We start from the raw sequence: 466,684 nt of genomic DNA on the forward strand, positions 1-466,684 counted from the left end.
GAAACGACTATAGTAACTTCTGTTTCATGCTGACTTATATATATCAACTCATTAAGAGGTAACACTTTATAATAACATTCATTATAGATAACTCTCTGGAAGACTTGATTCTGATTGGTTAAAATCAGACCAAAAAAAATTGGCTTTCTACACTTTGTACATAGCTGTGCTTCATGTTTTTAATAGTACTTTGTGCTATTTCTTCCCAGATCATAAATCAATTTATACTTAATATTTAATTTTAATCAAATAATTTGGTAAATAGCCATTTAGGCAGGATAACGTATATTCAGCCAGTCATTATTGCAAAATAAACACATTCAAGGTGTTTTACTTGAAAAGTCTTTATAGGTTTTAAATCTGAATATGTATGAAAAAAATCATATTTAATGAAATTTGTAAAAATCTGAATGTATACTGCTGATCTGATCATGAAGTCAATATATACTGTAGTGTCAGCAAATAAAATTAAAGGTCCCGTTCTATGCCCCTTTTCACAAGATGTAAAATAAGTCTCTGATGTCCCCAGAGTGTGTATGTGAAGTTTGAGCTCAAAATACCCAACAGATCATTTTTTACAGCATGTTTAAATTGACATTTTTTGGGGCTCAGAAAAACGAGCCGTTTCAGTGTGTCCCCTTTAAATGCAAATGAGCTGCTGCTGGACGACACAGGGGGCGGAGCTTCATGAGCTCGTGCTCAGTCTGTCAGGAAAAATTCATCTCATGGAATGATGATAATATCAGAAACTCTCAGTAACGGCGTTCATTTCGAGTCGGACAATAATGCCTACAGAGTCAGATTGCTGTATAGAGATGAAACAGGTATGGTTTAGTAGTTTAATTACGGTTATTATAACGTATTTGTCATCTGCTTGTAGGCTATGTATCCATTATTTATTAATAGCCTACAAGTCTGCTGTCTGAATGATGATCAAACATGTACTGATGAGTTTAATAAAGTTTATTGGACATCACACAAAAGATGAAGCGTCAGTTTTACTTCAGAAAATCACGTAAGAGCTGAGTAAACACAGTAGCCTAAGTTATAAGAAGTGCGCAAGTAGCCAGTAGAGTTGAGGGAGCATTCCTGTGGGCGGAGGTTAGTCAAGAAACGGTTCTGGTGATGTCACTAATGCAGGATGTAGAGGGGTGTAGTCCAATCGAGCCGTTTTTTTGTAGTCAACTTCTGTTAAATAAAATATCTCGCTTGGCATTGAACTTTTGAGCTTTATAATTTTACAGATATTATTTATGCTCTAACAGCAACATTACACACTAACTAAAGTTTGAAACATGGAATCGCATGCAACAGGACCTTTAACATAATAAAGTCAATTTGAATTTACTTTAGCCTTTAATGTTAAAATTAATACTCTGATATAATGCAATGCACCCCTGATCTGTCTATTTATTAGCGTGACAAATCATGTATTATCATGTTGTTGTTTTTTTTACATCACCATTATTTGTGCAGACTACCACATTTATACACAAAATCAGATTTAATCTCAAAATAACTTTATTTTGCATACTATTTGTTTACAAAATAGAATGCAGTATACAGTGTATACTGCGGAGTAAGCTAGTGTGCTAGTGTTAGCCTACGAATGGCTGAGGATGGGTGATACTGTAACTTTACCACCCAGTGGCCCCTGCTGGCTGGATTTAGGCGGTACAGATATGCAAATCTAAAATATTTTCCAGCCCATGTCTACAAGTTTAACAAAGAATTTATAGATGATATTGGTTACAAAAATAACATTCATATCAGATCGCAAAAAGAATACAAAAACTTCAAAGATAAACAGAACAAAACATTATAAGGTGATACAAACATCTGTAACATGATTCTGAGCGAGATGTGAATATTTAGGCTAAATATCCAATGTCTTTAGATATACAAAAAACAAACTGCTATGTGAGAAAGCAAAGGATTGTTTGCACATGCAATCTGTAAATATATAGTTCAGTGTATAAACCAGATGACAGGGAAGGGTAAAATGGTCAGAAGTTCAAAAGTTTGGGGTTGGTAACATTTTTTTTAAATGTTTTGGAAAGAAGCCTCTTATGCTCACCAATTTTGCATTTATTTGACTAAAATTACTGTGAAAATGATTATAATTATTTATTTTTGTGGATCCATGAATTTTTTCAGGTTTATTTGATGAATTGAAATGTGTAGCATAAGTGTCTTGATTAATGTAATGCGTCCTTCCTGAATAAAAATATGAATTTCTTTTAAAAAAAAATCCCCAAACCTTTGAATGGTAGTGTGTCTAAATATAAATATTTGTCAGAATAACAATATATAAAACTATTTATAGAAGCTGGTGATTGTCAGCGATAAACAAGTCTTATTTTCTCATGGATGACGTACAGAAAACACAGAATGTATAATGTATTCATGCACACAATCAACATGCATTTCAATGAGATATTGTAACACTGCAGACTTACATAGAAAATATATCATTAAAATCTTCCAAAATGATTTAAAAAACCTGAAACATCCCTTACAAAAAGAAATCAACAGTGTTTGACGTGATCGTTCATCATTTGTGCTTGCTAGCCGCTGGATGACAGCACCAGGTCTGGTTCTTTGCTGCTCTTTGGGTTGCAGCTGTGTCCGCAACCGGACGACATTTGAGCCAAGTGAGCAGCTCGCAGGGTGGCCGGAGAAAGTGGCGTTTCGGCGAGGCCTGGTTTCTTGGGTGGGAGCGGAGGTGGGTTCCCTCTGTCGGCTCTGGGAATAGTTGGAGACCTGATGGTGGGAGACAACATCCCAGAGTGGGCCAACGTGCGGTAATCTGTGCCGAAAGGGGAACTGTTGGGGGATGTTGGTGTGCTGGGACCTTGCTGAGTGCTGAAGCGACTCAGGACTTGTGTGACGGTGCTGCGGGCTGCATGTTTAGGTGAAACGTTGTCTGGTGGAGTCACACAGGGCAAAAGGTCCTGCGGACTGTTCGGAGGGGAAGAGACGGCCTGAGAATCTTGATCACTGGTGCCTTGGAACTTGTGACGGGCTGCGTGGAAGCGCTGGTTGATGCCAGCCTGATACGCAGCTTGTACACTAGGCACGTCTGATGACTGATTGCTTGTCGTAGGGCTGTGAGCTTGTGAACTGGTCGGAGAGCTCCCGTTGGTTAACATACTCTGCTTCTCAACACTCGCATCTTCCTCTGGAGGAGTAAGATGTCCGTTCATTTTTGTCTTGGTCTTATCTGATCTCTCCTCAGCATCCCTCATCTCTCTCCTCAAACGCTCTAGTTCTTCCTGTAGCGCGTTACAGCGTGCTTCCTCTTTCCGTATTCTCAGCCCAAGCTGCTCCCGTTCAGTGTCAAACTCGGCCAACAGCTCCTCTCGCTTCGCCTCCATTTGCATAGCCCGCTTCTTTTCCTCCTCAAGCTCCGCCCTCAGAGTCTGATTGGCCGCTCGCTCGCGATCAAGGCGATGGCTGAGTTCGTTGGCACGCTGGGACTCCTCGTGTGCGCGGGTGCCGGAGCGTTTGCATTCCCGACTCAGCGCCGTCATGAGCTGTTTATGCTGGACTCGCTGGTCTTCTAACTGATCGTGCAGTCGTTTGTTCTCCCTCTCCATTCGGGGAGTCTTTGCCTTCTCAAACTCCAACTAAACATGTATAAAAATTAAATCAGATCGAAATACACTGATAGATTCACAGATTCACACAAAAACTTTTAGTAAGATAAGACATTTTTTCAGAGAATATACACTACTGTTCAAAAGTTTACATTACTTTAAATTACTCAAAAATGCAAAGCTGAATTTTCCGCATCATTACTTCAGTCTTCTGTCACATGATCCTTCAGAAATCATTCTAATGATTTGCAGCTCAAGGAACATTTCTTATTATTATCAATGTTGAAAACAGACTTTGATGAGTAGAAAGTTCAAAAGAACAGCATTTATTTGAAATTTTATGTGTATAAAAAGCATGTTTAATTAAATACGGTGTTAAATAAAACACCTTTTGACAAAGGCTTTAACAATCAGGTCTTTTAATGAACTAAATTTTCTGTGGTATCTTAGGGCCCTTTCACACCTACCTTGTTTGGTCCGGATTTTCTGACTTTTCAGTTTGGTCCGAATCAAAATTACAGGTGTGAAACCTCCCCCGGACCACGGTCCGGACCACAACGTCTCACAACGAGGACGTTCATTTGGCGAATTTGAACTAGCCTCGAGTATAGTTGGTGCTGCAGGGAGTAATGCCATAATAATGCCATAATAATAAAGTATAGTGGCAACGATATGCGTCTGTTCATTCATTCTTGTCAAAGTTACCCGCCGTATTGACAACACGCTGACGTCAAATGCACGTCTGTTTACAAACCAATCAATGTCAAGATGCAGCCCATATAGATGATGACGACACGCAAATACGTCATGTAAAGTTCTTTAGTGCGCTCGCATAATTGCAATGTGAAACCAAACCAAAACTAACCGAATGTATACAATATATCAAAACATGAACTTTGGTCGGACCTTGGTGCGGACTTTCTGGTGTGAAAACGCCCTAACACTTTTGGTGTTATATACAAAAATGTGCACATTTAATAAGATGATGCCTAGCTTGCATATGTAAATGTGTAAAAATCATTTAAAAAAACACGTTTCAATATATATTTTAATAGAGCAAAGACTCATTTTGATTAAGGTAAAGGAAAAGTGTAGCCTGTTTCCTAGGAGTACCTCAAATTAAGGGCGTTTTCACACCAGAAAGTCCGCACCAAGGTCCGACCAAAGTTCATGTTTTGATATATTGTATACATTCGGTTAGTTTTGTTTTGGTTTCACATAGCAATAATGCGAGTGCACTAAAGAACTTGACGTATTTGCGTCCTGTCGTCATCATCTATATGGGCTGCATCTTGACATTGATTGGTTTGTAAACGGACGTGCGTCTGACGTCAGCGTGTTGTCAATTTGGCGGGTAACTTTGACAAGAATGAATGAACAAACGCATATCGTTGCCACTATACTTTTATTATTATGGCATTACTCTCTGCAGCACCAACTATACTTCAAATTCGCCAAATGAACGTCCTCGTTGTGAGAACATTTTATCGTCGCCGGAGGGACGCAGGACAAATATGTGTGTGTGTGTGCGCGTGTGAATCAGCTGGAAGAAACGCTGTGGGCAGGACTGACAGATCTGCACATAAATATTCTTCTTTATTTGTTTAGGCTATGCGGGAACCACCGGAACTTCCTGTAAATGGTCTGAAAGTCCGAACCAAAAAGAAAATGCTTTCACACTAGAAACGAACCAAACCTTTGTTCAGTTTGATCCGGACCGAGACTACCTCTTTTCGTCGGACCAAATTTCGTCTGTTTGGTCCGGACCGTGGTCCGGGGGAGGTTTCACACCTGTAATTTTGATTCAGGCCAAACAAGGTAGGTGTGAAAGGGCCCTAAGATGACTATAATGTGATCAGTTCTTTGTACCTGCTGCAGGAGGCGCTCTCTCTCCTTCTCCAGAATGTAAGTGACATCATCTCCTTCAGCAGTGTCCTCAGCATGCTTTCTCTTCTCCTCCTCCAGATCAGCAATGACCTGAAACCACCACAGAGGGGCGACAGAATGAGACAAAGATTAGCTTATAAACCAATCCAATCTCTCCTTGACCTGCTACACTGTGGTAAATCCAATTTAAACGATATGATGTTCACATCAGTAATGATGATGACAGTGGCTTTTAGCTATTCTGCAGTATAAACTCACCCTCCTGTGTCTGTTCTCGGCAGCTGCCAGCTGTTTCAGCATCTTCTCCTGCATCCTTCTGCAGTGTCCGACCACCAGCTTCAGCACCGCTAAAGGGTCCAAGCGAGCCGTGGCCCCACAGACCCCCTCTCGTCTCTGGGAGGAACTTCCTCCATCTCCCCTGGTCTGGCCGGAGCTCTGGAGGACCTCGCTGTCTCTCTGCAGGGCCAGGAACGGGTCGCTCAGGTTGTATTTGCCGTATCTCTCCCACATGTTGGAATCTCTACGCTGGGCCTGTAGCGAGAAGGAGACAGGAACAGGGATTTATTTGATTATTTTAGATGGATTTTATTAGATATCTGCACATTTCAGTTTAAACAATGTGTTTAAAGAGATCAAAATGTCCATAATCTTTTGACATGAAACAGCTATTTGAGTTCTGATATCTTCGTATTAAGGGGAGTTTGTGGCTCGTTTTTGTAGCTTCCATTTCATTTTGCAAGTCTTGTAAAGCGGCCTCCATTTTTCTCTTTCACACAGACACGCTCAGTCCATACTTGCTTTCTAAACAGGAAATGAGATGATACAGAGCATATGACCCTGCCAAAAGCAACATAAACCATTCTCTAAGGCTCTGTGTATACGTGTGTGAGTGTGTGTATGTGTTCAGCTCTCTGTGTTTGCTGTTTTAAGCAAGAGGTCAAGCAAGGGGTCCATATAGGGATGAAAACAATTGCTTCAGTCTAGGTAGGGCCAATGCAGTGAATGGGACACCAAAAAAAGTTCCAGCTGTAGTAATTTAAAGGTCCCGTTCTATGCCCCTTTTCACAAGATGTAAAATAAGTCTCTGATGTCCCCAGAGTGTGTATGTGAAGTTTGAGCTCAAAATACCCAACAGATCATTTTTTACAGCATGTTTAAATTGACATTTTTTGGGGCTCAGAAAAACGAGCCGTTTCAGTGTGTCCCCTTTAAATGCAAATGAGGTGCTGCTGGACGACACAGGGGGCGGAGCTTCATGAGCTCGTGCTCAGTCTGTCAGGAAAAATTCATCTCACGGAATGATGATAATATCAGAAACTCTCAGTAACGGCGTTCATTTCGAGTCGGACAATAATGCCTACAGAGTCAGATTGCTGTATAGAGATGAAACAGGTATGGTTAGTAGTTTAATTACGGTTATTATAACGTATTTGTCATCTGCTTGTAGGCTATGTATCCATTATTTATTAATAACCTACAAGTCTGCTGTCTGAATGATGATCAAACATGTACTGATGAGTTTAATAAAGTTTATTGTACATCACACAAAAGATGAAGCGTCAGATTTACTTCAGAAAATCACCGTAAGAGCTGAGTAAACACAGTAGGCTAAGTTATAAGAAGTGCGCAAGTAGCCAGTAGAGTTGAGGGAGCATTCCTGTGGGCGGAGGTTAGTCAAGAAACGGTTCTGGTGATGTCACTAATGCAGGATGTAGAGGGGTGTAGTCCAATCGAGCCGTTTTTTGTAGTCAACTTCAGTTAAATAAAATATCTCGCTTGGCATTGAACTTTGAGCTTTATAATTTTACAGATATTATTTATACTCTAACAGCAACATTACACACTAACTAAAGTTTGAAACATGGAATCGCATGCAACGGGACCTTTAATACCTCCTGAAATGACTCTGAACTAAAAGGGCTCAGATTTGACCCAGAAAAAAACAACAACAACACAAGGATAAGGATAAGGAACTGTTGAACAGTAAATAGAGAGTCACCAATAGCTAGGAAGAGTCTTACATTACAGGATTCAAGTAATGTTGACAATTCCAGACCAACAGAGAAAAAAAAAATACTTTCTTGCTAAAGTTACCCAGGGTTGGCCGGACAGTGATGCATAAAGGCCCTGACCCTGCAGCGGTATACTGTTAGCAAACATGAATGAATACGTAAATATGTACTGCGTGATTTCCTTTCAACACCAAACTAAACACACAGCCAAGGGTGAGAAGACAGCAGTTACGAAAGCGTCTGATCATAGCGACGTGTTTGCACGAGCCCAGCAATTTGGTGCTCCAGTCACGTCACGTTTATTTATATACCATTTTATACAATATTGCTTTAAAGCAAACGACTTTAGAGAACATGAAGAAATAGTGTCAGGCTGATGTTTACACTGCAAGTCTTCATGCACAGATCTGATCTTTTGACCATATTTTGTTTATCCCACCTGTTTACATTCACTTTAGACACGACTGGTATCCGATATCTGTTTACATTAATTCCCACCCCAAAATGATTCTGTTGGTGATCCCTTTACTATACAACATGGTTTTAAATGGTCGTACTAAAATGATTTATAATTCACGTCGTGTGGCCATGATTATTTGCCAGCATGGACAAGTTAAAAGCTACAAGTTAATGGATGTGTTAGCAGCGCAAAATCTGACTGAACAGAAATAGACCGGAAATTAGCGTTAATTTTCGTTGTTATTTTAGTAGTGCGGTAAGATTTAATTTATTTGAATGAATTCAAAGGAATTAACGAGAGAGAGAGAGAGAGAGAGAGAGAGAGAGACTGTAAGTGTGAATTACCTGTGTGAGTCTGCATGTAATAGTAAAGCTTGCAAGTTTATTTACGAAAACAGCAAAGTTAACACCTCATTACTTACAGCCTATAATGTAGATTTCAGTAGCGAAGCTGTTTTATTAAAAAAATTAAACCCGTTTCTATGCTCCTGAATGTTTCTGATTTAAAACCATATTTGGAAGTGCCTCAGAACGGATGCGAAAAAATTGGATCTCATGCGGATTTTTGTTTTTACACGTGTGCAGAAAAATTCCGATCTGTGTCCGATGTGATTAAAATATCAGATTTTTTGTCTCAGTGTCTCTTGCAATTAGAATTACTATAAAGCGGCTCTCCATTGTATTCATGTTTTTACTGAGACGTCTGACTGCGACGAACTAAACGTAAGAAATTAACCGGAGAAGATTTCCACGTCAAAGAAGGCGGAGCTTCAGAGCACACCTACAGTATTACATCATCGCCACAGTCCAATGGTAGTTCGAAGGTTTTTACCAGTCGGAGCGAACTTTTCCGGAAAGCTGTTTCGAAGTTTGTTCTTCGATTTCGCTAGAAGTATATCGGGATCTTTAGGACGCTAGTTTATTATAAACTTATACATTTATTTTGGTTGTGACAAAAGAGGTTTGGAGCTTAAATGTAAAAAGAAAAGAGGGATGAAATACTCCACCTCCTTCAGGGTAGTTTGGAATGACATGGCATGTTTGGTGATTCCAGCTGAAAGCTGTGAGAGTGGGAGCTGTTGAAAAATGACTAGACGTCTACAGGGAATAGAGGTATGAAAATTAATGTCAGGAGGAGGGGTAAAGACACACAGATGGATATATGCATCTAAACACACACCAGGGACCATCATTAACGTTTTTCCACACCTGCCAATGGAGGATGAAAATTTACTGACCATAAATAATTATTACCAGTCACAAAGCTGTATATAGTAGAATAGAACAGTTTAAAAGTTTTTAAGACTGCTTTTAACATGTCATGATATATATATACACTCACCTAAAGGATTATTAGGAACACCATACTAATACTGTGTTTGACCCCCTTTCGCCTTCAGAACTGCCTTAATTCTACGTGGCATTGATTCAACAAGGTGCTGAAAGCATTCTTTAGAAATGTTGGCCCATATTGATAGGATAGCATCTTGCAGTTGATGGAGATTTGTGGGATGCACATCCAGGGCACGAAGCTCCCGTTCCACCACATCCCAAAGATGCTCTATTGGGTTGTGATCTGGTGACTGTGGGGGCCATTTTAGCACAGTGAACTCATTGTCATGTTCAAGAAACCAATTTGAAATGATTCGAGCTTTGTGACATGGTGCATTATCCTGCTGGAAGTAGCCATCAGAGGATGGGTACATGGTGGTCATAAAGGGATGGACATGGTCAGAAACAATGCTCAGGTAGGCCGTGGCATTTAAACGATGCCCAATTGGCACTAAGGGGCCTAAAGTGTGCCAAGAAAACATCCGCCACACCATTACACCACCACCACCAGCCTGCACAGTGGTAACAAGGCATGATGGATCCATGTTCTCATTCTGTTTACGCCAAATTCTGACTCTACCATCTGAATGTCTCAACAGAAATCGAGACTCATCAGACCAGGCAACATTTTTCCAGTCTTCAACTGTCCAATTTTGGTGAGCTCGTGCAAATTGTAGCCTCTTTTTCCTATTTGTAGTGGAGATGAGTGGTACCCGGTGGGGTCTTCTGCTGTTGTAGCCCATCCGTCTCAAGGTTGTGCGTGTTGTGGCTTCACAAATGCTTTGCTGCATACCTCAGTTGTAACGAGTGGTTATTTCAGTCAAAGTTGCTCTTCTATCAGCTTGAATCAGTCAGCCCATTCTCCTCTGACCTCTAGCATCAACAAGGCATTTTCGCCCACAGGACTGCCGCATACTGGATGTTTTTCCCTTTTCACACCATTCTTTGTAAACCCTAGAAATGGTTGTGCGTGAAAATCCCAGTAACTGAGCAGATTGTGAAATACTCAGACCGGCCCGTCTGGCACCAGCAACCATGCCACGCTCAAAATTGCTTAAATCACTTTTCTTTCCCATTCTGACATTCAGTTTGGAGTACAGGAGATTGTCTTGACCAGGACCACACCCCTAAATGCATTGAAGCAACTGCCATGTGATTGGTTGAATAGATAATTGCATTGATGAGAAATTGAACAGATGTTCCTAATAATCCTTTAGGTGAGTGTATGACAGAAATGACAGTGCGGTTCTCTACTGCATTGTTCAATCTACTCGACTCATCTGCTCTAAGATTGATAGATTCAAGTTGTAACATGCATGTGATGTCCATCTGGTAAGTGTGTGTGAGAGTATTTGTGTTTTAAGGGTTCACTAAAGTTCAGCAACAATAAAGTCTACAGAAACTGGATTATCAGAAACTCACACACTAGTCATGATGAATGTGGTAAATAAGTGTACACTTTGATTCTCTGTGAACCTCTTTGATGCTGATGCTAGAACAGATAAATGTGCTGTGCAGACGTGACACAATGAATGAGTGTTTTACAGTCTCTGAAGCAGAAAGGTTGAGGTAGAAAGAGAGTAAAACCTGGAGGTGCTTAACAAGACATAGGAGAATATGAGAATGAAAGTGGGTAACTTTATCACCAATACTTTAATGAAAGCTTGGTGCTTTAAAAAGCATGTTAATACTGTAAAGATACACACAGCAGCTTTAAAGATGAATGCCATTGGTCTTTGCTGAATGCAATTTTCTTTCCAGTTGTGATGTATTCCCTACTGAAACATATTGGAAGTTAGTGGGCAAATCAAAGGGCTAAATTCCCCGTTTTAGAAAACATCCTGTAAATTGAAGGAAAAAAGAGAAACTGAATGGAAAAAATAAAAAGTTAGGAAAGGCGTTTCTGAAGTAGACATCTTGAAGATAAGCATCTAGGAGCTGTTACATAATAAGTAAAATCTTATTTAACCGCTTTGATTTAAATTGATAGTGAAGTCAAAAGGAAAAGTGGGGGAAAGAAAGGTAAAAAGGGATTGCAACCAGTGATGGGAATAACGGCGTTATAAATAAACGGCGTTACTAACGGCGTTATTTTTGTCAGTAACGAGTAATCAAACTAATTACTGTTTCCTCCGTTACAACGCCGTTGCCGTTACTGTCAATAAAAATGCGGCGTTACTATAATTGAGCTCACTGAAGCGGTTTTCATCCGAGTAGGCTCTCTCTAAGCCAGCGCGCTCGACAGTGCGCGAGAGAGACTGAGTGTGTCCACGTGCTCGACAGTGCGAGAGAGAGACCGTTATCCGAGAAAGCGCTCGACAGTGCGCGAGAGAGACCGAGTGTGTCCGAGAAAGCGCTCGACAGTGCGCGAGAGAGACCGAGTGTGTCTGAGAAAGCGCTCGACAGTGCGCGAGAGAGACCGAGTGTGCCCGAGAAAGCGCTCGACAGTGCGCGAGAGAGACCGAGTGTGTCCGAGAACGCGCTCGACAGTGCGCGACAGAGACCGAATGTGTCCGAACAACGAGCATAAATACTTGAATACTTTACTTTATAAATAAATTACACATTTCAGCATTAGAATAATCTCTGTAGCATATTGGTATCATATGCAATGTTTTAATTAGTTTATATAGCCTAACATAAACTCCAAAATAACCTGCAGGGAACGTTCAAACATGGCTATTTGTTTGACCGGTTGTTAACACGACTAGAATTTGGCTAACCTCTGATGATGACGTTCTCTGTAAGTTATAAAAATAAAGCCCCAAAAGATTATATTTTATTATTATTATTTATGTTGGTACATTGTTCAGTATTATATTGAGAGCACTTTTTGTTAAACTTAATATTGTGAGGAAGAAAATACTTCAAGTAGGCAATACAGTCTACCAGTTGTAAAGGTGTGTGAGTTTTATCATTTTAATGATATGCACTAGTGTATGTGTAAGAAGGCTATATTTTCTATGACAATTTATTTATTTTTGGTACATTTCTTAAGAAGCATGTTCTATTTAGTGTCTATTTAATTCATTTAACATTTCATATTGGGGTATCCAAGAAATTTCTTATATTTACACTTTTTTTTTTTTTTTTTAAAGTAACGCAATAGTTACTTTACCCGGTAATTAGTTACTTTTGTAATGATGTAATTCAGTTACTAACGCAGTTACTTTTTGTGAGAAGTAACTAGTAACTATAACTAATTACTTTTTTTAAGTAACTTGCCCAACACTGATTGCAACATATCTATGATAATGACACAGGTCAATTTAAAGAAAGTCAAAAACAAAACAGGAAAGAAAAGAAAGACAGAATGGTACCCGAGACCTGTAGAATTCCATAGCTACTTTTTGTTGTCTTGCAAGCTCTTCTAATTCACACAAAATACAAATAAGCCCAACACAAACACCCAGTATTAGATGTTTAAAAAGAAGAATCAGACTAAAATGTGCATTTAGTCTTGTCCTAAAAAGAAGAATTTCGTGGCCTTTAAATATTTAAATGACAATGTGTCGTTGCTGTATTTTGATACACAACACTCAGATCTATTTTATTCTATTCTATATATTTTAATATAGATTATTATGTTTTCTTGTTTTAATATTCTTCTATTTGGCAATACAAATCTGGCACAAAATCTTGAAAGTACTATTCAAGCTATTTACTTGAATACAAGGCAATGTAAGCTCCAAATAAACAACAGCTGTTCTGTATGCAAAATCTTTTGTTTGTCAAGTTAGTGGATGTCTACTTTCCATTCTATATGTATGATGCTTTGTGTGTGTGTGTGTGTGTGTGTGTGTGTGTGTGTGTGTGTGTGTGTGTGTGTGTGTGTGTGTGTGTGTGTGTGTGTGTGTGTGTGTTTAGGCTAAAAGGTTGAGCAATTACGGGGGCCTTGGGAAGATTAACCTTACTAATGACTTAAGATAAGTCAGCCAGTCTGGTGCCTTCAAACAACCTTTATGTGTGTGTGTGTGTGTGTGTGTGTGTGTGTGTGTGTGTGTGTGTGTGTGTGTGTGTGTGTGTGTGTGTGTGTGTGTGTGTGTGTGTGTGTGTGTGTGTACTTGTACAACTATCTTTGTGAGGACCAGTTTGAGTTTTAGACCATTAGAGTGAGGACAAAGAGAGTAAAGTGAGGACATTTTGGCTGGTCCTCACTTTCTGAGACCCCTTTAACGGCCTGTTTGAGGGTCAAGACTTGGTTTTAGGGATAAGGTTATAATTAGGTTAAGGGTAAGGGTTCGGGTTAGGCACTTACCGGTAGTTGTGATGGGTAAGGTTAGGGTAAGCGGCTAGAGATTGCATTGTGTCAATGAATGTCCTCATAAAGATAGATGTACAAGAAAGTGTGTGTGTGTGTGTGTGTGTGTGTGTGTGTGTGTGTGTGTGTGTGTGTGTGTGTGTGTGTGTGTGAGAGAGAGAGAGAGAGAGAGAGCGTGTGTACCTGATAGAGAAAGATAACATATATCTTCACTAATAAAATTAAAGAGACCACGGATTAAGGTAAACAACACACTGACAACAGTGAGATACTTTTGGTATCTGCTATTTGCACTCCCAACATCCTCCATGCTAGCTCCTCAAATGACAAAAACAAACAATAAACATATGAAGCTATTTTTGAATGTTGATAAGATTCATAAAACTTACTTTCAACTTTGAGTTGGACACCTGGGAGGCATTCTTTCTTGAACTCAAAGTCTAACTATTTAAAACTATTTTCTTGTTAGTCATGAAATGTTTTCAAGCTTTCCCTGAAAAGTCAATCGCTGCTCAGGGGCATAAATAAGTATGGAAACGATTATTAGAGCAAAATACTATTTAGTTCCAGTTTTTTTTTTTTTTTTCAGAGAAAGCACCATAAGGAAATAATGAATTGTGTTTGTATGTACTATTAGCATGGCTAATGAAGTTATACCGAGATTAGGGGCTGTTGTGATGTTACTTCTGCCCTCCTGATTTTTTCTTTTGACCAAATGCATAATGGACAATAGTAATGCGTGTTTGAGAGAGTCGAAGCAGAAAAGTCATGCCTTAATGACCTCATTCAAAGCAGGCAATGAGTGACAGAGATTGTAATCCCAGCATGCCAGAACATCTCCCCTTAAAACCACACAGAGTTTTAAAAGAAAAATGCAGTTGGGTTAAATATATGCTATCTACTTAAGAAGTCACTTAAAAGTGATTCAAAAGAGCGGTTAATGCCGTTTGTGACACTCGCATAGCCCCAGTCCAATGCTTTAAAGAACAGGAATGCAGCAGATAATATCTGTGCAGCCTTCCAGACAGCTTTACCACAGAAAAACATGATCTGAGAGCACAGATGCTGAGTTTTATTACCGTGCTAACATGATCAGATGAAGCAACGGCACTACAATAAAGTTTAAAGCTGATACTAGACAACAGGAAATGTGCGTAATAATGTTTGACATGTTTGTGCGTGTTTATGCAGAGAACTAATAACATTCAAAGCGTATTTTGGAATAAAACCAGGGGCTCAGAGTATTGCCGTTTGTACTGACGCAGATGATATGCTCAAAAAGGAAGTTGTCTTGCTCACTGTCTGGCTGATACGGAGTCATTCCTAAATTGCCAAATAAATTTATATATATATAATATGGGTCCCACTTTATATTAGGTGTCTCTAACTACTATGTCCTACATTTAAATTTATCATTTGATACAATGCACTTATTGTGTACATCAGGGATGATGAATCTGGAGAGCCACTGTTCTGCTTCAACCCTAATCAAACACACAACTGTTTTTTTGTGTGTGAGATTCACCAATATAATAGTACTGAATTGCTATTGAATTGGTACTTTAAAGTACTTTAAAAAAAGTGTAGTTGTGTCTGCCGAGCTGCGTTTGTAAGCCTGGTGTCCACCAGAAGAGTGGGATGAGGCCCAGTAACAGTGCTGGAATGTAGTAGGAGTTTTAAACAGAAAAAGTCTGATGGGAAAGCAAGGTAAAATGAGATCCAGTCGGCTTTAATTAAAAGTCGATGAACGTTGAATTGAAAATAACTTGAGAATGCAGTTAAATTGGAAAGGCAGCAAATAGCAAAACACTTAAGTTACAGGAAGAACAACAAACGGCGGGTATGATTAAATATCCATCACTATGGCATTATTTGAGTGTAGTTCTCGGTAACTATCCCAAAAACCGTGTGAGATGTTTGATGCACAGCTAACCAAGAAATCTGCGTAGCCAACTCCATCATTTCTGGTTATACGAAGGCTAAAATTATCTTTTTAGATGTTTAGCTTTTACATATCTTATATAAACTGAGCTTCTGTCATAGATAAACTGTGCACTGATGTTTAATACACTAACAGGATGTTAGCGTTAATATGCTAGCGTGCACGATTGAGCTATGAACCAGACAGACATCTGGATTTCATTGAGTGATACAGCTATAATGTCTCTCCTGGGTATCTAGTCTGCTGTGCGAAGAGTTAAACCTGTTTGAAAGCGAACTACTGACTGTCAATAATTGAGGCATATCATTATTGAAGTATTGATTTATTAGTATTGACTTAAATGAATATTAGTGAGTACAGTCTCAGCTTGTTTATATATTTGTTTGAGATATTTCAGCTCTCATTCACGTGCCTCGGTTGAGTATGGATGAAGGGAACTCTCCAAGGAATACACACCACAAGAACATAAGAGCTGTCAATCACAGAGGAGCCTCCTTAATGGTGTAAATTACGACTTGGGTCGCCGCTACTCGGAAAACATGCAGCACTGTAAGTAGTTGAACATCTAAACATCTTGAATGGTTAAAGTCCAGATGCTCCTAAATAAATTCTACATGATGACACAGGGATTTTTTTTTTTATGTTCGTTTAATTATGTTTATGTGATGTCTATTGACCTGTTGTCCACACAAAGTTATCACATAGCTTGAGAAGACTTGGATAACACTCAGGCACAGGTCACATCAACCACTGTTGTGGTTCTTTATGGTGTTTTTGGTCTAAATTGAGAGCTATGTGAAGATTCTCCAAAAGATCCACAGAAAGTAAAAGCGTATGGGTTTGGAACTTTGGAATGACATATGGCTACTAGAGGTCGACCGAAAGTTAATTTTACTGGTAACGATAACTAGGTTGGACCACGCTGTCCGATAATCGATTAATCAACCGATAGTTCGTAAAATGGATAATGTATGAAAACAAACGTAACACATAAAAAAGTGCTGAACTTTAATACAAAAATTTAATGGAAAAAAACAGTACTCTACCATGAAAATAAACGGTACTTTACTTATTAAATATAAAAAATATGAATATATTAATTATACCTTGATCATTCATGTTAATTCATAGTGCATTAACTAATGTTAAAGGAACACTCCACCGTTTTTTCATATTAAACCAAATTGGTCCCTAATGAATGAACTAGGCTAAGCTAAGTGCTATCAAAGTGTCGCCGCGCGCCAGAGCGATTGAGTGCACGCACTGAGACGAGAGAGGTATGTATCAACTCGTCTTAGTTAAGGGAATAACATAGTTTAATATGAAAAACGGTGGTGTTCCTTTAAGAGATACAACTTTAAAATGTAAAAATATATTTGTAAATATTGAATTTAACAATGACCAATACTTTTATTAACTTTGGTTAATGTTGCAAATCTGTGAATCTTATTGTAAACTGTTACCTTTTCAGATAAATCATAACAGTCATGCTAAAAGATGGCCATCTTTAAATATCTACACAAAGGCCACAGCACTGAAATTAAGGAATTGTCCCGCTCAGTGCAGCATGCAGCTAGCCTGGTCCTACCAGACTCTCTCGTACATTTCATTTGTACAGAGAGTCTGGCCACTCCACTTGACAAGCGTTAACTTCCTTGAAGGCAGATACTCTGTTGAAGTTTAAAAACTATTGGATCTGCCCAAACCAATCGCTAACGTTTGGCGTTTAATCGTTTAGCGTTAGGTCGTGACGTATGACCTCAACATCATTGTTCTCAGCCACTCCCTCTGTTCGCTGATTGGACAGGTATAAATTGGCCGGAGAAAACCGCGAATATACCGCAAACCCAGACGACGTAATGCAGGAAAATGAAAATTGAGCGGAAGTACGTAGGAGGGCGGAGCCAGGCTAGCATGCAGCCTTTCGTGTTAAAACAAACTCCACGAGGATCAGTGATAGTTTTTATTTGGCCTCTAGAGGCCGCTCTCAAACTCTATAATGACAGCACACCCTTCTCAGCCTAACCTTGAGTGCCTGTATGACAAAGTCTCTGGCCTCCAGCTCTCCCTCAAGAACACTGAAGAGCAGCAGCACGTCTCTCTTACTCAGAGCCTCCACGTTTAGCCTCGCCTCCTGAAAAGAGAACAAAACACGGAGTAAATGAGTGTTAGAAAAACACCCACTAAGGTGGCATTTATTTGATCAAAAATACAGTAAAAACAGTAACATTGTAAAATTTTATTACAATTTAAAATAAGTGTTTTTATTTGGAAGCTATTTTCAGCATCATTACTCCAGTCTTCAGTGTCATATGATCCTTCAGAAATCATTTTAATATGCTGATTTGCTGCTCAAGTAACATTTATTTTATTATTAATTATTAATGTAAATAGAGCATTGAAAAATAGATACATTTTATTGTCACTTTTGAGCAACTGAATGCATCTACGCTGAATTAAAGTATTAATGCCTTTCAAAAAAAACTTTTGAATGGTAGTATAATTATTTTAGAAGCACATTTTAGGTCTCTTGAAAAAAATATTGTATAAATTTATTAAAAGAAAGACAGAACTGAATTACTTCAATAGTAGGAAAATTTACGTACCAATCAGAGGGCATGATAAATTGCACTTTTTCATTACTTTATTTTTTTAGAACTTGCACTAAATTGGCAGCCTGAATTAAACCCATCACAATATTAAGCCTATATCTTTTGTTGGTAGCCATTTATGCATCATCAAAAGCAATACTGTTAGCCAGTGCTCCTGGAGCAATCAAAGGGTTAAAGTGATGGTTCAAAAATGAAAATGAAGTCATCATTTACTCACCCTGGTGTTGTTCTAATGCCGTATGCCCTACTTTCTTTTATAGAACACAAAAGGAGAATTTTAAAAAAATGCCCCGCAAAAGTATCACAAATTAATCCCATGCCGTATATTTCAAATGTTCTAGTGGCATACAATAGGGTTTGGTGAAAAACAAACTGAAATTGAATGTATAATTTAGCAAAATTCTTGACCTTTGCCGCTGTTCTTTTCTGCACGACGTGCGCATTCGTGAGACTCTATTAGGACCGCAGACTTGCCCAGAAAAAGCACACAAGTTTTGAGAAATCAAGATTAACAAAAATGCAACATGAAACCCAACCCATAGGCCTATGCCTTCTTCTCTGAGATAAATATATCCGTTGTGTTCGTAATAATAATAAATTATCGTCAACTGTCATTCTGACTGCCATCAGACAAACAGAGTTCCAGTCCGGTGATATTTGACTCAATGAAGAAAGTACACGGATACTTTTTTGGGATTTCTATAAATTCATTTATTTATTTCAGTTATATTTTTGTTTTATATTTCTCACAACTTGTGTGTATTTTCTGGGCAAGATGAAGTGAATTGCGGTGCAAATAGAGTCTCACACGTCATGAAGTCGTGCAAAGAAGAACAACGGCCACGGTCAAGACTTTCCTTAAATAATACATTCAATTTTGGTTTTCTGTAAATTTTAGAAATTTCATATCATATATCCCCAGAACACTTGGAAGATACGGCATGTGTCGCATGTGATCATTCTGTGATACCTTTGCAGTTTTTGTTTTATTTAAAGCTTGATGTTGGTCGTTATTCACTGCCATTATATGGATGAGCGCGAGTGGGAAATTTTTTGGTTGTTTTTATTCTCCTTTTGTGGTCCATAAAAGAAAGAAGAGCATACGACATTAGAACAACGCCAGTGTGAGTAAATGATGACTATCCCTTTAACAGGCTTTCCCGAGAACATAATGGCTTATAGATCAGAGTTGTGATCTCAGGAAAAACTCCCATTCCCATGTTGTTTCTTTCAGTGCAGTTCACAGAAAAAAGAAAAAAAGCAGGTCATTTTTTCCATTTTATTCTTATGAGTCAAAGCATCTTTCATACATCAAAGCTAAAGCAGCATTCCATGACTCTTCTATTGATAGACAGCTAGTGAAAGAGACTTGTTGTTGGTAGGGTAAGATTGACTGAAATTCCTTTCCGAGCCCTCACTTCTAAATACTCAGTAATTGTGCATGGACAACCTTGAAAGCATCGAATTTCACTTTCCCATATAGCTTTGCGCACCATAAATGCTTTGACCCTGCGCTGCAAGCCTCAGCTGAAATAATCTTAGGAAACTGAATCTAGATTTCTTCGCTCTGACCCCACTTTGCTTTTAATGGTGCTTCATGCTGAGATTTGTGTGGTTAGCCAAAGTTTCCACATCATGAAGTCACGATCCAGGAGTCTCTGAGTGTTACATAATATGCCCGGAGACGGAGGACGTCCAGCTACTGTGCTCCAGCTGAAACTTGGAAGCTTGACTTCCACGTCAGAGCTCCCATAAAAATCGCATTACTGTACTTTGTAGTGCATTCAAATTCTCCCTTTCATCCGTGTTGTGCAACCTTTAGTCAAACTTGTCCTTGTAAATCGCAGTTAGGTTCCTTTTGGTGTATTGTGCACCGACGGGAACAGGCGTACTAGATCTGAGGTCATGAGCATGCAAGAAAGCTTTCATGGTTTGCGGTTTACCCATTCAAACAGCGCTAATTTGAAGCGCTTCAACGCAAAGCCATACTTTATATACACGCTAATTTCACAACTTCACTTTGCCTTTTATAGAACCAAAGGAAAATTATATGATGCACTGAACTAAACAGTCACAGATCAAGTGTGAAAAATACTTGTAGACTAGACACACTTGCTTTTTTAGCCAATGTCTCGTTACTAAAACTTGAGATTCAGCATGAATCATTATGAGGAAAAGATGATAAAAAGACATTCTCAGAGATTTTTATGCATCCACAGAACCTTTCTTTTATGTCCACTTGGGGATTATCCGATAGTGTTCTTCATGGTTGACTAATTTGGCATTTCCTCTTTAATGGTGCCCATGCCTCTCTGAATTAAAGGGTGCTACAGCATTCAACATCGGCCCAAATGCTTCTTAAATTACTCAACATTTTTCCCCTGGAGCTAGACTGAAGCAGTCAGTGTTTGAGTCCAAGCTCACCCGACATGTCAGAGGGTAATTAATTTAATCCTCAAGCTGCTTGTGAGCTACAAAACAGATGGCCCAATGTCAACTGCCTGTTGATGTGATCAGCTGTACAGACTGCATAAAGTCTAATAGTTATAACTGTTAAAACATTTAAATAATTTTCAATATTACTGTACAAATAGGATTTCGTATTTTTTTTTAGTATTTTGAGCATATACTATATTGAACATTTATTGTATTTATTAAAATATATTTATACTATACTGTACAACATTTCAAAGTTCGGTAACGCTTTAGTTTAGGGTCCAATTCTCACTGTTAATTAGTTGCTTATTAGCATGCATATTACTAAAATATTGGCTGTTTATTAGTACTTATAAAGCACATATTAATGCCTTGTTCTGCATGACCATATTCTACTTCCCTTAATCCTATTCCTCAACTTAACAACTACCTTACTAACTATTAATAAGCAGTAATTAGGAATTAATAGTGAGAATTGGACCCGAAACTAAAGTATGACCCAAAGTTCCTCTTTTTAGTCGACATTCTTTGGCGTTATGCCTCAAAACCCAGAGTACTGCCTATCTAGAGTGTAGTTTAGGGCATCATGTGCGTGCAGCATTTCTGATGCCCAAAAATGATGCACGCGCCTATTGATAGACAAAAATGCTGCCTAGGTAGACAGTTCACTCCGTTTTGAGACACGGCCTTTTACAAATATGCAGATCTGACAAGCAAAAACCAGTTACGGAAAAAAAAAATCACTTTAAAACTTACTTTACTTTAAAAACCGATTTTTTTTTTATTTTTTTTTTTTCATGTACAGCTGCTCAAAACAAAACCCCAAACTTCTTTTGCGTTTTTAAAACAGTTGCTGTCAGAACTGTCGGCTATTTCTAACTGTAATCAGCATTAACTATTCATACAATCTGTATCCTGTCTTTGCAACAAAAAAAAAATACTTTCTCTTCCTCTCGTGCTCATTTTATTCTACTTGCTTTCTTTCTTTATAAATATTAAGTCATATGTTATAAAGAGGACATTCTCACCGTTGTGGGTGCCATGCCAGGTTTGATCAGCTTCCAATATCGCTCATCGAGCAGCACCGTTGTTGAAGATCGGCTTCACCGAAGAACTTCATCTGCTGTGAAAGAACGCAAACGGACATCTTAAACAGCCAATTAGATCGAAGTGTTTAGGCACAAAGGGCCAATGAGAAACGAGACGCAGAGACAGTAGGCGGGACTTAACGTGAAAAGTTTATAAGATGGGATTCTTTGTGCGGCGATGAGAGCTGAAAGTAATCTTCGGTCCTCAACTCCCACCATGACTTTAATCATGACACATTTAAAACGCTCTCTGTGAAAAAAAAATCTAGTTTTTGTAGTATCAGGGTCGAGTTAGCTAGCGGACCACTCTAAAAGTCTTTTTTTTTTTTTTTTTTTTTTTTTTGAAAAAATGTAGACGGGATAGTTTGACGGAATACATGTGTGCCACCTAGTGGTGTTTTATTGTAATTCTAAGCACACAATCAGAGTAGCCCCCAAAAATTATTTTGACTCTCATACCACAGTTTAAAATGTGATAAATCTCATTAACAAAAATTTTTCACAGTTCAGAATTATTCACAGACCAGGCTTAAGCCTAGTCCCATACTAAAATGTATGTTTGAGCTGTTTGAACTGAAAGCAAGTTGCACTGAGATATCTTAAAATGTCACTGCCATTGTTTTGTCTCAAGATGCACACGTAGATTTGTTCTAAGGCACATTTATAAAAGCTACTTAAATGTCCTTCCTTATTGAACTAAAGCCTAATCAAGCCTTGTTTGTGAAACCAGGCCTATATGTTTTAGATGTGACTTAGTTGGGTATTTTGTTATGTAATCAATGTGATGAAAAATTAAATGTGGCATAAATAAATTAATGAATAAAGCTGTGCAAGCAGTTGAGGTGAAAAACAAGAAATTAAACAAGTTTCTTCCTTAAAAATGTTATATTACAAATTTCATTCATCTGATAAATACAGGCATTTCACAAAGCATTGTACTAAAAAAAAAACACAACCCATCATCACAATCATTTCTAGCAACATACAATAACAAATCTGGGCACAGTTAAAACCAAACATAGTGTCATTCCCAATATCCAAGACAAATACAATTTAATGTGCATCTCAAAACCAGAGTGTACAGACACACATTGAATAAGGCGCTGTTGACAGGATTTGTTCAAACTGGATCCCTTCCTTTAGGTTGTATCGGGTTTTAGGTTCAACGTTGAATATTCTGTTACTGTGCTTCTGTTATTCAAGTCCTCTCAAAGTAAAGGTGAAAGTGAAATAGCACCAGTTTGTTGTGATTCAACTCTGTTACGAATACTCACACACATAGGTAAGAATAATTTACTTAAACATATTTATACTGTACAAAAGCATCTGGCATGTACAATAAGACAAACTCATACCTGAAAACAACAAATGTACATTCCAGAGATATCTGGGACAAAATGTGGGATTGTGAAACCACATGATAGTTTTAGTTCTGTTTGGACTGCAGTGTTGTTATACGTACATTATCCGTACGTACAAAGATTTTTCTGATCTAGTTAAGTCGAGTGATCTGCGAGTCCCAGTCAGAATTGAATTCCAAATCACTGATTCATAATGCCTTTCATTTGGTATAAGTCACTATTTGTGTGGATCTTCATAGGTAGTCGGGTCATTTTCTGTTCCAGCTGAATTTAATTTCAGTTCTTCTCTTGAGGAGGTGCAGTTTTGGGCTTTGCCCAATTTTTTTTTAAATAAAGTTTTTAGTTATTAATTATTTGTTTAAAAAATGTTGTAGTGCAGTTTGGGGTGCTGTAGTCACTAGGTCAAGTTTAAGTGACATCTGAGGGCACATACTCATAGACTTACTGCCTTTTTAAGGCTAGGAATCTTTCAGCATGTTTATGCGAGCGAAGATCTTGAGGGCGGGTCCTAATTTAATATTCATGGCACTCATTAGGTGGTCTTCTTTCAGTAGCAGCATGGCCTGTCCATCAATCTCCTGAGCACGAAACTCATCCGCAATCTCCCGGCAACCTAATTGTGGAGTCACAAAAATTTGCATTATTAAATACCATATTTGTAAATAAATAAATAAATTGCTGTAGAAATTTCAACTTTAAACATAGCTTTGCTTTTATCAACTTTGCCATCATTATATAATATTTGATGGCAAAATCTAATATCAAATGTGTGTGCATGTATGTATTTATACGATACGGTTAAGTTTAGGGTCTGTAAGATTTTGTAATGTTTTTAAAGTCTTTTATGCATCTTATGCCGATTATATTTGTTAAAAATAGCATTGTTATGAAATATTACAATTTAAAATAACTGTTTTCTATTTTAATATACTTTAAAATGTAATTTATTCCTGTGACGGCAAAGCTGAATTTTCAACAGCCGGTCTTCAGTGTCACGTGGTCCTTCAGAAATCATTCTTATGTGATGATTTGGTGCTCATGAATCATTTCATGTTATTATCAATGTTGAAAACAGTTGTGCTGCTTAATATTTTTGTGGACATTTTTTTTTCAGGTTTCAGGATGTAAAAGTCTTTACTGTCACTTTTGATAGCCCGGGACACACCAAGCCGGCGTCAAAGAACTAGCAGCGTCGACTGCGTTGTTGCCTCTCGTCGGCTGCGTCTTGACCAAAAAGCTGCGCTTGAACACACCAAAAGGACTAAAGGCGACTGTCAACTAGCAAGTGCGTCCTGCGCCTGCGCGTAAGTAAATATCCATCTATATCAGCAGGTATCAAGCAGGTATCTATTTTCATCATTAAAAAAGGCAAATTGAGACTAGGGCTGTGTCCGAAATCGCCCCCATACCCTTAAATAGGGCACTATTTGAGGGGACAGCCATTTGCAGTGGTGTCCGAAACCATAGTGGACCACAATAACAAGTGTACAACCAATGTACGCTCAACGCGTGATTTTTTTTCCCAAACCACTTCAGCGGAAATCCCGCCCTGATTGCCCTACACCAATCACTGATCCCTAAACCTACCCGTCACAGATTGCCTACACCAAACACTGATCCCTAAACCTACCCGTCACTGTAACCTGAACCAATTAAATAGGCTGCAGGGCGGGATTTCCGCTGAAGTGGTTTGGGAAAAAAAATCACGCACGCTCAACGGCTACAGAAAACCCATAATGCACTGTGAGAGGCACATGTCGAATGAATTCCAGAATCTTCGCTTTTATTCTGATGCCCTGACTCGTTTGCTAAGCTGAACAGCCAATCAGAGTTCTCTCTCTCACCAACGGCCTAACGGCAATTCAACATGCTGAATCGGCCCAAAAAAAAGGACAGTGTCCCACTACAGCCACCGGTGCAGAACACACCGGAAAAACTAAGCTGACCGACGCTCAAAAACGGCCCAACACTTGGTGTGTCCAGGCCTTAATGCATCCTTGCTGAATAAACGTATTAATTATTTTTTTTTTTTTCGTACCGACCCCAAACATGTAGTTAGTTAGTTTGTGTGTGTGTGTGTGTGTGTGTGTGTATATATGTATATATGTGTATATATATATATATATATATATATATATGAAGAGTTTAGATGCAAAAGGCTCTAAGTGCCATCTGAAATTTTCTTCTAGAATGATCATTTTTATCAAGCTCGTATATTTAAGTTCAGTAATTTCACTTAAATGGCAATGCAAATTACCTATTAATTGTCATTTAAGTGAAATTACTGAACTTAAATATACAAGCTTTATAAAAATGATCCTTCTAGAAGAAAATTTCAGATGGCACTTAGAGCCTTTTGCATCTAAACTCTTGCATCTGAACTCTATATATATATGAATATGATAAAAAGCCACATACCTGGCAAAGAGCAGATGAACTCAAACACCTCTTGCACATTCCATTTGGTGGGGTCGCATGGTAGGAAGTGCTGACTGAGGAGAGGAAGCTCTTCTGGATCATTACCAGAGACCCCACCCTGAGAAACGACTGGGCCAGAACTGGCTGCAGAGAGCGGGGAAGTTGCTTCCTCATAACTGGAGATATCCGAACAGGGGCTGGACTCTCCTTGACTAGGCTGAGATTGGAGGGGTGAGGATATAGATTCTCCCTGAGATTGCTGAGATACAGAGAGCCGCTGCAGGGATCAAGAATAAAACAAGAGATGATATACATGCACTAAAGTGAAGTAATAACAAAGATAGGATGATTTACTTTAATATAGTGATACAAAAACATTGTGACGGGCACAACTGGATTATAGTAGCTGTTCACCTGCTTTTTGGCCTCCCTGCCTCTGGGACTATGAGACCTTCTCCTTCTCCACTGATTTATCTGATTGGTTGTTTTAGTTCTGTCGGGGTGGAACAGCCCAACCCTCTTCGTGCAACTAACACTGTACCTGTTGTATGTTAGCATACAGATAAAACTACTGCACATCACAACAATATATTATTAGCTCTCATTTTGGGTGCAGCTATATCTCATAAGTTCCTAAATGAACCCAGCATGCATTTGTAGATATTTTCACTAAAACATTTCTTCAAATGTTTCGAATCTCTAACCTTTTAGCACAGACCATGGAACAGAAGCGTTTTGAACGTTTGAACTTGTAGGCAAAATCAACCCATCCGCAGAGCTCACATGTGAGCTTGGGCTCCTCTGATTCCTCCTGAAGTCTTGTGTCTGATGAAAAATGATAAAGTATTAATCTACAGTTTATTTATGACTAGCTGAAACTATGTTTGTTTGTACACTTTGGAATGGTGCAAGGCTTATATTGTTGCTGCAACTATATTGCACGGTTTCTATCGTAAAGTTCACAAACAGGAAATTCCAACCATCTTTCATGACTAATGCACAATGACGCTCCTTTGTTCATAACAGTGCATGTTTTCAATCTTTCAAAACTTTACGCTGTCACTTAAAAAGATCATGCATCTTAGAAAAATAGCTGTGGGCTGCAGGATGTTTGAATCACCTTGTTGTCCAACCTCCTCCATGTCTGAGTTGGTGGCACTGAGGGAATTGCTGCTGGCTGTTTTCTCTGGATCTGAGGGAAGCTGTGTGTCTGGTTTCTTGGGGCTGTCGGCCTGCGCCAGAGATCGCTCCACCTGACAATACAGTATTCAAAAGCAATGATGTCATGGCGATTACTGTAACTCTGTGGACACCTTCAACTGACAGTATTGTTTCTACAGTTTAGTTTGATGTTGTAAAATCAGGGCAATTCACTAACATACTAAGAAATACATGATGCTGAAAATAAATAAGTCATTATTTAATAATAATAAATAACTGAATTAATAATAATAATAATACAATTATTTTTATTAGTTTGTGTAATTAATTTATACAATTGACTGAATTAATACTACTACTAATAATAATAACAATAATAGTAGTATAATTATTGTTGTATTAAAATGTATGAATAAAATAATAATGAAGATATTAATAATAATGTAATAGTATTATGAATAATAATAACATTCTTCTTATTAATAAATTCATTTGCAATTTTAATTTTTATTAGTATTTATAAATAATTTGTATTATTTACTGAATTGTTATTATTAATAATAATACTTGTTTTATTATTGCTGTTGTATAAAAAAAAATATGAATAGTAATAATGATAATAAAATTGTTGATGCCTTGCATTATTATTAGTGCCATCAAATAATTACATCTAGCTACCATAAAGGTTTGTGTGTGTGTGTAATATATATATATATATATATATATATATATATATATATATATATATATATATATATATATATATATATATATATATATATATATATATATATATATAATTCTTAATTAATTATTGTATTTAAAAGCTATTGTTTTTTTATTATTATTACAACTCACAGGGAATGGTTCAGCTCCCTCCTGGATAACAAATCCCTCTATGACATGCGTGAGGACGTGTGGCTTCACTATGGCTTGAGGTGGCTTGTTCTCGCCGTTTTGTGCCACAGTTCCTGTCACGGCTGCCGGAGGGGGCTCGTTTGAGGCTGCCGAGGTCATGGTTGATGTCACCGGTGCTCCCATGGGGTCCCGGGCCGTCTCCACAGAGCCTGGCGGCAAAGAAACAAAGCATCAACTCATCACTATAGCAACCACAACAACATCAGCAGCACAAATATCAGCGGCCGCCGGTGTTGGAAAAGCCCGGAAAAGACAGCTGGCGGAATAAAATACAAAGAGTGAGCTTATAAAGTAACTTACGGACGTTTAAGGAACAGTTGAGCCAAACACTGCTGGAAAATAATATATCTTAAACCATTCTAAGCTGGTTTAAGATGTTTATGATGATGTTTTTAGTTTTATGAGTTTTATTTCTTTTATGAAACACAAAGATCTTCAATATCATATTTATAAAAAGCGACTATATGAATATTTTAATGAAAATATCACTACCAGTCAAGAGACACTCCAGAGCCAATGGCGTTTGACGTCAAAGACGTCCAACTAGAGCAGCACCCATTGGTGGTGACTCATCAGGTCCTCCTCGAAATTGGGTCTCCATCATAGACAGGTCTCCATTAGGACCCCCAAGCGATTCCACTGGCTCAAATTACTTAAAATGAGTACTCTCTTTAGCACCTGATTACAATTCCTACAAAATTATGCCATTATAAATTATAATGATCATTAATGTCTATGTTAGTTAGCTTAAATGCACTAGCATAGCATACAGATACCCAAATTAGCCTGATAGCTTAGTTTATACACGTATTTGCACTTGCCCTACATGACAATCATCTTTAATGTGATTACGTTTTAAATTACGTTAAATGTCCAAATATTTTAGAAATAAAAAGAATATAATGACATTCAATTACTCGCTTAATAGGCTATTATTATTATTATGTTAATTAACAGTTTATCAGGTGAAATAATCTTTCGTGTTATGCACTATATAGTAGTAACCTATACATATTTTACATTTATATCGTTCGTCTTAGTATAATCAGAGAATGTCTAATATGGCGTAGACGGGCTCTGGTATAATCATTAATTAACTGATAGCCTAGTAGTTGATGGAGACCGATTTCGAGGGAGGACCCGATTTGTCATAAGCGCCATTTTTTATTTGAACGCAACTTCCTGCCATTTGAGCTGGGAAGAGTATCAGTCAATAACGACTGCAATTTCTTTCTGTTCATCACACAAAGCTACCCGATAACTTCAAAATACTTTAAATATTAAACTATTAACTACTTTTACGAAGTTTTTAATGTTATTCACTATCAAGCTGCCAAAGGACCACTGCTGCAGTTCACTGAAGAAAAAGTATGAACTACTTTTATAAAGTTTTTAATGTTATCCACTATCAAGCTGCCAAATGCTACAGTTCACTGAAGAAAGGAAATAACGCTGGAACGTCATGAAAAAGGTGAGTAACTGGTTAGATTTTTGTGCTAACTATTACTTGCATCTAAAAACTAAAATTAACTAAAGAAAAATACATCTATCCTGTTCACACAAGACGCGTCACTGCGTTCAGTCACTGATTTCCATGTACGCACTAGACTAGCGTCAGTTGCGTCGCGTTTTAAGAGAGCGTGTCAAGTCTACACAGACCGCAGCGCTTTTTTAAAGCCCACTAACCAAAACTACTGGCATCACAACACAAGACATACTGTAGCTTACCGACAAAGAGCAATAAAAACTCATTTCCCGCAGGGGCGCTCATCAATTCCGTCTCAAAACACGGGGGGAGCCTCATTCCCACACGCCTGTTCCACTATTATCAAAGACAGAATATCAGGCTCCGCCACGCGTGCGATTCTACTACGCAACATGCAGTGTGCGCTGCTCCTTTTCAATGCTCCACTCCCACGCACGAGCACAGCACATTCCGCCAGGAGGCGGTTCAGTCCTTCCCTGGATGGCAGCAGCCTCAAGTGGCAGGTCACATGACTCCGTAGAGGTTCAAGAGTTTCACAGCTTCGCTCAGCCCATGGGCATTATCTGAAGCTAGGAAAGCACCATTTCATGTAACGCACAGGTCTAAAACCAGTTTCTGACAGATTCGGCAGCAAGTCGTGCCTTCTGGAGGTCAAGGAAGTCCACAGAGTCATGTGACTCAGTTCTTGTTCATAATCTGTACATGGGAATTGCACTCCACCTCCTTCTCTTTTAGCAAATCTTGTTCATCATGTGGGAGTCGAAAAGCCTTGTACTTTAAATGCAGCAGTGATTCTTTAAAACAAAGTTGATGTATGTGCATATTTCTGGATTTTGATAGGTGTGAAATAGATAAATACAATATATATATTAGGGCTGGCCCGGTAACCATTCAGATGTCCCAATTTCATTCGATTCTGATTTGCAAGATTTCGATTCTCGATTTGAATCAATGAATAATTTTCACTGGTCTCACCACAAACAAACAAAAAAAGACCAAAAAAAATGTTTGTTTTTTTGTTGTTTTTGACCCGTGTATTCTTGTATTTTAATAAATAATGTTGACACCAAAATTTTAGACACCAGTGAAATTTCACAATTCTCCACTCCAATTTCGACACCACAGCTAAAACTACTAATTAACATCAATTTCAAACATTTAGAGACAAATAAACAGTCATTAATAAAAAAGAAGAACTGAAGTCACTGAAATGTGCACCTGCATCCGCCATGTTAAAGGGATACTCCATCGTCTTTTCATATTAAACTATGTTATTCCCTTAACTAAGACGAATTGATGCATACCTCTCTCGTCTCAGTGCGTGCACTCAATCGCTCTGGCGCACGGCGAAACTTTGTTCACTCAGTTCATTCAATACGGGCCAAGCAGAGAAGGTACCAAACACCTCCACGTTTTCCCTATTTAAACACAGTTACTCGCGTAGTGTAACTCGACCTAGGACGGTGACACAAAACAAAACGTTGCGCTTTTCTAAGCGTGTAAAATGGATAACTATATTGTATGGCGGAATACCATAGCAAGTGCTTGTAAGCACTTCGTCTTGGCGGAGTAATATCTTCACCAGAGGGAGCGGGGGCCGGTGAGAGGATTTTTCACGAGTGAAGATATTAGTCCGCCAAGTCGAAGTGCTCATAAGCACTTGCTATGGTATTGCGCCATACAATATAGTTATCCATTTTACACGCTTAGAAAAGCGCAACGTTTTGTTTTGTGTCACCGTCCTAGGTCGAGTTACACTACGCGAGTAACTGTGTTTAAATAGGGAAAACGTGGAGGTGTTTAGTAGCTTCTCTGCTTGGCCCGTATTGAATGAACTGAGTGAACAAACTAAGTTTTGCCGCGCGCCAGAGCGATTGAGTGCACGCACTGAGACCATAGACTGTAAAAAAATATGGACGTAGTGTCCGTGACGTCACCCGTAGGTTTCTGAAGAGCATTTTTGAAGCCTAAAGTGGGCGGAGCCGGCCGTCGCCATCTTGGCCTTGCGTCACTCCCGGATAACAGAAAATAGGCAAACAGGCGGAGCGTGAGTGGAGCTGAGGAGCCTGGCCTGGCTATCTGAAATCACCTAGCTCGACGTGATCGAGTTAGCTGATGATGTAAAGCCAATTAAACGTTAATATTTTTGCCCTTCGAAATATTATAATAGTTAAAAGACATGGCTACAAGTGAGACTGTGTATTACTTCGAGAGTGTTTGTGTGTGACAGTGATTTATGTGCATACATGTCCGTCACTCTTTCATAGTCCGTCAGCGCGGCATCGCTCAAGTTCGTAGAGAGCTTATTCAGTCCATTTTAAATTCTGATGTTGGCCGTCTCTCAAATGGGTTAAACCGTTAAACCATATTGCCTTTGAAGTGCAAGTAAATGCGCTAGAAAATCCGCGCTCATTCATATGCATTTATTGCATGGACGGAGAAAGCGCCGACGCCTGCATGATTTCATCTGACGGTAACTTACGCATATTATAATCCATCTGTTCCGTGAGAGCAGAACGAACGAGCATTTATTGACGTTTTAAATTTGAAAACTCCAAAAAGCAACGAAATTGTCAGACATCCATTAGTGCATGTTCACAGAGGAAAACAACTGAAATACAGCGCTGGTTGTTCTCTCGAATGATAACGACGGAATCCAAAGACGTGGGCTTTGTAACGTTACCCAAGTATTAAATTGTATGAAATAATAATCCCGAAAAAAAGCACAAACACTGCAGAAGATGGCAAGTTCAGCAGCTAACATTTGCTGAGGTGAAGTGACGGCTAGTAACAGCAGACAAACGGCTAGCACTGACAGCGGCAATCCATCTGTCACTCAAGAGGCTTGGCCACACCCTTAAATTTAAATATTAATCAACTAAACGGACAAGTTATAAAATAATTCACCCCCCTCACAGTTGTTATGAAGGGCAAAATTAGCTGTATAGAGCTCGGGCGTAGACGTTATGGAATGATGCATTGTGGGTAACCACGGCCATTTTAGAGGCAACGCAGAAGTGTTCGGAATAAAGTAATAGCGTAGCCGACCGGTCTCCACCGGCACCGAGAAAGAAAGAGAAAAAGTTATGGGCCGTGACAAAAAAAGTTGGCTATACCGTATACTGACAAACTTAATAATGAAGCCAAACAACGCTACTTAAAAAAAAAAAAAAAGATTTGATCCCTATGAATAAAGTCTGGAGGTGGCTAATACCAAGCCTCAGTTTCCCTGATATTTTCCTACCTGGTCTGTGGAGTAGCGCTTACATCTCCGATCCAGAGCCGGATTTACAATTTCCTGTGCCCTCGGCAACAACATTCACACACACATTTTAATTGTTTAATAAACAAATGGTTTTTATTTTGTCACATTTGGCTGCAAAGATGAGGTTGACGATGCTGATTGGCGATCTTTGCTGTAAGTGAACGCGCCAGAGAGAAATGCAAATTGCATACGGATTAACTTACATAAGCAGAGAGCTGTCTGTTTTCTTTCGTTTTGAATTGTTTGTTTAAAAGTAGACACTTTTAGAAAAGTAGAAACTTGTCACTGGAGGCTCACTTGCAGTTCACAAATGGATGAGTGCAAGATCTGCAGATCTACAAAGTAAACGCGGAGAAAACAATCGTTCGCACCGTTAACCAAGCATCAGTAGTGACACACACACACACACACACGTACACTTGTCAGATTCTGTGAGCTACGAAGCTTGTCTATGCGGGTTTGTTACACTTCAGGAGTAATTTATCATACGTGCAATAATCCACTGTTTTCGTCCGGTTGACGACCAGCGGCGACCCAAGCCATTCGACGAAAATAGGGAAAACTAATATGATTTATGAGGCGTTTGCCCTGTCGATCATGAGACCGATTACAGCAGTTCACAATACAGCAATACTGAACCATTTTCCAGAAAATAACCTAAATGAATGACCAAATGATCAACGTTACCTACTGCCTACTATACGCTACTATACAGTACAATCTCTTACTTCCGTACCGTGATTCCCACAATGCATTGCGGCGTGACGCAACGATCCCGAGCTCTATTGACCAAAGCCACATAGAGATCCAGGCTGTAAACATATTTTTTTCTGCTGTAAAGTTGGTAATTTTAACATGGGGGAGATACAGATTTGACTCACTTCTGCAGCCAGGCCAAGCGGCCAGTCGATGAACTGCAGTTTAACTCACTTCCGTGTTGGTTTCAAGAGAGAGACGGGGAGGTTGCCGCTTGACTGAGACGAGAGAGGTATGCATCAACTCGTCTTAGTTAAGGGAATAACATAGTTTAATATGAAAAGACGGTGGAGTATCCCTTTAAGCACCGAACCAACCCCATGTTAAAATGCCAAATTTTACAGCAGAAAAAAAACGTTTACAGCCTGGTGTCTGTAGGCTTTGGTCTATGCAGCTAATTTTGCCCTTCATGACAACTGTGAGGGGGTGAATTTTTTTTATAACTCATCCGTTTAAATTATATTAAGCCTTAAAATTTCTGCATAATTAAGGGTGTCCACTTTTGAGTGACAGGTGGATTCCTGCTGCTGTGGTCATTAGTCATCATTAGCCATTTATATATATATTATATATATTCTTTTTTTATTTATTTATATATTAATAATACATATTAATAACAATTTATATAAAGTTTAAAAAAAGTATTGTAATAAAAAGATGGTTATTGTTTTAGGACTTGCGCCCTAGTAATCATCATTACCTCTGAAGTGATCTCTTGTGTCTATTGTTGATACATTGTTTGATTATCAAACTATATTTGTAAATTTCGACTCTTTTTGGCAACTGTACCTTGTGTTTGAGATGTAGCATTAACAGTGTCAGCTTTGGGTTGTTCAAGGAGGTCGGTGCCTTGGGTCGTAGTGGATGGTTGCGTTTGTACTGGTGGGCAGATCTCTCTTACCACCAAAGAGGTGGGCTTCTCCTTGTCATCCTGAGCCAGTCTTGAAGCCTAAATAGGATAAAATAGTTAGTTGCTTTAGAATTGTATACAATGCATTATCTTTAATCTACTATATGGCTCTAGTAAGGGAGTCCCTTACCTGGCTTTGTGCAGGTTGGATTTGGAGATTGATGGCTGTCAGTTGGACCGGTTGAGCTTTAGCATGGGCCAGGCCAATGTGTGAGCCGTGCTGGCTAACTGCATGGTGGCTTATAGTTGAATGGAAGATGGTGGCGTGTTGACATTGAGCGGATCCCTGGTTGTGAAGGACTGGTCTGGGCAAAACCGGAATGATCCCTGTGACAGATGAGGTCTGGGCGGAGCACTGTTGGTGGGGCTGGACGGAGGCGGTCTGCAGTAACTGAGGCTGGGCTCTAGAGGTGGCTGGGGCTTGGGGTTGAATGACGAACTGTTGCGGTTGCTGCTTAATCAGGGCCTGCGGCTGAATTTGGGCATACGCTGGAAGGACACACACTTATTACATACACATACTGTTTCACATGACTACACATTAAACTGACAGTTGCAATATAAAACGACAGGAACATGCACATGGAACTTAATACATTTAGACATTTTTATAGGTAAATTCAGCTTCATTCAGGTAAAGTCACAGGTATCCCACAGTTATTGAAAATGTCAAGGAATTTTAAAATTGTGATTTCAATATGCTGATCAAATAATGCTCTTGTTAAAGTAACGTCCTTGCAAGCAATTAAGGAATTCTGATTTGTAAGCAAATTCATTTTAATTAGTTCTTTTCAATGAATCAATTTCAAAATGTTTACAAATCCATCTTATTGATTCATTTGTGAATCAGCCTATGTATATATATTATTCTGTAAAATGATTATCCTGTAAAGCACACATCAAACATCTGGAAGGTTCATGGAAAAGTCATGTTAGTTCATTGGTCAGCTTTTTAATTTATTCCTTCCTATTTTTTTATTTGATTTGATTTATTCAGTGATCTTCTAACATTAGTCGCTGTGCTTGGGTTTTCCAGTACAACTTCTGTATCCAGGACTACGGCAGTGGAAACTGGATGAGTTTAAAACTGTGATTAGGTGTTTGACTGGAGGACTTGCGGGAAAGTGTGTTAAAATTTAATTATCTCAGCAGGAGAACATTCAAACACAAAAACCTTAAGAGTTGGGCACGTTGAGATCACAACCTCAAAAGTTTATGAGCGGTAAAGGAATCTGAAAAACAAACTGGTTGGAAAGTTAGCGGGTGGTTTTAATGTTTATATATATATGCGTGTGTGTTCTGTCATGTGAAATGCACACTGAATATGTGAAGCAGACGGCAGGAACAAACACAGTCTTTCTTTAAAAACTCTTAATAGCAAACAGAAAAGGTTCAGTGTGGGAATGTTCTTCTGTCTAATGTGAATGGTGTGGGATGGTGGGTTCAGATGACTCAATCCTCTGTGCTCACTTTCTCTCACTCTCTCTTCCTTCCGGATGTTCAGAATAAGGAGTTGATGAGTTATTCCCTGCAGAGCGCAACCCTGGAAAACCCCGAAATTTCCTGCCGAACGTTCAGCTATATGCTAAGCCACAACACATTAAAAACGATCACAAATGCTTGTACCTTTTCTCACATGTTGGGCCAAATTCGATCTCTTAAATATCTCAAATGTTGTTGTTTTTTACAGCAATGAGATTAAATGGAGACTTTTCCTGAGATTAGACCCCAGTAATCTGGCACGAGTTTCCATAGAGTTTAAGAAGTGATCAATGTCTCAAACTGTTCTCAGCTTAACTCCATTAAGTTTCATTAACAAGGTTTTCCTCTTTGGGTGCATTTGCTCTACAATAAGTACTTTTCACTTTAGTATTTTGAATGCACAGCAGCAGAATGTTAATGTCTGTGGCTCTTTCTTCTGCTTTTAACAAGCCCTCTAGTGTTTGTATTCAGTGGACAGTTTCAATTATTTGATTTAAGAATTAGGATCAACATAGAGAGTTCATTACTCTTAATATAAACTGCTTTTACTGGTTTAGACTTTACCAGTTCCAAAACAAAAGCATGGTGTGAAATCTCACAAGATTACATCCAAGCAAATAGTATTTTTTTAATACCAAAATCCACAATCCAATCTCCCTCCAATACCCACTTTCACATTATTTTTAATCTAATATTCAGATTTTAAAAACATTAGAACATTTTTTTAAAGCAACCTGGCATGGTTCAGCTAGGAGAATAATAGCCCATGATGACTTTCCAGATCTGTGAATATCATTAATGCACAAGGGGAAAACCAAGCATCACATCAGCGCTCTGGAGCACACTGCCATAGTAACTACATCCCAACACACACATCAGGTGGCTTGTTACCCTTCCTCTCCACTGAGGCTCTATTGGAACCACTCAAACACACTTGTTCAAGCTTTATTCTATCTGTTATTTGTGTACATACACAGTGGCACACACACATTACACCTGCAAATGATCACTGACATACTATAATGTCAAAGAAGCGCAGCTCTCTCTCTCTCTCACACAAATGTTGCTAACCAGAAGCAGATACAGTATACTGAGAAAATGTACTTTTTTTTTTTGACTGGATGTGAAAATATATTTTACACTTAAAATATATAAATGTACAATGTGTTTTATACTCCTTTTTGTGGTAAAAAAATATAAAAACAATATAGGCCTACTCCTTTTTTGGATTTAATTTGGTCACATAAAAAAAAAAAGCCTGTTTTTCCTTCACATGGCACTTGACTGGTGCTTATTTTTGACCCTGGAGCTAGTGGAGATACTTTCTTTTTCTTTTGTAGAAAATCAGAGGCCTTTTTTTGTATCTTCTACCAAAGCACAACTAAAAACAGGATAGTCCCTCCCTACTCCCTACCGGCCTCGGCACGCCCAGGTACCTGCCTCTAACAGTGCAGGATAATTGCCCTGTGTGAGCTGTTATGTTTAGAGACCAGTGGAATGATGGATGGCTTGCATGTCAGATGTTGACTGGCACTGAAAGACTCATCTGAGAAAGTGTGTGCCCTTCAAAGCCAGGCCACTTATGCATTAATGCGTTAGAGCATAAGCCATGCAGGACAAATGTGGATTTCTCCCTTCTTTGGGACTTAGTGTGTGACATGATGGACTGACAAGTGAAGTTGGAGCTGTCAAAGAACATTTCTGTTGAAGTGACTTGAACCTTTAAGTTTGTTCCAAGGCCCAATGTTCACACGCAACACTTTCTGGACCACTTTGGACAAAATGTGCTTGACGGAGATCAAATATCATCCAAAGAGAGAGACAATACTAGAAGTAACTGTATTTGTTGTTGATCGTCTTTGTGGGGGATACCTGTGTGAAATTGAGGGGAACTGATTTCTTCTTCGTTGCAAAGAAATGCCTCAGAATCATGATAGTTTATAGAAAATCTCTAATGTCGTATCTTTGCAGTTGCTGTTGAGATATTTTGTTACCGAATGCAATGGCATTCAGACCTTTTTAAGTGTGGCTTAAGTTTCCTAATATATTTGGGGTCACTGTATAGTCCATTTGGGTTTGAATTTACCTGGTGCGATTAAGGGATGTGAAGAGGTGACATTACGACTCATGTTAACTGCTTTCATCTCTGTTTGTGCCTCCTCTTCTTTCTTCGCTCCACCAGAGGAAGCAGTGTTCAAGTTGCCTTTGCCGGCACCAGTGCCTGAGCTGGAAGCACTCTGGCTGGGTGTCTTGATGAGCGGGGTGGGCTGTATGGAGATGGGGGTCTGCTTTAAACTCAGTGCCTGGAGGCCTGAGGACTGAGAGGTGGAAGACGCCCCCTGCTGGTTGCGCAGGGCAAGGTTCTGCACCTATGAAAGTCATAATGTCAATAAACATTTGAATGAGTTGTTGTAATATTTGAAAAATAAATATTTCCCTAGAATAATGATCCTAAATTAATGTGTAAATAATCCCTATTGGAATTTCTATTATAATTTGGAGCCAGTTATAATTATCTAATCCTAATGTGATCAAATAATAATCTCCAAAAAAAAATGTTTTGTATTTATTTGTGTATTAATTAATTAATTAATGGTAGTTGCGTAGCTGTCAATTGAGGGACAGAAATCGCTCACATTTCATTAAAAAAATCTTCATTTGTGTTCAGAAGATCAACAAAAGTCTTACAGGTTTGGAACGACATGAGGATAAGTAAAAAAGGATGACAAAATTTTCATTTTTGGCTGAAATAACCCTTTAATATTATTTGAATATTTATGGAATTTTAATATTATTAGTATATAGTATTGCATTGGACATCTACAGGCTTTTTTCTGATGTCCTACAGGAGCATTATATCCCTTTGACAAACATAAAACAGTGTTCTAAAAGATCCAGATCAAGTCCTTTAGGATTAGTTCCTTCGAAAGTAATTCTAAATAAAAGTGTCTGCTGAATTAATATAATGTAGAGTAAATTGAATGGCTTCACATTATAATTGAAATCCCAAGTAATCTGTAATCCTCAAGGATATTCCTTTAAGATTTTTGTCAAGACATCCACAGTTGTATGAATGCTTCAATAAGATAACTGGATGTGCGTGTATTACAGTATATGTGTGCACCTGTGCAGAGGCAGACTGTGTGTTATTGGTTGCATTAGTGTCAGATTGTAGAGCAGTTACTGTAGCAGTTGGAGCCAGGATCAGCTGAGAGGACAGAGGGACGGCTCGGCCCAGACTCCTGGCTACATGCACAAGATTACTCTGTTGAGCCTAAAATAATCACACATCAACATGCCCATTATTCATTAAATGTAAAATGTTTATTGACCTTCTTCAGTACATTATGATGATTTGAACCCTCATTTCACTTTTAAGAATGATGCTTAAGGGTGTGTTCACATTTGTTCGGTTCGCTTGGTTTAAAAAAAAATTATTGTTTCGTCCTGGTCCGCTTAGCATTAGCTTTTTTAACACCGAAACTAAAGGCATAGAGATTTGTTCACAACCTGATTGGTTGGCTTTTATGACGTGTATTTCAAGACGGAACTTACCGAACATCCAAAACAATGCAGTGTGCTGGGCTAAATGCGCTTGTTGTATGTGCGTTCAAATGAACCGCACTAACAGAGCAATCGCACCAGGGTTTGTTTTAATCGAACCAAACATGCCAAGTGTGAACACAAAAAAGATTGAAAAGCAGCATAGATTGACAGGCCAGCATTTCAGTTATTGGCTTTTAAACAAAAATAATTGGAGTTATCAGTAATGGTCAAAGTGAATATCCCTACAAAAATGATTATAGGTCAGTTAGAAGGAATATGGTGTTATTGTTCCCTGATTTTAACCTCTTAGTTGGGTGAACTCAAGTAAATAGTTCCACTATTTATTAGAGTTTGGCTGAACTTTTTATGACATACAATAAACATTTTTTAAAGTTTGATATCTAATAACCACTATGCGGAACATATTTTACTTAAATATTTTTCAAATACAATTGTTAACCATTATATTAATGCAAATTTTAACAGTTGAAGATTGATTTTCATTTTGGGCTGTTTAATTTTTAGGCATTACACTGAAAAAGTTTGGTATAATTATTCAGAAAATACATTAATTACACTGTTAGGTGCTTTATCTGTGATATATAAGTTAAAAAAAGAAGGTCAAATATTGTTTAAACTAATTATCAGTGGCCTAATTTAGCTGAATTCATCCAACTTATTTCTGGCATATAAAAGCATCTCCACAAACATGAAAGACTCTTGTGTTTGTGAGAATACAGGTGTGCTCACCATCTGTGCCCGCAGGTACATTTGAGCTTGGCTGGCTGTCAGGGTGGAGCTCGAGGTGTTGCCTAGCAACACTGCTTGCTGGGAGATCCCAGAGGGGGCGGAGTTTACGCTCTGGGCGCGACTGATCAGCTGAGCAGCGGCAGGGGATGTGGTTAAATTAATCTGTGGGAATAATAGAGACAAGAGTTGTGACATAAGCAGCCTGAATGTTGTCACATGAAAAAACAGAATATCATAGCCAGTACAAGATATTGACGTGATTATACAGGCTTATTTGTAGTGGATGCATCCAAATAAAAGCATACTGTGGTCTGTGATGGTCCACTCTGGGTAGATGAGGTCCCATTTTGGTTTGAACTCTGCCTGCTGGCTGCTAAACTGGCCTGAGAGGGAGAAAACATGACAGACAGAGAAAGTATGAGTATATCTGTGTGCATTACGCTTATGTCTTGCTATACGAGACTGCATGCTAAGCGACCTGCTGCACTGCTGCGAGGCTCTGGAGCTGAGCTGTGCTGAGGTGCTGCTGCTGCAGGGCTGCTGTTTGCAGCATCAGATGCTGCTGTTGAGCTGCGTACATCTGCTGCAGGTACTGCGCCGCTGTGCTGGGCTGCCTGTTTAGAGCCTGCTGGATCACCTAACGTTCAAGAGAGACGGAGAAAGAGTGAGAAACCAGATTAGATCTTCTTAAAGGTGCAGTAAGCGATTTCTGAGAAATGCTGTTGAAAGTGGATCGGACCGAGCACCACTACACACTTGTAGCAAATCAGCAGTAAGGGGGTGTGTCACTCATGATGGAGGAGGAGAGAGTGTGAACATAATGGAGATTTGAAGATTGTAGAAAGCTAGCCTGGATTTCACCATGCTACCTTGCGCGCAGCGCGATTTTATTCACGCTGCTAGGCAGCCTGGATTCCACGGACCATATTTTTGCCTCAGCGAGGGGACCAATCACAGAACTGGGAGGGAGCAGCAAGACGATGACGACGTCTATGCGACACACCGAAGCAGTTTGTTTATATCTATGGATCCAACATGGCAGCAGACGCGAAGTTACCTTTCGATGCAGCCTTAGATAGTGTTCTAAGTAGTTTAGAACGCAAGTGTATTTCGTCTTCTTCCTCGTCAAATTTCTGTCGCTCTACATACGTCATCTGGTATAATTGAAACGATTTGCTATGAGCTACGTACAGGCGCATTTGATAGACATTCGTAGCGCCCAATAAACGGCTCTGGGCATTCGTAAACCACGCCTCAAATATGAGAAAATGAACATGTGGTTCCCAGACCACGTCTCAATGGGACGAGGTCTGACGTTAGCCAGGCTAGTAGAAAGCGAGATGGTTGAGAGACATTATAAAAGAGAAAAGGTCAGAGGAATATCAAGATGGGTTATGATCAGGCAAGAGCTTTAAGACCCATGTTAATATTAGAAAAGCTTTCCTGCGCTGGAGAGACCTAAGTGGGTAGGCCTGAAAATGGATGCAGAGGTTGCATTGTTTCTGCTCCATACGTGAGTAACATTGGTTTTTGCTATGTTTCACGGAACCGAGATTTGCTGTTGTTGTAATGTCAGCTAAAGTAACAGCAGGAGTGTTTTGAGTGTCATTGTTTGTCTGAAGCTGCTGTGCTGTTGGTGACTAACAACAACAATGGTCCTTTTTGTTCTGTTCTTCCTTGCCGTTCTTTCGCCACCTTTGCTTTATTTTTTGCAAAGCATTATTTTGCCATGCTTCAGCTATGATAAAGCGGCATCCACTCTTGCATTGCATTTTTGTGCATTTTGGGGGCGGAGCAATGAAGGGTGGAGTGTGTTTGTTTGGGTTGATTTCAAGTGTTTCTCAGAAATCGCTTAATGCACATTTAATATTTCAATTGCTTCACAGAGAACAATGAGATTAAATGGAGTGAAAATAGAGACTGTAGCTCAAGTCTCAAGATTAGTTGTTTTTTTCCTGAGAAAATGAGAAATGACCTTGGTCTCAAAATATTCTCAGATTTGCCAAGATAAATTCTGCAATCAAAGTCAGAGATCTCAATATGAACTCATTCTCATCAGTTTAGTTTAAGACATGTCTACATTAGTTTTATAACTCTGTACACTTGCTGTCAACAGCTGTATAATGTGTTTCTATTGTATTCACTTTAAGTTTGACAGAAACATCTGAGACAAAGCTGATACTCAAATCAAAAATAGCAGCAAGTTGCAAGATGTGATTTGAGGTGAGGTCAAATATTTGTACGATTGCAATTCTAATCTTTGAGCAACCGTTTTGTTTTGTTCCAGCATTTGTCTCCTCCTTTTGGTCAGAAAATGAACTGCAACAAGCTTGAAAGAAAAGTAGATCTCTGAAATTGTTGTTTTTCACTTCCAATATTGCTTTCAATGTCAGCCTTGATGTTGAATATGATTATATTATCATAATATTAATATTAATTTAATATGAAGATGTTTAATATTAACCACAGTATTACAAGGCTTGTTAATGCACACATGCTAATGCATGAATCTTGCAATAAAACAATAACACATTTACAGTATAGGATAACGGTTTCATTTTATGACATTTTTATGTGTAAAGGCACCTAAATATATACTTTTACATCCAATATAAACATTAACAATTTTGTATTGTGATACTTCAATAATAATGGTACTTAAAAATTATTATGACCGCCGCTAGCGTAGCTAGCGAAAGCGGTCATATAGGGATTGTCAAAGTTTTTTTTTTTTTTTTTTTTCGTCACCTTACTGAATTTTTCGTCAACGATACCAGGGACACCGAAGCACCGGGGAACATGAAATTTGGTGGGCATGTAGCCCCACTAGACTTCTAAGGAAAAATTTCGTTTGGTCCCCGGGGGCCACTCCCCCCCCGCGCTGGGCCCCCCAAAAATGCAGTTTTTCCTAAATAACTACCTGAACCGTGGCACCGAGGATGAAGAAATTTTTATGGTATGTTGGTCTACTAGACTTTTACAGAAAAATTTCGTTTGGTCCCCGGGGGCCACTTCCACCCCCGCGCTGGGGCCCCCGTAAATTTTTCGTCAACGATACCAGGGACACCGAAGCACCGGGGAACATGAAATTTGGTGGGCATGTAGCCCCACTAGACTTCTAAGGAAAAATTTCGTTTGGTCCCCGGGGGCCACTCCCCCCCCCGCGCTGGGCCCCCCCAAACCCCCAAAAATGCAGTTTTTCCTAAATAACTACCTGAACCGTGGCACCGAGGATGAAGAAATTTTTATGGTATGTTGTTCTACTAGACTTTTACAGAAAAATTTCGTTTGGTCCCCGGGGGCCACTTCCACCCCCGCGCTGGGGCCCCCGTAAATTTTTCGTCAACGATACCAGGGACACCGAAGCACCGGGGAACATGAAATTTGGTGGGCATGTAGCCCCACTAGACTTCTAAGGAAAATTTTCGTTTGGTCCCCGGGGGCCACTCCCCCCCCCCGCGCTGGGCCCCCCCAAACCCCAAAAAATGCAGTTTTTCCTAAATAACTACCTGAACCGTGGCACCGAGGATGAAGAAATTTTTATGGTATGTTGGTCTACTAGACTTTTACGGAAACATTTCGTTTGGTCCCCGGGGGCCACTTCCACCCCCGCGCTGGGGCCCCCGTAAATTTTTCGTCAACGATACCAGGGACACCGAAGCACCGGGGAACATGAAATTTGGTGGGCATGTAGCCCTACTAGACTTCTAAGGAAAAATTTCGTTTGGTCCCCGGGGGCCACTCCCCCCCCGCGCTGGGCCCCCCCAAACCCAAAAAAAATGCAGTTTTTCCTAAATAACTACCTGAACCGTGGCACCGAGGATGAAGAAATTTTTATGGTATGTTGGTCTACTAGACTTTTACGGAAAAATTTCGTTTGGTCCCCGGGGGCCACTCCCCCCCCCCCCGCGCTGGGGCCCCCCTAAATTTTTCGTCAACGATACCAGGGACACCGAAGCACCGGGGAACATGAAATTTGGTGGGCATGCAGCCCCTCTAGACTTCTAAGGAAAAATTTCGTTTGGTCCCCGGGGGCCACTCCCCCCCCCGCGCTGGGCCCCCCAAACCCAAAAAAATGCAGTTTTTCCTAAATAACTACCTGAACCGTGGCACCGAGGATGAAGAATTTTTTATGGTATGTTGGTCTACTAGACTTTTACGGAAAAATTTAGTTTGGTTCCCGGGGGCCACTACCCCCCCCCCCCCGCGCTGGGGCCCCCGTAAATTTTTCGTCAACGATACCAGGGACACCGAAGCACCGGGGAACATGAAATTTGGTGGGCATGTAGCCCCACTACACTTCTACGGAAAAATTTCGTTTGGTCCCCGGGGGCCACTCCCCCCCCCCCGCGCTGGGCCCCCCCAAACCCCAAAAAATGCAGTTTTTCCTAAATAACTACCTGAACCGTGGCACCGAGGATGAAGAAATTTTTATGGTATGTAGGGCCCACTCTTAAGGGCCCACATCAACCTAGCCCATAATCAGTCATTTGTGATTTGCGCCCCTCCCATAAAAAATGAAAATGCAATATTATTCTGCTTTAATCGCCCCTATCTTCAGTGGAGATGTTCAGAACTGCACCATATTTCATGTGTATGATTAACTTGACATCCTCTGGGGGTATCCTCTGCTAAGTTTTGTAGAATTTCATCCATGGGGGGGTATAAAATAAATTCATTTATGTGCACATTTAGTGACTGTACACTCATCGGCCTGTAGATGGTGCTGTTGAGCGAAGGGTTGCTGGTTTAGGATGATACTGTCACACACACACATGCAGGAATACAAACAAATGCAAGCATGCACACACACTGACATCCACACGCACAGACACACACCCATACACACACATACAAATCCACATGCACAGACACACATACATACACGCACAGACACACACACACACACACACACACACAGACACACACATACACAACACACACACACACACACACACACACACACACACACACACACACACACACACACACACACACACACACACACACACACACACACACACACAGACAGACATGCACATACTATTACTTTTTATAGGTATATACATAAACACGCAATACAGCCAAATTACTCCACGTCATTTATTTTTGTGGAAAGCCAGTGCAGGCCTGAGCGGCGGTCATATTTTGTACCGCGATGCGGTACATCTAGTTGCAAACCATGTGCACAAGAAATGAACACCTACCTATAACAGTTGTTCTGTAATATTGATTGAGCTAGCATCCCATAATAACATGAAAACAGCATTCAGACCAAAATCAGTAAGATGCCAAAATACCTGAACAGATAGCAGACGTTCAAACAACACTTTCAGGATATGATGATGGTGTAGTAGATAAGTTTATCGGTCTCATTACTGATACTACCTTCTTATCGTTTTCTTCCAGCTATAATATGTTCTGCTTTATCCCGCACTTCTGTTTGTCTCATCCTTAATGTCCTCAATGAACTGCCCACAACTGCACAGTTGCTAGGCAACAGGCATCCTGACCCCTGGTCTTGCCATTTTTCAGTTCGCCATGTGAAGCACTTTATATATGAATTGGACTATACATTATTACTATTAAATAATGATTTAGATTCTTATTCATAATGTACTTCAATACTTTGTTTGACTTATACATAAGTTTATCTAAATCACATTTGTTTGAAATCTAGCACTTTAGTTAGTAGAGCGAGGCCAAACCCTGAGTTAATAATGAACCACCACATTCCTCAGCAGGGGAAAGATTATGAATATGTCTGTCTATGAGGCATCTTCATTGTCTTTCCTCCTCAACCTGCTTTCCCTTCTCATACACACACCAGCAGATGGCAGTATGGACTTAAAGTCCAATAATTAAACCTTTAAGCAAGAAAAAGTGATATCTGGTGCAATGCAGTGAGTGGATTATTACAAGAAGGATTGACAAAGAGAAAGGTGGTGTTTTTAAACATGAACACTCAGTTGTCTATATTTAAATGGATTGATTCTGCCAAATGGTTGTTTGACGCACCTGTACAGTCTGTCGGTCAGGTATGCCGCTGTAGACAGATATCTGTGGAACGGCCTGTCTTCCGCTGCTGGTGGAGCTGACGGTGCTGGCAGTGGAGGCACTGGTGGTGCCCGTGGAGTTTGTGGTGGAGGAACTGGTGCCCGTAGTGCTGCTGGCACTGGAGGCAGGAGTGCTCTGCTCACCCTCCATTGTGCCGCCCCGATGCCTCACCTTTGACCCACGACCGCCCCGCTGCCACACTCGACGCAAGCTGAGAGAGACAGAGAACAAGAGTTTTAAAATTCCTGTTACTAAAATCCTCTCCCATAGTACAATACATACAACAATTCTATATGCAGGGATCCTCTGTCTATCTGTCTGTCTGTCTGTCTGTCTGTCTGTCTGTCTGTCTGTCTGTCTGTCTATCTAAACTGTTGAGATTGTGGAGATACTGAAAAAAATAGCAATTTCTATAGCTGATAGTTATGAAATATGATGCGCTAACAAAAGGAGTACCAGGGTAGTACAGTGTTTTACCATAGTATTCTTTGAAATACTTTGGAGTATCATGTAAATGCCATGGTCTATGTATATGGCAATCATTCTGTAGCATGTTAAATGGCAACCATGGTATTACCATTTGTTACCATCACAGTACCTTTTATAAAGGTATATAAAACGAGGGAGGAAGAGCAAAATACAAAAGCATAAAGGAAAGGTCCGAGCTGGTCGCTTCATTCACATACTGTACATTGTTGAAAATTACATTATAATTGTATTTGAGTTCATCCTGTCATCATGAGTGTTACATTTCAGCAAATCTTTTTTTCCAGCCGTCTCCAGTTACCACCACTGATCTATATAGAATGACATGTCATTCTATATAGATCAGTGGTTACCACCAGAAGAACAGCCATTGGAGATGGATTAGAGTTGTCAGGAGAAGAGTTGCCCGTGTCAAGATGCGATACAACACCAGGTTAAAGGTTGCCAAACAAAACTTGCATCAACAAAACATTACTTTTTTGGGTTCAATCTGTTTTTTTATATTATTAAAATATCTGGGTTCAATACAATCTAAGCTTGTTAGCAGGTTGTCAATTACCACAGATAATTTGAACTAAATTTAATTTCCATTTACAGTAATGCATTTATAATGGAAGTATAGAAACCTGGTATACTGTATACTAGGCAAGTTTACTGTGTAAGAAACCAGTACGCACCAGAATAACTGAGAGTTATTTTGTAAGCATAGCCAAACCCATATATTATGTACGGTACTATACGGTTATCCGGACCACATGTGATGACCTACCCCAACCCCGCCCCTAAACCTACCCGTCACTGGGGTTACGACCAACCAAGAGCGGTTGTGGTCACGTGTGGTCCGGATAACCGTATAGTACCTTATGTACTAACATAAGACTAATGTAATAGAATCACTAACTAACTGCAAATTTACATCCAATTTTGATACCCTATGATGTACAAAACTTGCTATATACCAGAAAGGACTGTTTGTTTACAGAAAAAAAATTAATTATGAATTACACATGAATTACATTGGTGACGCATAATCAGTTCATCCTCCAAAAAAAGTACTCCCACTACTTGCAAGGCTATTTAGACCACTTTAAAGTTCAAATAACACATTTTTGTACAGAAAAATTTGTAATTTGAAAGTGTTTTTTTTTTAAACAACAACTTACTGATCCAAACTTTTGAACAGTAGTGTTTACAGTATATATATACTACCATTCAAAAGTTTTTTTTTAAAGAAATTTGTACTTTTATTCAGCAAGGATTCTTCAAATTGATCAAAAGTGACAGTAAAGACATTTATAATGTTACAAAACATGTTCTGTTCAATGTACAATGCATGGTTTCCATAAAAAAATTAAAATAAACTTTGATAATAAAAAGGTGAAATAAATACATTTCTATAGATAAGTTATTTTAAATGGTAATGTTTCACAATATCTTACCGTGTGTGTGTGAGAAACAAGCAGCACATTTATGCATTTAAATTTTCCTGAATGTGTAACCCTATCAACTTCCACTGAAAGAGCATTACTGTAATAATAATGCCTGTTTTTATACAGAGTCTAACTCATTTTCTGTGGTAATCAACAGCATGCCTCAGATGTGGTGAATAGAGCTTGTTTTTAACCTGAAACATAAAGTTGACATAAGTATCACAAGATAGTCATATGTCTGTTCATCCCTTCATACAAACATTAAGCTTGTATTCAGGGCTATTGAATGTAAAATAGGTGTCTAAGCTGAGGGGTTACCCATCTAAATCTCTTCACTGGAGTCGCCTTAGGCACTGTTGTTAAAGGACTCTCCTATCCTTTCCTTTCTGTGTTTGGGGTTTGTTATTCAGGCATAGAAAGTGGTAATGGGATTGAGATGGGGCACAGGAGGAGAACAAGTGTTGGGATGGAGGGAGGGAGGGGGGTAGTTTCAGAGGGGAAGTGTGGCATGGTTTCAATTATACTCATTTAATTACTCACACACGTGGTTGAGAGCCACTAACCCCACACACTCTACACCCCCCTTTCCCAGCTACCCCAAATCGCCCCCCTTTTTACCCACAACAAACCATTATGCCTCCCCCCCCCCTTCTAGGTCTGTTATTACGCCAAGAGATGGTGTAATATCAGTGAGCCCTCCCCGTAAGCCATTTCCTGCGCTCCAAAGAACTAATGGAGTTCGGCATTGTAATTAGATAATCTAAATATAAGTCCTGAGCCTCATTAATATGCATTAATGGAAGGGCCATAGGGACATCTGAAAACATGGTAACAGAATTAGAATATTATTAAACGTTGTACAAAAACTGTTATTTGTTGAATTAAACATGCAAAGTATGGTCATGTGACATTGAGCATACAGTTTGAAGCAATTGTATTGTATAGTTGTATATGAGTAGTATAAAATATGCTAAATGTGTGTTTTTTTTATATATATATATATATATATATATATTATACACACACACACACACACACACGTATACAAACACACATTTAGCATGTTTTTGTATATATACAAGCACACACATATAGCATATTTTAGCATATTATACTTTGTATGTTTAACTCAAGGAATAGACAGTTTTTTCTTTTGCTATTTTAATCCCATTTTGTTTAAAACATTGTTTTATTAATGCTTGGCTGTCTTTGGTTATTTCATGCATTCAGAAAGTTTGCATATTAAGTATGCATACTTAATACTGCATAAATAGTACATGGTAGTACCCCCATCACAACCTTTTCAGATGTTATGAGCAGTGTTTTATAGTAACACCAGAACGTGCTACGGTGGAAATGCGTAATGGAATCGCATGCATTCATGATTAAAGCCTGCTCTGTTCATATTTAGCAGCTGATTGGTTCTGCTAATGAGAGGGGAGCTGTTATGTTGAGTCCAAGTCCCGGGCCCCTCAGAGGCTTCCGAGCCAACCAACCATACGCATCCCACCAATGAGAGGCTGTCTACTGCGTACAGTTTAAACACAACTATTAAACACACTGTCACCTTTAGCAGAGCTAAAAATAAATCTGTCAGTAATTCCAAAACACAGAACTAACTAACAGAACATTCCAGGAGCGAGAAAAGTTAAAGGAGTGTTAGGTAAGATGGAAGGATGAGGATGGAAACGCATGACAGAAAACAAACATGCATCAATATGCATGCACTGAGAGATTTCAGAGACATCCAGGTTAGCCCAGGGCCCATCTCTCAGACTCTCAGACAAAAACCCAGCTCCTACCTTTTCTGAGGGGCAGCACGAGCTCCGTTTGGCCCCGTGGTGAGCCCCATGCCTCAGGACCCTAATGCTTCTTTGTCTAGTGTGCGTTCTGCACCCCAATCCTGCCAGATCACTGCAAGCATCCACCGTCCCAGTCGCCAGGCACAGACACACACTCTCTTTCTCTCTCCCTGCTTTTCTCCATCTAACACACGCATGCGAGACCCCCCCACCCCCCCCGGTTCTGTGGTTTCCTAGCGACAGCCAACTGGGGGTGCCTTTTGGAGCCCTATTGCAGAGCTGTGTGCTGATTGGACAATTGGTTCTTCTCTAATGAGGGTGATGGTAATGATTTTTTATCCCCCTCTATAAGCACCACCAGCCCCCCCCCCTCATTTCAGAATATTCACCGGTGATGATTTGTACCGCCAAAGCAGAGGAAAAGGCCTGTCCCAGAAAAAAAGACCTGGATGAAAATGTCATACTTTATATGGATATTTAAATGCATTTAGAAATATAAACATGATTGATAATTGTATCACTGTCAATAAAATCATTATTATTTAAGGTTAGGAATTTCAATTAACCCTTAAAGTTGAGTATAAAAATATTGGTATGCAAGTCATCCCAAACTGTTTATGAGTCAGACACCCTTGCATCCTGGACAGTTTATTTTAGCTCACTGATTACACCCATAACACACTAGCAACCACCTAGCAATGTCCTAGTAGTCCTCCATCCTAGCAATAATCTAGAATACCTTATAAACCATAGATGCACCCATATGAACCACATAGCAATCCACTGAAAATACCTTAGAAACAGCATAGCAACGCCCTAACAACCGCATAGCAACAACCTAGCACCTCCCAGAAGCAAATAGCACTCTCAGTTTTAAGCAAATGTAATATTCTAGTAAAAGTAATTTTTGTAATTAAAGGCTGTGCTAAAAAAAGACAAAGAGGAGACACAAAGCGCAGACGTGGTGATGTAGGAAAACACTAGTTCACAGTCTTGGTTGATTAAGTGCTGTGTGCTGATGAAGCTGCCTCTTAATAATCAGCGATTAGAGCATCACTAAGCAAAGGGTAAATACCCCCCACTGCTGTGGCAATCACAGTCAAACCACACACTCATGAAAAGTAGACCGCATGCAGCTCATGTGTTATTCAGATTTAAACAGGAGTGTGTGGATAGCATTTTGGGGCCTGCTTAAATCAGGGCACAACAAAAGATGACTCTGGTCATTCTGAAGATGCTTTACTAAATTGAAAATATATGTACAAGGGGGGCTTTCTGACCTTGGAGGAGGAGATAAAAACGCCACTGTCGTGAAAAGTAAATTAAGGCACTTATTGTGCAATACCTCTGTTCTGAAATATATTCCTTCATCTATACTCTCGTATAATATCACATTGATTGCGCACAGACGGGCATGAACGTCATTGATTGCCATCTTCTTATTAGCATATAGATTAGCTTCTGGTGGGGCCGGGTAAATTAAGGTGGAAGAAGGAAGGTTAGAGAAGGAATGAAGAGGATGAAACAAGGTAGGCAAGGTGGAAACAACATGAGGAAAAGGGACGGATTGGGAAGATTCTGTTTGTTGTGTACAAGACCGGGGATAGATTTAATTTTTTCTTTTCTTTCCATTTTGTTCTTTGGCATTGTCGTTCATTATTTCTCTTTATGTTGTTTATCACCTTACCTCCCTTTTTCCATCGTCATTTCTACATGTGCTACATCCATTCAGAAGACAGAGGATAGAAAGAATGAGAGTGAACGAGAAAAAGAAAGACTGGAAATATTGGAAGAGAAAGGAAAAGAGATAGACAGGAAAATCAAGAGGGACAGATGAGGTTAAGGCAGTAAACTGGGATGGGATGGGATGGGGGTGCTGCTGTCTGTCTGGTCTGGGTCTGATCCATATTAGTTTCTCACTCATCCACTCAGCATGAAATGAGTGGGGGGCAGGGAAATGAGGCGGGGGTGGGCAGCCGTCGGGAGCGAGGACAGATGCAAGAGCATTGAGAGATGGAGGAATGCTGATTTTACGGTGTCTCTCACATCACTAAATTTTGACTCATTTAGTGTGTGTAATAGACTGCTGTAAAAGTCCTAGTGAACCTCAGTCAGTCAGTGGTAACTAGTCCGTTTGCTGTTATGTTGGTAAGAGCACTGGTTAATCCTCGGATATATCATCAGTGAGGTTTTTTGCACTTTTGTCCCAGGACTGTTTGATGGTGAATAGTGCGTCCACTCACCGATACAGAATTTTTTGTTTGTTTTTACATTTTATACACATTTATGCTTAGTTTTTTTAGTTTATTTTTTTTTTATTGCATTACATTTTTAATGCATATATTTTACAATTTCATTATACAATATTTTTATTTGCATTTTATTTTAAATACTTTATTTTTAATATTAAAAATATTTTTCATTTAACATTTTTTTTAATTTTATGTTATTATTTCATTTATAATCATTTTTATTTTATGCTATTTTTAAATGTATTACTTATTTACTTTGAAACCTGGCTTTGAAAAAAAGTAAATTGTTTGAATTAGGAAAAAAAAAAAAAAAAATTTGCTTATAAAATCAGCCTGATTTCCAATAAAATAATATGATGATTATGATATGGTCACCAATAAACTGTCCATCTGTATACTAAATAATAAATATCAAACTGTCCTGTGTTTAAACTAAATTGAAATCACGCATCAATACGTTTGCATTATTCAAATACAAATTTATTTTTACAGTTTTACAAATATAAGTTTGTTCTCAAAGCAGCTTTACAGAAAGTCATGATGTTAATGTTTATATTATATTAATATCTTCATGTCTTATAGTAGCATTAAGCAGATTAGAACTGGGCGATAATGTAGTTGAGATATGCAGGCCGTACTATATTGCTTGAACAACAAATCACAGCCTAAGAACACTTGCTGGTTTCGATGGGCTTTACTTGACTAATGGCAGTGTACGACAGTGAACAGTCTCACCGTAACCCTCTTTCACCTTCTTTCCATCCTGCTCTCTTTTCCTTCTCCTCTGAGACTCAGTTAATTGGTGTCCCTTTGGTACCCCGTTCTGTGGCAGTCGAGCCACTACGGCCCCAGACAGACATTCCCAAGTGACTCTCTTTCCCTCAGCAGAGCCGCAGCATCAATGCAGCGGAGATGGATTAACTCTCCCTGAGAAGCCTGTGAATATAGTACACTGATGATGACCACTAAGAGGAGGCCCCTCATACTTATTAATGGGGACACTAGGATATGAGTGTCAGTAATGAGCACCTCTGGAACCACAAACCTTATTATGATTGTGAAAAAAATGGGTTGCCATTGGTTGTTTAATGTTCATTGATTTATTCTTTTATATGGCTATAGTTTTGTTCTCCTTCATAGACATATCAACATTTAAATTAAAGGTGTAATTGTTTCCTAATTTTTTCTTCTTTTAATTTGTTTAAAATCATGTATACTCTCATGAGATGAAGACTCCGGTAATTTTTTTAGTCAAGACTCAAGTTGTATTTTTCACTCTCATGAGGGCCAACATACTGAGATCACATGACCAGCCAAATACTGCTAACTCTTTGTTAGTAAACCCTCTGTTGTTGGTCATTTTTGTTGTAAATTCTGCAAATAGTGTGTTTGTGAAATGGCTTTCTACAATAACTGAATTTTTTTTTCTTTTGTGTGATGCTACATGAACACGTTTAATTTGTGTTATGCATGTTTAAAGGGATAGTTCGGCCAAAAATGATATTTAACCCATTATTTACTCGCCCTCAAGCCGTTCGAGATGCATATGTCAATTTTTTTTCGGACGAACACATTTTCAGTTATTTTAGAAAATGTCTTAGATCTTTCAGTGGTTATAATGTGAAGCAATGGGGTCCACCTCCTTCAAGTCCCAAAGTGTGCATGCATCCTTCACAACTTCGACCGTTACCAGAAGCAAGATATTTTCATTTATATGTGAAGGATGCATGCACATTTTGGGACTTGAAGGAGGTGGACCCCATTGCTTCACATTATAACCACTGAAAGATCTAAGACATTTTCTAAAATAACTGAAAATGTGTTCGTCTGAAAAATGATTGACATATGCATCTCGAACGGCTTGAGGGTGAGTAAATCATGGGTTAAATATCATTTTTGGCCGAACTATCCCTTTAAATGGTGTAAGTTAATCAATAACTGTTGCTGTATTCCAGGCAGGTCTTTTTTAAAAGTCCCACCTCAGATGCCAATATTCATATATCTCGTAGTAAGGAGTTTGTAGAAAAAATGTGGTACCATTGCTTTTATACTGAATCGCACACCTTTTTTGTTACAAACTCTTAAAGGGATAGTTCACCAAACAATGAAAAATCTGTCATTAATTACTCACCCTCATGTTGGTCCAAACCCGTAAGACTTTCGTTCATCTTCTGAACACAAATGAAGATCTTTTTGATGAAATCTGAGAGCTTTCTGTCCCTCCATTGACAGCTATGCAACTGACACTTTGACGCTATAAAAATTTCAAAAAGAGATCGCAAAACAAATCCACATGAATTGAGCGGTTTAGTCCAAATTATCTGAAGAGACTTGATCGCTTTATATGATGAACAGTTTGAATTTAAGCTTTTTTTTTTTACATATAAACATTGATCAGTGAACATTAACAAAGCTCAACCGAACCTGCTTGACGCACGAGAACAAACCTATTGCTGAAGCTCAAACGTGCTGCGTAACACGAGAATGAACCTCATTGGTTCTCGCACGTCAAGCAAACATGCTTGAGTTTACCACAACTGATGTGTGAATCGATTAATGTTAAAAGCCTAGGCGAAATTCAATCTGTTCATTATATAAAGCGATTGTGTCTCTCTTCAGAATTCAATTCATATGGATTAGTTTTACGATCTCTTTATGAACTTTTTGAAGCATCAAAGTGGTAGTTGCGTAGCTGTCAATCGAGGGACAGAAAGCTCTCAGATTTCATCAAAAATGTGTTCATTTGTGTTGAGAAGATGAACGTAAGTCTTACAGGTTTGAAATTTGATAGATTTTTCAACTATCTCTTTAAGCCAATGATTTTGGGTTTTGAAAAACCAGCCTGTGTTCTTTGAGTGTACCATCTCTTTTCTTGAATGTCAGAATGCTACAAAGCAGAACACCTCTGTGGCTGGCCTGGAGAGTGTATACGTCAGCACAGGAACACACGTCTGTCAGGGATGCAGCCTCATGTGGACAACTAAACTTGTCAGTAAATCTGAGAGCATGTAAGTTACATTTCAACTTCTTTAATTAAGCTGGGAGATTGTATCTACCGGGACAACATGGGCTAAAATTTTAGGCAGATAAACACGTTTATATACACACTGAGGGATCCATCTTTGACTCTGGGTTAAAACTGAGACACTCAAAGCCCTAATTCCTTCAAGTCTTCGGCACGTTAGAGTAAGCGCACACTACCAGTCTCCCAGCGCAATTAACCTTCAGTCCCACTCACAAGAATTCTGGGTCACTGCACTAAGGAGGGAAGATGGTTTATTTAATAAAAGCACTTTAACAGACAGCTTGAGAAAAAGCTTCTGGATTAAAGAATGGGTGGATGGGCAGACAGGCAGATTATTTTACACAGACTGTATTTGCTAAGACAAGCATCACTATTATTATTATTATTACTCATATTAATTGTGTTATGGACATGAATGATATCTCAGATTATGTGTTTTGTTGAGGAGAGGTGTGCTATTATTTCTAAACAATTAGAAAAAAAAATGTTTTTTACCTGGTGGACACTAAAATGGACTCAAGCCGGAATCTAATAAGTATTTTGTAAATGATAAGAGCACAATCACAATGTAATCATGTAGATAATATTTCTCTCATAAATCCACCCAGCGACAGCCTAGAAAGGATCAGGAACATGCTAACATCATAGTAGTGAGTTTTGCATGGTGAAGCAGCACTCAAATGTGATACTTTGATTCTAAATGTGTAATTTTACAGTCTAGATCACTGATTTTAGTCTCTTTAGAACAACCCATTAGGACTCAAACAAAACTGTCCAGTCAGAGATTGATGGAAATGCTGAGGCAAGTGATGTCAATATATAAGTAGGACTAAACGCTTTTCTTTACACTGTGAAACTGGTTGATTTACAGCAACAACAAACGGCCTGAACACACCTAGCATAACAGGACATTCTGGATTTAATACGATACAAATGTGTTTTTGTGACAGGATCTGGTTTGGAATGATTTGCACTCTCGTTCTAATCCAGCTGTGCTGTTATTTGGCTGAATCACCAACTTGGAAGTACTAAAGACAAGAGCAGTTTGAACGCACACGCGCACATGTGTGCAATCATCCAATTGCACTGTGGTCTGGTGCACTAATTCACATGGTATCCATTCTATATAATCTGGCCTAATGTGGGTCACACGGAATGCCAAGGGCACAATGACCCGTTCCTGACCCCAGACTCTACTCTGCATGGGCGTCTCAGATGCACATACTATACTTGGCGAGAAAGAAACTTGCCTTTAAAGGAATATCCTTAAGATAATTCTTTTTTTTTTTTTTTTTACAAAAACAGGCTTTTAACCCTGTAGAAAAGCCTGATAATACTCCTATCGTCCTTCGAATTTGGAATGAATCTCAAGTAAATAATGTGTTGTGCATTCTAGAATTCCCAAGCTCATCTTAATACACAAGGATGGCAGGTTTTGTGTTACAAAATAGGATTGCTGTCCTAATAAAAGTGTATTTTGCATACACAGGTTTGCCAAAAGCAGGCCAATGCCCTCACATCCACACTGTCGTTCCTCGAGCTGTCAGATCTGGATTGGCTTCTTTGAAACAGGTCTGGAAGCATGCAGTAAGAAAACAAACACATTCCCTCTCCCTAATTCCTCCCTACCTTGTTTAAGAACCACAAGAAGGAAGGAATTTCACAACATGCACATAAATAATGCCTACCTTACGCTTTGGCTTTGCCTTTCCTTCCTAGGATTGGATTACGTCCTGCTTTCCTGCTATCCTACACCATTTCTGGGTTGTGTTTGTGCTGTAAGCCTTACCGCAGAGCAGAGAGAGAGAAAGTAGGGGGGGAATCTAGGCATTAGCATTCCAAAGTTCACATGTGACAAGGCCTCAGCCAATCACAGGACAGCATGCTTTCATGACCCTCCCCCTTCTTCCTAAATCCCTCCCCTGCTTCTTGTTCTGTCAGTCTACCAGCACCATGGCAACACAAAGGGCTTTAATTTCCTCTCTCGAATTTCATGGCGGCTGGCTTGAAATGCATGCAGAAAAGTTTACTGATAAAATGACAAAACGCAAGTGAGAAGCATATGCCTGATGCCATCAATAATGACCTGTTTGCTTAAAATATTGTGGAAAAAGAGCTATTTGACCTATATATATATATATATATATATATATATATATATATATATATATTACACAAATTATTACATTGTGCATTATTACACATAATAATTATTAAATACAATTAAATTATTAACTATACTATTTTTTAACATTTTAAGTAATGTAAATGAACATTGGCTTACCAAAAATATTAAATGGAATATATATATATATATATATATATATATATATATATATATATATATATATATATATATATATATATATTACACAAATTATTACATTGTGCATTATTACACATAATAATTATTAAATACAATTAAATTATTAACTATACTATTTTTTAACATTTTAAGTAATGTAAATGAACATTGGCTTACCAAAAATATTAAATGGAATATATATATATATATATATATATATATATATATATATATATATATATATATATATATATATATATATATATATATATATACACATTCATTTATTAAGCAATTTTCTTCAACCTCAGTTCTTTGAGATAAAGACAAAGCTAACATCCTATGGGCCACTGGGTTATGTGTAGGCAATGGGGCTGCAATATATGCAAATATATTCAAATAATGGGGCATGAAGATCACAGTAAAACACAGTCCTCAGGGCCCTGGGGTTAAACTGATTGGTCGAAAGGCTAATTCTGTGTGTTGTTTGGTCCAGACTGAGATTGGTCTTCATTTCAGTGGTCAAGTGTTCCTCATCATGGGGGGAGGTGGAAACCACTGGAATAAATCTAGCATGTCCATCCATGTGTTTGTGCATGCAAGTCTGCTATAATTTATTAATGCATGAAATTCCTCAGTTTCCTGTATATGTACACAGGTTTGCTTATGTTTCCTCAATTTTTCGGTGGTAAAAAGACAAGCATCACTGTTACTATTATGACCAGAATAGCAGAGTTTTGGAGCTGGGCTGTTTTGACTTGAGCAAGTAAGCAACACCTATTGACCTAGAACACCCTAGCAACCACATAGCAACATTAGAACCTCTCAGCATCCAAAATAGCTATTTTAAAATTCAAAGCTTGGAGAGTTTATTTTGTACGACATGCCTTGTCTTTTTATCTTGCCCTTGAAAGTCAATATTATATGACTGGAAGAAATACAAAACTGTATTTTATTTCTCGCGTCTCCCTATCTAGCATTAGATGTTCATAAATCGCTGTATGCATTATAAGGATGATTCCAAATAATTAATCTGCTATATGACTTATCTGGTTTGACCGGTACTTAATTATCTGGCCCTCAACAGCTCCCCTGATACTCCGCTTCCAGACACAGTGACCCACTGCCTCAACCTGTTTTCCAGTAAAACAGTAATTCCCATAAGCCCCACTGTGGAAGAGCAGAGACATCCGTTGGTATATCACATTTCACCTGAGAGGTGGATTTCATAGCCGTCACCCTGTAGAGCAATGGACCTCCAAATTGACATGAGCATCATATTATGTTGGCGTGTAATAGAATATGCATAATTCATGAGCGAGAAGAATGAAATATTTATGTGGAGTCCCTCTGTGCCGCTGATGTCCTGTTGTAGAAATACCTGCAATGGTTCTTTTGATGTCCCTTGAGGATTTTCCACAGTATGATCTTGCATGGAGCATTATTGGCTTTTAATTGAGGAGAACTGAGGGTTTAATTAGTCAATTTTTGACCAAATGAGTAAATAAATATTTTTTAAAAATGACTTTTTAGTTTACCAGGTCAATAAAATGCTCCTAATGTTAAGTCAGTAGGTTTTCACCTCATTTTACCTCGAATCAAAGAGGAAATGTACCATTAAATGAGATCACGCTATTCAAAGTCGTAATTCGTAATCTTACTAGGAAGCCCAGTTTATTTAGCATAGAGATTGTTTTTACGGTAGGCTATTTTATATTATCATTTTTCTGTATGTTGAATAAGAATGTGGTGTGTGTGGACTGGTGCGATATCAAAAGTAGGTCAGTCTGAGGAAACACTTATACTATGTTATGGCTGCCATCTTGTGGTCATATTAAGACTTACATGATGGATCTTGAGCTGTTGTCTTTTCTTTTTTTTTTTTGAGCAATTTCACAATGACAATATATGTGAAAGATACATGGCAAATATCAGCACAACCTGCCGTTTTTTATTTTTAACACATAAGGTTAAATGAATAAAATAAGTAAATAACAATAATTAAAAAAATCATTAATTATATAAAGGAAGTCAAATCTCCAATGGGATAGCAGGATTTCATGTTTTATAAAATGTTAACAGAATACAACAGTTTTTGTTTTTTTTTGTTTTTGTTTTCAAGATTGTTAGCTGGAATGTTAATTTGCAGGATTTTTTTTTTTCTTTACCTGATTTATATTACATGTAGTAGATGGGACATTTTCCATTTTAAAATATTTTCATTGATAAATGATGTTCTCTCACATTCTTGCATGTGACAGGTTTCAGAAAGTGCCATTAATTATAGTGCATGTGATGTGTCTCCTGTCAAACAGAACTGAATTGTAATCTATCACTGATTTTTTTTGTGGCAGGTTCTGGTCTGGCAGTGACTGGTAAGCTCCGCCCTCTACCCACTGTGGCATTGTGGGATGGTTATGGCATCACTGTGCCCTCTAATGGCCTGGTGCGAAATACCAGACGTGCAACAGAGGAAAGATGTGAGGTTAGTGGAGGACACTGGTCAGAAATGAAAAAGCAAGTCTCAGAAGACCACTGGGTGATGAGGTTGTGGGAATCTGAAGATCGGGATCTTTTGTAGTGACATCTGTTCATCAGAATGAGGCATTGTTCAAAAAAGAACAAGAAACGCATTCTTCCACAAGAGGCAGGTCCTTTTCACACTCAACCAAAACTACATAAAGCAACTGGAAAAAATGTATTTACTCCAGTGAACATATCTCAGGTTGAGTTTAATTTTAAATCAGTTTGTACCTTTACAGTCTATAAATGTATTATATAAAATGCCGTTTTTTTAGCAATAATTTACGCAATATTTTTACAATAATGGTAAACAATAAAAAAAACATGAAAACAGCAACAACAACAACAAAAAAGACCATTTTTACTGTGTGTTTTTGACTAGATGCATGCAGCTAGTCAAGAGTCATACTTTGAAATGTCACGCTTAGCCACAAATGAAAAAAAAAACATTCTCCTTTTTATCTAATGTCTTAACCACTTCCTGCCTAACTGCCAATTGAGTTACTAGCAAGAGATGCTTTTAACTACTGACTAACAATTAATTGTATGTATAATAACTGTGTATATGTATATTTTATCATTTTTGTTTAAAAAAAAATTCTCAGTGATGAATAATATGCACTATGCAATATGCATGATATCACAAATATAACAGTTCCGGTTATCTAATACAAAAAAGCCGTAATAGCAAAAGTCAAATGCATTTACTGGAATACATTGCATTTGAGATCATTTTTATCTTCCTTTTTTCTCAGTATTGCAAGGAAGTGTCTCTAAAAGGCAGCATGGAGGGAACTTTGATTTGGATTGTCACTGAGGTTGTATATTTATATAGAGATTGTCAGTATTCCTCTCTCATTGTTACTCGTTTATTTGTCTAGTTACGCGACTGACTTGTGACTTTTCCAGTCCGGATATTTAGTCTGACATGAGCAGGCCTTTCCCTTTTCCGTGTCGCTTGAATGGTCATGAATGGTCTTCAAACGAGTTTGTTTGATGCTTTGCATGGCGACTTGGAAGGGCTGTTTCCAAGGGGGATTTGGTATAAACATGGATGATCCGATCTGAGAGATGGATGTGTTTCTGTGACACCTTGTGAAGTTTTAGAGGAAATTTAGAGTGTAGACTGACCAAAAGTAATCAGAGGTGGCCAAAATTAAACAACATCCTTATCAGTTACTTGACTGAAGTTCCTAAATAGTCAGCATCATTATACAGCGCCATGTCCTTACATTTTTACTGAGGTACAGTCCAGTAGTACATATGGTAGGCGAGACCGGGGCTAATATAGTGAATATTTCTCAGGGTGAGTTCATTTTTTCTTATTTATTATTCTTACCTATACACTGTAAAATAAATATATAATAATAATTGCCTTAAATTTTTAAGCACAATCACCTTGGATGTTTAAGTCATTTCAACTTAAAAAAATATATATTTGAAAAAGTTTAAAATTGTCAAACTAAAACAATGCATGCACTGAGACAAAAATGCATTTGCCCACCTATCTAAATGTAGGAAAGAAGGTGAATAAGCCCTATTTCAAAAAACGGTGGAGTGTTCCTTTAAAAAAAAATATTTGAAAAAGTTGAAAATTTCTTAACTTATTTTGATAAGTTAAAGCAATGTAAAAACATATAACTTATTGATCACATCATTGTTTTACATTGTATTGGGACAAGTTGTCATAACGGGACCCTGCAATTTATTGATACCATTTTGAAAGTAATCATTATTATGTGCAATTCTTTTTTATTTAATTATTTTTTTTATGAATTTAAAAATTCATGACTAATTTATTAAATGGAGTATGGAGCACCTAAAGTACTTGGCATAGGACATTAGTGAGAAAGAGACCTGCTGTACCTGTGAAAGTAGTCGCTCCACACTGAAGAACTGGCACCAGATTGATCAGTGAACAAAAATGCCAGTGTGTTTGTCTGAGAATGAAATTGTGTAATATTAACTGAGCTAATATTAAAGGGGACCTTCAAACTCTTGATTTTAAGGTCTTCTAGAAGTGATTTTCATGCTTGAATGTTCAAAAAACACATTATGTTTCACATATTTTACATTGTTGCAGCACCTCTTTTCCCAGTCTGTCAGTAACGCTCTTTTTAGTTTCTGTCTCTATGAAGCCCCTCCTGCAAAAAGAGTACTGTACTCTGATTGGTCGGCTGGACCAGGGTGTTGCGATTGGTCAACCGTTTGCGTTTTTCGGATATGTCACACCCCCTTACCATAACCGTGAGTTTCAACACACTACTAATGCAACTCAACCAGGCCTTATGTGATGTGTACGTTCCTGGAAGAAACTCAAGACTACAATTGATGCGTTTCAGGGAGTTCCCTTTGGAGTGACTTTGTGCTTTGTAACTTTGCAGACCTTTTTTTATGCTCAAGCAGCAACATTGAAAATGTAAAAAAGCACAATAGGACCCCTTTAAAAAGATATCATAACCTCTAGTTGCATTAGTATCTGGAATCTTTATATGCAGTTACCACAGTTACTGTGTGAACGAATAAATGCGAGCATTCATGCTCTCAAAGCTTCTGCAGGGACCAACAAGCAAATACTATACAAAGCCTTCATGAGGTTTTTTAATTCAGTCGCTTGGCCGCTGCTCTGAATGTGACGTTCAATGAGCTTTGAGTCTGTTTTCTGGTGTGTTTGTGTGCTTGAAGGGGAAACTCTATCCTCTCCTTATTAGTGGATTTGTCAGCAGGTGATTCTACCTTTCACCAGTTCCAGGTGGTTTGTGCTGCATAGTCTAACACTGACTGTATTACACCATGCGTCACATTTCCCTTATAGTGGTTAGATTTGCATTTCTTGCATTTGCAGTTCGAGTTCTGGTTTTCACTTTCAGAAGTGTGACTTTGTCCTCACGTAGCCTTGATGTACATCATTGAAAGATAGTTGTGGGTAATGTATTGGTCCATTTTGCGAAACATGAGCCATTAAGCTAAATATTAGGAGAAATATGGAACTGATAAAAAAAAAATACTATACTATATAGTTTAATTACTATAATATACTTTTAATTAAAATGTATAACTCTTTATTATTACTATTTAACAAATTTTAGACTGAGTAAAGTCATCAAAACTATGAATTGACACAAATAATATATAAAAATATAGCTTCAATTAGCTGCACTTTCTCTTTACATCTTTCACGTTGTCTATCTGAGATGCTTTTTGCGCATTATTAAAGTACATATTGGCTGTTTTTCCTTATACTGTGCATGGGCGCAATTCATATTTCTCTACGAAGCTAAATGATGAATGGTCAGTTAATGCAAAAAAATATATTCTCATATGTAGTTGTATGGACTGCAATGACATGAGCATGAGTAAATGATGACAGAAGTTTTATTTATTCCTTTGACAAAAAATGAAGCAACTGAATCAGACATGTATGTGCATGTGAAAGCCACACTCATGAAAGTACAGGTGGAAACTAGACTTTCAGAGGGTTTAAGTTGTTGCTCCTGTATAGGAAGTATGTGGCATGTAACTTACAACTGGTGATTGTTGTCTTCGTGACAAAAGGTTTAAGAAAGCAGAACAATTAGTGATGTCACCACAAAACTTCACCATTTCCATTCAGCTGATCTTGACTGAAGCTGGCATGATGCTGTGAGGGCATTAAAATTTTCCATGCTTCTACAAGGCAGGATCAACAGTAATAACAGGTCGTGGGTTAACACTTTCAGAGGCTGAGCTGCTGTTTAAACAAATAGATGTGAGATGGCAGAGGAGGGGACGTGCCGTCAGATGGCAGACGTGCATGTGCTCGCAGACACGCACACATCTAGAGGGTTTGGCTTTCAGGGTGTGTATGTGTCAGCGATAGCATTTACTTCCCCAGTACTGGGGATTAGGTTTAGTTAGAAAGAGAGTGTGTGATCGAGAAAAAGTGGCAAAAGAAGCACAATTTTCAAAATGGCAAGAACTGAAAAGACAAAAAGGTACAAGTAATGGAAGTATATAGCAATATTAGATTTTGTTTTCTTTCTGAAGTGAAAGAAACTTCACTTTTCACCGTGCAAAACATTGTTGTGAGTGGTTGCTAGAGCATGGTTAGGTTCCAGGAGCCAGGTCAAAAGATGTAGCCCCAAGTTTATGATATTAAATGAGATATTCTGGTCCCAAGATGAGGCTGAGGTTTAAGACTGAAAGGTTGAATAGGAGACTGTGATGGATGGTCGGATAGCTGGATCACTGGGGGTTGTAACAGGAGGAGGGTAAAAGAAAGAGAGATGTGATAGGTCTCACACAATTGCGTTACACGTCACCCTTATGTGCTGGTAAATCTAAACCAGTCTGATCCTGACTACAAACACGTATTCAAACCCGGTTACCATGAAAGAGCCACTTCCCACACAGAGAGACGGTGACACTTGATGACTCAAATTATAATGCATGTCACTTACTGTATAATCACAGACTACTCTGCAGTCATAAACCTGATCTATATTTCTGGTATATCCACATGTTTTTAAAACATGTCACAAAAGCACTCTGTTTACTAGTGGAATGCTAATATATTTTTAAAATGCTCACCATTGATCCTGCGCCTGTCTAAAGTGTCCCTCAGGGATGCAGTTTTGGATTTTCCTCTGTCAAACTGTTCTGATGAAAACTCTGCTCCATTAGGGAATTGGACAAGCATTTTGAATTATGCTTGACAGCTGCACAAAACATAGAGGGCCCTATCGTACACCTGGTGCAATGCAATTTTTTTATTTAAAGAGCGAGTTAGTAATGTGCGCCTATAGGCGGGTCCACAACGCGCGTACACTCTGCTTATTAAACACACAGGGACGCGCAGCAGCACACAAACATGCCAAATATTAAAAATAAAAGGATTACAATGTAAAAGAGTATTATTGTGTACATAAAGATATAATGAAATCCGGCTTGTACCGTAGATGGACTGCTCACGCGCTTTAACCTCGTGCACGAGCAGATCCGTTTACGCTCTGGAGACACGTTGCGCCCTGTGCTTTAGACCATGCGCTTACATCGTTAAAATAGGGCCCATAAACATATGCAAATGGATATACGTGGAATTCAAATTCTCAGTCTTTCTCAATCAACTAAATGTGAATATAGTTATTTTATTTTTTTACATTTGTTCAGTCTGTCAGTGTGTGTGCTTTAAGAAAAACAGGTTGTTCAAACTACGAAGTATTCTCTCGTCTGAGCCAGCACGGTATTCTGATGCTCCGTTGGTTTAAAAGTGCTTTGGCTTAACTCTGAATGACAGCCTGTTTTTATATCGTGCCCAGTTGCAGGGAAAAGCTGGAGTGGCAGATGCTTAATTGGAAATAATGAATGCTGGAGGGGATGGTGCATGACTAGGTTCAGTGGTCGCACACTATTTCCTCATCAGTCTCATTCAGTTGTATTTAAATCATAAAAAATTTATAGTAGGTCCAAAAAGATTATCTTCCTTTTAAACAGTACAATACCATTCAAAAGTTGTTTAATGTTTTAAAAAGAAATCTTTTTCATGTATGTAATCAGAAATATTATTATAATTTGAGTTTACTATTTTAGATTTTAATATATTTGAAAAATGTAATTTATTCGGCAAAGCCAAATTTTCAGCATCATTACTCCAGTCTTTAGTGTCACATGATCCTTCAGAAATCATTCTAATATGCTGATTTGCTGCTCGAGAAATATTTTTTTATGTTCGAAGTTGAACATAGTTGTGCTGCTTGATATTTTTGTGCAAACTGTGATACTTTTGTACAAGATTCTTTGATGAATATAAAGAATAGCATTTATTTTAAATTAAATTATTTTATAACATTATAAAGCTCTTTACTGTCATTTTTGATAATGCATCCTTGCTAAATAAAGTATTAAATTCTTTAAAAGCAAAAAAAAGAAATGTGTTGACCCCAATTGTTTGAACAGTAGTGTACGGTTTTATCATTTGAAGACAAAATTCTTGTTTTGAAATGTTTGAAATGTGTGCTTGTGCTGTTTCTTTAAAATAAATGCCTTTTAGTTTGATATTTTGTTATGTAATGTAATGACTTCTATACATTTTTCAGTGTGGCACATGTCCAAATTCGTCTAAAAAGCAATAGGCATATAATGCAATTCTTCATTGTAATGTAGGTATGTTGACAGAGTGTGTTATACCACATTTCAAGATGTTGAACAGGGCCTTAATCAGCCATTGAATAAATAAAGTACTAACTGGATGAATTGATTGAAAAGTCAGTAGTAGCATAGACAATGATTAGCCCAGCTCAAGATTATATATATTTTTATTTTTAAGTGCTTAAGTGTCCAAATAATTTTTTTAATATAATATATACTGTATATATATATATATATATATATATATATCTTAATATATATATATTTTTTTTAATATAATTTATTTTAATTTATTTGCTTTACTTATTAGATAAAGTTGGAATTTAGTAGATTCATACTTTATAAAGAGAATTTTTGTGTGACGCTGTTTATTAGTGTCTATAAATCCTCACCTATCTATACAGTCAGACGCTATAAAAAAATTCACAATTGCATCAGCCAATAGAAAACGCCGTAACCAGGGCTACGTTTTCAGGAGGGCAGCGTCTACCTACTTAATGTCACGTAGGATGGATCTCTTTAGCGGCCCAGCCAAGAATGAGTTACAACTTTCTTACCAGTCACTATCTTTTTATAGTTTAACAGGAAGTCCACAGAGAACCTGATGATGCTCCATGGAGACGAAGCTTTCCATTCAGAATTGAATGATAAAGGCATGTATTACAGAACCCTTGGCGTTCAAGTTGGAGCCAAGAAAAATGGCACATTACCCAAACAAAATGGCTGCTCGTAGCAAAGGAACCCTGGGAAGATCTATAAAAGGGGTGCATGTTTACAATAGGCCCCTATATTTCTGACTGTCCCCTTAGATTAACCGTTGCCTGTAAACCCCTCTCAATCAATCAACGTGGGCCCCCAGTTCTCAAGGGATTGAAAGTCACTGGATTATACCAGACCACATGAATATGAATCTATGGAATTGAGGGCTCACAAAGATCCCTGCTGAAGAAGCTCTTAATGACACAACAACAGTATCAATCCATGTGTGAATGTAAGGACACTTATCACAGCTGAGCCCCCTTACCCTATTAATTAACATTATTAGACCCAAAATTTAGTAGTGATACTCCAAGCAGTCGATATAGTAACCCATGGTCACCTTTCAAGCTTCTTTCTTCCAGTCACCCTGGATGAACAACTCAGGCCCTATTTGCTCCAGACATGAATCAGCTGAGTAGTTCCTCCAAATGCGTTTGCGGCCTCTGTTTACACCGAACCTAACCAAACTTCCTCATGTGTTGCCGAATGCCTTCAGTGACAGCTGTCAGCTGCTGTGTAGGAATGTTTTTATTTATTCTTTTATTTTTCATTATTATTATTACATTAAGTATATTTAAAGGAATAGTTCTGCTGTTGTTGCTATTACATTCGGCTTTTATTTTCAAAAAGTAGTCAGAATACATTACCTAAAAAATGTGTAATCTAATAGATTACGTTACTAACTACAATTTTCGTCATGCACTTTGTAATAAGTAACGGACCACAGTTTGTAAGTAATCTACCCAGCACTGCTGTTGCTGATCAGAAAAGAGAGTTAGAGGGATCAGTTTTGTATAAATTTGTGTGACTGTACATTTTACATGCATATATATTTGTGCATTTGTAATTTATGCTAGCATATAGATAATGGCAGAGCTAATAGGCACGAATTCAAAGCCACATTTTAAGAATGAAAAAATTCTTAAAAGATTGTTATATATTAGCGTAAAGCAACCAGCCACAGCTTTCTATGTGACGTTTATGGAGTAAATAGATTGTAGCGCAGTAATGAAAGTTGCTCAGTTCAAGTATTGTACAGCATTCTCTATGAAAGGAAGGTTTGAATCGCCTAGTGGCGATTATAATATCTTTTACATACTGTTTTTCTCAGCATGTGGACAAAATAACACAGAATATTTGGTTTGAGACAAGCTACTCTTGTTTAGTTGCTGACTCTTTCAGATATTTGATTAAATAAACCTTGCTGACTTCATTCACTCTTCCTCGGAAGTGCTTACTACAGGTATAACTCGTAAACAAAACTTTGCTCCCCAGACTGATATAAACCTGTGCATCATGCTGAGGCTGTCACTGGTCATCCCATGACATTATCAAACCAAAGTGGATTGAGTAAATAGGGAATGTAGTAACTCACAGTTCAGGGCCATATCATTACAATTCACAGGGGTAAAGCTATAGACGTGTCAGTATTGCATCAGCCTGACATTCCCTGATAATAAAGAAGGCTAGTCATTTCCCGCCTCATTTGTGTTATCTTGCTTTTATTTCATCAAGGAAACGCTCAGTAAAACAATCAGACAACTTTTTATTGATATCAAGCAATCCTTAGTCTATTTTGTGTCTCAGAACAGGCATGAACAAGCCTTTATGTCGACCGGTAGTTACTACGACCACAACTGAAAGCACCTTGTGTGACTCCACCTAATTCAGTCTGAATCAGAGAAGAGCTCCAAACTGTGTGAGAAGGATTTCAATAAACCAGTGAAAAGCCTTTGAATGTAGAGCAAAGCACTTTTACTGTTATGTCAGTATTTAGTATTTGCACAATATTGACCTAATAAATAGAATTTGAGGTCAATTGTGTGTTTACAGAATTAAAAAAACTTCACGAATGGATTTTTGAAAGCAATAACCCCCAAAAATCCTAATGTTCAATACACAATACACATTGTTTCAAAGCAGCTTTACAGAAAATATATATATGTCCATATTAAAATTTAGAGTGATCTGTTATCAGAGGTAACTGTCTAAATGATGTATTTCAGAAATGTACATATACAAATCACAGTTATCTAAAAATGTATTCATTTAAACAATTTAATAATTTAAGGTAGAGACTATGAGCTCATTGAAGTAATGAATACATGTTTGTTAACAAATGATTATGACAGAGAAAATGTATTCAACCTATTAGTATTAAATGAATACTAATAGGTTATGCTGAAATTACTAGCCAATACTGATATGTTTATCAAATTAAAATCTAATGTTCATTTTTGCAGTCAGTTTGCCATTGCAATTGGATACATGCTGGCATTAACAATAAATAATGGCAAAAATCCAGTAGAACCATTTCAGGAGGCTTGTGCTGGTTCACCTCGTGGCTTAATGGATGTTGCTGCAGGGGTGAATGCACTTGAGATTGTTTCGATTATAAATATCTTGAAATTTGTATTATTAACTTTAGAATTAAACTTTAGCAATAAGGTGTCAAGAGCAAATACCATTTCAAATGTAACCATGTAACAAATACCATTTCATATTTATATTCTGATCTTTTAAGCTCTCCAAATAGAACTTTGCTGTTTAAGAATGTAGCATTGATGTTTTCGAATAATATCCAGATGGAATTTTTATGGCAGTATTATGCAACATGCTACTATCAAACTAAGGTTTTGTTTATTTTGTGAGTTGGTGAAAGATACTATGGATTGGCTAATAAATATTTTGGACCTACAGATTAGCACTGACATTTTATTTAGACTGCACTTTTTCTATTTTATTAACTGAGGGGAGTGTGCCTCAATAAATAAATATTGAACGTTGGTAAAGTTTACACACTCATTTGTACATTTTCAGAGGAAAAAAAATGACCAAATTTAGACACAAATACCTCTTTGTTAAAATTATATCTCTTCGAATTCCTTCATGCTTATCTGATTATGTAACGTGCCACTTGGAACATATCAAGTAAATACTTCTAAAGCCTCTATTCATCCTGTAAAACAAGCGCAATAGGCTTAGAGGTGTAACATCGACCTTTGTGACCCGATATGAAAATTAGCTTATGTAGCTCAGCTGTATGCACACAACTGAATGTACAATGAAATCTTTATCTGTGCTTGTTTTTAACCTTTAAAGATGCATTTCATTTAAAAATAACCTTTCAATGGCATGAAAATTATTAATTTTGGAGCTGAAGTTTTCTAGAGACCAAAACATTATAGTTGTTGTTATAGTTAAAACAAACTGAAACTAACATCATAAAATACATTTACAGTTACTTGTAATACAATAAATGTAAATACATTTACAGTTACTTGTTATACAGTTACTTGCAATACAATACATTTAAATATATTTACAGTTATATACAATAAACGTTAACTGTTAGCCCAGAGTAACGCAGGTGTCCTAAGGCGAGCTCAGTTGCAAGGAAACATTTCTCATTTTCATTTAGTTTAACTTAATGTACAAAAATAACTAAAACTGATGGGTTTTTTTAAATAAAAATGTATAGAGATTTTTTTTAAATGACAAAAACACAACAAAATTACTAAAATGAAAACATAAAACTTATTCAAAATATTTCTAAAAACTATAGTGGCTCAATAATACTAAAACAACACTGACTTAGAGACTGATAGGAACTGTGGAAAATGAAATATTACAAAAATATAATTCCTTTGACAGATGATGTCAGCAACTAACCCTCTGATGCATAATGATGAAGCAAAATTAATCTTAAATAAATAAATTCATTAGAAAATGTACTAGAACTAAAAAAATGTGTTGATGGTTTAATAGAGGAAAATGCTAAAGTAAATATACTTCACTTTTTGGTTAAACATTGTGCATGCATATATGTAGCAGTTTAATTTAATGTTAAAAAAGAAGAATCATTTGTTAGATTTTTAGCTGTTCTTTCATTATCTTAGTAAAAGTCTTTATTCATCTGCCGAGGTGCAGTGTTAAACAATGCCCTGCAGTGGTCTTATTAACAACCCCACGAGACATGGGAACGGCTTCATGCCTTCTCCAATTGGCCTGAATGGGGGCAGTGACTCAGCTGGGTGAAACTGGCAGAGAGGGCACTGGGCGTTCCAGGCTTGTCAGTTCTGCAACCAGTGTATCAGATTTCACCGCTATGAAAGTCCTCGCCTCAACTGCTCCGGTGCTAAAATGTCATAGGTAGAGTGAAGTTTAGATTACCGGTCAGAACGTGCATATGCAAGGCCAAAGCATGAGCTGGCCAGGACTGTGGCTGGATTCTCTCCCAGTGACAGTCACTGATACAGAGACATTAATTCTGTGCATAGTGGTCAAGGATGCCAGCTGACTGGGTATCAGTTTGGACAGCTCGGAAAAAAGGGGGTTGTTTTAAAAAACAAAACAAAATGGTTCTATGGCATCCCTTTTGCAACCTTTATTTTTAAGAGTGTATATATAGATGAAAGGTCAGCGTGTGGCCTTGACTGCCCAGATTTTCCGGCATGATGCTATATGCTAATTAAGCTCTGCGACCTTTTGGCCTCGACTATGCTTTGGTTTTGGTTCTAAACAAGGCTGCTTCTCAATTAAAAATAGATGTGTATACTATATGCCCATATCAATTGTATGAAGAAAAATAATGTATATGCTCTTTCCAACTCCACCTCTTAAGTGAATTGTTTTTGTTTTGTAATGAAATCTTACAGCTAGAAGTGATTCAAAATGAGAGTAAAGTTTCCCAGACTTGCTAAACTTAATCGCCTGTGAAGATTGTTCTTGAAAAAACTCGTCTTTAGGAATGGGCATAACTACTTATTTTCTGATCTCATACCTACTAATATCAAAAACCTTCAACAATCATAAAACATCAGTGCATTTAGCAAATTCTGCATTATGGAATTATATCAAACACCACGAAAAAAGTACTATAGCTGTAGTCAGATTTAGTTTAGTCATTATTTTTTAGGTTTCCTGTTTAAAAAGCCAATAGAGTGAATGATGTCTGTTTTTTAACACAAATCATGTAAAGTTTCAAAAGACATGGAATACAGTGCATCAGTAGTACGAACTACTTTTGTGATCTTTTTGATTTTTGACAGCATGCACACAGTTCTTATTTACTTTCCTTAAGTTAAATTTTTTTTGCAATAATTCTTCACAATTATTTATAGTAATTCATTTTCTTTTTTTTTAAGAAAGTTGACATGAGGGTGCCTTTCTGATTCTAAAGTGACTGTGCAATTTCAACACTTAGTTTCTAACACTTACCGGATCCATTCCTTGGCTAGTAACACCAGATTGCTAACTAAACTTCTTTGCTTTTCTTGGCCTCTCAACAATGATTGGGGTAAAAGGTCGTGCGAGGTGCACCCTTTTACACAGTTATACATGCATCATCCTGTTTTAACATTTGAGTCTCTGCATAGCAATTCTTGTTAACCACAGTCATGATAATTATCTTATTTCTAAAGTAATGACTCGTACACAGATTAGCTATAGAACAAGTATTAATGATATCTGGCTGATGTGTGCACTTTTTCATCTTAATTCATTCAATTTTATTATAAAACACTACATGCCCTCTCATGGAGGTGTGAATAAGGCCTTTTGACATAGATTCATAATAAAACATCCTGAACTTAGGCCCGAGGCGGTCCCAAGACGCGTATGAAGGAAAACCACCCGCTTAGATGCAAGGTGTGCTTATTTGTGTGTTGTATCTCGATGTTGTTTGATACATACTGAACTATTGTCCAGTTTCCGAATTCAGAGGTCAGTTTTCAGAAGCCAGTCAATAAAACCTGTTACCACCAGCAACATACTGAAAACATACCCAGCACTGTAGTCATCGTTGTGATCATATCAACGTAATGGTTTGTCTGCTGTAAAAACATTTCACTTTCATGTTAAAATTATCCTGAGTGAACAGAAAATAAAAACAACTTATTTAAATTAAAGCATGTCTTAGAGAAGAGTGTATATCCATACTGAGCTTTCTATTTCCAGGCCTGTTATCCATAAAGAAACATTTTATTTGTCAGCTGATCCACAGGTCATGTTTATTATCTAAAATGTGAAGTTCTATCGTCCTCACGAGCAGCTTATGTGTTTTGAAAACAGTCTCTGAGAACAGATTTCTGGGCCTGCTGTTTGACAAGGAGAATGAAATGTGAGGTGAAGTTGACGTCAAATGAAATACTATTATTTACTGATGAAGGTAAACATATGGTATTCAAATTCCCAGAAATTCACTGCTCACTCTAAACCTTCGAGTTCCTCGTAGGGAATGAAGTAGAGCACATGGTTGCTGGTTGGAGACGCACTATGGAATGAGATGCTGGATAAGCAGATTAGCGCACATTAGTAAGACCCTTACGTGCAGGAGTCCACAAAACCGGTCAAGAGAGTGTATGGCTACTTGTTCCGTCTTTGACAGGCTGACTAGGGTGTATTTATGAATGAGGCCAACACACCACTGCATGCTGCCTACAAAGGGAATACCAAGCAGAAACAGATTTAAGAAGAAAAAAATGACTGACGTAAGATTTTATTTTCTAAAAATGTTAATATTCTTCACAAAGCCAAAAGTGATCATGCTATTCAAACTGCATTATTAATTTAATAATGAATTATCATAAAATAATATTTTGTACATAAACAAAAAAAACGGGTTCATCCTGGTCAGTGATCTGGTTAAGTCATTATTTTAGTTATTAATCACACCCAATACTATATGTAGTATATAGTCTCGGATGCTCATCAAGCCTGCATTTATTTGATCAAAAAATGCAGAAAAAAAACATGAATATTGTGAAATGTTATTACAATTTAAAATAATGGTTTTCTATCATTTATTTCTGTGATGCAAAGCTGAATTTTCTTCAGCCATTACATACTTCAGTGTCACATGATCCTTCAGAAATCATTCCAATATGCTGATTGTTGGAATATTCACATAGAAAACCATTATTTTAAATTGTATTAATATATTTCACAACATTACTGTTTTTATTTTTGATCAAATAAATGCATGCTTGATGAACATTAGAGACTTCTTTCAAAAACATTAAAAATAGTAATGTTTCCAAATTTTTGACTGGTCTGTATATATATATACAGAAATAACTAAGTAATCTAATTACTGTAATTTAATTACTTTTCCCTTAAAAAAAGTAAAATGAGGGATTACTCATATATATATATATTTCCATAAAAGTGTACATAAACTAATATAATACAGTTATTCTCATTTGAACTTGAATTTGAGTATTTTCCTGCATTGTATTGTTTCAGTAGGCCTACTTGATTCACTTTTACGCTCTTCTGAAGGCTTGAGGTGACGGACATCCTGGAACTGTCTCCCAGGTTTGAAACATTCATGATTGATTCATGATTGTTCATAAATGTCTGTTTTTGTTTTTCTTAGAATATCAAAGGAATTTAACAATGTGACAAAAGGTGCACACTTATAACTTACGTCAGTTTTTTCTTATTCATGTGTAGTTTTGCCAATGCGACGTTGTTTCCTGCTCTTGCAGATTGATTATTTTGTTTGTGCGATAAGCAGATACTTCCCCACCAACTCAAAGAAAACCTCTGTGTTGTAATGAGTTGTTACGCATTACCCCCCTCTCATCTCTTGTTTTCCCACGATCCGAAGGGAATTGTCTGTAGGAGTGAGACACAATCGCTCTTTGAGCTTCTCTCCAAATGCTTGCTGAAATCTGGTGGCGTAATCACTGATTTAGTATAAAGGGTCACTGAATGGGCATTGGTACTGCACTTTGACGTAACTCATGTCGCACAGTTACCTGGACACCCGTTTCCTCTCTTGGCAGGACATGATGTCTTTGCATTTGATTCTGCAACACAAGAATGATATTTCAAGACTTGCTCTGTTTTAAATAGAGTGGTTTTAAAGGAAAGGGGAGTCCTCATCTCCCAAAATTACCTTATGAGAGTGGAGTGGATCTGGCGATTTGTGTTTATTTACTAACCTTTAGAATCTAATATGTAATACAAATTAAGTAAGTTTGAATAAGAAAGTGTAAGCTATTAAAAAAAGTTATAATTGGCATTTCACAAGTGTCTTGTTGCTCTCTGATTACCCAGACTTTTCTGTCGCCAGATACTATTGTTTTCATTAGATTTCAAAGGAATAAGACATGAAAGGGTTCTTTCTATTTTGAGCATGCAAACAGATTGTTTTCTTCTTCTTACACACTTCCTTAAACTCCCCTTGAAGAATCTTTTTTTCAGAATCAGAAATTCACTATCTGCATTTTCAGTATGCACCTCTCACAACTAAATTGTCTTTTCAAGAACGTTTATTTTGCTGTGTATTTGCCAAATATTCTTATTAGGCTATGTCACATAATTATTTTGTTATTAAGAAAAGAAACACAGCCATAACGAAAGCATCGTTTGAAACTGAGCTTAGTGAACAGAGTTTTGAAAATGTGATACTTTTTTGTAAAAATAGGAATAAAAAAAAAAGTTTGCAGAATCATTGACTACATTTCTCCAAACTTATAGCTCATCACCGTCTCGCCACAGAAATGTGCCATGGTTAATCTTGAAAGACTGAGTCAAAGCATTGTTTGATAAGATTTCTGGTGATGTGTAGTTTTATAACGCTCTTTTGCCCATTCATGTACTATGTTTCGTCATTTCCTATTAGCCAATCAGAGTCACATTCCCAGTCCGGCCCACCCGACTCCCGACATTGTTGCGTCATACATATTAACCAGAAGAACCCGCACAGCATCTCAGACTCACCGGGTCGAGCCGATAACTTTAGGTTTCAAGAAGTAGACCAGATACGAAAAAAGAGGAGAAACACCTTAAGTAAGAGAGAGTTGTCAGAAGAAGTTCGTGAGAGGCATCTGAAGGCATTTAGCTACTCGATCTCCCTCTGAAGCTACATCATACTTGTCGAAGCTGTATTTATTTTCTTATTTATACAACTTTTTTTATTGTTACATTTATTTACAAGTCGACTTCTGAGGAAAAAGAGGCGAAGTTTCAGCTGAGTTAACGTGCGTTGAAACGTCATCGAACATTTGACAAGACGTGATGGAGGGCGGAAAGGTAACTAAAAAACTATTTTTCCCAGTCAAATTACTAAGATAAGAGATACAACTTAATAAAACAGTATGTGGAACATGTTATTGGTCAGTATTGGTATTTATGTGTGTATTTATGTCGTTTAGTTTTCTGAATGTCGGTCAGTTATTAACATTAGCCGCAAAGCTTCGCGAGCCTTCATCTCCAGCTCTGAAAAGTTGACAAACTAGTTTAGTGACAAAAACCTAAATAAACCCGTACCACATGTTGAGAGATGTCACATGGCTGGCTGAGCTGTGATAAGTTAACATCAGTGTGTTACAGTTTCCTATGAACTGGTAGGTGTTAATCGTGTCAGCAATGCCGGGAACTCGTTTGTATAATGAGAGAGGCTGTGTTTCAATTCAGAAACCGAGTATGCTGCCTACATAGACAACACATTTGGACATAATTTGCGCGTTCGCTGGCTATGTCTCTAAAGCACAATAAGATGCCTATGTAGACAGCGTCTTTAGGTATCATTGGTGGCGCCTGTGATGCCCAAAAATGCTGTCTTTGTTGGAAGCGTAGCACTAGGTTTTCAGACACAGCCAGAGAATCGTGGTGTACGTGCCCACTTAATCCATCGGTGGCCAGCTCTTTTCTTTTCTTTTCTTTTCTTTTCTTTTCTTTTCTTTTCTTTTCTTTTCTTTTCTTTTCTTTTCTTTTCTTTTCTTTTCTTGTCTTTTCTTTTGTCTTGTCTTGTCTTGTCTTGTCTTTTCCAATTTAGTACTTTATTGGCATGATGTGTTTAAATACAATACTGCCAAAGCATTATTACACAGAACAAATAAATGCAATATACTATTATATGTTTTTTTTTCTTGAATGAAAATAAAGATTTTGTTTTCATAATGATTGTAGTTATGAAAACATTTTGGTAATTATAAAAAAAATACATGTCATATATATATATATATATATATATATATATATATATATATATATATATGTGTATATGTATATATAAACAAATGTCACCTCCAGACAAAAATAGATATTGTAAATGCTACTGAAAATAAATAAGTATATATGACTGCATCCTATTGGCTGAGTTTACCTTAAAATAACCTTAAAATTCATCAGTATGTTTTAACTGGAAAACTCCATCTCTGTTTTATTTTTGGCACTATTTAAACTAGTGACTAATACTGAGCTAGAGACTAGTACGTGACTAGTGGGCTGTTGTATATGGCTAACCTAACCACAGATGCATGATCACCCATGATAGATCAAGTGTCTTTCAGATTTCCTGAGCTTAGAGGCTTATAAGGTCTTGTTGGTTGATTATTTTTTTTCTTTAATCACAAAAGAAAGAAGCAGACCATAAAAACAACCAGAATGTTTTAGAACAGTTGTTCTCAACTGGTTTGATCATGAGACCCACATTTTCCTGTGGTTATTAGGCTGCAACACAACCTCTATGTATACAGTATATAGGCTACCGTTTCACTTTACTTAACATACACATAAATTGTAAGAATATGTCTAATACTGATGAATAAACAGTATAAGGTAAGGTTATTAAATATTAAGATGAATGCTTATGTGAAATTCAGTGGCTTTATACTAGAAGTAGCGTGGTTGATATGATATTTGTTTTTTTATGTCATATATATACAAGTTCGATTAAATGAGGAAAAAGATTTTAGCATATATATTTTTTAAATATGAAGGAAAAACACTAAACTTGTTTAAGGTATCTATCTTTCTGACAAAATTATTTGGTAAAGTAAGTAAAACTACAGCTAGTTTTCATATTACTATGCAAAAAAAAAAAAAAATGCATAGAAATACAAAAAGCTCACAGGAAAACGCATACATTGACTACAAAATAATCAGTTATTAATATTTTGTTGGTTCTCTTTTGTTTTGACAGCCTGGCCAAAAATGTCTGCACAATTTAACACGTTTCATTGCGTTATCACAAATAAAACAATTTACTCCAAGCACAACTACGGAATATGATTACAAAATTGTTAACACATTTTGAATAATATTTAAATAAAGGGTTTTTGGCCAATACTCTGTCTAACATTAAATTCAGCTGTGCATTATGGTTTTGCTGCATTTAATTTAGTTTGTGGTTGACGTGCTGGGAACGATGGAGCTGTCCCTATGGAGAGGAGAGCTGCAGCTGGCTTCTATCTAGGGAACACTCGACATAACCCTGCTAGAGAGGTCGTGTTCTTGACCCGTTCTCAGCACCCTGCCTAGTGTTTTGACTGTGTTGTACAGCGCTCTTGATTCACTGTGCACAGTCGTGTGCCTTGCTAATACCAGAGAAACGTACACGCACATTGTTGGTTGTTAAGACAACCCTCGTGCTTGGGTTTTTCATTCCAAACCAGCTTCTGATATTAAACCAGTGTGAAGAGTGTATGCGTGTCGGAAAGGTTTTAGGCCTTGTTTACACCTGGTATTAAGATGCGTTTTGGTCGATCGGATCACAAGTAGACGTGGGAGACACATTCCCTGGCTTGCGTGCTTCTCGTGATGTTTACGCATTAGGTCATAGGCGGAGAGTAGATAGATGTCTTTTGTGGCTGTTCAAACACTTTGACCACATGAGCGTTTACTCTACAAAAGCAATCCGGTCGAATGTGTTTTCGACTACCACTGGAATGGGTTAAACAGTTTTAGGCCCCATTTACACCTGTATTTAGCGTCGTCCACTTTTGTGCACCTTAATAGCAGGTGTAAGCAGGGCCTTAGATATTATGCCTGACCATAAAACATTCTCAGACATTTTTCAGCTTGTATTGTATGAATAGGCTGCATTGCCACACCTGTCACTCACCTGTCAGGTTTTAGTATTTGCGTAGGAGGACAACTTTGTCATTCTATCTTTCTCGCTTTCTTTCATATCTCCTAGTTGTTCTTCTGATACCTTGGTTGTTTAAAACCAAAAAACAACTCCCAAGTGAGCATTTTGTTTTTTTATGAAGGTACCTCCTAAGGAAACTGGTTTCATACAGACTTCCAAAGAGTCATGTGTCATGTCTAATGATCTACAATGAATTCTTTTGAGCTTTAGGCATTACCAAGCAAATATTAATGCTACAATGATTATTTCCTGGTAGAGATGGAAAGATAAAACGAAAAACTGAGAATTTTGTTCTTTTAACTGTTCCTTCCACCGAACCACGCGCACAAGTTTGTGGGATTATTATTATTGGCTGCGAAGGATAAACAAACCAGATAAAGGCATTTGAGTTATTCATTTGAGACATGCCACGTCTTACCATCATATACTGGCTGTGAAGGCACCATTTTTCAGAATTTGTTCATGGCTGAAAACATGTTATTCTGTCTAATCAGTTCAAACTGTTGAAAAATTACAGCTGAGCACCAGAACGGCCGCAAAATCAGGTAATTGGGGGCAGGTGTACAGTTGACCTGTACTTCATCAAGTGGAACTAACAAGCTTTCAGTGGAATTCTCAATTTGCAAAGAGACATTTGGAGAAATTGATTAAGGATTAAACCTAAAGCAAACTGTCAGAAGACTTGATTCTAGTTTGCCTTCTCAAGTCAGGCTGTTACTGTCATTTCAGCCTAATGGGCGCTAATAAAGGGATTTCTAAGGGATTATGGAACGATGGAATTCCAAGTGCCATTGAGGTAATTTATTTCCATGAAAAATCAAGGGGCAAATCGGTGCTGAGCTGTAATTGTTAATCCGAGTCGTTTGAAAGGGAGGGCAGAGTTTTTACTTGAGGTCATTTACTGTAGGTTACATAATATTGTTTGTAATAAAGCAGTTAAATCCTAGCAGGGTTGTGTTCCGGTAAAGGATAGCGTTGTTGTTAGCACTGTAAATGTTGACGTCTGTTAAAAACAATTCAGTGGAGTTGTGAGTGGCTTAAACCATGTCATTAGTGGAGTGTCTTCCAGACTTTACTGAACTAGAAGCTGGCAGATAGATGCTGCTTGAAAAGAAAAGGGGGACGTGCCAGTCGAGACAGAGAGTGAGAGAGGCAGAAAGAGAGAGATTTTTGTTTTTGTTGCAGAGTAAGCTCCAGACAGCTTCTCTTCCTCATGTTGCAGACCTGTATTCATCATTCATTGGATCCAAAAAGTTTTTGGACACTTAACCAAACTAAAATATCTTAATGTTAGTGCTTTAGATAACAGAATGTCAAACCTAAGTGGCATCTACAAAGAAAAGCTGCATTTCTCAGATCTAACCTTCCTTTTTTGAGAAATTTGTGCCGTTCCCATCAAGTTTGCAAACCAGAAAGTTTTCTTTTATTTTGTACAGTATATTTATTGTTTTATATTTTAAAATAATTATTTTATTCTTTCAAATAAATGCCACTTGTTTTGATATTTTGTTATCTGGTGCAATTACATTCCCCCCCCAAAAAAGCCCCGATATACTCGCAGCAGAGGTTTTTGTTTTTCTTTCGTTCTTCATTTAGGGGTAAAACAAAGTTTGAAATATGTGGCCAGCGATTATACTGTTAGCGAACATCTGACGCCTCTGTGCCACAGACCAATGGTAGTTCAAAGGTGTTTACCAGTCATATGGAACTTTTGGGGAAAGTTCGCTTTGGCAAGCTGTTTCGAACTCCCAAAACGAACTTCTTTTTGGCCTGATTTTGTTCGAAATTATCTCATATCAACATATCAAGGTCTCGAATTAGAGCCTAGCAATAATTACCCATTAAATAAATAAATAGGAATAAATTGATTGAAAAATCAGCAAGTGCAGTACAAGCACAGGAAATGATTAGTCCGGCTCAAGGTTATATGATTAAACTGATGTATATAAGTAGCCGTCCTTTAAGTTGTGAACTAGTTGAGCGTGTTTCTTGTGAACTCAAATTGGAAGAACAAATAAAGCATTTTAGTGTCATGTACAAATTCTTGATGTTCATTGAATTGGCTAGTGGAATCTAATAAGTAATATTCTCAGTTGCTATAAATGCGTTTCTGGCAGAATGTCATGCTGTGCTCTGTTCAGTGTACTTTCTAAGAACAGGTTTGTTCAATGTCATTCGCACTGCAGTTTTCTGAGTACGTACGATATTGTGTTCTCTTCCTGATGAGCCAGTATTTTAGTACGTCACAGTACTCTTTATCATATTGTATGAAATATGATTTTTTTGGTTACACTTTATTTCAAGGTGATGTAGTTACATTGTACTTGCTTCTTAAATAAGTACTGAGTAACATTAATTAACTACATTTACTTACTTTAGACTTGAAATTATGCATAATTAACTGTTATTGCTGTATTATGTGTAGTGTAGTAACATATAACTATGTCACCTTAAAATAAAGTGTTACCTTGCGCCTTTAGATTTGATCACCACTGAGCAAAAAGTGCTACAAGATATATTTTTTGTTTGTTTGCAAACAAAAGGATGCAGATCTTAACGTTACTGAGGCTGTAAGTAAACTTTCAGTAGCGTTGTTGTTAAAGTGATAATCTTTAGTTTAATTGTTATTGCACCTAGTTTATGATGTGTATTGAGCCTGGGTGACTGATAATTAAGACATGCATACATCCGCAAAGACTGAGAATGGGTGGGAATGGGACTTTGTTGTGTTTTTAGAAAAATATATATTTTTTCAAAGTTGTAATATATATTATAAACACTTACACATACATACAAAAATAAGGCACTTCCATCTTCTCTCTCTCTCTCTCTCTCTCTCTCTCTCTCTCTCACTCACACACACACACAAATGGCCTTAAAAATGATTTTTTTTTTTTTTTTTTTTTTTTTTTTCATTTAAACAGATTTATGAATCAAGACATAATATTTAGCAGAAAAAAAATAATGTGATGACCAATAAACCGACAGATTTCAAACTGTTTTCTTCTAAAGGGAACCAATCATCCCTGTTATGAAAGTTTTGTTACGGAAAAATATGGAAAAATATTTTCAAATATTTTTGAAAGAATCAAAAGGCTTTTTAATGTCTTAAGCAATGTAAAGATCAGCTCAAGTTTGTTTTGTAACTCTTGAGGGGCCCAAAATTGAGAGGGATAAAAAGCCTCTGAGCTTTGCCATGAATAGTGAGGTTTATTTGCATGTTAATTTGGTTGCTCCAACAGAGCTGGCGTCCAGTTGCCTGTGTTACTGGGGCATTTGTTTTTGCATTTTTTTACAGGAAGTCATCAAGTGTTTTTGCCTATACTGTGGATGTAATGATGACATTTAGAAAAGTCCTTTTTATTCTTATTCAAGCAGCTAAAAAATTTACTTAATGTAAACCAGTACGCTGACACAATGAAATAAGCACTGAGCCAAAATATGTGTCCAACTCAACTGTCAGCGTGTGATATCAGCAGAAGGGCGTGACTGTTTAAGTTGTGAGCAGTGTAGATTCAGGATGATGAAGCAAAAAAAAATATGTAACCATTAAGAAATTGTCACTCACACACTAAACTTCATGGATAGTGCCAGGCCTACGTTATATATCTGTTTGAATAGAGTTTATGTAGTTACATGTATGCAGTGTGTAACTAGGCCGGAATCTGAAGAGGAATGTTTCATAGCCAAACCTACACCCTCCCCTCGAGTAAGACTTAAGTCAAATCCTCCATATTTTGAAGGTTCATCTTTCTTAAAGAGATACTAGCTCTCTGCTGTGTCTGTTCTGAGCAGTGTTTGCTATCAGCATTGATGTTTTAGCAGCAGGAAGGATATAGTTAACTTCTTAGGGAAGACGACTTAGCTGAGGATTCTCTTTATTGCCTTTTCATTTGTGTGGACCTGTTTGCGAGTTTGATCGGATATTGCACATTTTTTCACTACCGAATGAATGCTTAAGTGCCTCCTAGAGGTTTTGTGTTTGTGTGTGTTTGGCTTCCTGTTTCGAGGCTGGTTAAACAACAAAGTCTTGAACCCAATGAACTGCAGCCTCTACACCAACATGGAGGGAAGGTGTGTCCATTTCCCGCCCCTTTTAAGCTCTTAGTCATGGGCAGAGGGGTGTACGCATGTGTGTGCAAATGAAAGGAGTGCACATATCCAAAACTGGTATATTTTCCATCGCTGACTGTCTGTTTATAAAGGACGAATGCAAGCTCTGAAAAATGTTCAGAATGGAGATCTGTTTACAGTCTCATCAAGCTTGCTAAATGCAGAACAGCTTGACATTTAAAGCTACTTTTTAGCGTTTAGCTTATCAACAAGATCTTTTTCAGAAATAAATACTGTATTTTATCCCATCTCATTATTTAGATACAACTCTTAACTAATTATTTTGTGGGTTGATTCCCTAAAAGGAAAAAAAAAGTGTACAAACTGTTGCTGCTGTCCCAGAAAAGTTTTGAGTGAACTTTATTTTAATGAGTGCTTGATGCTCTGTATAATTTATGTATGTACCAGACAGTGATGCAATGGCACAATTTGTGCTTAAGTTCGTCATCGGATATTCATATTTGTTAAGCTGTCAAAAGGCTTGATTTAGTCGTCAAGTGACTCTGTAAACAGTGAACTAAACAATGTGCTTTAGTTTAGCTGAGCTGAACCGGTTTTAAAGCTGCCTGTGTCTTGTGGATGGGTAACCATGTGAAAGAAAATGTCCATCCCAGATCCTCTCTGTGTAAAAAATCCAATCCAGTGAGTTCCTAAAATAACAGGAACCCAAACAATGATGATGCTGCCTTCACTGGAGAAGAGGGTTTACACAAACCCTTTCTTTATAGGCTAGGTGCTGATTAAACCACTAGAAATCTTCCACAGGACCAGTTTCTCAGGTCAGGAGGCACAGCCTCACTCAGAAATCATTTCACCCAAACTTGAGTGCTGAATGTTACATTGCATTACAGCAATATTAGCACAATATACCAACTGAATGAGTTTTCAGTTCCCTTTTCACCTTCAAGGCTTTGCGTGTTGCAGACAGATTTCATCACATTTTTGTCCAGTCATTTTCAAACCAGACAGTCTGAAAACAAACATACTTCAACTTTTTTTTCTGTTTCTTTGGAATGAGGAAAGTGATTTTTACTCTGAGAACTTCCCTGAGAGATATTGAAATATATCTCATAAATCTGCAGAAAAATAAACTAAACCTTTCAGGAAATCATCTCTGTGTGAGAGAATACTTTCTATTGTATTGAAAGAGAAGGAAATTAAATTCTTGTCATTTTGTGCAACACGAATCTTTAATGCCCCACCAGGAAGGGGGTGGGGTGGAGGGGGGGGGGATACTGGATATTTAAACAATAGAATCCTTTTGGGAAAACCGAAGATGATCTATAAATATGTTTGGATTGTTCTTGTCTTTTAACCTTTCAGACCAAAGGCCCTCATAAACTAAGCGATTAGCGCTGGTTGGCTAAAATGTGGAGCTGTGGTACTGTTTCATTTTTGAGGAAGGACAGAATTAAAACGAGTTTTCAACTACCATGACAATTATCAGAATGTCAAACAATAGGTTACCACACCTCTGAGAATAGTTCTGTTTAATACAGTCAGGTCTGGCCAATCATTGCTTTTGGCCTGAGGGTAATAGAGCTCCATTGGACAATGAGATGGTGTTTCAAAACAATTCATTGTGTATCAATAAATGACTCACTCTTCTTCTTTTTTTATGCTTCCCTCAGCAGGGACTGACCTTGCCGCTGATGCTGGCTGTGGGGACGGCTGTGATCGGCTCACTTCAGTTCGGCTACAACACGGGTGTAATCAATGCCCCGCAAAATGTGAGTGACAAGTACATGCTCCCACACACACAAAATCTGAGTGACAAACTCTTTACTGTTCACCCCAACATACCATGTCCTTGTACTTTGACTTTATCGGAACGCTACCCCCTCACTTATTTATTATATACTGCTGCAGCTGTCTCCAAATCCCTGTCTGTCAGTAGACACACACACACACACACATACACACTCATGCCAACGCAACCCAAATGCTGCCTGTTAAACCTGGAGTTACTCTATACAGCTCCTCTGGGACGTTTTGCCTTTCATCTACATATTATTAGGCAATTTGCATCTGTTAAATGATAAGCTTTTGCCTCTCAAATGAATATTAAATATATTCTCTGTTCTGGTACAGGGTGAAGGTCATCTCACACATAGCACAACTTGTTCAGACGTGCATGTTGAACTAGGGGCCTGGCTTTGCTTATGTGAAGTGAATGGAGCTTTTCTGTCTTTCAGACATTATACACAGTTTATAGATTCTATATTGTCATTTAAGCCGGGGACACACTTGACTGGAAGGCCGATTATGAATGTAATTTGATACTTATGACTGATCATGTCCAAACGCGCTGAGTCAGAGACAGTTGCATTCAGTCGGTGTTCACAGTCAGTGTTTAAAATCTGCTCCAGTTGTTGGAAACAGTCTGTAAGTGTGTTCAGTTCAGTCTTACAATTTTTTAGCTAGTCGTTAAGTGTGTCCCCGGCATTAGAGAAACCAGAGCAGAATTTGATTTGTTTGCAACTGTGTCACACGCACACACACACACACACACACACACACACACACACACACACACACACACACACACACACACACACAAAAAAACCCACACACTTCCGTTCAAACGTTTGGGGTTTCTTTAAAATGTTATGTTTTTCAAAGATTGTTTCTCATGCTCACCAAGGCTGCGTTTATTTTATCAAAAACACAATAAAAACAGCTATATTATGAAATATTATTACAATTTAAAAACTTTTTTTCAAGTTTTCTATTTTAAATTATTTTCAAATGTATTTTTTTCCTGTGATGCAAAGCTGAATTTTCAGCATCATTACCGATTATTTAGCATTATAATCTGCTTATTTCGTGCTAAAGAAACATTTCATATTTTTCGCACAGCTTAATATTTAATATCTATATGGTGATCTATATATCTACTGTATATATTGGTTTTCAGCCAATATTAGCATTTTTTAAAAATTATTATTGGTATTGGTCAATTATGGATGTGTCGGCATCCATATTTAAAAACACTGAAAAACATCTTTAACGAGTCTCAAAATGGAAACCATTTTTCACAATATTATTCATTATAATGTTGTGATGCACACACTTGTGGAATTTAAATTTAGCATTTAATAAAATTTAGGATTTAAAAAAATTATACAATTTTTTATTTTTTTTTAATTTAGACAAAATAGAATACGATTTTAACATTGTCCATTTATCTGCCAATTGTTATTGTTTTAACTACTGAAATACCAACAGACTGTACACACCGGCCTCTGGTAATGAATGGCATGTTTGCTTTCACTCTTTGTGTAGCTGACAGTTGTAACAATAGTTTTAGTGCGTGAAAGGCCAAAATAGGACTAACGTGTGGGGGTGTGGGTCTGACGCAGACCCTCTCTATAAATAATCATTTCGATAAGATTACCTCAAGGGCTCCTTGTCTGCAGGCCTTCTTTATTGACACTGCACAAATCACCAAAACTATATTGTGTCACTATGCACTATCTATCCTGAAACTCGTCCAGTCCTATGAATGGACTGTATTATTTGTGACCAGCTGGAATTTTTTAAAGAGTTTTAAAGGAGTAGCCAATCTGATTAAATAAAAACTGTCATCATTTACTCACCCTCATTTCTTTTCAAACCCATTTGACTTTCATTTGTCATGACAGCTGTGGTCATCTTTTACTTTTACTAAACAGTTTATAAAGGTTATTGTCTTTTGAGTTTTTTGTAAGCAATTTAGCTCCTCAGGTGCAAATAAGATTACATTTAGCATAAAAAATAGGTTTGTTAGAAACCAGTCAACTGGTTGCACGGTGAATATAACCAATAACTAGTATCACTCCTTTAGCTCACAGTGGTTCTATTAAAAACACCACAGTGTTGTGTTACAGGTTTGTATAATGAGGGGTTAAGCCATGAGGCACATGAATTTAACCATGCCTGATATTTAGCTGATGAATGCACTGAGGGGCTTTCTGCATGCCTAAAGTGTCAGACAGCTGATGGCGAGAGAAGACAGACAGGAAGTAGTTGTAGAACTGGCTTGCTGACCTTAATACATCAACAGATACAGATCAAACTTTTTTCTTTTTTTTTTTTATATGCTGCATGTCATTGGGTGACATTCCTCTTAAAGCCACCAGTGCTTTATAAGGGTTAGCTGCAGACAGTTTCTGTTTATCAACAAACACAGAAACCTGACTCCACTGTGTGTCTCACTTTCCATCACAAAATCATGTTACCTAATACTGAGCTGTGCAGCGAGACCCCTACTGGACAGAATTGCTCATGAGAACATAAATCTCAAGCACACAGAGCAGATTGGTGATATTAGATAATGTTGCTGTATTAATCATTGTGTCAAACACATTTAAAATTATTTAACGCATACAATTTTAATTATGATTTTAATTTTGATGTTTTTATTCTTAGAATTTTTTTTATAAAATGTGCTGAACTACATTATCAGAATAATAATAATCAAATATATTCAGACCTAATATGTAATATTTCTGTAAATTTCAACGTATCACAGTTTGAATGATAATTGTCTATATTTGTGTTTTAGGTCATTGAGAAGTTCTACAATGAGACGTGGTCAGCCCGATATGCGGAGGTCATCCCTAAAACAACCATGACTACGCTCTGGTCTCTGTCTGTGGCCATCTTCTCTGTCGGCGGCATTGTTGGATCCTTCTCCGTTGGGCTGTTTGTCAACCGCTTTGGAAGGTGAAGTACTGTTACAATTATTTATGGCACTTTTACATTATTTAAGGCCTCGTTTACAGCCTGAACCATTCAGTCATGCTTTCTGATGGTTATTGGATGATTAAATGTTTGATGATAAAACTCTATTTTTCTAATTTCAGGAGGAACTCCATGCTCATGGCTAATGTCCTGGCTTTCGTCGCTGCAGCACTCATGGGCTTCTCTAAGATGGCTGCGTCCTGGGAGATGCTCATTATTGGACGGTTCGTGGTGGGCCTTTACTCTGGTCTGTCCACAGGCTTTGTGCCCATGTACGTGGGCGAGGTGGCTCCCACAGCCCTCAGAGGAGCCCTTGGCACCCTCCATCAGCTGGGCATTGTTATTGGCATCCTCATGGCACAGGTACACATTTTGGACATCTAAATAAATCTGACATGGACATTTCTGCCATTTCAGTTAGCATTTTGATTTGTTTTTCTCTATTTATGTTCTGTTTTGTGTATCGTAGATCTTTGGTATGGATGTTATTATGGGTAACGACACCATGTGGCCGTTCCTCCTGGGCTTTACCTTCATCCCAGCCCTGCTGCAGTGCTGTTTACTGCCCATCTGCCCCGAGAGCCCTCGATTTCTCCTCATCATCCGCAACGAGGAAAACAAAGCCAAAACAGGTGAGCATGGACCCACATCACCTACACATCCACATGTATCCAACATAGGATACAGCAGAGTGCTTGCATTAGTGTAAACTAATGTTTTGATGTGCATTTAGTGCTTAAAAAGCTGCGCGGGACAACAGATGTGGGCGCAGACATGCAGGAGATGAAGGAGGAGAGCAGAAAGATGATGAGAGAGAAGAAAGTGACCATTCCTGAACTGTTCCGCTCTCCTCTCTACCGACAGCCCATGATTATATGCATCATGTTGCAGCTGTCCCAGCAGCTGTCTGGAATCAATGCTGTGAGTACCTGTGTGCACTCACACTTACTAGGTCAATGAAGACGACCTAATCTTAATGGAAACCCACGTCTAATTTGTGGTAATGTTGTTGTGTAGGTGTTCTACTACTCTACAAAGATCTTTGAGAAGGCAGGTGTGGAGCAGCCGGTGTATGCTACTATCGGAGCGGGAGTCGTCAACACGGCTTTCACCGTAGTGTCGGTGAGTATCATTAGTACACAGACATGAGCATGATCAACAGAATCATTGCTGTTACTGTAATAGGATCTTTTTGTTATGCATTTTTTTTTTTAAATACATTTTAAAATGTATATTTAAAAAATACTATTTATATATATAAATATTAATGTAATGATTATGTTATATATTTAATCAGTAATAAATGATATATATATATTGTTTATGTAAATATATAAAATAAAAGAATCAATACATGAATTATATATACTATATTTATAATCAATAATAATTAAGAATTATATATGAGTATCATTATTATTTATAATAATTTGACATATTTTGTCATAATTCACTCATGCACAAAGTGGATCAGAAATTTTGCATGATTATTTTAGATATTTATTACATTTATATTTAAATATACTATATAAAATACCTTCTGATATTATGATATTGTTTTATGAAATAGTTTATTTTACTTATTACACTAATTTATGTCCTTAAAATTCACTCTTCAACTCTTCTTTTAATTGTTATTTGCTGATGCTGTTAATCTTAAAATGACCAAACTGTATATTGTGTATACAATATAAAATGACACAATATACTAATATGATTTGTTATCCTTACGCAGCTGTTTGTGGTGGAGCGAGCGGGCCGCAGGTCCCTGCACCTCTTGGGACTGCTGGGAATGGCTGGATCTGCTGTATTGATGACCATTGCTCTTGCCTTGCTGGTATGCACATAATACATATTTACATAAATGTCAGTTTCAGAGTTATTAATCATTTATAGAGTCATCTGTGTGGTCCAAAGGTTTACAGTATATTTGATCTGTTGGCTTTGTTGCCCATCTCTCTTAACAGGAAAAGGTTCCCTGGATGTCGTACATAAGCATCGTGGCTATCTTTGGGTTTGTGGCCTTCTTTGAGATTGGACCCGGCCCCATCCCATGGTTCATTGTGGCTGAACTGTTCAGTCAAGGCCCAAGACCCTCGGCTTTTGCTGTCGCTGGATTCTGCAACTGGACCGCAAACTTTATCGTGGGCATGTGCTTTCAGTATGTCGAGGTGAGAGGCCCGTGGGAATTAACAGAAGTATACTGGCACATTTATTTGGGCTGGTTTGGCTGACTTTTCTCTCTCTTCGTCTTCTACTTTAACAGGAGCTCTGTGGGCCGTACGTGTTTATCATCTTCACCATATTTCTACTTGGCTTCTTCGTCTTCACCTTCTTCAAAGTCCCAGAGACCAAGGGCCGGACGTTCGATGAAATCTCGGCCGGTTTCCGCCAGGCAGCGTCGGCTGCTGAGAAGAACACGTCTGAAGAGTTCGACAGGCTGGGGGCCGACTCTCAGCTTTAAAGCCCTCCTCTGACCCCGCTGCACACAACTACTGAGGAGAGAGGGGGTCACCGGGCTGTCAATCAAACATTTCCCCCTTCCCACGGCTGCACTCACCTCTTAGTCCCCGCACTCCCCGATAATCGTGACACATGGGGGTAGCATCTTATCAGAAAGATGATCGTTTTAAGACAGGTTTGAGGTGTCATATTTGCGTCGGACTGTTCTGGCTTCTTTTACTAGGTTTCATGTTTTTTTAAAACTATCTTAACTGTTACTTCTGCTGTGCTATGAGGTCACCTGGTCATTCCCGAGCTAGACTCTACGCTGTTGATGTCCCAAATCAACAGGCCAGATGTGACTTCTGCACGGCGACTGACGATTTAATACTGTATTCCATGTTACTGTATCACTATTATGAAAGTCTTGTGGCTTTGATAAACCAGAGTTATCGTCGTCAGCTTGGCCTTGGCTAGCAGTCGAAACAATTTAACATGCAAAAAAACAAAAACCTTTTAAATAATAGGATTAAATATATTTATATATATTTTGCATGTTAAATAGTTTTGACTATTTAAATAGATATACATACATATATATAAATGTATATATATGTGTGTGTGTGTGTGTATATATATATATATATATATATATATATATATATATATATATTAATTATATTTCATTTCTTTTTATTTAACCCCGAAAATAAAAAAAACAAATATTCTAGGGTTCTTTTTTAGTTACGTTTTATCGATAATGTCACAATTGAAACAATGTGACATCATGTAAATTTGATATTAAAACTCTTTTGCATAGCAAGCTTCTTTTTTTTTACACATTACAGGGTATTTTATCCCTATATTCATTTAATTATTTCTTCTGTTCTCGCTTTTAAGATGCATCACATCTTTTAAATGTATTTATATTTTTGTAACATATTCACTTGGTTTCTCCAGGAATGCAAATAGTTATATAGTATATATAGTAGAATCACTCCAGGTCGAGAGAACCTGAACATTTTTTAAATCGTTTCATTATGTTACATGTCACCAAATATCACACCTACCCAACTTTCTTAATATAAAGACGGTCACTTTATAATGCACAGAGATGTACTCTATACTGAAAGTATTAGCATCAGCACAAGTCAATGTTGATCATAGAATACAGCATATACTCCCATAAATACTGCTATATCTCACATTCAGAATGTCCCAGTTCAGTCGCACGTCAGGAAACGTTTAGACGGCAGTAGTTGAAATGCGTTTTGCACAGTCGACTCCCTCCAGCTGAGGGAAAAGTTGGGAAACACGGAGAGAGACCAAAATGCACTGATTGGAGTGCACTGACCGCTCCTCTGCTCACTGAGCTGGAGATGACACCATTGATCATGCTGTGTAAAACAGTGTGTCTGGCTCCAATGTGCCTTGTCAAGTTTTTTAGACTTTTGTCTTCTTTCTTTTTTAATTTGTTTTACACCTAGAATGTTCACCCTTGATGATTCAGCCATAAGTGTTTGTTGATACACTGAACATTTGTGAACATAATAATCAGCTGTTTTTAAACACTTCAGAATATGCCTGATTTTCTGACTTTTTGTTTGTTGGTGAAAACCCTACCTATTTTTTTATGGCTTCTTAGACATCAAATTCATGTAAATGAGTTTTTTTTTTTTTTTTTTTACTTTGAGTGGAGTTTGAGTGTGTGCATGTGATATTTGGCCAATTGGTCAGAGATACAACAGATTTAAAAATGAATTTCTTTGTGTTCTAACACCAGCATCCAGCATTCCATATGAAATCATCTTGTGTGTCTGTTTTTGACATTTTGTTCACGAGTGTGTCTTTTGCAGATCACATGCATGTTCACATGAAAGTGTCCCACTGAAATCAATGATGTGTGTTGTTTTGTATATTCAAAGAAACAAATTTTTTAGCCTATATGGAAAGTTCCCAGCTGCAACTGTAAATAATTCATGTAAAATAGAATTGGTTTATTTTATGTTTAAGACCTTGTAATAGCTGTACATGAAACATTTCCATTTGTCGTTTTCCTGTTTTTGTAACGTAGAATTTCTTCTCTTTGATGCACTATCATGGTAGTCAGTACTGTAAGACAATAGCCTCTTACTTTTTTTTTTTTTACCATACTGTATTTATTAGATCCACTTAATTTATTTAGGTTTTTTTTTTTTTTTGCTTTCAATTTTACATCTTTTATGAAAATAAAATTGTTAGAAAAAAACCAGCATTGTATGTGTGAATGAAGTGAGAATCAGTGGGCAGTTTAGCTCAGTGGTGTCCAACGCTGCACAAACACCTGATTTAACTCGTTTGAGAAATCTCCAAGAGCTAAAACTGGTGTGATTTAGGAGACATCTACAGTAACCACTGCTTGAGCTGATAGATAGTTTGATGTTGTTCACCCGTTAGAGATCTAGACCCTCAAGAGAAGCAAGCTGAACAATTTAATTTATAAATCAGAAAAGCAAATGAATCCCTGCAGTGTAGTGTGGTGAAGCGCCGGCCTCTCAGAACAAAGCATTTGCGAGGGTGTGCTGAAATTCTCTGGTCAGTCATGGATAAATGAAACCGGATTCCTACCATTGTTTGGGATTTGTATAGATGTGTCCACAAGGGAATGAAGAGACAAAACAACTTACGAGAAATGTGAGTGAAATTATTACTACCACCTTTTTAGCATTAGATACTATTGTATGTGATTGAGGTATATCATTATATCTGTGTCTATATATATATACATACATACACCCACACACAGTAGTGGCCAAAAGTGATGATGTCTGGCCTTAGCATCTTCACCCTTTAATTAAATATGATTAAAGGTTTGCTCATTTACATAGTTGTGCTTGGAGTCAATTGTTTTATTTGTTATAACGCAATTAAACCTGACAAATTGTGCAGACAATTTTTGGCCAGGCTGTAATATAAAGAAATTATGAACATGCAAAAACTAAAGAAAACCAATGAAATGTTAATAACTGATTATGTTGTAGTCAATGTATGCCTTTTCCTCTGAGCTTTTTATTTTCCTATGATATATACAGTGTATATATATATATATATATATATATATATATATATATATATATACAGTGTATATATATATATATATATATATATATATATATACAGTGTATATATATATATATATATATACAGTGTATATATATATATATACAGTGTATATATCATAGGAAAATAAAAAGCTATATATACAGTGTATAGAGAGAGAGAGAGAGAGAGAGAGAGAGAGAGAGAGAGAGAGAGAGAGAGAGAGAGAGAGAGAGAGAGAGAGAGAGAGAGAGAGAGAGAGAGAGAGAGAGAGAGAGAGAGAGAGAGAGAGAGAGAGAGAGAGAGAGAGAGAGAGAGAGAGAGAGAGAGAGAGAGAGAGAGAGAGAGAGAGAGAGAGAGAACAGATGCAAAAGCCTCTAAGTGCCATCTGAAATTTTCTTCTAGAATCAAGCTCGTATATTTAAGTTCAGTAAATTCACTTTAATGGCAATGAAGATTACCTATTAATTGTCATTTAAGTGAAATTACTGAACATAAACATACAAGCTTAATAAAAATGATCCTTCTAGAAGAAAATTTCAGATGGCACTTAGAGGCTTTTGCATCTGAACTCGTGTGTGTGTGTGTGTGTGTGTGTGTGTGTGTGTGTGTGTGTGTGTGTGTGTGTGTGTGTGTGTGTGTGTGTGTGTGTGTGTGTAGTAAAATAAAACCTGTAGCACTAGAATATTTTCCTTATATTTTGTTAATTTTATCAAACTTGCAGGATCATAAAAACAAAAAAGTGCATTGCAGGTAGAATTTGAAGTCAAATGAAATTTGATCTAGGTCTAAAGCATGTTGCTGAATTGCCTGTGTATAAAACCAATTAATTTGGCCGACGTTTAGCCATGAATAATGAAACGAAGCATGGAAAGATCAGTACTACACATGCAGATGTGCAGGAAAACTTCTCATGTGCAACTCTTGAAATCATGCATTAATATTTGCATTCACACCATATTGTGTACCATCTCAAATTTATTTAAAAACAAACAAACAAACAATTCTTACAAAATAATATCAAATAATGTTACAGAAACTTCTTGTAAACTTTGCCAAATAAACATCAGAGCTCTATTAAGCTTGATGAGAAATGTAGAAGGATGCCAAAATAAAATAATAATAAATCAAATAAAAGATGCACATATTTATACCTTCAAGGAGTTTTAAGTACGCATTCGAGAACGCACCGCAGAAACGGCATCATCAAGCACAAATATACACAGAGAACAAGAGTGACGTTCAAGAGCACTTTGGTTTGAAAACCCAAAACCTGAGTTTGACTCCACACCTCCCCCGTCCCGCAGAGGAGACGTACACCGTCTGACATTTCTAGTACCCACGTGTACTCGTCACCCAGGGCGGAAAACAACAGTCTCAGAGTGCAATCCCAACTTCTGCTCAAAGGAAACAGTATTGATCCGTAAGGTTCACCAGTCTCGGTCCTGGAGGGCCGCTGTCCTGCAGAGTTCAGCTCCAACCCCAATTAAACACACCTGAACCAGCTAATCAAGGTCTCACTAGGCATAATAGAAACTTTCAAACAGGTGTGTTGGAGCTAAACTCTCCAGGACAGAGATTGGTGAACCCTGCGTAAGGACATACCTAAACGATCAACTATTACAAGCTTCTTAAGAGGTATATGGTTCGTGAATGAACATTACAAAACAAAACAAATGGAAAAGGCAGAGCAATTGCTTTATAGTAGTTCTAGCTAAGCATGACACTTTTTGTCCTTCATTCGGCTTTATAAATCATATTTACTTTACACGTAACTTAAAGGGATATTTCACCCAAAAATGAAAATTTTCATCATTTACTCATTTACTCAAGCTGTTCCAAACCTGTATGATTTTCTTTCTTCTGTTTATAAAATCCTCATAGACTTCCATAGTATTTTTTTTTTCCATAAAAATCCATCATTTTTCAAAATCTTTTTTTTTTTTTTTTTCATACAGGTTTGGAACAAATTGAGGGTGAGTAAATGATGACAGAATTTTCATTTTTGGGTGAACTATCCCTTTAAGCCTGGCCTTCCTGCATAAAAAAATAAATAAATCACAACAGTTAATTCAAAACTGCATTAAAAAACATCCAATCTCCAATCAGCACTTGTCTGAAAATTAATGTTTGAGGAATGCAAACTGAATATTTTTTAAGAGGGCGAACAATCTTCATTCTGACATCAGTCAAACGCGAGCGCTTTTTGGTGTTTGAACATTAGGAAGCTGTCTGATTCTTTCTACACGAGTCCAGTGCATTTGAGCTTTACGGTTTTTGTTGAGTTTTTTTGCATAACGTAAACCAAGAGCGAACGATCTCGGAATCTCTTCGGCTCTCAGAAGAGTGAAGGTTCTCCGTGAACTCTGAAGCGATACACACAGGTGTATTCCAGGTGACCCCAGTTGCTTAACACTCTCAGCTCTGCCATGCTGTAGTTGTCTGGGTCTTCCTACAGGACAGAGAACAGGAAGAATTTTAGGATGAATTCACAAAAGCTTATCTAGAGTATGACTAAGGCCCAATCCCAATTCTACTTTATACCCCTTCGCCTACCCCAAACCCTTGCCCCTTGAAACAGAGTGGCAAGGCGTAGGGGTGAAAATATTCCCCTAAGAAATGGGACACCACTACTACACCGTTACACGTCATTATACTTCGTCGCTAGCGCTTACGTCACAGGAGATGCGCCAATGTTTATCACAAACTGCCAAGATGGTGTCGTCAGCTGTAGTCTTGCGTGAGTTACAGCTATTTTTTTGCATTTTTCTAATGAAGTTCGCAGAAAACAACGGAGATGACGATATCTTCGACGCCTAATGCTGCGTTCACGAATAGAGCGTCTGGCGCGAGTGATTTCAATGTTAAGACGCGTTTCCGTGCGTCTGAAGGTCTTGCGGCGCGAATGAGGCGTTTAGCGCGGTGGACGCGTATTCGCCTCATTCGCGCGTCCACTTCGCTTCAAAACTTGAGCTTTTTACACGCGTCATATTGTTAACGAACTTTAGCGATTTTTTTGCAACCGTTTCTTTGAAGAACATGACCGTAAATATGAACACAAGATTGAATGTGACAAAGAAAATGATTATTGGCAGTCATGTTGCCTCTGTAGCCGGTGTGTGCAGGTACATTTCTCATACCCCTTCGTTTGAAGTGTGGTCCCGAAAAATCTTCGTTTCAAGGGCTATCTGGTCCTTCCCCCTACCCCTACCCCTACCCCTACCCCTCCAACCAAAAGAGAATCGAGACAACCCTACCCCTTCACGGGAATGCGCAAAACGGAGGGGTAGGGCCAAGGGGTGAATTGGGATTGAGCCTAATAGACATAGGCTACGTTCACACTGCAGGCTGAAACGACCCAATTCCGATTTTTTTTGCCCCTATGCGACCTGTATCTGATCTTTTCATGACAGTCTGAACGACACAGATCCGATCTTTTCAAATGCGACCCAGGCCACTTGGGTATGTGGTCCCAAATCCGATACATATCCGATCTTTTGAAATGCTACTTCAGTCTGAACGGCCAGGTCGCATGTATCCGACCCGCACGTCATTGATACGCGAAAAACGTCATAATTCTGTAGTCGTCGGTTTGAAAACGGACTGCATATTCGTCGAGCTGAGGTAAATCTGCCGAACGGGTCGACCTCGACGAGCCCGTTAATTAAAAAAAAAAAAAAAAAAAGCCCATGGCCATTATATATACACGTTATGTTAACTTATTTGTCCTGAATCTGATATTAGATAGGTCAGCGGCTGCTGTCTGGCTCTTGTCGCTGCGCGCGCTCGTGTGTGTGTGTGTGAGGGAATCACAGTTAGTTCAAGTTTAGCTACTTCCGCAAACAACAAGTGACGTCGTTGACCGTTGAGTACTCTTCTGCGCATGCGGGTCACTTCTGGGTCATTTCACGTTCACACAGATCACAAAAGGTCGCATTTAATTGGAAATGTGAAGGCCTTGCAAAAAAATCGAATTTTTAAAAAAAATCGGAATTGAGCATTAAGCCCTGCAGTGTGAACGTAGCCATATTAAGACATATTTCTGACTCACCGGAAGCTTGAAAGTCTGAATGGGTTCTCCATCCTGGTCATACATGAATGTCCCGAGCAACTTTCCGTCGTCAGTCTCATTAGACATACCCTGAACACAGGACAGGCGAGGAATCTCAATGCTGTTGTTTTATCACTGTTATGAAGATGAAGAAAAACATTGGAATATCAACTCACGTAGACAGCAAAATCCTTAGGCGCGCTGTCAATGCGTCCCGTTGGCGAGAGCTCTTTGGGAAGGTGTTCGAGTGTGACGTGGGTGATTCTTACTGGGTAAGATAGTGCGATCACCAGGAAACCCTGGGAGCCTCGGAATGCCCAACACTTCCCGGGATACAGCTCCGGCTACAACACACACACAGAAGCTTAGACAGTCAGATGTGTTAAACTGTGTTTGTGTGATTTGAGAGTTTGTGGGTTACCTGTATTACAGTACGAGGGCTTTCTGAATGATACCAGAGAGGAATGCCGAATAAACTCAGACACGCAGATCGGGTCTTATATGTCTCAGAGCAACGAGTGTTTAACACACTGGCACCTACACAAACACACACAGTGAGACGTGTACAGTACGGAACAGTAAAGATTTTTGAATGTTTATGGAGGAACTATGCTCACGAAGGCTGCATTTGTTTAATCAAAAATACAGCAAAAAATAGAATTTTGTAAATTATTATTACAATTTAAAATTGTCAGCATCTTTACTCCAGTTTTCAGTGTCACATGATCCTCCAGAAATCATTCTAATATGCAGATTTGCTGCTCAAGAAACATTTATTATTATTATCAATGTTGAAAACAGTCGTGCTGATTAATATTTGTGGATGCTAATTTTCAGGATTCTTTAATAAATAGAAAGTTTTTTAAACTTTTCAGCATTTACTTATAAAAGCATGGTGTATATAATAATAATAATAAAAAAAATTATACATAAAAATGTGAAGGTTCTGAAAATATAGCTTTGCCAGCACAGAAATAAATTAATTTTTGAAATATATTAAAATAGAAAAGTTATTTTCAATTTTGACAATACTTTACAATATTGCTGTTTTTTTTAATCAAATGCAGCCTTGGTGATCTTAAGAGACTTCTTTCAAAAACATTAAACATTAAACCCAACAGCAGTGTAAAAATGATAATGTGAAAGTATAATATAGTCAATGAACAAGTTTTCATGCAGGAAATTTGTACCTGAAGATTCCAAGGCATAGTCCGCCAATCCAATCCCATCTGCCCTGTACAGATTAATTGCCCTCTGGACGATTTCTTTCACATCCTGTTATGCATAAAAAAAAAACGGCCATTAAAAGACTTCACGATCCTCATGTAAACTTCAGTCTGAATTTGTTCTCTCTCCGACACACACTTGTATTGTGGCGGCTCCGGCTCCTTCCTGGTGCAGCGTCTCTCCCACAGTCCTCCAGACATCTCTGCCGCTCTCTTTCTCCTGCACTAGTTTATCTAGTATGCGTTTCTCCAGATCCTCTAGCGCCCTCTGCAGCTCAGGACGGAGCACTATAGCTGAGTCCAGGGAGCTTGGATCTTTCAGGCGTGTTATTAGCCAATCGGATAGCTCTGCTCTCAGCTGCAGAAGAAAGGACACGAAGGAATAATTGATTATTAAGTAATTGCAATTTGCAATCCAGTCACAGGCAAATTTTAACCAGCTAAAAGCGTGTGTCCTTACTTTGGTGTTGAGAGTGTCATGTGCATCAACTCTGTCCTTGAGAAGGTCTTGAGCTGACTGAAGATCTGAGAGACTGGACTTCAGCTCAGAAATCTGCTGCCCGCGCTCAGACTCAACACTAAGAGCGTTCAACAAATGCCATCACTGGATCAGATAATAATGATGCAATATGCACAAGACTAAACATAAAAAGTCTACAAAATCAAAGTGAAAGCTGAAAAGACACTAACTTCATCATCTGCTTATTCATAGACCTCAGATCGGTTTGCAGCATCTAGGAGACAAACACACAAAAACACAAATGAGGTGGATGACATAATTTCCTGTTTTGTGCTTTGTTGCTATGACAGAAGAAACAGAGGAGGTGGAAAGGAAGATGGATGACGTTTTACAGTCAGTGGAAGTGATATAGTTGCTAATATGCAGAAACTGTGAAGGTTTGGTTTCCTCACCTCAGATTTGACCTTGTGTTCGGCGCTCTCCATCTTCAGTAGTTCGATGTCTCTCTGAGATAACAGATAGTCAAAAAGAAAGAAATTGGGACAGATCTTTTGTTTTTCCTCCATTTCTGTCACCTGATGCAGTTTGGGTTTCTTGTCTATATTTTTTTGTCTTGTCTACTATTATTAATTTAATGCGCTGGATGTTTTCTACAGGGCTGCTTCATAGCTGAACTCATATCCCTTACGAAACCAAAGTTTATTTAAGTGTTCTATTAGACTAAAAATAAGAAAGTATACTTTCAGTCTACATTTTATATACTTCTCAAAAATATACTTTATGTACTTCTCAGAAATATTCTTAAATTACACTTAAGTGTACTTGACTTATACTGAGAGAAAAGTCCAAGTATATTTGGCCTGTACTTGTACTCAATCTTTTGATCGAGATATACTTAACTAAAAGTATAATTAAGTATTCAAAGTATACTTGGCTTGTAGTTGTGTTAACTCTTTTGAGTAGCCTATTAAATATACTTTTTTTACATCGTTTTTCATATACAGTCTTATGAAACTTACATTGTTTGAAAATGTTGATTGGAATATTGATATAAAACAGATATGTTTCTAATTCTACGTATCTGAATTTTTGTGTAGGCTAGTCCACTGGTAGTGTACATAGGAATTTACTTAAATTCTACTTTTCCCCGCCATTGACTGAATTTTCCAGCTATCCATGTTTTCACTGTTATACGGTAGGGGGCGCTATGACACTCCTTCTAGTACAGAATCTCCGGATCAAAACACAGGAGAAGAAGCGAAAACAAGTGATAGATAGATCAAAACTGCTTAATATTACCAAATGAAATGAAGCGTGACCCATGAAGAGAAAACGACTGTGAAGCTTTGGGGGTGTTGGACTCGATCTACTCCATCTGTGTTTTGATCATCGTTCTGAATCTGATCAAGGCGTAGTCTTTGACAAAAATGTGATTTTCTCAACTTTTTTGTTTAAAATGTTGCCTTTCTTTATGAAACTTAACATTCAAGTGTTGATAAAAAAGACATTCAAGTGTTGATAAAAAAGAATGCTTGAAGCTAATAAAATGTTTTTAAAATTAAAGTACAGTTAAAGGTATTTTTCAAGTATAAAAAATAATATCTACATTTGAACATAGTAGTATACTGCAAGTGCAAAAATAATATATAAGTATAATGTAATGTTCACTTAAAGAAAACTTACAAGCATACTTGCAGTATAAACTAGTAGTTTACTGAGAGCACACTTCAGTGTGTACTTTCATAAACTAAAAAATGTACTGCTTGTATTAAAATAGTAAACTACTAGTATACCTATAAGTTCACTTGTAGAACAGATGCATTACAAATGAAAACCCTAGTTGTGTACTTAAAGTTTACTACTGTTACACTTATATTACACTTAATGTATACTTTTATATACTAAAAGTGGGCCAATTTAGTCCCAAGCAGTATTGAAATAGTACACTTACAAGTTTGCTACAAGTACACATTGATAGTAGTACAATTCCTACATAAAGTATACTTAAAAATATACTTGAACATTACTTAAGTATACTTCATAAAATGAACTTGAAGTATACTTATTTTCCGTAAGGGTTACAGTAGCTGAACTGAACTCATTTCATAATTGATGAACTTTACAGTTATTGAACTGAACTGACTTCAGCTGAATAATGAAAGTTAGGGTTACTATTGTCTCCGTTAGAGCTGCAATATTTGCATCACTGCGATTGCATTACTGTAAAGCTGCTTTCAAACAATCTGTATTTTAGAATGCGCTGTATAAATAAAGGTGACATGACAATTTCTTTTTAACAGACACCAACATAATGATTGTGATTAGATTTTAATTACCATCAGGTTCCCCTCCCTTTCGTACAAGCTGGCGATCTCATCCTTCAAGTTAGACAGGCTGGCATGTTGGAGTTGGTCCTAAAAGAGCAAAAATTGCATTTACTAAAATAATAATACATTTAAGAGAAACATGCAATAACTGAGCGTTATGAAACAGGAGCTTTTTGAGGGCTAAACGAACTGGAGATGTTCTACTCACATCAAAAGCTGCTTTCATAGGTCCATCTGTGTGTTTGACAGATGAAGTCCTGGAAACAACCACATGAGGGGGAGAACGAGAAGCAAACGGGAACCAGTACCATATTCCTGCAATAGGTAAATGCAAATGAACGTTTCTTGATAACTCTATGAGACATTATTAGGGATGAACACATGCATAAGTATTTTTTACAGCTACATGTACACAGTCTTGAAGGTTCTCGTGTTATCTTCGACTTCAAATATATAAGTTTCATTTTTGATATTTTAGAAGAGTGTCCATCAGCGGTCTCACCAAAAATGAGAAAGATGAGAAGGAGAACCAGTAGGATAGCCTTTCTCATATCTGCTGTGCATCTACAGAGAAAGACAGGATTGGTGATAAAAATAAAAATACATTTAAAAATAAAAATATATGTTCTTAAATGTTTCTTTATAGTATTTTAAAAAACAAAAAAACAAATGAGAAAGCCATTAAAACGTTTTAGAGCTGAGCGCACCTACAAAAAAATTAATTCACTTCATTCATGTTTTTAAACATTTCCAAGACTTTTCCAGGCCTCGAAATCCCAGGAAAGTTACAGTGAGTTATTGCATAACTATGTTCTTAAGGTCACATATTTAATGTGATAACGACACACACACACACACACACACACACACACACACACACACACACACACACACACACAGAGCACTGTACCTGCTGAGCAGAAACACATTGATCAGAGACAGTCGTGAAGTGAGACTGTACCACGCAGTGCCCAGCCACCAGTAGAGCATAACCAGAGCCTGAGCTGCAACACACACACACGAGCGCATGACTACTGCAGGAGAAAAACACTGATTGTTCATGTTCGAGGGTTTAAACATGCAATACCTGGAGAGTGAAACACGTCCATAATGCCAAAGCCTGGTTCAGCTACAGACGGGGTAAAACCTAGAGAAAAGGAAAAATAAATTGTCAAAATTTCTATAACAATCTTTGCTTGACAATTCAAAAAAGGACCAGCACGCCCAACCAACCAGCCATTATTATTATTTATTTTTTCATTTATAAAATTAGCAATGCACACTTACTAAGGTTTGATTTTAAGGGTTGTTCATTATGCTCCTCGGCAGAGGAATATCCAGAGGAGAATCCAGCAACAGGCATGCCTGAAACCCAGACACAGTCAAAAGTATGTTGTATATCTTACTCATATACAAAATATTACATACTCCTTATATTATATATAATATTTTTTTATTAATATTACATTACTCACAGTAAATCAAAATACATGTAAGTAGATTTTACATGTATTCATTTACATAATACTGTATATATATATATATATTTATATGCAGTGGTGGCCAAAATTATTAGAACGGTAAGATGTTTTAATGTTTTAAAAGAAGTCTCTTCTGCTCACCAAGGCTTCATTTATTTGATCCAAAATACAGCAAAAACAGTAATATTGTGAAATAATTTTACAATTTAAAATAACTATTTTTAAAATTTTCTATTTGAATATATTTTAAAATGCAATTTATTCAAAAATCATTGTAATATTATGATTTGATGCTCAAGAATCATATATTATATTATCAATGTTGAACATTTTTTTCAGGATTATTTGATGAAAAAAGAAAGTTCAAAAGAACAGCATTTATCTGAAATAGAAAGCTTTTGTGACATTATCACTACCGTTCAAAGGTTTGGGGTCAGTAAGAGTTTTTTGTTGTTGTTTTTTTTGGAAAGAAATTAAAGAAATTAATAAATTTATTCAGCAAGGATGCATTAAATTGACCAAAAGTGACAGTATAGACATTTATTATGTTGCAAAAGCTGTCTATTTCTATTTTCTATTTTATATATATATACTTTTTTTGCAGGTTCTGTGTGTGTAGATACTAACCATTCTTATTTTCAGTGGCAGTGATGTCACTGCGTTGCCCGGTCTGCTTCTGAGTCACGCTGCTCGCGCGACTGGAATTACGGGAAACACTGCCTGTGCTCTTGCGACCGGTCCTCTTCTTGAAGATCCTGCAGGAAAGCATCTGTCTCAGGTTCACTGCCATTAATGCACATGCAAACTATATATATCTGATGTACTGAGAGCTCCAGCACACACAAACACACCTGGTTGGGCTCTCTTTGTAAGAGACGAGGCCAGTGGTTTCAGTGGAGCTGGTGCTGGCAGCGTCATCATCAGGAAAGGTCGGCCCTTTGGGACCTAACCTTGTGCTTCGCCTTGACATCACTGTAGAACACATAAATATATCGATTGTGTAAAAACGTATTAGTGGTTATTGATAACTCAAACATCACTATAAGTTCACACTTTATTCTGACATTGACTCATTAGCAAACACCTTACTGACTCATGAGAAAACAATAATACACTGTGAATCAAATGACCAAAATAAACGTGACATTTAATATTCCACAGCTTCTCGCAGTCTGATACTGATCTTTCCGTAATTCCTAATCTCAAACGGCAGGCTCATCTCGTGCGGGGTGACTGAGCTTTTAGCAGCAGATTACCTGAAGGAGAGCACGTGGAGCAAACCACAGACCTCAAGTTCCCCTTCAGTCAGTTTTAGTTAGATAATTAAGTCCCTTTAGTTAGATAATTGTGGTTAGTCTCAACAACAGACTGCATTTTACAATTTAATTAGCTAGGAATCCAGTTCTGTGCGAATGGAGAAATACAAACACTCACTCTGTGCTCCTATCGCCCATTCTTTTTAATACAGCATAAGCATTTATGATTTGTAATGAAAGCACCTATTCTTTTCCCCCTACAAATCCTTAATCCTAATTCAACTAATACTCTCATGAAGCATTAAAAACATGCCTGCACACTTACAAACCACTCAATGGACAATGTTGGAGGATAACACAAAGGTGAGACAAGATGCAAAGTACTGTATAACCACGTTTAAACGGCTATCCAGATATATCAGTATCTGTCAGAACCTATACATTTCAGAGGAGAAATAAGTGCTTTTAGTCATGCAAAATAGAAACGATTCATTAGAGCTTAAGTAAATAGCACTTCAGGCTGTTTGATCCAACACGTCCAGTGCTTTAAAGCTAAATCCTCGTCTTTAGCTAATAATCCCTCCAATGGCTATTTTAAACTGACAGTGTTGTTGAACAGCTCTGCTGTGCTCATTGAGTTCATCATTCTCTCATTTGTTTTGTTTTTTTAGAACACATGATTAACATGTTTTTTTGTGTGTGTGTGTGTGTGTGTGTGTGTGTGTGTGTGTGTGTGTGTGTGTGTGTAAACTGTTGGACCTGTGAATCTATTTTCACTCTCCTCTCTTCATCCAATATATGCACATTATTGAAGAAAAACAACAACTTATATACAAAAACTTATAAATATATATAATATGTTAAAGGTAAAAGTATTTTATTTTTTACTACAGACAAAAATTTGGCGAATAATCATTTTTATGTTATGGCCAACAATATTATTATATTATACATAACATGAGTATCAAAGCAAACACAAACAATCCTTTATATTTGGTAAAAAATAGGCAAAGTAAGTTTCCATTCCTATTTTGCGAGAGTTTGGCGGTTCTCTTGATATTAGCGCCAATTTTGACCACAAAGGAAGGTTTCTTAGTAAAACGGGGTCATTTTGTTTCACTTCCTTGACGTGGATGCAAATTAAATGTTTTCTGTGACAGAATAGCATAGTTCTTTGATGAATAATTACAAACAGACTTCTCAAATGAGAATACAACTACACATTATGTAGCTATACAGTGTATTTAGTATTTAGTTGTAGCACATATTTGAAGTAGGCTACATATAGTTGCAGCACGTGTAATTAGTTTGTAGCACATTTCTCTGAAATGCTCCATCAGCATCATTTCTACAGCTCGTATGACATGACTAGTCTCATAAGCACGCAACTAGACGATGCCTTTGTAAATGTAAGCTAGAGTTCAGTTCATATTTATACACACTCTTGGTCGTCTCACCTTCTCAGTGGGTCTCCAGGAAGACATGCAGCCTGTCAAAACCTGCCAAAGTGAAAACCGCTCATCCGAAACGGCTCCGCAATAACGGAATAGCGAAATATACGTCGTATACTCGGAATGTACGCTATACCCGCTCCAACTATGTGGCTTATAACGGTTTCGAAAGCGATACGACAAGATGCTGTGAGGACGGAAGAGCTCTTCTTATCAGGAAGGGTCTTTTGACAGTTGTCAGCGCGGCGGCTCCACCTCTCGATGTCGTTTCGGGTTGTTTATAGAAAGATGAGGTAGGCAGTCAGCGACGGCCACTGTTACTGTCCTGCCACTGTGCGCCTCCTGCCGGTGGACTTACGTTAGTTACGCAGGAAATATAACCCGTCGAACGAGAGCTGGTGTTTCACACCCGTAATACGCACGATTCACAAAATATTCATTTTACATAAGTAACTTATTTGTTTGTTCAAATTGCGAACTTACCTTTTCACGAGCTAGTGGCTTTGCGCAACTGCAGCAAATACGAACGGTTTAAGTTAACGTTACGTGAGAAAATTCAGAAATAAATAATAAACGTCACTTTATATCGCTAGTTCGATAAACAAACTGTCTTAACCCTTCTGTCGTACTGATTAAAATAAAACACTGATTAAATTAAATAAATTGATTAAAATAAATGAAACCAATAAAGAATTAATCTACAGTAGGCTACAGCTTATGCATGTGGGTAGGCCCAGGCTATATATATAAAAATATGTTTATTATTACTATTAATTAATTTAGACTATTAATTTAGTCTTTATACATGAAAATATATAGCTGCCTTTTAAATTTTAGGATGGGGGCCCTCGCACAGATGACCATATTCAGGGGTCCATGGCTAAAAGAAAGGCTATATGCATGCCTATTGTTTTTTTATTGCTATTTTGCTGGTAAAACTTTACAAAAAGGTCTCATTTGTTAACATTAGAAACCGCATTAACTAACAATGAGCAATAGCCTATATTTTAACTGCATTTATTAACCTTTGTTGATGTTATTAATAAAAATGTTCACATGCATGTTAATACAGTACAATTTTTTATCTTAACAATATTTTAGATTAACATTAACTAAGATGCAGTAGAAGTATTCTTCATTTTAAATAAAAAAAAGCTAGTGATTTTTAAAGAAAAAATGCTTGTCACACTAATGTGACTAGCAGAAAGTTACATTCCTCAACTGTTTTCAACAATATTTAAAAAATATCAATAATTGTTTTACAGCATTTTTTATCAAATAAAAATATTAAACAAATCTTACTGACCCCAAAGTTATGCATGTTATTTTTTCTTTGTATAATGTAGGCTACAGAAGATGGCGCCATTGATCTTTGTTAAACCTGAATTGTTCAATGCCGTGCACATAACCCAGAGACCAGGAGCAAGTGCTTCCAGATATAATCAAATTCATTTAAAACATATAGCATATATTTGTTTGTCTATGCTAGCCTCCATCAGCAGTTTAGTTATCTTTCAAATCCCATTCCTCCTTCAAGCTCTTAATGAAGTTTTAACTCGTTCAGGGTTTAAATGAATTTGATAGCAAGTCATTTAAATTAATAGAACATTTAACTAAATCATTATATTAAACACACACTGACTTTTAAATAAACCTAATACACAAGTTTGCTCTAGCTGAATACTGAACATTTGTTCAGCACAGAAGCAAATCCTCACAGTCATACTGATTTAAATGAAATAAATACAGATTTGCTTTGGCTGTGACGAGACATTTTGTGGACGAGGTTTTTGCTAAAGGCAGACAGATAGGGTTAATGTATTCAGAGCTCTGCTGTCATCAAGTAATGCAATTTGTACCCTTCTCAATGAGTCAGTGGGGGTTAACTGAGAGCTATCAGCTCTGATGCAGTCTAGAGGGATTGGATGAATGTTTAAAATGTTGCACTCACCTTAAGCTACATTCACCTTGAAGAAAACATTCAATAGTACATCCTTAAGGGCAGATCCTTATCTCTGCATTGAGAACCATTTCCAATGTTTGACCATGTCTGATAAAAAAAAAAAAAAAAACCTAACACTAATATACTTTATTTACCTTGTTTTGCTTCATCAAAATATTTTACTGTTACAAATGTATCCAGTACATATACCAGCTAAATAGGCACAAGCTATAATGACAATAAACACAAAATCAGAATTGTAACTTTCACATAACTTTTGTCATAATTTATTTAAGTTATATATCTCATCAATAAATAAATAATAACAAAATGAATATATATATATATATATTTTCTACACCTATAGATGATTAGGTGTGACCTATAGATGCTCAAGGTCACAGATACACACTAATCTGTACATGATGTCAGGACCAATTGTAACTGAAAATATGATTATTCTCACTTTTACACGGTAGCCTACAATCACTTTAAAGGTCATCTGGAATGAAAAGCAGATGAAGAATGCAAGGAAAACAGAAGTGCTTCCCTAATTGTTTTTAGTGCCTTTCTGTTGTTGCCAAGGAAACTGTGTGTGTGTGTGTGTGTGTGTGTGTGTGTGTGTGTGTGTGTGTGTGTGTGTGTGTGTGTGTGTGTGTGTGTGTGTGTGTGTGTGTGTGTGTGTGTGTGTGTGTGTGTGTGTGTGTGTGTGTGTGTGTGTCAGTGTATAGAAGTTTGTGTATAGCAGCTGAGTTGTAAGGTCACATTAAAGGAAATGCTAATCAACTTGTTCTTCTTGCCTTTCACACACAGATGCACATGAAAGTGTAGATAAAATAAAAATAAAAAACTGAGTTCTTGGACCCAAATATGACTCTTTATTTCAAAAGACATCAGGTTAAAGGTTAAAGCTTTTGTCCCATAGATGTTCTTTGTCTATTGTTCAAACTGCTGGGTGATTTTTGTCTCTCTCTCTCATTATTTAGAAGCTAGTCGTGATGAATCAGTTTTTCAAATGTATGTGAGAGGTAATCAAGATCACTTGTGCATCTAACAACCACGAAGGTCCTTAATAAGATGTGAAACACTGAATCACAGCCTTTTCCCATAATGATGCATATAGATTTGTCTGAAAATGTTCCAGCTATGAGAACAAAGAGAAAAACACAGAGTTTGCTATTGGACAACAGAACAGACAACAGTGCATTTCACATTGAGATTTGAACATTTTGTTACTCACCCTCAAGTTGTTACGAACCCGTATGAGTTTCTTTCTTCTGTTGAACACAAAAGAAGATATTTTGAAGACTGTTGGTAATCAGTTGACAGCAGCCATTGACTTTCATAGTTGAAAAAAAAAGTCAATGGCTGCTGTCAACTGTCTGGTTACCAACATTCTTTAAAATAACTTATTTTGTGTTCAACAGAAGAAAAAATCTCAGGTTTGGAACAACATTTTATGAATAATCATTTGAAGTGTATGTTATATACAGTGAAAATATCCTGTTTTTAGCCTCTATTTGACTGTAATTGCAGAATCGTCGAGAAGTCAGCAAGCTGATTAGAAAGCGTGGCCTGGTTGTTAATGAATGGGATGCTAAATATAATTATTGGGTTCCGCTTTATTTTAAGGTGTCATTGTTACAGTGTAATTATATATTTAAATACTGAGTAATATTAAGCAACTACATGTACTTACTATAGGGTTAGGGTAGGATTAGGATTTAGTTTGGAACAGGGACAAAACTTTGGAACAGTCTTCCTAACATTGTCCGGGAAGCAGACACACTCTGTCAGTTCAAAGCTAGACTAAAAACACATCTCTTTGACCTATACACATAACATATTCTAGACTTCTATAATTCAATATTAGGCTGCATAGTTACCTTTGCAGGTTGTTCTCCAAGATTCAAACCAAGTGTTCTCCAAGATTCCATTTTTTCCCGACAAGAGACAACAAAGCACTTGAATGTGACAAGCTCGTAATCACGACTTTAGTAGATGTGAAGGGAGCATAAATATGGTGCGTTGAGTCATGTCAGAAAGAGCTGAATGCACATGAATGCCAACACAAAGCTTGGGATTTTCTTTAAGCTCCGATCTTTCCGAGCTGGGGACGTGTCAGTGAGAAACATGGCAGAATACCACAATACTTACAGGTATTTAGCAGTAATATTGTCAGGCTTTTTTATTTACTACAAAATAAGCCAATTGCCTGCACAAAATATAATAGCATTGTAATATAACAATATAATATGTAACGATAAAGTTTACAGTGGCTTCACAACATAAAAAAGCAAAACACACCTGATGCACTTTCTTTGTTCTTCATTTTCTAGAAGTAGAGTTTGAAAACCTTGCTGTATTTTTGTGTAGCTGTTATTTAAGAGAAGGTTCACTGCCATCTTGCTCCGGCAAAAGTGACTTGACGTAGATTAGGTTACCTGATGTCGTGAACACGACTTTCCAACTCGTAAATATGAACTTCCCAGGAGGACTTGAAAGGACCAATAACCATTGGCAGAAAATGGAAACTGAACCTCAAAAGACAATTTTGAAGAAACTGTGATTTACTCACACTTGATGCATTTAAAGTTTGGCTTTAGCATGTTTATATTTGCAATAATCCAGCAAGCATAAAATACATAACAAATATAAATACTGTTTAAAATAGAGCTTTTTGCAGAGCATTCTGGGACTTGCCTTTGCAGTGAAAATGATGCTGCCTTGCCATAAAATGTTAGGCAGCTCACTGTAGGTTTTGGAACATAACCTAATACTGTATGTGTTCAGTGCAAGACAAATTCTCATTATAACATCAACTCTTCTCTAGTGGACACCAGAACCACTAACAGCTTCAAAACTTCCTTAGAGCACTCAGTTCATTTCTTTTCCCTGGGTCTCTTTTATCACATTTCATCTCTCTTATGTAATTCTATTAGCATATTCTGAGTTTTTGATCTTGCTTTAGCTGCTTCGATTTTTACATAATGTTGGCTATAAAATATACCTGCTGATTAATCATTTGAGAGGATTTTGAAGTTGTGGGGGCTGGTTCAAGCTAGTTTAGAGCCCTGTGGAAAGAGACATCAGTATTTGTGAAGTGTCTGAAGTGGGCAGCACTTTGACGGAGATAAAAAATAAAATTTCACTCCTCCAGGGGAATAAAGCGTAGAGATAAATTTTACACACTCACAGGCAGTCTGAAAGTGTGGGAGAGAGCTGCTTTCTCTGGGCCGTTACCCTTCTGATCGATACAATCTGATCTACTGAACCGTAGAGTTTTAAGGGGAGGGCAGAATACGCATGTGTGCAGGTCTTTGTGCAATAAGGAAAAATAGATACAAATGCAATAAGAAGTCTTTGTCACTCTTGAATCATTATTAACAGATTGCAAGAACTATCAATATGGGCTGATTTAAAATATCATTAAAAGGTGGAAAGGCTTGAGTGTTTTTACATGTTGAATGACAGCAGGATTGACAAATGGACAGATGAATCAAGAGGACAGACTGTTTATCACACTCTCGTCTCCATAGAAACGAATTGGATGTTAACATTACGAGAAAGCTGTTAACAAGATGTGGTGTTTTGTCCAAACAATCTATAACTATTCCAGTTATTTATCATCAAATAAACAAATTTGAACAAATGCAAAAAAAAAAAAAATATATATATATAATTTACATTTTTAATAAATATATAATGTCTTGCTGCAATCTATTAATTAAATAGTTCTGTCACTGTAAAAAGTCATGGCAACATATGTTATTCTGTTACTTTAACTCATCAAAATAATTTCGACTTTTCAACAATTTTAACTGATTCAACAAGGCAAAATAACATTATTAGTTTTTTATTTTTTATGATACAGACAATTTGATTATACTTAAAAATCAAAGTATACCTAAACTTAAGTGTTAACTTAAGTTGAATTGGAGGATTTTTTTTTTTTTTTTACAAGCAGATACTATTACAGCGCAACAAATCTTCGTAAGTATTTATAAACTGAACTAAATCAGAAAATTTGTTCAAAGGATGAATAAAACAAACAGCTTCATGATTTAAGTAGACTGCTGCAACTTAGTTTAGTACTTTCATAATTATTATCAAAGTAAAGCAGTATGTTGAAGTCGGAAAGCTTTTACTTTCAATATTACATATTATTCACGGCCACAATTAGTTTCAGCATTATCATCTTTGCAAGACGACAAAAATGAAAGCGTTCCTTCAGTTCTCTGGTTTTATCTGAGAGTTAAATAAATGCGGTGGTCAGTTCATTTCCAGCTAAGCCTTTGGAGTAGCTAGAAGCTGATCCCACATATTACTTCTCTGTATCATAATATTTGGGTACATTTAAGCCAAGGATTAATTTCCTGAAGTGGAAGAACAGAAACTGAAGAGACTGTAGCTTCACTTTGCATGGACGAAGTGGTCCTTTAGCGTTTGAGAGCTCAAATACTACAAATCTCAGTACTCTTTGGGTCAAGAGTTGAGAATGATGGGGAATTCAGGCTGAAGGGAAACATATGACAGCGTGCCACAACATTTCCATATACAACCCCCACAGGGACTGCACCAGGTTTGGAGTACTGATGAATAATTTATCTGTTTTCTGTCTTTCCCACTTGGCCTGCTTGTTTGGCATTCTGTGTCCCTCACTTCCTTCATAATATTCCCTCCATCCCTCTCTTTCTCTCTCTCCCAATGCAATCAGAGTCTGTACTGTCACTCTGGTGATCAGCCTGATGACAGTCAATCTTTCTAGTTCGCCAAACAATTGTGAGGAGCCGTCTACGACAGCTATATTGCATAATTTGTTTCACAAGAAGTCAACAATCTATATGCAATTTTCTGTTTCGGAGAAACTCTACCATGAAAAGATGCAATCAGCCTGGAAACCATAATGTATTTGCCTTTCTCTTATCATAGTCACAAAAAACACAAGACAATTCCCTTGTCAAAGAGCACATAGGCCAACAGCCTACACTCAACAAAGATGATAGGACATTTATTTCCCTAAAATACACTTTAGAACAATAATATAATACTTTTAATGCTTTAGGTATTTTGTTAATTTGTCATTGTGGTATAGTCCCAAATCCAAAAATCTATTGACACAATTTTTTAAAAATTAGCTTAGTGATTCAAAATTGTAATTATCATGCAGATAATACCTGATAAGTGGAGCGACTGTATAAACAGAAGCTTAGAAAGATTGGCACTTTACCTATAGCATGGTTGTGAATTTAAATATACTGATTGGCTTCATCACTCTGTCTCCTCTCCACCAGTAAGCTGGTGTGTAGTGGGCGTTCTGGCGCAATATGGCTGCCGTCGCATCATCCAGGTGGATGCTGCACATTGGTGGTGGTTGAGGAGATCCCTCCCCCTTTCTATGTAAAGTGCTTTGAGTGCAGAGAAAAGCGCTACATAAATGTAATGAATTATTATTATTATTATTAATAAATATCAGATTTCTGGTTTGGAATTTCAAGGGAAATAATTCATATGTAATAAAGTCATAAAGTGATTACTGTCGTATTTTAATAGTTTCAGTTAAAGCCGATTCGTTACGATTGCAATATGGTTGTTGTTTCATTCTCGGAATGATTCAATGTTTTTGAGCAAAATCAGTTCGGTGAATGATTCAATGACTCCCTCATGAAGACGGACATCTTTATGACTTTCCTGAATTAATGTTTTGAGTGATTCGGTCGAATGAATGAAAAGGTGGGCCTGTCTCAAATGGCACACTTCATGTGCACTTGCGGTCTTGTGGACTTACAATGGCCACCAAGCGGCATTACGTCACAAAAGTGTGGACCCGGAGGAAGATCGTGAAGGGTTTCATTTGGGACAGGCCTAATGACTCACTCAAAATCACTTGTCACCACACACTCCAGAAATATGGTGTTACCTCCAGAAAGAGTTACTAAAATCCCTATCACTCCTGCACTACTTTGAATCTACAGAGTGATGTAGTCCAATTCCCGAATGAAGGACTCTTAAAAGCCATTTATCAAAAACATCCCTATAGCTAAGCTAAGCCAAGCTAAGCTTGTTACCAACACAGTTTTTTTTTAACAAATTGCGACTTTTATCTCACTTACCTTTAATTTTTTTCAACACAATTGCGAGTTTTTGTCCCTCACAATTTGGACTTTATAACTTGACATTTTTTTGAAAAAAATAAGCATATTTATAAGCCAGTTATTTAGGAGCGCAACCAGTGTAGTTGAACGAATGACTCTAATGAGTCGATTCTTTTTAGTGAATCAAACATCAAACTTTGAGACCTGATTTAAATCGCTGTACAGACTGGTTGTTCATATGACAATATTGCAAATATCTAGGCTAGTTGAAGACAATTATTGGATTGCATTTATTCTCTAAACAAATCTGTGTAAACACACATTTTGCAAGAATTGTTTTAAATTTTAATTTAAGCATTTAATGTATTAATTGTTTAAATTATCTTGTAATTTTTTCCAAAATATTTATTCCTTACAAAAAATCTCAATGAAACTCAAAACGGTTAAAAAACATCCTACTGTGACTCAGAGACATCATTATGTGCCTCATTCTCTGTCTGTGTTTAGTAACAGCGCCTCCACTAACAAGCAGGCTTTTTGTAGATTCAGGTCACAATGACTAGTGCCTCCCCCTGATTTTTGCACTCTGATGTGACCATGCTCTGGGACTGAAAGTCATTTCCTCTACTGGAGCTTTTCTCATTGGCCCAATTATCTCATTTTGAAACTAAAGTGGGCTCTTATGTTCTTGCAGTGCATTCTGGGTCACTAGAGTGTGTGCTCTCCATTGCCTGTGGACAATTTAACCACCCTCCAGGTTGTATGAAATAAAATGAGAAAGTAATGGCAGCTCATGGATTTAGATTCTCAGTGTCAAATGAAATAATTTGTATTGCAACACATGTTTGTGCACAGACAAGGAATAGACTAGAGTCAGTATAATTGCCCATGCATTGTATCAATCAAAGTTTTCAACACTTGCACTATTTGTGCTGCATATATTAATGTGGTGTTAAATGAAATGTGTTGTATAAGGAGATGTGTATTATAACTTTTGAAAGCAATCAGACAATAAATGAGGAATGAAAATACTATAGACTATGTGACATCAATCACAGAGACTTGGGGAAGGAAACATTAGTTATCCACATCCTGTTTCAATTATTAATCAGTTATACTAATCAATACTAATCAATTATTTTTGCAGCATTAATCAATCATTTCTGATTTTCTCTCTCTTACGTTTTGTAAGGCAAAAATGATTGCTGATTGAATCTGCTGGAGATAAGGCCTGTATACTAGCGCTTCAAGGGAGTCGTTCACTTGCTATTTAAAGTGAGGTGGGAAATCAGTCAGGCTGAATCCAAGGTGAAACCACACTGGCATCCCCATGTGTCCTATCACTCCAGTCCTCACTGCCTTCTGCTACAGTAAAAGGATGCACAAATATCTAAGGGCAAAATATATCCAGAATTTACTGAAGGATTGGCTGTAAAGGTCAAGAGTACACTGGAAAGCAGTAGGGTTTCATTGTCTGTGTCTGAAATCACACTTACTATATATTTGGGAGACAAAATAACAGTGACAAAAGAATTTGCAGTAATGTGCATTCGATGGATACTTTACTATCCCATGAGGCCACAGGAGAGGATTTATGAATGGCAATGAAGTGATACAACTGACGCTGGTAGGTCACATGATAATGACAACATGGAAAATGTAGTACATCCAGATTATATTCTACTACACAGATTCTATATACTATATATACTATAACTATATAGAACATACTTTTTTAGCACTCGCTAAGTACTCACTCAAAATAAGTCCCTACTCAAGAGCAAGTATGCGATTTTGGATACAGCCAGAGTGAGCATCAATTAAAAGATCATATCAAGATCAATTACAAGGTCATTTGAATGGTCTGAGACCATTGAGGTTTAGGGGGGTGAGTATAACTGATGTAAGCCAGTGACAGCTGTCCGTGTAAACCTCACTCCCCTGATCTCAAGAGACGTGCCAGCTCCACACATTGGAGACCCCGGTTCGAGTTCCGCTCGGAGCGGGTCAAGTAGGACCGGTTACAATAGTAAATTTCACAAATAATTACAAAGAAACGGCAAGTAACACATTGATTTATATGACATTTTAAAAAAGACTGAAATAGAAATTTTCTTGTTAAAAAAATATTTCAATAATCAGTGACAAGCTTCAGTCTTTTAGTGTGTACTAGAAGTATATATTGTTATATATAATAATACACATTGCAGAGTTGTGATTGACTTTTGACAGATAGGCCTAAATTGATCATTTTGAGAGCTTCACTCCTCAACTTGCATAAGCAATCATTAAAGCTCTTGAACGATTGAATTTTCCCACAATATCCTTCTATTTATTTCTCTAGTCTCCTCTCCACAGCTTTGTTTTCCTAGAGCTGCTCTCAACTCCATCTTACAGGCACCTATTGATCTGGATCTTACTATGATTAGAAATCTGGACCATGCAGGCTGCCTACACAAAGCTCCAAAATTACCTGTGTGTGTGGGAGCACAGAGGAGGTGGCAGACTGCCAAAGAGATACAAAAACTCACAGATTGTGAAAGAACATAATGTGTTTATTATTGCCAGTTGTTCAGATGGATGGTCGGTTTCGGGGACGCTTTCAGTTCTTTGTTGGATCCTCAACACACATACATATACAAAATGTACAGTCACAAGCAAACACACTAAAAATACACACGCTTGAAAACTAACAAATGCAAATGAGGCAAAACAGAAACTGGGGTGCTATTTTTCCTGAGCCAGCTGCACAACTGGACAATGATGCACACATTAATGTATTACAAATGTTAATTGTGGCATGCATTACCTTTGTTCATTTTCTCATGTGTTGGTTTTAAATTTACCCTGAACTGAACAAACCTGGTGATTATGCTTCAATTAGGCTGGCAGTAAAGCTTGTTAATTGGTGCCACAACATGAGCAGAGATTTCATTGCCGGAGGCTCTTTTACATGTATTCAACAGACAAAGAAACAGTCAGCAGCAAATTCTTTTGCACACAGGGTCTCCAATTTCTATGGAAAAAGTGTGTTGTACATGCAGCGACTGACGGTTCAGGCAGAGATGACAACTGCAATGCCATTAATAATGGGTTTCTGTGTGCGGTAGTTAACAGCCTCTTAGCTGCTGCTCGATGGACCACGAGTAGTTGGTGAGAACATAATTATACATCAGAGTGAGTTGTTTCCTCATGGTTCATGGTAAAAATGTGTTAGTGACTATGAGAGTGAACTATAAATGGTTCTTCTGTTTGAAAATATTCACATTGTAATGAGAGAACTGTGAGCTATAGTTATTTCTAGCATATGGGGTTTGTGTAATTTCATTTGAAAGGTTTCAGAAACAAAAAAATCCAGATATTTTATTTCATTAGATGAGTTCATTATAAGCCTATACTTGTCCACACACTTGAAAATCTTTATATCTTTGCATTCATTTTGGTTTCATACATTAAAATCAAAAGTGTGTAAAATTTTCAACATAAATCTTGATTTAATGACTTTTAACAAAAAAGTCAAATGGTGTAACTGTCAAGAAAAAACTACTCAAATACTTTCCTTGAATATAAATTTACTCAAATACTGCACCTTGAATACAGAATGTAAACGTAACTTAATCATTAATGATTATTTTCAAAAAAAGTTTTCAAATATGTTTAATCTGTTTGATTTATACAAAGCATGTTAGTTCATAAAAAATCAAAATATAATTATTTATTTATTTTTTAAAACTTAATTTAACCTTGACAGAATTGTGGAGGTCTAAAGGGGTCATTTATAGTTTTCCTCTCAAATGACAGCAAAATGGCTTCCTGCATGTTGGCCACAATGACTGCATATTTAAAAACAAAATTGCTTTTTTTGTGTGTGATTCTTTTCTTTTTTACAATCTCCAGTCATTTAGACCACCAAGCCCATTTTGACTTTTAGCCCCACAAACAATATACATAGTCTAAATTAAATTGTTTTGAACATTTTATGAACAGCATTTTTAATCTATTAAAGATAGAAACAAGTTTCCTAATTGACCCATATGTAGGGACACTGTATTTTCTGCTGTGACTGCTCTCCAAGTTTATAATTATTTTTTAATAATCTGTAAGATTTTTAACTAAAAATATCGAAATGCAATGTGACATACATTTCCAAGGTACAAATATCTCAGGTAATTAATGTAAGATTAAGAAAAATTTAAATACTAAACATTTTACAAAGACTTTTTTAATAAAAATAATCAATAAAACATCCCCAGAGCATATGTGAAAATCTTCAGCAGAAAGGAAAATGTGTTCATTGTGTTGCCCGCGCGCGGTGAGAGAGTGAGGAGTGACGATCACGTGACTCAGGAGGCATTCTGTACTGTAGCCTCGGCTTGATTCTTTGAAAGAGGAAACGCTCCGCATTCACTCCTCCTTGGCATCTCCGAGTGCACAGAGCTCAAACATATTTGGTTTATTTACACTGCAGTTCACTAACAAACCTGGGCATCCGTTAATTTTTTTTCTCAAACCTTACAATTTCGCTATTTTAGCTCTATTTCGCACAACAGCCATTAGGTACATCAACCAACCTCGCCTCGAACACTTACACCTGTCCCAGCATCATCTGAGTGAGATTCCACATACCTGACGGTAAGCCACATCACTTTATGATGCTTTATGCATATTTTCTGCAATGATGTTAAAGTTGCTTGTCTTATCCTTAACTCCACGCTGGAACGAGCTGCTATGTGTTACTTATATATGTTATGTGAATGAACTGTTGTGCTGCATGTCAACCTGTCAGGTAGGCTCAAATATTCATTGACAAGTCTTTTATTTGGAGCTTTATTTTTGTCTTTCCTTATAATTTAACTCGGATACTCGGTTCGGTTGTTGCTGGTATGTGAAGTGAAATTTTTCAGAAGCTAGCTTGCCAGTAAAAATGAACAATGCTGCTTTTTTATGTACAGAGATGAGAGGAGTTCTGAGAGAAGCGCTCAGAGGAAACTTGCTGTTTTGAGCCTGTCATTGTGATTCAGTCAGGTGTGTTCAGCATCTCTGCTTTCTTAGAAGGGGTTCAAGCTGTGATGATGCTTATCCCATTGTGTTAAAGTAATATTGATTATTGATTATGCTTTCATGGACCACACAATTGGATGTTTTGCATAATGTCTGTCTGAACTGCTTTTTTTCCATAATAAAAGTGAGTTGTGCTGTCAAGCTCTAAAAAGGACACAAAAAGCTATAAACGTTCCATAGTATCATTGTCAAAGTAATGTCAAACATCATTAGTTCTCACATTTCTCTTGACAGATTGTGATGCATTTGATTGTTTTGAATTGAACTCAAGCATGAATGAGTTTCGGGACCAATGAGGAAGAAGACTTTAGGCCTAAATCCTACATTGTGTGCCTCTTTCTCAGACAAAGCAATGTGAGTTCAGAAGGCTTGAAATTATAGATTACTTTTCTGGTGCTTTTTTTTTTTTTTTTCTGGAGCCTGCCGAAACAGAAGGAAGAAGAAAAACTGGGTTTGGAATGAGATTCTTTTAAAATTTGGGTGATTAGAAATAATTCCTTTTTAGACGTAAACCAATTCATATTCATTGCATTTTGAGGAATATTCAGTATTTAAGGGATAATTCACCCAAAAAAGAACATTTTGTCGTCATTGACTCACCCTCAAGTTGTTTCTAACCTGTATGAGTTTCTTTCTTCTGCTGAACACAAAAGAAGATATTTGAAGACTGTCGGTAACTGTCTGTCCATTGACTTCCATAATAGGAAAAAAATATATACTATGGAAGTCAATGGGGCACATCAACTGTTTAGTTACCAGCGTTCTTCAGAATATCTTATTTTGTGTTCAGCAGTAGAAAGAAATTTATACATAACATTTCAAAAATCCAATCTCAAAGTATGTCAGTGAGCTGTTCTGAGCAGTGTCACTATAGCTTTTCTTCTAATGTGTGACTATAAGAAGTGACCGAATCTTACTTGCGCCTGAATGTAGTGAGACATACGATTGGTGTTTGTCCAATGCCCTGGTTCTTCCACCCCTTTATCGCCCCTGTTCACCCTCCCTTCTGTCTCCTCAGTGTCTCTTATCTTCCTCCACCATTCCTCTCTCTCCCTCGCTCTCTCACCTTCTCCATCTCTCTCTTGCTCACACTCTTTCATCGTCTGTTCCTCCAGTCCTCCCTCGTGTTTCTTTCCTTGCACTCTTTCTCTAACACCCTGCCTATGGCTAACATTATTCTGCGGTCCGTCCATTTAAAGTGGTGGACAGCTGTCGAGATGCCACGGAGGGCAAGAGTTCCTGCAGCTATTTGCTGATTGTTGTCTCTTTCCCCATCTCACAAGTCTAATGACCCCGCAGCACTTTCCACTACAGAAAAATAACACTATTAGATTAGTCAGAGCGAGTGGAGGAGTATTGACCGTTCAGAGTAGCTGCTGGCCAAGGCTAAAAGTTCAATGCTGTTGTAGGTTTTAGGCCTGGTTATAGACGAGAAATAAATGGGTGAAAGGGCAAAGATGGATGAGCTGAGCGATAATTGAGCAGAATCTATGAAGAAAGGGTTTCTGTGAGTGAACCTGACTGCTGTCTACTCAAAATCAGCCTCATGCAATAAAAAATACTGTCCATAAATGGGAATAAATTCGCATTTTAAATAAATTCTATTTTTTTTTTTTTGCAATGTGATGTCAGTGTGAATTCATCAGTCTATTTTGACATCAATCAATTTACATCAATCTAATTTGATGTGCTTTATTTACTTTGCATAAAGCAAACTAATCAATGATTTAGCTACTGTATGAAGTATTACAGAAAGTTTGTATTTAAAGTATTAAATACAGTATATAGGCCTATTGATTGGATTACATTTGATTTGAAATGTTAAACTTTGAACAGTGACATTTGGAAAGTGACAACAAAAGTTAAAATGTTAATACTAATACAGAATAAACCTTTAAAAAATAATAAGTTGGCTCAACAAAACAAAAAAATTAACGCAACAGTAACACGGCTATTTGAGCCCTGGAACAAATTAATCTTATCCATTTCTGTTAAAATCCACGTTTGTCATAGCACATGCTATATTTAACTTATTTAGCATGTATATTTCATGAACAAGTAGGATATTACTTGTCACTGGCATTAGCGCAGTCATTTATTGTCAATGTAGTGTTGTTATGACATTGGCAACATATGTTTTTACATTACTTTAACTCATCAAAATAAGCAATTTCAACTTTTTTATTAGTTATACAAGATTCAACTATTTAATTATATATATATATATATATATATATATATATTGTCAGTTTATTATAATTTAAGTTGAAATTACTTTAACTTAAAAATTTAAGGCAGCGACTGAACTTAAGTTTTTAAGTTGAAATAGGTGGACATTTTTTTACAGTGTACTGGAAAAGTTCTTCTAATTTTATATAATATAAAATATTTGTTGTTGATGACTTATTAAGATCATGCCAGAGTGGTGTGTTTAACAAAACACACTGGTTTAACACTGGTTAAAACTGGTTTATGTAAGATGAGGATGATGCAATCAATATAGATACTGTCCACATCTATTTGAACCTATTGGTGCTTATTCAAATAAACACACCTTTAGTTTAGACCCTGTTGACATAAAAAAAAAATAGTTTGGGACAAGGACATGGAAAGAATGTGTTGAAAGCATCAGGCAGCAAGTTTTATTTTATTTTATCAAAGGCAATCAAGGCCAATGATGTAGAGTGTGCATTCTGTGGAGAGAGGGATTGGAAGAGAGAGAGAGTGAATGTGTCCTGCATGCCCAAGACACAACAGCTTTACCTTTAGTGATCAGAACCACTTCTGTAGGACTGAGACATTCTTTCAATTCTGTGTTGTTGCAAAATCCCACCTGCTGTACTTCTTATAGCACCATCTTTTTAGAGTTTACACTGAACCTTGATGCTGGACCTTGTGAATGACTTTGTGGGATACATTTATTGCAGCAATAACAGCTACTATATATTTGCATTTCTTGAAGGAAATACCAAATTTTTGGGCAACTGATGTTTTAAATGCTGCTTTACTGTGGTCTTGATACTCAGCATGTCCTGATTTCTCTCCAGATAAGGATGATTATCAATGGTATCCTAGATGGAAGACAAGAACCAACACGATTCGGTATGCAAATAATTGCACCTGGACCCTGGACCACAAAACCATGCGTCACATGCGTACATTTTTTTAAATTTAGATGTATACAGCATCTGAAAGCTGACTAAATACGCTTTCCATTGATGTATGGTTTGTTAGGATAGGACACTATTTGGTCGAGATACTGATTCTGAGGGTGCAAAAAATCGAAACCTTTAAAGTTGTCCATTTATGTTTGCGATTATGCTGCATTCACTCACAAAAATAAATGCTTTATATATTTACGGTAGGAAATTGACAAAATATCTTCATGGAACATCTTTACTTAATATCCTAATGATTTTTGGCATAAAAGAAAAATCTTGCCCCATATAATGTATTGTTGGCTATTGCCACAAATAATACGTGCTACTTGTGACTGGTTTTGTGATCCAGGGTCACATATACTGTTTTTCGTCGACTATATAGTAGGGAAGTATGTGATTTTGGATGCAGCCAAATTGAAATTTAGTAGGCAAATGTTTCAGTGACACCATAAAAGATCAACATTCTAACATTATAAGGAGAGATCGACAGCTGTTGTTCTTTAGCGACTGGTGCAATACAGATTATTTTTCTGCCCGATAACCAATAATTTTTAATTATTGTATATTTTTGTCACAATGACTAAAGGGTCCTACATACTACTGCACAACAATAAAAATTAGCATTTAAAATATTTTAATAATAGTAATAATAACTTAGTTTATGGTATAACATTTCAAGCATGTCTAGCACAAATGTAATGCATTATAAAAATCTGATAATGAAGGAATTATAAAAGTTTTTAGAAAAAGCAGAAGGCATTTATCTGGAGAAAATTGGTTAACAGTAGGATTTTCAAACTTTAAATTGTGAATATATCAATTTGATGATACAAATTATGATATAAAGTGGATAAGAATCTATGATAAAAATCTGACTGGGATTATTAATAAAAAAAACATGTTTGAAATGTAAAATGTTAAAGTGCACTCCAGCTGATTTTCCTTTCATACAGATAGATCAATTGCTTTTATCTGGGTCATTTGTGCCAGACCTTCTGATTTCCAGGATCCTGGCCTGCCTTTCCAGCAAGGATTGCTTTGAATTCCGCTCTGATTCCCAGTGCCTCTGGAAATAAATCAAAGGAGTTTAAGTCTTGAGCCTGTAGGTCATGTTGTAATATTTTGTTGAATCACCTTAGATAAATCAATTTTGTTGGCCTTCAGGATGTGGTTAAACGTAATTTATTAAACATAATAAATTAAACATAATACTAAAAATGTTTTTAGACCGACAGATTCATCTCCTCCAAAAGATTGACTTGGAATTGCTTGGAATTCCTTTTAATTGCAATAGAATTGGTTTAGATTGAGAATGAGATTGACGCTCTTGCAGCTGTTTGAATTTGTCCATTTGATTAGATAATGATGTTCTGTTGATGTTAAGAGTGAGTTTTACCTTAAACATATGAGAACATAAAGATCCTGAGAAAAGTAAGATGGCCTCGTTCACACAGTCCTTCCCATTGTAAAGCTATCAGCATATTAAATATAAAAACATGATATATGGAGTGATGCCTCTCTCCAAAGATTTTCATCAAAGACTAAGTGAAAATCAATGTTTATTATGTAAGCCCGTCTAACGGTCCAAATGGGGGTTTCCGGTATGGACGGGTGAAGGTTTTTGCGCATTACTGTCTTTCCTTTTACGCAACACAACAATATTAAATGAAATACATTTTCTCAAATGTATTACCTTGTTATTTCATCTGACTCCATAAATGAAAAAGGTTTTAATAATATCTGAGCATCATTAAAAGTAATCATTAAAACCAACATTACTTCTCTTATAATAGCTTTGGATTGGCCATGCTGTGGTTTCCCACGTACACTTATCTAAAGTAACATTAAATTAAAACAGAGGTAAGACATACCCAAATTTAGATTGGTCAAGCAGCATTGCTGTTCTAAACGGAAATTCACTTCTTGTCTTTGCAAACCAAGTACACTTGAATTGATGCCAAATATTAGTCATCACTAATCTGACGCAAAACTTGCGGGAACATACGAATCCGTTTAATCTACTTGGGAAAACAATTTCAGAGTCATTTGGAATGAAATCAAATGTAACAATTTATTATGTCAGGTAAATGTATCATGCCAATTTAATAATCAGTTCAAAGATAATAAATACAAAACATCAAATGCTCTGTGAACCTGACATCAGAAAATACATGATGCTGAGAGTCTCGGCCACTCTCAGCATCACAGGCTAATTTGAGCTACAAATCGCCCCGAGCCTCTTGTTGCAATTCATTATATACCCAGACTAAGACAGAAACTCCTTTCACATGGAAACATTTGCTAACAATGGGAATTTGCATTCAGAGTTTACACCTTTTGAGAGCAGGAGGCCATTTGCCTGGAAGACTCACCCTCCTTTGTGTGCAAGTTATCTCTAAACTCTTAAAAACTTTATTACCTTTTGTTTTACTTCTTTGGGAATGAGACCTTTGTACCAGTCGCACTGAGACATTTCAAATTATACCAAACGTGTAATACTGTATGATAATTATTCACATTAAACCATATAGATTCTTGGGTGAATTTTGGTGATCTCAGCATGAGAGAGAAGGAATTGGGGAAGAGGGAAAGAGATGTAGTTTAGGATGATTCTGAGGTGAGACTTGCGTCTCGAATGGTGCACAAGAGTGAGTTCAAATGTTAATTTCCTTTATTCTCTCAGAGAGTTGCCCTCTCTTCCAGTTTTTCCAGTAGCTCTAAATTGTTGACATGAAGCATATTGAGCCTTACAGTCTTTACGTGACACTACTGTCTGAAGATGAGACGTGTGATCGTGCTCTTGGCGAGAGCTGATGATGGACTGTCTGTTGACCTTCAAGAAATGAGGTGATGTGGGCGGTAAAAATGATAGATTGGATAAAGCAGAGGTTATAAAAACAGTTCATTCATATCACTTGTGTAGACAGATAGTTGGATAGCACCATTGCAACTCAAGATAACATGCAGAGGAAACTTGTCCATTTCTTGTCCATTAGAGATAATGTGCTTTTATAAGATTGCCAATGTCAGATGTCTTTGGAGCGTACAGCTAGTAATCTCTAGCAAATGCCATCACTGTTATCCAGGAAGTTATCTGAAATCAGATTTCTCAAACATGAATATGTAAAAACAAATGGACAGATTCAGTACAGATGTATAGATAGATGAATGTCACAGTTTCACATTTGCATATATGCATTTGACAGACTTTTCAAAGCTGCTTGTGCAATGCTTTCAAGGTATAATTTTGCTAGTTTGTATTTTCATGGTGGAATTCACCAGTCTCTGTGTGTGTGTGTGTGTGTGTGTGTGTGTGTGTGTGTGTGTGTGTGTGTGTGTGTGTGTGTGTGTGTGTGTGTGTGTGTGTGTGTGTGTGTGTGTGTGTGTGTGAAAGAGACTTAAGGAGGGTGTTGAATATGTAATTGTCACTGGGACTAATCTACTGAGATATAACATGGTTATTTTTTTCCTCCCTCTCTCTCTCTCTTGTTCTCCTCTGGGGTAAAGAGACAGGCTCAGTAAACCAGTCTATTAGTCATTGTGCTGGGGTCAGTAGGGACACCTCAAGCACAATGTGAGTAATGATTTCTCAGTGTGAAAGATTTAAACAGAGGTCCTCGGGTGGCACACCGGTTCACTGGGCTAAAACTGAAGGAGACCCGGGTTGGGCCAAAGACCCATGTCACACTAATGTGTTGCTTTTGATTTAAAATTCTGTCTCTCAGTTTCTGCCTCTCTCTCACGGTGTAGTTTGTAATCCTTTCTGTCTTTCATTCTCTACCTTACTATTTTTAAAAATATAATGGGTTGTGAATTCAAATTTATGTTGACTTTATGTTAGCATCTGAATCTGTATCACTGAAAGCAGTTATGAAGATAACTGTACAATAATATTGCTTACTGGTCTTCTGATCCCTGCACTGCGTGAAGCTACATTTCGTGTATCACAACGTGTGCTGAATGTTAGTAGCAGCTGTGTCTGTGGACGACTCCATGTTGCTACTGTTTGTGGAAACATTTTGAAGACAGATGCTTTGCATGTGGGGTGTTTTGCATTCACATTAGATAATGTAGAAAGAAACTGCTGCCACAATACTTTTATTTTAGTAAAAATTTTATTAAAACTAACTTAAAACTAAAACTTGACTAAATTTAACCAAAATTAATTGTAAATAAATTCTAATTAATTAAACATTTTTAAAATGATGATGATGATGATGATGATGATTATCATTGTGTAAGCTCTGTGCAATTAGAGGTTCCACCCCATTCTCATCGGCCATTGTTTGAACAAACGAACAGTACCGCCCTAAAATTATGCCATTGGTTGAGCCAGAAGTTGACTTGTGGGCACTGATGCCGGTTTCACAAACAAGGCTTAAGCCTAGTCCCAGACTAAAATGCATGTTTAAACTGTCTTAACAGAAATTAACTTGCGCTGACATATCTTATAATGTGTCAGTGCCATTGTTTTTTCTCAAGATGCACACCAGTAATGTTTTTTTCTGAGGCACGTTTAAAAATGAAAAATAAACTACTGTCATAATTGAACTAAGGCCTAATCCTGGTTTAATCTAATCCCTGTCTGTCAAACTGGGCCTCAATGTCTTGAAAGTATGACAGAGCCACAATTTTGACCTAAAAATGTATATATTTCTACATATTGGATATTTTGACATTAAAAAAATGCAATGTGGAGCACTTTTAATTATGCTTTTTGTTGTGTCCTGATTTTGTCTATTTTAAATGGCTATGATTTTGTTTCTCCAGTTATTTTAACGGCTTAACCGCAAACTCTAGTTCTGGTGTGTGTGCGTGTGTTTGGCTGTGCTTATTTCACTGTCTGTTTGTCCAAAGACAACAAATGCATGCAAATGAGGTAGGAGAAGCATTGGTTGTAGGGTATGATTTGAATTTTTTTTCTGTGATTGAATTCTTGAGAAACTGAAGCTTGCAGACAGTTTGCTGTGATTCACATTTGAAAAACATAATGCTCTATATATTCATGCTCTTGTGAACATTTGTAAACCAAAAGAGAAAACCTTTTAACCTCTACAGAGTCTTCTGCAAACCACATTTTTAGGCGTAGAATTGAAAGGGCTAGTTTGAAGCAGCACCTACCACTAAAAGAATGATTATCCTGAAATTGCTTTTCCTGTGTAATGCTGGGTAGCTACAAAGTCCTTTTATTTATTTTTTCTTCAAAATTTACATTAAAGTTTAATAACATGAATATTTTTTTTTTAAGTATTCCGAAGTAACACTAGCCAATGTTTTCAAATAATAACTGTAAAGAGAAAGGTTTAAGACTGTGTGTGTGTGTGTGTGTGTGTGTGTGTGTGTGTGTGTCAAAATCCCTGACTATTTTCGGAATAGCATTCTGCCATACTATTTTATTAACATACTTCTCTACTCTCTATTTCTGCAGTATGCATATTTTATATTCAAAATGTTCTTATTTAATCAGACTCTCTAGAGAGTTAGGACATTTTTACAAAAAACATCTATAGCATTATGCTGTTTTACTGTTTGTTACTACTTGGCAGTATACTGTGCAGTATGAGTTCCCTTTTGTTTCCTTTCACATTTCCGTCTAGCATTTGGCTTTAAGCTAGCAGGGAATCGTACATATTCAAAACTGCAAAATTGAGTCCAGTGAGAACATCTTCTTGACTGTGAGCCATTGAGGACAGTTTGTGTTTCCATGCTGAAAGGGCAAAATAAGCTAAATTTAAAACAGCTCTAGTGTGACGAAGAGGCTGAGGCGGTCGGATCCATCTGCAGTATTTTATTAACACAGGTAAGCCAGCAGAGATAAACAGTCATAGAACTCAAGAGCACTAGGCAAGGCCAGCAGAAATAACTCAAAACAGCACACAGGTAAGGGCAATCCAAGAATCGTAACTCAAACAGGCATAGGTCAAGGGCTGGCAGCTTAGGTTCAAAAACGAGATCAGAGTCCAAGTCAAAATCACAAGAGCAAACACGAGAATTAAGCTAGAGACAGAGTTTGGGGAAATCAAGACTTCACAAATGAACAATGAGCAGAGCAGTCCAGATTAAGGGGAGCTGAGGGTACACAGGTGATAATAATGCAATGATAAGGAGACTAATCAGGAGATAATGAGCAGAGGTGGATAATGGGAAATGCAGTCCTAATACGCAGGAGAGAGGGATCTGGTGAAACCAGGAGGAGGCGTTGTTGAGCGTTCCGTGACATCTAGATGCCTTTTTAGAAGGCACAAGAGATGTTTAAAAAGAGGCAACATTTTAAATGTCAGTGTAGGTCACTGCTTTTACAAGCTTTTATCGATGTATACAGCTGATATTAACTTTTACTTCGAATCAAATTTTGTGACAAACATATACTGGAAAAAGTAGAATCACTGTTGCAGTCTAATGGAGTTAGAAGAGCTGTACGATTATGGATACATTTAGAATCACAATTTTTTTGGTTTCAAACAGAACACGATTCTCCCACAATTCCGCAAAGAAAACTAAACAAAATAACATGTAATTTACTAAAGGTTTTGACTATTTTAATTGCTTCAGTCTATTAAAAAATGTAATGAATTAATGGATCAATGACTCATTTATAAATACTTCACTTGTTTCATTACTGGATGAATCAGCGTTTTTTAACAAATCTCTTAAATTAATGATTCAATGACATACATTTTTAAAATGTGGCGTAACGTTGTAATCACTACAATCGTTATTTGAAGTGCTATTTTGATCGTTATACCGTAGTCATCCCACTTCTTCTATGATAAGATGAATATTTGTAACAGAGAAATAACGATACTGTGTGGCTGAAAAGACTGTTTGGGAAGCTGTTTCATATACATGACAACTGCTCTCTGGGTCAGTGATGCAAGGAGATCAGTCAGGCGAAGGAATGCAGATAGAAATCAATTGTATTTCTTAATTGCAGATGGTAAAAACAGTTAATGAGTAAAATATTTTGGAATAATCAGAATTCAGATTTTAATGAGTAAAAATAAACGTTAAGGTCCTTGCACACTGAGTCCGAAATTTGCGTGCAAAATTGTCACACATTAAAAAATAAATACGACCTCATGTTTTGTCAATCACGTTTACACACTGCCTCCGAAACTTTCGTCCGTCATAATTTTTTTTGGATCGGGTTCGATTTTCTGCGTTTTTCGCAATCAGTAGCAAGCATTCTGAGAGGTGTTTTGACAATTCAGAGCCACCGAATGACAAATACGAAAATTTCGGACTCAATGTGCAAGGACCTACAGTTAAAAATCACTTCTTAAGATATTCTAAAAAAGTGGACGAGAGCTCTCTTGCAGTGAGCGAGAATGCAAGAAATTGAGAGGTTTTTGAGTCTGAAAGAGGAGAAATGGCACACTTACTAAAAAAAAGTTGCTGCCTTAAATTTTTAAGTACAACAACTTGGATGTTGTACTTAAAACGTCTTTTCAACTTAAATGACATTAAACTGACTTAAAGAATGAGTTGAATCTTGTATAACCTATAAAAAAAGTTGCAAATTGCTTAACTTATTTTGATGAGTTAAAGCAATGTAAAAACATATGTTGTCCTAACTTATTGATCCTATAATTTTTTTTCAGTGTTTTGAACAGATAAGCAAGGGCAAGTTCCTATTTAGGATAAGTAAGGCCAATATGACCCCTTGGCGCTACAGCTATAAAATTAGATTGTAGACTGTGGTGGTTTTGACACCTTTGGGGCAAAAAGACAGACAAACATCTTTTTATCATATTGCTAGACAACACGTGATGTAAAATTCCTTTTTCTGTGACACCAAGCAAGCGCCAACGTGGGTGTTTGAATCGATATTGTGATATTTTAACGATTAATCATGCAGCTCTATTAGTCAGTCAATCTGTTTGATGGCAATGCAGGCCATACTTTCTGTGCTAGTTCTCGAAGCTCAATCTTCTATGAACGATAGGTCAGTAATAGGCGTATGTTAAATGACATTTACATGACAAACAATATATTGACTTATAAAGCCATTTTTTTAATGTCTATTCATTTATTGTGTGAATTAATGAGTGGATCATGTAACTTTATTTGATTTATGTCTTTTAATTGGTTTAAAGTTGTGAATATTATATATGCAGGCCTACATGGTGGTATAAATCACTTTGCAGTATCTGTCCTTGCTGTGTGTGTTTGTGTGTGCCAGTGGTCTAGACAGTCCTGCTAAATATGCTTCAGGCGTCCTGAGACATGCTGTGGGCATGAGGTAAGACAGCCGGGGCGGGTGAGAGATGTGCTCACTCGAATACACAGACACATACAGGCCTTTAGGGTCATTATGAGTCATGGTCAAAGCAAACTCATTCACCTTCTACATGTCAATCACAGAACTTTCATCTCTAATTCACCTTTAAAAATGCCAATGTGCCACTTTAGCATACAATACCAATGGTCCATGGACTGTCAGATTGGCATTACGATCATTGCTACTGCCAGCGTTGAAACTGTCATTATAAAATATTTTTTTCGATTCACGCATGCCACGCTGTAATATTGTCACTTAATACAATACATGCAGAGTGCTTATAGCCACTACATCTAAGCATTTTCATGCAAGATGGTGTTATGTTAATAAAATAGCCTTTGATGGAATTATAAATCACTATGATTCAATATGCATTTGATTGCAGGAATGGTCTGAGCTGTCAAGAGGTATTGGATTAGCAAATCGCACTCCATCAGACGCTCCTGGAACATTTCCGATTATGGTTCTTGTCTTAATGCAGCTCTGTTTTTTGCAGCTCTGAGTCACTTGTTCAGCTTTTTTTTTTTGCATTATTCATTTTTGGTGTTGTATTAGAGGTGGCAGATTTCCATAAATAACTTCCACTACTTCAATTAGATTAACCTCAGTGTACCAGAGGCAAAGGGGTTGTTTTTTTTAGCTTAGTTTAAAAATTGTGTGACCAGAATGCACAGTACCAATTCTTAAATTCTGTTCATCCAAAAAGGACATTTTGGTATCATCTACTTACCCTCATTTATCTTTAGGACAGGAGCAGAACAACAGGAGTTGTTGTTGTTGTTGTTGTTTTCTGCAGAAAGTCCTTACTGATGTTTTCCATACAGTGAAAGAGAATGGAAACCATGGCTGTTAAACTCCAAAATTAAGAATGAATTCTATTTCATAGGTTGGCATTATGCAAATTTGTTAACATTCCCAAATCACACTTTTGGTTTTATTTCCATTAATCATGCAGTCCTAATACACGCACTGAATGTGTTTTTAAAGCAACATTAGGGTTACTAAATTATTAAAATGCTCCTTTAATCCCCTTAAATGGGACCTATTATGTCATATTTACAATATGTAAAATAGGTCTCTGATGTCCCAAGGGTGTGTATGTGAAGTTTTACCTAAAAATACCCTACAGATCATTTTTTAAGCATGTTAAAATGGCCACTTTTTGGGGGTGAGCAAAAACATGCCGTTTTTGTGTGTGTCCCTTTAAATGCAAATGAGCTGGTGCCTCCGGCCCCAACTTTAAAGAAGAGGGCAGAGCTTCAAGAGCTCCTGCTCCAGCACACAACAAAAAAGGATAATCTCACACACTGAAAATGTCAGAAACTGTTAGTATCGGTATTCAGTTCGAATCGGAGTCGGAAAAGGATGCCTACAGTGCCAGAGAATATGCTGTATGGAGATAGAACAGGTATAGTTCAGTTTAATTATGGTTATAACTTATGTTGTCATCTTGCTTTTATCTTTTATGGGCAAAACTTTACTGATGAGTTTCATGAAGTTTATTGTACTTCACACAAAAGATGAAGCATCTGTTTTCTATAGTTAGTAGTGTACTATTTCTATAGTTCTATGTTTTCTAATAATTAATCGACCAGAAAAGGCTAAGTCGACCAAATTTTTTATTAGTCGGTTAGTCAAAAAAAAAAAAAAAACTTATGGTGAAGTCACGCAGTCCATGAGGGACAGATCGTTAATGGCAGGTCCTTGTGGTAATTACAGTATGTGCAGGAAAACATTGACCTCAAATATGGCTTAACATTTGAAACATGTAATTTGTACAGGTAGCAACTTTACATGGCCTAAATAAATGTGAACTATTATTAGGTGCATATTCAAGTTTGTGCTGAAAATGGCGGACAGTGTACAACTCGCTCAGGACGGGGGCTATGCTAATACACCAGAGTCCGTCAGTCGTGGGCAGGGCCTGTGCTTTGTACAGAATCTGCAAATGGCTTGTTCTGAGACAGTGCTTATGATTTATGGGTATAAAAAAAAGAAGTGGGTGGATTTTTAACATTTTATAGGGTGGCTGTGTACACACACTGCCGACACACATTTATGTTCAAACACCATGTAAAAGTGAATTTCCCTTTAAATGGAATCTATACATCAGTTTATAGTTTGTACTTGAATCCTAATACTAAATACACGATGACATTTGACAGAGTAATCTAGACTACAACAAGACTTAGCCGTGAGTGCCTGTGTGCACAGTCCTGTTCCATTGAGTTCTGATTAGATCATTAATACTGATCTAGTTGATATGAGGAAGGCTGCATGTCTGTTCTCCACTTCCACCCTCACAATTCTCTGAGAGCACAGCCTTAATTTGAAAGACTTGTCACTGACAGATCCTCAATCGCCTCTCACTGTCTGATGGAATGATAGATGATGAAAGGAAAGGGGCAAACGAACAGAAGAGATTAGATTCTCTTATCATGTCTACCTTCCCTGACAGAGTGCTTCAGTCCGGGGTGGATGTGAGGTTGACGGGAAGAAAGGTTTCAGAGGAGGCAGGCTGATGAAAAGGATGCTCTGGGAAAAGAAGAATGCACGTGTCAACCTCGGGTGTTTTCGTGAGGACGGGTTGCGTAATCTTAATCTGTCTCTTGTAAAGAGTGCATTATGCTCCCACACAAGGTTTTGAAAAGTGTATTTTTGAATTTAAACTAGATTTGGTGAAAATCTGAGTGGTGCTTGTGTGGTTGCCAGAAAGATAAAGGGTGTTGTGGGTGGTTAGCAGGATGTTGCTATGCAGTTTCTAAGGTGTTCTGAGTTAGTTTTAGCACATTGCTGTGTGATTGCTTGGGTGTTCAGGGTGGTTGCAATACGTTTACTGGCACTAGTCAAAAGAGTCCTCCATAAAGTCCCCAAGTTTAGTATGAATATGTTAGCCTTAAGGTTATCTATAAGCTATTGTGCTCCAAAACAATAAAAAAAATCGCATTTATAAGCATTCAAAACATAGTCTTCACTTTCATCAATATGGATCAGCGATTTTGATGACATTGCTCTGCACTTCAGATTCTCATCAGATTTTCCCTCCCAACAAATGCTCTCTAAAGCGTCTTGCCCACTACATTATTAAATAGACGCTGAAGCTGTGGCTGAAATTGGTCACTTATTCACACAATCACTATTTTCTATATTGTGAATGGCACATAGTGCTCTATAGTGGATAGGGAACGATTCAGACAGTGTAAATATGTTTTCCATTGAGACGAATGAAGTTAGTGTCACTCACACAGTCTGCTCCGGTCCAGAGACACGACTGCACAGAGCGGATGATCATATGCGAATCGGCACAGATCACAAAACATATCGGATCCATTTGAATTCTACACAGAATTGTATATTTTAAAGCGACATAGCCGACAAAACTGCACTGACGAGTAAAAGAGATAAGTCCAGTGCCATGCACCAACACAAATTACACACTTTTCAAACTACACACCCTCAGCATAAATATGATCACTGTTTTGCTTTAGTAACAGTTTATATTAAATTCAATGGGGGAATCTATTAGACTGTGGTTGTCATAAGCTGTCAAAAACGTGCATCCATCCATCCATCGTAAACGAACTCCAAATGGCACCTGTTGGTTAATAAAGGCCTTCTGAAGCAAAACGATGAGTTTGTGTAAGAAAAATATTCATATTTATCATGTTACAATGTAAAATTCTAGCTTCCGGCCAAACGGCCATACGCAGTCTACTTGCCCCTAATGCACAACTTACGAAATCTATGACATTGGAATGAGCATAGTGCGTCATGGCATAGCATAAATATCAGCAGTTCGTCACATTACTCGCATAAGTTGCGCTTTACACTTAAGTGGAATCCGTTTGTTCGTTTGGCCGGAAGCTAGTTATTTTACTTTATAAAGTTTTAAATATTAATATTTTTCTTACACAAACACATCGTTTTGCTTCAGAAGGCCTTTATTAACTCTCACTCAGAGATTCACTCGGTCAACTTTACTGTAGTAAACGCTGCACAATAGTATGTTTACAACGCTGTTTACAACGTCGGACACATAACGGCAATTAATATGATTAGCCTTTTGCTTGACTAAGTTATCAAACAGCTAATAATGTGTTGCTAATGTTGTGGAAAAATTCATCTTTTCTTTGTATTTTATTTTCAACGATTTAACAAACGAATGCCATGCGTTCTTTGGCTGTATTTTGAGTTTCTTTTATGATATTGATACAGCTGCAGGGTGTGTGTGTGTGAGATTTCAGAGGTAAGGAGATTCCCGTGCTGGGGAGGGGTCAAGGGGGGTCCCTTTTGTTCCTTGTGCTGTGAAGGGTTCAAGGGGGGGGGGGTCCCTTTTGTTATTTTGTTTAGTGGGGGCTGTAGGAGATAGCTTTTGAATAGAACACTATAAGGAGCTGGTCAACCTCTGCTCTGGGTCTCACTCCACCTGCAGCTGGACTGTGGATGGACTGGGAACATTCTTGCAAGAATAAATATCTTTTAAGGACAATTTGAATCCTGATGTCTCTTATGCCTGATGCTATTTTGTTAGTTACTTGTTTTTGCCTCAACAAGTTGGTGTCAGAAGTGCGAACCATGAGGTTTCTTCTGGCCCTGAGAAAGCGTATTGACGGACTGATCACCCTAAAGCACAAAAGGCTTTAGTCTTACCTCGCAGAATTGAGAGAGAAGAGCCAAAACTGCTATCAGGGCCAGGAGGAACCCACTGGATTCAGAAAGAACTCGGAGGCAGTAAAAGCATCTAGGGTAAGAGACAGTTAAATTATTTTGATAATTGTGAGTGAACGTGAACCATGTTGGCTGAGTTTTGCTTTTTTGGTACGAGCGAGAGGTGAGTCAGTTAATCACAAATGTTTATGGGGAGAAATTGATCTGACAGAGCAGACCAGTTTCTGCCTCACTTAGCTCGTTAGTGGACAGGGGATCCACTGGTGATTCAGAGAAATCACAGCTGCTGAGATGATTACGTTCTACTCGAAATTTATGTAAACCGAGAAAGTTTAAAACAGGATTAAGAAGTTTCTGGGTGATTGTGCTCTACTCGAAGTTTTACCACATTGAATTGAGTCAAGCGAATAAGCGCACGTGGGGGAACTTTGAGTGGAACATAATTACAAGACCAGGTTGAATTAATCAAGTAAAAAAGAAGTTTCTGGGTGATTGTGCTCTACTCGAAGTTTTACCACATTGAATTGAGTCAAGCGAATAAGCGCACGTGGGGGAACTTTGAGTGGAACGTAATTACAAGACCAGGTTGAATTAATCAAGTAAAAAGAATTGAGCGAGCGAATAAGCGCACGTGAGAAAACTTTGAGTGGAACGTAAACAAGCAGAGGTCCGTCCGATCTCGGAGTAAAAGATCGGGTCTGTCGAAGACGTTTGACAGATTCTGTAAGACACGTGTCGAATTGTGAAATCCAGAAAAGAGGAACTCAGCCAAAATGGGGTCATCTAACAGTAAAGTAGATCATTTTTATACACCAATTTTCTGTCAAAGGAGAAATAATGATGGTGGTAAATGTAAATGTATTTCCCCGAGGCGGGAACCTTGAGTAAGATAAGACTCAATGTCGTAAAAGAATCAATAGAAAAGAACGAGGGAAAACAGAATGGTTGTTGTGTGTGTGTGTTAAACATGTGTGTAAAGGACGCACACACGAATGCATACGCTGATTTACTTTCTGCTACCTGCAATGAAAAAAAAAAAAAAAAAAAAAAACGGTTGGAAATCTTTATGTGTGGCTGATGAAACTTTGAGCAAAGCTATGACTGATGATTTGAGCAGTGTTGTGAATGATGAGCATATGAGATTGTACAAAGGTAGCCTACAGGGTTTTCTGAAATGCTAACTTATCCGTTACTAGTCAGAAAGGGTTGTTGAAGTTTGTTCATGAGTGTAAAACTGTGAACAGACAGTGAATTGTTGGATGGGAAAGAAGCAGATAAAAGAGAACAGAGTCGATGCAGAAGGAACTGATATGTAGGGAACGATAGAGTTCATGGAACTATTTATGAACGCCTGATTAAGTCAAATTAAGTTGAAATGGTACGAAAAGAGAGTGTTAGATAAAATAAGGCATTGAGTATGATTAACAGGGATTAACATGATATAAAGATTAGGAATCATGTACGCAAATGTAAGCAAAACGGGAAAAATTCTATATTTTGGAGATAAAATAATGATTGAAATTACGATGTGAATGCTTTATTGTATTAATGACATGAAAACAAGAGTATTGAAGAATAGATTGCCATATTTTTGAGTTGAGGATAGCTGTCTGTGTAATTTAGAGACTGAGAAGAATTAGGGAATCTTGTGGTCTCTGTGAAACAGTAGAGATAAGTAGGACTGAATAATTATAATACAATCTTGTGATTTATGTTGAATCTGCAAACTAACCATTTGATAGAAGAATAAGCTTTTAAAACCAGTGTTGATGAAATTAATTACACGTTAATGTTTTAATACTGTATGAAGAGTAACTGAATAGTCCTGATACAAAAGAGAGCAAATGCTGTAAGCAGCTCTGCTCTGAAGCTCTCAGTTTAAAGAGATTTGCAGATTATGTTTTTGTAAAAGTTTGATTCTGATTGGAAAGATAAATAGTAACTTGACTGGCTCCAAACAAAGAAAGTGCCAAACTAACACAAATTTAAAGAAAAGTCTGTGTTAATATGAGTTAGAAAGTAGATCAGTGTTAATATGATGAAGATTATAATTCGGCTATTGTAATTGAATTTGCAGCTGGGACAGTGGGGGAGAATGCAGAGAACTTATCAGTGGCTCTGTTTGCATTTCCTGAATACAACACAATGTTTCAGAAGTGCAAAATAGGGTGAAGCTGTTAGAAAGATAAAAGGCAGAATAACAGAGAGTGTTTTATTGCAGTCAGCTGGGTCATTCAGTGACTGTATGCGCACTGTATGACTGTAAAAGTAAATGAGGGAGAAATAAAGTTGATAGTTGGAACTTTTGAATGTTGTAAGAAGATTGAAAGATTTAAGTGTAAGGAATTCCTTTTGAAAGGAAAGAACTATAAAAAGTACCGGTTGACATAAAATTACGGATAAGACTAAATGAGTTGCAAAATATTTTAAAAGTACCGGTCACTAAAAGGATGATTGTGTTTTTGAATGAAATGCTTTGATAAGGTTTTAGATGATATGGAGAGACAAATCTAATGAATGATTTATAATGATAATCAAAAAAATGTATCACAAGCAGGGAGCAGCCTCAAAAGTGAATCATAGAAGCAGATTGATAAACTCCTAGAGAAAACATTGAAGTAAAATTGAAATGAAATTGTTATTAAGAACTAGAATAATTCGTATTATTTCTTTAAGATAAAATAAACAGAAGCAGTGTTACAGGATTAACAGGTGCTAAATGTAAAATGTGTAAAAGGCATTTGATTAAACAAAGGCTTGTTAATGTTGATTTTAAAAGATAAGATTGTGATTTGGCCAAAACAGGTTTGCTTATCTGAATCTGGCATGTGCTGTGACTGAAACTGCCACAGTTTCAGTGCAACAGAGACTCATTCGGAGTGGATATTATGTCTAAATTACAATAATTCATGGAAAAGATGCCTTAAGATGGGCTACAGTTGAAAAAGATGGTAGATAAAGTCTGAAGTTAAAAGTTTATGAGAATGCAGTGTACCAGTCCTGAATGCCTCAAGAGTCTCTCTCTCATTCAATATCAGCTGAAAGCTGTTGTCTGAGGCTGTGTAAAGCACAGTGTTTCAGTTGAAAAGATTCATAGATGTGGAAAAGCTAAAACAAATCAGATTTGACAAATTTAGAGGACAATTTGTAAATGTTTTAAAAGTAAAACTGAATGATTTTAAAGAAGTCTTTAAAATAATAATGCAGACCTTAAATGATAGAAGTGACATTTTTGACCGCTTCTTTGTCTGATTTTAGCCTCCACCATAAAACAGGGCCGATGGCTCCGGCTACAGAAGTAACAGTACACTGAATGTCAATATTAAATGTTCCAAGTGGATATGATGGTTCTTGATTACCTCGATTAAAAAAAAAAAAAAAAAAAAAAAAATTTCATTACCACAAACTATGATAATTTTGCTCAAGTGAAGTAGAGCCATAACTCAGTGTGCAGGAGGCGTAGATCCCAAAGACGGGTAAGATTCTCTGATGGCCATAGATGGGAACAACCTAAGGCAGGGATTATCGCCGCCACTGGGGCACCTGCCCACCAGGTTCGGGAGGTGTTACCTACAAGAAGGGAGTGGTTGTGATGCTACTTGGGGCCAAGAGCATCAAAGAGGGGTCTGTTCCCTACAACTTCCACTCCAATATATATATATCAAAATGTTCCTTCACTTAAAAGAGCTTAATTATCATATAGAGACAATTACATCCAATCTCAGTAATATGTAAATAGAATCACAGAGCACAACCAACAACCATCTTGATTACGGGGACTTCGAATAGCTTGTCACCTTAAACATTTGACCGTTCTGTTTTAACAGAAGATCAAAGATGTGACATAAGGAACATGATGTTGGTTGCCTTATGGGCAAAGAAAAATGTTTGATATTGAACTAGTTTTTAACTCCTGAAGGTCATTAGACATGGTGGTGGCTAAAGATGAGAACAGCTTGTGATGAGTCAAGAGAAATTTCTGAAAAACGAAGGTTAGGTGAATTGAGTATTTAAACTAAAAATAACCTTAGAAAAAAGATCATAGCATAATGTATTTTAGATTATTGTAACGGTTCTAATTTGAGTCAAACATTTGTATTTTGACATTTGTGAACTATTAAGGATTGACTATGACTATGATTATTTTAGTTACAGTCCTAGGAGGCTGTTGAAAAGATTATTTGCTTATAATGAGAGAGAAAGAGACTGCTTGAGTGGAGGAAGAGGATGGTACTCTGTCTGTTCTTCTGTTATCAGTCAGCCAAAGAAAGCTGAAGCAAAGTAATAATTATGCACCAAAACAATCCAGCTGACTTTTCTAAAATCAGATGAATAATGAACAGACATGCTTTGAAACTGGTTAAGAGGCCATAAAAACATTAGATAAAAGATACAGGAAAATGTAAGGTTAAAATGTCATTTAAAATTTAAATCTTTTTAGAGAAAAGATATGAATAAGAAATATGAGCAGTTCATAGTCAGGGATGAGTGTGAGTGTTAATTCATGTTTGTACAGTATGTGTTAGTTTAGGACAACTATTCTGTCTGAATAGTGTGTATAAATTTGTCATTAACCTCTGGAAAGAGTGTTTTAGCATTATAGATGGGTTAAGGCGAATGACAAATTTGAAAAGTAAGCTGAGGATTGTGAGTCAATCTGATGAGAAGGCAACACAGAACAGGATGAGCTTTAAGTTGATTGATCATCGAGCTCTGTCTATTTATTATTTTGGTCATTTATGATGTGCAGTAGATTTGAATTACTTTCTGGACAGGTTTAGGTATTGATGTGTAAATTAGAATTGTGAAGTCGTAGATAGCCGTCAGTCATGTGTTGAGAAAAAGTTATAGATTTGACGGCAACAAACACGTAGGCTAAGTAAATATCAGATTATCCAGAGAGCCCTTAACAGTTATGTATTGTAAAAAAGGGGGAGATTGCTATTCGACTGACGTTGACGAAGTGTGCACACCACGACCTGACCTGACAAGAATGCAAATGTGTACCTTGAAATGTAAGTCGCTTTGGATAAAAGCGTCTGATAAAAGTAAGAGAATTTTATTATGTTAAATTTATGCACGAGATGGGTGTCGTGCATCAAGAGGAGGATTAATATGCTCATGGCGGGAACAAGAGAACGCACAGTAAAACAAGTGGTCAGATGAGTCTTTGAACTTTTTAGTATGGATAATTTGTATTCAGGCCACAAACAAAGACATTTCGGCCTCACAGGTGGGAAAAACAGTAAATCCAGGGGGGGAGGGCTAAACCCATTGTCTTCACAGCAGGCTGAGAGGTTATCTAGCTTTGACCTCATTGGTATATGAGGACAGTAAAAGTCCAGGAGGGGTTTATTAGAAGAACTTTATTTGTCTTAACCAGCTAGATCTGGTTTACTAAGGGGTTCACATTTGCTGAAAGCCATCGCACAGGTGGGAAGATAAATGTTGGGAGGACATTGGGTTTAATTGTGTGCATTGTTTGTATTTTAAGTGTGCTAATAACAAGAATTGTTTCAACAGGAAACGCCGGAACAGATGTGGCAGCACAGCAGAAGAAAAAAAAAAAAAAAAAAAAAAAAAATTTGTGACAATAACCTCAACATTTGTTTTTCTTTACAGAAGATGCAGACTTTTGCGCATGGCATGAGCAAAGTGAAGAAACACTGCCTAACCCTGTGTAATGCCTAACTTAAAAATTTTCATTTTGCAGGATGTCAGGATGGATTGAACCAAACAGAACTGATTCTGTATTGTTTTGTTAACATAAGCAACATGGGTTGAATGTTTTTTTTTTTTTTTTTCAGGGGAACAAGGACCCTGAGTGCTATTCAATGAGCAAGAAATTATCCGGTGATATGTTTCAGGTTGAAAATTTCACAGGTCACACCAAAGGAACGACAAGACACGCGCTCACTAACAAAATCACTTAAGGCCTCCATTCGCAGGTGACAGTAGACAGTAAATGACTCATTCCAGTAGGGGTGCGATCGTGATCTAAGGGAAAATCTTGTAAGGATTTGAAAATGATTGAAGGATGTTAGACCTGGGTCCAAGCATCTGACCTAAACTATACCAACCAACATCAACAACCTCACACGCCAGCGCAAAGAATAAAGTAGGGGATCAATGATATGTGCTAGAAACAAATCTCCCCTGCCAACGTTGGAAAAAAAAATCCTCTCTACGGCATGCAAAGTGTCATATTGGTGAAGATGGAACGTCCATGAGGCAACGAGATGATCAACATATCTGGAGAAAATGTTGACCAATTAATGGTTGAAGAAAAGTTTTGCGATTTTATTTGATTGAATCAAATTAGGGCTTAGTATTGATATACATGAAGGGTATAACTGTTCTTGAATTAAGACTTGAATTAATTCTATTCTTAAAGATTTAATAGTATAATGGGTTTGATTAGAAAACAAGAGTGAATTTTTCTATGTTGTTTATCAGAGAATGATAAAGAGGAGGAAATGTTGTGGAAAAATTCATCTTTTCTTTGTATTTTATTTTCAACGATTTAACAAACGAATGCCATGCGTTCTTTGGCTGTATTTTGAGTTTCTTTTATGATATTGATACAGCTGCAGGGTGTGTGTGTGTGAGATTTCAGAGGTAAGGAGATTCCCGTGCTGGGGAGGGGTCAAGGGGGGTCCCTTTTGTTCCTTGTGCTGTGAAGGGTTCAAGGGGGGGGGGGTCCCTTTTGTTATTTTGTTTAGTGGGGGCTGTAGGAGATAGCTTTTGAATAGAACACTATAAGGAGCTGGTCAACCTCTGCTCTGGGTCTCACTCCACCTGCAGCTGGACTGTGGATGGACTGGGAACATTCTTGCAAGAATAAATATCTTTTAAGGACAATTTGAATCCTGATGTCTCTTATGCCTGATGCTATTTTGTTAGTTACTTGTTTTTGCCTCAACACTAATGTAACACAAACCATGTTCCCGTTCGCCATCTCAGAGTATGCCTTCTAAAAATCAGCATCCTTAAAAAACGCTTTGAACAACTTAGAACGTCAGTGGAGAAAGGCATAGTTCATCATAACATACAAATACATGAAGAGTGTAATATCATATACATAATTCACCTGCTATATTGCTAACTGTACCTGTTTTTCATATCAACAGAAAAATATAGCGGGATAACCTGACTTCTCTTGAGACTCCCCTGCTTCACAGCAGTCAATGATATGCTAAAGCCCGCCTTCTCGTTGATGTGATCACATTTTACCATGATGTGGTCACAAGGTAGTTTGTGACGTAAGAAACACCAGCGATTTCAAACTGCGTTTTTGAGACTGTCTTTGTTAAACTGAAGTTTGAAGGAGAAAATACTCAGCAATGGCATTGACTTATGAATTTCCTCGTGGTTAGTCTTAAAGCATATTAAAAACACCACATAGACGTATAAACAACATTAAAAACTTGATTTTCACCATAGGGGGTCTTTAAAGAGTGAGACTTCAGGTCACAGGTTCTCAAAACCTCAATAGGGCTTGGTAAGAACAAACACATACAGTATACAGTACATGCCATACACGCACAGACATTCTTTTATACCCTCACAAACAGACAAACACTCGCACACAAGAGTGTCTGGTGAAGTGAAATGTCAAGGAGATAAGTGAAACTGTTTAGTTGTTCCCCAGAGAGTAGAAACCGAAGCAGAGCAATTATCTTAATTGTGTTCCAGTGGTGTTTATTCCCATCATGCTCTGTTGCTGAATGCCTCTTGTTCCCTGTATCTCAGCATTTCCTTCTGTTTGTTAATCTGTTCATGTGCCATTCTGTCATGTTGTATTTTTAATCTTTCACAATAACTTGTAATTTCCTTACTATTACTTGCCTTTTACACTTAATTTCTTCATCTTGTGTCTTTCAGTCTTTGTTTAGAGAGTCTTTCTTTAAAGCTGCAGTCCTTAACTTTTGGCGCTCTAGCGGTTAATAAACAGAACTGCATGCGTCTTGCGTAAGAACATTATTGTTGTTGAATAAGAAGTTATTGTCCAGCTAAATTTAGTTTTGATTGATTCACTTCCGCTAACACGACACCGTTTTAACAGAAAACTCTTTAAGTTCTCTCTACGCAAACTTTAAAAACGTGAACCTGTGAGAACGCTGATGACGTGCACACGCGTTCTGCGAGTTCAGTCTACAGGGATGCGCGTTTGAATATATGTCCGCAGGCATGTAGTCCATGTTGTTGGCCAAGACTTTCCGTCCCTGGAACAAGCTTCACATCTATTGCAATCCTCTATAATAAACAGTAGATTATAAAGCCTGTTTTTTTCACAGATGATTGCTTTTAAAATAGAATATTTGGGTTTTAAACCATTTTGCCCAAATAGAAGAAAAAATATCAGGTACAGTATCTTTAAACCAGAAAGACTTTTAAAAAGTCTGTGAAGTCAGACTTTAAACTATCATTATGAATTCTAGTCCACATATTCAGCTTGTTTATGTACTTTATAGCAACATTTACAATGACCAACCATGGTTTATGTTGTTTTTGCATGCAACAGTGCTTATTGTAATAGCTAAACAGTGCTTGTTAAGTGCTTGCTGATATATAAATGACTTTAATTTAATTTCATTTAATTTTTCCAGTTGGATGTTTTTTGTTTAGTTTTCTTTGTCAAATGTTCCTGCTGTACCAGTTTGGCATGTGTGTGAAGTAAGCGTTTGTTGTGTGCTTGTTTGTGTGTGTGGTTAATCTAGGGCTGTAAAATTGACCAAAATTAATCGTGATTTGGCTATACTGTGATTATGGAATGGCAAAAGTTTTTATTAAAATACTATATGTGCACCGTGTTTCATGGTGAAGCGCAGCACTGTGATCAGAGCGGATCAATCGGTTCGCAGTAAATGCTTCTTTATCTGTGTGAGTCACTTAAAGAGTACCGTTTTCAATTCAAGTCTCCTCTGTTGGAGTAAGGTTGCACAGTCACAAAGAACTAGGGTACTAGAAATATGCTCCTAGAACTGCGGTCCTGAAACTGCAGCCACCGGTATTGCAGGAATATTGTATTGCACTTATAACGTGCATTTGAAAAAGCAACACACGCCAAACATCTTTCCAAACTTGTAATGAGAAGTATTTATAAATCTGCTGTTTGTCCAACAAAAATAACATTTAATGACGTTTTTACTCCAAAGTCACTTCATGACATCAGTCGAGTGTTTCAATAGCTTTCAATAACTTTCAATTGTTTCAATAACAAATAACTAAAAATATCTTTTGTAATATGACGTGGCTTCATTTCACTTCACTTCATTTACTTTATATGCATGTGCACAATAATGCTCAAAAATAGAAAAAATAAAACTTTCTAAAGAAATTTTAAGTAAACATATGCGAATCCATATGTTTTTTTCCAGTGTTGAAAAGGGTTTTTTTTCTCTCTCAGTGGATGCATAAGATTTCCTGACAAAAATTAAGAAATTACAGTCACAGATTTTTTTCATAATTTAATGTTGTACTTTTGACCCGACCAATGATTTATTGGAAAGTGCTCAACCAAAACGAATGAAAATGTTTGGCTGAAAACATTTCTTGTTAAGTTATTTTTATTTTATTTTTCTCTATAGAACATTAATGTCCTTGGTCAGTCACATCTATGAACTGCACTATATTGTGGTTTTGTAGTGATGGTAACAGATGTGCTACAATTGTGTGGCCTATGCTATAAAACCTTTAACCTCTGTAGCCCCAGTGCTGCAAAATAAAGGTTGACATACATCCCTGCTTTAGGGGAATTATTTGTAGGCATAGGGAGCACAACATGATGAATTCATTAAGCATTGTCATTAGTTTTAGGTTGCTTCTGAGCTATATGAATAATTTATTTGTAAGCTCTCCTCTGCGATTGTGTTGACTTAATACAATATTCCTGATTGGTTTAATTCTGCCATTATATTTGAATTGTCCATGGGTTGCTATTCTTCTAATCTCAACAAAAGCATACAATGTAATAAAAGGATTCTGTCATCACTGTGATGTTTGCCGCTCAGCTTGGTGTTATAGTGAGAACAAATGAACCTATTTCGCTCGCCGCGCTTATTTGTTTGAGCTCTTTTCTCTGACGACATGACCCCAATTAGCTTCCAGACGTCTCAGATGTTAAACATCAATTCCAGCAGATGCTGCTGTTGTTGTCACTTTGAGATGGATGGCTAACATGCCATACAAACATGTTTAGAATCAGGAATACTTCCTGTACAAATACCAACAGTGACAGGAAACATTGCAGACCGACTGCAAATAGGAAGGAAAAACCTTTAACATCTCAATTGTTTCTTCAAGATTAAATGGGGTGCAAATGAGACGTTGCATGTTGCTCAGAGTTTTCCTCTGGGGAAGAAGACTGTTTTGAAATCTCAAAAATGTCTCCAAGGAAGCTTCAAAAGTCAGAGATTTTGATTTGCACTCTGACATCTCTCTTTTCTTTCTATTTTTATTTCTCCTAAGGGATTGTGAGATGGGATATAACTAAGTATACTTTATATTTCAATTGTAACTGAGTAGTAGTTCACCCAAAATCAATTTTTTATAATTTACTTGTCATAATGTCTTGCTTGTTTTATTTTTTCAAATGGGATGCAAAAGCATCATAATTGTATAATAAAAGCTCTCATGCTCATAAGAGGAATAGTGAGGTTCAGTTCATTAACGAATCATCTTTTTCAGTCAGATCTTTTCAGTTAATGGTTAATCTGCTTCACAAAACTGGTCTGAATTAATCGTTCTCTCATCCTTCCATTTTAGTCTGTTTTTGACACAAAGCTATTGTTGTACATTTACATTTATTCATTTAGCAGACGCTTTTAGACTTGGGAAATCGTGCATGGCTCATAAGGAGCATTTTTATGACACTTTTATGGTGCTTTTGTGTCAGTCTCCATTCATTGTAATTGCTTGGAAAAGTGCAACCAGCAGAGCACAGAATTTCTCCTTTTGTGTTCCACAAAAGCAAGAAAGTCATACAGGTTTGAAATGACATGAGCGTGAGTAAATGATGACAGAATATAGTTTTTTGGGGGTGAACTTATGAACTTATTTCTTGGGGGAAATTATGAAAGCAAATAAAAACCTCGTCTGGGTGAAGCTGACTAGCTAAAACATTAGTCTAATCCAGAAGCATCTTGTTGTAAATATGTCTAGTTGTGCAGTCTTTGGAGAAGTTCAATTTAAAGACCAGAGTCAATGACCTGAAAGTTGACTACAAGAAACTGGAGGAGACCACAAGTGCTATAAGCTTTCTACACCCATCTGCTTTAACTAAAGCACTGTTTTTGGAGGGCTTTCATTACAGGAAGGCACTCACACATACACCTACATCCAGGAAGTAGTGTAATTGAATCATTGATCAATTTAATGGAGGCTCTGGACAACCGGCAGTGTCTTACTGCACTCTCTTGTAGAGCGCAGTGAGAATTGAGCAGTGAAACAGAGACAGTCTTGTGAAGCAGTATGTATGCATATACATACATATACAGCACTGTTTATTAACTTTGATAATAATATGAATTGTTTCTTGGGCAGCAAGCATAATCAACAGCTTATTAAAAATGATTTCTGAAGGATCATGTGACACTGAAGACTGAGTAATGATGCTGAAAATTCAGCTTTGCATCACAGGAATAAATTACTAGTAACAGTAAATTATGAATAATCAAAGTAACTAACCCTAAACCAAACCCTAACCCTAACCGTAGCTCTATAGTTTGTACATGTAGTTAATTAATATTACATTGTACTTATTTGAGTAAGTACAATGGAACTACGTCACCTTAAAATAAAGTGTAACCAAAAATCTTATCGACCCCAAACCCCAAAACAAGGTTTTGTGTAGAGATGGATGGATAGAAGAATGGATAGATGGATAGATGTGTATGTATATTTCATATCTACTGTGTTTTTCCCTCCCTGTCGTTTACCCACACCCAACAGACACACAGATCATAAGCGATATTCCATTAGACACTAATTAGGCATGTGAACAGTGCTCACACAACAACAGCACCTATTAATAGAGATGGCGGCCCTTTCACAGAAAACAAATTACAGTCATCATTATCTTAATTGCCTTGTGATGATTCAGTAAAAAAATGCTGCAAATTTAGTTTATACATTTATAAACGCAACCAACTAGCAGTTCAAACCTGTTGTTCGCTATGATGTTTTCTACCCGTGGGAATATAATGGTGTCCTACTAATGGTCTTCTGGTAATTAAACAAAATATGCATATTGCTGTCTAATGGAGTTACTGTGGTAACCATTTTCAGAATTAACCATCAGTGCATGCACAATATGTATCAATTTCAACAATTAGTCCGAGTTTCTTCGACTCTGTGAACCATTATGAATGTGCAACAGTCTACATGCTCCCATTGCCTCCAGTAGACCAGCCTACTTATTTACCACGGTACTGCTTAATTGATATTCATGAGGTCTGTTCACGTTGCTTATCATTTAACTGAGGCTGCCAGGAGATATTATTCCAGACAAACATCCTGATGCGTGCTTGGGCTAAGCCCCATCACAATGTAATTAATCCCTGTGGGCCTGAGAATGAGTTTTTACATCAACTGGTATACTGTGGAGAGGACATTATTGTGTTGTAGCAAGAATTAGGGTTATAAATAAGTCAAAATTCATTAGCATTTAAAAAAAATGCCATACTGTGAAAATGGATGGTGACCATGACCATTAAGCTCCAAAATGAAAATTTAATAATGATGACTTCAATTTGGAACTTTTTCTATAATTCCAAAGCTGTTTGTATGGCTTTAGAAAGCTTGGAATATGGTTCAAGAGTCAAATGCACATTTTTAGTCCCACATTGTGCAACTTTCAAAGCAGAACTGCTTATTTTTAGCATTATAGTTTTATATTTTAAGATGAAAATTCTGCTACGACACTAAAACAAATAAACCTTTACCATGATTCATTGTGATTTTTATGAAGCAAAAAGAAAAAGTTAAATTCTGTGATGGATGATAGAATAAACACCCTTGTCATTTGTATAAAAAATAAGCTTGGAAGGTTCTGTAAAAATCTGCTTTAATGTTCTACGGAAAAAGTAAAATCATACATGTGAGAGTGACATGAGGGTAGAAGTAGATGATGACACAATTGTAGTTTTTGCTTGAAATGTCACTAATTTTATATTATTATATTAATGTTAATAAACTGTATTGCTAAAAATGCTTCCATTTTAGTTTTTTAGCTTTGGTTTAAAAAAGAATATCCCGCTTACTGTGCGAGTAAATCCATTGAACTGTTGACCTGTGGACATTTGAAATAAGGCAGCAGATCAGTTATTTTCTCCACCTGAGAAATTGCATTGGCCAAACCTGATTTACTCCTGCTGCTCGGACAATCCCTGAGGACCTGCAGGATGTAGAGCAGAACGGCAGAGTAAAAGGTTTGTACCTTGGAATTATGGTAAAATCATAGTAAAAAAAGAGAGCTTCTCTATAAATCCCATGTGTGTCCATCATATTTCCCCCCAAAATCAGAAGGACAAGAAACATTTTTATATTATTTGTAGTATTTGTGTTTTAAATATATATTTAGTATCATTTTCTTTATTATTAGTGGCATTAAGATTTTTTTTTTTAGATTTTCATATACTTCAATTTTGGAAGATTAAGTTAATTCTTATTTTTGTAATACATGAAAAAAAATAAAAAATTGTTTTATTAAAATGGGAATACATTTTACATTTAATATTAAGTAATGTTCAGTGCAACAAATATGACCATGATGTATACTTTATAATTTAAATTGTGTGTGTGTGTGTGTGTGTGTGTGTGTGTGTATGCATAAAGTATATAATCTAAACGTATATAAGATATAAATTAATTTTTTTATCCACATGAGTTTTTTCATCTCCATAACAGTAATGAGAATTGGGAATAATTCTGCTTAATAGTCATTAAAATAGTGCCACAGTGCAAAAAACTATGAAGGTTTTTTCTTTATGCAAAATATCATTTGAGGTGAAATGTGACCTGTATTTCTTGACAGATGCACCAATTAAGTCAAGGTTTGTTTTTTAATCACAGCTGGCTCTCGTTGCCTGTTGGCTCAGGCTTCGGCCAAAACATCTTCACAGAAGGAATATTAAATTAGTCTCGATCCTCTCTTCATCACATCATGCTGTCCCAGCCAGCCCCATCATGCTCTCTGTGCTTGAGATGTCCCCCCTTCGGGCTTCATAAATAAACCAGTACTAGAATGGAAACTGCGGTTTCTGAGCCCTGTGTCAGACCAGCGAGTGATATACAGGTCTAGCTCTTCAGAAACTGCTACACATCCACATTTTTCCACACTATAATTGAGTGTTAGTGCCATATTACAGGAAGATAAATCTTGTGACATTGAAATGCTGATAATCATCCTGCTGTGAAGAATCACAGCCATTATAACTCTTTGTCTTTTGTGTTATATCAAAACTGAAAGAATATTTCTGGGTTGGAAAAAGCATAATACAAGCAAAATAGGGAGGTTTGCTATTTAAGCTTCTTTATAAACATTGAACATGGCAGTGTTATCAGATATGGTCTAATAAAAGATTTTTTTAGTGGCACATTTTATCACCAATTATTATGGTCAGTTTTTTTTCTATCCTCATTGTAATTACATAAATGTAGTAAGTATGAATTAGATTTATAGATCTATTGGAGAAGTAAGAATATTTAACTAACCTGTCTTGCAATTATACTGATGTTCTGACCTCTCTGGCTATAATAAACTAGAACACCTGTCACTATCATTCCTGTCGGCTTCTATCATGCTAATGTCATGCTCCATGAAAACCCCTGCAGAGCTCATAAAATCTGTTTTCTTTAGCCTACATGCAACATTTTCCCCTGTCACATGGATGCAGAATCTGTTTGACGTCTGCCAGCAGCACTTATGTTCCAGTATGATGGCTGTATAGTTCTCGCAGTCACATTCAGTGGTAACATAAGGGGCTTTCACACTGGGTAGTTATAGGAACTAGCCATCAGGACATCAGAGCCTTCTCAATCTGCTCCCTAGTTCAGTATTCAGGGCACTGATCAGGGAGTCGGCCATTTTAATTTCAATCGCAAAATCCTGAAACGTTTGCTTCCTGGACCCACAATGCACCATGAAAACCATGGAGCATCAATGCTAACTATTTTCCCTTAACTGAAGTTCTGAAGCTCAAAACATAAATCACGTGAGCCAACTCACTACACATAATGTTGTTTGATTGTTACTATGAAATCCTACCGGGAGATCTAATAAGATGCATTCACACACAGCTCTCTTTTGAAATATAAGAAGATGTGCTTTGTCCTGTGTGTTTAATCCCTTAATACACATACTGACTGTGTTTATATTAATTTCACAATATAAAACCTTTTTGATTTTGAAAGCAGTCTTCTGTCAGTGAGTTTCATATTTTTCATACATAAGTCCAGTGCATTCCAAAAAACATAAATGATGACTTCGTAGAGCATTTATAAGGAAAATACAGACGGGCGAGACCGCACACTGTTTCTCACAGCGCATATCCTGTGCAATGAAGCCCAAGAATGTCCTTGTAATTCACTTCAACCTTTCCGAATTTTATGAAAGATTATTTTATGGAAGATTTCAGTGTGTGTGTGAGGAATTGGAAGCAGAATATGGGTGCTTCTAAAGCACACTCAGTGGTATCGCGCATCTGGTCAAAAAATAAGGTCAGAATGATTCTGAAATTCTTAGGGTGCTTTCACACTAAAGACAGCCCTCTGTCTTTGGAACGATTTTAGTACTGTCTTTTGCGGCAGACAGACACAAATGTGTTTCTCTTGCTGTATCTTTCCTTTGAAAACAAAACCAAAGGTTAAAAAAAAAAAGATCAAATGTGAAGCGAGCAATTCTATTCAATTTTGACGCCTTTTCATTCATAGCGGTTACCAAGCAACACGATTACGCACCAGCTGCAACTTGACGGGGCGGGGGCGGGGGCGGGAGCAGGGGCAGGGGCAGGGGCAGGGGCAGGGGCAGGGGCAGGGGGGAGCAATCCAACTCGGGTTGGAACAGGCAATCGAACCAAGTGTGAAAGCGCCCTTAGAATCAATCCAGAATCATTGGAGAGAGAATCGCGATGTATCGATGGATCGATTTGTTTTCTTTTTTTCTTCTTTTCTTCCACCCCTGTTCTCCTAGTGTGCTGGGTTAGAACCTACTCTGAAGTAGGAGCTAATTTAGTCCCCCCAAAACACATTCCTATTGCTAAAATCATTCCCAGTTCCTGTGGTGCAAACACGGTAAAAAGCAGTTACTTCCACCAAGAGTTATAGGAACTATGAAAAAGTTCCTCTGTTGTGAAAGCCGCTTCAGTGGTCCATATTAAAAGAGCTAGTTCTCTGAGGCTACATTCACACAGCAATAGAATACATTTGTTAATCCTGTTTTGAGTTCTAAATATGGTTTGATTATTGTCAAATAATTACATTTTCAAGACTTATGTACAGCTTATGTTTTCTGTCATGTCATACAGTCTTGTGTAAGCTGTGTTGTTGAAAATGGGGTAACATTCATATTGTTTACATTTTATACATTTACTCATTTTGCAGAGTCATGCTGTGTAATTATAACACTGATTATGATGTTAAGTATATCTCAGGGGTCACATGGAGGTTTGGAAATGTTTGTTTTTTATAATTAAGGAAGTGTTAGGCTACAAGTCTGAAAGTACATTTGTTTAATTATATGATATATGTGGTGTAATTATGTCCTGCTTTGGTAAATTGCCTTGTGCAGAATGAAATGTTGTTTGTTTGCTCAAATGTCTATTTCTTAAAGAGAGAGTTCACACACAAATTATGTTATTCAATAGAACGCAGCTCTTATAGCATATAGCATAATATCAAATCTGTTCTTTTCCATACAGTTAAAGTGATTGCTGACCACAGATATCAACCTAAAACCGTAAGGCAAGATTATCAGCGAGTGACAAATTTCAGATCACAAATCTACTGTATATGACTTCAGCAGATATGTATTGTAAAGCTTGAAACATAAGTACTTTTATCATGCTTTTATGATTTTGTTATGACCTGTTTTCTTTTTTTGGACCTTGACAACCCTGGTCACCATCTATTTCCGTTGTAAGTATGACATTCTGATGATTGTTCCACAGAAGAAAGAAAGTCAAACAGGAATGAGTGAGTTTGGAATAGCATGAGAGTGAAAAATAGGGAAGTTGCTTGATGTTGTAGCTGTTTTTTTTGTTGTTGTTGTGGAATGATGGTTTACGCGCACAAACACACACATATATACACATTAGACTGACATTCCCTTGTTTTCACAGCACCAGGTGGCACATAAATCAGTATGTGTACAATCAGGCATAATCATTTCAATCAGACATCCCAGTATTTACGCCGTTTGTTTACGCTGTTTGTTTACTCTGATCATTTTAGATGCTGCTCAACTGGCATATAAAAATGCAATTTTGCAGTGCCACATAGTCTTGCTGATGATGAAAAATGATAGAACCGAGAGTGTAGACTAAACACAAACATGGAAAGATAAAGTATAATAGTTCCAGCTCAAAAATATGATTGGTTAAATGCCCCTATTTACAGCCGTGCTCAAAAGTTTACACTTTGCTGAATCTGCAAAATGTTAATTATTTTAACAAAATAAGAGAGATCGTACAAAATGCTTGTTATTTTTATTTAGTGAACACTTGCCAGCAGTGACTTGTATGATTTTGAGGTCCATATATTCACACTGAGGACAATTGAGGGATTCAAACACAACTATTAAAAAAAGGTTCAAACATTCACTGATACTCCAGAAGGAAATGCAAAGCATTAAGAGGGGGTGAAAACTTTTGAACAGGACGAAGATGTTCAAATGTTTATTATTTTATTTAAATATACACTCACCTAAAGGATTATTTGGAACACCTGTTCAATTTCTCATTAATGCAATTATCTAATCAACCAATCACATGGCAGTTGCTTCAATGCATTTAGGGGTGTGGTCCTGGTCAAGACAATCTCCTGTACTCCAAACTGAATGTCAGAATGGGAAAGAAAGGTGATTTAAGCAATTTTGAGCGTGGCATGGTTGTTGGTGCCAGATGGGCCGGTCTGAGTATTTCACAATCTGCTCAGTTACTGGGATTTTCACGCACAACCATTTCTAGGGTTTACGAAGAATGGTTTGAAAAGGGAAAAACATCCAGTTTGCGGCAGATCTGTGGGCGAAAATGCCTTGTTGATGCTAGAGGTCAGAGGAGAATGGGCTGACTGATTCAAGCTGATAGAAGAGCAACTTTGACTGAAATATCCACTCGTTACAACCGAGGTAAGCAGCAAAGCATTTGTGAAGCCACAACACGCACAACCTTGAGGCGGATGGGCTACAACAGCAGAAGACCCCACCTGGTACCACTCATCTCCACTACAAATAGGAAAAAGAGGCTACAATTTGCACGAGCTCACCAAAATTGGACAGTTGAAGACTGGTCTGATGAGTCTCGATTTCTGTTGAGACATTCAGATGGTAGAGTCAGAATTTGGCGTAAACAGAATGAGAACATGGATCCATCATGCCTTGTTACCACTGTGCAGGCTGGTGGTGTAATGGTGTGGCGGATGTTTTCTTGGCACACTTTAGGCCCCTTAGTGCCAATTGGGCATCGTTTAAATGCCACGGCCTACCTGAGCATTGTTTCTGACCATGCCAATCCCTTTATGACCACCATGTACCCATCCTCTGATGGCTACTTCCAGCAGGATAATGCACCATGTCACAAAGCTTGAATCATTTCATATTGGTTTCTTGAACATGACAATGAGTTCACTGTGCTAAAATGGCCCCCACAGTCACCAGATCACAACCCAATAGAGCATCTTTGGGATGTGGTGGAACGGGAGCTTCGTGCCCTGGATGTGCATCCCACAAATCTCCATCAACTGCAAGATGCTATCCTATCAATATGGGCCAACATTTCTAAAGAATGCTTTCAGCACCTTGTTGAATCAATGCCACGTAGAATTAAGGCAGTTCTGAAGGCGAAAGGGGGTCAAACACAGTATTAGTATGGTGTTCCTAATAATCCTTTAGGTGAGTGTATATATTTTTAAAATTTAGTACTGTCCTTTCGGAAGCAACAGAAGATACTTACAAGTTTCCTGGAAGACAAATTAAGTACAATTTCTTAAATTTTTTTTATTGATAATAAAAATGATTATTTGTTTTATATCATAATGATGTTCCTGTTTTTTTATAAAAGCAACAAGAAACAAGTGGTTGTGCAATACAATGATTTTACCACTTTTAAGGTAGTTTTAGGCACTCTGCCTAGATTTGTGCTTAACAGTAGCCCTTATCCGTGGTAAAATCACAGTAATGCACAGCTTCCCATGGCTTATTCCTTGAAAAACACAATCCAGGCATGCAGCTTAAAATGGTTAATGGTCCAGGGCACAGGGCACAGGGTTACATTTCGACTCTGCTGACTGTTAACTGCTGACAAATGGCCATGCCGTCTTGTTGTGCTACTGTAGATGTGCCAGTATGAATGCTTAAGCACTCCCAAGATGCATCTTTATACTAGCCTGGATGCCAGCCAAACTTAGCCCCGCCCACAACATTTGAGGTCGGGAAGTTCGGTCTGGACTTGATCCGTTGTGGAGCAACTATGCTCGAAACCAGAGCTGTTTGGACCAATCAAATTGTCAGGGCGAGCTTTATACAATGATGGACAGATGATCAACAGTAACGTAATCATCCACGTCACCAAAGAGCGCTTGGGTTGAATTCGATTTGTTTGCTGTATTGTCGAGTTCTAATCCTAAACGGAGAACTTGTTCGTATATGCATTCACCTATACTATTTCTCTCAAAAATGATGATCGTGTTGGTAAGTACTCCGTGTATCCTTAAATTCTTTTTACAACACCGGCAAAGATCATTTACACTCATCATCTTCTACTTCTTCCAGCATGCATGCAGTTGAGTTCTTGACAACTATGCGTCGCTCAACATACGTCACTTACTCCGTTGCTCTGAATGGTTGTAGGTCTATCCAATTGAGTGCAGAGGCATTTTCTTTCCTGGTTCGGTTGAAACATGCCCCTTAATCACAGCCTAATGGAGCAGTATCAGACAAATGTTCTGACTAGAATCTGAGTATGATGAGGTCAGGCTATCTTTATACTATAAGGTTAGTGCAACCCTTCATGCTTATAGCTTAACTTTTTTAAATTTTGTTGGACTTCTGAACAGATTTTTGTCTGTTGGTTTAGAGAAAAAAAAATATTAGTTTTGGACTTAAGTCTGACTGGTAGAAGTTCATTAATTCTGGCTCAAATATGAAAATCGTGTGTGAAATACATTTGTTCGCAGTGTCGCTATGTTCCCAGTTCAAACTGCCAAGAAGAGACAGATGCCTAGCCATCTGAACGGTTTCAAAACTCAGACCCTCAAGTCATTCTCATCCCATTTGGAGCACGTTTGGTTAGATGAATCGAAACGTTACCCATATGTCATTGTATTAGAACAGAAGTCAGCAGACTGTGTTAATACAACCTAGATATTTCCAACAGTCACTGTGATAGCTACTGTACAGGTATGTGCATATATGAGGATCACTTTTTGTCTGTATTTTGGAGAGAATGACCATTGATGGACTGGAGAAATGCTGACAATCCTGCCAGGCTGTTTCTGTCATAGCAACACTGGCATTTGGTGACACGACATTGCAGACTTCGCCAGGAGCGGACGTGCCAACACAATTATTACAAGATGCTTGCTGCAGGGTTCCTTAACTCTTCCTTTCCCTCTGTCTCCTTCTATTTTCATAACTACCTGTATTGCTTTTCTTGTTTTATCTCCTTTGAGCCAATCCCGTAGTATAAAAATGCCATTGTTCCTCAGGCAGCAATGAGATTATAATATTGAGAGCAGATGGAGACTTTTGCCCTAAAGATATGCTTGTTTCTATTTTGAATTTAGAGAAAAATGCTTAGATTTGCCACGAGTTCTCAGTTATGTTTCTTTTAAAGATGAACGTTGTCCCTAATGTTCCTTAGGATAAATAAAAGACAATTGACACATTGGCGAACATCCAAATACTGTGTGATGGGCTAAATGCGCTCACTGTATGTGTGTACATGATGGTATATGATGGAGCTGAAGATCTTATAAAATGTGTAAAGGAGTCAAAATAGCAGCAGGAATCCCTCTGTCACACACGCAAACAAAGATCTGCTGTGAGGAGACGTGGTTCTGAAGCCTGTACCGAACTGTGAAGGACAACATCGCGACTGACTAGAAAAACGGGTATGCTTGAGCAAAGCGAACCGCTCTAGAGTTAGTTTGGAAGCGGACCGAGACCCATCTTTTCAGCAGTCTAGATCCACTTGTTTGGTGCGCAACAGGGTTGGATGGCAGTGTTCCCACTTATTCAAATGAACTGCACTAACAGAGCAATCGCATCAGAGATCGTTTTAATTGAACCAAACATGCCAAGTGTGAACACACCCTTAAAGACACCGCTTAGATCTCTTCTGAAACTCTAGCAGAGACACATTTGATCTTTTTCTCAAGCGAAAAATCAGAGAACCAGAAGTCGATTCTGTGCTGTCTTGGAGAAACAGTTGAGATATTAAAGAAATCATATTTTTGATGATTCTTTCCTTCAGAAAAGTCTGCAAACAAAAGTCAAAGATTTCAGTATGATCTAATTTTATAGCTCAGTTGTCTCCATTTGTATTGAATTTTAGTAGAAACCTCTGAGACAAACTTGATATTTAAATGAAATATAAATGAAAAGTCTCCTGAGCTTCGAAATAGCTCAAGATTTTCCTCTGGGACTATCTCTATAACCACACTGTCTCTCTATTTTAAATGCATTTATGCAGACAGGTTCACTTAGGCTGCATAGAAAACACTCAGTAATGGTGTTCCTATTCGATTGAAGAGGGTCATTGTGTGAGTCTAGACCAAACCTCATTTACTGCAGATTTTACCCAGACACACACATATGCACACAGTATTTCACTCTCACACTTTGAAACAGATTCTTTGTGACACGTTCTTATCTCCCTTTCCCTCTCGCTCACACACGCTCTGCTCGGCTGTGATGTCTCAAGCAGCCTCGGCCTGCCGGCAGTGCTCGCTCATCTGGAGGTCAGACACACAGTTGGGGGGAGAAATCGGTCAAACAGAACAACACGCTGGCTGAGATCGGTCAACCCGAGCAATAAGCCATGAAACGGCTTTGAAGATCTCACTGAAGAGCTAAATCTAAATCTAAATCTGAGCACATAGGGAGTAGGCAAGCTGTAGCGAAACATGAACACGCAGATTCCCAAAATGGGGAGGAACTTAACCGGGAGAATTACACAATCCTCATGGTCGCTTTAAGGAATGAACTTGATTTTTAGAGGATTTTCCCCCTTACTAAACTCACCATTGCATTACTATTAGCCACATGAATTATTCATGCTTAGGACAGATGATGCGTGACTAGTTACTTTAGGTGATCAAATGACTAATGAGCAACAGTAATGCTTGCCTTAGCAAACACCACTCGTCTTGTCTGTTATGTTAAAAACATTGCAGTAAGAGAGATGCTGGAACCTTGCTCAGATGGAGGTTATTTGATTGGGTAAGGTTGACTCCTAGCACTGACAGCCTGAGGCAGTCCTGTCTCTCATAAGCACTCTGTGAAAACTTGTGTGCAGGGATTTTCTTCCCAGCAGATAGCAGCTGTAAATTGATGTGTTGCTGTCGAGAACACATGCTGTAGTCATTCACGCCGCACTTGGTAAATAACATGCGCTCTTGGAAAAGAAACACACACACCAGTGTATTCGCATATGATTGTCCGTCGCCATCTAAAGTTCTGAAAGAGACAATAGACCTTATTCGCAGCTGCACCATCTTTGATTTTAACGTGAATTAAAGCAAGGTTGTGAGGGATAGGTTTTACTATTATTTATTTATTGTGTTTTAAGGTTCTGCTGATGAAACACTGCAAAAATATCTTTCCAAGAAATTGCAGTTGACAAAAAACTACAGAAAACATGAGCTGTCGAAAATTAGTGATCTAGGAGCTTTAAACAGCTTTTTTTAGCTGATGCCTTTGAAAACACTGTTTATCCCTCACAGCCTCGCTTTCATACCTGTCATGGCGCTGCTCTGACTAATGTCTAGCGTTGTATCTCGCAGCAGACAACGATACTTGTTGCCAGGTAACCACACCTGACATTGAGCAGATGGTACTGTCATCAAACCTCATTCAACAACACTTCTTCTCTCACCAACTCAGGAGTCTACATTTAATTGTAATCAGTTAAACTTATAGTGCTTAATCCTTAATAAATACATTTTTTATTTATTTAAAATTCAGTAATTTACGGGGGTGGCAATCGGATTCGAATTAGCTCTTGAAAAATGCAGGTAGTAACAATTTGCTGAACAAATTGAACAACTGGCTGTTAATTACATATTTTAACATGCATCAGAAATGCGGACAGTGTGGTGAAAGAAATCACAGGGAAAGTGGTACGAACCTTGACTCATTCTTGTTGCCATACTAGAAAAACTGCGAACAAGAACAAGCCCGCAATAAGCCAAAATAAATCCAAATGCTTTACGCTGAAAATAAGACCAAATCGACTGTGCTTTAGTTAAAATGGATGAACATAATGAACAAATAGTTTTTTTTGTTGCTATAATATTTCTCTGGTCAGAATAGCAGATACTAAACACGCGAGATGTGAAAACTATACTATGGTTACCACAGTGTCAATCATCGCAGTTTAGGGACTAAGTCGTATTCAGTATATGCATAGAACAAAAATTAAGGTGACTCACTCCCGCTTTTAAACGAGGTTGTCCTCCTGAAACTTTACAGTGTGTACATGGCCTATAAGTACCTGTACTTTGCCATTATATGTGAAGCATTTATGTAAATTCTGACCCTCATGTCATTCCAATCCAAACATGCCAATTTTTTACAGAATTTCCATTATTAGGTGACACTTAGGTTGAGTAGGAGCATGTGTGGTTGCGTGTGCTCGCACAAATGAAGTAACATTATAATTGAAGACTGATTTATCTTTGTTTTTACATGTGGTACTGTAGTGTGGTGTGTTGAATTATGGGATGTGCATTGAGAGTGTAGTACCACATGGTGGCAGTGCTGATCCAAATCTTTTTCTGCTTTACACTTTAAGCTTTTCAGGAACTTACTGCCCAGGCCTGAATTCAGTTAACCTATTCCATTAAATTCAGCAGAAACCACTTCAGCCCAGGCTTTCATTTAGACATGTTTATAGAAAAATACTGTCCAACTTAATTCAGATCAGTTGATAAATATTACTAAAAGCATGTGTGTCTGAACATCTCAGTTTTCAGGCACCATGCTGTTTGTTCTTTTAAAGGACTTTTTCGACCTGTACTTAATAGTGTGTGTGTGTGTGTGTGTGACAGAGACTGTTAAAGACTAATTAATCTCCTGGTGCCCTTCCTGTATCAGCTGTTCATAGATTAACCAAAGTAAATAGTCCTGTTTCTACCTCCATGTATCCTCACAGAGAACATTGAGACAGTGAGAGTAGCTCTGCATATCCGTCAATTTTTTTATTTTTTAACGTTCAGGGCGAGTATGTCCACATAAATGTCCTGAACAGTAGCAATGCCACAAAACAAGCAATTAAAAATGTAACTGTAAAATTTTGCCTTGAAACAGTGGGTTGGACACTCCCTTTGGCCTTCAGAACTTCCTTAATTCTTTGTGGCTTAGATTCAACAAGGTGCTAGAAACATTCTTCAGAGATTTAAGTTCAAATTGACATGATGATATCATGCAGTTGCTGCAGATTTGTCAGCGGCACATCCATTATGTGAATCTCCCATTCCACCACATCTCAAAGGTGCTCTATTGGATAGAGATCTGGTGACTGTGGAGGCCATTTGAGTATAGTGAACTCATTGTCATTTTCAAGAAACCAGTTTGAGATGATTTGAGCTTTGTGACATGGCTTGTTATCCTACTGGAAGTAGCTATCAGAAGATGGGGACACTGTGGTCATAAAGGGATGATCATGTTCAGCAACAATACTCAAGTAGGCTGTGGCGTTTAAATGATGCTCTGGTACTGAGTGGCTCAAAGTGTGCCAAGAAAATATCCCTCACACCATTACTGTGCACCACCACCACCAGCCTGAAGCGTTGATACTAGGCAGGATGGATCCATGCTTTCGTGTTGTTTTTACTAAATTCTGACCCTACTATCTGAATACCACAGCAGAAATCAAGACTCATCAGACCAGACAATGTTTTTCCAATCTTCTATTGTCTAATTTTGGTGAGCCCATGCAAGTTGTGGAGTGGAACCGGTGTGTCTTCTGCTGCTGTAGCTCCTCTGCTTCAAGGTTAGACATGTTGTGCATTCAGAAACGCTCTTCTGCAGAGCTCGGTTGTAACGTGGATATTTGGGTTACTTTTGCCTTTCTATCAGCTCGAACCAGTCTGTCCATTCTGATCTCTGGCATCAACAATGTATTTTTGCCCTTATAACTTTTGTTCACTGGGTATTTTCTTTTTTTAACCTTTCTTTGTAAACCCTAGAGATGGATGTGTGTGAAAATCCCAATAGATCAGCAGTTTCTGAAATACTAAGACCCGCCCGTCTTGCACCAACAGCCATGGTTCAAGTCACTTAAATCACCTTTCTTCCCCATTCTGATGATCAGTTTGAACTTCAGCAGAACGCATTGACCATGTCTACAAGTTGCTGCCATGTGATTGGCTGATTAGGTATTTACATCAATGAGCAGCTAAACAGGTGTACCTAAATGCGTGCATACTGTATATAACCCTGTGAACTTTTGTAAGGAGCCTTTAGCATATACATATACAGTGCAATGCATAAGTTTAGACACCCATGCTAAACTTGACTAAAAAGAGGAATAAAAAACCATCTTTTGGAAATTGAACGTAATGCCTTAATTAAAGAAATTTGGAAAAATCCAACCTTTAAGGACACCAATTTTCTTTTTGAATGAATAATGTATCGTAAATAAATAAATGTGCTTCCTTAAAATACAGGGTGCATAGGTTTGGACACCCCTATGTTAAATTCCCATAGAGGCAGGCAGATTTTTATTTTTAAAGGCCAGTTACTTCATGGATTCAGGATACTATGCATCCTGATAAAGTTCCCTTGGCCTTTGGAATTAAAAAGCCCCACATCATCACATAGCCTTCACCATACCTCGAGATTGGCATGGAGTACTTTCCATAGGATCATCTCTCAATGCAAATCAAACCAGCTATTAGGATAACTGAAATAAAACCATGCCAATCTCTAGGTATGGTGAAGGCTATGTAGTGAAGTCTAGGTATGGTGAAGGCTATGCAACTACTGTCACTTTAAGAGCTAATGCATGGATCCAATATACTGTCACACATGCGTTTTCTTTTTCAACTGTTTACGTTCACTTAAGACATAACAGAGTATGTTAACGAGGATACTTGCCAAGACAGGAATGTCTGTTCAAGTGCAAGAAGACGTGCAAGAGAGCTCAGTTCTGTTTTCGCGTGCTGTCTGAGACGCGAATTTCTGTGTGCTTGCTTCAGATGTTTGTGCGCAGAAAACTTCCCACTTCCCATGAAAAAAATGAATTCTTGATGCTGCACTGGCCCACCATCTGTACCAATCATCGTTTACGTTTGTTCACGTTAATGTTCTCACAACTTTGCGTTGTTAAAATTCATACTTATTTTACCGACCAACTGGCAATTGACACTGTTTTATATACTCACCATACTTGATTTTTACAATTGTTTGGTGAATGTTAATTTTACGCCCTGTGTCTATTATTTTACCTACTGATACCTACTGATCACATGATCTTAAGCAAACGGTAATACCCACTGATAAATGAGACTCTCTGAAGAGACATCCCTTTAAAAATGAATGGTCACCTTTCAGCATTAGCTGTAGAAGAAGAGCCCTAATGGTTTTTGTCTCAGACAGTCCGACCCCAAAGTGATTATAAAATGTCCTGTATCAAAGACACAAGCCGTCGTCCGTCTCTCAGATCATGACAGTATCTGCCACCCAACCGATAAAATAATCTCTTTTACTGAGCTGACTTTGGATGTCACCTTGGGTCACTTTTGATTGTTTTAGACTCATTTTCGGGTGTTTTAGTGATGAAGGATTAGGGGCTAGCTCAACTGGCACAGGCAATTATGGGTAGTGCCATTTTTCTTTTCCTAGAGTTTTATGAGAAGCGTTACAAATTTTAATGAAACATAACTGAGATTCAAGTTTAATGAGGTATAAAAGAGTAATGGATTGTTACCGTAGTAAAAGTCATTCTACTATTAAGTTAAAAATAAAAATGATTGTTTAACAACCAATGTTATTTTTAACTAATTGAGAGCAAGAGCAGCGAGTAAGCACAAGATGTTTATTTACTCTGAGCTCTCCGTCAGCTGATTTGAGATGAGATGAGATAGTACATTGTGCTGTTGCCAATGTTTCCATACAGTAAACACCCATTTATCTGAGCCTGAGGTTACCAAAGGTTATATTTGTTGTCTTTATAAGGTCTGCCTGAGAAAATTATGTTTTAAATGTGTGACAGTGTCACAGTACAGCTGGTTATCGATTGAGTTTTAATTGAAGAAGCTTTAGTATGTTTAGTCTGAATTTATTGAATGTAATTTATCATGCTGACTAATTTCATCAGTTGTGCAGGACCAGTGGGAATGTTTTATTAGAACTTTATATCCAGTGTTGAACAGATTTGTTTTTATTTCCTTTTGAAGATATTGTTCAATATATGACCACAAAAAATTTACACAATCACATGACTTTTGTTTGTTGTTGTTAAACATACATTTTATACATTCACATGAATACACCTTTTCTATAATAGACATGTTTTAAATGTCTGAATTAAAGTCATTTTTATTTTGTAAGCAAAAATGTCAGCGTGTGTGTAGCTGTCCTGATGGAAAAAACCATAAAAACAGTTTTCGTCTCAAGGCTAAAAACCTTGCGAATGTGTTACAAATATTTGAAATAGACAGTCTTTGTTGTTTCTACATTAATTTGGATTCCGAGTGAAAATATGTATTACAATATAAAAATATATTACAATTTTTTTTATTTCTAAAAGAAATCAATACTTTTATTCAGCAAGGATGCATTAAATTGATCAAAAGTTACAGTAAAGACTTTTATGTTACAAAAAAAAAAAAATGAAATAAAACTTTCTATTCATCAAAGAATCCTGAAAAAAAATTGTACTGTTTTCAAGATTGATAATAATAATGAATGTTTTTTGAGCAGCAAATCAGCATATTAGAATGATTTCTTAAGGATCATGTGACGCTGAAGACTGGAGTAATAATGCTGAAATTCAGCTTTGCATCTCAGGAATAAATTAAATTTTAAAATATATTCAAATAGAAAACAGTTATTTTAAATTGTCATAATATTTAACAACATTGCGTTTTTTTTTTTTTTTTGCTGTTTTTCAACATTTTTGGTATTTTTAATCAAACATATGTAGCCTTAGTGAGCATAAGAGACTTCTTTTAAAAACATCAAAAATCTTACAGATCCCAAACTTTTGAATGGCAGTGTGCGTTTATATATAGCACTTAATTCATAAAATATGATGAAATCGTATGATATTGTGAGAGCTGAATCGTACAAAAAGGCACATTTTTATTTATATTTATATATTTTTATTAATCATGGCTAGGTTTGGGTCATACATACTGTATTTCTACAACTTATATTTCTAAGAACTTACCACTTGGTTCTTCACGTGTCTAGTAAGTGAAGACATCGTTTGAAAAGCGAGCACCTGCCCATAGCTGTGGATCCTCTGTCTCAGGTAGTGAAAGGGAGGGAAGAGAGGAGGGATAGGAAGTAGAAAAGGAGGGACACACTCTCACACATTGAGACAGAGGCACAAAACAAGTGAGTCTGAGACAGAGACGGAGGTGAACAGACTGTCGAGGGAAAACAGAAGAATGTCTCACAGGAAGAGGAGCTTTACTTTTGGAGCATATGGGGGGTAAGAGCATGTGTGTGTGTGGACAGATGATGACTGATATCTCATTTGTTCTGTGAAGAGTAACCATTCACAGAGCAGGAAGCACATTGCTGGATGTTTATATGCCGTTGTAGTTAATGTTCACTGGCTACTATGGTTTATAGATGCTAACTTCCAGTTCTAGAATGCAGATGTTGATTGATCATACATTCGGTATTATCAGCGAAAGGGATGTCTTCTAATCAATGTTCATACCATTTCTGAATGCTTTATTTTGATTGGTTCATGTTTCAAGTTGCTGATTAATTTTCTGCAGGGCTATGAATCGATTGGTTTGGTTAAAAGTTTCTGAAGAGACACGATCGCTTTATATGATGAACAGTTTTAATTTAGCCTTTTATTCAAATATAAACTGAGCAGAAGCTCAAATGTGCTGCGTAACACTAGAATGAACCTCATTGGTTCTCACACGTCAAGTGAACATGCTTGAGCTTCCGTTCATCACAACAGTTGATGAATAAAAGCATAAATTGAGTAGAGTTGATGAATAAAAGCATAAATTCAACTTGTTCATTATATAAAGTGATCGTGTCTCTTCAGAAAATGTGGACTAAACCGCTCAATTCATATGGATTAGTTTTACTATCTCTTTATGAACTTTTTGAAGCGTCAAAGTGGAGGGACAGAAAGCTCTCAGATTTCATCAAAAAGAAAAACGAAAGTCCTACAGGTTTGGAACGACATGAGGATGAGTAATTAAGGACTGACACAATAAAGAGAAATTCTCTCTCTAAAAGTAGACATACGTTTTTCGTTTAATTTATTCACAAAAACAAGTTATTACTTATGCACGTGTCTTTTATACTTGCACATGTTGTTACTTGACACCGTCTTGTTGTGCCTGCTTGGTTAGAACGGTTCAGTTGGAACGCTGAGAGTTTGATGATGGTGAGATGATGTCAGAGATTGCTAAGATGTCTCTTCAAACAAAGAGGGAAACATGAGTCATGAAGTGATTTGTGACATTCGTCTTGTATCTATTGCCTGAAACTTTATATGTGAAGTTTAAAGCACTTTTGTGTTGAAATAATAGATCATATAAATAGAGCACCCTTAATGATACAAAAAAAATTGTATTGTGCTACATTTGCTGGTCTTTGGCTTTTCACCTACATCACCAGGTTTAACAGGTTTGTATTTTGGATTGCATAAGCAATCTGAAACCGGTTCTGTTTGATCCAACATGTTTACTGACACATGCTCGTACAAACACACACTGATCCCCCATTTGGTGATTTATAGGCTTTGTTTCCACAGTCAGCGGCTCAGCTCCAATATTTACTCCTGAACCCAAGTGTGTTTACAGTGAATTTGTGTTGGTAGAGGGGTTTACTTGTGTCATGCACGGTTTGATTACATTTTTTAATTAAAATCAGCGTTTACAATTGCATATGACAAATTTTCCCATGCCTTCTACACCTATCACTGTAAAAAATTATCGTGATTTTAACGGTAAAAGACTGTAAAAATGCTACAGTGAAAAACTGTTAATTGGTTAACAGAAAGTTTCCGTACTATATACGGTAAATAACTGTGATAGATCTAATGGTACATTTAATGTAATTTTACTGTAAAATACCGTTAAATTTACAATTTTTGAAAGTAAATGTAAATTTATGAAAGTCATTGTAAAATTTACAGTGAAAAACCGTAAATAGACATTCCCACAATTCCCTGCGTGACACTTCACATTTGATCTATGTTTCTTCGTAGTTTTCTTCGTTTTTTCTAATCAGTTATGTACATATGCTACCGTATTTTTGACGGTAAAGTACTGGCAACCACAGCTGCCGTTTTTTTACCGTAAAAATCACGGTTTAATTTTTTACAGTGTACACTCTTAAAAATAAAGGTTCCAAAAGGCTTTTTTTGCAGCGATGCCATGGAAGAACCAATTTTTGGTTCCACAAAGAACCTTTCAGTGAAAAGAAACATGTTTAGAACATTTTAAAAAATCTAAAGAATCTGTTTCCACTAAAAAGAACATTTTGTGCAATGTGGAAAGTTTCCATGGATGTGAAGGTTCACCATAGATGCCAATAAAGAACTTTTTATTTTTAAGAGTGCATTTCATAATATGAATTGAAGAAAATGTCAGGGATGCATATCTGTATAAATCCTGTGTAATTTACTGAAGTTAATTATTGAAAAATCGCATCCTCCTGACCTGCCCTTAAAATCAGCATTAAGTCATTTAAGAATATAAATTTAAGCACAAAGACCTACCATTTGATTCAATGGTAAGGTTTAATTTGTTAACATTAGTTAATGTATTACCGTAACTGCATGAACTAACCATGAGCAATACATTTGTTTCTGTATTTGTTCATTTTTAACGTTAACGTTAAATTATAAAAATATAGCTGTTCATTGTTTATGTTAGTTCACATTGCATTAACTAATGCAAACAATTTCGACTTATACATTATTTTAATAATCTGTAAATAATATCCAGCCGGTTGTTATCTCTGAATAAACCCCCGACAGGGTGATCAGGACCCCGACGTGAAACAGAGGCTATTTGCCACATGAGTGAATAATTAGACACAAAATATTTTATTAGGTCTTTAAACGCAAAGCTTCTGCAGAGAGAGCAGTTGCTAGCGCGGCAAGTTCGAACTAGACATACATTTAAGGGATATGGTACACAGTCATACTACTTATTACACAGCATTTCGCCACATAAATAATTATGGGGATAACCTGTACCTGTTTGTTATCTTATAATTCAACAGTGTACAAAACAATCGTCGCAAAATGGCAGCAGCTGCGTTTGTATGAAACAAGAGAGAGCGAGTCCACAATACTGGATACACAAAATGTTGATTTGACTTGAGTTTTAATATTTTATTAGCTCAACAAATGCAAAACTTCCACGAGGAAAAAACATTCCTTAGTGCTGCTGACTTCAGTAACCCGGATGAGCCTGTGTTATCTGCTTTCGCCGGTTGTTATCGGGGGAATAACATACCACTGGATGGCGAGATTGACCAATCAGAATCAAGTATTCCACAGAGCCGTGTAATAATGCTGTAGAAGTGCAGTTCATTATAACTAATGTGGTTAACGCCCTGGGGTCAGTGGAGGCGCCGGGGCGATCACTAATGTTAACTAATGAAACCTTATTGTAAAGTGTTACAGATTGAACAATATCATGCGGGCTAAAATAACATTTTTATCGATTGACACTTCATTATTCAAAATAAATGTGGAGGACTGTTAGCTAAAGCAGCTGATCACTGTCCTCTCCTTCAAGGTAATGGAAATATTTGTTCCTCTAATGCTCTACCTGAAGTGTTACTTCATTTTGTTGACACAACAGCCACTCTTTCCCCTTGCGCTCAGCAGAAGGTTGGAGGAGCTCCAGTGCTGTGACTGACCTCCCTCAAGCCCTGCGGACGTCTGACATTTAGAGCAAAGCCAGTAAATGGAGATATCCTGATGTGTCTGGTTGGAAAACGGTTACTTTCGGTCTCAATCTTTTGTTGAAAGATTTGATCAAGGTTATTGGTCCTTTTTCAACACGGGTTTGTAGAACCACCTTGTGGCAAGAAACGAAATGACACCAATTACATTAGCCAGGAAAATGAGGTTTCTTTTTCACGCAAAATTGCCATTGTATTCAGCTTTGTCTATTTTGATATTCAGTCTTATGAAAGGTCTTATTCAGAAAACATCTGACGGCTGTGCTGTTTTTAAACCAAGTCGAGTCATAGCGTATTCTTAGAACAAAGCCGCAGCTGCTCATAGGAGAAACGTTATAGAAGCTGCTTCTCTCATTAGCGTCTCACAACCGCAAATGCCCTCGGTACAATTGTACAGCTTTTTGTCAGGCAGAATTGTTGCGAATCACTCAAAACATTGTGCATAAGCACAAAGTAATAAGATCAGGGGTTAAAGATGGCTTTTCAAGGGATTTTAGAGATATCAATTGCTTGTATTAATTGATGATGTGCTCCAGTGGTTCTTCATTATCCTATTGGCCCTCACCCTTCGTTAACTTGATAGATTTGCTGAGTCATTATCACATCAAGTCAAGTGTTAAAGTGCATGAGGAGTTTGTCAGCGCTGAATTGATTATCCGTTAGCCTTTAGCAGGATGGTTGGAGATTGATTGCCAGAATGTGTTAAAAGTGTGAAATCAGTTAGTGCCATTTTGGGGTAATGACTATAAGGGTTTTACAGTTGTGCCAGTATTGAAATACCTATTTTAACAATAGCATGTTTTTTTTTTTTTTTTCACAGAGTGGACAAAACCTTCTCCAGGTCAAGACATATTTGGTAAGTCCTTCTCTTTCTTAAAGGTAGTTTACACACTTACTAGTGCTAAACCAATGTATAATGTAATGCAATATTAGCAAAACTCTTTTAAATGTATTTAACGTATGCAATATTTATACAGAAATGACTTAAAAACATATAAAAACTGAAAATGTTATCCATTGATAAGTGTTTATGGGAACAAAGTGGAAATAATAACTGTGTTTCCAAGTTGGAAGTCAAATTTCAAGTGACGTTTTATTGGACTTTTCCAAGTAGGAATTTGGGAATTATTACTTTCCAAGTTTAATGGAATACAGCACACATTCATTAATTGTTAAATTGGGTGTAGGTGGCTACCAACTAACAAACAAAAACAGTACATTTTTCTTGTGGATTTATTTGTCTAAACATCCTTGTGTAGAACAAGATGAAACTTGAGAAGCAAAATTACAAATTAAAAGACAGAGTATATATTCAATATTTTTTGTTAATTAATTGTCAAATTTTTTATATTTTTGTTAGCATAACAAATGTTTAATAACATTAATTTTTTAATGTGGTTTTAAAGGATTTTTTTCTTGTTATATGGATATTTGGATGTTTTTTTAGAAAAATAAAATCTATATTTAATATATATTTTTATAATATTTTTAAAATATAATTCATTTAGAATTTTTCATTTATTTCATTTATTTTTTTTTCCTAGTTTTGTGTACCACAACCCCTTCGTGTCATGATATTTTTCCCCACTGTACACAGAGTTTGGACACAAGGCACTAACTTTGTCATCACATTCCATTACCGTAAAGGTCACAAAAGTGGTTGTGAAGGCAGGTTGGATCTGGTTACCTCACAAATACACTCTGATATAGCTTTGGCATCAGCCACCCCCGCCCTATACTGCTGGTGGAAAGTTTTACATCTGCTTGACTGACAGCGTTACTACAGAGGGAGCTGGTTATGTGTAAAGCTGGTTTATAATGGCTGTGAAGAGGATGTGTCTGGAGAGAAGAGGGAACGTGAAGGGAGAGAGCAAATGCCGGAATATAATTATGCCGGGACCTGGGTTTCACTCCGCGTGTATCATCCCAAATGAGCGCCGCAGTGCATGCTAATGTGACGAGAGACCCAAAAGAAACGGTGCACATGTAAAACTAGCTTTATTTTAGCTTTCTTTATACTATTCTTTGCCATCTCTCTGACTTTGTCTCTTTTTCGCTCTCACATACACAGGCAATAAGTGTTTCAACAGCTCGCTTTAGTTGCATAAAACATGAAGGAACACAAAGTACCATTATCCAGAGGTTTTTTTTCCCTGGTAAACATTTTTTTTCTTCAGATTTTTCAGTTGTTCATGTATTAGAAGACACAAAAGACGTTCCTTGAATATGAAAACACTAGATCTAGAGTGCACTGTACAGTAAGTTGTTTTAATAGTATTACTATACGTTGTGTGGCTGTAAAGATTGTATTTTCTTCATATGGTGATTGAAGTATTTAATTTTTTTTATTGTGTTTTATATTTTTATTTCAAAATGCAATATATATTTTTTAAACATTTGCTACATTTGAGAACAGAAAATTTCCATTCTCTTGATGAAGCTGTTTGTTGATTATGTAACCAGTTGTGTGAAGTAGGCACAGTTATTGATCAGTTCGAGAATCTCAAAATGACCAAATATCACCTGATCAATCTGCCTTTTCTTTGAAAATATAAAAATATAACACTATTTGTAAAAACACACAGCTTAAATCACAGTTTTAAATTTCACCGTTTGCCTTTTCAAGGGCTCTTTTGTCGTGCATGTTTGGAATTTCACTGCACTTTGCATCCGAACACTTCCTCTCATATACGCCCACTGCCACTGTCAGAGCCTGTGCTGTTTAGAGACACAATGCTTTTATGATTAGACCTATTCAGATCAGTATTACGCATCAGCTTGGTATTCTCTTCTGTATGGCATGAATGTCTCTGCTGTTACAGTTGCCGAGACGTGGCCCGTGTAGGCTTTTCTAGGCTGTTCTTTATCATGCTGGCCTGAGAAAATTGTTAAGACCGCTCTCAGATTTATAAGAAACAGGCTGTAAAAGGGCGTACGGAGGCGAAAGTAAAAGCTGTGCGCTGGATGTTGTGTCGCCATGTCCTTTCTCATGGGACGAGCAAGTGCTCGGGATGAAAGCTAACAGGGACAACAGGGACACTTTTAAGTGATGCTGTTGATGCAGCGTAGGTTGGATAAACTACTCTGAAAGGACGATGTTAATACTATGGTGCTTTCTTTGCACTTTGGTAATGAATGATTACAGTGTTTATATACCATGGTATTTATACGGTACACCAAGGTACTTCAAAGAATGCCAAGGTAATACCATGCATGCATGTCCAGTACATGTCCAAAAATCCTTATACATAAATACCTTATATACATATATTACCATGGTACATTGTCCAAAAACATGGAAAATAGTTGACTTATTTTATTTTTTATTTTATTTTACTATTGTGCATAATATTTATTTTAAAAATCCCTGCCTATTAAACTTGTTTTGTTTTAAGATAACACGGTTATTAGTCAATGCAGTGTGTCAGAATGGTTAAATATTGTCCGATCACTAGAGATAATGCCATCATAACTGTTTTCACTGGAAGTGGACATTTTGAACCATTTAAGTGTTTTTGGACTAAATAATTGCTGGATTAAGTCTTAATGTTGGATATAGCCAACAGCGCTTTGTTTTTTGTTTGTGTTTGAACTTTAGTTCACCTACATTCTGTGAGGACACTGTCTAGTGAGGACAGCTCTGGTCTTTGGGGGACGCTATGTCTCACAGCAACATAATTTAAGTAATCTAAGTTGACAAGATAAGTATACCCCGAGAGATCTGTTTTCGCACAATGTCCTTCGGTCTAAAAGAGATTGTTAAAATGCTGTTTGAAACACGTTAAGGTGGCATTGAAAAATTGTTCTCTGCTATAGTGTTGTGGAGCTCTGGAAAACATATTTCCTCTTACCTTAGTCTGGAAAGCACGAGAGCAGACTGGAACTTTAGTTGGGTGGGGTTTACAATGGAACAGATTGATTACATTTCAATTTTGTGCTGTGGTGCAGAGTCTGGAATTGTTGAGGACGTGGAACTGGTTGGACAGAGATAAGAAACAAGTAATTATGCTAATTTAATGTATTCTTTTATTTATTATATGTAAATTATATAATATACATATGCATATAAATACAAATAAATATATAGCTTTCTATATATATAAATATCTATCTATCTATCTGTTTGTCAACTCGATACCCAGCCCTAGTCCTGATAATGCCAGATGTCTTATGTTACTAGTAAAAAGTGGCCTACAAATTATTTTGAATATATCTAGTCAGTGACAGAGTGCAAGCATATTCGTCTAAAATAATTCTGTATTTTCAGCTTCAGAATCATGAATAGTTTTATTCTGGTGTCACCATTGTCCTGTGCATTGAGTTACCAGCACCAAGTCCAAGCCTAATTCATTTCCACCCCCAATTTAATACCAAAGTTTGTATTTTAATCAACAGTAGCCTACATTTTTTGTTAACGTTTTACCATATGTCTTGGAGTATCGCAATTATATCGCATCATAAGTTCAATATCGTGATATTTATCTAATCGTGATATGATCGTTACACCCCTAGTTTGTCATATTCAAAAATATCATTATAAAGTAGTAGTTTTTTTACTCCCCTACTAAAATGTAATTTTAAAAACGCAATGTCCATTCAGACTGTTTTTAGTGTAAAGCTAGCCAGGTGAGAAAACCGACTGAAAGATTGTGGGTCTCTAACTGAAGGGGAATTTTCTTAAAGCTCAAAATCTTTTTTTATTGACTGTTTTAGTGTATTGTTGCCTTAGTCTGTTGATAGCTTTCCTTGGTTGATGAATTCTTCTGATGATAATTATTTCTGAATGTAGTAAAGGATCCAGATTAACAACATTTGCTAGTTGGAATATTTTTAGCCAGAGAGTGATTGAGAGACGGGAGGTTTAAACCTGGGAATGGGAATTTGAAAATAGACCTGATTCCTGTCAGATTTATTTTGGAAATAATTCCCATGACACCAAAGTGAACCGAGAGCCTGGATAGTGTCGTGTCAAGATCAGACAGTTTGTTTGGAAGGATTCTTGTCAGTGAATATTCATTTCATCCATTTATACAAAGAAAAAAGTCAAAAAAAATGTTCCAAAAGCAGACAAAATTTGGGGCATATAATTCCAGTAATTTCCCAATTCATTTGCATAAATTACTTAATCAAACAAACTTTGTATGGGATTATTGTGTTTGTGTGTAACTATATATTCAGAATCAGAATGAGCTTTAGGCCGTGTGTCCACCAAAGCTTTTTTTTCCGCGGCTAGCATATTTTTCCAATTGTTTTCAGTGGGAGCGCAGCGATCATCACTGTCACTTCATACCCAGCCTTCCAATCACAGTGGAGGAGGGGCAAGACAAATACCACACCAACCAACCGCCACATTCTGCTTGCACAACATCAACAGATGACAACAACAAGCATAATAATGGAACAAAATAATTTAAAACAAGAGCCAGAGCAAATACTTTACATTGTAATGACATTTTTATATAGAAACAATACAGAAACAAGCTATCTGTGAAATGAGATAAGAGTAACAGTTCCGTGGATATTCCGTAGCAAGCAAAGCTTCTTAACTTTAAAAACGCTGCGCTGCCAAAACACTCTCACTCAGGGGTTTTCAGCATAGCACCTAGTGTTTTCAGCTGGTTAAAAACGCTTTGTTGGACACATGGCCTTATTGCCAAGTATGTTTACACATACAAGGAATTAGTCTTGGTGACAGAAGCTTCCACAGCACAGACAGAAGGACAGCGACAAGACGGATAATAAAAATATATAAAAATAGACAATGTGTGAATGTGCATTATGTTATATACAAATGTAAGGGAATGTAAATAAGTGTTATGGTGTGGTAAATATAAGTATGAATACTGTTTTGTATTGCACATGTTTATTGCCCAGTGGGGGCATTTAACTGATAGATGGCCTGAGGAAAGAAACTTTACTTGTGCCTGGCGTGTGTACTTATGCTCAGTAGGGATGTGCACATCGACTAATTTGACAGGCTTTCAAATGTAAGTTTTCCATCTAGTCAAGAAGTAAGAAACCCTCTTAAGACTTGTGTGTGTATATATGATCCATTTGAGCACTTAATCTATAAATCAAACAGTCAAATCCCATAATAAACGCCGCACACTTGGAGAATAAAGCTCATTCTGATTCTTTTCGGAGTTGAAGTGAATTCGCCATGGGCATTTGCTTGCTTCGGCTTTCACACCTATGTGCATGTCCTGAATATGGTTACGCATGGCTCTAGTGGTATTATGCCAGTTTGAAATGGCACAGCTTACATAAAACTTTTCTGTTTTATTTCTAATTCAAAATACTCTCTTTTGCCTTTTGAGCGGTCATTTCTGTGCTCTCCGTTACTGACACGAAGAAAATGCATCTGAGATAAAATAAAAAGATTAGGCCCTACCTCTTAAGGTATTATTTTTCCAAGTGTTTTATTTTAATGTGTCATTTAAAATGCTTTTAAATATAAATGTAACAAAGTTCAAGGCACAGGGAAGAAAGGGTTACCGGTGAACGGTAAACGGAAGTTTTAAAATAAATGAAACAAAATAAACTGCAGGTGCTTCATTGCCGAGTGCTACCAATACATAGACATAACGCAACGTAAATGTCCCAGGCCTAGTCTTCTCTCGTCTTCCACTGCCATCTCTCCTCCTCATATCCTTCAGAGCTCCTGGGAGTCCAGACTGGTGCAGCGCACAGTGGCGTTCATTAACACTCGTGCCACTCCATTTCCACGGCTTGCGCCCTGCTTTTCACAGTAACAATAAAATTACATTATTTTGACCGATTAAAATCTTGTGTATTTTTTTCTGTGTAACCAACTATCGTTTTCAGTGTTGACTAGTAGCAGCTGTACCGTTAAGTCAACTAGTCTTGCACATCCCTATTGCTCAGGGCTCTGTAGAGCCGGCCAGACGGCATCATTTCAAAGATGAAGTGGCCTGGATGTGTGAGGTCCTGAGTGATTTTGCCTGCCCTTTTATTCACAGTTCATGGAGAGTGGGGAGGGGTGTACGGATGTACCCTCAGCAGTCTGAACCGTCCTCTGTAGTCTTCTGATTTTGTAGTTGAGCCAAAGCAGACAGTAATGGAAGTGCAGAGGGCAGACTCGATGACTGTAGAGTAGAGCTGCATCAGCAGCACCTGTGGTAGATTGAACTTCTTCAGCTGGCGGAGGAAGTACAACCTCTGCTTTTTCACAATGGACCAACACCAACAAATCTCTAGCTTTAATCTATTTTTGATTGATCCAGTATGACCAGATACGTCCCATGACATGTCAAAAAGAAAACAACACCCAGTTCTTTTCATTTCTATGGTCAATTATTCTAGCCCTTGAGGTTGGTTTCGTTTGTTAACCTGAAACCTGTCCCGGACCCTCCTGCTGTGGGCAGAGTAAGAACCATTTATGGAGAGAATACTTGAAAACAGGTTTGACTTCTCTACTTCTCCAAGAGCCAGGGGTGAAACTTCAACAGTGTTCATACACAGAGAACTCAACGATCAGGTGGACGTCTCAGATCTGAGTCTCTGTCTGTTTGGCTGTGGACAGAAAAGCTTTAGGGAGAAGAGGCCTGGTCCATTTGCTGTTGTCTATTTGCGTGGAGCTGCTGTGCTGAGAAACATGTTGGAGAACTCAAGAAAGGGGAATGACAGAAGGTTGAGCTTTTCCGAGACTGTTCTACTTAAAGTGCAACACCTTTGGTAAGATACAAAGTTGTGTGCAAGAACTTTAAATATTGTAGGGTGATTGCCATCGTAGGGGAAAGTTTTACATCTCAAGAGATTGATTTTTCATAGCTTAGAAGACCTAATGGAGTTCTCAATTATGTTTCAGCTAACTTTCTAATCTGAGCACAGTAATATAGTTGAGATTTCCTCTGTAACTCATTAGACATTTAAGAGAGTATTCAGTTTCAACTTGATTTCTTTCCATTAGTTAAACCAGAAGTAAATTCACAGTTGTTAGAGGAAGTATAATGAACTAGACACTGTAGGTTGTAACATTGATAGATGTGGGTCTATTTGACTTCCCAGCATGCACCGTACCATAAATAAATAATGCAGATACTGTCTGTTTTATTGTTTGCTACCTTTATTTATGCTCTTTCTGAGCCACATGTCATGTAACAAGACAAGTGAAGAATGTGCATGCTGTGTAGATGATTTGCAAATAAGATTTATTTTATTGCTCTTAAACCAATCAAGATCGTGATCTAATTTGATTATTTTTACTTTCCATAGACATTGTCATGTGTGTTTCCTAGTTCTAGAAGTCTTGGGGTATAGTGGGAAACCATATTGTTGGTGAAAAAAAGTATTGTTACTGTTACTGTTGCTTCATGAACTGAGGACTGATGGGAACTCTGTGGTGTCAGTGGCTCTGTGAAGGACGTTCCCATCTGAGATGGTCCTTCGGCTCAGTTTGCCTGCAGCTGTGGGACTATTTTGGGATTGGTAGCAAGTCTGTTTGAGGTAGTTTAGAGGGCTGGGTGGGCTAATTGTAGGCTTGAACAGATAACATCCTTTTAAAACTACATAAGAGGCTTGAATTACACACACGCACACACACACACACACACACACACACACACACATACACATAATGTTTTAAGTGCAAAACAAGCTAAGCAGTATTGACAGCATCTGTGACATGCGGTCAGTTACCACAGAAAATAATTTGACTTGTCAAAAGTTGTATCTGTAGTACAGCGCTTACATTGGCAATCAATAGGACAAGGCATTTTAAAAGCAAACGTGCAGCTAATATATCTTATTTTTTCAAAATCTCTCATATAGTTTCTGTAACTTTACTTTTGACCAGATCATGACCAGCTCTAAGATTAATTTCAAAAGAAGTATTTGTTCATGAATCTTGTAGTTATAGCACACAAGTTGTATGTAATTGTATGACCCTTGTGATGTTTTGCTAAACTTGAAAGCCTCAAGCCCTAAATTTGGGCCGTCTGTGTTCCGCGACAGTCGCTCACTGTCCTACGTCATCAGGAGAGTCCGCAGACGTTCGCGCACACCGTCCCTGTACAGCTCGATTTTTGTGTCCGCGCTGACTGTGTGTGTACAACAGCGTTTGCCCAAGGTGAATGTTGAGACAGAAGAGACCACTAGGTGGCAACACACAGTTGTGATGCATTGTGCAGTTGTCGAAAAAGAGTGTAGAAAGATACAAAACAACATGCTTTTCCAAGAACAGTAAACAAACCATTGTTTTTGTTTTGGTTCTTGTTCTAAATTTTGCATGCAATGGCCTGTAAGTGCCCTCCGACGTCTTGTAGAGTATAGAAAAGCAAAGTATATGCTTGAGTATCATTGTGAGCCTCAGTCCCCAATCAGGGTCCTTTTGTGTTCCATAGAATAAAGAAAAAATCTAATGGGTTTGGAATGACATGAAGGGTGAGTAAATCAATTGTCAGTTTTGAGTGAACTATTTTTTCAGCCGAAAGGAGCACTTTCATCAGCGGAATGCAGATGGTGGGGAAAGAGAAATATTGCCATGAGAAAGAAAGATTGAAAAATGTCTAAAAAGGTGAGATGAAGAGATGCAAAAACTGGTTTGAAAGCAATAGATTGTGTGCGGATAACCCAAAAAAAGGCGAGAGAGAAGAGGAGTGAGTCATGAAATGGTGAGAGAGAGCCAGGGGGAGGGAAAGAAACAGAAAGATTTGGGAGAATGAGAGCGAGAGAGAGAGAGAGAGAGAGAGGGAGGGAACGATAGGAAAGCGAGAGCTCTGTCCATCACCTGCCCATTTAGTTTGGAGGTGCAGAACAGATTGCTCAGTGCTGATTTGTCGTCTGTACATGCTTACAAGTAAGTAATGTGTCCCACTCTCTTTCTCTCACTCCATCATTAGATCGCCTGTCTTCTGCTGGTGTGTAGCTCAGGTGGTCGTAGTGGGAGGGAGTCAGCTGAGGTGTCAGACTGTGTTAGTGGAGCAGGTTGAGATGAAGACGAGTGAGCCGTGTGTGGGCTTGTTTTGGGGGCTTGCTGTTGTTTTTGGTAGCGATGTACAATACCAGTTTTTGGTGTGTAGTGAACATACTTGTAATTTAGATTTAAGTGTTTTTAAGATGTTTTTGAACTGTTAACTCTTCTAATTATAACATTAAATACAGGACTCAGTGGCTGATTACCAAATTAAAAATGAAAATACATTATTTGCTTTATGATATTTGAACAGTTTATACATTCTGTTAGGAATATCATTGGCATCTTTAGTTTTTGCATGCGAGAGTTTTAGTAAATCATCTTTATTTTCTGTGGTTTTTACATAGATAGACAAAAAATAGTGATTATTTAGGATTGTGTTTTCTTTGTGCTTTGTGTATTTTTGCGAATTGAAAAGAAAAGAAAGTGCAGAGTTTCTTGAGGTCATCTAATTATTATGTTTAGCCATGATTTTCTCTTAATGTACACTCTGTTCTGTAGTTCTTTGCTAGTGTCAGATAGCTTATTGCTAATTCATGTAAACGCAGTCAAATTCATTTGTATTAGCAGGTGCACCTGACAGACCCAGTGAGCAGCTCTGCTTTGCATTTTCTGTGTAAATCCTGTAACTCTTTCTGCCTCCAGGTTTCCCTGAGTCTTTCCTAACCCTTGCCCAGTGTAGGTCTTAAATGGGTCATACTTTTTAAAGCATTTGTATATCATCTTGTTGCTCACTATATAGAGCATAGCACTGTCAACGTGCTAAGTTCATAGGTTTGATTTTTAAAGATCACGCAATGTAATAATGTATTCCATGAATGCTCTTTAAAGTGGGTGAAAGTGTCTGCCAAATACATAAATGTCACCTTAAACAGACACAACCTTTAATTTACCATTCAAAGGTTTGGGGTTATTAAGATTTTTTCCAAGTTTTTGATAGTGGTGTCTTATGTTCACCTATGCAACATTTATTCTATCAAAAATGTGTGTGTATTGTATATACATGTGCGTGTGTGTAATTTATTCTTATCATGGCAAAGCTGAATTTTCAGCAGCCGTTACTCCAGTCTCCAGTTTCACATGATCCTTCGGTTGACTGGACTCTGTTCTGATTTGCTAACCTCTTCAAATGTGAAATGGGTTGCAGATTTACTATCAGGTGCAGGGACATCTTTATAATGTGCTTTGAAAGGTTATGCAGAACAGTAGGTGCTACACACAGATAGGAACTGCACAATTTAGGTGAGCATTTGTGAAATGGATCAGAAAAGGAAAGATGAATTAAATACATTTTAGAGCTTCTGCTGTAATGTTCTTCTTCAAAAATGTAAATGCCCACTCTGACTGTCTCTATGGGAATGTCACTGGCATTATGTGTGTTATATCAGCCTCTTGTGTCACATCTCCGTCATGCTCGGCTGATGTGCTTTGACAAATCAACAGCTTGTACCGCTGTCAAAACTTCCCAATGACTTCAGGGGCTTTTCAGCACATAACCTGCCATCAGGCTAATGAAGTGAGTCAGCCCTGGCGATCCTCAAGAGGTAAAGATCTGACAAAACACTGCTGCGCCTTTGGTGACTAGACATGATGTTGGTGGCATCTGACATCCCTTTCAAGATGCGTCTCAGCCACTTACAAACCCAAATGCCTTTTTGTCCTGCTGTCTAAGGTGACCTAAGTTTAATTTGTTTTTTAACAGTATGCAAATTGTCACTGTGCAACATAAGCAGATGCTATGAAACTCTGTTTTTGAAAAAACCTGCCACTCTGACTCCTAGGAATTGTGTAAAGTCAGCCAATAACATTGGAGTTTGCCGTTTTGAGAATCTCTTGCCAATTTTGCATTCAATATACATCAGACAATGTGGGCTTGCCACCTAAAGGTTTATTCAACACCAACTGTGAATATATTGCTGAAGGTCGCCCTCCAGAGGTCTCTAGAGGGCATCTCTCATTAAATGCTTTTCAATACTTTCAAGCTGGATAGTATTTTCCAGGTATTTTAGACCAAAACTCTATCACATTCATTCAAACTTAGCAGTCCTGTTTTCTCATTAACTGTTGGACAACCTCAAGCAAAATTCAATGTAATAATATAGTAATCATCTGGCTTCAGTGGAGATGGATGGATCATCATCAACTCGTAAAACAAAGCAGTAAAACCGATACGTGCCTTCAGAAAGTCATTTGTATTTGTCCAGAATGGCATGGAGGAACAGATTGTGTGCCAAATGGCAGGGGAGTTTTAATTGATTTAGGGTCGGCAGTTAAAAGCTACGTGAGCTGAGAATATTCGATGTGATGTGAAATAATGTGTTTGAGACACTGGCTTGAGACAAATTACAGGCCAGCGGAGGGAGGGAACGAAAACTGAGGGCTTGATTCTACTCCATGCGGTGTGTGTCATTGAACCTGCATACTGCAGTCTGCATTCACACACACACCCCACCTGTGTCTCTTTCGGCATCTGGTTTTGCATACTATTACTAACAAATAAATTCCTTCTCAGCTGGAGCAGTCGATTATACCGAGCATTTCTAATTTGATCTTCAGACGAACACTTGTGACAAAATGTGAATGATCTGGTTGCCTTGAGTTGTTATGGAACATGGTTTAGTTCTGAGGATTTTTGTTTGTCTACAGGAAACAAGATGGCCGAATCCCGCGAATATCTGACCCGTTAGAACGTCCTGGTTTGGTCAAGTCCTTTCCGCCATCGTCTGCTCCGACTCTCCTAAAGGTTTGGCAGATTTTAACATTTCACTCCTCTTTCCTCTAATCCAGTTATATTCCAGCATGGCCTTAGGTTCAGTCGGAGAAGTGGTAGGAATTTCAAACAACTGCCTTCTCTCATTTATTTCTTCCTGCTGTTCAACTGTCTTTTCATTTTTCCTTTGACAACCAACTATTGCAAATAGATAAGCTGCTTCTTTGTGTGTGTGTGTGTGTGTGTGTGTGTGTGTGCATACTACATGTATCCAACTTTCTTTTTTCTCTTTTAAATTGTTCTGTTTTCTATGGAAGACTTGATTATTGGAGTGCCACTAAAAAAAATAAAAGGATGAAATCAGTCATCAAATTATTCAGTAACTTTGTTTTAAAGAAATTAATTATTTTATTCCGTAGGGATGCATTTAACTGATAACATTTATATTGTTACTAAAGATTTTTATTTAAAGCAGAACTTTGTAACTTTTTTAACTTAATAAAACTGTCTAGAAATCATTTGGATGGTTAAACAGCCTGTTCTGGTGATATTGGTGACTTTCCCCACTCCCCCTAGCGTTCCCAGGCGGAAAAGCAACCTTGCAACTTGGGGACTACCGTCCTGGCAAGATAGAAATTGGAAGTCTCGTGAGAAGCGAGAACGAGAATGAGCGCGAAACACAAATTGCTTTGCGGCAATTCGACATGAACACACATGCATGTATGATGTATTACCAGATTACACACCTCGGTAGACATAGCTCCACACGATACAGTTGGCTTGCTCCGATCATAACAAACACACATGAGCAGCGGTAGAGAGGGGGAGGAGGCCGCCGCAAGTGAGCTTTTTTTACGACCGTGTTGTGAAATATACGCCCCACAGCTGTAGGGGGAGCTCGTGGGTAAAACATGCGACAACAAAAGGGAAAATCAGCGAAGAAGTGACTAGAGTTCACTAGAGTTGCCGAGTTCTGCTTTAAAACGTTCTATTCATCAAAGAATGCTGACAAAAGTGTATGATTCCCACAAAATATTAAGCAACACGACTGTTTTCAACATTGATAATAAGAAGAAATATTTCTTGTAGATTTATATTAGAATGATTTCTGAAGGATCATGTGACACTGAAGAAACTTATTCACAGTATTGCTGGTTTCACTGTATATTTGATCCAATAAATTCAGCAGTGAGAGGAAGAGAGAGACTTACAAAAACATTAAAATATCTTACCGAGCCCAAACTTTTAAATGATTGTGAAAATAAATCTCTTCAAATTGACAAGTATATATACAGTACCTCCAGGCATTTTTAGCTTGATTGGCAAATAGATAGAGATAAGCATGTGTGGAAAAAAATAAACATATTATTATATAAATTTATTATTTTATGAATTCATAATTGATTCCTTCATTGTATTTTTAGGCAGCACTCCTAATCCTCCATAGAAATGATCCTTTAGTAATTCATGCTTAAGCATGTGAAGTGTGTAACCAGATAATTCTGCGCTAGCACTCAATTTCTCCCTCAAGGACCAACATCCAATTTTAATTTTAGAAATTGTACTTTGTTGAGGAACTGAATGCTAATGTGATCCAAAAAGAAATCCAAGCTCCTCCGGGCATCAAGATCTCCCGATGAACCACAAATTAAAGCACTTCAATAGCAGTGGCACCTTTTAGTGTGAGCTGAACCGGTGGCGGTTCATTACTGGATTTTCCAGGGAGGCTGTAAATGCATTTTTGGGGAGGCTCAGCCTCTCTTGCCTCTTCTTTGGCTGTTAATATCAGTGGTTGAAGAAGACTTTAGCTAGTTTTATTAGCTGAAGATGAGCCATTGTTTCTCCAATGCTTGCTCTTCTCCTGGGACTCCTATTTCCCTTATTTAACACCCAAGTGCCTTTTAATTGAACCCATCTGTGTCTCTGAGCAGCTCTGAGAGCCATTAGCACAAGGACTTCTGGGAACCAGGAGGATTGAAGTGTCCGTGTTTAGGGATGTCCTAGAATGATTAGCGTCCCGGTGGTATTTTGAGCAGTAGAATAAGATTAGCTCATTCTAGATTGTGCAGTTAAGCGTTTATGTATTTCACCAGGTGTCTCATAATGCGAGATGCTTATACTGTACAATCAGCTCAGCATCTCTGTAGAGCCACACCAGGCTTATAATGGCTGTGAATTTAGTTTCTGCATGATCCAAGTGAAATTGGATTGTAAACAAGTTACCGATGCATTTTTTTTTATTCAGTGTTTATTGCCTGTAGATTATGGACTTTGCATTATGGCACTGTTGTATTCCCCGACTATGAATAGTAAGCAATATTGTATGATTCCCAGACTATTAATAGTAAGCAATATTGTATAATGCAAAAGTAAGATTTTGTTGTACACAGAATCTGCTGATTTGGTTCTTTTTAATATCTCAGTTGTTCCTTTTGAGAACAAATGGAGACTTTTTAAATGGCAAATATTTCATTATATTTGTTTTTGTGCTCCTAAAAGCATTAAATGGACTCATTTTCCCCTGTGTGCTGTCTTTCATGTCACAGTTCAAGATGGACACTAATACATGGAATGGAAATGTGTGCATTATTTTCCTGCAGTGAAATTCATCACTTGTCAAAAAAAAAAAAACCTCACCAGTGTTGTTACTGTTAACTAAAACTATTAGAAATCATTAATTGAAATAACAAAATATAAATATTAGATAAAAAAAAGTAAGCTTTTTTTTAAATAAGTTGAAGTACTAAAATTACTGAGTGCAATCTGAATGCAGTGCGCCTAAATCTAGCAAGAGAACAGAACAGGGGTGTGTTTCCCAAAAGCATTTTAAGGCAACTATGGCCGCAGTGTAGTTCAACGAGTCTGAGTTTCCCGAAAGCATAGTTCCAATGAACATTCGCAAACAGCATCGCAAAGTTGTGTGGTTAGAGCGAAAGCTCTCGACCTGTGGTTAGAAGGAGAGTTTCTTGCTTGCATGTCATGTGGACCTAATAAATCCTTATCTTGAGCAAAACAAACAAGGAAGCTTACATTCAGTACAATCTATATTTTTTATATCGAATATATACACATTTCATTTACGTTTCTTAGTTTGTCAAGAGATTTAAAGTGCAGTTTTTGAAGAGTGCGCATGTGTGAACATGCTCTAGTATGGAAGAAGGAGCCTATGATTGAATATGGAAATAAAGCAAAATAACTGAGAAAAATTAGAACTCATCCTCAGATGCCATGTCCGTAATTTATAGCAAAAAATCTGGATAAAAAAAGATCTCAAAACAAATTATTCGGGAAACACTCGTGACTAGCTAGTTGATTTTTTTTCAACGATGCATGGTACTTGTCACAAGCGCGCCAGATCCCTTTGCACCTCCTCTCCACTCACAATCACCAGAGTTCTGATTACCATCATCTCTGTAACAACGCAATCAAGGACACTACTTATTCTGCTCTCTCACACACTTCTTTGTCTGGTCTCATCCATTTCACTCGCTCTTCTGGACTTTACAGACTCTGGTGATCCGTATGCACCTGCATCCTCTTCTTCATTATCCTGGAAGAGACAAAGACTTCTAGTTGAAGTGAAGTGTCAGTTTTGTTTTGTTATACTCTACGTTACTGTTTTGAATTCCTTCTGTGGGTACTCTAATAAAACTCAGAGTGATAAATATATCTGTGTTTGTCCTCCATTGAGACAATACTATGGTAGTAGAAGAAAGCACAGAAACAGGAAAGGTAAATTAAGGACACTGAGGGCAAGATAAGGACTAAGATAAGGGAAAAAAAATCAACATCCGAGGTTTGGGAATATATTGGATACAGGAGAAATGATGTATCAGAACCAGATAATTTTCAAGTCCTGTCAAACTATCATTATGGCTAAACAGAGTATTAGGGGAGTATTTTTGTGGTTAAAAACATGAGATGCAGGTCTAGAGATGCATTTCTTAAAAGTTGAACTTGAGCACAATGTAGAACACATATAGATGCTACAAACGATGTGAACGCAGTGGTTAAAGACGTCCATCTAGTGCATGCTAACATAAAGAAACAATGGCACATCCCGAACCAGGTGAATGCACAACCCTAGTTTAAAATATTAATAGCAACTATTGTAGTATATAATACCAAAATAACACTGAGCCTGAATGCAGATTTGATATCGTTTTTTATCTTTTCCGCCAGATGAGCAACTGCCATCGAAATCCAGGTATTATAGATCTTGTTGGTTGATGACGTCACGTTTGCTGACATGTCTTTGGAGAGAGGTCATGTGGTTTAAGTTAACCATAGGACATAAATCATTTACAGAACTATTAAGTGTCCTGCTTCTCAGATTCTTCTCCTTAGACAAATATGCTAGTAATATATAGTAAACACCCCTAGAGTTTTAGAAGAGATCTAAAAAATGTTGCAAACGGTGCCAAGATTTCTGAGATTTTAAAATGAACTCGAAACATTTCTCGTCGGCTATGCTATCCACATTAATTATACAGCTCTGTACTCTTACTGTTTGTCAACAATTGTCTCGTTCCTGTCTATTTTTATTTGTCCTACTTAATTTTAGGTGAAACTTCTGAGATGAAGTTGATACTTTAAGTGCAAATAGATCTGAAAAGTCTCTGAGAAATAACATTTTTCTCCTCTGAGATCAGACATTGCATAGAAACCTCAGAGGAATGAAATTCTGGCTTTCCCAGACTGATTCCTTCCTGAATTTGTAAACACCTGGATCCTGGGAATCATCCTGGCAGGGATGATCCTGGAATCAGAGGTTTTGGATGATACGTTAGATCCCCCCCAAATCCCAGAGCAATAATAGCATTCAGACTGGATGGTTTTACCACAACACCACCACTGAATGTAAAAGATATTAGAAAACACAGAAGTTCATTTTGAACGAGGCTTCTATCCAACTCTATCATCATAACTTGGCTTTGGTTGCACATTATTCACTTTTATAGACATTTTCAAAGCTGTTTTTTGTCGTTCTTGCCATACTACATTCTCACATTAAGGTTTTTAAACCGCCTCCCTTTCATGCTGTTGTATAATACTGTGTGAGAAAATGCATTATAGTTGTGCAACTCTGACAACAGGAAATCATATTATCTCTCATGAACCCTGCTATCATGTCATCATTATGATGTACCATTGTACATTTTTAGTCTGATTTTAGCAGTATTTCTGACAGACAAACTGTAATGGAATGGGAAATATTTGCATTTATATATTGTATTTGATATTTGGGGAATTTAGAATGAGAGGCTTGCGTATTACAGCAAATGCATTGCAATCAAACACACTTTACCTCACCCGTTTCCGCTATTGCACTAACCTCTTGAGGTCATCCAAAAGTCAAAAGTTTAGAAATCATACAAACCTTCACAAGCCAGTCGATGTGTTTTTTTTTTTTAAGTTTTCAAAAGAGCAGTTTGGCATTTTGATAACTGGTGAATTCTGTCAGCATTTTGGACAAACAATTGAATTGCAATTTAACCCTCTGGGGTTTAAGGTGTTTTTGGGGTCCTTGAGATGTTTTGACATGCCCTGACATTTGTGCTTTTTTCAGTTGCTTATAAACATATTAATGAAAAAATAATAATAATAATTGCATGTCATTATCCTTTGGATAGTAAATCTGGGGGGGCATGTGAGGTTTGAATGAGCATGATGCTTCTGTACTCACAGCCTCACACACACACATCCATGTGTCAGTTACCGGTGATTTCCTTCAATAAGAGTTTCGTATGGCACGCTTGACTGAAATACGGGAAGTTGCTGCAGATTGAGGAAGCTATCGGTCTTTTTCTTGCTTTTCCCGCTGCTTTTCTCATGAGCAGAACATATGAAGATTGAGAGAAAGAGTGTTTCGTTGCAGGTCACAGTTGTGTGTTTCTAAGGGTCCAGCTGATTTAATTGACTTCATCATGGCTAAGAGTATGTACAGGTTTCGCAGTCCAGCGCTCACTGCCATGCACCACCGCAGGCGGTTCAGCGATGTAAGTAGACTTTATAAACACGTGAGAAAAAAAAATCAATCATAGTGAAATGTGTGAGTTTATATAAATGTGGGTGCTTATATAAAAAGACCAAGGGATAGGGTATAGACATGTAATAGTGTAAATGTGTGATTGTGTTTCTGTTTACTGAAATGTGTGCAGATGCTTTACTTTTAATTTCGTTTTTAATTCTCATTATTGTAAATGATGATTTTTCCTCTCACACTGCAATTCAGTAATGAGAATCCTGCTGTCTGGACACAATTTAACATATTATCATTATGTATAAATGCTTCACAATTTAAATAATATATTATTGTTGAAATCACAAGCAATTTTTTTCCCATCAAGGTAATTGTCCATTAAGGGGAGAAATTGTCATGAAAAGGTCATTTTAGATGTCAGTTATTGACCTCTTGATTGTGACCCAGTACAAAATGAAAAGATAAAAGGAGATTTGTATTATGATTTTAAATAATATTATATTGTTCTGCATCTGATAAGGGTTTCTCATTCATACATGCTTGCATAGGATCCGTACAGAGTGTACTGTGCAAGATTGTGATGAAATAATGTTATAGGATGTCTTTGTTGAGAAAGAGTTCTCACACTTATATTGAGAAATGTCAAGTTCATTGCTGTGTCCAATTCGTTGATTCATAATAGTTTGTGAAATTAACTTAAGAAGTAGCATTTTAATTTAAGTGTGCATTAGCTGTAAATGTCCCAAAAGGATAAAGAAAACCCCTGAAATGACCTATATTATGGGACTACCCAACAGTTAATTAAATAAGCGGACTAATTAAAGTCTTAATTCAAACTTAAAGAAGTGTTGGGTTATATAAAGTAAAGATAGTTTAACTGGGTGTTTCTTCAACTTCAGGCACTCCTATGTCCCAATCCTAGGTTTTTTTTTATTAAAACTAACAGATTAAAAAAAACATATGCATTATGTATAATTTAGTGCTGTTAATCGAGGTAAGTTTAAACTTTAAGTGTTTTTATTAACATTTATTAAACATTTAAAAGTTTTAATATATTTTATAATTTAAATACTTGTTTAATGGCATCTTTTTATGAACGAAGGCCAGTATCACTGATACTAATACAGCTACTGATGTCTCCATGAAAATGATTTCCCCCTCAATTTTAAACATTAATTATAGCTATTCAACATTACAGTGTATTTTAAAGCTGTAATTTAAAAAAAAAACATTCATTAGGCTTCAAAAAATATAACAATCCTCACATAAACTCATAATAAATGTCATATTTTCCTGCTCCTCTATATATATGTATTTTTTACAACTCTATACAACTCTTTACGTTCATTAAAGACTGCTCTTATGAGGATCAGTGATGGGAATAACGGCGTTATAAATAAACGGCGTTACTAACGGCGTTATTTTTTTCAGTAACGAGTAATCAAACTAATTACTGCTTCCTCCATTACAACGCCGTTACCGTTACTGTCAATAAAAATGCGGCGTTATAGTTGAGCTCACTGAAGCGGTTTTCATCCGAGTAGGCTCTCTCTCAGCCATAGGAGCTGCAAAGTTTTTTTCTCTGGTGTGTGAGTGTTTATGAGGCGCCGGACTGGACAAAATAAGCGAGGCGAATGTCGCGAGAGCGCTCGACCGTGCGCGAGAGAGACCGAGTGTGTCCGAGAACGCGTTTGACAGTGCGCGGCAGAGACCGAATGTGTCCGAGAACGCGCTCGACATTGCGCGAGAGAGACCGAATGTGTCCGAGAACGCGCTCGACAGTGCGCGAGAGAGACCGAATGTGTCTGAGCATAAATACTTTATTTATAAATAAATTACACATTTCAGCATTAGAATAATATATGTAGCATATTGGTATCATATGCAATGTTTTAATTAGTTTATATAACATAAACTCCAAAATAACCTGCAGGGAACGTTCAAACATATTTGTTTGGCGGTTGTGAACACGTGCGGCAAACATGACTAGAATTTGGCTAAAATAAATAACCTCTGATGATGACGTTCTCTGTAGGTTATAAAAATAAACCCACAAAAGATTAGATTGTATTATTATTATGTATGTTGATACATTGTTCAGTATTATATTGAGAGCACTTTTTGTTAAACTTACTATTGTGAGGAAGAAAAAACTAACTAAAACTAAAAGCTATACAGAATGTCTACCATTTGTAAAGGTGTGTGAGTTTTATTTTAATTATATGCACTAGTGTATGTGTATGAATATTTTTATAAGGCTACTATTTATTTATTTTTGGTACATTTCTTAAGAAGCATGATTTATTTTTAGACTTATTTGTTGGCCAGTTGTGGCCTGTGCAATAAATATTAAAAGTTCCAAACCATCTATTATTTTGTTGTTCCACTATAGTAATGATAATATTTTAATATTTAAGTTAATAGGTGTCTCTCACATTGTCCCACAGCAACATTAAAATAGTGTAGATTAGTGTACAATGTTTAATAATAATAAGATGTTCTATTTAGTGTCCATTTCATTCATTTAACATTTCACATTGGGGGTATCCAAGAAATTTCTTGTATTTAAACTTTTTTTAAGTAACGCAATAGTTACTTTCGCTAGTAATTAGTTACTTTTGTAATGATGTAATTCAGTTACTAACGCAGTTACTTTTTGTGAGAAGTAACTAGTAACTATAACTAATTACTTTTTTTAAGGAACGTTCCCAACACTGATGAGGATACTCGTCAAAACGGACAATTTGGTGTAATTGTGCCATATAAAAACAATATAAATCACTGCAAGTGTGTGTGTGTGTGTGTGTGTGTGTGTGTGTGCGTGCTTGTTTTTGATGAATCAGCAAGTCAGAGAGAAACAGATTGAAGTTCCAGTTTTAATACAGCATATTGTTACATTGAAGTCATTTAAGGTGTGTGTGTTATGTAAGTGTAAGTGTAAGTTTACAACGTGTTTTCTGATAAAAAATCAATCAATCACTGGCAAGAATTTTGCAGAGTCCTATCTGACTCTGCAGTTTAATCAGAATTAAACATTAAAAATGCTACTTAGCATTTTGACAAACTAGATTTTTTTTTCATCTTTTCAGTAGTGTTTGCCTGTGAGATGATTGCTAGATGATTGCAGGGTGTTTTGAGTGTTGCTAGGTGGTTACTTACTTTTTTTCACCTATCACCGATAATTGTAAATCCAATCACTTCGTGCAGGATGAGTTGCGTTTAATATTTAGATTTAGAAATTTGTTCAAATTCTATCCCTAAGTATGAGCATTAGTAATAGTGATGCTAATAATCAGGCAGGGAATTCTGAACAACGTTCCCCTTTAATTTATGTTGGCTTCTTATGCTGGTTTATTCTGAGCTGTGTGCTCAATGATGTGACACCACAGCTGTAGCTAGTCAGGTCATATCCCTCATACCCACAGCTGCTCTGTCCCCGTGTTAAATGATGCTGTTTCACAGTCTTCATCTCTCATTGAGTTGAACCGTATGATAGGGAGGAAGGACGCCTGCTAGATTGATGCACCGTTGATCGTTTGATCAAAGTACAGGGAGCTCTGTCCATTACAGCGAAGCCACTGTCCCTTTAGAGAGGCGAGAGTAGTTCTCATGTCAAGTGGACTCGCAGACTGTCATATCTCTCTCTTTATCATTGTGTTCATCCTCCTCTCTCTCTCCTCCTGATTCTCAGACATCAGATATATTTGCAATGATAGAGCGAATGCAGGTGAGAAGTCCACATTTTCATCCGGTTTTGTGTTTATTGCTTTTCCTGCGATCTCTCGCTTTTTCTGACCTTTTAACTTTGTGACACCTTCCCTGTCTTTGCTTTATTATTACTGTCATCTACCTGTCGTCTGCATTCTGAGGTTCTCTTTCAATACATCTCTCAATCCATATTCACTTTATCATTTAAACCTATGACTTGCACTCTTATGTCATTCAACTGTTGAAATTATGATGTGTTGGGCTAGAAATATATTCTACGCATGTATGGAAATGCTTGTTTAATGCATTTTAAGGTTTGTTGAACGTTCCAAAGAGCGTCTTACGCTTCTAAACTTTAACTATAATTACAAATTCTTACTTTTTTAAACTCATTCGTATTTTTTTTAAACTCATTTAATGTTTACATTTTCCAAACTTTTTTTTTTCAGCTTTAAATTTGATTTTCAATCCCAGATTTTCAGTGTAAAATCCCAAAGTACTGTGATAACTGTACTGCCCATAAAGAAAGCGATAGAGCTTCTTTTAAATATCTCTGTTATTTATACACTTATAACAAGAAGAACTTTAATGCCAGTGTCTACTATGGCTTATTAATAGCTTGAATAGATTAGAATAGCTTCTTGCGTAGAATATGTTTCAGGCCTAATTATCTCTGTGTAATATCTGTATACATTTTTTATTTTTTATTTAAAGTTATTGATTTCAAATGATGAATTCTAATTTCTGATATTTACCATTCTATTAATGTATGTGAATTTTGATGCATGTTTTTAAATGAACTGTACAGTATGTTCTAAATATCCTCTCCTTTTTTTAAACACAGAGCAGTAGAATGGAGGAGCAGAGGTGCTCTCTTCCACCTCCTCTCAAAGTAAGTGTGTATATTTAGAGCCACATAAACACACATCAAGTGTTATAGCCATCACGAACCATCCCTGCCATCAGCGTTGTGTTTATCACATGCACACAGAAACACACAATGTTGCTTTTATTCCAGACAGATGTTTTCGCATTAACCCTCGGTCTCATAGCTTTAAAGTTCATAAATTCTCTGTTGCCTTAAAATGTTGACATTTTAATGCGTCCCAGGGCCACATCTGACATAAAGGCTGTTCCAAAAGAATGGCAGCATAATTATGCTGCCTATTAATATACCTTTTGGCCAAATTGTAAAGCAGGACTGCTTGTGTTCTCTGCAGAGAAAAGACCAAATGATTTGCTACTCGCTCAATGAAAATATCCAAGATGATGGAAATCTATTAAAATATAAGTATTGATTAAAAAATGAGTTCCAAATGAGTCAACGTACAATAGACAAGCACTTGCAATGCAATGTTTTTCAGCATCTTGTGTCATAAGCATTGCATCTTTTTAAGATGGGTTAAAAATAGTTCAACTTTTGACAAGCAGCAGATCAATGTCTGTTTTAAACAATGCGACATTGTGTAAAGAAATTAACAAGAAAAAAGAAAATTACATTTAAATTAAGTTTGTTCTTACGCCATTGGCTTATTTTGAGCCTCACATTTTGTTATATTTCTCTAAAAATGATCTTATTTCATTTTGCTTAATAAAGTAAGTGCGTCTTCTGTGCAGATGAAAGTGTTTTTGCAGAATACAAATGCACCTTCTGCTCAGTTGTGTTAGTAGTTGTTTGCAGTGCTGGATCACGTCCCGTGCGAACGGCCCCTTAGGGTGCACTCGTACACAAACTTACTTACAATGTAATGCTTTATACTTTTGTGAGTTTATAAAGGTGAATCACGTATAAAACTCAAAATATAAATTCCCAGAAGTAAGTAAGTAAGTAAAATGTATTTATATAGCACCTTTCACAGACAAGAAGTCACAAAGTGCTTTACAATCTGTTAATAAAAGGGATCAAACATGCATACAATAAATCTACCATAAAACAACACACAGAAACAAACTTCACAAACATAAAATGACAAGTAACCACTGCCGTTAAATAAAAGCGAGTCCAAAAAGATGCGTCTTCAGGTGTTTTTTAAAAGAATTGACAGAACCCATAGTTCTCAATGCTAATGGAAGTGAGTTCCAAAGCTTTCTTCCAAAGAAAGTCTTTACATAAATATAGAGATGTACTGTATGTTATTGTTCCATGCTTTTAAGGCCACATGTGCCAGCATATAAAACACCAGAACATGTGATCTGATGCTCTCACCTCAGGCTTTGTGAATGTTGTATAGTTCAGGGTTTGTTTGGAATCGTGAGTCTCCGCAGGTCTAGACTGGAGCCTTGGGTTTAAAGGCTTTTAACTCTTTATGTACCTTTATATTTCTTTCATCCTCACCTTAAATTGATTTGAATGAAGGGTTCAACATATTTAATCTCTCTCTATTGCTTCCACAGACAGAGGAAGACTACATTCCATATCCCAGCGTCCATGAGGTTGCAAACTTGTTTGTCTTTTTATATGTAAATATGAATGTGTTTTCTTTTTGTACTGGTTGTAAAATACGTTTTTGTGGGTTGGCAGGTATTGGGGCGTACTGGTTCTTTACCACTGATTCTGCTGCCCCAGTTCGGGGGTTACTGGATTGAAGGGACCAATCATGATTTAGGCTCCTCCTCCTCACCAGAGGAACCGCCCCCTTGCCCAGCATCACAGGACAAACTCGAGACCAACAGCATAGCCAAGATCTACAGGAAACACTTCCTGGGCAAGGTTAGATCTATCTATCTATCTATCTATCTATCTATCTATCTATCTATCTATCTATCTATCTATCTATCTATCTATCTGTCTATCAGTCTATCAGTCTATCAGTCTATCAGTCTATCAGTCTATCAGTCTATCAATCTATCTATCTATCTAGTTCGTTCGTTCGTTCGTTCGTTCTTTATATCTGTATATCTCTATATATATCTAACTAGTTTATAATATATATATATTGAAATATGCCAGGTTATACAAAATAAAAAAAGATTCTGGAGTCCAATCCCAAAATCAAATCAGGACTTTTTTCTCGCCAATGAACAAATAAATGGAGGATTCTTATGTGAACAGGAGTGTTTGAGTTGGTTGTTCTGTCCTTTATTGCCGTTATTGTCATTTCCCTCTGCAGTGATAATACTCTTTGAGCTTGCTGTCTATTAGGGTCAGAGCTTTTAGCAATCTGTGAAGTAAAGAGTCTTTCTGAGAGTTTATGTCTGTTTATAACTCTTCCCACAGGAACACTTTAATTATTACTCCGTGGACAGCGCCCTAGGACACCTGGTCTTCTCTGTGAAGTATGATGTGATTGGAGACCAGGAGCACCTTCGACTGTTGTTTAGGTACTTCAAACACACACACTCTCGACACTTCCCACATAAAAAATGTTTTGCTTTCATGTTTTACGTTCTCAGTTATGTTTCATTAATACTTTTGTCACAGATTATTTTCTCCTGAAATACCTTAAGATACATTACTAATGTACTACATAGTAAAAGTACACAAAAGCCACAAAATGTGCATCTCTGTTTCTCAGAAGAAACTCTCATTTCCTTTTAATGCTACTTCCTTACATTCGATTTACAATACTGCATCATTTTTGCTGCTCTCAATTCTCAATTCAGATCTGAATGGTGCACAACCCGGTTCCAGAAACATTCACATCCACTCTCCTCTGTTTCATATTCTCTCAAAGCTGGTCTGACTTAAGTGCTCAAAATATGCAGCAGGAACATAAGAGCACATCTATTCTTTTATAACCCACAGCCTGTCTTGAGGCCCTTTAATGATGGGGATAGGAACAATTGGCCGTGTACATGTCAGAAAGAAGCTGATCTAAAAAGCCTCTCTTTTATGAAGGGAGCTCTTCAGGAACTCTTTGAATGTCACGCACTGGCTGTAAAATAATTGACAGGGGCACCTGTGAATGCTGGAGTGATTCATATGGCTACTTTTTGAACGAACTACCATTCATCTCTCTCTGTCTGTCTGTCTTTGCCTTCCTGCATGCTAAATATAACGTTTTAATTACATTTATATGTGTGTGCATTTAGAAGACACTTTTATCCAAAGTGACTTTAATACAGGACAATTGAGGTTGACGCTAGTTTTGTTATAATGTTACTTTGAATAGTTTGTAATGGCGGATACTGTGAATCTTATAATTATATTCTCTTCTATTAATTGTAGGTCAAAGTTTAAAACCTACCATGATGTGATCCCTATTTCTTGTCTGACCGAGTTCCCTAATGTTGTCCAGATGGCGAAGGTAGGTTGAGAAGAGAAGAATTTTTTTTTTTTATTTATTTTTTTTTTTTTTTTTCAAATTAGTTACATGGCATGCAGATGTATTTATTAATTTTATATATTTATAATGATTTTTTTTGTTGCAATTATACATTTAAATTAATTAATTCCACATGTTTTCTTGAGAAAAGTCCAATGCAAATGAGATGTTACAAAAAGTGATTTTGAAGTCCATTTAGTTTATCTCAATGATAACATAAACCTAATGTGATGAGTAAATACATTTTGCCTAATTTGCATCACTTTTTGTTGTAAATTAAGTAGACAATTAGTAATTAGATAAAATAATTTGATTAGAGATATGTAAATGAGATAAAACTATTTTCATTTATTTAATTTATTGTTTATTTATTTTATCTATTTATTCCCAAGCTTGTCTGTGAAGAGGTGAATGTGGACAGATTTTATCCCGTCTTATACCCAAAGGTAAGCTGGAACAGGCATATCAACAACATATATATATATAAAAAAAAAAAACATGCGATTTTCATACACTGACCCTCGTTTGTAACCTGTTCCAAGGCATCCAGACTCATTGTGACCTTTGATGAGCACGTCATCAATAACAACTTCAAGTTTGGAGTCATCTACCAGAAATTTGCCCAGGTCAGATCACCTTTCATTGTTTTTATGTTCCTGGTTTACACCATGCTTAATTTATATAAATTGCGAAACTTGTGGCCCAAATATGTTCTCTCTTCTACAGACAACAGAAGAGGAGCTATTTGGAAACAATGAGGAAAGTCCAGCTTTTGTTGAGTTTCTGGAGTTCTTGGGAGAGAAGATTGAACTTCATGATTTTAAAGGGTATATAGACAAACAGTACAGGATTTACCCAAGTAGGACTTTTTTCCTGGTCCTGGAACAACATTCCTATTGACCAATCACATTTAAGGGTTAGATGGAGAATTGTTCAGTTACAAGTTTATCTTATTACATTATAATTTTCCTTTGATTTCAGGCCTAGGTCAGGATTAAATGTTGAGTAACGGCTGTGATTGTTTGATTTGAATGTTGTCACAGGACCAAAAAAGCATTGTGCAGAAAAGCACAGGACCAAAAACATCATAACAGCTGGCATATTTGATTTAAAAAAAAATAAATATATATATATATATATATATATATATATATATATATATATATATATATATATATATATATATATATATATATATATATATATATTAATCTTAATAAATATTAAAAAGTAATTTAGAGCTTTTTGGTCTTCTCTCGTAATGCAGCTTTCGTGGTGGCCTGGATGTGACACATGGCCAGACAGGAACCGAGTCAGTCTACCTAAACTTCCACAATAAAGAGATCATGTTCCACGTGTCCACAAAGCTGCCATACACTGAAGGTGATTCCCAGCAGGTAAGACCTCATGTGATTTGCTTTTTATTTTTATTTTTATTGCATTTTATTTTGTTTCAAGATTAGTAGTATTCCCGCATATATATTTGTTTTTAACAATATAAGTGAAAAATATAAGTCATGACCCCTTTAAATAAATCAACCTTTGATCACCCTTAGAAGCTGGGTAAACATGGATAAATACATTAGCACCTTTATGACAAACCAGTATCATTCTGGAATATTGTTTTATGACACGGTTAGTGTTAGTTTTGGGTAACCAGTTGCAGCCCCCAGAGATGCTTTCCCTCTGCTGGCCACATACATCGACCAACAGAATGCTCTGATAATTAGCAAACAAATCACACTGTGCAAAAGGACTGATCCTGGAAAGCCATCTGTTGTCATGCATGTTTTGCTTTGCTCAGGGAGATCATCACCTAGGGGTTTCAACACAGATTGCCCTCTTACAATGCTGGCCACTAAAACACACCCTTTTCAATATGGTACCTCAGAGGCCAGAGATAACATATGGGTATAGACTCATCACCTGCTGCTTTTTAATCGCCATTGTACCAGATATGTAATGTTATATGAGAGCTACCGTATAAGGATATGGTAATGGCCTCCAGACTGGCAATGACAAATTAGTTTTTTGCCTTAAAATGGTTTGTTTCTATCTGAAAACATCATTTTGACTATGATGTTTGCCACAGGGCTGTAAACGTGCTTCCATATGTCTTATTAATCTCCCCAAACACTTTGATGATGAAGACAAGCAGTTTTCTTTTGAACTTGTGAATGTCTGTGAACCATTTTTCTGTTATGACAGTACTCTCTAATAAGTATTTATGAGCAAGCTGTGAAGAGAGCGAACGAGCGGTTCAACTGAGGAAAGCTAATCGGATAAACATTTGAAGGTTTATGGGAGATAAAATTGACACCCTGCAGAATGCTATTTCTTTTTCCATTTCTTTTGTTGCATGTTAAATCAAGTATAAATTTAATTATTGTTCTGAAATTCAGGGCTTTGAGATCATTGGCGTAATAAAACACAAATCAGTCTGCAATATGTATAATATTTTGATCCAATATTGTTATTTTGTGGGAAATTTAGGAAATAATAAGTCACTATAAGGGCGAATCTCACAAAGCATATCAAAAACATCAAGAACATACCAGGTCACATTTCACCCTAAAATCAAAAGAAAACTGTAGTGCAACAATAAGTAATATGCTCATAATACAACATGCAAAATCATTTTCTTTATTCATATTCCTTGTGAGATTCTCCATTTGTTTTAATGTTTAATTTATCAAGAATTTTAATCTTGTATCTGGTCAGGGAAAATGACATTTTTAGATAAACGGCTGACTATTATTTTTAATAGCAAATTTTCATCCACAATAAGTGAAGACACTCATAAGAACTACTCATAACTAAATAAACAAATGTTCAGGTGAATTAACAGTATGAGTAATCCCAGAAAATCTTCATATACATTTTTCCATATTTTTCTTCATTGATTTTATGATGCACACTCCCTATTGTTGCATTAGAATTTTACTTTTAATTTTGGCTCTGACTGGCCCAAAATGTTTGAACCAAAACTAGGTTGTTCTAAGTGTGAAAATACTGCATATTTTCACACTTAGAAGAAACTAGTTTTTGTTCAAAATGTTTTGGCCAGTCAGAGCCAAAATTAAAAGTAAAATTCTAATGCAACAAGGGAGTGTGCTTAATTTGCGTGAAAGTAGTATAATAAACCTCACAAACTGGTATAACAGTGTTGATTCTGTTCGAGACCACAACATTTTTTTTTCAAGCGAATGGTCTGTTTTAGTTTCGTTTCTAGCCAGTCTGTTCAAAGAAGTGAATCTAAAATTGTCTGTAAAGACCTTACGGGCAGCTTCCTCTTATTACTTCACAGTTTTGTTGACTTGATTTCAGCTCCAGAGGAAGAGGCATATAGGAAATGACATTGTGGCTATTGTGTTCCAAGAAGAAAATACGCCATTTGTACCAGATATGATCGCATCAAACTTCCTTCACGCTTACGTAGTGGTGCAAGTGGAGAACGCCTGCACTGATAACGTCCTCTATAAGGTAATTCATTAATTCATCCTGTTTGAATCATTGAAACTGAAGCTTGAGCCAAGGATTATACAGAATAAATCATTTCTTTGTTATAGGAATTCCTCACATACTTGGAGTGATTCAGGATTTTTGTTTAAATGAATATGTGATGATGATTCCCAATATAATGTATTAGTCACTTGCATAGAGAATTAAAGATCATTTTGAAAGATTTCCTGATATCTGTCATAATTTATTTTCTGTTCTTGTAGGTATCTGTGACGGCAAGAGATGATGTGCCTTTCTTTGGTCCTGCCCTCCCAGACCCAGCTGTCTTTAAAAAGGTTCATATTTTCAGCCAGCATTCATGGAATATGATTAGTTCCACATGGAATCATTGTCCTGGAATTCTATCACAAAATTCTACAAATCATTCGCCCATTGATGTTCCTTTATGAAGTATTTTGGTTTATTAATTCTACTCTCAGATGCCAATAAGTGTCAAGCACACTTATTTCAGTAACACCATATTTAAATACATTCTGGAGATTTTGGGTTTTTCCAATTAAAAATTAGCACAGACAATGTTCAGGTCTGGATATGACTACTGAAACGTCTTTTTTACTTTTTAATTACGCAAAAAATAATTAGTAAAGCCTTTTATAAAATGGTGACGAACAATATTATTAAATATCGTTTTTTTATTAATAATGGAATCAATATAAACAATTCTTCTGCAAATATAGATTGTTTGCTTAATTGTAAGTGATATGACTTGGTGAATTAATACATAATAAATAACTGTATTGATATATAATTTAATCTAAAAAACATTCAAACTGTTCTTTGTATCAATCTAATTTATTCACTGTTAATTGTGTTTTGTTTAGAGTCCGGAGTTTCATGAGTTCCTCTTGACCAAACTGATCAATGCTGAATATTATTGCTATAAAGCAGAGAAGTTTGCCAAGCTGGAGGTGAGAAGGGCATAAATGTTTGTTTTTATGTTTGTGTGGGAGCATCGGCATGCATGCTACATTAAAAATGTTTTTGTTGTCCAGGAGAGGACACGTTCTGCTCTGCTGGAGACTTTATATGAGGAGCTGCATGTGAACAGCCAGTCCATGATGGGACTGGGAGGAGATGACGACAAACTGGAGAATGGAGGAGGAGGCGGAGGTGGTGGCTTCTTTGAGTCTTTCAAGGTAGAATCCATTTGAATCAGTGGTTCCCAAACTGGGGTATGTGAGGTGACAGAGGGAGTACGCAAACAAAATGCTGAATTTTGCCGTTCATTTAATTCTACCCCACCTGAAAATAACATTAAAATCGAGCATGTATTTCTAACAGGCAAATGTCATAAATTTATGGCATCCAATCAAATGACCATATCTTTTGCAGTCAAAAACAAACTCCACACAAACAGTGTGCGTATGATAGGTTGCGTGCAGAGACCTCTGCCTTAGCAAATCGCTCTACATTACTGCCGTTCTCGTCCTTTTTTCGCACTATTTTGCAACAAAATAATAGTTCCAACGAAAGCCACAGCAGAACTGTTGCACACAGCAGTGTGTCGTGTACGAATATACGGCTTACAACGAATCGGGAAAGTCAATGATTCAATGAAAGTCAATGATCCATTCATTTATGAATGGGTATCCTGTTGCTCAAACAGTAGAGCGTTGGCACTTGCAACGCCAAGGTCATGGGTTCGATTCCCAGGTAAAGGAAGAACTGTTAAGAATGTAAATGTGTACCTTGGATTGTAATGTAAGTCGCTTTGGATAAAAGTGTCTGCCAAATGCATAAATGTTAATAAATACAGCCACTTGCATTGTTACTAAATGAATGAATGAGTCGATGAGTGACTTGCCGCCACCTACTGGTGGTTTTAGTTTAATATTTAAAAGTATCACTTTGTTTTTGCCAAAATTTCTTTATTGAACATTATTTATTTTATAAAGGTATGTATAAAAGGGAAAAAAATGCTCTGGAAAATCAATTTAAGGGGGCAGATATGGTCCTTTAATGGAAAAGGCATGACTGCAGTCTAAGTGGAAGAGAGGAGGGACGCAGAAGGATGTTAAATGCCTCAGGGGGTACACCACTCTAAAATGTTTGGGAGCCCCTGCTCTAACTAATAATAAGGATTTGTATTTGTTCAATTAATTACTGACAAAAGAGTTCTGGTGAATAGCAGAGATGTCAATTGGTATACTATTCATCCTAAATGTGAGATTAGGATTTGGTGCTCAAGAAACATTTCTTATTATTATCAATGTTGAAAACAGTTGTGCTGCTTAATATTTTTGTGGAAACCATGATCATTTTTTTTAGGATTATTTGATAAATAGACATTATAATAGACAAATAGACATAGATAAATGTATTTAAAATAGAAATCTTTTGTAACATTTTAAATGTATTTACTGTCACTTTTCATGCATTCTTGATAAATAGAAGTATTAATTAAACATAAACATAAAAGTATTTAATTAAAAATAAACTTTTGGATGTTAAACAGTATGCACTATGGAACAAATATAAGTTTCAAACAGCAGTACGCAACAGTTTTGCTGTAATTTTGTGTAAAAACGTAAATGAGTCATTTAACTCAAAGAATAGAAAAGGCACACTGGAAATGGAGGGTGAAATTGAGCGCATTGCATTGTGGATTACAGTGTTCACACACTCACATTTACTACATTTGGTCTTCTGCACATATAGAAAATGCTTGTACATCTCACAGTATATACATACTGCAGTAATTGTATGTAGTATGCTAGTCCAAACATAGCCACTACTTTCTTCGTTTCACTGTCCTTTACTCTCTTTAGCTCTCCTGTTTCTCATATAAGCAGTTCTTGTGCCCTCTAGTGTTGCGTTGCAGTGATGCATATGCATCATTTTTCTCTTTCTAGCGAGTTATCCGCAATAGAAGTCAATCTATGGATGCTATGGGCCTCAGTAACAAGAAACCGCACACCGTCTCCACAAGCCACAGTGGAAGCTTTACCAACAACCCTCCAGAAACTCCCAAAACTCCTGGAATTGTGAGTATGAAGACCCTTCTGGATGTCAGTGGACCTTAAATTGTTTCATGCTGTCATGAGATGCCCCAAATCAGTGTGCCAGCTGTAGTTTGTGCCAGCCTTCATGCCCTCTGATCCCTCAACCCGGCGGAGTCGCAGCTGTTATTCGCTGTGCCCTTCGAGTGGGGTTTGACCCTTGAGTGCTTGTGTCATCATGGCACATCTGTGCTGATGGTAGACCAGGTCTTCTCCTGCCATTTCTGATCTTCATCATTTCAGCATTAAAAGAGAGAAAAACTGATGTGTCATCAGCTCTCATGATCTGTCTGGATGGGGGTCGGTGGAACAGATGGGGCTCTCCACAAGTGACTGTCCCATCTCCATTGCTATGACAACAAGAGCAACAGCAATAACTCAGAGAGACTTTCATGACAGGTTGACACAACAGCCTATTAGCCATCCAAATGTGCTAGTGTGTTTGCAACAACTGTCACAGAAAGCAGATTATGATCAAACTTGTGCAAAAATGTGTCAATTTGCTGACAGCTTGGTTAAACCAGGATTTTTCATTCTGGGCTGATTTTCAAGGTCATCTAGGCTGCATTTACACTGCAAGACTTATTGCACAGATCTGACCTCTGTTACACTTAAGATCAAATGAAATGAATCAACAACTCTGATGATATTGAAGGGCTTGTTCCTTTTTATTAATAATAATAAGAGTGCTCAAAGACAAAGTGGTTACTGGGGCCTCTAGTTCTTCGGTTCAAGAGTTGCAGCTTAAAAAATGATTAATTTTATATTCATTCCATTAAAAAAGTGTTTTTTTACAGCATGTTCTATTATTGTGTGAACCTGAGGCACAATTACAGGCACAGTCTTCTTAAGTAACTTGAGGTGGAGTGTGTTGCACTGATAATCCAGTTTCTGCTTTGCTTTTACCTGATATCATACCTGATTCCTTTGTGTTTAATCATAAATCTGTCACCACCCTAATGACAATAGCAAGCACAGCAAGTTGATTTACACAAAACATTTCATACATAATGGTAATTCAAAGTGCTTTTTGCTGGCATAATAATAATAAAAATGCATATAAAATCACCTTAAAATAAATAAAGATGTTAAAAAAAATGTATATATTGAAGAAATTATGTAGTGGAAATGGCTTATAATTTGAATCAAAATCTGACCCAATTGTGATATCTCCACAGTCCCTGATTATTCCTGGAAAAAGCCCAACCCGTAAGAAATCTGGTCCGTTCAGTTCCAGAAGGAGCAGTGCCATTGGGATTGAGAATATACAAGAGGTTCAGGAGAGAAGGTAAGATGAACTGACAGTTGTATGGAAACGTTGAGAGTATTTCCTGTTGAAGCCATTGTAAGGTTTAGAAAGTAAGAAAGATGGTTTTTAAGGTGGACATTCTGTCTTCATAACAAAGAAAAACATAAAAGGCAGACATTTTTTGGGGAAAGACACTTTAAGTAGTTTTCCATAATTCATTACTTAAAGGGATAGGTCACCCAAAAATTGTAATCATTTACTCACCCTCATGTTGTTCCAAACCTGTACATTTCTTTGTTCTGTTGAACACAAAGGAAGATATTTAGAAGAATGTGGGAAACTGAACAGTTCTGGGGCACTATTTACTTCCATGGAAGTCTATGGTGCCTGGGTACAAACTTTCTTCAAAATATCTTCATTTGTATTCAGCAGAACAAAAAAATTTATACAGGTTTGGAACAACTTGAGGGTGAGTAAACGATGACAGAATTTTCATTTTTGGGTGAACTATTCCTTTAATAAAACCTGTTTCATAAATGATAGTAATATTTGAAAGCTGCTCTCTAATTTTAACTTATTGTGTTATAACCAACATGCATGAAGTCGTCATGCTGTCTTGTTGACAAGAAAACCATAAAACAGGAAACATTAAAATATTACACTCTCATTACTGTGTGTTAAGGTCAGTAAGTATCTGAAAATATATATATTATTTATTTATTTATAATTTTGTGTCATGTTAAGGTAAATTCAGAAACTGAATAGAAACTGAAACTCACTTCTGACAATAATTAAGATTATTGTCAGAAGTGTTATAGTGTTAATCATTATGTTCCAGTAGTCGAGAGGTGTCCCCGAGTCCACAGAGGGCATCTGATGGTGGACACACCCTTCACGACAACTGGTCCAATCATAGCTCACCTGAGATGCCGACCACCAAGTTTGGGTGAGCTCCAGTGAAAACACTGACTTCTGTTTGCATGTAATCACACTCTAATGCAGGCTCTTCCTTTAAACCCACACTGTGTATCTGGATGTCTAGTTTTCCCCCTACTATTTTCATGTGATCTGATCTTTACATTCCAGGAAAGATGTCTATTATTGTGTGAATTCATTGTCTTTTATTTAATTATTTTAAATTGTTATAAGCATGTGTGTATCCATACACACACACACTCCTTTTCAAAAGTTTTTCCAAGTTTTTGAAAGAAGTCTTTTTTGCTCACCAAGGCTGCATTTATTTGATAAATACAGTAAAAACAGAAATATTGTGAAATGTAATTACAATATAACTGTTTTCCATTTTAATATATTTTAAAATCTAATTTATTCCTATGAAGGCAAAGCTGAATTTTCAGCATCATTATTCCTGACTTCAGTGTCACATGATCCTTCAGAAATTATTCTATTATGCTGATTTTCTGCTCAAGATATATTTTTTATTATTATCGATGTTGTGCTGTTTAATAAAAAGCTGGAATACATTTTTTTTCAGGATTATTTGATCAATACAAAGTTCAAAAGAACAGCATGTATTTGATTTTTTTTTTTTTGTAACAAAGTAAAAAAAAAAAGAAGTGTTCTAAGTGTTCATTTCTTAAAGAAAAACAAAAAACATACTGACCCCAAATTTCTAAATGGTGTTGTATGTGCATCAAAATGTGTAATAAGTAAATAGACTATAACCTGAGGTTAGTAAGCTTGTTCAAAGAGAACCATTGCAGTTACTCTTGGACCGCTCCTTGATAGGTTCAAACTTTACACAGAACCACTCCCAACTGCAAATAATAGATATTTGCTTTCCTTTATATTAGTTCAAACAATTGTTACAGATTTACTAGTTTGTCCAATGAGTCATTAGTAATACGGCTCCTTTAAACTGCGATGAATGTGTTGAGAAATTGCATCTGCAATCACTAAACATGAATGTGGCCTATGATTCTATCATTTCATACTCTGTTATCATTATGCAATAGCAAAATACAGCCCAAGCAACACCTTTTAACCACATGGACAGAGTAGTGCAAAGGTCAAAAAGTGAGCAGCTTTTAATGTGCAGGTGATAAGTTGATTGAAATCAAAAAGATCTAATCATTAACCATGTGCGTTTAAAGTGCCCCTATATGCTATTTTAAAGGCTCCTAATTTTGTTTTGGAGGTCTCCTACAATAGGTTTACATGCATCCAAGGCTAAAAAACACTTGAATTTTCTCATTATATACATTGCAGCATCACCTCTTTCTCACAGTGTCTGAACTGGTTCGGTCAAGGATTGATCTCTGCTGTGATTGGTCAAACAGCCCAGTCTGTTGTGATTGGTCTACCGCTTACAGAACGACGTGTCGGAAACTAAAAGGCCATTACCATATCTAAATTTCAGGAAGTGCATGCAAAGTGGATTTGCTTTCGCAGGGCAGAAAACAGCGGCTTCATTCTACCAACACAACACAAACCAAACTCTTCCAGGCCTCAGCTACAACTAGAGTTTGAGAGAGTAGATGTTGTTCACAGGCTATGGCAAGCCGTTTTAACATTTAATCCTTACAACCTACTAGTCTCTATTTTCATGCTACTAGTACTTATTTTTTAGATACTAGTATCTATTCCATTAAGTACTAGTACTTATTCATTAGCTACTAGTGCTTATTCTTTAGGTACTAGTGCCTTTTCTTTAGATACTAGTACCTTTTTAAAAGATACTAGTAGTTATTCATTAGATTCTAGTGCCTATTGGTACCAGTACTTATTCATTAGATACTAGTACTTATTCAGTAGTTACTAGTACTTATTCATTAGATTCTAGTGCCTATTAAATTGGTACTAGTACGTATTTATTATATACTAGTACTTATTTATTAGTTACTAGTACTATTAGATACTAGTACTTATTCATTAAATACTAGTACTTATTCATTAGATACTAGTACTTAATAATTAGCTACTAGTACAACTGACTAGTACATATATATTAGATAGTAGTAGTTATTCATTAGGTACAAGTACTTATTTTTTAGGTAATAGTACCTATTACTACATACTAGTATACTAAGTCATTAGATACTAGTACCTATTAAATAGATAATAGTACTTATTCATTAGCTACTAGTACTTATTCAATAGATACTAGTACTTATTTATTAGATACTTGTATCTATTAATTAGATACTAGTACTTATTAATTAGCTACTAGTACTTATTCAATATATATTAGTACTTATTTATTAGACACTAGTATATTTTGTAATTGTTACTAGTAACTATTATTATTTTACTAGTCACAGCTGCTTTTTTACTCGTCTTATGTTATGACTAGTCAGAACGGCCACTGGAGAGTTCAATTAAAAATCTTACTAGTAAAATAAAAAATCTTACTAGTAACATTTGGAATAAATACTAGTATCTAATAAATAGGTACTAGTATCTATTGAATAAGTACTAGTAGCTAATTAATTAATTAACAATTGGAATACATACTAGTCAGAACTGAATAGTTGATATTTGAATGACAGAAAAATGTGTTACTGGTAACAAAAGAATAGTTACTAGTCACTATTGAAATAAGCACTAGTATCTAATGAATAAGTACTAGAATCTATTTAATATGTACTAGTATCTAGTTAATAAGTACTAGTATCTAATAATAAATACTAGTATTTAATGAATAAGTACTAGTATCTAATGAATATATACTAGTACCAATTTAATAGGCACTAGTATCTAATAAAGATGAACTAGTATCTAATGAATATATACTAGTACCAATTTAATAGGCACTTGTATCTAATAAAGATGAACTAGTATCTAATGAATATATACTAGTACCAATTTAATAGGCACTAGTATCTAATAAAGATGAACTAGTATCTAATGAATATATACTAGTACCAATTTAATAGGCACTTGTATCTAATAAAGATGAACTAGTATCTAATGAATATATACTAGTACCAATTTAATAGGCACTGGTATCTAATAAAGATGAACTAGTATCTAATGAATATATACTAGTACCAATTTAATAGGCACTTGTATCTAATAAAGATGAACTAGTATCTAATGAATATATACTAGTACCAATTTAATAGGCACTAGTATCTAATAAAGATGAACTAGTATCTAATGAATATATACTAGTACCAATTTAATAGGCACTAGTATCTAATAAAGATGAACTAGTATCTAATGAATAAGTACTAGTATCTTTAAAAAGGTACTAGTACCTAAAGAATAAGCACTAGTATTTAACAAATAGGCACTAATACCTAAAGAATAAGCACTAGTAGCTAATGAATAAGTACTAGTACTTAATGGAAAAGATAGTACTATCTAAAAAATAAGTACTAGTAGCATGAAAATAAATACTAGTAGGTTTTAAGGATTAAATGTTAAAACGGCTTGCCATACACAGGCAGCCAATGAAGAACATTGGCTGCCATTATGCAAATGTGTTACAAAACATTGAAGGTTTGTGAATCTTTTCTTTCTTTTGGGAGACAAAAACTCCATTTGTCGTCCACTTTGATCTTTTAAACTTTGCAGACCTTTACATCCACAAATAGCTATATATATCACACACTACATGTAAGGTAATATCCGAAAAAGCATAATAGTGGCACTTTAAGCGTGGTTAGTTAATTATTTCAGGTTCGTTTGAGCTCATGTATGTGCGTGTGTGTGCGTGTGTGTGTGTGTTTGTACTGTAGTTCCGCCCTGTGCTGTCGAGCTCCTTCTATCCCAGAGTCCCAGGACCTTTCTCGCTCCTCATCCAATGCCAGCAGCTTCACCAGTGTGGTGGAGGAGAACGAGCAGGAACATGAAGCGACAGAGGAGTACGACACGGGACTGGTGCGGCCACCTCCACATATGACTCATTAATCATTAATACATTTTGAGCTACACTGTCCTCAAATTGTTTTAGTACATACAGCACATTAAAACTGACAGGAAGAGAAGACGACCTGTATTTAAATGCCTGTACTATTCGCATACAAATGCATATGGGCGTATTGAAATTTGCATTTAATCACCTGAACAGAAATATCAGTACACCTAGATAATTAAGCAAGACTGACTGGTTATGTTGTTTGCATGTTTTTCTTTTTTTCTGGAACACAGGACAGTCTGTCTTCAGCCGGTACGCCTCACAAACGAGATTCATTTTCATACAGCGCCGTGTGGTTGGTAGACGGCTCTGGTAGTGCTAGTCAGAGCAGTTCACATGGTGAGGTTTAACAAACATGTGAACAACCCAGCAAATATTTGTGATATTATCAGGATTACTCAATGATAATTGAAATGTTTGACTATGAAAAAAGTTATTGGATGTTTGTGTCTAAATGCTACATCGAGGAGGCCAGAAATATGTTGACACCTCTTTTATTCTCACTTTAGCATTAGCTCAAACAGTAGTGCATGATGCTAACAATGCCAAGGTCATGTGTTTGATGCCCAGAGATAAAACCATCTGTCAAATGAGTAAATGCAACTTATATGTTATAGTAATAGTAAAAAATATAAAAAAAAAAAAACAGAATCATTATATATCACAAACAAAATCACCACTTCCCACTGTGATTTTATCTTGCGTGATATTTTTACTTTAAGAAGTGAGATATAACTAAATGGAAAGCATCGGAGAGCTGTTTTAACCTATTTTGACCATAATTAACTATTAAAGAAGTTTGCCGCTGGATTGTGCAGCTGTACTTGATCATTTATTGATATTTTTCAATTGGCATTTATTTTTTATATTTTCAGTTTTCATTTTAGTTTTGTTCTTTTGTTTTGTGTTTTGTCATTTTTCATTTTTTTTTTAATATTTCTATTTTGCTTTAATTTTTAATTTTTAATTAATGCTTTAATCTTTAATTTTTTGTCATTTTAGTACTTCAACTGAGACTTATTTCCAATATTAATTTTTAGTTTTTTAAGTTGAAGTTTTTCATGTAATATTTCATTTCAGCTTCATTCCTATTACCAAAAACTTTTTAAATAGTTTCATGTTTAGCTAAGGATAACAACACTGATCAAATCTGTGTTCTGCATATGTTTTTGTGATTTCTGGCCTTGTCGCTGGGGTACAGTTTATATAGTTTGTATTTGTGTCCAAGCTTTAACAGCCGTCTGTTTCACTGTAGGTCCCATTCGACAGATGTCTGAACCTCTGCGTCCCAAAACAGAGAGACAACACTCGGTAAGAAATGTGATTGACCTTAAAAATATTCTAGTCCTAAAGATGATGAAGTCTTACAGCCAGAGCAGAAAAAAGGGTGTCAGGGAGGGTGGAAGATGGTCGTGAGAAGCTAAATTATGATTGCGAACCATGACTAATGTTGATTAACATGCTCGATTTGATCCCTATCAAGTCATAGCATGACCATTTCTCTCTCTCTCTCTACCTGTATAACTGCTCTTGAGCAACAGATCTAATGTAATCTTGATATTTGTTTAATCAAGTAAATCATCTGTGACGCAGTGTTCCTGTGTGTGTTTGTCCTGCACAGAACTGCTAGCTGTCCTGTAGGCTGTAGATGACTTCATGGATGTCCATCAACAGGTTAGGAAAAGCAAAAATGAGGATTATATCTATGATATTTTTATGGAGCCTATAGACCTTATGTAGCCTTTTCAGCGCTGCGCTCGTTGTGTTCTGTCTTCCTTCCGGTTTGTATTTCCACAACGTGAAGGGAAGATCTTACGGATTTATGAATATGAAATCTTCCCGGTCTATTGGCATTTGTTATGACATCCTCTTCAAACATTACAATGCTCGTGATAGATTTCGTTAACTCTACAACAAGTAAATCCACTTCACCAGCTAATTACTCTTCGACCACGATGCTGTAGAAGAAATATACAGAGCTACCGCAAAAACTGAAGTTCAAACACAAAATTCTAAAGAAGGATGCGCGCTTGTTTCTCCGCTGCATAAGGTCTATATGGCTGTGTCATTTAAATGTATACCTCTTAATAGCCTCATTTATGATTTTTATGTTTTATTTGTTAGTTGTATTGCTATTCGTAATGTAGCATGACATTTAGAAAATTGCACCACTTTGGTGTCAGTGAGATTTCAGATTTTTTGGTTACAATGTTTCATTTGTTAACTACATTAGTTAACAATAACTAATAAAGAACAATAGTTTTTACTAAAACTTTTGGTCACTCTTTAATTATTAATAGTTAGTAAGGTAGTTGTTAAGTTGAGGAATAGGGTTAAGGGAAGTAGAATATGGTCATGCAGAATAAGGCATTAATATGTGTTTTAGAAGTGCTAATTAACAGCCAATATCCTAGTATTATGCATGTTAATAAGCAACTACAGTAGTTAATCGTGAAAATTAGACCCTAAACTAAAGTGTTACCAAAATGTTAAGGTCAAAAGTTGTAACTTTAGTTAATGCACTGTGAACTAACATAAAGATTTGTATTAACATTGACAAAGGTTAATGAATGCTCTAAAAATATATTGATCTAAGTTCTGGGTAATCAGCGCATTAAGAAATGGTAACACTTTACAATACGGTTCATTAGTTAACATTAGTTAGTGTATTAACTAACAATGAGCAATACATTTGTTACCATATTTATTAATCTTTTTAATGTTAGTTAATACAAATCCAGCTGTTCAGTGTTTGTTCATGTTAGTTCACAGTGCATTAACTAGTGTTAACAAATATATCCTTTGATTTTAATAATGTATTAGTAAATGTTTAACTAAGATTAATAAGATTAATAAATGCTGAAGTATTGTTCATTCTTAGTTTATGTTAACTAAGGTAGTTAACTAATGTTAACTAATAAAGCTTATTGTAAAGTGTTACCAAAGAGATTAATACTTCTTTTCAGCAAGGATTCATTCATTTGATCAAAAGTGACAGTAAAGACATTATCTTTTGAAATAATCGAAGAATCCTGAACAAAAAATGTATAATGTTTCCACAAAAATATTGATTTTCAACATTGATAATAATGTTTCTTGAGCAGCAAAACAGCATATTAGAATGATTTCTGAAGGATCATGTGACCTGAAAACTGGAGTAATGATGCTGAAAATTCAGCTTTGCCATCACATTTTTACATTTAAAAATATAAATGTAATATTAATATCAGTTAAATGTTATTTTAATTGTAATAATATTGTTTTTAATTAAATAAAAGCATCCTTGGTGAGCAGAAGAGACCTTTTCCATAAAAATCTATATATAAACGTATACATGTATAAGTTGGTATATCTTATTCTCTTTAATCATACGTCTTATTCTCAGCATTTTCATAAGCAGCCCTTCGCAGTGGACACTCGATGTGCTCATAAGAGTTCCTCGAGAGACACAGATGTGAAGGTGTGTGAAGCACTAGTTCCAGCCCCGCGGCGTACAGTCGGGCGCGCTCTCGTGAGAACACACACCACCTCTTTATCTTCTATCATGTGGCTGTTGGACTGCAGGCAAAAGAACAAACCCGCCTGGCATCTGTTGAAGACTGGTGCACTGCCAGCTGGGAAATCAATCACGCATGATTCTTATGGCCTTATCATAGGCTTCTTTCAATCTTTCTTTAACTGGCTCTCGTTGTGTGGGGTTGTTTTTTTATTTGTCATATTTATTTATTTATTGAGGCTCACTGTGGTGTGTAGATCTTTTAGAAACGGGGGTAGTAAGCTGTCACAAGGCATCTTTCAGAAAAACAAATGAAGTTCAACCTAAACCCCTCATGCTTAAAATACACGTGGACCCGCAAAGCACTGTAATACACATCTATGTGTGGTTCTGTTCGGTTGCGTTTTGTGTCGGTAACGAGTAATGATGTTGAAAATGAATATAGGTAAATGTTAAATGTCGTTTTTTCCGATAGATGTTTCTTCTGGTGTCAAGCACCCAAGCCATTTCAGATCCTGTCCAATAAACAAAGCATATAGACATTCTAATTTATGACAAAACAAAAAGATCAGGTGTGAGATGCTGTATACGTTTTGAAATATTATTTATTAAGATTATGCTGTTTTACGGATCAACATATTTTGTACGGCCACAGCTGCTTGTGGTAAAATTGACGTGTGTGTGTAAACTGTACACTAATGTAGTAGCTTCATGTTTGTAGTTTCATGTTTTAAATCCTGCTGTGCAGATTGAAGGGTCAGTGTCTCTCACGTCAGATATACTGGAGATACTTTTTTAGCTTATATGGCAAGTGAGCAATATGAATGTAAAACTGATGAAACCGCAGACATAAGATAGTGGAGTAGCCACTAAAAACACTATGCTTGATGTTCAATAAAAAATGGTGGACATTTTGTTTTGGTTTCAAACACAAATACATATTGTATTAATGTTAAGATTTTTTTTTTTTTTGCCCATTCTAAATCATATAATCAAAATGTTTCAGTTTTTACACTTAGTACTATAGTGTTAATGCTCTCCATTAGCATTCCCATTCATCTCATTGGCTTATGGGATACAGGTTTTTTGAGCCAATTACATGAGCTGTAAATGTGATGAATTAGTCTAAGCAACTATACCAAGCTGTGACATTAAAAACATCAGTCACTGGCAAAATATCTACTCTTAATTAAAATGAAATATTTGGGGGGCAATTAGTCAGAATACACAGCTACTGGTATTTACTGTATAAGATACTTATTTCAAATACCATGGTATTACCATCATAGAAGAAACATGGCATTACCAAGGTTTCATGTTCAAAAATATGAAAATACCATGGTACTTTTGTATGACTAACATCCCAGTTCACTTGAATTGTTCACTCATTTGAAGAGGTACAGTAGAGTTTTTTTTTTTTTGAAGGATTTTTACATAAATAGGTCCTTTCAGGGCTCATACTTCTAAAACTGTACATGGAGAAGAGAAAAATATTTTTGGATTAGCTGAATCCACACTTAAAGCTGTGTTAGAGCCTAAATCTCTGCTGATTGGTCAAACTGCACATAATGCATTTGCACATGTTCCAGACATTAAGCACAAACTCATTCCAAACAAACACCGACTGCTTTCTGCAAGTGATTGTGTTCTCTTTAACAAGTGCTTATTATGCTACTTTAATGAAATGTTTTACTGTAAATAAGACCTTTTCTCCTTTTTGTAATAAAACCAGATAAATCATGTTTAATAAAGATCAAAGGGTTCATGAAATGTTTATTTATTGCTTTAATGTACATTATTTTAGAAAATCATCCAAGACAACAAATCACCAATTCTAGAATCAATTTCTCAGTCATTATTAGTAAGAGGCAACACCACAGTGAACATTCACAGTGTCATAAGTGGTTAACATTAATTTGAACCACTCAAAGCATTATTCCTAATTGTAAGCCCTTTTTTTATTTTATTTCAGAAATGCTAAAGCACCCCTAGTGATAGCTGTACTGCTAAAACAAGCCCTGGTTGTCAGAAGAAAGATATAATAATTTGGAAAAAATATTAAAAGGATATTAAAGATAAAAAAAATTGTCATCATCTGCTCACACATGTAATTCTTTACAGAAAGCTGTTGTACAACCTCAGAACATGTAGTGCATAGTGATACGAATGATTTTTGGGGTAGCTTGACAGCACCTTATTATATAAAAAAGCTGCTGGAACGACATGAGGGTGAGTAAATGATGACAGAGTTAAAATTTTTAGATGAATAATTCCATTTTGCTTAAAGGTTAGGGCCATATGCATGGTTTATTGCTAGAATGAACTAGTTAAAACACCCCTTAATCCTGGTTTAGACATAGTAGGCACTTGACAGGTCTCTATTCTTCCTAGTTTCCCTGTCTCTCTCACAGATCTAGGTTCCACCATCTAAAAGGGGATGGCTCTCGGAGAACATTGGAACCGCAGTGAACTTCCCCCAGCAGTTTGTGGTATGGGGCAAAGTCATCAATGAAGGTACATTTGAGGCCCAGAGGCTCCAGAAGAGAAATCATCTCTGTCTCCAGAGCACACCGGCCCTTCACCTGGGGCCCGAAAGGTTTTGGGATGCCCAGCTGGTTCCCCAACACGATCATGTTCACCTGAGGGTAAATACAGGTAATGCATTAAAAAATAAATCTACGAGTAAGTGTAAGAGACAATAGAAAGTCTTGCCGAGGCCCAAACTTTTGAACAGTATTGTATGTTTTGATCATCTATTTTCCATTAACTCTTTCCCCACCATTGACGGAAATTTACGGCTTTCTGTGTTTTCACTGTTATACGGTAGGGGGAGCTGTGACACCCTCTAAAAGAGTTCTGAATCTCCTGATTAAAACACAGGCGAAAAAGAAGCAGAAACAAACGATAGCATATGCATCATAATCAACGTTAAACAGCATATAAATCAAAACTGCCTAACTTTACCGAATGAAATGTCGACCCAGGACGAGCTATAGCAGGGTTTCTGCAGGGATCTTCAATTTAAATTTAATGCCTTTTTAATGCCATTTTTTTATTTTTAATGCCATACACGACCCATGACTAACCACAGATATTATGTATGAATGTATGTATATATGTATGTATCGTATGTATGTATGTATGTATGTATGTATGTATGTATATATATATATATATATATATATATATATATATATATATATATATATTAACTTGATTAATCACACGTTTTTTCCGCAATTAAAACACTTACATTTGTTTAGGTTTGTGTATTTTATAATGTAATCATTTCACAGTTAATCTACAAATGAATGTAGAGACAACATAAAGGCCAGTCTCACTGATACTAATACAGCTATTGATATCTGGATAAAAATGATTTCTCCCCCCTAATTTTAAACATTAATTATAGCCATCCAAGGGCGTAACTTTGGGTCTACCATTGGGGGGGTTAAACTCGCTGCATATTTATTAATTTATTTATTGAATAATTTTCTTGTGTAAAAGGTAATTTGCCGTTCCTGTTTTAGAAATACATTGTGATACTTTTACTGATTTAGGCTACTTAACGTAAATGCAGTTGTTCACTTGACTATTTATGCCATAATGACACAGTGTTTAAGCACTAGCCAGCAGTGGCAGCTTCCAATTAATTGATTTTGTGTGTTCAATATCTTATAAAAAAAAAAAAAAAAAAAAAACTTAAAGATTAATCAATTGCATCACTGTATTGGCACCTACATGCAGCAAATGTATTATGCACAATTCAACTCTCAATATTACAATATAGGGTGGCACACTGGAGTGCAGCTTGCACCTTTATTCTGAACAGATTTCACATATTGGTGGGCATCACCAAAACTCACCATCCACTAACAAAATCTTTAAGTTTATCTGTTAAAATGTATTTTATTAACATCACATTTTAAAAACTTAACATCAAATAACAGCATTAAAAACTTTCAAAGAGAGAAAATGAAAGTGCAATTATATTATCACTTTGCATGAAATAAGACTCAAAAGTAGATAAAAAAAATTGTGTTTGCATTTAGCCTCTGATAACATCAAATTCAGAAACTGGGAAAGTGTGGACTAGTTGTGCTTTGATTCATTTTGTCACTTTGCAAACTGCAAAAAGAACAAAAAAATTATAAAAAAATAAAAATAATGATAATAATCTCAAATTGAGCCGGAGGTGGTAAATTCCTAATAATTTACGTATTTTTGTTTTTAGGTATTTTAAGATAACTTACCTAAAATACGTTGCGCATACAACTAACGCGATCGTTATAAAGGTGTTTAAACAACAAAACACATCCACTTGCACATATTTGACAATCGGAATATCAGATATATCCTGCTATAGCTAACAAATTTGTGAAATTTTGAATAAAAAGAAATAAAAGCAGATCATCAGTCATTCATTCAGCGCGTGGCTGCGGTGTGACAAGCAATGAATGACGCGTCTCCATGGGAACCATAAAGTGATAGCCTAGCTACTACTTTTAAACTTACGTGTAAAAAGGTTCAGCAAGGCTTACATTTAAATGTGTCTTTGTTTTGTTTTGAGTGTATGGTCAATAAATAAAGGAATTAAAAAGATGGGCACAAAACCTGTTTGTCGCGCCCCATTTGTCATGTCTCTATTCCCCCCCAGCAGTGGGCCGCGCACGCGCCCGCGCCTCACACTTTGAGAAACGCACCTCCGTTTGGTCAGGATTTTTCCTCTTTTTGGCTGGTGTCGACCATAGACTGTAAAAAATGGTGTCGACCAACAATGAAAAATCGTTGTCTGGCTGCCTTTCAGTGTCCTTTTTCATCTTTCCATCCGTTAGCATGCACCGTCAGCTTTCTCCAACCATTCATCCCAGCGACTGCGCAATATAGTGAACAAACTTGGTAGAGAAAGCGGGTTGGGTAATACCAAGTAGTCGGCGGTGCGGTGGGCGGGAAGTACATTACAGATTATTTAAAATATGATACTATCTTTCTTGCTGGCAAATGAAATAAAGAAAACGAACAAAAGTATTCATTCGGAATATTTCATATTTATTTTAATGTGTGTGTGTGTGTGTGGGGGGGGGGGTTATATTAGCTGGATCAGATTTTTGGGGGGGTCATAACCCCCGTAACCCCCGTGCAAATTACGCGCATGTAGCCATCCAACATTACAGTGTAATTGAAAGCTATCAAGTTTTTAACATTAGGCTTCAAAAAATATATGACAACTTTTAATTTAAGTGCACTTAACAAACAATCCTCACATAAACCTATAATAAATGTCATATTTACCTTTGGCCTTCCTGTCTAACGTACGTTATCAAACAGTCTGCACAGCATAAATTATAGATTAAATATAGACTAATGCTTATTAAAGCTACAAGAGTTCTTTAGTCAATAGCAGTGAGTAATTTTCTCTGGTGCCTTTGTTCTGTGATTAACTTTACTGACAGAAAGCTTTATTGGCTGCTGTCCCTTTAAGAGCAGCTGCTGACATAAACACGGACCTAACACGCGCCTCATTCTCTCACAACTCTTTGCGTTCATTAAAGACTTTATTTCACTAATTTAGGACTGCTCTTATTTTATGAGGATACTCACAAAACAGACATGTTGGCAAAATTGTGTGTTATTGTTCGTTGCGCGAAAGAGGACCGTTTTCTGGTGCGCAGTCTGTGCGCACGATCTGGCGCGCGTCTTTCTCTGTGTGTGTGTGTGTGTGTGTTACATAGACAGGACATTCGCAGGCAGCGCGTTTAAAAGCATTTACATGAATAAGAGCGGGATCATATAATGTAACGCTACCCAAGGGATGACAAAAATTAACGAATGCTGCGTTTGCGTTAAATAGGCTATTTTAACGCGTTAAACTGGACAAAAATAATCTCATGCGTTAACGCGTTAAAAAAGCAAAGAGAGCTTCAACAGCGGATGTCGTGCTGATGAGGGAACGTTACTACACATAGTTAACTGCTGTCTGCATTTTACCGTCGATGTGTGGCGGTCAGACTGCATATGAGATTTTACGCCATTGATTCCCATTGTAGCTACCCAATTTAAATACCTTTTTACAAACGCTGCAAAACCCTTCTTTATTTTTATCACCAACCATGTTCTAAATTGTTTGTCTTCCATGCACTTTCACAGTTTTCTGGTCTAGTTTTATTCCTGTTGTTCCTGCTGTCCAAAATTACTCGCGCCACCTCCGCAACTTTGCTCCGGCCGGAGGCAATCACCAAACTGTTTCCGCGTGTTTTTAATCACACTAACGTACATATTTTGCGACGACAGCAAATAAAAATTATTAATCATGAAGACTATTCAAATAAATTGATAATATAACATTTTCTTCAAAACCATAAAAAAATTTAATGCCTGTAGGATTACAATTTAATGCTTTTTAATGCCATTTAAGGCCTTAATTATCACAAAATCCATTTAATGACTTTTAATGCTTTTTAATGCCCCGCGGAAACCCTGTATAGGACTGTGAAGCTTTGGGGATGTTGATGGACTCAATCTACTCCACCTAGGTTTTGATCATCTTTCTGAATCCGATCTGGATCTGGTCTTTGACAAAATCAGCTTTCTGCTCAAAATGTGGCTTTTTATGAAACTCACCCACATTCAAGTGTTGATAAAAAAGAATGCATGAAGCTAGAATACATTTTTTTTTTTTTTTTTTTAAACAAAGGCTATGTTCTTTCTTTTGATACATTACATGTTCAGATATTCATTCAACTAAATATTCTGGGGGCCTTGATCATTTTGTGAAAATGATCAAAAACACTGGCGGTAGCTGGCAACTTTTAGAAACAAAACACTGGCGGGGAAAGAGTTAAAAGAAAAAGCAAGTGTGAATGGACTTTCAATAAGTTCTTGATAATGTGCTGTACCATGTCGGGATAGTAAGCCACGGCCCTGTTGCTCATTTTCTTCTCTTCTATCAGTTTAAACAGGATGGGCAAATCGATGATGTCCTCATCATCCAACCCCAGCTCTTTCTTCAGCACGTCCCTGTTCCAGTCAATACAGTTCTGAGGGAAAGATTATATGGTGCTTTATTTCCCATAGAAAAGACAGATTTGTAACACGGTACTTTCATCTGGCTAAAAATATATATAGATTCTATTTGGATACAAAACGCATCTTAATGCCATGTGTAATTTGTAAATGTTGCTCATTTCACTGACCTGCACGTATCGGTTTTCAGCCTGTAGCTTTTTGTCACTCAGGATCGCATTAACAGTAATGGCCTCTGGCATTCCTGTTCAAGTAAACATGTTAGCTAGAATATGAACTTTGGCGCATAGTGGGCAACTTTTTTTTAAATGGAAAATTAATGAGCGTTTACCTGGAAACATTTCCGTTTTTCCTTGTCCTGTGTTTTGTAAGCGTTTGAAAACTTTATATCCGGCATCAGGGCTAGCCAGCAGCAACCGGAATTTCTGAACATTTAAAACATTACAGCTCGCATTGCTTTGAGTATTTTAAAAACATTGACTGAGTTCAGAGTGGAGGACTGGCATACTACGTAGAATATGCTGCCTACTATTTCAAAGAAGGATGTGAAACACTATGCATGATGCAAAAATAGACATTTCAGATGGTAGCGTAGCATGTTGCATGATTATGTCTGCAATAAACATTTTTTTAATCCAATTTTGTAACCAAAAGTCTAGATTCATTCATTAAATGGTCGAAACTGAGTAACATAGTGCAAAAATAAGAACAGTACAAAAAAGTTCGGAAAAGTTATTATTTAATTAAATAATAATTGTTTTTGAAAGTCTCTTATGCTCAACAAAGTTGCTTTATTTGATCAAAACAGTATTATTGTGTCACTTTGATCAATTTAATGCGTCTTAGAGTAATAAAAATATTAATTTCAATATATCTTACAAGCCCCAAACTTTTGAATGGTAGTATATCACGGTATCCACAAAAATAATAAGCAGCAAAAAAAATAAATAAATAATCTTGAGCATATTGATTTCTGATGGATCATGTGACACTGAAGACTGGAGTAATGATGCTGAAAATTCAGCTTTGCCGCACAGGAATAAATTACGTTTTGAAATATATTTTTGATCAAATGAATGCAACCTTGGTGAGCATAATAGACTTGATTAATTATTTTACTTAATACTTAATTATTTAGGTAGTGTATGTTAGTATGCCATTCTGAACATATCTGTTTACCTTTCGGTCAGGGGCTGGGACGAAGGTCATGAACTCGTCCACATGACCCACAAACAGCCAATCAGAGAAGAGCGCTATTGGCTCTTGGACCTTCTGTGCCCACAGGAATTCCTGGACGACTTGGGTCATGTTGCGGCCACCTTTTGCACTAAAAATTAAACAAATATTCTTAACGATTGGTAAAGTTTGATTAATCAATCAGCATATATTTGTTTGGAAGCCAAAAAAATAATGTCAATGTTCCTTTTTAGTTGTGGTTACTGTACACTGTAGTTGTAGGGTACAGCTGTGGTACTTACGTAGGGAACGCCACACCAATGATGATCCTGCCAAGTGGGTAATTTTTCCCGTTCACTGTGACTGGTGGACTGACCTCCAGGTTACCAAAGGAGTCCAGACTGCTCACCTCCTCATTCAAAGCATGCCGTGTCACATATCCAAAGTCTGGACCCTGTGACGAAATGTTTTAGTGATTCTAAACATCTTTCGATTAGTATGCGATCAAAATATGATGCTATCACATCATTACAAATTTTGAAAAAGTTGGGTTTGGAATGACATGAGGATGAGGAAATGACAATTTTCAATTTTGACTGAATTTTTCTGAGCAGTTCTTGCTGTCACTCACCAGAAGGGACTCGTAGGGGAAATCCTGAAGGTTTCCATCACGAGGAGAATCCAGTACAACAGGAAACCGATGATGGGGAGAGTCAATGTAGCCAAACTCAAGCTCATCCTGTAGAGAGAGAGAGAGAGAGAGAGAGAGAGAGAGAGAGAGAGACGAGAGACAAGTGTCAGTTGGAATTACTCAATTCATATGAGAGTCACCTGACATGTAGTCAAGTTGTTTTTATATGCATCATCCTATGATCATCCAATAAACCGCATGCTTCGGCAGTTTGATAAAGTTTTTTTCAATTTCATTTTTGTAAGGTTTTATAACACTCTAAAATCTCTTTCTGATTCTTATTCTGTCAGATAAATAATGTTTATTATTAAATTGACATACATTTACATATACACTGTGTTCCAAATGATTATGCAAGTGACATATTTATTCATTTATATTTAACTATATTTAATATTTTTTAATGTAATGTTCTTTCCCCAATGATTCCACTGACCTGCATCCAGCGGTCACCTCGGTTCATGTACTCGTAACATATTTTCAGTTTGTAGCCATTCTTCTCCACCAGGTTCTTTATGCTCTTCAGGAACGAGAGGTTATCCTTTGTGCTGCCAAAAACATCAAACAGTCAACAGTCCCCAAGGCTTACAAGATGAATACAGTGTATATAAACACACACTAATATATACACAGATACATTATATCAAATATATGTCAAATCTATTAATCATTTGCATGTGTGTATATATATTATTGTATTTATATATACTATATTATGTGTGCGTGTATACACAGTATATACACACAGACATATATATAAAATATAAATCTATTATATACACATATCTATATATATATCTATATATGTATTTGTAGCTTAGAAAATCTGGGCAACCAGTGACTTCCAGGAAAGTCTGGGTGGCAACCGAGGAAGTTCGGTGACGCTGGAAAGACAGCTGACCTCCAGGAAAGACTGGCGTGGGTGTGTGAGGTTAGCAACCTCATCCACAGTACTCGCAAGAGGGCACCAACTCAAGCTACAGAAAGTAATACAGAGCAATACCCCCAGAGTCACCCGAGAGGGGGGGAGGATGAGAGACTCGTCAGGACAGACACAACGGTAACGGCCAGGAATGAAATACGGACACAGAGACGGCTCACCCAAACAACTTTAACCGGGAGGGCATTGGAAGTTAAGTGTCATTGCGGAAAGACCTGCAAGAACAAAAGAGGGCTTAAGATACACCAAAGCCGAACCCACTGTGGAAAAGAGGGATCACAGGAGCAGCGCACAGCGGTAGCACCTGGTGAGACGCAGGAGAGCTCCAGGCAGGAAGCACCCCACAGTACTGGAGATCTCTTAGCACCTGTGTCACCTCAAGACCTCAGGAGGGACCCACCTGATGCCACCCCAGGGAGCCAACCCCACCCTGCGAGGGAACAGATCAATTGGCCCAAGATGAGCGATAACAAAGAGTGGTACCAACTAGACCAAGACCTTGACAAAGTGCTAGAAGCCACACTAGCAGGGACGGCTGAGCAGAAAGTCAATACTCTCACAACAATAACCTATAACCTGGCAAGGGAGCGTTTTGGAATTCAGGAGAAGAAAATCAACATCAAGTCTGCACATCAGCCAAACAGAAGAGAGAGGGAAATTCATCGACTAAGAGGAGAAATCAAGACTCTTACCAAGCAGTTCAAAAGAGCCCTTGCTGATGAAAGGGAAGGCATCAAGGACCTAACGAGTCAATTCCGGGAGCGCCTCTGCAGACTCCGAAAAGCAGAAAGCACTCGGAAGAAGAGGAAGGATAGGGAGAACAAAAGATCCCAGTTCACCAAAGACCCTTTCAGATTCACTAGAACACTGTTGGGTGAAGCAAAATCTGGAAGGCTGACCAGCCCCAAAGGAGATGTGGAGGCGTTCTTGAGGGAGACCCACAATGACACCTCCAGAAACCAGGCCCTGGACGCCAACCCAAGCATCAGCAGTATAAAGATCCCAGAAAAAGAGCTCAACGTCAGTGAACCATCCTGGAGGGAAGTCCAAGAGGTGGTGAAGAAGGCCAGAACAGGGTCTGCCCCCGGCCCAAGCTGTATACCCTACAAGGTATATAAGAAATGTCCAATGCTTCTCCGGAGGCTGTGGAAGCTGTTCCGGAGGATCTGGAGAAAAGGCACCATTCCATCAGGCTGGAAGAAGGCAGAGGGCTGTTTTGTGCCAAAGGAAGAGAACTCCTCAACCATTGACCAATTCAGAACAATCTCACTGCTAAGTGTAGAAGGCAAGATCTTCTTTTCTGTACTGGCCAAGAGGATGACCTCGTACATGACAGAGAATGGATACATCAACACTGCCATCCAGAAAGGTGGAATTCCAGGCTTCTCTGGATGCCTGGAACACACCGGAGTTCTCAGTCAGATGATCCGTGAGGCTAAAGCCTGCAAGGGCAACCTGACTGTTGTCTGGTTGGATTTGGCCAATGCCTATGGATCAATCCCGCACGCCCTCATCCATGCAGCATTAGACCACTACCACATCCCGCAGCACATCAAAAGGATGATCACCAGCTACTTTGGTGGAATCCAGCTACGATTCAAGGCGGCCAATTTTACAACCCAGTGGCAAAGCCTGGAAAAAGGTATCGTAACTGGCTGTACAATCTCCCCTATCCTATTCATCATGGGAATGAACCTCCTAATAACAGCTGCGGAGAAGGAAGCACGGGGGCCAAAAATGGAGTCAGGAATCCGACAACCCCCAATAAGAGGTTACATGGACGACCTTACCGTGACAACCACAACCCATGTGGAGGCGAGGTGGGTGCTAACTGTTCTGGGCCACATGGCAACGTGGGCCAGAATGAAGTTTAAGCCAAAGAAATCCAGGAGTTTGGTGATCAGGAACGGGAAGTTGACCAACAGGTTCAAGATGCATGTGCAAGGGGAAGTGATTCCATCAATAGAGGAGAATCCAATCAAGTGCCTCGGAAAGTGGTTCGATGACTCACTTACTGACAGGAATAACATAGCCAGTACGGAAAAGCAGATGGAGGAATGGCTGAGGAGGATCGAAAAATCAGGGCTCCCTGGGAAGTTTAAAGCTTGGCTCTATCAACACGGACTGTTGCCAAGACTCATGTGGTTGCTGACTGTGTATGAGGTCCCGATGACATGCGTTGAAGGAGTGGAGAGGAAGATCAATAAGTACCTCCGAAAGTGGTTGGGAATCCCTCCAAGCTTCACTTCAGTAGGCCTCTACATAAGATCAGGGCAGCTCCAACTTCCTCTGTCATCTGTAGTTGAGGAATTTAAAGTCGCAAAGTGCAGAGTCGTAATGACATATAGAGACTCACAGGATGAACAAGTCAGACATGCAGGCGTCATCACAAGATCAGGTCGCAAGTGGGCAGCTGATTCGTCTGTTGCACAAGCTGAGAGTATGCTGAAGCTACGTGATGTCATTGGAGCACCATGCTCTGGAAGACAGGGTCTTGGAACCTCACATTTCCAACAGTGGAGGAAGGCAGGAACCAGTGAAAGAAGAGCCATGATTCAAGAGGAGGTAAGGAACCTGGAAGAGGAAGGACGAAGATCAAGGGCAGTGGACCTGGCTTCTCAAGGGGCCTGGACCAGATGGGATCTTCCCAAGAGGAAGATTACCTGGGCGGACCTGTGGAGACTGGAACCGTTCCGAATCTCCTTCCTGCTGAGGTCAGTGTATGACACACTCCCAACCCCAACAAACTTGCACAAGTGGGGCATGAGAGAGGACCCATTGTGCAAGCTTTGTGGGGAGAGGGGCACCATGGCACACATCCTGGCCGGGTGTAAAAAAGCACTCACCCAGGGAAGGTACAGGTGGCGCCACGATAGGGTGCTCACGACACTCGCCCACATCTTAGAGCAGGAGAGGAAAAAGAAACGCCAGCCCCTTCGGAAAACAACTTCAATCCAGTTTGTAAGGGAGGGGGAAAAGCCACCAACCACAGCAACAACAAGAACCAGTCTGCTACAAAAGGCCCAATCATGGGAAATGAAGGTCGATCTGAGAGGAAGGCTGCAATTCCCCCAGTTTGTCCAGACAACCCTGAGGCCGGATGTGGTACTGTGGTCTGAAGAGGGAAAAAAGATCATCCTCATAGAACTTACAGTCCCATGGGAAGAGGGATGTGAACAGGCCTTTGAAAGAAAGAACGCCAAATACCAAGACCTGCTGCACGACTGCAGGGGGAAAGGATGGCAGGCTTGGCTGTTCCCGGTCGAGGTTGGCTGTAGAGGATTCCCTGCTCAGTCAGTGTGGAGAATGCTAACAGCCATTGGAATAACAGGGAAGGAGAGAAAGGCAGCAGCTCGCAGGATGGGGGAGGCAGCGGAAAGAGCCTCTTGCTGGTTATGGAGCAAGAGGGAGGAGTTGAGCTGGAAGCCAGGAGGGGAAGATGGGCAGTGACTTGGCCATCACTGCCGACCCACCATCGGGAGGGTGTTGCGGATAAGGGTCGAAACACCCAATGAACGATGGGTACCGTCTGATGACATCAACCCCTCCTGGCCAAGGCTACATTCACTTAAGGTGAATGAAGGGGAGAAGCATTTACGAATGTATTTGTAGCATATATACACATATATTATGTAAACAAAAACTTAGGTTAGATGCGATTAATCGATTTGACAGCCCTAACATACATTATATATATATATATATATAATTTTGTGTGTGTGTGTATTATTTGTTATATGATCCATTAAGGGTTAAAGCTTTGACTGAATTGCTCCACTCTCACCTGCACACATAGACCTCCACGGGTTTGAGGGTGTTAGGGGTCATGATCCAGGGTGAAACATGAAATATGACTTTATCCGTAAAGATGGGCGTTTCAGGGAAATCCTTTTAAGAAAACAAGCAGAATCGTATTTAATTAGCATTTAGAGGTTCTAAGAATTATATTACCCAATTAAATTTGATAGAAGACAACAGTGTAAATGTTATTGCGGTAAACAGATAAACAGTAAAGCACCAAGAACAGAAGGTTTGATGTCCTACAGGTTGTATTGAGGATCAGACAGTGGTTTCTTTCACTAACCTTGCCACTGGGCTCTAGTAGACTAAGGTTGATGGTGACGAGCCCATCAAAGTCTTTATCAGGGAAGCGAAGACCTTCTACATAGAACGTCAGTTCAGTTTTTCCTCCCAGATAGGGCACTTCCTGTGTCAGCTTATCTTTTCCCACCACCATGAGATAATCTTTCAGGAACAAACTCAGGAGTTTGTGTTCTGGTACAGGGAAGAGGAGCTAATCAGTAAAGTTTTGATGTTCCTTTATAATGTATTTGGTTTTTGCTTCATTTATTTAATCAATTGTACATAATGTTTATATAAACTGAACATAATTTTACATTTCAACCACCTTATGCACATGTAGGTGGTGATGGAAACATTTCTCCCAATGGTTTTCATGCATCATAAAATTTCACAATATGCATGCATGTAAAAATGTTTTCTTAAATAGTTTAAGGAATAGATCATCATCATAAAAAAAATGTTTTTGGTTGTTATTTACATTTAATTATTTATTTTCTTGGTTGGGAGGGAGCATGAAGAATCATTTTCACACATGAATGTGCATCTGAGTCCAGACCTTAAATTCATTGAAAGTCTTTGGGTTGTGCTGGAGGAGACTTTACAGAGTGCTGGACTCTTGCATTGTCAATACAAGATCTTGAGCAAAAATGTATACCCTCGATACCAATCCTTGAGACCAGCCGGGACATCCCCTATTTTAAACATAATTGTATTATTTTGCAGGTGTTTGAGTCTGCACTTACTCCACACGTTGTCTTTTTGCACATTTGTCCGAGGTCTAAAGATTCTCACGCTCTCTGAAGTGGTCTGCGAGATGTACATGCTCAGTTTATAGCCTTCGGGAAGTTGAGACGGCCCGTTGGTGCGCAAGATCATCTTGGACATGTCCTGCAAATCTGCCATAAAAATAAATAAAATACATTAGATTCAATTATCTCTTTTTTTCCACAGCATGGCATTTGAAGAGTAAAGGCCAATTGTAACTAAGCTAAATAGCTAAATATGCACAGAAAAATGCAACTACTGGTTGAAATTGTGCACCTAATTCAAATTTTCTATGGATATTGTTCAGATAGTTTGATTTAATTGAAAGATTGAAAGTATTTACTGAACTTGCAATGCGAAAATGATTAATAATGAATGATTAATAAGAATCATATTGCTACAATGTTTAAACATGGGTTGTGTACAGTCTATTTACACATAACAAATATCTGCAGCGAGACTTAAATTCTTCCCATATCTTAGACCAGACCTGCCCAGACTCACCGGAAACTTTACTGATATCATCCTTCTCACTGTCCACTTTCTTCTTGTATGAGGTCTCAGAGTCACAGTTGACCAGCAAAACTGCACCGTGGCCATTAGGACCCCATTTCCAGGATGCCTAGACCCAAAATCCAGTACTATTACACATTATTCAAATAAAATCTTGAATATATTATCTACAAAAGCACAATGTTGTTGGAACACAAAAGAAGATATTTTGAAAGTCAATGGCGTTCACAAAACATTGGACCCCATTGACTTCCATTGTATTTACAAAAGAAAATGCAAAGACATTTTTCAAAATGTTTCCCAGAAGAAATAAATTCACATGTTTGGAACGCCATTTCATTTTTCATTTTTGTGTGAACCATCCCTTTAATATGCAAACAAATGTGGCTTTATCGTATCTCTAAGGCTTCTAATTCATCTAAATGAATCAACTAATTAATTTTATCTCACTTTCCAGCCCAATCTCCAAGCCAAGAAACAATGAGGCAAAAACAAATCTCCCAAATAATGATGATATAGAACAGATCGCAAGACTACCAGTAAACAAAGCTCACCTTGTTCGGATTGTTTTTCTCAACAACGCCATCTCGGTCGGCATCTACGTCCAGAGATATCTCTGCAACAGAATAGAGACAATATGAGGCTTGCTCTTTCCTTCACAGTCCCACCAGCATCATGAGGCTGTTTATACAGTAGTTGCAGTACAGATACTGATACTATTCATAAACACAGGCGTACGTCTTGCATAGTGAAACGTACCGACAGCTGTTAGATGCAGCACAGCGTCCTCAAGAGCCTCGGTTTTCTCCCCATAGTACCTCACAGATAACTGAAACACATCTGATTCTTAGAACCAAGCATGAGCTGTATCATCATGACAATTATTGTGCAATCATTACGGTTTTCTTCAAAGATTACTAAAATGATTCATTTCAGAAGTGTAATGATTGCATTAAAAAATGCACTAAATATATCCAATTACAAACAGCCAGTGCTAGACAGTGTTGTGAAAGAGACGCGAGATCGTGTCTACGCTTAACCCTTGGTTTCCTGCATAGACTAGGGTAAACCACAGCGTGTGCATCAGACAAGCTCTTTCCTGTCTGCAGTTTTTTTCAGTTCTGTTTGTTTTGTAAAGGACCATTATCTGCTTTTGAGTTGGTCGTACATCGAGAAACATACCCAGATGGTATCTGCCCACACAGAAACCTTTCCATCACATCCTCCTTTTAAATATTTGTGCTAGTTTGATAATGCTTTCAGATACTGGAGAGAAGTAGTTTTGGCTCAGTTTCAAACACTTATCGTGTTTAAATCCATTCTGCAGAAATTTCCTCAGAATCAGCATTCTTTCTGCATGTGCTGTAATGTGCTCTTAATGAAAGAGCTTTTAGAGCACAAAGGTGATTAGATTTAGATACCTTGCTGTCAAATGCAGTCTCACTGACTGTGTCCATGGTGATGAGGAGGATAGAGTTTGGGGTGAGGGGGTACGGAGAGGTGTTGCTGTCCTTGGCCGGGGGCGTGACCTTGTAATGCACGTTTGGGGAGCATTTTATTGAGAAGAACTTGGACTGTGGTGGGGCACACCTGTAAAGAGCAAAGAGAAATACAGACACATTATGAATTTATCTATTTCATTGTAGGATATTACACAAAGTTCATCATAAAAACCTCTTCAGATAATCTTGTGTTTTAAAGGTGCAGTAAGCGATTTCTGAGAATCAATGTTGAACAATGTTGATGTATGAAACATAACTGAAACACATCTGATCCTTAGAAACAAGCATGAGCTGTATCCTCATGACAATTATTGTGCAATCATTGCGGGTTTTCTTCAAGGATTACTAAAGTGATTCATTTCAATAGTGTAATGATAGCATTAAAAAATGCACTAAATATATCCAATTTCAAACTGCCAGTGCTAGACAGTGTTGTGAAAGAGACGCGAGATCGCTTCTCTCTTCATTGCTCCGCCCCCAAAATGTATGAACAGGCAATGGAAGAATGGATGTCTCTTTATCATAGCAGAAGTGTACATCAAGGAAGAACAAAACATGTACATCCAGTACACACGAGTATATACAAGCAAGTGGTAGTTGTTAGTCGCCAACAGCACAAACTCAAAATCAACATTACTCATGTATAAAGTAGAAACAACACATCCTCTGCGTTAACTTTCAGGCCATCACGCTTAGGCCTCTCCAGCACTGGAGAGCTTTTCTAACATTAAAACTCTTGCCTGATCATAACCCCTTTTTCCAGTGATATTCCTCTGACCTTTTCTCTTTTGTAATGTCTCTCAGCGATCTCTCTTTCTACAGTCTTTCTTAAAATCTGCCTCTTGTTTACTCTCTCTCCTCCCCCATCATGAGTGGACACGCCCCCTACTGCTGATTGGCTACAAGTGTGTTGTGGTGCTCGGTCCGATCCACTGTCAACAGAGTTTCTCAGAAATCGCTTACTGCACCTTTAAGGGTAAAAAAAACTGGGTTTGTATTGTATTGTATTTCAAGCCTAATTTTTGCACCATTTTATATATGTATATACTCTGGGTCAGTAATTTTTTTTCGAGCAATCGATTTTTATTGATGCAAAAGTCGTAGTTAATAGTGAATGTGTTCCCCACACTAAAGTGTTCCCAGAGGATCTTTCAAAAACATTAAGAAAACACTGATACTGACCCTAAACCTTTGAATAGTAGTGTATGTTTTGGATATTATTATGTTTTCAGAAAGGTAACAGACATTTTGTTTGGCTATAAAATCCTTGTACTCAATGTTTTGAAACTACAATTCGGCTCTTAGAGAATTTAATGCAGATATTTCTACCAAAAAAAGTCACTTCTTGAAAGTATGATATCATTATGACAGTTTTTGTGATTTACTGGAAAATACGATGGTACGAGGGTTGACTCATAACCTGAGGACATCATTTAAAAACTATTTAGTAATATGCAATTTTAAGTAAAATCTAAAAATATAGAGAGAATAAAAATTCAATTCTGTTAAACCCTGAGAAATTATCCAGCGCGGACAAAAAAAAAGATCTGGCACTTTGGTTAGACAGTGTGAATGGATGGTTGACATGACAGAAGTGTCATGTGCTTTACTCCATCTAAAGTCTAAACAATTTTACACAACATTAATTCATGTAGACTTAACATACATGCTCTTTGTATGATCTCACATCTCATATTTATACAAGGTGTTGTGACGTGGCACGTCGTCCAACCCAAATGTCATAATTACTGCATTAGATAATGGATTATGAATAACACACTATAGGATTCAACTCATCTTTTAAGACAACAGATATTAGTCTTGAGGATGTTGTTTCATTATGGACTAATACAAAATTGATAAAGTCTTCTAGAAACCTAAAGAAAAGCTATTAGTAGGTTTGGAAAGCTATCAAAGACAATAGCTGACAGTGGCCGTCATAAACAGAAGTATTGAGACGGAGTTCAGTGATGAATTTAAATAATGTCGCAGCACAACGAGTGCATTCATCCGCCTTTGGAACTGAAAGGGAGAAATTCTTCAATCAACAATCCCACCTAAATTCTCAAGGCAAATATTCATCTACACAGAACAAACAGACGAAAAAGAAATTCTTCATAAAATTGACAAACAAACCAATATATGTGAAGGCAGATTCAATTCTTTGGACACTCAGTTCATTCCAGAAAGATGTTGCTAATGTATTGAATGTAAGCTTTATGAATAGAACAATAGGATATTTTAACTGTACACTATGTTAGCAAAATGTTTTTATATGTATGTGTATAAAATTCTGTCTGTGCGAGGACATAGTGTTTGAAACGACTGTTCTTATGTTTGGGTTCCCAGAGTCTATAATGATGTGCCTGTCAAAATAATAATAGTCATTTTGAAATGAATCCTTTTATTTTCTATTCAAAGTCCTTAAATATGTTCTTTTGATCTAAACAAAACTCAGAAGTCAGACCGCAGTCAGCTTTAACCTGTTGCTCGATTTTTCTGAAATCTAGTAAAGTAACATATTTGAGATATTTTAGTCAGTTATACGCTCAAAAACATTGTTAAAAATATATAAAAGAAATTAAAATAAACAACTAGCAGGAATGCACTTCTATAGCATGTAAACATAAGTCTTATATTATCATGTTGGGGACTGACAGCCCCAGTCACCAGTCACTCATACTGCAGGAAACAAAGATGCAATGGAAGTCAATGGAGACTGCTAACTGTCAGACCCAAACATTCAATATATCCACGTTTGTGCTCCACGGAAGAAGGAAAGTCATGGGGGTTTGAAACGACATGAATGCGAGTATGAGGAAATGTTTAGGGTGAACTGTCCCTTTAATTATGTCTTTCGAGCTATTCAGATAGACTCTTTTGTTTAATTCCCCTGAGCTCAATCGCGTTGTTAAGAACGCGTCTTGTGTTAGCCTACTGTCCCCTTAAAATTAAACAACGTTCTAAATTCTATTCTAATATATTTTCTATTCGCATAATGCATGAAACACTCTCACCTGTTTAAATTCACCGTCAACTCCGTTCCGACCACGTATGTCGTCTTTGTCGCTTTCTCAGTGTCAATTGTAAGTGATCGGCGGGGAACCATGATTTTTGAAGATGCGTCTTTCTTTCAAAGTGAATTCAACAATTTACCTTTAACCTTTTTATTTACTTGAGATGCCGTGTCAGAGAGCCTATTGGTTGAACAAAAGCAGGTGTATGTCTAGGAAACGGAGGACTTGAAACGTCTGGAAACGCCCACAACTCAGTGTGCAGCACAAGTGACTCACAGCTAGAGGGCGCTGTTAACACAAGCGTGACTGAACTGGACTGAACCCAATATTGCAATTTTTAATTGCAATGCAATATTTTGCCTCAGGATACCAAACCCTTTTTCTTCAGTTTGCAAACACATGGTGCAAATACTTTGAATAAACCTATTAAAAGCAATTAATTGTGATTTTAATACCATTTTTTTTTTCATGGTGAACCGTGTGGAGGCTGCACAAACTACCTTCAGACAAGCCATTATTATTCACCCAAAATATAATTCAGATTATTTAGGTGAGTAAACGTCATTTTATTAGATTTAGAGTCATATAAATTATTTACATGCTATGGAGGAACTACTTTCATTGGTCTGTTAAGAAACATTGTCCATTTACAGTTGAGTTGATCCTGATATTGAGTAGAACAATTGGGTGTTACAGGATAAGACTACTTCTAAAATAGCTTTCTTCATGAGGACATAACCACGTCCGCTAGTAGGCGACAATCATGCCCATTGTCAAAGTACTTTTACTTAAGTCTTTAATTTAAAAAAAATGCATTTAATGTTTAGAGTTCACACCATATTTTGCATATGCATGCCTATAATAAAAACAGTAATAATTGGTACTTTTTTCCACTCTACAATATCCACAACTTTCCTGCGAGTCTTAATGGGCGTCGCCATGACACTCGATACTTCCTGTTGCCGGTATCTCAGTTCCGGTTTAGCCTAACGCTTAATAAAAATAGCACACAGGGGATACTCGCGTCGCGGTACAAACGGGTGAAACTGATTACTGACAAGTAGTAATGCTGACAGATAAGCAATGGCTCCTTGTGGCTCAACGTGTAACGTTGTCAGGTGTACAAACAACACGCGAAAACTGAAGGATTTAATGAATGGGAGTTGTTTCCAATATAAACGGACCCTCTACGCAGAAAGAGTGTTTCTTGTAACGCTATAGTACAACTGTATATATTTTTAAGTGGTATGTTTATTGTTTTCAATAATTTGAAAATTAATTCGAGAATTAACTTGAATGTGCAGCAATTTGTACAGATAGAGAGTATGTAGGCCTAGGCTACTATATTTGTTGTAGCCATTAAATACCATTTAGTTTCATATTTGTTCAAATATTATAATGTCATTTTTTCCATCTATGTTGATTATGAAAAGTGAACACCATGATAGGATGCATCGGGAGACATAGTGGGGTCAGACATGAGAAATATAGCCTATCTTAAGAAAGCTTTAAATGTCTTTAAACGAAACACTCTCTGATTATGTAATCCAAGATGCATTTCTCTCTAGGTTATAGGCGCGTTCACTACGGAGATGGCGATCGTCAACTTCATCTTTGCAGCAGACACTGACAGAAAACACTACAGAAAACACATTAAAAATCAATGCACGCGTGTCTCTGAATTTACAAATGCACATCTTGCTTATTGCACGCACACTCGGCACACATATAATGTCGAAATAACGAGATATTGTGTTGAAATAACATTATTAATAATAATAAATCTTTAATAATATTTGATTGAATGCCGAATGTTGTGCTTGTGCAATTTAATACAATTAATACTTTAATTGTGATCATTAAAATAATTGAATATTAAATATTAAGTGGCCAATTTTTGCTAATTTATTAAAAGTATTTATATGTAATATATCTAGCACCCCCTCAGCACACGTTAAAAAAATATCTGGCGCCACCCCTGGTTATAACGGCCCACGTATTAAAAATGATTGGGTCAAAATTGGGCTCGGGCTCATAATTACAGTTAATGTGTCGGGCTGGCTCGGACACAACGGGCTCAGGTAGGGTCGAGCTTGATTTTTTTGGGCCCGATCTAAGCTCTACTCCTCATTATCCAAGCAAGTTGTTTGTGCTTGTTGAGGCTCTATGATAGCGGTATCTTCAGGCTAACGTAAACCGGAAGTTCGTTACCGGCTTGTTCTACGTTGCCATAGAGATCACGGGAAAGGTCAGAGTTCGGGAAAGTCGTGGATAGGCTTGGCTACTGATATTGTTCCTCAATTCATGCACCAGCTGTGCAATTTGTTAAGAACACAATGGATAAAAACAATGTATTATTATATTATTATATTACCTACCTGTCTAGGATCACCTTAATTTCCGTACCAACGACAAGCACAATTTTTGTGGGTGAACTGATGTCCAGTCGACAGGTTCGCTGATACATGTCTGTCATGTCTGACCACTTCTTTCTTTTTCGCAGATTTCGAGGGAAACTGACTGCCTGTGTTTGCTCCTGCGACATATCCATTATTACAGACTTAACACGTCCACAGATCTCAAATAACCTGTTTCCTCTATGATGAGGGCGTATGATGGAGCAGGAGAGAAAAGACATGTACTCACCTGTCCAAAAAATTGCTCAAAGCTATATTTTAAAGCATTTTCCTAGAAAGAATTCCAGCCTACAAGACTGAACAATGCGGTTAATGTTGACAAGGCCTAAAGAGTCAGTAGCTCAGTAAAACAGAAATTCTTTATTCACTCCTAGAGATGTTGGCCAGATAAATCTGTAAGATTTAAAATGCTGTGATGCTGATTTATCTGCCAACATCAAACAGTATATTATGCGTGTGAAATACTTGGTGTCTGTGTAATATGATATTCAAAGGTATATGCACCTCTCTCTAAATGAAATTCTGTGACATGCTTATAAGCAGTATAGGCTATAGATTCAGTATTAGTTTATACCTGCTCTACTTTAACTCTTCCACTTCCAGAACTGTTTTCATTTTGAAGAACATACTGTATCCTTCAATCCTCAAATGTCGTCTATCTATCTATCTATCTATCTATCTATCTATCTATCTATCTATCTATCTATCTATCTATCTATCTATCTATCTATCTATCTATCTATCTATCTATCTATCTATCTATCTATCTATCTATCTATCTATCTATCTATCTATCTATCTATCTATCTATCTCTTGCAACATCCTATAAACATTCTAGCAGCGTACTAAATCATGCTAGCAACATGCTAAAACATGTTAACAATGAGCTAATCATGCTAGAGACATGCTAGCAACATGCTAAAACATGCTACTTGTTTAAACATGTTAACACTGCATTAGATCATGTTAACACCATTTTATTGACTGAGTAAAATCTTCAAACTTTAAGCTTTTCAAAGTTATTTCAAATTTTCAAATAAGGCTTTGTCAAGTCAAAAATGAAAAAATGTAAAAAATAATGGTGCAATGACTGGTAGGCTACTACTTTTATTATTGCTTGATACAAATTTTACAATTTCAATTCAATTCTTGTGGTTTGATTCCCATCTTGATTCAATATTGATTCATTTGGATAAAAAGTAGGCTACAGTAGATGCATGTTATTTTTTCTCAAGAAAGAAATTCTCACATAATGCTGTAAACAGGCTACAGAGAGTCCTGTGAGCTGGTATTATTAAAGTAATAATTCAAGTTAAACTACTATATAATATAATATAATGCGTTTTTATTATAATAACAACTTTATAATATTTTAATGATACAAGTAAAAATATAATAAATATGTAAGATAGTGCAAATATTTAGCAAAATACTCATTTATAGACTACTAATACTAAATATATTATAAATAAAAAAATTCTAGCCAACTAATGTGCTATGGTCATTAATGGCTTTCCTGAGGTAAATGTAACGTTATGTGAAATTGTTCTCCTGTTTTACTGACCTCTTTCCGCGTTTGAAAAACACTGATTAATCGATATATTATATGAGGCATTTACATTTCGATAAGTTGTAGGCTACTGTATCTTTCAACATACCTATTATTGTTTATTTGTGTTTATTTACTATTAACTAATAGTAAAGAGAGATGATCGGTTCACGTGCCGCTTGAACTGAGGTGCTACAGCGATCTGTCACATTTAAAAGCACCAAAACGGTATTTATTGTTTGAATTTCATAATAAGATTGACATAATTTGAGAGCTGAGAATTAGTTTCATATCAAAGGGAACCTGCTCTGTCTTGTCTGTCTCTTTGCTTCGCAATTTATCTCTGCGTGAGAAAATGGATGTATGGCGTGAGAAAAGTGTCAATTGCGTGAGTCTCACGCTGAATGAGTGAGAGTTGGCATTTCTGAATTGTCAAATAATGTTTGACTAACATGTGTGGGCAAATCTGGTAGGGCAAGTGGATTACCTGCTGTTAGACAATAAATGTGTCCGTTTATGTCAAAGCAGTCGAGTCTTTTTTTTGGTTTTTAACTAATGGAACCCAATTTAAAACATGCTTTAGCTAAAAGTACCATTTTTTATTTTAAGTTTGTGTTTGATTATTTTTTAATTACAATCAATATGCTTTCCTATATAGGCTGTATTGGCCTAAATGTAATTAATGTCTTACACAATGCAATAGCTGTAATATACTAAACAGAATATAAAGATAAACTAAACTGAAATAAATGTAGGCCTATGGAAAATGGATCTCATAACTTTGTTATTATATCATTGGGCACAATATATTACAGATGTTAACATGCTGACATAGTTTAAAATATCTCTTCTTACTATTGTGTCTAATTTATACTTTGAGTTACATCAAGAGTGTAGTCAGAGAAATGGCCCTTAGCACATACATATGAAATAGATCATTTCATTGTTACACGTCAATAAATACAATTTCACTGCTGTGTTGATGATGTCTTGTTGATTGATGTTGCTGTGGGAATCACTCTTACATAGCAACCAATCAAATTCATTATTAGTATTATTTGATTTCAGTAGGCCTAACACTTTTCAATAGGGTTTCATGTTAACATGAACTAACAATGAGAGAAACTTCTAAAATGTTTATTATTCTTAGTTCATGTTGATTTTAATAATTACTAATACATTATTCAAATTAAAAGTTTATTGTTCAGATACATTAACAATGATTGAACAGTTGTATTTTTATTAACTAAAGTTAACAAAGATTAATAAATAATTATTTTGAGAAAAACAACATTACATATTTTACATACATTACATACATTTTTAATCAGATTACCATGGTTCTTGAATGATGATAATGACAGTACTGTGCACCAAGTACAATTCTTTGTTATAAAAAAATAAAAGAATTTAAATATTATTTATATTTACATTCTTACAAGTGTAAAGTATATTTTAACCCGTTTTGATAAAAGATGGGAAGTTAAAGTTCTGATGTAGTGGTCAAGCTTTAAGAAAATCTGGCAAACTTCATAAATAAATAAAAAATAATTAAAGAGACGCAATTATTTTGAAAGGCAGTCGTAAAATGCGAAGATAACCGCTAGAATAATTGTTTTAAAACTGTTTTTGTTGAAAGAATGTGGAAAAAATCAAAGTTTGATGGATTTGTCGACTGGCCAATGACGTGAGGCCTCCAGCAGCACGTGACAGAGGGGTGGCTCACGTGTCAACGGAAGAAGATGCTTTTGTTTTTCCTTGGGAAAAAAAGTCGAGGAACAATGTTTGGAAAGGCGATTTTTCAGTTATATCATATATTTTCTTCAAATGCAAAGTCAGAATCTAATATAGGACATGAACTCTTTTGGGATATCTGAGCCACATTTCCACATCCTGAAGCTTGTTTGACGCTCCGTTTGGGAATTCTTGAAGCTGCAGAGATTGCAAGGCGGAAGAAGGGAATTTCGAAGGGACGAGCTGAGAGAGCAAAGTGATGGCTCCGGATTGATTTTATGCTTTTCACTTTAATTCGGATTTATATGAAATCAGATGTATATTCTAAAACACAGATTAATCTCTGTGTCTCATTGATGCCATAATTTGGATTGATCATCCGCGATCAAGAAACTCAAAATGGCGGAGGCCTGGCCCATCCCCCAGGCCCTGTTCCTGCTCATAGTGAGTGTCGTGGGCCTGGACACTTGCCCTTCTCCCTGTACGTGTTCTGATGGTCCAGGTGCAGCTCAGCTGCTGGATTGCAATAGGAAAAGACTGACTTCTGCGGCTCTGGAAGCTCCAGCCTGGATCACCCATGCGTGAGTAATAGAGGAGATGTTGTTTACATTGCCTGATGGTCATCCTCCAGCAGGGCTGCACATGTGCACAACACTAACGCACCACTGACAGTTATTCCATTTTAGTAGTATTTATTTGCTTTTTATCAAATCTTGTGTTGTGTCATTGGTTTACTTTATAAGCTATCAGTATTTCATCTTTATTTTTGGGTATATTAATAACAACATCTGTACCAAATTGCATATTTTCCCGCTCAGTTTTGGCCTCTGAATAACATTAAAGGGGTTTCCTTCGCGAGTATGAGCTCCATATTCTTATTATATCATACTACAGTATATAAGCCAGAAAAGACTGATGAAAATTAGCTAACGTTATACAAAACACGGATGGAAACTTAGATTTTCTTTTATGTTTTGTCTAAATAGGTTGTTCCAGTTCAAAATATTAAGTTTTTCTTATGACAGACTTTATATGTTTTATTCAACTGGATTTTAGAGAGAACTGTAGTGTAACGTTAAAGAGTACGTTTTGAGGTTTACTGTAGGTACCTATGCGTTTAACTACCTTGCCATACCTTCTGTTTATCCTTTTTTCTCGCCATCTTGTTTTTTTTAGCTAGGTTCTGTTTACTATTGCTAGTTTGGTTTGGTATATTGTTTATTTTGCTTTGATTTGTTGTAACTAATTCTTTATTAAAGTATGCAATGGTGAATGAAGGGTGCAAATTATATACTTGACAGTTGACCCCCAGTCTTAAATATTTTTTGGTTACACACTTGCTGGCATATTACTTTTTTGTATATGAATACAACCAGATATTCCTTTTGCTATTTCTTTAGTCATTTTCCTCAGGTTTATAATAGGCTTTATTGTTCTGTAAAGTCTTTTATTCTTCGGTGACTGCTTTTTCAGTTTTTAATAATTCACTCTGTGTGAATATAGGTCTATGAATCAGAACGAACTTACAGCGGTGCCTTTTCTTGGAGATGCCTCGTCCAACATTACTGTGCTGTCACTGTAAGTTAACTTCTACGTTCATCCTTTTTCATTCTTGACTGCGGTTTATAGCTGGTGAAATTGCTCCAGTTGCTTATAATAAACAAGATGATAATAAATAAGACACAGCTACTGAAATGTAACAGTACATGGATTGCGTGATTGTTTACTATTTTACATTTCATTAAGAGTGAGTGATCATATAGTACATCTATAACCATCTGTTGTTTATTTTCAGTGTTCATAACCGAATCTCTGAAGTTATGGCAGAGCAGCTGTTGCCATATTCATCTCTGGAAAGCCTGGACTTGAGCTCTAATTCTATATCTGAACTTAAGGCCGGATCATTCCCTCCCATGCAGCTAAAATACCTGTGAGTTTTTAATTTTTTGTCCTGATTTTTGTACTCAGGCTTGTCTAAACTGTGCTCTTTGGTGAGATTGTAGAGAACTTCTAAGTAGTTTAAGAGAGCTCTCTAAATAAGTTATCTTCTACATTTCAGTAGTCAGTGTGACAACTTAAAGGGTTAGTTCACCGAAAAATTACAATTCTGTCAGTAATCACTCACCCTCATGTTATTCTAACCCAGTAAGACTTTCGTTCATCTTCGGAACACAAATTAAAGGGATAGTTCACTTTGAAATAAAATTTTGGTATGTTTTAGCTTACCTCAAGGGCATCCAAGATGTAGGTGTCTTTTTTTCCGCAGTAGTTTCAATTTTGATATTTTTAGGTCAAACCGTTCTTGCCTGTCAGTCGTATAATGCAGGTCTATGGTCACGGTCTCAAAGAGCATGCACAGAGTCCAAATTAAAACAATTCCCCATCGTCCAAATTAAACAATTCCCCATCGTAAGTACACATTGATGGCCTAAGACACGAAACAAGCGGTTTGTGTGAGAAAACGAACAGTATTTATATCGTTTTTTATCTCTTGTAACACAGCCACGTCCAAGTGATCTGAGGGCGCGGGCGCTTCCTGCTGTGTGACGTGTGCGCAGACTGGTGCATAGATATATACACTAGATGTTGCCTTGTCTACGGCAATTCATTGGAACGAATGTCTTTAAGGCGACATCTAGTGTATGCACCAGTCTGCGCACACGTCACACACCAGGATGCGCGCGCGCCCTCAGATCACTTGGACGTGGCTGTGTATAAGAGGTAAAAACAATATAAATACTGTTCGTTTTCTCACACAAACCGCTCGTTTCGTGTCTTAGGCCATCAATGTGTACTTACAATGGGGAATTGTTTAATTTGGACAATGGGGAATTGTTTAATTTGGACGATGGGGAATTGTTTTAATTTGGACTCTGTGCATGCTCTTTGAGACCGTGACCACAGACCTGCATTATACGACTGACAGACAAGAACAAAATATCAAAATTGAAACTACTGCGGAAAAAAAGACACCTACATCTTGGATGCCCTTGGGGTAAGCTAAAACATACCAAATTTTTATTTCAAAGTGAACTATCCCTTTAAGATATTTTTGATGAAATCTGAGAGCTGTCTCACTCCTTCATAGGCTTCTAGGCAATTTCATTCTGCCGGTCCAGAAAAGTTAGTTAAACATTGTTAGTAAATAAGCGACGAGAATGCTTTTTGTGTGCAAAAACAACCAAAAATAACGACTTTATTCAACTATTCATTTTCTTCTGTGTGGGCCTCTGACGTGAGTTCACGGGAGCGCCGCGCCGCATACGCAAGAACAGAGAAGATGACGCAGATGGGTCTCGATGTAGTGTTTAAAATGGTTCTAAAGTGTGCATTTCCTGGATGTCCGAATCGTGAGAATCCAACTAGAAAACGTAAAAGTGCCTTACTAATGCCGCAAAATGAATGGCTTACCTTTCACACTTTCCCATCAAATGATCGTGAGTGTCATCTTCTCAGTTCTCTTGCTCTAAATGAATAGTTGAATAAAGTCGTTATTTATTTTTTTGTGCACAAAAAGTACTCTCATCGCTTGATAAACTTAAAGGTGGTATCAGCGATTTCAGGCCCAAACATAAATGATCACATTCATCTAATATTTCGCTAGCTGCACGCCCCATAAGCATGCTGTCAAAAAACCGCGTCTCTCTAGGTAGCCTAGGCTCTGAGATCTGCACACAAAAACAGTTGTTTTCACCCGTTTTAGCCAAACACTCAAAACCCAAACAAATAGTGTTCCAACCAATCATCGACAGGGGCGGGTGTTGTGAGGTTTTCGCGTGCAGCCGTCATAGGCAGCCGTGCACGAGCGCAAAACCTCACAACACCCGCCCCTGTCGATGATTGGTTGGAACACTATTTATTTTGGTTTTGAGTGATGTTGATACCAACTGTTTTTGTGTGCAGATCTCAGAGCCTAGGCTACCTAGAGAGACGCGTTTTTTTGACAGCATGGGGCGTGCAGCTAGCGAAATATTAGATGAATGTGATCATTTATGTTTGGGCCTGAAATCGCTGATACCACCTTTAAGGTTGAGCCACGGTAGTCACTTGGACTATTTTAACAATGTTTTACTAACTTTTCTGGGCCGGCAGAATGAAATTGCCTAGCAGCCTATGAAGGAGTGTGACAGCTCTCAGATTTCATCAAAAATATCTTAATTTTTGTTCCGAAGATGAACGAAAGTCTTACGGGGTTGGAACAACATGAGGGTGAGTAATTACTGACAGAATTTTCATTTTTGGGTGAACTAACCCTTTAAATGTTGTCACATGTTGCTTTGATCTTTACTTTGTCAGTAAATAATTGGTGTTTTTCTGATTCCTGTTGAGGTTTATGGATAACTGTCTGTTTCCTTTCTCCATCACAACAGCAACCTGAGCAAAAACAAGATAAGTTCCTTAGAGCCTGGCTGTTTTGGAAACATCAGCTCCCTTCTGGTGTTGAAGATAAACCAGAACAGACTCTCTCTGCTGCCTGATAAAGTCTTCACCCTCTCTCAGCTCCAAGTCTTGTGAGTATTCATGGCTAATGAATTGGATGTTATTACAGTGCTCGATTAGATTGTATCTGACAGAATTACTGCTTGCTAAATGCAACTGATATTATCAAGTGGGGAGTTTTTTCCTTGTCGTCTTGTCTCTCTCTGGTTGTTAGCGCCATGGTTTAGACGTTCTTATTATAATGTGCCTCTCTATGTTTTCGTCATTTTTTCAGAGAGTTGAGGCGCAACAGGATTCGTGTGGTGGAAAGTCTCATTTTTAAAGAACTGAAGGCTCTTAAATCGTTGAAGATGCAGCGTAACGGCATCACAAAGCTGATGGATGGAGCGCTCTTTGGATTGGAAAACATGGAGGAGCTGTGAGTCAATGCATTCAGGGTTTTACATTGTTTTATTTTAATTATTACTATATTTTTAAGCATTTAAATTTTTTTATAGACATGTTAACTATAATTTACTACCTACACTAAACAACTTGGCAATAATTTTAAGTGGTTGTTCCTCTGGGGGGAAAAACACCTTTTAATCCGTTTTAGAGCAATTAATAGATATTGCTTTATAAATAATTAAAATGCATAAAATATTGTCAAAAAAAGCTGTGTGTGTGTATATATATATATATATATATATATACATATATATACTTTTTTTTATATATATATATATATAGAGAGAGAGAGAGCGCATAAACTGTCAAATACACACAAGGTTTACACACTCATTTATATCTTGTAAACAGTTTGGATGCAAAATAGTCTTTAAAACCAACATGAAAAAGAATTGTGATTAATTAATATTGTGAAATGATATTTTTACCCTATCGCCCACCCCTATATTGAGACTTGGTTTTAGTAGTATTTTTTATTTTAAACCATACATCACCTTAAAGTGGAGGGTTTGATTATTTTTTGTTGTTTAATTCAGCTAATTTATTAAGTTTCTGTGCCGCATGATGTGTCCTTTCACAGAGAGTTGGAGTATAATAATTTGACGGAGCTGAATAAGGGCTGGCTGTATGGACTGCACATGCTAAGGATTCTGCGGGTCAATCAGAACAATATCGGACTCATCCGAGCCGATGCCTGGGAGTTTTGCCATCGCTTGGAAGAATTGTGAGTGACTTCAGCCCTGTCCTTAAATTTTTATCCTATATGCAATAATGTAATGCAATTCTGTTCTAGAAATGCTTGGTCAGTCGTTGTTTTCTGTGTGTTTTTTCTCGAGGTGTTGAATTTGATTGTTGCCACTAGATCAATGCGTGTGTGTGTGTGTGTGTTTGGTTTCCAGGGATTTGTCTTTCAATCACTTGAGTCGTCTGGAGGACTGGGTGTTTGCTGGTCTCAGTCTCTTGCAGAATCTCAACTTGGGTGACAATCAAATCACACACCTGGGGGAAGGAGTGTTCAGCAGCCTGACTAACGCCCGTACATTGTAAGATAAACCACATTCCCCTTTTGTCTCTCACATTATACATGTCTTCGGTAACACTAAATAAGTCAGTAGTTTATATACAGAATGCATTATTTTAGTCTTTTAAATTAGAATTATTATTATTATTTTTTTTTTTTTATCAGACTCCTATGTTTAGGTTCAGCAAGTTCCCTTTGATGGGAATGAAAAGGTTAAATGTGTTATTTTCAAAAATGTCACTTCATTGGTATTTAACAAATTTGGCTTTTGTCTTCATTTATTTTTCATTTTCATTTCACAATAAAATTATAAATATTTTATGTTTTTTAATTTGCTGTAATACATGTTATTACAGTTATAATTTAATGTAACTGGGGCAGCGATAAGTTAATAAACCCTTTTGCTGAAAAATGATGTTGTACTAATTTTGAAATGAATTTATCTTCTTATCGCATATTTGCTCTCAGATGAAGACAGGTGTGTTAATGTGTACAACAGATTTAATTAAAATGGAAGTAGCACATCTCTATGAAATAAGATGAGTCCATAATTGCAAACAATATAGTCTATCCCTTTAGTTTAAGCCCCTACATAAGTCCTTTTAGTTTAGTTTCTGCGTTTCAGCTCACCCCAAAGAAAAAGAGCACATTCAAAAATGCCCACCTCTTGTATCCTCAGCCACGTCCCTTTGGCACAGTTGTAAAGCGATGACAGCCTTTTACGTCCAGTAGTGCGTGAAAATGATCTCACAATACTCCCACATACCAGCCTGTCCGTACAAACCCCCTATTATACTTGATAAGCATACAATGATGCTGAGCTTCCATAGAGCCGTAGCGCCTTAGAACCATAATTCTCTGTATATAGAAGTACAATCTCCTGATGAAAGCAGCTCTGACATTTTAAGGTTATAGAAAACGTTCTACTCAGCAGCAGTTGGAAATTTGCTAACTTTCTGATGGTTCTCTTTTTTTTTAATTCCAGGGACATCCGTAATAATGAGATATCCCTCGCCATTGAGGACTTAATTGGCATGTTTGTGGGTTTGAAGAGGCTGAACTCGCTGTAAGTTTGTTGGTGGAAATGAGCTGTTTGATCTGACTCTGAGATATGAAGTGTGGTTTGACATAAGCTTGTGTCTGTGTTTTACAGAGTTTTACAGAATAATAAAATCAGGACCATCACTAAGAAAGCATTCGAGGGTCTGATGGAGCTGGAGCATTTGTGAGTCTCTCTTTTAGCCCTTAGTATTATGGGAACATCATGCCTCCTGTTACTAGATGCAATAATATAGAAATCCTTCCAGATATTGTTCTGCATATATCAGAAAGAAGTCTGTTGTTTTCACTGGGAGGTTCAGTTATGTCATTTTGAAAAACATTACAAGGTCAAACTTTTTTTTTTAATGAAACATATTCACAGATGAATTGTTACACAAAGATATAAAACATGCATTTAATATATTAACAAATATAATTTTCATGTCATGCAGACTTTTAATTTAAACTGTGATATTTCAAAGTCACACTTATAAGCAATACAGTTGCAATTGTGAGGTAAAAAGCCCTTTTTAACTTTTAGGCAGAAATAGGCTGCCATGGTTCCAAAAAGCTAAAATTTTATTTGAAATTGAGCACCAAATTTTTATTTTAATCCCTTTTACACTCTGACCCCATAACATTTTTTATCTGAATTTATTGAGGACTTTTATAATAGATATTTGGTTAATATCATTATATTCACCAATATATCTGATTATGCTTATACTGTTGGTTGTTATGGATTTTAGATTTATAAGGTTATATTGTTCCTATTTGCATTTGTGCAGTTGCAATGTGAAGACAATGACAGCAGTAAAATCCAATATAATATAATCCTTTCTATTATTCAACAAAACACAAAGCCCTCCTATTTTGTACTGTTCCCATATGAATAATCTTTTTGAATTTGTTTTACAGGGACCTGAGTAAGAACGGCATCATGTCTATTCATCCTGACGCTTTCACTCATTTAAAACTTAAAACACTGTAAGTGATTGTTTTCTATCTACAGACTGTATGTATTTCACATATGTTCGGTGTCTGCATTTTCCACAATATATTTTTTTGCATTTTTGTCTGTATGTTAGTATGTATTCTCAATAATGCATGTATTGTGGTCTTCCTCAGTGATTTGAACACCAGCAGTCTCCTGTGTGACTGTCAGCTGCAGTGGTTGGGCCAGTGGTTGACTGACAGCCACTTCCAGCAATCCTGCACCGCCATCTGCGCTCATCCCGCATCCCTGGCAGGATCTAGTGTGCTTGTTGTTAAACCGGAGGAGTTTGTCTGCAGTGAGTGACCTGACAGTTACCTCATGCTTTCTCTTACAAAAACACTTTTCACAGCACTCTAATGAAATGTCTTTGACCTTTTTGGCTAATGTTATTTAAAAAAAAAGTTATTTTATGATTAAGAAGTAAAACTTTAAATATGAAAAGTATTAGCTATATCTTGGATTTAGATCTCTTTATTTTGGTCTCACTTGCAGATGACTTCCCTAAACCCCAGATCAGCGCTCACCCCAAGACCGTTGTGGCCTTACGCGGGACCAACATCACTCTGAACTGCTCTGCGTTCAGCAGCAGCGACTCTCCCATGAGCACCGCCTGGCGCAAAGACGGAGAGGTGCTGTATGACGCTCAGGTGCAGAACTACGCTCGGTACCAGGATCAGCTTCTTCTCTACACCACCGTACTTCACCTACTCAACGTCAATTTCACCGACGAGGGCCAGTACCAGTGTGTGGTCTCCAACCATTTTGGCTCCAACTACTCCACTGTGGCCAAGCTCACTGTTAATGGTTAGTGCCTTATGGAAATAGATTTTTACAATATTCTTACGGGTCTAGAGTAGGGCTGGGCGGTATATATTGTTACCATGGTATAAAAATGTCTGTTGTCAGAGATTTTGCTATATTTTGGATATTGCGGTATGTAAATATATAGCATATAGAATGATGAAATGCATGAATGAGAATATAAAGAGCCGGACATGCTTAATGTTTATTTAAATATATTACATTCATTAAATATAATATAATTTAAATATAATTTAAATAAATACTATTTACTTAAATTTTGTAAATATTTTAATATTTAGAATAAATGTCTTCTTTTGGCTTCTTTAAATGTGATAAGGTTTAAGTAGTCTTTATTGGCGTATTGCTAAAGCACTATGATCTCTCCAGATTGATAAATTGTTTGGCATTTGTTTTTTTCCCTCCCCTTATTTACCCTCAATTCTCCATGGTTGTTTTTAGAGCTCTGTCCATTTTTAATTTTCCATGTCCGTTGAACAAACATAGCAGCCCTCTGGGATGCTGACCTCAGCAATGTAATTATTCTGTTTATATCAGTTCATGATGCTGATGGAAGAAGAGTGGATTTGTAACCTAATAATAGAATGACAATAACAGAAACATTATTCTCAAAGTAAACACTGTAACAAACAGTGCTGTTTAGGGTTTTGATTAACTTGCTTGTTTTTGTTTACTCAAAAGATGAATTCTGTTGTTGCATTTCATGTTGAAAATTATTTATTGTTAGTGTAATATTTGCTTACTTAAATTTCCGTACATAAAATGATTTTAAGGCTTTAATAAATATTGCTCAAGGTAGAGTAATTTTAGCCTGGCTAACGTCAGATCTCTTTCTCATTGAGACGTGGTCTGGGAACCATATGTTCATTTTCTCGTATTTGAGGCGTGGCTTACGAATGCCCAGAGCCGTTTATTGGGTGCTACGAATGTCTATCAAATGCGCCTGTACGTAGCTCATAGCCAGTCGTTTCAATTATACCAGATGACGTATGTAGAGCGGCAGAAATTCGACGAAAGAAGAAATAACAAGAAGTTTAGAACGCAAGTTTATTTCGTCAAAGAAGACTATCTAAGGCTGCATCGAAAGGTAACTTCGCGTCTGCTGCCATGTTGGATCCATAGATATAAACAAACTGCTTCGGTGTGTCGCATTGACGTCGTCATCGTCTTGCTGCTCCCTCCCCGTTCTGTGATTGGTTCCCTTTTTGAGGGGAAAATCTGGTCCATGGTGTCCAGGCTGCCTAGCAGCGTTAATAAAATCGCGCTGCGTGCAAGGCAGCATGGGGAAACCCAGGCTAGAGTAATTTAATAATTAAGTAACTTAAATGTATGATTTAATGTTATAATTAAACTTGAAATTTAAGTATTATTTTTATTTTAATAATATAATTTACTTCAGATATTAAAATACTCAGATACACACATAAACACAGACCACTTGATGAATGGATTATAAATAGTAATGGCATTAGCAGTAATAATAATGTAGTAAGTAATTGCCCTTAATGATGATCATATTTATTCCATATTTCGAATAAACTTCATGAAAGAAATCATGACCATGGTGCTTTTTTTTGTTGCACAATTTTGTTGTTTTAGTCCAATTTTATGATAATAATCCAGATATTTTTATGACTTTCTGGACTTACCTGTGTAAAGCAGTGAAAATAACTCACTAATGGCTTTTCCCAGAGCTCCCCACCTTCCTGAAGACACCCATGGATCTGACCATCCGCACCGGGACGGTCGCTAGGTTGGAGTGCGCTGCAGAGGGACACCCGACACCCCAGATCGCATGGCAAAAAGATGGCGGTATCAATTTCCCTGCTGCCCGTGAAAGAAGGATGCATGTCATGCCAGACGATGACACTTTTTTCATTGCTAATGTGAAGGCGGAGGATATGGGCATCTATAGCTGCACGGCCAAAAACGAGGCGGGCAGCCTGTCAGCCAATGCCACTCTTACTGTGCTAGGTATAGTATTTTACAGTGATCTAATGCCAAAAGTTTTCTTCTGAATTATATTTAATAATCATTTATTTAATCATTAAAATCTGCTCTTTTTGACAGAAACACCATCCTTTCAGCGCCCTCTAGAGGATCGTAATGTTGCCCGAGGTGAGACTGCTGTCCTCCAGTGCATAGCTCGTGGTAGCCCCACCCCCCGCCTCAACTGGACCAAAGACGACGCCCCGTTAATACTGACGGAACGTCACTTCTTCGCTGCAGCCAATCAGCTTCTCATAATCGTTGATGCTGGTCCTGCTGATGCAGGGAAATACACATGCATTATGTCCAACACGCTGGGCACAGAGCGCGGTCATATCTACCTCAGCGTCTTGCCCTCGGCCAACTGCGACCCGGTGACCAGCGTATACGGTCAGGATGGATGGACAACGGTTGGCATTGTTGTGATGGTGGTCGTTTGCTGCGTTGTTGGCACCTCGCTTGTGTGGGTCATCGTCATTTACCACATGAGGAGAAAGAGTGAAGACTACAGCATAACAAATACAGGTCAGTGGACAATTCTGCACGTATCAGTTTAAACATTTAAAACTAATAATAGTATAAAGATTAATTTATTCTCATTTTTGTTTTGAAGATGTCATATAATGTCCAGCTGATAAAATGAATTTAAAAAAAATAATGCCTAGTAGGGTTTCTGTGATTATGAAATTTTGGTTGGCTAATTATTAGCAGAGATAATTAAATTAACAATTTGATAGTCTGTTTTGTTCATGTTAGTAAGCATAAACATGAGGAGAATACCATGAATAACACACTTAGTAAAATATAATATACTTTGTTTAAATATATTCATTAAATATAACCATTTAAATAAATACTATTTACTTAAATGTTGTAAATATTTTAATATTTACAATAAATTTGTCTCTTTTTGATCTGCTTTAAATTAGTTAAGGTTTAAGTAGTCTTTCACATATTTTGAACCCAGATTGTTTGATTTAGTATAGTATATTATCTCAAATAATCACAATCAGAACATAATAAATGCAACAGCTCTGCCATGCTATTGAAATAGGCATTATAACAGTTTGTAACAATCTTACAAATGTATGCACAAAAAAGTTGAATGCATAAATCTTTCTGTTGGGTGTGTTCCAGATGAGATGAACCTACCAGCAGACATTCCCAGTTACCTCTCGTCTCAGGGTACGCTGTCAGAGCCTCAGGAGGGATACAGTAACTCAGAGAACGGAAGCCACCAGCAGCTCATGCCCTCTCATGCTAACGGTTATGTCCACAAAGGCACTGATGGTAATATCATGCTATGCTCCTCTAGCAAGAGTTTATTTCTTCATAAAGGCTGTAAAATAAAACGGATCAAATCTGACAACTCATTTAGTCTCTAGACGAGTCATTATAATGGATGCATGTTGTGATGCGTTTCAACAGGAGTATGTTACGGTGAAGTGAGCAGTGATGTTGATCCAGACGCTAATGGAATGCTGGGTAGTCATGTGGGCTCTTTCTTTGCTGGACGTAGCAGCTTCCACCGGAGTGAACCCAGAGAGGGACAGGCAAATGTCCCCAATGGTAACATTACATTTTGAATTCATAAATTTTTATTATTTATTTCATCATTCATGTCAGTACATAGTTTGCCTCACCAGTCGCCATCCTGACTCCTGTTTGTCTTTTCAGGGGGAGCTGGCCCTCTAGTCATCTGCTCAGACTGCTACGACAACGCCAATATCTACTCGCGCACGCGTGAGTACTGTCCTTACGCCTACCTGACAGAGGACGACCCACTTGTGGCTCAGATCTCTCGGGACGGCCATCAAGAGCGGGATAAGCGCACCGAGCACACGGACACGGCACTGGAGAGTTTTATTAGCCAGCAGAACGCCTCTGTGTTCCTCACCAACCATGAACCACGACTACCGGCGTCACAACTCTATAGCACTGGTGAGATGAACACCTTACATGCATAAATGACATTTAGAAATGCACCTTATTTCAGTCCAATATCCTTTTACCTAGCAAACCATAATCTTCCATGTTTGGAGCTGAGCTACTGCATGTTAGCCTGGGAAAACCCAGACAACTTCCGGCAAATTTAGATTTGCTCTGCAAGTAAGTCTGGCAAAGAGCTCATTCAAGTCCATTTCCCCATGCCGAGACATCAAGGCACCAATCAGAAACGTTGAGGCGGGCTTTACACATGACGATCGCTCTGATTGGTTTTAGGTCTAGCCTATCCAGAGGCATTTGATCGCTCAACGTCCGTTGGTGAAGCACACCAACTTTTAAATGCATTATTATATTCAAATTGCAAACACATGAGGACAGTCTCCATGAAAGACCCACTGGCAGATGAACGTGCTACTACATTTCTCTCCGAAACGGTAGGAAATTAAATTAGATTTAATAGAGGATTTTTACTGTGACAAGATGATTGACAGGGCAGTTTGCATGACGGGATGCACGCGACAGATCCGTCCGATAAAGATGACGAAGTAGTATGTCCCAAAGTTGCCTACTTTTTTGCTACACATTCAAAAGTAAATACATTTTCTTCACAAAAAGAGTACATATGGCGTAGTGTAACCATAGACTGTAAAAAAATAGATTGTAACATAGGCGAATTGGGACGCAGCATATGGCTTTACACATGACGATCTCTGATTGGTTTTAGGAGTTTTAGGTCTATCCAATTGTGCCCAGAGGCATTTGAGCGACGTCCGTTGGTGACGCCCCTTTGGAAATGAGTTATTAAAGGAGCTTTGCCAGACCATATCTCAGTTACTACTGAGAATGGTCTGGTTTTAACCAGGCTAACTGCATGTGCTTATTTTCACAATCTCTATTTTTCTTGTCTCAGATGTCCCGGGCAGGTCATTTTGGGATGGGGAGGAAACCAACTCTTCCATCCTTCCCCAGGCCTCAGTGACTGTACATAAGCCCCCGATGGGTGTGTCCGCAGGGGACAGCCGAGAGGAGAGGAGGGGGGCACTGGAGGAAGGCTCATACAGGACTAACTCACAGGAAAGCGCCTCTGCGCCCACATAAACCCCAGTCAGCCCTGTCTTCCCCAAACATCACCACCTTGTCCTTCAGTCGCCTCCCAGTGCTCTCAGCCCACTACCTCCTTTGAGAAGCCTCATTATCTGCCAAATGAAACGCCTCTCTCTTCAATGTTTACACTGCCTCTCCTGTCCCTCCCCACCATGTTCCTTTGTTAGCCCAATTGGATGTGCATTTTGCGGAAAACTCTTTGAAACAGGAGAGAGATGTCCTGCTTTCACTATTCCTCAATTGTCCAGTCTGGTTTGGGCCCTGAATGTAACATTTCCAAGAGCTCCAATAGTCCTACCGTAACCTGTGACGTACAAATTATGCCATATTAGGTTTTCCTGCCTACTTAAGAGCGTTGAGCCTTTTTGCGTATGCCAAAGCTTGACCCAGACTCACCTATAACTTGCTTTTGCTCTGGTACAGAACCTGTACGAACAGTGACTGTGAAGATTGGACTGCCAAAATAGGGCAGTGATGTTCTCTGAGTGACATCAGAGGGTCAATCACCTGTGCTGCATTTCTCATTCCTATTGGCAAGTGGTACTGACTGATGACCAATAATGTGTTAACAGAGTAGAAGACTCTGTTGTTTCCACTGTTATTGTACGATGGATTTACTGTTATTTGTCATTAATAATGCATTTTATTTTGTATTGCTTCTCACAAACCCAAACATTCTCCAATTTCTCTGTTTTCTTTAGGCACTATAATAGACAGTAAGAAAGACCGGATATATTGCACCTTTGACAATCTGCCCAGTACAGCCTTATGCAATCGTAATATGCAAACTCGTTTGTATTTTTTATGCTGCTTTCCCATATTATGCTTTCGTCTTTCTATTTTGTCTTTTGCTACGGAACTTAAAGGGTTAACAATTTGATTGGTCTACCCACACTATGTGCATTCTTGCACTGAATGGAATCGCAATATTTTTGTTTGAGCACCAATGGTGTGAGTTTGGAGGCGGGGCTACACTTTGTCTGACCAATAGCAGACTGGGGGTAGCCATAGTGATGTGAAAATCTGCCTGTGTGCTGTTAACAAATGCATTGCTATACATAAGTTTGAGCTCGCCCGGTCTCACCCGTCCAGTACATGCTGCATTTGACATTTTTTGTTACAGCTGGATCAAACTAATCTCGTCTTGCCTTTGAGTACTTGTGAAGCTCAGATAGGCTTTCAGGTCATCTTCTCAATTTAAGGTTTAAAATGTATTGTGACAGTTTGGAGTTTTTTTTTGGCCTTAGAAGGACCGCTGGATTTTGACTTTCTTGCCTGTAAACATCGTCTTAAGAGAGGTACCTAAAGTCTGTCTCGCTGCCCTCTTGTTCTACAGACACCTTTTAAGGAAACTTTCAAGGCACTAACATCACGTCTTATGAATATGTTCAAAATCAAGTGAGCTTCGGAGATATATAGGGAATATTTAATGACCACAATTCTTATGTTGTAGAAATTATTCTTATGCTGAAAAGCATGCACAGGATTGTTGGATTTCAAAATGAACCAAATGATCTAGATTTAGGTATCTTGATTTGAGCATGCATCGATCTCTTCCTGCCTCCATAACAGCATTTTTCAGGTTTCGGATATTAGCGTGCACTCACCTTTACCTTTGTATGGCGAAATTTTGTGGGCAAAATGCAAACATCTCAATAGAAATCTGCGCAATATGGATTTTTGTGAGGTGAAACATGTCCCCATGTGGATTTTGCATCAGATTTAAGTTTGTTGAACTTAGAACACACAATTCATGCTTTGACCAATATAAAGGTCACATTTACGGGTGCTATTACCTATTTACACATTGATTTAATCTTGACTCACACTTGAATGCTTGATGACCCAAACCATCTGTATGGATCCCTGATTACTTCTTAACCATTCACTTTGCAGTACAACTGACATTTTGCACTTTTTGAGCGTACAAAAGCTGGATCTTTCACTGCGGCAGATATGTGGTCACTGTCCTCTCCTGTCTTCTTTTAATGGAAATGATTTCTTATCAACCACTTTCCAACTGCGATAACTACCTTTTGATTTGCATATTAATTTGTTGCTTTTTGCACAATCTCTTGCCTTGCAGTTAGCTATACAATTACACTAATCAGGAGACATTGATGCCACATGATGTAGATGACTCCCCGCTGCATCAGTTTCCCTCACTGAAAGGAAAGAAGTGTGTGTCATCAGAGGCTTCCAGCAACGTTTAAAACCTCTACATTTTTCGAATTACTGTTAATGCTTGCTTGGCCTCTTACTGTGGTCTCTCTTGGTTCAGCTTGTGGGAGATTAATGCAAAACAGTTTTGTTTAAATGTAATTTAAGACAACATCAGTTTTATTTTACTCCAAATTATACTTGACTTTGTTGGGATCTTTAAAAAATGAACAAGTATGATTTCACTCACAGTTCTGTTCAATTTACACCAAAGAAAATCCACACGGATCAAACAGTCCTGCCTTCCGTAAACCAAAGTTTAGCTTCAGTGCTTGGACAATATTTAAATGCTGCTTTATAAATGTTTTGTTCATTTTTTTGTGTATTTTTTTTTGTATACTGTACATTCTGTAAAGCATGTATAAAGAACATTGTTTCAGAAAATTCTGACATTTAGCTGACATTTAAACAATAAAATGAATTCACATGCACCACGAGTGAAGATAGCCATGTTATTCAAATAAACTGTTATTAGTGAAGCTAGCTAAGAAGCATTATTACTGTTGCTCATATTCAGCTCTATAAAGCCTATAGTTTATAATATTTAATATGCAAATTTCTAAGGCCTCTAAATTATCAACATGATCAAAACTTTGCTGAACAATGTACAAAATCTACTACATGCCTTCTGTCGTCTGATTGATATGGATAGTTTATGCTTTATTAGCAAAGAGGTCGTTTTAGCCTATTTAGTTGATTATTCATACATAATTTTTTAAGAAATCATAATATAATTACACAGGCTTTACAAGCTATCTGAATTTCATACTATGGTCATATTATTTTTTGGCCACGGCACCAAGTTTCATATTTTTGCTCAGTTTGGGCCTTCTTGATCGTGAGCTCCATCTTTTCATATGTCATACTATATAGCCATAAAAACCTGATGTATCAAATATAATAATTATAAAAGTTTTGTTTTATTAAAGATTTTCTCTAAAGGTAAAAAAAAATAAGATTATTATTTCATATGTCAGGTGTTACAGGGTTCATATCAAATATGATGAGGTTGAGATTGATTCTACTACAGTTTGATCTCCTACCATTATGTGTTCCAAGGAGATAATAAAAAGGCCTGTAGTGAGTAAATTCAAACTTTTTGTTTTTTGGATGAGTTATTTTCAATTATATGATCCCTAATAATATTGCTTTGTCGAGGGGAAAAGGGTATTGCTATTGTAAGTGTTTTGTGTTAGCGCCGTGCCACAGCTCACTTACAGTGTCTCGAAGTGTGTCTGAATTATGCTAAAATAGTGAACTGCAGAAGTTTTCTGGAAGTTTTCGCTGAGTTTAAAATGCCGACCACTTTGAATTCCTCTAAATACTTGAACTGACAATTTCCATTCCCATCCTCCAAGAGATGTTCAGAGAGAGAAATTATAGTTGTGAGATCAAAGTACATACCTCCGCCTGCTGCTAACCCTCTTTACTCGGCTTTATCAATAATTCATTCAAACACTATTCGCTTTGGATTATTACACTAGTCGAATGGGGACGTGCTGTGTCCTCTGCCTGCACCGCTCAAGAAAAACCTCAGGCTATTGCCTTCGTTTAGACCTCAGCTTAGACTATACTTCCTTTAGGTGTTGGATGGATACTTGGTTTAAATGGCTTGTTCGGTTTTGAACAACCAGTAGAGATCTAATAAACTAGTTTATTTGCGTCCAGAGCCTTGTTTCCTTCCCTCTTGCAGCATCATCCATTCTCGCTCTGATGACGCGTTTACTGGCGTGAGGGCGGGACAACCTGTCACTCACATGAGATCGACCAATAGCAAACCACAACCATCCAATCAATTCACGATGCACAAAATCAAGTCCCGCCCTACTTTTTATCTTGTTCGAGAAGCCCATTCACTTGGATACGTCACAACAGATAAAAAAAAGACTAAAACGAAACACAATGCATAGCGTAATTTTAAATACTACACCTGTGAAAATTGTAGTAATTGGGCCCTATACTTTTACTTGGAGTGCAGAATAAGCTATTTAAATATATTTTAGAATACAAAATTACTCTTTTTAATATTGTGTCAGTATCAATGCCTTTTAAAGAGTAGGCTATTAGTCTTTCAGTTGTCTTTGGTTGCTGGATCTCCAGCACATGCCAAATAGACTTTTATTTGTGCTTTTCTAAAGCTTAAAAAAAAGCTCCTATCTCCAACTGAATCAACACTAAACTGACCTCAGCTGAACAATGACAGCTTCTTTTTAGAACTGCGTTATAGTCTAGATGAACTCTGCTCGCATCATTAAATATTTTTTCCTGTAATCACTGCAAAGCCGCTTTGAAACATTCTATATTGTATAGCGCTAAATAAATAAAGGTGACTTGACTTAATTGTAACTGCATGGAAAAGCAACTGGAACATTGTTCATAATTTCTCCTTTTGTATTTCACAGAAGAAAATAACATGAGGGTGAGTAAATGATGACAGAATTTGCATTTTTGGGTCAACTTATCTTTTTAAGGACCAAATGTGTGTACTGTAAACGTTTGAGTATGATTTTTTTTAGCACATGCAGTTATTATTTTGTCTTGTGGTAGTTATTTGTTTGTCCAAATAGAAAGAAAAAAACATCTTAGAGGTTCTGCATTTGGTAGGCACATGTTTTTTGAGCACAACTGCATATGTGTGAGTGGGTTGGTCTATATAAATAGTTCAGATCTTGAATCTACCTAACACACTGAAATTAGTTTTATGCCTGGTCTTGTGCTATAGCATAATTAACCATGTCTACACACTTCCTGCTGTGATTCCTGTGTCTGATCTTAATACTCGTGGGAAATACAAGTGTTCTGTTTTGAAGTGCACATGCTGATAGGGAATTCAACTGGATCCTTTACAAACCCGAGAAAGCACTGTTTTGATTTGTCTTGACTTGTCTGTAATTAATAAGGGAACTGAGCGCATGAATAATGTGTCATATATTTGTCTTAAGCCATGACAGATTGAATGAAGGGACTCAAGTGCAGTTACAACAACATACCATAAGGTGGCAGCTTTGAGTCTTGCGCTACACTACAGGACTGTGCTATTAAAATAATTGACCCTATAATTTGATTACAAGATGAAATATTCACTGATTACTTGTGATATCATTACCTAGGCTTAAGTTACTGATTAAATTACTTTAGCTGATTAATATGAGAGAAAGAAAAGAGGCAAGCACTGACATTACATTTACTACTTTATCATATCTGGGAGCTAATTCTGAAATGTTCTTATATATTTATGTAGGCTATTTGGCAGACACTTTTATCCAAAGTGACTTATTGCATTCAAGGTATACATTTGATTAGTTCATGCATTCCCTGGAAATCGAGCCCATGACCTTGCGTTGCTAGCACCATGTTTGATTGTTTTAGCTGAAAGAATCTTAGATAATGTTGATCTTATAGCCTATTATCTAAAAACAAGTAGCCTACAATATACTTAAAAAAAAGAAAAAAGGTATTTTGGGAGATATGTAGTATAATACCTTGTTTTTTGACTTTTGGGATTCTTTGCAGAGCAAGTTAAAGTGTATATGTTTTCTTTCATTAATGAAAGCAGACTTGTATCATTTTGTTTGTAGCAAAAATAAGCATGGGTGTTTTTTCTCTCACTTGTGAGCAGGAATTGCAAGGCATGCACGATTGTGTGTTGCTTAGTGACATGCAAAAACTAGAACTAGAACTATTTGCATTGGTGGAAAGGAAATACTGGCAATTTTTTAGAAATATAAGTTACTCAATATTAATAATATAATTATTGCACATTACTTTAGCAGCTTTTACTTACGTTATGTTATTAATTGCGTTTAACATTTCAGAGCAGGACAACAGGCAAAACTGATCTGATTTTTATTTTTTTTAAAAGAGTAATTATAGTGATTTGCTGATTTTTCCTCAGTATAAACCAGAAAACCCCTCACTGTGATAAAATCACTGCAAAACAGCCCCTGACTTATCACACACACACACACACACACACACACACACACACACACACACACACACACACACACACACACACACACACACACACACACACACACACACACACACACACACACACACACACACACACACATATATATAATAAGCCAGGGGCTGTTTTGCAGCGATTTTATCACAGTGAGGGGTTTTCTGGTTTATACTGAGGTAAAATCAGCAAATCACTATAATTACTCTTTTAAAAAAAATAAAAATCAGATCAGTTTTGCCTGTTGTCCTGCTCTGAAATGTTAAACGCAATTAATAACATAACGCAAGTAAAAGCTGTAATGTGCAATAATATATATATATATATATATATATATATATATATATATATATATATATATATATATATATATATATATATATATATATATATATATATATATATAAGCATCTGGCTGCTAAGATATATTATATAAACTGTGGCAATGGAAATATTAGGCTACATACGTTTTGCATAATTTTAGCCTAACAATTGCTTATGGCTGGCTGCTAAGTAGAGAAACTTGCCGGTTTTATAATTGGTTCATTTGGATCTTCATTAACTAAATGTAAATCAGTTAAGCTCAGTTTTCATAAACCTCCACCCGAGAGCCATCCAGTCACAGGCCGCACTGGCTGTGAGCGCGCGCACACACACGCGCGCGCGCTTCATTGGACAAATAGAATCTGAGCGCAACAGTAGCCGCCGTGTCTGGAGATCTGAGAGATCAACCGCCGCGTATGACAGCATCGCAGCGACCATTTGAGGCGATATATACACACTCGACGGGTTATTTCTCTAGTAAGCTATTCATCAAGGGCTCATAGTGTGTGTAAAGCTGATGGTTCGGTCACAAGCAAGGAATGAAGAAGCGTCAGACGCATCTACTCACCGACTGGGAATCGCGTTTCGAAGACTAACCTGAGCTTCGGCCGAATATCTCCAAGACTGCCACTTCGCTGGCTCTGTACACCCGTGAGACACTATTTTGCCTCTAATTCCCTTTATAGACACGCGTTTTTATTACGCTGTACTGACAGACACGTTTATCAGTGTTTCAGTCTAGTGCGCTTGAAGATGTGCATGTAAAACCTGAGTGAACTTAACAGGTAAACAGTTTTACTTCATTCTTCTATCGATTGTTGTTTACTTTTGATATTATTATGTAGCTATAGTATCCTCGCGGATTCGTAAAGGACGTTTTGATGATTTGATCAAATGTTGTCTTGAACTAATAATGGTAGATGAGGCTTATGGAGTTATCACGGGCTGGATGGCGTTTCACATCCGCGCGCTGTCATCCCCACACCGGGTAAAGTGAACGACACACCGGGAAGAAAGGCTTCAAAACCTGTTAACGTGGAACTGCACTGAAACTTAAAGGATAAAGGATGTCTAAAACACTGAAGAGGAAGAAACACTGGTCCACTAAAGTGCAGGAGTGCGCCGTGTCGTGGGGAAGCGTTGGGGAGTTCGGTGATGTTGTGGAGATCCTTGGAGGCGCCGAGCTCGGGGAGTTCCCGTTCCTCGGTCAGATGAACTTGGACGTGCTGGTGTGTCACGTCGGGAGACTACCGTACTACGGGGATGTGTTATTGGAAGTGAACGGGACACCTGTCAGTGGGCTGACGAACCGAGACACGCACGCGGTGATGCGCCACTTTCGGGAGCCGATTCGAATTAAGACTGTCAAACCAGGTAAACTGAGAGAACTTGTTTTTGCTGTTGTTGTTGAAAGTCAATGTTGCCAAACAACAACTGTTGCCAGGGGAGTTGTGGCTCGCAGCGCAACCTCGTCGTCAATTTTTACATTTAAAGGGACACTTCATCCAAAAAAGAAATGTTTATAATTTGTACACACCATCATTTGCAGACGCACACGGGTTTCTTTCTTTTGTGGAACACGAAAGGTGATTACTTAGTTTGTTTATTGGTTTATTTTTATGCATGCAGAATGTTCACGCTTTTCTCGATTCAATCCATACAATTAAGTGGATGGGGACTGGGGCTATAGCGATAACCGTGCAGTGACATGCGCAGTGGCGTGAACCGAGCTTTTGAAAATTTGGGCAACACTTTACAATAAAGTTCCATTTGTTAACACTTGTTAACATACAATTAATTTGGTCACACTTTAGTTTAAGGTCAAATTCTCACTATTAACTAACCAATACCTTTGCCTCAATAAATTCCTAATTACTGCTTATTAATAGTTAGTAGGTAATTAATTTTAGGTATTGGGTAGGATTAAGGTATGTAGAATATTGTCATGCAGAATAAGGCATTAATATGTGCTTTATAAGTACTAATAAACAACCAATATCCTAGTAAGCATGCTAATAAGCAACTAGTTAATAGTGAGAATTGGACCCTAAAGTGTTTTCATTAATTTTATATTGAACAATCACTAATCCATTATTAAAAGCAAAAGTTGTACTCGTTAATATGATTTAATTAACCTGAGCTAATATGAAATAACAATGAACCGTTGTATTTTTAATAACTTAAACAAACATACATTAACTAACGTTAACTACTAGAACCTTATCATAAACTTTTACAGAAAATTCTGCATTTATTAACTCATACTCATGTCAATTAAAATCTGAATGACTCTATCTCTTCTTCTGTGGAACTCAACATAAGATCTTTTGAAAAATGCCTAGTTTTTTTTTTTTTTTTTTTTGTCCATATAGAATGAAAGGGTTCTTTGGACCCCAGTGTTCTCTCAAATATCCACAGAAGAAAGTTAGTCATACAGGTTTGGAATGGCATGATGGCAAATTAATTTGATAATTTTCCTGTTTGGATGAATGCGGAGATACCATTTAAAAAATTAATCTTATATGTCATTCTATGTCATTCTATGCCCCTGTCCACCACCAAAGCAGTGTGAACATTCTGTAAAACATATTTTTAAAATTTTTTCATGGAAGAAAGAAATCATGTCTGTCTGGCACCTCAAGGTTGAACTGTTCCTTTAAGACTGACTTTGTAATTTCTACATCATGGAACACTCAGCCGATGGACAAGTACTTTGCCAAACAGCATCCAGAAGAGTCTTTGTTCTTTCCCCCATAGTGGTTGCACCACATGCCCTGGCTCTGACATGTGCTACACTTAAAGTTTCGGAGGCACAGCGTTTGCCTTAGGGTCGGTGGGTTGTAAACACTCCACACACATCTTATAAATGCATGAGTGTCATTTCACTGTTGGAGTGTGTATTGATCAAAGCAAGGGGATCACCTTTATAGGACAGGCCTGTGTGTACCTTACTGGTATATGAGGGCATGATGAAAAAAGGGAGGACAACGTTGTTACCATGGACACAGAATATCTGAGCATTATTGATGGGTCGAATGAGTGTATTCTTAGCAGCAGGAGGGGAAAGGCACAATATGTCAGAGTTGTTATGGAGATAGGAGGATGTTATTAGCATGTAGATGTGAGAGTTGTTGCCATGGAGAGAAGGAGAGGGTACAGAAGGATAGCATTAACTGGATGGTTGATTGTTGAATAAATGAGAAGTATCTGGGATTCTGAGAGCATCCACATCAGTGGCAGCTGAGGCCCCGTGGCCCTTAGGACATAAACAAGTTTATCCCGTCTTCCGTGGTTTACGGTGAGTGCATTTTTTAGGGGTGTGATAATTGTAAGGAATTGATTGATTCTTGTTCCCTACTTCACTCTGATAAGAAACTGATGAGTTTGAGACTAATTCTTTTTAACCAATTCATTAGCTCATTAGAGTTGCTGACTGATTCAAAGTGATAACTATTGAGTTCAAGAATTATTTGGTAGTTTTAGGACTGATTCATTTCAAACCAGTAACTCATTCGTTTGAAACTGATTTGTGAGTTTTGGACCAATTCATTAGCTCATTAGAGTTATTAGTTTCACACTGTTAAGATAAGTGAATGAGTTGTTGGAAGATTTAAGCCAATAACTCATGTGTTTGAGGCTGATTTGTGAGTATTTTTTACAAATTCATTATCTTATGAGTGAGTGAATTGTTAGATTAGTCTAAATTAAGTTAATTCTGTCATGACAACTCTCGGGAGATTGGTATGGTAATTGAGATTGGCATGGGAATGGATATGGCAATGTTAATGTATTTGGTCTTGGTGGAATAGATCTGCTACGCTGCTGCAGAGCAAGTACCGAGACTTGCTACTGCCAGTACCTTCACAGACATTGCTGTGAGCATGTAACATACATGAATTAACCCCGTAGCAGATCTATGTATGCGGAGCTGGGGAAAGGGGTTCTGAAAGTGCACTGCAGATTGTAACAGCAAACAATGGCAAGTATTTGAATGTTTGAGCAGCAAGCTCATTGGCCGCTGATGCAACAGCAACCAATCAGCTGTGATTATGACATGATTGCTACCAATAAGTTGCACCATTCAGAGTTTCATGTCAGAACTATGTAGGAATTCACGAGTTTGAGACAGAATTGTGAGTATTTCCGCTCATGATTCTTGCTCATAACAGCCATTTTTTCCCCAAAAAGCAGTAAGTTCGAGCAAATGATTTTTTTAGATTGATTCAAACCAATTACTTATGAGACTAAATTACTTGTTTCTATCATTCAGTTCATTAGCACATAGATGTCTTTTGTTTGTAAATGAGGCCATCCTGCTGAACAATGCATTATTATTTTATATGTGTAGGCCTAAGTGGTTCTTAGTTCCCGACCCTGTTTAAATGGGTTTGTGTGTGTTCAAGTGTGTTTTTGCTTAATGCAGTTGTTTAGTACTGCTTTTGTCTAGCTCTTGATTCCAGCTGCACAAAGAGAATCTAATTTGAAATGCTCATGAAAAAAAAAAGTACCTAAAAAAGAACCGTACTGTATCCTCTGTTGTGGTGTGTGAGCACAGAAGTATGTAGGCCGCTTTTGTGTGTTTATGTGCATGTCGGTCTTCCATGTCCAGGCCTCATATGGGATTCAAAGCATGTGAATAATAGATGGAGTGAGTGAAATGCCTATACACACCGAGGATCAGCTGATAGCAGGAAATGATGCCGCAGTCTTTGCCACGGGCACAAAAACAGCAGTTCTCCCTCCACCAGCTGCTTCATCTCCACCTCGGACTACCTTTGCTTTCCTGTAGTCTAGCAAGGGTATTTTTTGTGTGTAATTGGAGAATTGCTATGGTTATTTCTTTTGTCGGATTGGGATGTAGTATTTCTCAGTCCACATCTGAACAAAGTTGCAGTCGTTTTTTTATGCAGCAGGTCCAGCAGATCAGTTGTGTGCATTAAAATGCATCTATGACTTCATCCCTCAAGCTTTCGCTGATGGCTAAAGCAAGATAAGCTTCATTGCCTGCATGTATTGATTACCACAGTGCACAGGCATTTTTTTCTGAGAAAAAATTGCATTTACAGTAAAGCACTTAATGGAAGTCTAGACATTCTGGATAAATGGTTAAATGGCAAGTCTTATATTCATTCTTCAAAACAGAAATGGGTTTTATTTGCACTGTAAAGTTGTATAAATTGTCCTTTTAGTTCTAGGTGGATTAGCTTCTGGCTAAACTGACACAATTTCTTTATGTAAACAGTGCATTTCTGCAAGATATATTAAAGATGACATGAGTAAAAATGCGGGATTTTAAAATGCATAGATTTTTTTTTTTAGATTTAGTCTTTTAAGTCTCATGTTAAAACTTCACGTGGCTATACTTTCTAAACTGTGTATATTTTAACATTTATCCCGCAATGTCTTGCATCATATCCATTGTTTTACTGCTTTTTTGCAAACTGACAAATGAGTTGAAAGGGTTTTCTGTGGTAATTAACAACCGGTTGCAGATTAGCATTAACATTAGCCTTAGATAAGGCGATCTGACCTTAAACTTGATGTGCTTTACGTCACTTCAGAGGAAAATGATTTACTTGAAAAACTGAAAATTGTTGTTTATTTCACTCAAATCAGAAATGGTTACTGCTGTGTTCAAATCATGCTGGAATGATTGTATTTACGAGTTAAGTGCACATGAACGCCACCATCAATTTGTAACATTTTTAATCAGAAGTTGTGATGCATTTGTATCCATTTGTTTTGTGTACTGTTAATTAAGAGTAGCAATAAAGCTTGCCAGAAAATACTACTTATTTAGCTGATTTATGAGAAGACTGATGTGTTTGACTAGACTACATTTCCAATCATTCTTTGTGGCAGCTTGAGAATGATAAATGCACAGATAAAGCATTGATTGCAGACCTAATGTGTTTCTTTTGCTCTTCATTATGTTGCATGAGCACTGTAATAATTCCTTTTGTCTTTGTCGGGAAGCGAAAGAGAGAGAAAAATGAAATTGTCCCCAGCAGGTCCATTTTATTAGACTAAAATCACTTAAATAAACACATCATATTGTATTGTATAATCTGTATTTCTGAACCGTAAATAGAAAATTCCCAGGAGAACTTGAACGCAGCATGTCATCGACAATGCTCAAACCTCACGCCTCTACTTTAGGTGGGCTGCACGCCATCGTTGTTGTTTTTCAGTGCTTGCATCGAAGTGGGAATTCACAGCAATTCTGATACATAGTGCTTCTGAATTGTGTTATAGTTTCATCTCTCTAGGAGTGAAGTATTGTAATTGCAGCAACAGTTTTCGCTCTTTGAAATGGAAATCACCCAGAGCCTGCAATTCCACTGTTCATATAATGAGAAACTGCATTGCTTTGTCCAAACAGCGAACCTTTGATTAGAACATATGAAAGGTTAATTCAACCTTTCATCTGGGCCAAATTAAGTCATTCCTTGCATGGAATATAACCTCCTAAGGGCCTTACAGGCATATAAAGACATGTTAAATTGATGGAGGCCTTGCAGCTCTGACTCAGAATAAGAGCAATAACACCGATTGACTGTTTTAAATGGATAGCACACCAGGGCGTAGTGTTATTTTGACTTTAATGAGCTTATTGAAGCTTTAGGTTTTATTAAATATTCCCCAGCACGCTAATTTATTTTGATAAACGATCCAGTTGCATATCAAAATTGTGAATCAGCACTTACTTAAAAGGTGTTAGCCATCATGTATCCTTTGCGCTGTCTGCAGCCACACTATATTTCATGCTAATGAACAATGTATAGGCACCATTCCAGCTTATTTACTTACAGGGTATTGTGTCTATGTAAACATCGCTGCGTGGAGATAAACCACTGTGTAATAGAGGGACGCTGTGTGTCCCCCTTGTACTGAATGTCTCTGCAACCTCTAATTATCATTGCAGCCTCAGTGTGTGATGGAAGGGAAGGACCTTGTGGTATTGTTTTCAAGCAATGGGGAAAAAGTCTGCACATGTCACGAATGCACTAATTAGCTTAATTTAACTACCGGCAGACTTCTGCAATCAACAGTCTTGGTGTAACTAGGAGCATCGAGAGTTCGTCAACGTGGAGCATGCGTTCCTGCGGCAAAGCAAAAACCGAACAATTAGGACTCAAGAATTCAGCACACATACCGCAATGCACATCCACTCTTCTTTATTAGCGTTTCTCTCCTCTCTTCCTTTTCAACCGCTTCTCTTCGTTCCCCATCCATTCACCCTCTCCACTCGTAACTTCCTGTTTCTGTCCTTTGAAGATGCTAATCCCATCTTGTTGGCAGGTGCACGTCAACCAAATGAACTGTCAAGTACAGTAGCCCGTCAAAGGCCTGATTGAAAACCGAATTCATTCATCGCTGATGAAGTCGTCCTTGCGTGGAAATTCACCCGAGCTGCAGTCAGAACTTGTGAAATATTCCTGATAATACAAACTGAAAACGGATTTGACTTGTCTACAATGAAGCTCCTAGTGGTGCCTGCTGATTATATTTACATATTTAGTGAGCTGTCGCAGATGCAGAAAACCAATAGATTGTGTGCAGTAAGTTTATTAATATACCTGGATATGCTTGTTGTTAATTTACTTAGATTGCTGTGGCTGTTCTGTACACTTTACGTAAAGATATTATTATTATGAATTATTATTATAAAATGTTACTGTAAATAATATTCACTTTCATGCAGTTTACAATGCATTTCAGCAATCGAGCTTAAGCTTTGGTTTGTACTGCAATTTTACAGTATCTGTACTGAGCAACACTAATGTGCAGACTGTGGATTGCAGTAAACACTCAACATATCTGCTTTTTGGGTGTATCAGATTATCAATACATAATATATAGAGTAAAATGTCAAAATCTGTCTCTGTTCTGTGTTGCATCCTTTTAGGGTATTAAGATTCTGGTGCATGTGAGCAGATCTGCGCGACTGCACACTAACCTCTTGCTCATAAAACAGCATCACCAGCTGTGTTTATGGTGCAAAGGATTATACTGTATCACCTCCAAATGGCACATGTGGTGGCCTTTTTGTCCTGTCGTTAATTACCAGCATTAGCCTGGATAAAACTGATGGATTGTGCCCAATATACAAGGGATGAATCTGGGCAAATGTTTCATGTGTGTGTTCTTCGGATGCCATATGTGCTGACGGCGTCACTGGATTTCATATTTGGCAACGTCAAGACAGCAGATTTGTAGGAGGAGCTTATGTCTCATGGAAGAGAGTGATTTATGGTGGGTGTGGTTTCAAGTATGTAGGGGTGTTATTTATGTAGATGTTTATTAAGGGGGTGTGGCCATATAACAAAAGCCAGATATGCTGTAGAACAAGATCAATGAATGTGGGTGGAGACGTTGAGTGTATCAAGGGGTGTTCTCCACAAACCAATAGACTATTTTTTTCTCGCTCTCTCTTTGTTTTCTGGAACCCGTAAGTCAATAATAACCAGGAAAATGTAGAGTATAAAGGTAAAATGAGAGACTTTGGCAAATGCTATTGCCGTTCATTTATTTCTTGTGTTGAACACACGGGGAGAATATCTAAGCTGCTTTTTTCCCATACATTGAATGTGCTCACCATTCACATTCATTGTATAAAGAGCAGCTTGGACATTCAGTTAACTGAATTTAGTTCTCCTCAATTTTACTTTAGTGTGTATGTGTATGTATATATATATATGAAAAAAAATATATAAGCTAATTCTATATATATATATATATATATATATTATATTATATTTTTTTTGTTTTCATTAAACTCATTTTAGTTTACATTTTTGTGATTTGTTATATGCTTTTGTCATTTTTATTAGTTCTAATTTTTTAATCAAGATTTTATGTTTAAGTTTTTCATCTAAAAATTATATTTAATTTTATTTATTATTGAAATTAAAGGGTTATTTCACCCAAAAAGGGAAAAACATTTCATCATTTACTCACCCTAATGTTGTTCCAAACCCTTAAGATTTTCGTTCATCTTCGGAACACAAATAAAGATATTTTAAATGAAATCTGAGAGATTTCTGACACTCCTCATGTTTACCATTGTTGGGCCACACGCCACATAATCATGAGAAAGAAAAGAAAAGAAAGGAAGACATGCAAAAAAAAAGCTTGCTAGGAAAATGCATTTAAGAAATGTGACACGCACCCTTGAGAAGGCAAATGGAGTGACTGAGAGGTAAAAGGAAGCTCTAATGAGGGAAGTGAGGCATGATTGAGTAATCGATAGGGGAAGAGTGGACTAAGTGTTTAGTTTATTTGTTTTGCTCTAATCCCTAAACAAAAGGCTGGACATGGCATCTGCTATAGACATGCACCACATACAGAAAGCATTTATATGGTATTTCTGTTGTTTACCCATAAACATATCATAAAAAAAATTGGGCTGCCCGTTAATGTGTTAATTTTAGACAGCTTTAAAGAGGCTATATGCAACTTTTTTCCAAAAATAAAAGTAACAATAGCCTTTTTTTTTACCATTTATTACTCAAACATCTCCTGATGAGCATACTGACACCTTGTCAGCTCACAGTGGGTGCACCTATAAGCCTGTATCCTATTTTTCCTATTTTCTGTCGGGTCGGATTTTTCGCGCGCTGTCTGCGGATGTGACGTCAAGCGCGTTCATGTTAAACGTTTCAGATCACTCTGCCACCACCGCTAGTCAGCAAACAAACTTAGTTTCTCAAACAATATATGTATTTGACTGTTCTTACCTCTGTAAACATAATGTTGACTTCTTTGCAGCGGATGACTTGTGAAGTGTGCACGTACGAGAGCGAGCAGAAAGGAAGAGCAGTTCCGTTTTTTGGCCACAGGTGTCAGTCGCGAGTTTAAATTTCAAAAGCTGATTATAGCCTCTTTAACGTTTCATTAATTTAATGCAAACAGCTAACAGTATACTGTTGCTAGCAAAACGTATTTTAGTACTTATTATTTTGTTTATTTTCCTTCAAAGGGAATCTGAAAAAATGGGGAAAGAAAATATACAGAGGTAAATTCGATTTTTTTAAATGATCGCATACACAAATGACTGAATTATTGTAATCTGTTGGTAGCCTTTGGACATCTCCACAAATACCAAAAACTGATTAAGATCAAACCCTAGAATCAGTTTGTTGCTTGTTGTGGTTAACACAGGAACAGGCACAATGCCAGCTCGGTCCTGTTGGCGTGACATTTCTTTCCCACAGAGCCCTGCTGCATGCACACTACAAGAGCTGAACAACAGTTGGCTGTCTGAACAGTTGGTCATGCTGGCAAGGGCAAGTCTGTGCTGACGTCTATGTATGTAAATAATAATGACATAGTGGAGGATGATACCTTCTCTGTCTACCCACAATGTATTGTAAAATGAACGCATACTCGGATAGCATTCGGGAGAGTCGGTGTCAAACCACACATGCTAAGATTAATCACAGCAGCAAAATTAATGTGCTTATGAGTGTGATTTGATATTAAAGTGTGGCACCAATTAAAATTGCAAAAATAATTGTTTCTCAAACAGCCCTCTCTGTGTCTGCTATTTTTCAGGAAAAAAAAAAAGTGTTCCTGCTGTAAACTTGCCTGATTAGTTGACAAACAAATTGAGCAATGTGCCACAGATCCAGGCTAGCACAACTGTTTTTTTGTCAGTTGTTTGTGATATTATTACCCTTCTTCATTATTGCGATTAGATGTCATAATAAATATGTATTTTCATAGTGTTGGCGAAATGTTATAACATGGATATTTTGAGGTTATCCCTAATCCCTAATGTTTCATTTTGGTAAAAAAAATCTACAACTAAAATAAAACGTTAAATTGTCAGTTCGTTCTTTATTTTTTTGGATTCATAATTAGTAAACAGTATCTTGAGCATAAGTTTATTTTCTACACCATTTTACACTATGATGTAACCAAAATGCAATGTTGGGAAAATGTTTTTTGCTTGTTGGGTATAAACCTATGAATATCTTAGTACTCAATGGTATCTCTGCACTCTACACAGTGATAATAGAAAGTATTTTAACATTAAAATTATGCCAGTGGCCTTACTGTGGGGCAAGGAGACACATTGTCGGGTATGAAGAGTTTTATGACCCCCTGACATCCGCTTTTTCTCTGTGTCGCTGTCAAACACACTCTTTTCACTCTTTCTCTAGCACACACATACACGTACGCAGTCTATGGGGATTACGGAGTATTATGTAACCCCCCCAGACGTCCTCATGGGGACATTGCTTTCTGCTTGCTTGCAGTAATCCAGTGCGCCTGTGTCCCTAAACATGACAGAGACTGATAACAGGGCTGACGTGGAAGGCTAGCAGGTCATAAATATTAAGAGCTGGACATACATGGGTCAAAAATGGCATGCCAGTGTAGGATGGATAGACTAAGTGGTAGGATAAGTGCGACACAGAGTGATGGGACCCTCAGGGATACCATGTAATGTAATTTTCTATTTTCAACAAAGGTAAATAAATAATTATAGCTACAGATTGATCTATAACCAAGGACTTGACTTCTTAACATTTATGCTGTGAACAGATGGCATCATATATCTCTGTACTCTTCTTTAATCTGCTTAAGAGCCTTTTCACAGACCGTGATGACGCGTTTTAAAGGTCATCAGCATCATAAATCTTGCAACGTTTTTTATATTTTCATTTTTGTTAAATATGTATATATATTTATAACACTATATTTAGTATTACATTACCTTTGCATCAAAAAAACAACAAAAAAACAACAACTAGTTAACACTGTTGTGAGGGTGTTTCTAATACGGTGGCTATCAGAGTGACGGTAAAGTTCACAGCTTTCTCTCTTCTGACTGCCGTTATCAATCTCTCTATTTTTTTCCTCTTTTTGAAAGTATTTTTTTTTTGCTGTTTGAGCAAATGGGAACAAAAAAATATATTTAATGTATTCTCTCATTCACCGTGATGGAATTTTACCCAACTATGACGACTTCCGCTTCTGAGAAACCCGAAACTGTGAAAAGGGTCTATACCTGGATTATTTATTTATTTATTTATTTATCTATTTATTTATCTATTTATTTGTTAATTCGTTCATTCATTCATTCATTCATTTTTTATCAACTTTTAATTAATTAGTACTATTTTTTTATACTTACTACTTACCCTAAGAATTTAATTTTAATAATAATGATATGGTGTTTGCTGTTGTTTGCTTTTAGTTTTCTAAGCAATTGGGCATATAATTTTTACCTGATGGGTGATAAAATGTGCAAAAGAGTCATACAGTTACATGAAAGTGTACTTGAGGCATATTGACTTGGAAGTGGGCTTTAAGCATTTGAGCATTTAAGGTTTGTTTTGAATTGGTAAATGGATGTATAAAGATTTCACTATTAGAAAGTAAGAAAAATACTGTTTAAGTTGATTAGTATATGCAGCTTAGCCAGAAATATTTTTTTCTTTTCCACTGAAAAATTGATGTTGTTGGATGTTGCATCATGTGCTGTCGAGTATCTGGACTTGTTCTCTGAGGCTAACAGGGTTTGTGTAGGAGTTTGTGTGTGTGTGTGTGTGTGTGTGTGTGTGTGTGTGTGTGTGTTTCAGAGACCCTGTTTCCTCGTAGACACGGCTGACTGCACCAGAGGTCTACACCATCGGTGCACATTCAATCAAAACGTCCTTAATGTCGTCCCAAACAATTATGGAGCTCAGCAGAAATTGCCCTCATGTGTGATTAATGATGCATCACATTGTTGTTTTATATGGATCTTAATATTTAATTTAGTTTGTGGATGACAGGGTTATGCCATCCATAAACCATTAATGGATGTTCCTTAGATGCTCAAGCACTTTTTTTGGCTTCTAATGTTATGAACCTGCAAATAATATGCAGTTTTTGAAACTAATGTTATTATTCCTTTAGGTGACGCTAGTTGCATCGTGTTTCATGATTTTTGAGTATCCCACCATGAGCATTCCATTTAAAAGGAGCATGTGAAGTTAATAATAGTCCACATTTTTGTAATGTTTCATTCCATTGTGCTGTTTTTGAACGCAAGACCACATCTAATGTAAACTCCCCCAAAGAAATGTGCTATAGATCGGAGTAAGATGAATCTGAAACCAGACTAATTATAAAAGGTTCTTCAAGTTTAATTAGTTTCCTCTTTGTAAGGACCAAAATTGATTTGTGGAATTAAGACAGGACAGGAAAGTTTTACACTCCGAGTTTCAGAGTCGCTGTTTGTTTCACACACTCCTCAAGTATGTCTGCTGTCCGTAATTCACTTAAAACCGGTCTGACCGGAATGAGGCATGAGCAATGACACAAGCATTTGTTGCTAATCACATACTTCATTTTTTTAAACAATCTTTTCCATAGAAACCTCACTGAATACTGAATACCAGACTGAATAAACCTTCACTTCCCTCTGCTGGAGGTGTGTTTTAAACTTTCACCAGATTTAAACTTTAGGTGTAGTACACCCGAATATTGAAATATTCGATACTGAAATAGCCATGACAGCTGCGGTTGTAGACAACATTTTTTTGTATAGAAGTAGAACATTTGTATTATTTGCTAACCATAGTTAACCAAAATGTCGTAGTGCTGCTGCTGCTGTTGTTGTTGCTGCTGGTCCCAGTACAGTAAAACTGTGATAGCTTGGTATTTGCCACTTCTGCTGTCAAATAAGCAGTCAGTATTGATATTCTGGTCTCTGGCCTCCTCCAATGTAAGTCTGTGGGATTTTCTTAGTTTTATCATCTACAAGGTGAATATCATATAAGAAAAATTGCTTAAAACAAAAGAACATGATTTGGGGTATCAGTCATTGTCTGAAGCACAAACGACTCGTGATGAGTTACTAACATTCAGTACTAACGTTCAGGGTAAGTGGTTTTTAGTGGGTTCTAATCCCTAACTTTAAGTATTTCCATTATATACACTACCAGATTTTTTGCAAACGGTGATGATGCAAATGTGAACTTTAATAAGATTTCGACTCTGAATGTTGCCCATCAACGATGGAGCCATTTGTAGCTAAAATTGTATTGAGTATTTGGCAATTAACACTTGTTAATGATGGTTTAAGATCCTCATAAAGGGAATTGCATCATTAAAGCTGCAGTCCGTAACTTTTTTGGGTTAAACATTATCCAAAATAAATTTTTGAGCAAATACATAACCAGCCAGTGTTCAAAACTATCTGCTTGCCTTAGCTCGATTCAAAACGGTAAGCTTGTCATAATGTTTTTAATTCCAGTGGTACTGGTGGATTTCAGCGGGAAATTCGAGCATGTCTTTGCATCATTACATCACATCTGTACATATAAAGAAGGTGTCTTGGCTAGTAGGCTATGTTGCGTGTGAGGATGTTGGAGGTGGAGATTTATAGCTGATCACAGCACTTGATATAAACATCAATTTGATGGTGGATCCAGAAAGGTTCAAACGGCAATCACCAGTGACAACTGGAGACTCACCCGTTGTAAAAGGCAAAAGACTTCGGACTTCGGAGTGGCTACAGAAAAAAAAGAGACTGCAAAATCTGAAGGGCATTAAATGTAGTCACGCAATGCTGATGTTGTTAACATTAACAATTTGAGAACAAAGTATAATTTGCACGGTTTGACGTGATATGATAAGCGATCGTTAAGATTTAATCAGCGTGATTTACTGCAATGCTTTTTTCCCCTTAGTTGGTCAGAACAAAAGTGGATGTTACTTGTTCAGATTACATTTTTCGGTGAAAATTCTTATGTTGGTCATACTTACAAAAAGTGGAATCTGTGATTGCGAATGCCAGTATCCACACCGGCGCGGCGACTGACAGCCGCACATTCTCCTCAAAACATTAGATTCATCCGCGCTGTGCCGTGCCGAGGCACAACCTACGTTAAATTGATAATTCCGCGAATTACTGCAATTGCAGATTTCAAACAGAGATGGCGACAAAGAGGAAAAACTACGGACTGCAGCTTTAAACATAACCTTTAAATTAAAACACACAAATCTGTTTTTGTCAGCATATGTTTAAAAATGGGTGGCACGTTGAAGAGATCTCTACTGCCTTTATATATGTAAATGCCAGTTCTTATCTGCATATGTACACATATTGACCTAAGAGAAGCATTTGGACATCACACTTTGAAAATGTATAAATGTCATGGCATTAGATAATGTTTTAAACCCAGGGGGATTTATATAAAAATATATATTGCACAAGCATACAATTATAGATAATAAATATGGTTCACAAAGTAGACGGATGCTACTTGGTTTGAAATTTTGTCTCTAATGCCATGACGATGCCATTAAGCATCCAAATGCTTTTTGGACCCACTGCATTGTATTGTATGTCCACATGAATTATATCCATGTCCTCCTCCTCCTCTTAAACCTGCTGTTTGATGGACCAGTATGCCAACATAATGTATACTAAACCAAGACAAACTGCTTGAATGTCTCTTAAAATGTTGTGGTGGCAATCTAACTGATGGAAATGATGGAGTTTCTCTTGGTGGCTTGATGTAATTAGATTAGACCTGAGCACCAGGTGATGTGAGACCAGAGTCCCAATGTTCAGATCTCATTGTGATTGATTCACATATCCGATTGTTGTTTCAGGTTTCTTCGTATGTCATTAGAGCCGGCCTCTTCATTTGACTCTCCACAGTTATTACGGGGCTGCAACAAAATTTAGCCATACTTTGACTCAAAGCAGCTTTTAAAGATCACATTTGATCTAAACAGGCCCCCGGCAGCTTACTTCATTCTTGGGGTGGGAGAATATAGCGTTTTCCTGCACCTTTCAACTCTCTAAACCAGAAAGAGAGCAGAAGAGAGAATGATAGACCCTGAGGCCGGTGGCTTTCAGACGGAGGTCTGGCTTGTCCTTGCTATTCCCTCGTTTCCCCGCTCTATCTCTCCGTTGCCCTCTTTCCTCTGTTTTTCTCGCCAAACTGTTTCTATTATTGGGCAGCATTCACATTGAGCCATCAGACGCTGCCATCTGATTTAAAGTGGCAGACCACAGAGGCAGCCGAGCTTTCTGCTCCAGGAGCTCTCTCTCTCACTCTCTCTCTCTCTGCATTTCTTTCAAAGTGATTCGAAACGTCACTGCTTTTATTTTAGATATACAGGATTTCTAAACCCCTCTCATGTATGCATGTGTGTTATCATATGAAAAGCTCAGCACATCCTTCTCAGAGTCAAGTGGTCTCCACATTGTGGGTGTTGCTATGGGTTACGTCCCCTTTGGGTGAGTCAGAGGCCAGTGGTGCTGAAAAGATGTGAGTCTCTTTTCATGATACTCATAATGAGAGAGTGTGTGTGTGTGTGTGTGTGTGTGTGTGTGTGTGTGTGTGTGTGTGTGTGTGTGTGTGTGTGTGTGTGTGTGTGTGGAGTGATACCAAATTGTTTGTGCAAGTATATATGGCTGGATATTAATAGGAACCGTGATGATGTGATGCAAAATAAATGTTGCATTTCATATCAGCATTCATGTCGGTATATGTGGTATAGTATTTACTTATACACTTAAATACTAATAAAACAGAATAATCTGCACTACCCAGAGTTCCCTAGTGTGTCTTTGTGAATATGCATATAAATAGCTTTAAATGCACCAGTTTCTTGTGTGGCTCTTGCACAAACATATATTCTCTCTGTGTTCGGAAAAGCACACTACCATACCACTCATACTATTTAAGACTATATTTAGTATGTATACAGATAACCACGATTCTGATTCCAGAATATTCTGTATTTTCTTCAATTAAAATAAAGTTTTTGAGGGGTCTTTTTTTTTTCAAAGTTAGATTTTATTAATATTAAAATATATTTTTAAACAATTTTAAGTTATACTGTGGTCCCCATGCAAGTTGAGAACCACTGCAATAGGTCACACTGTGAAAACCATGGTATCCTATAATGCAGTGTGTTTGACTTGACCTTGCATTTTAACATGTCCTTTGATTTGACTGCTAAGACATTTTAATACAAAAATGGAATGAAATGCAAAATTAATGTATTTATGTCACTTGCTGAATTTAACATGCAGCTTAATGAGGTAATGTCACCACAGAGTAGCACACTCTTGAATTAAAACTTTCCATAATGCATGTTTCACATACTTTTTTTAAAGCTGTTTGCAGGATGCAAAATTCTAGCATTTCATTCCAAACATGACCTCATAATATATGTATAGATATATATGTAAGATATGTATATAGGTTGACTATGAATGCACACTGAGACATTTCTTAGAGTAAGAGAATTACTTGTTATATTACAAGGCCAACTGACTTTGCATACCTCTGTGCACGAATGTATGTGACCTGCTAAGGAAAACTGGCTTGGCCTGTTTCTGGATGTGTGTGTTTTGTGGGTGTTTTCAGTTACATAAACCCAGAGACAATGAGATGGCAGAACAAATTCTGTAGAAAATGTAAAACATTTGAGTTTTGGCTTTGTTGTGGTACAACTGTGTAAACCGACAGAACACTATTGTCTGTCAACAAGAAAATAATCACGTTTGTACACTAGTTTTTTTAGCAGGTATTTTTAGGTGTTTCTTCCACTATAACACAGCTCGTATTAAGAGGCACGCATTTCGATTTCAGCAGTAGGTAGGGCAAAAAAAGTACTGTTTAGAAAGTTCTTCTCTTAGGCTACCTCCTATTAATGTTGGAATAGCAGTCAGGCATAAACCCATGTTTGAAGTGTTTCAGTCTTCCACACTGACATTTGCCAAAGCTCTACTGTAGATTTCACCTCACTTATGATCGCATCTCTTTGAGTGCAGATTTGACTCTTTTGAGCACGCTCTTCTTTTTTCTGCTCCACATTGCTCTCATTCTTTCCCATGCTAAAGGCAAAGTTCAGCATGATGTGTATTAAACGCGTACACACACACACACACACACACACACACACACCGTGTTCCCGAAATAGAAATAGCCATGACAATTGCGGTTGTTGACAATATTTTTTTTGTATAGAAGTAGAACATTTTTATTATTTGCTAACCATAGTAAATAGTAACCAAAATGTCGTAGTGCTGCTGCGGCTGTTGTTGCTGTTGCTGCTCCCAGTACAGTAAAACTGTGATAGCTTTGGTATTTGCCACTTCTGCTGTCAAATAAGCAGTCAGTATTGATATTCTGGCCTCTAAATATGACTCAGGCTCCTCCTTCAATGCAAGTCTGTGGGATTTTCTTAGTTTTATCATCTACAAGGTGAATATCATATAAGAAAAATTGCTTGAAACAAAAGCACATGATTTGGGGTATCAGTCATTGTCTGAAGCACAAACTGTCTCTCTCTCTCTCTCTCTCTCTCTCTCTCTCTCTCTCTCTCTCTCTATATATATATATATATATATATATGTGTGTGTGTGTGTGTCATTACGGTAGAAATGATACATTAAGCATGGCATTTTGATGGAAACTATGGTAAATTTGTGCAAGAATGTTTACTTGCTTTTCAAGCAATATATTGAAGCTCACTTGCATGGAAATAGAAAACAAACTGCTTGAATATCTAGTTTCTCAATTGTCCACCCTGCGGAGTTCCTTAGAATCGTATCGATTTGTTTGTGCATATCGACAGTAAAGCACTGTTTCAATCCAACATGTGCTCCTGGGAGCCCGGATAGAAACCAGCTGCTATAAAACGGAAAAGGATGCAAATGTCTCACTGTGACTTGAGGTATCGTGGCCTGCTGGTGAGACAGCTATTTGTTGCAAATGACTCATCCATGATGGTCAGTGAAGTGGATGCAACACATTAACAAGCCGGAAAAATTCTTAAGCTGCCTGCGGTGGTCCCATTTTCTTGTGTTTTGCCCGTATTAGCGGACCAATCAACGTCAGCACTTTATGTTAGCGCCACAGTTTCCGTCGGCTTGGCATCTGGCGGCTGACAAGCGTTACGTATAGTGTTGATGTTGCTTTCTTTCCCACATACAAATGATGGAATAGGAGCAAAGCAGCATAAGATGTTTGACGTCTGAACTGGAATAGTTGTTTACTGCTGAAGTTTGATGGCTGTGGGCGTTGCGGGAAGCAGTTTCTAGCCTGGAGCATAGTAATCAAACTGATTCGTTTACTCATTCTGAACACATTTAGTCGTGTGATTAACAGTGTTTAAGCATGGTTTTATGTAGCAATTGAATGGTAATTAATTAATTAGCCATGCCATTGAACAAAAGTCAGTTATTCAGGCTCATTTATAGGCTTATTTAATTTGGTTTAAATAGCTAGGTTTTAATGTTGTGATAGAACATTTAGGGGAATGAGATTGTGTTTTACGATTTGATCAATACTAAAATTTGGTCTCTGGTACGATATCTGCATCTGGGACCTCAGTACCAATTAGGGATGTGACGGTCAGGGAAATTTTCCCACCGGTTACTCGGCCTGTGATAACACCAGTAAAAACTTTTTATGATGTGCTTGTGCGTGTTTATTCATTTATTTATATATTTGAATTACTTTATATTCAATTACATTGCCATTTAAAAGTTTGGGGTGGGTAATATTTTTAATGTCTTTGAAAAAAGTCTCTTATGCTCACCAAGGCTGAGGTGGTATATCTGAATAAAAATGGTAATAATAATAATAAAAAAAACAATACTGTGAAATATTATTTCCATTTCAAATAACTGTTTTCTATTTGAATATATTTCAAAATGTATTCAATTCCAGTGATGTTAAGGCTGAATTTTCAGCATCATAACTCATCTTCAGTGTCACATGATCCTTCAGAGATCATTCTAATATGCCGATTTGAAGCTTAAAGGGTTAGTTCACCCAAAAATGAACATTCTGTCAGTAATCACTCACCCTCATGTTGTTCCAACCCCCGTAAGACTTTCGTTCATCTTAGGAAAAAATTACGATATTTTTGATGAAATCTGAGAGCTGGCTTACTCCTTCATAGGCTTCTATGGGATCGAAACTTGCGGGTCCAGAAAAGTTAGTACACTGTAAAAAATTTCTAACCCTCCCAAATCAAAAATTTCAAGTGACCGATAACATCTAAATTTTTCAATTGGCCCAAGTGAAATTCTGTAAATTTCAATTGGCCCAAGTAAAAATCTGTAAATTTAATTTTATAATTTACAGAATTTCACTTGGGCCAATTGAAAAATTTAGATGTTATCGGTCACTTGAAATTTTTGATTTGGGAGTGTTAGAAATTTTTTACAGTGTAAAGACATTGTTAAAATAGTCCAAGTGATGACAGTGGCTCAACCACAAGTTTATCAACCGACAAGAATACTTTTTGTGCGCAAAAAACAACAAAAATAACGACTTTATTCAACTAACTACGAATTCACTATGAATTCACGTAGTGTAACAGCGCAGCGCTTCTGTGTTGTACGTCACACGCATCACACACATGACCAGCGTCGGCCAATAGTGAGCCGCCGTTCTGACGTACAACCCAGACGCGCTGCGCTGTTACATTACGTGAATTCATTCAGGCCCACACAGAAGAAAATTAATAGTTAATAAAATAAAAGTCATTATTTTTGTTGTTTTTTGCGCACAAAAAGTATTCTCGTTGCTTGATAAACTTGTTGACCACTTGACCACTGTAGTCACTTGGACTATTTTAACGATGTCTTTACTAACTTTTCTGGGCCGGCAAGTTTCGATCCCTTAGAAGCCTATGGAGGAGTGATTCAGCTCTCATATTTCATCAAAAATATCTTAATTTGTGTTCCGAAGATTGGAACAACATGAGGGGTGAGTGATTACTGACAGAATTTTCATTTTTGGGTGAACTATCTCTTTAAGAAACATTTCTCATTATTATCAATGTTGTAAACAGTAATACATTTTTTTTTTTGATTCTTTAATCTAATGAAAAGAAAGTTCAAAAGAACAGATTTTTTTTTAAATATAAATCTTTTGTAAATGTCACTTTTGACCAATTGATTACTAATTTAATGTAAGATATAGATTTGTTGTTGAATTTAAATTCAAAATACACAGAAAATGCAAACAAATCTTTAATAATTAAATACAATTTCCCCCACACTGACTTTGTAGCTGTCATCTGATGGCTTTCTAATTATTGTTTGTACAGAAATATGATGTTTCATACTTGTTGAGCTTTGGTGATAATTAAAATCCACCATGACTTTCATTTACATTACAGAATGAAACAGTAAATTTGCTAAAGATATTTAATGAATGTCAACTTTTACGCTTCACGTCACGCAGTTTGAACTGTGTTGGATAACAATGCATTGTTATCCGGATGAGGTTCTGAAATATGTAAAATTCTTATATCAAACCTCGGCAAATTCTTAATACTGCACAACCCTAGTTTGTATGCTGCCAAAAAAATGCTCGTTGTTAGCTCAGGTTTTCTCCGTTAGCTCTGATCGTAGGATGAGGAGAATTCCAGATGCTGTGTGTGTGTGTGTGTGTGTGTGTGTGGGTGAACCTCTGATGTATTTTTAGCCTTTTGCATTATGAATGCCTGACAGGCTTGCCAGCGCTACTCTCTACAGAATACCGTTCCTTTTACCTGTGCATGTTCATACAAATGCAAGCACACACACACACACACACACACACACATGTGTGCGTGCCGTACGGCATAAGTGATAGATCATAATGTGTGAACCAGCACCTGTTCTTGCATGTTTATTGATAATACTGCAAAAGTGGAAATCCATTTTCCTGCTTTATCCTTGAACTCTAAACTTATCATTCTTTTCATCTAGGCTTCCTCACCCCTCCTGTTGGTGAAAAATAGCACCTGTGTTCCTCACACATGCATAAAACCCAATTTAATCACTCTCTCACATCAAACCCCAGGGCCTTTGCTGCGTTTGCATGCGTGTCTGTTTGTTGAAGTCCACCTTTGTCAGTTTAGTTTAGTCGTAACACTAACACCCGTCAACTCCATGTTGCACCTGGCGAGGAAATAGTCATAATAGCCTAAATACAAATGCTTATTTTCTATCTCCGTCCCCTGTACATCTGTGTGTATTTGAGAGGGTTACTAGAGGCGCTGTCTTGTCTCTATGAATGTCTCTAAGTCGGAATAAATCCTCTTTAAGCTCTGGATTTCAGACGTGCATGTGGTGCCGCTTGCGTCCCATCAAACACAGTAATGCCTCTGGACTTTTCCAGCGTCATCCGTCTATCTCTCTTTTTCACTATTAAAACCAAAGCATTCCAGCTCAGTCATACCTCACAGATGGTCAGCAAGCACTCAAGGAACCTGGATGTAATTAGCCATAGCTTGGTAAGATGTGTGTGATGTATGGTTGACGTGGCATGCTTTTTTTTGTCCATTTCGCCAGCATTTTGAGCTGATCATCATAGGGTGCAGTTTTATAAAAAAATAAATAAAAAATGAGATGGACTGGGGCTCAAAAGTTACAAACTGACAAAAAAAAGCATGATGAAAATATATTCCAAGTCTAGGCTGATATGTAAGTTGTTATCCAATGAAAATCATGACATCTACCATTGCTTCCGGCACATTCATGAGAAAAGTAGCGATGTCCGATTCATTAATGAATCATTCTTTTGAGTCTGATCTTTTCAGTGAATCAGGTGATTCCGTTCACAAAACCAGTCTGTATTTGTTCTTGAATCTGAATCACCTGATTTATGAATCACCTGATCCATTGTTCATGAATCAAACTGATTCAGTTTTTCAGTGAATAACTTTTGTATAACATCAGAAGACTTAGAATATTGTACATACTGTATATACCACCGCATTTATGGTACCTATGGACTTTTATATATTCCTTGAGTTCCACTAAATAATGAAAGTTTGGAACAACATGGGGGTTTGTATATGATGACAAAATTTACATTTTTAAGTGAACTAAGGCCCCTACTCTTTCGAAAGACATCCTGGGATTTTTAATGACCACAGAGAGTCAGGACCTCGGTTTAACATCTCATCCGAAGGACGGTGCTCTTTGACAGTATAGTGTCCCCATCACTACACTGGGGTGTAAGGACCAAGCCCCCAATGTTTCGGAAAACATTGAAGCTTCCCCGGGCGCCGCCATTGGCTAGCAGACCATCACCTGCTTTTAGCATCCCATTGACTCCCATTCATTTTGGCGTCACTTTGACAGCGAATAACTTTACATCTGAGGCATTTAAAGACTCCATTTGTCCATTATTTATTTCTAAAGAAACACGAAAATGTATAAAAGGCTCCATTACCTTGTAGCTTATGTTATGGCCCCTTAGATGCAGTTTTTGTAAAAATAGGCTAACGATTGCGTCATACCCACGCAACTCTCTGTCGCACAGTAAAGAATTACCGTATGGACAGGAGGAGAAGCTCGCGCGCAATCGGGGGGACGTGGAGGCAAAGTGACAAAGTAATTAATCAAAATACTTAGCAAAAGTTAATCCTGCTCCTAGCTCATGGACAGCTTCTACTCACACTCTCCGTCTCTGCAAGATTCGGAAGGGAATGATTGAGATTTCTCTTGGCACAACTACTAGAAGACAGACGGGTTGCTCACGTCACATCTACGTCGTCAAGCTCAGTTTGAGTCTGCGCAGTACGCTCGGCCATCAGGAAGTTAGTGCTTCTAATTGACTTAATTTGTCTCCGTTGAATCCAATGGGGTCGCTGTGTCCAGTTTATATACTGTCTATGGTAAGGACCCACACAGACCACAGGGTGAGCGCCCCCTACTGGCCTCACTAACAGCTCTTCCAGCAGCAACCTGGTTTTCTCAGGAGGTCTCCCATCCAGGTACTGACCTGCTTAGCTTCAGTGGGCAACCAGTCTTGGGCTACAGGGTGATATGGCTGCTGGCCAAATTTTTCATGCATAATAATGATTAGGCTGTGGATTGGTCAAATAGATTTTCCCTGATAATGACACTTTTTTGGGGGGCACCTTTGACATCTTTCAAAGACATCAGAGAGGAAAGAGATAAGTTTGCCTTGCAATTGTTCGATAAAATGACACTTTACAAGTTCATGGTCAATATTTTGTCTCTGTTCTACTGGCTTAATATGGTGTGATGTTAAATCAAATTGCGTGAAACAATGTGTGAAAAATCCTTCGCTCCATAGAAGATGTTATTGGGGAGACTCTGAAGGGATGCAAATTACAGATCCAAAACTGGCATCCTCAGCACTACAGCTGCACAACTTCATTAACTACAGTGACATGCTGGATTAGCAAGTGTCTGTATCATTTGTTTGTGTTGGAGTCCAACCAAACACACAGCTTGGTTCTGTCTCTTTACCTTTCTGTCTGTCTTTATTTTTGCTGCACAATTGCTTCTGAATTGCTAAAACTAATACTGCAAGCTTTGCTTTTTAAACCACTTATGTTGTTGTGGTTCTGTGACTAATTTCAGAACCTGTTCAATTAAATTGAATGAATTTAAAACACAGACATTATTAAAATGTCATTTGTGTTCTGTTCAAGTGACTTATTAAGAGCCAACATTGTAGAATCAGTACCTTTTTTGAGAGAATCTGTGTTTTGAGATGTGTATTATGTAAGTATAGTGTGTACAGTATGTAGGGGTGGATATGCATGCATGCGTGTGTGTGTGTGTGTGTGTGTGTGTGTGTGTGTGTGTGTGTGTGTGTGTGTGTGTGTGTGTGTGTAAGTAAAACAAAGATTATTGTTTTCAAGTTCTCAAGAAAATGCGATCATCAACACTGCATTTCATTATTTAATTACCTAAAAATATGGGTTGTTAAATATTGATGTTTTAAATGAAATAATGCAGTCAATGAACAATTAACCTTGCACTCCTGCGGGTAATAGATAGGTGCGATAGAAAGGCTAAGAGATTTATTTAAAAACAAAAAACAATGTACTTGCAAAAATGTAAAATATAACACAATACATTATAAAAAAATATTTATTGAGCGCAACGTTTCATGGGACCGATATTTTAATATTTTTGCAAGTACAGATAGTGTGTGGGTTTTTCTTGTATTTTATTACATCAGAAGGTACATGGCAGCTGTACAAAGTAGATGGCAGCTGTACAAAGTACAACGGCTACACCGTAATTACAATTTTAATGGAGAGTAAAACAAGGGCAGAACACCGTACAATCTGATAGGCAGCATTATTTGATAGAACACCGGTACAGTAACTTCATATTGACGCACGGCTAAACAAAGGCAGAGTACCGTAACTCAATATGAGCGTTCCAAAACAAAGCCAAAGAGCGGTAACTGGTGTTACGGTGTTCTGCCTTGGCTTCTCATGGGCTTTTGGAAGGTACTGTTAAGACAACCCATTATTTTCTCGCAAAAACAACGGAATTGACTCAAGATACTTGTCCACATGACAAAGGAGGTCTTGAATGTGCCAAAAATATCAATAACTCATTTGACCAAAAACGACGTTACGGTCTTTTGCCTTTGCATGGCAGTGCAGCCTTTGAGTATATTTTCAATTATGTAAACATAACTTCAGAAATGACAGAAAAAAAAAGTACACAGTGAGTTAGAATACAAAGAATCACGTTATAAAGAGTGCTTTTCAAGTATGTAATGGTAAGGCTTTATTAAAGCTGGTGAGCGTTTTTCTATTTATCTTGTGAAGATTGCTTTTATTATGAATGGCATAGCAGACAACAGATGAGCTCTCACAGTGTGAGTGTGTCTGTCAGATCTGTTGTGACATATCACATTTTTGCCACTTCTATTGAGATTCACTTAAGATGTAACTGTTTACATTGATATCTTGTCAGTAATGTATTGATTAAGAAGTCCTTTCACAGAACGCAGCGTTTGAAAAGTCACTTGCTAGTCATTCAGTCTTTCAGTACTTTTGAAATCACTAATAGTGTGCATTTAGTGTTTATAGCAGTATATACAGACCGTGTTGCTATACCTTCATGGCTTTTTTATTCAGTGCTGACTCCGAGACACCCCCGGTTGTTCCTGGTTGATCAGTAGAATACACAGGGCTGCCGAGAAAACCAATCATTTGACTGCATGGTGCCCGCTCCATTGCCTGTAGGTAATTGAGGACGCTTCTTTGTCTTGTGTGTTTCTTCTAGTCCCCTGCCGTAATAATTATGCATGCTCAGACTAGGTTATTGATTGTCTCTGTAATACTGAAGGGAGTTGTTATCAGTCCCAGCTGGGTTTGGAGCCAACTTTGTGCGTCTTGTCGTGATGAAGTCACTCAAATGGAGAGGGCGATTTTTTTTCCATCGTTGACCTCTATCCCTTCTCTTTCCATGCCTGTTTTCCCGGTTTCTCTTCCATGGGTGTCCTCTAATGCCACCAAATAAGCTTGACATATAGAATTGGCACAGTTGTAGCAACACGGATATTGGCGCACAAAGCGTGAATTCGGTCTCCCCAAGGCACGCCGTGGCAATTGTCGAAACTGAAGCTGTTAATCTGATGGAATCAGATATTTGTTCTGGATTGATTGAGAGAGAGGGAGGACACAGACGCTTTAGAGCTTCACCCAGTACTCTGTGTATGCCAACTACGTGTGTGTCGTCTTTGTTCAACAGAGTGTGGCCACAAATCTCAGGGGCATAGCCACCCCCTGCTGCCTTGCAGATAAACAGCAAAAATGTTAGGCGCAGTATTGATGTGCTACCTCTATGAGATTTCTATGTGCATCTGTACATGGTATTTGTACAATGTTTGCACTTAAAGCTGAAGTGTGTTTAAGTAGTGGTTGTCTCTGTATATTATGCTGAGATAGCATAAGTAAGCCTTTTTCAGCTTGCTTGGTTCTTTAAGTATTTTTCCCACAGGGATCTTTGAAAAGTCTTTGATTAACCAAACCAGCTGCAAGGTGAATAGCAACTTTACATTTGGGATTTTTACTTTCCGAACTCGACTTTTGCAGTTGTAACCTTCACAGCATTATTGGTTCGTCCAGTCGTGCGAGTTTAGGAGCAGACTGTCTGTTTCTAATGGAAGATGGAGGATTTTTTGGGAAACTTGAATTTCATTTGGTGATGCAGGGGAGCAGCAAATACACAGTTAACTTGAATGTATTATGTTTGAATGGACCCTGATTCATGCTCTTATTTATATACTTTAACTTTAGGGACGTAGAAATCTTTATGAATCCTTTATGAATTGATGGAATCAGAGGTAACCGAGTTCAATACTCAGGCGCACGATTCCACCGCACAGCTCTTGCTTATGAATAAATGGCAAAACTTTGTCCTAGAAAGACATTTTTAATGTCAAGATTATTTATAGATGTGACTTTCAATAAAAGTACAGTCATTGGTAGATTTGTATGGCAGAATTTAGTAATTTGGGCAAATCATTTAGAACAGAATGAAGTCGTTTAAATGTCAGATTACTGTAGGTAAATGCATTAAGTGCGCTTGAACAGTGTTATTTTAGTATTCATTAATATTTAGTATTAACTTTTATGTTCATATTTTCATTTTGATTTTAGTTTGTTAATAATTATTAGTTTTTGTTTGTCATTTTTAATTTTAGTTTGACATCGGATCACAAACAGAAGGCATTCAAACATAAAAAAAATATTTTAAAAGTCTTTAATGCTGACAGAATCATCCGGCGCTGCCGTCTCCTGACTCCGCCTCTGTTCGTCTCTCCAGTTTCGGTTTTCAATCCGATCAACATGTCCCATCGAACGGATTATAAAAGGTTTAATCCACCCCTTACAATCCGAATAAAATTTCATTCGGATTTGACCATTTCATTCTGATTTACGTGGTTACATGTGACTTTTTTGCAAAGGAAAATCTGTTTTTAGTACATCGCCGTCGTATAAACGTAACCTTAGAAGCCTTTTGTTGATTTTGTGCCTCAGAAACATCAGCAAAACCAGTGTGTAAATTGTTGTTTTGAGTTGAATGCAACATTTTTTTAATGGTTTACACATTGTAGATATTAGTGTCTATCCAAATGTAAAGAACAGAATGTACTAGATCCGTTATTTGAAATGCCCATGAAATATCCAGCTGGCATGTTAATATCCTCTTGTGTTTAGCCACATGGTTTATGAGGCTACATACATATGTTTGCTTATTTATTGTAAAGTATTAGTGTCCAAAGCACCGCTTATTGCTCAGCCCACCGCCTGTAGCATACCAAACAGGATGGCTAAGTTTGTTGTAATGTTTTAATGCGATTATGTGGCTTTGAGTCTTTTCAGGTGTCACTTTTATCATCTTAGCGGCTTGTAGTCTTTCATTTATCTCTCTCTCTCTCTCTTTTCCTCCAGCCTCTCAAAGTAAACAGACGAGTGTTTTACTTTCTTAACCTTGGCTCTACTAAGAAGCTTTGTCAACACCCACCACATAAACAAACAACAAACATCCTTCGCTATAAAACGTCGTTATTGTTGAGTAGATTGACTTTCCCTCCCATCACCACGTAAGATCCACAGAAGCCGCCTTATTCTCGGTTTCTTGTCTGCCATTGCAGACGACGGAGTAATTGGCCTTATCTTCTGAGGCGGTAGATTTGCCAGGAGTTACACATAATCTTATTATCCTACCAAACACACAACAGAGAAACGAAAGCACTTCCCAGCATTCCTGCTTGTAGTTGGAATCCCATGGTTCCAGAGACAATGAAAGAGCCCATACTTTCCAAGAATTCAATGTCATGCATTAGTTGTCTGCTATCACAGTTATTTTCGGAATGCTTGTGAATGATACCACACAGTTTGTTTATATAGCAACATGCGCCTTGTTATTTTGGTTAAACATTTTTCTATGTATAATACAAGAAAGGAGTAAAGTCCTCCATTTATATTCTGCATGATATAAAATCATTCGTTTTCATGTTAATGCACTGAGAGATACTACATCTTTCATACAAGATACATCTTTTTTTTTTTGAAATTGGATTTGAATCTTGGTACTTGTGTTCTTCTGTAAATTACCATTTAAAGTCAACATGAAATCAAAATGGAATATTGCAGTATTTATTATAAATGATTTATCCGTGCACATAATTATTTTTTAAAAATGCATATACCCTTGTAATCTTTAATCTTTCAAAATAACTTCCTCTCCCTCTTGCAGCGACGTCTCTTCTCTGATGATGCGTTTACTGACACGAGGGCGGGGCAATCACAGTATTAGCAAACCACAACCATCCAATCAATTCCCAATGGACAAAATTTCACTGGGATATATGCCACAATAGGGAAGCAAAGACTGTTGCAACTTCTGTTTCTTGCCAACTTAAAGCTTGACTGTTTTAGACTGCTTTTATGTGTAATCCGTATCAAAATGACTGTTGAGGCAGTGATACACATAGGATTGTGCTGGTCAACTGCCTGCTTCAGCAAATGCATTACTCAAGAGGCTTGTTCACTCTGGAGTGCCTATTTAAAAAGGTATTAGAGGGGTTCTTCGGAATGGAATAGTTTTTGGTGGAATAATTAGTGCTACCTGATTTATTGCTCTCTCGTCTTCATAGTTATATTTATGGCTAATTTGATATTTTCTGGTCTGCTGCTGTGGACTTTGGACTGAAGTGAGGAGTTTCTTTGGTAAAAACAATGATCTGATTTCAAGAAAGTCATTTTTTTTAAATGATGCTTTTGGTTGTAGTTGAAATTTATCAGGACAAAAATTAAACACGTCTGTTAAATATATCTAAATCTTCCTCTCTTGTACTATTTTTAAGTGTGATTAAATTGATTTAGTTATTTAATTTAGTTATTTAGTTATTTTAGTTATTTAATTTTAAAGGCATTTATTTATAGAAATGTAACAAAAAATTGTCAGAACAGTAATAGAAAAAACACTTTCAAAAGTATATACTTATACCACATTTTTAGCATGCTTTTTTACTTCTTTGTTTGTTTGTTTGTTCATTTTTTATGGTTTGACAGGTCAGTAATAGGCAGATGCGTTATTCCTCTGCATCCCATGTCAAAACTGCCCCTGCGACACTCCAGTCATCTATTACTGGTGTTGTGCTGTCAAAGTATGCTAACATACATCATCCCCATTTTTGTCCTCTCTCCGAGAGTCACACTCGGGTCATTACGATGTGCCAGAGTTGTTTTAGCGTGCCAGTCTCCACTGAGTCGGTATTAGATCAGTGCGATAACACACCACGACAACTCACAAAACGCAATTTCACACTCATTGAGTGCTATCAGTGGTTAATGAGATTCCTCTTGTTGGTCCTTACCCCTTCAGTTTACCCCTCCTTCATCTCTCATTTCTTTTCATCTCCAATAGGCACCTGTCACTGTGGATATGAGCACGGCTGAACGCATGAAATCAAACACCAATTACGGCACTGGAAAGCGTTTATGGACGGCCAAGGCTATTGATAGCACTTCTTCATTGCCTTGTTTTGCCAATTTAAAGACCTTCTCCATTGGCCTGAGCAAATTAGCTTTTTTTGCTATCAAATGTGGACTGCGTTCATCTGGCAAGAGTGGAGAATATGTGAAAAGGCTCGTTGAAGATGTTAACTTGAGAAGGTTAGAATGATTAGCTCAAATTAAAGGACTGTCAACGGAAAGTGGCAATTTAGTACAATTTAAGAATGTGGGGACATTTTTGGGGAACGATTTACTAAAAGAAGTTTTTCCTTCGCATTTTCGCGTACAGATGACAATGTTGTCAAAATGATCCCCGTTAACACGGATCTGCGAAAACGATTAAAAACGCTGTATTATGCTGCCAGGCCAGTAGTTGGCAATCTCACTTTGTAAAGAAACACTACTTGCCTATAGACTGAACACATAATACACATGCACAGGTCACCCTTTTCACAAATTCGTGTTTTTGTAGTTTACACGGAGACAATAACTGTATTGTTTTTAAAAGTTTGCATTTTCAAGCCCCCAAAACGCAGTTGTCATGTAAATGAACGGCCAAAACGCATAAAAAGCTTTCCGTTTTTGGATTTTCCTGCTATACAGATTCACACAGACAGACAGATTCAGTTAAACCATTTCTAAGTGCTTGTGGTACAAGATGCCGGAGAAACAGCGTGATGCAATGAAACAGGATGCCTGTCTGTTTGTATAGACTAACATTTAGTTGTTTTGCTTTGATGAAGCAAAGCATTTCTCCCACTGATGGGCGGCATTGACTCACACCGCCACTCTGTGCCAGTCTGTCACCCTCTGCCCATGCAGTGCCCACTTTAAGTTTATAATCTCTAGGGTCTGACCTGACCTTCCGCCCAAATCTTACTGATTCATTTCAGAAAAGTAGCTGTCTGTGTGGGAAGATGATACTTCAAGTTATTTATCTCATCACTTCCACATTTTCCATAATGAGAATTAAAGTAATAGTTTTAATTGGAACAAATTGTGAATACTTAATTTGTGACTTTAATGCTCTGTCGTTTTGCAGGGCGCGAATGTTTGTCTCTGAGCGAGAGTGGGGGAGTTTTCTCATCATTTTAAAAAGTGGAAGCGTGGGAATTGTAGTTGCCATCTGGTCTCAAAGCAGATAACAATAAAAAGGGACATAAGAGACATACTTCACAATGATATGTTGCATGCTTTAAGGAAAGGTGATACCAGTGAAGCACATCAGATCTATGCTGCAGTTGATATGAACTTCACATGAATTTATGGCTTTTCACATATGAAATGAAGATGGCATTCAATGTGTGCCACAATGAACACACTTCTGCACTGAATTGACCTATGGCTAAGCCACACCCCCAAACGCGATGAGCCAATCACAGTGCGCATAGCTAACCCAATACACTCGGACATTCTCTGCTTCCAGTTATTTGTAATTATGTATAATTAACTGTTATTACTATAGTAAGATATAGTTACGTGCGACTGTCACCTTTTGATAGTGTTACCTTTATTTAATCTGACCACTCTACTCTCTAGATATTATATTGCTGTTTTCCATAAAATTGATCTCATTTGGGTAGATATTACAGGAGCCATACAAACTGTTGAAATACTGATGCTCTTCTATCCGTTGAATTTAGGAAAATGCTACAGTTGCAGCACGAGTGTGCCAGACATCCATTTAAACTGCTAAAATGACCTGGAAGTACTTTAACGTTGCAGATGAGGGCTATTGAGCGTGGAGGGCTAATCTCCATGGCTCATGCTCTTCCTCATGATCCACAGGAGGACAAAACCGCTGGCCGATGGTGTGTGTCCAATGCAGCGGAAGTCATCCTGAAAGGACAAACTGAGATTACAGAGGACAAACGGTTTATTTTCCAACACAATGCTGTAGATAATGTCTTAAATTAATGACCCGGCATACGATGAATTGAGATTAATGTAACATACAATTGGTGCTATGAATAACTATGAAAGTGTCATGTGGAAGCGCTTCCATTAAGATATTTCTCGAAGACATAATCGAAAATGTCAGCTCAACAAGAAGCAGCTGACTTCCTCCCGCCCTGTCTTTTGTATTCCTTCCTTAGAGAGTCTGTCGCCCAGAACGCCGGCTCTTTCTAGAATCCCGTGACCTTGAGCACATTACCCAGCTTTCCTCATGTGTCCCCCAGTTATTTGTCCTTTAGTTCCATTTTTTGTCTTGTTGCATTTTATCAAAGCTGTTAACTGTGAGCTGGTGGATGAAATCTGTTGAACTCAGATGGCTTTTCATAATACGGTGATGGATCATGTTGAGGGCTTGATGAATCGTGCCATCATTACTGTAATGAAATGTTTTCCTGCGACAGCCATGATTTTCACAGAGCAAATTGAAGCAATAGAAATGAGCAAAGCAGTGCTGTAACTGACTTGGTTTGAAGCTCAGAATAATCATTTTTTTGTATCTATATCTAATATGAATGTGTATGTGTGTGAGAGTTTGGGTGATTGCATTTTTATGAAACATATTTCCGGCTCTGTAATATGACCAGATAAGCCACATTTGAAGCTGCTGTAAAATAACCAAGATGAACACACCTATGACTGCAGACAAATTCTGTTTTATAATGCTCATTTGCTCGCCATCAACGGTTCAGCTAATGAACTCTGCTACTTAGCAGAATAATAGTTTTTTTGGCATCATTATTGCTAATACATGTAATAATGTATTGAAACTGACATTTATTCCCATATTCATACAATAATTCACAGTAATCAATCAAGGTCGATAGCACTGCAATAAAATCAGTCCAGTTGTACGTTGCTGTGAATTTTACCATCATTGAGGGGAATTAATGTTGACATGAAATCGAAATTGACTATTTACTTGATGGGCCCTATCTTGCACCCAGTGCAATTGACTTTTTACACCGACACATGTATCATTTCTATTTTGCACCCGCGCACAGCGGACTTTTCCCTCCACAGACGCAGGTCGGTAAATTAGGAAATAAACTTGCGCTCCCGGGGGCGGTTCAGCGCAAAGAGGAGGCGTGTTTCGGCGCAAGCGTTCCCTGGTGCTATTTTGCAGGTTTAGAAAACAATTCCGCCACAGACCAGGAAAAACCTAGTCTAAACTCAGTGGCGCGTTGCGCATGTTATTCATATGCTATTTTAAGGGCACAACGCGCATGCATTTTGCTTATCTCATCTACACACAGACGCAGCAGTTCTCATTTTTAGAAAACCATACATTACAAGTAAAAATATTAACACACGAGGTAAATCATTGCTGTGTCCATGAAGATGTGAAAAAATAGGCATAAATCTAGCTTACAAATTTACCCAAATTATTATACGCCTGTTTAACCGAAGCTTATTTGGGTGGGTTTCTCCCATTCCCATACAGTGTCACTTTTCTGTCTTTTACGGCCCTGACGAGAACGTCGGTCTCCTCTGCTGTGAATCGCTCCTGGTGTGCCCCTGGCAAATTCTCCGTTATAATACCAATCCGCCATGGAACAAGCACGCCTGCTTTTAAAGGGAATGTGAGATGACGCTCTGATTGGTTTATTTCACGTTACGCCCAAACCACACCTATGAGTAATGTAGCTACTTCAGACCAACCCATTTTAGATTTGCGTCGGACGCAAGAGTCATTTATCCCGCCGGTATAATAGCAACAGCACCCGAGATCCCCCAACAAAGTTACTTGCGTTTCGCGCTTGATACTTGCGTCTCAGATCGTTAAAATAGGGCCCTATATGTTTTGGTCTTATTTGTTTATATTTGTTTTCTTGATGGTGCTTTTGCATTTTCAGTATTTCATTTTCATTATATTGTAACGAGTGGTCTGAATAATCACTACAAAAATCACCTTTTGTATTCCATGGAAGGTCATCCTTTCTAAATCTCCTTCCCCGCAATAACTATTTAAAATGTTAATGTAACTACAGTGTTTCCCCTACCATTATATAAGGGGGGTGCCCCGCCCTCCTAACGGCTCCCCCCGCCCCCCTTGGAGGTCAAGTAAATTTGATTTGATTTTCTTTATAGCGACATATTACAATTTGTTATTTTATTAAAAAAAAAAACCTAAATGGCCCTTAAGTAATATGTTATTTATCTTATTTCCACGATGGCATGTCTTTTCTGTCTGTGTTTACAATTATCCCAATGAGTGCGCACACTCACACACAAACAAACACTTGCGTCACATACAGTTGAGCACTAGCGGACAGAGAGCGCGCGGCTGGAAATGTGTCGCTGAACTGAAGATGGCAACACTCGCTCTACTGCGAGTAGCAGCCGGAGTAGCTCTCCTGCTCCAAGTCTAACGCCCGTTTCACATATATTTCGTTTGCGGTGAGTATTTTTTTCCGTACCCATAACAAAGCTTTCACACTGCACGAGGATGCAGTCCGTCGATGATCGATCTGTTCCAGTTGCGGTGCGTATACGGCAGTGCAGAGATCGTTTCTGCACCGAGTCTATTTCTGCTGTGCTGCAAACGCTGAATTAAAGTGACAGGCAGCGCATGTTTCGTGGTCAAAATGAACACCGATTGACCTGAAAATGTAGTAATTTCACCATAAGTGCGATTAATTAAATAAAATGTAGTAATCTCACCATAAATTTATTTAATTAATTACTACTTTTTTCACTTTAAGACTGAGTTAAAGCAAGGAAAACTACAATTTACCTCAACAAGGCGACATAATGAACAACACTCGTCTTATAGACCCCTTTTGCGCCTACGTCACGGCGCTGGCTGGAGGCAAAACAAACGGAAAACTGGAGGCGGCCAATACAAACCAGCACAGATTCGGCTACATAATAAGGAGCTTAAATTATTATTTTTATTATTAAAAGTCATCTTGTTGTGTTCTTGGGTGCAAGAATCAATGAAAAATGATTAGCTGTAGGCTATCTGGAATTTTTATTTCTAGAAAATATTCATATCATTAAAATTGCACCGTAGTGTCACTCTTTACATTGTCGTCTTGGCGCTGGCTAGGCAGAACTGCGGATCGCACCACACAAGTCTTTACATGACATTCAGCACATAGTTATATTATAGGTATCTAAATATATTTATATGTCCTCAGTTTCTCTTTACCCTCAGTTTCTCTATCGGGTAGGTGTAGAAGTAAGGCCACTCAACTGGGGGTAGCGTTAACGTTAATCCTGTCAGTTCGTCCATTGACTGAGCGTGTACGGTCATCTGGTTCCGTCCGTTAAAATTAACTTTTGCAAATAACAATCGGCATCCTGGACAGTGAGTGACCTTGCACATTAAGACAAAATCGGATTTTCTCCAGTCATTGTTATAAAACAAGCTAACAAAACTTGCAAACTAACGTTAGTGAAGCGGCCAGAGGGATCTTTCTGCCTCCAGCTAAGCTCCGCCCACACAAATACGTCACCGTGTTTACCAACTGAAAAAGGGTCTATTCGTGGAGGTGGAAAAACAAACTCTTTGTGACATGCAAGATTTATTGTATTAAAATTTAAATACAAAAGATTTTAATATAAGTACATGGTTAAATATTTTACCACTTGCTTGAGCAACTTAATATATAATTATATAGAAGTAATGTATTGAATAATACATTGTTTAAATTGTGTTTACGTGAACGCGCGTTCACAGCAGTGGTGCGTCTGACAGGATTATTCTCTCCAATAAATGCATCATAGAAATAAAAACTTCTCATAAAAAAAGCCCATTTAAAATTTATATATATATATTGGTTAGTATTTATAAATCTTTTTTTAGTTGTTAGTTAAAAAATAAAACTATTTAAGCTCTGGTCCATTAATATTAACAAATACTTCTATAAATTTAACAAAGGTTATTTGCAAAAGTCAATTTTAAAAATATTTAAATATGTTTATTTATTTTTTAAAGAGATATCTTATGTTAACATTTTTTAACTTTTACAAACCATTACCCTCCCAGACAACCAATTTATGTGACAGATAGATAGATAGATAGATAGATAGATAGATAGAGATAGATAGATAGATAGATAGATAGATAGATAGAGATAGATAGATAGATAGATAGATAGATAGATAGATAGATAGATAGAGATAGATAGATAGATAGATAGATAGATAGAAAGATAGATAGATAGATAGATAGATAGATAGATAGATAGATAGATAGATAGATAGATATAGATAGATAGATAGATAGATAGATAGATAGATAGATAGATAGAGATAGATGGATAGATAGATAGATAGATAGATAGATAGAGATAGATAGATAGCGTCTGTGTCAATTTTCCCCAAACCAACCCCCCCCCCCCCCCCAAACCTGTAAACCTAGGGGAAACACTGAACTATAATTTTTTTTTTTTTTTCATCTTGTATTTTTGTACCACCTTTTGTGTTCCATGGAAGTTATTTGGGTTTCGGAACAGCATGAGGGTGAGTAAATGACGAGAGGGTTTACTTTCGAGTTGACTATCAGTAGACTATGGTAAAATCAATGTAACACAGTCTCTCGTGGCTTTATTCTACCCTAATTGCTTGTGGCCTCACACAGTTGGATCTAAGGTCCATTGTTGAGCTATGGCTCTATGAATTACCTTTGATAGTCTTTCTGTACCCCCTTGAGACTTCCACTTTCCTCATTTCTCCATCCTTAGTCTCTGTATTGCAGTTCACATCTGTTTCACCAGTTCATCTTGCTAATTCCGGTCTTGCATTAAGTTTTCATTACAGTTCTGGGCGCACGCACATCTTGTAAGGTACAAGTTAATTAAGTTTATGCATTTTCTGGCACATAACCCAGGCTTACGCCGCGGCGCTTGATTTATGGTGTCGAACAAGGACGATCTATACTATAGCTGTGTGGAGGTGTAAAAGGATAAAGCAGAGATGAAAGCCTCAAAGAGTGTGTCGCAGCCCATCTGTTTCCTCCACTGACGCCACCAGTGTTATTTGTGGTGTGTTTTCAGGTACAATAAGTGAATTTCATTGACAATCTCATGGCTGTTCAGTGTCAGTGATTGAATTAGAACTGCATTCATTTACGCACGGACTGGAATGTGCAATTTTACTGACCTTGAATCAGTTTCTCTCTGTCAAATACAAAGCTACGTCGTGTATACACCTCCAGTGATGTGAACAAACTTGCTTTTATGTCACAAATAGAAAACAAATTCATCAAAAGGACACTGCACAGTTATTAAACAGCAGCAAAAGTTTTGATTAAACTTGGCTACATTTTTTCACCCTGCTCTGCCAGTGTAATGATTGTAAAATTGTAGCTTTTCCTCTTTTTAAACACATTAGCGGGTGAATTTTAAACCAAGGGCCATTTGGGAATTATTGCACATTACATACTGTCGTCTCCTTTTAGATGAAGGCGTGCAGGGACATTATAAGAGGCTTCAACCTAAATTTCTTTCCAGATGCACCCTTATATTACAGTTTGCAGAGTTTTTTTCTCCCAGCAGAGTCCACCGAGAGCAGGGGAAAGTTTGATTTCCTCCATAATTACAAAAGTGCTGTGAAACGCAGCCATTTCAGAGCAGTCTTTATTACCTCTGAGTCTCATGAGGAGGCTGGCCAGGGAAAGCATTCTGCAAGAATCACTGTATTAGTTGAAGACGACTAAAAATACCCAAAACGCTGGTACAAATACAGATCCAAGTTCGGCGGTTCTTGGTTAATTGATTTTGAATGCATGGTTATTTTATTAGTAAACATTGCATGCATAAGGTAAAAATGAATCATATTCCTCAGCTAGATAGCAGGATTGTGTGTTCAAAATAAAGCTTCTTCAGTAGTTCTTTCTAACAAGCTGTTCTGTTTAACAAGCTTGTTTTTTATGAAGTCCCATTTTTCACTCCTGAGTTATTTAGTTGGCTTTCAAGTTCCTCTCCAATTAGAACATGTATTTTTTAAGTTCTGTCTTACAACCTGCTATGATACCTTGTTGTCGGCATAGGCAGTAATGTTGCGTGCCACACAAATACACACACGATGTGTATCAGAGATGATTGCAATAGAGTTAGTGTTTTGCAATAGGGTTCGTGACATTAGTGTTTTGACAAACTAAAACTGCGATACTTCCAATTATATATACATATACTATGTGTTGCATGTGTTTGAATTTGTGTGTGTATAAATATATAAAAAGTCACTTATGCTCACCAATTTATTTGAATAAAAATTCAGTAAAACAGAAATTATATTGTGAATATTGTGAAATATGATTACAATTGAAACTTTCTATTTTAATATAGTTATATAGTTAATATAATAATATTATTCATTTTTGTGACGGACAACTGATTTTTCAGCATCATTAATCTAGTCTTCAGTGTCACATGATCCTTCAGAAATCATTATAGTTATTTGCTGATGAACAAGGGGTGATTGGCAAGCAAGACACCATGGAACAAACAGGAACTAATCGACAAGAAAAGCTAGGACTACAAAACATGGCGCAAAATAGAAAATAACATAAAAGTCAACACAAGACCAGAGGAGCACAAGACAGGAATGACAATTGTCAATGTTGAAAAAAATTACAATTCAACAATTTTATTCCGAAGTTCGAAAGAACAGCATTTATTTGGAATAGAAATCTTTTATAACATTACAAATGTCTTTATAAATGTTATTTTTGATCAATCCTTGCTGAATAAAAAGTATACATTTTTTTACAAAATTTTACTGACCCAGTTATTATATAAAAAATAAATAATATAAACATAAACAAAATCTATATTATATTTGATTATACTGTATGTATATTATCTATTTATAAAAGTAAAAATAAAATAAATATTTTGAAAAGATGGCTGTTTTTACTGAGCATTTTACCTAAGTAGTACTGTATGTTAGTGATGGCTACTACACAATGTAGCACACACTGTATAGTGTAGGCTGTGTTTTAAACACTGAAGATGTTGTTTTCACCAGAACTGTGTTTTGTTTCTCAGATATGAAAGTTTGCGTGCCTCATTTCAACTTGAAACCAGAGCGAGTGTTGTAATCTTTCAGACGAGTCTTTCTAGTGTCATCTACCTGTTTCATATCCATTATTAAGGGCTGATTTTATCCATGCGCCACTGCCTTTTTCTCTCAGCATGCACTGCTGCAAATGAGGCTTATGTGAGACACTGAACAAATTAAGTCAGCAAGTCTTTGTCATTCACACGATTCCTCCTTTGAGATGCTTTCTATCATTCTGGATCTCCCCCCTTTTCCTTAGTTCTGAATTGCAAATTTCGTTTGGGATTTGAAAACTCCTGTTATCTGTGTCTCTCCTCTCTGCTTTGACTTATTCAAAGCACGAGAATTAATCTGAGACGTCTCTATAGGAGGAGAGATAACTATCTCCTTTGGCACATGGAAAGAGAGAATTGATTAAGACGGAGATGAGGAAGAGGGACACATGAGATTCAGAGGAATACGAAGGAAGCTTGTGTGTTTGTTGCTGTGAGAATTGTGCCAGTTTGACAGCAGGGCTGATTGGCACTTGCCATGGGTAAACTACACTCTTATCAGCAGCCTGGCACCCGACGTGTGTGAAGCGTGCACGCGTGCACCAGCGTATGTGTTTTAGGATGAATAAAGCAGGATATGAATGCCGCCCCATTGTCCTGGCACAGCTGGCATCTAATAAAGCTCACCAGGCACTGCGCTGCCATGCTGATGCATATTTATACAGAATCAGCAGCAATGATATAAATGATTTATATGGGGTGCATGAAGGGTATAGTGTAAGTGATGGGAAACCAGGATGAGCCCTACATGGCTCCTGTGTAAACTGATGAGGAAGATCTTGCACATTTATATACATGTTCACGTACATTGGATGAAACGGTATATTTAAAGTCAACATGTAATCACAATTGACCTTGTTTTCCTTATCAATACATGTATCTTAATGCACAATTCATCAGTGCATGTAATTAAAAAAAAAATATACACACACACACACACACACACACACACACACACACACACACACACACACACACACATGGCTCTCAAATCTGATTGGCTAAGAGCTTTTTCCAGCTGTGCGATATTCCCCCAGTATCAGCACTGGAACCTTTTCACTGTTTGTTTCACTCCGCTTGCGTGACTGTCATTGAGGTGGAGCAAATCCACCATGTATTTTTAAAAATACTCCTGCTTTTGTGTCACGATTGTGTGTAATTATTTAGACCTCAAATATGTGACTCATATATAAACATAGCGTATGTTTTACAGTTAGTTCTGACACTTTCACAGATGTGAGCTCCAGGCCGTCAGCGGCCGTTCAGCGCTCACGTACCTGCCGAGAACAGCTTCATCTCGGCCAGTCCTTCGGGAATCTGACTTTTACTGTATGTAGATAGTGGTTAAACATGAGATGTAATTCATTTGGGGTATATCAAACGGGCAATTTTTGGTTTTCTGTTTTCAGTTGAAAACGGTGTTGTGTTAACCGCCCCTAAATTAAAAACTAAAGATTTCTTACAACGGAAATTTTAAACCAGACCGGGACTTTCTTCTAGAGCTGCTGTACAGCCAAAACAGTCTTTGTTGCATTAATTTCCTGTTATCACTGTAAAGCTGCTTTGAAACAATCTGTATTGTAAAAAGCGCTATAAATAAACGTGTCTTGACTCGTATTTGTATATGTACAATCGCGATTAATCGATTTGACAGCACTCTACACCACTAAACCTCATTGCCTTTCATTGTATAGATTAAAAACTCAGTAAATATCTTATTTTTTGTTCCGCAGAGCAAAGTAAGTCAGGTTTAGAGCATCATGAGGGAGAGTAAACATTGACATAAACATTTTAATTTTTGGGTGAACTATCCCTTAAGGAAGAACAATTAGTTTTGAGGTTCATTTCATGTGGATCACGTGATTTTCCTTCTTCTGTTCACAAAAAAAATCAGGTTTTGAACCTTGAGCTTGTAAGTGGACTTCAGGTGGTTAAGTGTATCTTAAAAATGTTCTCTGTTTGTACGTCTGTGAGCGTATGCACATAACTGGTCAAGATTTAAACTAATGGGCTGTGTGATTTAAAAGCTGCTGTAATTAAACTGTGATTTAATTAGATATGCTGCTGATAATGGGAGTGCCTGAAACGGCAGAGCTTAATCATTTACGTGGATAAGGACGGGAGGAAAAGCAAGGGAATGAGATGAAGTGAGGGAGAGGTGGATAAGTTTGCGATTGATATTCTTGGTAGCTGCTCATGTTAGAGCGAGAGCGTACATTCCCTTCTGGTGGTTAAAGGGACTTTAAATCAGGACAGGAACAGACAAGCTCTTGAAGGCAGAGACCAGACAGGCCACTGATCTGCGGTCGGGCTCTCTGCCATATCTTACAGGCATTTTATGCCTGGCCTACCAGTCTTACCCTAGACAGTCTAGACAGTATCTGACCAACATGTAAACCATTGGAAGGATTGGAAGGTCGACTTTTAAGGATGGTCAAAAGGCGAACGCTAGAGCAACATTGAGATCCCTTTAAGGCAAATCTGTCCACTCAGCGTACATTTTGGCAATGTCCTCAGGCAGCTTTTTTTGTAGATTATAGGCATACAAGTACATTTTCTACATTGAATAGAGATTGAAAATATGTCTTTTTAACAGTTTTTTTTTTAGCACCATAGTGAAGCTCCGTATTACCCTTATTTTAATACTTTTAAATGCTCATTTGAAACCAGACCTTTCCTTCAGGTTTAACCTTGTGATTATACTGTGAATCTTTTCATATTTTTTCTTAAATAGTAGCCTATGTGAAAAGGTAAGCTGAACGGAATGCAGGACTGTGTATTTAGAAAATGGTTTTGGAAATAAAACGTTATTTTGCAGTTTTAATCCATTTTGTGGATTAGGATAAAATTGGATTTGTGGGGTTTTATAAAAAATATCTTAACTCTTGGCAATCCAGTCAAATTTTCAAGGAGATTTTAAAATATTTGTGGTTGATATATCTCACTGAAAATGGAAGCTCAAGTTCAGTGCAGTCCATTGTGGGACACATATTGTATAATGCACATTTAAATCTAGTAGGTCATGCTGTGCACACAGAAATTACATGAATATGCTTATATGCAAGCATACATATATACTTTATACTTAAGTGTTGTGTGCTAGTATGTTGTCTATTATACCCTTAAAAGTGCAATGTTTCTTAGCGGCACTATGCAATGTGCCCTGGGTCTGTGTTGTCAAAATGTGATGATAATAACATAATTTACATTTGGGAAAGTAGTCAGAATAACCTGGTTTTCCAGTGCTGTGCAGCCATCTTTGAGAGGGAAATAGATTATTTTATCCAATTCATTTGATTATCATTTTAAACATAATAAACTTTGGCATGTAACTCATCCCACTCATTTTGTGCCACGGATAGGATACCTCAAATCGTACAGCTTGAGCAGAGGTGTGGTATTACTTTTCTAAGAGATCCGACTTGGTGGAAAAATTTAATTACTCTGATATTCTGGTCCCTAGATATGATTCCCTTCCTACATGGAGACTTGAGATTAGGTTCTATTGACATGGCCCACCTAGCAACACCTTAACAGCTGCATAGCAACACTCTTGAAACCACTCTAGCAACATCCTGGCATCATTCTTGCAAATCTTGTGCATGAACCACTCATTTTCTTTTTTAGAGTTCATAATTTTCTCAACAGAAAGAGAACAAGAGAGAAACAGATGGGAATGTCACACTGCTTATCAAAGCACTGTTAAGAGACCGCATTAGCCAAATCTTGTTTATTAGCTACTGAATAATAGAGGATGGCAGACCTGGCATACTGCACTGGTGTGCTCACATTGAGCAACATTCTAGTTACAGACTTTTTTTTTGTTTCCAACGAGCACTAAAAGGAGTGGGTGGCAAACAGACCTTTGATGTCAGAGTGGAACCCACGGGCACTACCTTCGAGAGTTGAGAGAGAGAGAGAGAGAGAGAGAGAGAGAGAGACCTAAGTAGGTCACACATCCTCAGCTGTAATGGATTCACATTTAGTACTGCTCAACAACAAGGAGGGCTGGGCAATATAGTGAAAAACATCTCATCATTTTTCATCCTATAATAATATAATTAATATAATTTAATATAATATAATAATATTATACGTAATAATACATAAAATATAATAATAATGTACTTGCAAAGTTGCTTAGTTATATTTCTAAAGTATACCACCATAAAGTGTAACCCAATATATAAACAGCCATATCAAATTTGTACATGCTATATATTTGTAAACTGTTTATTATTTATATGCATCTAAAGAGAGTTTACAAGAGTTTTTGTGTGTGTGTGTGAGATGAAATAACTGAATTTTGATAACATTTTTAGTTTTACAGATGGAATGCCAGTTATGCTACTAAAAAGCACAAAAATATGAGTATGTGAATATTGTGAATGTCAATATAATGCTGGGCTGTAACAACAATTATGGCTCTATGTTCAAAGGTATATTATGTGAAAGTTTCTTGTGTGCACCTGTGTTTGTATCTTTTAATGTAGCTACAGCCTTAAAGGGATGGTTCGGCGTAAAATCAACCTAGAGTCCTTTGCACCATGACATCAAGCCAACCCCCCCCCCCCCCCGCCTTTATTTCCCTTGGTTGAACATTTTTAAAGTTATAGCTTATTTCGAGATATCAGCCGAATGGCTTAGTGCAGGCGCTAATGGATCCAAGGATGTATCTCGTAAATTACTCCACTAATAATGCCCAGAATGGTAGCAAACTTCTACAGTAGTACAATTCTGTACTCATAAAATGAGGCACTGGAAAGTTTGTAAGTACACTACATCCTTATGCATCACTCAGGACTTTTACGTGCTTTTCTCAACTCAGTGAAGTGACGTCGGTTTCCGGGTTAGCGGTAGCATAGGCGCCGATTTATGTTTTCCTCCGTGGGTGCTCATGGGCGTACGCCCTTAAAAAAAAAAAAAAAAGTCAATTTTTTTGCACTTCAGAACCTTAGGAAATGGACAGCGGCCGACACTTAACAGTGTTAAATTTGAAAAATACTGTTCGATAGAACTGCTTGGTTTGTTACCACAGTAACAGTTATCTGCGTGCTTCCTCCGCGATAAAGTTCCACATTTGCGGCTATCCAACACGAAAATGCATGCAGCAAAGCCTTTCACAACATTGTTTTCTTCAGTTTTGTCGACAACTTTACCATCTAGCTATTCTTTTCTTCAACTCCTCAGCATCCATCTCGACGACTGCAAGCAGATCGCGTGCGCGCGCGGTTATGATGACTTTTTAAAAGTTGGGAGGGCGTGGGCACAAATAAACTGATGTGGATTTTTTGTATTTTTGTAGATGTGTTCCTAAAGATGAGCATATATTTGTACGTTTGCACATGATTGTTTTAAACCCATGTTTAGACCCGTGTTTCCCCCGTGTCCGACCCGACCCGACCCGCACCCGTTTGAGCAAAATTTGCGGGTAGGCTACCCGAACCCGCGCAGCACTCTGTCACACAAGTCCACACAGTAAAAATTAGATTTGTTAACTCACCATTGCGGTTAATTCTTCAGAAGGAACAGAATTAAAAGAACTGCGCTGTAGCTGCGTACAGAGCAGGGTCACTAAAGAGGCTTTTCATCCGAGAAACGCTGTGATTGGTGGATAGGATATGGAGCAGGCGATACCATAGATATCTATGGGCGATACTACTCGACTGACTGCGACATAACCAATCACAGTGTGACAGACGCTTCACATATCACCGACTGCAATGATTAATCTTAAATGAATGTAGACAGAGCGCCTACTGGCAGTCTGGCACACGTGGGTGCTCGGTATTTTCCGTGGGTGCTCGAGCCCCGGAGCACCCACGGTATCGGCGCCTATGAGCGGTAGCATTAGCCATCAGGCAAGTGTTATTTAAATAAACTCCTGATGTACTTACAAACTTTCCAATGCTTCGTTTTATGAGTACAGAACCTATTTGTACTACTTTGTACATCCTTGGATCCGTTAGCCATCCGGCTGATATCTCGAAATAAGCTCTAACTTTAAAAATGTTCAACCAAGGGAAAAAAGGCTTCCCCCGAAGCGATGTTTGGCTTGATGTCATGGTGCAAAGGACCCTAGGTTGATTTTACTCCGAACCATCCCTTTAAGGCAGTGAGCAGTGTAGTCAATTTGAAAAAATGGGCCAGAAATATTGATATTTTTTACGTAGTATTGAATATATATAAATAGTGTGACAATGGTTGTCTTTGATATGGGAAGGGGTTTGATTGCTCCTAGAGTAGTGCCAGAGAAGGGAAATGAAACCTGTTCAGTGGAAAAGTGGACCGAAAAGATCATTCCCAGAGTGCTTGCACTAGCAGATGTCCTGATGTTTGCTCTTTAGCGGTCATGCTAGACTCCTCTGAGAGAAGGTAGATTTATTTAGCAGCGTGCTAAATGGACTCGTGTATAGATTTTAAAAAGCCTAATGCTGTCTGTCTAACTGCAGCACAATGGCTTCATACTGTATGCATCACCACAAGCTTTTGTAACCAGAAATTTAAACTAAACTACAGACCTTTTTCTATACATTTAAGTATTTAATGCATATTTTAAGGATATTATAGGGTTTTGTTTAACCACATATTATGTATGCTTGTGTGCGTGTATGTGTATATATATATATATATATATATTAGGGGTGTGCAAAGCAGCCGGTATTTGTATCTGTATTTGTATTTGTTGAGGGGGGTAAAGTATTTGTATTTGTATTTGTATTTGTATTTGCGTTACACTTCTAATTTACGTTATAGTGTAAGTATTCTTTAATTATATCCATTATAATAACTATGGATATGCAATATTGGTTGATGTTTTTCCATAAATCCAGCAATGAACATGTAACAAGGAACGTCATTGAAAAGAAAATAACATAACAGCCATTACCTACGTTAACGTTACTCTGTCAACAGCATATTGTCTAAATTACCGAGCTAACAGAGCTACTAGTGTTGTCACGGTACCAAAATTTCAGTATTCGGTACCAATACCAGTGAAAATCCACGGTTCTCTGTACCAATTTCGGTACCAAAGCTTAATTTAGATTACAAAAGATGGAAACTGTACAAACATTTATTAACTGTAAAAACACTTTACAATAAGATTCCATTTATTAGATAACATTAGATAAAATGACCTAACAATAAACAATAGTTATATAGGCCTACTGTCGCAATTATTCTCCTTGGGGTTAATTTAAAAATACATTTTTAAAATCAAAAGTTAACATTATTTCTGTTAACAATATTTAATGCATAATGAATGAAGTGAACAAACATGACCAATCAAGTGTTTGTATTAAATAACATTCACAAACATTAATTAATGTTGTAAAAATATATTGTTCACTCAATGTGTTGATGTTAGAAAACGCATTAAGTAATGTTAATGAATGGTAGGCTATCTTATTGTAGTGTTACCAAACTATACAGGAGATAAAACGTGTTTTATTTGACTTGACTGTACTTTTATTTAATCCAAAACTGCATTCGTATTCAATTTTAAAAGGGCTTTTTAAACCTGCTAAGAGTTATCCAGCCAAGAATAAGCCTATAACTGCTTATCTGACGGACTTATAATGACGGCTTTTTATTTCATTTCTCATCATCTCCATAAATATATCTAAAGCTAATGCAAGGGCTAGAAATCAATTCATTCTTTGCTGATACTTCCTCGTCATCATGGAGAGCGCAGTTCGCACCGCTTTCTCCTTTCCACAAACGCTCGCTCTCTCGTGGCGTCTGTCGTTGCTATGCAACCATAGGCGCGCCTTGAAAAACGAGCGCGCCTACATTTGAAATCTGCACGCGCAAAAACCGCGCTATGTGAACGGCCCCTTATTACAACGTGATAATAGCCTAATCCAAAATATTTCCATATGTGGCTCTTTCCTCCTTTCTTATCAAGAAGTGGATTTACAGCCACCACATCAGCAGCACCGCCGGTCGCCATGTCTCAGCGCTTATGAAGAGGACGCAACTGCACGCGCTTCGTGGCTCGGGCATGCACGCGCATCAACTACCGGGTTTGAGAGGTGTCAGTCACCTCTTTTACTCACTCACTCACTCTGCACTGCGGTCTCATGAGGAAACGCAGCTTTTTGATATAAAGTTTTTCTTGTTCCCGAATACAAATATTTTTTAAAGTATTTGTTCGAAATAAGTATTTGTAAAAAACACGTTATTTGTGCCTTTCCGAATACCGTATTCGGTTTCGGCTCCACCCCTAATATATATATATATATATATATATGTGTATTTTTTTTTTTTTTTTTTTTTTTTTGTGTGTGTGGTTTTCCAAAGTTACTAGCATTTTCACTGGCCATCACTTGACATCCATACCATGGAGAAAAACTGCTATATCATTTTTTTTTAATATATTATCTCATAATTTGGTATCAGATATATTAGGCTGCTGTCACTTTAAGACTTGACGCACGGATCCATTTTACACTTTATACATGCATTTTTTTTCCTCAGCTGCTTACATTCACTTAAGCATTAACATTTAATATTCAACAATATTATTGATCTGCCTGCATTGACACCATTAATTGAGAACTGAACTGAGCGTGACGATGACATCACTGTTTTCTCCAGAGCGGCTTGTAACGTGCCGGAGGAAAAATATAGATAGCTAGCTCACTTAGTTGGAGTCACTACGTTTACAAGCTGTCAATATTCGGGTTATGGTCGGGTTAAGGTCACTATTTGGGTTTCTGAAACATTCGGAATAACCCGTTTACATGCATGAGTAGAGAGAGTTACTCCTGTATACATGGAATTGGCAATATCCGGATGTAAACAGCGACGCACAGTTAGCGCCTTGACGTACGGACAACCTTAAGACGCAATATGCGTCATTTCCGATTCTTCTTCCTGTATCAAAAGACAACAACAACAGCAGCAGCATGCGGATAATGCATAGTTCGGGGCAGATAGCGATCGCCTTTGTTTGCGCTTTCCTCCTCGCTCCAAAAGTGTGGTGCTGTGCTGCGTCTCGCCATGTTTACATGTTTTTTCTTGTTTACTTCCGGTATACTGCACGCGGGTTTCTGTATGCGCCGTCTCTACTCAAAAGACCAAGATTCCTTGCGAATAGAACATGCGCAGAACACAAATCAATGTTCCTTTTGATGGGGATATGCCGATATGTGTTTACATGACCAAATATTCGGGTTAGAAAAGGGGTACCCCAGGTATCATATCCGGGTTTTTAAAAACCGGGATATGAGCATATTCGGGTTTTTGCCGGTGTTTACATGGCCGTGCGCGACCGGGTTATTGCTAATATCCCGGTTTTGAACGGGTTATTGGCTGCATGTAAACGTAGTCATTGTAGACTCACGGAGGGAATTGGCATTTCACAATTCGCACTTTATTCCCCAGTCAAACTCATGTAACTGTTTGTCACACGTTCTACCGTCCACAGCGTTACTTAATAAACAAAATAACTTAAAATGACTGATGAGCATCAAACAGAAAACAGAAACAACCCGCATACATGGGGTGCTTGAGGCTCACATACAATACAGACTGCAGACAGTTCAACAGGGAACGTGCAGCTCTTAAAGGGGCCACACCTTATTTCCACTCGTTACAGGCTATATATATAAATTAACTAAATTGATAACATTTTTAAAACAAAAATGAACTTAAGTTGTACTATGGTGCTATTTTCTTCTAGATCTGCTGTACTGCAGAAACAAACTTTGTTGCATTATTTTCCTGTTATCACTGTAAAGCTGCTTCGAAACAATCTGTATTGTAAAAAGCGCTATATAAATAAAGGTGACCTGACTTAAAACATAACTGACTGTCTAGGTGAATATTTGTCAAGGCTGGCATTTTGACATTGTGTGTATTAGACTGTTTAAGCGCAATAAGCAGTGAAAAAACCCTCAATGTAGTACTGAGAGGCGGCTTTATATGTGCGCACTTTGTGTGTGAGCACAAAATTTGCGTGAAGGAGTCAAATTAAGCCCAATACGCTCAGTGCTAGCTGAAATTCAAGCCCTGTAACCCCAACAATATTCATCCGGAGCGAAAAAAAATACCACGAGTGAGTAAGGGGAGGCGGGTTTGTGTGTCAACTCGCTATTGGAGAGATGAGAGGGCCAGAAAGCGGTATCGTGTATCAATTCTGCGGAAAATAAGTGCTGGAAGCGTTTCAGATATTTCAGTATCAAGAAATATTTATTTTTGACAACACTACAATTTACTTATGGCAGGAAAACCAAATATTTGCCTATCATGTGTCAGCCTTAAACATGGCTTATTATTTGAAACATGGGTAGCCACTTTAAATGGCCGCTCGCTCTAACGTTAGTGTGCACTATTATTAGACGCATAACCAAGTGTTCTATTATGTAAATTAGTACAGTGCTTAATGCATGATGTTTAACTTGTGCATTTTTCTCTATGGGCTCATCCACTTCACTGTGGAGATGACGAGTCTGCGTCAGAAAACAGTCATTTATTGCTAAATTATTAAAATGTTCAGACAGTCCCCTTTCTGTTTTTTCCAACAAATTCATAATCGTTACTCTTGCCGGGTCACTGCAGCAAGCTTTATGTGTATGCTTGAGCGCTTAATTTATATTTTAATGGCTCATTATTGTGGTTTAGTATTTCTCTGTAATGTAGAACAATGTTAGCAATGCTAATTCTCACTCAAACTGAGTGATTTTCCACCCCGCAAGTGTATATTTAAGTAATTAAATTAATAGCCTAACATGCGACTAGTCTACTAATGGCTTAAATGAATGACTACTAGCCGGCTGGAAAAATCTTTGAACGAGGCCCTACAAAACTGAAAATCCAATACTTAAGTTTGCAAGGCATAAAATCACTGTAGTGACACTGCAGTACTGTCAACTGGCTGGAGTCACTCTCACAATGGCCCAGGGCCATCGGACCATCCTTATTTTTGAGCCCTGCATAACAGAATATTATTCAAATGAAATGATTGTCAAATAGGACGCACACACACACACACAAACATACTCCATCTAAGGCAAGTGATCTGCACTGTTAAGGCTTTAAATGAGGCTCTTAAAGGTCATTTCACCATCATACATATTAATTTGTTTCACACTCCTTTGCTATTTATGTCTAGTTTTTCCTATCCACGCTATAATTCACTGTGATCTCCCTCGTGTATGTGTGTGCGTATGTGTAAAGGAGAAGGAGATGGATATAAAAGGCTGTTGACCATGTTTATCTGGTGAGCTTCTCTTTAATGAGCCACCAATTAATGATGAATGTAGATTTCCCCTTAAAAATGTGAGTGTGTGTGAAGTTGATGTGATGTAGCAGCACCTCAAGTCTCATTGTTCTGTATACTTCATGATTTGCAGAATTCTCCTTGCTCTTGATTAAGGGCCCTATGGCTCGGGTCTAATCTCATGTATAATGTATAGCGCTGTAGTGTTAGTCTCTCCAGAGCTTGAATTTGTCTCAGTGAGAGCGGGCCTGGTGCTTTGATGTATCACAGTGATTAGGTCTTCCTGTCAAACACCCACCACATACACACACACTCTTCAAGTCAGTGTTAGACCCTCATTAAAACAACTACAGTGGGAGATTTGAGGGCAGGTTGCTGTACCGTGTAATAAATGTGTGCACAAATTGTGTGTTTATTAGGACTGTAGAAATGGAGATCTGGGGAATGGAAAGCAAAATGAGATAGAGAAAGGAAATTGGAGGGGCTGTTTTTGAACATGACATTTCTAGGGTACATGTAAAAAAAAATTATATGTACCATGGAAATACCATGTTTTTAAAATATATGCATGTGTATACTCTCAGAAAAACTGTGTGGGTTCAGGACACTATAGTTAATTTATGTAAGTGAGGATAGCAAAATAAAGTAAACTGTGACATATTATACCCAAAAACTACCAGTAAATTTATAAAAATTTGGGACCAAACATTATTCAGACACTTTGACCTGACCATGTTTTGCTTTAGTGTTTTTTCTTTAATTGCTAATGCGACCTTTTTACACCACAGACTGAACAAAATTAAGCATTGCTTGGTAATTGGTTGACCTAAATTGGTATTATCTAATTGTGTACTTAAATTTAACAGCTGACAGCTCAACCTAATTCATTTGTGAGACAGTCTAACAGAAGAATGGCCAAAACCAGTGAAATATCAACTGAGTTCTTGTCATATGTTATAACCATTTTCTAAACTATAGCGAATAACCTGTGATAATGTGAGAAATGTTGAAGGTGTCTGAATAAATTTTGGTTTGACTCTATATATATATATATTAGTGCTGGGCAACGATTACATTTTTTAATTGCGATTAATCGCATGATTTTCTTTAATTAAATTTAAAATTTTAATCACTAAAGTAGTGTATTGCACACTTTTGATCTAAATGTACTGCTATACACAAAAGTGCAAAAACATGTGGTTTGCAAAAACTTTAAACAAATAGCCTAATGTGCTTTTTGCCAGCAGTATTCCCTTTACACAGTAGCAATAAAATATTTCTTGTAAATCTCAACTTAAACATTAATGTAATCAAATCAAATATTAAACCAAAGCTATTTGCCACTGCCAGGGCATTACCTTTTATCTAGCTTGTTAAACAAGTTAACATCAGAGTCCTGTTTTCTTGTTTTTTTTTCCTGAACAGGTATCAACAGGTATCTTTCATCAGGGAGCAGCAGAAACAGTCTATGTTCAGTAGCAGGTGTCCCCGTTCACACCAAACGCGAATAGCGCGTCAAATTCGCGTCTACCGTGTCTAGTTGGACGCTTGAACATTTTGAATCCATTCGCGCGGCGCTAAACGCCTCATTCGCACCTTTGCAACGCCATAAACGCGCCTTTGCATTGACTTAACATTGAAATCACTCGCGCCAGACACTCTATTTGCGTTTGGTGTGAACGCACCATAGAGTGAGGTGAAGTGGTCGTTCACAAGGTGCAGCGACAAGCGGGTGCGTTCCCGTGCGCGGGTGCGCACACGCCCGCCCGCTGCCGAAGTTGAATTGTCTTGAACTTGTTTGTACACGACGCGCAGCACAAATCATTGGAAGAGAGACTGATCCTCGCTGTTTGTGAGTTTCCAGAATCTAAATAGTTATCAGGACATCAACAGGAGCGAATTCACATGGCAGAGCATGCCCGCTAAACTAAACGCAGGCCTATCAGGTAAAGTTATGTATAATTTTAATTCAAGTTAAAAAGGCTGCAGCTGCGCTCTGAAGCCGTTGCCATGCGGTTACTATCCATAGAGCGCTTGCCGTTCACTCGCGGAGCGCTGTCTCCCTTTCTGTTCACCTGAGAGAACCAGCCGAAGCCTCCCTCCACTGCTGGTTTGGGAGGGTTATTTGCTGGCTGACCAACATCCCACCCCCCCTGTGACCCATGGTTTGACCGTAGGCCTATGTGTATTCAGAGCCGGTGAGCAACGGACTTAAAAAAAAAAAAAAAAAAAAAAACCTGCGTTAACGTGCAATAAAAAAAATTGTCTGCGTTAATTAATAAATGCGTTAACGCGATAATAACGCGTTAACTTGCCCAGCCCTAATATATATATATATATATATATATATATATATATATATATATATATATATATATATATATATATATATATATATATATATATATATATATATATATATATATATATATATATGGTAAGCTAACCGCCCCCCTCCCCGCCGCGGAAGCCCATCTTCCCCCCCATGCATGGACACACCCCTTACTGCTGATTGGCTAGAAGTGTGCTTTGGTGCTCGGCCCGATCCACTTTCAACAGCGTTTTTCAGAAATCGCTTACTGCACCTTTAAAACAGTAGATGAAGTGATATCTTTAACAGGGGTAGGGGTTAGAGTGCAGTTATTATAATAGAAGTCGACATCCCATGACTGTAATGTGTTTTGACTCTCTTATTTAGCTACTAAACATGCAACATTTTCTTCATAAAGAGCGTTAAGCATCACAGAAGCACACAAACATGCCTGTAAGCATACGCACAAGAAGGTCGAGAGTGTATCTACCTTTAATTATCTGAGGGTGAATTGCTTTGACCTGTACCTGTGGTGTTTGGCTCTCACCACACGCCTCTTCCATTCACTTCGACACACATACCCACACACACATTTTGTTGCCATATTAAAGGTGAGGATACGCTGGTATTTATTTATTCATACAGTATCATTGCTTGATGTTATCACCATGACTATGAGCGTTTGTAAACACATGACACACTGTTTTCCAGCTAGATGTTTTCAGCCTTCAATCCAACACGAAGTGACAAGCTAAGCCAGCTCCTGCTTGCGTGTGTGTGTGTGTGTGCGTGTGTGTGTAACATTCCCCTGAGCCCCAGACGGGCATCTCAGTTTGCCCTCAAGCCTTAGTGGCATCAGACATCAGTAGCACCCCTGCTGTCTGGCAACACACACACACACACACACACACACACACACACACACACACACACACACACACACACACACACACACACTCTGATTATGGTATGCCCCTAAACATTAGATGTGTGTGTCTCAGTTGTCACACACCATAAATCTGGAGTATAAACCTAAGTACATGTAGCAACTAACTTTTTAAGTAGTTATTAATCATTAATATTTCATGTACATTTATATAATTATTTTTTTAAATTATGTTAAAGTCCATAGATGAATTTTATTCTTTTGTTTGTAAGTTGTAGTAAAGCTATTCTTATTTTAAATAGCGTAGAATTTTGTTTTAATTGCTTTAACCACTGCATACTTTCAGTACTTCACAACATGTAAATATTTTTCATTATGATTCTTTGCGAGGTTATGCAGTCGATCACAAAATCAGAAATTTTGTCACAATTTAATCTGATCTGAGTAATTTGGTACACTTTATAATTAATAATTTTTCAAAACCATGCTGAAGACAAATTCATAATGTTTAATAGGCTATGTTGTGTTTGCCACCGCTGCATCAGTTCACACCAAAGGGGATCTATATTTAGTGTCTGTGTGTGTGTGTGTGTGTGTGTGTGTGTGTGTGTGTGTGTGTGTGTGTGTGTGTGTGTGTGTGTGTGTGTGTGTGTGTGTGTGCGGGCATGTTTTTGAAAATAATTGTTTTTTTTATTGAATAAGAATTAAATGTGTAATAGTATATTAATGGTATAGTAATGATCATGGCATTGTGATGCACACCCATATTCACAACTGATTGTCTTGCAATAAGAGTCACTAGCTCAAACATATTTCCACTCACAAATTTTGACCCTCCTTCCCTACCCATGATTTTCTCTTTCCTTTTTTCTTCTTTTGATCTTCTTTTCAGATCTTTTGATTCTGTGTCTTAGTAGTGCAATGATTAAAACAAAATTGGTGGAACAGTTTTTTTTTACCCTTTTTTGACTACTTTTATTTGTAGTATTTTATATTACTCTATATTAACTTCTTGTTTACAGAATTTATTGAAGCTATGACCTTAGCCATGCTGATATACAATAACGGTTGTGTGCTTGGCTTATCTGAATCAAAGATTTGCAAGGTGCATTATTACAGAGGTCTTTCTTCAACCTTATACATTCATCAACACCCAAAGGCATGCCATTGCCATGGGAACTGCTTAGTCATTTGAGACTAGGTTTCTTATGATTGGCTCTCCCAATTGTAATGGTTTTCACATGGGCACTGCAATCTTTAAAGCTGACCGTATGACTACCAGGTGTCGGCGTCATACACAACCACAAACAACAATGCTGTTTTGGCACAAGTCATCGTAACTCTTGCCAAAAGCTACACTTGACAATGATGTACTCACACAGTCATCCTGCAACTCGAGAAATTCTGAATGTGTTTTTGTCTGATCTACAAATGTTAGCATACCCTCTTACACATTCCCCAAGGGTAAATGAGGGAGGGAACAACACATGAAAGCAAAGAGAGGTGGGACAAGAGGAATGGGCGGTCATGTTGAGGACAACGACGGCGGGCGAGAGTGGAGAAAGCATTTCACTCCATCAGTGCTGTCGTGAGGGGAATGATAAAAAGGGGGCAAAGAGAGAGAAGCGCTTACTGCTTGATTGGTACAGAGAGAGCAGATAAGACAAGAAAATGGGGACGTTGAGGGTGAAATACTGAGAGACCCATAAAAATGGTCCAGGTTGGGTGACAGATACTTTATAATACTTTTATTCAGCAAGGATGAAAATTAAATTGATCAAAAGTGACAAGGAAAGACATTTATAATGTTACAAAAGATTTCTATTTTAAATAAATACTGTCCTTTTTTTAATCCTCAAAGAATACAGATTTTTATCCACAGAAATATTAAGTAGTTTTAACTGTTTTCGACATTAATAATAATAAGAAATGATTTTTGAGCACCAAATCAGCATATTTGAATTATATCTAAAGGGGTAATGTGACACTGAAGACAGGCGTAATAATGCTGAAAATTCAGCTTTGCCATCACTGGAAAAAATGACATTTTAAAATATATTAAAATAGAGAACTTTAAACAATAGTTGAACATAAAAGGTCTGCAAAGTTTCAGATATCAAAATGCATGACAAATGGAGTCTTCCAAAAGAAAGAACCAATTCTGAACTGCCTGAAAAGAGTCGTCAGTAATTCCAGTCTTACTTCCTGCTCGAACCCATTGATTTGTAAAATATTTGCATTATGGTAGCCTATGGTCTTCATTGGCTACCTGTGAACAACATCTACTCTCTCAAACACTATAGTTGTAGCTGAGGCCTGGAAGAGTATGGTCCACGTTGTTGCCATGTCAAGAAACAGCTGTTTTCTGTGCTTTGAAAGCGAATCCACTTTGCCTGTTGATACGGTAAAACCTGCGCCATCATTGCTGTTCGTATCACTATACTGTATATACTGTTCTGAGGAAGCCTTCTGAGCTGAAATTCAAATATGGTAATGGGTGTTTAATTTCCGAAACGTTTTGTAAGCGGTAGACCAATCACAACAAACTGGGCCAACTGACCAATCAGAGCAGAGTAGGCTCTCGGGAAGGAGAGGTTTAGAGGGACCGAATCCTTGATCGAACCGTTTCATACACTGTGAGAATACAGTTGATGCTGCAATGTATATTATGAGAAAATTCAAGTGTTTTTTGACCTTGGATGCATGTAAACCTTTTGTAGAAGACCTCCAAAACAAAATTAGGAGCCTTTCAAAATAGCATATATGGGCACTTTATGTTGTAATAATATTTCAAAATATTTCGGTAGTTCTTCAAATGTGTGGTTGCCTATTTTTACTACACGCACATTTTAGTCCCCATGACTCCCAAGACTAACTTCAGTGCTCAATACACCTGTGATGCACGCTGCAGTTACAGTAAATACCACCATTATACATCAATAGTTTAACAGTCCCAGTAGGGGGCGAACCTGAGCCCTCATATACACTCATATACACTGTCTCCATTAGTAATGTTTCATTTGATCCCTGTGTCCTCATGTAATGGGAGGATCAATCATATTGAGTGCAATGAGGTGGGAAAATGGAGTCCACCGTTTGAGAGCGCAGAGGTTATGTGCCCAGTTTTTACAGAAACTCATTCCATTTTTTTCAGTGTCAGGCTTTTGATGGGATGCACCACGGTAAACCAGGCATGGCTCTCCATCACCGTGCGTCCAGCGTTCTGCTGGGAAGGTAATAACCTGTGTCGCTTATATGACATTTCAGAGAAGTCTTTTCAGCAGCCTTTACTTTACTCTAATGATATTTATCTAGATATTAAAGCAATAGTTCACCCAAAAATGAAAATTCTGCCATCGTTTACTCACTTTCATGTCATTCCAAACCCATATTACTTTAATTTTCTGTGGAAAACATACAGCAGGGTGATTTTTTTGTAATGCAGGTACAGTGAATTGGAGTTTTATAGCTTAAAGAGGACTCAAAAGTACTCCTTATGAGACTTGTGCACTATATTGTTACGTTTGTTGAGGTCATAGGATAGCTTTATTTGAGGAATAGACAGAAATTACCACCAAAATGGTCTAAAATAGTTTACCAAGCTCATGTGTCAATCATTTATCACAAAACACCCATTTTAGTTCAAATCAGGCTATAAAACTATCATTTTCAGGTTGGTTCAGCTAATGTTCATGCATGTTCTGGTGTTAGGACTGTTGTACAGACCAGATAACGCCCAATTGGCTTGTGTAATTGAAAGGCAAAACGTCCACCGCAACCATGTTGTTTTTCACAATATATTTTCCCTCGTTTCCTTGTCCTCCTTATAATGTCTTTGATTGTATTCAACAGTTACCCTTGGGGCCTTTTGTCTCCGCTCCACTGAAAGAAATGCAAGGCTCAATTCAACTCATATCTTCCCTGGAATTCACCATTTATATTGTAGAATGCTTTTATTATTCCTAAAAATGGTTGTCAAGGACCAATAATTAAGTCTTTAACGGTTCATAATAGTTCCACAACAAATGCTGACTCCCCGAAAGCTATGACCATGTTTGTGCTGAACTCCAGGAATAGGATTACATTGTTAAGTGGTATAAATTTCCAAAATGTTAGCACAGTTGATTAAATTCATCATTGTCGCCCCCAAAAAAGCCTTGACGCTTCTTCTACAACATTCTTTGGGCTATTTGTCATAATAAATAAAGGTTTCTGGCAGTTTAATTAATCTTTAATTAATCCAACCCCCGCTGAGGGGAATCTTGGCACTTGTGTCCAGAGAGAGCAGTAAGAGTCAGCAAAAGCTTGAGAACGAAGTGTGGCTGCTGTCAAACTCGGTTTTTGTCTTTTTCCTTTGCATCCTCAATGAAAAATTAATACTGCATTATGCAGATCTATTTTGGTAGCAGCACTGCAATTATAAAAATGCAACATTAGCACTCATGAAAGTGGTAAATGTATTCATTAAAGGAATATAAAGGAATATTCTGGGTTAAATATACCTTACTGTAAACTCTGTAAACTAGGATAAAATGTAATTTTATTTAGCTGTATTGCAGAATAGTGGTAAAAAAAAAAAGGCTAACATGTAATGTTTAAGAGTTTATACTGTCAGAACAGTGTAAGAGTTTAATATTTTAAATGTTTGTATGACGTATTGCGGTATTCATCTAATAGACTTACATTGTTACAAACCTACTGTATACTAATGGAGTCAAAAATATTGCTGTCCATAGAGCTTAAAGGTGTTATATGTGATATTAGTAATAACGTCTGCACAGTTCTGCACAGAGTTAAAAAATTACTAATTTATGTAATCACTCCATTCATTTTTATTTAACCAGGTATATTCCTTTAATGAGTTTAAATGGATGTGTAAGTTGTTCTCAGTTGTTCTGAAAAGATGATTATTTTGCAAGAACCTTTTGTGGATGAAGTTGTCTTTGTGTTTGTGTAAATGGTCATAGGTAATGAGGCTTTACTAATAGAGAGTAGAGCACAACCTTAAGAAGATTGAGTTGTTTTGTCCCTCATTCTGCTCTGTGTCTCTGTTGTGAAACAATATCATCCTTCACTTTGATGTCCTCAGCTGGAGCGTTATAAAACCAAACAAAACCTCATTATCCAGAAACTTTTTCAGATACGTATCCAACTTTCATAAGTTACTGAATAATTTTATCTGAGGTGCCATTTACTCTTGCCTTCGGGAATATCTTTAGGCTACTTAAATTTGTTGCTTTAAGATGAGTCTAAGTTCAATTGAGTTTAGTTGGTAAAGTTACAATAGCTCTGTTCCAAAACCTAGCGAATTGCCTACCTAGACAGCATTTTAAGATGACATAGCCTCCCAGTGCAGGGCTGTTCTAAAATGTAGATGTTTTGCTAAGATGCATTGTTTGAGTTAAACTCTAAGAGCTCTATCTTACACCTGGCGCAATGCAGCGCCAAGCGCGACGCAAGTGTTTTTTGCTAGTTTCAGCCCGACGCAGTTATCATTTTCACGTCCTGCGCCATGTTGTTTAAATAGATCGCTTAGATCGTTAAAATAGGGCCCTAAGTGTGTGTTCACACTCGGTTCTCTTGGTTAATTTGCTCCTGGCCTAAAAAAGAAAATGATACATTTAATTCTGTTCGCTTAGCGTTCACACTGTCATTTTTAACACCGAAACTAAAGATACAAAAAAAAAAAACATTACGTATATTTCGCGACGGAACTTGTTGAACAACCAAAACAATGCTGTGTGCTGGGCTAAATGCACTCACTGAATGTGTGTACATATGATGGGATATGATAGAGCTGACAACTCGTGAAGAACTTATAAAATATGTAAAGGAGTCAAAACATTGGCAGGAATCCCTCCGTCACACTCACAAACGAAGATCTGCTGTGAGGAGACGTGGTTCTGGTGCCTGTACCGAACTGTGAAGGACAACATCGCGACTATGATGAGAAAAAACAGGCATGCTTGAACATTCTGTCCTTTTTAGGGTCGCATCTTGTGACATCATGTCTTGTTTTTGTTTGTTTTATGTCTTTGGTCCGTGTTGTATTCATATTTCAGTCTAACTGCACCAGAGTTAGTTTGGAAACGGACCGAGACCCAACTTTTTAGCAGTTTCGATCCGCTTGTTTGGTGTGCACCAGGGTTCGGATGGCAGCGTTCACACTTATTCAAGTGTGACCGCACTAGCAGAGCAGTCGCACCAGAGATCGTTTTAATCAAATCAAACATGCCAAGTGTGAACATACCCTAAAACAACATTGCAATTCCAAGGATGGCGAATTGAGAGGAAAATACATGCTCTTATTTAAAATATATTGATAAAAAAGGTAAAAACCCATATTTGTGTTAGAGTATTACGTTGTTGTCTTTGCATCATTCTAACATCAAACTTAACTGAAATTAATTCTTAGTCGAGTCTTTTGAATGCTATTTTGTGCAAGGTTCTAAACTGAGTGTTCAAAACAGAGTTGTATTTGTAGAAGACTAAACCAGAAATGCAGTCTCATTGTGATAAGATTGTGAAAATGAGAAACAATCTCAGATAGCATCTAAAAATATAGGTTAATTATAGATTAATATGAGATTAGTGAGCTTAATCAGATTAGTAGCGTGAAAAGTCAATTAAATGAGGAATAATCGTGCTTCTCTTATTGCAGCTGCAGTCTAGATGGATAAGACACGGGAGCATGTAGTCTGAGCCACACACTGTTAAAATTCATCGCATGATGTGAGATATTTACTCAGCAAACTCTTCCGCCCAAATGCCTCTCAGATTTGACAGCTGTGCCGAGCACACACCTTTTGAGGAGGCTGCTTATGTAACGTGTCAAAACTATAAACTCTATCTTCACAAACTCCCATCAACCCCTCACCCTAGATGGGTTTGTTGGAGCTGATGGCTATCCAGATCGCCCCCATCTCAGTTTGTTCTGTAGAATAATGAATACGCTTTTTATGTCACAATGGGAGGCTGAAATGGAATTTCGTTGTTTGTCAGAATAGAAGACAAACAAGCTTTGCTGTAACACATGGTGCAGTGCGTTTAAAACTATTAGCGTTTAACAGAGACAGCACATAAGCAATGCTCTTCTCTTGGCAGCTAAAAGCAACAACAGTGCCCGAGTTTGTTTGCTGTTTACACTTGAACTAATCTGCAGTTGAGGTAACATACAGCGAACTCTGTCTGAATGTTGTGAACTAGAACGATAGTTTGAATGTTGCATGGTAAAATCTTGAAGTTTGAAGGTATTTATTTAATAATGTATGTTATTATTATTAGGTTAAAGCATACATTTGAATTTATGGGAAGTTACATCTGTACTTGCGTTACTAAGCCATTACAATGGTGCTTGAATGGTTGCTAATGCATTGCTAGGATGTTGCTTGGGCGATCTGGGTGGTAACTAAGGTGTTCTGGTTGTTGTTAGGTCAATGCTAGGAAGTTGATATGGTGCTGTGGGTGTAAGCTAGGGCACTGCAGTGCGTTTCCTTTCAGGGTGGTTGCTAGGCAGTTGTTAAGGTGTTTTGAGTGGTACTAGGCAGCTTATTGAGAGTTCTAAATGGATTTTAGGGTTGCTAGGTAGTTGATAGGATGTTGTGAGTGGTTGCTAGGGTGTTGTGGATGTGTGCTAAGACATTGAAAGGCATTGCTAGGGTGGTTGATAAACGATTACTAAAGTGATTACCGATGTGATTTGGTGGACAGACAGACAGATAGACAGATAGATAAATAAATAGAGATAGATAGACAGACAGACAGACAGACAGACAGACAGACAGATAGAACGACAGACAGACAGATAGATAGACACACAGAGAGAGATAGATGGACATCGTCATCTTCAAGTTCACAGGGCTGCTGTAATTTATTTAGTCCTTGTCAGTTACACTGAAGTCCTCAGGTGTGCGCTTTTTGACTAACTATATAATTTATCACCAGCTTGCTTTGTAGTCAAAAGCTGACCGTCAGGGAGTTTTTAGCATGCACATGTAACACACACTCTTGCCCATTTAGACTTGCTCTCTCATGCCTGCAGAGGGGAGACATTCTGAATAGGGGGTCATTATTAATAACACGGCAGTTAGAGAACATATGCATGCACACAAAGTTCACTAACGAGGGCAAGAGAAGGGAAGTGCTTCTCTCTCTCTCTCTCTCTCTCTCTCTCTCTCTCTCTCTCTCTCTCTCTCTCTCTCTCTCTCTCTCTCTCTCTCTCTCTCTCTCTCTCTCTCTCTCTCTCTATAATCGCACAGGAAACTTTACCTCAGAGAACCCATTCTATGAGTAACAGAAAACATTGGTTCCAATTAATTCTCTTGGACTTCTGGTCAATTGTTTCTATATATAGATGAAATTATCATTACATCATAGGTTCTTTTTGAACAACAGACATAGTTAGTTTGTGCTTTATTCCATATTTGAATTTGTTGGACATTGCTGAATACACATCCTCACATCTAAAGTCTAAGAAATATTCTGTATATCAAAGTAATGCATCTTTGCTTAAATAAACATTTCATCACACAAGTAATAATAATTCATAGACTTAACCGTCGGTACATATTACCAAGCGTTTATTGTAAACAGTGATTTAATGTATAGTGTATTGGTTCAAATGTTTATTTACTTTAAATTTACCTTTAATCTTCACAGCAAGATTGGTTGGAGAATTTAAAAAGATGGAGGAACAGAGAGAGAGAGAGAGAGAGAGAGAGAGAGAGAGAGAGAGAGAGAGAGAGAAGGGGGGGGGAGAGGGGGGGAGGGGGGATCAATAACAACAGTGAAAAATCATACACAATTGCAGCAACATCCTTACAAAGTCCCATTCATTTTCTCCATAGAGAAATTGATTTTTAAAGATATTGTATAAACCTTTCAAGATGAACCTAATGTGAGGTCCAAGGTTGTTAAATGATGATATATTTTTGTAGAGAAGGCACAAGTCAATGTGATTTCAGCTTCTTATTTTAAGGCACCATACTGAATTCCCAGTGAAGTACTAGACTCTCCTGAATAGAGGCGTCATATTCAGATACATTTCTGTGAGCACTGAAATGGGAATTGCGGCAAAAGAGTTCTGCAGTGTCCGTCTAGTCCCATAAAGCATTCCGAATTATGTAATTGTGTCTACACATGCATATTAAATTGTCATAATTTGTCAGATTAATGTCAGATTTATATTGTACTACTGTTTCTGATCACAAAACATATTTTCCTTTTCTTATGTTGTCCTGCGTTCGTTCGTTCGTTCGCCTGTCAGTCTGTGTCTGTGTTCGCCATTCGAATTTTTTCCATAAATCAATACTATTGGTCAACCTTTACATCTGTGTTTGCAAATATTTAACCAATGAAAAGTTTTAAAGGAGCTTGTGACTAAACCTCGTAACTCCATTGGATCCTCAAACTGTCGGTCAAACCTCATAACTCCATATATAAATATTAGTGCTGGGCATAGGCGCCGATTTATGTTTTCCTCCGTGGGTGCTCATGGGCGCAAGCCCTTTAAAAAAAAAAAATAGTCAAAAAATGTTTGCATTTCAGAACCTTAGGAAATGGACAGCGGCCGACACGAACACACACACCTATTTAGCCTACTTGATAATACAGCCGTAAAGTAATCTTTCAAGGACAGCGCCACTTCTCACAAATACAGACAGGATTGGAGATGGAAAGTTTAACTGACACGTAACCGCGATCAGCTTCGTGGGAAATTTACAAAATGTAACAGTGTTAAATTTGACAAATACTGTTCGATAGAACTGCTTGGTTACAGTAACAGTTATCTGCGTGCTTCCTTCTCAGCGATGAAGTTCCACATTTGTGGCTATCCAACACGAAAATGCATGCAGCAAAGCCTTTCCCAACATTGTTTTCTTCAGTTTTGTCGACAACTTTACCATCTCCACTAGCTATTCTTTTCTTCAACTCCTCAGACAGCATCCATCTCGATGACTGCAAGCAGATCGCGCGCGCGGTTATGATGACTTTTTAAAAGTGAAAGTAGGTATAGAGACTCCTGAGAGGGCGTGGGCACAAATAAACTGATGTGGATTTTAAATTATTTTATTTACTTGAAATACAGGCATATTTTTGTAGATGTGTTCCTAAAAATGTGCATATATGTTTACGTTTGTACATGATTGTTTTAAACCCGTGTTTAGACCCGTGTCCGACCCGCACCCGTTTGAGCAAAATTTTTGTTGACTCACCATTGCGGTTAATTCTTCAGGAGGATATACTGACTATGGGAGCAACGTGTCTCTGCGTACAGAGCGGGGTCACTAAATAGGCGTTTTCATCCGAGAAACACTTCACATAGCACCAACTGCAATGTTTAATGACAGTCTGGCACATGTGGGTGCTCGGTATTTTCCGTGGGTGCTCAGTATTTTCCGTGGGTGCTCGAGCCCCGGAGCACCCACGGTATCGGCGCCTATGGTGCTGGGCGAAGATTAATCGCGATTAATTGCATCCAAAAATAAAAGTTTGTGTTTGCATAATATATGTGTGTGTACTGTGTATAATTATTTTGTATATACAAATACACATGCATGTATATATTTAAGATTTTTTTTTATTTATATATAAATTATTTATATTTACATATAATATAAATTATGTATAAATATATATACAGTATATACATGCAAATATTTCTTAAATAAATACATGCATATGTGTGTGTATTTATATATACAAAATAATTATACACAGTACACACACATATATTATGCATTGCAAACACAAACTTTTATTTTGGATGCGATTAATCGCAATTAATCTTTGCCCAGCACTATATATATATATATATATATATATATATATATATATATATATATATATATATATATATATAGGCTAATGTTTTATGTATGTGTTACATTTACTGTCTTAAATGGCCTTGCATATGAGCACCCACATAGTTGAAAATAAACTTTATAACCTGTAAGTTGATGAAAACGTAATGCGATGCACTTACTGCCTCAGATGTGGCCATTCTTATGACGGACAAAACACGTATGTGCGAAATTCTCCAAAAACTTAATTTGAGCTTGATTTTAGTAAAATGTTATGTATAATGACACATGGAAGTGTCTGACCATAAATAAAGCCACAACATCAACTTTGACAACACAGTGTTTAATTATTTAAATAATACTTTTTTTTTTCATTTCCTGAAAAATAGCGTTTTTGAAGATACAAGATTTCTGCCCGACAGCACCAATATTCACATTTTATACTCACAATCAAGTACTTAAGCTCTTATCCTCAAATCTTCATGGAATAAGTTGTCATAAAAGACATTAAATACAGTATTTTACCTTTGTCTTTTTTCCATTTTTCAAAAATATATATGTATATTGGAATCAATTGATGTAATGCTGTGATTTACCTTACATGCATAGTTTGGAAAAATACATCTAAAAGGGATGTTCAAAAACACCTAGACAGAACTTTACAGGCTTTCAAAGATAAATTGTCCACTTGACTTATTATTGACTAGTCAGTTGCTGGATGACTAGCTAACCATCCCTTGCAGATAAATTGCCAGACGTTTGTTCAGTCAATCAGATGGTCTGACAGATTGATAGATTCCTTTCCCATAGTCCTTTCATATTTATGTTAGAAATCCTTTTGTGGAGGCTTTTGAAAGTCTTGGTTATACAATAAATCCATCCTCATGTAGACAGCAACTGCTGCCACCATTGCAACAACTCGATCCCTCTCTTTGTCAGCAACAGGCTTTCCACATGGCTCCCGATTTAGCTTCAGTGGATCAAACGCTTGACAGTCTTTTCCTTTGTAACTTCCCTCCTTCCTCTCTGCATTCTGACACAGAGAGCTCTCCTTATCCTCGTATACTAAAGTAACAAGCCACAAGAGGTTTCCCATCCTGCCTAAAAAAAATGCTGTAATATATGGCTTCGGATTAATTTTTGAAGTCTCAAAGTCTCAATAATATGTAGGTCCTTCCTTCAATGCGAGACTATGCAAAAATCTAGCTTTATCTAGGGAGCTTTACACATCATGACACTCACATTTTGTTCAGTGGTTGTTATAATGCTGAGAAACAACTTTACTATGCAAGATCAAACTTGGAAAGATCATTAAAAGATAGACAAGAGAGAATGACCTGAGTTTGTTCTCAAAGTGTGAAATTTTATGTTCTGTCAGCTTTGAATTTTCCTTTTGTGCCTCATTTTCTCATTATCTAACTCTATTTTTCTGTTCTGATTAGCTTTGTTCTCTTCATCAGTAACAGCTTTTTGGTCATTGTGCCATTAGGCAGAAATCATAACTCCCTCGCCTCACTGTTGTGACAGACCGAGCTTTCACATTCCCATGAAAAACATACGAGTAATGGCTCTCCACACTGCTTTCAAGAATAACTGCATGCTGTGTTCATGGGCCTGTCTTAGCGATTGTCGAAATAGCTCAAATCTGTCGTCAGCGAGAAGCTTTATCAGGACTCTTCCGGGGACACGGTCTCGGAGAGGTCGGGAGAGCGTTCAAAAAATAGTGATTCAGCTGTCTTGCCGTTCTCCTCAACCTCTTGTTTTCAATCTGTTCTGCAGCCAGCTGTTTTTTCGACTCTCTCGTTCCTGCAATGATTGTGAGCCGCAGTTTTAGCTTCAGAAGTGCCGTCACCTTTGAGCGCTTCAGGAGACATTTCCAGGAATATTTTAGAGCTAAAAACGGATAATTTGAGTCACATAATCAGTGACGTCTAATAGATGCATGTGTAACAGGCCTCCTCAGCAGTGCTGTATAGAGAATCAATGGGGAATCGGAGCACAGCTGTGAAAACGAGCCCTTATTTAAGCTGTCGGTGGCAAACAAGCCAAATCAGGCGGAAGTGCCATCTGCTCCTGAACTGTACAGTATATAGAAGTTTAACCAATTAGATAAATGTGCCGTCTGAGGGGGGAAAAGGCTGTAGGATGGCCTTTATAAAAGTTTTCCATGGTAACCAAGGTTCCTGCCACATTTATTGTTACTATAGCAAAATTATAACTAATTATAATGGGATCTCTTTGAAGGGCTCTCTCTCTCTCTCACGTGTGTGTGTGTTTATTTTTTATTATAGGTCTTTATTGGACATTTTTGGCTGTTGAAGCATGTCTTTTTGTAAAAATTTTTTATTTTTTTTTGTATTCATGTACACAAATACATGAACACAAGCTCCTCTATGCTTCACCATATTGGTTATCAGCTATTACAGATTTTTTTACAGAAGTATTGATACTTTTTTTACAGAAGTATTGCATCAGCTGATATTGGATGTTAGTTGTACATGATGCTCATTTATTTTTTTGTGATTCTTTATTTATTAAACATTTTGTGTATTTAACTATTTACAACAAAGCCCAAGATCGCCCCTATCCATAAGACTAAATATAAATACATAGAATAGATAAATATGACAAGAAATTAAAATAAAATTGACCAAAACTTGATGCTCATTTCTTTTTTCAACACCTAAAGCAATTTTTACACCTTAACACTGTAAAATGTAGTGTCTTTATCAAATGTCAATATATATATATATATATTGTAACTTTACTTTATAAAAATGTGATGTCTAAATTAAATTAAATTATTTATTTTATGTTTTTTAATGATTTATTTAGACTAAATAGAATATCATTTTAATTGGCATTAATATTAAAATAATTATCATATTGAATTTGAATATTTTTGAATCTTCTATCTGAATTCTTGATACTCTTTCATGCATTGTGTTTCAGAATGCAGTTTATAATAGAATTCAAGTTTGTGTTGTATTCCTGCAATATGTATGCAATATATTGAATAGTAGAATATGCTAAATGGTGTTTGAAAAGAATAATGATAAAAGCTAAAGTGTATTTACAGTACTTTTTCCTGTTAACAGCAACTGTATTTTTTTCAAGGCAAATTTCTTCTTCAAAATTCATGTTAAAACAAAGAACACAAATTATAATGCTCCTGTGCCTTCTGTTTGTTATGTGTTTTTTGTTATTTTGGGTATGTCGTTGCCATGGTTTGTGAGCACTGAGACAGGAGGGAATTGAGGCAGATTATGAAGCTGCTCTGCCACTCCTGATACCTATAATAGAAAATAGAGAAGGACAGAGATAAGCAAAAGGAGAAAACTAAAGGAAAAATGTCAACGTTAAAAGGGTTATGAGAAAAAAAAAGGCAGAGATGAGGAATGACCAAAGGTATTGACAGATGAAAATGGGAAATAAAGAGAGTGGCATAGTGATAATGTTCTCTAAAAACCTCTGGTCTTCCCCCTAACAAATTCTCTGTCTTCCCTTGACAGGATTATTATATTATTACCTCATTTTATTGGAGGAAGAAGAAAGTAGGCGAAGCAAAGGGAGAGAGAGAGAAAGAGCGATACAGAGCATCTGTTTTATAGCCTCAGATGGCTCTGCCTCAGAACTCAGAATCCAAGAATTTAAGCTGAAAATGATGAAGAGAGTCCAGACCTTTGTTCTATTGAGGCCAGAAAGAGATAGAGTACTAAAGAGACAGTAAAAGTCTTCTTCTGGAGGTCCTTTTTGACCCCAGGATGTTAGCTGAGTGCTACTTGGCCACAAGTTAGAGACAATTAGAACATATTAGATGTTTAATACAGATTTAATACAGATTTCACTGTGAATTTGCATGTGTATTATCTAAAAAAAAGTATCTTAGTCTGATTTAAGGCATTTTTTTTTATAGTTTTGAAATTTTATAATGCTTTTATAATTATTTTTAAGTGAATGTAAACAGGTATGACACAATTTGGATATGTGATATGGGATTTGTGCATTGGATCTTGTAGTTTAAACAAAGCCCTCTTGACATTGCAGTAGAAATAAACCTCAGAGTTGACACTATATTTTACTCAATGCAAATGAAAACCTTTTCATTCAGGTCAAATTAAATATGCTGTCTTCTCTGTCTAATGTCCTTAGAAGACAGCGGCAATAGACATGATGTGGCTCAGATGGGCTTTTATTAAATTAACATACAATTAAAAGTAAACAAAGTGGTATTATCATCATTTGGGAAGTGAGATAAAGGTCACAAAGATCCTTGGTGACGGTGGACCTTTAGCAGCGTCAGTGATAGGTCATATTCACTTTGTGTGACCCTTCAGTAGCGTTTCTTGCCCATGTTGCTCTCCTTGACCACATGTGCTGTGTCAAAGTCACTCACTCATTCACTATTCCCTAGTCAGTGCCACATGGTGCACCATATTGGGAAGCAATGAATGCAAATGAATGAGCGATTTTGGATACTGATATAAATATTGTATGCTGAGAGTACTCTGGAGCGGTCTCGATGCTTTCTTACATGTACCTTACTTTGTAATCCGGAATCAATATAAGAAAGCATACTTATTTTATATACTTATTTCATTTTTGTACGTTTTTTTTATTTTTTTATTTTATTATTATCTTATTACTTTTATGCAATCTTGAATCTGTCCCATGTTCCGGTAAAGTACATCAATGTAAAAAAAAAAAAAAAACTCAAGAAGCATAGTGTTCTCATCCTTATATATATTTATATACTGTATATATATTATACTGTACATATATATATATACTGTATGTATACTGTATATGCACTGGTGAAGCATTACTATGGCCATGCTTAAAAACTGCATTCATCTCCAAGTCACATTAAGTCATCAAGCCATTAAAATGCTGCTGATATCTGCTCCTCATGTCAACACTATGATAATTCCTGTTTTATCCCTGTCAAAATAAATTAGAATGATGTGATATTTCAGCTTTTCGTGGTTGGTAAATCCTGCTTAATTCAGGACTTCTGACGGGGACACCTGCCTTTCCACCCAAAGGTTATGACACATAACGGGTCATGCTGTGTTTATGAGGAGATTATGGTGCTTTATGAGACCTGGCAGCATCGCACAGGGGTGAAGACGAGAGATTATGGGTGAGGGGTTTAGTGGTTTATGGCATCTGTCTGCACACGTTCACACTTTCCTTCTTAAAGGGGTCATGTCATAAATTTTTTATCATTATAGTTTTTTCACTCCTGGTCCCTTTTTTCTCCTGTTGTTCCTTAAATGGATTCATATTACAAGGAATAAAATTTCCCTTGATCTTTTAAAATGAAAGAGCTTGAATGAACTATGAAAACATATTGTAGCTTTCAAAACTCAAAACTTTTCCCCAGCCCGAAAAACTCTGATCTTAACAGTTTGTGCGGAACATTTCAGTGTGGATTGTTTTGTGATCTTTTTGCAATGTAATGCAAGCTGTTGTCTATACAATTAAAAACTGTATTTCACACAACAGCAAAGCTGCAAGCTGGTGTGTGAGCACTGAAATGCACTGTTTATAATTTCCTATGCAAAGCGGGGCTTTCTTAAAAGCTACAGTGGAAAATTATTTTGTTCAGAGAGATGTAAAATACCAATGAAAAACTAAAACATGACTGTATACTATGAAAATGCCCTCTTTAAATATGAAATCAGCAACACCACCTGGCTTGGCCATTTGCTGTCAGATTCAATTGTTTGTACATCTTCTGCTAGTGATGAAAAGACTAATTTCTGCAAAAAATCGTACTTCTCTCACTAGATGCACCAATGTATCGGCCAATAATCTGTATCAGCCGATAAAAGCAATTATTTTCACTATCGGCCATCAGCCAGTTGTTTAAAAACAGCCGATGATCATTTTTTACATTTTTTTGTAAATTTGGAGTGCTGTCAGTACAGAGAACAACGACAAAAATCAGTGTTGCCTACACCGTGTTATCCTCTTTTTAAAATTTGCACCCTGTTGACTTCAATGGGGCAAGTTTTAAACCTGCTTTTAGCCTCTTAACATCCTTGATGTGTCATTACAAGTGCACAGCCAATGTGAGTGATTCCTTCAGAGTGATCACGGGTGAATCTGACTGTAGTAGATGTGAAAGATATTAATAAAAATGATGTTATTTCAGCCAGCGCACATACCTGTATTTACATCCTGTTTTCGGTCGAAGTCCATAGTAATCGATTGTCACACGCATAGGTTTAGTTACCGTACCTATGATCACGCACGTAAACTCGACAATCGATTACTATGGACTTCGACCGAAAACAGGGTGCAAATTTTAAAAAGAGGATAACATGGTGTAGGCAACACCGATTTTTGTCGTTGTTCTCTGTATTGACAGCACTCCAAATTTACAAAAAAATGACCGAGTTCTCCTTTAATACAAGTTATAGCTCGAAAAAACAAGCATGAACATAAAAAGGTATGTTGAAAGATATACGGAATGAATCAAGTCTCATATAATCGCTCAATCAGTGTTTCAACTGCAGAAAGACGTCACAAAAAACAGCTTGTGAACAATGTGTTGCTTTATGTTGCATTTACCTCAGGAAAGTTATCCAATGTTCACAAATCATTAGTTAGCTATAAATAAACACTAGAGAAGAGCTTAGTTAGAGCTTCATTTGTTAATGATATATGTGCGTTTGAATAAATTTGCCATGAAGACAAGTGTTTATGAAAACTATGTGCAACTGAGTTGCATACAAAGATTTCAGTTCTTCTTGGAGTGTAATTATTTTATCTGAAAATTAACAGAAGTTGAATATAATAGCTCTATTGTTAATTGTAACCTCTAATATTATAGTAATGTACTGAATGAGAGGGTTCCCTGTATAGTTTGCAGCATTATTTGGGAGAGATTTTTTTTCCCTTAAGAAAATCAAACTATCGGTATCAGCAGGTATTATTCTGAATAATCGGCTACAACGAAATTTAGTATCAGTGCATCTCTACATCTCACCCAACTTCATTGTTTCTTGTTACAAATCAGATTATTTAGATCGGTTTTGCGAATGAGTTCAATCTGTTCACTTAAAAAGATCAGATGATCCGTTCACTAATCTGACTTTTTTTGTGTGTGGAAAAGATGAAAGAAAATGTGATTTCTCATATGACCTCTTTAATGAAGTTGTGCTGTTGTACTCTCTCTCTGTCTCTCTCTGTTTCCCTCCATTTTCCACCCTCAGTCTTTTATCAGCAAACAACCTCCTTCTTTCCCTGCAGAGCAACTTTCCCCAACTCTCTGTGAACTCTTCCAGAGTTGCGTCTTTGGAGTTTGGCAGAAAGAGGGAAAGCGAGGCTTTTAAAAGTTCTGTGTGTAGGGTTTTCATTAGGTTTCACTTTTCACAGTTGCTGCTTTTGACACTGTGTCAGCTTGTTTGTGAAATCTTTTCTGAGTTAGCAAAGCTTATAAGAGACTTACGCCGTGTGTTTTTGTGCAGCTGGCTCTCACATTGAGTGTGCGTGTGTATGTGCAGAGTGAGATGTCACTCTACTCCTAGAAAACAAAAGAACAATTGGGCACTAATACAAAGTACATTTTGTACTAGTAAAAGTACTTGTAGGAAAGCAAAATCACTTATGACATATTTCATTTGTGTTCTTAGGCAGCAATGAGAGTAACGGCTTCCATTTTTATGCTACTCATAAATTCTACTCATCTCATGATTTTTAGATTTTTCTCCTGTAGTTTTTGTTAATCTCTTAAGGTTTCACAAGATCTCAACAATGTCTGAAACTGCTCATGGTTTGAGTAAGAAATGATCAGAGCTCTTATTGTGTCAACATTTGTCTAATTTTTAGAGGCAATTGATCATCTGATTTTTTCTCTCTCTCAGTTTTATGCTTAAAAAAACATAAGTGAGAATCCCATTAAGTCTCCTTATCCTTTGAAAGAGCATCCTCAGAGCAATAATGTATCTCTTTTGGGAGTTAGTCTACATTATAATTCCAAGCTTACCTACTTCTGTTTCCATAACCTTTGAAAGGATTTATAAATTTCCTTTTGCCTTTCTCTCTTCTCTCTCTCTCTCTGCAGGTAAAGTGCTGAACACTGATTTAAGGCATTATCTTAGCCTGCAGTTCCAAAAAGGATCAATCGACCACAAACTGCAGCAAGTGATCCGAGACAACCTGTACCTGCGCACCATTCCATGTAAGACATACACATACACACCCAATCTATTCATTTTTATTTTTTTTATTATTAATTTTTTTATTATGTACTTATTGGCAACATTGTTTCATACAGTCAATCCAAAAATTATTCAGACACCAGATATAATTTTTTATATTGATTTGATATTTTTTTACTAGTGGGTTCAGGACACTATAGTTATTTTATGTAAGCGAGGAGAGCAAAATAAAGTAAACTGTGACATATTATACCCCAAAATTATTCATACAGTGGACTACCAGTAAATTGATAAAAAAAAAATTGGGACCAAACATTATTCAGACACTTTGACCTGACCATGTTTTGCTTTAGTGTTTTTTCTTTAATTGCTAATGTGAACTTTTTACACCACAGACTGAACAAAATTAAGCATTGCTTGGTAATTGGTTGACCTTGGTTGACCTAAATTGGTATTATCTAATTGTGTACTTAAATTTAACAGCTGACAGCTATTTAACCTAATTCATTTGTGAGACAGTCTAACAGAAGAATGGCCAAAACCAGCGAAATATCAACTGATGAGTTCTTGTCATATGTTATTACCATTTTCTAAACTATAGTGAATAAACTGTGATAATGTGAGAAATGTTGAAGGTGTCTGAATAAATTTTGGTTTGACTATATAATATAATATAATATAATATAATATAATATAATATAATATAATATAATATAATATAATATAATATAATATAATATAATATAATATAATATAATATAATATAATATAATATAATATAGGGATGCTTTGCCCAAAAATGCAAATTCTTCTTGGACAGGATTCTCATTTTCGGATCATTGAAGCATATCATGAAATTTAAGAAGAACATATGTTCTCTCCATCTTTCTCTGGCAGTCTAATTATCTCATCTTACCTCTCAGTGTCCATTTCTCATACTGGTGTGTTTATTAGTGTAGTTGTGAAGACAGAGGCTCTCGAGAGGAGAGCAGCACACCACCAGCTCTCCTCTGATGCGCCCCGTGAGATGTTTACTGTTCCTCTGGAGAGTTGTGGAGTGGGTTTCTGAGAGCATGTTTCTTCTCCAAGCAGTAGCACACTGCTCATTATTTTCTCATTCAGCTAGTTTGTTATTCCCTATTTAGTCTAATTTGATAAGTGACAGTGACAAATGTGTCATAAAACACACTGAGGGGGCGAATTCACAACGACACTTTAGAAGTGATATGTCAGTGATATTGCGTTTTCTATAGGCTACTTATTTAAATATATTTAAGTATACTTAAATTTGAAAATATTGTTCGATTTTAAGAATTTTTTATTTGATTTTTTTTCAATAAAAAGGCCGTTCTTTAATGTCATTCACCATTGTTTTGAGACTCTTTATTTTTTTTATTTTTTTAAGGTATCGGTTCAGGCACCGTTTAGGCACCGGTACCGTTTTAAAAGTATCGTTTTGGCACCGGTATCGGAAAAACCCCAAACGATACCCAACCCTATTTTCTAACAAAAAAATAACTGAAATTTTTTTATAATTCAGTTTGATATCTGATTATGGTAACGGTTTGTAATGGTTCTCCGTACCGTTCTCCACCCATGGTTCGGCACGCACTTGCACTGTGGTTCATCTCAAATCTGACGACTCATACGCATATGGTTTGTTTAAAAAATAACAATGCGTTATGTATGGTTTGCAAAAATGGGAACTGCTGCCTGTGTCAGTGTAGATGAGAGAAGCAAAGTGTATGCGCGTTTTGCACACGCTACATTATGGCCAAGCATGCGCCATGAATAATGCGCCACTGACTTTAGACTAGGTTTGTCCTGGTCAGTGGCGGAATTGTTTTCTGAAACTGCAAAATAGCACCAGGGAACGTTTGCGCCAGAACACGCCTCCTCTTTTCGCTGAATCGCCCCCGGGAGCGCAAGTTCATTCCCTAATTTACCGATGTGCGTCTGTGGAGGGAAAATAGGAATGATACATGCGTCGATGTACAAAGTCAATTGCGCTGAGTGCAAGATAGGGCCCTATGAGTAAAAACAGTAAAAACATTGTGAAACTTTTGTGAAATATTACAATTAAAATAAAAACCAGTTATATTTTAATATATATAAATATACAGATATTTGTGATGGCAAAGCTGAATTTTTTTGCATTACTCCAGCCTGCAGTGTCACATGATCCTTTAGAAATCATTATAATATGCTTATTATTATCAATGTTGCTTAATATTTTGTGGAAACAATTTTTTTTTCAAATTCAGCATTTTTTTTTAAATAGAAATCATTTGTAACATAAATGTCTTTACTGTTACTTTTGATCAATTTAATGTGTCTTTGCTGAATAGAATACCATTAATTTATAAAAATTATACTTATTAATTTATTAAAGCAAAATCTTCCTGACTTCAAACTTTTGAACAGTAGTGAATATAATATTTGACGAGCTATATCATAAGATATAGATTATGTTTGGAGTGTAGTAAATGTTCAGCTAAATTAATACTCCAATAATTTTTTCCATACCTCTAGCTGTTTCTTGCTTCTTGTAGCTCCTGTCACTCTAAATTTTCCTCAGAAGGATTTTAGTGTTAGAAATGAGCAGCAAAAGTTTATTTTTAACAATCCATGATCATCACGATCATCACCAGTTTGCTTTGGCACATTCCAGTACAGATTTTTTTCTGTGAACCTGTCACAACCTAATAAAGACTATTGCAAAGAGGCTGTTACTGAATGCAGCCAGAGTAGGTGCAAACCATATTAGACTTGACAGCAAACGCACAGAAAAACGCCATTACTCACATCACGTGTAAAGAGGGCGTCTGCATAGACGTCTTAAAGGCACAGCAAATAAAAAAAAACAAGCTGTTTATTTTTAAAGGTGAAAGAGAAGGTAGAAAATGGTTGTAAAAAAGAAACTTTGATATTATAATTGGGTTTGAGGGAAGGTGACCCATTTTAACAACTTGAAATACAGCCAGCGGAGACTGTTTAGTTGTGCATTTTATCACTGGCAATAACCGTATCAGCTTTTATATCCCAGCTGTCGAACTGTCTAATAATAGACTTTTTGATTAACGCATTTTTGTTTTATTTCTAAATCCGTTGAAGTTTAAAAAAGAAGAATTAATTAAAAATAATTCCCCATTAGAATGAAGAATTACTCTTTGATGTTTTTGGAAAATTGGAGACAATCCGAATTAGCATAAAAAGACAAAAAGAACTTCCATTGGTTGCCATTTTAAGCATAGCATCGTCTTCTCTTGTCCTTAGGTCACTCTGTGCTTGACCTAGTTACTCTCTATCTTTTCTCTCTTCTCTCTTTAACTTAGTCAGTAAATTATGAGAAGAGCCTGAAACGTAGGGAGTAAAGAAGGGAAGAAATGAGGAAAAAAGTCCGAAAAGTAGAGGAAAATGGGAGTTGGAGGAAGAGAGAGCCTCTGGTATTTGCAGTCACAAAGCTGCTTTATGGAGCAATGAACAAAAGTTCTTAAAAGCTCCTCTGATGGAGAGGAATAAAGAGCAGCCTAAGGTTCCACTCATATCCCTTCTCCACCAGAATGTGCCGGGGCAGGTGGTCGCCCGGGGGATCTGTGGACCTCTTTCAGAACCGGCCTGTGATTAAACTGACTTCAGAGGTCAACAAAGATGAAACTGGCTGTTCTTACATAACCTGCTTACAGTCATTGTTTACAAGTCTTTGGGCTCACAAGAGTTTCCACTGCGTCAGAGAGCACTGCAAATGCGTTCATTTCTTCAGAGGCGGTATGTCGCAAGGACGTAAAGGGAAATGCACAAGAGTTTGCGGAAGAGGCGCTGCATTATGCAACCAAAAGTCTGGAATAGTTGAACGTTCTCTGATTTGTTGAAAGATTTTCATTTTAAGACAGTCAAATTCCCTGACTGATTATTTTAAACTGGCTTGGGGCCAATTGCTTAAAGGTATAGCGGAGGATCTTTCCGAATTTTAGATAAGACCCGCCCTCTCCACTTTTTGAAAAGTTTGATTGATTCACCAGAATGATTGACAATTAGGAGGACCAATAGTATAGGTATTCCACCCGGAAGTAAAAAATCCTATACCTCGCTATACCTTTAAGCTTAGCCACTATGTTAAGACTGCGCCTTAAGAACTAGTTTGACCAATTAGCAGTTAACCAAGAGATAATCAATCCAACTTTTCCAATTCAAATTAGACTGATCTACCTTTTTATGTAACTGACTTTAATTTAGATGACTAACTTTCAAGACTAGTCTAAGCAGTTTATGGAACCTGCCACAAGTTCTATGTAACTAAGTCTATTTGTGACTTTTATTTACCGGTAACTATGATATTATCAATTGGATTTCTATTTTAGTTTTTACTTAAAAAGCCATTGCTGTCTCAGAAAAACATCAAAGAAAGACTGAAGTTTTTGGCAGAATATGGGAAGTTTGATTCTGAGTGGTTCAGCAGAGTTGTGTGGAGTGAGGAATCACATTGAAACATGAGTTGCATGGTGATGCTCCAGAGCAGTGTCTTTGAAAATCTGCTGAGAAATATAATAATAAATTCATCTCTACCAGAGTGAAGCATAGAGGAAGAGGTGTCATTGTGTGGGGAGTCTTGCTAGCTGCTGCATTAGTGAGCTACTTCACTGTGAAAAGTAATTTAATGCTTTGGAGTACAGGAGAATATTGCAGAATGGTTTGCTTCCCACTATTGAAAAGTTGTTATCTAAAGAGGAATGACCAGATGTTATAAGACAACCAAGATGTGGCTTGAGAACAAGTCCATCAGGCTCATGTTTTGACCTGGTCAGAGTCCAGATTTGAACCCTATAGTGAATATTTGGTCTCACATTAAACTAACTGGAAGACATTTATCAACTACTACTCACCGTACCGCTATTGGACTGCTTAAGCTTCATCCTCCTCTTCATGGTTGTTGTCTACCTGCAATATACTTACCTTGAATAAACGTCTGTTATTGTTTCTCACTACTTTTGCGAGTCTTTGTATCCTGACACTCTTATTCTCACCAAAGGTGCATTTATTTGATCAAAAAATACAGAAATATTATTATGATAAAAAAGTTGCTATTTTAATAATTTATTTCTGTGATGCAAAGCTGAATTTTCAGAATCATTGCTCCAGTCTTCAGTGTCACGTGATCCTTCAGAAATCAGATATGCAGCTCAAGAAACATTGGTAACACTTTATAATACCTGCATGCTATTAATCATTAGTTAAGCATTACTAAACAGTTAATTCATAATTTATAAAGCATTAATAGACATTAATAAGCAGTTTATAAATACAGCTATAATGCTTTATTCTTGATTTATAAGCATATCTATAATGTGTTTAATAATTGTATTTTCATACTTTATTAATGATCAATTTATTATTTCTAAAATGAAGTATAGAATTATTTACAAACCAGTTACATTATTTACCATTATTTACAAACTAGGTGTTGTCATTGATTAATAAGATCACTTAGAAAGTGTAAGTAAATGTAGTAGATTCAGGTAGTTATGAAGCATTTAGTAGTGGTCAGTTAACTGTTTTGTGAGCTCATCTAAAGTGAGGACTAGTTATGCCTTGTAAAGCATTTACAAAGGAGATTTAAAGGCTCAATGATCTTCTAAACAGAAAAAGGAAACAAACACAACACAGTGATACAGAACATAAAGATGTTTAACAGCCTTTAAATCTCCTTTGTAAATGCTTTACAAGGCATAACTAGTCCTCACTTTAGATGAGCTCACAAAACAGTTAACTGACCACTACTAAATGCTTTATAACTACCTGAATTAACCATGAATTACAGTAGAAATACATGTTAATAAAACATTTATTAACACACTAAGTAGCTATTACTATATGTCTGAATAACAATATGTATTTAAACAGTTTATTAATCATTTACTTACACTTTCTAATTGATCTTATGAACCACTGACAACTCCTAAATAACCGGTTTGTAAATAATGCAATACTTCATTTAGAAATTATAAATTGATCATTACTAAAAGTATAAAAATACAGTTATTAAACACATTATAGATATGCTTATAAATCAAGAACAAAACATTTATAACTGTATTTATAAACTGCTTATTAATGTCTATTAATGCTTTATAAATGACAAATTAACTGTTTACTAATGCTTAACTAATGATTAATAGCGTGCAGTTTTTATAAAGTGTTACCGAAACATTTCTTATTGTAAAATATGTACAGAAAATTGTTTTGCTGCTTAATATTGATGTTAATGAGAACAGCATTTATTTGAAATATAAATCTTTTGCAGCATTATACATGTCTTTACTGTGACTTTTGATTAATTTTATGCATCATTGCTAAATAAAAGGTTTTTTTTTTAAGATTTAAAAATAAGTTCATAAAATGTCATAATCAACTCAAATCTGTGCAACAGAACACATTTAGCAACATCTCTTCTCCTCTACTCCCTTCTTTATCATTATGTTATGGACATTGAACAAGGTAACCCCTTTTAACCTCGCCAGTAGATATTCACATCTATAACCAGCGCTGCTGTTTCGATTCCCTCTTCTCGTGGCATTTACACAGTTGCTCCCTAAGGAAAATGTAAAGGAGCCTGTTTTTAATATTATTTGCTCTCAAGTTAGAGTCAAGTCTCCGCAGACACTTGACTCTGGCATTTCACTTTGCTGCATCTAATGTAAATGTCCTTTAAATGACAGTAGAGCCTGGTGGCATTTCCTAGCACACAAACGAACAGAGCCGAGAAATGTCATCTTTTATTTTTGGCCTTTTATTCGTAAGAAATGCCACCCTCAGGTGTCTCTTATGAGGATTTTGCTGCTAAACAACCCACCTCTGAAATTAGGTCCAAATGTGTACTGTTTCTGTTTGATATTTTTTGAGCAAACACACTCACGCAGGCTTAAACACACAGAATTACATTTTTTATCTTGGTTTAGGGGTAAAAAAAGCATGCATGCATTTGAGTTGATTGGAGAAATAGTTCACCCCAAAATTTTTATTCTCATCATGTTGTTCCAAATCCATATTACTGTTGTTTGTTGACACAAATGAAGAAATATACAGTGTGTGTATATATATATGTATAGCCTGGGCAAGGCTAACCTTACCATGGCCACAAACTTGAGACTAGCATGGACTTTTCTCACTCAAACCACTGCCTGCTGCTGCTTCTGATTACTTTTAGAGGGAAAAGCTCAAACGATCCAGTGTGTATCTGTGTTTGCGCTGGAGAACTTCAAAGGTTTCTATTTACAACGTGGTTTGCAGCGTTGAGCTATATAGCCAATCACAAACATATCTGTTGATTTCTTGAACGCAATGGCCAATCAGAGGTGTTTAAGTTTAAGCACTGAACATAAACTCCAGGGTTTTGAGCGGTGAGTGGATTCTGAGTTCCTCTCATTATAACAAACAATTATGAAAATAAGAGATTCATTGTGTAGTCAGCTTCACTGATAGTAACAAAACTTTGTGAGATTGCGATGAACTAAGATGAGTGTCGGCTTTTTAGTAAGAGGGAAAGTGCATCTCTTAGCAGGGCCGGACAGGGATAAAATTGGGAAATCTCACACTCATCCAGGCCATCCCATAAACAATTTTTGGAACCACTGACAACCATGTTTTTTGTATGGCCATCACATAAAAAAATTCTAAATCCTTAGGCTGGGGCTGTGCAAGATACTGTAATTACAGTTTTTTTTACAACCACTAGGACACATTTATCAATAGGTCATTTTTCAAAACTCTTCACAGTTCTCCTACCAACTTCCAACTTGGCACAACAGTTAATTTCACGTTCAAAATGCACCAAAACTACCAAAACACTTAAAAAACGTCACAAATCAAGTAATTCTTCCAGAACACTAGCAAAGGTTTCACCCAACAAACACACTTTGTCAATCTTAAAACACAGACCTAAAAAGCACTAACAAGAGGCAACATTAAAATGTCTATACAAAACAAGAATGACAGCTGTCTACTGTTCAGAATTCACTGCAGTATATGTTACATGATCCAAGTTTATGATAGTACAACATTTTTTCCCTTTTGTATAGAGCTGGTAAGTCCCGCCCATCCATAAAACCCCGCTGGACCTCAAAGTTGAAAAACCGTCAATGCAAGTGAATGGGAGAAAATAATTATTTTCTGGTCCCGTTTGAATTGTGCCATGAATGTGAACATATGTTGTCTGTGAATTTTTTATATAACTTTTCATGTTACGAGTTTGACAGTATATGGTATGATTCTTCGGCTAGCAGTTGTGGAAAAGACATAACGAGAAAGACTACATGTCGCCTATGTGACGTCACCCCATAAAGTTGACTTACCCGTGGTTTTCACCAACTTCAACGATTTTGTCCTCTCCCTGAAAGAAGGCGGTGAAGTGCACCAAAGACACAGCCATGTTTAGCGGGATCCGTGAGCTAGTGTCCGTGTGTGAGTGGTGTTGACGTTTCAAACGCGTCGAGAGTTGTAGTCCACAAAGTGCTCTCACACAAAGTCTAACCGTATCAAACTTCTACCCGCTAAATTGTATCATTCTTTACACGAAAAGTTATATAAAAAATTCACAGACAACATATGTTCACATTCATTGCACAATTCAAACGGGACCAGAAAATAATTATTTTCTCCCATTCACTTGCATTGACGGTTTTTCAACTTTGAGGTCCAGCGGGGTTTTGCGGAAGGGGCGGGACTTACCAGCTCTATAGAGGGTGATGAAATTGAAAGACTAAAACTAGTGTAGGTGTTCAACTCTTTTTGCTTTTATTTTTTTATTTTTTAGATTCCGATATATTTCTTGTCTTATTATGTTAGGGTTTGAACATAAATTTAACAGTTTTGAAGAGTAAGTAAACGTGCAAATTGACCTCCCTTCCATTTTCCTTTTTCTTCCCTTCATTTCCCCAGATATCTCTGTCAGATTTTTTTTTTTGTGTTGCTACTTTTTTCTCTCTCTATTTTTCTTGCACCTGTCACTTCTTCCCCAGCAGTTGTTGCAAAACAACCACCTCATTGTAACACAATCTTAATTTAGTTTAGGTAATATCAAAGTATTACATTAGGACAATGTTGTTGTTGTTGTTGTTTTGTCTTAAAAAGACTTAAATACCCAAAATTAAACAAAACTATATTTCATTCAAATATATTTAAAATAATTTTCTAAATTGCCTTAATGTAAAAATTAGTACAATAATAACTACATCATGCTTTAGAGAAAAATCCTAATATTTAACATTTTTATTGCATTATTGACATTATTGTATTATGATTTTTAATAGTTCCCTAGTTCCCTCCAAACACACAATATATCGATGTGAATATCTGTCTGCTAAATTATTACTGTAACTTTACAAAATATAACAATGATGCACAACTTTAGCATACATTATTTTGAACGATGATCATAATATGGGGTGCTACTGCTAAAATTTGCTAGCGGTTCATAGCTTAATTAAGGTAACGAAGAATAAAACTAGCCTATTTAAAGATGAAACTAAGCTGCACTTGAAGCCCCGAACAAGTCAATAATAAAAAAAAAAAAATCGTAGCACTGTCAGTCAAGACTAACCGATAATAAATTAGCGATTTATTATCGAATGCAGAAATCGGAAATGATCATTTTAGTACATAGGGCAGGCAGTAATATATAATTATATATAGGCTTGTATAAAAAATAAAAAAGGCAGCAGGAATTCTCCCAGTGCTCCCAATCCGGGCCTGTCCTTAGCCCCACTATGGAGTTGGTTCACCCTCCGCCTATGATTATAGATCAGCTTGAACATCCTGCAAAATATCTACTTTTGTGCCTAGCTGAAGAAAGAAATTCATACAAGTTTGGTACAACATTAGTATGAGTAAATGTTGTCTGGGCTGAGAAACTGAAGGGTGAAAATATAGTATTACTATAAATATAAAGATTACTACACTGCAGACATTTTTTTTCAAAAGTGTCAAATGCTTCAGAGACTGAATCTCATTGTACAGTCTGTGCACACTTTCCACCTCTGTCACCTTCTCCCTTGTGAATAAAGCAATCTGTGACTACACTAGGCTCGAATAACACACTAAACAACACAAGATTTCCTCTGATATGATGTAATATGTTCTTGTTCTACTCAGTTTGTCTAATACTGTACATCTCTGTGTGTTTCCAAACCATTTTCATAGCAATTATGTTAAAGCATGTCATTTTTCATCCTTTAAAGCCTCGCAAATTGCCAATCTTTTTCTAAACCAGTTTTCCATGTAACCCATCCAGTTTCCAGGTCTTATCTATGGGAGTTTGAGATCAGTTCTATTTACAGTTCCGAATGGAGTGCACTTGTTCTCTAAGGAAATTCTGAATTGCAACCGGGGAATCCAATTTTAATTTTGGTCAATCTGAGGCTGTGTTTAGACAGACACAAAGTTTGCAGCACATGGGATTGTGGGTGTAGGATATTCTTACCAGAACTAGTTTACTGTCACTAATTGTGTTTGTTTTACTGGAAGGTACCACTCGGATGCCCAGAGATGGGGAGGTTCCCGGAGTGGACTATAATTTCATCAGTGTGGGGGATTTTCGCATCCTGGAAGAGAGTGGATTACTGCTGGAGAGCGGAACATATGATGGTATAAAACACACTATCTATACTGATATTCTTCATACAAACATCCCAAACCATGGACACGAATGATACCTCAGATCATGTGGCTTGTTGTAAAGATGCTAGTTGTTTTCCAAGCCTAGCTGGTAGACGATATACTGTAACGGATGAAAAATTCATATTGAAAGCAGTTTTTTATTTACAAGAACCAAAGCCTAAAATCTAAGCTTAACCAAAACTTAATCACTATTCTTATGCTGCAATATTTCTGGAAATGCACATTTAGTGTTAACAGTTGTGTTTTCTACCTGAAGTAAACTCTGACACAAACACCTCTAGGCATTCATTTTGTCCAAAAAGAATTTCATGACAATGCAGCCTCAAAAATGTACTGTATGATGGATTTAGCCTCCAAATCTTACAGGCAGAGTCAGTGAGTCAGTTAGCACAGGTTTACACCATACAAACAAGCTTTGCAGAGCTTGAGGCAAACTGCTGAAAAAGTACACATAAGGAAGACAAAAGTCACAGTCTGTTCCCTGTAATGGCTCTTTCCACAAATAGAGATATACTGTATATATATATTGCAACAAATAGCCAATGAAAGGAGCTGTGTGTGTATGTATGTGCATATATGCATACACATTATAATTTATTATATAAAAAAGATTATATTTTGTTATATAATACACAAATATTTGTATTTTTATTTTATGAATTGTTCAAAGAAGTAGACACACATGCTACCACTAAGATTTTTTTTAATAATTATTACTTTATTCAGCAAGGATGCATTAAATTGATAAAAAAGTGACAGTATAAAGACATTTATAATTTTACAAAAGATTTATGTTTCAGATTTTCTATTCATCAAAGAATCCTGAAAAAAAAATAGCATATTAGAATGATTTCTTAGAAGACTGGAGTAATGATGCTAAAAATGTATCACAGGAATAAATTAAATTTTAAAATATATTAAAATTGAAAAAGTGTTCTTTTAAATGGTAATATTTCATAATATTGGTGTTTTTAATATACTCAAACAAATGCATGCCTTGGTGAGCATAAGAGGCATTTTTAAAAAACATAAAAAATCTTTTGAAAGGTACTATATATTTTTTATTCAGAGGCCTTACTTTTTCCTTTTTTCTTAAATAATAAAAGCGTTGCGTGTCTGTCCTCCCCTCTGCAGTCTAGTTGGTTTGAATGTCTCTGTCCTGAGAGACAGATAGCGTGCCAGGCGAGTGCATTCACTGTGGCCCCATGTCGATAGTGGGACCAGGGACTCATGCCAGGCAAAGCCTGCTGAGACAGGGAGCCATGCCAATAAGAAATGCCCATATGTGCTCTGTTCTGATCCTAGGACACACACACATGCATGAAACACACATGCATACTCTAATCCCAGCAAACTGTTCCTCAAAGGAATAGTTCACCCTCAGTTACAATCAGGTTTTACAACATATTTACTTTAGAGCAGGAATGATATGACATTTTACCTTTGATGCAGCTTTATATAGATTTACAACATCTAATGTCTCAATGTGGCCATGCTTGAGCAATAGCAAACAGTTTCTATGCCTTTCTGATTCCCTCATTCCAGTAGTGTGGATAAATTTACAACCCTCAAGGCAGCTTTTAATGTAATCCTGTCTAAGCAAGCTTGGTTGAATTAAGAGTTGATCCTGATCAATAAAGATTTTAGCACTCCTTGTAAGCACACAGAGAATCTCAATGGAGGCGATCTGTAAACATGAATTGGCTGTGGCACAATTCACTGTACTTATTGCCTGTTGAGTCACATATAAACACCATTTATTCCAATAAATAGATAGATGTTCTCTGCTCACATGGAGTAATTCTCATTGAAATATCATATATATTGTAAGAGTCTGAATATACATGATAAAAATGTTGGATTAAAGGTACCGTTCTATGCCCCTTTTCACAAGATGTAAAATAAGTCTCTGATGTCCCCAGAGTGTGTATGTGAAGTTTGAGCTCAAAATACCCAACAGATCATTTTTTACAGCATGTTTAAATTGACATTTTTTGGGGCTCAGAAAAACGACCTGTTTCAGTGTGTCCCCTTTAAATGCAAATGAGCTGCTGCTGGACGGCACAGGGGGCGGAGCTTCATGAGCTCGTGCTCAGTCTGTCAGGAAAAATTCATCTCACGGAATGATGATAATATCAGAAACTCTCAGTAACGGCGTTCATTTCGAGTCGGACAATAATGCCTACAGAGTCAGATTGCTGTATAGAGATGAAACAGGTATGGTTTAGTAGTTTAATTACGGTTATTATAACGTATTTGTCATCTGCTTGTAGGCTATGTATCCATTATTTATTAATAACCTACAAGTCTGCTGTCTGAATGATGATCAAACATGTACTGATGAGTTTAATAAAGTTTATTGTACATCACACAAAAGATGAAGCGTCAGTTTTACTTCAGAAAATCACCGTAAGAGCTGAGTAAACACAGTAGGCTAAGTTATAAGAAGTGCGCAAGTAACCAGTAGAGTTGAGGGAGCATTCCTGTGGGCGGAGGTTAGTCAAGAAACGGTTCTGGTGATGTCACTAATGCAGGATGTAGAGGGGTGTAGTCCAATCGAGCCGTTTTTTGTAGTCAACTTCTGTTAAATAAAATATCTCGCTTGGCATTGAACTTTGAGCTTTATAATTTTACAGATATTATTTATGCTCTAACAGCAACATTACACACTAACTAAAGTTTGAAACATGGAATCGCATGCAACGGGACCTTTAAGAAACTTAAGTCCATTTTTAGGGCAGATACGTTGTTTGGTGACAGTTATACATGGGGAAAAAATCTGTCTGGACACAAAAATTACATTAAAATTAAATATTTTAAACAGTTTAAATATGCAAATTTTTCTTAGCGATTTTACATTTTTTTGTGAGATTCGCTCAAATAAATATTAATTTAGTTTTTTTTTTCATGTTTTCTAAATGAATTTACAGAAAATTAGTATACATATCATGAACTGTATGCAGTGCTACTTTGGTCCACTTATGTTGTGTAAAGCCTATAAACCTCTGTTATCTGTCCATATCTATCTATTTTGGCTGCACTTTATGTGCACCAAAATATTTTTGACATCATTAAGAGAACGCTGGGACAACGTTCACCTCGTTCTCAGATTATATGGCTCTCTGCAGATTACTGGTGACATGACGCTGTAAATCTGCTCAGATACTGAGAGTAGCACATACCTTTATGATTCTGTCATGGTTAGTGCATATGGGGTGATTAATCAGGGTTACAGCTAGGGGTGGGCGATATGGCAATCACAATTCAGGCAGAATCACAATCCACAAGTCTTTTTTATGTTGGATTTTAAGACTGTTTTGCAAAGCACTGAGCAGTGCAGCCAAACTAATTTCCCTATTTTTAAAAATGTAACCTTACAAGGTAACAGAATAAAAAAGAAAAACAATGACAGACCAAACCAGGGGTGGGCGATACGACCAAAACCTTATTTCACTTTATTTTATTTCATTATTTGATCTTTTTTTTATTAAAAATAAGAATAAAGATGCAAATGACAGATAATATTATATATACAAATGAAATAAACAGTGCTTTAATTTTGTCTGCTCCAGTAGGTGTATTTAACAGTAACATTCAAGAAATTGAATACATGTAAAAATAAAACACTACATAGACACTGTATAAATTAAAAATACACTGATTCTTATTAAAGCCACTGAAGTTATTCAGTCAAGAGCAGTGAGTAATTTTCTCTTTGCAATTTGTTTGATTAACATAAATGACATAGATGGCAGTAGGTTTATTTGACTGCTGTCACTTTAAGACTGAAGGCACAGATCTAATATACTGACACACTTGCATATCATAATATACTGACACGCATCTGAATTGTTTACTTTTACTTATGATATAAATGAGTATTTATGTAAAAGAAAAATAATGTTGGAAATAGATTTAAATATAAATATATACTTATAAAATGCCATTAAGGCTTCTGGAGTCATTTTTGTGACAAAATTTTACTTCCGCATCTGAAAACCGCCAAACCAGATGTGACGTAACGGGAGGGAGTGCGGCCAATGTAAACAATAGGAAAGCAATGAGAATATTGGACGTTGAGGAAATTGTTAATGTTTACTCGTATGACGGACCTCAGCCATATAATTATGAGCCTGTTAATGAAGCCAAGAGAGCAGGACAGGCCAGGATTAGACAGAACAACGGTCAGAGACAAATTGAGTTGTGGTGTGAGGAGAACAGGGCCTTGTCTTGGTAAGAGACCAGTGTTAGCTCTAGTGTTAACACTATGTTCAGATCACAATATTGTACAGATTATTATCATGTATCAGGCAATAGCAAAGCTAGTATTGGACCCTTACCTGGATGTGTTGTGTCAGCCATTAGGAGACAGTTTCCAGAGGAAGTGGGGCTTTATAAAGACTTTGAATGGCCCCATTTTAGTGACGGTGAATAAAAAAAAATCACAATCACAATTCTTACTGTATAAAAACTTTATATGTAGAAACAGCCAACACAAACATTAAAAGTTAAAGTGGTTTTGTACAGAATTATAGAACTATTAATGATAATAATAAGTTTCGGCTGCAGACTAATAACAAACACAAATGCATTACATTAAAAGTTTATGTAGGATATGTTCATCAATTAAATTAAGACAAGGCACAAGGTACTGACTTCAACGAGGGGGGTAATAATTCGGCAGGGGGCCAGAATTCGGCACAACACCGGCAAACGACTCCCTCTGGTGACATAATGTGACGTTGAAAAAAAACGTTTTTTTCAACAGTCAAGGAAACTGTCACGTTTTCTACAAAATGTGTGCGCTTATGTCTTGCAAAACAATTTTAAATCCTGCATTAACTATATATTAATAAAAAAATAATAATAATAAAAACCTGCAATATGCCCTTTAAGTAGCCTACTTGCGTGGTTTGACAGGTTTTTTGTTTGCGCACGCTTCGGGTGTACACGCTCAGCTTATGTTAGATCAGCGTGCAAATAAAAGTTTAACTTGCAAGACTTTAACACACATGCAAATCATAAACTTTCGTGATGGCGAAGAATTGTAATGTCTTGTGAGTGCAACCCTACCGCTGCGTTACTAAACGTGATATGAATGAATGTTACATTGTATAGTATGTTGGGATGGTGGTGCCAGATCGGCAACTGATGAATGTGCGCTGTAACATGATACTATGATCTCTCTTCAAACGCAGATCGTGGAGACAATTTAATCGTTCACAATCTACAATCGTCATATCGCACACCCCTACAGTATAATGCAGCCTAGCATTTATTTCAAACCATGTTGTTCTTATAATAAAATAAGGTATGGTATAAAAAGGTTTCAGTCTTCCAATTTGCAAGTGTGACATCAAGCAGTCTATTTGAGTTTTCTTAGTAACTATTCCAAGTCGTATGTAATGTGCCATTAGCATCTAGTGCTGTTGTAGTCAAGACCAAGACCAGTGTGTGTTGAGACCAAGGCAAGATCAATACTTTTGTAGTGTTTGAGACCGAGACAAGACTGGCCTTGAGTTCTACAACACTGTTAGCAATCACATCTATTCTCGCGTTGAAATGTTTGGAATTTTTTTGTTTTTTAAAAAAATTCTCTTATATTCATCACCAAGGCTGCATTTATTTGATCAAGATTCAGTAAAAACTATAATATTGTGAAATATGATTACAATTTGGAATAACTGTTTTCTGTTTGAATACATTTTAAAAAGTAATTTCTTCTTGTGATGGCAAAGCTGAATTTTCAGATAAAAACATTTTTTTAGGCTTGCTTGCCACTTAACAAAGTTCAACTGTTGTTGGTTGTTCTAAATGTTGTTCAAACAACCTTACTGCCTAATTGTGCTGATTTTCTTCACCATAATAAGCAATGAGAGGATCGGAATTTATCCTGATTTTAAAATGTGTCTCTCAGTGAGACTATAGTCTTGGTAACATGCTGTTTTCGCATGATGACGCACATAATGTATAACAAATGAAATGTTGTGGTAGCAGCACAAACACTTTCATTACGCTGTGACACTGGAAAGAAGGAATCCATTTGTATCATGAAGAGAGACAGAGAGGGAAGGAGTGAATATTCTTCACTGCAGGTGAGCGAAGTTGTCAACAGTAGTTAATTGCTTGTGAAAAAGCCTATTCCCACGGTTTCAGTTTCTATTTGCTAATTAAACTCTTTATAATTTACAAGCTAAAAAGAAGAGGATTAATCTTTCGACTGATTACAAGGATTATATTTTCCATTGGTAAAAGATGAAAATGTGACCTTAAAAAGCTATTTTTCTTTTTCTTAAACAGACGCTAATGATTTCTAGGGGCAGCATATTTATTTTCAGGATGAAGGGAGCGAAGAAACAAAACAACAAATTTGGATAATTTAAATTAATCTGTGTATAATTGGTGAAGGTTGAATGGTTGATTTGAAAAGATGCCTTTCCATTGACTGAATCTAATCATACTGAGAGTGATTTATTTAGTCTTACATCAAGAGGGAATGATGAACAACCCTTCAACCCCCCCACACACACATAAATTAACATTTACCATCAAATTAGAAATTAATTTAAATGCATTCTGCTGCTCCACTGATTGGCTGTACCATTGTTTCTGATGCATATTAATGAACTGAATTTTGCATGAGAAGATAGTGGGAAAAGTTTCATTACTGAATCCAGTGGTGAGTGTAATTACTTTCAAGGCGCCACTGAATGGAAAGCATAACATTTCAGACTGCATATTGGATAGTTGACACCTAGATCTACGTTTTTGAGGAAGCTGGAACTGAGGAAGAAAGCGGAGGTAGCGATAAAGCAGATTTGCACGCAGCTCCTGTCCCAGTGTTACCAAATCAGCTGTTTCGTCAAACTAAACTATTTGTGGCTTTATAAATCAAAGCTTATGTAGCAGAAATGTTACACAAACCCTCACAAGTATCTCTTTTTATGACTTTTTTAAAGATGTCATGAATCCAAATAAGTTCTTTACTTCTTCAGGTAACTTCTATGGCACACCCAAACCTCCAGCGGAGCCAAACTTGGTTCAGCCTGACCTGGTTGACCAGGTTCTGTTTGAGGAGGATTATGGCTCCGAAGTCCAACGAAAGCGAACCACCTCTGTCAGTAAGATGGACCGCAAGGACAGCGTGGTCCCTGAGGAGGAAGAGGATGAGGAACGGCCACAGCTCCCAAATGGCATCCCAGGTCAGTGAATGGACTGTAATGTGTGTGTGCTTGTGTTAACCACAATCTGTATGACTGCAGAGATAGATTTCGGTCTAAGAATTAGTCACCCATACTGATACAGACTGTGCATCATTTTCTTTATGTCAAAACTTGCAATATACATCTTAGGACTTCGGCCCAGTGTTATTTTAGTAATATTTATATACTATTATATTATTTATTCATATTTTGAATTAACTTTTATATTTATATGTTCAGTTTTTATTTTAAGTGTTGTTTAGGATTTTGAAATTTTCCCATGTGAATAAAATATTTGTATATATATTTCTATTTAGCTTAATTTTTTTTTTATAATTTTCAACTTAAACATTTATTTTAGATTTTCCTCTAATATTAATATTGTATTTTTCTACCAGTTCTTTATTTAAAGTAGTCATACTGCAGGATTGTGACCCAAAGTATGTGAAACTGTCAGAACTTCATTGGAAATTAAGATTCATCTGAAATTTGTCTCAGACAGCAAATCTTTTCCAAACTTGATGTGTGCTTGAGGCTTTAACATGCAGTCTGCTTTACTCATGTGCAAATGATCAGTCTGAGGCCTTACATGATCTCTCAGAGAGGATCCTTGTCCTTTACTCAAGGAGAACTCAGCACCGAGAGGCAAGCTTTGCTTAAAAAAGAGCCAAACCCTCTGCTCACATGCTCTCATTAGTTCACAGTATAACCTTATAATCCTTTTGAGATCAGCGGTTGTGCTTTCAAGGCTCGAGGCCTGAAATTGATGCTCTATTTGTATACTACAGTACTTCAGCGTTGCATTTGGTAAGCGAGTCACTGCTCCATAATGGCTTGCTTAATGTGTGAATGATTCATGTCTATGACCCTGGTCTGAATCTGCTTTAAACATAAATGAGCTGTTTAGATGTGTACAGGGCTTTAACCTTTTAACCCTTGCTTTATACTATATAAAGTATTTGACTTTATACTGTATAAGCCACTAGTGTCCCCAGGAGGAACCCAGCTTATACCCTCATTTTTTTTTTTTTTGTAAATCTGTTTGTATATAAGATGTGTGGAATATAAAGGTGTATAAACTGATTTATAGACTTTCAGGCCTTGAGTTTCACCAACATAAAGTACCATGGCAATTAATTGATCAAATTACTATTGTATTTCCATCTAATACCATGGAACCTCTACAGTACCCTTGTTTAATCTTTCTGTAGATATGGTTGTCTTCTCTTAGCCTCCTTGACACAGTTGTTGTTTCCTGCTATTACTTAAAAGCTGTTGTGTTTGTAGCCATGTTTGACTGCTGGGACTGGTGAGGTCTTTCCCCCCAGCATTGGCATAAGCCAGTGAAGAGGGAATAGTTGTTGAATATTGGCTGAAGTAAGTAGTCCCTTGGCTCATGTTAAAAGAGTCATTTAACGGGGAGTGTCCTCGCTGCAGAATAGTGTCCTATTTGCTCTAAAGGCTTTCTGCCACTTCAAGTGTGTTTAAAGAGAGGGAAAATGGCAGTGAATTAGTTATCATGCATGCACACACATATTTACTGCTTTTACATACAAACACAGAGAGCTGATGTTACCGCGGGCATTTCTTCCTATGCTGTAGCCATTTTTTAAGCTCTTGTCATAATACTGCATCAAATTATGTACATTTAGTCAATTTTCAGATTTTGAATGATGTGTAAATCAATGCAGAATCCATCAGATTAGAGCTTGCAGTTTTCTAAATTAGTAATGCTTGCTAAGATACCTTAAATCCTATTGCATGCTAATAACCAAGCCAAATGTTATTTTTATTGCACTTTTCAGAATACTGTTTTAAAGCCGCTTTACAGAAAAGCGTGATGTTAATGTTTGTAATATCTTAATATTTTCATGCCTTATTGTCACATTTTGCAGATTAGAGCTGGGAAATAATATAGTTTATATATATATAGTTTGTGACGATTAAAACAGTCAAGTAGTTGAGTTAAACGAATTGTTTGACTGAATGATTCAATGACTCTTTAAGACAATGATTTGGCGGTTTCAGTTTCATATTTAAAATATCTTTTCAATGTAGATGAGGGGCTGAGAGAGTGACAAAAACTGAATGTTGTTCAATATAGTTTACATTTTGTGAAGATATAAACAATCACAAAGCTGATTGTTTGCTATATATTGCTATATAGTATATTGCTTTACATGAGTATACTGTATTTTTGCGGATTAAGTAGGATGTACAATATAACTTTCAATATATTAATATAGTTGTATTTTTTGATGATATTACAATCAGGCAGTTTGACATTTGCTATATATTTTTAGCAAGAGGTTTACGTATATATATATATATATATATATATGTGTATGTGTTTGTGTGTGTGTGTATATATATATATATATATATATATATGCAAATATCATACACAATTGAAAACTTAATTTTTGTTAATAATTTAATTATATCATTAAATTGAGGCTATATATTTTTTCTGCTATATTATGTTTTATTAACAAAGTTCGGGAAGAGCACGTTGAGATAATTAAACCTAATTAAACACATGTGGAGCACATTCACATAATCAAACCTAATTTGACACGAGTGGAGCACACTCTGTTAATCAACCCAATCAACGAGTTAAGAGGTATATATATACAGCAAACTTGCCTCTGTTCATTGACAGTTTAACAGCATCCCTCCATCACCCCAGCTCCTCACTTCTAGTTCTAAATACTTCTTTTCTATCTTTACTCTGTTTAATTGATGTAAGTGTGGACTCATGAAGTACCTGAAACAGGAAAAGATCTTGCTTGCGCACCATCCTACTTTGACATGCAAAATATCACCCGCCTTAGTTTTGCATTACACTTTTTTATCTTCTTTCCTTCTGTAGAGAGGACAGAGGAGTGGAGGAAAGCTGTGCCCAGCTACACTCAGTCCAGTGGTGGAGGCAGTGCAGGAGGCAGTGGGACACTGGAGCTCCGCACCTGGAGCTCTTTACCCAGAGACGACAGCCTGGAGCCCCTGCCCTACAACTGGGAAATGGCCTACACAGAGACGGGCATGGTCTACTTCATAGAGTGAGTGTGTGGCCATAAGAGGAGAGATTTAGCCTTTATGACTTTATTAACTGCATGAGGTCTATTGCTGTCACCTTCTGGTTTCTGGTTAATAAGACCTGTTCATAGCATTGAGAATATTGTATTTGAAAGGTGAATTTCAACGTTCAGTTACATGATACTATTTGAGAGTAATTTTCAGTAATTTTGAATTATAAAAATAATATATTTTGTGTTATTAAAAAAATCAATTTACATATTCTGTAAATAATAAATAATAGTAGTAATATCCATTATAGACTTCCTTTTGGATACTTTGAACCAAATGTCTGTCTACCCTTGAACCGAATGTATACCTTGAAGTGTTGATGATTTTTTTTATTGTTGTCACATTGCTTAATGCCGTCTGATTTGACACACTGTATATTGTTTTCTGTTCATTATTGTTTTCATGCCACTGAATGTCATATGAGATTTGATTCACTATACACAATACCACAGGGATATTCTTTTGTTTGTTTTTTGTTGTTTTGCATTTATAATGCTACTGTAATATTACTGCAGAGTGTTTTCATTTTTTTATTGCCGGAGGCTCTTAAAGTGATATTTTGATGCAGTAGTAGTATGCAAAGACATTATATGTAAATTGTATATTCATACAAAGGTTTTATTTACTGTTTTTAAATTTGCTGCCCGATATTCCCTTTTTTAGGCAACAATATTTGTTAGCAGGCAGCGCATTTTCCCCTCCATAGCACTTCTGCCAAGATTCTTTTCAGGTCGAATCACAAACTTCATCAACATAGTATTCCAATTTCTATTTTCACAAACAGCATACTTTATCACTTTCTCTCCCCGTCTTGCTGATATCTGATGTTTTCCTCACTTTTTCTCAAAGTAGTGTTGCTTTTAAAAGTCAAGAGCAGAGCTGTCAGAACAGAATAAATATAGCTCGCAGTGTGGCCTAGATGCTCTTTAAAGAACAGAGTCAAAGTTCTGTTTCTGTGTGTGCGTTTGGGGTCGCAATCATAAATATTTTAGTGGTTCCAAACATTTTCCAGTTCAGTTTATAAGACTCATAACTACAGTCCATTAGAAATCTCACACTCTTTGACCTGCCAAGACTTTGTAATGCGACTTTCTTTGACGCATCACATTAGCCCAAATCAGCAGTTCTCAAACTGTTAAGTTAATGCAATGGGAAAAACAGACCTAAATAATACAATTATTGATAAAAGGCACTAACATTGAATTAATCGACTGATTGTTCTATTCATAACAATGAATTGGCTAATTATGGTAGCAAACATTTTAAAATCAAGTATTTCTGCGGTTTCGATTTAACGTAATTCATTTGCATCAGTGAACATTCAATGCTAGCGATTAGTCAGTTCATGAAGGTTCATTAGCTGAAAGTAGCAGCCTAGTTTATTTGAATGAAATGAGAACAAAACAGTCTAGCAAAATGATGGTGAGTTGGGGTGTTAGGTAGTCTGCAATTTTAGTTATATACACATATTTTATCTAATTCAATTTTTTTTGTTTCATAGCCACAACACAAAGTCGACTACGTGGTTGGACCCTCGGCTGGTCAAAAAAGCCAAGCCCCCTGAAAAGTGTGAGGATGGAGGTGAATCTTTGCATCTACAAATACATGAAGCTCCTGTATGACAGATACATGCAAATAGAAATTCAGTTGCATTCTATCAGATGTGTGCAGCCTTCCACATTCACATGCCGGCACACATAGCAGAGGGCATGATTGCGTAACCTCATCTGAATGCATTCCCTTCCTCTAGCCTTGTCACATACACACATAAGCACACATGATGTCTAACAAAATGAAGCCGCTCTTTTAAGCGAGTTTTATAGTCCTGTGCTATATGCTCACTGGTGCACAATACTTTTCTTTGAGTGTGTGTGTGTGAAGCTCTCTGTAGCGTGAACAGCTTTTTTTTCCCCCTTCTCATTAGTTCATTTGGGCATAATGTACAGCAGAGCACACACACACACACACACACACACACACACACACACACACACACACACACACACACACACACACACACACACACACACACACACTCACAAAGCATGGCTGTTTATTTAACTATTTCCTTTCAAAACATGCAATTTTTTGAAGTCTAATTTTTAGATATATATATATGTATAATATATAATATATATATATACATAAGCGTCAGAGGTATTGTGCTTTGAGTATTTGATCTGATTTGTTTTGTTTTTATTGTTGTTTACAAAATCTTATTTATTGAAATCTTATGACACATTATTAAGCACTATAGGTTGTTTTGCTTGTTTGGGGTAGCATTATAAAATATTTATTTTTATTAAAAATGTTAAATACATCTTAAATACCCTAGAGATATTCTCCATTATTAAATAAATATGTTAGGAACACAGATTATATATTTGAAACTGAATTAAGTTAGAAAAACATTCTATTTGGAAAAAGTTATGTAATAAAATAGTGATATATTGCATAAAATGTTATAGTAATATAATGCTGCAGAAATGTTGTAAAACATACAAAAAACATACAAAAAAATATAATTTACTAATTTAATTATAATTTGAATACTTTGCTCTCTAAATGTTGCAAACTGGTCATTTATTTATTTTTTGGGTCATTTTTATTTATTTATTATCCTCACCTCCCCCCTCTAAAGTCAATATATAATGTTGCACCAAACAAAAACAGTCATAATTTAGCTTACGACCATTTCACACCCTCTGTAACAGCCTCATACCAACCAGGCTATACTTTTAGGTAAACACCGTAGCTTTGTTATGATTGGCTAACCCATGAAAGTTCAGAGTATTATTACATTCAAAAGATCAAGGAAATTTGATTCTTCATGATATGACCTCTTTAAAATGTCGCATGCTGTTGTTAATGATGTAGTGGCAGCCAGAAGCGTGCGTTTGTGTGGATTTGCATATAAACACAATGCTCTCATTCCTTCATCATCAGAACTTCCCTATGGATGGGAGGAGATTGATGACCCGCAGTACGGCACCTACTACGTTGAGTAAGTGTTATGATATGATTGTATTTGTTTTTTATGCTTGTTAAAGTGTAGGTTAGCGACGTACTTACAAAGTTTCTCTTGTCTTCCTCAGTCACGTAAACCAGAGAACCCAGTTCGAAAATCCGGTTCTAGAGGCCAAGAGGAAACTCGGTTTGGACACTGCAGTCGCGACCCAGACCCAACAGAGGGCAGCACCTCCTCCAGGTACAAGCGCACACCTCCCCATCTGTGAATTTTAACTGAGTTTATGAGTGTAAAGGAAACCGCAAAGACACTCAGCATGTTAGAATTTCCCGACAGCAGCCCGGAGACAAACACACGGGCTGCTCGCTGTGTGAATGATTGTGTGTGTGAGGGAAAGAGGACAGAAAGATAAGATTAAAGAACAGTGAGTCATCTGCCATTCTCAATATGATGAATTAAAGATTCTTCCATTACACTGGATGCATTATAGATGTGTTTGAGCATGTGCGCAAAAAAAAAAAAAAAAAAAAACCTGAGGAAGAGAGAGTGCTGTTTTAGGGTGAATGGATGGAGATATAAATATTATAGAGATTGCTTTGCAGCACATCACAGGCTGCATTAACATAAAAGAGAACATTAGCATCCATCACGCATTCACATTGCCTCTCTTTGATCAATCCCTATCTAAAACATGGCTTTACTTCTTCATATTCATTCTGAATTTCTGGAAACAGTGACTGCTGTCCATTCGGGCCAGTAAATCCATATCTACTAAGTGAACTGTGATTATCGAAGCAGAGATGACAGTAACAGCAGGGAAAAGGATGACACATGAGTCTGAGGGCTTTGATTGGATGGAGCCTAGTGTAAAATAGACCCTCTATTCAGTCATTATGGTTTGAGGGAAGGACAAGGGGGAAAAGCACGTTTTCTTTTATTTTACTGAGACAGTCAGTTACCATGGCAGTGGTGAGACAAGTTTTAGTGCATTAGATAACAAAACCACAAATCAAGTGCCATCTACAGACACATGACTTGAGCTTTCTCAGAAATATGTTCACCAACATGATTTTAGTGGATTGCCTCTCACATCCAAGTGTTACATCAATTTTGAACAGTATATTTATTTATTTTCTGTTTAAAACGGTTTGCAAACTTTGTGATGTTCCTAAATTTTTACAGTTTCTAAATATTACCATAATATTTATTAGATTACAGTACCGTTCAAAAGTTTGGGGTCAGTATGTTTATTCAAAAATGAATAGATTTATTTTGCAAGGATACATTAAATTGATCAAAAATGACAGTGCAGACATTTATGATTTTAGAAAATATTTCCATTTCAAATAAATGCTGTTTCTATTCATCAAAGAATCCTTGGAAAATACGGTTTCCACAAAAAAATATTAAGCAGCACAACTGTTTTTAACATTGATAATAATTATAAATGTTTCTTGAGCATCAAATCAGCATATTAGAATGATTTCTGAAGGATCACGTGACACTGAAGACTAGAGTAATGATGCTGAAAATGAAATAAATTACATTTAAAAATATATTAAAATAGAAAACAGTTATTTTAAACTGTAATAATATTTCACAATATATTAATGTTTTACTGTTGGTGAGCAGAAGAGACTTCTTTCATAAACAGTAGAACAATTTACTGGCCCCAAACTTGAGTGGCAGTATGAATAAAATAAATATACATTATTTGTGATTTATAATTATTTTATATAACCTATTTAATTATTATACTTATATTTAGAATGTTAAAAACAAAAATATTAATATAATAACATTTATTGTTTTTATTTTATATTTTATTTTATATAACATATTTATATATAACATATTTATTTATTACATATTAACACATAAAAGTACATATTAATATATTTTCATATTCTATTAATATAAGGATAAAGTTAAGCGAACTAACAATTGGTACCTATTGTACCTAACAATAGGTACAATAGGTGGCACTAACTGACAACTAAAGTTACTTTTGATTAAGGGATGTGGCCCTATCGTAGCGATGTAAGCCGTTTCGGACACAGAAGTTTCCCATGTCTTTGAGTCTTGCTTGTACAATTTTCAAAACCCATTCACTATCATCATTTCCTCTTTTTTCTCTAATCTGTCCTGGCAAAATGGCAAAATCAATGTTTTGACAGGCCTTCCTCCCTGTAACAGAGATTCTCAGCGGTCATTTACAGCACATGCAATCAACACACACACACACACACACACACACACACACAAAACCCAAGCTTCTTTTTGCTCAGTTTGATTCTTCTTTTATTGTTCAGCGATATAATAGCTCACCAAAACAGTGTGATGCTCACAGTCTTCTAAACTTCACTGGTGACTTGGCAAACTGTTTCAATCTTTCCTGAAAGGAAGTACAAAAAGTGTGAGTCAGAGCAGTCATGGGAGAAAAACACCAACAGTTGCCCCTATAACTTTCACTTACTGCATTAGGAACATTAGCTGGAAAACTCCACACCCTAGTGATGAAAGTTTATGAAGGTCATTCAGCACTGAGGATGGAAGTGTTGTCACTCCTTCAGTCCTTCTGGGAACCCAAAGGATGGCAGTATATTAGAAGAGTGTGTGAGGTTGGGTCGCTAATGATAAATGTTCCTGTCTATGCTGTCAAAGAGAGAGTTGTTAATGGTTATGTTTACTACGCCAGATGTTTGGAATGATTTGCTGTTTTAATTACATGACAGTCATACATAGGACATTCCTGCTCAAAAAAATTATGGTTTCATGGAATCTGTCTATCTATCTATCTATCTATCTATCTATCTATCTATCTATCTATCTATCTATCTATCTATCTATCTATCTATCTATCTATCTATCTATCTATCTATCTATCTATCTATCTATCTATCTATCTATCTATCTATCTATCTATCTATCTATCTATCTATCTGTCTGTCTGTCTGTCTGTCTGTCTGTCTGTCTGTCTGTCTGTCTGTCTGTCTGTCTGTCTGTCTGTCTGTCTGTCTGTCTGTCTGTCTGTCTGTCTGTCTGTCTGTCTGTCTGTCTGTCTGTCTGTCTGTCTGTCTGTCTGTCTGTCTGTCTGTCTGTCTGTCTGTCTGTCTGTCTGTCTGTCTGTCTGTCTGTCTGTCTGTCTGTCTGTCTGTCTGTCTGTCTGTCTGTCTGTCTGTCTGTCTGTCTGTCTGTCTGTCTGTCTGTCTGTCTGTCTGTCTGTCTGTCTGTCTGTCTGTCTGTCTGTCTGTCTGTCTGTCTGTCTGTCTGTCTGTCTGTCTGTCTGTCTGTCTGTCTGTCTGTCTGTCTGTCTGTCTGTCTGTCTGTCTGTCTGTCTGTCTGTCTGTCTGTCTGTCTGTCTGTCTGTCTGTCTGTCTGTCTGTCTGTCTGTCTGTCTGTCTGTCTGTCTGTCTGTCTGTCTGTCTGTCTGTCTGTCTGTCTGTCTGTCTGTCTGTCTGTCTGTCTGTCTGTCTGTCTGTCTGTCTGTCTGTCTGTCTGTCTGTCTGTCTGTCTGTCTGTCTGTCTGTCTGTCTGTCTGTCTGTCTGTCTGTCTGTCTGTCTGTCTGTCTGTCTGTCTGTCTGTCTGTCTGTCTGTCTGTCTGTCTGTCTGTCTGTCTGTCTGTCTGTCTGTCTGTCTGTCTGTCTGTCTGTCTGTCTGTCTGTCTGTCTGTCTGTCTGTCTGTCTGTCTGTCTGTCTGTCTGTCTGTCTGTCTGTCTGTCTGTCTGTCTGTCTGTCTGTCTGTCTGTCTGTCTGTCTGTCTGTCTGTCTGTCTGTCTGTCTGTCTGTCTGTCTGTCTGTCTGTCTGTCTGTCTGTCTGTCTGTCTGTCTGTCTGTCTGTCTGTCTGTCTGTCTGTCTGTCTGTCTGTCTGTCTGTCTGTCTGTCTGTCTGTCTGTCTGTCTGTCTGTCTGTCTGTCTGTCTATCTATCTATCTATCTATCTATCTATCTATCTATCTATCTATCTATCTATCTATCTATCTATCTATCTATCTATCTATCTTTTTTTTGTGTGTGTGCAAATTATCTAGTGGCACTTAAGATTTGACGCACATGAAGCAGCACCATGGAAAGAAATGAATCATCTCAACCATTTCCTCAATTTTTTGAGGAATCCATCTATTTTTATGCACATTTTGGGATATTGCATAAGAAACCACTAAATAGAAACACCAAGATGCACATAAAATGTAAAAATGCGCATAAAAGCGTATGCGTTTTAAGGCAGATAAACTATATGAGGCAGGTGAGTAATATTTATAATATCAGATATGAGCAAAAACTATGATGAAAACACACACACAACAGAAACCCCACATGACTTTGCCTCAACTGTGAATGTGATTGAATAACTGGACTAACCAGAAGGCATATTTCATTGCACAGCATCTCAAATGTTGGTTTGATCATTTTGAAATGTCTAAGCCAAAGTCTGTCATCAAAATGATTTGGTTTAACTTCCTCCCAGAAGCGTCTCGCATGATTGCATTCCTCAAACACCATAGAACCATTTTCCCAGGAAGTAATGATTTTGTATTCTTGAACACATGGATGATTTTTTGAGTGAGGATTTTTGTTCTTGAACTATGAATGGAAACATTGCTAGAGACTGCATTCATAAATCTCAATTTAAAGTTTATCAAACAGGCTGTATTGTAACTAATTACATTTTAATTAAGCCATTTACATTTTAATTAATGGCCTGTTAGCCATTTATATATCTTTAATTTTCTAAAACAAAATCTATAATTTATTTACAGCAAAAGTGCAAACCTCATATAAAATGTATTGAAAATAAAACCATGGTTAATGGTCAATTAGGGCACCTCTTTTCTATTTGTTCAAAAAGATAAGTAAAAGTCTAATTTATGTTTCAGGTCTATTTTTAGCGCAATTTTCCACCGGACAAAATTGCGATTGTTAACTCATGATTTCTGTTCTGTCTGTGCGCACCAATCTTGCACTTCTATCTACTCCTCAACCAGACCACCTAGAGACTTCGGGTTTTCGGCATTATGTTAAGGAAGGTCTAATCTCGGGAACGCACAAAAAAAAAATCCAGGAAAAGATTTACTATCTCTTAGTGTTGTGATCCCATGACGTCAGAAAATTGCGCTAAAACACTCACTGAGTTTTTATTACTTGTTTACCATATTAGTGAAAGTATCCCATAATGGACTTTGGTTACTGATATTAGGAAAATTATAGAAAAAAGTAAATGTGTGCGTTTGTTTGTGGACTTCACACATTATTTATGGATCTGTCATACATTTTGAAAACATGTTTAACAGCATTTCATGTGCTGTATTTGTTGCTTGTATATATCAAACACATCTACTGTATCAATGTCTAGTTGTTTACAGTTTCGTCTTTGTGCATATTTTATGTGAAGTCATCACAGATGTTCTGTGTCTTCTTCTCTTCTGTCTCTGTAGGTGGAGCGGCTGGTACGCCCGGATTCACTCGGGACCCCACCCAGCTGAAGGGGGAGCTGTATCACACGGCTCTCAGGAAGAGCCAGCAGGGGTTTGGCTTCACCATCATTGGTGGAGACCGACCTGATGAGTTCCTGCAGGTGAAGAACGTTCTCTCTGATGGCCCCGCCGCACAGGACAACAAGATGGCCTCTGGTGAGTGATGCCTAGTTTGGTAAAAGGTGTTTAGGGAAACATCCACAATTCACATTATGAATTATTAGAATTAATTATAATTGTTAAACTGGGATAGGAGAGGCACGTTAACAATAAAGAGCTACACTATTTACCTTCAATGATGGCTTTGTTTACTCACCTTCATATTGCTCCAAACCCATATGATATTTTGTTTTTCTGTGAGACAAAAAGTTTGATATTTTGAAGAATCTTTTCTCTATAACAGTCGTGTTTTAGTATTATTTATACGGTATGCTATCATATTTTTATGAATATTTTGAATTAGCGTTTAGCTTTATATTTTTCAGTTTTATATAGTTTTTTAGTAACTTTTGATAATTTTGTCATGTGCTTTTGTCAGTTTAATAGTCTTATTTTTTCCATATTACTTGTTGGCTATAGTTTATTTATTTCTAATTAGCAATTTTAGTGCTTCAGCTTAAACTTATTTCAGTTAGTTGCCAATGCAACTTTTCTAACTTTTGTTTAGTAATTTTTTATATTTTTTATATCTCAATAAAAAAAATATACATTTTTAAATGTAGTTTTAGTTAAAGATAAACACCTGGTTACATATAGCAACAGTTCATTGTGATTACAGTGGAAGGTCCCAAAAACCTTTAAAAAAGTATTCTGACTCCACATGATAACCAAAACAGTCAGAAATGTACATCCTTAATCACTGATAATATTCCATTCCAGTGAGCTGTTATCTAGAGAACTGCTGTGGATCAGTGAGTCCGTGAGTGAACGAAAGAAAAAGTCTGATTCATGAACTGGATTCATTCACTGATCCCATTCCAAAAAACTTGGAAAATGCCATATACAAGTCACAAGGCTGAATAAATAATGAAAGAATTTTTAATTTTGGGTGAACTATTTTTTTTTTATCTATTATCTTTCAAAAGCACAAATGTATTAGAAAAGGTGTTCATCCACTTTGTATTGATTTTCTTCAGTTCTTTCTCTACTCATTCCCATGCTGTCAAATTTCCTCTCTTCTAATCCAAGGTGATGTTATTGTGGAAATCAACGGCACACTTGTCTTGGGCAAGACGCATGCTGACGTGGTCCACATGTTCCAGTGCATCCCAATTAACCAGTACGTGGACATGGTCCTCTGTCACGGATACTTGCTCCCCCCTGACGTGAACGCGGACAGCGAGGACCTTCCTCCTCCTCCTCCTCCTCCCCCTCCGACAGGAGAGATCGTAACCGCCGTACCCCTCATCAATGGCCAGCCGCTGCTGGTCAAAGGTGACGCCCTCCACGGTTCCTCCCAAGAGCTTCACTATGTTACCACAGATGCCAACGGGCGGCCGGTGGTCGCTGCGCTTCCAGGAGGCATCAGTGCCAACGATAGGCCAGAGACGGGGATGCTGCAACCGGAGCTGGTGAGCGTTCCCATCGTGAAGGGGCCTGGAGGATTTGGCTTTGCCATTGCAGACTGTCCGTTGGGGCAGAAGGTGAAAATGATCCTGGATGAGCAGTGGTGCCGAGGACTGCTGAAAGGAGACGTGATAAAGGAGATTAACAGGCAAAATGTGCAAACGCTGAGCCATGCGCAGGTGGTGGATATACTGAAGGACCTCCCTGTGGGGAGCGAGGTGAATCTGTTGGTGTTGAGAGGAGGTAAGAGAGCAGGAGGGTGTATGGAACATCCCACTGATCTGTTTAGGCCATAAACATGGACTACACAAACAGAAGAAGCCGAAAGTTTACACTGATGGTGGCTCTTGCGGCGATACTGAGAATGCAATGCGCATTTCTTTTGCAATATGACGTGCATTCTAACACAAAACACAGCGGAATGTAAAATGCAGCTAGAATCCTTTGCATATTGTTCCTGTAGCTTAAACTGTGAAGCATGGCACTAGCAACACTAGGTCTGATGCCCAGGGAACTCATGTTTGTGTAGCACTTTTCACAGTCCACATTACAATTTAGAGTGATCTGTTATCAGAGGTGACTGTCTAAGTTATGTATTTCAGAAATTTACATAATACTAAATCACAATTAGCTAAAAATGTAATAATTTAAACAATGTTATAATTTAAGGCAGAAACAATGAGCCCATTGAAGTAATGAATACTAAATATACATGTTTCAATTATCCTTTTAAAATTACACGTATTGCAGTTACATACTTTTCTGTTTATTTTATTGTTACTTCTTTAAATTCAAATTCTGTATCATGTTTACTAATTTAAATTCAGCCAAAATTCAGAAATTGAACTTAATTCCCAATTCTTAGAAAGAGTACACTGCAGAAAGTCACTTTCTTAAGCCCTATTCGCATAGGACTAGTTTTTTAAATGACGTTTGAGTAGAAATTCTAATCACTTGAGTAAACGTCTGTGATTTTATGTACTGATTCGGACAGGACTACATCTCTGTGACGTGTTTATTACAGAGGTGGCAGTGTGTGCTTTCTATATATGGGTGTTACAGAAGGTCATATGCTGTGCTTGTGTGCATCAAGTATATGTCTTTTAATTTATTTTTTGTTGATATAATTTAGTAAACTTCATCAGTTTATAGCAGTGGATGTTTATAACAAACCAGCATAAATGAGCAGAGAAATCTAGACAAATATCTTACTCTTACCTGACACTAATATTAAAATGGGCAGAGTTCGCAGTTTTGTTTTCTGAGCAATACATCAACATTATTATGTTTTTTAAGAAATAAATATAAAAAAATCTGCCAAAGGGGTAAGAAAAATCTCTTTAAATTAAGTTGAATTGAATTCTAACCCCATTGTCAGATTTGTTCCCCTTATTTTAAACATGCACTTCACCTAATATTTATACATTTCTCAGAAAACAACTTGCATCCATAACATACTGTATACTGGTGAGCAGCTCCAGTATGCTGGTCTTTTCAGCAGGGAATTGCATAAAGGCTCTTTCCCCTTTTGTCTCTTTTTATCTCTCCATTTTTCAGCAGATGAGAAATAATTTACATTCTTTTCCCTCTTCATAATTTTACATTTTAGCCACACTTGTTCTTCTCTCTTCCACGCTCACTGATCATACTCAGGCTTTGTTTCTGTCTCTCAGGAATACATTATGTAAGAATGATGGACCATTGCTTCTGACACAGTTGGCAGGAGAGGCCCCTTTGCATTTTGCACCCACTCTGTGGGGTTGGCTGGGAATTTGGGAAATGAGTCTAGATTACAGGGAGGGGAATTTCAGGATGTGTCTGCAAAGAGTTCTGTGAGATGTTATTGTCTGCCTAACGAAACAGGGAGGGGGAAAATGAGACCGTGCTTTAATCAGTTCCATTAACCCTCAAAGGCTGAGTGAGTTGCGCCATTCATGGTGTAGTCATTAAATTCAATGGAAATCACACCAATCAAGAGAAAGACAGAGAAAACAAAGGGAATGAATTAACGAGGTGGGTTCTGAATTGACAGATGGAAGTGTAGCTGCGTCATTATTTTATGCATGACTTCTGTCATTTGCAATGTCTCTCTCCCTGGAGAATTCATGTGTAGTATCCATCATCATTTTCTCTATGTATTTTCTCATTTATTTTATCCATCTTTAATGGCTCCTAGATGACGCATGTGTCATGATTAACTCAGCTCAGAATTGGCTCAGGAAACGCCCCACTTTAAAGCACTTGAATGACGTTTCCTCTTTGAGTAGCTTTTTAGTTAGATGGATGGGAATTAATAATTTAGCACTGAAACAATGTATTCTCATGCCTTTTTCATGTTTGATAGGCAACAACCATGAAGTGCTGTCATTATAATAAGGCTAGAAACTTTCTCAGTAATGAGTTCCTGTTTTTTATTTTTTTTTCATCTGTATGTTGAGTGCCTGTTCCCCCATTTTTTTCTCTTTCAGTGCTACATGTCTCTCATTTGCCTTTTTTCTGTTTCTAGGTCATACATCACCAGTGAAGAGTTTACGACCTGTGAGTATGATAATGGATTTTCAGAGGTGATAATGACCTTGTAGAACTGAGAAAATGGGAAAATATTATGTTTTTTTTTTTTTGCTTATGAAATTGCTGGTACATTGGGTTTGGGATTTGAACAAACTCCTTCCTGTAAAATACTAAAGTGTGATAGCTAACACGTTCCGCACCATTTGTACTGACGACATAAATTAATCATGTGGCTTGTACTTTTTTTTTTTTTTTAAGTGATCGGATTTACAATTTTCAAGTGAGTATGATAAAACAGGCAAAACTGTCCCATAGACGTACATTGAAGAAGGATTTTGAGGGATCAGAATATCATAGAGACTTGTGGGTGGGCACTTTTGACTCTGGCCTGTAAACAACAACCTAGCAATTACCCAGAACAGCCCAGAAATTCCTAGTAACCACCCAAAAAACCCTAGAAACCACATAGAACACCCTAAAAAAAAACTTTGACAACCACCCTCTACAATATAGAAATCACGTAGAACAACTTAGAAACGCCCTAGCAACCACCTAAAACACATAAGAAGCAGTTATCAAACACCCAGGACACTATAGAAACATACAAAAAACAAGAAAACCAAGAAAACATCTAACAACCACCAAGAAAACAATAGAAATGCCCTAGCAACCACCCAACACCTTAGAAACACCCTAGCAACCACCTAAAATACCTTAGAAACCATAGAAACCACCTTGTAATAACCAAAAAAAAAAAAAAAAAAAAAAAAAACACTAACAACAAAACACCTAACAACCACCCAAACACCATAGAAATACCCTAGCAACCATGCAGAACACCCTAGTGCGTTTACCTACAAACATCTAGCGACCAAAAGGATAATCTTAGAAATCACTTTCCAAACACCTAGGACACTCTTAAACCACCTGGTAACCACCCAGAAAACTCAGAACACCCTTAAATCCACCTAGAAACACCCTAACAACCCCTCAAAACCACCTACAGTAGTAATGCCCCAGCAACCAGGACAATCTTAGTAACCACATTGCAATCCTTGGCAACCAACTTAATATCATGGTAATGAGTTTTGTTTGTGGGCAACATCACTTACATTTTCTACAGTAAATGTAAAAATGTAGTTGCTAAACATGTAATGCTTTAAAAATCCTGTAACTTGACCAAAAACAAAAACATTAATAGTATGGGTGTGTTGGGCTTCATTTTCCTATGGGTTTCGTGATTGTTTTTTTTCTGCTAACCAGACCATGAAGGCAATATTCAATGATAACAATGTTTCTGTAGTCTATCTATCTGTATACACATGCTTGCATTCTCTCAAAAGACACACCCAGCAATCCGTTTTAAATGTTGCTTGTTCAGGTCCAGTCCTATGTTCACTCTGCGAGTCAGTGTGTGAAGTGGTATTAAAACACATTTTATTCCCCTTGTATTCCAACAGAGACCGGGGTTGAGTGCCAGTACTGAGACTCTGGACCGTTGCCATGACATCATGGTTCCCCAGGCTTTGACCTATCACTCAAACACACTACCATGTAGCTCTCCAAAACAAGACGCTTCCCTCCACTACAGCAAGCCCAAAGCTTTGCTGGAGAGCATAGGTGAGTCTCTGCTGAGCTGAGACAACAAGGAGGAAACTCTTTTATGTTACAGCATCATGATGTTGAAAACATTCTAGTAGGTGGGTCCCCAGCCAGGATTGAAGTTGACAATATACTTCAATCAGTATATATATATATATATATATATATATATATATATATATATATTAGGGCTGTCAATCGATTAAAATTTTTAATCGCGATTAATCGCATGATTGCCATGAGTTAACTCGCGATTAATCGCATTTAATCGCACATCTTTTGATTTGTTCTAAATGTACCTTAAATTAATACTTTTCAAGTTTGTAATACTCTAATCAACATGGGCATGGATAATTATAGATGCTTTATGCAAATGTATGTTTATTATTGAAACCATAGTCAACATAGAGCATGAAGACGAGACATTGAAGATGTTTCAAAGGTCATAGATGTTTTTCAAAGAACTTGTTCATGTCTATTAGACACGTGTAGAAAGAACAAAGAAATACCAGGTTCCCATTCTCTTTCTTTGCACTGAGCAATTTACTAACACAAACATGTTTAGATTTTTGCATGACAGGGCAGCTCTTCTGAAAATGCTAAATGTACATTTAGCAGAATTATTACATTATAGTTTGTCTCTCTCTGTGCCTATTTTGATTTAGCTAAATTCTCCATAAAACTGTTTTCATTGGTATATTTTACTGTTTCTGTTGTCAAACAACGGAATGAATATGAAATAGTGACTGAAACGCGACCCATTAAGACATAACTAGCTCTCCCTTTCAAGATGTTAAGTTAATCTGCACAAAAATCCTGATAATCGAGCCGTCGTCTGATGAAATCAAATACACATACGATAAAGACAATATCTGTGCTCTGATTTCGGCTATACTTGTAAAATTAGAGAAGCAACATAATATCTGTGTTTAACTGAATTAAAGCGCTGCTCCTCCGCGCGAGACGCAGAGAAAGAGCGAGAGAGAGAGGCGCGCGCGCGTGCTGGGAGAGCAGTACCGGCGGTACCGGTAGATTCTCAGAAACTAAATAAGGTTTGGGCGCTTTTTTGAAGGGAAAAAATAGCCAAAGGGGTCTGCAATGTCGCTAGGTTGGCAACACGGTGTATCTCCATTTCTCCAACTAGGGGTTGGGCCACGGGTCAAACAGAAAATACGCGCTGCGTTAATCGCGCGTTAAAAAAATTAGTGCCGTTAATATGATTTTCCGTTAACGCGTTATTAACGCGCTAACTTTGACAGCCCTAATATATATATATACAGTATATACTTCAATCAGTATATATAATATATATATATATATATTAGTGGTGGGCCGTTATCGGCGTTAACGCAGCGCGTTAACGCGAGACTCTTATCGCGCGATAAAAAAAATATCGCCGTTAATCTTCTATTCCCCAAGTTGGGTTGGGAGATGGCTCTACTACACAAGCAATGATGACGCAATCTACCCGCGGCCGCGAGGTAAACCCGGCTGCAACGCATATTCGTCGTCATCTTAAGTAAACACGGCTGAAAGTGAAAACTGCAACATCCATTATTTGGACTTGGTTCGGATTTAAGCCGTCCGACAAACATCAGCAAACTATCCGAGTGTGTGGGGTAACGGTTCGGTAAGTTAACACACGACTAATCCGTTCTACCACCTCAAATTCAAAACGAAACATGACATAACCAGCGTGCGCGTATTATTCTCATTCCAATATATCTAGTGGTGTAACGTTAACACATAATCTCTGTCTACGCCCGATTTTAAGAATCGTTGTTGTGTTTCTTTTTAACTGAAAAGACATCAGTTAGACAATATTATAACTTTAAATTTGGGGTTTCATAAGCTCAAAGCTATAATAAACATTAGACCTACTTAAGATCTCTGCAGCTATACTTAAATTTTATTTATCTGTAAAATTATGTTGTATACTTACAGTTTTGCACAATATATGTTCTCAAAACTACATATACCCTTTAAAAAAAAAAAATTAGCAGTTGTTTAGCAGGGTCTGTGTAACTGAAATGGTTTTATTATAATATACTGTATATCGTTATCGCAAGAGGCTGCAATGTATATCACAATATAGATTTTAGGCCATATCGCCCATCCCTTATTGATAGCCTATAGTAGTTGATAATAACATAGGCCTATGTTGCCTACGGACGGTAACAGTACAGAAGTAACCTTTTACAGTCTATGAGTAGAACAGCTTTCTCAAGCAGTTTGTGATGCATTTTGGAAACAGGAGATGAGCCCCTGGTCTAATGCGCCACCTGGCTTGAGAAACCCGTTCTCAAAGACTTACTTTTATAGTCATTATTTGGGTAGCACACATATTCTGAATGCCTTCGGCAGAATTCAAATGAGCCATTTTAATCTAGATTAATCTAGATTAATTTCAAAATTAATCTAGATTAATCTAGATTAAAAAAAATAATCTATGCCCACCTCTAATATATATATATATATATATATATATATATATATATATATATATATATATATATATATATATTACACTTTGTTTTTAAAGGTATTGTTCATCCAAAAATATAAATTTTTCTCTGATTCGATCATAAACTTGTGCATTACGTACCTTTTCACTAGCTGGCGAACGATCCCGGCTTCAGCGTCATCACTACGACACGGCATTATTACGGCTTTTGTTCACACAGCACGCGTTCCGTGACTGAACACGGCAATGTTACTAGGTCCCCAACCCGGCATCAGTCCCGGGTCGTGTTTGCGTTTACACAGAAGGCGTTCTGGCAATTTCCCGGCAATTTGCCGGGATCATTGCGCTGTGTGAAAGGGGCTAAAAAGAACAAAACACTGAGGAACACTGTTCGAATCATAATACAAACAAGAGCTGTGGGCAAATGTATTGTTCTTGCATATATTGCACTAGGATTAACAAGATTAACATTTAGATTTATAAGCAGATGTTTGAACTTTAGAGTGAGGTGAACTTTACAGTCACCAACCACTATGGCATGGAAAAGAGCAACCACTTTTTTTTTAAAGAAAGTTGCCAGCCTCCGCCAGCATTTTTGATCATTTTCACAAAATGTTCATGCCCCCCAGAATATTTTGTTACATCTGAACATGCAAAAAGAAAGAACAGAGCTTCTGCTAAAAAAAAACAAAAAAAAAACTTTATTCTAGCTTTTATCTTTATGCATTCTTTTTATGAACACTTGAATGTGGGTAAGCTTCATAAAAAAGCAACATTTTGAACAAAAAGCTGAGAAAATCAAGTTTTTTCAAAGACTACTGTACATCTGGATCGGATTTAGAACGATGAACAAAACATAGATGGAGTAGATCGAGTCCATCAACACCACCTAAGGTTGCACAGTGCTAGACCTCATACTGGGTCGACATTTCATTCGGCAACGTTAGGCAGTTTTGATTTATATGCTGTTTAATGTAGATGATTGTGTTATTTTACTCATGCATCTCCTTATATGCTATCGCTGGTTTCTGCTTCTTTTTCGCCTGTGTTTTGATCAGTACTCTTTCAGAGGGTATCATAGCGCCCTCTACCATATAACAGTGAAAACACAGACAGAATCTTTTGTCAATGGCAGGGAAAAAGTTAATATCAGCATTTGAGCTTCAAAGAGAATAAATAAAGATTTTACAATGACATATTTGGGAGAACTATCCTTTTATTTATTTTTTTATCTGAATGCAGAGACACAGAAAAAGCCCTATGCAAGAATTGAATTGGTTTTACTTTTTTGTGTTGAATTGATGAATATGGTTTATTCCAATTTATTTATCATACCTCCATGTAAATCTGTCTATTGTTATGCAGTACCTCACTCTAAGGAGTTGGACGTGTTCATTAAGCGAGATCAGGACACAGGCTTTGGCTTCCGTGTGCTTGGGGGAGAGGGCTCAGAACAACCAGTAAGTCCTTCATACTTCTGTAACCACATTACTAAATATTTGTATACATGGTCTGTATTTATGTGATTTATTAGCAGATCGACTTTGTGTCTTAGCTCTAAAATGAGCTATCCATTTAATTTCATTAGGTCTACATCGGTGCCATCATTCCCCAGGGGGCGGCGGAGAAGGAAGGCCGTCTGAGGGCCGGAGATGAGCTCGTAGGCATCGATGGCATCATTGTAAAGGGGAAATCTCACAAACAAGTTCTGGATCTGATGACCAACGCAGCGCGTAACGGACAAGTGCTTCTTTCAGTGCGCAGGAAGGTCATTTACAGGGGTGAGCACTGCTGACTGACAGGCCTTAGACATAAAAACCAGTGCTGGAGTGTAATTAACTGCCTGAATAGCTTTCATTAAAGGTCAGTCTGTGTAATCTTCTGCTCTATAGATGCCCCAGTGGATGTTGGGAGCGGGGCAATGACACTTGTGAATGGCTCACCTCGGCTTCCCCGCATCCAGGTGCCAAGTGTCAAGGACCAAGAGTCATTTGATATCACACTCCATCGTAAAGATAATGAGGGCTTTGGATTTGTCATTCTCACCTCAAAGAGCAAACCGCCACCTGGAGGTAACAGCAGATTCATTGACATTATTTACACAATTTTTTTTATTTGAAATCAAGAACCGGTTCTCATTCAGAACGGTTATCTACTAATATTTTATGTAATCCTCAGTTTTTTACTACATAATACTATGACACTGTTTCCTGCACTAGAATTTTACTGTTATGGTTGTTTTTAATTAATTGTTTAAAAAGACAAATTTTGAAAAACTATTGTTAGAATACACATTCAGTGTAACAGTTTTTTTTACATCCTGTTTTCGGTTGAAGTCCAAAGTAGTCGATTGCCGAGTTCACGCGCATAGGTTTAGTTACCTATGATCACGCGCGTGAACTCGGCAATCGACTACTTTGGACTTCAACCGAAAACAGGATGTAAACAGGTATTTGCGCTGGCTTAAATAACATCATTTTTATACATATCTTTCACATCTACTGCAGTCAGATTCACTCGTGTTCACTCTGAAGGAATCACTCACATTTTCTGTGCACTTGTAATGACACATCAAGGATGTTAAGAGGCTAAAAGCAGGTTTAAAACTTGCCCCATTGAAGTCAACAGGGTGCAAATTTTAAAAATAGAATAACTCGGTGTAGTCAACACCGATTTTTGTCGTTGTTCTCTGTATTGACAGCACTCCAAATGTACAAAAAAATGAGCTCAATGTTAAAATTGGCCGGAGTTCTCCTTTAATAGTGGTGGTTTAATGTCATATTGACCGTGTGCTGTATCGTTTTGCATCTAAAAGTTGTTTCTTTAATTTCTACCTTTTTTATCACCGCTACAGCCATACACATGTAAATGGAAGTACATATTTACATAAGTACATGAAGTCCGTGGCAGTTGTATCAAAACTTGTTGCTGTTTTTTGAGCATATTGTGTCATGAGCATTGCATTTGGCATGTTATGTTAAAAATACAGTAGTTTAACTTTTAAAGAGTGTCTTGGGACCCCATGCGCTCTTTCATTCTGCTCCATCCAGCAGTTTTTTAGTTTTGCACAAACTCAGAATTGTTGCATTTCCTACAATTAATTCATTATTACTATATATAAAACACAAGCCTTTCTAATTCTGCTAAGTGATTTGCCTAAGTGTGTGTTGCAGTGATTCCTCATAAGATCGGTCGAATAATCGAGGGCAGTCCAACTGACCGCTGCGGGTTGTTGAATGTGGGCGACCGCATATCCGCTGTGAATAGTCAGTCCATTGTGGAGCTCTCCCACAACGACATTGTTCAGCTTATCAAAGACGCAGGAAACTCAGTCACACTCACCGTGGTTCCTGAGGACGGTGAGTGAGATGATGAAATGTCACATAAATACTGCCGCAGTACATGTTCCTGCATTCTCAACCTGTGCCTCACGCTTTGATTTGTCACACTAGCTTCAATTAAAATGCTAATATCCACAGCAGAATTTGATGATAATTATGCATGCATATTTAAATTGAACGTTTTAAAAAGGGCACTTAGACCAATTACTTGCTTATTTCAAATACAAAGCATGAAAATACACAGTTAATTTTTCTCTGTCATGTTTAATTGGTGTTGGCTCATAGGTATGAATATCATACAACAAAAAAAGCATTAATTGGCAGAGGCTTTTGGAGTTAAAACCTTCTTGATCTTATTTATTTATCATTAGTATGTCATAATACAGAGGTAAAAAAGACTTTAACACTTGAAGTTATCATTTCATATGACAATCAATCTGTTTTGATTGGCTGTTTAGAGTACAAAGGTCCGCCCTCAGGAGCAAGCTCGGCCAAACAAAGTCCAGCACCGCAGCACAAGATTTTCAAATCCACTCAGGATGAGAGGTGCAGTCCACTATTACATATTTACACCACTATAAATGTGCTTATTTCCTATATTTTTTGTAAATTCATGTAAATTCTACAACCATATAGCCAAAAATATAACCTCCAATCACATATGGAGGATTTAAGCCACACTGCCTTCTGATCTGTAATACATGTTACTTGTGTGCAGATATAATTTGGACATGGATGAGATCCGGGATGAGCTCATCTGGACGGAGTATAAAGCTCTTCCCATGAGTGAACAGGGAACGTTGTGTGTCGCCAACTCAAAACAGGTAAGAGTCAAACTTATATCATAAACTTTACCTAAACCTTATCTAAAGTCATCACATCTAGTGTAATATATGAAAATAATTATATACTATTATATTATATATAGTAGGGCTGCATGATATATCGTTATAGCATTAATATCGCGATGTGCAATGTCAATATAGGGATCGTAGTCCAGCAGCCCACTAGTTCGGTACGCAGATTAATTGCAAAGTTTAAACATTTTAGAGTGAAAGTTTATCATTTGCATGTGTTTTTAAAGTCCTATCAGTTTAAACATCAAGCGCAAGAAGACTGGAACGCACACAGAGCCGCGCAGACAGCACGTGAACACCGAATTCAGTTCTCTTTCGCTTCTTTTTTAGCTTGAACGGACACGTGCACGCAAAAGTAAGTTAAAATGTTGAGTATCCTCAGTCGATTATGTGTTGTAAACAATGGAGAAAGAAAATGTATGCGTATCATTATATTGGATCCGTGCATTCATCTTAAAGTATACCCGCAGCTGTTTGTGTCACCAATGTTAATCAGACAACAAAAGAGAATATACTGTATAAGGTAAATATTAAAGGTATAGCGGAGGATTTTCTTTTTCCGGGTGGATCATCAAGACTATTGGTCCTCCTAAGTGTCAATCATTCTGGTGATATGTTTACGTAAGGCCGTCGTACGTGCTCGTGCACACGATTCACACGATGGCGTGCGCTCAAAACACAGGTTGGGCTTCCCACTGATGCCTCAGTCGCGAAGTTTCTACTTGACAGGGAAAGTTTGGCATGCTATTTGGAGAAATACATTTAAAATCATTGCTAGTAAAAGTTAATGTAAGCTATGATTAGCTCGTGCATGCTCTTTCGTGCACACGTTTAATAGGCGTTCCCTCTCGGGAGCAGGTAGAGTGTTGCGCATGTGCATTTTTTCAAAAAGTGGAGAGGGCGGTTCTTTTCTAAAATTAGGGAAAAACCTCCGCTATACCTTTAATTCATTAATTATATTAACTATATTTAATTTATACAGTGAAGACTGCAATGTTATTTTACATTTGATAATTCAATTTCTGTACCTGAATACTGTTAGATTTACTTGAAAAACATAAAGCACTGCTTATTTCTTTTGTATCTTTGTTCTATTGTATTTATTAGGGCCCGAGCACTGATGGCGCGTGCGAGGACGCTCTTGGAATTGCTCCGTGTATTATTATTATCTATGCTTGTAATGTGTTTATTATTTTCTATGCAGATGTGCTCTGCTACAAAATCACCCCAATCATCCTAGAACAATTTATTCTTAACAAATAGAGCCATTCAAATCATCTTCTGAAATTGTTGTCATATCGCAATATATATTGCGAAAAAGCTAAATATTGCAATGTCAGTTTTTTCTAATATCATGCAGCCCTAATATATGTCATACTTTATACATATACTAGGTATTTAAGCCAAGACTAAAGTAATTTAATCCAGGGTTATACCATCACTGGAATAAATTGCATTTTGTGTGTATTTTCTACCTAGGGCTGTATTGCGGTTGAGTTGGAGCGCGGTCCTCGTGGTTTTGGCTTTAGTCTGAGAGGGGGAACAGAGTATAACATGGGCCTCTACATCCTGCGGCTGGCTGAGGACGGCCCCGCTCTACAAGATGGCAGGATACACGTCAGTACAGAACACCACTCTTTAATAACTCACTTATTGTGGATGCATCTTCTGCTGCAATTTTAGTGAAGCATCTGCAGAGTGCATTTAAATGTAGTAAAAAGTTAAGGAAAGTTTTAAGAAAGCTGAATACTTTTTTTTTTTTGTTGTTTTTGTTTTTTCATGTGTTTGATGATCTTACGCCTGAACGTGTCTCTGCAGGTAGGAGATCAGGTAGTGGAGATCAATGGAGAACAGACACAAGGCATCAGTCACACTAGAGCCATTGAGCTGATCCAAGCTGGAGGAAACAAAGTGCTACTGTTACTGCGACCACAAGCCCTCTTATCAGAGAACAGTGAGTAATGACACACAAACACAGGATACTGCTGCGGCTGATATACAAGCATACTGTAAGAACATCAAGACCACACAAGTTACTTACTAACTTCTTTCTTTCTTTCTTTCTTTCTTTCTTTCTTTCTTTCTTTCTTTCTTTCTTTCTTTCTTTCTTTCTTTCTTTCTTTCTTTCTTTCTTTCTTTCTTTCTTTCTTTCTTTCTTTCTTTCTTTCTTTTCTCTTCTGTGCAGGTTGTGTAAGCTCATCTGCGATGTGTTACTGCCCCCAGGAACATCATCACTAAAAGCCTCTTTTCCTCTTGGTCTTTTTTTCTTTGGTAATGGGACTTTCACTACACTTTCTATGCTTCCTAATTGCTAACCTTTTTTTTTAAGCTTTATTGTCCAAGTTTATATTAAAGGGATAGTTCACCCAAAAATTAAAATTCTGTCATCATTTACTCTCCCTCAAGTTGTTCCAAACCTGTATGATTTCCTTTCTTCTGCTAAGCACAAAAGAAGATATTTTAAAGAAGGTTGGTAATTAAACAGTTGCTGGTCCCCATTGACATCCATAGTATTTTTTTTTTCCTACTATGGAAGTCAATGGGGTCCATCAGTCGTTTGGTTACCGACTTTCTTCAAAATATCTTCTTTTGTGTTCAGCAGAAGAAAGAAAGTCATACAGGTTTGGAACAACTTGAGGGAGAGTAAATGATGACAGAATTTTCATTTTTGGGTGAACTATCCCTTTAATAGGACATTATATATATTAGAACTGCACGATTAATCGTTAAAATATTGCAATCTTGATTCAAACACCCACGTGATCTTATTCTTAAACGACAACAATTCACCTGTGTTTATTAAACCTTTGACAAAATCATACTGGCACTTCAAATAACGATTGTATCGATTACACCAGGCGACAAGTGACTGTTAAAAATGTATTGTCATTGAATCATTCATTCAAGAGTTTCGTTCAAAAACGCTGATTCATACAGTAATGAAACAAGTGAAAAAATTATGAGCGAGTCATTGAATCATTCATTCAAAACTGATTTATATATAAAAAAAAAATTCATTCATATTAATTAGACATTTTTAAATTGACTGCAGTACTTAATATTTTGTTAGAACCTCTAGTAAATGAAATGCTATTTTGTTTAATTGGCTGTTCAGAATCGTGATCTCTATTTGAAACAAAAAAAAGTATTCAGAATCGTGCAGCTCTAATATATACACTGGCAATTACATCATAACCACCTAAAACACAATAGCAATCACCCAGAACTTCCTGTCAACTACATAGCAATGCATGTGCAGACAACCACAACAACCTAGCATTCTGGAATTAAGCACAAAAAAATAGGTTATCATGATACATTTTAATGAGGCTTTAATTAGTTGCAAATCTTTTCACCCTTAGGTTCTACAGGAGATGTTATCCTTCCTGATCTGCCGGAATCCAACATTCCTCTCAGTTCTCCTCTCCTTCATCCATCATCCACCTCAGCGAAGAAGGGAACGCCAGACCTGACAAGCTCCTTTGCCCGTTCTCGCGGCTCCTTGAATCTGGCCTGCGAGGATCTTCGCACTAAAGACAGCTATAGGGAGAAAAGTGCCAAACCACGAAACACCAGCTCTTCCAGAGTCTCGCAGCAACGCCGCATTAAGAGTCGGTCCGCAGAGAATCTCCTTGATCTCGGAGAAACGGAAAAACCCAAAAGCCCATCCAAAGCCAAAGACAAAGCTTGCAGCTACAAAGAAAATCTGAAACAAAGCACTCAAGACTCCCACAAGAACAGAAAGTCCTGCCAACACAGTCGCTCAGTCAGCCCCCAGAAGTCAAAGCGCGAAGGACAGGAAGTGGTAATTGGCGAAGCGCAGGGACAGAAAGAGGAACGCCGCACAAAGGGGACGACGAGCGTGGACCAGAGGAAAAGTGACGCTGAAAGGAGGAAAAAACAGGAATCTAGAGGAAGGAAGCGAAGTGAGGCCCAAGAACGGGAGGAGAGATTGAGAGCTGAGAGAAAAGTGAGGAGCAAAGAAGACGATGAAGCAGTTGAGCCAATAGGGGAAGCTAAGCTCAAAAGCACCCAAAAGAAGAAAAAACCAGAGGGAGACAGAAAGAGCAAAAAAACTAAGGAAAAGGGATCTTTTAGGGATCAAAAGGAAGAAAACAAGGAAATGATTACAGACAAGGATGAAAACAAAAGCAAAGAAAATGAGAGTGACGACATTGTCACCACAGATGCAGCTTCAGTCACCACTAGAGCGAGTCTAGTGTTTGATCACCCAGGACCTTTAAACAATGGCCTTTGGAAGATCCCTAGTTATGCGCGCATTCTCACTCACGAGGAAGTGATGCGAGATGTTTGCGAGCAGATTGAGGATACTTGGGAATAGAAGGTTTAAGACCAGAAACATACAGTATGGACGTACGTGAACGCAAATGCTTCTAGCTAAGATTTCACACATCGTTATTCATGCATTATAAGGCACATTAGCAGAAACTACTGTCATGGTAGAGCAACATCTCGAAGCTAATCTTGCTGAGCAAGTTATGTTTATAGCTAGCTACCTGAATTACAACACATCTGGTTTATTGGCACATTCATTTGAAGAAAACTATTGGCTAAACATCTTGTACTCAAGGGAGTATTATTTACAAGTGCACTTGCATACTTGTGCAGAATGTTATTGCCTAACTTCTTTTAACGGGGTGCCGACACTGTAAAAAATCAAGTTGGGACAACTCAAAAACGTACACAACCAGCTTCAGGACTTTTTTGAGTTTACTCAGGTTGTGGAAAATTTATAATATGATCCGATTACTGAAATTGTGGGTCATTCAACTGAAATGATGCATCCATAGAAAGCAAATGCTGGTCAGGGACTTGGTTCTGTCCATCAAATTTTGATTGGATGGAGGCAGGTCTGAATGGGAGCATGCAGTCAATGAATTGCTCACAATAAACAGTGAATTTTCATTTCATGCCAACTTTTAGCTTTTGACTTGTTTAAAGCTAGCTATCCGAGTAATAAACAATCTGGTTTTAAAGGCACAGACATCCCAAGGTCTTACCTTTATCACCCGATTGAATAGAGAGGTTTATAACCGCCACAATAACGCAAGCTCTATATGTAGCCTACCTTCAGTGCGTAGGCCAAGCATTCACACGTTTGTTCACATACTTTCCACAAATATGTTTTTGGCCTTACACCTTGTTTTTCTCCAGGTGGTCTCCCATCCAGGGCCGTACAGGCTTCGCTTATGACGTGAACCACGTTCATGTCCTTCTCTTTGGACAGTGGTCAGCATGAGCTTCTCATTGAAATCATTTATAAATGTTTGTAATCAGCAGTCTCACTGTTACACAAACAGACTGATTCAACATGAGGCTTCATCCAAACCGCTTTATGGAGATCATTGCTTAATGATCTCCGACAGGCAATTTCTGAGGCTTTGTGGTCAAACGCATGGAGCTCCATTTTAATTTCCTTCAAGCCAGCTGACATTAAGCAACACAAGGACTCTCTTGACATCACAATGCAATCCTTCCTTATGCAATTTAAGACAACACCCCATCAATCACCAAATCGACAATGCAAGTTTATTTCGGTTAAAAACAGCACGTCCTTACCCCAAAGAATCTTTTTTTTTCTTCCTGCATGCAAAGTTAAACACACAAACTCCTTGTTTTGTTGCATGCCTTTAAGACCCGTGCAGGTTGTCTCTAATGTTCCCGAACCTTGTAAATAAGAGCTGTTATGATGATTGGGGGCTTCGCCAGGGACTTTTCAGACTGTTCTCTTTCTCTTCCATGTCTTTGACTCCCTGATCTCCAAATATTATAACTGCAAACGACCAGAAACTTGTGCTTTAAGATACTAAGAAGATGATCAAATGTTTTATTTCTTGAAATATGTATATGAATAGATACATGTAGCTATAACAGATTGTGACATTGATTTCGGTGTAGAGATCCAGGCTCTTGCTAAGCACCGTGGTAGTTTTACCTTGTAGCAACTGTTTTGACTTGTCACAAAACAAATGGTACATGCAAATGTATTTTTAAATATTCTATGAAATCAGATTTAATATAGTAAATATTTATTTTATTTTAATTTTTTTTTTCCTGTACATGCATGTCCAGTCTGCTCAAGATGAAGACAAGCAGTGCAAGCAATTCAAGCCCTCAGTTATGAAGCTATACTTTATGCTGGTCAACCTTTGATTTATGACCACCAGAAGCCAATGCACATGGGTGAACCTCGAAAAGGATGTAAAGGGGTCATATTTCATCTCAAATTCAAAAGGAAATATGGTAACACTTTACTTAAAGACTTGAAGTATGATGCATTATAAAAGTATTCATAATGTACAGTACATTAAAACGCATTATATGTGAATGCGCACTCCTAAATAATTGTAACCAAAGTTAAAATGCATTATATTTGCAGATTCTTTGGTAGTTTGTCATATGTTTTAATGCAAATTTCTAAAGGTGTGTTTAATGGATAGATAAGTATTAGAATTTATTATAACTGTGGTTACAATTATTCCACCATACAATGCAGTATAAGAAGCATTAAAATGAATAATTAATTATTTTTAAAATAATTTTATAATGATTTATATATAAAAGCAATAAGTAAAGTGTTACTTGTACAAAAATATTTTGCATTAAGAAAATGATGCCTGTTTTACCTTTAACTTACACTTAAAATATATAAAAGATGTGTGTGTGTGTGTGTATATATATATATATATATATATATATAATTAATGAATTAATATTAAAATAAATACATATAATATTGCACTAAATAATGAGAATATACTGTAAAAGCATATCATTGTAGTCAAAATCAAACTGTATGGGTCAATTACAGATTTTTTTAGGCGAGAAACGTGCTTAAATTTTATGCAAGTAATGTCACAATGCCAAAAATCCTAAGAATAGACTTCATTAGGCTTCATTGTCTTTATGCAAATTAAGGTGTCTTTTTTTTTTTTGGAGGTGAAATATGACCCAGACAGGTTTTTTTTGTGTGTGTGAGATTCACCCTAATGTGAAAAGAATCACTGTATGAAGTAAAAATAGGATTGTTGCGGGTATAATGTCTTCTAACTATTTATTTGATGATCATCAGCTAATTTTGTACATGTTTGCATCACATGATCAGTTGTGGGAGGTTTCTGAAAGGGCTTATTTATTGGGGTTTTGAGGTCTGAAATGTGGCCAAGATTAATGTGTAAGGTGTGAATTCAGAGGAAATTACATGATCTATCAATACCAAAGGACTGGCGGCTGTTCCATATGTGTGTAAAGTGACTATGACCTCAGGGTTTGGCTTTGATATAAAGGCGGATGAGAACGCAAACTAATTACAAAGACAAGATTATTGATCACGATAAGTTGTGGTGGTGTTATATTGTGTTTTTGTGCATATGACAGACTTCGAAACTTCGACAACATGAAGAAATGTCATAAAAGCAATGTTAGCATCAATGTACATAACTCATATCAATGTTCATAATTAAAAGTTAGGCCTAGAATCACCTCATATTAGACTAAATACATATGGTCTCAATATAATGTGGTCTGATTCATGTAAATGTTTAAATATTGTACAGCACCTTTATAAAAAATAGCTGAGTGCTCTCTCGGAACCAAGAATAGAAATATGTACATTTGTGCCGTTATTTTTCTAAGTAATTATTTAAGAATGGGAGGAAATATTTAAAGTCAGTGTAAAGAAAATAAAATCATATCCTGGTGTTCTGGTCATGTAAAGTTTTATGCAAAATCAAATCAAATGTATTTTTGAAATTTCTATATTATTTGAATGGTCTTTTAAAGGTGCAGTAAGTGATTTCTGAGAAACACTTGATATTTGAAATCAACACTCAAACAAACACACCCCTACCCAATAGAAACACACACCTCCCTTCATTGCTTCTCCCCCCCAAAAAAATAACGGAACACACTAACAACACACTAACATGCAGCTGGCGCATCAGACAGCTCGCTCAAGTATGGATGAATCAGCTGTGATTCAACAATAACAACAGCATATCTTGGTTCTGTGAAACATCAACAACCAATGTTACTCGCATATTGAGCAGAAACAAAGCAACCTCAGTGTCCGTTTTCAGGCCTTCCCACTTTAACGTTTCTCTGGTGCTTTTCCAAAATTAACGTGCATAGCACTTGCCTGATCATAACCCTTCTTTTTCCAATATATTCCACTGACCCTTTTCTCTTTGGTAATATCTCAGCCATCTCTCTTTCCATAGTCTTCCTACAAAATATCCCACGCTTGCTTTTCTCTCTCCTCCCCTATCATAAGCGTATACGCCCCTTATTTCTGATTGGCTACAAGAGTGTTGTGCTCGGTGAATCCACATAGTTTTTCTCCTATTTACGGATTCAGTACACTGTAAAAAGTTTAACTATTATTTACTCAATTTTATTGGTGAAACATTTTTACACTCAAAAAAATTGAGTAAATTTTAAAGCTGTGAAATCAATTAAATATACTGTATGAATTGAGTAAATGCAAGTAAAAAAATTAAGTAAATCTGAGTAACTGCATCTGGTACATTAACAAATAAAATTGAGTAGAAATAATTTAACATTTAAACATTAAAAAAACAATATTTGAGTAATATTAACTGTTTTTATTAATGAGTAATATTAACTTTTTTATTTTCTCTAAACCTTTGTAAAATAGTACTCCAGACAACCACCATTATACATTACATTGGCCTTTATTTTCAATGAGTACAGCAGCACATTTTAGACTGTTTTTTCATGTATACAATATTGCCTGCATTTAAACTTATTTAACAAGTAAAAATGAAATATTTAAACATTCAGGTAGCCTAATTCAAGTGTAATCAACCACTCTGTTATCCAATATCCACCGAATCTGCGCTGGTCCTCGTGCCGGAGACAGACTCGCGCTCTGCGGGTGAACTTTGAACTTCATACCACCGTCCTGCGTTTCACTCACAGTCACTGTCTGAGGCACAGCCGAAATATACTGCGAGCGACTGACATAACCTGCCAATAAACAAAAAGTGATAGTTCTGAGGACATTTTATCATCCAAATGATAATAATTATATTCATTATCATTATGAAAGTCAGTCATGTGTTTATGCAAAGCGTTTCAATCCCCCAAAAAGACAAACGCGGCTCTCGTCTCGTTTAGGTGTCGAATTACGCCTCTGTAGGCTATGTTGTTTTGCATTAAATATGATTTAAAGCACAGTAATGATTTTATAGATAAAATAAAACATACACCAACCTGAATTTCACAGTGAAAATGCACCAAATCTGCGACGCTGAGAAGAGAGCTGTTGTTCTGGAGACTGTAGAGTTCAAACAGCCACGCTCACTCCAACCGTCGAGTTTTCGTCACGTCAGAGGGTGGGGGAGGGGCATTGTTTTAATTGAGTAAACTTACTCAATTTTAAGAGCGTGTTAAATATATTAATAATATTGATTTGAATTAAGTATTTTTTTTTGTTTCTTGAAACAGATCAGTTTAATTAAACATTCTCAAATATTTTGATAGAAATTTCACATATATATTAAGTATATTATAAAGAAATAATTGGTTAGTCAAATACTAAATTATTTTATTGAAAAAAACTTAAATATATCTGTAAATTTTAGATAAAATTAACTGTTGGATTTTTACTCAATTATTTTGGTATGTTTAACTCAAACAATCAAGTAAACGATATACAGAGATTTTATTAAGTTAATAAAGTTAAAAATTTCTGTAATATTTACTAAGCCACAGAATATTTTTTTACAGTGTACTATGTGTAAACACAATTTTTCATCACACACACACAGAATAGACATCTAGCATATATTCACACAGTGTTGATTTAAATTTTCAACAGTGTTTCTCAGAAATCGCTTACTGAACCTTTAGAGGGATAGTTCACCCACAAATGAAGATTCTGTCATTAATTCCTCGCCCTCATGTCGTTCCAAACACGTAAGACTTTCGTTCATCTTCAGAACACAAATGAAGATCTTTTTGATGAAATCTGAGAGCTTTCTGGCCCTCCATTGACAGCTACGCAACTACCACTTTGACGCTTCATAAAGAGATCTTAAAATTAATTCATATGAATTGAGCGGTTTAGTTCAGATTTTATGAAGAGACTCGATCGCTTTATACGAACAGATTGAATTTAGGCTTTTATTCATATATAAACATTGATCGGCAAACTCAACTGAACCTGCTTGACAGGCCACAAACCTCATTGGTTCTTTCTGAAGCTCAAACGTGCTGCGTAACACAAGAATGAACCTTATTGGTTCTCGCACGTCAATCGAACATGCTTGAGCTTCCATTTACCACAACTGGTGTGAGTTGATGAAAGTTTATATGTGAAAAAAGGCCTAAATTCAATCTGTTCACCATATAAAGTGATTGTGTCTCTTTAGAAAATTTTGACAAAACCACTCAATTCATATGGATTAGTTTTACGACCTCTTTTTATGAACTTTCTGAAGTGTCAATATGGTAGTTGCGTGTAGCTGTCAATGGAGGGTTTGGGACGACATGAAGGTGAGAAATTAATGACAGAATTTTCATTTTCGGGTGAACTAACCCTTGAAGGGTCAACAGCCCACTTTTACTGAAAATGAACTTCAATGGTTAGTCAAGCACACGTGGGCTCATTTGAACTCTAAAACAGATGTGTCCGACTCTCAGAAAAATCTCAATTTTGTGACTTGCCGCGACAGAATAATGATGTTATCAAAGTATAGGCCTGTGAAGTATTAGTTAATTGCTATCGTTTCTATATTTAACACCAGCACATTTCAATTAAGATCATTTTCTGCTGAGCATTGGAAAAGAAAAGGCAGTGTGACCAAGACGAACGCACACAGATAAGTTTGACTAATTTCATTATTTTAAGATGGCTTGAAGCCATACGATTAAAAAAAAACACAATGACTGTGACTGTGACATTTATTATCCCAGCTCAAGTTGTCTACAGAAAGTGTTATCCCGGTCTGTCACGCCTACAGCATTGTCTAGATGATAAAACCTATGGCCTGTCACACACAAAGTGTAGACTACTTTAATGGCTTACTGTAAAGAAATATGCCAGTCTAAGCAGCATTTGTTCTGCTGAGTTAAGCAGAACACTGCTGTCTCATTTCATGATTGCTCAGCGATGTGTAAAAGTACTCAGTCCCGTAGAGACTGAAGGAGGTATTTTAGGCGGAAGCAGAGATATAAAAGAGCCGATAAATGTATCGCAAACCACTGGAGCACTGGTGAAAATGGATAATAAATGTCTGACAGGTAAAATGTATTAAGATTATTTAACACGCAGTCCTTACGGATTCTGTGAATTGCCACCAGGTGTCACTAACGAGTCGTTTCCATTGAAACATGTCACTATAGTGAGGGTACAGCTTGTATGGTATTATAAAAGTTTACACGCTTGAACGAATGAATATTTTAGTATATTACAGTTATATAATTCAAGATTGCACAGCTGTATTCTTGTTAAATTTGAAATGTTTACCTGTGCTATAGTTACAAAGTACATTTGTAAAGTTGTATTACAATAACATTTTTACAGAAAAAAAAAAAAACTGGCAGCTGCGGTTGCCAGAATAATAATGTTAAAAAAAATACAGTAACAATATAAAAATATTTATAGTACAACATGTAAATTGTACAGTTTGAAACTGTATGCAGACTCACATAAATCATTTTAAACAGGTAGGCTAAACTTATTTTTTTATTTTTTATTTTTTATTTTTTAGATGAATTAGAAAGGCTTGTATCTTTAACATATACTGACAATCTCCATAAAACATGGGGTTAAAAAGAAAGACACACGAATCAAAGTTCATCACAAGTACAACTAAGCTGAGGTAAACGCCATCATTGTAACCATGGGGATAACGCATTACAACTAACGTGAGCAACGTAATCACATTACTTTTTTCTTGTAACTAGAAAGTAATGCATTACTTCACTAAATCTACAACAGCAGGTTACAACAACAAAGCAAGTGACTTTGTTTTCCTATTTGGCTGTTTTCCTATTTTCCTATTTTGTTTTCAATATTTCCTTATTGGCTGACACCTCTCCTTTCCCACATGTTGAGAGAAATCATGATAGTGCATAGCTGTGTACATTTACATATACTTTTATCCAAAGCGACTTACATCTGAGCCCATGCCCTTGGTGTTGCAAGTACCAACGCTCTACTGTTTGAGCTACAGGATTAGCATGTGTTTTGTGCTGTGTGAACATGATGGCTTTTGTAGATCTAATCTAAATGAGAGCATGTATTTACTCATCTCACTTGCACAAAAACAGATTCAGTGTTCCTCAAAATGAATAAAAACAGTGAAATGCAAACTCAGAATATTATGCAAATCTGCAATAATTAATATGTTAAATTACACAAATTTACTGTATTTAATCTCACTTTGCATTTCCTTCAGGCCGAGGCTTATTCTTTTAAAGTGGTGGTATAATGACCTTTGTGTGTATGTGAAGTTTCAGCTCAAAATACCCCACAGATATTTTTATATAGCACGTTAAAGTTGTCACTTTTTGAGGGTGAGCAAAAACGCACCGGTTTTGTGTCTGTCCCTTTAAATGTAAATGAGCTGCAGCTCCCAGAACACGGGGCGGAGCTGAATGGTTAGTTGGTGAATTTATGTAGCTTATGTGTAGGTATCTTCTAGTCATTGAATAGCATATTCTGTCTTGATAATCTATAAATCGCGTTCCCGGGACGGGTTTATGTGAATTTTAGCGTTTGTGATGTCACTAACCCGGGAGGAATGTCGTGTAGTCCCTGCCAGCCGTTTGTAGTCCTTAAAAAGCAATTTCTTTAAAAGAAAATATCTCCCTTTGCTATTAACTTTGAGCATCGTAACTTTGCAGATGTTGTTTATGCTCAAACAGCAATAATACACACTAACTAAAGTTAGAAAAGTGAAATCATATTCAACAACCCCTTTAAATTCTGGTGTGAAAGGGCCTTTCAATTTGCAGAATATATATATATATATATATATATATATATAAATATATATATATATATATATATTTTGTTTTGTTTTGTTAAAAAACAAGCAAGCCCAGCCCAAGTGAGAAAAAGTGACACATTACTTTCCAAAAAAAGAAACCAAGTAACACAATTAGTTATTTTTTAGGGAGTAACACAATACTGTTATACATTACTTACCTTCCCTTCCCCAATGGCAACATACATGACACTAAAATAATGCAATGAACACTCCCTTCAGGAAGTCTAGTTATTAAGGTAACAAAAAGGAGAGAGAGTCCGTGGGGAACTTTTGATCTCCAGTCGCAGCTCTAAAAAAAGAGCCACCCAAAAAAAATTATAATAATTTTTGAAACAGAAAATGTAAGGGAAACAAAAGCTTCAGGAGGGAGCAAGGTCAAACTAATAAATAAAAAGGTTATAACTGAATTTTAATCTTTTATGACCTAAATGACCTAAAATGACCTATTATAAAAAACAAAATGAAACGAAAAACAGCAGTACTTCCCGTCAAAAAAAAAGAAAAAAAAAGAAAAAACAGGAGAAACAGATTAAATACAAAGAAAATGGCACCCACTTCCCCAAACAGTTCAAATAACAGAAAAGAAATCACCAAAACAAACACGCCCCTAACCAAAAGGATATTGATAGCTCCGCCTCAAATTCCCGCTATGCAGCACAGGCACCTCCCCCCTCATGAGTGATTGGCTACAAGTGTGTTTTGCTGCTCGGTCTGATCCACTTTCAACAGTGGTCCTCAGAAATTGCTTACTGCACCTTTTAAACTGTCAGCGAAAGATAAACCAAAGCACTTTATTTTTGGCATAAACAGTCCAATACTTTCAGTTCAACACGGTTAATATCAACTGATTATTAACATCAAAGAAAAGCAACAGTTGGCAAAATGTCCGGGGCAGACGAGAAAGAGTCACAAAACATAAAACCCTATAGGCCTACATAACTGACAAAAAAAAAAAAAAAAAAAAAAACTGAGAAGAATTATAAAGAATTAAAATGAAAAACCATCTTGTGAAGTGTCACAAAGGGAATTCTAGGAATGTCAGTTTATGGCTTTTCACTATAAATTATAAGATGATTTGTTCTTTTTAATCCCCAAATAAGTACATTTAACAGTACTGTACACTTACATGTTATATCTAGCAGTTATTTTTTTACAGTGTTCAGGAAACGATGGAAAGAACAACTAACCACTTGCCATTTTTGAACTTCACCCACTTTGAACCTTAATGGCTGTGGACAAGCTGATGAAAAACAGAGCAGGTTCTGCTATAAATAAGGAACGGCTGAATGAGTTTTTATCTCCTTCCTCAGATGAGGAGAAAATGGGTGGAGTGCGTGTTTTTGAGATAAGAGCGGCACAGAGCACATTTGGAGTCTGTTATGACCCCTTTTCTGACCGTTTCAAATAGTTGAGGTAAAAGAAGGACATTCAGATTCTCTGATAAAAGAGGAAGAAAATACTGCACACATTGGCACTATCATACATGGGTGTGCATTACAGTTTCCTTGGTATTTATTTGACTTTGACTTTCTGGAAAGATATGATCAGAGTTTTTTTCTGAAGGGTCAGCAGTGCTTCAGGGTTCACTGTTTGAATCATTCAACTTTTTTTGTAGTTGAATACACACAGAAACCATGGTTTTGATTGCTATGGAAATACAAACACTAAAATTATCCATGTATCCCCAAAACTTACATCAGAAAAAGTACAAAATAAATCATAATGCTGATGTTAACAATTAGACATAATGAATAGTTACCATAATGGACAGAGGAGGAAAACATCACTGTAACTAGGCAGTGTCAAACATAATCACATTAAAGTCTGAGATGGGATGCTCTTGCTGGGGAACACCCTTACACTGACTCACACACATTCCATTTAAATCTGTATGGAAATTGGAGACTGCCTTCAAGACCTTACCAGACTGGATTCATTTAATTTTTTACACTTTTGTTATTCAAATAGGCGTATATGCATTCAATAGCAACAGCAGTCATTCATTTAGGCTATACAATAAACACTCTTAATCACACACAGCTGTTGGAGATGTTTTTGCCATGTTTTAGGTAGGCTGTACTGTATGCATATTTTCTGTTTGTATGGAATACCAGATACATAGGCCTACCAAAACATTTAAAAGTTTACTTTTAATGTTCTTTGATAAATATAAAGTTCATAGAAACAGCATTTATTTGAAATATATATATTTTTGCCACATTATAAATGTCTTTACTGTCAATTATGATCAATTTAATGTGTCCTTGCTGAATAAAAGTAGGCCTATTATTCATTTCTTAAAAAAAAAAAAAAACTTTTTTGAACACATAGAACTACATATAGTTGCCAAATAAAACCAATATATCATACTGTCAAAAGTATACTTGTTTAAAAGTGTATACTGAGCAGTAAGCACGTAAGTATTCATAGCGAGAAACACGTCTGATTTACTTGAGTGATATTTTAATCTCAGGGGAGGAGATTTAGGAGGGGGGACCTAGACGTCATAGAATGGGCGTGTTTCTATGGTTGCCTTTTAATGTTGAGTCGTAAATGCGAATACATGAAGCGCCTTTTCCTTTCAGCTTTTATGTAAACTTTCTTATTTCATTCTCCGGGAAAGTGAACAGTGAACTTATCATGGGGAATATCTTTGTCAGTGTAGTGCTTTCCTGTTTTTCAATCTTTATGTCTTCAGCCCGCTAAATTTTCTTTCAGTTGTTGTATATTCGCGACAAGTGTTAACTGTTTAAAAAGACAAATCTATTTAAGAGACGATGACATGTGTGAAGATTTGGCCGCTGCTTCTGCTGCTGTTCTCACTGTTCTCTGTGGTGAAAGGTAAGATGATTTTCCTCACCGGTGACTTAAATTAGACGTCTAGAGTATTGTTTTTAAACCCATGTAAGTTTAAACTACATACACTTTTCAATGCATTCAAATAGCCTGAGTAATTTATTAAAGAGCTGTTTCTGAGGTAACAACTTGTGTTTCTAAAGTATGTATTTTTTTTTTCTGCGTTTTCAACATTAAGATGTTATGTGGAAAAAAACATTGTTTGGATAAACCGGCTACTGCAAAACCATGATAACCAGGTCATTTGGTTGATCTTTTTGTTTGAATTTGATGGGGAAGGTTTTTTTTTTTTTTTTGACAGAATCTCTAAAATGAATAAAGTGGAAAAAAGATAACAGGGTATAAAACTATATAGTTTTTGGAACTTTCCTGTAGGTGGAGCCACAGTACATCTGTCAAGTGCATACATTTGACTGCTTTCAGGCTTTGTAATACAATTAAAATACAATTAAAAGGAACATTACTGCCCTAAATTTGGGGTTGGTAAGATTGTTTATGTTTTTTAAAGAAGTCTCTTATACTATAAAGAGTATAAATTGCTAGAGTATAAACATTAAATTGCTATTTCTTCCTGAGATAGTAAAGTTGAATTTTCAGCATCATTACTCCAGTTTTCAGTGTCACGTGATCCTTCAGAAATCATTCTATTATGCTGATTTAGTGCTCAGAAATACATTTCTTATTAGTATCAATGTTCAAAACAATTGTGCTGCCTAATGTTTTGTTTAAACCATGATATGTTTTTTCAGGAAGACCAGCATTTATTTGAATTGAACAGAGATAATGTCCTAAATATAAAAATATATTCTTTAAAATCAAGTATTTTGGTTGATTATCTGTCTTGTGTCTGTGGTTTATTTAGCAGATTGTCAGCTTCCTTCTTTCAATGGCAAATTTATCTTATCTGAGGAATCCATAAAGAAGAATAATTTCCCAGAGGATTCCGAAGCATTTGTGGAGTGTCCTAAAGGACAGGAGAGAAAGGAAGGTTCAAATTCAACCATCTGCAAGAATGGGACTTGGAGTGCTGTGGAATTATCCTGTAAAAGTAATTGATTTTTGATTTTTGAATTGGGCCGTTCCCTCTAAACAAAATGGTGTCCAGTAAGGTATATGTTGTAAACTTTTGTGTTTGCACTCATTTCAGAGATAGACTGTGGATTACCTGAAGTTTCACCACATATGAACTACTCCATCCCAGATGGAACATTGTTTGGTGCCTTAATTAAACCTATATGTGAGAGGAGGTAAGAACTGTTGCGGCCCCTGCTGTCCATATTGCACTCAAAATGTAGCAAATGACTTATTTCTTTTGTCTTGAAACCAGATATGACCTGGAAGGATCAAGTTACAAGCAATGTCTTATATCTGGCTGGAGAGGAAAGTCTAAATGTATATGTGAGTCCTCATCTTTGCATTTATTTTTTTTATTTTTATTTTTTTTATTTCAGTTCAAATTTATTTTATTATAAGGAACGAAAATGTTTTTTTATAGTGTCAGTTTTAGTAAACTATAATAATCCTTATGCACATTCAATATTAACAGCAATGTTGTCTAGAACAACTTTACAAAAAGTCAGAGATGTTGTAACAGCCTCTGTCATCATGTCTTTCATAGTGATAACGTGTGAGGAGCCTGCTTCAATTGAGCATGGAAATTTCACAAAGCCCAGGAATATTCCAGAGGTTGATGATGTCATTGAATATTCCTGCGATGAGAACTACACCCTCTCTGGAAACAGATTCATTACATGTGGGGAAAATTGGGAATATAATTCACCACCTCCAAAATGCAAAGGTTAGTTTTTGGAATTAAAGTTTTTACTCCAGTATATTCCAAGCATAAAATCACACACAATCATCAAATGCCCAACACTGCTGTCGCTCAAGCAGTAGAGCATGGCGCTAGCGACGCTAAGGTCATGGCTTCGATTCCTAGGGATTGCATGAGCTGTTTTGAAGGATGCATCGGATGTATCCTTGGTGGCCTTTAATCACCCAGAATCCTTTGCACACATTTAAATTCACGAAAATAAATGGACAGAAAATAAAAGGAGTCGGTACTGAGCTTGTCTGAGTTTATTATGAAATGCAAGACAAAAATAATGAGGACTCTAGCCTGCAAGACTCAGAAGGACTGGACTAAAAAAGGAGGTAGCTTTTGTAGGATGCAGCTTTCCGTTTGAGAAACGCTCTATGCTACTTGTGGCTCTCTAGCGTTTAAAAAAGGCTTAAGAGATATAACCAGTTTAGATGAAAAGGCCACTTTACTGTAGTTATACGCATTAATAGACATGGAACTTCCAGCACAGCGCTACAACAACCCATAATGAAAAGACCCTTCACAATAGGTAACGCTTTACAATGAACTCTGTTAGAGAGCGACAATTTATCTGTTGAGTAAAAAAAAACGTGACGTATGTATGCAATTTCCCACCAAGAACCATCCCCAATCTAAACCTTAAATAGTCTGAGCATGTATTTGGTGTTGCAGATGCATCATGGGCATGAAGCATCAAGAGCATGTTAGAACTGGTGGAACATTTCTAGAAGCCTGCAGAACTCATCTTGCTTTTCTTGCACAACACAGTTTCATTGTCCTTTCTCTATTGCATTTTATTGTTTGGTTCCCTGTTTGCCTTAGCTTGCATATCTAGGTAACCTATACCTGAAGGTCATCTTTTTCTTGTTCAGCAGTTCCTTCAGGCCTTTTATGATTTATGGATAAAAAAAAAAAAAAAGTTGTTATGTTAGTTGTATATGTTGATGTGATCTGTAGATGTATCCTTCTAGGGCAGATTGGGGGTATTAGGTGGCTGTGTGTAGCAGTGCTATGAAGTATGCAGTAAAAGAAAAAGAAAAAAAGAGTGGGAGTTGTAATAGTGAGAAGCGGAAAATTTTGTTTTTTTTACGAACAATACCAAGGTTTTTTGTTTAAGGTTCACTAACCAATATGCAGAATCAATTTTTTATATTAATTTTACTAGATTTATTTTGGCTCATTAAATGAGATTAGCAATAAAACTATGTTTGTACATATTTATTATTATTATTATTACAATATGTCAATATATTAGTATGAACTAAAACATGAATTATTATTCATTATTAAAATGCAAATATATCTATGAAATATTGTTTTGAAATCTACATAGCTGAAATTTTGTGTTATATCTACCCATTAAACTTAAAATACTGTTTCTGACCTGAGAATGAATGGTTGTTAAAATTTTAAAAAGTTCAATAAAAAGTAGAAAAGTAAGTAGTGAGCCATGTCACCAGTTGACACTGTTGTTTCCACTGTTGTGGTTTAATGGGTGTGATTTATTTTTATATTTTTTTAAGCTTTCCACCAAATTGAGCCATTTATTGGCACACCTGATATTGAAGAACTGATAAACATTTCAGTAATGTTTAAAACAGAAATCTCTGTAAATGTTTCTTTCCAGATAAACATTTAGTCTTGGTTTATCAAACGATTTGGAACCTTGTTTTGACATTTTATTGGGCTCTACTTCACATTACTGAAATTCCATGCATGCTGCAGTGTTCCAGATGTCCTTATGTGGTTTCGTTACTATATTTTGAATATTATGGTCTGGCACTATTTACTGCTTTACAGAAAAACATTTTTATCGACTTAAATCCAGTTTCCTTTCTATTCTCAGAAATTGAATGTCAAGTTCCTGAAATTAGTTTCGGTAACCAGACTGAAGGAAGTCCTCCATACTCTTATAAAAGTAAAGCCACGTTTGAATGCTGGCCAGGTTACAGGATGAAAGGTTTTGCTACGTCAGTGTGTGAAGAGAGTGGCTGGTTTGCCCTTCCTGCCTGTGTTGAAGGTAAGCTTAACCTTCTGAATGCTAAAATGGATGGGATTTTTTTCCCCAAGGTGTGCATTCATGATATGAGTGATAAGTAGACCCGTACAGAATCTGCAGCGTTTCCTGCACTGATTCCAAGGGAAACTCTTTTTGAGGTGGCTGAAATACATTGATATTAGTACTGTATGCTTACCACGTAAAGCATACTTAAAAATATACTTGAACTTTACTGAAGTATACTTAATAAAATTAATCAGAAGTATACTTTTTTTTGTAAAGGTTATGTTGCCATCAACTGAACTGCCGAGTTTACAACATGTTGAATGTTGTATTGAAAAAGGTGGCAAAAGTAGATGATGACATGCTAATATTTTCTTTCAGTCATCATAACACAGACAACAGCAACCGCTACCACAAACAAAACCACAACAGTAACAGTCACAGCCACAACAACCGCAACAGTCAGAGCCACAGCCACAGCCACAGCCACAGCCAGAGTCACAGCCACAGCCAGAGCCAGAGCCAGAGCCACAGCCACAGCCAGAACCACAGCCACAACCACAGCCAGAGCCACAGTCACAGCCACAGCCAGAGCCACAGCCACAGGTATGGTTATTTGATGTATTTTATTGCAGGAAGACATAAAAATGGCTTTGGTTCATTTCTGAACTGAGTGAGTCATCCTTTAAACCCAATGATACTGATACTGCTACTGAATTAAATGTCTTGATTGCATCACCCTCAGGGAAAGAAATGCGGTTACTGAAGTCAGAGCTGTGTTTGACGTGCAACATATGTCACAATATAATCTAACAGTCAATGATGATAATGAGTTATTTTGTCTTGTTCAAGTTTAAAGTAAGAGGGGTGATCACTACTGTGACCAAGGGCCACATATCAATTAAATGTTTATTTCCTTTTGTTCATGTATTTCTAATAACACAACGGTTGATCTTTCAGGTATTTTACTTGTGATCGTGATTCTCGGTAAGCATCTGAATGATTTGGATTAAACTATAGACTTTTATATAAAATTCTGTTTAGTTTTATATACAGGTATACTGTTCAAAAGTTTGGGGTCATTGCATTTTTTTTGAGAGAGAAATTAATGCTTTTATTCAACAAGGACACATTAAATTGATGTGCAGTGCAGTAAAGACATTTTTGATGTTACAAAATGCTGTAATTTTGAACATTCTATTTAAATGCAATTCTGACTTTATATCTCGCAATTCTGAGAAATAAAGTCAGAATTGCGAGATATAAAGTCAGAATTGCGTGAAATAAAGTCAGAATTCTGAGATATAAAGTCAGAATTGCGAGATATAAAGTCGCAATTGTGTCTTATAAAGTCAGAATTCTGACTTTTTTTCTCGCAATTGCGACTTTATATCATGCAATTCTGACTTTATATCTCAGAATTCTGACTTTATATCACGCAATTCTGACTTTATAACACATAATTGCGGGTTTATATCTCACAATTCTGACATCTTTTCTCGGAATTGTGAGATATAAAGTCCAATTCTAATGGGGAAAAAAAAGACAGACTTTTTTTTTTTTTTACAGAATAGTTTATATCTCACAATTCTGACTCTATAACACGCAATTGCGACTTTATATCATGCAATTCTGACTTTACATCTCCCAATTGCGTGATATAAAGTCAGAATTCTGAGATATAAAGTCAGAATTGCGTGATATAAAGTCGCAATTGCGAGAAAAAAAGTCAGAATTCTGACTTTATAAGACGCAATTGCGACTTTATATCTCGCAATTGTGACTTTATATCTCGCAATTCTGAGAAATAAAGTCAGAATTGCGAGATGTAAACTCGCAATTGTGAAATAAAAATTATCTTTTTTTTTTTTTTTGTGGCGGAAACAAGCTTCCATAGTTATTTGATGTATTTTATTGCAGGAAGACATAAAAAATTGCTTTGGTTCATTTCTGAACTGAGTGAGTCATCCTTTAAACCCAATGATACATCTGCTACTGAATTAAATGTCTTGATTGCATCACCCTCGGGGAAAGAAATGCGGTTACTGAAGTCAGAGCTGTGTTTGACGTGCAACATATGTCACAATATAATCTAACAGTCAATGATGATAATGAGTTATTTTGTCTTGTTCAAGTTTAAAGTAAGAGGGGTGATCACTACTGTGACCAAGGGCCACATATCAATTAAATGTTTATTTCCTTTTGTTCATGTATTTCTAATAACACAACGGTTGATCTTTCAGGTATTTTACTTGTGATCGTGGGTATTCTCGGTAAGCATCTGAATGATTTGGATTAAACTATAGACTTTTATATAAAATTCTGTTTAGTTTTATATATACTGTTCAAAAGTTTGGGGTCATTGCATTTTTTTTTTGTTGTTGAGAGAAATTAATGCTTTTATTCAACAAGGACACGTTAAATTGATGTGCAGTGCAGTAAAGACATTTTTGATGTTACAAAAGATTTGTTTCAAAATGCTGTAAATTTGAACATTCTATTTATAATCCTGAAAAAAAATATCACGGTTTCTAGAAAAATATGAAGCAGCACAATCAGAATGACTTCTGAAGGATCATGTGAGACTAAAGACTGGAGAAATGGTGCTGAAAATTTAGCTTTACCATCACAAGAATAAACGATATATGAAAATATGAAAATATTGACAACAGTTATTTTTAAATTGTAATATTATTTCACAATATTAAAGTTTTTACTGCATTTTTGATCAAGTAAATGCAGCCTTTGTGTGCATAAAAGACTTCTTTCAACAACATTAAAAAATATTACTGACCCCATACTTTTGAGTGAAAGTGTGTATACACCTTTTACTGTTTACTATACTGTTTAATATTTAATAATATAATATTTTAATATTTTCTTAGTGTGCTGTTTTAATCGTTACTTTAAACAGAGAGGGTGAGTATATCTTTTAATCTGTCGAATGCTTTAAAGTCATTCTAGCTCAGCTGACGTAAGCATGGCAGAATGTCTCTGCTTCAACTGCATACTGCTTTAGACATGCATTGACTTGATGCTTTCTTTTGCTGTCTCATGCATGAATCCCATCTTTTCATATGTTCTCCGTTTATGATAAGGGGGGACAAAAAATGCTTAACTTAGATGCATGTTTTCACTATTAATCCAGAAGCTAGCTGTCCTTGTGCTTGAATTGTAGTTGATTTGCAGCTCACTTTTAAATTGCCCCTTTTATGTTTTTTTTTTTTTTGGTTTTGGATATTGATATTATTTTTCATGTAGTGTGTGATATGGGGAGGTGGCGGGGGGATTGTTGTGCGGGGTCGTTTGATGGTGGGGGAGAGTCAGACAATTCTAATGGCCTTGGTCAGAGGGTACTATTGAGGGATTTATAATAAATTGGCATACTGCCAGCCATGGTCTTCATTTGCTGCCCATGAACAACGTCTACTTTGACCCGCCCGCAAACACTGTAAGCTGAGGCCTGGAAGAGTTTGGTATGTGCCGTTGACATGTTGATAAAAATCCACTTTGCACGCACTTTCAAAAGATGAGGCTCGAATTGATATTTGCACGACAGCAATGCAGTTAATACGCTCTATGCATGAACGCTGCTGACATATTTCCGGTAGAATCTCAGCCAGCAACTTTACTTCCGGATGTAACTGGGCGGGCTGAGACAAAACGCGGAAGCGATCGTGCGTAGAGCCTATTTCACTGTGCGGAAATTCACGTATGGTAATTGGCTGTTTGTTTCTGACGAGCTGCAAGCAGTTGACCAATCACAACAGACTTGGACCATCTGACCAATCAGAGAATTGTAGGCTCTCTGCAAAAATTTTTTTAGAGAGATTGAATCCTTTACCATTTCAGAGACTGAGAGAAAAGTTCCTTTAAAAAATTCGGGACTTTAAAAAAGCAGAATAGGGGCACTTTAAATTCTCAATTATTAATTAGTGTCTGTTGTACATTGACAGAAGTTCAAGGTTTCAAGGAAGTCTATTAAACTGTCCACCCTTAAATGTTTTGGAATTTCCTAGCATGCTCACCAGGTTGTTAACTATTGGCAAGTAACCTCAATCTCAAGAAGAAATGATTGCTGATGTACCATGTGAAAAAACATTACAGTATGTCTGGGCACATAATGATCTGCAGAATGTTTAGCACACATTTTAATTAAAAGGTCTGCTGTCACAAAGGAAAGATTGGCCTGGTGCTGCTAACAAAATGACAAAAATAACTATGCAGAGCTAATGTCTGACCAGATACTAATTACATCCAAACAGCATGCAGAACGGATGGCTAATTGAATATTAACAAAAAATGAATCTGTCCAATAAATAATGCATTATAATGACTGTGTCTCCTCATTTGATAATGGTGCATAGTTCATATAATACTGGAGAAGGCAAGAGGACAAAAGAAGAGTTAATGCTATATCAAAGTCTGTAAACCCAAGGTATTTACCCGTCAAATTCTTCATAAGCTAAATATGAGGTTTCTTTTGTTGTACAGTCACAATCAAATGCCTTCATCTCATACTAATACACTCATAGTTATTAGAGTTTATAATAACTATGATAATAACTGAGTAATAATAAATCAATTTTTTCTGGCATTAGTTGCAAAATAGTCTCCATTAATTATTCTTAATGTGTTCTTAATGTGAAACGATGTTTCATTTTCCTCAATGTGTTTTCTCTGGACTCTCCACTACAGGGCAAACAATCGGACGGCTCCTTTGATCTAAAGCGCTGTTCCTGCAAGTGGACTGCTTGAAGTTTAAGTTTTAAACTTCAATGTTGTATTTAACAAACTAGATATTTTATTTATTTATAATTGTTATGTAATGTTTTGCTTCCAGCTATTGATGAAAACACAAGATGGTATTTTTGTATATTTTAATAAAGATGTTTGAAATACTCGAATGTGTTCTCCCTCTATGACTAAATCCTGACCTCAGAATTTCCCCATCTCGTAATCAAGAACCCACCCAAAACCATCTCCCAAAAGGCACGTTTCCACACTCATGTCTTTTCACTTTTTAAAAGTGCAGTTTTAGTCAGACATTGTAAAGTGAGATATTGATAGTGCACCATAGTCTGGATCAGGTTTTCTTTGACCATATGGTGAGGAAACCTGATCCCGAATGAGCAGACGTTCTTGATGTGGGTTGTAATAATAGTTGCTTCACTCCCCTTTCAGAAGTATTCCTTTTACGTCAGCAGTAGACCAAACAACAATGTGGTTACCAGGACAATGGCAGAGATAGTTGCTGCTATTCAAGTCAAATACTTCATCAACTGTAGAGTCATTTAGACAATGTGCTATACAGAGACCTTGGCCAATCCCACGAAAGCAAAGAGAAACTCTCAATGTTGTTCTCAAAAAGCTGGAAGAAGATTTCTGTTACCACCCATTTGATTGTTTCCTGGTTTTAAATTGTAAGTCAGATAGCTTAGAAAAGCTTCTCGCTTCAAGCTGTGCTTAGCACAAACTTTGGGTCGAAGTACACGCTAAAGTGTAAAACTATAGGCTTAGTCATTTTTTGAAATCCCTAACTTTAGTTTGTTCAATAATAATAGTGATGGTAACTCTTAAAAAAGTTACATATAGAGGCTTAAAGGGGACATTCACCCAAAAATGAAAATCCTGTCATCATTTACTCACCCTCAAGTTGTTTCAAACCTGTATGAACAACAACAAAAAGATATTTTGAAGAATATTGGTAACCAAACAGTTGATGGGCCCCACTGACTTCCATAGTATGTAAAAAATTATATATATACTATGGAAGTCAATTGGGACCATCAACTGTTTGGTTACCAACATGCTTCAAAATATCTTCTTTTGTGTTCAGCAGAAGAAATAAATTCATACAGGTTTGGAACAACTTGAGGGTGAGTAAATGATGACAGGATTTTTAGTTTTTGGGTGAACTATCCCTACACAAATGTTTGGGTGGACACAAATTAACACGCTTACTGCATTAAGAACAGTTAGCAGGACAACGTGCCTTCACAAACTGCAAAGAATGGTTTCTTGAGTTCTTGTGTCACTGAAAGAAATGGGGCAGATTGAATTTGTAAAATGTATTGCTGATCACATAGTAGGTTTATTCTCAGTCTTACTTGGAAGAATGAACCCATTATCAGTGTTAAAACTTCTCAGTGGGGTTTTCTATCTCATAGTAATCCGGGTCTTTCGTTACATGTTTGAGTAAGCCTCCTCATTTACACTGGATCATTTCACACTGCAGTCAAGGGTCCACAACTTCCAATTACAGAGAAACCTTTAACCATTAAACCATGTAGGATATAATGTATGTCATCTTCCTGAAAGGCCACGTGAAGCAGTACTGCCGATGATTCACTGTTTAGGGTGTAGGCTATGCTTCGCTGTAGATTAAGTAAGGGATATTAAATGGAGTTGTATTCATGCTGTGGTAAAGAAAACCACAAGGATAGTTCAACTCTACCAGACCACTCAAGCCAGTAGGCTGTTTTATTTATAGGGTCATCTAAAAACAAGACATTTAATAAGCTTGCTGTTGCTCAATTCATGCATATGGTCGACATTTTGTTCACAAGCCACAGGTTTTATGGGATTCAGGAGTTAGGCTACTTGTTGTTGATTTTTCTTTTTTTTAATAGTGTTGCTCTTAAAATTGTATGCCAATGTAAAACATCTCTTCCTGGCAGAAAGGGAATGCTCATCCTTTTTATTCATTTATTGGAAGTATCTTGTTGAAGAAGGAAAGAGCTTCTAGCATTTGACATTGATGGGTGCACCACATTTCCTGGGCCTCAAACATACAACCAGAACACATTTAGCACAATGTCCCTCATATTGTGGACAGCAATTTTAACATGATACTTATAAAAGATCTAAAAGACTGTCTGTTTAAAGTGAAATTTGGTATCGGTGCTCACTTAACAGCAGCTAAAAATAGCACATGCTAGGGTTCTCACTGTTGCTGGGATCTCAGTTGTTCAATCAGCTGTGTCATGCTCTCTCAAGACAGCAGAATACATCCGGTTTTAACATAACCATGCGTTAGACCATTAAATGCAATCAACTGGCATCAGTTACAGATGCTGGGAAAGTGATCCCAAGTTCAAAAGTTAAATGTGTGTCGGTCTTGAAAGCCAGTTGTTGAGCGTTCTCTCATTACATCGAAAATGATTAGGTCTGAGGAATCGGGAGTTGGCCTGGTGAAAAAAGGGTATTGCTAGATCAGAGTGGAGTAACTCGTTTGAAGATAAGCTCTTGTGTTCGTCTGACTCCAGAGAAATTGAGAAGACGCATGTTTTGGATCGGCCTGTCTGTAGATACGCTATAATAATGCACTTTTGAGTTCATACAGTGCCATCCAGTGGTGAAGAATTGAAACGTAGACTCTCTACGCGTCAGGCGCTTGTTGATGACGTTACCAGTTCCACAAACAGATTTATCTCTCTGTGATTATCTCTCAGATTTATCATATTTTGAATCGATATATGGCATATTTCGCCACATGTAGTAATGTCATTTAAGATACACGCATGTGCCACGGTGGAAAAAAACATATTCAGTTGTCATTTTTGCACTTACGTGTTGTTGACCTTTTTATTTGATTAAACGCGTAGGCTATAATATATTGTTATTTGCGAGGATCTGTGACGGTTCTGGTGCTGCAGTGGAGGTCCAAGGTGAACAAGATGAATGTAGCAGGTAATAATGTAAATATATTTAACAAGTTACAGCTGCTGTAATACATTTTTGGCACGAAGAATAAAAAAGATTCCAAACAGGCGTTCTAAATAGCGATTTCCGTCGTTTGTTAGAATCAGATCTTTTTGAACTGTTCGTAAACCTTGTATGATATATCCCCCCCTTTCCACCACTTCTTTCCACCACCCCTCTTTCCACAACCCCCACCCCATATTCCCCTTTCCACCCCCACCCATCTTTCCATATCCCCCCTCTTCCCCCCGCCTCCCTTCCATCACTTTCCAAACTTTTCCATTTTCAAATAAGTAGCCTAGTTCCCAAACTCACATCATTGCTATCGGAAATTTCCTACTTCCCACTTCTGAAATTATGATTACGAGCTAATCACATTCAAATTTTGACTTGAGAGGGTGTTTATGTCCAAAAATTTTAACTAGGAAACTATTATTTAACATGGATATCATCATATTTCCGTGATATTTATTACAAATAGTTAAAATAGTATTTTATACATGGTATTTTAAAAACTATAGTGCAAACTGCAAATATCTGACCCACTGCAGGTGCTAGTTAGAACACAATGTCAAACTATTTAATACTGGGTATGTTATTATAACAGAGATCCTATGATATATTGGTACTGCGGCATTGTAGAGGAATTACACAAACTTGTAGCACTTAAGAATCCTTATTTTTATTCAATTTCTAAAGCTTGTGCAAATCAGACATGCAAAGACATGGATCACAAATGTTGCAGTAGAATTTCAGTAGTCCACAGCATTTAGGTCTCCCGTCCCATGTGATGTCAGGACCGACCCAAGAACACTGATTTCAAATGGTGCTAGATGCCATAAAGTACTCTATTGCACCATTTGAATCCAGCTTCCAGGAGCAGCATATAGAGGAGATGGCACTGCAAAACAAAATACAGAATAGCCAAATGCTAAAGATGCTATACTACACATACTGGAGCTTTTAGACCTCATTCTGTAAAGATAGTTTTGAAGAGATTGAATAGTTTATTCTGAACCATACATTTTAATATTTATTGCTGTGCAACTATGGTAAAGCTTTTTCCCATACTTTACCTTGAAAGTTAGCTGTGAGATTTTGTGCACCTTTACCCATACCTGAGAGTAGAGGTGGTACGTTTGAATCACTTTAGACCTGAGTCAATAGAATAAGTACAATAGAAAAGTATAGGGAGTGACCTAGAGGGAGGGAGAGCATTTGTTTACAAGTTTCATTTTCACTCATGTACATCAGTTTATTCTTGGTTTGCTGCAACTGCGCACCTGACCGCTTGTGTAATGCTGATCCAGCTCTTAAAGGGAAAGGCGTCTTTATTGAAGCTTAGAATCTGAAAATACAATTTAACCTCGGCATTGAACAGGCATTATTCCCAATATCATTTCATATTTCTTGAGGCGACTGTGTCTTCAGGGACTTGTTGGGTCTAGAATTACTTTTTTATAGCAAAGGATATGAAAGAGGTCAATATATTTTTCTTGGACAAAAATCAGGCAGGACAGGATACTAAATATAACACAAGTGATCTCTGAATTACTAATTACATTATCTCTCCCTCTCTTTATATCTGTTCTCTTAACTCTCATATAACATAATGATAAGCTAGGGGGATTTAAAAAACACAAATATAACGTCTAACCGTCTTTTTTATTAGTAAAATTGCATTTCTGTAAATAAAATATGGGCAAAAGATTATTAGTATGACATGCCTACCTGTTTCGGTACATTCAACAACTGTATCTGCGGTCTGACTGCGCTACCTAGAGGGAAAAGTAAGCACTGCGCTAATGATTTGTTTACCTCGTCAAGTGCGCACTAGCAAATAACTACTGCAAGTTTATTGTTAAACTCGCTGAATAAGACCGACGATGTCGCAGTTTGACGTCATAAGCATTAATTTATTGAAATGAAGTGTCTATCCTTTAAAAGTTTTGGTGTTAAAACAGGCAACCAAAGGTAGGCTATGTTAAGCCCCTTTTAATGTGTGATCCACTGCTATTTCTTGACAATAACACTTTACGGTCTTTACGATCCCTCTTTAAAACGGATTAATCGGAATCGATAAAAAGTGCGCACTTCTATACTATTGACGTACGCAACGCATCTCTTGCTCGCGCAGCATCCCAGTCCAGCCGTTGTCTTGAATGCGACGCATCCAGTTGGATGAGACTGTGGAACACCCACTTATGATTATGTCATGATCAGCCGCTACGCGTTAATATAAATAAGGAGCGCTCCACGAAATCTATACGCAGACGAAATTCCATAACGAATCTCCATATTGTCGCAATAGCTATGACGCAGTAATATATCTTAAGTAACGTTAATGCAATTTGGAATAATTATCAGTACACTTCGCTCTCAGACTTCAAGGGATGACATGAATTCTTCGAACATTATTTGTCAGATAATATTTATTAATTGTGTTTAGCTAAAATATTAAGGTGTTTAAATGGAAAGAACTATTATTATCCTGGTTTACAAACAAATAAATGAATCATACACATCAAAAAGAATTCTTCTACTTACATGGATACCCTACATTCAAACGATTGACTTGCTTCTTAGTTATCTGCATGGATGCCTGCACTCTTCACTTGTTTCAGTCCGACCCAACTCCTCAGTTTCCTTTCTTGAGACATAGTCTCCTCGCATCATTACAAGATCCCTCGATTTTTCCAGTGCGAAATTCTCAAGCCCCGCCCCCTCCCCGACACTCCCCCGGCGTCTGATTGGCTGCAGCGCATTACACGTTCCAAAACACTTCTGGATCACATGTGCTTGACGCATGTTTACAAACATTGTACAGGTCACGTGGTACAGGCCACCATTTAATGCGCATCGCTGGACACTGTCGCAACGTCTCATAGAAGAGAACAAAAGGTCCAGAGCCTATGTTTACATGAAACCATCTGTTGTATCGTGTTTAAAAGATCTGAAGCACTAGGCTACTTATCTCGTTTATGTGATCTAGGAAGGAAAATTGGCAATAACATTTTCTGTCATAACTCACAAATCTTTCCTCTATGTTTTAGCATAGAAAACATTTATAAATGTTTAGATTAATTACATCATATTATCAAATTTAGTAATCACATTAACTAACTAAATATCAAGAGCACATGCATATGACAAACTATTTGATCACTTTCTGCTTGTCAAACGTTAGTTGATGCCTCATAGTAATATTATTGCATTAATTTTTGTCATTTTACAGAAGTTTTTGCATTACTAATTATTTTAGCTGTTCAAATAATATGTTTAAAAGTCTAAATGAAATCCACATTATACTGTCAATATCATTATAAAATATTTTGACCAACCAATAAGGAAAGCCATTTTTTAATATACTTTTTGCATCAGAATTTTAGACAACAATAAGAAAATAGCTACTGGTCCAAAAAAAAAAAAGTCTTATCAGTCTTATACACCAATATTTTTTTTTCTTCTCACATTTCTTGTTCTTGATAGAGAGAAAACTTTACTAAGCTCATGCTGAGAAAGTGTTTGTGACAATAAAAAAAGTTTATTGTTTTACCTCTTCCTTTTGTCATTGTTTTAAAGCAGATTATTATTGTCCAGTAACATCCTTGCCATGCAAGTGCTCTTTATACACACTAGGGGGCAATATTTACTTAAAATACTGTTCCCTAAAGCCATTGCTGAAGTTGTTGTCACTCTTTCAAAGTGGACTATTTCCTAGGTTGCCCTCTAATGTAATATGTAATGTTATACTTAATAATAAAAAAATAGGTCAGCATGGTCGTTTTATTCAAAAAGCCATATTTTAAACAAAGACATAATCAACATCTTATACCGATTCATTGTCATTCTCAATGCAGTCTAATATAGACCCCAGCAGAGACAGGCATAGTGATTTATAGTATACAGTAGTGCACATATGTGAAAAAGAGGTGGAGGGAAGTGTCTGTTGAATAGAGCATGAAGTGCACATGTGTTGGTCGTAAAACTGAGCATTGGGGGAGGGCATGACATCTGGGTGAAACCACCCCTCATGTTCATTCTCATAGGGATTACATAGCTGACAGGTTTATCTGTGTGTGTGCGTGTGAATCGGTGTAGCCTGGTTAGGGAGGCTGATGCATTCTTCTGCAGAACAAAGATAGCTGTCTTGGTAATTAAATATTACTCTATACAAGTTTTTCTCAAACTTTTTCAGGTGGCGGACCATCTATACCCAAGTCAGTGTTGCTGTGTTGAGTTCATATTAGAGTAATGTTTTGATAGCACCAGTGTTTACATTCATAGAAGTAAGCCTATGAGTGGCATACTTGAAGTTGTCTCTGATTATTTAGTTTATTCATTAAGCCCTTTGTTTGTTGCAGAACTAGATCTGGTGTGTCAGTGAGCGTGCCATTGCTATCCGAACTCTTACGCCGTACATCTGAGGCTTGCAGCTGGCTCTTACTAAAGGTCTATATTTAGCTCTGTGGTATTACGACTATTTGCTGGAGTGTCAGTAAAGGATCTATAAATAAACAAATGTGTATCTAAATTATTACATTCATCTGTACAGTAATTTGAAATATTATGAATTTAATGGATAGAAAACTATGCAGATTTTAGCATAACAGTATACCATCCTCCATATGAAGGTAAATGGGGGAAGTAGTTTGCTGTTTATTGAAACCTGCGTTGGAGAAAGTTACTTTTAAAAGTAATGCATTACAATATTCTAATAGTTTTTTACTCTAAAAAAGTAACTAATTGCATTACTTGGAGCTGTCAGTCCAATGGGAAAACAAAGTAACTTGCGTTACTTGTTTGAAATAGTAACTCAGATATTTTGTTGTAGATTTAAAAGTAATGCATACTTTATTCATTACTTGAAAAAAGTAATCTGATTACATAACTCGCAATACCCCCAACACTGTTTGAAACAATTAAATTAGGGTTTATTTAGGTGCTAATAAAGATAGTGTTGAATGTCTAAAACTGTAGTTTAAGAGCAACTGGGAATAAATGTCACTTTATGCTTGGTTTTTGCTTAATGTCCACAGTAAAGTTGGTATTATTTTCTAGCTGTTGTTAATTTGGCTATTTTCATTGGGTAAATTGATCTGGAATGTGAATGATTTCTGTATTCCCCCTTCTTGACACCCATTAACTGGTTCATAGTTGGAGGGAAATATCCACTCAGCCTTCAGTTTGCAATGTAGGTATTTTTTCCTGCTGTTGCTGAGTTCATAACACACACACACACACACACACACACACACACACACACACACACACACACACACACACACACACACACACACACACACACACAGACAGACAGAGAGAGAGAGATACAATACCATAGTAAAAAATGTTCCACTGTGGGGCTCCACAGAGAGTTTAACACACTTCACTTGATCCCATGACCGTGTGAATCCACTGAAATTTTAATGCATGTTTGATGTGGCTCTGGGGACATTATTGCTGCCATACTAGTGTTTTCCTTGTTCTAGCCTCACTATGCTTACTCATTTACTTAAACAACCATTCAAAGCCGAAGATTTATATTATTTATGTGCTGATTCATAATGTATGTTGATTGTTAATGGAACTGTAAAATTTTGTATATTTTAATATAAATGTTGTATATTTATGAGTTTATGAGTGGATTCTTTCCCCATTTTGTGCGCTGACTTTGGAGGTATATCCTCTGAAGTGGAACTGATTTAAATATAGTAAAATGTGATGTAAACAGAAGTTTATTCAATTTTTCAGGATTTCTCTGAATGTCAAAATAATTACAGCAAATAAACATACTATACTAATCACTCTAAATTATTGATATGTGGTCAAACATGATGAAAATTGTGTTTATTCTGTTCAACGATTTCCGCAGTTCAGAACTTTGGCTTCTCCACAGTAAATGAAATGACAAACAATACAACTATTCACTCATACACATACACTTCCACATGCTCAAAACAACAATCCTACATATTCATGCCCCCCCCCCCCCCCATGAGTAACTGAATGTCTAGATTACACACAAATCCAAAAAAGTATAAAACAAAATAGACTTTGTATAAAAATAGAGGCAATTGCAAAAAACGTAAATGTAAATGTCATTTGTCCTGTGGCCTATCGGGTCAGTAATTCACCAGTCATCAAGATCTGCATGCAAATGTGTGTTTAGTGACATCTCTCACTCAAGGATTTTTAGCAGTACTTGTGTAATGAGTTGCCACTCTGCCACTTATTACACAATTTTCCCATAGTTCAACTTGTAGAGCATAATGCTAGAATTGGCAAGGTCCTGAGTTTAGTTTCCAGAAAACACACCGAATAAATGTATTTTGAATGTACTAGTTGCTTTGCATAAAAGCATCTGCCAAATACATAAATGTCTGAAATGCATAAAAATCCCAAACATTACTGAAATAAATCAAATAAAAGTAGCAAGAGGAAAACCCTAACATAGGCCATTAACTGCATTTATGTCAAAGAAAGGCAAGGGTTGACGCATGCTAGAAGGCAAAAGCCCGTTGAGCGTATCCTAATTTTTAAAAACGTTGAATGCAGAAAACTGTTCAAAAAAGGCTCAATTCATTAACATTCATGAATTTAGTATCATGAACAACTTTTACATTTTAAAGCATTTAAGTTGATGTTAATTCATAAATATACTATTGTTCGTTGTTAATTCTTCTTTATTCATAATACTTCAATGTTCATTTATACAACTATGTTAAAATATTTATAAAGTATATGTAGAAATTAGCATCAACCTATATTCATAAATTCTGTAAAAGTTTTTAGTAACAATTTATTTTACAGTGTCTTTGCTACACAGTACGTTACTATTCCTTACCCTATCGTAAGTACACATAGCTCATTAATATTACTCAGTACTTAATGTATAATTACACTGTGACACTGACACCTTAAAATAAAGTGTAACCAAGTTTAACCAAGTTATTTCATAAAACTTAATGCATAATGTAAACAAACATACTTGATTGTTAACCATTACTACTGTATGTAGAGCAGCGCTTGTAGACTTGAGAATGTTTTTCATACTGAAAATGCATACTTGAGATTTTGGCTCATCTAAACGTATAATACAAATCCTGTGTAGCATTGTACCGTTTATGAATTCCTTAAGAGTAGCTTTGGCATTGAAGATCTCTAAAGAATTTTTGCATTATTGGAATTTGAAACATATTTGAAAGTGTAAATGTTTGTATATAATAGATGTGGTTTCTGAAGGGTTAGCCTATTCATATGCTGCTAGCATTTTCAGGCTCAACTGGAGCAGACTTACACAAAAGGCTCTTCTCACGTTACGTTTTTTTTCTTCATACTTTCAGCATTGTTTCTCTCGGCATCATCTCAGTTGTAGTTTTCATCACTCCTAATGTTGTTGTGTATGATAACCCATGAAGTCTGTTCACTCTTGTTGGTCATTGGATTGATGTTGGCTCCGAGCCTCTTACATCGGAGTGTCGGCCACCTGTGTCTGGGTGGCGGAGTGTCCATTGGTGGGGGGTGAGTCTGGAGACTCTCCGTTAATGATGGGCTTGTCCAAAGGCTCCTGTTGAGGCAGAGGAGCCACAGACAGAAGTGTGTTGCCTTGGTTATCTTGATCCACTTGGAAGGAGTCCTCAGCCTTGATGGAGACGAGACATTAGTTATACATACACTGAGCATTGGCGCTACCCCAAGCTTAATTTTGATTCATTTGGTATGTGATTAGACGGTCACACTCACCAGTCGTAGCCCTTTGGATTGTCCTCGATGAATCTTTAGAAGGTATCCAGCTATTAGCAAAGCAGCAAGAAGCAAACCCGTAACCAGAATAGAGATCAGGACAATTTTCGAGCGCTGGCCCACGCGAGACACCGCCTCATCGACTTCCACCTGTAGACACAAACCGTTACCAACACATTCGCTTTTTTACCTGGAAGGTGTTGTATAGTTTTTATAGCATTGCGTTCCAATATTGTGTGAATTAAGTTTATGTGTATTATAGAGTGTGTTTATCTGATTTGTCAGCACAGCTATTTACCTCTTAATGAGTTACAGCCTTATCTCACCCAAACTTAACCCTAAACTAAACCACATGGCAACATGCAGTGTTTCTGTTTCAGAGGCCTTACAGGGTCCTGGAATCTGGGAATAACGCTTTATTAAACCACTGCTATGCAAAATCCCAATAGCAAATGTACCAGGCTACATTTACTCTTTCTTATTTCAAACTTCATTTAAGTGTAATTTCTTTTGGATGTGTATGTGTGTTCTCTCATTTTCATCTTGTATATTTCATTACATGACAAAGTTTTCAGTGTTGCTGACCTTATCGGTAATGTTGTCATTGTTGAACTTTCCAGCCATTTCTTCAGGATCAGCTTCATGAAACAAAAAAAATGATGAGAGTTTAGTCTGATTGTTCAGATAGAGAACAGTTGTGCACTATTCATATTTTAAATAAGAATTTATAATTCCAGTTTAATTCCTGAATTTGAATCGAGGGAGCAAACAGTAAGCAGAAGTTTTGTTGTTGTAAGAATTAATATAAAAAGGAAATTCAAAATTCAAAGAAATTCTACTGTCATTTTAAACTTGAACTCCAGATAGATAGATTGATAGATAGATGTATACATTTCATCATATTTAATAAATTGTTAACTCTTCTTATTTTATGGGGTGGGGACATTTCAGTTCACATTAAATGAAGGTCAATTAAACTGAATTTGGATTAATATTAATTCATTGATATTTGGTGATTCCATAGCATTGATAGTGTGTTTGTGGAATATTTTGTAATTATATAAAACAAGCAAATAAATGACAAGAAGACAATACAAACCGTCAATGCTGTCTCCATAAACCATGACCTCATCTGTGTTGTCTTTCTGATAGATTTCAAGTTTGCAATCTTCACCACAGAGATGTTCTAGAACACTCTGTATCCTGGCTTTAGTCTCTTCCTATTGGATGAAAGGGTTTTGTTTTAAAAAGTGTTTGTAGCAAATGTTGGACACTTACAAAGTCATGTATATTTAACATCAAATCCCATGAAAAGAAAGCTAAGTGATGCAACAAGTCTTTCTCTCATTTCTCCCTCTTCTTTCTCTCTCTCTCTCTCTCTCCATCTTTCATATTTCTTTCTTTCCTGGAATGTGGTGTAATATGAAACCTGTATGTTCAGGTTTTCTCTCATAGCAACAGCCTCCCTTTCCGCTGAATCACAGTTCTCCAAGGGAACATTGGTGAATAGAAGAATTCCCATAGGAGCTTTATAAGAATATGGCATTTTGAACACCAAAATATATATCAAAATACTGAAAAAGATAAATGTATTGCTAATAAACCGAGCAAACTTTCAAAAATGTAAAATAAATAAATAAGGCATATTTGCTGGGGACAGAAGCTTTTTGACTACGATCTATATCTAACTTTCCTTAAAAAAGTGTCAATTACGTCATGAATACGTCTGTTTTAGTCACATACAAAATATTAATCCATGCCATTTACTCTCATGATGTGTTTTCTTCTATTTTACTTAATATACTTCATTCTGTTGGGAGTTTGGTACTCTACTGGCTCTGAAACTTAACCTAGAGGCCCTTCTATGTATCTTGGCAGAGTTCTTGGCGTGAATTCCGAACTGCCGCCGCCCATAGCGTGTAATGGAATGCCATTGATGTGCAGGCCGCAAGGCCTCTATGATGGTCCACCCAATGAGACTTGAGCACATGGCATAACACACTTATTAGGGTCTCTAAAGGCTGACTTATAAAAAGGCTTCAACATCTTATATAATATCATAGTTGGCAAAAATCACATTTGGCAGTCTATCTATAATGTGTGGCAAGCTAAAGGCTCAGCAATGATGTGTTTTTATTGTAGATTATGCTGATCACTCTTTATTGTGGGTTTCCTAGCATTTTAAAGCCGTGTGGGTATGTCGAGTGATCGAGACTATCGAGTCTCTTCAGAAAATTTGGACTAAATCGCTCAATCGCTCAATTCATATATGGATTAGTTTTAGCTTCATGAAGCGTCAAAGTGGTAGTTGCGTTGCTGTCAATGGAGGAACAGAAAACTCTCAGATTTCATCAAAAAGATCTTCCTTTGCATTCCAAAGATGAATGAAAGTCTTACGGGTTTGGAATGACATGAGGATTAGTAATTAATGACAGAATTTTCATTTTTGGGTGAACTATCCCTTTCAACTGTTTTAGTCTCTATATGTATAAATCAACACACAACACTGTACTGTATTTAACTAAAGAGTTCTCAAACTCTATACTTAATTTGCAACCTTTTTAAACTAGCCACTGATATACAATCAGCTCTCCCACTATATCATATTATTTCCCCAGATTCTACCCAGTTATCACAGGATGAACGCAGACTAGAACTTACACACGTGGAGGAGGCCTTTAGTTTCAGCAGCACATCATATTTGTAGCGCTCTGGTATTTTATCCACACAGACCACATTGCCCTATAAAAATAAACAAAAAATATAAGACCAGAAGTCATCAGCCTTTGGAAAATATATCTTTTTTAAATGTTTTGACATAAATAATGAGGTACAATATCTGTTGTCCCCACCTTTGAAGTAACGCTGTTTTTTTCAGGTGGGTTTGAGTGGGTCTGATCTGGCGTCTGTGTGTTAGGTTGAGTGGTCTCACTGTCTGCTCCTGGTGTCTCTGGTGTCCCTGCATCAGGTGATATGGAGGGGAAAATGGCAATCTGAGAATCTCCTGTGAGGGAAATGTTGTTACTTGCCCTATTGTTGTAATCATTGTCATAAAAAAGCAGTTTTTCTCACACAGTTTAACTTTAAATGGTGCGAACATGGTCATAGTTTAGGGAGGTAGGGTACATTCTACTTTTTAGACTTTCAACTGGTATAACATATGTTATACCAGTCAGTCTACAAAGATTATTTAGATCACACACATTTGTACGAATGGATTAGAAATTAAAAGTTAATGGAGCGAGGTGTGCAAGTTAATGAGAGTATCATTAAAATAGCATGTATTTACATTGCATCTAATCCAAACTTGGATGGTAATTTAATTTAAAGCAATGTCATCAACAGTTTTGGCCTAGTTAGTTTCTTGTTTGCTGGCTAATGATATATAAGTTAATCAGCTCCCAAAAAAAAAAAAAGGGAAAAGAAAAGGAGCAAAATATAAAGATTCATATCTTTAATTACAAAGAATGCACATAAAGGTAATATGAAGAAATTGCAGATTTATTAATTAATTAATTCATTATTCATTTATTTATTTGTTGAATTTAATATGTAATTATTATTATTATTAATATTATTATTATTTACCTTTGCCGTGCACCTTTTCGGTTGGAGTGACTGGATCACCATCTCCACGTATGATTCTGTCCGAAACGTCTTCACAAATCACAGCTGAAATATAAGGTAAATGTTGAGCGTCTGCATCCATGAACTGCATCCAGAGTGTCATGATATAATAATCGTTCTTACTTGGCGGATAATGGAACGAGCAAAAAAACCCAACAACAACCATAGACTTACAGTACATTAAATGAGGGATCTTAGACCTCTGAATATCATAGTATAATACATTACACCAGCATGCAAAGGTTTTTCCTTTTTTTATAAAGAAATTAATACTTTTATTCAGAAAGGACACATTCAATTAATTAAAAGTAAAAGTAAGACAAAAAATATATTTAAATAAATGGTATTGTTTTGAACTGTCAATCCTGAACAAAATGGGTTCAGTGTACACAAAAATATTAATCTACACAAAAACTACAAAACTAGTGTTTTCAACACTGATAATAATAATAAATGTTTCTTGATCAGCATCTCAGCATATTATAATGATTTTTGAAGGATCATGTGAAAACTTGATTTTTCATTCAGCTTTGCCATCACAGGAATAAATTACATTTTAAAATATATTAAAATAGAAAACAGTTATTTTAAATTGCAATAATAATTCACAATATTACGGTTTTTGTATTTTAATAAATGCAGTCTTTGTGGGCATGAGAGACTTCTTTCAAAAGCATAAATAAATATGACCCCAAACCGGTAGTACAGTAGCCTAATAGCCATCACTTTTGTGACTTTTGCATGGGTAAGCACCACTCACATTTTATTCTCAAATGTGTCTAGATAATAGATAATTAGATTAGAATTAATTGGTTTAAACTGAGCTGAACGTTGATGTGTTATTTTAAATCTCTTGTCACAATATTGTGGCCTTGGCAGACTTCCACAGACTCAAATCCATTTAGCATTTCAGGGGAACGTACTTTTTTTCTCTGTTTAATTGAGTTATTTTCTGTCTTTATCACCCACAAGCACCGTAGTGTATGAGTAAAAAAAAACTCACTTGTGTTAGAGCTGACACATTGAGCCATGGTGCTCATGTGGGTGATGTGAGTTTGAATCAGGCTTGTTTGACACTTATTCTGTCCTCTTATGCTTCTTTTAAACTGTTGCTAGCGCTGAGGTTGGTTCTGCTGGTCCTGGTTGAGAGCTGAATGAAAACTGACTGTGTTCAGTTCACCACATCCAAACTAATTAAATAGAGTGGCACTTTACAAAAGTGAATCTTTGAAGAACTACGGTATGCTTGCCATTTTCTTAACATGCTTAACTCTGGTATCAAGTCAATTAAATTGCATAATGTTTTTTAGAGGAATGAATACTGACCTAATTTTTTTGGCTCTAAAGGGCTGCGCTGGTATGAATTTCTGAGCTGAACGTGCTGTATGTAATTATTAGCCTGATTGAGCGTGAATGCATTGGCTCAGACTGAGCTAATAAAACCTTAACCTTTCCCCTCCCCCATGCAAAAAGAGGTCCTGACCTCTGACCCCAACCCTGACTCAACACACTCCCCTCTGCACTCCGCAGAGAGTGCCAGTCAGAGGTTAAAAAGAAAAGAATAGTGAAAGAAAAGGAGGCAGGGAGATGGATAGAGGAAATAAGAGACTCTTATGTCTCAGAGATCCTTCTGGAGCCATTTCTAATTTGCACACAATTTCTGCTAGAGATGTTTTGAATAAAAGAGTGATTCTATTTTAAAAGAGGGATCTTTTTGTTTTTGTCTTTGGTCATGTGCTCAATGCTCTGCACGATACTCGTGAAACCTAAAGTGAGACATTCAGATCGGTGTCAGGATGATTTAGTGCGCTTTAAGACATCCGTTCCATCCATTATAATGAAACTGAAGGTTTAGCATTATTTACATAATTCTTTTGAGCAAGTTCAAAATGGGTGAATTATTTCGAATCAATCTTTTGATTGGTTACCCACTAAATGTTGGCCTTTTTCAAAGTTTTGCTAGTCAATAAACAAGATTTCCCATGTTTGTCTTAACATAATAATAATAGCTATGAGAAGTGAAATATGATATGTAAAGAACTGCGTTATAGCACTATTTTAGTATTGTTTTCTCTCTTTGATGAATTTCTTTGGCTTGTATTATATTTTAAAAGTCTATTTAAAGTGTCTCCTGATTCTAGCCTCTAGATTTTTCCATGCTAATGTTTCAAGGGGAAATTCACCAAGTATAAATTGAGTTTATTTGCCTTCTGTTTTGACTAAAAGAGTTATGCAATTTAGGTAATGGCGAAGGCGCGGCCAAAAATTATGACCGAATGCAATTTGCCCAATGCAATTGCCCATCTTTTAAACTGGTTTTGAGTGTTACTTTGTGGAGGCACTGTTTAGTGAATTTGTCCCTCAGTGTTTTGTACATTTGATTTATAAGCAGTATTAAGTAGATCCCCAAGAATAATACATTCCACCCCTTGTAATACACTTTCCAATTTTGTTATTTGTTAGTTTTTTTTTAACCAGGAAATGTACAATGTAAAACTGGACTTTAAACAAACTAGGATTTGATTTAGAAATAGACAGCAGGGGTGTCCAATCCTGCTACTGGAAGGCCACTGTCCTGCAGAGTTCAGCTCCAACACCGATCAAACACATCTGAACCAGCTACCCCTCAGAGTTGAACTTTATTTACAATTGCGAGTTTATATCTTGCAATTCTGACAAAATAAGTGACAAAATAAGTCAGAATTGTGAGACATAAACTCCCAATAAAGAGACAAAATATAAAAGCTAAAAAGTTGCAATTATCTGTTAAATGGTTTTATTCCAAACAAGCTTCCATAGCTTTTTGCATATTCCCCCCCAAAAAAGCACAATTGTGATATCTTTAATTTCTCAAATGTGTCTCCTTGCCAGCAATGAGATTAAATGGAGATCAATGGAGACTTGGCCACTGTCCTGCAGAGTGTTGCTCCAAAACGCCTGCCTGGAAGTTTCTATGGCTGTGTCCGAAAATTAGGCAGTGTGTTTGCGCGTGAAGGTACCTCACAAAACTGATTTCAGACAGACTTCTGAGGCAGTGTAATGGTTTAATGATCTACAGCAGAATAGAGCGAGCTTTGGTGGGAACTAAACAAATCTTTAATTAGGCTACTACAATAGTCATTTCTAGCTAGAAATGACATCAGAAGTAGAGAACGTTGGTCAAAAACATACATTTACACACAAACTGACAACTTTCAGCTATGAAAGGACAACCTGAGTTGTAAATGTTCCTGTGGGTTCTGACATTTTCAGCATTACAGATTAATTTCCACCAAGGGGTTTATTTTCATTACATGAGCTGAATCATCCGATTGGCAAATTCAGATCTGGTTTTCTCCTCCTCCTGCTTCTCTGAGCCTTTGTTCCTAACATGACCTCACACCATCGGTATTCACTCATTCACTCGCTCCCCCTGGGCTCCTACCAGCCTGATACGGCTTTCTTATTTCCCTGCTCATGAATAGGTTAAACGGAGACAAATGTGTGTGTGGTATCAGACATGTGTGCTTCTGTGTGTCTCAGAGGCGTATTGTTTTGGTCGTTTAATTTAATTTAGAGGCACTTGCAAACAGAGCGACTGTGTAAACGCCTTAACCAACACAGATGTAATGATGCTTATGTTCTTGTTTGTTAGTTTTTTTTTCTTGAAGATTTGCTTTTCACAGTAGTAGACTTGCTGAACTAAAATATTATATTAGGTATGCAAAGAAAACATAGAGGTAACCCTTAATTGACTTTTGGCTGGAATCACTTACTCTGCTTCACTTCCTTCCTCCCTTCCTGTAACATAACAGACAGATTGGTTTTAATGGTCTTAATAACTTGGTTTTTGTTCATGAAAAAAAAAGTGGAGCTTAAAACTGTTTAGTGAATTGGCCACATTATATAGTCATAATGTTTAACATTCACTACTCTTCAAAAGTTTGGGGTCAGTAAATGTTTATTTTTTTTTTTTATGTGATTCTCTTATGCTCACCAAGGCAGTGTTTGCATTTGATCATATGAAATACAATAACAAAACGTAATATTGTTACAATTTAAAATAACCTTTTTTTTAATATATTTTAAAATGCTATTTATTCTTGTGATGCAAAGCTGAATTTTCAGCATCATTACTTCAGTCTTCAGTGTCACACTCCTTCAGAAATCATTCTAATATGCAGATTTTCTGCTCAAGAAACATTTATTATTATTATTATTATCAATGCTGAATCAGTTGTGCTCTGTAATATTTCTTTTGTGAAAAATGTGAAACTTCTTTTTAAGGATTCTTGATGATTAGAAAAGAACAGTATTTATTTGAAATAGAATGTACTGTCACTTTTGATCAATTTAATGCATTCTTGCTGAATAAAAGTATTAATTTCTTTAAAAAAATCTTACTGACCCCTAATGTAAAATAGGGTTTTACTGTCTTGTGTCAATGGACACCATTTATAAGATCATTTTAGAGAACCCTCTAAACCATCTATTTACTGGTGCTTTATTGAGACCAGAAAGAACTTATAATGTAACATCAGTAACTTTTGTCTCTGTATAGCCAACTGTACCATAGCATACAGTGACATTTTCTTAATAAAAGAGGGTTCTTGAACCATTGGACAACCTAGAGGATAAAATTTAAATTTGCATACTAACACTGGTTTTCTCTGTGACACACTTGTCCGTCACAGCTGTTGTCTTGTGCTACAGAAAGCATATCTGAAGGTGACAGCAACTTGATATGTAGTAGGCTACACTTTGCCTACACCAGTGAACATTGGACTTAAATGCAAGACAGTGTTTTCTCGCGGACACTCCTAAGAGATCTATATTGTCACTCTTTGGTCTTGTTTTCAACACTACTGTCTACCTGCCATATGACTTTTGTCTGGTAATGGTTGTTTAGAGAATATCTTGAATGATTGAATCATGTAGAAACTACTTTGAAAGCATTAAAAGTTTCAGCACAAACACATTGAGACTTTGCTCTGAAAGCTCTACATAGTTTAGTAGCTGACAGTAAATTAAAGCATTGGCTTGAGGCACAATAAAGCGCATTACTTAAACAATCATGAAAGCATGGCTTCAGTTTGGCAGAAGGTACATTAGTGACCCAGTTTTTACTTGGTTTTACTAATTTTTGTTATGGTGAATTGGTGGTACAAAATCTAACACATCTCAAAACGCACCATAGTGAGTGAGAGAGAATTAACAGCAGGGTCCCTGCAATTCATTAAGCAGAGAATGAATATCTGGCTAACATAGAGAGAAGTATAGATGGGAAATGCATTAAAAAAAGTTAAACAAATGCACAAATGCAACTCAAAGAAGACATTTTGGCCATACATTGAAAGCCATTGGGGTCCAGTCAGACTTATTTGGACCCCAAAATATACTGTATATATAAAACTTTAGTGTTCCACAGAGGAATATGGCAGCTTGTTTCCGCCACTGAAGAATTTTATTTTATTTTTTTAAAGAAAAGGTAATTGCGACTTTTTATCACACAGTTCTGAGTTTTTCTCAAAGCTGCATGTTAAAAAGTCGCAATCGCAAGTTATAAAAGCCGAATTGTGAGATAGAAACTCTCAATTCTGAGGAAAAAAGTCCGTCTTAACCCACAATTGCGAGTTACATATCTCACAATTCTGAGAAAATAAGTCAGAATTGCTGAATATAAACTCGCAATTGCGAGGAAAAATAGAGATAAAAGGTTGCAATTATCAATTGGAAACAAGCTTCCATAGAGGAATGAAAGCGCTGATAGAATTTTTTTTTTTGGATAAACTGTCCCTTTAAGAAATTTTTATGTATTTTAGTTATTTAACGATTTTGTATTTTTTTGTTGTTGAAAATTTCAGTGACATTTTACATGATACTAATTGCATTTCCCTTTTTCTTTCTGTACAACTGCTCTTGGACAGAAAGTACTGTTCTTTTAGAAAGGACGGATGAAGGTGAAACGTTGTCCAGACGAACATAAACATGTTGTGTCTCATTTCGAAGGCTGTGTCCTCCGGAGGTCGCATTTGTCGGCCCCAAACATACGTCATCAGGGATGTTTTATTTCAGAAAAGTAACAATTATAAAATGGACCGTTAAAGGGGTGTGGACCGAATTGTTGTAATTTACCAATGACTTTGGAATGTGATGGTTACTTAACTGAAATGTGACAGCCATGTGTCCAACAAATATGACCTCTGGAGGACTCAGCCATATAGACCGATTCACACATGCACTAGTCCCTTCAGCGTTACAAGTGAACCCCTTATGGGGTGTGTTCAACCACAGGGAACATTCCTGCAACCCCCTTCCACACAGATGTTATATCTATTCACCCCCATCCCCCTTATTCCTCAACTCATCTTCACCCCATTCCCTCTACTTTTCCCATCACATAACAGGAAGTTACATCCCTCATTCGTTTACTGTCTCTTCCATTCCTTCAAAGCCTCCGGGAATTCCCAGTCAAGGAATGTTTCGACATTCCAACCCCAGGAATGCTTGAATAACAAGATCGGATGGATTCCTTTTCAGCCGTATGCAAGAAGGAATGATAAAGGAAGCTATCATGCGAGGAAAGAAAGGCAGAAGGGGTGGGGGTGTCAATAAAGCGCTATGTGTTTGTTCTACATCTGGACTGTGATCCTCAAGGCTGCTCACGCTACTTGGCGATGTCCCATGTCGCAGCTTCTCTGTGAGTCGACAGCACGCTCGATACATCATGCCCTGCTTCACACTTGATAACACTGACAGTTTGTCAGCTGCTATGAGAGATCAGCTTTACTACAGCAGATGTATGAGCATATGCCTCCAATCCCCATCTCAAGTACATCTGTCACTTGTGCCTATCGAAGGCAAAGAAATTGTCCTCAAATATCATTCATAAATGAACTTTTTTAAGTGACTAACAATTTTTATTCCCTGGTGGGAAAAAATTCCATAGACTTGCATTGAAGGAGGACCAGAATGTCAGAGGCTTGTGGATTGGCTCTTTCGACTTGGGAGAATAAACAATCATCCAGAACGCCCTAGCAACCACTTAGAACACCCTAGCAACTCTCCAGAACACCCTACAATCAACAACACCTAGCATTAGCCAAGTTTACACAGGCAGACATCACATTTTATTCAGTAAATGTTTGAATCTAGTTTAAAAATCTTTCAGGTATCATGAACTAAAACATTATTTATTAATCTAGATTAATGTTCATTTATAAATTGTAAAAAAAGTATGATAACTTTATCTGTAAGACAACTTGAAATGTTAAACGTATACACCATTTAAACAGTAAAAACTCAATTTGTGACTGTCTTTGGTACACTGCAGTTTTAAGGAGAAAATACTCTGACTGATGAATTTTCACATTATTTGTCTGAAAGCATATTAAAAACACCACATAGATATGTAAACAACATTAAAAGCTTGTTTTTCACTTTGTTTTACTGACAAAGATGTACTAAAAACGATCCCTGTTCACACGGATCTGCGAAAACGACTAAAAACGTTGTATTATGCTGCCAGGCCAGTAGTTGGCGATCTCACTTTGTAAAGAAACAGTACACGCACAGACTGAACATGTAAGAACACGTAGAGCGCATGACGCCACCGTTTTCACAAATTCATCAAAAAGTTTGCGTTTTCATGCCCCCAAAACGCTGTTGTCGTCTAAAGACAAAAAGTGTTACGCTTTTAGTTGAAAACAGTGTCATGTAAACGTGTCCCCTAAATGTCTTTACAATCACTTTTTAAATGAACAATTTTTAATTTAATTTAACAAGTTTATAAATAAATAAAATTTAAAAATAAAAAATCTTGCTGACCAACTTTAGAATGTGCATGTGTATGTAAAATAAATTCGGTAACACTTTACAATAAGGTTCATTACTTAACATTAGTTAACATGAACTAATAATGAACTGCACATATACAGCATTTATTCATCTTTGTTAGTTAGTTAGATAATACAATAACTAATGTTAACAAATGAACCTTATTATAAAGTTACCATAAATTCTGTAAAAGTATTGTTCATTGTTAATTCATGATAGCAAATGCCTTAACTAATGTTTTTATTTTTTTAAAATGGAACCTTACTGTAATTCATACTGTAATTCATTATCTCTCTCTCTCTCTCTCTGATGCAATATAACAATATAGGACATTTTGTTCAGTTCTGCACTGCTCGACTAAAAGATGCCTGGTCGTCTGCTGCAACACAGAGTGTTCCCATAGGGATGCTGGAATTTGAGACTCAAACAATCCTTTTAAAGGGAAGGAGCAGTGTTACTCTCTCTCTCTCTCTCTCTCTCTCTCTCTCTCTCTCTCTCTCTCTCTCTCTCTCTCTCTCTCTCTCTCTCTCTCTCTCTCTCTCTCTCTCTCTCACAGCATGCCTCCCTGACCTCTGACCCCTCAGTCTCTCTCTTCCTCTCTCAGTAAAGGAGTGTGGGGCCCACACTGTCTCCACCCAAACAGGGAGGGTGTTTCCAGCAAACATATGGAGGAAAGAGACTCTTATGTTTCTAATCAGACACTTCTTGAGCAGCCCAACCCCTTCACTCTCTGCCAAAGCATCATTATCAGCAGAGCTCGTTCCCCCTTTAAGCTACAATAACTGAGTTATGGGACCTATGCCAATGAGAATAAAATCTGTTCTTGGTTGTTGTGAGTAAGGGAATGCATGCAAATGGAAAATTAACACGATACTGAATGACTAGAATGATACGAGGACTTGCTCACTGTATTATTTTTATGTTAAATTGATTTGAAATTTTAAAATGCATGTTTCTTCACAATTAATATAATTATTTTACTCATTTTCTTTACCTAAAATGGTTTACTTATGTATTTTTTTTAACACTCAATATTCATAGAATCTTTCATCAACAATTATTGGGTCATATCTGCAATTTAGCAGGATTTATTGCCAACACAGTGCTCAAACATTTTCTTTATTGGTATTTAGTCTTGTTTTCCAGTAATAAAAGCAATAAATACATTAAATTGAGAAGTACAGTCATAATATCTTGAATTAATTTGAAAAAATACTTATTTTTTCTTTCTTCATATTTTAAGATATAAATATCAAGTACATTTTAGTTAGATATTGGCTCAAAACAAGAAATACAATGAATTTAAAGTGAATTAAAAGAAATAATCTTAATTCTAACCTAACAGATATATTCTCTGAAAGCAAATTTGCAAATAAGTTTAGATATCAAACAAGATGTATTAATAATGAATAAATATAGATTCAGAAAATAACTTTGCACCACTGCATCTGCTGTGCAGTTTTGCTAATGTAAACATCAGTGTTTATTTCTGTCTCTTGAGTGAGTATGAAATGTGTATTACATCATACGGCCTGCAACTTTTGTTGCCCAGGGTCTTCGAAACACCTGGATGCTTCATAGTCCGCCAAATGAACAAAATCCTCTTTATGCCTAATGGAATAACAACAGATGGAATTTTTATTTCCCATACAGACGCACACACGGCCACCTGGTGATATAATATATGCACAGATACACTGAGTGGAAGAGAGCGATTCAATTGATCTCAAACCATTAACTTGAGAGGAAACTCAACAACTTTATTTAAAACGTATTGCTGTGATGCAAAGGGGTGTGGTAGATTCGCAGGAAGAAATGCATGCATGATGAAACGTTTACACTATAGTAACTTTCTAATAGTTAGTTCTAAGAGTAGATCAAATCTTTGTAATAGCAAAATGGTAATATACCGCACACCCCTCCCTTAAAGCTGCACAACATCTTGAGTAGTGCAAAGTTAGATCCAAACATCTGCAGTAGAACAAAAGTAAAGTAAATTGTACTCACCTTGAAAAAATACAGCAAAAATACAGACTAAGAAAGCCACATCTGAGGATTTATGGCATTTTCTCTGTGTCGCCATCCTGAGCGAGCGGTCCTGCAGCGTTTGGTGTGACTGTGTGTGAGGTTTAGGTTTGTTTCACTGAGAGTGTCACACCAGGGATAAAGCCAATGCCTGTGCTCTTATAGATTCAAGTGTGGCCCTTCCCCCCTCACTCTTTCACTCTATTCTGTTCTTTTCTTCATTCCCATGAGCTGTGTTGTAATTACGGAGTTTAGTGTCTTTATTCAGAGTAGATCAAATTGTATGTTTCTAAGTCTTTTGAAATGTAGATTGAGACAAAACAGAGACCACATCAATGCACATTTATACATCAGCTTGCTGTGATGATGCCATTCTGAGAACTCACATTGTAAAAAGCATGTATTTTCTCTTTAGTTATCCTATAACACTGGGGGAAAAAAGTGTTTCATTGTGTTTGAGCATTTTAAATGTACGGAAATCTGTAAAGCACAGACAGTAAACATTTGTTCTTTTATAATTCCTAAACCTAAATCTGAAAGTGGATGAGAAATGGCATCATTTCAAATAATAATGGTGTTTTTAGGCAGTAATTCCAGCAGTAGGTCAACAGAATCAAATGTGTTTTGCAATTTCTAGTTTTATGTTAATGCATACTTTCCAGACTCAACAAAGTTACCCAAGTAATAGCAAAGACTAAAGGGACTTTAGTAGTCAACTAACAATTAGCGATTTTAGGAAGTTCATATCTGGGTTTTAGGATTTTATTTTTATTGTCTATGCAAGTAGGCTATCTGTAGCTACATTTTAGGCAAGCATTTGGTTTCATTGGTTTATGGGCTGTTTTCATTGGCTACAATAAAACTAGGACACAGTGCTGCCCCCTGCTGTTTACATTTTTTTAAAGGACCTTTATGCATTTTATACTAGTATTTATCAGACTGCAGCACTGAAAACAACCTAAATTTGCACAAATAGAAACATGATCACCTAGAAATATATTTATTTAACATGGAACAACGTATTGTATATGGCACGAAGGGACAAAACAAGCCATGGAATCTTTTTTTTTTTTTTTTCAAAAAAGAAGTTATTTTTTCAAGAAATTAGAAAATATCTGAAAATGTTGACCATCAACCCGAGGTCAAACCAAATTTTATATGTTTCGATACATTTTGAAATGCTGCAATGTGAGATATTTGGGTTACACTTTATTTTAAGGTGACATTGTTAAAGTGTAATTATATATTTAAGTACTGAGTAATATGTACTCACTATAGGGTTAGGGTAGGATTAGGGTTTGGTTGAGGGTTAGTTGCATGTAATTATGCATCATTTACTGTTATTATATGGTAAGTACATGTAACATATGTAACAAGGACACTGTAAAGTGTTACTGATATTTACTATATTCAGGTGGAACGTCATGCAGTTACTGAGCTGTGTATGAAATGTGGGATACATAATATCTAATATTGCTCGCAAAAGAAACTCATTAAAGTGTATAGACCTACTGAATGGAAAGTGCCATACTGCATAGTCATCATGCTATCATAATTCTTCCTTTTGGACATACTTCATATTGTAGATTCCATCTGTGACTATTAAGGCTGGATTTAATTAGATGTTTGCAGGGTTTAATCAGAAGAGAAGAATGACAGTGTGATTCTGGAATGCATATCTCTAAGGGATGGTGTGAAATTATTGTGCCTGTTTTCTTGCTTGTTATCAATACTCTTGCTAGTTCAAATACTGGTACAGCAAAGTCATCTAATCAAAACCAAATCGGCGTGAGGACGAAGTACGTCATAAATTGTGCAGATGTCAGGAATCTGCTTAGATTGGATGGAATTTTAAAGAGCTTCAAGTGATTACTTTTGGAGAAAGTAGCCTATTCCATTTGAGGTGTCTATGACCTAATGATTGTTCTTGCTTAATCTGAGAAGTGCAGTGGGAAGACTTTGCCGAGAGTTTTATTTATTTTTCCCAAAACGTAAAAACTGTAATCATTTATTCATTCTCCTATTGATTCAATTCAGTACGACTTTTTTCTGTGGAACACAAAATAAGATATTTTTCAGAATAAACTGAAACTTTTCTTTCAATGAAAGTAGGCTAGATGGAGAGCACGGACTACTGTGGTTTAGAAATGAAGATTAAAGGCCTGTTCACATCAAGAACGATAACTATATAGAAAACTAAAATGAAAGCTATTAAAGGGATAGTTCATCCAAAAATGAAAATTCTGTCATTAATTACTCATCCTCATGTCGTTCTAAATGCGTAAGACTTTCGTTCATCTTCCGAACACAAATGAAGATCTTTTTGATGAAATCTGTGTTTTCTGTTCCTCCATTGACAGCTACGCAACTACCACTTTGACGCTTCAAAAAGTTCATAAAGAGTTCTAATTAAAGAACGGAAAAACAATCCATATGAATTGAGCGGTTTAGTCCCAATTTTCTGAAGAGACTCGATCGCTTTATATGAAGAACAGAGTTAAATCTTAGATGCTAAATGATTTTTTATTTTGGACATCTTTGAATGTTACCTCAGTATGTGGCATAACATTATTAGAGGAAATATAGCAGGGGATGTGAGAGCATACATCAGCCTTCTGCATTTCTGCTTATGAAAATAAAGAGACTATAATGGATTTCATGCATTACAGCCGATAGGCATTCATTCACCATGGGAACTTCTGAAGAGAGTGAGGTTAGCCACGATTAGCTGTCTTACCCCGAGGCATAGCAAAATGTGTGATGTGAAGCACAGATTGTGAGTTTGTAAGCACTGTTACCAAAATATTTACAGTTACAGTGCAATGTGGAGGCCAGAACCCCAGAGAAATACTCTCAGTCTGTATGATTACACTGTAAAAAAAAAACCCAACAACTAATTTTAACTGTAAAAAAAATGTAAAAAAGCAACCGAAAAGACATGTGAATTGCTTAACAGTATGTACCCTTACTATATACAGTGTAATTCTGTAATAGCTCTCACAGGACATTTCATGTAATTTTACAGTAAAATACTGTTAAATGTACGGATTTTGGAAGTACACTGTAAAAAAAAAAAACTTACTGTTGCATTTACTGTACCTTTCCGTAAAAAATAAACAAAAATTTACGGTAAAAAACTGGCAGCTGTGGTTGCCAGTACTTTCCGTAAAAAATACGGTAGACATATTTATGCTTTACGGCATTGAACTAAAGTTTACTCTAAAAAACTGGCAGCTTGTTGCAAGCTATTTACCATAAAAAATATGGAAGTAATATTTTAGGTTTTACGGCAGTGATCTCAAGATTACGGTAAAAAACTGGCAGCTGTGGTTGCCAGTACTTTACCATTGAAAATACGGTAGAAATATTTGAGTTTTTACGCTACTGAACTAAAGCAGTGACAAACAGATAATCTGAAGAACTTTAAAAACACATGGTGTACAAAAAAGGTTTTGAACTACTGAGTGATTTAGACCAACACAGACATCAAGAATCAGCGTATGAATCTCAACAACAGTGACAGATAAAACTCTGAACATCACAAAACAAGCTACCAAAAAGTTGCAACAAAACAAACAGCAAAAATAAAAGCAGATAATAATAATAAAAGAAAATACTAAGCCAATTCAGCATAATTTATTCATGCTGGGAGATATTGATGCGTTTTGATTGATAGCTCCCATCATGCACTGCACTTTTATCATCACCGTTGTTGAGAGTCATATGCTGAATCTTGATGTCTGTGTGTGTCTGAGAGACACAGTAGTTCAAACCTTTATTGTGAAAAATGTTTTAAAAATTCTTCAGATTATCACAACACTGATGGATCACATGCTGTAGAATCATAGAGCTACTACAACCAATAATGTAAATTTAATGAACCATATAATCAAAGGTAAGACTCTATATGAGGCCACTACATGATGATTATGTCATCATCAATTACAAATACTTAACCAACATCACCTGATTCATTTTCTCTCAGATTTTCTTGCCATAACCAACATGTCTTATAAACACAGAGTTACGGTAGCCAGAGAAAAAACTTATGATAGAAAGTCAAGGGTCAAGGGCCCAACTAAAGAAAACACTGATCACCATCATGGTGACTTCAAATGAAACAATAAATCATCAACATCTAAACCTCTGTTAATTCTCAAACAGAACTGTATGTATGACAAAAATAAAGTCTATATTGTTAGTAATAAGTGAAGCTGGTAATGCTGTTTGTGGAGTTGTTTAATCCTCTGATGAGATCTTGAGAGATTTAATTTTTTTTTTTATCTTCAATTGATCTAAGGCTGTGGCTGAAGTCAGTTGTAGTTCTTGTGTTTCTGCTCATCTCTTCTCTTTTTCTGTTCTTGTTGTTTCTCTAAATTGACTGCGTGACAAACTGCGTTTCTTCTTAGTTTTAGTTATCAGTTATGTACATTTGGGGTTTATATTACATCATATATTGTTTAATGAATGTGTATGGCATTATTTGGAGGCTTGTGTGTCACCATGATGGAGTTTTGTATTTGTGTGTATGACACTGTGCACCTTCTTTATATTAATAGGTGCCTCAGTTTGTGGAAAACTAATGGTGGTAAGCTTTGAATCATCATGTGATTTTCTTTTTTACCACCTGTGTTATAATGGTGGTTATCTGTGTATTACAGATGTAATTGAATGATAAAGTTTATTGGTTAATGAAATATAAGGGTTGTCCCGTAAAAACTAAAAGGTTACTTCTGTATTTTTTATGGTTAAGTACTGGGAACCACAGCTGATGTTTTTTTTTTACCACACATTTAAGTCCTGCTGATGTTTTTGCTGTAAATTTAAGTCTAAAGTAAGGTTGCTACCATATTTTTTATGGTAAAATACTGGCAACCAAGCTGACATTTTTTTTACCGTAAATTTCACAGGATTTTTCTACATTGTGGGTTTTTTTTTTTTGCCCTTAAATTTAAGTCCTGTAAAACATAAAAGGTTGCCACCATATTTATTACGGTAAAATACTGGCAACCACAGCTTTTTTTACCGTAAATTTCACAGTTTTTTTTTTAACAGTGTAGAGGTTAAACAGGGCCTATTTAATGCACATTGGTCCTATTGTGAATAATTCATCAGTGCATGATATTCAAGAGGATAAAATGTTTTTCTTTCTAATCTTTCAGTGTAATAACTTGCTCCATCTTTCTGTAAAAACGATTTTTCTTTTTGTCACCAATCACTCTTATTTTTCAACCTCTCTCCTCCACCAACCTAGCTTTTTAACACCCATTTTTGACAATCCAATAAATTCTGGTTGAATAAAATATATATATCGGCCAGCCCTAGTAAATTAAGTAAATGTAGCAACTACTTGCTCATTATGCTTGCTGATTACTCGCATGTACCTTCAATGATGGCTGATGGAAATAATTTGTTAATACAAAATTAAAGATACATATCAGCTTTACCTTGCATAAATTAGTCCTTCCGAATGAGAAGAAATCTTGGGATATTCATGAACATTCTGTAGCAATTCACTACTCTCTAGTTCACATCCAAGGCACCATGTACTTCGACTGCCTTAATGGCACTTCCATAGGAAATGTAACAACAAGGAAATTGCTGTTAAGAGTTGTCTAAGAGTCTTGTATTAACCCAAATGGAGAAAATGTCAGAGGAACATATTGCTTGCTTTGAGAGTGATTGTTATAGAACCAGCAGCTCGATTCAGTTGCTTATCTGCACCGTTGCAGTTATAACTCAGAGACACTGCAGCAATTATAGTGCTAGTGTAGTGTAAGCAAAAGTGTATTATGTAGGCCTACTCGTGCTTTAGATTCTTGTGAATATGACTTTGCTGAACTTGTGCAGAACAGATCTGCAAGGGTAGGCTATGAGTATGATACTGTATAACTGCTCTGTGGTGAAATGTGAAAAACTGAAGAATGAATTCATCAATATTGAATGTTCTAAGGACCTAATTGGTGAAGCTGTAATGATCAGGCAGGGACGGGTCGACACGCCTGGTCTGTCATTCCACTGAAGCACTATGAAAGACAGATGTTCTCCTTCACAGAATATAGTCAGAACTATACTCTCCTGTGACACATTGTAATAACTACAGTAAGGTGATCCCCAATGTTTTCAGAATGTGTGTGTGTGTGTACATCTCTCTCACAATGTGTGTGTGTTTGTACATCTCTCTCACTCTCTCTCTCTATTACACACACACACACACACACACACACACACACACTCACACACACACACACACACACACACACACACACACACACACACACACACACACACACACACACACACACACACACACACACACACTGGTCAGAGAAAGGTACACAGCAAAAACTCCAGTGTTAAATTAAATCTCCTGGGAGTTTATTTGACTCCACACTCAAGAGTGTCAAATTAACACTGAATCAGTGTTAAAGTTAATGAGATAATTACGTGATTAATTGAGTGATGATTGGCCATTATTGAAGATACCTTATGTTAACAAGCAGAATCACCAAAAGAGAAAAATCACAATTTTAAGTCACCATTATGGTGGTCAGTGTTTGCTTTAGTTGGGCTCTTGACCCTTACATTTTTAACTTTAGATTTAGTCTGCTGTAACTGAGTTACAACAGCCAGATGAATAAAGAGAAAAGGTGATCTGGTGGTGTTGGTTATGTTTTAACATAATCATAATTTGACCTGAATCACTAAACTCATTTAGAGCATAATCTCTAATTTAGATGCATATTGTTGATTACAGCATCACACTGATTCTTCAGCATAAGATTCAGAATTTTCAATATAATCCAAAGGATTTCTTTAAAGTTGTTCTGATAAAAAAAAAAAAAAAAAAAAAAAACTTTCTTTTAGGCACACACAGACATCAAGAATAAGTGTATGAATCTCAACAATGGTGAAAAACCGCAATGCATGGTGGGAGCCATGAATGAGTTTTGATTGGAGGCACCCAGAATGCACTGCAACATGCTTTATTATTGTCACCATTGTTGAGATTCACAGGCTGATTATTGATGTCAGTGTGTGTCTTTTGATCAGAACAACTTTTAAAAAAAATATTTTGGATTACATTGAAAATGCTGAAAATCATATGCTGTAGAATAACAGGACTGCTGTAATCAACAAGGTAAACCTAACTCTCTAAATGAGTTTTGTGATTCAGGTCAAATTATGATTATGTCAAAACATAATCAACACCACCTGATCATCACTTTGTTCATCTGGCACTTATAACTCAGTTACAACAGCCAAACTAAATCTAAAGTTAATAGGTGTCAAGAGCCCAACTAAAGCAAACACTGATCACCATAATGGTGACTTAAAGGGGTCATATAATGCCATTTTTGTACAAGCTAATATGATTCTTTAGGGTCTAAATAAAAAGTTTGTAATATACTTTAATTAAAAATTCTCATTAGTATTGTAAGAAAACACTAATTTTACCTGGTCAAAAACAGCTCTGTTTTCAGCACGCCGTTTGAGTGCATGTGTCTTTAAATGATAATGAGCTTTGCTCACCCCGCCCCTCTGTTCTGTGCGTACACCGTAACACAATAACACAATAACCATAACGCGCTGTTCATTATAAACGTGGGATTATGAATTATATTGAGAACGTCGTACATAGAAAACATGCCATAATGTACCCTGAGTGTAAACCTTAGACGCATTCATCTTGAAGCGATTTGCAAATATTAATATAAATATTAATATAAAGGTTAATAAAACATTACACTCACTTCTTCTGGAGGTTCAGCAGGAACACGTTGGTACCGATCCTTTTTTTCTCGTTTGTAAAGCTGTCTGGTGTGAAATGATTCGCCAAACATGAAAGCATGGACGTTGATCGTGGGGAATCCCCCGCGAAGGAATCCCCGCGTCAATGCTTTGGGCATATTCCCTTCAAAAACAAAACTCAGCCACTGCGTCTTCAGCGGTTCGGATTTAGGAACATCAAAATGACTGCTGTGTTCCTTATTACACCCAAGAACAGAACACCACAATCGCAGACGCCATTCTACTCAGTGCTCCAGTGAGGGTATCAACAATGACATGCAGACTATGACGACAGACAGCTCGCTCACGAGCGAGGGCGGGTCTGTGTTGAAACGCTTCTGTCAATCAACAATCGTGGGAAGCCGTTCGATTTTGTGACGTCACAAAATCGAACGGCTTGATTTCAGAGAGGGTAAAACATATAAGGAGATTTAAAAAAAAAACACTGGATGGATTTTTATCATTTTATGATGGTTGTGTACAGGCACTGCCAACACACATTTCAGTACAATCAACTTGTAAAAGTGCATGTACCATTATATGACCCCTTTAAAATAGATTTTCTGCTTTGGTGATTCTGCTTGTTAACATCAGGTGTCTTCAATAATGGTCAATCATCACTCAATAAATCACTTAATTAGCTCATTAATTTAACACTGCTTCAGTGTTCATTTAACACTCATATTTTAACACTTTAACACTCCTGAGTGTGGAGCCAAATTTAACACTGGAGTTTTTGCTGCGTAGAAAATGGTCATGATATATGAGTCTATATTTTTCATGCAAAAATAGGAAAGAATAGACCTCAGGAAAGAATAATTAAGTGATAAAAAATAAAACATATTATGATTCATAGCATATATTATGATTATGATACTGTATAATCTCAGCAATGCTGTGTGATAACTCATTTAGTTTGTTTCTATATGGCCTGGGGAGGTACTATATGTGTATTTTTATTTATTTATTTATTTTTAGATGTGGTCCACACCATCTGTTGTGCCGAAATGATATGACTAACACACTACACTGTGGACATCATGACTAGAGGCATTACGACAAACCCATAGTATACATTTTGGAGAAAGTATCTAAATCGAATTGTTTGGAAACTGGTGTTCTGTGGGGCATAAAAATACAATTATTGTAGACTGTTTATCATTGAGCGCTATGTTATTACGAGAAGCGTGGGCAGTCAAAGCGGAGATTGGTGGCAGAATTTTAAGATAAAACTCACAGGTTAGAAGCTATGCAGCTATTGACTGTTCTTCAAGAATAATGCTACATTACAGATTTAAATACTCATTGTGAAATGTTTTCATTGATTAGGGCAAAGAGTAAACAGTTATCTTACTACGAGCAATGTTTGCTGCACAGGATGATGGGAAAGTATCTAAAAATCAGTATGTTATGATTTATTAGGCCATTGTTTTTAATGTCACAGTAGTTACCCAGTGAATGTTAGACTGAATTTATTTCATTACTGAGCTGCCAACAATCTAAAAGTTTTTAAATGATTATTGATGATGATCTGCGGTATGGCTAAGGCTAGTACACACTTTCTAGCTGTTATCTAACTGATGCACCCTTTTCAAGGGTTATACGTATAACAAATAACAGTAGAAAACCAATTTACTTTGGAGCTGCTCACATTATCAGCCTGCCAGCTCACTTTAAGTTATTTAATGGAGTTATTTCCTAAAGTCACCAACCTGCACTTTGTTCTCTCTCTTTTTTTTTTGTCTGTTTAATGGTGCAGAAGTAGTTAATTAAAGTTTACACTTTTGCAGTAGACAGTGTTCAGAGAAAATGTACTTGATGCTATGCCAGTTTGCTCAAGGATGTAAGTGATCGATTTTTTGTAGTTCGATATTATTAGCAATGTTAGGCTTTTGGCGTCAGACTGATGTCACTAAATTGCATGATGATTATTGTCCTAGAAAGTAATTTGTGCTCCAATAATTTAAAAGATTTAGACATACGTATAGTATGTGTGTTGGAGGAAGAAATAGCTGGAACTGATTTACATGAACCAATCTGGCCTAGCCTCATCCTCCCTTTCTCTGTGGGCACCATTTATTTTATTTATCCCCTCCTCGTGGACCTGGTGATGTATAGGTTAACATAATATTAGCAATGGGCATTTAAATGTCAGTTAATAATTGTAGTCCACAATGAGCTCTGCTAAGTGTGAATTATTCCCTCTGAAGGGTCCTCACTATGATCCATCTTATAGCTGTATATCTTTCTGTGCTGCCTGTCAAATATGCCCCCTAAATCCAAGGCTTATTTAAATGTCACAAAAAATGTAAGACCACTGAACAATGTCTCGTCTGGATATTTCTTTTATTTTTACTTGCAGCATGTTGAAAAACAAAACATCTTTAAAATAATCTTTCCTGTTCTGTTTTTCTTCATTCCATCCTTGTGCTGCTTTATCTTCAGGGCTTTGTTTTGCAGTTTGTGCATTGAGTACAGTTTAAAATAGATGTTATAGAAATGGAAAGAATATCTTTTAAGTTTTAAGGAAGGACCTCGTAAAATACAAAGCCTTAACATGAGAGGCCTTATTACTCATACACACTGATGAGCCAAAACATTATGACCAGTCAGAAGTGAAGTGAATATTGTTGATCATCTCCTAACAAGGCCACATATTAAGGTCTGGTAGATTAGATGGCAATCAAACAATCAGTTCTTGTAATCAATGTATTGGTTTCAGTATAAAAGGTTCAGGAATAAAGATCTGAGTGACTTTGACAAGGGCCGGATTGTTACGGCAAGGCTTGTTGGTTGCTCCCGGTCATCCGGGGTGAGAATTTAACAACAGTGGTCCGAGGACGAGCAAAACACAAACCGGCGACAGGGTGTTGGGCGCCCAGTGCTCATCGATGCACAAGGGCGATGAAATCCCAGGTCAGAGCAAACAGAAGGTGAATGCCGGCTCACCTCGCAACCTACAGGACCTGGAGGATCTGCTGCTAACCTCTTTGTACCAGATACCACAGGACACCTTCAGTCTATGCCTCAGCAGGTCAGTGCTTTTTTGGCAGCACGTGGAGGAACAACACCACATTTTCTTACAATATTATAAAGCAATGATCCAAAAGCACTAGATATGGACTAAAACTGGATGTAGTGCCAGTGAGTCTGGCAGCACTGCAATTTGCCACCTTGAGGAGTTTATCTGTAACACGCTGGCCAATGTTCCTACAGTGGCTTGGCAGCTTGGCTTCTGAGCAGTAAAGCTTCTTGGCTAGACACCAAAGAGACATGGGCTCTGTCCGACAGGGACAAAACACTGCTGCAGGACTGTACTAAATATATCTCTGTTTGTGATACTTTAGTTCCGGGTTTTTTTAGCATACTTAGGAGGAATGATAGAAGCTTGTTGGTGGCAAAGTTGGTTATTTTATATATACAAAAAAATACATGTTTATATAGCATATCTATATATATATATATAAAACATGTATTTTTTGTAAATGCATATTTATATACACATTTATATTGTATTTGCAAATTACAAATATACTACATATGTTTTTTTTTTTTTTGTTTTTTTGTTTTTTTTCTCCAGGTGATAAAAGGACACTGTTTTTGGTATGTGGAAATGGCAGTAAAAAATATATGTTGACCAGTAAGCATTTCTCTCCACTAGGTAGTGCTAGTGTACCATTTAAAAATTACACTTATCTCGGAGATTTCCCAAAACGCCAGTAAGCTCTGAATTTTGGACAGTTTAAAACTTAATTGGAGAATTACCATTAACTGTGTCTTAGCTTTACTCACATTCAATTATAGCTGAATGGGCCAAGAGGTAATGCCAAATGTCCTCAGTAAAACATTTATACAAATCCACAGAATTAAATGCAGATGCAAGGAGCAATAAAGGGACTAGAATGAATAAGACAAATATTTAATAAGCAATTAGGTATATATCTGAATTTTTTTTTTCTTGACAAACCAGAAAACAATAGTCCATATCAAGCTCATTTCTAAAAGAAGGATCTGCAACTCATTCTTTATGTCCACTGATTTAAGTTTGAATGTTATAAATTACTTTGCATGAGTTTCAATGAATACATTTAAATAAAAAAATTATCTGCGGAAAACTGATACATTGTGAAGAGGGTTTAACCTAAAATGTCAGTCTGCCTTTATTAACAACACGACAGCAAATTAACAATAGAAAGATATCAGTATATTATGCTCTCTACATTAATGATTTTATAATCACAAGCCCCTTGGGGAAATGGTTTGGAAAACACTGACATTGAAGGAATTATGTGAATAAATTAGAATTAAGAATTCACAATGAAATATCCTGGGAGAATGCTCAAATGCAACACTAAACCACCATCCAAATGTAGACGTTGCCTGCCTTTTATTCAAGCCCAGATTTGTACTGACGTGCTTTGAGACTAAATGTGTCCTTAAAAAAACAGCAACACATAAATGGAGATAATTTTTAAAAAGTATCCTTTGGGAGATTCTGTAATTTTAGTTCCTCTTTTGCTCACTGCACTGTGGTTATCAATGCCCTGAATCTTTATGCTTTATATTTTACATCTTGCACGTACAAGAAGATGTACAATTGTCTCCGGGACATTTACATTGGGGTTTAAAAGCGTATTCAACTAATTTCCTTTCCAGAGTGAAAAATACAGTATAGTACAAACCTTAAAAATAAGCAAGGAAACAATCCTAATGAGATCAAACAAGACTTCTTTAAAAATATCCTACTAGATAATCTGAAAATAATGTTATCCCCTCAACATGGTTGCTTATTCAGTATTTGATTTTTTAGAGCCTTTTTATTTACAGTAAAAATGGAAAAAAAAGGCAGCATACCATAATTTTACTGTAAAAGATACAATGACAATATTTACAGGAGACATTTTGGTGATTGGATATTTTACAGTTCTGTATATTAAATGATACAATTTTAATAAACCAACCTATATTTTAGCAATTAAAATCCATTTGTTGTCCTTCAGGGAATTAATTGATCTATAAAGTATAGAGTGGTTCATACATTTTAATAACTTTTTAGTCCTTTGTTTAAAACTTAAAAATACTGTAAGATATTTGTATTGTATTGTATTGTAGTGTGTGTGTGTGTGTGTGTGTGTGTGTGTGTGTGTGTGTGTGTGTGTGTGTGTGTGTGTGTGTGTGTGTGTGTGTGTGTGTGTGTGTGTGTGTGTGTGTGTGTGTGTGTGTGTGTGTGTGTGTGTGTGTGATCAAATGGAGTGGGCTGTGTGGGCGTTGAACACACTGCTTCGACTGAAGAGCACTGCCTACATCTCAGCACGGCTCTGCTCTCTAGTTATGCTCAGTGCAGTAGGCTACTATCTCTTCAGGTATGAGCTTCTAACACAAGACGCACAATATTTGCCTCTATTGAATGAATGAACACGGAGACTTGGAGAAATGGAAAGTACTTCGGCTCCGAGAGCGTTTCAGCACCACTTTCACTGGACAGCGCAACAGCTTTTCCCACTTGGTATCGTGCTTTGGGGGATTTGCGTGTGATTTCCATACGTGGGGAATGGAGTTTGTCGAATTGGGGGCCATCGTTCAGCAAACGATTAACGAGATACCTAAAAATCTGCAGTCGACTGTGTTTAGGTGATCACACTGGAGGTGTTTGGCAACAGCGGCAGCAGATAGAAGAAGGTGAGTGCATGGAAATGGGTCAACTTTGAACATCTCTCACGGATTCTTTGCAGGAAAAGCATCGCTCGATTCGTTTCGTCGATGCTGATTTGTTGATTTCAATAGCGACATTTGCTGGTTTACATATAATAACAGCGCAGGCACGATGTTTGCGAGACGTTTGGCTTCAACCTATATTTTGACCAGTAGTGCGGTACTTTGGCAAATCTGACTTTCCTGTGATCATCTGATTTTTTTTTTTTTTTCGCGTTGCTCTGTGAAAATAGCAGTGTGAAGTTGTGCCCATCACTTTGTTCTAAACAACAGGTTTTTCTGTTGTGCATCAACGCCTCTTAGATTGAATGCATATCACTGATTCATATGCTAATCACCTGTCAAGATTGAATGTTTTTATTAAGGTTTACTGGATAGGTGGGCTTCACTGCAATGAGAATATTTTAACGGAGAATAAGCTAATACTTAATTCTGTCTGACATATTGAATCTCTTGGTCACTTGCAGCTACAGAAATTAGATAGAAGAAGATGGGTCAGTGACATTAGGATGAACAAGATAAGGAGGAGATCTTTCAAAAATGCAATTTAAGGCGAACGTGACAAGTTCTTATATGATCTTTGTACCAAGATAATGCATAAAAAAGTATGCATAAAAAATGCTTGCTATGTATGCATAAAAAAGCTTACTATATATATATGCCACGCTGACTTCAATTTGAGGACAAAAATGTAACATGTATGTATAAACTTAATTTATGTTTTTTTTGTTACATGATATCAAAATGTTGGTACATAATATATATATATATATATATATATATATATATATATATATATATATATATATATATATATATATATATATATAATGGCTTCCATCACTTTCATCCAAAGAATTTCAGCCTTCTAATTATGCTTTTTCATTTTCATATTTTTCATATTTCATATACAATCTGTGTACAACTAGACATTTTTTAGTGTAAGCACGATGACAGTTATCAAAATAACTTGAATTCAGAAATTGAAGCCATGTTTAATCATAGAAATAATGTTGGATATGTTGCATTTTAACATATCATTTCATAATTTAATAGATTCCGACATCATGTCATTGACCCAGATATAGCCTGTGGAGATCTAGAGGAAGCGAAGATTTTTTATCAGCCTTGCAGATGTCAAACCTTGAGGCCATCTGGACCAGATGGGCTAGTTTAGACACCATGTTAGATGGGTTTGTATAAACCTCCAAATGCCTTAATACCATTAATGGATGTTTTGGCATTAATAAAAGCTCTTGCTATCTAAATGTGTCTATAATTGCCACTGGAAATTACCAGAGACAAGTTAAATAAAACACCTGTAAAAGAAAGGAGTTGGGAGGTGTCAGTCAGAGAGAGAGAGAGGGCTGCATGGAAGTCGCGGAGCCTTGACTTGTAACTTTGTTCCACAATACCATATGGCATGGCATTGTCAGACCTAATGAGTCAGCTATGTAAAAGCACACACCTACATGATGTTCTTAAACAATGTGTGATGGAGTGCACTGACTTTTGTAGTATGGAGAGGCTGTCGCAGCAATGACTCACTCCCTGGGTCTTTGTGAGAGCGCTACACTCCCATTGATCATAAAGCAGCACGGAGTACAGCATTTCCCTGTTTTGCCACTGCAAAAAGAGTTTTCTGGGGCCTCTGGTTGGGCATCAACATCAGGACCTGCTGTAGAAAAAGGTTGTATAACAGAGAAGCATGTCTCTCTGTATGTATAGCCTAGTGCAGTATGAAGTCACTTCTTTAGACTTCATTAGTCTAGAGAAGCTTTTAAAGCAATGGAAAGAGCTTTAGCTTGGAACGCTAAGGTCTGGCGATTTCAGACTCCGCCAAGATGGCTCTATTACATAATTGAATGAGCTAATGAACTTTTCCATCACGGCGATAGGGAAGTCAGGAAAACTGGTGCGGTGCCAACTTGTAAAGTTTTGTCCTGTGACAAATTTTGTACTTTTCTCTAGCCACTGGATGACTTCAATTATGAGTCCGATCACGCACCGCCATGTAAGTTCTGCAAGGTAAAAAAAAAAAGAGAAACAACACTATACATTATTCATTAGTTTTCTTAGGACTCGTGCTCTGTAAATGCCATTTGACCCTGAGTTTCCTCCGGGTTGAGAGTCTGTATCGGTTAACGTTGTTTATCTACATCGAGAGCGGCGGACTCTTAATAATGCTCTTCCTTCACCTACTGTCACCAAATATGTTTTGAATTATCATACATGGCAGTATGTCAATGTTTGTCATTATTTGCTACTGAATATAGTTAACTGCTGACAGATGGCCAAAAGCTGTTTGTTAGCACCTAAATAACTCTATGAACTGCTTCCATTTTCTAAAGTCCATGTATTAGGAACAACTCATGGTATTTCTGTGGTGTGAAATAGATTGGCAGAGATCCATAAAGCTTTGCTCTGATTTGAGTTTACTTATGAGTAATGGTCATGAGCTACAACAGATAATGACGCTGCAATTAGATTCAGATTAAATGTAATTCAGATTGACTACTGATGTTGGAGGGTTGGCATTACGCTACCAGGAATGATTATAATGATGCTTCTTTTTGGATCTGAACTCTTGCTTGATAAAGAAATAGAGGATTTTACATTTTATTTGAAATGATAATGAGTATATTTTTAACATTGCTGAGGGTGGTTAATGGCAGGCCTAGTTTATTCCAATGCACCAGTCAGGGAATCATACTGTGATATGATGTGATGTGGGAATTCAGTCTTTGTATTTTCACTGTTGCTCTGAATGTTGTATTTTTAAATCTGTTGCCTGCTGTTCAGGGCCAGAGCTCAGGCCTAGATTGAATATCACAGTTTGAATGTGAAAAAATTTGTCATGCATGTGGATAAAACTATTGTAATGTCTGATTTTCAGCTTCTGTGCATGTGTTAAAGTCGCCATCGTTGGCCAGAGAATGAACGGCCTTCTTTAAGGTCAAAAACCTTTGCTTGAGGAAGTTCGACCGATATCGCAACTTAATTACTTAAACCAACTGACTAAGCATAAAAACACATTCGGACTCAATTTAGCCTTGTGTCACAGGCTCCTGCTTATGGATTTTCTGCCCACATTATCTGATGACACCCTCTGGCACAGAGGGCTAGAAGAGGAGACAGTGTATTGAGTGTAGTGTGATAGCCTTTAGCAGGTCATCGCCTACATCTGTTTTTCACATCAGCACAGTTCAGAGTGGCATGACTTTATCAGATGCAGACTCCCCCTCTCCTTTTCTTGCGATATCTCTCGCCTCTATTTTTCGCCCTCGCCTTCACAGGCTGGGTAAATTCAGTGTCTGCTGTAGACTTGTGACATGAGATCATTTAAATTAAGATCACTGCCCAAATATTAACAGGTCTTGCATATTTAAAGCGATGCAACATGACAGTTTAAGTCAGAAGCGTGTTAGCCGTGAAGATTCACAGCAAAAATTGCTGTCAGGAAAATTAAATAATAAAATGAGTCAGATTTATGCTTTATTGACTCTTTCCCCGTCAGCGTTAAAAAAAAAACATTGCCAGTCACCGTCAGCGTTTTGGATTATTTTCTCAAAACTTTCATGGCCTCCAGAATATTTTGTTGAATGAATATCTGAACATGCAATATGTTGCCTCTTCTTAAAAAACATTTTTATTCTAGCTTCATGCAGTCTTTTTTTTCAGTCAAAACTGGGAAAGTTTAATTAAAAAAGCAACATATTAAACAAAAAGCTGAGAAAATCGTGTTTTTCTCAAAGACTACGTCCAGATAGTATTCAGAACGATGATCACAGCATTATACTTAACTTTTAGACAAACACTCGCAAACTTCCCTAAGCACTAATCCCCGCCGCCATTTTGAAGTGCTTTAACTTCGTCAAGTGCATGAGGGAAGTTTATTAGGACAGATTGAGGGAGCGAGTCTACTCAATATGTACACTTCAGGCAGATCCATAGACCATAATCAAAAAAAAAAAAACCCTGTGAGTAATAACTCAGTAATCAAGGGCTTTCTTAGTGTGTTCCATTTAAACACATTGCTAGTGTTCCACCAGTAGTGAGCACTTGTGTAATGTAAGCAATGACGTACATCCGAGTGACTGAGAGAGGGGCACACAATCTTTAATTTAAGCGCAGCCATGGAGTAGAGCGCTTCTGTCAACACTCCCCAAGCTCTGCAGTCCTGTACCTAGGTCAACATTTCATTCAGTAACATTGGACAGTTTTGATTTATATTCTGTTTAATGTTTGATTATCGCCATCTCTTTTTCTGCTTTTTGCCTGTGTTTTGATCTGAGATTCTGTAAGATGTGTAATAGCGTCCCCTACTGTATACCCTGCGGGGAAGCATTGTCTCTTGAATGATGGAAAATTCTGTCAATGGTGGGAAAATAAAAATTTGCCCTCTTAAAGGGCTAGTTCACCGACATTTTTTAATTCTGTTGTTAATTTATGTCGTTTTGTCGTTCCAAACCCATAAGACTTTCGTTCATCTTGGGAACACAAAGAGATTTCTGTCCCTTCATTAAAAGTCTATTCACCCAAAACTCTGATGCTTCAAAACTTTCATAAAAAGATTGTGAAATTTCATTCACACATAAACATTGATCGTAAACAGAAGCTCAACCTACTTGCTTGACGTGAGTGCAAACCTCAATGGTTCTCAATGGCTAAAGTGACACGAGAATGAACCTCATTGTCTTGTAACTAATGACAGAAATGTCATTTTTGGGTGAACTAACAGTTTAACATGTTTCTGTTCTTATTGGGTAGATTTCCATAAAAAAAAAGATTTTTTGTAATCTATAATTAAAATAATATGTAAACTTTTTCAGCTTCTGAACCGCTCACATAGGATGTCCTGGCTATTGCTTAATATTAACTGATAGCTATTAAGGCATTTTTTTGCACCATCGTGGTATGAAAATGCTCACTTTTCACAATGTTATCATTTCCCGATAGATAAAATCATGTCCCGTCTTACATATATTCCGTCTTGAATATCCTGTTTCGTCGTAAATATGTGACATTATGGACGCAAATGGGTTTGCGAATGAATGCCTTTTCACACTGAGTTTAAAACAAGCAATTTTCTTCTCAGTTAAATTCATCTCGGTGTAATGATGTTTAGGTACTTTTACTCAACAACAAGACCTAGATATTCATTAGAAGAGAGATTGGTTAAAATAGAAAATAGCTCAGTGCTTCAGTATATGATTGCGTAAGTGTGTAATGAGAGATATTGGGTCATATTGAGTGTCTTCAGTCCAGACCATCTGCTTTAGGCGACCCTGGCCAACTGCTCGAAGACTAGGGGGAGCGCAGCACTAGTGTCGTTGCCGTCCCCGACAGTGTTTCTCAATCCACAGCATACACAGCAAAAATGTTCCTATGTGCTCTATTACAGCAAATGGGCCGTGTAGTGTTTTGGGTAAGAGGATCTGTGGCACAAGATCGTACCCCCCCAGAGGAACTCAATGGACTGTATGAAACAGAGAACTCAGTAGTCTGGCTTGCGCTCTGCATCGGTTCATTTCAGAGCGATGGTTGCAGGGTATTGTCCACCTCTCTGGTGAGAGCCAACTCATTAGGCCCGTTTGTGCATGGCCGTCGGGATGCGAGGCACGTGCGTCTTTTCAGAAGTGCTCCACTTTCTCCAAATTTTCTGTTAAATCATCTTTGTTTGCTCGACTGCACTGAGGAGCTTGATTTAGGACTTGCTTGAAAAGCAAAAAAAGATATTTTTGGTACCCACAGTGATAAATGGTGTGTAAATGGTCATTAGTCATTTGGCAGAACAGTGGCAGAAAAAAAACAATGACAGGCAAATTAAGAAAAGGCAATAAATCATGTTACACTTTAAATACTTGAGATCGTCTGCATAGAAATGGTATCGGTATAATCAAAATATTTTATAAATGTCAAATCGAACGATTGAATGAGAATACAGTGGGCTCCAAAAGACATGTTTTTTTTTAAAGATAAGTAAAATGAGGACACAATATTGAATATTCTGTGTTTTCTTGATCACTAATCAAATAAACAAATCTGTGACATTGATCATGTGGTCTTTTGTATATAAAATTCTCAATTCTCTAGATTGCTTCCAGAACATTCTCAGATCATGATAAACTGTATGGATCATTATGTTTTGCTCAAACCTGTAGGTTTCATGTCAGCTTGAGTTCTGCTGTTGTTAAAGAGGAACTATTATGCTTTTTTACATTTCGTTACAACTTTCATTGGTGTGTAATGTTGTGATGTAGTCTGAGCATAAAAAAAGATCTGCAGTTACAGAGCACAAAGTCACTCCAAAAGGGAGTTATTCATGTAAACAGCCCCTAAACTAAATTAATAACTAATGTTTTTTACAACGAAAAATGAATCAATGATGAACTTACTTCAACCAGACTGGGACTTTCTTCTAGAGCTGCTGTAGAGCCAAAACAATCTTTGTTGCATTAATTTAATCACTGTAAAGCTGCTTTGAAACAATCTGTATTGTAAAAAGGACTAATATAAATCAAGGTGACTTGACTATATATCAGTAAGCACTGTTTCTGAACTCCCTGAAACACCTCGATTGTAGTCTTCAGTTTTCTTCAACGTATATCACAGTATTCCTCATTTAAATAATTTCCGCCTAGCCTGGGTGCCAGCCCGAACCCCGCCCACAACATTTTTGGTCGGGAAGTTCGGTCTGGACTCGATCCGTTGAGGAGTAATTATGCTCGGCTCCCAGAAGGCCGAGCCAATCAAATTGCCAGGGCGGGCTTTAATCGATGATGGACAGATGATCTGCGGTTACGTAATCACCTACGTCATCAAATAGCGCTTGGGTTGAATTGGTTTTCAACATAAGATGACTGCAGCTGGAGAATTAAGATGTTTAGATTCCGCTATCGCGTCTGTTATAAAAGAAAACGACAGTGCATTAATTTTAAAAGACGAACAGAGATCTGGTGGTAGGCTACGGAAGCGTATTGCATTCACTTGAGAAAAAAAAATCTACTCTGTTTTTCTGAATTAATGAGTTAATTATCTCAGAATTACGAGATAATTTTTCATGAATAAAAAGTTTTTGCTCTGTTTTTCTGAATTAATGACTTAATTATCTCAGAATTATGAGATAATTTTTCATAAATAAAAAGTTTTTATTCTGTTTTTCTGAATTAACGAGTTAATTATCTCAGAATTATGAGATAATTTTTTATTAAAAAAAATGTGCTCTGTTTTTCTGAATTAATGACTTAATTATCTCATAATTCTGAGATAATTAACTCATTAATTCAGAAAAACAGAATAAAAACTTTTTATTTATGAAAAATTATCTCATAATTCTGAGATAATTAAGTCATTAATTCAGAAAAACAGAGCAAATATTTTTATTTCAAAAAAACATTATCTCATAATTTTGAGATAATTAAGTCATTAATTCAGAAAAACAGAGCAAATATTTTTATTTCAAGAAAACATTATCTCATAACTTTGAGATAATTAAGTAATTAATTCAGAAAAACAGAGCAAAAACTTTTTTTCCATGAAAAATTATCTCGTAATTCTGAGATAATTAACTCGTTAATTCAGAAAAACAGAGTAGATTTTTTTTCCTCAAGTGAATGCAATACGCTTCCATAGTAGGCAGATCGAGGCTTCGTGAAACAATGAAACAGTTGAAGCAAATGTGCCATATTGTGTCGAGGCTTCGAAACAATCCGACACCCGTCTCAACGGGCGACACTTACAGGTGCTGATCTGAAACAACCTTGACGAGCCATTAAATATGTGTGTTTTTATTATTGTTTTTTTCTAATACGTGAAGCTTGTAACCTGTAGGCTCCTCACTGTGCATAATGTTATTTTGGTCATGAAAAATGAATATTAATGAAAGAAATCAAGCCACAATGTCTCACTTTTTTTATAGATTTTTATTAAAAAATATGAATTTCTTTGCTGTGGAAGGATTTAGCCTACTTCTTTTTTTTTTCAGATAATTTCTCCAGCCTTTGACAAACTCCTCTCACAAAAACCCACGAGGTCAAGATGCGTTGACTTCACTTTTATACAGATGTGCGAGTGTATGGTCTGTTGTCTGTTCCCGACCCTGTTATATAAACTTTGATATCCTTTGATTGAAACGGGTGCTTTTCTGTGCTTTTACTTTCACTTTTGCCGCAGAGACCCTTTTATGTCCTATAAATGTGTCGTATTTTTGATAATCCGCGCAGATTTCAGCTGATGATTCTGTTTAAAGTTATTAATAACAAATCATGAATGAAAGAGAACTTACTGCGTTGCTCTGATTGGTTGTAGGTCTATCCAATTGAGTGCAGAGTTTTTTTTTCACGCCTCATAATCAAAGCTCTATGGAGCAGTATCAGACTCACATTCTGCCTAGAATATGAGTATGACGAAGTCAGGCTAATTCCCGCCCAAAGCATATAAGAAAAAAAAGAGTTAGTTAGTAGTGTGTTGAAACTCATGGTTAGGTTAAGGGTCGTGACATTTCTGAAACACACTCGAAGCGTTTGACCAATGACAACACACTAGTCCAGCCGACCAATTAGGCCACATTGCACTTTTCAGAAAAAGGGGCTTCATAGAGACCGGAACGAAACAGAGCGTTACTGAAAGCCTAGGAAGAGAGGTGCTGCAGCAATGTAAAATATGTGAAAAATAATGTTTTTTTTGTTTTTGTTTTTTTACATTTAACCATGAAAGTAAATACGCTGATTATGAAATTCATGTAAAGTTTTCATTTTCATCATCATATAATTTGTAATGTGTAATAGAGGGAAGCTAGTAAGAGCTGTCCGTGTAAACCTCACTCTCCGGCCTCAAGGACGCACTAGCAACTGACGCTAGAGACTGTGGTTCCATGCCGGAAGACGTCAGTTCGAATCCCGCTCGGAGCGCGTCAAGTAGGACCGGCTACAAATACAAAATTGGACTTTCATCAGAAAAGAATGCAAAATATAAGATTCACTCAGTCAAAATATCAGTTTTACACAACAGTTTATCATCATCTGATTGACTGTATGCTGTAATTTAGCCTCTGGAGGAAAACTCACCATTAACCCACCTGAGGAGATTCTGTGCTGTTGTATTGATCTTTGCCCTTGCTACCCACATAGCATGAATTACCCTGAGCAAAGATCTTTATTAGCCCAGCCCACACAAATCCTGCAGAGTGATTTTAGCTATATTCTACATATTCCTTCAAGATATTCAAGAAAGCAATGCAACAGTGCCTGCGTCCTGCGGAGACTTTGTGTCTGCCGAACGGTCCCTTATGTCAGGTTGAGCGGTGGACCCCCGTATGAGCGCCTCATGTGAAATGGTGTGTGAAATGAACACATTTATAACTAGCCCACCAGCATCATGCTCATTCCTGGGCTGGGGCAGACTTACAGCCAAAGACTGGCTGTCCTGACACTGCCAATTGGATCATATTCTCCCTCCTATCTCACGCCGCCAGATTATGTATTTCCTTTTTGTCTCTGACTCCAGGGGTGAGGGGCCTCATGTAGAGGTTAAATGAAAACGATCAGCTCCTTGCCCACCGTCTGAAGCGAATCCACGGTGACTGGGAACACGGACATCACTATATGCTTTATAGAGCAAGCGAGCGTCATTCACACTTGCGCTTTCAGTGCGTCAACTGAACTGTTGCGATAAGTGATTTCCCCCCCCCTTTTTTTTTCTTTTTCACACAACTCACTTGATGTGTCTTCCCTAAATGGAAGAAAAGGTCTTTCGCCACAATGTGTGACTGTTATGAAATCACTGACCTACCTACAGTAGTTACACGACTAGTCCCTGGCTTTTGTACTATAGCCCTGAATCATATTTTCTTTTTTATGTTTTATGCAAATTTATTTATCCATTGGCTGTTTTAATACCCTTTCTACTGTGTAAGTGTGATGTGACAATTAACGAAATAGTTCACCCAAAATGAAAATGGTGTCATCATTTACTTACGCTCAGAAGACACAAAAGAAGATATTTTGGAGAATGTTGTTAATCAAAGCTGACAGTAGCCGTTGACTTCCATAGTATTTTTTTCCTACTATGGAAGTCAATGGCTACCATCAACTATTTGATTAACAACATTCTTTAAAATATCTTCTGTTTTTTATCAGGATTTTTTTCTTTCTCTTGTCATTATTGTTGTTAAAATTAAATAATTCATTTTTTTTTTTAATTAGGGTTGTGTGAAATTCATGTTGATTTTTGGACGCAGTAACTCGTTTGTAACTTGTAACTGGCCCTGGCTTACACTTACATTTCATTGCAATTCTGCAGTTCAAATGAAATTCAAATGAAGTCACTGAGATGAAATTCAAAAGCATTCTCGACTCAGTTCTGAATGGCACATAATCCTGGTATGTGTATGTAACAGAAACTGCTGAATGTAATAAGGAATTCTCTTTTGTTATATCAATATTGGTTAATGCCACATGACTTCGATTTTAGAATTACCAGACGCTTTTTTTTTTTGTTTTTGTTTTTTACAAGCCTGTTGGGCTAATTTAATGTTTTATACTAAGAACATTTTCAGTATAGTTGAGTCATGCTATATCTCTGATGTCTAAAATTGAGCATGGGCTCAGCTCCTCATGTTGAGTCTAGTCATGCTCCTGACCTACATCAAATGTTCTTTGCGTTTCCTCTATCTTCTTGAAGTGAGCAAAAAAGCAAGAGTCAATCTCTCAAATTCACTAGATGTAACAGAATGGCAGAAGTTGGGGCAAAAATAATGAAAGCAGCCCTTGAATGTGAGCCCAGCCCTGATGGCGATCTGGAGCCGGTGAACTGATAGCGGCAGTTTGTTCTCTTTCGCCTTCTGATTTCGCTATACAAACCCACAGTTGGGGAGGAGTTGCCCTTTTTCAAACCTAACAACTCTAACAATGCTCATTAAGGAAAAAGAGAGGACATGCTTCCATACTCTAAACCCAAGCTTTGATAATGAGATGTAATTATTTACTTTGAGCTGCCCCAATTAATAATGCATGGTCTGCAACCTAGAGAGAAGGGTTGCGCTATAATTCTCCACCAGAGCTGCTTTATGAAGCCTGGTAATTTTTATGAGTGTACTAGGAAAAAGGCTTCTCCTATGTTAATGAATCCCTTAGCTTTCTTCCCAAGCCTCCCTCTTTGCATGTGCACGCACTTCTGCAGACCTTAGTCAGGGTAGACGCCATTTTTAATTTCACACAATAAAAATCAATGCTGTGAGGGATAGATGTAAAGTCCCTTTAGGTAACTGTATTAAGATTCTAAGGTACATTTTTTGGAAAGATTTATTTTCCATGTAGTGTCGGATGAACATTCAGCACTACAAGAGTACAACCCGTTCAAAACGCAGCGCATCAATATTCCCTCTAAACTGCATGCATGTTGCTCCCGCGCAAATCTGCAGAAGGCAGGCTAAAAAAATATGTGGGAAAAAGCAAGAGATTTCTTGAATCAGACCTAAATGAACGGGCAGCATTTCAATTGGAGCACATCCGAATGTCCATTGATTTTCCTTTCTTTTTTTTCTCACTGAAACCGGAGCTGTGAGAATTTCTGTGTCCACAAACTGTACGAGAAATTCATAGTGGCACATTCAAGTCATGCATTATTGCCATGAAATAAAAATAATAATAATAATAATTACTATAATAAGTTATTTTAAAATTCTTAAATTGTTAGTTTTTCTCTCTCAAAAAACAGTAATATTATTATTTATTTTAATATCTTGATGTCTTCATTATTTTATAGGATTCTACATCTATACTATTTTAAACAGATGCCACAATAGTAATAGACATGCGTCAACTGATCTGATTGAATTTGGGTAGGGGAAATCATTTTACAGAGGCTGGAAAAACCTAAGATGAGTGCGCCAACATTCTAATATAGCTTTTCTTTTAAGGTTTATTTATAATATAAGCTTAGAAGAAACTGTTGTGATGGTTTCTATGAGAAACAGTGATGAGATTTGGAAAATAACCTAATTATTCTATGAAAAAGGCTGTTTAGTTGCTGGCCCATTTTATCTACCCCAGGCATTGAATTCAGTATCTCATATTTATATTTTATGAATGCAGTATCCATAGATGAGCACATACCCACACAACCAGCACACACATACTGATATACATAAATCAGCATTTTTATTACAGCAGTTATTAGTTAAAACTTACAATTATACATAAAAGAAATGATAAAGACTGGTTATGAGGAACATTACATTAAAATACACACAATTTTGTGTGTGTGTGTGTGTGTGTGTGTGTCTCACACACTAAGATGCACACTCACATAGGTAACTATGAGATAGTGTGTCTTAAGGAAAGTTGTATTTTAAAGTCACCATGAAATCAAAATGGATTTTTTTAATGTAATATTGCAGTATTTATTATGATTTAATGATTTATCCATGCACTTTGTTATTGTTATTGTGCCCTCGTAATCTTTAATAAAAATAACCTCTCCTTCCTTTTGCAGCAACGCCTCTTCTCTTCTTTGATTGTGTGTTTACTGATGTGAGGGCGGGACAACCTGTCACTCACATGACATCACACAGCAATAGCAAACCACAACCATCCAATCAATTCCTCATGGACAAAATCAAGTCCCGCCCTACATTTTTTCTTGTTCAAGAAGCCATTTCACTCAAATATATGTCACAATCGGGAAAAAAAGACTGTCGAAACTTCCGTTTAATGTCATATCAGTATTACTTTATTTAACAGTCCTGTTTCACATATGTTAACACATTTATAGTAGTTGATTTCTTGTAATGCATGCTATACATTAATGTAGACATAATTATAATATAAATTAAAAGAGCGTCTGTTTCTTTATTGACAGTAATGGTTTTGCTGTATAATTTCACTGTACAGCGCTGTTGACATGGAGTGGGACATCTGACTTTGATTTATATTTTTATATTACTTTTTAAGGGGTGTTGCTGAGCAAGAATAGAAATTAGACAAAACATTGCTGTACAGTACATCATTCAAAGCCTCGTCAAATTAAGTATTAGGCTATGTCTACTCTAACTAAGATCTATTGAGATAATCCTTCTGAAGAACGTACTCTGTATGAAGATATGTTACAGATTCAGATGTGTCTGAAGACATCTCTGGATTGGCTAGCCTGCTGGAGTCCATACATGTCTCAGCATCACTGTGTTGTTAATGATTTGTATACTCTCACTCTCCGGCGCTGCAGTACATGAAGATGGTTGCTGCATCCATGGGGCGTCATCCCATCACTGCATATATCACTCAGTTCTTCCTTTGTTTATCAGTGTTTCTGCAGAAGCACAGCTTCAGGGGCTGTTCTCTGATCTTTTCCTGGACTAAAGAAGTACGTCAGACCTGTGCTGAGGGAATCATGGCGCTGTAGGTGAGACCAGGATGAGCATAATTCTCTTACCTCGAATACATTCTGCAGGCGTCCAGCGAGTGCTTGTTATAGTGTTTCTGTTGGATTTACAGAACGTGTCCTCACACCTTCCTCACAAAAGCACACGGCATCTGACTATTCCACTTATGCGGCCAGTTCTTGATCCACACAATGGAAGAATATATGAAACATAAGGAAAGGAAAAACTCAAGGGGAGATGTCAAAACTCTTTTCGTTACTTAAAATATATTTACACCCTTTCACGCTGTTCACAAATAGAAAGAACCACAAGAATACAAATTACCTGAGGAGCCGCACAACCAAAGGCAATAAAACAAAAAGAGATCTATCTGAGAGAATTTAGAAATCCCATATAAACAAAAAATACACACGCTGCTCCCTCACTACCTGTCTAACAAAACCCAGGAGAAAAAGAAAAACCCCAAATAAAAGGAAAAGAAGTGCTATCAGGCGTCTTCTCATTGGAGTGATTTTGTTTTGAATATTATATACTGGATAGCATCTAGTAAGTAGTAATAATATTAAAATGGGCAAAAGCAATCTGTAGCCTACTTTAAACAAACAAGACACTTGGAAATATAGTGTGTGTGTGTGTGTGTGTGTGTGTGTGTGTGTGTGTGTGTGTGTGTGTGTGTGTGTGTTTTAACAAAATGTGATATAATTATTGAATGATGCTGTCGTACATAGTTCAGTCATGAAACTCTAGAGGGCGCAGGCTGATAGGTCATTTAAATGCAAACTGCACTACCACATGGCACAAGCTAATTGGCCTCTGCTCATCCTGCAGCCAATGAGCTTTCTGCTCAACTTTTAAACAGTTGGTCAGTGTTTGCTGTAGCATTTTGCAGCACACTATCAGAGTTCCTCTGAAATCCTCCACCTCCCCCAGCTCCACCTGCCTAGATTTGCTAAAAGATTTTTGTATGTCTATTCGCAGCAGCAGCATATCTTACATGCTAACAGCAGCATGTCTGTGTATCTTAGCAGTAGCAACAGCAGCAATGATCAACGGCAGAAGCATAGCAGAACTAGTCCACCAAGACAAAATTTACATAGCCATATTCAATAACATGCTAAAACTATTTAGAGAGTTGTCATGGTTGAATATATATATATATATATATGTATATAACACAAAACAACAGCATTTTACTTTTTTAATTCATGTATTTATTAGCAACATTTCATTTTATATATGCCATCTTCAAAAAATATATTTAGCTAAATGCAAGCGGCAACATTCTAATCTGAAAAATGAAGCCTACCCGGAAGTGCGAAAAACGGCAATACATCGAAAATCCGCTAGGGACAGGTCCCAAAAGGGAGCAAATGTCCATAGACCCCATGTTAAAATGTCCGTTTTCACAGCATAAATTCAAGTTTTTACAGGTTGGTCCCATGGACTTTTATTGTATTTTTCGATAGGTTCCGAGTGCCTGACAACTGTGAGGGGGGTGATTTTTTTTCTAACTTGTTAGTTAGATCGTATTTAGATATAAAATGTATGACAAATAAGGGTGTGATTGACAGCTTGATTGACAGCTGATAACGAGTATAGGCTGCGCCAAGGAGAATGACAACATAAGAAGCGCCATTTTTTAATATACAGTTGAAATCTAATACTACTGTTTTTGTATCATGAAATGTAGTTTTAAGAGTTTTTCAGGCGAGAATGTAGTTGTTTAAAGCGCAAATCTGTGGTTTATTTATAAAGATATATGAAAATTTTATCCAGGTTGTGAGATGCAGGCGATCACCGGGCGCTCGGGTGCTCATGTACCCCGCCTGGAACAGCCTTTCCTCGGCTAGTCGTTCTGACGTTTGCCGCTGACTCTGGCGTCTCTGTAGTGGTTAAACATGAGATATAATTCGTCTTGTGTATATCTAACGGGCGATTTTTGGTCTTGTGAATCTATAATTTGTTCCCTGGCCAATCGTTTTGGCTGAGGGCTAAGTGAAGTTTCATAACTTTATAAGCTATTTAACTTTACCGTTGTATGGTTAGACTAGAGCACTGACTTTGTATGTTTGACTGAATTGTTTGCTTTATTTGTATAGCTTATTGTACATTTTACTTATACTTTTATAATGCTAATATTGATAAAACTGAAATTTAACAAAAATAAACTGGGTTGAGTTTTGACATTTAAAATTTTAATACAACGAAGATGATCTATAATGTTGTTTACTGCAACATCTGTTGTTTAGTACAAATGCACATATTGCCTGGACCATATTAAAATGTTGAATATTTTTATATTATATTTAAACGAAAAGAGGCAGGGTTGTGTTTTATATTTCGTTTTGTTATAAATAGGCTAACGTTATATGCAGTGAATTTAATCAATACGCGTTGCCTAAACCACATTTGTGTGGCTATAATGTTTAAGATTTCTTTAAATGAAAACGAAAAGAGGCAGTGTGGTGTTTTATAACATTTATATAACATTTCGTTTTTGTTGCCTAAAATATACATACAGAGATAACCGGAGTAACGTAGCAGAGCGAGCTGAGTGACGCGCGCTTCTCCATTTGCAGAATAACCAGACTCGTGTCCTTTACCCATATATGGATTGGGCAGAAGGTGGGCGGGGTTAGGATTTCCCAAGATTTTCCAAGATGGCGCCGTCCATACCCCCCATAAACGGCCTCAAAACCGTTCTTTAGAAAGTCTATGGGTGACGTCACAGACGCTTTGTCCATATTTTTTACAGTCTATGGCTAACTGCTGCTCTAGATTTAGATTTTTTGAGATTACTATGATATTTTCTAGTATTATTTAAAGCTATCATCATAATTGAGATGTGTGTGTTGCTGTTATGCCTGATAAATACTCTGATTGCACATGGAGTGTAGCGAGTGTAGAGTTATGAACCTGCTTGTATATTTATAGAAAACAACTATGCAGATTTTTAATGTGACCAGCTAGGAAAGCACTTGTTTACTGCAGTCCAATAGATCCTGCTAGTCATTCGCTTACAGTTAAAAGTCAACAAGTGCTTTACTCCCCAAAGCAAGTGAGGTTTAAGTGCATTTCCGTTGAAGACAATTGTTACAGCCCTGTCCCTGTTTTTTTACCTTTAGTTTCTTTTGTGAGAATTCTAGGACCGACTCTTCCTTGGTGGGCGGGATTGCCCTAATGAAAACCTGCTGCACCAGTCCTGTGGCATCCTATTTAAGGAGCTCCCGGATTTTGTGTAGTTCTCTCTCATTTTTGTTTGGTGTCTTTGTTTGAAGAGTGGGTTCTTGAGTTTTTGTGTCCCCATATGATTTTCACGATCCTACAAACCACATTTCCAACAGTTTATTGATTTGAGGTTGTTTTGATATTTACTATTATAACCTTATGTTTTGACCCTAGACATTACACATATATTTTCTCTATTGAAACCCATCTTGTGAATTGTCTTCTTTATGTTATGACTTTGAGCCGGGCTGTAACATAAATTGGAGCCTTGTCCGGGATAAATTATGGTTTGGAGTTGGGGTTTTATTTGTTGAGTGTGGAAAAGGTTATTGAATTCTTAGAGGTCTCTGGTTAGGTAGAGTGGTCCAGCTGGGTTGCTAGTCAATCCTTCCAATGGCACATTGTTAGTTTTGTTAGTTTGTTATTTTTTTAAGGTATCCCGGGTGGAGATTTAATCTGTTGTTCGGGTACGCTATTCAGGGCCTGGTTTTTGCCAGGTGACATGAAGCCCCGCAGCTAAAGTGGCCCCGAGCCTGATAAGCCTTTGAAGATTAGAGAGTTTTTTTTTTTTGTTCATTTTTTTTTTTATATAGTGCACTGGAGTTGTTCTCTAAGATATCCATGTTCATTGGTGTGGTCTTTAGCATCAATGGTTAGTTTTGGGGACTTGTGAAATGTTGTTTTGTTTGAGAGAGCAGAATTTTTCTCATCCCCACTTTCTTCAAGTTGGTAAGTAATTTTGCATCAGTAACCAAAGTTGTTACACTGAAAAAAAAAGTTGCATCCTTAAATTTAATTTCAATCAACTTGGATGTTTAATTCATTACAACTTGAATTCATCAAACTGACTTAAAAAAATGAGTTGAATCTTGTATAAATTAAAAGTTGAAAATTGCTTAACTTATTCTGATGAGTTAATGTAATGTAAAAACATATCTTGTCATAACTTATTGATCATATTTTTTTTTACAGTGTAGGCATGTTGATGTTTTAGTTAACATGCAGTTTTAAGGTAGCATGATTGGTTGTTGAATGTGGTCAGCAATTTAGGCATGATTTTGTGACTTATGCGTTGGTCTCTTTTAGTAGGAGTACTGTATTGTTAGCATGTTAACCGTGGAGAGGGTTTTGTTAAACCTTTCTAGTGTTCGGATAAGTGAATTGCATGTTAACTGGTGTAGATTAAATTACCATTTAGTAGCTTTGTGGAAATGGAGTTGTTCATAAATGTAAATTGTTTAAATGGTTTTTTGTCTATGAAATATATTTGAAAGGATATCGTGGTGTTTTTGAGAACTTCTGAGGAAACACTTGAAAAGTGCACTAAAGAGCAACTGTTGCTGCTCATTATGATATAGAGCTCACTAGTGCTGATAAAAAAAAGAGTTGATCTTATAGTGAAGGACACTATAGAGAAAGTTTTTGGTGCAAAATTACAGGAGGTAATTATTACTGCCAGGTATTATTGTTGGCAGCGAAGTAAAGCTGAAAGAGATGGCGTTACGAGAAAAAGAGTTAGACTTGGAGGTAGTGAATTGTCGTCTAGAACAAGAGCAAATAGCTTTGAAAGAAAGAGCTGCAGGGAGAACATGAGTTGAGGAAATTGGAGGGACAGGAAAGGGAGCGCGAGCGTGCTTTTGGGTTGAGTTGGAGTTGGCAGGTAGGAGACCTGAGGGTCAACCGCCTGTTTCACCTTTTTGTGGTTCCCTCCGAGTCTTCCCAAATGGTAGAGCAAGTTTTTGATATTGGGAAGCATATTAAAATGGTTCCTCCTCTTTCTGAAAAAGAGGTAGATCTCCCACTTTGAGAGAGTTGCTACTTCACTGAAGGGGCCAAAAGAGGTTTGGACGCTGCTTTTACAATGTGTGCTTACGGGTAAGGCTCAATAAGTTTATTCAGCATGAGTACTGTAGATATACTGTATATGATACTGTTAAAACCTTTATCCTTCATGCTTATGAGTTAGTGCCCGAAGCATATCGTCAACATTTTCGAAAAAGGAAAAGGAGAACATGTTTGATAGGTGGTGTGCTTCAGGTTGAGACCAAAGAAAAGCTCACGGACTTGGTTATTTTAGAGGAGTTTAAGAATTGTGTCCCAGAAGGTCTGGCTACTTACTTGAATGAACAGAAGGTTTCCAAATTGAGTGATGCAGCAATCATTCTGGGTTTAACCGATATTTGAAAACGGTGGCCTAGAAAGAAACTACTATCCGGGTCAAAGTAAGTCGACTATGGCAGGATCTAGTTCTGTTCCACCCTCTCCTAGTAAACATGATGCAGTTCCTGCTAGGGCAAATATGATTTGTTTTTATTGCAAAAAGCCAGGGCGTAAGATATCTGAGTGCTTTGTTCTCAATAAGAAAGCGAAATCTACCAAGCCAGCAGGGTTAACTACTCCAAGCCATTTTCTCTTTCTGTCAAGTGATGACTGTGATCACAATCCTTTAGTCTTTTTACAGAGGAGTTGTACCACCAACCAACGCTTGAGATGGAGTTTGTTTCTGCAGTCATATTCTCTACAAATTCATCCCATTAAAGGAAAGGAGAATGTTTTAGCTGACGCCCTGTCTCGTGGGTAATGTCATGCTATGTTCCTGCCTGCGACCTTTGGTCAATTTCTAATTGGGGATTCTTTCATAACTGTGGCCCTTTGTTAGTGGTAAATTCCCATGTTGAGTAGGTATCTCTTTCTCTTTTTATATAAATTGATATGTTGTAGATTTTAGGTTGTATTGATATTTCCTATTATTAACTTGTGTTTTGACCCTAGACATTATTTATTTAACTTTAAATAAACCTATATTTTCTCTATTGAAACCCATCTTGTGAATTGTCCTCTTTGCTAAGACTTTGAGCCGGGTCGTAACAACAGTGCCCTCTGAAATAAAGATACGCATTTGCTAAAATGTAAATCAGAGTTGACAGATAGGAAAATCCTTAAGTAATTTAACATGTTAATGCATTTCTGTCATATTTCAGAACATGGCTCACTCATTTGGTATTCAGCTCCTCCAGCTGCATGATATCTGACAGTGATAATGGTAAAATGGCAAACTCCCCGAGGATATTAGATAGACATGCATACACTCTCACACACACATACTGGGGGAGAGGCAGCAAAATGAGTGATGTTTGAAAGCTTATGGCTGCACAACGTGGGTGTTTTCTCTTTGTCTTTCCCACGGGGGATGCTCTTGTTGTGTTGCGGGGGTAGCTTCTGCTCTTAGATGATTGAAAAGCACCATCTTAATCCATAAAAAAAAAGCTCTTTCACTTTCCCTCCCGTCAGGATATGCATACCAGTGGCTTGCCAGTGTCTTTGGCTTCTGAGCCATCGTGTGTACAGAGTCACTGTCTTGATTCCCTTTTGGAAGAGATTAAAATGGCTGCAGGCACTTTGCTTCCTCCTGCTCTGAGGAAGCCTTTCACATTCGTCACTGACAAACGGATTCGGCAGTACTTGTTGCGCTATGGAAAAGAAAAGGGACAATATAATGGATAGCATGCCAGAGATATCCAGGCATAAACACGCAGCAGGATTCCAAACAAGGTTGACCGCTGACTGTGTTAACTATGTACTGTGAAACATCGGTAAGGCGGCAGTCTGACGCCTCTCGCATTATGAAATTTATAACTATTACTTGGGCAAATGTCAGAGAAACGCTCTAGCTCATTGTGTTAGATAACCATGTGAATGAAATCATTGTGCCATGGCTTCAAAGTTAGACCATATACGTGCATTTATTCATATGTTTGAAGTGATATAATGCATTGTGTTTATGAATCACAGTTTAAAAGTAAATGATGTAATTTCTGTCAAATAAAATAAATACATTTAAATAAATTAAAATTTAAATAATTTGACAGCTTGCCCGACCTGATCTTGTATGAATCAGTGCAATTTTAGTATTACTTATATAGTAGTATTTATTAATATTTTGAATTAGCTTTATTTTTTTTAGATGTTCTGTTTTCCTTTTAGTTTTAGTAATTTTAAGTGCATTTTCTATTAGATTTGGGGTTTTTTTCTATATAGATTTAATTTTTTTTTTCACTCAGAACCACAACTAAAGCTTTATTTCAATTATTTAAAGGCAAGATTTCTAATTTATGTTTTTAAGCTTAAGTTTTTCATGTAGTATTTTGTATTTATTTTATTTCGCTTAATAGTTTTAGTTAGCAATAATAACAGTATAAAGTCAGTGTTGCTTTAATGTGTTAAATTGTTTAAATGTTGGTACTTGAAAAAGATTTAGCAAAACATGCAAAATCACAGCTAGAGAAAAACATTTGTGCATTAAATTAGACTTTTGACAAAAAAAAAAAAAACTCAGATATAGCAATGGCAACTAGCCCTAGTCTCCTGTATATAGCTAATATTTCATTGTAATATGTGTTACCAGTGCCTAGGTTTTTTTTTTTTTTTTTTTTTAGTGCTCTTAAAAGCATGAAATCAAGTTACATATTTGCTGTCACAGCTCAGGATGGTCAATAGTGAAGGGCTTGGAACTGCATGTACCATTTTGTGGTGCCATCAGGCAATCATGATGTCAGCTTCATATCAGGTTTCATATCTGCTGCAGAAATCAAAGGAAATGCTGGTGGATATCTTTCTCCAGGTATTATAAATGTTGCTACTGTATAGTACTAAATGAGAGTACAGTTTATCGAGGGTTTAAGATCTTTTCTAAGGACTTCGGAACACCTACTCGGCCATATGTTTGTTATCAGATAATTGATTCAGTCAAACAATATTTCTCTGTTTGGGTTTGTTTGCATTTTTGTTGCTGAATATCTTGGTGCCTGGCAGAAACAATATAGAAATTCTGCTTTAACCAAGTTGCATCACGCTTGTGGATTACATTGTGCATATACTGCACAAATACAAAGAGGCTGTGAAGTTCTGCATCAGCTTTTTGAGAGTACAATGAAAAATAAAACATGGAAATAAAATTCTTCTTTCTATTCAGGTCAGTGGGAAATGTGTCATGGATGTCATTTGATTAAAAAAAGAGCCATATTTGCCTACGTTTAGTTTTGGATTTTTCTGTTTTTCTTTTTTTTTTTAACCATGTACTTTTGTCTGTTTGGATATTTTTGGCTCTTGCAACAACTGAAATAAAGTGGACACCCAGAAGTTGCTGTGGGTGGCATTTTCTTTATCTCACTTCTCCAGAGAATAGAAGCTATAGAATACAGTTTATAGGTTGTGAGCAGCAACATTCATGCTGAATGAATCTGTGTTCACATACTTTTGAATTTATCATACTTTTTTTAAAGCACTTTTTAAGAGCTTCTTCTAAATATGCAAATGCAGGGATGTCATGCACCCATTTTTCTTTTCTTGTCCTATGGTGACATCATTAACAACATCTTTTAAACACTTTTAAACCCAAAGTAGTTTTTATTTTATTTTATTTATTTTTTATTAAGATGTGTGTTAGTCTTGATATATTTGTGTTACCCAAAGGACCCTTTACACCCTAAATGCTGTGGAAGGTACTCAATTAGATCACATTTAGAAAATGTGTGATTTCTGCCTATGCATTTTAAACAAACACGTCTTATCTAGACTAATCATTCAGCCTAATTGTAAATATGCTAATACATTTAATTTGGAAGCTGTATTTAAAATCCTCTTGGCTCATAAATCTTAATGAGGATGACGCTTAAATTAAAATTCATATCTAAAATAAACAAAACAAGCCTCTTGGATGATTCCTGAAATATTTGTAAAATTTTGTGATTCTGTCCAGTTGCTTTTGACATTATTGGAATACAATAACTCTGGTGTTGGCATGCTCAGTACAGTAGATGCGTCCTGAACTCGGCAGCATTATTTTAAACTCCTCGTACTCTTCTTTTTTTAGGATCTGAGCCACAATACAATATGATAGCAGAAGAGCAACTGTGAGCAGTTGAGAGCCTGCGGGCAGGAGAGGATGCGAGAAACTACAGTAAACAGTAGCACAAGGTCAGGAGATGTCAACTTATCAGCAGTGTTCATACATAGTATCAAGGTCCACTGACAGTAAAAGTTAGTTCAAAATTGCAGAAATTTTAGTATTAAACTAACCATTTAAACCTTCAGTGGCCTCCAAAACTTTTTTGGACACCTATATAAGCTTTGCTTAAACATGACAACAAAATATCAAAACAAGCAGCATTTGCAAGCACATGCAGCAAGAGTTTTCCTCAGAACATACTTGACTTTTCTGAGAAATGTTTCCAATTATTTTTAACCTGGTCTCAAGGTTATCAGTTCCCCACAGGTTCACTCATGGCCAAGTAAGTGTAGTTCATGACATGTCAGATTACCTGGTTTGAACCAGAGTTAGACTGACCCCGCTCACATTATATCATTTGGGTCTGAAAAGCAGAAGCTGTTCACACCTGTTGCTTGGTAATAACAACACAGCTAGTGTTGCCAACCTCACTTTTAGATTTTGTTTTCAAAGCATGGTGTAATGCATTACTAAGTAATTCAATTACTGTAATTAAAGTACTTTTCCCTTGAAAAAGTATTGTAAGGAATTACTCTTAGTTTTTCTGTAAGTGAATCACAGTTACTTCTGATGTAATTGCATTGAATACTATATAGACTATAAAACAATTCTGCATAAAACAATAGTGGATTTAACATCAACTTTAACGTCTAAAGATAAAATATATGTTTTTAATGTAACCTTCCTTTAAATGAACGTGTTCAGGAATACATTATGCAATTTTATATTATTTATTTGAAATAATGAAAAGAGAAGTTTCATGACTTTCCTTGTATTGTTCAAATAGTTGAGGTTGATGGGGGATTTAAAAAGTTATTAGTAATAAGTAATGCAATAGTTTTTAGAGAGATTATTTACTATAATAATTGGATTACACTGTTGAAGATGTAATTAGTAGCTAGTAATTAAATACTAATAGAGTAACTTACCCAACACTGGTCAGCACATTAGAGCACTTGTGTCTATCTGCTGCGAATGTACTGCAAATGTTCTAAAGAACGCATGCGTCCATTTCTGCAGAATTATACTGAACATTCGTTCTACTTGCAGTGTGTCAGTCACGCTCGTGAGGGAACACACTGTTTAACAAATCATCCAGTATCAATAGCAGTTCACTTATGCGATTTAGTGTGATTACATTTATATCAGCAGCGAACTGGAGATCACGGTTCACGGATGCACACCCAAGTTCAGAAAACAGTGTTCACATCATCCAAATGAACCAAACTCTGACATCAACCGAACCTGGGTGCACAACAAAAGTGCTAGCTATTGAAAGCACCCTAACTGTGAAGGTGATTCACGTTTGACAGTAAGAATGCACTCACATATTTTCTTTTTGACTTATAAAAATAAGTTTGCAAATCAGCCACGTTTATGCTTTTTTGACGCGTACATTTTAATCATACATTTTATTTTTGTAAATTTTATCTAGAGGCCCAAACTGAGCAAAAATATGCAATTTTGTGCAGATGATATTTATATGGCCAAAAAGTAGAATGAAATTCTGATAGTCAATGAGATTATACTTGCATAAAATGTATAAATATCAGCTGTCACTCTATATCTCCCAATATGTCTTAGTTAGAAGATATTTAAATGTTTAGTTTTATGATAATTGTGGGGGCAAAACATCTAATGATGATTGACAGATGTACAAATAACCATTCTTCAAAAGCTTGATAGATCAAATTTGATACTTAACATGATTTTTATGTAAAAAAAAAAAAAAAAGGTTGTATGGATAATCAAGTAAGCCTACGTTGCTTCAGTCCAGTGACTCCAGTCATCTTGAAATATTACAAAAAAATATAAAATCTAATATTATGTTTATTATTGTTATTCTTGTGTTTATGTATTGTTATTTATGTTTTGATGATGTTGATAATTATAATAATTTTAATAATAATTTTATTTTATTTATTCATTCTTCTAAATAAATGACACTGGGGTTGATATTTTGTATCTTAGAAAATGACATTCATACATTTTTAAGTGTAGCTTAAGGTCCAAATAGCTTTTGAGGCCACTGCACTTTCCTAGACGTTTTATTGTTTTTTCTGCTACTTCTAAACAATTAAATTAAAAAATTACTTGGACCCTGCAACGCTGAATCATGCAGCATGTTCAAATAAATAACCCAATGTTTTCACAGTGTATTTACACATCTGTAATCTGTGACACACTGCAAGATGAATGCACTAAGCTTTAAAAGAACCTAGATGGTTATGCTGCACATAATACTAAACAGATGAGCAAAATGATCATTAAAGATGATTGAATATCTATCGATTACTGCTGTATTTAACGCAGATGACAGCTTAAAGCAAGAATCCCCAAGTGTAACTGCAGAAGCCGTCGCATTCCAGGAATCCAGCCATGCTCCCATTGTTCCAGCCCTGCCATGTCAGCACTTTTGGCCATTTCTGAGGCTTGCATTCATCACCAAACATTTCTCCATGCTTTTAAAAGACTTGTAAAGGTCCCGACGAGAGAGCGCGCCCTCCTCCCCCTTCCCCGTATACTCCCAACAATCATGCGCTTGTCAGAATGTCAGCTGGCATTATAGTAACCCCCTCACACGGGCCTGTAGGAGAGCAAGACAGCCGAGGAACTGGAGCGAAACGGAGGTAGTCACTGGCACAGCTAGAGTGGGAGCAGTCGTCTCCAGAGTCCCGACCTGTGATGGCCTCAGAGGGCTTGAGGAACAGGCCCTGCGTGGGCGGTCACACTGTAGGACAGGAAAATATCTGTCACCAATGATGTGTGCCTCAAAGGCTGATGGGAGTTGAAGGTTTGGACTGCGCGAGGTGCAGATTCTAAGTCCCTTTGACTAGAAACGGAGCGAGACTTGATTCTCTACATCAAAATTTAATTAAGTTTCAGATTTCTTAGCGAGGATGCATAATACCACCGCTTCACCTTGGCGGTAGCTTTAATTTTTAAAGCACTTTTATTGACTTTTGAAATATTATCTCATGAAATATGTTTCAAAACTATGACATTTGGTTTTACTTTATTTTGATGGTCCGTTTAACCCATTCTGTTGACTATAAGTAGCGTTGTACCTACATGTCTACTAACTCTCATTAGAGTGTTAGTAGAGTATTGGTAGACTGGTAGGGTTCAGGTTAGAATAAGTTGACATGTACAGGGTGGGCCATTTATATGGATACACCGTAATAACATGGGAATGGTTGGTGATATTAAAGTCCTGTTTGTGGCACATTAGTATATGTGAGGGGGCAAACTCCTCAAGATGGTGGCCATTTAGAAGTCGGCCATCTTGGATACAACTTTTGTTTTTTCAATAGGAAGAGGGCCATGTGACACATCAAACTTATTGGTAGTGTCACAAGAAAAACAATGGTGTGCTTGGTTTCAACGTAACTTTATTCGTTCATGAGTTATGTACAAGTTTCTGACCACTTATAAAATGTGTTCAATGTGCTGCCCATTGTGTTGGATTGTCAATGCAACCCTGTTCTCCCACTCTTCACACACTGATAGCAACACTGCAGGAGAAATGCCAGCACAGGCATCCAGTATCCGTAGTTTCAGGTGCTGCACATCTCATATCTTCACACCATAGAAAATTGCCTTCAGATGACCCCAAAGATAAAAGTCTAAGGGGGTCAGATCGGGAGACCTTGGGGGCCATTCAGTGTGTGAAGAGTAGGAGAACAGGGTTGCATTGACAATCCAACACAATGGGCAGCACATTGAACACATTTTATAAGTGGTCAGAAACTTGTAAATAACTCATGAACGAATAAAGTTACGTTGAAACCAAGCACACCATTGTTTTTCTTGTGACATTACCAATAAGTTTGATGTGTCACATGGCCCTCTTCCTATTGAAAAAACAAAAGTTGTATCCAAGATGGCCGACTTCTAAATGGCCACCATGGTCACCACCCATCTTGAGGAGTTTGGCCCCTCACATATACTAATGTGCCACAAACAGGACTTTAATATCACCAACCATTCCCATGCTATTACGGTGTATCCATATAAATGGCCCACCCTGTACTTGCAAAGATACTTATAGTCAGTAGAATGTCTATTGGAGGATCATCACAATAAAGAGTTAGCAGATATTAAGCAGACAGTCTACTAATACTCTTAATGACTAGTAGTTGACATGTAGTTGCAAAGTTACTTCTAGTCAACAGAATGTTCAAAAGGGACCATCAAAATAAAGTATTACCTGAAATTCTTCTATAAATTACTTTTAATCTGTGGTGATCATCAGCAATGACCCTTTAAATCTAACAAAATAGTGACGCAGAGGGATACTGAATTAATGGGATACTGAATCAGAATGAATCATTTACTCTCCCTCATATCGTTCCAAATCTGTATGATTTTATTTATTCTATGGAACACACATTTTTAGCGCAATTTTCCACCGGACAAAATTGCGCTTGTTAACTCATGATTTCTGTTCTGTGCGTCTGTGCGCACCAAACTTGCACTTCTATCTACTCCTCAACCAGACCACCTAGAGACTTCGGGTTTTCGGCATTATGTTAAGGAAGGTCTAATCTCGGGAACGCACAAAAAAAATCCAGGAAAAGATTTACTATCTCTTAGTGTTGTGATCCCATGAGGTGAGAAAATTGTGCTAAAACACTCACCGAGTTTTTATTACTTGTTTATTTATTTAAAGATATTTTGAAGAACTGTTTTTGTCCATACTTCCGCAGTGTTCCACAAAAGAAAGTCATACATGTTTGAAATGACATGAGGGTATAGAACCTGGACATGGTGATGTAAAAAAATACGTTCTCTTGCAAAAGTATTTTGTTCTTACGAAAAACTATGTGTTCTATTGCAAAACACCTATTTGTTCACCTGCAAAAGCATTGTGCTCTCCCAGAGAAACTCTGCATTCGCACGCAAAACATTAATTTGCCTTTTTTCTCGCAAAACTATTGCATTTTCCCCCAAGAAACTTGCACTCGCACTGAAATATAGTTTTACCCTCCCACCTTTATATTATTTATATTATATAAGTTTCTTGCACTTAACTTTCACTGTCGTGAGGAACTGAAGTCCGCTGAAAGGCAACTGCTTTCGAACGCTCCTGTATGTATTTGCGTGTGTGCTCTGGTTTCTAATTGAAAAAGGCCAAGGTTTCTATTTGCAACATGTTTTTGCAGTGTTGAGCACTGTAGCCAATGACAGGCAAGCCAACCAGAGGCTACACGTTTGCAAATCCTCTTATATAACAAACAAAGCGTAGGCCCATATTAGATAAGAGATTCATTGATTATAACAGAAGAGTTTTCGCGTGAGTGAGCTCAGTCAGTCGTGCTATAACGGGAGTTCATCCAGTCTTATATTATTTCCATCACAAAAGTTTTGCAAACAAATGCAAAGTTTCTCAGGAGAGGTAAGAGAATCATTGAAATATGATTTTTCCTCCCATCTAATTTTTTTCCCCCATCATCATGTCCTTTTCCCATATGAGGGTGAGTAAATGATGAACTGTCACTTTAATTTGACCAGCTGGGGGCAATCGGTCAGCTCCAATATGCCCCCTCCCCCTTTCTCATCTCCGTCACATTTCCCCTGACAAGGTGATGATGTTCCGAGTTACACCTCTCACTGTTCATCTGGACTCACAGCTTCCTCAGGGGTGGTTCTCTGAATGAAGCGCTGGGGAGTCTGGAAGATTAAAAACAGCAACTGAAAAGCCTGGCAGGATTGGGCAGCGAGGCTGCGAGGCTTTGACACACAGGCTCTTGCTCCCTTATTTATATTGTGTAAGCCCTGTTCAATTCCTAGAACATGTTTGGAAAGGCCTGAGGTGCGAATTTGTATGGAATAAACCCATGGTGGTGTCGAGCTGCCAAAGGCTTAGCTGGAGAAACTGTTGACTGGTTTCACCATTGCCAAAATTATTATTTTGATGAGAAAAATCTCTCTTTGATGAATGTACAGTTCAAAAGAACAGATTTTATTTTATATAGATTTTTTTAATGTAACAATACAAAGTCTCAAATTGAAAAAAATCAATTTAATGCGTGCCGAATACATTTTTTGTTTTAAACCCAAAACTTTTGAATATAGTGTAAATCTGGATAAAAACTATGTGGGCAAAAAAATCTGAGAATGGAAGTATTATGATGTAAAAGAAAACAGGATTTTCACTTCACAGTTTTACTCAAATCAGTTTGAACTTCTACAAAGCAATACATCAATTCCAGAAAAGACATATTGAATATTTGTTTTGCTACTTCACACTGGCATATATGGAGCACCACTGACAATGCAGAAAGTCATGTCTGTGCACAGTTTAGGAAACAACTCAAAACTCTTTCTTTTATAAATTATTTTCTTGTTCTACTTTTTCTCTCAAAATTGTTATCTTGCTTTCAATTCGCCTTGTTCTTTAAAGATTTTGTTCTCAATACACAAGTGAAAACTTTCTTAACGTATTGTTATATAATGTATGTACTTCAAAGTGTTTTAAAACTTCTTTTGTTCCCCTTTAAATACCCTTTCCCCTTCACTATACAGCACATCTCTTGGTCCTACATAATAAATGGAATACATTTTTTATGATACGCTTAAAGTCCTCATACCCATTTCATTTTTGAGACAAAAATGCTTTTTTTTTTTTTTTTTTTTTTTTTCATTGAAATTGTATTAGTATTGTCCGCATTACCAGTTTTAGGCTACAGTCAGAATCATGTGAAAATTTCAAACAATTGATTTGACAGCATCAGTATGTTTTTCGCACAGTGTTCAAGGGAAGATTTGCACTGTCAGTTCACATAACATGGATGGCTTCACATACAACTCCATTACAACTGTGCACATTCTAACATATACAGGTATTTCTATGAGCAATTTTAGCCCTTAAACACATATACTGTATGGATCACAGGAGAAACAAAACTAAAACAAATAGAAGCCATTACCACCACATCTACATCTACACCACAAGTATGTATTGTGTTTAGTAGCATTCTGTGATGGAAATGATTCTTACATTTGTAAAATTAAGTAATATTTAAAAAAAAAAAATTTATAACTTGACAATTAGTTTGACAGGTATACTTCTGAAAATAATGCTAATTATTTATCCCAGTGTAATAGACGCAGGCCAGTAATTTAGTGTCCTTGTTAGTGTGCCCGCCTCCCACGCCGGAGACCCCAGTTCAAATCTTTCTCGGTGCTGGTCAAGTAGGACTGGTTACGTTTGGTGCCGTGACCCGGATGGGAGTGAAGGTTAGGGGGTGAGTGTAATGGACGTAGGCCAGTAAGAGCTGTGCATGTAAATCTCACTCTCCTGATCTCAAGATCCACTTCAAATGTTGACTACTGTATATATATATTTATATATATCTCTTCAGGGACTTTGTGTAAATAAGATTTCTGAGAATCTTGCTCTTATAAGACGCTCATTTTTCCTCTCTTCCACCATTCTCTAATGCAATAGATTGATATGATATGAAGACTCTGGATATATATCATATCTGATAGAAAAATCTATGTATTCCCGTGGACAGTTGACACAATAAATGTTGATAAATCCCTGACATACCTCTAAACCGAGGCAGCATGCCCTTTTTTCAACTCACATTTTAAGTCCACATGTTGGGAAAGGTGGAATAAGATCAAAGAAAATCAACGAATATTGCATATGTTTGTCAGGAAGCTTGCTTTCTAAAAAAGTACAAAGCGCATTGGCCTTTTTTTCTGCAGTACAACCATTGAAATTCAAATGACATCCGAAAGAAAGGACACAAGCTCATATATCATTTTCATTGTAAATGTTTGTGGATGAGAGAGCATAATCCTGGTTTGTGCACCATTTCTGACAAGCCGCCATGAAACGCTGACATATCTACCATTCATACCCATCTCCATGACAACCAGAGACCTGAGCCTAGCATTGTGATCCATCACCCTGATATATCCCCTCATTTCACTGAAATATAAGACCCATATAATGGAGCAACACACATAGAATGAATTATGCATCCAATAGACCGTAAGGACCAAACGTCTACAATGAACAGTGTGCCGTATGTATCGGATGCCGTACCTGAATACAGTATCTTTCAGCATCAAGAAAAATGAGCAGAGAAATGAACTGAGCAGCCGGATTTGAAGGCACTTCAATAAACTCAAGGAAAACAAAGCGCTCGTCAAGAAAACAAAGATCGTTTGCAGAGGAATCCCTCTGAATTAGTACATTTCGCATCGACAGACTTAATATTCAGGGCTTGTAAGAGGGTTTAGCTGCTGATAAAAATGAGAGCACTGTCAATTCTTCATCACATGAGGCTATTTCCACAGAGGCGACACTCCAGACATTAAACTAGACCAAACGGGTTTATCTGACAATTTAGTCCCTTGATTAGCCATTCATTAGACATGTTATACAGTTCCTTGAGGGTTTTTTTTCTAAAGTAACAATCCCCATAAGGGGTTCTGGAGTCATATTTTAATTAGCAGCTGATTAAGTAGAAAATTGTGGCATTAGAGAGGGGAAATAATGAAAGACATGCAAGGTAAAGGTTTCTGGCATAGGGCAGGTTACGGATGGGGAGCGAGAACCAGATATTAAAATGGTTCCGCATCAAAGGTTTTACATTAGGATTACACAACCACGATGAGTTGTTTAAAGTGGGAGAAGGGACAAAATCAAGGTTCGACCTACAGTATAGCAAATGGAATGGTTTGTTAATAGGATAAGAACAAAGATTTTGGAAGGGGGACTCGAGTGGAACGCTGATTGGGTTGTGGAAGCACATTGATTGAGGCAATCAGACCTGCTACAACACTGAAAGCCTTCTAGTCCCTTTCTTTTGTAGATAATATTTTTTGAGCAACCTCGGATGAAAGATTGTCTGAAACGTGGCTAAGCTCTTAGATTTGCGTCGACGTGCTCTGATGTTCTGTAGCGATCAAGCCATTTTATTTCAACTGTTAAGATTAGTGTGCTGACAAAGCCAAATTTTCCTCCTCTATGACATGCCACTTTGCTTTCACTGTTTGCAATAAAGACACAAAGTCTGTTGACGCTTTGAGTGTGATAAGATCTGTAAACCTGACAAGCAATGTAATCTCATCTATATATAGTCTCCACAGCTGTGATAGTGCAAATGACAGATGACAGCTGCTTCTATAATCAGAAGCATCAGCCAGGATGCAGATGAAAGGTCCCAAAACAGTGACTAACAGCTAATAATTATAAATAAACTATTTTAATTAATAACTGAATGAAGTATAGTAGTGTTGTTTTGGCCTTTTTTAGTGCTAGGCTAATCCTTAAAGGGTTAGTTGACCCAAAAATGACATTTCTGTCATTAATTACTCACCCTCATGCCATTCCAAACCCGTAAGACCTTCATTCATCTTCAGAAAAACAAATTAGGATATTTTTGATGAAATCCGAGAGCTTTCCGACCCCCCTTAAGATAGCAACGTCATAAGAAAGGTAGTAAAAAAATAGTCTATGTGATTACAATGGTTCAACCCTAATGTTATGAAGAAACAAACAGCTTTATTCAACATTTCTTCTCTTCCTTGTCAGTCTCTGACGCTGTCTTTACTACCTTTCTGGGCCTTGAAAGTGGTTATGACGTTGCTGTCTAATAAAAACTCGGATTTCATAAAAAATATAAATTAATTTGTTTTTTCTGAAGACGAACAAAGGTCTTACGTGTTTCGAACGACATAAGGGTGAGTGATTAATGAGAATTAAAATTTTTGGGTGAACTATCCCTTTAAGTCCCTCCTATGTAAAGCGTGTCACTGCTTTGCCAGCATGATAGCCCTATATGATGGGTTGTAAAGCATAATATCATTGATACTGAACAAGTGTTGTTCTTCATTGAACGAGTCAATGTTTTGGCACTAAATTTGGTCACATTTTATATTAGTGTCTTTAACTACAAGGTACATACATTAAAATAAATAAATAATTAAATACAATGTACTTATTGTGTTCATGTTGTATTGCAAAACACATTTGCTGCTATTGATGTGGGATACGGGTATGGTTAGGGGCTTTGGTGGTATGGGTAGGTTTAAGGGTGGGTTAAGGTACAAGAGAAGGGCCAGCACAACAGTGTAATTGTGATTACATGCAGGTAATTTTTAAATATAGTTCTGTGAAAAAACATGTACTGTATGTACACAATAAGTGCACTGTATCAAATGATTACGTTAAATGTATAGTCATTAAAGACATCTAATATACTGTAAAGTGGGACCCCAAATCTTGTTTGTGAACGAACTGAATGAATGAGTCATACCATGTCTAACTCACGTTCAAAGACTTGAATTAATTTAGCCAAATCAAAAGAATGGGATCTTTAAGATTTGTAAATGTTTGTATTATTCTAACCGAGGCTGCTTTTATTTGATCAAAAATACAGTAAAAACAGTAATATTGTGAAATATTATTACAATTTAAAATAACTATTTTCTATTTTAATAGGCTATATTTTAAAATGCCATTTATTCCAGTGATACAAAGCTGAATTTTCATCATCATTACTCCAGTCTTCAGAGTCACATGATGCTTCAGAAATCGTTCTAATATGCTGATTTGGTGCTCAAGAAAAAACATTTTTATTATCATTGATATCGATAACAGTCGCGCTGCTTGATATTTTTGTGGGAAACCATAATAATGAGACCCCCAGTTCTGAATAGTGCACATCCCTTCTTTCCCATTTCATTTTTATAACCCACCAGTTCCAATAACTCCAAACGCTTGTTTTAGCCTCCTTACCACATTGTTGTTTACTTTTTCCCTTCACAATGATTGTGTCTAGGTTGCATATTGAATCAAATGAGGAAAATGAAATAAATCTCTATATATTTCAAGACAAATATCTGAGTCATTCTGATTCAGCTGGACTTTGAGTGGCTAAGCGAGACTCTCTTTCATTCACCTTGTCCTGGATCATTACCAGAGCGGCTGGTGTCGATGCCATTATCGAGAAACCAGCAGCATAGATGCACTGCTGTGATCCAGCTCCATCCTCTCACAGGCTCATTAACCAACAGCTTTCAATCACATAAAGCCACTTCATCTTAATATGGTAAGACACTGCGAGGACTTTTGAGCAATATGCAGGGAGTTTGACAGCCGTAAAATAGTGTTACTTGGTATTCCAGTGAATACCAGGGATTAATGTTTTGAATCGTATGCCTGTCTGAATGTCATCTGTATCCGTATTTTCTGAAAATGGATGACCATGGATACCCTTCATTTGGACGGAACTAACAAATTGAGATTGTGTTCGTAAGAAGCATCATTATTGAATCTGTTGTCATTACGTCCTTTAGCTGAGCTCTATTACTCAGAATGAAGATATTGTCATGCAAATCATTCACTTGCCATTTAGGAGATGCGTTTCATGCTAAGCCACTTAGAGTAGTCTAATCGGCTAGAATGGTTCGTGACCCGTCTACTTTAGACAATTCAGCTCTGGGATTCTGTGTGCTTTAGTAAGGCCATCCTTTGAAGTAAGTAAGCTATAGGTAAGACTATTAACTGGTGTGTGACACCAGTCCAAAATAGCAAAGGTGGACAAGGTACACAAATCTAGTACTTCAGTAAAAGAACATATATTACTCTAGTAAAAGTACAAGTACTTGTTTTTTGGGTTTACTTGAGTAAAAGCACAAAATAACTTGATTTTTAATCAAGCATTAAAAGTAAAAAGTACTGATTGAAGACACAGCACTAGAGAGACTGGTCAGTAGTCAGCACAAATAAGAACGATTAGTGCATACATTTAATAGGTATTGCAAATAAGCAAACTTTTTTGTTTCATAACACTTATTATACACTATAAAAACTTGAATGTACTAAATCAATTTTACTTCTAATTAAAGTGTGCAAACAAGTGAAATAATATACCATATAGTATTAAAAAAAAATTGTGCAAATAACATACTATAAAAATACAATCTCCAAAATACAAGTTTGCTTCATAATTGGGGAAGATTAATTAATCAATTTGTGTTATTTAAGCGAAAAGCACCTACCCCATACATACGGTGACACAACCTGCTCAGTTAAAGGAGAACTCCGGTCAATTTTAACATTGAGCTCATTTTTTTGTACATTTGGAGTGCTGTAAATACAGAGAACAATGACAAAAATCGGTGTTGCCTACACCGTGTTATCCTCTTTTTAAATTTGCACCCTGTTGACTTCAATGGGGCAAGTTTTAAACCTGCTTTTAGCCTACGTCCTTGATGTGTCATTACAAGTGCACAGCCATTGTGAGTGATTTCTTCAGAGTGATCACGGGTGA

The 466,684-nt window shown here is 37.0% G+C and overlaps 10 protein-coding genes across 18 annotated transcripts; 5 read left to right on the forward strand and 5 right to left on the reverse strand.

Moving 5' to 3' along the window:
- Positions 1 to 949: 949 nt before the first annotated feature.
- cttnbp2nla (CTTNBP2 N-terminal like a) lies at positions 950 to 21,667 on the reverse strand. Its single transcript, XM_081380261.1, has 5 exons — positions 21,569 to 21,667; positions 17,519 to 17,626; positions 5,745 to 6,017; positions 5,469 to 5,576; positions 950 to 3,629 (listed from the first exon to the last, which is right to left on the reverse strand). Exons 1-5 carry the CDS (start codon positions 21,581 to 21,583, stop codon positions 2,568 to 2,570), a joined length of 1,566 nt encoding a protein of 521 aa, XP_081236387.1. The 5' UTR covers positions 21,584 to 21,667; the 3' UTR covers positions 950 to 2,567.
- An 833-nt stretch (positions 21,668 to 22,500) lies between these two features.
- Positions 22,501 to 56,528, reverse strand: phc2b (polyhomeotic homolog 2b). 2 transcript variants are annotated; one of them, XM_081380258.1, is made up of 15 exons: positions 56,422 to 56,528; positions 45,700 to 45,949; positions 40,160 to 40,318; positions 39,987 to 40,064; positions 39,682 to 39,843; positions 38,510 to 38,659; positions 37,472 to 37,754; positions 34,034 to 34,392; positions 33,783 to 33,942; positions 27,427 to 27,635; positions 26,528 to 26,660; positions 26,112 to 26,232; positions 25,822 to 25,948; positions 25,408 to 25,684; positions 22,501 to 23,602 (listed from the first exon to the last, which is right to left on the reverse strand). In XM_081380258.1, the coding sequence occupies exons 2-15, from the start codon at positions 45,886 to 45,888 to the stop codon at positions 23,448 to 23,450; spliced, it is 2,562 nt and encodes an 853-aa protein (XP_081236384.1). In that variant the 5' UTR covers positions 45,889 to 45,949; positions 56,422 to 56,528; the 3' UTR covers positions 22,501 to 23,447. The 2 variants fall into 2 exon arrangements, with proteins under 2 accessions (XP_081236384.1, XP_081236385.1); XM_081380259.1 differs by having other exon boundaries at positions 38,570 to 38,659; positions 56,422 to 56,507.
- Positions 56,529 to 75,166: 18,638 nt separating this feature from the next.
- slc2a1b (solute carrier family 2 member 1b) lies at positions 75,167 to 90,194 on the forward strand. The gene is made up of 10 exons (XM_081380566.1): positions 75,167 to 75,488; positions 84,075 to 84,173; positions 86,990 to 87,150; positions 87,291 to 87,531; positions 87,638 to 87,800; positions 87,902 to 88,089; positions 88,186 to 88,290; positions 88,904 to 89,005; positions 89,136 to 89,339; positions 89,435 to 90,194. The coding sequence occupies exons 1-10, from the start codon at positions 75,474 to 75,476 to the stop codon at positions 89,630 to 89,632; spliced, it is 1,476 nt and encodes a 491-aa protein (XP_081236692.1). The 5' UTR covers positions 75,167 to 75,473; the 3' UTR covers positions 89,633 to 90,194.
- A 3,455-nt stretch (positions 90,195 to 93,649) lies between these two features.
- Positions 93,650 to 105,206, reverse strand: sun2 (Sad1 and UNC84 domain containing 2). Its single transcript, XM_081380073.1, has 18 exons — positions 104,947 to 105,206; positions 103,085 to 103,205; positions 102,861 to 102,988; positions 102,040 to 102,117; positions 101,840 to 101,899; positions 101,663 to 101,756; positions 101,255 to 101,316; positions 100,961 to 101,067; positions 100,762 to 100,839; positions 98,878 to 98,931; positions 98,656 to 98,699; positions 98,426 to 98,543; positions 98,105 to 98,323; positions 97,930 to 98,014; positions 97,161 to 97,276; positions 96,916 to 97,083; positions 96,740 to 96,829; positions 93,650 to 95,140 (listed from the first exon to the last, which is right to left on the reverse strand). The coding sequence occupies exons 2-18, from the start codon at positions 103,201 to 103,203 to the stop codon at positions 95,027 to 95,029; spliced, it is 1,734 nt and encodes a 577-aa protein (XP_081236199.1). The 5' UTR covers positions 103,204 to 103,205; positions 104,947 to 105,206; the 3' UTR covers positions 93,650 to 95,026.
- Positions 105,207 to 176,495: 71,289 nt separating this feature from the next.
- Positions 176,496 to 211,233, forward strand: rap1gapb (RAP1 GTPase activating protein b). Of its 4 annotated transcripts, none has more exons than XM_081380072.1 (23): positions 176,496 to 176,528; positions 179,292 to 179,388; positions 189,891 to 189,938; positions 191,441 to 191,479; positions 191,568 to 191,756; positions 192,264 to 192,367; positions 193,215 to 193,293; positions 193,704 to 193,757; positions 193,854 to 193,937; positions 194,038 to 194,138; positions 194,579 to 194,708; positions 196,639 to 196,794; positions 197,037 to 197,108; positions 197,655 to 197,741; positions 197,826 to 197,969; positions 199,686 to 199,817; positions 201,011 to 201,120; positions 201,920 to 202,027; positions 205,785 to 205,926; positions 206,197 to 206,302; positions 207,219 to 207,274; positions 207,585 to 207,637; positions 209,349 to 211,233. In XM_081380072.1, exons 3-22 carry the CDS (start codon positions 189,900 to 189,902, stop codon positions 207,591 to 207,593), a joined length of 1,941 nt encoding a protein of 646 aa, XP_081236198.1. In that variant the 5' UTR covers positions 176,496 to 176,528; positions 179,292 to 179,388; positions 189,891 to 189,899; the 3' UTR covers positions 207,594 to 207,637; positions 209,349 to 211,233. The 4 variants fall into 4 exon arrangements, with proteins under 4 accessions (XP_081236198.1, XP_081236197.1, XP_081236196.1 ...); XM_081380069.1 differs by lacking the exons at positions 176,496 to 176,528; positions 179,292 to 179,388 and adding exons at positions 185,198 to 185,354; positions 189,030 to 189,065; XM_081380071.1 differs by lacking the exon at positions 199,686 to 199,817 and having other exon boundaries at positions 209,349 to 211,226.
- Positions 211,179 to 231,731, reverse strand: padi2 (peptidyl arginine deiminase, type II). 2 transcript variants are annotated; one of them, XM_081380066.1, is made up of 16 exons: positions 231,548 to 231,731; positions 226,072 to 226,240; positions 225,410 to 225,479; positions 225,205 to 225,266; positions 224,642 to 224,759; positions 224,116 to 224,268; positions 223,374 to 223,564; positions 223,074 to 223,177; positions 218,786 to 218,897; positions 218,290 to 218,397; positions 217,961 to 218,112; positions 217,662 to 217,809; positions 216,814 to 216,907; positions 216,653 to 216,726; positions 216,356 to 216,496; positions 211,179 to 212,098 (listed from the first exon to the last, which is right to left on the reverse strand). In XM_081380066.1, the coding sequence occupies exons 1-16, from the start codon at positions 231,718 to 231,720 to the stop codon at positions 211,865 to 211,867; spliced, it is 2,103 nt and encodes a 700-aa protein (XP_081236192.1). In that variant the 5' UTR covers positions 231,721 to 231,731; the 3' UTR covers positions 211,179 to 211,864. The 2 variants fall into 2 exon arrangements, with proteins under 2 accessions (XP_081236192.1, XP_081236193.1); XM_081380067.1 differs by lacking the exon at positions 231,548 to 231,731 and adding an exon at positions 229,170 to 229,427.
- A 3,116-nt stretch (positions 231,732 to 234,847) lies between these two features.
- Positions 234,848 to 251,327, forward strand: lrig2 (leucine-rich repeats and immunoglobulin-like domains 2). Its single transcript, XM_081380065.1, has 18 exons — positions 234,848 to 235,451; positions 236,374 to 236,448; positions 236,666 to 236,800; positions 239,241 to 239,381; positions 239,585 to 239,728; positions 240,338 to 240,481; positions 240,657 to 240,800; positions 241,764 to 241,844; positions 241,932 to 242,003; positions 242,738 to 242,806; positions 242,948 to 243,111; positions 243,309 to 243,620; positions 245,331 to 245,612; positions 245,709 to 246,152; positions 246,765 to 246,917; positions 247,056 to 247,196; positions 247,305 to 247,568; positions 248,485 to 251,327. The coding sequence occupies exons 1-18, from the start codon at positions 235,270 to 235,272 to the stop codon at positions 248,670 to 248,672; spliced, it is 3,135 nt and encodes a 1,044-aa protein (XP_081236191.1). The 5' UTR covers positions 234,848 to 235,269; the 3' UTR covers positions 248,673 to 251,327.
- Positions 251,328 to 256,256: 4,929 nt separating this feature from the next.
- Positions 256,257 to 374,114, forward strand: magi3b (membrane associated guanylate kinase, WW and PDZ domain containing 3b; the record flags this gene model as incomplete). The annotated part of the gene is made up of 21 exons (XM_081380059.1): positions 256,257 to 256,563; positions 327,789 to 327,905; positions 338,404 to 338,523; positions 345,552 to 345,758; positions 348,631 to 348,817; positions 350,347 to 350,426; positions 351,792 to 351,849; positions 351,941 to 352,053; positions 357,250 to 357,444; positions 358,477 to 359,097; positions 361,361 to 361,392; positions 362,826 to 362,985; positions 366,797 to 366,891; positions 367,020 to 367,212; positions 367,324 to 367,503; positions 368,605 to 368,790; positions 369,231 to 369,318; positions 369,491 to 369,596; positions 371,109 to 371,246; positions 371,448 to 371,583; positions 372,992 to 374,114. 21 exons carry the CDS (start codon positions 256,257 to 256,259, stop codon positions 373,969 to 373,971), a joined length of 4,299 nt encoding a protein of 1,432 aa, XP_081236185.1. The 3' UTR covers positions 373,972 to 374,114.
- An 11,044-nt stretch (positions 374,115 to 385,158) lies between these two features.
- On the forward strand, positions 385,159 to 394,250 carry LOC308699341 (membrane cofactor protein). 3 transcript variants are annotated; one of them, XM_081380074.1, is made up of 12 exons: positions 385,159 to 385,510; positions 386,388 to 386,573; positions 386,673 to 386,772; positions 386,853 to 386,923; positions 387,144 to 387,323; positions 389,194 to 389,367; positions 389,731 to 389,955; positions 390,310 to 390,336; positions 391,593 to 391,622; positions 392,235 to 392,268; positions 393,717 to 393,787; positions 394,048 to 394,250. In XM_081380074.1, the coding sequence occupies exons 1-11, from the start codon at positions 385,447 to 385,449 to the stop codon at positions 393,778 to 393,780; spliced, it is 1,155 nt and encodes a 384-aa protein (XP_081236200.1). In that variant the 5' UTR covers positions 385,159 to 385,446; the 3' UTR covers positions 393,781 to 393,787; positions 394,048 to 394,250. The 3 variants fall into 3 exon arrangements, with proteins under 3 accessions (XP_081236200.1, XP_081236202.1, XP_081236201.1); XM_081380075.1 differs by having other exon boundaries at positions 385,235 to 385,510; positions 386,391 to 386,573; XM_081380076.1 differs by lacking the exon at positions 390,310 to 390,336.
- Positions 394,251 to 402,774: 8,524 nt separating this feature from the next.
- LOC308699342 (uncharacterized protein) lies at positions 402,775 to 418,439 on the reverse strand. 2 transcript variants are annotated; one of them, XM_081380078.1, is made up of 8 exons: positions 418,249 to 418,439; positions 408,388 to 408,471; positions 407,652 to 407,758; positions 407,461 to 407,541; positions 405,899 to 406,019; positions 405,385 to 405,437; positions 404,800 to 404,949; positions 402,775 to 404,698 (listed from the first exon to the last, which is right to left on the reverse strand). In XM_081380078.1, the coding sequence occupies exons 1-8, from the start codon at positions 418,322 to 418,324 to the stop codon at positions 404,522 to 404,524; spliced, it is 849 nt and encodes a 282-aa protein (XP_081236204.1). In that variant the 5' UTR covers positions 418,325 to 418,439; the 3' UTR covers positions 402,775 to 404,521. The 2 variants fall into 2 exon arrangements, with proteins under 2 accessions (XP_081236204.1, XP_081236203.1); XM_081380077.1 differs by having other exon boundaries at positions 407,652 to 407,803; positions 418,249 to 418,421.
- Positions 418,440 to 466,684: the final 48,245 nt, after the last annotated feature.

This window comes from Scardinius erythrophthalmus (genome assembly GCF_964197995.2).
Source record: "Scardinius erythrophthalmus genome assembly, chromosome: 12".
Lineage (NCBI taxonomy): Eukaryota > Metazoa > Chordata > Actinopteri > Cypriniformes > Leuciscidae > Scardinius > Scardinius erythrophthalmus.

Bases quoted from the DNA above. Each gene is read 5' to 3' on its own strand.
- sun2 (XM_081380073.1), bottom strand. From the start codon at position 103,203: ATGTCAAGGCGAAGCACAAGGTTAGGTCCCAAAGGGCCGACCTTTCCT. The intron at 102,989-103,084 runs GTGTGTTTGTGT...GCTTTCCTGCAG, and splicing joins TACAAAGAGAGCCCAACCAG to GATCTTCAAGAAGAGGACCG. The intron at 101,317-101,662 runs GTACAGTGCTCT...CTTTCTCTGTAG, and splicing joins AATGTGTTTCTGCTCAGCAG to ATGCACAGCAGATATGAGAA.
- lrig2 (XM_081380065.1), top strand. From the start codon at position 235,270: ATGGCGGAGGCCTGGCCCATCCCCCAGGCCCTGTTCCTGCTCATAGTG. The intron at 245,613-245,708 runs GTATAGTATTTT...TCTTTTTGACAG, and splicing joins TGCCACTCTTACTGTGCTAG to AAACACCATCCTTTCAGCGC. The intron at 246,918-247,055 runs GTAATATCATGC...GCGTTTCAACAG, and splicing joins TGTCCACAAAGGCACTGATG to GAGTATGTTACGGTGAAGTG.
- padi2 (XM_081380066.1), bottom strand. From the start codon at position 231,720: ATGGATATGTCGCAGGAGCAAACACAGGCAGTCAGTTTCCCTCGAAAT. The intron at 223,565-224,115 runs GTAAGTGCAGAC...TCCCTGTACCAG, and splicing joins GCAAAAAGACAACGTGTGGA to AACACAAACTCCTGAGTTTG. The intron at 218,113-218,289 runs GTGAGTGACAGC...ATTTCGTCACAG, and splicing joins TCCCCTACGAGTCCCTTCTG to GGTCCAGACTTTGGATATGT.
- LOC308699342 (XM_081380077.1), bottom strand. From the start codon at position 418,324: ATGGCGACACAGAGAAAATGCCATAAATCCTCAGATGTGGCTTTCTTA. The intron at 407,804-408,387 runs GTAAATAATAAT...TTTCCCTCACAG, and splicing joins CGAAAAGGTGCACGGCAAAG to GAGATTCTCAGATTGCCATT. The intron at 407,542-407,651 runs GTGGGGACAACA...TTATTTTTATAG, and splicing joins AAAACAGCGTTACTTCAAAG to GGCAATGTGGTCTGTGTGGA.
- rap1gapb (XM_081380069.1), top strand. From the start codon at position 185,283: ATGGCTAAGAGTATGTACAGGTTTCGCAGTCCAGCGCTCACTGCCATG. The intron at 196,795-197,036 runs GTAATTCATTAA...CTGTTCTTGTAG, and splicing joins CTGATAACGTCCTCTATAAG to GTATCTGTGACGGCAAGAGA. The intron at 197,109-197,654 runs GTTCATATTTTC...TGTTTTGTTTAG, and splicing joins ACCCAGCTGTCTTTAAAAAG to AGTCCGGAGTTTCATGAGTT.
- slc2a1b (XM_081380566.1), top strand. The intron at 87,151-87,290 runs GTGAAGTACTGT...TTCTAATTTCAG, and splicing joins TTTGTCAACCGCTTTGGAAG to GAGGAACTCCATGCTCATGG. The intron at 88,090-88,185 runs GTGAGTACCTGT...GTTGTTGTGTAG, and splicing joins AGCTGTCTGGAATCAATGCT to GTGTTCTACTACTCTACAAA.
- LOC308699341 (XM_081380074.1), top strand. From the start codon at position 385,447: ATGACATGTGTGAAGATTTGGCCGCTGCTTCTGCTGCTGTTCTCACTG. The intron at 385,511-386,387 runs GTAAGATGATTT...TGGTTTATTTAG, and splicing joins ACTGTTCTCTGTGGTGAAAG to CAGATTGTCAGCTTCCTTCT. The intron at 390,337-391,592 runs GTAAGCATCTGA...TTGATCTTTCAG, and splicing joins ACTTGTGATCGTGATTCTCG to GTATTTTACTTGTGATCGTG.
- cttnbp2nla (XM_081380261.1), bottom strand. The intron at 6,018-17,518 runs GTTAGGCTGAGA...TTCTCGCTACAG, and splicing joins TTGTCATACAGGCACTCAAG to GCCCAGCGTAGAGATTCCAA. The intron at 3,630-5,468 runs GTACAAAGAACT...ATACATGTTTAG, and splicing joins GAGAGCGCCTCCTGCAGCAG to TTGGAGTTTGAGAAGGCAAA.
- phc2b (XM_081380258.1), bottom strand. From the start codon at position 45,888: ATGGAGGGTGAGCAGAGCACTCCTGCCTCCAGTGCCAGCAGCACTACG. The intron at 38,660-39,681 runs GTGAGCACACCT...TGATTATTTTAG, and splicing joins TGTACCTGCGGGCACAGATG to GCTCAACAGAGTAATCTTGT. The intron at 25,685-25,821 runs GTGAACAGCTAC...TGATCCCTGCAG, and splicing joins GCAGGGAGGCCAAAAAGCAG to CGGCTCTCTGTATCTCAGCA.